Source organism: Schistocerca nitens, chromosome 5, assembly GCF_023898315.1.
Source record: "Schistocerca nitens isolate TAMUIC-IGC-003100 chromosome 5, iqSchNite1.1, whole genome shotgun sequence".
NCBI classification, from domain to species: domain Eukaryota; kingdom Metazoa; phylum Arthropoda; class Insecta; order Orthoptera; family Acrididae; genus Schistocerca; species Schistocerca nitens.
Window position 1 is genome coordinate 535,488,230 of NC_064618.1, and position 576,716 is coordinate 536,064,945.

Genomic DNA, 576,716 nt, shown 5'->3' on the forward strand with positions numbered 1-576,716 from the left:
TCTTTGAACTTAAGCCACATATGGTCTTCACTTACATAGTTTGGAAGGATTTGAGACTGTCTCTTAGAAAGACGTCAACGAAATTTTTAGTGGCTTTTATAAATAGATATAGTTCGCGTTTAGTTTTAGTGAATTTGTTTGTTACGGAATTGAGCCTCGCTACGACTGTGTGTTCACTAAATCCTTGTATCCGTCGTGATGCTCAGGATTCTTTGTGGCTAATAGGTCAAGAGTGTTTTCGTAACCATTTACAATGTGTATAGCCTCGTGAACTAATTATTCAAAATAATTTTTCAAAAAGCGTTTAGAACAATTACGGAATTTGTTTTCTGTCTTCAATAGGATCTGAAAATGTATTTTTGTCAACATACGGAAGGTAGATTGAAGTCACTGCCAACTATAATTGTCTGAGTGGGGTACCTATTTGCGATGAGACTCGAGTTTTCTTTGAAATGTTGAGCAACTGTTTCATCTGAGACCGGGGGTCGGTAAAAGGAGCCAGTTATTAATTTATTCCGGTTGTCGAATATAACCTCCGACCACACTAAGTCACAGGAACTATCTGCTTCAATGTCGCTTGTGAGTTGGGAAACACATTATATTATTTTTCCTTAAGTTGTGCTTCTTGTTTCTGTTGTAGTGCAGATCATTACAATTACGGCTTTTTCCTCCAAAACCTAGGATGCTTACTCTGTGACCCTGTAAATACCAGAGCTAAACGATGTAGAACAACAACGTACGTTACAAGCATAGCATTCCGTATTACTTCATTTCCTTATTTCCAACATTTTAAAATTGTACGTCGACTTTAGATGACATGTCAATCATAGACGTTCTTATCTCTGTTTATTAACGTACTTTCAGTCATGTTTTGAACATTGTCCCGCTACACTCTTAATGTTTCCCCGCAAGAGATATCGGATTTTAGAGAGTAAATTAATATGGAGTATGTCGTTCTTCCTTTCAAACATTCACATATCCATTTCTTCTTTCCATATTGTCTTTTGGGCATGCAGTTGTAGTAATTAAAGTAGGCACAAATGCAGTGATCAAAAAGAAATGATTAGCGTACATTCGCATTCTCCTTACATCGTTCCTTTATTGTTGCTCTCATGGCGATGAACTGTTTCTGTCGCAATCAGTCAGCGTGAAAGGAAGCTACCGTACAGACAGAGGGATCTATATTTATACTTGGCAGAACTAATTACATACTGACATAATCGTCGGAATTGCTTTCGTTTCCCAAAAGTTATAAATATTTAGATTTCGGAAAAGAAGCTCTGTATTTCACCAAGATGTCGAAGAAGAAGGTCTCTTACGTGCTGGTCGTATCGAGTAACACGTGGAGACAGCGGTTTGAAAACGGACAGAAGTAGTACGAGAAAAGGCGTCCCTTACCTGAGGGATCGCTGCTCAGGCTACCTGTTCCGGTTTCTCTCCCACCCAAATTTTGAATATATCGCGCGAAGCGTTGCAGCATCTCCCGTCCATTACATCTCCTACTCGCAAGTTAATGAGTGCCGGAGGCATGGATCGGTATTTGTGCATCCGCACTGAAACATACGTCACAGAGCCGTCGCGCTTAATTATATCACTGTAGTCCGCAGGTCGTGGTCTTGCGGTAGCGTTCTCGCTTCCCGCGCTTGGGGTCCCGGGTCCGATTCCCGGCGGGGTTAGGGATTTTTCTCTGCCTCGTGATGACTGGGTGTTGTGTGTTCTTCATCATTTCATCATCACTGACTCGCAAGTCGCCGAAGTGGCGTCAACTAAAAAGGACTTGCAATACGGCGGCCGAACTTCCCCGCATGGGGCCTCCCGGCCAACAATGCCATACGATCATTTCATTTCATATTACTGTAATTGAGTTTAGTCTGCCCCTTCGGACTTTCCCTACATAACACGTAACACTCTGTTACATTAACAAATTATTTGAATGATTTCATGCCTCCTGCAGCTGTAATTTTAATTTTATTCGTACTTTACTGTTCACTTTTGGTCTTGAACCGTTTTTCAAGCTTTCTGGTAAATGGAAGTAACGGAAATTCAGTGCATTACTAATTGTTTAAAACTAGGGCACAATAACAAATCAGATGACAAAATGTAACCTACCAGGATTAATATAACCTTCTTATTGTTAATGTTGCTATTCTTGTGGCCGGCCGGCCGCCGAGTGGTTCTAGGCGCTTCACTACGGAACCGTTCGACTGCTACGGTCGCAGGTTCGAATCCTGCCTCAGGCATGGATGTGTGTGATGTCCTTAGGTTAGTTAGGTTTAAGTAGTTCTAAGATCTAGGGGACTGATGACCTTAGATGTTAAGTTCCATAGTGCTCAGAGCCATCTGAACCATTTGTTCTTGTGGTCTTCTGTCCTTAGACTTGTTTGACGCAGCTCTCCAACCTATTCTATCCTGTGGAAGCCTCTTCATTTCCGAGTAACTACTCCAACCTACATCCTTCCGAATCTGCTTACTTTATTCATCTCTTGGTCTCTCTCGTCGATTTTTATCCCCCACACTTCCCTATAGTACATAATTTTTGATCTCTTGATATCTCAGAATGAGTCCTATCAACCGATCCCTTCTCTATTCAGGTTGTGCCACAAATTTCTTTTCTCCCCAGTTCTATTTTGTAACTCCTCATTAGTTACGTGATCTACCTACCTAATCTGCAGCATCCTTCTGTAACGCCACATTTCAAAAGTTTCTATTCTCTTCGTGTGTAAACTGTTTCTCATCCGTGTTTCACTCCCATACATGGCTACTCTCCATACAAATACTTTCAGAAAAGACTTCCTGACACTTAAAGCTACATTCAATGTTAACTTCTCTTCTTTAGAAAATCTTTTCTTACCATTGCCGGTCTACATTTTATATCCTCTCTACTTCGGCCATCATCTCTTATTTTGCTCCTCAAATAGCAAAACTTATAAAATACTTTAAGTGTCTCGTTTCCTAATCTCATTTCTGATCTAATTCGACTCCATGCCATTATTCTCCTTTTGCTTTTGTTGATGTTCATCTTTATCCTTCTTTCAATATAGTGTCTATTCCGTTCTTCTGTCCTTCCAAGTCCTTTGCTGTCTCTGACACTATTAGAATGCCATCGGCAAACCTCAAAGTTTTTGTCTCGAACGAGAAATAGCACATAATTGCACTAAATTATGTTTATTTTAAACCCTGACCATCGTTTCTGCTATAATAATATAGCATTCTTCAGAAGTCCTCAAAAATTATCAAAGTAGCATCTAGACCAGTGATACAATCTACACATACACTTCAAAATTAGGTAAGTGATAACATAGAACACTAACAATTTCATATAACAAAGTTTGTCGTATCACTCTTTGATGCATGATTCGGACACGAGACTATCACATGCAAATATAACTTCAGCTTACATTACACGCTCTAACAGCATATAAGGCTAATTCTACCAGCCGACCATAGTCGTTGTACATAGCCACACCACAAGTGTTCACTCCGTCTTCAGGCCGCATGTGGCCCATCGGGACCATCCGACCGCCGTGTCATCCTCAGGTGAGGATGCGGATTTGGAGGGGGCGTGTGGTCAGCACACCGCTCTCCCGCTCGTTATGATAGGTTTCTTTGACCGGAGCCGCTACTATTCGATCGAGTAGCTCCTCAACTGGCATCAGGAGGCTGAGTGCACCCCGAAAAATGACAACAGCGCATGGCGGCTGGATGGTCACCCATCCAAGCGCCGACCGCGCCCGACAGTGCTTAACTTCAGTGATCTCACGGGAACCGGTGTATTCACTGCGGCAAGGCCGTTGCCTACACTACAAGTGATTGACATTATTTCTACGACTAGCACCCTAGTGCATGAGTGCCGTAACATGTTACAAGATGACAAAGGGCACATTAACAAATGATTCAAATGGCTCTGAGCACTATGGGACTTAACACCTGTAGTCATCAGTCCCCTAGAACGTAGAACTACTTAAACCTAACTAACCTAAGGACATCACACACATCCATGCCCGAGGCAGGATTCGAACCTGTGACCGTAGTAGTCGCGCGGTTCCGGACTGAGCGCCTAGAACCGCTAGACCACCGCGGCCGGCGGCACATTAACATATTTGTTTCAACATAAACAACTGTTAACATAAAAGCAGCACATGACTCTTTATGAAAAATTCATGCTGGAGCATTGTCTTAAAACATTAGTTTATCTAAAAAGATAATCATACAGTCATATGGCACAATTGAGTAACTACTAGTGCCTATCTGCTACGACCAATACGGGTTGAAAACCTTCAAGAAAGCTGGAACTTTTCAAATGACACTGATCATTCAGTAAATTCCTACTGTAAAACCTTTTTGTGCTTGTATATCTGCACCTCCCCTAATAAATCTAATCTCGTACCCTTTGCTTCTTTACACAATAGTTTTTATTTTTTCTCCTTGGACTTTGATTCCTATTTCAAATTTTTCTTTTGTTTCCTTTACTGCTTGCTCAGTGTACAGTTTGAATACCACTGAGGATAGACAACATCCTTTTCTCGCTCCCATCTCAACCACTGATTCCCTTTCATGCCCCTCGACTCTTATAACTGCCTTCTGGTTTCTGTAAAAGTTGTGAATAGTCTTTCGCTCCCTGTATTTTACCCCTGCTACCCTCAGAATCTCACAGAGAGTATTCCAGTCAACATTGTCAAAAGCTTTCTCTAAATCCACAAATGCTATAAAAGTAGGTTTGCCTTCCCTTAACCTTTCTTCTACGAGAAGTCATAGAGTTAATATTGCCTCGCGTGTTTCTGCATTTCTCCGGAATCCGAACTGGTGTTCCTCGAGGTCAGCTTCTAAAACGTCGACTGTTCCAAAATTTAGTGGTAGCAGATAAACTTTGGATACTTATACCCTATTATTCGTAGGTTGTTCACTCTACCACTAGACAAGGGAACACATGAAGAGGAACTAAACATCCTTTGGAGCGTGGCTAAGCAAGTATAATTCACCGGTGTGCAAAACGTTTGCGTGATGTGTCACTCCGAAGTAAAGCCGGGTTGCCACTGACATGTATTTCTTACGTATAAATACCCCCACGACCACCCGCACAAGCAAGTTAGTATTTCCAACTTAGATGACGGCAAGCTAAATTATTCGTAAGGGAGTTGCGCAGCTTTTAGCCGAAGAGCTTACAGTGACGTTGACGAAGACAAACGGCCACAAATATTAGTTAGGAAAATGGACATCTCGTAGGAATCGTTTGGCGACATCCAATACAGTAATAACTGGCGAGAACGACGTTTCCTTCGAAAATCATTTTTCATTCAATTCTGAAATTATTTTGAGCCACATCTCTTCAAAAATGGTTCAAATGGCTCTAACCACTATGGGACTGAACATCTGAGGTCATCAGTCCCCTAGACTTAGAACTACTTAAACCTAACGTCATCACACACATCCATTCCCGAGCCAGGATTCGAACCTGCGACTGTAGCAACAGCGCGGTTCCGGACTGAAGCGTCTAGAACCGCTCGGCCACAGCGGCCGGAACCACATCACTAGCACTGTACAAAAGTGTACTACATGTAACTTAAGCGAGACGGGGTGACAGCTCCCAGAATGCTACAAACTATATTCCGAAGAGCACCATTTCTAAATTTTTGTGTTATCCACAATATACTGAAGGTACGTCGGTAAGTAGGGTTTACGCTAAGTGTGATGCACCACAAAGTAAGGTTTTTGTCCCGAAAGTTCAGCTTTGTCTTTATTATTAGAGTTAGTCATGGTTTCGATAGATCACAGGTGCTTTAAAGATACGTTTTCTTTACTAATACAGTACTTAATTTTGTAACCAAACTATGTACTACTGTGCAGAACAGTTATTACTCAGGATAGCACCACTTCAGCACTGTTATATTAACAGTAGAGTGAAGAGTTGTTTTCAGTCTCTCAAGCCACAAATCAACTTCCATTTCTGAAAAATTAGCCAACGAGACGAACAGAACGATACTCAAAGGCAAAAATTAGACTGAAGTCACCGTGATTCATGATGGTCCTGCGGGCATAAGACAAGGCGCGACATGATTCTTAATAGGGTGTGTGATTAGCACGGTTGGCACTCGAACGTTCTGCTACGTATTCCTCTATGGCGACAAGATTGGTGAAGAGTTACTGTAGTAGGGTGTTACATTCCTCTACCAGCGCGTTTCACAGCTGCTGCCTGGGCACTGCTGTATGTGAACGCGTTGCATTACGTCTCTCCCATACGTCCCATACGTGCTCGATGGGATTTAAGTCGAGGAAACGCGCAGACCAATCATTCGCCGAATATCCTCTCGTTCCAAGGGCTCCCCCATCTGCTCTGTTCAATGCGGTCGCACATTGCCATCCATAAAAATGAAGTCGGGGCCCAATGCACCCCTTAAAAAACACACGTAGGGAAGGAGTACATGGTGGTAATAATTTTGATAAATGAGTGTACTGTGTTCAAATTTCTGGAGTTCAGGACCCCCGAGGCATATTACGAGGGGCTTTTGAAAAGTCCGTGCAAAGTCCGAGAGATGGCATCACCGGCGCATATCGAGGTTATGTGTAGTTAGTAACATCTTTGGAAAGAATGCACACCAAGTTTCAGCCATATTGGTCTATTTGCTTGTGTTTGGCATTCGTGTGAGACAAGGAAGTCGAGTGATTGTCAAAAAATGGACGAAATACAATTTCGTGTGGTGATTAAACATTACTTTATGAAAGCCAAAACGCTTCGGGAGACTAAAGAGAAGCTTGATAAACATTACGGTTGCTCTGCACCTTCGATTACAACAGTTTATAAGCGGTTTCAAAATTTTCGGTGCGGCCATATGATAGGGTGACGAAACGTCCCGGAAAACCGGGATTGTCCCGGTTTTCATCCCTGTGTTCCGGTGTCCCGCAAATTTGTTTCGGGACTCTCAAAAGTTTTTAAATACATTTCGTGAAACTTTCTCAAATTTTTGGGATTTCACTATATTAAAGGAAATACAACACAAGAAATTAATATATTTTAGCTTATTTGTCTAAAACCTCCATTGTCCCATACTAGTAATCACAGTATCAGTATTGATACATTCAGGCAATAATTTACTTTGAGCGGTACTTTGGCCAACAAGTAGTAAGTTGTATTATTGTAACAGAGCTATGAAACCGTCTGATTGTCGCGCCACTTACTCACACACTCATTGTCAGAACAGTGTAGTAGTTGATGTTTTGTCAGACAAACTGCAATAGTTTTTTCTCATATTAGCGGTATTATTGCTGCAGTACTGTGAAACGCAATGCCGAAACGTGCCTGCAAGTTCAGTGACTGTTATTCCAAGGAATGGAATTTCATTAAGAAAGGTCGTTTTGATTACGAAGCAGAGTGTTCCGTATATAACTGTTTTATTAGTATAAGTCATGGTGGGCGTTCCGACATAGTTGATCACATCAGGTCAAAGAAACACATTAAGAGATACAGTGCACCGAGCTGCAGTAAAGCTCTACAAATTTATTTTGTGAAACATCAGTCAAGTGAAGAGACGAAAGTTCGAGCAGCCGAGCTTACACTAGCCTACCTCACGGTAAAACATCACCAAACTTATAGATCTAGTGATTGTACGAATAAGCTTAACAGCATTATGTTTGATGATTCTTCCATTGCAAAAAAGTTTAGTTCAGCAAGAACTAAAGTGTCAGCCTCAGTGAAAGGAGTTATTGCTCCCCAGAGTATAAAGGAAAGCCTTGAATACATCAAAAAGTCTTCTTTCTACGGGATATCCACTGATGCCAGCAATCATAAGGCCACTAAAATATTTCCGTTTGTTGTTTAGTTTTTCAATATTAATCAGGGAATTCAGACTAACCTATTGAAGGTGAGTTCCCTACATAATGAAACATCTGACGAAATTTCAAGATTTTGTATGAATACTATCGAAATGTTTGACCTCAAGAAAAATAAATGTGTGTCATTTTGTGCAGACAACACCAACACAAACTTTGGTGGTTTAAAAAGACAAGGCAAATGCAACGTATTTACCAAATTAAAGGCAACATTGCATGAAAACATTGAAGGCATAGGGTGCTCCACACATGCTTTACACTATAGCGTGCAGATATCTTCTGACAGTTTAAGCTGTGACGATGAAACTATCGTCATGAAGGTATACTCACACTTTTACATATATACTGTTAAAACAGAGAGGCTTAAGGAGTTCTGTGATTATGTGGGAACTGAATATATGAAAGTAATGTTTCACTCGAACACTCGCTGGTTATCACTGTTTCCAGCAGTTGAAAGAGTAATCAGCCTGTGTGAACCGTTAAAGGATTTTTTCCTAAATGAAGACAAAGCTCCCAAAATATTGGTTCAGTTTTTCAGTAACCCTTTAAGTAAAGCCTAGTTATGGTTCATTCACAGTCACCTTAGCACTTTGCAGCATGGGATAAAGGAAATTGAGGGAAGCACGAAAAGTGTAATAGAGGTAAATGATGTTTTGAAAAATACTGTGGAAACTGTTACTAAGAGGAGAGAAGAGCAGTTCATTTCTTTTAATGTTAAATCTGTCCTTAAAAGAGCAGAAGTATCAGAACCAGCGGAAAGGAGTATTAGAGAAGAAGTTAACAAGTTTTATGACACTTGTGTAGAATATCTCAGCAAGTGGAGCGCCGCATATTTACCCTCATCGCCGGTGTTTGATTGGATGATACTGAAGAGAGTGCCAAAATGGGAAAGTGTTGAGGAGACAGTTTCTTATTTGAAGAGTAAAGAGATCGAAATCGATGATTCCATTCTCTTTGATCAGTTCGGCATACTGACAAATTTTGTTGAAGAAAGTCTTCACAAGTGGAATGATACAAAAAAGCACCATTGGAATGTCATGAGAAGTGGGTGAGTTTTTTTTAAAAGCTGTGACTGTCTTCAGCATTATTCTGAGTTGGTAATAATTGCAAGGTATTTATTTGCGGTCCCAGCCCATAATGCCAATGTGGAAAGAATATTTTCGTTCATGAATATCCAGTGGACTGATGAAAGAAACAGAATGGAGGTGGACTCTCTTGAAGCAATCCTGCAGATCCTGTACAACTAAAAAATGGATTGTGCCGAGTTTTATCACTGTGTCTCAAAGATCAAAGACATGATCAAGAAGGCTGGAGGCAGTGAAAAATACCCTTTTCTCCAAGGACAGTCAATTCCATCTACAAGTGCTCAGTAATATTAAAGCTCATGTTAATATTAATTGATGAAAAGTTGAATGGCTGTAAAGTTTTGTAAAATCGTAATACGTTTCTTTATTACTGTATACGTTTTTTAAATGTCATTAATTATACAGATAATCTAGATTATATAAATCTTTTTTATCCTCTTATTAGTTATAATAATCGGGTTAACAAAATGTATCAACAAAACATTAATATTTAAAATTAAGAAACCTGGGTACATGTGGAATGAGGTGTCCATTGGCACCCGGGTGAATGTGTCCCGGTTTTCACCGAAAATAATTTGGTCAACCTACCATATGAGCACAAGTGATGCTAACGTTCTGGACGCCCTGTGGAGGTTACGACTCCAGAAATAATAGATAATATCCATGATATGGCGATGGATTACAGAAGAGTTAAGGTGCGTGAGATTGCTAATGCTGTGGGCATCTCGAATGAGGTGGTACATAATATTTTGCATAAACATTTGGACATGAGAAAGTTATCCGCAAGATGGATTTCGCGATTGCTCACGCTTGACCAAAAACGGAATCGTATGAAGAGTTGCAAGGATGGTTTGCAGCTGTTGAGGAAGAATCCACAGGACTTTAAGCGTCGTTTCGTAACTGTGGATGAAACATGGATACAGGACTTTAAGCGTCGTTTCGTAACTGTGGATGAAACATGGATACATCGCTATACTCCTATGCCCAAACAACAATCTGAACAAGTCTTTTTCCATCACGACAATGCAACAGCACACACCTCAGCAGTTGTGGTCGCAAAAGTAATGGAAATAGGATTCTAATTCGTTCCACATCCCCCGTATTCTCCAGACTTGGCTCCCTCGGACTACTGTTTGTTCCCCAATTTGAAGAAATGGCTGGTGGGACAAAGATTTTATTCAAACGAGGAGGTGATTGCAGCAAACAGTAGCTATTTTGCAGACTTGGACAATTCGTATTATTCGGAAGGGATCAACAAATTAGAACAGCGTTGGACGAAGTATGTAAGTCTAAAAGGAGACTATGTCGAAAAATAAAAAAGGTTTCCCCCAAATACATATGAAACGTCCCCTTAGAAAAATTGTACAAGACTGTGCTTAAACTGACACACAATATTTTTGGCGCAACGCAATCTGACTTGCAGTAATCCATACAAAAGAATGGCTCTGACTAACATTAACCTATACGTTTCACAAATTACTTACCTCACAAAATTCTTCGTTACTCGAACTACTGCAATACAGCGAGCGCCACTACTGCCAGCTAAATATAAGATTGAAACTACTGAAGGCACTAACTACTGATAGGCATAGTTAGCAAATGAAAGATTTTGATAGAGAACAAACAATGTATTTACCTCAGTAGTGTTCAAAAATGATAATATATAAACAGCAGTTCATGACATCCATTCTTACAAATGTATTGTTTCAGATGGACACACGTCCAGATCATCCGCTCTCAAAAATGCGCCATCTCACTTCCCCACATCCACCACTGCTGGCGGCTCACCTCCAACTGCGCAACGCTACGCGCTGTTAACAGCCAACTGCCCAACGCTACAATGGCGAGCATTACAACAATGCCAACCAGCCACAGACTGCACACAGCACAGCCAGTGATTTTCATACAGAGCGCTACGTGGCGGCGGCGTTACCAATATAAGAACCTAAACAGCCTACTTACACATAAGTAGTCTTTATTTTTGCACGGACTTTTCAAATGCCCCTCGTACGCCTGCCCACACCATAACGCATGGACCGCAAAAACAGACATGTTCGAAAATGCTATGTCTACCCTCATATGGGGACGGTTGTCAACCGCGCTGGTGGAGGAATGCATCCCCGTGAATCGCGGTGCCTTCCGTGGAATTATTGTGTTTGAGTAGAAGTGTCATTTACGTTTGTTTCATTGTCTTTATTTTCAGTTACCTTCTGTATTATGCTTTAGCAATCCTTTCTGTGTATGATCCCAGTTTCGTCGAGCTGTTTTACTTGACAGTGACATCAAGCGAAATTTACTTTTGTACTTAAGCTTTGGACTCCAGTGTGCTTTTCCTACGGAAGTGGTCGATAAATTACTGACAAAGGAGAGCGATAAAAGACGTCCCAAACCCGGAGAAAAAATAACTTTCACACAGATACATGGAAACATTAGAAAAAATATATATTCTTAAGGCATATTTGGACAGGCTTCTGTTTCCGACAAAACAGCTCGCAGGCTTTAGAATACAAAAGTGAGTGCAAGTTACAGGAACAATAATCGTGTACAACATCTTCTGAAGCTAATGCCACGTAAATCGGAAACTTTTCACAATCAAGCACTTATAACATTAATTGTAGATGTTGCTCCTAGTTTTATATATTGATCAAACGGAAGAAACAGTCAGACCTAGGTCTAAAAATCACAAAGACGATATGTGACGATACACCCGGTCCCCATCTGTGCTGCGCATTTGAAAGAATTCAAGCGCAAAGTTCGTAAATATCTTCAACATTTCGCGGCCCTGTCAGCAACTGTATAAATATTAATTTTAACTTTAATAACCAACAGCCTCAGTTGCACCGTTTACCTAGAATTTATGTAGGTTTGAGTCGGGATAACCCAATCTTCTTCAGAATAACGGTAACTACCGTTTGTCCTTAGTGGATATCGTCAAGCTAAAACTACAAATCCATATCGTCAGACTATAAAAACTTATCTGAAACTGCCTCGGCCCCACTTCGCGACCGCGATGCGGCAGTCACGAGTGCTGTACAGGAACTCTTACAGACTTTACAGTCTGACGAAAATTTATGGACATGTAGTTTTAGCTTGACGATGTCCTCTATGGACAAAAGGTAGTTACTGTTATTCTGAAGAAGGTTGGGTTATCCCGACTGAAATCTACGTAAATTCTAGGTAAACGGTGCAACTGAGGCTGTTGGTTATTGAAATTAAAATTAATACAAAGTACATAGTATTAGTGAATCGTTTGAGGATTTTGTATTGTAATGGACTTGAAGGAGGAGACGTAAACGGTGCAACTGAGGCTGTTGGTTATTGAAATTAAATTTAATACAAAGTACGTAGTATTAGTGAATCGTTTGAGGATTTTATATTGTAATGGACCTGAAGGAGGAGACGTAAACGGTGCAACTGAGGCTGTTGGTTATTGAAATTAAATTTAATACAAAGTACGTAGTATTAGTGAATCGCTTGAGGATTTTGTATTGTAATAGACCTGAAGGAGGAGACGTAAACGGTGCAACTGAGGCTGTTGGTTATTGAAATTAAAATTAATACAAAGTACGTAGTATTAGGGACTCGTTTGAGGATTTTGTATTGTAATGGACCTGAAGGAGGAGACGTAAACGGTGCAACTGAGGCTGCTGGTTATTGAAATTAAATTTAATACAAAGTACGTAGTATTAGTGAATCGTTTGAGGATTTTGTATTGTAATGGACCTGAAGGAGGAGACATAAAAATACATCCACCGGACTGGCCTCGTAGAGTTCTGAATGAAGAAAAAGACTGGTGAAATGGAAATCTTTTCGACAGTTTTGAACCTGTTATACGGCAAGGCGTTGCAGGACCACACGGCGTGCCGACGTCGCTGTGGTGGCTGGCATATGCGCAGAAATACGGGGAGCGGGTACCTTATAGTTGTATAATTGTAACTTGTAGTGGTTCTATTTTATTATGTAGCTGTAAGACTAACCATTTATTACGTTTTATTTTACTCAGCTGGTAAATTATATACTTTGACCATTTTATTTTACATATCCCATCACTGGTATTTCTACATGAAGAAAGTTGATAGTGACCTGTGTGCAAGATCTCTATACGTCAATTACATCTTCTCCGTGAGTCTGTTGTATACCGTAGCATAAGCTCTTTGTGACACCATTTTCCGTAGAACCATGCCAACATGAACCATTGTGTGGTCACAATATTTAAGTCGAGTGAAATGGCATATGAAAATTTATACGCGTGACATGGGACCGTATTAATGATGCTAGTGATACTGGTTTTATAATAAGAACGATGTGTGAACTCACAAGGACAATTAAGTGGACACCACTGACATATAATATGTGCTGAGACTACAATGGCATGATGTGCCATAGCTGAATTTTTGTACAGTAACTTTGCTTTTATTAATCGTAGCACATTTTATCATCTAATCTGGCACTATATTTAACTTTTAACCGATAGTTAAGGCAATAAATTCTTGTTGTCTCCGTTTAGAAGCATACATCAAAAAGATCGAAGACCAATATTGCACCGTAGTACACAAATAAAGAAGAAATGGCAGTTTCAAGGGCTATCAAATCATTACATTATGACCATATACCATAGCAAATTATAACGTGTAATGGAAGTTTGGTCAAGTTTTTCTGTGTTATCTGCACTTGGCAGAAAACTGTTGTGTAGCGTTTGTAGCAGTGCATAGTGACGTACTGACCAGTTACTGCAGTTTAATCTGTTGCTGCTAGCTCTACACGTTGCTGCTCCCTTGTCCACGCACTAACCGCTGGCTGTGTGTAATGTAGTGTTACCTGACGATAGTGTTGTCAAACAGTTAAGTTGCGGGAAAGAGTACAGACCACTGCTGCGACTCATTCACAAGTACTTACTGCCGGACACCAGCTGTAGAGAAGGCAGCAAAATTATTTGAAGTAGCTGGAATATGCCCATACGATCCTAACGTTTATTCGGTGTAGGATTTTGCTTCTTTTCGCGTAACGGGAAGAGTCAAAACGGCAGCACAAGTCACCGATTACGGACTCGCATGCAGGAAGAGGACGGTTCAAATCGTTTTCTTGCCATCCAGATTCAGGATTTCCGTGATTTCCCTAAATAGCTCCTGGTAAATGCCGGGGTGACACTTCTGGAAGGGCAGTGTCGATTACCTTCCTCTTCCTTCGTTAATGTGACCCTATGCTGCGACGGTAACGACTCGATGTCGATGGGACGCTTGTAAGAGGTCCATGATTAAGGAATTTGTTGCTAGCGCACTCGAGCAGATGTAATTTCGATGGATTGCTCACGCGCTGCCTGCGATATGTAAGCTATAAGAGAATCTGAGACCAAAGAGCAGTGTTGACTGCAGTAGGAACTGTGTAGTAGCAGTAAGTAGTAGCTATCAGTCTGTTGTGTCGAGTTGGCTGGGCCGGTCGTGGGGAGCGATGGCGGAGCCTGAGCGTTATAATATAAGGTAAAAGCAGCCTCGCGCATATGTAGTATTGTTATATCAAGTCCCATGTAAATGTTAAAAAAAATCTGTTAATAATAATCTTTCTCATAAAAAGTAACTTTTGACATTCATCTCAATTTAAAGAATTCACTAATTTCTCCAATCCATGGTCATCCCGATTATTGCAAAGAAAAATCAGTTGTTCTTTTATACATGACAAATCTATCGGGCAGCATTGCACAGAGCTGCGCCAAAAAATTTTTTTTATACGAGCAGATTTATATGCGTTTTCCGGCGACTAGACTGAGGTAAGATTTTTCAATTTATTCAGAATGATTTTTCAGGGCCATGACGCAGCACTGCTGATGTCCTAAATTTACCAGTTTAAATTCACTGTCAATTATTGAAAGGTTATAAGTGAGCCATAATTTTATTGAGAGATTAGTCACATTGTATTATTACCAGCTTACTGAATTTATTTTTTGAGAGAATACACTAAATGAGGATATTATTCATAATATTTTTTTATTTTGTGGGGAGGTTACACTTGGCGACAACCGGCCAGGATCGTATTTCTTTGTGAATTTCTGAGTAGTAGTCAGTCATATATCTGCTCTTATTTACTTAATTGTACAAGGTGCATTCAAGTTCTAAGGCCTCTGATTTTTTTTGTCCGAACTGTAAAGAGATAGAAACATGCGCATTGTTTTAAAATGAGGACGCGTTCATTGTCAATATGTCCCAGGGATGGTAGCACCGTACGGCAGATGGAATTTTAAAGCCAGCGGCGAGAATGAGAACTGTTTTAAATACTTAAAATGGCGACGTTGTCCTTACTTGAACAGCGTGCAATCATTCGTTTTCTGAATTTGCGTGGTGTGAAACCAATTGATATTCATCGACAGTTGAAGGAGACATGTGGTGATGGAGTTATGGATGTGTCGAAAGTGCGTTCATGGGTGCAACAGTTTAATGAAGGCATCCAGGTGGGTGCCACGAATGCTGACGGACGACCACATGGCTGCCCATGTGGCATCTTGCCAAGCAATGTTGACGCGCATCGACAGCATGAATGGGACTTTCTTTTCGTTGGTTGTGACTATGGATGAAACGTGGATGCCATTTTTCAATCCAGAAACAAAGCGCCAGTCAGCTCAATGGAAGCACACAGATTCACCGCCACCAAAAAAATTTCGGGTAACCGCCAGTGCTGAAAAAATTATGGTGTCCATATTCTGGGACAGCGAGGGCGTAATCCTACCCCATTGCGTTCCAAAGGGCACTACGGTAACAGGTGCATCCTACGAAAATGTTTTGAAGAACAAATTCCTTCCTGCACTGCAACAAAAACGTCCGGGAAGGGCTGCGCGTGTGCTGTTTCACCAAGACAACGCACCCGCACATTGAGCTAATGTTACGCAACAGTTTCTTCGTGATAACAACTTTGAAGTGATTCCTCATGCTCCCTACTCACCTGACCTGGCTCCTAGTGACTTCTGGCTTTTTCCAACAATGAAAGACACTCTCCGTGGCCGCACATTCACCAGCCGTGCTGCTATTGCCTCAGCGATTTTCCAGTGGTCAAAACAGACTCCTAAAGAAGCCTTCGCCGCTGCCATGGAATCATGGCGTCAGCGTTGTAAAAAATGTGTACGTCTGCAGGGCGATTACGTCAAGAAGTAACGCCAGTTTCATCGATTTCGGGTGAGTAGTTAATTAGAAAAAAAGTCGGAGGCCTTAGAACTTGAATGCACCTCGTAGTTTGCATCTGGCGCAACGCATTTACTAATTTTTCACTCTTTCTTTCACAGATCATCGGCAATATATTGCTCTTTGTTGTAATTGTTTGTGTTCCATTTTTGCTTTGTCTTTGTTTCATTTTGTGCTTAACTCTAATCACAGATAATCAGTGCGTGCCGATCACTAGTAATGATTTTGTTCCAGATTATGAACAAACACCTTCAGTTATGTCCACACTTAATTTAACGGCAAATGATGACGCGGCACGATCCGTTACAATGAACGCTGTCCAGTTTGACACACATGATTGGCAAAATTTACACAGTGAACAGATAAATGTTTCTCACGAAGATGAACAATGTAGTCAAAATATGTCAGATTTATTTAATTCCGATGTAGTGACAAACAGTGCACATCCAATTGGCAAACTTTTTCAAGAATCAGACAACGACCAAATGGTTACACAAAACGTAAGAAATGCAGATACACCATCACACTGCACAGAAAATAGAGTCGATAATTTTGGCTGGGATCAAGTTATGGCAGTATTGCTACAAATTAATGAATCGTGCAAACAACTCAATGAAAAGTATGACAGGTCGATCAAACAATTTAATGAAAGTTTCAAACAGACGAATAAAAGACACGACAACCTTAATGAACAGAAAAAACAACTTAGTGAACAGATTACAGCCGTCACCGTGCAACGCCATGTTACTAAAGAACAATTATGTGAGGAAAGTAAGGCTTGTGCTAGGAACAGTAGTGAAGAAATTAGATCTGTTGCACAAGAATTAAGTAATACACATGTAACCTCAACGAAATTACTTAAGAGATGAAAGTAGTGCAGTCGCTAAACAATGTTCTGAAAACGCAACGCAGTTACGCGACGAGTTTAAATTAATGTCAGCAGAACTATCACGCACCCTGGATGCGAAAGTTGATAAGAAATTTGAACGACAGAACAGCCAAATTGACGAACGTTTTAAAGTGACAGAAATAAAAAATGTTTCAGCCTCTAACACGGCACAGCATACGCTACATTCCGAACATTTCTCACACTCACACAGCCAGTACAATTTAGGTAATTTGCAGAGAGTACGTGACTTAGATTCCGAACAGTCACAGACAAATAGATTATCATTCAATCCTGAACCTGTTCAGACATTCAGAAACGATAATTTTGACTACAATCATTTTCTATCCGTGAAAAAATTTTATGTATTTAAAAATGACAGAACACAAATACACCCTTTGGACTGGATACAACAATTTACTTTTGAAATTTCACCGGCATTGCCTGTAATGCAGAAACTAATATTTATTTGCAGCGCGTTAGAGACCTGAGAGGATTCATTACACTTAGATGAATATGTGCTGTAGCGTGCACAGGGCCCCGAGCCGTAGTAGTGCTATTTCATCTTTAGTTTTCTGCACTGCTGCCTTCTCTTCTACTATCCTTTATATCTATCAAAACAGCTCTTCAACTATCGGTCTATCTAGGATTAGAAATGAGCAAAGAAAACCTAATATGACAAGTTTTACCGAAAGTGACAGTTTTCATTTGACACTTCTAAAATGACAAGAACTACCAGCATCATTTTAATAACAGACAAAATTTTAATTATCAGTATCGTCAAAATTATCAGCAAACACATTTTGGCAACAATAGAGGCTTTTCCCCACACCAACAACAAAACCAGCCAGTTAGCATACCTAACCAACAATGTAGTCTGCAAGGTCAACCAAGCTTTAATGTTTCGCCGCCTAGACGTATAGCGTCGGCTCCACCAAATAGTAACTCACAGCAACAAGGAAATCAGTATGTACAGAAAACACATCGTTTAACTCCTATCGCAACGCCCCGTATAGGGGTGACTATCATGACAGACGTAAAAGTAATGAGCACAGTTTTCAGCGTAACTGTCGGTCTTACCAGCAGCAAAATCAACCACAACAACAGATAATCATGAATGAACCAGACAGTAGGTATCATCCCGAACCTAATACGTCAGGAAGAAATAACAGAACAGTACAAATAGTTGAAATGCCACAGCATCCTCCCGCAAATAACAGCACGTTAGAAAGAATTTGACTAGATACAGTACAGGTTGCATCTTCCAGCAACGTAAGCAATACTTTTGACATACAGACTCTTGTTCACGAAAATGTTATTACTTTTGACTACATCCGAGACACTCTTTTGCATGAAAAACCAGTTATTCAAAAAACCATTTCCCACCCTGTCATTGAAGTAAAGATTGGATCATCCACATTTTCAGCAGTAATCGATTCTGCATCACCTATGTCCGTTATAAATGAAGAAACATTCAACGAATGTAACAAAGAGAATACCTATCCTACGTTACTATTAGGCAAAACTAACGTAAAAGGAGCAGTATCTGGTAAAGGAGTAGATGTGAAATTACACACACTCTTATCATTTTGTATTGCAGGTCATACGTTTCACTCAAATTTTTGGATTGTTCCCTTATTGACAACAGACGTTATTTTAGGTACGAGTTTTTTGGTACAACACGACGCAGTTATTGACTTTCAAAATTCGTATTTAATGTTAAAGGACGAAAAAGTATAACTGGCATTAGAATTTCAGTACGTGTTATCTGCAGATGAACAGGCAATTAATCGGACTGAGGTCATTTCTGCATCACGTAACATAGACCGTCATTCCACATTGTTCACAGATACGTATGTTCACAACTACAATACACCAGACGAAGCCGACTATGACGCTATGCAAATGATTTCTGATAAAGTTAAACAGAGCAGTGCAAATACATACGACGAACGTACTCAACTACGCAATATTCTTATACAGCAAGTTCCAGTTTTTGACAACTTCCCTGGTACTATGTCCGGTTTTATGTATGAATTTCAACTAAACAGCACGACACGTTTAAAGCCAAACATTATCCCATTCCATATATTCACAGAGAACAAGTTAAGAAAGAATTGCAAGCTATGCTTGACCAAGGAATTATTGAACCGGCAGTTAGTCCGTACATAAACCCGCTCCATATTGTTAAGAAAAAGGATGGCTCACTTCGCCTCGTACTTGATTCGCGTCACTTCAATGACATTATTATTAATGAAACAGATCGCCCACAGACACTAGAAGAACTTCTACAGAAATTTCATGGTACTGCTGTTTATTCCACATTAGATTTAAAATCGGGATTTTGGCAAATTCAGCTCCATCCGAACTGCAGCAAGTACACAGCATTTCTCTGTTTTGGTGACTGTTACCAGTTTTGCAAATTACCTTTCGGTTTAACAATTTCTTCAGCAGCATTTATTCGCGGTTTGAATAATATACTTCCGACAGAATTAAAAGACAGAATCACAACGTATGTAGACGACATTCTTATCGCAGAAGCTAACTGGTCTGAACACAATCTGATTCTTGAACAACTGTTGCGAACTTTTCGTGCACAAGGACTCACAGTTAATCTTGTAAGTAGGCTGTCTAGGTTTTCTTATTGGTAACGCCACGTAGCGCTCTATATGAAAATCACTGGCTGTGCTGTGTGCAGTCTGTGGCTAGTATGCATTGTTGTCTGCCATTGTAGTGTTGGGCAGCTAGATGTTAACAGCGCATAGCGTTGCGCAGTTGGAGGTGAGCCGCCAGCTGTGGTGGATGTGGGGAGAGAGATGGCGGAGTTTTGAAATTGGTGAGACTGGATGTCATGAACTGCTATATATATTATGACTATTAAGGTAAATACATTGTTAGTTCTCTATTAAAATCTTTCATTTGCTAACTATGCCTATCAGTAGTTAGTGCCTTCCGTAGTTTGAATCTTTTATTTAGCTGGCAGTAGTGGCGCTCGCTGCATTGCTGTAGTTCGAGTAACGAAGATTTTTGTGAGGTAAGTGATTTGTGAAAGGTATAGGTTAATGTTAGTCAGGGTCATTTTTTGTAGGGATTATTGAAAGTCAGATTGCGTTGCGCTAAAAAATATTGTGTGTCAGTTTAAACACAGTCATGTATAATTTTTCTAAGGGGACGTTTCAATCCTAACAAATCGCACTTTGGCAAAACTTCCATAAAATTTCTTGGACATGTAATATCAGCAGAAGGCATTGCGCCTGACCCGGAAAAACTTCAAGCTTTACGTGACATTACTGTTCCAACGACAAAGAAAGCAATTACGCAGCTTTCTGGGATTACTTAACTTTTTCCGTAAATTTATTCATTACTCTGCTTTAGGCACCCCCAGATTGTGCCAACTGACGGGTAAAAACGCTATTTGGTCCTGGGATAGCCAAGCACAGTCTGAATTTGTCAATCTAAATCATGCCTTGTTGAATGCACCTCTTTTGTCACACCCAGATCTTACTAGAAATTTTTCCATTGCCACCGACAGTTCTAACACCGCTTTAGGCGTACACATTTTTCATGAAATTGAAGAAGACGGTACTACAGTAATTAAAAACATCGCTTTTGAAAGTCACATTCTGTCACCTGCTGAACGCAATTATTCTGTCACAGAACTTGAAACATTATGTGTTGTATGGGCATTTACCAGATTTTGGCATTTTCTTTATGGAAAACATACCACCGTTTACATAGATCATAGAGCTATACAGTTTTTACTTTCCGTAAAATTTACACACGACAGGTTAAGCAAATGGAAACTTTATTTACAGGAACTTAATTTTACAATTGTTCACATTCCCGGTACACAACATGTAGCAGACGCACTATCCCGTTCTCTCAGCAACAATCAGCAAGACATCGCAACCAACTTCTGCCAAGCAAATTTTAGCGTCATGTATATTCAACAAGTTGCATTCGAAAATTTTATTTCGGCATCATTACGAGACATAGCACAAGAGCAGAGCAAAGACAACGTGTGGAAAGAAATTAAACACCTTTGGCAAGATAGGAATAATGTTACCATTAGAAACCATTATACTGTACGCAATAATATTCTGTTTCGCCGCTCTCACCCTGACAGCAACAGTTGGTTATTATGTATTCCTGACGAGCTTGTTAACAAATTAATCTGGTATACTCATTTAAGTTACGCACATTATGGAGCCAGAAAATGTTATCTTATACTGAGACAGAACTGTTATTTTGCGAACTTGGAGAAACGTATTCGACGAGTTTTAGCGTCATGTAAAATCTGCCAGAAAGCTAAGTCAGACACGACTTCACATATTCCTCCGTTACATCCCATTGTACCCGTTAAATTGAGACACATGGCCACTGTAGACATTTTTGGTCCGATCTAATAGAGATTTTTGCTACATCTTTGTCGCTGTTGAACTCACTTCGAAATTTGTAACCTTCACTCAGTTACGCAAAGCTACTGCTAAATCTATTTCGAATGCATTTGTAAAACATTTTTAATTTCATGTAGGGCATGTATTGAAAGTAATTTTCGACAATGGACCACAGTTTCGATCTGCTATATGGACACGTATGTTACGAACAAGAAACATTTCTCCGATCTATATATCCAGGTATCACGCTTGTTCGAACCCTTGTGAACGACTAATGAAAGAAATTGGTAAACTCTGTAGAATATACTGCCATACAAAACATATTGATTGGGACACACACATACTCTCATTCCAGGATGTAATTAACTCTATACCAAATGAATCTACTATGCTATCTCCGACTGTTATACTGACAAATGTTGAACCACCCAACAAAATTAAGGAACTAGTATCTTTTCCTACATCTCGTCGACTACGCCACCGTGAAATAATTGACATTGCACTAAAAAACATCAAATGTGCCGCAGAGCGCCGGAGGAGACAGCAAAAACAGGTTTGTATACGCCGTGACTTTCACATAGGACAGAAGATATTAGTACGCACGCATTATTTATCCAATAGAGGAAAGAGTAGATGCAGTAAATTTGAGCTTCTATACGCAGGTCCATATAGAATTCGCAGCATTCGTCACCCCAATGTAGTACACGTCGAAACTTTGAGAACCAGAAAAAGCAAGGGCGATCACCATATTTCCAATATTAAACCCTTTATTGAATGAACATACTTTATGATTTATCACACTGTAATGCCATTTGCAGATATTTATATGAACACTTACTGATGATTATCATATTTTTTCCTGGCAAGTGCCTGGCAAGGTAAGGTTAGCACGTCACTTTTCTTGTCGTTATATATCAGACTGTGCACATTTTCCATTTTGTGTGTATGTATGATTGTTTTCTTATCGAAAGTAGAATTTTTCTCTGTATGCACTTTGTAATCTTTAAGATATAACAAACACCAGTTGACTTTGACATTTTGCCTTATGATATCTCAACATCGTGACTATTTTACATTTTTTTGCTACTACATTATGATACTCTGTGTACATTTTTTGCACTTGAAAACTGTCTATATTTTTGACATAATACGTTTCATGTCATGCTATGCTGTATGCTTAGTTGTATCACTAGAAACAAGTTTTTATTTAATGAGTGTATGATTTAAATGCAAGATAATAATCCTATTCATCATTTTCAGAAAGCAATAACGTGTAAAAGAAATAAATTAAACAAACCACAGTGGATTACTATGAAATGGAATTTCACCTTCGGAATGAACGAAAGAAAATGCAATACCTTGTCATGAAGAGTAAAGGGATCAGAATTAACAAGCATTAACCAGAATATACTATACACATCGTATGATAGCAGTCTTAACGAATTATTTTTCTTTCAGAATACGAGGCGATTGATGCAGGCTGTCAGACAGAACTACACATCTTAGTTTTAGTGATGAAATATGCTAGAAATAAGAAACTCTATACTATGAATAGTTGTATGAAGTAAATGGCAATATGAATAATGAATAATGAAGTCTCTATTTTTTTGCAGATGATAATAAATGATGATGAATAGTTATATGAAGAATATGCTAATATGAATAATGAAGTTTTTCTTTGCAGATGATGATAATGATGACGTTTATATATTTACTGTTAGTTAAGAGATGCTATGTAGTTATTTAAGTATTTGTTGCAGTTCGTTTTGACAGTATGTCATATGTCGCATAGTATAATGACTAAATGTTTTGGAAAAGACAGCTAGAGTACATACATATTGAGTACACGTTTCATTACCTGTTAATTCGAAGTTCACTACTTTTCAGCATAATATGCATTTCTTCTTCCAGTTCAATAATCCATTTTGTATTTTATCCAGGAGAAGCTACTCATGAAATTAATGTGCTATAAGCAGTTAGTCATTAAACCTGTTCTATACTTCCATTTTTTTTACCCTTTTGTGTGTATCATTCATGAATGTCATCACATATACTATACTTGTTTCATAACCTTGCTACAGCTGACTCATGACGAATGACGTTATTAATCCTTATTTCCAGCAATAAGTCAAAAGCAAATATTTTCATGCCCCAGCAATTAATTATCGATCCCAACGCAATGCATTGCTAGCAATAAAAAAAAATTTATTACCAGTCCCAACTATTACCAGTATACAACCAAATAATGTTACCAGTTTAAGATATATTTCTAGTTCAAAATATAATACAAATATCTCTGTTGTATTGAATCCATTATATCTATGTACTATTGGACTACAGACCTTGAGTAATAGTTACATTGTGTTACATTTTAAATATGTCCTATGTCACTTGAATGATGCGTTCTGAGTAATACTGAATGATGTTTTGTAAAACTATATGAATACTTTGTAACTGGCCAATGAGTGCCAATAATTACTGCAATCAGATGAGTTATGAATAGTGTTTTGCAATATTCAGTACTTGCTACAGGTTTAGTAACTGGCCAATGAATGGCAATGATTACTATAATTAAATGAATTATGTATAAATGCTATGCCAATAATTAACTCATTTTGAATGCTGACTTCTGAATAATGCATAAAACAATGCTTTGTAACTAGCCAATGAGTGCCAATAATTACTATATTGAGATGACTTATGAATAATGTTCTGTAATACTCCATACATACTACTTAAATGCTGTGTAAATAGCCAATGAATGCCAATAACTATTCAAAAAATGACTAGCATAAGACGTAATGTCCTTCACCTTCTGACCTAATTACCAGAAATTACTGCAATATCCGTTTGTCCCGTCCATCCTCATGATCATGGAGCACTATATTTGGTTTTTGCACTAATTCTCTGTTGATGTGCGAGTATGGAGTCTACAAGAATGTGGTGTTGACATATCAAGCTGTTCACCACCTCGAACGATGGAGATGTTATTATGATTATACTGTTTGGTGTACCTAATGTACTACCAAAATGATAACATTGAATATTAATACAACATTTCAGTGTCTTGGCTACACTGATAAATACTACAGGGAAGAGAACTTCAGATTGTCTCACTTGGTGTTGTGCTTCTGTAGAAAGATATGGACTTTCAGTGCAGCTACGTGCAACCTACTGAGCTACAACCATGATGCAATCCTTCCCATTCCTTTCTTAGTTATTGTAAAATGGTAAAGACTTATACAGTGCGTTTAAATTATTGTAAAATACTAAAGACTTTTACAGTGCGTGTGCACTTCATTTCATTTGTTAATAAGGTTAGTTGTCCTAAATATGCTAAAGACTTCTACAGTGCGTGTGCACTTTATTTCACTCCATGATATGTTATGTAAAAATGCTAAAGACTTCTACAGTGCGTGCGCACTTTATTTCACTCAATGATATGTTATGTAAAAACGCTAAAGACTTCTACAGTGCGTGTGCACTTTATTTCACTCCATGATATGTTATGTAAAAATGCTAAATACTGCGCTTTATTTCAATCCTTGATATGTTTATTTGTTGTAAAAAGGCTGAAGAGTTTTACAGTGCGTTTGCACTTTACGTCATTTGTTAATATATTTTGTGTTCATTGCACATACATTTTGTCTTTTTTAATACGTTCTGCACTTATCAATAATGTATATAATCTGTAACTGTAGACTTAGTTAATTAAGTAGATTATAGAAAAATTTGTTGCTCATGGCAAGTCTAATTGACTCACCATTGCTGCAAAATTTTTGCCCCCCCCCCCCCCCCCCCCAGTGGAGGGTTATGTAAGAGGTCCATGATTAAGGAATTTGTTGCTAGCGCACTCGAGCAGATGTAATTTCGATGGATTGCTCACGCGCTGCCTGCGATATGTAAGCTATAAGAGAATCTGAGACCAAAGAGCAGTGTTGACTGCAGTAGGAACTGTGTAGCAGTAGCAGTAAGTAGTAGCTATCAGTCTGGTGTGTCGAGTTGGCTGGGCCGGTCGTGGGGAGCGATGGCGGAGCCTGAGCGTTATAATATAAGGTAAAAGCAGCCTCGCGCATATGTAGTATTGTTATATCAAGTCCCATGTAAAAGTTTAAAAAAATTGTTAATAATAATCTTTCTCATAAAAAGTAACTTTTGACATTCATCTCAATTTAAAGAATTCACTAATTTCTCCAATCCATGGTCATCCCGATTATTACAAAGAAAAATCAGTTGTTCTTTTATACATGACAAATCTATCGGGCAGCATTGCACAGAGCTGCGCCAAAAAAAATTTTTTCTAGGAGCAGATATATATGCGTTTTCCGGCGACTAGACTGAGGTAAGATTTTTCAATTTGTTCAGAATGATTTTTCAGGGCCATGACACAGCACTGCTGACGTCCTAAACTTACCAGTTTAAATTCACAGTCAGTTATTGAAAGGTTATAAGTGAGCCATAATTTTATTGAGAGATTAGTCACATTGTATTATTACCAGGTTACCGAATTTATTTTTTGAGAGAATACACTAAATGAGGATATTATTCATAATATTTTTTTATTTTGTGGGGAGGTTACACGCTAAACAATGATTTTCTTTCCTTCTCATCAAGTATTGTAACGCGACTGGAGACAGTGATCTAGGCAAAGAAACCGAGCCGTCAACTTTATCGGAAGTCCTAGAGTTCAGTGTCCCAAACGTGCATGCCGTACAACCGCACACACCTATTTATGTCTTCTGCACTCCGTCAAGACTGCAGTCAGTTGACATAGGACTCTAACTTCGAAAACCCTCTCCTCGTCACCTACTAACAATACTCATGAGCAGAAACACAAGGCTAAGGAGCAGAAGGACAATCGAAAGTAAGAGAGAAATCCAGATCTCCCAGGACAGAAGAAATCCCGTTCTGTTAAAAATAAATTGCTCATAGCTCTTCAGAAAACTGGTTCAGCAATATATATCTATATCGGCTATGTAGTCTTGCATGACTTCTGTTGGTGCCTTTTCTAACGGGCGCTTGCTCTTCGCGTCAAACGGCAGTGTGAAGAGCGCTGTTTATAATGTTTTATTGATGGCAATCAAATGTATTACATTGAACTGTGCAGTGGTTTCATTTGCGCTCAATGTGCGGTATTGAGTTTAAAATACTCGATTACCATTAAAAGTACTTCATGCCAATTTTTACTGTTCTGTTTATTTCTTTTCTTGTTCATCCATTCGTTATCTTCAACTGAATGAAACATTTCATCAACTGGCTCTATGTTAAAAATAATGTTTAACCTTCGTACCGAAAGTGCAGTAGTACATATTTAAAACGAAGTTATATAGCAAGTTGATGAGATTTGTTTCTTAGGTCAGCTGAAGACGGCTCTGTGGACTGCAAGAAAATGAGTGAAAATATCTTGGAATGCTTTTGGTAACTTATTCGGGCTTTCAGAACTAAGCTTCCAATGTGTACGAATACGAAAATTTACTATCAGTGTGTGTTACAAGTTTTTTCTATGGCAGTGATAGACGGACTTGTAACTCGGAAACTGAGAACTGCTTGGTTATCAATGGGTAAGTGAATGTTATGAATTACTGAAAGAGGCAGAAAAACAAAGAAATGGGTCAAGAGGCACATTGGAGTGAAATATTACATGATAATGGCTGCTGTAGCGTATTTTTTGTTTGTTTTTTGTTAGTGACATTTGAAATCTACCCTGTGGGTAAAGAAGGAACAAAGGATTCACAAGTGTGTTCTGCAAAAAGTTCCTCTTTTTCGTACAGTCACAGAAAGCATTTTCCCACGACGAAGCTTCTGGAATTCTATTAAATGCCTATTTAATATCGCTGGTAACAAATGAAGAGACAGATTTTCATTTATCATATAATTACATTTGTACCTTGCGCCTGTGTGAGCTATCATAGATCGAGCGTCAGTTTTTTCTCTCTGTTTCCTGGCAAATAATCGCTTAATTTATTGTACATAGTCGTGTTCATTACTTAAAAGTGTGATCACCTTCCTTATTTCTTGTCATTAAAGTGATTTTTATTGTGTATCAACAATTGTCGGACGTATAATTCGGGCAGCTGGAGGGGGGTTATTCGGTGCTGAAACGACCTTTACGTGTTTTCTCGTTAAATCTTCACTAAACGAATAGAGAACCCCAATGAGATTAATCTACTGATTACTTCCATTACCTTAAACAGTTTCATGCGCAAGAATTGTCCTCGTTTGATCGATCATGCTCCATCGAACAATGATGTCATCCTAAACACTGACTGACTTGATGCAGCCCCTCATTAAATTATATTGATGATGGCCTATTTAAGGTAACTGAATATTTAGACTTCAAATGGTTCAAATGGCTCTGAGGACTATGGGACTTAACTTCTGAGGTCATCAGTCCCCTAGAACTCAGAACTACTTAAACCTAACTAACCTAAGGACATCACACACATCCATGCCCAAGGCAGGATTCGAACCTGCGACCGTAGCAGTCGCGCGGTTCCAGACTGTAGCGCCTAGAACCGCTCGACCACCCCGGCCGGCTTTAAACTTCAGACTGATCAAATGGTTTGCACCTCTCGGTGGCTCTCTAACGAGAAATTTACACCATCGTCATTGGGATGAGCATTCTCGTTGCCAGTATTGAACTACGCGAAGTTACATATTCTTCTCAATGTTTTGTAATGTCACTGAGAAATTTTTCTTGAAATATCTCAATACACGAGGAAGGTACGTTTCACTGTAATGAAAATGAAATTAAAGTGGGCAGGGTCTCTACCCAAGCGGATGGATGGAAGATGAATAAAGCCATTTTTTCGCCTTAAGAGAGATAAGTACAGTACTTCGACGACGACCAAACGGCTGGTAGATAGACAGCATTACGAAGCATGCTTATAGCTGCAGACCATAACATGGTTACAGGTTGTCCCTAAAGTCCTGCTATCATTTCGAACAATCGTAATTAGGAAACTATTAGAGACACAGAACTGTGATGTGTTGTAAGGCGTTTTAAACATTGTATTGTGACTGTGCTGTCCTCGGCATTGCCGCTTAACATAGCTGAGAATTATTCGTAACTGAAGCGAAATCGGCTGTGCAAGTAGTAGTACAACTTATCTGGCAATTGCATAGCTTATTTCTAGAAATACCCTCCTCAGTACCATGTCCATCCAAATGCCTTACCTACATTCACCCTGACCATTCGAACCTGCAATTATCAGAACATTGCGAGTCAAAAAAGCCTGAATATTGTTAATAGAGCACGAATAACGCAGCAACCAGGCGAAGTACTATATCTCGACACCCACCTACAAACTCATTAGGTCTATATTATTTAGACAGTCCATTTACACAATAGTTAAATCAAATGTTTAAAAATAATTGGTTGCCTGTAGTGGAGACACAACTTAGAAATTGTCTTCCCTTCCCCCGTATAGCTGACGCCCTGTGGGGGAGTCCGCAGAGGCGCGTAGTCCCACCGTTGCCGATTTAGACATCAGCTGACCGACACAGGTCAACTTCTGACATCAATATATTTGTGAAGTTGCAAACAGCAATTGAAGCGGTTTGTGTAATAAATTTACGTTTTTGGCGACTGAAGCGTTTTGTTTGAAGAAATCTGTAATCTACAATTGCAGAAGAATTCCAGCGATTTTTGGAATGGCAACTAGAACACTTTCTTATGACAAACAAATTATAAAGGTGATCTGCGTGACAGTTGTGGAAATGTTTATAGGGGGAATGGCGCAGGAGACAGAAAACGGGTGCAGTTACTGTTAGGCAAGAAAAAGATGGAGCCTTGGTTTGGAATGGGTCCCTCCGTTAATGGTACGGTTGACAGGATTTGCAGAATTCAAAAAGATTTCACATTCAGGAAGTGCAAGGTAGCTGAAATGACAGTGTAGTGTCTGGAGGTGACTAGAAGATAGATTGTGCCGATATAGGCTATATAGTTTGAAGGCTAGGAAATACAATAAGGTGTTCGGATACAGTTTCACTGAAGGTGTAGTACGAGGTACACGTAAATCAAGGATTAATAGAGCATAATAAAACCTAACAGCAGGTTCATTTGCGATAGAGAGGATGGGGCGGGTATTTTTTATGTATGGGTAATGAAATGTGTCTTCATTCTCATGTACGAGATGTATTTAACTCAACTGTATTTTAAGTGGCTTTTTAGGTGTTTATCAGATGTAGGCTGCTTTTTGGGTGTTTACTAGATAGTACAATAATAATTAATAATTTCGTGTGTCTCAAGGGTCTGATGGAAGTCTTTCAATTGGACGCGACTCCGGCGACTTGCATGTTGTTAACGTACCCCAGTATCCCAACCAGAGAAAGGGGACCTACAGTTTAATTTGTAACCTGAACCAAGTGTCGTGTCTGGCGACTCCTCACTTCGTTGAGAGCAGAAGACTAGGTTAAAACGCAAACTGAAAAACCCATGATCGAAGCCATTTTAGTTTTTGAACGAGTTTTATAAGATCTCGATATTTTTTAGTTACGTAGATTGGACAGTCAGACTGACAGAAGGTTAGGTGATGGCTTCTATAATTATTATCTGGCATTCTGCGGGGTTCATGGAGGGACACAATTGGTTACACCATGAGGTGAAATTATTGAGCTGAAATGCGTTCGTTAGATATATTACACGCATCTTTTCCTCCCACTCTCTGTGTCGAGATCTTCTTCCCCCCCCCTCTTCTGTCCATATCACCCTCCCCTCTGTCACTGTCCATCTCCTCCTACCACCTGTCCATCTCCTCAACCCCCCCCCCTCTCTGTCCGCCATCTCATGCCTCCTACCTCTCTTTCCATCTCTTTCTACCACAATCTCTATGTCTTTTCCTGCTTTATCTCTCTAACTCTCAACACTCCCTCTCGCTATCCACCTCCTCGAGATTCCCTCTCTCTGTCCATCTTCTAGGCCCCCCTCTCTTGTTATACATCTTCTGCTGTGTTTCTCTCTGTCCATCCCCTCCTCTACCTTGCCCCCCCCCCCCTCCAGCTGTGCCCACCACATACTGGTACGTGGACCTTGCAAAACAACATCGACAAAGCAGGCTGATAGGACGTCCAGAGCACTCTTGACGTGAAAGGCAGCCTATACATCAAGGGCTTGGAAACTGTTATTTTTCCCATGACTTATACGCTGTTTCACAAAGCACATCGATAAAACAGGCTGATACTCCTCCAAAGCAACATACCTGTTCTGCAAGGCAGCCAACACATAGAGGGATGGAAATCCATTTCTACCCCCTGACATATGGGCTGCCCTTCAAAGTAAACCAATAAGGCAGGCTGACGCTAGTCCAGCATATCTTGCCTATTGAGAGAGGCAGCTTACATAGCAGAGACTGAAAACCGTTTTTCCCCAAGTCTCTGTTCCTATTGGAGCAAATATGTTATAGGTGCCACAGTGCTGATACTCATTAAGTTTGCTGATTCTCTGCCAGATTTGGTTGAAATATATCCAGGGGTATGGGCGAAGACATCTGTAATAAGGGATACTCACAAAACAGATGAAGGCAGCATTATGCATCTACCCTTCCCGTTACGTGTATGTCTGAAGAACAAGCACATAAAATCCTCATGTAAACATTTAGTTCTATTGTCATATGAAATTTTGAAGGCCTCCTGACTTAAGAAGCTTGATGATTACTTCATTAACAGAGGAGAGACAGAGTCCTATTTTACTGATGCTTAAGTATTGTGACTTGATTTTGTGAACCAGAATATTACGGTTGATTAATGTATGCTGACCATAAGGCGATGGGAGGAGACTACCTATTACTATACATATACTACAGCATGTATCTTGTGGCTCATGCAGATCAACAGACAGACGATTGAAGTATACCATTACAAGTTGTATATTATTTATAAAGTGTCATCTAATTGCTTGGCAGCCGCTCATATAAAGAGCAATGTCAGAAAATCTATCATTATAGCATACTGGTCTACTAAAGTGAACCACGAATTTGGACTGTCAGTGTCCTGGTGTCCAGTATTCGAAGCCTACAAGGTCGTCTGGCCATAGATCCATCCATCCAAAAGTCACAGATGTAAACATCTTCCAAAAAGAAAATGGAAGCACAGGCAGGTTCCTGGAGCCACTATGAAAATTATAAACAATGCCATATCGAGATAGGAACTTCCACGTAATCTGCACAAACTAGCAACATAAATAATCAAATATTTTAAAAAGCGGGCAGTTGAATGCGGTTCTCTCCTGCCAATCAACGTAAGGCAGTCTTTAAAACGCTTCTGTGACTTGGTAAACGTCCGTATATACACAGCTGTATTTTATAAAATTAACTGTGCATCACCTATAGTTAGGCTGATGAATGGTCATCGTTTGGTGTTCAAACACTTAATTATACTTGCAACAATAGTCGCATCGTTGGATACTACTGCACAGTATGAAGATGTCCCTCCATTAATCCTGTAAAATTCCAGGTAACAAATGGTTCAAATGTCTCTGAGCAATATGGGACTTAACTTCTGAGGTCATCAGTCCCCTATAACTTAGAACTACTTAAACCTAACTAACCAAAGGACAGCACACACATCCATGCCTGAGGCAGGGTTCAAACCTGCGACTGTAGCGCCTAGAACCGCTCGGTCACTCCGGCCGGCTCCCAGGTAATAATTATAAATAAACTAGCCATAACCTTCGGTGACTGATACCTCTATCAAATAAGCCACAACTGTTCAGCCCCCCCCCCCCCCACCCCCCAATTAAAAACTACCATGGGCTAATAACGTTCGTTCAAAGGCTACATGGCTTCTCCACCTATTAATCGTAAAACACAATCTACAATTAAGATAAACTACAAACTTGTCGTACCGGAGGAAAAAGTCCCACAACAATACTTCCGCTCATCCTAAGTTTGAGAATGCTGTCCACTCCATCAATGACGTGCATGCCCCCATCATTAATCATATACAACTAGTTTCTCCCAACCCATTGTTCTCATAGTTTACAAGAACATTGACCATGTTCATATCGTTCCCAGACGTAGTACGATAATTAACACTACGAACCTCCAATATATCCTCAGTTATGAAATAGTGGTGCAGAAAATTACGTGGATTAAGCGTTCTCTCACAATTCGGGGCTGAATGTTAAAAAGCCCTATACTTCATATGTTACACGCTGCTTGGTGCCATTAATCTAGAGTTAGCGCAATGCCCGAGTGGTTCTAGGCGCTACAGTCTGGAACCGCGCAACCGCTATGGTCGCAGGTTCGAATCCTGCCTCAGGCTTGGATGTGTGTGATGTCATTAGGTTAGTTAGGTTTAATTAGTTTGTAACACCCCACCCGACACTTATCTGGTTTTGGCGTGTGTTTACCCCAGCTAATTGACTAACAGATCAACAGAGAGGGCAAAACTGCCGCAATATCGGATAACGCAAAGAAAGTAATAAGGCCCTGTGACTCCTGATTGAACCATGGTGGCAGTGTTGACATTAATTGATTCAGATTTGATCACTTTTAATTAAAAAGGAGTGCACATGGATGTTATATGCAGCTATTGAACACCAGATGCAAATGTTGAACATAAAATTAATTAACAAAGTGACTTGGGATTTCAACTACTTGATTGAAAACAGATGCAGTCGATTATCACAAATTTATTTTAACTCACGACCTTCAATCATCTCATTACATGACTCTCCTACCAGGCAGTGGTAATAAATTGCGTTTGCGTGGAGTAAAGCGCGATAACTCAAAAGTATCGACTGACCCAGGCGTAATGCGAAGTGCGAGAAGAATTCTACAGTACACGGCCCATGAAACCCTCATGGAAACTTTGCTCATGTGATCCAGCAAATTAATCAGTGGCTGGAGTGGGCACAATATCACCGATTACAGCGTGGCGGAGTGGCATCGTTGTGTGGACGTCGGCCGACCTCGTGGTGCTGCAAGGCTGAGCTCGTCTATTCACTCCTAGCTATCTTGCTCAGTACATAGCTGAATCAAAACTTTCTATCTCCGAGCTCAATCATTCCATTTGCTAAGTCCTAAACTGCAGAGATGCTCACTCTCTCTCAGGCAAGCTGAGTAAAGAACGCCATGTCCGCACTCTAGGCAAGCTGGGAACGAAAAACCTCGACTGAGACTTCTGCCAGTCTGCTCTTCGCCACGGTTTCCCATCCTGCAAAATCACTTACGCCAATTGCAGCGCAAGTCACGACGCTTCCCAGTGCCGACCAGTGCCTGCTCTGCGAAGTGAACAAATTCCCACAAAATTTCCCTTCCTCTCAACTTCTTCTATTTAGCTCCCCCCACACCACCCATCAAGGTTAGCGTCTGCACAAACACCAAGTTTTCCGGAATTCTGACTCCCAGGAGAGTACTTCAAATTCCTTGGCCCTACGTTCCCATCGGAGGCCGGCGTATTTCATGCTGTCACTCTTCACCTGATGTGCCTCAGGCTCTGCGGACCGTGAATTCACCGTGAAGTTGCTATAGTCACGAACACGCATATTTTGACCTCTGTTGACTGCTCCACCGTAGCTTTGCACGGCTTTCTCACATGTTTCACAGATACCGGGACGACAGACATTTATAAACAGGCGTACAAGTTATCCGTCTGTTTCCCGGTACACCAGCATGGAGTCGGGGTCAACCACCCACTCACTGTCACTCATCTTAAGGCGGCTGGAGACCGCGCCGCGTTACCGCTTTCTCAGAGCTTGAGCCGCCCTAAGCTGCCTATTGTCGCTTCCCTTCGCCGTTCCCCAGCCAGCCACGGTCAACTCTAAATGCTTGCCTGGGGTAAACTAGCGTCCAGTAAATCGACTTGTTTCCACAAAGTTTTCATGTCATGTGAATGACTTTAAAACCATCATCCGACATTAATTATTCCAATACGTCCATAAAATACCCTCTACAAGATGCATTGTGCCTTGTCAGTCATTTTTTGTTCAGCCCTACTGTTCGCTCAACGTGAGTTAGGTGATCTTTATTGACTTCATGTAAGGGGCATAGTTCTTGCCAACATACAAGTTCTAGGGGACTGATGACCTTAGAAGTTAAGTCCCATAGTGCTCAGAGCCATTTGAACTATTTGTTAGCGCCACATACCTCCCACTGACATCTACTGTGCTAAAGCATAGTACAGAAAGAGATTTAGTCTTGTAAGACAGGGCCAGATGCAAATTAATGTTACTGTTTTTTCGCTACTACCGTCAGAAATTAGAGGATTGCTTGTTTATGTAGGCCTTTCAAATTCAAATGGGACTTAACTTCTGAGGTCATCAGTCCCCTAGAACTTAGAACTACTTAAACCTAACTAAACTAAGGACATCACACAGATCCATTCCCGAGGCAGGATTCGAACCTGCTACTGTAGTGGTCGCGCGGTTCCAGACTGTAGCGCCTAGAACCGCTCCGCCACTTCGGCCGGCACATGTAGGCCTTTCTTGCCATTCATTACATACAGATTGTTCGTCACGAAACCTGATACGATAGAAAGTCTTGTTTATAAAGTTTTATAAAGCAGGATTTTGGTTTCTCAGGTTGTGAAGTGCAGTTGAAAATGATCCGTTCTACATCGCAGCGAAGTATCGAGCATACGCACCCCAGAACGCGCAAACAACTAAAAGACGGTAGACTAAGCCGCATTCCTTTTTAAATGAAATGACACTTGTTAATAGACGGGGAAATCCACTTGAATGACCGTTTTATGTCTCTGACAGTGAAATCAGTAGAATGGTAACTTCGTATGCTCATTTTCCTGTGAAATTCAATGTGTAACAACTTCAATATCTGTTTGTTTTGGATACATAATTGAGAACTGTCTGGCAAAAACTTTCGCAGGGCATTTTTATCTTACAGGTGCCGAAAAGCCTACCAAGCAGTACGAAACTCAACCTATGGCTATATTTGTAATGACAGTAGGAGTATTAATTATAGATCAGAAATAAATGAAACTTGGTCAGTATTTAGCCGCTTACAAATATATATATAAGGGAATCGGCTATGACTGTACTCAAAACGGAGCTTCAAAACATGCCCCCGGTTTCAATACATTGAGTTCTTGACAAGACTCATTAGTGCCCTTCCAGGAGACTCTTTCCCAGACATGGATGGAGAATACTATGATGTGGAGAAGCTACAGCTCACACAGCTGTCCTTCAGCTGGGTTTAGAGATGTTGCTGTACTGGAATATCACTTCAATAACCACTGAAGGAATGCTAACACCCTAACTAAGGTGACAGAAGTCATGGGATGGCGATATGGACAAATACAAATGGCTTAGTATCCCGTACACAAGGTACAAAAGGGCAATACTTTGGCCGAACTGTCACTGACACTCAGATGATTCACGTGAAAAGGTTTCCACCACGATTATGATCGCTCGATGGGTATTAACAAGCCTTAAATGAGGAATGGCAATTGGAACCATACACATGGGACATTTGACTTCGGAAATTGTTGGGTAATTCTATATGCAGAGATCAACAGTGTCAAGAGCGTGGAAAGAGTACCAAATTTCAGGCATTACCTCTCACCACGGACAATGCATTGGCCGACGGCCTTCACTTAACGGCCTGGAGCAGCGGCTTTTGCGTAGAGTTGTCAGTGTTAAAAGCAAGCAACACCCCGTGGTATAACCACAGAAATCAGTGTGGAAGATTCGACAAACGTATCCGTTACCATAGCGCGTCGAAATTTGGCTTTAATGGGCTGTGGCAGGGGACGACAGACGCAGGTCCTTTGCTATCAGCACGACATCGCCTGCAGCACCTCTGCTCGGCTCATGGCCATATAGGTTGGTCCGGATTCGAAAACGGTGGCCCGTTGAGATGTGTCCCGATTTCATTCGGTAAGAGTTGGTGAGAGGGTTCGAGTGTGGAGGACACCCCTCACCCCCCTCTCCCCAGAAATCGTGGACCACGTTGTCAGCAAGGTACTGTGTAAGCTGGTGGTGGATCCATAATGGTATTGGCTGTGTTTACACGGAATGGATTGAGTCCTCTGGTCCAACTGAACCGATCATTGACTGGAAATGATTATTCTTAGCTACTTCGAGACCGTTTGCCTCCATTCGATGAAATTTTTATGGATGACAATGCACCGCGCCACAGAAGTTCGTGACTGATTTGGAGAACATTCTTGACAATTCGAGCGAATGATTTGACAATCCATCGAACATTAATGGGACGTAATCGAGAGGTAGTCCGTGGACAAAATCCAGAAACGGGAACACTTTCGCAACAATGGACAGATATAGAGGCAGCATGGCTCAATATTCCTGCAGGGGGATTTCCAACGGTTCGTGAAGCTCATAGCCCATGCCATGTCGAGTTGTTGCACTGTGCCGAGAAAACCAAGGTCCAACACGATATTAGGAGGTATCCCATGACGTTTGTCACATCAGTGTAAGTCTACAGTTTGTAATGTTGATGCTTTAAGTTGTTCTTAAAGCGGTGCCGATATTCAAAACAATAAAAGCGGGTCAAAAGCTGTGAGCTATCTGGGGAAGTTAACCTTGCATTACTGAGCAACTGTTTCACCAGGTATCCATTCTAGCTTACCAAATTCCCAACCAGACTAACATTTAATTATAATCTTTTAATAGTCATATTACGACAACCGGTAATATATACATATACATACACACACACACACACACACACACACACACACACACATATATATATATATATATATATATATATATATATATATATATATATATATATATATATATATAAAGAGAATTTAAATAAAAAGAAATAAATCAGTTTATATTTGGACATTTATTTTAACATTGATCATTGTTCCGTTAAAATTTCTGCATATTACAGCTGATTCATAACTAAACTGGTGCCTTATTTACGATTGTGATAATGTGAGTTTGTAATCATACAGAACACATCAAATATGGAGCCAAGATTGGGAGACTGCATACAACACTGCATTCATAAAATAACACACGAAGAACGTTGAAACATATGCAAGAGGAAATTAACCACAACCAACCGATGCAATTTTCACCCAAAGAAGTTACGGTCGTAGCGCAATCCTGTCCGTCATGAAATTACCACTCACTGGTATACTAAATTCATACTGACTCTCTGTGAAATCTTCCCGAAAAGAATAGCTGAGGGCTACTTTGATGTTTACACCACATGCTTCATGTGGTCAACTTGGTTTACACAAAGAGTGTAACTCCACAATAATTTTGATAGTTAAAATAAATTACATCGAAACGCAATTTACAAAAGAAAAACCTCGAACTGGTTACTATCGTCTTACGATTAACCTGATGGGTCAAACATTTGTATAAGGATGTGGTACTGGTCTCACAAAGTACACCTCACGTGGGTTGAACATAAAGAAAAGTTGCTGTATTGAAAAATATTGTCAAGTCGAGACATTATAATCTCACACACATTCGCATTTAAGATTGATAATCTTAGTTAGAGTCACGGGTCATCAACACGTGGTTCCACTTTACTCACAAAGTAGTGACAAAGCAACTACTGGAAGATATTATGAACTTCACACTCGAATTACACTGCATTGCAATTTAAAATAACATAAGATATTTTAGATCTAAACCTGAAATAAAAGTGATTAAATTTTCAGTTAGGCTGAACTTAAGAAATCCATTGTCCGCGCTTAGCCAGAGATCTTACCACTTCAGACGCTCACCGCAGACAGTCTGGCCTGGGCCCCTACCGAGGATGCTGCACAGATACAAACGGAAGTGACCAGAGAGGCAGCTTCCTATACCAACACGACAAGGGATGGACAGGATCATACTAAGAATAGAAACCTCTTTGCTTTTAGAAAACGTAGCTACCTGTTCCGACGTTGGTTCTACTGTTCTCTAGCAGACAGGCTTGTCTGCTACCATCAAGCATGCAACTAGAGATACATTTGCTCATTCATCCTTTCACACAGAAGGGAACGGGGGTGACCGTATCTTATCATATACAGTATATAAAAGAAAGCGGATGTAGGTTCTGTATGAGACTGTGTGACATGAATTACATATAAACTGTGTTTTAAAGTGTAGCAGTGTGACAGATCGTTCTTGTTTGTGTGTAAAAGTAACACGTTCCACTGCTCAATCTCCTCCCAGATAGAGTCAGAAACACCGCAGTAAATTTAGAACAGGAATTTATGCCGTAAATGACAACAGATTTAAGAAATTAACATGAAAGGAATCCAACAGAGACCTTTCAGGTGTTATACAATGCAGCAGTCAGAGAAATCTGAAGCTGCCGAAATAAATGACGATGCTATTTATATCCAGATGCGGCACGTCAGTCGTTCATTGATTATCAAACTGTATACAGAGCTTTTTCCTTGCAGCGACAGGATGTAACGAGTAATTGGCTGCAGCAGTAGCATCTGGAGGAGATTCCTTCCTTCAGAGTTTGCGCCGGAGTGTAAGGATTAATGATGAACGGTGGTTAACCCATTATTTACGATTATTTTATTTTGATTGTGTTATCAGGTATCTTTGCTGACCCCGTAATCGTTAGTTGCTCTAAATAGCTCTCCACGAGGAAAGTGAGGCTTCAACGCTCCGCTCAGTAATGTGGCTTTCCATGTGCTTGGTGAACGCTCGGAAGGGATCCGGTAGATCCACTCGGTACGCTATAGTCTAAATGATCTGAGAACTCTTACTCTCCAGCGTCAGTTGCTGGCTGCATCTGTAGTGCAAAAAAACGCAAAACCTAATCAGGCGTGTCCTTTCAGCCTGCGACAGCCGCTACACTATGGAAGCACAAGAAAGAAGGAAATCGCTCACATCACTTTTAGCTGAACCAACACGGCTTTCACCTGTAGTTGATAAGAAAAGCAATGGAAAAATCTAAATCCAGATGGTCGGGAGTGAACTTGGTCTCCCACCCTCTTCCTCCTCACGCAGAATGGGTGTCACGCAGAATGGAAGTCTGCTGCCTTAATCACTGCGGCACTTTGATTGTTCACAGCTATACAAATGGCATGTTTGTCATCTCACACCGACGTTATAGTCAGCAGTCCGCTGCGATATTTATACCTCGTCCTGTTCATTTCAGCTCCCCGTCATCCCAAATGCGTCTCTCAGTTTTTCAAGGTTCATAGACCGATAATCTACACCCATAAAATGTTTATATGTGTGTGTGTGTGTGTGTGTGAAATCTTATGGGACTTAACTGCTAAGGTCATCAGTCCCTACGCTTACACACTAAGTAACCTAAATTATCCTAAGGACAAACACGCACACCCAAGCCCGAGGGAGGACTCGAACCTCCGCCGGGACCAGCCGCACAGTCCATGACTGCAGCGCCTTAGACCGCTCGGCTGGAAAAAGTTTATAATCTTATCATTTGAAATCTTTTTCGCCTACAAGTATTGGTGACATTTCACGCAAAGTGGTACTGCTTGTAATCCACAAAATATCATTTTAGCGAACTACTGTAACTTGTTAGTTGAAGTTTAAAGAAACAGTTCACTGAAGTCCGTGTGTGGCCTTTGGGAGGAGATGCGCAGTAGACAGCTGCGCCGCTAGCCTATCAGCGCTCAGTCAGTTTCCGCGTTCCGTACTGTGTAAACTCCTGTCATATTGGAGCATTGTATCGCGGTTTTATGTTCGCGAGACTATGACTGACTGATTTCTACGTGTTCTGTGAGCTTTTCATAATGGCTGAAATACCTAGAATGCGGCAAGTGTTTCAGAAGCAGATGAGGGGTCTTATCTTTAAAACGTGCTTGTTATTCGAACGCGAGACAGATTCAGGCGACTCGGTCTCTAAAGTTGCCAAAGTGCAAGACCGCACTGCAGTGGCCTATGGTGATATTGGTGCACTTTCAGCTCAATTGTCGACGCAGCATCCCTTGTAAGTTGCGTGGGCAGAGGCCATTAAAGCTATTGTCGAGTATAGTGTAGTTCGTGTTTACATGCACTTAGAATTCCTTTCTGGCCTGGGTCTTAAGATTTAATAGTGGAAAAATGTCAATCGGACAGCTTTCTTCGGGAATCAGAAGCCTTCAAAGAAAAGTCATCTCGAGTTTCTCCAGCACACTTTCTGAACTTGTTTTACTTCCAATGACCGTGTTTAATTGGGACTATAGAGACATCAAGATGTAACTGAATTGGTCGAAGACATACCCAGCCAGTGAAAGATGAGGGCATTCCCCTTCTGTATAAACGGGAGCTATGATCGGAAAACCGAACTTTCACTGTGCTCCGCGTACAGACAGATGCATCACTTTAGTACCAGCTTCAAGAAAGTAACTACATTTAATAGTTTTTTCCTGGTATTAGTCATAGCCATTTGCCGTGACATCTCAAAACTATTTCGCCATTCATTGCTATTTTCCTTCAACTGAAAATGCTAGATGGCTAAAGTTCTGAAACCTTTCAGTAACATTTAATTTTCAAATAGCGATGTTTTCTCGCATGTTATCAGACAATAAAAGACATTCCTAAACATATAAATATGGAGTGACATTACTGGCACATATTACTAAGCAATGGAGTTTCATTTTTTACCTCTATTTGATGGTTATTTTATTGAGGGCTTTGGAGAAAGTTTGATATTTTCGTGCTGGGAAGGTGCACTCGCAGTGTCCTGTTCTCGGCAGAATACTGTCAGTGTGTCTCATCAGGAAAGGTAAATCTCCCGAGGGAGACGGCAGTTTTCACAGAGGTGAGACTAAACCCTGCTGCCGCCTTTTTTGAGTTGAGCCAACGCCTGGCCTAGCAAAGAATACCCAAGTTTGGAATTTTTGCCTTTTCTGCATGATCATCAAAGCTCGGGACACCATGGTGTCACCCAGCCGGCGTGAGAAAAACAGTTGCCTTACACCAAAATTTTGGTCATCCAATCAAATCGATTAGCCTTGTCATCGTGTTTGATGTGAAGAAACCGACCAATCGGGAAGACACTGCTACGGTCCACTACCAACCTCATGTTTCTTAATGTATGTTCTGTACGCCAAGAGCCACGCGGCTCCTCCCGTCAGAGGTTCGAATCCTCCCTCGGGCATGGGTGTGTGAGTTGACCTTAGCGTAAGTTAGTTCGAGTTAGATTAAGTAGTGCGTAAGCTTAGGGAACGATGACCTCAGCAGTTAAGTCCCATAAGACCTTACCACAAATTTCCAATTTTGTATGCCGAGAGTGGGACTTTTTGCTGTGTTCCTGATTAATCATGAAATAACCGATATTCTCATGCATTACATTGGCACCAGCTACGGGTCGTCCTCTCTATTGGGTATTTTTCAAGTAGTTAGGCAGTTGAGGCCCTAAACTAAGATTCTGCACTGTTCTGCCCCGGGCCATCATTCTGGGCATTTCCTCTGCAGACTGCATCCTTGTGCTGATTGGCGCTCATTAGCTGTTGAGGGGAAATGTAAGTGTGGCAGATGCTGTAGCGCACTCCACATTCTGAGCTGCTCGCTATTTGATCACTTTGCCATTAACCTTACGTTGCTTAGTTTTATTACAATTTGTGGCTTCATTTTGTATCGTTACATCTGATTTCAGATGAGCAGATCTTGTTCCTTTTCCTCTACGTATTTTTCACAATTATGGCGCCTTCCCACACTCACACAAGACAACTTTGTTTCCTGGTAATTTTATTGTGGTTTATGTAAGTCATTAATGCAAACAGATATCTGTTAATCTCAGTCTTGACTTAGAATTCAAGCTCCTCAAATTGTTCTACGACTCTCTAATAGTGAATATAAACTTATGAGCACTTACGCTTGTTTTTCTCACCCGAAGGCGTTACCGTCGTACGTAGTGGCAAAATTCTTAAAACTCTCTCATTATTCAGTGAAGGTAATTAGCATAGCAGTCACTCGTCACATTTGACTACGGGACTGTTTATTGAGTAGGGAGAACTGTGTGTATTTCCACAAGTTTGCTGCGTGTTGTTTCACGACAATTTTGCCGCATTCGGATTCTGTACCACCAGTCAGACGTAAGCTTTTATCTCAACCTTTATTCAGAATCTTATTTCTGGGTTCCTTCGATATCATGCTATTAAGACGACACAGTGAGACACTTTTGGGGGTACAAAAAGTGGTGGCAACCATTTGTTCCATTTTCTAGCTTACACATTTAGCTGCAGCTGCAGCGTATGCCAGCATAGCGCACAAAAACTGTATGTTGTTTATAATTTGTTTCACGTATGTGTACCTGTATTTTTAGGGATTTTATTGAGTAAATTTACATCGCGTGTGGAGATTTTTTGTATTACATATGAAGATATCTTTGTGTTTGGAGTCATTCATTCGTCTTAAGTGGAATCACACAGCTGGAATTTCTGAAGGGGAGGCATTAGCAGCAGTTGTGTTTCCTGAAACCCAGAAAACCAACCAACACCTAAACGGAGTGAAACTATCGTGATTTGCAAAACGGAGTTGACCATGGTGCAGAGACACTTCAGATTTCGGAATCATGGCGGATATTTCAATCTGGGTAGAACAAATGCCAGAGAAAGCGGACGAGAAAGATGGGAGAGCAGAAATTGATGGGAAAGAAACGCAAGAAAGAGATGGGAAAGCAGAAACAGATAGAAAATAAGCAGAGATAGAAAGAAAAGACGTGCAGGAGAAAAAAGTCCAAAGCAGATTGTATGAAAGTAGAAGGAGACAGGAAAGAAGTGCAGCAGGACAGTAGGCGATTTAGGGAGTAGATAGCAGCGCTACGTGGAGAATTCATTGGCTGAGTCTAATCGGTGGACGGAAAGCTAGGCAAAGTTTCAAAAGTGGTGGGAAGCAGACTGAGTCAAACTTAAAGAAAATGGAGGAAAGTAACACTTTACTTTCGCAAAGAATGCAGGCTGCAGCGGAGGCAAATATCTCAGTATTCCAGGGAATGCTTGTTCTGGAGGAGAGAACTGAATTTGAAGCTACCGAACTGGTTCAGCTCTTGGAAACTAAGGAGTTTGTCTCACTTAGACATCATGCACAGGAGCTCACGGGAGACAACGAGTGACCAGTAGCCATGGAGCCATTAATGCCATAGTAGAGAAAATGCTGAGACTCAACGATGAGCGGAATATTTTTGAGAGTTCGGGGCCTAATGGACTGCTATTAGTGGCAGAAGGTAGGGCCACTGCTAGAGAGTCGTGTGTGGCATCGGGTTCTGCATCTGTCAACGGACAAGACTTTGACAACAAATATTTCTCACGTTTCTCACTTATACCGCAGGCAGAGACCTGCGTATTAAATAGTGTTAGGAGATGCTATGAAGAAGGAGGATAAAGCGAAATTATTACTGCCACATACCATCCATAAGCAATCCCATCAGACAGAATCACATGTGAGCTGGGAAAGCTTTATTGGATCTACTACAACATAATGCGTAACACTTGTGATGAATACGTCAAGGATTTCCAATTAGTAGTGAATCAGCTCGCTCGAAACACAACCAGGATGACTCTATCCAAAGTTTTAATGAATAAGGATCCAGAGCACAGAATTAGAAAGGTGACTGGATTTCCGCCACAGCAGCTTGCTAAGAAGACAGGTGATTGCAGACGCAGTTGTCCACATCCGGAAAGTGGAACTGCAATGGCAGAGGAGGATTGCAAAGAACGTGACGCAGTGTTTCTTCTACCCAGAGGTTCTACAGAAGTTACTTGTGAGAAAACCCCTGCATCTTCAGAAAAGCGAAATATAAACCGCACAAGTTATTCTACCTGCACGTGGCTTTTTTTTTTTTTTTAGTTAAGCAGCTGGCTCTTGCAAATGCGGACTTCCTGGAGACTTTACGCACAACCAGAGTAACTGACACACACCATTTCTAAAATCTGCAAGCATTTGTACAGCAGGGTTGCTTTAGTTAAAGTTGTGTGGCTTGTGATAGTTAAGTAATCTGGTTCTGTGTTAAGCAGTACGTTTGTATCGAATTTGTTCTTATGACACTTGTGGTTATATGTTTCTATCTTTTGGGGTAAGTCGGGGATGGAATCGTGCGCAGAGCATTGGAGCTAGAGGCGCCTCGCAAATAATTTTTTTTTAGATGTGCGTGTCTGGATAATTTCAATAACCTGTCTCTAGATTCCTTAGCATAATAATTCTTCATTGCACAAGTGCAATGCTCGTTTTGTAGATCTTTTAGATATTGAAGTGCAGTTACGATTAGTGAGAATAATAAGCAGATCCTTCTGATACATATTATTTGTTCTCTTTCAGAAGCTTCAAGGATGTCTAATGCAACAAAATTTGTCATTCTTCTAAAATTGTAGTTTTTACGGTTCTTCACCTTATTTTCTTCGACTTTCTATACGCTTGTTGTGTGAAATAATTTTCGGTGTGAGACGGTAGAGTTTTATTTGGAAAAACCGTTAGTTTCTGCCACTTACATTAGAGTTTGTAAGGGTGTGGCCTATAGTATTGTCCCATGAGCGGTGACGTCTGTGGAGGATCTATGGGTTTTATGTTCTGTATGATCACAGAACGCACTCCAGATGTTGTTATGAGTCTTTGGTCTACCACCAGAAGCGTATTATGCCCTGGTGTCATTGCTAAGATATTTTTGAGGATTTTTCAGTCGTCTGCACCTGCCAATAGAGGGTTTAGCGATCTTGAGCATAATTTTTGTCAGGAACTGTGTCTTCCTCTGCGTTATTTTCACGTGTTCACTGGCCGGCATTGATAGAAGGTGCTGTCTAATTTGAATTACACCAGCAAAGGAAGGAATGTTTCCATGATACTCTGTAAACCAATCCTATGTGAAAATACTTCATTTTTCTGGGAAACAATTTAGGTAAAAACATAATTAGTTCCTTAGGAACTGCAAATTCTGTTACTAATTTTCCATAACCACACATTTTTCAGTGGAACCAAGTGGCAGATGCCGCTATTTAACAATGCAGCTCAAGTCCATATCTGCTATTGTCTTGGTCACATTTATTAAATAAGAAGTGCAGCGGACCAGTTAAGGTGCAACTAGATTCTGTATCCAAATTATCACATCATGTCTTTTATTTCGTGCCCTTTTGCACTTAAACCAATACAATATGTTATGAGTGGTGCACTTGTCTCTGGGAAATCGATGAAGGTATATGCCATTTGTCGTAGCCGCTATCCTCTTTCTAAGTCTACATCTACATCTACATCTACATTTATACTCCGCAAGCCACCCAACGGTGTGTGGCGGAGGGCACTTTACGTGCCACTGTCATTACCTCCCTTTCCTGTTCCAGTCGCGTATGGTTCGCGGGAAGAACGACTGTCTGAAAGCCTCCGTGCGCGCTCTAATCTCTCTAATTTTACATTCGTGATCTCCTCGGGAGGTATAAGTAGGGGGAAGCAATATATTCGATACCTCATCCAGAAACGCACCCTCTCGAAACCTGGCGAGCAAGCTACACCGCGATGCAGAGCGCCTCTCTTGCAGAGTCTGCCACTTGAGTTTATTAAACATCTCCGTAACGCTATCACGATTACCAAATAACCCTGTGACGAAACGCGCCGCTCTTCTTTGGATCTTCTCTATCTCCTCCGTCAACCCGATCTGGTACGGATCCCACACTGATGAGCAATACTCAAGTATAGGTCGAACGAGTGTTTTGTAAGCCTCCTCCTTTGTTGATGGACTACATTTTCTAAGCACTCTCCCAATGAATCTCAACCTGGTACCCGCCTTACCAACAATTAATTTTATATCATCATTCCACTTCAAATCGTTCCGCACGCATACTCCCAGATATTTTACAGAAGCAACTGCTACCAGTGTTTGTTCCGCTATCATATAATCATACAATAAAGGATCCTTCTTTCTGTGTATTCGCAATACATTACATTTGTCTATGTTAAGGGACAGTTGCCAGTCCCTGCACCAAGTGCCTATCCGCTGCAGATCTTCCTGCATTTCGCTACAATTTTCTAATGCTGCAACTTCTCTGTATACTACAGCATCATCCGCGAAAAGCCGCATGGAACTTCCGACACTATCTACTAGGTCATTTATATATATTGTGAAAAGCAATGGTCCCATAACACTCCCCTGTGATCCAGAATGGAGCTACAATAGAATACAGTGGGAGTGCAGCTAACATATACCGTATTAAACGGAATTAGGTACGTGGTACGCGGGATAGAGATGTCCGCATCCGGCATATAAGGGAGAAAAGGTAGTTTTATTCACTCTCTCTCGGATGTGCAATGGACAACGGAGGATCATGTCCTACTCGATAGTAACTTTTCATCCCTAAAACGTGCTGAAAGGAAAGACGTTTCCCAGCGATGAGTTTATTCAAGTAAGGGAAAATCATCTATTGATTCACCATGGTTAGACGTGCTTACTGTTGGAATTGATCCACTCGATCATAAAGTTGTAAATTTTCTAAACTGAACTGGAAGAGTATTGAACATCACTATAAAATTTATTATTCATATGCTGCAACAAGAAAAAAATGTACTAAGAGAGGCTAACAAATTAATGTTTGAAAAACTGAGTTCTTCTTCACACATGAATGGAGGAAAGACAAGTGCGTACGCCATACCGAATTTGGTAAGATAGCGTTAACTGAATAAGAGGAAACGGCAACACGAAGCCTTGTCCTCTTTACATGCGTTACCGATAAGAAAATAGCTCAGGGGATCGACATGAATGTACCGCGCATCATCTATGGAAGGGAGAGCTAAGGAAGGAGGCGACAAGGATAAAAGGGAAAGGAGCGCCTTCTCACTCAAGTGCAGCTTACTCGTTAGTAAATATCATCACACGTCTTGTCCTTACGGCAAATGGAATAAATTATGAACAAGCAGTAAGAGGGAAAGAGATTAAGCGTCTGATGGATGCTCAAACTGTACGCATGCGGTAAGAGGTTTACACAACGGCGCAAAATTGCTGTAATGATTCATACGGAAAAAGTTGGTCAGAGTTCACATCTGCCCCTGGAAATGTCTTACAATTTAAAACCTGATTCCTAAATCTCTGTCTTACCATTATATAATCTATCTTTAATCTGTCAGTATCTCCAGGCTTCTTCCATGTATACAACATTCTTTTATGATTCTTGAACCAAGTGTTAGCTACGATTAAGTTGTGCTCTGTGCAAAATTCTACCAGGCGGCTTCCTCTTTCATTTCTTAGCCCCAATCCATATTCACCTACTACGATTCCTTCTCTCCCTTTTCCTACTACCGAATTCCAGTCACCCATGACTATTAAATTTTCGTCTCCCTTCACTATCTGAATAATTTCTTTTATTTCATCATACATTTCTTCAATTTCTTCGTCATTTGCAGAGCTAGTTGGCATATAAACTCGTACTACTGTAGTAGGCGTGGGCTTCGTGTCTATCTCGGCCACAATAATGCGTTCACTATGCTGTTTGTAGTAGCTTACCCGCATTCCTATTTTTTTATTCATTATTAAACCTACTCCTGCATTACCCCTATTTGACTTCGTATTTATAACCCTGTATTCGCCAGACCAAAAGTCTTGTTCCTCCTGCCACCGAACTTCACTAATTCCCACTATATCTAACTTTAACCTATCCATTTCCCTTTTTAAATTTTCTAACCTACTTGTCCGATTAAGGGATCTGACATTCCACACTCCGATCCGTAGAACGCCAGTTTTCTTTCTCCCGATAACGACGTCCTCTTGAGTAGTCCCCGCCCGGAGATCCGAATGGGGGACTATTTTACCTCCGGAATATTTTACCCAAGAGGACGCCATCATCATTAACCATACAGTAAAGCTGCATGCCCTCGGAAAAAATTACGGCTGTAGTTTCCCCCTGCTTTCAACCGTTCGCAGTACCAGCGCAGCAAGGCCGTTTTGGTTAGTGTTACAAGGCCGGATCAGTCAGTCATCCAGACTGTTGCCCTTGCAACTACTGAAAAGGCTGCTGCCCCTCTTCAGGAACCACGCGTTTTTGTGGCCTCTCAACAGATCCTCCGTTGAGGTTGCACCTACGGTACGGCTATCTGTATCGCTGAGGCACGCAAGCCTCCCCACCAACGGCAAGGTCCATGGTTCATGGGGGGAGGTACGGGTTATTACGTAACAATGAACATAACATGTTATTTCAGGTCGATCGGTTAATGCTTTTTTTTTCCTTTTCAAATTATTTCCGCCCTGCGTTATTCCATAATCTCCATTGCTCGTTGACATTCTCGTCCATAGTATATTAATCGTATAATTATAGACGTGATACATGACGAAGTGAGGCGTTAGCAGTCTTGTCATGAAAAGTTGCCCAGTGATTAATTAAGACATTGGATGTTTCTTCGGACTGTCAAGGGCACAAATGGAATTCCGTCGACAGTGCTTTAGTAATTTTCATTTCTTTGGGTGAAGTTCAAATTAGAATAAAACCTTTTTAAGACATCATTGTCACCGTCCATTGCTTAAATTATTTGTTTTTAATATCGACTATCGCAGTTTCTACCTTTAGTCGCTATGCAGTGGAACACAACGAATATTTCGTGCTTTACCACCCGACAAAATTTAAAATTGTGTGAGATACACTATGTGATCAGAAGTATCAGGACACCTGGCTGAAAATGACTTAAAGTTCATGGCGCCGTCCATCCGTAGTGCTGGAATTCAGTATGGTGTTGGCCCGCCCTTAGCCTTGATGACACTCTCGCAGGGATACGTTCAATCAGGCGCTGGAAGGTTTATTGGGGAATGGCAGCCCATCCTTCAAGGAGTGCTGCACTGAGGAGAGGTATCGACGTCGATTGGTGAGGCCTGGGGCGAACTCGGCATTCCAAAACATTGCAAAGGTGTCCTGTAGGATTCACGTCAGCATTCTGTGTAGGCCAGTTCTTGATAGAGATGTTATTGTCGTTTAACCACTCCGCCACAGGCCGTGCATTTTGAACAGGTACTCGATCGTGTTGAAAGATGCAATCGCCGTCCCCGAATTGCTCTTCAACAGTGGAAGGCAGGAAGGTGCTTAAAACATCAATGCAGGCCTGTGCTGTGATAGTGCCACGCAAACCAACAAGAGGTGCAAGCCCCCTTCATGAAAAACACGACCACACCATAACACCACCGTCTCCGGATTTTACTGTTGGCACTACACACGCTGGCAGATGACGTTCACCGGGCATTCACCTTACCCACACCCTGCCATCGGATCGCCACATTGTGTACCGTGATTCGTCACTCCACACAACGTTTTTCTACTATTAAATCGTCCACTGTTTATGCTCCTTACACCAAGCGAGGCGTTGTTTGGCAATTACCGGCGTGCTGTGTGGCTTATGAGCAGCCGCTCGACCATAAAATCCAAGTTATCTCACCTCCCGCCTAACTGTCATAGAACTTGTAGAGGATCCTGATGCAGCTCGAAATTCCTGTGTGATGGTTTGGATAGATGTCTGCCTATTACACATTACGACTCTCTTCAACTGTCGGCGGTCTCTGTCAGACAACAGACGAGGTCGATCTGTACGGTTTTGTTCTGTACGTGTCCCTTCAAGTTTTCACTTCACTATCACATCGGAAACAGTGGACCTAGGGATTTTTAGGAGTGTGTAAAACTCGCGTACAGACGTATGTCACAAGTGGCACCCATTCACCTGACCATGTTCGAAGTCCGTGAGTTAGGCGGAGCACCCCATTATGCTCTTTCACGATCTCTAATCAGTTTTGAGGTCGCTGATATGGAGTACCTGACAGTAGGTGTCGCACCTAATATGAAAAACGTTATGTTTTGTGGGAGTGTCCGGATACTTCTGATCACATAGTGTATGTATGTATCTATGATCATCACACAGCTGAGATTTATGAGTATGCTAAGTTTTTGGCATTTTTAAAACATAAATAACATCAAAATACACCACAAGATAATGTCTGGTTGCAACTGATGATAATTTTTAGACAGTGATTTAGCTTTCCTGGGGTTTCTCTATTTCAGCTCAGGCCAACAGCAGATCACTCCTTCAGCAGTACAAATACTGAATTTATGAGCCCTTTATTGTCCGTTTCTGCCACTGTCACGAAAGAGCGGTAAATTCTGACCATTCTTCCGAGCCGGTACTATAATTTTTCTGGGGATGGCAAGTACTGATTGGAGATAGGATGAGAAGGTACAGCACATATTCATACACAGACGAAAACAAATTTCATAAAAATCGAGTCAGTCCCATAGTCTTCACTCAGAATTACGGATAGGCTAGTGTCCTGGCTGTTGACTTCCTCTGACTTCTTGTCAATTGTTAACTGTGCATCCGTATCGTATCAATATACGTAATGACTAAAATTACTGTGCGATGTAGTGTTAATGCCCTTATGGACTGTAATCTAATGAAAGAAAGGAAAAATTAAAAACCCACCAAAGGCACGTAACCTTTCCAGTACACTCAAGGGGCCCGCAGATTTTGAAGTCGGCAGTCAAAGTGTGACGATCATCTACAGAACCCTCACTTCATGCAACATTTTACGGAACTATAATCCAGAACTGGTGATCTGAAACTTTGCGCCATCAGCATCCCTACCATTCAAGGCCAATGAAGGTGACGTTTTTTCTCCATCAGAAACAGTGGAACGGGTTAACTCCTAGTGGAACGTCTGCGAATCAACGAGCATTGACACTCTTGGTATGTAAGACGAATTGTAGCACTGTTTTAATCAATGTTTGCATTTAACTTCAAACAAGTTATTACAGAATTGTTTATTGATGTGTTCTACATTTCTATGCAACCACACGAAATTTCGAAATCATTCTCCAACGTTTCTGTCCTCAACGTGCTTAATTGCAGTGAAATTTGTTTTAGTTGCGTGAATACCCAAGACTACGAGCTGATGATATGAAATTGTTACATCCAGCCGGCCGATGTGGCCGAGCGGTTCTAGGTGCTTCAGTCTGGAACCACGCGACCGCTACGGTCGCAGGTTCGAATCCTGCCTCGGGCATGAATGTGTGTGATGTTCTTAGGTTATTTTAGTTTAAGTAGTTCTAAGTTCTAGGGGACTGATGACCTCAGATGCTAAGTCCCACAGTGCTCAGAGCCATTTTTGTTTCATCCAGCATTGACACATTGTATTCTAACAGCATGTGCATTAAGGCGTTGTTAGATGCATTGTCCCTCAGACGACTCAGCGTCCTGAATAGGGAAAGACTGGCTGATAAAGACCATTGATACAATTTGTTTTGCGAAGTGTCAATGTTATGTCGTAAGTGTAACGATTCTGTTTGGTGATTGCTATGAGTATAGAGTGCGGAATCGCGTTTGAGCTTTTCATGACGATGGGTGATAAAGATTGGAAAAGACAAAACCATCTGACGGTCTACTTATTGCGAACAGCAACAATGGAACAGCCGGATTTAATGTCGTTTCAAAATCCTCTCTCTACGAGACATTGTCCAGACGTTTTCCCAAGCATTTTGCTTGAATTTAGTGAACAGTATTTACCTAGCAATGAAATAATTGAAAAAGATGTCTAGAAAATATAATGGATAGAAATCTCGGTTATGAACTTTGCTTGTTCCATAAGGGCTCTTAGGAGTCTGTCAATCTGTCCATTAATATTACATTGCATTTTCCGATGCATTAGCATTATGCCCTTTCCTGAAGGCCAACTTGTCTCTCGTCTTGCCGTACTATTTAGATAATCGTATAATGCATATTCTTTGCTTATATAGCCTTTTTTGTACATGCAATTATATATATATATATATATATATATATATATATATATATATATATATATATATATATTATGCTACAGGTAAGTAAGAAAAGGCAATAAATGACTGTAGGCTGTTGTAACGTTTGTAAGTAGGTTGTTTAGGTTTTCTTATTGGTAACGCCACGTAGCGCTCTGTATGAAAATCACTGGCTGTGCTGTGTGCAGTCTGTGGCTAGTTTGCATTGTTGTCTGCCACTGTAGTGTTGGGCAGCTGGATGTGAACAGCGCGTAGCGTTGCGCAGTTGGAGGTGAGCCGCCAGCAGTGGTGGATGTGGGGAGTGAGATGGCGAAGTTTTGAGAGCGGATGATCTGGACAGAGACAGTAAATTTGTAAGACTGGATGTCATGAACTGCTATATATATTATGACTTTTGAACACTATTAAGGTAAATACATTGTTTGTTCTCTATGAAAATCTTTCATTTGCTAACTATGCCTATCAGTAGTTAGTGCCTTCAGTAGTTAGAATGTTTTATTTAGCTGGCAGTAGTGGCACTCACTGTTTTGCAGTAGTTCGAGTAACGAAAATTTTTGTGAGGTAAGTGATTCATGAAAGGTATAGGTTATTGTTAGTCAGGGCCATTCTTTTGTAGGGATTATTGAGAGTCATATTGCGTTGCGCTAAAAATATTGTGTGTCAGTTTAGTGATGATCAGAATAAGTAAAGAGAGAAATGTCTGAGTACGTTCAGTTTTGCTCAGCTGTTTGAAAATCAAATAATGTAAGAGGTTTATCAGCACAGTCATTCATTAAGTTTTCTAAGGGGACGTTACACGTTAAATGTACGTGTGGTATATCTGAGTAGCTGGGCTACATGAATTACACTAACAGCCACTGAAGATGAAACACATTAAAGCATTTACTGCATTTTAGTTAGCTTGAAAAAAAATGTACAATCTATAAGCGGTACACACGTATTTAAGAGGAGTTTTGCAGGGAGCGTTTTGGTAATTTCCAAGAATGATTGCCTATCGAACGCGTGGGCTACTAACGGTATATATCGAACGTGCGACTCGATGTCGACCACACGACCCTGGTGGCGTTAGTTATGGATATTCACTAGAGCAACGACAAAAGACGAACGTTTATTAACTTATAGTTAATAACAGATGAAAGCACGAGTAGTAACTTTACTGACTTACTCGTCAGCCACGTCTTATTCGTGCACTATTGCTCGTGTTGTGTAAGCCGCCAGCAGCACTTCTTTTCCCCACAACCTGGGTACACTCTTGCTATGTCAGTGAGAGATAGCAGGAGAGTATCAGTAGGGTCCATTGTTTCAGGCAACATCAAGTTGTAGAAATATAGATATCGGAAGAGGTATAACTTTCCACGCTATATAAACGAGGAATTAGATTTCGTCATGTGAGGCTCTCGGTACTCGAAACTGCAACGCTTTCGCTTATTGCTATTCACACCGAAAACGATGAATTATGTTCCCCTGGCAACGCACTACACGTTTGCCATAATTCGCGCCACCAGAATCGTATGGTCGGCAGCAAGTCGCACGTTCAATATATATCGTTAGGTGCCCACGCGTTCAATAGGCAATCATTCTTCGAAATAACCAAGCGGCACACGCGTATTTAACAAGAGACTTTCAGGGAGCTTTTTTGCCTCAGAACAGTCATAGGGGTGTCATGAACATTGTTCGGCCTGCGTAAGTAAACCGAAGAACATTGAACCTATGTCATAGAAAAACAAATGAAATTCGAAATTCACAAAGCCTCATTTGTCTTCTAGAGTAGAATTTAAAATGGTGTAACCCGAAATATATAACACCGAAAATTTTGAAGATTTTACTGATAGGAAATACCACAAATAGCTAGCAAATACTCTTTGTTGAAGCCAGTAATGACAGTACGGAAAGTAATCTGAGTGATAAAGAAAAACATACTCCACGGTACCACAAACTTCACTGTGAACAGCAGCGGACAACATCTGAAGGCAAACTTGACGTATTATGTTCTCTTACTGACCTTCCCAGATTTCTCTTTTCTTTCGACATGTCAGCAAAACAAAGCGTACACATTCTCTTTTATAACAGAGGAGGCGAGAGAAGGATCTTCGTATTCTTCAACTCTAATTCGCCGTCCTCAGCACTCACCCGCGCAACTGAATTATGCGACTGTCACCTGGCAACGACTAGCATTGTTGCGTGTTGACATACTCCACAGCGATCATTAATCTGGGCCATAATCATTGCTATATATACATAAGCAAATCGGACGCGAGTGATAGCGCGGAACGCCTGGCATCTCGCTGAACACGTCGCCTGTCCCTCCTAGTCTTCTGGAAGCTGACCTGCAGGTACTTGAACCACAAAGCCTATCACTCAAAGTACATTGCTGGGCAACACGAAAGCATTTACGTAGCTTATTTTCGGGGCTGAAGTGTGATAGATAGTGCTACTGTGTCGTGAACCCATTTAGTTCGTAAATTTGCGTCACAATCGATGCGTCTTTTTTTTTCTTTTTTTTTTTTGTTCTCTGTTTAACAGCGCATTTCTACTTGTGTCGCCCTTTTACTCTTTTCGTTATGTCGCATTCTTATTTCCAGTAGCTACATATCTGTGCTTGGCCCACTAACCCAGCGCTAGCTCAGTTCCTGGTGGAAGAGTTTACGAATCACCTTTTTGCGCAATTTCCAGCCTAGCGTATGCACCCACAATGATGAAATGGTTTCAGTGTAGCGCCTGTCAACGTTAATCGAGGGAATACTTAATTTATTTGTAATGTATGTAGTTTTAGGCACTTTATTTGGCTACAAATCACTTTCATAAATAAGCACTTATGAGTACTACCTTAAATATTTTATTTGTTCTACAGTTGTCAGGTTCATGAATTATGCTGTCATAAAACTCTTATTCTGAATTTTGTTTGTTCCCCGCCAGCATAAGTTCCTTCAACGACTAATTGAGCGGTTATGGTCTAAGAAGGGTGTCGTGTTTGTCAGATGGAATACATGGTTTCACTGCACTTCATAATACAGGATGAGCACAGTCTTGCGCTGATTATAACAACTTATTACAGAATAACCGATTGACATAATAATTTACATTTGATGCCGTTACATGGGTTAGTATTACTAGTTTTTTTAAGACCACTTACGTTTGTAAACCTCAAAGTGTGCTCCCTTGGTAGCTCGGAGAATGACGAGGTAGTATTCCATTTCCCGTCAGGTGTTTCGTAACGTGTGTTCTGTCACAGTACCCACCGCAGCTTGTATCCTAGCCTTCAGTTCGTCGACGTCAGCAACTGGTGTAATGAAAACTGTGTCCTTGATATAGCCCCAGAAAAAAAGTGAAGGGGCGTAATGTATGGAGAAGGGATTAATGTCCGGATCGGTGGATTGGAAGGAACGGTCTCGCACCCTGGCCACCCCGATCTCCATACATTACGCCCCTTGACTTTTTTTCTGGGGCTATATCAAGGACAGAATCTTCGTCACACCAGCTGCTGAAGTTGACGAACTGAAGGCTAGGGTACCAACTGCTGTGGGTACTGTGACAGAATACATGTTACGAAACACCGAGCTACCAAGGGAGCACACTTTCAGGTTTACTAACGTAAGTGGTCTTAAAAAAAGTAGTAACACTAACCTATGTAACGGCATCAAATGTGACTTATTATGTCAAACGGTTATCCTGTTATAAATTCTTATAATCATGGCAAGACTTTGTGCTCACCCTGTACATTCCGCTGATTTGGCAAGCCTTTATTGTTGTTTCTAGTATGCTGGCCTTTGCAACAAGAATTGCAACAAATATATTATTTATAATAAGTAACATTGACTTTTGCAAATAACGCTTCTATTAAATTAATACGAAAGACCCAGGATCATTTAGAAAACAAAAAGTGAAAAATTTTGTATGGAGGTGGTCGCCAACCTGCTGCCTTTCTCTCCACAGCTCACGACTTTTAACTTACGGCACTACCAACTACGCTATGTCTCCCACTTGAAACATGGGTTTTCGTATCTGGTATACAACGTCTAAAGACTACATTTACAAATGATATTAACTGATATTTAATATGCAAATTGTACCAGAAAGGCGCGCATTCGACAGATCATCACTGTGCCGTAGCGCTGAAACGGTATACTTGCAAGCACATAGCACTTAAAACCCGTCGAACACGTGTGGGATGCGTTGGGAAGATGCACTGCAGCTCGTCCACACGCACCAACGACCATCCAACAGTTGCCAACAACAGTGGAGAAGGAAAAGCCTTACCACAAGAACACATTACCAGCATTTTTTCCACTATGGGAGCAAGTTGCACGGCATGCACTGCCGTTCCTGGTGATCACACACCCTGTTAATAACCAAATCCCGCCTTCTCAAATGACAAGGGGACCGTAATGATTCGCGATTACTTCAGAGTAATTATGGTCTTTGAATAAATAAAGTGTCATTTATTTTGGTCTCTTAGCGTGTTTCTTTATGTTACCTTCTGCGCCATACTGTTGCAGTTCTTTCTGCGTGTGGTCCATGTGTCATCCAGTCATGTTACTTGGCTGTGACACTGCAAGCAAAAATTACTTTTGTCCTCAATTTTTTCCACACCATTTTATGATGGTAATTTCTAAATTTAGTATTTTTAGCAGGAGGGCTTTGACATCGGCTTACGTCACTCTGTAACATGATATCTTACTTTGGTGTGATTCAATAGTAGCTGAAAACGGACTATTCCTTTTATTAATATGTTGCGTATGTCTGTTCTGTGTTCTCTTTATATGGATTCCCAGCTTTCATGTCCTTGTCTCTGCAGTCAGTCACGCTGCTGTTATTCCCAGAGATTTCATTCACGCAATGCTGTCACACATGTAAGGGACTGTGTCGGATTATTTTCCTCTTTATATGGATTCCCAGCTTTCATGTCCTCGTCTGTGAAGTCAGTCACGCTGCTGTTATCCCCATTGATTTTATTCACGCATTGCTGTCATACATGTAAGGGACTGTGTCATTTTACCGTTGGTTAATATTAAGTGATCTGCTTCTTGTGACTTACTAAATTTTGTAAGAAATCATCCGTCTGAATGAGAACTGCTTTTCAAATGTTCGCCATCGCCATGCATCCTCGCATGCTATAGCTGTAGTGATGGAAGGAAAAAAGATCACGGCTCTTCCGATTCAGAACTGTATCCAATCATACACTGAAGAGCCAAAGAAACTGGTACACCTGCCTAATATCGTGTAGGACCCTCACGAGCATGCAGAAGTGTCGCAGCACGACGTGGCATGAACTCGACTAATGTCTGACGTACTGCTGGAGCGGACTGACACCATGAATCCTGCAGGGCTGTCCATAAATGGTAAGACTAGGGGGGGGGGGGGGATCTCTTCTGAACAGCACGTTGCAGGGCATCCCAGATATGCTCAATAGCCGGCCGCTGTGGCCGTGCGGTTCTGGCGCTGCAGTCCGGAACCGCGAGGCTGCTACGGTCGCAGGTTCGAATCCTGCCTCGGGCTTGGGTGTGTGTGTGATGTCCTTAGGTTAGTTAGGTTTAAGTAGTTCTAAGTTCTAGGGGTTCAAAAATGGTTCAAATGGCTCTGAGCACTATGGGACTCAACTGCTGTGGTTATAAGTCCCCTAGAACTTAGAACTACTTAAACCTAACTAACCTAAGGACAGCACACAACACCCAGCCATCACGAGGCAAAGAAAATCCCTGACCCCGCCGGGAATCGAACCCGGGAACTAAGTTCTAGGGGACTTATGACCTAAGATGTTGAGTCCCATAGTGCTCAGAGCCATTTGAACCAGCCATATGCTCAATAATGTTCGTGGCCGCGGAGTTTGGTGGGCAGCGGAAGTGTTTTAACTCAGAAGAGTGTTCCTGCAGCCACTACGTAGCAATTCTGGCCGTGTTGGGTGTCGCATTGTCCTGCTGGAATTGTCCAAGTCCGTCGGAATGCACAATGGACATAAATGAATGCATATGATCAGACAGGACGCTTACGTAAGTGTCATCTGTCAATATCGTATTCAGACGTACCAGGGGTGCCATATCACTCCAACTGCACACGCCCCACACCATTACAGAGCCTCAACCAGCTTAAACAGTCACCTGCTGACATGCAGGGATCATGGATTCATGAGGTTGTCTCCACACCCGTACACGTCCATCCGCTAGATACAATTTGAAGCGAGGCTCGTCAGACCACATGTTTACAGTCATCATCAGCACAGTATCGGTGTTGATGGGCCTAGGCGAGGCGTAAAGCGTTGCGTCGTGCAGTCATCGAGGCTACACGAGTGGGCTTTCCGCTCCGAAATGCCCATATCGATGATCTTTCTTTGAATGGTTTGCACGCTGACACTTGCTGAAGGCCCAGCATTAAAATCTGCACCAATCTGCGGGATTCCTGGTATTCACAGTACACTCGTGAAATGGTTGTACGGTAAAATGCCTGCTTCATCGCTACCTCGGAGAAGCCGTATCCCATCGCTCGTGCGGCGAATATAACAGTACTCTCAAACTCACTTAAATCTTGATAACCTGCCATTGTAGCAACAGTAACCGAGCTAACAACTGCACAGACGCGTGTCTTATATAGGCGTTGCCGACCGCAGCGCCGTATTCTGCTTGTTTACATTTCTCTGTATTTGAATACTAGTTTCTTTGGCGCTTCAGTGTATATCCAGTCACATTTTACATGTAATGGGTGTTTATACAATATGCACCACGTCTCCGTGTAGTCGAATCATTTTATTAGGACCCAACTGTTCGCGATGAAATATGGGGGTTTTGATAAAGATTTAAATTGCCCCATAACCGCGACACTGCACGCGCAGTGGCTGTGAGTGAGAAGAAATTTACACAAATTACTTTTTTCTTTCCTTTATTATTCTAGGGCAAGTACCGAAGACCGTGGCTATATGCCAGTTGCGGTTACTACTCAAGCACAGTAATAGGCAGTCCTCCTTAAATCGAGTTCGGAGATAAACAGAAATAATAGTGAACTAGTATTTCACCCCGCCTACCATAATATTAAAAACAGAGCACTATACTTACATTTGGAGAGTCCAACAAAAAATGATAAGTAGCTTGCACTTCGTGTCCCGTGGCATGATCCAAGTAGTTAGTTTTTAAGAGTGTTCTATTCCCAATCAAATTTTGTTTTCAACCAGCATTCCTTGGTATTGATGATAACATGTTTAGTGTGATAAATAATTTATTTTGTGGCTACAGGGTTCCATTCTTTTGCGAGAGGGCGTAGTGTATTTCGTTGTTATTGTGTCTGGTTATGTTGACTTCATAATTTCATTTACAGATTAGATGTACCTTTGGCAATGCGTCTGTGTTAAAGTCACCAAGATTGGATTAATTAACCGATGCGAATGAAAACATGCTCTAGGGAAAAAAGTTCGGTAAAGATGAGTCATTTGCAAGGAGATGCTTGGGAACAAGTTATGTTATATAGAGCAGTCACAATGCCAGCCCACAGCGACGAAGAGGAAGCAGTGGCCGAACTTTCACGAGAAAGGAGGAGGAGGAAATTAGTGTTTAACGTCCCGTCGACAACGAGGTCATTAGAGACGGAGCGCAAGCTCGGGTGAGGGAAGGATGGGGAAGGATATCTGCCGTGCCCTTTCAAAGGAACCATCCCGGCATTTGCCTGAAGCGATTTAGGGAAATCACGGAAAACCTAAATCAGGATGGCCGGAGACGGGATTGAACCGTCGTCCTCCCGAATGCGAGTCCAGTGTGCTAACCACTGCGCCACCTCGCTCGGTTTCACGAGAAACGAAGACGGAATCATTACGCAAGGAACGCGCGAGGTCCGCCGACCTCAACGACAGATGTTTCACAGCGCCGAAGTGGCAGTAACACCGAAGTCACTCCCCGAGAGGACTTTGTCTCCGAGGTGCCAAGCGCCTGGACAGTAGCGGCCAAGACGAGACCCACAGTCCCACTCGCTTTTGACACGAATCGATATGAAGCTCTTACTACAATGTCACACGCAGAGCGCCAGCATGTATAAAATTGAGCAGAAAATCAATTACAGTTGTCAAAATGGCGGGTTAGACGCAATCGTTGTGAGAGAGTGGGAATTCCGTAAATCAAACAGAGAAAGAGGTAGCAGATTTAAGGTCAGATTTGATGTCCGTTAATAAGTGTAACGTTCAAAGCCTTTAGTGACAGTAAAGCAGTGTCGGTCGAGCAACTCGAAATTCGATTTAGCACACGAGAATGATCTAGCATTGAGTCCTGACTGTGCGTGAATGAACCAGCATGAAAGCGCTAGGTTTTACGAGAGGTAGATGGAGAACAGGCCAACGGCCTTGTTGCAGTGGTAACACCGGTTCCCGTCGGACCACCGAAGTTAAGAATTGTCGGGCTGGGCTAGCACTTGGATGGGTGACCATGCAGTCTGCAGAGCGCTGTTGGCGAGCGGGGTGCACTAAGCCCTTGTGAGGCAAACTGGGGAGCTACTTGATCGAGAAGTAGCGGCTCCGGTCTCGAAAACAACATACGGCAGGGAGAGCGGTGTGCTGACCATATGTCCCTCCATATCCTCATCCAGTGACGCCTTTAGTCTGAGGATGACACGGCGGCCGGTCGGTACCGTGGGGCCTCCATGACCTCTATGGTTCAAATGGCTCTGAGCACTATGGGACTTAACTGCTGAGGTCATCAGTCCCCTAGGAAAACAGGTGGGAATAAACTGCAGACATCTCAAGGTCCTGTGTCACCTCCAATGGACCACTGTTCGTGATAGTGAAGTGCGAGATGCCTCAAAAGAGGTAAATTGCAAGCCTGAGAAAAGAGAGAAGATGCACTGCACAAAGGTGGAAAAATGTGAGCTCCTATAGAGAGTCTAGGTCATGTACAAAATACGTTGCTGCATCCATGAGTGGACGGATACAAAGCACAATATGATGTAGATGATGACGAAAGCATGAGACTGCTTGTGTCTGTATGAAGTATTCATTGTTTTCCAGCTACTCGACAGCCAAATTCCTAGGAAGTGGATTTATCAGTTCAATGACGCGTTTTTTGTCAAGGTCGCCCGTTCTGAAAATGAGCTTCATGTGTGTGCACGTCAGCGGAATGTACCGTCTGTTTATTTTATGGTGTTGCAATCCCAGGCCGCTGGCTATTACTAGATTCATTATCATTTTCGGTTTTTGTTTACTGCTGTCTATTCTTTTACTGTTCTATATATGTGTGAGTGTGGGACTGTTACTGTCAGTATGCTTGCTGATAGAGCGCTTTAAAGCAGTTTTCATCTAAGAGAGAAAATGAGTGTCCATCTCAAGAGAGTAAAATTGGATAATTCGAGTGCCAGAGCTAGGAGCAATTGTGAATTAGATCTTATGTTAATGCTGCTTCAAGGGTACTAAATTATTGTGAATAATGTGGTCCCAAACAGTGGTGGTATTATAGAGTTATTTGACGTGAAAATTTTTTCGTGACTCGATATAGTACTATTTATGATTTTTGTGGATTGGCTGACTCCCTCCAACTGTAGAGGAAGAAAAGTATGATTTTGATTGGTTTACATTCGTTTATGTTCGCTTGAGGTGTAAGTGGTTTAATTATGATCAGGGTTTTCCCACAAATGGACATTGTTACAGTCTCTTTTTGTAGTACTTGCTTAGAGAATGGTAGTAGTCTAAAGGATTGTTCTGTGCTTAGTCTTGAGGATGTTTGAAGTATTTCGACAGTGCCAACAACGACTCTGCAGACCATTTGAGATGATTTTGTAGGCTGATTCCCCCCTAGGATAGAGGACGTTTGATAGACCGCTAATGAGAACTGAAGTGATCACAGTTACTGTATTAAGGATGAAGCATCCCTCTTTGTCACTCAGACTTCTTTAGGGTTAAGATCTTTTGTGTCAGTTGTAAATATGAATAATATGAGAGGTCACGGTACGTTATTGATAATTTGGATAGGAGCAGTTTAGACACCACGGGGGGAGAACTGATTGGGAGGCAAATTGTGATTGAAGAAAGAAATCGAATAGAAAGGTACTTTTCCCTTGTTTCTGAACTTTGGTAAGGTAACGGTAACTATTTTTAAAAAATAAGGCATGAAATGATAAGGCTAAAGACACTGACGTTTTCATTTTTGTTTTAAAATTGTGATTGTTGAGCATTTATTTTCCTCTTTCGGCGGTAAAGTGAACATATGTGGTAAACCAAGTGACTACATACATTTCGTAAATTTGCAGTCTGCCTTTCACCCCAGAATGGTGTGCGATTGAAGCACGTATGTGTTGTTGAACCAGCGTGTTGGTCTATGTATGTGAACGTCTTTCTCTTCAGTGGTGGGATGAATGCTTCTATGGGCTCGAACTAATAATGTTTTCTTATTTTAGCGGGATTATCTAGTTTGCATATTGTTGTCTGGTCATTTCTATACTTAAGAATTGATGATTTGGCAATAGAGCTGCTTTTGATGACAATTACTTGATTTTCTTGTACTTTTCATGACTGTGGTTCTACCATTCATCTTTCTTGTCTATTTCTGGGAACATCATTTTATGTGCACAACATGTAGGACACTTTTTGACGAATGGTAAAGATATACCTCCAGCTTTGGAAGAGAGTGGAATATACAAAATTACTTGTATTTGAGGCAAATTCTGCATACGTCAGTCTGGCAGGGGAGTACCCGCTTGAAGAAGTACCACAGAAGTTGAAAACTTAGAGAGGGAGTGACTACTTTGGCAGACCAACTGCTTAAAGAAGGCCACAGTTGCAAGATGAAACATAAACATCACATCCATAAAGGAAGGAAGATGAACTATCTTGAAATTTAGGAAATCAATAAATACATGTCCCTCAACCAAAGCTCAGTATTGAATGACCAGACACAGTACCCTTCCTCGCCACTTCTGACTGCAGATACAACTCACAATCCCACCCAGGCCATGTTGCAAATTACCCATCTTACATGTCCCATTTTCCCTTCATTTCAGTTACTATAATTTCTGTCAGTGTGATAAAAAAGTTTACTTTGTATAATCACAGCTGCTTCACTCACACGCTTAATATCACTATTGCAATATTACTTATCTGTTTGTAATTTAGGACCTATTAAAGACAAAATTATTATGTTCAGCCACGTATCAGGAACATGTCACCAAATTTTATTGTTCAGTTATTTTCCTTCCTGTACAACTGTTTTAATTTTTTCACAGTTCATTAGCATCACATTTACACTGAAATAATCCCTCTTGTTTCATTCCTAATTCTAACACTAACATTTTCATCTCTGGAAATGGAGATACTCTGTAGATGCACTAGTTTAAGATCTTTCATCCAACAAAATTTCACTGCACCACATACTTATTTTTGTACGTGATGATGGAGTAACGGCCAAAAACTTCGCGTTACAAACAATAAATATTGCAGATATTATACCAGTGTTTCGTGTGTTTCATTCATAATGTATAAAATATTCTATCAAGAAGCGACGGAAAAGCCAATCAATGCCAGCTTCTCTTGTCATGCTATCTACAGATATTGTACTCGTAATTGGGGCTACTCATCTTGTGTATTTATTAATCAGAGGTACTGAGACTGGGCCTACGACTGTAAGTGTAACGTATGTCATCTTAGTTGTGGATTATATTATCATGAAACCGTTTCTTCATGAGTCAGTTGTAGGATTACGAAGAGATGGTGAACCACTTTCTTGGCTTGTTCATGCGACGGTAACTGTGTGTGCGAAGGGAAATGCAGAAGGGTCCACTGAGCTAAACGGATATGCCAAGGCGTTAGTGAAGTCACAGTTCATTTCAAAAAGGCATAAATACATATGCAGTAAATTTTTCATTGTTTACTGCAGGCCATTGCGGATACGGAGGATACTCGTTGAACTTGAGACGGTTAAAATTAAACGATTGCAGGGCTGCCACCATATTTCTAATCGTAACAAATTTAGAGAATAATAGTGAATACGACATGCAGAGAAAAAAATGTAATATATGCATAATATGTATTTATATACCACATGGTGTTCACGTTAGCGTATAAGAACACGTTGACAGCATGCAACGTTGTGTCAAAATTTCATAGGTATCGTTGGAGTACTTTCAGAGATTAAGATTATGACGAAAAGAGCGTGAAATTTCTGCTAACAATATATCCGCTTCATATATTTGTGTGTGTAGGTGGGTGGATGGGTGGATGGGTGTATGTATGTGTTTATTTATATATCATATGGCGCTCCAGTAGGTATACAAAATCATGCGCGAATGAAACGTGGTAACAGAATTTGAAAACAATTGGTGAAAAACTTTTGGAGATTTAAGATATCGAACAAACGAACATTTACATTTATATAAATAAAAATGGAAATGTCCGTTTGTTCAAAACAGAAAATCTCCGAAAGTTCTTCGCCGACTGCTTTGAAATACTGACACATCGCTGCCTTCAAATACGCGCATGTTTTTATACACCTCTTTTTAATATTTACAATACATTAAAATCGTATAATATACCAGTAATATACAGTGAACTGGAAACGTGAAGGAATACGTAAAGCACAGAAGCGTACACGCCGACCTCGTCTGTTGACCGACAGAGACCGTCGACAGTTGAAGACGGTCGTAATGTGTAATAGGCAGACATCTATCCATACCATCACACAGGAATTCCGAACTGCATCAGGATCCACTGCAAGTACTATGACAGTTAGGCGGGAGGTGAGAAAACTGGGATTTCACGGTCGAGCGGCTGCTCATAAGCCACACATCACGCTGGTGAATGCCAAATGACGCCTCGCTTGGTGTAAGGAGCGTAAGCATTGGGCGATTGAACAGTGGAAAAACGTTGTGTGGAGTGACTAATCACAGTACACAATGTGGCGATCCGATGGCAGCGTGTGGGTATGGCGAATGGCCGGTGAACTTTATCCGCCAGCGTATGTAGTGTCAATAGTAAAATTCGGCGGCGGTGATGTTATAGTATTCATGGAGGGAGCTTGCACACCTTGTTGTTTTGCGTGGCACTATCACAGCACAGGCCTACATTGATGTTTTAAGCACCTTCTTGCTTCCCACTGTTGAAACGCAATTCGGGGATGGCGATTGCATCTATCAATACTATCGAGCATCTGTTCATAATGCAAGGCCTGTGGCGAAGTAGTTACACGACAAGAACATCCCTATAACGTACTGGCCTTCACAGAGTCCTGACCTCAATCCTATGGAACACCGACTTCGTGCCAGGCCTCACGGACCGACATCGATACCTCACCTCAGTGCAGCACTCAGTGAAGAATGGGCTGCCATTCCCAAAGAAACCTTCTAGCATCTGACTGAACGTATGCATGCGAGAGTGGACGCTGTCATCAAAGCTAAGGGTGGGCCTACACCATATTGAATTCCAGCATTACCGATGGAGAGCGCCACGAACTAGTAAGTCATTTTCAGCCAGGTGTCCGGATACTCTTTATTACATAGTGTGTATTGGAAATGTGTGCGTTCCCTTTTTTCTTTTCCATTTAATCAGACACAGCCTCAGCAACGTGTGGCCGGGAACAGCTAATATTTAAATATTTCCTTTAGAGTGATAGCGTGTCTTTGCTTAACACGACCAATTACTGCAACGGCGCGAAGATGCGGTTGTCTCACTTACGTCTATTAGTCTCAAGATATCGAAACAAGATGAGTGCACTAAACAGCTTTCGAGAATGTCATTAGTTTGGTTAAAAAGTTGAAAATTACTTGGATATAAATGAGGCTCGAAGAGAATCGCTGAAATACATTGATTTACTTCAGATGTAGAACAAAATAGAAAAGCGCTTATTTAATTTTTTTGAAATAGAAATACTATACCGTGGAGCTCTCTCTATGTGCGGAGTGATTCAGCTACGCGTAAAGAGAATTCTTTGAAGTAAGAACCTGTTATCCTGTATATCGCATCAAAAACGAGAGCCTTCCGAACCCACTGGTTATTCCGTTGGTTAAGTGACACACGAAACGGATGGAAGCTGTTTGCGCGCAAAATGTAAACAACACTGGACTGAGTTATTCCAGAGGCACTCGCAGTTTCTCTAGAGCAAACATGTGGATTATAAGCAGCAGCTGCGAGGACATCTATTTCATTCGCTTCGACCTTTGAAGACTTGCTCCTTCCCCTCTGCACAGTATTATAATGCCTTTCAAATAATAATTATTTGCACATTGCAGAATTTTCATTTTTGTCGGCCACCGTATGTCGGGTTATCTTTTGGGTTCTCTTCATGTTCCATCTACATTCTCTGTGATAAAACAGAATGTCTAGTTTCTCTACGTTTGTGAAAGACATTTATTTTTTAAAACTAACCAGCATTCGGAGCACACAGAACCAACGCTAAATTTCCTGTGTGTCACTTTTACACTGGCGCTGCAGCACTCTGTTTCCTCTCTATCCGATGTCATAAAACAGCCGTATCAGACATAGCTAATGAGGTTCTGGGGAAGATAGGGAAATACAGAAAAAGTAGAGGAGTATGGATTTCGATGCCAGAGATGGAAACACCTATTAAAAAATAAAAAAAAGGTAGCTTCCAAGCCCTTCTTAAATAATCCCACAAATGAAAAGACTAATAAACTAAAAGAGAAAAGAAATAATGCAAAGTATACAACTCGAAAAGCGCACGCAGAATCATGGGAACGCTTTATTAGCAACATACAGCGTGATTTACATGCCAAACAAACTATCGCATATAAAATGATGAAATCGCTTAACAGGGAAGAGAATGATCGAGATATGAAATCACGAAAGTCCGCATAAGTCAGCAATCTGTTTTATGATCAGAACACGTAGATATTAAGTTTTGAATACTGCAATTTATGGAAACTACTAATCGGATTTTGATCAGTGAAACGCCGTTGAATTTCGCTCTTTTAGAGCTGCCACACTAGAAAGCAGAAATTTTCATAGTTTCATTAAAAAACGTGAAGTTAATACCGACAGCTGTGTAATAAATAAGATATGAAAAGAAACTATACGTCATTTAGTGATGACTTCACCATCAATTTGGGTAAATGAAGGATTACTACGTCTTAGTTGATCAGAAAGTATGGGAGATGAACAACTTAGCGATATCGTCCTATATGTTTCCTGCCTCGTTTTTCAAAAGAGGACTAATCTTTGTACATAAAAGGAAACGTCCTGACTGACTCACTGACTCATCATCGCCCTGCACAAAACACGAAGTATAGAAAATTGCAATTCGGAGAGGGTTTTGATCTTAAACTCTATGCGTCGATTAAGAAGGGAATTTTCGAAAATCCTCCCCTAAGGGGATAAGGCAGAGGAGGAAAGGTTTATTGAAAATATGTCGCTATTAAGGTGCTTTTGAAGCTAGAACTGTGAAAATTAGTATTTGGTTTCCCGGTCGGAAATAAATACTTGTTTCTGAATTTTGGAAATTTAATCCCTATGGGGGTGAAATAGTGGTTGAAATTTTTTTAAAAATAAAACCTTACGAAAGCACTACTACAGTAGTTTTAAAGGTACGCCTGTGAAAATTGGTATTCCACTTTTCGTCTAGAAATAAAAAAATAAGTGTTGCAATGTTTTTGGAAAATTCAAACCCTAAGATAGTGAAATAGGCGATGGAAGTTTCTATGGAAATATTTCACCATAAAAGCATTTTTTAAGCTAAGTCTAAGAAAATTTGTATTTGGCTTCTCGATTTAAAGAAAAATAATACGTGTTTCAGTGTTTTCAGAAATGCAACTCCTAAGGGAGTGAAACAGGGGATGATAATTTTTATGTAAATATTTCGATATTTAAAAACATTTTTAAATCTAAATAGATGGAAATTGGTATTCGTTTTCTTAACAAATATGCGTTAAGGGATGAAATTTTCCGTGGAAATATCGCCGTAAGAATTCAAAAGGCACGATGAACCGCCAACTCCAGCTACCAGAATCGCTTTCTGGTTACATATACAGCTACATCTACTGTAGATAGATACTCTGCAAGCCACCGTAACGTGTTTGGTGGAGTGTAACCTGTACCACTAATTGTCATTTATCCCTCCTGTTCCACTTGCAAATAGAGCGAGGGAAAGGCGACTATGTGTATGCCCCGTTTGAGCCTTAATTTCTCGTAACTTACCTTCGTGGTCCTTACATGCGATGTATGTTGACGACAGCAGAATCGTTCGGCAGTCAGCTTCAAATGCCGATTCTCTAAATTTTCTCAGTAGTGTCTCCGAAAAGAAAGTCGTCTTCCCTCCAAGGTTTCCCATTTGACTTCCCGAAGCATCTCCGTAACGCTTACGTTTTGTTCGAACCTACCGGTAACCAATCTATCAGCCCTCCTCGGAATTGCTTCGATGTCTTCTTTCAGTCCGACCTATACGGATCCCAAACACTCGAGCAATACTCAAGAACAGGTCGCAACAGCGTCCTATATGCGGTCTCTTTTACAAGTGAACCAGTCTTTCCTAAAATTCTCCGAAAATACCGAAGTCGATCATTTGCCTTCCCTACAAAAGTTTTCGCACGCTCGTTGCACCTCATATCGCTTTGCAAAGTTACGCCCAGATATTTAAGCGACTTGGCTGTGTCAAGCTTGACACTAGTAATATCCGAACATTACAGGTTTATTCATCCTATTCATCCGCATTAACTTACACTTTTATACGTTTAGGGCTAGCTGCCGTTCATCACACCATCTGGAAAATTTGTCTAAGTTATCTTGTATCTTTACTTGAGGACAATATTATGGAAATGGAAGAGGATGTAGATGAAGATGAAATGGGAGATAAGATACTGCGTGAAGAGTTTGACAGAGCACTGAAAGACCTGAGTCGAAACAAGGCCCCGGGAGTAGACAACATTCCATTAGAACTACTGATGGCCTTGGGAGAGCCAGTCATGACAAAACTCTACCATCTGGTAAGCAAGATGTATGAGACCGGCGAAATACCCACAGACTTCAAGAAGAATATAATAATTCCAATCCCAAAGAAAGCAGGTGTTGACAGATGTGAAAATTACCGAACTATCAGTTTAATAAGTCACAGCTGCAAAATACTAACGCGAATTCTTTACAGACGAATGGAAAAACTGGTAGAAGCGGACCTCGGGGAAGATCAGTTTGGATTCCGTAGAAATGTTGGAACACGTGAGGCAATACTAACCTTACGACTTATCTTAGAAGAAAGATTAAGAAAAGGCAAACCTACGTTTCTAGCATTTGTAGACTTAGAGAAAGCTTTTGACAACGTTAACTGGAATACTCTCTTTCAAATTCTGAAGGTGGCAGGGGTAAAATACAGGGAGCGAAGGGCTATTTACAATTTGTACAGAAACCAGATGGCAGTTATAAGAGTCGAGGGGCATGAAAGGGAAGCAGTGGTTGGAAAGGAGTGAGACAGGGTTGTAGCCTCTCCCCGAAGTTATTCCATCTGTATATTGAGCAAGCAGTAAAGGAAACAAAAGAAAAATTCGGAGTAGGTATTAAAATTCAAGGAGAAGAAGTAAAAACTTTGAGGTTCGCCGATGACATTGTAATTCTGTCAGAGACAGCAAAGGACTTGGAAGAGCAGTTGAACGGAATGGACAGTGTCTTGAAAGGAGGATATAAGATGAACATCAACAAAAGCAAAACGAGGATAATGGAATGTAGTCAAATTAAATCGGGTGATGCTGAGGGGATTAGATTAGGAAATGAGACACTTAAAGTAGTAAAGGAGTTTTGCTATTTAGGGAGTAAAATAACTGATGATGGTCGAAGTAGAGAAGATATAAAATGTAGACTGGCAATGGCAAGGAAATCGTTTCTGAAAAAGAGAAATTTGTTAACATCGAGTATAGATTTAAGTGTCATGAAGTCGTTTCTGAAAGTATTTGTATGGAGTGTAGCCATGTACGGAAGTGAAACATGGACGATAACCAGTTTGGACAAGAAGAGAATAGAAGCTTTCGAAATGTGGTGCTACAGAAGAATGCTGAAGATAAGGTGGGTAGATCGCGTAACTAATGAGGAGGTATTGAATAGGATTGGGGAGAAGAGAAGTTTGTGGCACAACTTGACCAGAAGAAGGGATCGGTTGGTAGGACATGTTTTGAGGCATCAAGGGATCACAAATTTAGCTTTGGAGGGCAGCGTGGAGGGTAAAAATCGTAGAGGGAGACCACGAGATCAATACACTAAGCAGATTCAGAAGGATGTAGGTTGCAGTAGGTACTGGGAGATGAAGAAGCTTGCACAGGATAGAGTAGCATGGAGAGCTGCATCAAACCAGTCTCAGGACTGAAGACCACAACAACAACATCTTGTATCTTCCCACAGTCACTCAACTTCGTCAACTTGCCGCACACCACGGCATCACCAGAAAACAACCGCAGACTGCTGCCCAGTCTGTCCAACAAATCACTTATGTATATACAGAACAACAGCGGTCCTGTCACACTTCCCTGGGGGATTCCTGACAATACCCTTGTCTCCGATGAACATTCGCCGTCGAGGACAAAATACTGGTTTCTGTTGTTTAAGAAGTATCCAAGCCACTCACATATCTGTGAACTTCTTCCACATGATCGTGCCTTCGTTTAACAGCCAGCAATGTGGCGCCATGCCAAATGCTTTCCGTAAATCTAGAAATATGGAAATGCCTGTTTCCCTTCCCCCACAGTTGTCAGTATATCATGTGAGAAAGGGCAATTTGAGTTTCGCACGAGCGATGCTTTCTAAAACCATGCTGATTCATGGACATAAGCTTCTTAACTTCAAGAATGTTTATTATATTCGAACTGAGCATGTGTTCAAGGTTTCTGCAGGAAACAGAAGTTAGGGATGTTGGTCTGTAATTTTACAGGTCCGTCCTTTTATCTTTCTTATTTACTGGAGTCACCTGCGCTTTTTTCCAGTCACTTGGGGCTTTGTGCTGGGTGAGAGATTCACGATAAATGTAAGCTAGGGAACGGGCTAGTGCCGTAGAGTACTCTTTGTAAGATCCAATTGAGATTCCATCCGGACCTGATGATTATTTGTTTTCGAATCTTTAAGTTGCTTCTCTACACCAGGAGTGCTTATTTCTATGTCGTCCATACGGGAGTCTTTCTGATGGTCAAATCAGGATATGTGTGTACGTTTCTCTTGCGTGAACCATTGCTTGGACGTGAAATTTAAAACTTCGGCTTTCGTTTTGCCATCTTCAACTGCCACACCAGACTGGTCAACAAGGGACTGAATGGAAGCCCTAGACCCACTTAGCGATTTTACGTAGGCCCAGAATTTTCTTGGGTTCTCTGCCAGATCTTTTATTAAGGTATGACGGTGGGAGTTGTTATTTGCTTCGCCCACAGATCTTTTCACAGACACACGAATCTCTACTAACCTTCGCTTGTTGTCGTTTGTGCGTCCCCTTTCGAACCTAGAGTGCAACAATCTTTGCTTCCTTAGCATCTTACAAATTTCGTTATTGAACCATGGTGGTTCCACCTACTAGGCATGTAACTCTTCAGACAACCATTTACAATCTGCTTATACTTTGCCCACTTCTTCTTCATCCATCTTACTGGTACTAAGTGATGCCAAGTCACTGTCCAAATATAATGCTGATAACTCCTTATCTGCTCAGTATAGCAGAAAAACTCTCCTAGCCTTCTTGACTGATTTACTTACTGCCGTAATCATAGTTGCTATAATGAGATCAAAATCGCTAATCCCCGTTTCTGTAACTGACATGGTCGATAATGTCCGGCCTATTTGTAGCTACAAGGTCTAAGATATTTAGAAGTACATTCGGAAAAGACCGTACTTCTATGGCCTTAATTAGTGTGGAAAATTTAGAGATGTTGCAGTTTGCGAATAACATAAAAATTTCGTTAAAAAAATAAAAAAATGAAACAGTGCCGACCATACAGTTCACGCGAACGAAGCAGCGGGCGGTAAGCCGGTCAGATATAAATGGGTCTCCTGGCCCTGCTTTAGGGATGAAGGTTGTCGCTGAAACAAACAGTTTTCCGTTAAATCGTTTTCTGCCGCTCCTGTTTAACCTGACTGTCAAAATCGCCCGTTTCTGAAAGAACCTATCTTTGGTTTTCATTTCTGTCAGTTTCTGTAATAAAAGTAGAAATCGAACAAAGATCGAACAGTTTTGACTCGGTTTCACGATAGATAAGATAAAGATGTTAAATTCAAGAGGCAAACGAAAGAAAACTTAGTCCATCCACTGTTCGCTGCTTTTCTCGAAAAGGGATAAGTGACTGAATGCTACAAAAAACCGTCAGTTTTCTGCTATTGGTTCTAATTTTCTGAAAATCTACTAAAAAAGAATGTTGTAATAGGGGATCACACCACTATTTGGATATTACGAATAGTCTTTGCTAAAGGGAGAAAACTGTAGTTGGAAAGTGTTCATCGTGTTAATTTGTCAGTTTCCAAGGGCTACAAGCCGATAATGGGATATTATTCGTACGTGAACACTGGCAACAGATCACCTGCTTTCTGTTTTATTGTATACTACGAATGAATTGTTGTTAAAGTTTTAATTTATTACCCTTACCATAGTTTCCTTTCTCTTTTGTGATGTCTTAGAAATAGCAGAAAAATCTTTTAAACTTCCAAACCAACTAAGTATGTACTTCATTGCTATGTCATTTCGTAGAAGTATTTCCAGGCTGGGGTGGTGCTGGTCTGCAATACAACGGATGTGTGGCATCAAGATCTGCCATATGGAATAGGTGGGGGGCCAGTCTACAAAAATTGCTCGAACACGCATACCTTCAGGCACTAAGCGCGGCAACAGGAATATTATTGTCTCAGAAATTATTTTAAAAAAAGTGTGTGAAATATTATGGGGCTTAACTGCTAAGGTCAGCAGTCCCTAAGCTTACATACTACTTAACCTAAATTATCCTAAGGACAAACACACACCCATGCCCGAGGGAGGACTCGAACCTCCGCCGGGATCAGTCGTACAGTTCATGACTGCAGCCCCTGAGACCGCTCGGCTAATCCCGCGCGGCAGAAATTATTAAAACAACGCTGATTTCTTTTCCCATTTCCTATAATGACGCAATATTTCAAACCAATGCAAATATTACGAAAATAATTTGCTCCGCTTTTTAAAAAAGTTTGTTTAAAAACGAAAAATTTTAGTACTGTTACTATGGGTAGTTAATGTTTCGGTTTTTTACTCGGTAATTAATAAAAGTTTAAAAAAGGAGCTGTTGTGGTGTCACAGCCAGACACCACACTTGCTAGGTGGTAGCTTAAATCGGCCGCGGTCCATTAGTACATGTCGGACCCGCGTGTCGCCACTGTGTGATCGCAGACCGAGCGCCACCACACGGCAGGTCTCGAGAGACTTACGAGCAGCTCGCCCCAGTTGTACGACGACGTTGCTAGCTACTATACGGACGAAGCCTTTGCTCTCATTTGCCGAGAGACAGAATAGCCTTCAGCTAAGTTAATGGCTACGACTTAGCAAGGCGCCATTAGCCTTACATAGTTTGATAGTTATCGTATGAAATGTCTCATCAAGAATGCTGTATTCACAACAAGGATAAATAAAAGTTAAGTATTCGAGGAGCTGCATACTTTTCTTATTAGAATTCACTACTTATCTTGTTCCAGAATTCACGCCCGTCTGCGTTAGATAGCGTGCATTTCGGCCTCCTCTATCTACAAGGTGTTGGCACATTCACCAACACATCAGCTGTTATATCCGAGACCAAACAAATACGGAAAAATACCGGTTATTCGTAACTAAAATAGCGGTATCGATTAGAACCGGTTGGTTTTTCCCATTCCTGCGCGATATCGACATGTGACGGTCCCCGCTCATGTCGGTTTTTGGGAGTGATGGGATGGGGCGGGGAGGAGAGGGGGGGGGGTGAGAGCATCGAAACAGTCCAGTGGGTCCGTTCGCTTCTGTCACTAATCCTTACCATAATGTCCGAGCAACATGTATTACGTTGGTCCATAAGTACGTAGCGTTTTTGTTTTGTATGTTGGTTCAAATGTCTCTGAGCACTATGGGACTTCAACTTCTGAGGTCATCAGTCCCCAAGGACTTAGAACTACTTAAACGTAACTAACATAAGGATATCACACACATCCATGCCCGAGGCAGGATTCGAACCTGCGACCGTAGCGGTCGCGCGGTTCCAGACTGTAGCTCCTAGAACCGCTAGGCCACTCCGGCCGCCTGCATGTTGGTGTTCCGGTTTCTACGGGTTTACTTATCGATTGTCATTTCTTATTTGTAGTTGACTATAGCTATTCGAGGTAACATATTGCCATTTTGTCAGATGAAGATAGTGACTGGAGCTGTGGTAGCTAGAAAATTTCCGACATATTCTGCCGTTTGGGTTCAACAGAGGGGTGAAAACACTCGAGGTAATCGCTGTGTGTGGGGATAATGCCAACGGTAAGAAAATGGTTTTCTTGTTTTAAGGAGGATCATTTGACATTAGTGACTCACCACGAACAGAAAGATATTCGGGGCTTAATGATGGTCGTTTCAAAGCATTAATTCACAAGACCCACGTCGGTGTACTCGAGAAGTGGCAATGTGATGAACTGTGATCATTCCACCATCGTGTGGTATTTGCATCCAGTGGGGAAGGTTCAAAAAGCAGGTGTATTAGTACCGCTTGCTCTAAGCCAAAATCACAAAAATTTGCTACTGAATATATGTGCATCTCTGCTTGCTCGTCGCCAATGGTCTGGCGAACAACACCGACGATTCTTGTACTGTGTCGTTATCGGTGACGAGAAATGCTGTCAGCCGGCCGCGGTGGTCTAGCGGTTCTGGCGCTGCAGTCCGGAACCGCGGGACTGCTACGGTCGCAGGTTCGAATCCTGCCTCGGGCATGGGTGTGTGTGATGTCCTTAGGTTGGTTAGGTTTAAGTAGTTCTAAGTTCTAGGGGACTTATGACCTAAGATGTTGAGTCCCATAGTGCTCAGAGCCATTTGAACCATTTTTTTAGAAATGCTGTCTTTATGCTGACACAAGTAAAAGAACGGAATAGTCGAGCCTAAACAAAGCAGCAACTTCCCAGAAAGACCTCTGCGCGTCAAGAAAAGATAATGTTATGCATCTGCTGGAGCAGCGACGGTGTCGTGTACTACAGTTAGCTACTCTGAGGTGTAACCATCACTGCTGACAGTTTTGGCCAACAATTGAGACGTATTGCGGACGCTAGCCAAGAACAAAGGCCAATAAGACCGCGTAAAGTGATGCTTCTCCACGATAACGACCTCCCACATTCTGCTGGACCGACAAAAAACAATATACAGGAGCTGACTTAGGAAGTCACTCTGGACCCACCTTTTACCTGATCTTGTACTGTTCGATTTTTACGTTTTCCTCTCTCTGTCCACCAACCTTCAAGGAATTTCCTTTCCAGATGAAAATGCATTCCGAACATGGCTCGACGAGTTCTTCGCCTCAAACACAGAGATTTCTACAGTCGCGGAATGGAAAAGTTACCCCAACGTTGGAAGGCGGTTGTAAATAGTGAAAGAGGATGTATTATTGATGTTGCGTGTAGCTGTTGTGTTTGTTCAGGCTGGCCGGAGTGGCCGTGCGGTTCTAGGCACTACAGTCTGGAACCGAGCGACCGCTACGGTCACAGGTTCGAATCCTGCCTCGGGCATGGATGTGTGTGATGTCCTTAGGTTAGTTAGGTTTAATTAGATCTAAGTTCTAGGCGACTGATGACCTCAGAAATTAAGTCGCATAGTGCTCAGAGCCATTTGAACCCTTTTGTTTGTCCAACTTACGGAAAAACGCTGCGAACTTATGCATCAACTCAATATTTGTCTGCGTTGCGTAGCACATTATAATCAAGTGTCTCTCGGGAAGATAAAAGCCCTGGAGAAAAGCCTCAGGATATCGACCGAACGATTCCAGGTACAGGCAGTGTCAATATCTCGAGCGTTTGCTTGGCAAAAGCATTTCCTGGAGGGTCATGAGCATGTTGAAAATGAGGGCCACCATTAAAGACCGAGCACGAGCATCACAGGCACCAACATTTGCCGTGTTCAACAACTTCTTCAGGGACACAGGGGTTTCACGGTTGGTAAGATTGCATACGAGGTCGGGATAAGTTATGAAAGCATCTAATCCCGTTATGACAGGCGATATATGATTTAGAAAAGTGTGCTCCAGCTGGCTTCCTCACCTTTTCACAGCTGATCGAAAACTGGGAAGGGTTTCCAGGTTTTCTTGTATACATTTCAGGACGGCGGGAGGGGGGAGGGGCGGAGGAGGACTCGTTTCTGTTAGACTTATCGATCGTCAAACGTGAGTGCGTCACTACATTTCTGAATCAAATTAAAGTAGCAGGGACTGAAGAAAGGAGGGGAAGTCCGGATCAGTGAAATCCAAGTCACGTCTGTCATCTGTAACGTCAAGATAAATATTTTATTAGATCGGCCTGTCTTGTTGCATGTAGACTTCTTGCACAGACATTCGACAATAATCGCTGCATAGTAATGCAAGGTTTTGAATGAGGTTAAACAGGCGTATCGCCGAGAAACAAAGTGACTTGTCGTTGAAAGAAGTAATTCTTCCGTAAACAACGCATGTATCCATAGCATCCCTGGCCAAACAAAAATTGGAGCATCTCGACTGAGAAATACTTTTTGCTGTTTTCATATTTAAATGGCACGACGGTTTGGATTTAACTATAACTGTCTGACCCTCCCGTTCTCCGACGCTCACTTCGAACTAAATATCCGTTCTCCTATCCTGGCTGGGATGAACCGTAGCTAAAAAGGTACCCAGCAAAAAATCCCCGATTGTGCGCAACTGACAAATACCTGAAGACTTTTTGGTGCCCTTTGTTTACATCTGACTGCGCTGATTCACGCAGTTCCTATAACAACGGTAGTTACGCTGCTCTGAGTGAACATCGATTTCAAAGGGTAAGCAGCACACTCAAAAAAATAACTATCGCTCCCTATATCAAACATCTTGCTTCGAATGAAACTAAATATAACAGTAACATAATAATTTCAATATAAAATCACCATTCAGTCGCTCAGATACTCTCGTCATACAAAACAAAATCAGTGAGTGCAGAACAAAAAAATCTTAACTATATCCCGAAAAACACTGTGCCTCGTAAGTTCCATCAATCCTTCCTTGAACTGGATCATTTATTCTGGCCTGGTGCAAATTAAGCTACTACGGTACTCAGACTTAGAGCTAAAATAATGACTGGCTCTTTACAATGTACTCGTAATGTCTCTCACCTTTTTTAATCAGCAACAGCTTCTGCTAGCTCTGCGCTGGCTAAATCATTGCCGACACCGCTCACCCATCAGCCGACCAGGTGCTCCATCCCCTGGCTGGCTGAAATTCTGCTTGGCGGCCCGTTCCTCAATATGATACAAATTTTGAAACATTTAATGAAGTTGTTTTCTCTCATTGCACCCCTAATTCCAACACTCACAAAATATCTTTATAGCGTCTACCTAGCGCTATCACCTAAAACGGTCAAATAAAGAAGCGCACGTGCAACTTGAGCTACCTTTACTGCGACTTGCGTGTCTTGGGTCCACTCAAATAAATGTTGGTGGGTCGATGGTTCAACGATGTCGCCAGGATTGAAGCCTACATGTGGAATTGGCTGCAGGTATGACCGACTTCATTCTACGAGAACGGGATATCAAACCTAATTATTCGCTGGGAGAAACGTGTTTCGAAAGCAGAGGATATGTAGAAAATTGACGGATATTTGTAATTTACTATCGAATAAAAAATTTAAAAAAAAGATAAGTCTCATTTGTAGTGATTGATCCTAGTGTTGCCTACTTACGTGAGTTAGGAGTTGTGTGTGGCTGTTAAGGTTCAGAGATGGCAGTCACATCGTCAGTCTTACCTGTGATGGGCAAATACCAGATTCAGGCACTCAATGAACGTGCTCACAGTACTCATTCTAGCCTCAGAAATACGACGGACTGCCGGTGTAGGACATGAGCAAGAAATAGGAACAAACAGAAAATTGGTTGATGGAGCTTGGAACATTGCCACCTGGAACTTTAGTATAATTTCTGTTAAGGAAATCGAGTTAGCTAAACATTTGAAAGAAAAGGAAATAGATTTCGCAGCAATCACGGAAACAAAAAAGAAAACGTCTGCGACTAAAATTATTGATGATTGTATTACGATCTACAGTGGAGTAAAACAGGAACAAAGAGCAAGTAAAGGTGTTGCCGTCTACATTCACAGAAAATGGGAAGATAAATTACTGCATTGTAGTAGCACGAATTAAAGGTTCAAGATGAACCTTAAGAATAATTTCAGCTTATTCCCCAGAAGATGGGAAAACTGACGCGTCCAAGGTCTTTTACAAATAATTATTAAGCAGAGACAACAAAACTCAGATTTTTCTTACGGGAGATACCAATACTACAATTGGAAGTATACCATGTCCAAAAAATAGTAGGCACTTTTGAAGAAAACGTATGTAATGAAAACGGAGAAATACTCAGAGACTTTGCGACCTTTAATTATTTAAAAATTACCAATAGTTTCTTTAGAAAGAAAGATATACACAAATTCACCTCTTCACCAAGAGAATATAGATTTATTATAAATATATAATAAGGATTTTCTGAACCTATTAGAGATACCATAATTTGCCGAGAAGTGGATGTTGGATGAGACCACTTCTTAATGGTGTCAGTACCTGACATCTAAACAAAACGGAGAACACCAAAGAATGTAATTAGAGATCAAAATGAAAAACAAGTTTTTTACAGCTTACCTTTTACAAGATAGCAGCAAAGGAAATCTCTACCAAAGTCAGATGACAGAAACGTTGGTACCGAGCGAGGTGGCGCAGTGGTTAGCACACTGGTCTCGCATTCGGGAGGACGACGGTTCAATCCCGTCTCCGGCCATCCTGATTTAGGTTTTCAGTGATTTCCCTAAATCATTTCAGGCAAATGCCGGGATGGTTCCTTTGAAAGGGCACGGCCGATTTCCTTCCCAATCCTTCCCTAACCCGAGCTTGCGCTCCGTCTCTAATGACCTCGTTGTCGACGGGACGTTAAACACTAACCACCACCACCACCACCACCACCACAGAAACGTTGGTAAATATGAAAACTGTAGAAGACTTGGAAGAAGAATGGAAAAACATAATCTGATGACCTCAGATGTTAACTCCCATAGTGCTCAGAGCCATTTGAACCATTTTTTGAGAAAAACTTATTTTATTCAGGGATTACTTCAACTATAAATCACAACCAATAACAAAGAAATCATTAAAAAGTTTAAAAAATAATTAGTATCGCCAACTGTCGAACAAAAAGAAATGAGAGGTTATTAAACGTTTTTCGCGGAGTAACTTGACTAGAAGAAGGGATCGCTTGGTAGGACATGTTCTGAGGCATCAAGGGATCACCAATTTAGTACTGGAGGGCAGCGTGGAGGGTAAAAATCGTAGAGGGAGACCAAAAGATGAATACACTAAGCAGATTCAGAAGGATGTAGGCTGCAGTAGGTACAGGGAGATGAAGAGGCTTGCACAGGATAGAGTAGCATGGAGAGCTGCATCAAACCAGTCTTAGGACTGAAGACCACAACAACAACAACTTATTAATCTCCCGCAAAACACCAGTGTTCCGTGGAACACAGTTGGAAAACGCTGCACTATACTAAGTGTAATTTTATATGCAGATGACGTAACTCTGATTACAGAGAATGAAGATGACATTCAGATGGGGGTTTGTAAGTTGCAGCAGATAATCTCAGATTACAGCCTGACATTGCGGCAAATAAAACGAAAGTGATGGAATTTCAACCAGTAAGATATAAAATAGTCTTGAATAATAAAATCTTTGAGCAAGAACATTTCACATATCTAGGAAGCGACATCAGTTACGACCAAACAATGACGTGGATCAAAAATTAAATAAATCTACTTCCATAGGTGGAACCATCGTTAAGTTTGTAAAATAAAGCAAGAAAGAAACTCAGCTGAAGTTTTATAAAACAATAGCAGTATCAACCCTTATCTATGGGAGTGAAGCTTGGGCAACAACAGAACACCAAGAGAGTAGAGTACAGACTCAAGAAATGATGTTTCTATGATGAGTGGAAGAATGTACAAAAGAAGATCTAAAAAGAAATGGAGACATAAGGAAAGATAAAGGAATATATAACCTTAACGAAAAAATTAAGGAAACTAGAGAAAATGGAAAGAACATGTAGACCGTATGGGTGGAGAAATATACCCAGTAGAGGCTCGTAATTGTTAAGTCCGCTGTTACAAGAAATGTAGGAAGACAATACAAGAGGTGGAGTACGGTAACAGGCAATTTGGCTAGTACATGAAGTTAAAAAGGAGATGTCTCCCTACTTTAGCAACTATGATGTGCCACTTTCAATACAAGACCAAACCACCACTGACAAATTTAACTACCGATATAAGTCGATTCGCGGAATTTTAAAAGTGGACATGCTTACGTTAAATAGTTTATGTACCTGATACTTAGCTGGTTTTATATGCAGGTTTCGTTGCCTTTGGAGTGTGGTTGCTGACAACGTTCTTTTCCTGTACTAAGAAATATGAAATTTTCCAGTATTGCAGAAGTTCGATGGCTCACAGACAACGAAATAATAAACGTTAACACTTTTGTTAACTTTGGTATTCTTAAACATTTCAAACAACTAGCTGAATAACTTCAAGATGCTCCCACGAGCTCTTAACTGCAACTAAATACAGCATTTACAAACGACTTCTCACTAATCTCTCTTACAGCAGCGATTACATTTATAGGCAAAGAATCTCAGCGTTTACATTGCTGGCCAAGACAGTATTTATTTTGTATGTATTCTTTACGTAAAAATTAACAAAATTTATTGGAAATGTTGTAAATAACTTTATAACATTTGACAGTTACGGTTTTGTTGATTTCAGTACAGCCATTGGACAAAAATATAGAAACACCATGAGAAATGCGTGCCTGAATATAAAATCAGATGATAAACAAGTGTGCAGGAGGTATAGTGCGCGCGGAATGCTGTGACCGGTATATGTGCAGGGCCCACATGGGGAGAGTGGCTGTGATGGGGGTTATGGGCAGGTGCTGGAGGGGAAATGCTGAGCGCTGGAGGGGAAGTGCCATTCTAAACAGAAGCCTGGGTTCACATTTTCTGTAAATATTAAGTGGGGCTCTCCACGCCCACACTTGCATGGTGGCCATTCAAAAAGGTCTACTGTCACCTCTGCTTTGGTTAGTATCTAAAAAGAACTTCATGAAAATGCAGCAATTCATTTTCGCCTCGCTTGTTAACCATTTATAGCTTTCAGAGAATGTAATGAGTGGCGAATTTTGAGTAAAACCTACACATTTCTCTGGTTGCCATGTTAAAATTTGCTTCTTTTGCCAAAACACAGCAGCATTTAGACAGTCTCAGCTCACTAACATATTGTGCAGATGCAGTTGCAAAAGAATTCTAAGAAAGTAGTTTATTAATTTTATTAAGTGAGAAACTGAGAAAAAGTAAGGTCAGTAGCTAATGAAAAAGTACATTCTCAGTACAAAATAAACTCGTAATGTCTTCCTTATGTTACTCCAAAACCCATAGCATTTCTCGTTCCGCCGGGTATCGATGGCCCTTAAAAATTGCATTCATTCATCGAAAAAGACTACAGTTAGTGGAATAACACGGTAGATCATGAAGATTTGCGTAGTAACCATATGGCAAAATACTCCCCTCTTTGCATGCTATCAGTTACCAGAATCTCATTTCGATATATCAAACCGGTTTTTTTTTAAATTTCGCGCTGTCTCTTACTTCTTCGCAAATATCACAATAACTATGACCATTAACGAATTGTTGGGCACGTCGTCATCAACCTGACATATAAAGCTATAAGTAAAGCAGAAATGATGTTTTTTTTTTTCTGTAAGATCGTTTGAGAAGGACTGCAAAGCGTGTGTCTCGGTTTTGACATTGCCTTCCGAACAAATGAACGAACTAGCCCAGCGCTTTTCACGAAAACTGATCACTGCGCATCTGCCACCGCATCCTGCGAAGGTAGTGCCGTTGTATTTGGCTACGAACCGCATCTGCGCAATGTTCCCAATACGTCGCAAGTGTCAGTCGTTCAAAAAAATTTTCAAATGTGTGTGAAATCTTATGGGACTTAACTGCTAAGGTCATCAGTCCCTAAGCTTACACACTACTTAACCTAAATTATCCTAAGGACAAACACACACACCCATGCCCGAGGGAGGACTCGAACCTACGCCGGGACCAGCCGCACAGTCCATGACTGCAGCGCCCTAGGCCGCTCGGCTAATCCCGCGCGGCTAAAATGCCTGTCAGCCGTCGTCAGAACAGTTTTCTGAGCAGTTGTGAGTGCTTTATGTCGGAGCTAAGTGAATTTGAACTATGAGTGCTTCCGCAACCAACGGCATCGAAGTGTTTGGTGTTTCAAAAGGTACAGTATCTAATATTTATACCGTACACAGTGTAAGCGGAAAAACGTCGTCCACTAAGTCTTAACGCGGACGGAAGTGTGTTTGCTGAGAGATCATTACAGATGCTCGTTGGAGAGGATTGCGACGAAAGATAAGCGGACGACAGCTGCAGAATTGAATGTCACACCGGAGACCCCTTCAGCATCCAACCAACACGAATGGTGCTCCAGAGAATTGCGTGTTCAGCTGGAACTCCAAAACTACTCATAGGGGACGCAAATGCCCATGACGGGAAAACGTGGTGCAGAAGGCATAAAACCTGGGCTGTGGACCAATGGAAGAAAGTCGTTTGGTCGGATGAGTCTTGTTTCACACCGTTTCCAACTTCTGGTGGAATTTATATGCCAAGGTGGAAACAAGGTGGGTGTTCGGTGACGGTTTGGGCAGCCATATCGTAGTTTTCCATTGGCCCCATGGTTACTCTGCAAGACAGCGCTACTACCAAGGATTATGCAACCATTCTGGCTTATCACGTCCATGCCAATATACAGTGTTTCTCCCCCAGTGGCGATGCTGCGTTGCTAATTGTCCAGCACTGGTTTTGTTATCACGAGGATAAACTGTCGCATCCCCCCGGCCACCGCAATCACGAGATGTCAGTATTATTGAGCCTTTTCAAGAGGAGGCTGCGTATTCTCTATTCACCTCCCCCACCGTTACCTGAACTTGCCAATATTTTTGCTGAAAGAGTGCTGTAAGAACCTCTTGAAAACGGCCTGGACCTGTACTTGTCCATTCCGAGACGACTGGGATCTGTTTTCAGTGCCAACGGGATTGCTACACCGTATATTGCATGGTAATGTGTTGGGATTTTGGCGTTTCCCGTTTTTGTCTAACCCCTGTTCAAACAGTTTTGTACTGTATGAATATATTGTCATACAAATGAAACTATTGATACCCATTGGCATCAGAGACTTCATGACGTACATTAGGTTTCATGCGTCACAGCCTGCTCCTCTCTCCGTAATATCGCGTATCGAATGCTGGCTGTCTTTGCTTCTCCGCTTTTGACACGGAGCCCGGAGTCTGTTTCACAAGACGGCCATCCCGCGTGTGATTAGGGGAGCGGGCTGGGCAGTGACCCGCGTGCGCTGACCCCGGCCGAGAGTCGGCGCGGGTCAAATCCTCAAGGGGTGCCGCCGCGACCGGATGCGGCGGCGGCAAACACGCGCTTCCGCCGGCCCCTCTGACTTATTGCCTCGCGCCCTGTTTACAAACAGCCGCCGCCGCGTCACGCCGGGAAGAGCCCGGCCGCTGCCGCTGCCGCTGCCGGCGACGCTTTTCTGCGCAGGCGCAGAGCGCGTGCTTCCCTTTGCAGTAACCGGAGATAGTGGCCATGCAATTCCATTAACGACAGCACTGCACAAACAAGTAATACGAGCGTCACTCCAAAAGAATTGCAACAAAATTTTTAAAAATCCGTCTTCTATTCTACACTGGTGGAAATACTTATTGCATCTCCATGAATTACTTCGTCTTTTTGTCCTTTGCAACAGTTTGCTTCAGGTTATACCCGTCCCATTGTTGCTAAACTTTGTTGACATATTCTTGCCTAAATAATCTGACTTATTCACGCATGTTTTCCAACAGTACACAACTCTTTGTTGTTGTCGTTTGGTTTTACAATGGAAAATGGAAATGCCGTGTGGCTAAATGAAACCAGTGTTTATACTGCCATTTTGAGTTGAGACTTTGCAGTGAGAATATGGGCAGGTCAGTTGAATTAACGCCAGGAAAAAATGGTTCAAAAGGCTCTGAGCACTATGGCACTTAACATCTGAGGTCATCAGTCCCCTGCGACCGTAGGAGTCGCACGGTTCCGGACTGAAGCGCCTAGAACGGCAGAAAAGAAAGCTGCTACACGTGCTTATTCGTCTGTTGGTCTCAGCACCAGAGAGATGGCCTCTAAGACAGGATTTAATCAGTCTACGATTTCGAGGTCACAGAAAAAAACACAGAAAAAAAGGTAATGTTGATAGTGAGAAAGGAAGAGGTCGGAAAAGGGCATCTACTACCAAACAGGAAAGGATATTGAAAAGGCACTCGCTCAACGATCGTCGCCTGTCATCAACTGAACTAAAGCGAGACTGGGAAGAAATGTGCGACATCTCAGTAACCAGTAGAACTGTGAGAAATAGACTACTGGAGGCTGGACTCTCAGACTGTCGTCCTAGAAGGAAGCCTTTATTGACCAAGATAATGCGACAACAGCGACTGCAATAGCCAAAGACACTTGCGACATGGGCACCAGAGATGTGGAACAAAGTAAGCTTTTCAGACGAGTCCAAATTTTATTTGCATGGGTCAGATGGAAAAGTGTCCGTGCGTCCAAGAGAAGGTGAAGAGTTTTCACCATCAAGCATAACGCATACAGTCAAACACTCTCAAGGACAGATGGTCTGGGGGTGCATTTCCAGTCACGGAGTAGGTCGTCGGAACTTCATTAATGGCACTGCCAATGCAGATGCCCACGTAAGCATCCTTGAAAGGAAGCTTATGCCAACCGTTAGAGACCAGTTTCGAGATGTTCCCAATTGCATTTTTCAAGATGACTCCGCTCCTTGCCATAGAGCTTTGAAGGTGAGTCCTATGACTAATAGTTGTACCAAACACGAAGCAGATTACCTTCTTGGTTAATTATCACGTACTTCTACATTTCAGGTAAAATCCTTCCTTCAACAAAATGAGGTTCGATATTAGAGTGGCCTGGAAACAGCACTGATCCTATTGAGAACTGTTGGAAGGTTATGGGAAATGCTATCACCAAAAAGGGGCCACAGAATAAACGGGAGCTGTTGGAGAGCCTTGTGCATGTGTGGTGTCATGAACTGAGTGAGGAGTACATTAAAAAGTTAATTCTTTCAATACTTTCACGATGCCAAGCAGTGATTAAGGCGCGTGGTGGAGCCATAGAGTATTAAATGCAACAGTGTATTTATATGAGGCAATACAAACACTAAAATCCATCAGTGTTATGTTACAACATTAATACGCGTTGTTTTTTTCAACATTAGTATTTATATTTCAGAATAGCAAACAGAATAGCTGACATACCCACTTACACTCATCTTTCAAAAATGTGTTAAATTATAAAAAAGAAAATTTTTATAGAAAAAAATTAAGAATAAAAACAAGTTGACAAAAATTATTGTGTATTTTCATTTCTGATAGAAATCAAGAGAAATCAGGCAAATTTAGCTCAGTTATTCAATGATTGTAACAAAAATTGTTAATTGTAAGAGGTGATGCAATAAATATTTCCACCACTGTAGATCATTGGTGTTCACGGAGCTCATACAAAAGTTTTTTCCCCGCGTTTTAATTCGACCAGTTTCCGCAAGTGGTGCTGTCGTAGCACTCACTCCAGATGACAGCTGTATTTGATGTTCGTTTTAAGCAACGTGCTGTTATAGAGTTACTGCGTCGTGAGAACGGGTCAGTGACAGTCACAACAAACTTAATCTGGTATATGGGGATGAGGCTCGCGATCGCTATACAGTTGGTCTGGGGGAAGTAGGCACGCTAATAGCCGTGCCCACCGTCGAGCGGCCGACCGAGCACCGCACAGACTCCTGACAGTGTGCAGAGAATTCACAATCTGATTTTGGCAGACGAACGCATAGGAGAGAAGGAACTACCAATCCGAGTGGGAGTATGAGAAGCGACCATATGCAGAATATTGAGGCAGTTGGAGCTGAGAACAGTTTGATTCAGGTGGTTTCCGGAAATGTTGGCAGATACCCACAAAGAAACACGATGACAGTCAGCAGCGAATCACTGAAGCAGTACGACAGTTCAGGAGATGACTTTCTGACAGGAATTGTGATGGGAAATGAAACGTGGTTTTTCCACTCCAGACGGGAGAGAATGGACTGACGGCGGAGCTTGGGCCCACTGCAACCATAGATTTAGTTAATCTGTTTTGGCATTCTTTATTTATTGTTGAGAGAAGTGGAGGTATAACCTTTTTTCTTGGTTCCTTCCAGTCTTTTCATTTTGTTTCATTTATTTCTTCTATAGTTTGTTATGTTCTGCTTGATTCTTCCTGTACCGAGCGAGGTGGCGCAGTGGTTAGCACACTGGACTCGCATTCGGAAGGATGACGGTTCAATCCCGCGTCCGGCCATCCTGATTTAGGTTTTCCGTGATTTCCCTAAATCGCTCCAGGCAAATGCCGGGATGGTTCCTTTGAAAGGGCACGGCCGACTTCCTTACCCGTCCTTCCCTAATCCGATGAGACCGATGACCTCGCTGTTTGGTCTCTTCCCCCAAACAATCCAATCCAATCAAAATTCTTCCTGTTTCAAATGTCTCTGAGCACTATGGGACTTAACTGCTGAGGTCATCAGTCCCCTAGAACTTAGAACTACTTAAACCTAACTAACCTAAGAAAATTACACACACCCATGCCCGAGGCAGGATTCGAAGCTGCAACCGCAGCGGTCGCGCGGTTCCAGACTGTAGCGTCTAGAACCGCTCAGCCACCCCGGCCGGCCTCTTCCTGTTTCTTTTGCTTTCTTTCTTCATCTAGTTCGATTTGCTACAGCAATTTTTGTCTTTATCTAAAGGGGTGGATATAATCCCGGCATTCGCCTTCCAGGCAAGGAAAACCCTTCTAAAACTTTACCTGGAATTAATCATTTATGTTTGAATTATTATTCTTTTCTATTTGTATTCTTGCTTTTCTTCAGGGTTGTTGTTATTCTTTTCTTGGCGCCTTTTTATTTCTTTCCTAGTGTTTTTGTGGCAAATACTTTCTTTTTTTCATACAGTGTACTTTAGTTTTGGTTCTTATTCTTCCTAGTAAATGATTGATGTTGATATGTCCAGTTTGCAGGTCTAGAGGGTTCTAATTTTCTTTCATGGCTCTGATGCACTGTGCTATCATGTGGAGGGTACAGATATTGGAACTTAGGTATGTTGAGGGTGATAATGCTATTCTTGAGCAGATATGTAGTTAATGTATTTATGTTGATCCTGTTCAGTCCAGTTTTGCTTGTTGGCTCGGTAAGTTTATTAGTTGTGGTATGATATTTCCTATTCCATAAATAGTACTGTTGCTGTTCTTGGGTTGGATATTGTGACTGCTCGTAGGATTTTCCTTTCTGTGCTTATAATTCTGTTGTTTGCTATCGATTTGTCATCCATAAAGATGGTGCATATTCCAGTACAGGTCGGATTATTGTTTTGTCTGTGTGCACTCGGCTATCGTTCGAGGCTCTGTTTATACGTCATTTTATGAGTTTTATTAGTCCAAGTTATCTTCTGTCCTTTACTATGATGTCGTCTATCTTAGGTTTCCCGGATAACGTTGAGTGCGTATTGAAGCGGAGAGGAAAAGGCAGTGGATTGAATGGCATCATGCGAACTCGCCGAAGACGAAGAAATTCAAAACCGCGCCTTCTGCAGCAAAAGTGATCGCTAGTGTAATTTTGATTCTGCAGGTCTGTAGAAATCTTGCCACACGGAACCACACCATCCTAACTGTCCTTAGTCAACACAACAGTGAAATACAGTCAGTATGTAGTCTCTGAGTACAGCAATCAATACACTGGTGAGCCAAAACATTATGACCACGAGCTTAATAGCTTCTTTGTCCGCCTTTGGATCGAAATACTTCATAGACACTGAGTATCAGGAATCCGACAGTTTGTTGGTAGTTTCGTGAAGGTATGTGGCACCGGGTTTCTACGCACAGGTCATGTAATTAAACTGATTTGCGTGATGTTGCCCGACAGCGACTCATATCCACGGGATTTTCATCAGGCGAATATGGATGTCGAAACATCAACGTGACTTCATTACAATGCTCCTCAAACCACCGTAGCACGGTTCTGGCACTGAGACACAGACAGTTATGCATCGATGCAGGGGAGACATCAAGCATGAAGGGATGCAGGTGATTCGCAGCTGTCAGCGTGTCTTCGACTACTACCAAAAGTACAATGTAAGTGCGGGAGAAAGTCTCCAGTAGCGTAATACTGCTCCCGCCAGCCTGCGTCCGTGGCGCGCTGCACGTTCCGAGCCGTTCACCTCGATGACGGCATTTGAGCAGACGACCATCGACCTAGTGTAGTAAAAATGTGATTCCTACGAAGAATCAATACGTTTCTATCGATCGACGGTCGGATCCCAATGGTCCCGTGCCTACAGCAATCGTAACTGACGATGTGGTAGGGTCAACATGTGAACGCGTAAAGGTGGTCTGCTGCAGAGCTCCATGTTCAATAATGTATGATGAATTGTGTGCTCCGAAACACGTGTACGTGCACCAATATTGTGCTCTCTCGGCAGAGATGCCACAGATCACCATCTGTCCTACTTTACAGAAAACATACGCCTCCGCCGGCCGCGGTGGCCGAGCGGTTCTAGGCGCTTCAGCCCGGAACAGCGCGACTGCTACGGTCGCAGGTTCGAATCCTGCCTCGGGCATGGATGTGTGTGATGTCCTTAGGTTAGTTAGGTTTAAGTAGTTCTAAGTTCTAGGGGACTGAAGAACTCAGATGTTAAGTCCCATAGTGCTCAGAGCCATTTGAACCATAGGCCTCCGAACCCGACGTTCTGTGAAGAGGCATGGACGTCCAACTATTTAGCTAGTGCTAGTTTGATTGTCCTCCTACCTCCTTCCGTTGATGTTCACGAGAGTTGCACGTGAACATTCGGCCAGCTCTGCGTAATAATGATCTGCCCTTTGTCAAAGCCGCATATATCAATGGATTTCCCCATGTGCAGCCCATTTCTTCGCTAGGGTAGTGCCCCGTTCGTGTCTGCTCCGCTTACATACTTATGCTACCGCGTCACGTTTCTGCAACGTCACCAGGCGCACCCAATGTCGCATTGAGCAGTGGTTATAATGTTTTGGCATATCAGTGTAGAACTGCAAAATTTTTGTGCACACTGCCTATCATAACTAATAACGTAAACGCATGCAGCTGAAAAATCTATTCTAAGATCTTTGCTTTCCATATTTAAAGAGGTAACAGAATGGACCGAAACAAGAGAAAAAGTCCAGTAAATATGAACTCCAAATTGCATACCATAAGAGCTAAGAGCGCTTGCTTCACAATATATATAAATGACTTAGTAGATACTGTCGGAAGTTCCATGCGGCTTATCGCGGATGATGCTGTAGTATACTGAGAAGTTGCAGCATTCGAAAATTGCAGCGAAATGCAGGACGAACTGCAGCGGATAGGCGCTTGGTGCAGGGAGTGGCAACTGACCCTTAACATAGACAAATGTAATGTATTGCGAATACATAGAAAGAAGGATCCTTTGTTGTATGATTATATGATAGCGGAACAAACACAGGTAGCAGTTACTTCCGTAAAATATCTTGGAGTATGCGTGCGGAACGATTTGAAGTGGAATGATCATATAAAATTAACTGTTGGTAAGGCGGTTGCCAGGTTGAGATTTATTGGCAGAGTCCTTATAAAATGTAGTCCGTCAACAAAGGAGGTGGCTTACAAAACACTGGTTCGACCTATACTTGAGTATTGCTCATCAGCGTGGGATCCGTACCAGGTCGGGTTGACAGTGGAGATAGAGAAGATCCAAAGAAGAGCGGCGCGTTTCGTCACAGGGTTATTTGGTAACCGTGATAGCGTTACGGAGATGTTTAGCGAACTCAAGTGGTAGACTCTGCAACAGAGGCGCTTTGCATCGCGGTGTAGCTTGCTATCCGGGTTTCGAGAGGGTGCGTTTCTGGATGAGGTATCGAATATATTGCTTCCCCCTACTTATATCTCCCGAGGAGATCACGAATGTAAAATTAGACAGATTCGAGCGCGCTCGGAGGCTTTCCGGCAGTCGTTCTTCCCGCGAACCATACGCGACTCGAACAGGAAAGGGAGGTAATGACAGTGGCACGTAAAGTACCCTCCGCCACACACCGTTGGGTGGCTTGCGGAGTATAAATGTAGATGTAGATGTAGATATAGATGCTCATCTTTGCCACTGTGAAACACATCTCCTCTACTGAACAACTGCTATTACCTCTAAAAGTATGCATTTTTAGGTCACATGTTTACTAGACATTCTTTTCTTGTTTTGGTCCATACTACTTTCTTCCACAATTCTGGAAAGCAAAGAGCTTGCACTAGAAGAGATTTACTTCACTATACGAGTACGTGCTCATAGTTCATAAGGTGTGCATTTTACAGCCCATGTTTACCAAACTTTTTTTGCTTCTAGAATCGTATACTTTCATCTGTATGCGTTTACGGTATTAATTACGATACACCCTGTATTTCCAAATCCACTATTAGTTACGATTTGGTAAATATTCATACCAATGGAGCAGGAGAACAAAATCATACACAGCTGTATCAATAACGAGTTTTTAACAAAAACTCTGGGATAGTGTCAGTATCAGCTTCTGTCAAACATATGTCCTGAGGAGGAAGAAATATCCTGAGGTTCACAACCAACTTCAGAACATACATACAAATGTACACTGGCAGCCACTTCAGTATGAGAGTCGGTTTCAGGACATTCATAGAATGCTTCTTCAAGCATACATTCTACGGTACTTGCTGAAATTGTACGAGACCTTTCACCCTCGTCTCCACTTGACACTATGTTACTCAGCGTTCCATCAGTCACTGTAGTGGAGTTTGAAACGGTAGAGGTGGTAGGTACATCACCTGCAACAGAGTCTCGTCCCAATTCTAAATCTTTTTCGGGTGCTCTCCTGTAACCTCTTCAGAGTAGTCCATTACACGATCAGCCAGAACTTCGTCTGCCATGGACCTACTCCTCCTCTATGACGTCATTGTTATAGATCCAACAGAAACATTCACGATTGTCGGTATGATACCTCTAACTATAAAGACCAATGAAAAGTGAGTAAATAATATTATTATGGAAATCACGTATGGACTGTCAGCGAAAATAATTTATATTGCCTCAATATTTAACGTTTTCGAAATAATCTGTGAAACAATGTTATCTGCAATGTTCATGGTAAGAATTCACAGCAAATAATCTGTAGAACTAGCAACTACATTGAAAGGTCTCTGTTGGATTCCTTTCATGTTAATTTCTTAAATATGTTGTCATTTATGGCATAAATTCCTCTTCTAAATTTACTGTGGTGTTTCTGACTGTCTGAGAGGAGACTGAGCAGTGGAACGTGTTACTTTTACACATAAACAAGAACGATCTGTCACACTACTACACTTTAAAACACAATTTATATGTAATTCATGTCACACAGTCTCATACGGAAACTACATCCGCTTTCTTTTATATACTGTATATGATAAGATACTGTCATCCCCCTTCCCTTCTGTGTGAGAGGATGAATGAACAAATGTATTTCTAGTTGCATGCTTGATGGTAGCAGACAAGCCTGTCTGCTAGAGAACAGTAGGACCAACGTCGGAACAGGTAGCTACGCTTTCTAGAAGCAAAGAGGTTTCTATTCTTAGTATGGTTCTGTCCGTCCCTTGTCATGTTGGTATAGGAAGCTGCCTCTCTGGTCACTTCCGTTTTGTATACGGAAGCACCCTTGGTAGGAGCCCAGGGCAGTCTGTCTGCGGCGAGCGTCTGAAGTGGTAACATCTCCGGCTAAGCGCGTGTCTGCTAAGTCCGTAGGACAATGGATTTCTTAAGTTCAGCCTAACTGAAAATTTAATCACCTTAATTTCAGGTTTAGCTCTAAAATATCTAATGTTATCTTAAATTGCAACGCAGTGTATTTCGAGTGTGAACTTCAGAATATCTTCCAGTTGTTGCTTTGTCACTACTTTGTGAGTAAAGTGGAACCACTTGTTGATCAGTAACTCTAACTAAGATCATCAATCTTAAATGCGAATGTGCGTGAGATTATAACGTCTCATCTTAACAATATTTTTCAATATAGCAACTTTTCTTTATGTTCAACCCACATGGGGTGTACTTTGTGAGACCAGTACCACGTGCTTATACAATTGTTTGACCCATCAGGTTAATAGTAAGACGATAGTAACCACTTCGAGGTTTTTCTTTTGTAAATTGCTTTTCGATCTAATTTATTTTAATTATCAAAATTATTGTGGAGTTACACTCTTTGTGTAAACCAAGTTGACCACGTGAAGCATGTGGTGTAATCATCAAAGTAGCCCTCAGCTATTCTTTTCGGGAAGATTTCACAGAGAGTTAGTATGAATTTAGTATACCAGTGTGTGGTAATTTCATGACAGACAGGATTGCGCTACGAACGTAACTTCTTTGGGTGAAAATTGCATCGGTCGGTTGTAGTTAATTTCCTCTTGCATATGTTTCAACGTTCTTCGTGTGTTATTTTATGAATGCAGTGTTGTATGCAGTCTCCCAATCTTGGCTCCATATTTGATGTGTTCTGTAAGATTACAAAACTCACATTTTCACAATCCTAAATAAGGAACCAGTTTAGTTATGAGTCAAGTTTAATATGCTGAAATTTCAATGATCAATGTTAAAATAAATTTCCAAATATAAACTGATTTATTTCTTTTTATTTAAATTCTCTTATATATATATATATATATATATATATATATATATATATATATATATATATATATATATATATATCACCGGTTGTCGTATGACTATTAAAAGATCATAATTGATGTTAGTCTGGTTGGGAATTTGGTAAGCTAGACTGGATACCTGGAGAACCGGTTGCTCTGTAATGTAAGGTTAACTTCCCCAGACAGCTCACAGCTTTTAACCCGCTTTTATTGCCTATCAGCACCGCTTTCAGAATAAATTAAAGCAACAACATTACAACATTCACAAAAATCTATTTGCTTGCATGTACGGAGCTGAAGGAAACTAGTTGTAAATATTCTTAGATACGACACCTGTACTGATTTTGTAATTTATAATGTAGGAAATATTACTGTGAATTCCATGCACCGTCGTTTACATCAAAAGATGCCAGAATAGAAAATTCACAGGGGACAAATGCAAGCCGAACACAGAACCAGCTCTGAATACGAGAGCCTCAAAGATTATCGTCCAATATTCGTACTGTTGCTTGTTCACTTTTATCTCAAGCCTACCCACATAAAACATATAAATTTTATCAGAGAATCTACTGTGAATACATTGCTACCAATAAATTCGATTGTATGTGGGAAATAAAGAAATATACACATTCACGTAAAATTTCTTCTACTCCGTTAGGTCGTATGGTATAGCAACAGTATGTAGAATATTTGAATTAAGAACAATCTTGGTAGCAACTTATTTTTTTACCTTGAAAAGCCATAGAAACTGGAACAGCTACCTAATATCGTGTAGCGCCCCAGTAAGCACGCAGCAGTGCAGCAACAGGACGTGGCATGCACTCGACTGATGTCTGAAGTGGTGTTGGAGGGAAGTCACACCACGACTTTCCGGGCTGTCCACAAATCCGTAAGAGCACGTTGCAAGGCATCCTAGATATGCTTAATAATGTTCATGTCTGGAGAGTCGTATCTAGACGTATCAGGCGTCCCAATGTCACTCCAGCTGCTCATGTCCTCCACTAACTTGAACAGTCCCCTGCTGACATGCAGGGTCCATGGATTCATGAGATTGTCTCCCTACCCGTACACGTCCATCCGCTCGTTACAATTTGAAGCGAGACTCGTCCGACCAGGAAACAAGTTTCCAGTCGTCAACAGCCAAATGTCGGTATTGACGGGCCCAGGCGGGGCGCAAAGCTTTGTGATGTGCAGTCTTCACGGGTACATGAGTCGACCTTCGGCTCCGAAATCCGATATCGATTATGTTTCGTTGAATGGTTTGCACGCTGACACTTATTGATGGCCCAGTATTGAATTCTGCATCAATTTGCGGAAGGCTTGCACTTCTGTCACGCTTAACGATTCTCTTCGGTCGTTTTTGGCCCCGTTCTTGCAGTACCTTTTTCCGGTCGCAGTGATGTCGGAGATTTGATGTTTTACCGGATTCCTGATATTCGCTGTACGCTCGTGAAACGGTCGTACGGGAAAATCTCTACTTCATCGCTACCTCGGAGATGCTGTGTCCCATCGTTAGTGCACCGACAGTAACAACACGTTCAAACTCACTTAAATCTTGATAACCTGCCGTTGTAGCAGCAGTAACCGATCTAGCAACTGCGCCAGACACTCGTTGTCTTATATAGGCGTTGCCGACCGCAGCTCCGTATTCTGCCTATTTACATATCTCTGTATTTGAATACGCATGCCTATACCAGTTACTTTGGCGCTTTACTGTATTAACAACGCGTTTCTCCTTGGAGGGGCATCTTCAGAATATCGATAGGGATAATAAACTAGGTCGGAATTAGAGTATAGTCCTAGTTTGCTTGATTCTATATGTGAATAAGGAATTGTTACTGGCCTTAAAAATTTCCTTTCAAAATATACTAAAACCATACAAAAGCACTGTGCTAGGCTGAAACACTCGTCGATTCAGGTGAATCGGCGGAGACCTTTTCCTTTTCCAATATCTTAAAAACCATAAAGCGACTGTCTGCTACAATGACGCACGCATCTAAGAAGATAAACCCGCAGAGACCTAGCAAAAAACAACTAATATAATACTGTGTAATCGCTGGATACAATGCCAAGTAAATAATCAAACTGAATGAGATATAACTTAATAAAGTTTCACCGGCAGACAAGAATGGTGGTATGGTAGGACAACACTCTCTAAGAAGTATACTCCTTTAAACATAACGTACAGTGTCGTCGCCGTAACTTCACGGCGGGTGCGTGAAGCTGGCGCACAAATAATATACAGCATTTAAGGCAGTGGCACTACTGTGGACAAACCCTGAACCGTAAGTGGCAACCCTTAAAAATGTTTATACTCGAATGTATCGCGTTCGACATCATAGGCAAAAACATAATATTTGCTGTGGCACAACAGCGCGTGTGAGTGAGAAAACCACAAATAACGCCGCCACCACGACAAAGCTTGGGTGGAAAACACTGGAATACCCACCCTATAGCCGGCCGAAGTGGCCGTGCGGTTAAAGGCGCTGCAGTCTGGAACCGCGAGACCGCTACGGTCGCAGGTTCGAATCCTGCCTCGGGCATGGATGTTTGTGATGTCCTTAGGTTAGTTAGGTTTAACTAGTTCTAAGTTCTAGGGGACTAATGACCTCAGCAGTTGAGTCCCATAGTGCTCAGAGCCATTTGAGCCCTTTTGAGCCCACCCTATAGCTTGATCTAGCACGGAGTGATCTTACGTCCTGCAGCGAATGGGGCTTCAAAGCACCGAAAAAGATTAAAATTAGCCTGACAGTATTACAGGTGATATGACGTTGATGGTGGGTGGTAGCCTTTTCTTTAGGGTAAACGTTCATCAGGATGGGTGGACGTCATCTTGTTCGGAGAGGATCGATGGGAAACAAAATTTCTGAAACTGTTCTTAAAAGAAAACCGATTTTTGGGGATGGGGGTGGTATCATGATCTTAGGATGGTATGGCTGAAATACTCTTTTGACCACCTGAATATACGAGTAAACGCAGGTAACTGCGACCGTTCACTTTTTCAAATACTCGTTTATTTCTTAAAACTAGTTTTCGTTTAATTGCAGGTTAATCTTCAGATAATTATTTTCGTAGCGTGATGCTGGATACTGACTCGGCGAGAAGAAGATAGGAAATATCTTAATCTATCGCCTTGAGTGACAGTTATGTAGTCATTTCAGGGTGTTTCCTGCTTTCTTGTCACAGAGCCAGTACCAGGCATCGCGCTATGAAAATTAGTTATCTAACTTCTGCATGCTCATCCGAAGATGAAACTGATAAGGCTCGAAAACTAGTTTACTCAAATGAACAAACATTTCAAAAAAGTGACTTGTCTCAGTTATCTGCATCTATATTTAATTAATGGACTGTTATGTGTGTTCTGAAATATCCATAATGAATAAGCTTAAACTGTTTACCAATGCAGTTGCAAAATAATCCTCGGAAAACATAGACATTTCTTTTCGGAATGGGACGTTCCAGCCAGACGATGTAACTTGCCACACTGCTAAAATTGTTCACGTAGTATGACTGGATGAACGCGATCAGGACTCCAGAATACATCCGGGCACCGAATCTATCCCGATATTGAAAGAAATGTGCATCTGCTCTGATCGTCTTGTTCACTATGTGTGTTCTCCGACAGTGTAAATTGAGAATTACAGCAGACTTTCTGAACATAACTTTCGTTACAGTTAATATTTCATGCAATGACTATCTTATAGTTGTACAGGCGATACACCAAGGCTCCACATAAGTAGCAGAAGTGACTACAGGACGAAGAATTTCTTGGCGTAGCGGTAATAGATGATGTATACAAATATTCCTCGTGAATCGGTCTGTCTGTTAATGGAAACCGCATCAAACTCCCTACCGCAGTTCCTGAAATTTGCGTTCATATACGAACTGAATATGTATAAATTCCAGCATGAGGAAAGGATGTGAACGTGTCTGTACGCTCACACACTTCCATGAATGATTTTTACTACGTATTTTAATGTGTTAATGACAACCTCTATCTTTGTTTCAAATGTCTAACATGTGCCCATGGCCGATTGTCCCAAGAAGATGGCTTACGAGGAAGAACGTTATTCTCACTCAGCATGTAGGACATATGGTTCAAATGGCTCTGATCACTATAGAACTTAACATCTGAGGTCATCAGTCCCCTAGAACGTAGAACTACTTAAACCTAACTAACCTAAGGACATCAAACACATCCATGCGCGAGGCAGGATTCGAACCTGCGACCGTAGCAGTCGCGCGGCTCCGGACTGAAGTGCCTAGAACCGCTTGGCCACCGCGACCGGCTGTAGGACATATAGCCAGACCTCAAAAAGTAAATTACTCATTATTGTGGCAGGCCATGTAACTTTTATTGAATAGTGCACTACACTTCGAAATGACACCATAGTTGCCAAGTCTCTGTAAACAGTTGTCGGGACGTTCTATCAATCATTCACTTCCTCGGCGATACAAATCCACTCCTTGGTCACTGAGCCACTCGAGAATCCCTGTGCGAACTTCGTCTCGATAGGAAATCTACAGTTGCTGTGAATCAGTTTCTCGATTTCCTGAACATTGTCCTATGTGGTCTTTGTCGATGGCCTTCCTTCCCGATCAGTTTCATCCACGCCTCTGCGACCTTGGTCGAACTGTTGGCAGAATTGCAGTACGACGGGTCGAGACACTTCATTTGGTACATATACCGCCGGAAAATCAGAGTGAATCTGTATCAAATTTAGACGTTTTGCCCATAGGACTCGGACTGTTCCGCGTACTTCAGACGTATACAGTGATGGGTCTGTTAATCGTATCGCACCAGAACTGTGTCTGTAGGGAGCCGAGAACGTGTACTCTGTCCTGACAATGTGCCTCTGTTCTTGCGCAACGCTCTTAGAATGGGACGAATTGTACATCTTACTTTTTGGAGTTCCCTCGTACTTCGCAAGGGCGCTTGTAAGTAAGTGGTTCAGCGTCATGAAATCAGTATGATCACCATCATTATGCAGCACCCTTCATGTGTGAACTTAGAAATCATTACCATAGTCAGAGAGTATCCGACTCACTCCTTCAGCCCCAATGCTGACATACTTAACACTGTGGAAATACTCTATCTGAAATTTAGGCGTGACATGAGATCTTAAGGTGGGGAATTGCTATAAGTTCAGTTAATAACTACAGTTTAAAAACAACTAATAATGAAAATTAGAGGAAGGGTACACTACCTACTTGAAATGAAATTCAAATCAAAATCAACTGGTGGTTAATAGTAGAAGTTCCTCTTTGTACACAAGAAAACCGACAGTACAAGTATGATGTCCAGGGAAGAATAATGAATTGCAGCTGCAATTATGTGAATAAACCACAGGAATCTGAATTTTGGCATTTAGTGCTTGATCCTCCGAACTAAAATGAAAAGGACGTATCTTTGTATCTGGAATCTACCGGCGGTGTGGCGCCGGTGTACCCTTACAAAATAGTAAACTCCCATCTAACGAGCCTTTGCTGCATAATACTCTCACCAATCTCCTGTCTTCTATATGGACGTGGAGATGCGGGTCAGCAGGAGATCTGCACCACGCCGTAATGTCCGGATCGCGCTGACTCGTTGGAACGACGTCCCAGCACGGAACACCAGAATGATCGAACCCGCAGCTATCGAGGACATGAAGTCTCCTCCAAGACGACCAATCACGAGTGCTTTCTGTCATGCGTCCACCCGATTCCTCCGTTTCTGTCGGCACAGCAACAAGCACCGATCAGCCAAAATCTTATTTACTGCTGTCAAATGGCGTGAAACTGCATTGTTAAATTATTTCCGACCAAGGAATACATCAACTAGAGCCCCAATCAGGGCACACATGCCTCTCAAATTTCTTTGCGAAAATTCCCGTCTGACGTCAAGAGGCGATAGGCGAATCAGCGTGTTGTTTGTACAACTCAAAATTTCCAACATGCCAAGCGAGCGGGACGGGAACTCCACCAGGTCGCTTTGCCATAGTAACAGGCTTGTCTGTCCTATTCAAGAATAATGAGTTCTCTCCAGACGTTATGAGGTGGCGGGCTACCTATTAAGGTTCAAACCCGCCACCCACCCACCGGGCAGTACCGTATGCCAACGACGACACCAAAAAATTGCGTCCGTTTTTGAGTGACACGAGAGTCTCGCATGCCCCACTCAAGCGGCTCGACCAGCCTCATAAGCCAAAGACGCCAAGCGGACTGCCCCGTTACTCCTAGTGTCATATGCGTCGTCCGTCTCCCAACTGGAGACACGAGCTGTAAGTGTCAAATGATAGAGCACAGCAATCGGTCGTTCTTTTCTTGCAGGTTTAATTCCGCAAATCTATATTTTGGCTAGTGCCTAGACATAATCAATCCACTATTTCATAGTATCAATGCATGATCCAGTACGTTAGTCCCCTGTTGCTCGGGCTTCTGTCAAACTTCTTCGAAGACTACACCACACCACAACACCAAAAATCCCGTCCTTCCTTCACTGACACAAGAGCCTCGCATACCTCACTCGAGTGGCTCTACCACCCTCGTAAGCCAAGGACTTAATCCTTTGTTGTGGCCACATGTGGTAAGCGTTGCTTCACACAGTGGAGAATGGCGAAACAGAGGCACACCAGCGACCGAGACACTGTGAAGTAAGCACACACAGATAGCCTTGCTGCCAGCAGCAGTCTACCAACAGACTGACGCAAGGACGCACACAGACCGAGCGCCGAGCAAAGCCTGGAGAGTGCTGAGTAAGGGGAAGTGAGGCCAACACGCTAAGTTACGCTGCAATATACTGTGGGAGTAATAACAAAAAGCTACCACTGAGGGTAAAAAACGTCCTCCTGCCGGATATAAATAGTGGAGCACAGGCAGCAACAGACAGAAGCCATTAGAAAGCAGTTCGGATCTGAGGATGGACGTGGTCCGTGTCCGAATGTTCAATCTTCATAGGTGACGATTCTGTTCCAGCTCGCAGGAGTCATCCGTTCGCTGCCACATCTCAACTTCAGCTCTGGAGGTCGGACCGAGTTCGGTCGGCACCATGGCTGACTAACTACAGCGAGAACTTCCAGCAGGACCGGCCGCAGCGCGGTCTTGGTCACAGACGCCGCCGGGGACTGACGCCCGGAATTCACGGCAACCCAGCCCCACGGCGCGTGGTCCATCTATGACGGGACCTCGCGGACATCGAGACTGACGGCTTCCCAGCCGCCAGTGCAGCAGGCATCAGCAGCTGACCCCACGGCGACGCGGGTCCGTGGGCGTGCCCGTTCTGGGGCGCCGAGCAGCGACGAGTTCATCTCAACCACAGGGCATCCTGGCTTCACCGGAGTACTGGTGGCCTGAGGCTCCCGAGTTGCGCACATTGTCGGAGAATCTACACAGCAGCAGCCAGGCTGGGCTCGGCAGCGATGACGAGAGAGAAATTGTAAAGAAAGTTCAATAAATAGTTGTAAAACTCCACGCCGTCTCAGTCTTTGGCGCAGCCACTTGTCTGCTGCTAACAAGTGGTGCAGAAATCGTAACACCTTTGAACTGTTACACAAGTCCGCACAACAGGGGACCGACGCACTAGAATACGCATTGATACCATGAAATGGTGCGTTGATAATGGCTAGGCAATAGCCGAACTCTAGTTTTACCGAATAAAACCTGCAAGAAGAGGAGGACTGATTGCTGTGTTCTACCATTTGGAAGTCATAAAACACTCGTAGAGTGCACCCACGTTCCTAATGGCAGGTAACCTTACGAACTGCAGGGTTCACATGAAATCCCGTGGCCGAAGCGACATAAGAGCAGACAGAGAACTCCTGCACTTTTATCAAATACAGTACTCAGGAACAAGTCGGACAGTCAGAGTTAAGAAAAATGATGAGAATCCTGTGTCATTATGACAATGAGCAGTAGTGCTAACTTATTAATGGAAGGGGCCAAACCAGACGGCTTGTAATTTTACAGTCAGTTGTATTATAGCAGCAACCTTGTCTACCGCATTTATTTTGTCTTGATTAGCCCTAGATTAGTTTCACTGTACGGCTGTACCTCTCAAAACCTGACATCCCTTGTTTGGCTCCCTACCGTTTACAACATCTGCCATCCCTACGTCCTGAGGCATTCTTCGGGCTGTGAAAGGCCTCGTAAGCACACCTGACGCCTTTCCTGCCAGACGAGACGACAGCCGGCCGTGACGGCCAGCGGCAGCCTTATTTAATTACGGCCTGCGCAGGCGGTTTCACACCGCCGGGAGCGCGGAAGCGGCTCTAATGTATTCGCGCATTTAAATTACTAAGAGGGCGCCAACTGCAAACAACAAGCGCTCTCGCGCCCGCGAAAGAAATGTTACACTCCTCCGCCGTCCGAGGGCGCTTTCAATTAAGCGACGGCGATGGCCTGGCGCGATAGCCGCTTCCTAGGGAGCTAGGACTGCTGACAAACGTGTGGCCGCAGCACGCGCGCCCCACACACGGCCGGCTCTCCTTTTGTTCCGGCTGCGCGCGGACATCCTCAGGAGCGTGCTCGCCGGCGCGCAGTGCCCGCCGTAATTGCGCGGCCGCTATCGCGTGTCGGCGCCACACGCTGCCCTCGTTGCTCCTCGCGAACGTGTATGGGCGGCTGCAGACGCCTCCAGACAACGCTTCCTGCTCGCACACTGATGCTGACGGAGTTAACGTCGACCATCTTGCCTCCCTATCTGACAGATGATCGAGTTAGAAAGCTGTATCCTTACCGCGCAGTGTAATTGGGAAGGAAAGTGACGTTTGTGTCTGTTGTGCAGAGTAACACTTCTGCATAGGTAGTACGTGTTGACATTTCTGCTGAGCCAAAGACACTGCAGGTAATTTTTTGCTATCACATTCGTTGCCTCAAGTCTCATTAAGTCTTTTATACAGATGGCTGCGGGATGTCGGATGTTCATTATAAAATGTCGAGTCAAAAACCTTCAGCCGTCTAATTTTCCAGTTGTTATTTTATCTGATAAACCAGTTTCAGCGCTCCTATACACATTTTCACACTCCCTGACTGGTGTATAAGAAGAATCCCAACTCTGGTCCAGTCAAAATAGGGCCCAGTATTCAGTGCCAGGTATCAGAAGATTTTTGACGGTGATGTTATGTGGCTTGTCAACCTTAAGGGGCATGAAATATATTCCGGGACATTTTTACTTTGCTCACGCTGGAATTACTCCAACATACCTCTCGCATAAAGTTCACGAGGCTGAAATTAGAGAAATTCCTGCACATACAGGAAGGTACCACTGTGCGGCTGGTCCCGGCGGAGGTTCGAGTCCTCCCTCGGGCTTGGGTGCATGTGTTTGTCCTTAGGATAATTTAGGTTAAGTAGTGTGTAAGCTTAGGGACTGATGAACTTAGCAGTTAAGTCCCATAAGATTTCACGCACATTTGAACATTTTTGAATTTGGACAGGAAGGTACCAAAGGCCTTTCTTCTCGGATACCATCTGCGAACGGAACAGGGATGTGGAAACGAGTGTGGTGTATTACGTATCCCGTACAGACTGCGATAATCGAAGAGATCGCTGTGTCAGAAATCTTCGGATATCAGTCACTGGATGCTGGCCCCTATTTTGACCGGACCAGAGCTGGGACTCTCCCTATACGCCTGCCAGGAAACTTGAAGGTGGCGTAATGCAGCGCTGAAACTGGTTGCTCAAATAAAATGACAAGTGGAAATTTAGACGGCTGAAAGTGTTTTGATTCGACATTTTAAAGAAAACCTCATCCGAAAATAGACAAACCGGCTTGAATCTGGTAAAGGAAAAATTAATTATCATGAAAAAGTGACTGGTCGCAGTTTTTCTAACATTTCAACCTTCAGATTGTTAAAATTAATTCCTAATAACATGTGAAAACAGCGCGCTCTGCTATACTGCTGGACAAGAAACAAATTTTTGCTGTGACTGTATGCTGCCTGGGAAAAGGCGCTTATCCATGGCTCCGCAGAAGTGTTCTTCACTGGGAAACTGGACACGTCGTGTTGCATATGATCAGGTACGGACCCAGTGCTCAAAATGGTTCAAATGGTTCTAAGCACTATGGGACTTAACATCTGGGGTCATCAGTCGCCTAGACTTAGAAATACTTACACCTAACTAACCTAAGGACATCACACACATGCATGCCCGAGGCAGGATTCGAACCTGCGACCGCAGTAGCAGCGCGGTTCCGGACTGAAGCGCCTAGAACCGCTCGGCCACAGAGGCCGGCGTCCCAGGGCTCCATTCGGATGGAGGTGACAGCGTGTTCGCGATGTAGAGCCATTTTCAGAATGTTTCATTTTTGGCGTCTCTGTTGGGGGACGCCTTAATCACCTCCAGATTTTTTCTGCTGTTCAATATGTACACAATTATCGTTGTAGATTATTCACATCTACTATTTCTGTCTGTTTCTACTCTAACCCCGGCCCCTCACTTCCCTACAACTATAACATTGCATTACTGCAAATTCCAACAGTTTCCTAAAATAAGTTCTCTGGTGAAATATCAAAAAGTTTCGAAATAAAAACAGGCGTGAGAGATGGGGATGAAGTGTCTCCATTATTATTCAAGTGCGTTTTAGAGGAAGTAGTACGAGGAAGGAGAAAAATAAGTAGAAGGTGTAAATTAAGTGAAACTAGCAAGAAAGAAAGCGAAGGATTGAAATTGACTGCTTAGCTTTTGCTGATGATTTAGTAACCTTAGTGGAAACCTACAAGATGCAACGAAACAGATAAAAATTCTCAAAAAGGTAAGATAAAAAAATAGATTTACAATTTCGTTTGCAAGAAAAGTATACAAGATCGACAGAGGTGTGCCAAAATATCTGAAAAAAAAACAACTGACTTCAATAGAAGCAGAAAAAAGGAAATGGCATTCTACTTAACAAATAACATGTACAATAAAAAGTCCTTGCCTATTAATACCAAATTGAGATATTACAACGTGCTGATTAAAATCAGAAGTCTTCATACCTCAGAATGCTTCACCATAAACACATCGAACAGTTAAACAACGAGGAGACGAAAGAAAGAACAGTTTGAAAAAATCTTAGTCCAGGTATGAAAACGAGAACTGAAAGTTGAGGAGCGACAAGGATGTGTATAAAAAAATTCGTGAAACAATAAGCTTTCCAGTTGAATGACGGGTTTCTACAACAGTCTCATTCATATTATGGCGAATTAACCCGTAACTGGTACACCTATAAATTGTAACACATAAGGTACATCTGGGTCCTCGGGACCCACCCAAGTTTTGAGTATATTTTGGTAAAAAAAACACATTTAAATGAAATTTAAATATGAAACTTTTATTAATGTTTTGTTACTAATGTTTTAAAACCACATTCCTCATTTATGGTCATACCTTAAAGATGTTACAAAAAAGGACAATAAACTGCATAAAATACGAAATGTGAAAAATATACTTTTGGAAAGTCCTGCACATCAGTTACAAATAGTAAGATAGACAACTGAAACTTCACGTTTAAACACAAAATGTACTATGCTTCACAACAGTAAGCCAGAAGAAAAGTTCAAAATCAATATAAAAATTTCTGCAGGCACAACTTTTGGATAAATTTTAGTACATTTCTCAGCTAAATGACTATGTGATCTTTGAAAATAGCAGAAATTATGACAAAATATTAGGTTTCAATTATACAGCATCTTCACCAGTCCATTTCAGTTATTTCATTCATCCAGACTACCGAAACAGTTTGGACATAAAGCAGTGGAACATTCCAAACATAATGGTGTTCGACATCTGGCACACGCCCGGGATGCTTTCCTGTCTTTTTTAGATGGGCACACTGAGCATCTTTTCCTCTTCGATTTAGTAGCACCAGCTTCACTGTGAACCTGGGATGTTCCTGATGCCTTGGAGGGGGTCATGCCTAGAATATCACAAATGGAATTTCGGATATCTTTTCTCAAAAATGGAGAATCCAATCTTCTTTTCATACAATCACTTATGAGTTGTGTACCTAGTTCAATGAGGAATTCTCTGCGTGTCACATCATCAGTATCTTCTTTCCCATGGTACAAAACAAAAGCATTTACACCTGCTATATCTAGCATAGTGTAGAAGACTGCCATAGGCCACCGCCTTGTTCTTCTAGAAGTCGTGTAATTATGCGTCTTTTCGTCAAGTGCGTCAACTCCACCTTTTGTTTTATTGTAGTCATGGATTATTTCAGGCTTATTTTCCACCATACATTCTCCATGGTGCATTGTCGATATCAGGTTGACAACCTTGTTCTTTTTGGGGACGTGTGAAAGTATTGTTACAGAACCAGAGTATCCGTAGATTGAAGAAGACACATTTCTGCCCTTTGCTGTTGAAAAGCTTGGTGGTAGCTCAGCCTTGTTCTTTCTCATGGTGCCAATATAAGTCAAATTACAGTTCGACAACTCATTGACCAACTCCACACTTGAGAACCAGTTGTCCCCTGTCACATTTCTGTTACTTCCCTTGATTGGTTCAACCAACCGCATGACAACAGCTGTTGGTAAGAGGACACGGCGCGGGATGGCTACAGCTGATTTTCCCGAATATATCTCTGCATTCAAACAGTAGTGCATTTTGGCATCAGCTAGAATAAATATTTTTATACCGTATTTCCGTGGCTTGGATGGAATGTACATCCTAAATGGACATCTACCACGGAATCCTACAAGCATTTCGTCAACAGTGACGTACTCTCCGACTGAATAGTTTTCTTGACAAGCTTCTATCAATGAATTGAAGAGCCAAGAGATGTGGTACAGTTTATCTGTGAGTTTCCTTGCGTCACGGGTTGCTGCATCATCAAAACGAAGGCAACGTAATAAAAACAGCAAACGTTTCAAGGGCATAGTTGCCCTAAAAATTGGTCTACCAGTGCCGTTTGTAGCATATAAACCATTCAGATCTTCGTTGTTTGACTTGAAGGCTCCCCACAAATAACAAAGACCTATGACAGCTTTTATTTCAGTACTGTCTGTTAGATTTGAAAAAGAATTCTTTTTTGACTCAGGTGGCAATGACATAATCTTTTCATTGGTTCTGAGTACTACCTCTGCAATCATTTCTTTGCTGAAAAGTAGTTCCCAAAATGCTAGAGGGGTCTTTTCTGTTACCTGTCTAGCTGCATTACGTATGCCAGGAAAGTGAATTGGAGCAATGATGTTGGTTTGAGAGGTTCTTCCACGTATGCTGGGTGTTGTTGACCACTTGAATCTGTTTCTTCCATAGATATAATTAGTTCCAGATTGTTCGTTGTTACTGTCTCCATCATCACTTTCATCACTTCCAGTTTCATGTTCACTAATTTCATAGTCACTGTCGCTTCCACTTATGTCTTCAATATCACTGTCCAATGGTTCGTTCAGATTATCTGTAGTATCTTCCTCGCTCATTTTTCTGAAGCACTACACCGTAAATCCAAGATACCGGAAATAATGCCACGAAAAGAAAACTTTCACTAACGGTACACCTGGGTCCACGGGACCCGATCACCTTTATAGAAACAAAACTAACAAAGAAACGCCTGCAACAATGTTGTGGGCTGGTAGCCAGTTGATTGTTAGGAGAGTACAGGGAGAGGGAAGTCAGTGCTACCACACACATCACGGAGCTGGAAAAAAGAAATTTCGCTCGGGTCCCTGGGACCCAGGTGTACCAGTTACGGGTTAACATTAATGACAGCCACAAAATCATTTTGGTAGCTTACTACGATAAGAGTGACCAATTTGTTTTGTTCCTAAGAATGAACAAAGTATTTTTGTTCTTAAACGTTAGATTTTCATACTAGCCGAATGCAAAACTATATAGATAACACGGGAGGCGAGCAGTATGTTCTTTCGGTCATGAACTACGAGGTTTTCTTATGTACTTTCCCATCCCAGAAGCTTGCCACCTATTCATTTCGTTCACCACATTACGTCAACAGCGATGCGGTCTTTACGACATATGTGGGCTCGCTCCAACCATTACGTCCTTCCACTTTGTGATTTACTACAATTTTCATCATCATATCGCTTTGTAATTCATGTATACCCATTTTATTTCTTCGATCCGTTACGTTCTTTACTGGCTATTTTTCTCTTTGAATTGTTGTGCGTGGTGTCTTCGTTCCTTGCTCTATGATCCATTTCATTCCAGAATGAAGTTTTCACTCTGCAGTGAAGTGTGCGGTGATATGAAATTTCCTGGCAGATTAAAACTGTGTGCAGCGCCGAGACTCGAACTCGAGACCTTTGCCTTTTGCTGGCAAGTTCTCTACCAACTGAGCTAGCCAAGCACAACTCACGACCTGTCCTCACAGCTTCAGTTCCACCTGTACCTCCTCTTCTACCTTCCAAACTTCACAGAAACTCTCTTGGAGACCTTGCAGAACTAGCACTCCTGGAAGAAAGGATACTGCGGAGACGTGGCTTAGCCACAGCCTGGGGAATTTTTGCTGAATGAAATTTCCGCTCTGCAGCGAAGTATGCGCTGATAAGAAGCTTCCTGTCAGATTAAAACTGTGTGCCGGGCCGAGACTCGAACTCGGAAGCTTTGCCTTTCGCGGGCAAGTGCTGTGGTGCGGTAGAGCACTTGCTCGCGAAAGTCTCGGCCAGGCACACAGTTTTAATCTGTCAGGAAGTTTCAGTGCATTTGATCTTTAACTCTCTTGCAGCAGCATATTTCCTCCTTCCCCACTCTCGAAATTTAGCACTAATACAGAGTTGTTTTTGAGTCACTTGTTTTCGAAGATTTTTTTTGTCTGAAACTTTATATTTTTGAGTGTTAGCAGTTTCTTTTTAAAAATATACTACTTTTTCTATTACAATCCTTGCCACTATGTCTTTCTCATTTTTTTCTTTATATATTCTATACAACAAAGAGAAAAATTCTTTCTTCTTATTACTTTTATGTCTCATTTGCTCTGGCCCAAATTGTCATTGCAGCTGAGACAGGGAAACAAAGAAGTAATAAGACTGAATATAATTGGATCCTACCGCCAACGCAATGTTGGAATTACACAAAAATTTTTCCACTTCGAAGGAAGTATCATGCTACGTATATTTCAGTGTCTGCCCCAAGGTCTCTTTCTCTGGGTAGTGGCTTGAAACTGTACTGTCCCCTGCACGAATCAAGCGAAGCCTTCACGCTATCAGCATTCCTGCTGGCGACTCGGAGATCTACCGCTGCTGTAAGTGGGAGTATGAGCTGCGCGTAGCTGCCGTAATACTAATCCGCACTGCTTTAGCCCCCGTGTATCTATTAAAATTCCAAGAACAAGTCAGGTCCACATTACTAATGCCAGTTGGCACGACCGAGCCTACGAGAACAATGAATTCGATGTTGACGTGTGGTGCGAATGTCCATCAGGTGACAGGACTGCGGACGCTGGGCATTAGTTTGCAGGTGGCGTGAATGCTGGAAGACGCAGTTAGCTGTCACATGCCCCTCTGGCTTTTTATCTCTTTTGGCTACCGCGTCATACGGCATACCCAGAGCGGCCGCAAGACTGAATGCTGATCCAGTGGCGGCAATTTCCCAGACACGATTCCGTAAGCTCTCAAGAAGGCACATCTGATACCACAATAGCTGGCTGAACTCTAAATTAATTACAGCACAGAAAATATTAATGCATCGTATTTCGGATGGGCGACGACCCTAAATGGATTTCACTAACGACATCAATGTTCAAATCTCAGTGAACGGAAGCTTTTGGATTTACTTGGGGTTTTCATTTTTGAAACGTTTGGTGACAGGATAATGGGTGCCTGAAGGTAACCCAGTGCCGGCAGCTGTGGCCGAGCGGTTCTAGGCGCTTCAGTCCGGAACTGCGCTGCTGCTACGGTCGCAGGTTCGAATCCTGCCTCGGGCATGGATGTGTGTGACGTCCTTGGATTAGTTAGGTTTAAGCAGTTCTAAGTCTAGGAGACTGATGATCTCAGATGTTAAGTCCCATCGTGTTAGAGCCATTTGAACCATTTGACAACCTTGTGTATGTTTAGAAAGGCAAGAAAAGCTATATTCTTATAGAAATTTGAGTAATTTCTGATCAGAAAAAGTAGATTGCTCGTTGTTACTTGAGTCATTAAATTGGATGACCAGTTTCTGACAATATTTTGCGTTTTCTCCGATTTTGTTTTTGTTTTCTTGAATAACTCCACCTAATCGCATATGTTTCACGCGAGAATGATTTCACGAATAAGGCTTAAGTTAGCGAAGTGACACTTGATGATGATGATGATGATGATGATTAGGTCCCATACTCCGAGGAGTGTAGGGGACGATGCGGGAGACCCGCACCGCCGACTAGTAGGCAAGGTCCTAGCGGGGATGGTTTGCCGATTAGATGGCGACAACCACGAGATTAAAGGCCTCGAAAAGAGGCAAGTGTTTTCTTTCATTCAAAGCGCACTTATTCTTGACGTAACGCGAGGTTGAAATCGTCTTTTCTTAAATATTACACTGAAGAGGCAAAGAAACTGGGACACCTGCCTAATGTCGTGTAGGAACCCCGCGAGCACGCAGAAGTTCCGCAACACGACGTGGCATGGACTAGGCTAATGTCTGAACTAGCGCTGGAGGGAACTGACGCCATGAATCCTGCAGGGCTGTCCATAAATCCGTAAGAGTACGAGAGGGTGGAGATCTCTTCTGAACAGCACGTTTCAAGGCATCCCAGACATGCTCAGTAATGTTCATGTCTAGGGATTTTGGTAGCCAGCGTAAGTGTCATCATCAAGGGTACACGAGTGGGCCGACGACTCCGAAAGCCCATATCGATGATTTTTCGTTGAATGGTGGGCACTTGTTGATGACCCAGAATTGAAATCCGTAGCAATTTGCGGAAGTGTTGCACTTCCGTCACGTTGAAGGATTCTCTTCAGTCGTTGTTGGTCGCGGTTTTGCATGATCTTTTTCTGGCCGCAGTGATGTCGGAGATTTGATGTTTTACCGGATCCCTGATATTCACGGTACGCTCGTGAAATGGTCGTGCGGTAAAATCCCCACTTCATCGCTACCTCGTAAATACTGTGTCCCGTCACTCGTGGGCCAACTTTGACGCCACGTTCAGACTCACTTAAATCTTGATAACCTGCCATTGCAGCAACACTAACCGATCTAGCAACTGCGCCAGACACTTTTTGTCGCATATGGGCGTTGTCGACTGCAACGTCGTATTCTGCCTGTTTACCTATCTCTGTATGCGAATACACATGCCTATATCAGTTTTTTGGTGCAGTTTTTTGGTGCTTCAGTGTATATACAGTTGCTTTTGATGCTCTAAAGTCAAGTGTTGAGAATTGTAGTTTACGTAGCAAAAACTTCGTAGACCTTGAAACGAAGTTTGCTTAGATTAAACCGTGGACGACGAACGCTGTTCTATTAGCCTTCGTTGTGCTCGTATTAGGATAAACGTTATGTGAGACCGGGAAGGTCTGAAACTACAACACATAAATAAAGCATAAAACTTTTGACAGACCAATTAGAAGATTATCGTCGTGTGACATGCGAAGAGCTTCCTAAGCATGAATATCAACAAATGATGTGAATAAATGATAAACTACCACGTTAAATGACTGTCCAACAAAGCAAGTACGATTTGGCATTACAACCTTGTTGGAGACGAGGTTCGACGTTGAAGCTGAAGCATTCTTGCACCGGCTTATTGTCGTTTGTAAAACTAGGGTAGATATTTTGAATAAGAGTTGATTTCACCGATGAGCTACAACTTCCCCACAAATAGTCATGACTTGGCTGTCTTTCATTCGAAACAAGGGTGACCATTTATTTTCGTTTTATCGGATTACTCTATTGTCATACAGACATGCTTAGAAATTCTCTTGACACACATACTCGTGAAACATGCAGAAGTGATTCAAAATTCCTATTACAGGTTTCTAGGGGTTGTAGAGGGGACTTAGTAGATGAAGTTTTAATAAGGAACTCATGTCTGTAAATGTTTCGTTTGGATGTAAAATAAGTTTGAAGTTCGAATCACTTTCAAATCTCCTGCTTCGCGGTACGCACAGAGAGGAGGCAGTGAACACTGACCTGTGTGCTGTAGCAGACCATGGAATGGGCACTGTTTCGAGTGCCTGTCCTCGTGTTCTCTTCTACGTGGCGAAGGACGTTCTCTTCAAAGTAGAGAGCGCAGCTCATCCGTGGAGCACCACCACCAACACTTCTAGTTTCGAACGTACCATTTTCACGCTGCCGTTGTTGTATTCGCACCAAGTTATCATCTGGTGTCATAATTATAACAGGGTTTGATGACCGCACCCTCTTTTCAGCTTTTGTGCATACCGTGAAGAGGGAGATTTGTAAGTGAAGGGATCTTCAAACTTGTTTTATATCCAAACGGTACGTCTTGGGACATGAGTTCATACAACCCTAGAAACCTGTAATTGGAATTTTGAATCACTCTGTAGCTACAACAATAAAAATTAGGAAGAACTGGTATGAGGACAGATTGCTTTGCTTCTGCAGGCGACTTGAGTCAAATAACTCAAATAGCACAGAAACAAAAAGAAGCTCTTACTGAAGCAGTAATGATGTAGTGGCCTAGATGTCTAGCAACTACCTGACACCCAAAGTAGTAGAAAGCTCAATACGAAAAAACTGAGTTTCTCGATTCAGGCGCCCCCACTGTTGCCAAGGTTTCGGCTACGCTGCAGAAAAATATGGTTCAAATGGCTCTAAGCACTATGGGACTTAACATCCGAGGTCATCAGTCCCCTAGACTTAGAACTATTTAAACTTAACTAACCTAAGGACATCACACACATCCATGCCCGAGGCAGGATTCGAACCTGCGACCATAGCAGGAGCGCAGTTGCGGACTGAAGCGCCTAGAACCGCTTGGCAAAAGAGGCCGCCCACGCTGCAGAAGTTTCGCTGGGACGCCCTTACGCATCCTCACATTCTTAGAAAGTCTCTTGACGGCTTACATTGTACATACTCGTGACACATATACAGGGTGATTGAAAATTCCTATTACATTTCTCCACATGCGATTTCCATATTTTTGGAGCCCTGAAAAAAGACAATCGTGGCTGCTGATTTGCCTCGGACGAAGAGGTGCGCACCAGGGTAAATTCATGGTTCCCTAAGCAACGCAAGCAATTTTCCACGAAGGCATTCACCGTTTTGTCTCACTGTGGGACAAATCTCTTACAAGCTTTGGCGATTGCTTTTGAAATAATAAACAGTATACAGTCTTTTTTCATTGCCTCGACTACATCTGACTGACCCATAAAAAAGATGTTCTTAAACTAAAAGCACGAAGTACTGAACATCCTACAGGAGATATCTACAGAACGTAAATATAGAAAACTGCAACCAGACACTTTTTGAAACAGTGATTTATTCCATGAACTGGTTTTCTAACCTTTTCAGGCTCGTATTCGAATGGTGAACAGGACGTTACATAGCTATTTCAAAGCCTAATGCTGCGTGTTGGCTCTGTGACAAGGAGATGGTATGTGCTTCACTGCATGGCTATGAGTATTATTTATATGTAGATCTGGATCCAAAGTGTAATTTCCTACTTACCGCGACAGTATGGACGGCTTTTTTTTTAATATCCACCTGTCTGCTTACACTGTGATGGACAGTTGGTACCACATCACTCACTTTTACAGAATATGCACGCATATGCATTGTAATAACGAAACTTTGCCAGCATCAACCATGTGCTGTACAACCGTTACCTGTTACGGACATCTTCCCACAAAGATATGACATAGGCCTACTTAGCTCAGAGATGTTATCTGTTTTTGTTTTTATGTCTTGAAGTCAATGTATCGGCAAAAATATGTTGGCAGAGTCAGCCTCGACAGGCAAGTTTCTTATATACAAACATACCTGTCAAGGAAACAATCACTATAATAAGAAATACCATACTCAAACATTCAGCAGCAATTCAGGAAGATGAAATGGCAATGGGTAAATAGTCTTGCAGGCTTGCTAGCAAACATATGTATTAACAACGTTGAAAACAACTTTTTTAGATCCCAAACCCAACTGATAGATAAGCTACTTTATTACAAACGCTACGTTGATGACACTCTCACTCTTTTCAATGGAACAACAAAAGAAACCGAAAATCTAGCTAAAGAACTTATTCAGTTCACTGTAGGACATGAAACACCAGAAGGCATTAGCTATCTTGATCTAAAAATCTCAAATGAAAATCAAAAGCATGACTTTGAAATTTTCAGGAAGCCGACAACCACCAATACCATTCATAACACTTCTAGCCATCCAGATCAACATAAAAAAGCATTCTTCAGGACAATGGTAAATTGCAAGCTTAAAATCCCAATGGACACAAGAGAAAGACAAAAAGATGCTGAAATTATTAAATCAGTTGGTACAATCTTGCTATAATAGATAAATTAATGTATACAACAAAGTTAAATCAACCAACTGCTGAACAATCTCCCACAAACAAGAAGACAACATTTTCAGCCTACCTTTCCTAGGGACGATCTGTCACCAAACAGGCAACTCTCCTAGACATACAAAATAAAAATAAGTTCATTCAGCAACAGTAAAATACAGAATAAAATCATACTCAGTACCAAAACCAGTATACAACAGTATCAAAAGCACGTGTATACAAACTCATTTGCAATTCATGCCCAAGCTTCTACATTGGACAAAGTGATAGAAGCTTCACAACAAGTTTAAAGAGCACATCGATGCACTCCATCTTAACAACAGGAACAAACCCAGCTTTGCCTCACATCTTGTTCAACACAATCATTCTGCTAACAACATAGAACAGCACCTCCAACCACTTCATCTTGGGAACAAAGGCATAATGCTTCACCTTCTCTGAGGAAATCGAAATCTTTATGAACACAAATACAGCACCTGATCCCTACTCACTGACCAGGCTACACTGAGAAATAAATTTGTCCTTCAGAATTTGTAATACTTGGTAGTTCAAAACAGGTAATCAGCCAACCAACCGTGCACCCCACCCAACACCACCCTCTTCCTCAGTGAACCCCCACCTCCTTTATCTCTCTGTATACGTTCTAACTACATTGACTTCAACGTAAATATCCTACCACAGAATAAATCTTACACTATATGCCTAAATGTCCAAGCCCCTACAGTTAAAAAATAGAAATAAAAAATACTTTTATACATATTTTCTTTAGCTCAAATAATCAGAATGTGTCTTTACTAATTTTCCAGGTCAGCAGTTCATTTGAAGTTTAGTCCTTGTTTTTTTTTTTTTTTTTAATAAAGTTCACGGTCATAATGTTTGGAAATTTGTGGGAAGTCCCTATGGGACCAAACTGCTGAGGTCATCGGTCCCTAGGTTTACACACTACTTAATCTAACTTAAACTAACTTACACTAAGGACAACACACACACCCAAGCCCGAGGGAGGACTCGAGCCTCCGACGGGGGGAGCCGCGCGAACCGTGGCAAGGCTCTCAGACCGCGCGGCTGCCATGCGTGGTCATACAAACAGCTGCAGTTCACTGTAAATACTATAGCCATGTATTATCTTATTCCTGGGTATTCATCTTAATACCAGCCCTGATTAAAGTATTCGCCTATAAGTTGAATGTGTTGATATAAGAACAGAAAGAGACACCAGATCATTTGAAATTTTTTTGTAATAATTTATTTACTTCATCATGGCATTCATTTTAACCCCAGTTTTGATTGAAGTATTTGCCCATACATCGACTTTAATACATACAAACAAAAACAAATAATATCTTTGAGCAAACTAGATCCATGTCATATCTTTGTGAGAAAATTTTGCCAACAAGTAATGGTCGTACAACACATTCCGGATGCTGGAACTGTGCCGTTATTAAAGTGCATATGCGTACATATTCCGTAAAAGTGAGTGATGAGGTATCAGCTTTACATCACAATGGAAGCAGACAGATTGATATTAAGAACAACTGCCGCCCATGCTGTCACAGTAAGGAAAAAATTACATATTCGATCCAAATCGGCATGTAAACAATACTCATGGCGATGAATTAAAGCAAGTTCCATCTTCTTGTCGCAGAGCCTACACGCAGCATTACGCTTCGGACTTAGAAAAGAAATCCGCTTTATTTAGTGGCAGTGACTTGTATCTTACAACCATTAACTTTTTGCCCTCTTACATAGTACAACAAATTCAGGAGAAATAAGTGGAACATTTTATGTAGTGCTCAAATGATGCTTACCACTGGTAAATTGTACCTAAAGCCCTGTTAAAACATTTCCGTGAGGACAGCTGAAGTTGCTGAGATCATCTGATTTGATAATTAAGACTAAAAGGCCACTTATATACCACAGGTTGTGGATACTGATTTGAAAGACTCTTTTGCATTTGTTAAGACTGTCGTGATATTTGTTCTACATTTTGGCTTTATTTAACCTGTTCACTGCTTAAGAGAGCTTTGTTGTATATGTTTTAGTGTACTACTTATCCACTCTCGGCTTGTTGTCGCTGGAGCGTAAAGAGGGGGAGGGGTGGGGTTCCCGAGGCCTACGTCTGGGGTCTGTTGTGCCACCTGTGGCTTTGTTCCCTGACCTGACAAGAGGCCGCTCTATTATTCTCTATAATTTTCTCGTTATGGTGTGCCTGAACAAAGTATTAACATTTAATGTTTTGATTGTAATTTTTTAAACAAATTTTTAAAGAATATGTAAAATGTTTCGCTTCTGTTATTTCACGTTTAATGCCGTTTCTTAATGCTAAAAACTCAAGTTTAATCTTTAAATTTTTTAAAGTTGAGCCTTATACCTCGTTGCGGCTGAGGAAAAGAAATAATAGTTGGTTAATAAACTGTTTTAAGCAGTACTTAGTAACAAACGATGTTCAGTAGTTTTCCCCAACACTTCCTCTAGGACCTGTTGGTTGGTGTCAAGCGCTTGTTGCCTGTATCAGTAAGCGTGTGAGAACCAAGCTGCAATTTTCCTTCGTCGTCCTTTCTATTTATTAATTATTGTATTAAAGTTTTGTTAAAGACTCGTATAGCCTGTCTGTAAACTGTATAACAACGGGCCGTTATCAACAATATAGCGCCCGCAACTTTTACTTCACTGCCTTTAACACACTGCCGTTACTTCCACTGTAAAGATCACTGACTCAGGCTACCCTGGCGGAACGCAGTCTTCAGTACAGTGAACATGCCCTCTTACAATCTTTTTCATTTGATGTAGTCATCGTATATCTTTGACACGTTGATTGGAGGCCTGTTTTCTTCAGATCTATTAAATATCAAATTCGTCCAGCCTGTTTGAACTGGTTGTCATAAGATTTCAAGATTTCGCTATCCTTCCCAAATCCGTCACTGAGACGGCCAACTCTATTTCTCCAACAAGACAGGTGTTTTGACTCAATGGCTCACCAGTGTACGCTATCTGATCAAACGTATTCGGACAGACAGCTGTTAGTCAATATTAATATGGCACGTCTCCACCCTTTGTCGTCATGACGGCTGGAACGCTCATGGCGACATTTTAAATGGGTTTCCTGAATCTCTGCGGAGCAATGGCAGCCAGTCCTTCCTCAAGAGCAAAAAGCAGACAAAGTAGTGATTTGGACGCCGGGGTCCAGAGCGAAGTCGACGTTCAAGCTCATCCCTAAGCTGTTCCATTGAGTTCAGGTCGCTACTCTGGGCTGAGCAGTCCAGTTCTGGTATTTTATAGTGCATAAATCATTGCCTCACAAATGCTCCCTTTGACAGAGTGCACTGTCATGCCGAAACAAACGATCACCGTCTCTGAACTGTCCATCTGCTGTGCTCAGTACAAAGTGGTGTAATGTTTGTTCATATCTATCCACAAATATCGTTTTTCAGCGCTATGAGCGGACCATAAAAAATCACGAAAAACACTCTCATACCGTAAGCCACCTTCTCCGTAGTTCACTGGTAGCAGTACACACGATCGTACTTAACGTTTTCCAGGTATTCACCTAATACAAACCTTTCCATCGGATTTACACAAGTTATAAAGTGATTCATCATTTCACACCACTCATTTCTAATCATCCATTATCCTATGTAACACCCCACCCGTCACTTAGCTGGTTTTGGCGTGTGCTCACCCCAACTAATTGACTGACAGATCAACAGAGAGTGCAAACTGCCGCAATATCGCATAACGCTAAAAAGTAATATGGCCTTGTGACTCCTGATTGAACCACAGTGGCAGTGTTGACATTAATTTATTCAGAATTTATCCCTTTTAATTAAAAAGGGGTGCACATTGATGTTTTATTCAGCTATTGAACAGCAGATGCTGAAACACGTATGTTGTGCGGCAGCGATGCTGAGACATTGTAGAATCTCTGACCAGAGCAGTTGCGCTCGACTCGCAGTAGCAGTCAGTCAGTCAGTGTGCAGTAGTCAGTCCTCAGTAGTGCTAGGAGTCTGTCGGTAGTGGTAGCCCAGAGCAGTCGGCGGGCGTCGGCACAACAATGGTCGAGATTCAGGATGAGGTATAATTTTATTAAATGACTATTCATGCAGCTTTGCGCTCATCATATAATCTAATCTATATTCATTGTAATTAATTTTCAAATCGTCCCCAATAATAATTTTGATTTCAAAAGCAATTTTACATAAAATTTTCATTTTTTATTGAAGTAACTATTTCGTTCCACTTCCCCTAAACAAAAGTTTCAGTTTTCATTTAGATTACAAAAAAAAAAAAGAAATATTATTATTCGCAATGCAGTTGCTGCAAGCTGTGCCGCAGAATGAGAGCAGATATTTTACATGCAGTATGCTAAGGTAAGAAATTAATTCTGATTTTTCACAGGGCCAAAGACCGAGATTTCGGTTAAATTGAGTTTTGATTAACAGTGTACTTTCATTGTCATGGGATCATGTTTCATTATTTTATGGGAACTTGCACTTGAGTCAGATAGCGAGCTTTTATTTAATTGTCATTGTCATTAATATTTTGTGGGAAGCTTACACTTAGCTGTGGCCCCATTTCTATTAACTATTGTCTCCAAAATTCATTGTGGGGAGGTTACACTTGGCGACACCCAGTCCAGGATCGTATTTCGTGTGAATCTTTTGAAAAACAGTCAGATATCTGCTCTTATTTGCTTAGAGATAATTAGAATTGGCGCAACGCTTTTACTAATTTTGTGACTTTCTTTCCTCAGATCATCGGCAATTCGTTGCTCTGTTGTATTTGTGTGTTGCTTTTGTATTTGTGCTTATTTCCTTCTTGAATAATTTTGACTATTGTAAAAATGCCGCGAAAGACTGTGAATAGTGTATCGCGAGGTATTTTGAATGAAAATTCCGACTTAAACATGACCGATAGCAATTGTGATACGCAGAGTAGTGATGACAATGCTGCGTTCACTAACAGTCAGTGCATTCCAACCGCTAATGACGACTTTTACCTTAATGATGAACAATCGAACTCAATTGTCTCCTCTGTTAATTTGACGACAATTGATGACGCGGGGAGCTCTACTGTAATGAGTGCTGCCCAGCATAACACACCCGGTCTGGTAAATTCAAGTAACGTACAGACAATTTTTTCGAATGAAAATGGTCAGTGTAGTGAAAGTACGACAGATTTACTTAATTCCGAAATAATGTCTGACAGTGTACATCCGACTGACAAACCTTATTGTGAATCTCAGAATAACCAAATGGTTACGGAAAATGAGACAATTCCAGATCCACCATTAATTAGCACAGGGAACAGAAATGATGATTTTATGTCGAATCCAATTATGGCATTTTTGCTGCAAATGAATAAACAACTTAGTGAAAAGCTTGACAGCACTTCCAAACAGTTGAATAAAAAAATAGACAGCAATTCAATACGGTCGGATGAAAAACAAGACAAACTTAGTGAAAAATTAGACAATAATGATGAAAAATTCAAACAACTTAGTGAACAGAACAAACAGCTTAATGAAAAATTTGACAACAATTCCAGACAGTTATGTGAACAAATTAGAGCCGTTGCCGCGCAGTGTCATGACACTAAGGAACAGTTACGCGTGGAAATTGAGACGTGTTCAAAAAAAAGTAGTGAAGAAATTAAGTCTGTTGCTCAGGAATTAAGGGAATTGCAAACAGCTACAACCGAAACACTTAGAACGGAAATTAGCGGAGTCGCTAAACAATGCTCTGAAAAAGCTACACAATTACGCGACGAGTTTAAAGCAATGACGGTAGAACTTTCGCGCACAATGGATGAAAAAATAGACGCAAAATTCGAACAACAGAACACTCAGATTAACGACCGTCTTAGTCTTCATATAGAAAACAGTGATACGCGTTTCCGCAAATTTATTGAGGATCAAAATCAAGTAAAACGTCAGGTAATGGAAACAATCACTGCTCAGAGACAGGAAGACAAGCGTAAAATGTTTGCGAAGGCAAAAACGTATGTAGACAACAATATTGCTCCAGTGTCCGACAAAATTAATACCATCGAACAGTCAAACACAGAATTACGTGACGAAATTTCTGATCTGAAATCGAAAACAGACACATACATAACAGATTTTCAAACAGTGACTGACAGACTCGAACAATTAGAACTAACACAGGATTCCGATGTTACAAAACTGAACGAAACTACACGTAAATTGCAAAAACAGATTAAGGCCACTGACACTAAAACCGATGATCAGGTTAAAATACTGACTGAAAAATGTGATGAATTGGCCAGTCGTATTGACATCATTGAAAATACTAATGACAGTAAATCAGACGATACTACACCGGTTTCATTTAATCAAACACCGGAATTTCAAAATTTACAGCAGACGATTAATGAGATCGATTCATCTAACAACACTTTACGTAGAAAATTGTCTAGTTTACAACAGGAAGTAACAGAGATGAAAAATATTTCGGTTAATAACGCATCACAGCAGACGCCACTTTGCGAACATTTATCAGATTCGCGCAACGCATGTAATTTGGGTAATCTACAAAGAGGGCACGACTACGATTCCGAACAATCACAGTTCAACAGGTTCTCTTACAACCATGAACCTGTTCCGTCACACAGAGACGATAATTTCGATTACAAACATTTTCTGTCAGTGAGAAAGTTTAAAGTGTTTAAAAACGACAGAACACAGATTCACCCGCTAGATTGGATCCAACAATTTAGCTTTGCTTTTCCACCGACTTGGCCTGTAACGCACAAACTGGAATTTATTTGCAGCTTTTTGGAAGGCGAACCGGCAACTCGTATGAGGCCGATCGCGAGGCAGTGTTACTCAGTAGAAGAATTTCAGAATGCTTTTCTATCAGCATATTGGTCGAAGACGACACAGCGCGGAATTAAAGATCAGTTAATTAGTCTACCGAACTATGAGAACTCAAATTTTCCGAGTGTGACGCAATTCTTTGAGCACATGGTGCAACAAAACCAGTATTTAAGTGAACCCTATAGTGAATCCGCACTCATTCAACTATGTATCTCTAAATTACCACGCTCATTAAGAGTGTCACTTTTAACCGGTCAGCAAAAAGAAAACATTTCGGCATTCAGGGATCTATTGCAGCTTCTAGAAGTGCAGCAATCTGATTATTCTTTTGTAAACAAAAATTTTTCGTATAACAACCAAGGCCAACAGACGTACAGTAATTATGATCAGGGACGTAATTTCAATAGGAAAAATAACAGAGGCTTTAGGAACGACAACTACCAGAACTTTAACAGCAGGCAAAATTCTGATTATCAATATCGCCAAAATTATGGGCAACAGGAATCACATTTTGGTAACAATAGACGTTTTCCGCCACAACAACATGAAAGTCAGCCGGTTAGCGTACCTAACCAACAATGGAATGCACAAGGTCAACCAGGCTTTAATGTTTCGCCGCGTGCACGTATAGTCCCTGATACAACAAATAGTAACGCACGGCAGCAAGGAAATAACTACGTACAGAGAAGACAGTATTTCAATTCCTATCGCAATGCACCGTATAGGAATGAGTATCACGACAGACGTAAAAACGATGAGCACAATTATCAGCGTACATATAATAACAGCCGGTCCTACCAGCAACAAAATGATCAGCAACAACATATTCTAGTAAATGAACCCGATAGTAGGTATCATCCAGAGCGTAATGCGTCTGGAAGAAGTAATAGAACTGTTCAAATTGTAGAAATGCCACAACATCATCCAGAAAATAATAACACGTCAGATAGAATCTGACTAGATACCGTACAGGACGCATCTTCCAATAACACAAGCACTAGTTTTGACACACAAAGTGTTGTTCACGAGAATGTAATTACGTTTGACGACATCAGAGACACTCTTTTGCAGGAAAAACCAGTTGTTCAAAAAATCATTTCACATCCTGTCATCGAAATTAAAATAGGTTCATCAAAATTTTCAGCAGTAATTGATTCCGGATCACCTATGTCAGTAATAAATGAGGAAACTTTTAACGAATGTAACAAAGAGAACACTTATCCCACATTACCATTAGGCAAAACAAAAGTGAAAGGAGCGGTATCGAGTAAAGGAGTGGATGTTAAATTACAGACGCATTTATCATTTTGTATTGGAGGTCATACTTTTCATTCAAATTTTTGGATTGTTCCCTTGTTGACAACAGACGTTATTTTAGGCATGAACTTTCTGGTACAACACGACGCAGTGGTCGATTTTCAAAATTCTTATTTAATGTTGAAGGACGACAATGTACAATTAGCTTTAGAGTTTCAGCATTCTTTATCTGCGGAAGAACAAACAATTAACCGCACAGAGGTCATTTCCGCAACACGTAACATAGACTGTAATTCCGCATTGTTCACAGACACGTACGTACACAACTATCATACTCCAGACGAAGCTGACTACGACGTAATGCAGATGATTTCAGATAAAGTTAAACAAAGCAGTGCAAATACAGATGACGAACGAACGCAATTACATAAAATTCTTTTACAGCAAGCTCCAGTTTTCGACAACATTCCTGGTACTATGTCCGGTTTTATGTATGAATTTCAGGTGAAACAGCACGACACATTTAAAGCAAAGCATTATCCCATTCCATATATTCACAGAGAACAGGTTAAAAAAGAATTGCAGGATATGCTCGATCAAGGAATTATTGAACCAGCAGTTAGTCCGTACATAAACCCGCTGCATATTGTTAAGAAGAAAGATGGCTCACTTCGCCTTGTACTTGATTCACGTCACATTAATGACATTATTATTAATGAAACCGATCGACCACAGACACTGGAAGAACTACTACAGAAATTTCATGGTACAGCTATTTATTCTACATTAGATTTGAAATCGGGATTTTGGCAAATTCAACTTCATCCAAATTGCAGAAAATATACAGCTTTTCTCTGTTTTGGCGACTGTTATCAATTTTGTAAATTACCGTTCGGCTTAACTATTTCTTCTGCTGCTTTTATTCGCGGTTTGAACACAATACTTCCGACAGAACTGAAAGACAGAATTACGACGTACGTAGACGACATTCTTATCGCAGAAGCTAACTGGTCTGAACACAATCTGATTCTTGAACAACTGTTGCAAACTTTTCATGCACAAGGACTTACAGTGAATCTCAGTAAATCACATTTTGGTAAAACTTCTATAAAATTTCTTGGACACGTAATTTCAGCAGAAGGCATTGCGCCTGATCCAGAAAAACTTCAAGCTCTACGTGACATTACTGTTCCCACAACGAAGAAACAATTACGCAGCTTTTTGGGGTTAATTAACTTTTTTCGCAAATTTATTCATCATTCTGCTTTAGACACGCCTAGATTATGCCAATTAACAGGTAAAAACACTATTTGGTCTTGGGATAAGCAAGCACATTCTGAATTCGTGAACCTGAAACATGCTTTGTTGAATGCTCCACTTTTATCGCACCCAGATCTTACTCGAAATTTTTCTATTGCCACCGACAGTTCCAACACAGCTTTAGGCGTACACATTTTTCAGGAAATTGAAGAAGATGGCTCTACAGTAATTAAAAACATCGCATTTGCAAGCCGCATTTTGTCACCTGCTGAACGAAATTATTCCGTTACTGAATTAGAAACGTTATGTGTTGTATGGGCTTTTACGAGATTTCGGCACTTTCTTTATGGCAGACACACGACTGTTTACACAGATCACAGAGCTATTCAATTTTTACTTTCAGCTAAATTCACTCACGACAGACTAAGCAGATGGAAGCTATATTTACAGGAATTTAATTTTACGATAGTTCACATTCCCGGCACACAAAACGTTATAGCAGACGCACTTTCGCGTTCTCTCAGCAACAATCAGCAAGACGTAGCAACCAACTTTTGCAAAGCAAATTTCAGCGTCATGTACATTCAGCAAGTTGCATTTGAAAATTTTATTTCATCGTCATTACAGGACATAGCACGAGAGCAAAGCAAAGACAATGTGTGGAAAGAAATTAAACACCTTTGGGAAGATAAGAATAATGTTACGATTAGGAACCACTACACTGTACGCAATGACATTCTGTTTCGCCGCTCTCATCCAGACAGCAACAATTGGTTACTATGCATTCCTGACGAACTGGTTAACAAATTAATATGGTACACTCATTTAAGTTATGCACATTACGGAGCCAGAAAATGTTTTCTTATACTGAGACAGAACTGTTATTTTGCCAGCATGGAAAAACGTATACGACGAGTTTTAGCGTCATGTAAAATTTGCCAGAAAGCTAAGTCTGACACCACTTCACACATTCCTCCATTATATCCCATTGTACCTGTCAAATTAAGACATATGGCCGCAGTAGACATTTTTGGTCCAATTCCGAGAACTAATAGAGGTTTTTGCTACATCTTTGTCGCTGTTGAACTCACTTCAAAATTTGTTACCTTCACTCCGTTACGCAAAGCTACTGCTAAAACTGTTTCGAAAGCATTTGTAAAGCATTTCTTATTTCATGTAGGGCATGTGATGAAAGTAATTTCTGACAATGGATCACAATTTCGCTCTGTCATATGGACACGCATGTTACGAGCTAGAAACATTTCTCCGATTTATATATCCAAGTACCACGCCTCTTCGAACCCTTGTGAACGACTAATGAAAGAAATTGGTAAACTGTGTAGAATATACTGCCACAAAAGACATGTTAATTGGGACACACACGTACACTCATTTCAAGATGTAATTAATTCCATTCCAAATGAATCCACTATGCTATCTCCGTCTGTAATACTGAAAAACGTTGAACCACCAAACAAAATCAAAGAATTAGTAACATTTCCTACATCTCGTCGACTACGACACCACGAAATAATTGACATTGCGCTGAACAACATCAAACGTGCCGCAGAGCGCCGGAGAAGACAGCAAAAACAGGTTTGTAGACGCCGAGACTTTCACGTTGGACAGAAGATATTAGTACGTACACACTATTTATCCAGCAAATTAAAAGGTAAGTGCAGTAAATTTGAACTTCTATACGCAGGTCCGTATCGGATTCGCAGCATTCCTCACCCCAATGTTGTACACGTCGAAACTTTGAGAACCAGAAAATCGAAAGGCAATCACCATATCTCCAATGTTAAACCGTTTATTACATGAACATACTTTATGATTTATCACACTGTAATACATTTTCAGATATTTATGTGAACAATTATTGATGATTATCGTATTTTTTCTTGGCAAGTGGCCGGCAAGGTAAGGTTAGCAGGTCGCTCTTCTTGTCGTTACACATCAGACCGTGCATATTTTCCAGATGAACTTACACATTTTGTGACCACTTATGCAATTACATTTATGTGACTACCTATTGATGATTATCGTATTTTTTCTTGGCAAGTGCCCGGCAAGGTAAGGTTAGCAGGTCGCTCTTCTTGTCGTTACACACTAGACCGTGCATTTTTTCAGATGAACTTACGCATTTTATGAATAATTATGTAATCCTCTGTAATGACGCATTAATTTTATCAAATTCTCTCTCCATTGAAGTCTTTAATTAACAAGCTGAGCACAAAGAATATAACATTTTGTCTTTCTTATGTATGTACGATTGTTTTCATGTTTTGTTTGTATGCACTGTGAACTAGTTAAGGTATAACACACACCATTTGACTTTGACTTTTTGCCCTATGATATCTCAACATCGTGACTGTTTTACATTTTCTTTTTTTTTTTGCTGCTGCATTGTGATATTCTCTGTACATTTTTTGCCTTTGAACACTGTCTATGCTTTTGACATATTACGTTTTTCTGTCATGTTATGCTGTATGCTTAATTGTGTCACCATTAACCAGTCATTATTTAATGGGTATATGATTTAAATGCAAGACATTAATCTTTGTTCATCAATTTCAGAAATAAATGATGCGTAAAGGAAATGAATTAAACAGAAGTGGGAATTTCACCTACGGAATAAACGAAAGAAGATGCAATAAGCTAATGAGGACGAGTAAATGGATCAGAATTAACAAGCATTAACCAGAATATATTATACACATCGCAGAATAGCAGTCTTAACTAATTTTTTCTTTCAGAATACAAGGCGATTGATGCAAGCTGTCAGACAGAACTACACATCTTAGTTTTAAGTGATGAAATATGCTAGGGATAAGGAATAGTTATGTGATGAATAATGAAGTGATTTTTGCAGATGATAATTAATGCTGACGAAGAATAATGATGAAGAATATGGTACTATGAATAATGAAGTTTTTGTTTACAGGTGATGATAATGATGAAGTTATGATGATATGAATAATGAAGTTTTTTCTTTACAGATGAGGATAATGTTGAAGTTATGTATTTATGCTATGTAGTTATTTAAGTATTTGTTGCAGTTTACTTTGACAGCAGGTGTTATATTGCATAGTAAGATGACTGAAGGTTTTGGAAAGGACAGCTATGGAACACATTTTTTATACACATTTCACTACCTGTTAATTCGAAGTTCACTACTTTTCAGCATAGTCTGCGTTTCTTCTTTCAGCTCAATAATCCATTTTGTATTTTTCTTTCAGGAGAAGCTTTTTATGATACTTACTAAACTTGTTACCTATTATACCTGTTCTAGTACTTGCATTTTTTTTACCCACTTGTGTCTATCATTTATAAATGTGATAACCTTGCTACAGCTGACTCATGACGAATGACGTTACACAATCTTTTCATTTATAGGAACAACCTAGAAGCAATTTTTTCTCTTATTTCTTCTTGCTTTCCCTTATAATTACCCAAAGCAATGCATTGCTAGCAGAAAAAACAAAATGTATTAACAGTCCCAGATAATGTCACTAGTTTATGATAATTCTGAATAACACTGATCAGCTCTGAATAGTATGTCACTTGAATAATGACTTCTTAATGATACCAAAACATAATTGCCACTATCTATTGTAATGAGAGTACTTATTATGCCCATGCTTATTAATGCTACTAATGTTTTGTACTATTCAATACTTGCTGGCCACTGAGTGCCCATAATTAATGTAATTACTTATAATGCCCATGCTTATTCATGCTATGATTGTAATTAACATTTTTCTAATGATGATTTCTTAATGATATGAATAATACTGAATGATGACTAATGTTTTATACTATTCAATACTTGCTGGCCACTGAGTGCCTATAATTAAGACTTTTTATGAACATGTTCTGTAATATTAAAATACATGGTACAGAAATGTTCAATGACTAGAGTATGGATACCGCAAACTACTTATGTAATCACTAATCAAGACTTGTGTGTTAGTTAATGTCCTTCACCTTCTGACCTAACTACCTGAAATTATTGTAACATCCATTTGTCTTGTCCATCCTCATTATCATGGAGCACTATATTTGGTTTTTGCACTAATTCTACGTTGGTGTGCCTCTTAAGAGCGTGGTGTTGACACGACATGCTGTCCACCACTGTAACCGATGAAGACGTTATTATGGTCCCACTGTTTGGTGTACCTGATGTACTGCCAAATGATAGCATGGAATACTACTACGACGTTTCAGTGTCTTGCTACGCTGATAAATACTTCTGGGAACGGAACTGCAGATTCTATCACTTAGTTGTGATTCTGTGGAAAGATATGGACTTTCAGTGCAGCTATGTGCAAACTAAAGTGCTATAACCATGATGCAATCCTTTCCTTTCCTATCCTAATAGTGAAAAACATTTTTAGCTAACATCATTTATGTTCATGGCCTATACATTTTTTTCGATTTATTGAACTCCAGTGCGAGTACACTTGTGTCACTTGTCGACATGATTTTTGCCATTTGTTGTCAAAATACTAAAAACATTTTCGATTTGTTTTGAAGTGCAGTATGTGTGCACTCTTGTCATCTCTATTGTATATACTTTTTGTGATTTGATGATTATTTACCCTTGTGTTTATTTGTTATGAAAATGTTCAAAAGCTTTTCAGTGCATGTGCACTTATGTGAATATGTTTTCAACTGAACTCCAGTGCCTGTGCACTCTTCTCAATTTACGATATGATTTGTGTTCATTCTGTATACCTTTTATGATTTATGTCACTTGTTACTCATTGTATATACATTTCGTTTTTTACTGATATGTTCTCCACTGCAGTGCATGTGCACTCATGACACTTGTCAACATGATTTTTTTTTGCCTGTTATGAAACTGCTAAAGAATTTTTCAGTGTGTGTGCATTTTATTATCTGTCAAATAATTTGTATATACATTTTTCCTGATTTGTTTTGTACTTATATTTTGTCTTGTCTGTAATGTTTTGTAATTGGTGCATGCGCACAACATTTAATTCATGTATTACATCCAAATATTTTGTAAATGTTAATTAATTAAAGGAAAAATTTGTTACGATGGCAAGTCCAAATGACTCACCATCGCTGCCAAATTTTTGCCCCCCCAGTGGAGGGTTATGAAACACGTATGTTGTGCGGCAGCGATGCTGAGACATTGTAGAATCTCTGACCAGAGCAGTTGCGCTCGACTCGCAGTAGCAGTCAGTCAGTCAGTGTGCAGTAGTCAGTCCTCAGTAGTGCTAGGAGTCTGTCGGTAGTGGTAGCCCAGAGCAGTCGGCGGGCGTCGGCACAACAATGGTCGAGATTCAGGATGAGGTATAATTTTATTAAATGACTATTCATGCAGCTTTGCGCTCATCATATAATCTAATCTATATTCATTGTAATTAATTTTCAAATCGTCCCCAATAATAATTTTGATTTCAAAAGCAATTTTACATAAAATTTTCATTTTTTATTGAAGTAACTATTTCGTTCCACTTCCCCTAAACAAAAGTTTCAGTTTTCATTTAGATTACAAAAAAAAAAAAGAAATATTATTATTCGCAATGCAGTTGCTGCAAGCTGTGCCGCAGAATGAGAGCAGATATTTTACATGCAGTATGCTAAGGTAAGAAATTAATTCTGATTTTTCACAGGGCCAAAGACCGAGATTTCGGTTAAATTGAGTTTTGATTAACAGTGTACTTTCATTGTCATGGGATCATGTTTCATTATTTTATGGGAACTTGCACTTGAGTCAGATAGCGAGCTTTTATTTAATTGTCATTGTCATTAATATTTTGTGGGAAGCTTACACTTAGCTGTGGCCCCATTTCTATTAACTATTGTCTCCAAAATTCATTGTGGGGAGGTTACAATGCAAATGTAGAACATAAAATTAATTAAGAAAGTGATTGGGATTTCAACTACTTGATTGAAAACTGATGAAGTCGATTAGCAAATATTTATTTTAACTCAAGACCTTCAATCATGACATTATAAGACTCTCCTATCAGGCAGTGGCAATAAATTGCGTTTGCGTGGAGTAAAGCGCGATACTCAAAAGTAATTCCTATCGACTGACCCAGGCGTAATGTGAAGTGCGAGATGAATTCAACAATACACGGCCCATAAAACCCTCATGGAAACTTTGCCGACGTGATCCAACAAATTAATCAGTGGCCGGAAAGGGCACAATATCACCGAATACAGTGTGGTGGAGCGTTGTCGTTGTGTGGACGTCGGCCGACCTCATGGTGCTGCAAGGCTGCGCTCATCCATTCACTCCTAGCTATCTTGCTCAGTACATAGCTGAACCAAAACTTCCTATCTCCAAGCTCAATCGTTCCCTTTGCTAAGTCCTAAACTGCAGAGATGCTCACTGTTTCTCAGGCAAGCTGAGTCAAGAACACCACGTCCGCACTCTAGGCAAGCTGGGAACGGAATACCTCTACTGAGACTTCTGCCAGTCCACTCTTCGCCTCGGTTTCCCCTCCAGCAAAATCATTTACGCCAATTGCAGCGCAAGTCACGTTAATTATGTGTCGCTTCCCAGCACCAACCAATGCCTGCTCTGGGAACTGAACAAATTCCCACAAAATTTCCCTTCCTGTCAACTTCTTCTATTTAGCTCCCCCCAGGCCACCCATCAAGCTTAGCGTCTGCACAAACACCATGTTTTCCGGAATTCTGACTCCCAGGAGAGTACTTCAAATTCCTTGGTCCTACATTCCCATCGGGGGCTGGCGTATTTCATGCTGTCGCTCTTCACCTGAGTTACTTCAGGCTCTGCGGACTGTGAATTCAGCATGAAGTTGCTATAGCCACGAACATGCATATTTTGACCACTGTATGACCGCTCCACCATAGCTTTGCGCGGCTTTGTCGCATGTTTCACAGAAAATGGGACGACGGACATTTATCAAAAGGTGTACAAGTTGTCCGTCTGTTTCCCGGTACACCAGCATGGAGTCAGGGTCAACCACCCCCCCCTCACTGTCACTCATCTTAAGGCGGCTGGAGGCCGCGCACCGTTACCGTTTTCTCAAGAGTTTGAGCCGCCCTAAGCTGCCTATTGTCGCTTCCCTTCGCCGCTCCCCCGCCGGCCACGGTGGTCAACGCGAATACTTCTTTGGGGTAAACTAGCCTCCAGTAAATCGACGCGTTTCCACAAAGTTTTCATGTCATGTGAACTACTTTAAAACCATCATCTGACATTAATTATTCCAATACGTCCATACTATACCCTCTACAAGATGCATTGTGCCTTGCCAGTCATTTTGTTCAGCCCTAATGTTCGCTCAATGTGAGTTAGGTGATCTTTAATGACTTCCTGCAAGGGGCATAATTCTTGCCATCTTACACCGTAAATCACCTCCTCCGTAGTTCACTGGTAGCAGTACACACGATCGTACGTAACGTTTTCCAGGTATTCACCAAATACAAACCTTTCCATCGGATTTCCACAAGTTATAAAGTGATTCATCATTTCACACCACTCATTTCTAGTCATCCATTATCCAATGGCGTCGCTCTTTACATCACCTCAAGCATCGATTAGAGTTTAGTACGAAAATGTATGACTTATGAGAAGCTGATCGACGATTGTCTCCCATTCTTTAGAGCTCCCTAGGCACTGTGATTGTGTTACATGGACTGCTGTTAGGACTTTCAAACTGACGAGTGATTCCTTCCGCTGATATAGTACCTTTCTTACGAGCACCTCCACAGTGCTCGACAGTGCCTGTCTGTCAGTACATCTACATCGGCACGACAACACCACAATTCACAAATAAATGTACGGTAGAGGATTTCATCGAACCACCTTCAGGCTATTTATCTGCCATTCCGATATCGTACAGGTGGAGGAAAAACGAAGTCTTTAAATTTTTCCGGGCGAGCTTTTTTGTTTCTCTTGTTTTACTACGATGGCCATTCCTCTCTTTTTAGGTGGGTGTCAACGAACTATACGGAGAAGAAAGCTGATGATTGCATTTTCGTGAAAAGACGTCACACAGTCGAAAAACGCCTTAGTTTTAATGATTGCCACCCCAAATCGTGTGTCATATTCATGGCCTGTTTCGCTATAGTACGAAATGAGCTGGTCTTCTTTGAACTTCCTCGATGTATTCTGTCAACCCTATGTGGTAAGGACAGTACACCGCACAGCAAAACAACAGAAGTAGACGGACGAGCCTAGCGCAGGCAGTTTCTGTAACATCTTCGAAGTGTTCTGTCAATAAAACACCTTCCCCACCTCATTTCCTCTGTGATCCTTCCACATTAATTTGTTCGCTGTCGTAATCCCTAGGCAGTTAATTGAAATCACAGTATTTAAATTTGTGTGATTTATCGTGTGAGCTTAATTTAAGGGGTCTCTTTTAATACTAATTTGGATGACTCCGCATTTTTTATTGTTTAGAGTCAATTGCCAATTTCCCCACCTTGTAGGTGTATCTGTCTATATCCGGATCCCGCTCCAGCTACTGCCGGGTCTGGGTGCTGACGAGTCCTCTCCATTTGGCTCGGTCCTCCCACCACTTTTCTTCCTCCACTTGCTGCCAGGTCACGCCTCTCCTTTCCACAGATATTCTCACTCCCGTTTTTCACCGTGTTCTTGGGCACCCTCTAGGTGTTTTTCCATCCCCCTTTAGTTCTTGCATAATTTTGGGGAGTCTCTGCCCACACATCCTCTTAATCTCTTTTTTTCTATTTCTTCTCTCATTCTTTCTTGTTTAAGGTCCTTTCTTATATCTACGTTCCTTACTCTGTCCATTCTTGTCTTTCCCTTAACTGCTCTGAGAAATTTCATTTCCCGTGCTTGCTATCTGCTCCAGTCCCTTCCTGTCATTGTCCATGTTTCTCCTCCATAGGTGACAATGGGAAAGTAATAATAATTCTTATACATAAGGAGTTTTGCTTTTTCTGAAACTTCCGTATTCCTAATTAGGTGTTTTATTGTTTGGTAGAAATTGCCTCGCTTCTGTAACCTCCTATTAATTTCGTTAGTTATTCTTCCGCCACTAGATATTTCACTCCCTAAATAAGTGAAACTGTCTTCCACTTTGAGGGTTCAAATGCCTCTGAGCACTATGGGACTTCACTGCTGAGGTCATCAGTCCCCTAGAACTTAGAACTACTTAAACCTAACTAACCAAAGGACATCACACACATCCATGCCCGAGGCAGGATTCGAACCTGCGACCATAGCGGTCGCGCGATTCCAGACTGTAGCGCCTAGAACCGCTAGGCCATCCCGGCCGGCCCACTTTGAAGGGTTCTCCATTCAAAGTAATATATCTGTTGATCCCTTTGTCTCTTCCAAATACCATTACTTCACTCTTATCTTTATTTGTTTTTAATCCATACCTTTTCATCATTTCCTTTCACGCATCAAGCTGTAACTGCTGGCAGATGAGGCAACCATCCGTTCCGGGGATTAAATGAGAAGGGGGCCACTGCATTGTGGTGGAGGAGAAACTCCAAAGGCTAAGGGAGACAACCCCAACAGAAATTCCTTTCTTGCGTTAGGTCTAGCAAGCCAGTAGGAAAGTCTTCATATATTGCTTTCGAAACACAGACGAGCCTCGGAACGAACCTTGCAGGTACCCCCCCCCCTCCCCCCCCTCCCCCCCCCCCCTAAATCATTTTTTAATTGGTTTTGATCTTCTGATGACTGTACTAGAGATCTGTCTGGTCTTGATTTAGCTTTGGTCGTTCCTTCGCATTTCCATTCCACAGTCACATCACCATCAGCCGACTATGGCAGCTTTGAATGTTGAATTCTCCCTGATAGATATGTTACTCAGGTGGCATCCAGTGACTAGTCCACGTTCGTAGCCAGTGAGCTCTCCCGACCGTCCCATTCTGCTGTTCGGCTTCTTTACTGACAACACAGTAGATCGAGTTTATTCCGGCACGTCCACCGCTTCTGACACTTAGTAGTCAGTACCGCATTACTTAACGGTGTACGGATACTTTTGATTGTATAGTATACTCTGAGAATCGGTCGCTTTCGCGGAGCCCAAACAGAGATAACATAGTCGCGCTGCTAAAATTCTGTTGTCAGTCAGAGCTAAACTTGCCGTCGACGTCGTCCGGAAGAGAAATGAGTCGCAAGCCATGGGTGGCGTTGAGCCGCGAGCGTCAGGTGCTGGGGGACGGCGGCGCTTTGTCCGCGCCGGAAGCGCTCCATCACTGCGCACGTATGGTGTGTGTGCCTGTGCAAGTGTGCGCGCGTGTGTGTTGCCCTGCTCCAGTCTAGCACAGGCTGCCCCGGCCGCCCGGAGACATCGGCGGCGACCGCCAGCTGCCGCCCGCATCTGCACCTCGTTAATCTGGGCCGAGGCGCGGAATCACGGCTGTCCGTCACTGCCAACGTCTCTACCCCACACACACACTGTCTGCTGGAGCTTACTGAAGCCTGCTGTACCTGTCTAGGCTGTCCTCCACACCCATGTCAACACGTTCAATTCCAAAGTCACCGCACTGTATACAAGCATAACGGAAGGTATTCCCCCGTTCCAGGGGGAACTTTGGAAGCTTTTATTTATTTATTTTTATCTATTAACCTGATCTAGTTGGTACGATAAGGTCCTCTCTTACATCGGACCAGGTTTTCAAACATAAAGTACCTTTTCAACATAATAGTTACCTAACAAGGGAACCTCCCCATCGCACCCCCCTCAGATTTAGTTATAAGTTGGCACAGTGGATAGGCCTTGAAAAACTGAACACAGGTCAATCGAGAAAACAGGAAGACGTTGTGTGGAACTATGAAAAAAATAAGTAAAATATACAAACTGAGTAGTCCATTCGCAAGATAGGCAACATCAAGGTGAAAGGTGGCTACACTGAGCCACAGCGCCAGAGATCGCGCTAGAGAGTATTGTTCCGCCGCCTCCACTGGCAGTGATTATTGAGATGTCGTAGTGGGCAGTGCTTGTCGAGGACTCGTAGTAGTCAGTGTGTGTTGAGATGTGCTAGTGGGCAGTGTTTGTCGAGATGTTGTTCCATGTTTTATGCAGTTGTTTGATGGGCTAGACAGCAGATGGTTCGAATGGAAATACTGTAATGATCAGAGTGCTTTTCGTCAATATATATGAAGGTAAAATATCCCGTGTTTTTTTTGTTTTTCATTATTTCAGTGTCTTAAATAATGCGTCATTACAGGTTCAGTCAACAAAGCATCTGGCTTGTGTTCTTGTATTAGAGTGTAATTCTGGTTTTCTTGAGTAATTATGGTATTTCTATTTTCTTTAATTAATTCAGTATAAATGTTATTTAAAATTTCTTGTGTTATTGAAGAAGAACCGTGCCAGATGCGTACGTTGAATCACACTTCCACACACAGAACAGTTATACTTGTGCTTTGGTTTCGTAGGTTTTGTAGTTGCTGGGGACTTAATTAATTAATTCAGTTAATGAAAATTTCCATTTCATTCCTTGTTGTTGTTCTATGCAGTCAGATTGCGTAATAATACTAGTTAGGGCCAACCGTTTACGAGACTTCGTAATCGGACAGACAGCTACTAAAACAAAAAATTAAAATTATTTTCATTGTATTTTAAGTAAGCCCCCATGCACGTGGCGACCGCTGTTTCGGATCGTCCCTTGGAATCTTCTGATTGTAAAAATAGTAGGCAGTAGTATTGTTGTAGCAATTTGTAGTTTAGTAATTGTAGTCTGTATTGCATGTGTAGATTTGGTAATTGGCATTCTTCTAATGGTATTTTTCAAAATTTAATTTTTGTTGTCTTGTCTATGGGTTTGACAATTTAGTGCAATTATTTCAATTGTTCGTTAATCGTGTTTGTGGGAAGCATTTCGTGTGGATGGTATTGTTGGTGATAACGTGTTATATTCTCTGTAATTTTCGTATTGTAACGAGTTTTGTATGTTTTGTAAATCATTATGCGATCGATGTAAAAGGCAAAAATGATGGATAGTCAGAATAACGAAATTGTTGACATGGCGAACTCGCCAACACAGGGGAACAGGATGATGAATAATGAAGTGAAAAACAATTTAATAAGCAGGGAAAATAGTCCGGAAACAGTTCAAAATTTTTCACAATCGAAAAATGTTCACATTACGTGGTTAACGACAGAAGAAATGGAACAGTTAATGAGTGCAATATTAAATTTGGGATCACGGAAGGACGCAATGATAACACGGTTAGGCTCACAAATAGGAACAAGTAAAACCGAGATGGAAACAATGGAAACACAGTTAGGCTCACGAACAGGGACATGTTTCAAAAACATGAAAGATGAATCAAAGAAAGAAATTAGAGAAGAAATACAACCGGTTTTGAATGCTCACAATAATAGTTTAATTTCAACAGAAATTAGACAAGAGGAACAGGACAGGGAACAGGAAGAAAAAGATCGCGTGATAGTACAAAATTTTTCAGAGTTAAATTTACGACGTGCACACGATAAGGAAGAAGTATTTGAAAGAATCGAGGAATCCGTACCAAATGACTTAACGCAACAGTGTGAACAATCAACTACTAAATGTGACAATACCGAAACCCGAGTCGCGACACTTACGGAAGACGTAAATAATCAGAAAGAACAAATAGGTGACTTATCGGAAAGAGTTGAGGAGATTACAGATAAATCGATAAGTCAGCTTAAATGGGGACAGAGATTCGGATGATACAGCTCCATTACCATTTGCAGAAACCGAAGAGTACCAGAACATAAATAAGCATGTTGAAAATCAGGGAAAATTTAATGAACGTGTTAAAAGGGAAGTTGAGGCATTACGAAAGCAAGTCAAACAAATTGAAGGGGAAATTGTAGGAAAAGACAGCAAAGGAAATTTGGAATCACAGATAACAGAGGGGTTTGAAGAAAATAATTTGTTTCATTTACGGGATGCAACAAGAGAGCGCCAGGCGCGCGAACTTGATAATAATCGACATTCGGACTGGAACAGTCGCGGTAGGTCTTTGTCGCCACGAGGCGAAAACTTTGATTATAAACACTTCTTAACTGTTCGGAAATTTAAGATCTTTCGCAATTCCAAGAATGGCATACATCCATGTTCATGGTTAGATCAATTTACGTACGCACTTCCGCCAAATTTGCCACTAATTCACAAACTGAAATTTATGTGCAGCTATTAATGTCCTCAGGGGATTCACTACACTAAGTGAATATGTGCCGTAGCGATCACAGGGCCCCGAGCTGTAGTGGTGCTATTTCCCTTTTAGTTTTCTGCACCGCTGCCTACTCTTTCACTATTCTTTGCATCTATAAAAAACAACTCTTCTACTATCCATCTATCTAGACAGTAGGTAAAGAATAACCGGATTTGACTGTTTTACCCAAAAGTGACTTTGGAAATTACCGTTTGGACTTACTGTATCTTCAGCAGCATTCATTCGTAGCTTAAATGAAATTTTACCTGTTCATCTTCGTGACAATATTACTTCATATGTTGACGATATTCTTATTGCTAAACGTTCTTGGAGCGAGCATATCAAAATTTTGGATTCATTATTACGTATTTTTGCAAGAGTTGGCATTACAGTGAACTTGGAAAAATCTGAATTTGGTCGTTCTCAGGTGAAATTTCTTGGTCATATTATTTCTACAGACGGTATTCTTCCTGATCCAGAGAAACTAGACGCTATTCGTAATTATGCTGTTCCTACCACAAAACGTGATGCTCGTAGTTTCCTTGGTGTCTGTAATTTTCTTAGACGCTTTGTTAGATTGGACGATTTGGCCACACCTCATTTACGCATTTCAGTTATGCACACTTTGGTCCCAGAAAATGCTTTCATAAATTACGAGAAAATTGTTACTTCAGTAATATGGAAAAACGTATTCGATCTGTTCTTGCCAAATGCAAATTATGTCAAAAGGCTAAGCCGCCAACTGTTTCTCACAGAGCACCGTTGTTTCCTATCATTCCAGCGAAATTAAAGGACATGGCTACAGTCGATTTGTTCGGTCCAGTGGTTCGTTCTACTAGTGGTTTTGCGTACATTTTCGTAGCAGTGGAATTGACATCAAAATATGTGTGTTTTACACCTTTACGCAAAGCAACAGCTCGTTCAGTATCTAATGCTTTCATCAAACATTTTCTTAAAGAAGTTGGTCATGTTGATAAGGTTATATCAGATAATGGATCACAGTTTCGCTCTAAAATTTGGCTTCGTACTCTACGGCGTCGTAAAATTAAACCAATCTTCATTTCACTTGTTCACCCTCAATCTAACGCTTCAGAAAGATGGATGAAGGAAATCAATAAATTGTGTCGTCTTTATTGTCATCAGAATCACAGAACGTGGGATCAGTATCTTCATATTTTTCAAAACATTCTGAATGAACTTCCTAATGACAACTTCTTTACCGCCTCTATTGATATTAAAAAAACAAAACACCAACTAATCGCATTTCTGAAATTGTTCCTTTTCCGCCTTCACGGAAACTGCGGCATTCTGAAGTTGTCAACCTGGCTCTACGAAATATTGCGTCTGCGGCTGCTAGAAGAGAGAAATCAGCTAAACGTCCTGGTCGTTTAAAAAAATTTGTCAGTTGGTCAAAAGATGTTAAGTAAGTCTCATCGTTTGTCTCATAAAGGAAAAGGCTTATATCGCAAATTTTTTCTGCTTTATAACGGTCCATATAGGATTCGCAAAATTATCCACGATAACACTGTCGAAGTAGAAACTCTTAAATCTCGGCGCTGTAAGGGAATACATCACATATCTAACGTTAAAATTTTTGTGGAATGACATACTTTAGAGAAACTAACAGCTACATGTAAACATGCAGAGAGTACAAGGATACCGCGCTGTGTTTTGGCGGCGGCACATACTCAAAGCAACAGTCAGTCTGCGCGCCGCACAAAGCTGTCGTAGACCGCAAACAATCACCTTCTACGTCACGCGTCTACAGCTGATCGAGCGCTCAGTGCGAATGCACTGACAGACGTAAACAAATACACAGTCTAATTTCTCCGAATAAATTCAGTATAAAGCTATAGCGACTTGATAAATTATGCTATTAACGTTCAGTATTTTTCAGAATACGGTTGTATAAAATATTTAAGAACTTCAATTAAATTCTGTGTGTGTCCGACGTTAAGAGGACTTGAGTTTATTTTTCGGGTAACATATTTCCACTTAGCTACGTACTTTAGACGTAATTTGCTGCTCCCGATTACGGGACTCATACTTTGTGCTAAATTTCATGTTCTATGAATTTACTTGTGAAGCGACGTGCTTGTGTACATTTACTGATTTTGACGATGATTGATTAATGAACAGGCTTGTTATTTGTATATATTATGCATCGCTTGGCTGCACTGCTTTTTCACTGATGTCATATTTTTCTATTATGTGCCTGCTGTGCTTATTTATTTAAATTATAATTGTCACCTGATTAATTGTGCTGACTGTAGTTAGGTATGTAGGTTACACTTTGTGATTTATCTGCTTGCGCCTTCATATTTACTTATTAAGGTTACGTATGAACATTTATTTGCTTATGCTGATATGATGCTAATGACCTGCTTATTATGTTAGATAACATATTTGCTGCCTTGCGTATGGATTGCATATTTACACATTTCTGTTTTGTTGTCATAACTACTCTTTAATTTAGAATATAGAAATGCTGATATACTGTGTACGAACATAGAGTTTAGGTTACACTGTGGTATTAATTATAGATTGTTTGCTTGGCAGAGCCTCGTTGTAGGGATTGTGCTGCATCCACTTGTTGACATTCTGTTCTCTACTGGTATATTTACTCGCTATTGCATGTTTTGCTTACGCTCAGTGCTTTATATTTTTAAGATAAGAAAATGAACTGCTATAATTCGACGAACGACATTAGTACGAGAAACTTCATAGAAGTCACATGAGCTGGAGGTTTTATGGAAGCTGTATAAATTTATGCTAATAGGAAGGAAGATAACGACATGACATACCAACACTAGGTTTAGACCATTGACAGTTATTACACTGCATTTTTCGTGAGTAATTGAAATAGGAAGTGACACTTGACACAAGAAATACTCCACATGATTGCTTCTGCCATGATTCTTGAAGTGGTGTACACACTGTGAAATATTATGATCATTCACACTCCGTAATCGTAATTAATTACTGAGAGTTATTCGAACTAAGTCTGTTAGAGGTCATGTATGCATTTCTTTTATTTAATGATGGACAAGGTAAACAAAATGTATCTTATAATTTATAATGAGTAGCAGATATGGATCAGATGGATTACACGAGAGGTTGTGTGTTGACATTGTGTCTTCGGATTGTATGAGATGATGAATTGAGGTTTGCATTAGGATTTTGTCTGCACTTGTTCGAGGAGACTGACTAGAGGAAAGAGTTGTTATGGAAGTGAAATGATATTGGCAATGAGGTTATATATATCGACGTATTGAAGAGGTATGATTGAGGTACTGAGATTATGTGAAGTTGTTGATTATTGGAGTTTTCGTGGACAAGAGGTAAGGTAAATGATATTGATGATCGACATATTGAAGAGGTATTATTGAAGTATTGAGATTATGTGATGCTGATGATTATTGGAGTTTTGGTGGATAAGAGGTGAAGTAAGTGAGGAGCATTTTTTTTTGTTGGTCTATATGGAACAAGGAGGATAAAGATGGCAGACTAGAACACTCAAGTAGAAGGAAGATTGTCTACACACACACTTTGTTAAATCACTAAGCAGTATATACTTTTTTTGAAGAGAGGAAGTATTTGCATATCTTGGCTCACTGACAGTTGTTCAGCAACCGTACATTTTGATTACTTTTTTTGAAGAGAGGAAGTATTTGCATATCTTGGCTCACTGACAGTTGTTTAGCAACCGTACATTTTGATCTGGCTTGGCAAACATTGGTCTTGACATGATGACTATGACGTTGACTAACTATTATTGACTGTTATACATTGCTGCCACTACTACTTGATACACATGATGAACATAAAATTTTGACAGAATTGCATTTACACAGTTAACACTATTCAATTACACAGTAGCACTAATGTGGATGAAAGATGAGTGAGTGTGTTTTGTGTGTTTTCCTTTTCCTATCCCAAATTGGTACCAACCTATCTCCTAAATATTATTTTACTTATTTGTTGTGGCTTGCACTGACACCCATAAATATTATAGGTTTACTTGTATTTGTGTATTGTAATCGTTAATAGGACAATTATCTGATATCATTTGTGTGTTTGTTATGATTTGTATGTTTAGTGTAAAAGCATTGTATGTGTATTCAAACTATTGTTCATGCCTGAACTGTCTGATTAGTGATGGTGCTGCACTTTTCAACATGATGTGTGACACTAGGACATGTTTAATTTCTGCTGATGAACTGCGTGATTAGTGATAGGGAATATTATGGACTGTTACTTGCACTTTTTCTACATGATTGGTGCCACTAGGACATGTTTAATTTCTGCTGATGAACAGTGTGATTAGTGATAGTGAATTTTATGGACTGCGGTCAGCACCTGTTCAACATTGCTGGGTGCCACTGATGGACTGCTTCTACTGAAAAGATGTCACCTGTTGATGTCTGCACCTGCTCAACATTGCTGGGTGCCACTGATGGACTGCTTATACTGAAATGGTGTTACTTGTTGGTGTCTGCACCTGTTCAACATTGCTGGTGCCACTAATGGAACTGCTTATACTGAAATGGTGTTACTTGTTGGTGTCTGCACCTATTCAACATTACTGGGTGCTACTGATGGACTGTTTCTACTGAAAAAATGTCACTTGTTGGTATTTGCACCTGTTGACCATTGCTGGGTGCTACTGCTGGAACTGTCAACTACTTGTTTCTTGGGCTATGGAAAGCGTTTATGTGAATGTTTGTATAAACTGATTTTTTGTGTATTACTGTTTGTGAAAAGTTATGAGACTCTTACCTGCACATATTCGTCATTGCTGGCGCTATTAATTGAACTGTTTAACCACATAATACTTGTGTAAACTGTTATGTAAAGTCACATGTATGAAAGAATTTGTATTGCTTACTGTATTCTATATAATAGGTTATTGAAAGGTCAGTGCAAAGCCAAAATTTTATCTAGTTATATGATATTTACGCATTAATATTATCTTTTATTTTTGTCTGTATTTTTTTGACGAATTTGGTGGTATTTTCACCACCAATGCTGGCAAAAATACCATCAAATTCTAGCCCGTGGAGGAAGGGCATATGAAAGGTGGCTACACTGAGCCACAGCGCCAGAGATCGCGCTAGAGAGTATTGTTCCGCCGCCTCCACTGGCAGTGATTATTGAGATGTCGTAGTGGGCAGTGCTTGTCGAGGACTCGTAGTAGTCAGTGTGTGTTGAGATGTGCTAGTGGGCAGTGTTTATCGAGATGTTGTTCCATGTTTTATGCAGTTGTTTGATGGGCTAGACAGCAGATGGTTCGAATGGAAATACTGTAATGATCAGAGTGCTTTTCGTCAATATATGTGAAGGTAAAATATTCCGTGTTTTTTTTGTTTTTCATTATTTCAGTGTCTTAAATAATGCGTCATTACAGGTTCAGTCAACAAAGCATCTGGCTTGTGTTCTTGTATTAGAGTGTAATTCTGGTTTTCTTGAGTAATTATGGTATTTCTATTTTCTTTAATTAATTCAGTATAAATGTTATTTAAAATTTCTTGTGTTATTGAAGAAGAACCGTGCCAGATGCGTACGTTGAATCACACTTCCACACACAGAACAGTTATACTTGTGCTTTGGTTTCGTAGGTTTTATAGTTGCTGGGGACTTAATTAATTAATTGTGCTAATGAAAATTTCCATTTCATTCTTTGTTGTTGTTCTATGCAGTCAGATTGCGTAATAATACTAGTCAGGGCCAACCGTTTACGAGACTTTGTAAACGAACATTCAAATACAAAAAATTAAAAGTATTTGCATTATATTTTAATTAAGCCCCCATGCAAAGGATAATGTGAGCTCAGGAGCGCTGTGGTTCCGTGGTTAAAGTGAGCAGATGGGAAACAATAGATCCTTAGTTCAAGTCTTCCTTCAAGTGAAAAGTTTAATTTCTTATTTTCAGACAGTTATTATCTGTCCGTCCGTCCGTCCGATGCGAGGTAACTGCGCGGCTCCCTCCGTCGGAGGTTCGAGTCCTCCCTCGGGCATGGGTCTGTATGTTGTCCTTAGCGTAAGTTAGCATAAGTTAGAGTAAGTAGTGCACCATCCCATTCCGCCCGGGCGTGGAATGGCAGATCGCCGTGACGGTTGGAATCCGCCACGTCTTGGAGTAGGGGGAAGATGCGATAAATCCCAGATATGACTTATGCACACCGACCACGACTCATAGTATGTAGGTAGTTTTGAAGTAGACTGTAGATTTCTGACACCCATTTAAAGCACCTGCTGCGATTTAAAGGTTAAAGCCAGCCCTGTGCCACAGGTACTGTGCAATTACGAGTAATGTCAGTAGTACGACAGTCGATCGAGTCACGTCGCTATTTTCAATTCTGAGCACACAGTGAGCATGTAAACACGCATAGAAAATAGCCTCTTCCGCCAAATACGAGGGCCTGGTGAGAAATTTCGCCTGAAGCTATGCAGCCCACATAATGTAGTTGTCACGCGTTTCCATCTTCAAGACGAAGCTCAGCCGCATTCTATAGGGGCAGTGAAGATACTCCTGTAGCGTTTTCAATGAGAAGTGTTCGATCACCCACAATACAGCCTGTAAATAACTCCCTCTGAATTTCATCTCTGCTCACGTGAACCACTGGCTGTAAAGACAACATTTTGGAACAGACAACGAGTTATTGGCGGAAAGCACTGGCAGCTGCCTTCTACACTGAAGAGAAAAAGAAACTGTTACACCTGCCTAATATCCTGAGGACCACCGCGAGCACGCAGAAGTGCCGATACACGACGTGGCATGGACCCGAATAATGCCTGAAGTAGTGCTGGAGGGAACTGACACCATTAATCTAGCAGGGCTGTCCATAAATCGGTAAGAGTACGAGTCGGGATCTCTCCTGAACAGCATGTTGTAAGGCAACCCATAATTGCTCAATAATGTTCATGTCTGGGGAGTTTGGTGGTCAGCGGGAGTGTTTAAACTCAGAGGAGTGTTCCTCGAGCCACTCAGTAGCAATTCAGGACGTTTGGGTATCGCATTGTCCTGCTGGAATTGCCCAAATCCGTCGGAATGCACAATGGACATGAATGGATGCAGGTGATCAGACAGGATACTTACGTACTTGTGAACTGTCAGAGTTGTATCTAGACTGTATCAGAAGTCCCATATCACTCCAACAGCACAATCCCCACACCATTACAGAGCCTCCACCAGCTTGAACAGTCCCCTGCTGACATGCAGGGTCCACAGCTTCATGAGGTTGTCTCTGTACCCATACACGTCCATTCGCTCGATACAATTGAAACGAGACTCGTCCGACCAGGCAACGTGTTTCCAGTCATCAACAGTTCAGTGTCGGTGTTGACGGCCCAAGCGAGGCGTAAGGCTTAGTGTCGTGCATTCATCAAGCGTACTCGAGTGAGTCTTCCGCTTCGAAAGCCCATATCAATGATGTTTCGTTGAATAGTTTGCACGCTGACACTTGTTAGTGGCCCAGCACTGAAATCTGCAGCATTTTGCAAAAGGGTTGCACTTCTGTCACGTTGAACGATGCTCTTAAAGCATCGTTGGTCCCGTTCTTGTAGGGTCTTTTCCGGCCGCAGGGATCTCGCAGATTGGATGTTTTACCGGAATCCTGATATTCACGGTACACTACTGAAATGGTCCTACAGGGAAATCCCAACTTCATCGCTACCTCGGAGATGCTGTGTCCTATCGCTCATGCGCCAACTGTAACACCACGTTCAAACTCGCTTAAATCTTGATAACCTGCCATAGTAGCAGCAATAACGTACCTAACAAGTGCGCCAGACACTTTTTGTCTTATACAGCAGCGCCGCATTTTACCTGTTTGCATATCTCTGTATTCGAATATGCATGCCGATACCAGTTTCTTTAGTGCTTCAGTGTATGACGAGGGTATTGGAAAGTTGGTACAACGCTACGACAAATGAGTAAGTCGCATCGGCGACTGTGTAGGTAAGTAGCTGGAATTTGTGGCTAATTGTTTTATTTGAAACATTTTTCATTTTCACAGTGGTTTTCATTTCGCGGCCGATTGAAACTTACTTTCCACATATCCCTTGTATATTGGCCTTTTCAGCTACATTACAGGCCATATTTTCTTGAAATTTATCCAAAGAAATACTCCACATCGTGACACTGTGCAAATCGACAGTCACTGGATGCTCTGACGGACGACTGAAGGTGTGCTTCACCCTGCGGAAGTGAGCTGTGGCTGCGCGTGTGAAGTATTGGACAGGGTACAATTTTGCCAGCTTCAGGTCTGCTCTGTACGGCAGCCGAATTCACTCCGCGCCACCAGCGCTCCGGCGCAGCACACATTTCCGCGCCCTCTAAATTCACACGAGACTCCTAACCCACGACGCCACAATAACGATTACGCGGGAGTGGAGGAGATCGCCTCGGCCAGCGCTATAACCGGGAGCAGCTTGCTCGTCGCCCTTTCCCCGGATTGGATTCCAATGCGACCCCCGCGACGTTCCGGCGAGCAAAGAAAGAAGCGAATGTCCTTTTTCACGCGTGAGGGCTGCGGGCAGGGCGGAAGGGGGAAAGAGGGTGATACAATTTAAAGGGATGAACATGAAATCGTTACAGGCGACTCGCCGGTGCAGCCCTGGGGAGTGTAATCCTGTAACAATGGGCCGGCCAATTTATGTGGCCGGCGGCGGCCGTGATCCCCCTGCGGTGGCCGGATTACTTCTAGTGCTCCTCGGAGGCGCGTTTGCCTTCTCGCGGCCGGCTAGCTGGTCGCCGGACGCTGTGATGGCTTCCGCCCCGAGGCTGCAATCAAAGGGGGATTCGCAGCGCGCCGCCGCCCACCCCGGGCGCCGGCCAGAGGGCAGGCGAGTCGAGAGGCGAGCCACCTGCGGGGAAGCCCCGTGCAGTGCGACACGTATCGGCCAAATGGCTGCGGACTCTTTTTTTCAACACCAGGGCTGCGCTCCTTCTGGTGGCTGGCGTTCACGGCCCGTTACCGGCGGCTTAGGAAGGCCAGAGCCACATTTCCCGAGAGCTTCGGCGCCAGCGTAACTAGTGTTGCCCGACCGAGAGTCGACGAGGAGGATACGGAGTTGGTCGCGTGCTTGCTGCTGAACCACTGTCGATGGGTCGACCGTACGTCGGGTGGGGCAGTCTGCTCTATCTCCTTCTAACAAATTCTCGCTAATTCTATAGGAGATTCCGTAATGAACTTTATCAATTTGATCACGTATCATATTGAGAGTAAAGCTCTTCTGTCCATGTGAACCAATACAAAGATACCGGAAAAATACACAGACATATCTAAGAATTATTGCACACATATTCACAAGACAGAAACTGAAGCAGTTAAAACAAAAGAACCCCAAGGCACCTACACTGAACAGTCTACTAAAACGTCCCGAAGAGGACACTCCAATACCTCCAGCGGTAAATTTCAGAAGTGCACCCTCATATCACACAGCCCGAGAAATATGCACATACTTACAGAAACATTATGTATACACAAACAGCAGAAGCATTTGAAACACCTAGCCGGCCGCTGTGGCCGTGCGGTTCTAGGCGCTTCAGGCCAGAACCGCGCTGCTGCTACAGTCGCAGGGTCGAATCCCGCCTCGGGCATGGATGTGTGTGATGACCTGAGGTTAGTTTGGTTTAAGTAGTTCTAAGTCTAGGGGACTGACGAACTCAGATGTTACGTCCCATAGTGCTTAGAGCCATTTATTTATTTATTTATTTATTTTTGCAACGCCAAAGAGCTGATACAAAAAATCAAAGACATCAACACACCCATAACAGCTACGCTCATATCATTTGGCGTCACAGCCATGTACTCTGGAACCATCAGCATCATCAAACGACAATTAGAACAACAGAATGTCATTCCTAGACCCACATAAAGAAAACCGCAAGCATTCTAAAACTGATGACAAATTATTTCTCATATGAGAACCAGTTCTACTCGCAAGAACTCCTATGGGGTCACCAGTCAGTGGTTCAAATGGCTCTGAGCACTATGGGACTTAACATCTATGGTCATCAGTCCCCTAGAACTTAGAACTACTTAAACCTAACTAACCTAAGGACATCACACAACACCCAGTCATCACGAGGCAGAGAAAATCCCTGACCCCGCCGGTAATCGAACCCGGGAACTCGGGCGCGGGAAGCGAGAACGCTACCGCACGACCACGAGCTGCGGACACCAACGGTTTCCTCAATCACATTGAAAACGAAATATTTGAAACAATAGTAAGGCCCAAACAGGCAGGATATTATACTAGTATCGGTATGTAGATGACGACATATCTCTTATAGATGAAACACCCCGTCGCATCCAACAACTCCACAATGATATAAACACATCATTCCAACATAAAATTCACCATAGAAACCGAAAACGACACAATGTTAAATTTCCTTGACCTCACAATACAAAGAGACAAGAACGAACCCAATTCTCCACATTCAGGAAAGGCACCACCACCAGGACAGCTATACACAAACACTCTAATCATCCAATTGCGAATAAACGAGTCAGTTTCAGGTACATGCTGAACAAAACTCTACTGGGTGAAGAAAACTACAAAAATAAATTACGGACAATTAAACAAATGGCTATGGAGAATGGATACGATACAGATATTATAGAGGAACAGAATCACAAAATTAAAACAAAACTAAATGGACACATAGCACACAGAAGCAAACAACCTGTCGCCAGCTTACAAAAACAGACACACAGAATATAAACACACATAACACAAACACACAGAACACACACACACACACGCACGCTGAGCAAGAAACTTCTTCAACCACAAGGAAATGGTACATCCTTTCTTACAACAACAAAGCAGCCCAGAGAACAGCCAAATTATTAAAAAAAGAACAAAAAACAAAATAACAAGGACTTAAATTAGCCTACACAACAGACAACTCAATACAGAGAAAATTAATAGCAACCAACACAAGCATAGGAAAACACAACACACTGGTATTCACCAACTGACATGCCAAGACTCCAAATCAATATATATATATATATATATATATATATATATATATATATATATATATGCATTAACTTTAATACCAGATACACAGAACACAGAAGATCATTAAAAAGTAAATCTGCCATTCAACATTTGCTGAACACCTTATGAACATGAAACACAGCCCAAAAAACATCAGCACTGACCTGAAAAATTCTCAAATGCAGCAACAGCCCTCCACAAAAATTGATAATTGAAGAAAACTGTCAAATACAAAAGGCCACAATTGAAGGAAAACGAGTAATACATTAATACACAGTGCTCTGCAAATGGAACTCTGTCCTCTGCCCTCAAAGAACCATCAGGCAACATTAACCTATAAACAACCCAGGCCCACCTTCCAAACACACACGGACACACACACACACACACACACACACACACACACACACACACACACACACACATACACAATCTTCCACATAGTACTAGTTAATGGAAGGCATAACCATAACATGTCCATTCGTAAATTTTTGAACTAAATAACTGTTCTACATCAAGTTCTGTGTGGTTGTAGATGACAAACTGCGAAACAAAACAACTGCATTAAGGTACATAAAATCCTGGAAATCCACGGCATGTGATGACAAAGTATATATACAAAAAAAAATCCGTTTTTTCATATACGTAAATACTGTCTCTAAAAACTCAAATTTATATTTACACTAGTAGTGAAAAGCATTTCTTCTGTTTCACGGAAGATAACACAAAACCCACTGATGTTGCTGTAACTGCCGCGAAACATGTTTGGGGAATAAAAATAAAAATAAGACATTGTGTTTTGCTCAAGGTGGACACTCTCCACAAACAAAGTTTATCACATATATTTCTGAAAGGTGAGGTTTCCGGCATAACCAAATGTTTTAGTAGCCGTTAAATTGAGTAGACTGGGCTCCGGATAAACGCCTGTCGCATCCGTTTCACATCTGCATCACTCATGCTCGGACACCCAGAATTCGTCATCTTTATGACTACAGGACCCCTTGAAGTTGTGTACCACTGGTCGGACATTATGGTCGTGTGCGTCTTTAATGTGTCTTTAAGTTCTGCTAGACTCGAATGCCAGATTTGGGGGATGGATCTTTTCGTCAGTGACTGTCCTAAGAAAAAATAAAAAAAAAGTTTTACGTGTGTGCGAACGTTATGCTGCAAACCTTTAGTACAGCGTATGCAGCTACGCTGAGAGGTGATAAAGGTGATCAGGGTTTCCAACCAAACTGATGATTCCTTTCCCTTGCGACATAAAGTCGGCCAGTAAGTCAGCGATCTTTATTTGAATACTGAGAACGTCTTTGTCAACACTTTCGACCGCTAATGATAACAGTCCACTGGTTTTTAAATTGTTTACGAGGGCTATTCAATATTTAAAGAGACATACTGATGTAGAAATGAAGCAGTTTATGGGAACAGTTTTGTACTTTCAGTATTGTAGGTTGACATAAATGGGATGAGTTAATAACAGCTGATGTAAAAAAGTAGTTTTGTTTATAACCTCAATACCGTATTTAATGATGGTGTGGCTGCTTCAAGTTTCCACATTACTTGAACGACGTTCAGTGATCCGTTGTTTGCTTTCTGAAGGTGAAAAACCGGCTAAAATATTTTCTCAAGTGATTGTACAATGTGGTGAAACTTAAATAAATTGCGGAAAACCGAGGGCGGTGCCACAGTAGTTAGCACACGGGGCTCGCATTCGGGAGGACGACGGTTCAAACCTGCGTTCGGCGGTCCTGATTTAGATTTTCTTTGATTTCCCTAACTTGCTTCAGGCAAATGACGGGATGATTCCTTTGAAAGGACACGGCCGATTTTCTTCCCCATACTTCCCTAATCCGATACGACTGATGACGTCGCTGTTTGGACACCAACCCCAAATCTACTGCGGAAATCTATGTAAATAGGTAGAACAATTTAAAACCTTTCGAACCTCTCTGACTGACGAGCAACGTCCTAATCGACCAGTTGAAGAGTCAATCCAATCGCTTGAAACCCGGATTGACGACGTCATTCTTGAAAACCGACGTGTTGGAGTTGAACATACAGAAAAAACGGTTGCAGTAATTGTTGGGATGATTCATTACGTTATCAGTAACAACCTTGAAATAATGAAGCGTTTTGTGATGAAGTCGGTAGGCTTACATGTTTGAAGTAAACACGTTAGTAATTGTACAGTATTGTTTTTGACATATGTAATTCGTTCTGCAGACGTTCGTAAACGATGCCAGGTTGTGCTGAATTTGGTTGTTCCAATAGAGGCGAAGGTGGATTTCGCATGTTAGCATTTGCACGCAATGAAGAGAGACGAAAGCAGTGGGCAGTCGCAGTCAACAGGGCTGACGTAAATCAAACAGGAGCCTTGTGGAAACCAACCAAATACTCTTTATCTATGCGAACTAAGTCGTTTTTGCTTTTTACTACATATAAAACAACTTGCAATATACATAGTTAAATTTGAAAACAGACCTATAAATTGGCTGTGTGAAAATTATTATAACACATTATTCTTGTAAACAAAGGCATTTAACGAATCATTTCGCCATATTGTCTTGTGCTTTTGATTCGGTGAGTGTGTACTACACTACTCCATTACTGGCCATTCAAAAGTCCCGCCCGCAGTTTGGCAGAAAAATGGCCGCCGTATCGTCCGGTTGGCCACTCTCTCCCTATACAGGCTCTCTACATACGACGGGCTGCCAACCTTGCGTTGGCGCGGCGTTGTAGCAGTATTTGTGTCTATGATACTACACGAACGTTGACCTTTGTTACCGAAACCACGAATCCAGTCGCATAATTGTGACGATATTGCGTAAGCATGGAATTTGATTACAAGCCATTTTCGAGAAACCGTGTCAAAAACCTTCTCGAAACTTAGACTGCAGTAAGATACGGTCTGACGTGCTGGAGTGCAGCAGGCGACAGTTCCTCTTCGACACATGTCAGTGTCACAGAGGCCCGCCTCATTAAGGACACCAGCAGAGGCGTCAGAGGGACTCAGGCGTGACCGGGAGTGGCCACTGAAAGATTGCTTCCGGCAGCGCCTTTGAGGAGCAGCCGCCAGCGGCGCGGCTGAAGGTCAGAGGCTGGTGGGCGGTCGGGTCGGGTCGGGTCGCAGGCCCCGCGCCCTGTCTGTACAACACAGCACAGAGCGGCGCCAGCCGCCGGCCATTAGCCGAGCCCCTCTCAGGCCTGTCATCTGCACCGGCCGCCTCCAAATCTTCTCGCGAAAATAGCCGGCGGGCCTCGAAATTGCTAAAGATTGCAGTTTCTCTCTCATTCTCCTAACGTTCCCTTTTAGTTACCCGAAGGTGCCCGTTATTTACCAGAACATTTTAGTGATAATACACCGGTTTTCTGTGAGGACCTACGGTGCCTCAAGAGCGCGGACTCAAATCTGTTCTGGGATCGTCAGAAGGGGCATCACGAGAGTGAAGCTCCATTTTTAGTCGCAGCTGCAGAACTAGTAATTACTGTTCAACTTTTCTCAGAAAATACACTATTTGAATATTTACAGCTCGACAGGTTTCAGCAATGTTGTACAGCCATCACCGTGTGGCACTTAACAAACAGCTCAAAAACGTTAGGCAACTCTTTTTTAAGGCGGGTAGGACGTCAAATGGGACGACTTGGAGCAGGAGAGACACCACAGGAATTTTTAATTTCCACTGTCTATACTTTTAAAAATAAATTCATAAAACTTTGTCAGAATGACCAGAAAGGATTCAGGATTTACACTTATAGTGGTGGAAGTTCAAAAATATAAGAAAATAACTTATTTTTTTACATTTGTATTTCATCCTTTTTTTCACTTACCATTGGCTGCATTTGTTCTATAGGTACACTTTTCTTCATAAGTAAGGGAGATTCTTCGATGAATTTTGCACAGCATACAAACCATACGTACAGGTGTATGAAACTCTAGAATTTTCCAAATCTATTAAAAACTGTGGTAAAAATTGAGATAATTAACTATAAAATTTGACTTTTTTCTAAACATGGAGTTTAAAATGTAACAGCACGTTAATTTTTTCATAAAGTAAATAATTTCTAGAGTTTCATACACCTGTAAGTATGGTTCCTATGCTGTACAAAATTCATCGAAGAATCTCTCTTACTTATGAAGAAACGTGTATCTATAGCAACAAACGCAGCCAATAGAAGTGAAAAAGTTATGAACTTTCACATGTAAAAAAAAAATTATTTTGCTATTTTTTTGAACTTCCACTGCTATGATTGTGAATCCGTAATCCTTCCTGGTCATGCTGACGAAGTTTTATGAATTTATTCGTAAAAGCATAGACAATGGAAATTAAAATGTCCTGTGGTGTCTCTCCTGCTCCAAGACGGCCCGTTTGACGTCCTACCCGCTTTAATCTGCAAAAAGTGAGGCCCCAAAGGCTAATTCTCAGATTCACAGCTCCCGTGGATGTACTTCCTACTTACACCGAAGCGTCAAAGTAGCTGCTATAGACATGCGTATTCAAATACAGAGATACGTGAACAGGCAGAATACGGCGCTGCGGTCGGCAACGCCCATATAAGACAAGTGGCGTGTCTGGCGCAGTTGATGGATCGGTTACTGCTGCTACAATGGCAGGTTATCAAGGTTTAAAAGCGACGGGACACAGCATCTCCCAGGTAGCAATGAAGTGGGTATTTTCCAGTACGATCATTTCACGTGCGTACCGTGAATGTCAAGAATCCGGTAAAACATCAAATCTCCGACATCGCTGCGGCCGGAAAAAGATCCTGCAAGAAAGGGACATCGTGACAGAATTGCCATCCTTAAGCAAATTGCTGCAGATTTTAATGCTGGGCCTTCAACAAGAGTCACCATGCGAACCATTCAACGAAACATCAGCGATATGGGCTTTCGCATTCCTAGGCCCACTCTTGTACCCTTCATGACTGCACGACACAAGCTATACGCCTCGCCTGGGCCCGTCAACACCTACATTGGGCTGTTGATGACTGGAAACATGTAGCCTCATCGGACGAGTCCCGTTTCAAATTGTATCGAGAGGATGGACGTGTATGGATATGGAGACAACCTCATGAATCAATGGACCCTTTTTGGTTCGAGTGATTGTCTCTGTAATATCCTTGAACATCAACCATTTCTCCTAAGACAGCATGCGTATCAATTGGATCGGGTTGAATGGGCGGAAAACATACAAAATGATAACTACAAAAAAAATGCCAAACTAAAAGTCAAAAATATGTTATTGTAATGTACATCAAACGATTCCGTTTGATCAGAGGATTACGATACTAAAATCCGATTTTCTCTACAAGAGCTATCGATGTACGTTTATTGGCTTTTAATTAATTAGAAGTATCGTGTTTTAAGTAAAACTAGTTATCTGAATAACCAAAGACCTTACCACAAAGGTAACACCGGTTCCCTTACATCACCGAAGTTAAGCGCTGTCGGGCTTGTCTAATACTTGGATGTGTCACAGTCCGGGTCTGCCGAGTGTGTTGGCAAGCGAGCTGCGCTCAGCCTTTGTAAGGCCAATTGAGGAGCCACTTGACTGAGAAGTAGCGACACTGGTCACAAAAACGGCAGAACTGGAGAACGGTGTACTTTTCAAGTGCTCTTTCATATCTGCATCTGGTGATGCATACGTCTGAGGATGACACGGCGGCCGGTCGGTACCACGGGGCCTTCAAGGCCTGTATATCAGGATTTGGAGGACTAGTTCACTGAAGTCATCCCTCAAAATCCTTTTTATCTCATTGCAAACAAGAAACTGTTCTGACTTCCATAATATGTTACTAAATATGGGGAATATTTCTAAGAGAGAAACGAAATACCAATTTGAACCACACGAAAGAAGCTGATAAATACAAGTAAAACGATAGAAATTACATTCGACATGTGAGAGGTGTGCCGTATGTGTATTTGCGGAGCATACATGTATGTAATGGTTGCGTGTATAGCGTTGTGTTTGTGTGATATGATGATGATGATGGTGAGAGGGTGAAACTCGGTATCAGCCCGTACCCTACTCCTCTCGAATAGCATGAAAGGCGGGGGGGGGGGGGGGCGAGTTAAACTTTCCCATCCGACGAATAGAAGACCACCAGCATAACTAGATACTCTCAGAACATAGACGAACATAGACCCTGCAGTGGAGGTTTGGAACTGAATCCAGGACAATGGTGCAAAGACAGGTGATCAGGATATTTACACCGCCATCCCTTGCTGGCAAAATACTAGCGCTGGAAATTTCATCCAACTCCAGGATTCGAACTGGCCTAGCTCCGAGTCGAGCGACACAGCATAGTCGTGCGATAGCGACATAAGCGGGTGGATTTTGGGTTATAGTTAGAGGTCTGCGCGGATGCGGATATCCGCTGTATTTGTTACTTGGCGGATAAAATCGCGACCGGCGCGGATATCCGCGGGTCATCTGCGGATAATGAGCAAGGTATCTGCCCAGTACGTATGTTGCAATGTTAGTTGAAAACTTCTAGTCTGTTGACATTCTTGGAATCCCGCAGGGCCCGGGTAGAGCGGATGTCTGTTGTCCTCAGCCCCTGGCTACGACCGACGTAGCTGTACCCAAGAGACCTGCGCCTAATCCGTTTCCGCGACCGTGTCTTTTTTATGGCCTGTGAAGTGCTCTCTGGGTGGCAAACCTGCCCACTGTCTACCAGACAGGTGCCCGTTGCAATTTTCTGCTGCTTTCAGTTAGCGCTTTGTAGTGACCGAGTGACAACGTGCATCGTAGCAAATATCAGTGAGAGTTCTTTCTTCAAATGAACACCATATCGATGGATACAATTTCGTTTAAGGTGAAAACAGGTGATTTTACATTAGTGAAGGAAAACAAATTGAAATCGCCAATTTGGAAAAAATTCGGATACGTATTTGATGGCAACGATAAGATAAAAGATATAGTGGCTTGTTTTGCATGTAAGAAAGTATATTCCTACACTGGACACAAAAGTGTAACTTCAAATTTGCTAAAACATTCGTGTGAGGCTGGACAAAGTAGCATAATTACTTATTTAAATACCAAGAGAGACGTGAAAGTTCCTGAAGTTCCGCCAAATTTGAAGACAGCCCGCGACAGAAAAACTTATCAATTTTGTCAGCAAAGACATTTTACCATTCGAAGTTGCGTGTGGAACTGGGTTTCTCGAGACGGCACAGTTACTTATTGATGTGGGGGCCAAGTACGGTGCAATGAGTGCTAAGGAACTGCTACCTCATCCAACCACCATATCCAGATCTAGTTAGGAAACGGCCGATCGTCTGCGTGAAACTGTCTCCGCAGAAGTGAAGAATATATTCAGAGATGTAGATGGAGCACTAACTGTCGATTTATGGACTCATTCGTAAAATAAACTATATGGGAGTGATTGCACATTATGTTAGTTATGAAGAAGTGAAACTTGAGGATCGAGTGTTGTGCACCAAAAATTTTGAGAGTGAGATCAAAAAGACAGGAGAATACATTAAACTTGAATTAATTAAGATACTACGGTCGTTCGATTTATTCAGTGCTGTGAATAACATCGTGTTCGTTACGGATAGAGGTCCAAATATTGTGGCAGTACTTCGCCAATACAAGAGGCTGTCGTGCTCAGCACACATTCTTAATACTGCGCTGGAGCACACGACTCGAGGAGACGTGAATGATGAGGAGAGTAACGTGCAGCGACTAATAAATTCCTGTCGAGCTATCACAACTTTCTTTAAAAGATCTGGTCTTCAGAATCGCCTTCAGAAGTCATTGAAAGTAGATATAGACATACGATGGAACAGTAAATTGGATATGTTTGAGTCTATTAATTCACAATGGTTTGAAGTTCTGTCAGTTTTGTCAGAGAAAAATCAAGATAATTTGATTGATTCTATAGACAAGAGGATGTTGGAATATATAATAACCTTTCTGACACCATTTAAAATAGCTTCTTGTGATCTCGAAGCCTCCAAAACCTCTACGCTTTATTTATGTGTGTTGTGGAAGTTAAAACTTCTCTCCTTCCTTGAAAAAAATGATGGCGACAGCCCATTTCTGATAGATTTAAAGAGTACAGCCAAATATATTTTAATCAGCAAATGGGACATAACAGTAACCCATAATCTTGCAACGTTTTTGAATCCAAAATATAAAAACATAAAATTTCTTAGCATTGCCGAAAAATATGAAGTTGTAAAGGAAGCGAAAAATTATGTTGCGAGAAATTGTCCACAGTTAAAAGATAAGGAGGAAACAACATCTGGAATTCCTGCAAAAAAACAGAAACCTGACGTACTTTTTAATGAATTTGAAGATTCCCCAGAAGATGAATCGACAAGAGATCTTGACTTTGCGTCAGATGAAATTCTCAGATATACGAATGATAAAGTCCAATTTTCGGAAGGCATCGACCTGATAGCTTGGTGGCATGGACGTGAAAACGTCTATCCGTGTCTTTCCAAACTCGCATACTTCGTGCACTGCATCCCAGCGTCCAGCGCGCCATCTGAGAGAAGCTTCTCTACTGCGGGACAAATAATGCAGGACCGACGCACGTCTTTGAAGCCACAGACGACTGATGACATCATGTTCCTGCATAGTAATCTTCCAAAGTAAAAAGGTACTTGTACAGCTTCTCTTACTTCACTGTATTTTTTGGGCTTATCTGAATTAGTTACAATTTTTTTTCATCTGATTCTTTCATTTACAGAATTTGAATCAGAAATAGCAGAAGATGAAAATATTTAATCTGAAGTCTGTGAGTTTTTATTGTAATATTTATAATAAAGAATTTCCTTGACCTATTGTTAGTATTTTTACTATTCGCAACAAGAACATATAAGTAGCATTAGGTGAAAGAAGGAAATATTTAACAAGCAATTTATTTTGTTGTAATTTTCATATTAAAGAGCTCAATTTTAAGTTTTTACTCTTCGCAACAAGAACATTCAACAGCTAACACGTCAATATTATTAAACTACCTAAATTTTAGCGTGCACTACAGTAACATTTGCAGCCACCGAACATTGTCGCTCTTTGTGAACAGTGAAACAGCCCGGCCGGAGCGGTGGCACGGCGGGCCTTGTAATTAATTACAAGTGGGACTTCAAACTACGGCTCACGACCACCAACAAGCTGTGACTGCGATAGCCCGTGAAAGACTATTCTGATCACATTTAAAACTTACAAAATATTCAAATCATCCAAAATAATAATTTGTCTTTAATTTACCAGCCAATTAGTAAAGATAAGGGCTGAAATTCGTAACAAAATGGAACATTTTAACTGTAACTCGGTATTGCTTAACAGGGAACAGTGCCTAACATTTGAAGTTATGGAACAGTGGTTTTTATATAGACATCTTGAAATCGTTTGCAGTTCCATTAAACTCTGAAAAAAATTATTTTTTAGCATTGAAAGTATTAACAGCGAAATCTACTGCAAATTTTGTCTTAGTAATTTAGGCCAATGTTGAGGATGTTTTAAAGTGTGAAAAACTTTGTTTAGTTGAAAATGAAACAGACATTTCATTTATCGCTAGGTCTTAATTCGATAAATCAGCCACAAGGTGAGGTTCGAGATTTCAATCGTATTTTTAGCTAAAGCTAACTGGACTCCTAATTTCTATAACCACTGATTTTGTTGTCACTCTTCGGAAGACGAGTTATTTCTTCCAGACAGCGTCAATTATTGCTGGTAGTTTAACTTTCCCACAGGTGCGCCAGCGTTTTGCAGTGTAGGCCTAATACTGTAAATATTTTCACCTGGAAATGACGAGGACTGAACGCGTAAGCTATAATATAATCATCAGCTGACATGAATGGCTTCAAAATTTGACACATCCAAGCAGTGAGTACAAAAAAAAAAAAAACTGTCGGTAAATGATGCAATGTGCTAGTAACAGTTTAAAACCATCGTCATTTTCAGCTGCCGTGGCACAAGGGCAGCGAAATATAATTGTTTCTATACACGTATTTTCATCATTTAATACTATTACACTGAATTTTATTTTTTTAAATAGCGTTTCCAATCTCACGAGATCCGAGCCGCTACTGTGTGTGCTCCGGAGCGCCAATGCTTTCCTGTTTGGAATGGTCTGCTTTAGAGTAGGTATAGAGCATTTCCTGTGATTTAAGAAGTCAAAAGTAGTTAAGTTGTCGCAGAAATTGTACCCTAACAATAACTATGTCATTACATACCATAATTCTAAGTACTACTGTCTATTACTATTAATTACTCATTCAAAACTTAAATATATGCGGATACGGATAAGGAACTTGCGGATGCGGATTAATTGCTGCGGATGCGGTTGCGGATTAGGACCTTGCAGATGCGGTGCGGATGCGGATTGCACTTTTCTTATCCGCGCAGACCTCTAGTTATAGTTTACAAATAAGATTTCATCTGAAACTGTCGATCTGATTTACGGCTTGACAGACTACAACTTTCTTTTATCAAACTATTTTACTCGTCTTCCCCTACACTACTGCGAAACGCTGTAAGCAGTTACCGTTTACGCCCTGTATATGGGAAACGAAATTGAACACAACATTACAGAAAGAGTAGAAGGGTACAGGAATCTGACACTGAGAGAGAAATTAGACAGTGCACCGAAAGTTTAAAGTCAAAACTATGCTACTGGAATAGCCGACAATCCCTCAGAATTATTGAGATCCAGGAGTATTAGCCATGACTAAACAACACCGTCTGGTATGGAACGTATATGAGATAGGCGATATTCTCTTGAACTTCAAAAATAATGTAGTAATACCTAATTCAAAGACGGTAGGTGCTTGTTGGTTCTTCACTGTCCTGTCACATTAAAGTGACCACCAGTCAAAATCCTACATAAAGCACCTTTTGCAGCGCGATATGTGCTGGGAGAGAGTCAGTGAGGTTCTGGAAGAGGTGTGGAGCCAGGCAACTCCAGTGTCACAGTAAACTGCGCTAGGTTTCTAGGTTCAGAATCCATGATGCGAGCTGACTGATCAAGGTGGTCCCACAGATCCTGGGTTGGATTGAAATTCTGGGAGTTTGGTGGCCTACGGATTACAGTAAAATACTGGTGCACGTACACTGCGGGCAGTATGTCACGTTGCATTGTCCTGCTGGTGGATACTATTTCGCCGATGAAAAACAAATTGCATGTAACAGAGGAATTGGTCCTCAAGGACAGACACACGCTTGTGTCGATCAATCGTGGCTTCTAAAATGACGAGATCACTCTTGTTTGCTTTCAGACGTTTCACGCCGTACACGGAAGAGCTATCTGCCCTATGGAGCATAAAACTTGATGCATCTGGAAAGGCGACCTATCGCTACTCAGTGGACGTCCAGTTGAGGTATGTATTGTGTACTGAACTGAGGACCTACAATCGACGGAGAGGCTCCGTCCCTGCCGTAGCCCTCAGTGGTTCACAACCCCACAAAAGGCTACAGCAGTCCACTCACCCCACCGCCGTCCCACACCCAACTCAGGGTTCGGCCCCCAGTGGACCACCACCGCCTCGGGAACGTCTTATTCCATACTAGTGTAGCTCTAAATGTTTGCGTGGTGGAGTAATTATGGTGTACGCATACGTGGAGACGGTGTTTGTACAGCGATCGCCGACATAGTGTAACTGAGGCGGAATAAGGGGAACCAGCCAGCATTCGCCGAGGCAGACGGAAAACCGCCTAAAAACCATCCCCAGGCCGGCCGGCACACCGAATCTCGACACTAATCCACCGGGCGGATTAGTGCCGGGGACCGGCACGCCTTCTCGCTCGGGAAGCAGCCTGTTAGACTGCACAGCTATCCGGGCGGGCTTCCAGTTGAGGTAGTGATGTGCAAATTCCGACCGTCGTTGCCATGAACAGCAGTCAGTATGGGTACATGGTCAAGGCGCTTCCAGCAGAGGCCCATACGCGGCAACGTTCGCTGAACGGTCGTTGAGCAGACACTGTTGGTCTGGGCAATTAGTTTCTCAATAGTTGCAACTCTATTCGCACTTAGATATCTCAGCAGCCGCCGCTCATCCCTGTCATCCATAGTCCGCGCTACACCACAGTTGCCCCAGGCGCCGATATTGGTTATCGCCATTTTGCTATGCACGATATAATTTAATCACGGCGGCACGCGAATAGTTTACAGACTCTGCCGTTTCCGAAATACTTCCACTCTTGCCCCGAAAAAGAATGATCATCCATTTTGGACGTCAGATAAATCGCTCCATTTTCACATTGCGACAACGACTGCTCTGTTCTCCGCGTGCCTCCCCCCCCCCCCCCTCCCCACCGCCATTCACGACACTCCTTACATACCTTCCTAGGGCTGCTACGCGTCGCCAGTGAGTGGTTACTGCACGTTGACGTTGAACGTGGGCAGAGGTCACATTACTGTGACTGGACCGTGAAATGCTACCGGCTCATCACGTTGAAAAGAAGTGGTAGCAAAATACTGACACGATTTATTTACAGACAACTAATAGAAGCTGACCTCGGGGAAGTTTGGTGTTGGTTCCGCAGAAACGTAACACTTGAGGAAATACTGAAACTACAATGTAATGCAGAAGATAGCTTGAAGAGAGGCAAACCTGCACCGATATCATTTCAACTTACAAAGTAAGCTTTAGGCAATGGTGGCCGAAATACACCTTATGACACTTTGAAAGTTGTGTTGTTGTTGTGGTCTTCAGTCCTGAGACTGGTTTGATGCAGCTCTCCATGCTACTCTATCCTGTGCAAGCTTCTTCATCTCCCAGTACCTACTGCAACCTACATCCTTCTGTCTTGTCTTGTCTTGTGACAGCCAGAGCGAGAGCACCAGCAGCAGCGAGTACTGTTTGTATAAAGCGTTTATTTTGCATTTTGTTTACGACCTTCCACTAAGGAAGGGATTCTATTAGTGTTTAACTGCTCTGCATAGTAACTAACAGTTCTTGATAAAACTTTACGTAGTTTTCGTGTTAGATTTCTTAGTGTTTTCTTGATCGTTTAGAACAGAAAGCGCCCTAAAACCGTCTTCTGTTTGTTTCGCGGCCGTTAGCCACTAGTCACTTGAATCAGCAGTTGTCTTGTGACAGCCAGAGCGAGAGCACCAGCAGCAGCGAGTACTGTTTGTATAAAGCGTTTATTTTGCATTTTGTTTACGACCTTCCACTAAGGAAGGGATTCTATTTGTGTTTATCTGCTCTGCATAGAAACTAACAGTTCTTGATCGTTAGGAGAGAAATTTATTTTGTACTTATTTGCTGCGCTTAGCTTTTAAATAGTTTTTCTGGGAAAACCTAGCGTAGTTTTCGCGTCTCGTATTTCAGTGAGTGTTTCTTGATTATCAGAGTAGCTCATCAGAAGATTATCTTGGGAATTTGTCACCGTATAGACTAGGGTAAACATAGTCATGTGTAGGGACTGTGGTTGTTGTGAGCGGACGCAAGGAGAATTGGCCACTCTTCGGGGGCAGGTGGAGGCTTTGTCTGTTAGGCTCATCGAGCTCGAGGCGCAGGCGTCGGCTCGTAGTGGCGTTGGGGCAACTGTGGTGAGACCTATGCCTACTTCGGTGGCCTTGGAATCACATGGAACCCCTGATGTCGCTGCGTCTTCCGGCAGTGAGCATCTTACCGGTCAGCCATCACTCCAGGGTGAATGGCGGACAGTGGTGGGCTCGCGTGTGCCTGGCCGAAAGGCGAAGGTGGGATCTGGCCGCGTGGCAGCTGCCTTACCCCTTTCCAACAGGTACGGGGTGCTTCCTAGTGGTGATGACATCGTTTCCGAGCCACCACAGGATGCCTCGCCTGTTGGGCCAGTGGCCGATTCTCCGGCAAGGTCCCGACAGTCACAGAGGGCGGGCCTATTAGTTATAGGGAGCTCCAACGTTAGGCGGGTTATGGAGCCCCTCAGGAAAATAGCGGGTAGGTCGGGGAAGAATGCCAGTGTGCACTCGGTGTGCTTGCCGGGGGGTCTCGTCCGTAATGTGGAGGAGGCCCTTCCGGCAGCTATTGAACGCACTGGGTGTGACCGGCTGCAGATAGTAGCACATGTCGGAACGAATGACGCCTGCCGCTTGGGTTCTGAGGCCATCCTTGGTTCCTTCCGGCGGCTGGCTGATTTGGTGAAGACAACCAGCATCGCACGCGGAGTGCAAGCTGAGCTTAATATCTGCAGCATAGTGCCCAGAGTCGATCGCGGTCCTCTGGTTTGGAGCCGTGTGGAGGGTCTAAACCAGAGGCTCAGACGACTCTGCGACTATAATGGTTGCAAATTCATCGACCTCCGTTATTGGGTGGAGAACTGTAGGGCCCCCCTAGACAGGTCAGGCGTGCACTACACACCGGAAGCAGCTACTAGGGTAGCAGAGTACGTGTGGCGTGCACACGGGGGTTTTTTAGGTTAGAGGGACCCCCCCTTGGGCGAAACGATAAAATACCTGACGGCTTACCAGAGAGAACATCAGCATCGTTGATAAAGAACGTCAGTCCTCAGAGACCAAAAACAGGAAAAGTTAACGTAATCTTGGTAAACTGCAGGAGTATCCAGGGCAAGGTTCCTGAATTAGTATCGCTTATTGAAGGAAATAGTGCGCATATAGTATTAGGAACGGAAAGTTGGTTAAAACCGGAAGTGAACAGTAACGAAATCCTAGACACAGAATGGAATATATACCGCAAGGATAGGATAAACGCCAATGGTGGAGGAGTATTTATAGCAGTAAAGAATTCAATAATATCCAGTGAAGTTATTAGCGAATGCGAATGTGAAATAATCTGGGTTAAGTATCAAAGGTGGGTCAGATATGATAGTCGGATGCTTCTATAGACCACCTGCATCAGCAATCGTAGTAGTTAAGCGCCTCAGAGAGAACCTGCAGAACGTCGTGAAGAAGTTTCGTGATCATACTATTGTAATAGGGGGAGACTTCAATCTACCAGGTATAGAATGGGATAGTCACACAATCAGAACTGGAGCCAGGGACAGAGACTCTTGTGACATTATCCTGACTGCCTTGTCCGAGAATTACTTCGAGCAGATAGTTAGAGAACCAACTCGTGAAGCTAACGTTATAGACCTCATAGCAACAAATAGGCCGGAACTTTTCGACTCCGTGAATGTAGAAGAGGGTATCAGTGATCATAAGTCAGTGGTTGCATCAATGACTACAAGTGTAATAAGAAATGCCAAGAAAGGAAGGAAAATATATTTGCTTAACAAGAGTGATAGGGCACAAATCGCAGAATATCTGAGTGACCACCATCAAACGTTCATTTCTGAGGAAGAGGATGTGGAATAAAAATGGAAAAAATTCAGAAACATCGTCCAGCACGCCTTAGATAAGTTCGTACCGACTAAGGTCCAAAGCGAGGGGAAAGATCCACCGTGGTATAACAATCATGTACGAAAGGTACTACGGAAACAAAGAAAGCTTCATCATAGGTTTAAGAGTAGTCGAATCATAGCTGATAAGGAAAAGCTGAACGAAGCGAAAAAGAGCGTAAAGAGAGCAATGAGAGAAGCATTCAACGAATTCGAACATAAAACATTGGCAAACAATCTAAACAAGAACCCTAAAAAGTTTTGGTCATATGTAAAATCGGTAAGCGGATCTAAATCCCCTATTCAGTCACTCGTTGACCACGATGGCACCGAAACAGAGGACGACCGAAGAAAGGCAGAAATACTGAATTCAGTGTTCCGAAACTGTTTCACTGCGGAAAATCGTAACACGGTCCCTGACTTCAGCCGTCGCACGGACGCCAAAATGGAAAATATTGAAATAAACGATATCGGAATTGAAAAACAACTGCTATCACTTAGTAGCGGAAAAGCATCCGGACCAGACGAGATACCCGTAAGATTCTACAGTGATTATGCTAAAGAACTTGCCCCCTTTCTATCAGCAATTTATCGTAGATCTCTGGAAGAACGTAAAGTACCTAGCGACTGGAAGAAAGCGCAGGTCGTTCCCATTTTCAAGAAGGGTCATAAATCAGATGCGAATAATTATAGGCCTATTTCGCTTACGTCAATCTGTTGTAGAATAATGGAACATGTTTTATGTTCTCGTATTATGACGTTCTTAGATAATACAAATCTCCTTCATCATAACCAACATGGATTCCGCAAACAGAGATCATGTGAAACTCAGCTCGCCCTATTTGTCCAAGAAATTCACAGTGCCGTAGACACTGGCGAGCAGATTGATGCCGTATTCCTGGACTTCAGGAAGGCATTTGATACGGTTCCGCACTTACGTTTAGTGAAAAAAATACGAGCTTACGGAATATCGGACCAGGTTTGTGATTGGATTCAGGATTTCCTAGAAGAAAGAACACAACATGTCATTCTTAACGGTTCAAAATCTGCAGATGTAGAGGTAATTTCGGGAGTACCGCAAGGAAGCGTGATAGGACCTTTATTGTTTACAATATACATAAATGACTTAGTTGACAACATCGGTAGCTCCGTGAGGCTATTTGCAGATGACACGGTTGTCTACAAGAAAGTAGCAACATCAGAAGACTCGTACGTACTCCAGGAAGACCTGCAGAGGATTAATGAATGGTGCGACAGCTGGCAGCTTTCCCTAAACGTAGATAAATGTAATATAATGCGCATACATAGAGGCAGAAATCCATTCCAGTACGATTATGCCATAGGTGGTAAATCATTGGAAGCGGTAACGACCGTAAAATACTTAGGAGTTACTATCCGGAGCGATCTGAAGTGGAATGATCACATAAAACAAATAGTGGGAAAAGCAGGCGCCAGGTTGAGATTCATAGGAAGAATTCTAAGAAAATGTGACTCATCGACGAAAGAAGTAGCTTACAAAACGCTTGTTCGTCCGATTCTTGAGTATTGCTCATCAGTATGGGACCCTTACCAGGTTGGATTAATAGAAGAGATAGACATGATCCAGCGAAAAGCAGCGCGATTCGTCATGGGAACATTTAGTCAGCGCGAGAGCGTTACGGAGATGCTGAACAAGCTCCAGTGGCGGACACTTCAAGAAAGGCGTTACGCAATACGGAGAGGTTTATTATCGAAATTACGAGAGAGCACAGTCCGGGAAGAGATGGGCAACATATTACTACCGCCCACATATATCTCGCGTAATGATCACAACGAAAAGATCCGAGAAATTAGAGCAAATACGGAGACTTACAAGCAGTCGTTCTTCCCACGCACAATTCGTGAATGGAACAGGGAAGGGGGGATCAGATAGTGGTACAATAAGTACCCTCCGCCACACACCGTAAGGTGGCTCGCGGAGTATAGATGTAGATGTAGATGTAGAATCTGCTTAGTGTATTCATCTCTTGGTCTCCCTCTACGATTTTTACCCTCCACACTGCCCTCCAATGCTAAATTTGTGATCCCTTGATGCCTCAAAACATGTCCTACCAACCGATCCCTTCTTCTAGTCAAGTTGAGCCACAAACTTCCCTTCTCCCCAATTTTATTCAATACCTCCTCATTAGTTACGTGATCTACCCATCTTATCTTCAGCATTCTACTGTAGCACCACATTTCGAAAGCTTCTATTCTCTTCTTGTCCAAAATAGTTATCGTCCATGTTTCACTTCCATACATGGCTACAATCCATACAAATACGTACGGAAACGACTTTCTGACACTTAAATCTATACTCGATGTTAACAAATTTCTCTTCTTCAGAAACGATTTCCTTGCCATTGCCAGTCTACATTTTATATCCTCTCTACTTCGACCATCATCAGTTATTTTACTACCTAAATAGCAAAACTCCTTTACTACTTTAAGTGTCTCATTTCCTAATCTAATTCCCTCAGCATCACCCGATTTAATTTGACTACATTCCATTATCCTCGTTTTGCTTTTCTTGATGTTCATCTTATATCCTCCTTTCAAGACACTGTCCATTCCGTTCAACTGCTCTTCCAAGTCCTTTGCTGTCTCAGACAGAATTACAATGTCATCGGCGAACCTCAAAGTCTTCTTCTCCATGAATTTTAATACCTACTCCGAATTTTTCTTTTGTTTCCTTCACTGCTTGCTCAATATACAGATTGAATAACATCGGGGAGAGGTTACAACCCTGTCTCACTCCTTTCCCAACCACTGTTTCCCTTTCATGCCCCTCAACTCTTATAACTGCCATCTGGTTTCTGTACAGCCTGTAAATAGCCTTTCAAAAATGGCTCTGAGCACTATGCGACTTAACTGCTGAGGTCATCAGTCGCCTAGAACTTAGAACTAATTAAACCTAACTAACCTAAGGACATCACACACATCGATGCCCGAGGCAGGATTCGAACCTGGGACCGTTGCGGTCGCTCGGTTCCAGACTGTAGCGCCCAGAACCGCACGGCCACTCCGGCCGGCAAATAGCCTGTCGCTCCCTGTATTTTACCCCTGCCACCTTCAGAATTTGAAAGAGAGTTTTCCAGTTAACATTGTCAAAAGCTTTCTCTAAGTCTACAAATGCTAGAAACGTAGGTTTGCCTTTTCTTAATCTTTCTGCTAAGATAAGTCGTAAGGTTAGTATTGCCTCACGTGTTCCAACATTTCTACGGAATCCAAACTGTTCTTCCCCGAGGTCCGCTTCTACCAGTTTTTCCATTCGTCTGTAAAGAATTCGCATTAGTATTTTGCAGCTATGACTTATTAAACTGATAGTTCGGTAATTTTCACATCCGTCAACACCTGCTTTCTTTGGGATTGGAATTATTATATTCTTCTTGAAGTCTGAGGGTATTTCGCCTGTCTCATACATCTTGCTCACCATATGGTAGAGTTTTGTCATGACTGGCTCTCCCAAGGCCATCAGTAGTTCTAATGGAATGTTGTCTACTCCCGGGGCCTTGTTTCGACTCAGGTCTTTCAGTGATCTGCCAAACTCTTCACGCAGTATCTTATCTCCCATTTCGTCTTCATCTACATCCTCTCCCATTTCCATAATATTGTCCTCAAGTACATCGCCCTTGTATAAACCCTCTATATACTCCTTCCACCTTTCTGCCTTCCCTTCTTTGCTTAGAACTGGGTTGCCATCTGAGCTCTTGATATTCATACAAGTGGTTCTCTTCCCTCCAAAGGTCTCTCTAATTTTCCTGTAGGCAGTATCTATCTTACCCCTAGTGAGACAAGCCTCTACATCCTTACATTTGTCCTCTAGCCATCCCTGCTTAGCCATTTTGCACTTTCTGTCGATCTCATTTTTGAGACGTTTGTATTCCCTTTTGCCTGCTTCATTTACTGCATTTTTGTATTTTCTCCTTTCATCAATTAAATTCAATATTTCTTCTGTTACCCAAGGATTTCTATTAGCCCTCATCTTTTTACCTACTTGATCGTCTGCTGCCTTCACTACTTCATCCCTCAGAGCTACCCATTCTTCGTCTACTGTATTTCTTTCCACCATTCCTGTCAATTGTTCCCTTATGCCCTCCCTGAAACTCTCTACAACCTCTGGTTCTTTCAGTTTATCCAGGTCCCATCTCCTTAAATTCACACCTTTTTGCAGTTTCTTCAGTTTCAATCTGCAGTTCATAACCAATAGATTGTGGTCAGAATCCACATCTGCCCCTGGAAATGTCCTACAATTTAAAACCTGGTTCCTAAATCTCTGTCTTACCATTATATAATCTATCTGATACCTTTTAGTATCTCCAGGATTCTTCCAGGTATACAACCTTCTTTTATGATTCTTGAACCAAGTGTTAGCTATGATTAAGTTATGCTCTGTGCAAAATTCTACAAGACGGCTTCCTCTTTCATTTCTTCCCCCCAATCCATATTCACCCACTATGTTTCCTTCTCTCCCTTTTCCTACTGACGAATTCCAGTTACCCATGACTATTAAATTTTCGCGTCCCTTCACTACCTGAATAATTTCTTTTATCTCGTCATACATTTCATCTATTTCTTCATCATCTGCAGAGCTAGTTGGCATATAAACTTGTACTACTGTAGTAGGCATGGGCTTTGTGTCTATCTTGGCCACAATAATGCGTCCACTATGCTGTTTGTAGTAGCTAACCCGCACTCCTATTTTTTTATTCATTATTAAACCTACTGCTGCATTACTCCTATTTGATTTTTAATGTATAACCCTGTATTCACCTGACCAGAAGTCTTGTTCCTCCTGCCACCGAACTTCACTAATTCCCACTATATCTAAATTTAACCTATCCATTTCCCTTTTTAAATTTTCTAACCTACCTGCCCGATTAAGGGATCTGACATTCCACGCTCCGATCCGTAGAACGCCAGTTTTCTTTCTCCTGATAACGACGTCCTCTTGAGTAGTCCCCGCCCGGAGATCCGAATGGGGGACTATTTTACCTCCGGAATATTTTACCCAAGAGGACGCCATCATCATTTAATCATACAGTAAAGCTGCATGTCCTCGGGAAAAATTACGGCTGCAGTTTCCCCTTGCTTTCAGCCGTTCGCAGTGCCAGCACAGCAGGGCCGTTTTGGTTAATGTTACAAGGCCAGATCAGTCAATCATCCAGACTGTTGCCCCTGCAACTACTCAAAAGGCTGCCGCCCCTCTTCAGGAACCACATGTTTGTCAGGTCTCTCAACAGATACCCCTCCGTTGTGGTTGCACCTACGGTACGGCCATCTGTATCGCTGAGGCACACAAGCCTCCCCACCAACGGCAAGATCCATTGTTCATGGGGGGGACTTTGAAAGTAACAGGGATAAAAAAACAAGGGACATAAGGTTATCTGCAACTTGTGCATTAAGTAGATTCCAGTTTACGACCCTCGAAGGACATGAAACGGAGCCTGTAAAAGAGAAGGGAATAAAACATAGTCGTAGACTATTCTTGATGTTACTCAAACTGTGTATTGAGCAAGGAGTAAAGGGAACCAAGAAGAACTTTGAAAAGTCAGTTAAAGGTCGCGGAGAAGAATAAAAACTTCGAGGTTGGCAGATGACACTATAATTCTGTCACTGACTGCAAAGGACGAGGAAGAAGAGTTGAGTGAAATTGTTAGTGTCCTGAAGCCGGCCGCTGTGGCCGAGCGGTTCTGGGCGCTTCAGTCTGGAACCGCGCAACCGCTACGGTCACAGGTTCGAATCCTGTCTTGGGCACGGATGTGTGTGATGTCCTTAGGTTAGTTAGGTTTAAGTAGTTCTAAAGTTCTATGGGACTGATGACCTCAGATGTTAAGTCCCATAGTGCTCAGAGCCATTTGAACCATTTTTTCAGTGTCCTGAAACTAGGTTATCAGATGAACAACAACAGAAGCAAATGTTCAAATGGCTCTGAGCACTATGGGACTTAACATCTGAGGTCATCAGTCCCCTAGAACTTAGAACTATTTAAACCTACCTAACATAAGAACATCATACACATCCATGCCCAAGGCAGGAATCGAACCTGCGGTCGTAGCAGTCACGCGGTTCCGGACTGAAGCGCCTGGAAATGATCGACCACCGCGGATGGCAACAAAAGTAAAACAAAGGTAATGGAATGTCGTTCAATTAAATCATCGGATACTGAAGAAGTTGTTATAGGAAACGAGAAGTTTAAAGTAGTAGATGCGGTTTGTTATTTGGGCAGCAGATACATGACGGTGGTGGAAGCAGATAGGATATAAAAGACTGGTAACAGCAGGAAAAGTGTTTCTGAAAAAGTGAAATTTGTTAACATTGAATACAAAGTTATTTGTTACGAGGCCTTTTCTGAAAGTATTTGTTTGGAATATTTTGGATTACACCGTGTAACTTATAGTAGAAAAGAAATTTATGGACTAAAAGGAGAGTTCATTGTGTTCTGATGTACATGTTCGATGAAATACGTCACATAACACAGTTCTTATCAATTACATGTGACCTGTGGGTTTCAGTCATCATTCGCACTTTTGTAATAGAAAACTAAACCCAACTGTGTTATAAACATATAAAGTATATCGCCCTATTTAGAGATTCTTCCATGATGAAGTGCCTCATTATTACTCTTTTTTTCCTGCTATATTTAAAAAACGCGGCGTAACGTAAGGAAAGACAAACATTTGGCATTTAAGCTACTATATCCTGATAAAATGTGAAGGGAATCGGAGATAAACCACTGGTCACTTTGCGACCATCTAACATTCCTTCCAGGAGCTGACTAAAAAATGATTTGAAGCGGCTGCAAATCTGATAAGCAGGAATGTAAGGAAGAAATATGGGCAAAATGTGCAGTATACGTCTCGCGTGACGTCATAAAAGATTTGCCAATCGAAGAATACAACAATATAAATACGTTATAGTCATGGTTTTGTGTTGGTTTTATGTACAGTCGTGGACAAAACGAGCGAGACCCCTCGCCTTTTCGTTATGCTGATCCGCACGGCTTTAAAGTCTGCTACACAGCATAACAGGCAAGGCGACGAAGTGCTACCAACATACTATGCGCAGGCGTGAAATTGACAAACTATCTGAACTTTTTTAGACTGTATTCCATAATTTCTAAGACTATATTAATGCTGATTAGTGTGTTAAATACAACACGTAAACATAGGACAGAACTAAAAGAAGAAACGCTAATTTGTATGAAACGGACGAATAAAAATGAATTTCAGCTTATCCAGATAACAGACAAAGAACCCCAGACCGTTACGAATTAGCAAAATATTATCCGCATTCGCCCGCGAAACGGTCTGTGTCAACGTTCAGACCAGTCATACTGGATTACCATTGCTGACCTACCATGAAAGTGTGCAAATTTAGCAATGCGTGAAGATTCATAACGAAATTCACTTAAACATCATTCAGTGCCACACTTAAGTCAATTCCATTATTGACAGAAGCGGAAAAAGGAGGCAGTATCATGTATGAAATTCTACAAGAGTGTCATATTGACATCCACAGAGCGCCAGTACAGAATAAAGGTAGCGATAAATCGTATTGGGTGCGCGATAATTTCTTAAAATTGCTTTACTGATATTCTACCTGCCTCCATAGAGATTAGAACCGAAAACAAACCAGACCTTCCTTTCACTATGCTAGCAGACAACCTAGGCAAACAGCCCTCTATTATTACCCCAGACATGAACAAGCCGGCAATTTCGCAATAAAAATCTGCAGTTTCTGTTGCATAGAGCTTTCTGGACTCAAAAACATGAATTTTCTTCCTTTATGTCACCGCTTATGTGACAATCATTCGGGATGTTTATCGAAATAACAAATTACTGTTATTAGAGAGTAAATTTTGTAGGATAATTCTGCACCACCCCAGGAAATAAACGGCTACATAGCTGCCAAACGTATTCTGCATTGTTTCGAATTCTCCACTAGACTCGCCACAGCCAGAAAACGTTCATTAGCAGAAGTGTTTCTTAAGCTAGCTAGCAATGAGAATGTTCGTACTTCTAAAACGCGGTGGCATTAATACTGGGATGTGAATTACCACGTGTATAGGCAAATACATTCTATTTGCATTCCTGTAAACGTGATTTGGATCGAAAACGTAGCTACGACTAATATGCTTATGTATCGACAGCAACTAGAACATTTCGAATAAAGAGTAGCGGGTGTTATTTATGCGGCCCTCATCTTCAGTGTTTTCGTTGTTAGGATTTCGTCACCTAAACCGGTAAAAACGGAACCCTACTAGTCTCACTTTCTTGACCGTCTATCGGTCTACCCAACCCTTAAAACCCGTTTACCTCCAGAACAGGGTGGACATAATAAGCGGAAATGTATCGCACTTCTTGCTGTAACCGGTCCCTTGCTGGTGTAAAAAAGTGAGCTTCTATGTCAACGCAATCAAAAGATACGACGGTTTATGTAAAGAAAATTTACGCGAAAGGTCAAAAAATGGCTTCAAGAACTATGCGACCTAACTGCTTAGGTCATCAGCCCCTAGACCTAGAACTACTTAAACCTAGCTAGCCTAAGGGCATCACAGACATCTATGCCCGAGGTAGAATTCCAACCTGCGACTGAAGCAGCCGTGCGGTTCGTCACTGAAGCGCCTGGAACCGCTCGGCCACCGCAACGCGGCGAAACCCTACTCACCTCATGTATAATGATAATATATACTGTCTAGTGAGGATAAACTGTATTCTCCAGCAACTCAGATCGTTTGATCACGGAACTTTTACGAAGCTACATTCAAACTTTGTCGAAGTCGTCTGCAATATCCATTACAAACACCCTAGGAACTTCGTATGCGATATCCACTTCTGAATACGCTGGCAGATAATGCAGTACTATAACAAGTAGGTGGGAACTTATTGTTATTGGTCCATGCATGACACTTTATTTCAATATCACTTTAACGCGCCTAGGTGTTCGTATATGGCTGAAATTAATGAACAAAAAGTAAATAAACAGTAAACAACTTCGATGTTCAGATCAAGTGAAAGTCACATGTCGTAATTACAACATAATTTCGTTGTTACATCTACATGACTACATCAACAGGATTTCTTTGCAATCCGGACTTACGTGCCTGGCAGAAGGTTCGGATTATTTCTCTACCGTCCCACTCATTAACAGTGTGCGGGAAAAGGGACTACTTAAATCTTTTCTTGCGAGCCTTGAATTACATTATTACTATGGTTTCTTCTTGTGTAAGTACCCTAGGAAATAATGTTTTGGCATTCAGAACATATGGTGGTGATTGAAATTTCGTGAAAAGATCTCGTGGCAACGAAAAACGCATATGTTTTCATGAATGTTACCCCAACTCGATTATCAAATCTGGGATCCTCTCTCCCCTATTTCGTGACATTACAAAGCGTGCTACCGTTCCTTGGACGTTTTTGCGTGCACAGTCAATCACGTCTGTCAAGGATATTATAGCAGTGGACGGACAAACGTAGTGTAGGCAGTGTTTTCAGTTGGCCTGTTGCGTATTCTTAGTGTGCGGCCAATAAAACGCAGTCATTCGTTTGCCTTCCCCACAAAAGTATGTTTTCGATCTTTCCAGTTTAAGTTTTACTGGGTACTGAGATGAACTGACAGTGCTTCGACTTGTGTTTTGTCATGTAACCGAAAGGTAATTATTGTTATTGGACGCAGCTTTCGTGTTTAATGTATTCCTCAGTCAACAACAGTAGACTCCTCGTACACCACACATAACTGTTTCAAAGTATTAAATTGTTACTGATCTTACCATGTTGCAGTGGTCATCTTAACTTGCCGTTTTGAAAAAAAGGAAAATATTTTAGCGAAATGTAGCAACTAAGAAGCGGAGTATCCAAACAAACAAACGTTTCCGGTTTAAGTAGTTGCAGTAGGTCTACTACACAGTAACGTAAATTAGGAGCAAAGTCCATAAGTAGATCCTCATCAGGAAAACCAGCCCTCATAATGCAAAGTGCAACTACAACAAAGAAAGTTTCCAAACATGTCAATGAGTAGTCGAGGAAAGTGGACGCATTCTGTCTACTGAATCCCAACGCACGCAGTTTACGAGGGGGCACGCCAAGTGTCAGACCCCGATCTTGCTTTTAACTACGCTCATTGAAAGAGGGGACAAAATAAGCTTAAACTCTACCGCTTCTGAGAAAACGACGGTCAAAGTGTTCAATGCGTTGTTGCTATAGTGTAGATACCGCTTAGCGGTTAAGGATTCAACTGAAGCGGTGGCTCTGCGGCTACCATAGCGACTTCGGAACTTTGCGCTGCGAGTTCGAAACCCGGTTTTTCCTTTTTTCCCCCCTCACTCTCTGAATTATCTACGAATGTTTATTCCAATTTATGATGAAACACTGTTGTCGTTATCCGTCAGTTAATTTACTGTGTAAAGAAATAAGTTAAAAAGGGAACACACAGTGCGTAGTGGGGCGATCACTCTGTTGTAGAAATAATTCAGAAGCCAAGATCGCTTAAATACTGTCTACTGGATAACCGGTTTTAACACACTAAAGGTGCCATTATCGGATCTAAATGTAGATTAACATTGATAAACCATTTGGATATAACGATACATGAGGCAGACGAGATGATTTTATATCAGCTTGTCTCATTCGTTTATTATTTTTTTAATTCATTAATTACACATAAAGTTAATTGTCGAGTAATGACAACATTATTTCAACATAAATTAGAAAAAAAACATTCGAAGATAATTCTGATAGAGAGGCAGGAAAATAAAATAATTAAAAAACCCAATATGGTCTCGAACACGGGAATCAATGCTAAGAAGGAACGACGGTAGCCACTGAGCCACCGCTTCAATTGCGTTCTCCGCTGCAGAAGCTATCTACACTAGAGCAACAGCGCGTTGATAACTTTGGCCGTCGTTTTCTCGGAAACGGTCGAGTGTCTGCAGATAAGCCGAAACACAAGTTCGCTTATTTTGTCCTCTCCTTCACTGACAAGGGGAGGCCGCCAATTGTGAAATTCAGATTCGATTCATACTGCGCATAATAAAAGCTCATGGCCAGAGGTGTAATGTGGCAAAGCACCAAGATGCACTTCTCAGCCGTTGTCGAGAAAATCGACAGTTAGAAGAAACCGCTGCGGTGAAATACTCTCTACGATTCATAATTTTCTGCAGCGTCGTGGCGCAGCGGTAAGCGCTCGAGTTCGTAATCCGAAGGTCGGCGGATCGAATCTCGCTCCATGCAACTTTTTTTTTTTAGTATTTGTTTTTTGTAATTCAAATGTGTGTATAAACACACACACACACACACACACATATATATATATATATATATATATATATATATATATATATATATATATATAATTCCCGGCAACAGGTTGCAACAATTATGCATATAATAAGTTGTTGAAAGTCGTTTGTCGTGGAAAAACTGGCGACTTCGAACATCATTATGTTTTCCGCAAACAAATTTGTATTTCACAAATGTTATTAATTGTCTTCATAATGTTAACCACGTATAGTTAGCGGAAGACGTAGAAACGATATTCCGAAACGAATACGTATAGCGTAAGTCAAACGTTCGAATTAGAATAGAAACCCCACGAACACAAATTTGCTGTGGCAGGTATGAAATATAAACTCCGTTAATCGCTCGTTACACTTGAAGGACAGATGTTGAATGGGCCGAAACGAGCCGCCGCATAACAGCGTAGTTGCCTGCTAACTTCGAAAGAAGGTAGATGCGGTCCCTAGCACAACTTATAACACCGTCGAAAATCAGTGCGGACGTGAGAGCTTTGGTACACCCTGTTAAACAAACGGTAAAATGGAGGCGGTACAATTGGAGAGCGATCCGCCTTCACCAACATGCATAAGCAATTCATTAATAGTTTATATATATATATATATATATATATATATATATATATATATATATATATATATATTTGAATTACAAAAAAATAATAATAATAAAAAAATGTTGCATGGCGTGAGATTCGATCCGGCGACCTTCGGATTACGAACTCGAGCGCTTACCGCTGCGCCACGACGCTGTAGAAAATTGTTAATCGTAGAGAGTATTTCACCGCAACGGTTTCTTCTAACTGTCGATTTTCTCGACAACAGCTGAGAAGTGCATCTTGGTGCTTTGCCACATTACACCTCTGGCCATGAGCTTTTATTATGCGCAGTATGAATCGAATCTGAATTTCACATTTGGCGGCCTCCCCTTGTGAGCAAAGTTTCGGGACAATCAGCCTATGACACTTGGCGAGTTCCCCTCGCTCGTCGAGTCGCTTCTTACGCCCGGCGAGAATTATGTATGCCTCCGAGTAAACTGCGCCACCTGGAAACACGGCGAGCGGGGATAAACACGTTTTCCTTCTTATAAGGCAACCCTCTACAGATAAAATTCATGAAGTGTTCTTCAGGTTGCCTCAGATATTTCAGAAATGTTTCTTGCGTCAGGCCTGCCGCATATGCAAAACGTAAACATTTCATTTCATGTAATATTTATCAGGATAAGACATGACAAGAGTGGACCAGTCACTTCTGAGAAAAATTAGAGATTTTAAGTTGCTCCACTATGTAATGACACGGGTATGGGCTTGCGATCTCTCTTTTATGCCATCGATTTCCGTGTTACACATACTTGGCCACTGCGTTGTGGCTGCCATCGTGGAGGAGGCAGTCTGTTTCCTGCCAGCGCTGTTTCCGCAGCCAATATTAACCGCGACGAATCATTCAGTCAACGCTAAATGGCCCATCTGGCTGAGGCAGACAAGGGCGCTATAATAGAACTCCATGCAGAGGGATCTTCAAATGCCGACATAGCAAGAACTATGGGTCTTCACAAGTCGACGGTAGCCAGGTGGATCAGACGAAAGGAAGAGAGTGGTAACTTGAATGGGAGGCCTCATGGCCGTCGCCGCAAAACAACAGCAGCTCAGGATCAGCAGATACGCCGTTTCAGTGAGAACCACCCATTTGTCAACGCACGACAAATTCAGCAAACTTTGGGTCTCAATGTTAGCAGTAAGACCGTCACTCCTCGTGTAAGGGAAGGTGGACTGAGAGCAAGAAGCGCTGCTGTGAAAGAGACATTGACTGTTTCCCAAAGAGAAGCTTGCCTTGCTTTTGCTACTGAAAATGGCGACAAACCTCTCCAGTTTTGGAGGCGAGTGATTTTCACGCACCAAAAAGTTTTCTCTACGGCATCATCCGGAAAAGTACTAGTTTACCGGCCTAAATGTGCTAGGTATAATCGAAAATATATTTACAGTTGCCGAAGGAGTGGCAGGTTGTCGGTGCCGGCCGGTGTGGCCGTGCGGTTCGAGGCGCTTCAGTCTGGAACCGCGTGACCGCTACGGTCGCAGGTTCGAATCCTGCCTCGCGCATGGATGTGTGTGATGTCCTTAGGTTAGTTAGGTTTAAGTAGTTCTACGTTCTAGGGGACTGATGACCACAGATGTTAAGTCCCACAGTGCTCAGAGCCATTTGTAGTCGGTAACGGTATGGGCGTGGATATCGGCCGAAGGGTGTGGGCTCCTGTGGGAAGTGGAAGGAAGATTCGATGCGCGCAATTACATATCAATTCTGGAGAACGTGATGTTGCCTGCTGTGGCAGCAAGATTTGGCGATGATCAGATCATGTTCCAACAAGATCGCTCGTCTATTCATATGGCACGTGTGGTTAAGAGGCGGGTCGACGACCATAGTAATATTACTGTAACGGAATGGCCACCTAAAGGAGCTGACACGAATCCCATTGAGAATATCTGGGCAGAAATGGTCAGAGTAATACGAGAAAAGGGCAGTCACCGTCGACTCGCCGACAGCTTTCTGATGTGATTCATGACGCTTGGAATGAGTTACTTGAATCTCCTAGTTATGTGGCTCGAGTTGTGGGCTCAATGCCCAACAGACTTCGAGCTGTTGTGGAAGTCAAAGGAGGCTTCACCAATCAGCTGTTTCAAGCTTTGTTTCTTTCTTCTTCGTCTTTTTTTTTTTTTTTACTTACAGACGTATATTTTATATAATTTCAAGGAAACGCAGTAAATGGAATGTGGACTGATTTTTGAGGCTTCATTTTGTGACGGCTAAACAGTGCTGCATCATGGGACCCGCTATTTGTCCACATGTGGCTGAACATCAGAGGTGTAAAAAATTTTGAGGTGCCGAAGTTCTCTGGAAGAATAACGTCTTTTAGACAAGGAGATGATTTTTAGTTCATTTCATTTTAACCATTCACACTATGATTTGACATTCTAATCTTTGATTTCATTTTATTATTATGTATCTTTTCTCCAGTGAAAGTCAACGGTAGTAAGTTTCAAGATATGAAGAATAACTGGAAGTTTCTAATTTGTGGAAAGCGTATTTAACAGTTAATATTTTCGACAAATCTGTAGTTATAGGACATATTAAGAAGCGAGTCAAAAATGGCATTGTGGAATGATCTGGTTGGTCTCTAAAGGGTAACGACGATAAAATAGCAAATATGAAACTATGGGTAACAACTATTGTTGATGGTGAGGAGCCATAATCGATATGTCACTTTTCCGTAATTGTATTTCTGAAGTTTATCGTCAATCCTAGGACTGACACCGATACTCTGTTTTACGTAAAGAATACAACCTTCAAAATTTATTTAGCAGCGCAGAATATTAAATCACAGTTTATAGATCAGGAACCTAATCCAACTGCCTTTAATTTTATTTTCACGGATGACATTGAGACAGTAAATAACAAGAGAAATAAGAAAACTCTCAGAATCAATATAGAGAATTCAAGTATCATGTGAATTCAAAAGTTTGCTATAATAGCGATTAATTGCTTTTTACAGACCCCTTCATGCCTACGTTTTCCGTCAGACAGACAATGTTTGAAACTAGGTCTAAAGAGGTAAACAATTTTTCCACAAATTGTCAAATTGGAAGTCGGAGAGCCAGTTACATAAATTACGATGACAACAAACGTTTTTCAAGTAAACTGATCACAGGAGGAATCCAACGCATTTATTGTGAGTTACATGCACAGTATGTAAACTGGCAACGCCACCAACACACAATACCACTAACAAGGGAACATCCCCATCGCACCGCCCTCAGATTTAGTTATAAGTTGATACAGGGGATAGGCCTTGAAAAACTGAACACAGATCAATCGAGAAAACAGGAAGAAGTTGTGTGGAAGTATGAAAAAAATAAGCAAAATATACAAACTGAGTAGTCCATGCGCAAGATAGGCAACATCAAGGATAGGGTGAGCTCAGGAGCGCCGTGATCCCGTGGTTAGCGCACGCAGCTGCGGAACGAGAGGTCCTTCCGTCAAATTTTCCCAGGAGTGAAAAGTTTAATTTTTATTTTCAGACAATTATAATCTGTCCGTCCGTCCGTCCGATGCGAGGTAACCGCGCCGTAGTATGATGACGCTACACCTAAAAAACATCGAAAGACATGACGTCAGTCGACTATAGCGCACGGAAGAGAGAGTATTCCTGCTAATGAGGCTCCCTGGCTGGCAGTTAACTGTTCGCTACTTTGGACGAGAGTGCATTAAATACGTGCGATGCATTGCGTGGGCAATATGAATCCAGCAAATATAGCTCGTGACTCCAATAACAATGTCAATGAATATTTTCCGAACTGTAAGGCATCGGAAAGTTCCTTAAGGGATCGAACGATTGTCGAACATTTGTATGATTATTTCCTACATTTGTTGAATAACAGTACGTGTGGTGATGATTGTCTGAAAATAAAAAAAATCAAACAACTAACCCGAGGGAAGCCTTAAACCAACGACCTCTCGTTCTGCAGCTCCTCACGCTAACCACGCGACCACTGCGCTCCCGTGCTCAAGCTATCCTTGATGTTGCTTATCATGCACACGGACTACTCAGTTTGTTTGGTTTGAATATTTTTTTCATAGGTCCACACAACTTCTTCCTGTTTTTCGAATGATCTGTGTTCAGTTTTCAAGGCCTATCCACTGTGTCAACTTATAACTAAATCTGAGGAGGGTGCGATGAGGAGGTTCCCTTGTTAGCTATGAAACAACTGTAGCAAAACGGAGCATCCTCGTTATCCATGTGATGGATAAGACGACTAATTCGCAACATAAATGTCAATGTAAGCATCAGTTTCTGTTGGAACGTGCTTCCCGGACCAAATAACATACATTTCCTACGTCTTCAATGCGAATCATGTAGCAAATGTAATTTAAAGGACATAAAAATATCGAGTGAATTTACTAAAATAATTATGAACCACTTGAATTTGCATTCAACAGGCAATGTTCAGAAGTCTGGTGTAGGAGTACTGCATGCTCTAATTCGAAACAACAAAAATCAACCGAGTAACTATTATTGAACGTCATCAGGTCACTCATCGAGCATTCCTATGCAGTACTGTTACTGGTGACGTGTTATGATGCCTTTATCGTTAACTTCCTAAGAAGAAATGAAAGGCTGAGCCCCGCCAAAAGACGTAAACTCGAGGAAAGAGTTGCGTGAACATATTATTTTACATCTGATAAATCCAAAAGTGTGTTTTGGGCTACGAATTCTGCCCCCAGGGTGTGTGCAACACAGCTGGAATTTGTTGCCAACAACTGAGACACCTTTCGGTCACAGTGTAAGAAAATCGAGCAACAAAACTACATCACCTGTGCTACTGCATGATAACGCACTATGTTGATTTGAGAAACAAAACTATCCAGGAGATTGATAGGAAAGTCGTCTCTCAGGCACATTTGTATTGATAGGGAAGTCCTCTCTCAAGCACTTGTCCCTCTCGTCATATATTTGTAAAATTTTACCTTTCCCACTCTAGATCGATCAACCGTCAAGGCAATTCATTTCTAGACGAAAATACTTTTAAAACTACTCTGGTTTATTGACATCGTTAGAACAAGTAGGTTTCTACAGGCGTAGAATTTGTAAACAACTTTAGCATTGTCATATCGTTTTAGATATCGTGAAAGAAAATTCTGCTGCTAATTAATTTCTCTTTGATAATTACTGTTGCGTTTAGTAAACTAATGGAAAATGCAATTAAAATATTCACTGTACTAATACAAACTAAAGTCAGCTTAATACAGAAACATCACGACGGCAGTCTATCTTAATAAAGCATTAAGTTTCTGTGAGACAATTGGGCTTATTTTAACACGAATTAGTAGGATATTACAGACTTTACACTTAGAAAAGATCTGTATTTATTTCATTTCCTGTACCATTCGTAAGTGTTATGAAAATGGGGCTTTTCATAGATAAAATTATGTATTCACAACAACAAAAAAATGTCGGCAGAAAACAAAAGTGGCATTATGAATCTGGCAGTACCGTAAGGTTTTCACTCTGACACTAAGAGTTACTGAAAGTAGCAAGAAGAATTTTGCTCGAGCGTTGTCTTACGATTCCCTTATTAAGTTTTTATCTGCCTGCTTGTAGCTGTGCTACAAAAGAATTAAAAATCTGGCTTTCAGCAAGTCTCGAAAGGCGAACAAAAGCAGCTTGCACCTGGTTACTAAGCATGTTACCTGGGGACTGGTTTTTTCTTAAAGCGGGAAGACATCCTTTTGTGGTTCAATTGGCAAATGTCAGTCAGACGTGTGACGTTAGTCTAAGCGTTTCGGTGTGTTGAATTTGTACCAATGATTTTTCTACACGTTTTTTCTGTCCCAAATAGAGTTGAAGTCTCCCATTAGTATTTTCACGTCATCTTGGTGAATTTTGCTCATGGTATTTTCGAGTGTGTTCCAGAATTTTTCAACATTGTCGGTGTTTTTCTTATTTTCGATGTTGGTGGGTTCAAATGGTTCAAATGGCTCTGAGCACTATGGGACTTAACTGCTGTGGTCATCAGTCCCCTAGAACTTAGAACTAGTTAAACCTAACTAACCTAAGGACATCGCACACATCCATGCCCGAGGCAGGATGCGAACCTGCGACCGTAGCGGTCGCGCGGTTCCAGACTGTAGCGCCTAGAACCTCTCGAACACTCCGGCCGTCGATGTTGGTGGGGACACGTGCATTGATGAGTGTATATGTTTTACTGGGGCTCTGAATGACCATAGTCATAAGTCGCTTGTTGACGGGCCAGCCGCGGTGGCCGAGCGGTTCTTGGCTCTTCAGTCTGGAACCGCGCGACTGCTACGGTCGCAGGTTCGAATCCAGCCTTGGGCATGAATTTGTGTGATGTCCTTAGATTAGCTAGGTATAAGTAGTTCTAAGTTCTAGGAGACTGATGACCTCCACTGTTAAGTTCCATAGTGCTCAGAGCCATTGGAACCTTTTGATTGTCGATCGGTGTGATTTCTTTGACAGAGTTGATAGATCGGTGTTCGAGAAATGCAATGCCGAAGATTGGTACGCCTTTCGTTACCTTTTGTTGTATTCTGCTCTTGAAGATGCAATGGTTTCCCTAATGCACGGTTTCATTGTCAGTTAGTCGTGGTTCTTGAAGTGCAAGGATGAGAATTTTTTGTCGGTCCATTTCTTTTGTGAGATTATTTAGTTTTCGTGTTTGGATCAAGGTATCGATGTTTACTTTTAAATGCATGTTTTTTGCTTGTAGGGAAATTTACCAGAGATCTTCGATATTCTCTGTCGTGCTAACCTGGACTCCCCAGAATCCGAAAATCCAACTGCCGCCTGTCGACAGCCGGGTTGTGTACCACCTGGGATAAAGTTGACTTTGCTTGCATAGTTTACGTTTGCTTGTGTTTCATTGGTTGTGCTTGGGTGATACCAGGACCGGACAGGACCAGAGGGTGTTGAAGCCTTTGAAAGCAAATATTTTCAGCCAAGCTCATTGAGCTAACACGGTGACCAGAGTAACGGTGATTTTCACTCAGACGTGTCTGGATTTTGCGTTCAACGGATTGAGTAGCCGTTCAGGATTGTGTTAGTATTTGGTTCACCCCTAGTATTTGATTTCCTCGGTACCACCCATATGGGGGAGGGTTTCCACTGTCCGCCACACGCGATTATTATTATTATTATTATTATTATTATTATTGTCATTATGTCTCAGCAAATCCCATATGGTGTATCTTCCCACCACTGAAATAGATGTGTATTGTTCGATTCAGTATTTCCATCACATAAATGTGGTTTATAATTACGTTACATTGCTACTAGTAGACATATTTCTCACTTTTTCTTAGACAGTTGCTACCTGTTACTCCATCATAGGAATTTATGTGCGAAGCATTGTTGAAATACAGACGTTCAAATTATCCGATTTCTGTAATTTCATTTCGATACCAGATCGTTCTAATCGGATTCAGCCAGGTAGTCTTAATGTGGATATCCGACCACGACTGTCATCATATGATAGACTGTGTAAACCACATTCTTTATCGGACTGTTGAATATAGATCACTTATCTATGACAGGACCTGAATTCTTAAACACTGTGGAAAATAATAATCCGATGTGCTTATTACAAATACGTTATTCCAATATAAATATGTGAACTAACGAGATAACAGTTTATTTACAGGAGCAGAACTAATGTTCAAATGTTCAAATGTGTGTGAAATCGTATGGGACTTAACTGCTAAGGTCATCAGTACCTAAGCTTACACACTACTTAACCTAAATCATCCTAAGGACAAACACACACACCCATGCCCGAGGGAGGACTCGAACCTCCGCCGGGATCAGCCACGCAGCTCATGACTGCAGCGCCCCTGACCGCTCGGCTAATCCCGCGCGGCTACTAAAAGTATACTCGTCCACAAAACCCATGTGGACAATTATCTGATAATCGGTCAAGCTTTGCTTTGTCGCAGCTCTTTAGGACAAAAGAATGGACAGCTCCCTGCTTTTTGCGTTTCCGATAGCGCCTACGATAAGAATCTGGTGTCATATTATGTTTCAGAGCCGTAAACTGTTTATTTTTTCACCTCATACTAAAACAAAAGCTATGATATGAGACGAGGAAATGACTTATATGCTTCTCAGGAACTTAAGTTTTTCGCGTTAATTTTCTCACTTCATTCTAAAACAAGGACGTTAATATGAGAAGAGGAAATGAAATATACGCTTCCAAGACATATTATTTCCTCGTGTGCTACTACTGCATACATGAAAGCCCTGCAGTTAATTTTTGTATGTTGGATAAATTTTGATATCACCTCACATTCCTTTGTGAGAAGGTTCCTATTTTCTTAGGATTCAAATAGAGTGTACATTTCATCAGTGGTTAATATTCTCATGACTAATGACATGATACCCGTTGCAATTGCTCCATGGCACCTGTGAGTAGAGTCTCACGTTGGTTACTATAAGAACACGCAGGCAGTGATATCCGCTCACTGCAGTCAGAGCCAAGGTGATTTCTTTCTGTTTATGGCGAAGCGTCTGCTGCAGTGTCCACGCTCAGCCAACATAAACAAATCGCGGCGGCATTGGGCAGTGCTGATCGCTGCGCTTGTCGCAGGCCTCGACAACAAGAGCGCACTCTCTGCTAACGATACTATGGAGTTAATACATCTTACTTAACGTAATATGCAGGACGTGGGTTAGGTGAAAATTCAGTTTATAACTTCCCATCGCATTAACATACTTTACAGTCATATTTGATGCCCGGTTGTCTGTCTGATGTTAATAGTATTGATTCAGATTGTGCATTAACACGAAAACTCACTCACACACACACACACACACACACACACACACACACACACACACACACGCACACACTCATTGATTCCAGTGAGGGTGACAACTACTGTGTGTTGAACAACACATGCACCAGTCAGTTCCTCAGTTGGCGTCGAGTGGATGCGTTTTTTCAATTACCTTGCATTGCAAGAATTGTATGTAAGAGCCTGAAAGTAAATGGACTTGTATCCTAAAGAGCTGCGACAAAGCAAAGCTTGACCGATTATCAGATAATTGTCCACATGGGTTTTGTGGACGAGTATACTTTTAGTAGCCGCGCGGGATTAGCCGAGCGGTCAGGGGCGCTGCAGTCATGAGCTGCGTGGCTGATCCCGGCGGAGGTTCGAGTCCTCCCTCGGGCATGGGTGTGTGTGTTTGTCCTTAGGATGATTTAGGTTAAGTAGTGTGTAAGCTTAGGTACTGATGACCTTAGCAGTTAAGTCCCATACGATTTCACACACATTTGAACATTTGAACATTAGTTCTGCTCCTGTAAATAAACTGTTATCTCGTTAGTTCACATATTTATATTGGAATAACGTATTTGTAATAAGCACATCGGATTATTATTTTCCACAGTGTTTAAGAATTCAGGTCCTGTCATAGATAAGTGATCTATATTCAACAGTCCGATAAAGAATGTGGTTTACACAGTCTATCATATGATGACAGTCGTGGTCGGATATCCACATTAAGACTACCTGGCTGAATCCGATTAGAACGATCTGGTATCGAAATGAAATTACAGAAATCGGATAATTTGAACGTCTGTATTTCAACAATGCTTCGCACATAAATTCCTATGATGGAGTAACAGGTAGCAACTGTCTAAGAAAAAGTGAGAAATATGTCTACTAGTAGCAATGTAACGTAATTATAAACCACATTTATGTGATGGAAATACTGAATCGAACAATACACATCTATTTCAGTGGTGGGAAGATACACCATATGGGATTTGCTGAGACATAATGACAATAATAATAATAATAATAATAATAATAATAATCGCGTGTGGCGGACAGTGGAAACCCTCCCCCATATGGGTGGTACCGAGGAAATCAAATACTAGGGGTGAACCAAATACTAACACAATCCTGAACGGCTACTCAATCCGTTGAACGCAAAATCCAGACACGTCTGAGTGAAAATCACCGTTACTCTGGTCACCGTGTTAGCTCAATGAGCTTGGCTGAAAATATTTGCTTTCAAAGGCTTCAACACCCTCTGGTCCTGTCCGGTCCTGGTATCACCCAAGCACAACCAATGAAACACAAGCAAACGTAAACTATGCAAGCAAAGTCAACTTTATCCCAGGTGGTACACAACCCGGCTGTCGACAGGCGGCAGTTGGATTTTCGGATTCTGGGGAGTCCAGGTTAGCACGACAGAGAATATCGAAGATCTCTGGTAAATTTCCCTACAAGCAAAAAACATGCATTTAAAAGTAAACATCGATACCTTGATCCAAACACGAAAACTAAATAATCTCACAAAAGAAATGGACCGACAAAAAATTCTCATCCTTGCACTTCAAGAACCACGACTAACTGACAATGAAACCGTGCATTAGGGAAACCATTGCATCTTCAAGAGCAGAATACAACAAAAGGTAATGAAAGGCGTACCAATCTTCGGCATTGCATTTCTCGAACACCGATCTATCAACTCTGCCAAAGAATTCACACCGATCGACAATCAAAAGGTTCCAATGGCTCTGAGCACTATGGAACTTAACAGTGGAGGTCCTCAGTCTCCTAGAACTTAGAACTACTTATACCTAGCTAATCTAAGGACATCACACAAATTCATGCCCAAGGCTGGATTCGAACCTGCGACCGTAGCAGTCGCGCGGTTCCAGACTGAAGAGCCAAGAACCGCTCGGCCACCGCGGCTGGCCCGTCAACAAGCGACTTATGACTATGGTCATTCAAAGCCCCAGTAAAACATATACACTCATCAATGCACGTGTCCCCACCAACATCGACGGCCGGAGTGTTCGAGAGGTTCTAGGCGCTACAGTCTGGAACCGCGCGACCGCTACGGTCGCAGGTTCGCATCCTGCCTCGGGCATGGATGTGTGCGATGTCCTTAGGTTAGTTAGGTTTAACTAGTTCTAAGTTCTAGGGGACTGATGACCACAGCAGTTAAGTCCCATAGTGCTCAGAGCCATTTGAACCATTTGAACCCACCAACATCGAAAATAAGAAAAACACCGACAATGTTGAAAAATTCTGGAACACACTCGAAAATACCATGAGCAAAATTCACCAAGATGACGTGAAAATACTAATGGGAGACTTCAACTCTATTTGGGACAGAAAAAACGTGTAGAAAAATCATTGGTACAAATTCAACACACCGAAACGCTTAGACTAACGTCACACGTCTGACTGACATTTGCCAATTGAACCACAAAAGGATGTCTTCCCGCTTTAAGAAAAAACCAGTCCCCAGGTAACATGCTTAGTAACCAGGTGCAAGCTGCTTTTGTTCGCCTTTCGAGACTTGCTGAAAGCCAGATTTTTAATTCTTTTGTAGCACAGCTACAAGCAGGCAGATAAAAACTTAATAAGGGAATCGTAAGACAACGCTCGAGCAAAATTCTTCTTGCTACTTTCAGTAACTCTTAGTGTCAGAGTGAAAACCTTACGGTACTGCCAGATTCATAATGCCACTTTTGTTTTCTGCCGACATTTTTTTGTTGTTGTGAATACATAATTTTATCTATGAAAAGCCCCATTTTCATAACACTTACGAATGGTACAGGAAATGGAATAAATACAGATCTTTTCTAAGTGTAAAGTCTGTAATATCCTACTAATTCGTGTTAAAATAAGCCCAATTGTCTCACAGAAACTTAATGCTTTATTAAGATAGACTGCCGTCGTGATGTTTCTGTATTAAGCTGACTTTAGTTTGTATTAGTACAGTGAATATTTTAATTGCATTTTCCATTAGTTTACTAAACGCAACAGTAATTATCAAAGAGAAATTAATTAGCAGCAGAATTTTCTTTCACGATATCTAAAACGATATGACAATGCTAAAGTTGTTTACAAATTCTACGCCTGTAGAAACCTACTTGTTCTAACGATGTCAATAAACCAGAGTAGTTTTAAAAGTATTTTCGTCTAGAAATGAATTGCCTTGACGGTTGATCGATCTAGAGTGGGAAAGGTAAAATTTTACAAATATATGACGAGAGGGACAAGTGCTTGAGAGAGGACTTCCCTATCAATACAAATGTGCCTGAGAGACGACTTTCCTATCAATCTCCTGGATAGTTTTGTTTCTCAAATCAACATAGTGCGTTATCATGCAGTAGCACAGGTGATGTAGTTTTGTTGCTCGATTTTCTTACACTGTGACCGAAAGGTGACTCAGTTGTTGGCAACAAATTCCAGCTGTGTTGCACACACCCTGGGGGCAGAATTCGTAGCCCAAAACACACTTTTGGATTTATCAGATGTAAAATAATATGTTCACGCAACTCTTTCCTCGAGTTTACGTCTTTTGGTGGGGCTCAGCCTTTCATTTCTTCTTAGGAAGTTAACGATAAAGGCATCATAACACGTCACCAGTAACAGTACTGCATAGGAATGCTCGATGAGTGACCTGATGACGTTCAATAATAGTTACTCTGTTGATTTTTGTTGTTTCGAATTAGAGCATGCAGTACTCCTACACCAGACTTCTGAACATTGCCTGTTGAATGCAAATTCAAGTGGTTCATAATTATTTTAGTAAATTCACTCGATATTTTTATGTCCTTTAAATTACATTTGCTACATGATTCGCATTGAAGACGTAGGAAATGTATGTTATTTGGTCCGGGAAGCACGTTCCAACAGAAACTGATGCTTACATTGACATTTGTGTTGCGAATTAGTCGTCTTATCCATCACATGGATAACGAGGATGCTCCGTTTTGCTACAGTTGTTTCATAGCTAACAAGGGAACCTTCCCATCGCACCCTCCTCAGATTTAGTTATAAGTTGACACAGTGGATAGGCCTTGAAAACTGAACACAGATCATTCGAAAAACAGGAAGAAGTTGTGTGGACCTATGAAAAAAATATTCAAACCAAACAAACTGAGTAGTCCGTGTGCATGATAAGCAACATCAAGGATAGCTTGAGCACGGGAGCGCAGTGGTCGCGTGGTTAGCGTGAGGAGCTGCAGAACGAGAGGTCGTTGGTTTAAGTCTTCCCTCGGGTTAGTTGTTTGATTTTTTTTATTTTCAGACAATCATCACCACACGTACTGTTATTCAACAAATGTGGGAAATAATCATACAAATGTTCGACAACCGTTCGATCCCTTAAGGAACTTTCCGATGCCTTACAGTTCGGAAAATATTCATTGACATTGTTATTGGAGTCACGAGCTATATTTGCTGGATTCATATTGCCCACGCAATGCATCGCACGTATTTAATGCACTCTCGTCCAAAGTAGCGAACAGTTAACTGCCAGCCAGGGAGCCTCATTAGCAGGAATACTCTCTCTTCCGTGCGCTATAGTCGACTGACGTCATGTCTTTCGATGTTTTTTAGGTGTAGCATCATCATACTACGGCGCGGTTACCTCGCATCGGACGGACGGACGGACAGATTATAATTGTCTGAAAATAAAAATTAAACTTTTCACTCCTGGGAAAATTTGACGGAAGGACCTCTCGTTCCGCAGCTGCGTGCGCTAACCACGGGATCACGGCGCTCCTGAGCTCACCCTATCCTTGATGTTGCCTATCTTGCGCATGGACTACCCAGTTTGTATATTTTGCTTATTTTTTTCATACTTCCACACAACTTCTTCCTGTTTTCTCGATTGATCTGTGTTCAGTTTTTCAAGGCCTATCCCCTGTATCAACTTATAACTAAATCTGAGGGCGGTGCGATGGGGATGTTCCCTTGTTAGTGGTATTGTGTGTTGGTGGCGTTGCCAGTTTACATACTGTGCATGTAACTCACAATAAATGCGTTGGATTCCTCCTGTGATCAGTTTACTTGAAAAACGTTTGTTGTCATCGTAATTTGAGTAACTGTCTCTCCGACTTCCAATTTGACAATTTGTGGAAAAATTGTTTACCTCGTTAGTCCTAGTTTCAAACATTGTCTGTCTGACGGAAAACGTAGGCATGAAGGGGTCTGTAAAAAGCAATTAATCGCTATTATAGCAAACTTTTGAATTCACATGATACTTGAATTCTCTATATTGATTCTGAGAGTTTTGTTATTTCTCTTGTTATTTACTGTCCCAAAGTCATTCGTGAGATTAAAATTAAAGGCAGTTGGATTAGGTTCCTGATCTATAAACTGTGATTTAATATTCTGCGCTGCTAAATAAATTTTGAAGGTTGTATTCTTTACGTAAAACAGAGTATCGATGTCAGTCCTAGGATTGACGATAAACTTCAGAAATACAATTACGGAAAAGTGACATATCGATTACGGCTACTCACCATCAACAATAGTTGTTACCCATTGTTTAGTATTTGCTATTTTACCGTCGTTACCCTTTAGAGGCCAACCTGATCTTTCCACAGTGCCATTTTTACTTGCTTCTTAATATGTCCTATAACTACAGATTTGTTGAAAATATGAACTGTTAAATACGCTATTCCACAAATTAAAAACTTCCAGTTATTCTTCATATCTTGAAACTTACTACCGTTGACTTTCACTGAAGGAAAGATACGTAATAATAAAATGAAATCAAAGATTAGAATGTCGAAGCATAGTGTGAATGGTTAAAATGAAATGAACTAAAAATCATCTTCTTGTCTAAAACACTTTACTCTTCCAGAGAACTTCGGTACCTCTCAAAAATTTTTCAGCTCTGATGTTTAGCCACATGTGGAAAAATAGCGGGTCTCATGATGCAGCACTGTTTAGCCGTCACAAAATAAAGCCTCAAAAATCAGTAAATAAAACTATTCTTGTACAGTTGCTCCGAATCGCATATACCAACCGCCCTTTGCTGCGACAACTACTCAAAGTCTATTGGGTATTTGATTTTGTTCTGCTTTTTCGGGCCTCCTTACCTCTCCTTCTAGCCCAACCTTTGTTCTGCAATTACGTCTTCATCGGGGAGCTTCTCCTCAACATTTTTATTTTGTGCTGAACTGTTTTGTACCCTTCTTGCATACACACGTGTGTCACGTATTTTATAGAGACTGAATGAATATATAAGGTGAGTATTTCTTCTCTTATCAAATTAAATATTACATATCTTGCTGTGAATTAATTTGTTTGTCCCCATTCCACTTATTGCGTTTCCTTGAAATTATATAAAACATAAGTCTGTAAAAAAAATCGCGTATAGCCTCCTTTGGCTTCCACAACAGCTGGAAGTCTGTTGGGCATTGAGCCCACAACTCGAGCCACAGAACTAGGAGATTCAAGTAACTCATTCCAAGCTTCATGAATTTGCTGATTTGTCGTGCGTTGACAAATGGGTGGTTCTCACTGAAACGGCGTATCTGCTGATCCTGAGCTTGCGTTGTTTTGCGGCGACGGCCATGAGGCCTCCCATTCAAGTTACCACTCTCTTCCTTTCGTCTGATCCACCTGGCTACCGTCGACTTGTGAAAACCCATAGTTCTCGCTATGTCGGCATTTGAAGATCCCTCTGCATGGAGTATTATAGCGCCCTTGTCTGCCTCAGCCAGATGGGCCATTTAGCGTTGACTGAATGATTCGTCGCGGTTAATATTGGCTGCGGAAACAGCGCTGGCAGGAAACAGACTGCCTCCTCCAAGATGGCAGCCGCAACGCAGTGGCCAAGTATGTGTAACACGGAAATCGATGGCATAAAAGACAGATCGCAAGCCCGTGCCCGTGTCATTACATAGTGGAGCAACTTAGAATCTCTAATTTTTCTCAGAAGTGACTGGTCCACTCTTGTCATGTCTTATCCTGATAAATATTACATGAAATGAAATGTTTACGTTTTGCATATGCGGCAGGCCTGAGGCAAGAAACATTTCTGAAATATCTGAGGCAACCTGAAGAACACTTCGTGAATATTATCTGTAGAAGGTTGCCTTATAAGAAGGAAAACGTGTTTATCCCCGCTCGCCGTGTTTCCAGGTGGCGCAGTTTACTCGGAGGCATACATAATTCTCGCCGGGCGTAAGAAGCGACTCGACGAGCGAGGGGAACTCGCCAAATGTCATAGGCTGATTGTCCCGAAACTTTGCTCAGTGAAGGAGAGGACAAAATAAGCGAACATGTGTTTCGGCTTATCTGCAGACACTCGACCGTTTCCGAGAAAACGACGGTCAAAGTTATCAACGCGCTGTTGCTCTAGTGTAGATACCTTCTGCAGCCGAGAACGCAATTGAAGCGGTGGCTACCGTCGTTCCTTCTTAACACTGATTCCCGTGTTCGATACCATATTGGGTTTTTTAATTATTTTATTTTCCTGCCTCTCTATCAGAATTATCTACGAATGTTTTTTTCTAAGTTATGTTGAAATAATGTTGTCATTATTCGCCAATTAACTTTATGTGTAATTAATGAATTAAAAAGTAATAAACGAATGAGACAAGCTGATCTAACATCATCTGGGCTGCCTCATGTATCGTTATAACCAAATATTTTATAAATGTTAATCTACATTCAGATCCGATGATGGCACCTTTAGTGTGTTGAAACCGGTTATCCAGTAAACAATATTTAAGCGATCTTGGCTTCTGAATTATTTCTACAACAGAGTGATCGCCCCACTACGCACTGTGTGTTCCCTTATTAACTTATTTCTTTACACAGTAAATTAACTGACGAATAACGACAACAGTGTTTCAACATAAATTGGAATAAACATTCGTAGATAATTCAGAGAGTGAGGGAAAAAAAAAGGAAAAACCGGGTTTCGAACTCGCAGCGCAAAGTTCAGAAATCGCTATGGTAGCCGCAGAGCCACCGCTCCAGTTGAATGCTTACCCGCTAAGAGGTGTCTACACTATAGTAACAGCGCATTGAAAACTTTGACCGTCGTTTTCTCAGAAGCGGTAGAGTGTAAGCAGATAAGCCGAGACACGTGTTCGCTTATTTTGTCCCCGCTTTCACTGAGCGAAGTTTCAGCAAGATCGGGGTATTTCCTCGGGAACACAGGAAGAAACCATAGTAATAATGTAATTCAAGGCTCGCAAGAAAAGATTTAAGTGGTCCTTTTTCCCGCACACTGTTAATGAGTGGGACGGTAGAGAAATAACCCTAACCTTCTGCCAGGCACGTAAGTCCGGATTGCCAAGAAATCCTGTTGATGTAGTCATGTAGATGTAACGACGAAATTATGTTTTAATTACGACATGTGACTTTCATTTGATTTAAACATCGAAGTTGTTTGCTGTTTCAAAATGGTTCAAATGCCTCTGAGCACTATGGGACTCAACTGCTGTGGTCATAAGTCCCCTAGAACTTAGAACTACTTAAACCTAACTAACCTAAGGACATCACACACATCCATGCCCCAGGCAGGATTCGAACCAGCGACCGTAGCAGTCGCACGGTTCCGGACTGCGCGCCTAGAACCGGGAGACCACCGCGGCCGGCTCGTTTGTTGTTTATTTACTTTTTGTTCAATAGTTTCAGGCATATACAAACACCTAGGCGCGTTAAATTGATATTGAAATAAAGTGTCATGCGTGGACCAATAACAATAAATTCCCACCTACTTGTTATAGTACTGCAGTATCTGCCAGCGTCTTCAGAAGTGGATATCGCATACGAAGTTCCTAGGGTGTTTGTAATGGATATTGCAGACGACTTCGACAAAGTTTGAATGTAGCTTCGTAAAAGTTCCGTGAGCAAACGATCTGAGTTGCTGGCGAATACAGTTTATCCTCACTAGACAGTATATATTATCATTATACATGAGGTGAGTAGGGTTTCGCCGCGTTGCGGTGGCCGAGCGGTTCCAGGCGCTTCAGTGACGAACCGCACGGCTGCTTCAGTCGCAGGTTGGAATTCTACCTCGGGCATAGATGTCTGTGATGCCCTTAGGCTAGCTAGGTTTAAGTAGTTCTAGGTCTAGGGGCTGATGACCTAAGCAGTTAGGTCGCATAGTTCTTGAAGCCATTTTTTGACCTTTCGCGTAAATTTTCTTTACATAAACCGTCGTATCTTTTGATTGCGTTGACATAGAAGCTCACTTTTTTACACCAGCATGGGACCGGTTACAGCAAGAAGTGCGATACATTTCCGCTTATTATGTCCACCCGTTCTGGAGGTAAACGGGTTTTAAGGGTTGGGTAGACCGATAGACGGTCAAGAAAGTGAGACTAGTAGGGTTCCGTTTTTACCGGTTTAGGTGACGAAATCCTAACAACGAAAACACTGAAGATGAGGGCCGCATAAATAACACCCGCTACTCTTTATTCGAAATGTTCTAGTTGCTGTCGATACATAAGCATATTAGTCGTAGCTACGTTTTCGATCCAAATCACGTTTACAGGAATGCAAATAGAATGTATTTGCCTATGCACGTGGTAATTCACATCCCAGTATTAATGCTACCGCGTTTTAGAAGTACGAACATTCTCATTGCTAGCTAGCTTAAGAAACACTTCTGCTAATGAACGTTTTCTGGCTGTGGCGAGTCTAGTGGAGAATTCGAAACAATGCAGAATACGTTTGGCAGCTATGTAGCCGTTTATTTCCTGGGGTGGTGCAGAATTATCCTACAAAATTTACTCTCTAATAACAGTAATTTGTTATTTCGATAAACATCCCGAATGATTGTCACATAAGCGGTGACATAAAGGAAGAAAATTCATGTTTTTGAGTCCAGAAAGCTCTATGCAACAGAAACTGCAGATTTTCATTTCGAAATTGCCTGCTTGGTAATGTCTGGGGTAGTAATAGAGGGCTGTTTGCCTAGGTTGTCTGCTAGCATAGTGAAAGGAAGGTCTGGTTTGTTTTCGGTTCTAATCTCTATGGAGGCAGGTAGAATATCAGTAAAGCAATTTTAAGAAATTCTCGCGCACCCAATACGTTTTATCGCTACCTTTATTCTGTACTGGCGCCCTGTGCATGTCAATATGACACTCTTGTAGAATTTCATACATGTTACTGCCTACTTTTTCCGCTTCTGTCAATAATGGAATTGACTTAAGCGTGGCACTGAATGATTTTTAACTGAATTTCGTTATGAATCTTCACGCATTGCTAAATTTGCACACTTTCATGGTAGGTCAGCAACGGTAATCCAGTATGACTGGTCTGAACGTTGACACAGACCGTTTCGCGGCCGAATGCGGATAATATTTTGCTACTTCGTAACGATCTGGGGTTCTTTGTCTTACTGAAACAGTTAAGTCATCTCGATAAGTTGAAATTCATTTTTATTTGTCCAGTTCATACCAATTAGCGTTTGTTCTTTCAGTTCTGTCTTATATTTACGTGTTGTATTTAACACACTAATCAGCATTAATATAGTCTTACAAATTATGGAATACAGTCTAAAAAAGTTCAGATAGTTTGTCAATTTCACGCCTGCGCATAGTATGTTGGTAGCACTTCGTCGCCTTGCCTGTTATGCTGTGTAGCAGACTTTAAAGCCGTGCGGATCAGCATAACGAAAAGGCGAGGGGTCTCGCTCGTTTTGTCCACGACTGTACATCTTCTCACTGTGTGACCTGCAAATCGCACGTACTTGGCGTTAGGAATATCGGCTGTGTTTATGCCTGTGTACATACTGGCGTTCGTGATTCGTAAGTATTGTTCACCCACAGTTTCAAGTATATATTTTACAGAGAACACGCGTTTCTTTACATGAACCTGAAATGAGGCAGGCATATCTGCATACAGTTTTGATCAAAATTAGAGTGTGATTTTATAATTCAGAGACTGAAGACAGGGGAAATTGCTATGAACACGTTTATTGATGAGATGGAATCACGGTGACTAGCAGTGGGGCGCTCTTTGTTGTTTTCATTTCCTTCCTATGTTAAGACGGTGACGAGCGCACTGGTTTGAGAAAGTTCTTGGTGCGCATGCAAATAAAGAGAGCGTTCGAATTGAGACAGCGAGCGGCTAGATTACGTCCAAACGGGACCTGCCGGGAGCAAGGACCTGCCCCACCACCCGGGTGGTGAATTCTGAGAAAGGAGGCCGGAACGGTCTTCCCGAGGGGCCGCAAGCTGCTGTCCACCTATACAACTGCAAAGCCTATGTCCGGCTGGAGAACAGTGCGGTGCCGTCTCCAGGAGGCGGGGTCACCTTTCAGTGTTTTGCTGACATGCGTTGAAAAATTGCTTCCAGAAACTGTGGGCTACAGGAAACAGCCTAGCCTCGTAGCGGCACGTTCCTTTATTTTCAAGTCCGCAGTTGCAAGGCTAGTGGCTAGGGACCGGAAAATATAGCATATATTTTTGGCAAAATTCGCATCTATTTTTTGCAGAATTCGCGTATATTTTTGTCGAAATTCGCGTCGATTTTCGTTGTCTGTAAATGATAGATGCACAAATTTAAAAGGTTGTCGCGCTACATGAGTGAAGACAAATAATTACTTCTTTGAAACTGACTGTTAAAAAGAATGCTGACGGGGAACTTTTGACACAAATGTTTGGTTCTGCAAAAACTTCAACACGTTTTTCTTCCGAAATGGCCTTTATTTTCCTCGTTTGGCTGTATTTAAGCTTGCAAAAATGATTGTTCTGTTGCAAAGCAGCAACATTTTCCCGCCAGTTAACTGAATGCGTCTCAGATATAAGTTGTTTCCAGACCCTATTGGGGTTTCCATCCTATTTAAGGAATAAAAAACCTGCAGACTATTAATTTCGACCTTTCGTGGGCATTCATAGCCCTACGACCCATGCTTGACAATGTTACAAATATAACTAAAAATGGTTCAAATGGCTCTGAGCACTATGGGACTTAACATCTTAGGTCATCAGTCCCCTAGAACTTAGAACTACTTAAACCTAACTAACCAAACGACATCACACACATCCATGCCCGAGGAAGGATTCGAACCTGCGACCGTAGCAGTCTCGTGGTTCCGGACTGCAGTGCCTAGAACCGCATGACCACCGCGGCCGGCTGCAAATATAACTGACGAGACACTCAGCATAAAGTAGAACAGAACGTATGTTTATTTTAACGTTAGGGGAAGAATTACGGCGCCGTCGAAAAACGTTACAGATTTTTTTTCCAGTTGCTATTGTGCGGAGGGCGGGCGCTATAGGCTACAGTCGCAGATGGCAGCGACCGTAAACAGATTAAAAAAAAATGATTCAAATGGTCTCAGCACTTAGGGACTTAACATCGGAGGTCATCAGTCCTCTAGAACTTAGAACTATTTAAACCTAACTAACCTAAGGACATCACATACATCCATGCCCGAGGTAGGATTCGAACCTGTGACCGTAGCTGTCACGCCGTTCCAGACTGAAGCGCCTAGAACCGCTCGGCCACAGCGGCCGGCAAACAGACTAGAATTTTGACGCCAAAGGGGCAACAGTCTATTGTAGAACTGACACATTGTCACAGGCATCGCCGATCTCTTCTGGTGCTGTAAGGGTAGTAATTGAAATCCGTCATGGACCATGATTAGCTGCTCCACAAGCACAACACAAAACATTCGGGAATGGCTACCGCGCAATTGCTTGTTGAAGTTAGGCGAGTGTTGTTAACGGCGTAGTTGCCGCCAGACCTCTAGTGGTATTCTATGCAAGTAAAGTTCTAAACATCCGATACCTAATTTGCCACGTTACAATTGTTCGCATTATACTATCTTTTGAGCTTTAGCAAACAAACAAACGTACGCATTTCTTTTTTATAAAATGCTAGGTCCCATGGCTGAGTACTACATTGCATTAAGCGAGAGTATCTTAAACATACCATTCAACTGTCCACAACTGGCATCGCATCAGATCATTGAGCATATTGTTACAACGTTGCGTTCGTACATTACCATTATCTTTCCAAAGTGGGCTTCGCCAGATGATGCATAATGCCGGCAACTGCTTACATTTTCATTATTCTATACAGAAAATACAACTATTTCCATCTCTGTCATAAATAGCGTATCCAGATACAGTTTACTATGAAACGGCTTCTATTAAGTTCACATTTTGATACAGAATTCGGAACTATTTCGCATTCATCGCGAAGTGCGAATTATTCTGGTCCCTACTAATGGCACAGGCTTAAGAACGTGCGATTGGCGTATTAGCGTGCGACGTCGAGAGCGCAGCGATGAACCTAATGTTTTTGGTAGTGGGGCAGATGTTCATATTGTGATGGCATCTGAAGGAGACAAGCTAATTAGGCTGGAGGCTCTAGTTTAGGCTGGAGGCTTTCGTTGGAGGGAATCCTCACAACTGGGCAACACTGCTTTTTAATTTTGCAGTTGGCAACTAGAATTGTTTGGCGGGAGGGAATTAGGAAGGCTTAAGCGATCACTACGAGTCGCTTCGGGTTTCGTCGCGAAAATTTCCGCATTAACTTACGCTTTGGTCGCAGATGCGTCAGGATCGAATCAATGGACGGTAGCAATAGAGGAAGGATTGACTAGGCATTGCATCGCGGCAAAGTCCGCAACATCCAGTTGTGACAGGTTGCTGATTACATCATCTTCACGAAGGGGCCAGAATTTCTGCAGCGCACACCTCGGCGCAACGTAGTCATATTTACAGTTAGCGTAATTCGCAGCACCAGTTGTGTAGTTCGATTAGATTTCACACTTGTGGAATTCAGGACGATCGCCTGCTCCGAGTGTTTGGCTCATGTACTAAATGGGTGAACCCCCGGGGATAGTCCGAAGTTTCGCCATACGTAACTGATGGACGGCTTTCTCCGATTAGTTGAAACCGAAGATTACTTGGAAGTGCAGTCACAAAAAAATATAACAAACATTGACAGCTCAGTGTGAGTGGCAAAAAAATTTCAACCTGAGTGGAGTACTGGTATGCAATGATCTGGAACTACCTGGTAGATTAGAAATGCGTGCCGGCCCGGGACTCCAACGTGGGTTCTTTCGCGGACAAGTGCTCAACCGTGTGAGCTATCCAAGCACAACACACGACCTGCAAAGGTCCAAAGTTCGTACCTCGATCCAGCACACAGTTTCAATCTGCGAGAAACTTTCAGTATCAGCCATTTTTAATAATTACATGTTGGCTCTCACGTCATTCCATATTAAAATAGTTAAAATAAATTTGACGTAACATTTTCAATCGCCTTCTCCCTTCCACCGTTCCGTTCAGTCAGCCAATATTCATCACTGGCCAACGACAGGTGGAATGACTGCATGTTGCCTTCTCATCACTTCAACCCTCATTGTGTACAAGTAGATTGGAAACAAATTCACAGCACAAGTTCCAATTTTTTTAAATTCCTCTGCAGGTTTTTCCCACCAAGGCTATTTTCCAATGGTTATCTGAATAAAGATAGATACAAGTGTCAAGAAGCAAATACAAATTGAATAAGTTTCGTATTAAGATCAAGCAATACCAAACGTCATTAAGACTACACAGTATAATATTAATTACATAACGTAACGCACCCCTTCCCTATTGAAGCACTTCCGCTTCACATGTCACACCAAGCTGCAATCCCATACCTCCACGACGCTATGCTCTTAAGTTCGTGCGTTGTTTATGTTACCTTTTTAAATTTTGGAAATTTTCCTATACAATATTATTTACTTTACCCAATGTAATTCATATTAAGTTATAGTACTATGAAAAGGAAAGTTTCCACTCAGAATATAGCGAATATCCTGAGTCGCAGATAGGCACAACAAAAAGACTGTCACAAATAACGCTTTCGGCTCGTACGGCCTTCGTCAAAAATAGACGACAGACACACATACACACACACACACACACACACACACATGACTGCAGTCTGAGGCAGCTGTAGCCACACTTCCCTTTTCTTTCCTTTTTATAATATTGTTACATTCCATCCTGTATTTTCCATTGTTGTGTGTGTAAAATATGTAACAGGAGAGAGTAACAATAAACATCATTTAGGGTAGCCAGCATAATATGAATTACATAGCGTAAGATAGATAATGCTGTATAGCAAATTGTCCACATTTTAAGGAGGTATATATTAATTGGCCCTTGTTTTTGAAATCTGTCGTGGCAGTTTGAAAAAATTCAACTGGTTCTGTAATTTGTTTCCAACTAATTACTACAATTGTGGACGCTCTGAACCATCATATTCAGCATGCTGAAAAAAAAAAAAAGAAAACAAAAAAAGACATAGAACATCTTAAACTTTTCCATTCCTACTTTAACTCTCTGTATTTATTAAGTGTCCAGGTTCGAATTCCAGGCAACCACAAATTTTTATCTGTTCAGCAGAGGAAGAAATTAATTATGGGCCGGCGTATGTTGTCCCGACGAAGAGTAGCTAGGAACTCTTTCAGAGCCAGTAGATAGTAAGACAGCAACAGAGATGTGATCGCAGGTGGGAGATACCTATATGCAAATTCACCATGTTTCAGTAACCTTTTTATGTCACTTAACCCCTGAAGTACTTATTCAGCACGTATGCTACATCCAGTGTTTATTTCTAGTTCAGGGAATAATATAAACCGGCTGTGCCTGACTGTAGCGTATACTTTACGCCATGTGCTTCCTGTGCATCACTTGTTTTCTTTTCTGTATGTTCCCAGTAGACGGCAGCATCTGCTAGAACAAAGCTGTTTATCAGAATGTCAGCGTATCTTCCAGAAGAAGATAATCTTGAAGTATTCTTGAAGCAGAATGTGTTTGTAATATGTATTGAATCCTACGCCATCAAATAACTGATAGTTTATTTGAGTGCAACAATATATGTTCTTTCATGCAGCTATGCAGATCTACATTTCAGATTCCAGTGCCATTATTTACATAATGTTCAGGTGTTGGTTCAAATGCCTCTGAGCACTATGGGACTTAACTTCTGAGGTCATTCGTCCCCTAGAACTTAGAACTACATAAAGCTAACTAACCTAAGGACATTACAAACATCCATGCCCGAGGCAGGATTCCAACCAGCGACCGTGGCGGTTGCGCGGTTCCAGAATGTAGCGCCTAGAACCCCTCGGCCACTCCGACCGGCGTTTGGATGTATAATACTGAGTTTTCTGGGTACTGCACAGATTTCACTTATTTGCTAACAGAAATAGTATTCACTTTTAACAAATTTTGCTTCGGTATTTTGGTCTTTTCTGTCCCAAGAGTGCATTGGAAACCAGTATAAACTTTCTATTCATCTGTTCAAAATGGTTCAAATGGCTCTGAGCACTATGGGACTCAACATCTGAGGTCATCAGTCCCCTAGAACTTAGAACTACTTAAACCTAACTAACCTAAGGACATCACACACATGAATGCCCGAGGCAGGATTCGAACCTGTGACCGTAGCTGTCACGCCGTTCCAGACTGAAGTGCCTAGAACCGCACGGCCACCGCGGCTGGCCATTCATCTGTACTATCATGTAAAGGCAAATCGCTGTTTAACATTATTTGCTTCAGTTTTTTAAGCGCTACTCTAATAAACGTTAGGTCGAAGAGGAAACGTTATTAGCGAAAATGTTGATAAGTTCTTGTACGATTTACTTCAAATAATTACATGAGACTCTAATAAACGATACACGAGGTCTATTCAAAAAATTACGGATCATTCGTAATTTCGCGCCAATGGCGTCTTGGAGCGAAATGCAGTTGGCATTCCTGTCCCTGCATACGCCTGTGTTTAATGTGTAACTGCCGGAAGTCTAGTTTTCGTATGTCTGATACTAATTGTGCAGTGCTGTATTGAACAGAATGTTGTATCGCATAGTTTGCGAATTTCCAGATTTCAACGTGTCTGCATTAAATTTTGCGTGAAACTCACGAAAACCTTTGCAGAGACACACCGGATGATGCAGAAAACCTACGGTGATTAGTGCTTAAGCTGTACACGGTGCTACGAATGATTCACACGGTTTCAAAATGGTCGGACGCTAGTTAAAGATGACCCTCGTTCAGGACGTCCTTCGACGTCTACCGTCGACGATCATGTCAGGAACTTCAACGAAATTGTGCGTGCCAATCGAAAACTGACTGTCCGAGAGATTGCAGAAGAATGTAACATTTCAGCTGCATCATGTCATGAAATCCTGACACAGCATCTTGGAATGCATCGTGTTGCCGCCAAGTTCGTCCCACGGTACATGAACCAAGACCAGAAAGACCTTCGCCTCGCAATCTGTGAAGAGTTCTTGGGTCGCGCAAATGAGAACGAGATGTCCCTTAAGAGAATTTCATAACTGGTGATGAGACGTGGGTCTACGGTTATGATGTTGAGACCAAGGTTCATTCTTCACAATGGGTCGTGAAAGTTTGTCCAAGACCAAAAAAAAAAAAAAAAAAAAAAAAAAAACTCATCAGCTCAGGCCAAATGTCAAAGTCATGCTGATAGTATTCGTTGACTTTGAAGGATTAGTTCACCATGAATTCGTGCCACAGGCACAAACGGTTAATCGATAGTTCTGTTGGGACGTTTTGCGACGCGTGCGAGAAAATGTAAGAAGGAAACGCCCTGAAATTTGGCGAGACAATTCATGGTTCTAGCATCACGATAACACACCCGCTCATTCATCCCTGTTTGGTGCGTGACTATTGTACAAAAAACGAAATCACTGTGCTGCCTCATCCTCCGTACACTTCAGACCTGGCCCTTGCAGAATTTTATTTCCAAAGTTGAAACCCCTGCCGCGCGGGGTACCCGCGTGGTCTTGGGCGCCTTGTCACGGTCCACGCGACTCCCCCTGTCGGAGGTTCGAGTCCTCCCTCGGGCGTGGGTGTGTATTGAGCTTAGCGTAAGTTAGTTTAAGTTAGATAAAGTAGTGCGTAGACTTAGGGACCGTTGAGCTCAGCAGTTTGGCCCCATAAGACATTACCACAAATTTCCCACTGTTGAAATCCCTGTCGAGAAGATGAAGATTTGCAACGTTAGTCGAGATGAAAGAAAATTCGCAGACGGCGCTTCACGCGATCCATCAAGAGGCGTACCATGACTGCTTCGGAAGTGGAGACGGCGTTGGGAGCTGTGTATCAATTGCGGAGACCATAAGTAAAAGGTACGTGCAGAAAAATTTCATGACCAGAGTACCGAAATTTTTTGAACTGATCTCGTCTTTTAAAATAAATATAATGTATAATAAATATAATGTATAATAAATATAGTATATAATAATACATGTAATACATAAAGGGGAACGGTTGTTACCATAAATCTTGAAAAGTTCTTGAGCGATTTATTTCAGTTGCTTCACGATACTCTAATGAGTATTCGACGGACTTTTGACAGCTTTACTTCAAACTTTTTACACGATACTCTAATAGCTATTCAAACGGGGATGGGCTACATATGTTTTGAAACAACAATGTACAGGTTTTCTGTTAAAACCCACTGGAGAAACAAATTGCTATGCTGTGGTCCGCTGTGAAAATGTGCGATATGGTTCACTTCTTACAGTCAGTTTTGACTGCAGTAGCAGGGCATCTTAACCGTTAGGTAAATTGTTTCTCCCACATTATATATATTTTTAAATAAAAATTGTAGTCCGCCACCGGTAGCTAAGTGGTCAGCGCGACAGAATGTCAATCCTAAGTGCCCGGGTTCGTTTCCCGGTTGGGTTGGAGATTTGTCCGCTCAGGGACTGGGTATTGTGTTGTCCTAATCATCATCATTTCATTCCCTTCGACACGCAAGTCGGCGACGTGGCGTCAAATCGAAACACTTGCACCAGGCGAACGGTCTACCCGACGGAAGCCCTAGTCACACGACATTTACATTTTATTTACAATAAAAATTGTGTATTCAGTACTGCTCCGTTTTGTTTTCTTCCTCGCAGCCAGTTTTCAGACAACAGAGTAGTTTATTTACGGCTCACTGGCTTATGAATAGAATACTGCTATGGAATCAGAATATGCAATAACAACAAGCAAGGCTCAACGCCAGAGAGAGGGGGAAAGAGAAGATGACCGGAGAGTGGGGGGAAGGAGAGGTGGGGGGAGGGGCGGTCAGCGAGAGGGGGAAGGAGGAGGATGAGACGGATAGTGCGCGGGCGAGGAGGAGACGGACAGTGAGAGGGGTGAGAAGAAGATTAGAATGTATATCCAGTTCCCATACATATTCAGCAATTGCGAAACATTGCTACGTTCGCTAGTGAAGTGTAAGCTGAGGGCTGGGGAGGTTAAGGTGGCGGTCAAAGTAGAAAATCCGTATAGTTTCTTTATGTTTTATTCAGGATAAGGCAGGAGGCCTTATCGTCTGCTGGGCTGTATAGACACGGCACGCAGTCTTCACCGCCGCCAAAGACTGTCGGAGACTGGTAGGCACCGCTCTGCAGAGACACACGTGCGGGGTGTGCGCGGTGCAGTGCGGTGCTTGTGTGTGTGCGTGGCCGCCGCCTGCTATTGGCCGGATGATTTACATGCTGGAGGCGGCGGCAGAGTACAACATAAATAAGGTTAGAAGGGCTCATTTCGGGCGGGCCCGGCGCGCCTGATGGTTGCAGGGGCGCCCGCTCGTAAAACCGCCGTAAATCTGAGCTTGTGTAGCCGAGCTGTGAATGGCCGGCCGAGCCGCACCACACATAAAACACACACACACACGCACACACACACACACGCTCCTAGCCCCGTGCTGACCGGCGCCGTTGCCAGGTCGGACGGTCTCTGCCTCAGCTGCCCCCCCCCCCCCCCCCAAACGCACCATGCCATGCCCGCTCGACGTCCTTCCCCAGGGCTCGCGCCAGCTCCACGGGCGGATTAATTTTTCAAAAGAATGGCCCGCACCCTGACCTGCGCGAGGCGTATCACCCAGCCGACCGTTAAGACACCGCGTTTAGCGTCGAAGCAGACGTCACTTTCCTCGCCCGGGCCGCCAGTGCGGATTTCTTGGTAGGAGCCGTCAGCTGTGTGTGTGTGCGTGTGTGTGTATCGGCGGCTCCCGACTTTTACAGACTTTCTGGTCGCGCTCCGTACCGCACGGTGATGCCTATTGGCGAGCTCTGGTAATTGGTCGTAGGTAGCCGTTGGCGTTCGGGACGTAAATTTTTGCCGACGCGGAGCTATGTACCACATACCAACTTTTTATTACCAGGGCAGCTTATCGCTTATTGACTCCAGCTGAGTTGGAACATGTAGCTTCACGGACTCTTAACGACGGAAACCGTTTACAAGTTATGACTGCTACGTGGCTCCGTCAGGCATAGAGCTTGTTTCAGGTAGGCAGAGCATTAAAATTTAATCCAGTAACAAAGGGTTTTTATTCAGCCTCCAGTAAGATCGGAATTTGAGCCGAATTTAAAAAAAGCAAAGCGCCTGTGTACAGATACTACATGCATATAGTGTATACTAGTGACCCGAAGCAACATGATCACTTGCAAATTTTGATGGAAGAAATTTCCGACTTCTGCTGCATTGCGCTTTGAAATGACTCTGTGCTTGGTCAGGGCTCGAACCAGGATTTTCCGCTGTAGAGGTGCGGTAGCCTTAACCGCTTATACACTCCTGGAAATTGAAATAAGAACACCGTGAATTCATTGTCCCAGGAAGGGGAAACTTTATTGACACATTCCTGGGGTCAGATACATCACATGATCACACTGACAGAACCACAGGCACATAGACACAGGCAACAGAGCATGCACAATGTCGGCACTAGTACAGTGTATATCCACCTTTCGCAGCAATGCAGGCTGCTATTCTCCCATGGAGACGATCGTAGAGATGCTGGATGTAGTCCTGTGGAACGGCTTGCCATGCCATTTCCACCTGGCGCCTCAGTTGGACCAGCGTTCGTGCTGGACGTGCAGACCGCGTGAGACAACGCTTCATCCAGTCCCAAACGTGCTCAATGGGGGACAGATCCGGAGATCTTGCTGGCCAGGGTAGTTGACTTACACCTTCTAGAGCACGTTGGGTGGCACGGGATACATGCGGACGTGCATTGTCCTGTTGGAACAGCAAATTCCCTTGCCGGTCTAGGAATGGTAGATCGATGGGGTCGATGACGGTTTGGATGTACCGCGCACTATTCAGTGTCCCCTCGACGATCACCAGTGGTGTACGGCCAGTGTAGGAGATCGCTCCCCACACCATGATGCCGGGTGTTGGCCCTGTGTGCCTCGGTCGTATGCAGTCCTGATTGTGGCGCTCACCTGCATGGCGCCAAACACGCATACGACCATCATTGGCACCAAGGCAGAAGCGACTCTCATCGCTGAAGACGACACGTCTCCATTCGTCCCTCCATTCACGCCTGTCGCGACACCACTGGAGGCGGGCTGCACGATGTTGGGGCGTGAGCGGAAGACGGCCTAACGGTGTGCGGGACCGTAGCCCAGCTTCATGGAGACGGTTGCGAATGGTCCTCGCCGATACCCCAGGAGCAACAGTGTCCCTAATTTGCTGGGAAGTGGCGCTGCGGTCCCCTACGGCACTGCGTAGGATCCTACGGTCTTGGCGTGCATCCGTGCGTCGCTGCGGTCCGGTCCCAGGTCGACGGGCACGTGCACCTTCCGCCGACCACTGGCGACAACATCGATGTACTGTGGAGACCTCACGCCCCACGTGTTGAGCAATTCGGCGGTACGTCCACCCGGCCTCCCGCATGCCCACTATACGCCCTCGCTCAAAGTCCGTCAACTGCACATACGGTTCACGTCCACGCTGTCGCGGCATGCTACCAGTGTTAAAGACTGCGATGGAGCTCCGTATGCCACGGCAAACTGGCTGACACTGACGGCGGCGGTGCACAAATGCTGCGCAGCTAGCGCCATTCGACGGCCAACACCGCGGTTCCTGGTGTGTCCGCTGTGCCGTGCGTGTGATCATTGCTTGTACAGCCCTCTCGCAGTGTCCGGAACAAGTATGGTGGGTCTGACACACCGGTGTCAATGTGTTCTTTTTTCCATTTCCAGGAGTGTATTATCATCCACGTGTGGTGCCAATAGGACCATGCGGGGTATAATCCATCACTGTCGCTCTTGATGGTTGTTCTTCCTTTGTGTCCAAATTTGTGTCATCCTTTCCTAATGAAGTCTGTTTATTTCAGCAGACCACAGTATTCCAGTGCGTATTCTAACTTCTCTCAGACTAAATTTCCAACCAAATATCTTTTTTCTGAATGTTTTTCTATCCATAACGTTTGCCTGAGTTATACTGGCTATTTTAAGAGCATCCTTGACCACATCGATGCACTTAACTGGCTCAGTTTTGGCCTTACTTCTGTTTGCGTAGAATTTGTTTGTCAAGTGAGTTTAATGTTCCCAAAAAAATTAAGTCTTCGTTTTCTCATGTCACCATGTATATCCGTGTATTTTTTAATTTCATTAATACTTCTCAGACTACCAATTTCTTCACCATTAATTATGGTGCCTAATATTTTCAAATAATGTTTTCTTCTTTCTTTTGAATTTCTTCAGTATTTCTGCTCCATAAAGACATTCAGGTTTGATTACAGTGCTGTAATGCCGGAGTTTACTGAATTTAGTAAGTGATTTTTTATTACAAATATTTTGTGTTAACCTGAACGCAATGGCCACTTTTTGACAGCAATCTTTGTTTGCTGCTTTTTCCAGGGCGTTTCTTGTTGCATGATTTCCCCCAAGTATTTAAACTGAGAAACCCTTTTTATTTTTCCTTACTTCGAGCTCAAAAACTTTGGTGCTTGTTTTTTGCATTACATATATTCCATTTTTTCGAATGACATTTGCAGTCCTACTGTTTCCGCAACTTCTTAAAGAATTTCAGTTTGTTCTTGAGCTGTGATAATATCCCTAGCTAAAATTGCCATATCATTTGCAAAGGCAATCTACTATAATATTACTTCTACATAACTCGACTGATTGATCTTTATTTTGACTCTACTTCTGCTCTCGCCATTCTGTAATTACCTTTTCAAAAATGGTTCAAATGGCTCTGAGCACTAATTACGAATTACGTTTCTTGTTATACCATGTAGATGGGTGTGTCCAGAGACACGTCGTCTCATAGTCGAATGGCTGCTGGGAACAAGTACCCCGCCAAGGATTCAGGCTGGATGGGGCCGTTCAAATGGTCAAAATGGCTCTGAGCACCATGGGACTTAACTTCTGAGGTCATCAGTCCCCTAGAACTTAGAACTACTTAAATCTAACTAACCTAAGGACATGACACACATCCATGCCCGAGGCAGGATTCGAACCAGCGACCGTAGCGGTCGCGCGGTTCCAGACTGTAGCGCCTAGAGCCTCTCGGCCACTCCGGCCGGCTTACCTTTTCCAAAACACAGTTAAACAGTAATGGGGAAGTCCGCCTCCCTGTCTAACACCAGTCTTTATATTAAATGGTTCAGAAATTTCCCCCATTAATTTAACTTTAGAGCTAGTGGCAGTTAACGTCGCCTTAACCGCTTTTGCATAATTCATGTTTCACACATTTTTTTATACAGCTGCGTTTAGTTACAATTCTATTGACAGTAAAACATTTCTTAGTAAGGGTAAAAATGTACAATAGGCTCTTTCAAGCTCTGGTAACATTATCAAAGGAACAAACAATAGAAATTAACATGAGAACGCCCTCCTGACGAGACGGAAAAAAACGGCGACCACTTATCAACTGTTCTGCTATTCGAGCACGTCTCTCGTCCGACCGATATCTTCGTCTGCCCCAGTCTGCATTGTGGTGTCCCCTCTCGATTATTCCTCTCCCGCCAGAGATAGCACATCATTGTGCGTCTGCAATGAAAGAGCGATATGCTGTCAGCCGCATATTTTACATGGACATGGTGTCTGTTCTTAACGATATGCAAGTCCGACCGTTACTATTGCTTGAAATATATTATTGATGGTATGTAACCATCAACCACAGATTGGCTTTAGGTTACTTCATTTAAAAAGTACCATTAACAGTTCCGAATTGACCTGTATACAATTCAACATCAGATGGCTTTCAGCCTTTGGTCAAAACATATATTATACGTTCGTTGACTTGTATATTTCCCTAGGACAAACAGTAACTCACAGTTAAAGACTCCAGTTAGAATGTAACGCACGTGAAATGTCCACCTGGAACATTTGTTTCCACAGTTTTCCTCCAACGTATCATACTCGTAATGTTAGATGTATTTTAAATTACACACGTGTTTTGCGCTATTGCTAGCACTGCAAACAGTCTGTATTCGTTGTCATATGTTGTATGTAAGTCAAAACGTGTGACGCGCATTGGAAATTTCTTTAGTGTCCAAACAAAAACTTTTAATAACGCAAACCAACGTGTGTTATTGTGAAAATACCACAAACATTACGAATATGACTCGTTGGAGGAAAGTCGTGAAAAGGAATGTTTCAGACGGACGTTTCACTTAAGCTGTGGACGCTGATAATCTTGCCGTTCAGCACCGTATATCCCAAAAACAACAATCTAAGTTGCATTCCACACTCACGTCTGTAGCTCAGCCATCTTACAAGTTTGTAACTGTAAATTATTGATAACTCTAGGGCAAATCACCAGTAAATCAAAGCAACGTACGTTTTGACGAAAGCACGAAACCTGGTTGATGATGATAGGTATATATTCGAAACTGGTAACGGCAACCCATACTAATTATAAAAATGGATGTATGTGTGTGTGTATGTTCCACACCTCCTTCTAAACCACTGGGACGATTTCTACCAAACTTGATACACACATCCCTTACTGTCAGGCAACAATTGCTGGGGGGAAAGAATCACAGAACTATTATAGTTCAGGATATATGATGTCATAAATAATGAGATGCATGCAAAACTGCCGCATATTACATGACGTTTAAACCTATTGCTTCTGTGCTGCGAATTGTATTCGCAATAAATGCTGCACTCAGTATCTAAATATAGCACTAAATTCACCTACAACATTATATCGAAGTACCACACATAGTTGAGGAGAAATGTCGTCATAAGCACTGAGATGTGTTGTGCATGACGTTTATATTTATTACTTCTTTGGTAGAAAGTCTATTCAGAACACATTTTGCAGACAGCATCTACGTATCTCACTGAATGTACCTACTCAAATATATCTTCGTACGACACATAATTCAAGAGATATGACGTCGTAAGTACTGAGATGCTTGAAAAATGCCGTCATCACATATGACCTTTAAATTTATGACTTCCTTGCTACTAACTCTATTCACGACATATTTCGCAAATAGTATGCACGTATGACGTTGAAATTACATACACAAATATATCATTATGCGAGACATAATACAAGAAATATGACGCCCAAACATTGAGATGCGTGAATAAATTCGGCATCATGCATGAAGTTTTGATAAATTTACTCTTTACTACTAAGACACTCCTACAGTCGAGTCAAGAAAACCATTGGCACCTGGCACCGCTTTTGTCAGCTTTCAACTGCGAAGAACAGATTGCTGTAGGCAAAAACAATAGCCGTCAGTAGAGCTACGTAGAGGCGTTGCCATAGGGAGGTTTACTACGTCAAATTGTAGACACGTGAAGCAGCCCCGCCCAGCGTATAGAAACAGTCTGAGACCGTGTCTCATCGAGCCTACTGCAGGAGTACGTATAAGGTTTCGTCTCTAGCAGAAACTAGGCAAGATGAATACCCAGACAGGTGTGGGTTTGTCAGCTAGTTTTTAATAAAGTAACCTAACATCAGTCTGGCTGTTTATTGTACAGCAGCTACAGCATCACTCTGTCTTAAAGCCACAAGTGGCCCATCGGGGTCATCCGACCGCCATGTCATCCTCAGTGAGGAAGTGGGTAGGAGGGGCGTTTGGTCAGCACACTGCTCTCCCGGGCATTATGAAGGTTTTCTTTGAGCGGAGACGCTACTGTTCGCTCGAGTAGCTCCTCAGTTGCCATTATGGGGCTGCGTGCACCCCGAAAAATAGCAACAGCACATAGCGGCCCAGATTGTTACCCACACAAGTGTTGGACACGCCCGACAGCACTTAACTTCTGTGTTCTAACGGGAAGCAGCGTATCCACTGCTGCAAGGCCGTTGCCGGTTATTGTACACCATCAACAATTTATTATGACCACTGCCCACCACAAACCGCCTGGTAGCGTTTCGGGCACGTGACACAGTAATGAAAGTACTTAAGTCGAACAGAGACGAATGTGCAATCAATCTAGCGAAGTTGGGGCCCGCAAATTGGGAAATCCTCTGACACAAGCAACTTTACCAAACGGCAGATTGTTATGACCTGGTACCTGGGAGCAAGAATCTCGGAAATGAGGAGACTAGTCCGCTGTTCGAGTGATACTGTCAGGAGCGTCAGCGGAAAGTGGTTGAACGGTGATGATATCAGGAGCAGGGCTCAAGGTGTTGGACGTGCACTTTTCATCACGGAACGTGTGGGTAGGAGGAGTGCCCGATGTTTATAAGACGGCTACCTGTGGCAGATGTGTCGGTAGAGTAGCCTATAATGTCGATGCAGGCACAAGTGTTTCGGAGCTCGACCTTCAGCGCACATTATTGAAAAGGCGCAACAGATTACGTCTACATGTTCCCATACTGGCCAAACGACGACCGCGATTGAAACTGGAGTTGCCTCGGCATAACTGAGAATGGACCACGGATCAATGGAAACGTGTCACATGGTCGGACGAATTACGTTTCTTGTTATACCATGTAGATGGGTGTGTCCAGAGACACGTCGTCTCATAGTCGAATGGCTGCTGGGAACAAGTACCCCGCCAAGGATTCAGGCTGGATGGGGCCGTTCAAATGGTCAAAATGGCTCTGAGCACCATGGGACTTAACTTCTGAGGTCATCAGTCCCCTAGAACTTAGAACTACTTAAACCTAACTAACCTAAGGACATCAACACATCCATGCCCGAGGCAAGATTCGAACTTGCGACCGTAGCGGTCGCGCGGTTCCAGACTGTAGCACCTAGAACAGCTCGGCCACCACGGCCGGTTGGATGGGACCGTATTATGCTGTGGGTGACATTCGCGTGGACCTTTATAAGCCAATGATATTAATCGGAAGTACGATGTTGACAATGTCAGCATTATTCCAGACCACTGCATCTGTTAATATTTGATGTACAAGGAATGTCAGCAAGTAACGCGTTATCTTTTTTTTTTCTTTTTTTAAAAAAAAAAGAAAGTACGTTGCTTTCATTCGGGACACCAATACAATATATCAATCCCATCTATTCTGGCTACAAAACCTTGTTTTTTAACATAATCCTCTACTGGTTGACGTCAGAGCCAATGTCTTGCTGCATCATTAATTCCTCGTTCTCCTGAGTTTTCAACTGCATCTTCCTAGTTGGCCTCTCATTTCAGAGGTTGTTTTCTTTTTCTTTTCCGAGGTACGTCCTCAGGTTAAAATAATTAGTCATCTGGAGCAGCAAAACCAAAAAAAATTTCAGGCATATGCAGATGGTGTAGAACTAAGTGGCTGTTCGGCAAAGTATTTGGGGATTTCTTGGCTACCTTTCAGAGGCCACAGTGGCGTTGAGCTTATAAGTAGGACTCTTACTGATCGTTTGACCTTGTAGTAAGAACTCAAGTGCATTATGCTGTAAAAATCGAAGAACACAGGGAGCATTAACTTCACATTTGACCGCTCTTGTCGAGCTTCTTTCGAAGTAGAAGAATGGTTCCACTAGGACGATTCATCGCCATATACACAGAACCGTGTTTCGTCAGCTTCACTTTCTTACGTCGTTGCTGAGATCAGCCAGGGACTCCCGAGGAATTGGCGTTCCACGCTGTTTTTTTTTTCTCCAAAGTTCAATAATATTGAATAAATCTTGGTATCATACTCAAAGCAGTCGAAAAATTTGGCATAAGCCAGTTGATATGCAAACATCATCAGCGACTTATCTGACTGTGACGCATCGGTCATTCATAATCCATTGTTTCACTTTTTCCACTACTTCTTCGGATGATGACGTCATCAGCTGTTTTTTGAAGCTGGGGATATTATTTACTTATGTGAGATGATGAGGAAGATCATCGAAGAGTCGAGTTCATGTAACTGAAAAGAGCTTAGGGAAATCGGTTGCCTAATGAGGTATGACTGAAAGGACCTTCCTCTGATGTGTAGTTCAGACAAAGACGTTAAGGTCGAGGAGAGGTTTTGGGGGTTATATACCTTCACCTTCGCCCAATCTGTGAACAATTTCACTCGTCTACTTACATAGGGACCTAGAAATAAGTGCTGATTCTATCAGAGATTATTACCAAGTAAAGTTCCATTATGAATCGTTGGACACTGCGGACCTCAAATAATGAACCATCCACTATATAACCTTTAAAGTTATCTTAACAAATAAAAAAGATTAAGAAGGTTATGTGAATGTGCATCTGTTTCCTTTGGTTCTGAATTGTCTCTGTCGGACAGTATAGTTTTTTTTTTTTTTTTTTTTTTTTTTTTTTTAAGGTAAGCTTTGCTTACCAAAAAATTCCATTCATAGAAAGGAAATATGTGCATAAGCTAACCTCACGTTTACAATAAAGAACTAAATTTGTCTGCAAGACCAGGCAGCAAATATGACTGCGAGAATGTGAATGGAATGTGCCCTGTGTGAACTAACACTATAACAAAATAAGACTGAACTTTCATGAGAATAGTTAAAGTCAACACTGTTAACTGACCCTGTGAAACCAAAAACTCGCGTTTCCTGTATTTGGCTTAGCTGTGTCGCAGTGGAAAGAAAATTTATTCTAACACAAAAGATTTCATACTAATGATTAAATACTTTTCGTCTTTTCAAATCTATTAACACTGCTGTGACAAAACTTTATAAAAATAGCAAGAAATTTCTGACTTGGATGTCTGTCTTGAACTTAGAATGAGCAACTAAACGTTGCCGCAGTAAAGTAAGATATGTTCATTCGTTAATTTAAATCCTAATCTCTCAAAAAAAATATCTGTACTAGTAAATCCATCTCAGTCAGCGCGTAATGACAATGTTTCTTTTGTAATAATAGTATTTTCCATAAGACCAATACAATATTTGCCAAGGATACGATGTTCTGTGTCCTTGCTGTACAAGCTCACTGCCACGATATCTCCTACAACTCCCTATCTCCTCTACCCGCGACCAACACTCAACACTCGGCAGTCGCGCATCTTCGCAGAGCAAAGATGATCCACGCGCACGGCAGCGTCGCTGACGAGACTGCGCACATGACTGAATGATACAAATACTTTATGCGCTTCCTAAGACATCCAGAAATAATAAAATTATCTATAAAATTATATACACGCTGTAATAACCACGCCTATATTTTATTCAGAATCATATTCACGGCAGCATTGTGTGTGGAATGTGAATGAACATTAATCGTATTCTCGTAATATTAATAAAGAGGACTTCATCGATAGTAAAATAATACATAATTATTGTCAATGACGTAATTTAATTTTTGTAAAAAATTATATCTCAGACAATACCCATGGAAAAACATAATGAAAATCTCAATCTTTTGTTATCTACGATTCTCCTAGAAAAATCCTTCTTCTCGTTCGAACTGTTGTACTGATAGGATGCGATTGATGTCTCGTAACACAGAGGTCCGTAAAACACTGTTTCATGTTGCTAATTTAATATTTGAAAAATAGAGTTTATGTGTCATTGAAATGAATCTTCTTTGTTTGGAGTTTTATTTCATTGTAACTATCGTCCTACATAAATGTTAAGTTTTCTGCTCAGCTACAATAGAGCGCTGCCATTAGCACTACTGATCAACAGCGCGGTCTATTGGTAAATGTTGAATAATAAGCGATTAACATTGAGAAATATTTTCAAATTTTAATGCATATAATGAAGGTCCAAAAAGATTTAATATATATTATCTGTTAGTAGTAAAAGAGGGTTTGAAGCAGAATCGATAAATCATTGTTTTATTTTAGCCGCCATCTAAGTGAAATATTGCAGCGGCAGTTTTAAATTGATTTTCTATACAGACATAAAACTTGTTGGTCATAACTGCGATAATAATTGTGTATAGGTGGCCCAGAACCCACTCTGAGGTAATAAATTCCAGTTAGACTATGAGTATAGTGAACTTCTGTGAATGTAAACAGCATCTTACGCGATATAATTTCTTATATGCTGATGTTTGAAGCCTTTTTATTTCATAACAACTTTTATGAAATATTTTGAGAGGGAAAAATACATTAGTGTTGTGTGCGTGTGGTATTGTGTGACAAAACTGTTCATTTTGCTTCAAGAAAAGTGTTACCACGTCGAATAACAGTAACGTTAAATTCGATAAACGATCTGCAACTAGTAAAGAGACTATTATACAACAGCACTGAAGATTACTAAAAATCATTAATCTTGTTTAGTTCAGATTACTTATCATACATTTAGCTTGTTTGCTGGTTGTATATGATTACTATTGTGCATGAATTTAGTGCCATTTACACTGCTTGACAGGCAACATTGCTACTCGTTCCCAGGTGGAGATTTCTATAACAAAATAACGATCAGTCGCCGGGAAAAGCAGTGATTAAATAAAACTTCTTGTTACATTAATAATAAGTAACTAGTTTTATTGTAATCTTGCTGAAATTGAACATCACGCACTCAAACCATACACTCCACAAAGCACGTTTCAACCTTAAACTTGCCCGCATCTCGTGGTCGTGCGGTAGCGTTCTCGTTTCCCACGCCCGGGTTCCCGGGTTCGATTCCCGGCGGGGTCAGGGATTTTCTCTGCCTCGTGATGGCTGGGTGTTGTGTGATGTCCTTAGGTTAGTTAGGTTTAAGTAGTTCTAAGTCCCACAGTGCTCAGAGCCATTTGAACCATTTTTGAACCTTAAACTTATTTAGCGAGCCATTAGGCCATTCATATCATAATAAAAATGTCACCACATTATAGATTCTGGGACAAGCAGTGGTTCATAGTGCACTAAAGCAAACTTCTTGGGAGAATTAAATTACATTTTTGATCCTTGAAATGGATTCTTTTCGTATCTGTGACAATTCGCGGAAGTGCTGCCTTTTACAGAGAGATTTTGTCTATGAGAGTGGAGTTTTTAGTGGCCGTCTGGCTGTAATTGTGTTCCCTCTCGCACTACTTCTTTCCATATCTGTCTTCCCCTTCATTCTGTTACTGCTTTCTTCTTGGAAAATGTATGGTCGCTGCTGCTATTGTTTCATTGTTTCCTGCATAAAGTGGCCATGTCACATTCAGTATTTTGTACGGCAACTGTTTTGTAACTGTGGCTAGTACAATAGACTGCGTTCATTGGCGTGGAACAAGTATTTTTTTAAATTTTCAATGAGGTTAGTTTCGGAATAAATACAGAGCACGACCAGAAATGAGACGGAAATTGAAATACTTGTCAGCAAATTTTCAATAACCTCTCTTTAAGTTAATGATACACTTGTTTGAACGTCACAGACCTTTAAAGCTATTACCATATAAAAAGTTGCAGTACTCAGTTTTCATCACATAGAAGTTTGCTCTAGTCGAAAAACTGCTTCTTGTACCTGCTTGTCCAGTATAGGACAGAGTCGTATACAACAATGTACCATCACGTTGCTGTTTACAATACCGCAGAGTTTTTCTTTTGTAAAAGAGAAAAGAATTTTCCGGGACAGATATTAGCTGGCGTCGCTTCTGTTATTGCTGTGATCTGTAGGTCTGCTTCGCAGGAAAGTAGCTGCTTTCATTGCCACACAGCACGAACTACTTAAATAATACGATACGTTTGCTTCATGGAACGAGTGAACTACTGAAGCTCGACTTTATTACCCCATTTTGACAAATTGAAAGTACAGGAAACACAGTTACTGTCATAACTAATAGATGCCAGTGTAGGAGCTGACGATGTCATAAAAAGTCCAAGGTTTGCTAGCAACTTGTCTGTCCCATGCTAATAACACTTTTGTCATTCACAGACCAACTGAAACGTCCCCTTCGAAACATTATGAATGACTGTGCTGATAAACCTCTTACGTTATTTGATTTTCAAACAGCTGAGCAAAACTGAACGTACTCAAACATTTTTCTCTTTACTTATTTTGATCATCACTAAACTGACACACAATATTTTTTTAGCGCACGGCTGACTTTCAATAATCCCTACAAAGGAATTGCCCTGACTAACAATAAACTATACTTTTCATGAATCACTTACCTCATAAAAATATTGGCTACTCGAACTACTGCAATACAGCGAGCGCCAATACTGCCAGCTAAATGAAAGATTCTAACTACTGAAGGCACTAGCTACTGATAGGCATAGTTAGCAAATGAAAGATTTTGATAGCGAACAAACAATGTATTTACCTTAATAATGTTCAAAAGTACGTTCAGATCGTCCGTTCTCAAAACTCTTGCCATCTCTCTCCCCCCACATCCACCACTGCTGGCGGCTCACCTCCAACTGCGCAACGCTACGCGCTGTTCACATCCAACTGCCCAACACTACAATAGTAAATATTCCAACAATGCAAACCAGCCACAGACTGCACAAAGCACAGTAAGTGATTTTCACACACAGCGCTTCGTGGCGTTACCAACATAAAAAAGTAAACAACCTACTTACACAACACATTAATTTCAGTATATGATTATTAGCACTGTTACATATCTATCAGGTCATGAATCTTATATGATGCCAAGAGTCAGTAGCAGGATTTTTCTAGTTTTGTGCTGTTACCCCTGCTGTACTCAACTAAAATGACAGTTATTTGCATACATTAGTTAACAAATCAAATATGTCTCATAGCTGCTATCAACTCTAAAATATAGCCTCAAATATATCTCTTTGTGAACGACAGCTGTTTGTTTTTTGTTTGTTTGAAGAAACTTCTAGGTCACAATGAGTCCAGCAGCCTTGGAGCAGTAGCTGAGTCTTAGACATGAGGATGTATGCATCTTAATGAATGAACACTATTGAATTTCGCCAAAGGTGACTCAATTAGCACTGGAATTTGAAGTCAGTTTCGTTCAGATTACGAGTCAGGAGTTTTAGCAACCATGACATCTTGTTTAGGCTCCTTACTCCAAAGATTTTAAAAGAAAAGACCCGAGAAGACGCATGTTTCTGGATAAACATTTTCTGTATTAGCTCAGTGCGGAAGTAGTTCTAGCATTCCCATCAGTCGTACCTTATCTGATATCAAAAAACATATGGCGTGCGCTCATGCCGAACTGCTGGGAATTTTTTAATGTTGATATATTAATTTACTCGTTCCTGGCCTGCAACCTAGATTCCTGCAAGTCATGTGTTCCATCAGTTATATATTGCTGATACATGAAGAAAGCCTAGTCTTTGCATAAACCTTCGCTGTACACATGTCGGCGCCTCTAGTGTTGTCTGTCAGATCCTTAGTTGTATCAGCGATATAATTTAGTTAAGTATAGCACTTAGGCTTCCGTTAAGTGCAACACAGAAATTAGAATTGTACTCTTCCTTTCTTAAATCTTCTGTGCTCCATTTCATTCTCTTTCTTTATTATTCACTTTCTTTATTATTCAAAATTTCAATTTGTGGTAGATCATTAACAGGTGATAAAATTAGGCATAGTTTCAATTCAGTATTTGGTTTCTTACGTTGACAATAATATGGGCCACCTGATACTCGAGTCTTTCCGTGGTATACCTCTTTTGAGACTTCTGTTTCGTATCCTACTATAATCTTGTGGAGCCACCGTTAGATTTTCAACTAATCTTCTCCAGTTTGATCAGGTCATCCTTAGAAACATTATTATTTGCACCTTTACTATGATTCAACGCCGTAAGCTTGGGAATAAAGCATGTACAGCTAGACAAAGTCTTAGTTTAATTTTCGAAAGTTCGCTAGTTATTTACTTGTTACATAGATCATTTGGACGATTCTTTTATCAAAATTATGGGAATCAAATCTGGTTACAGATAAATTTAACATTGTAAATCGATTGTACGATTCGTGGCGATGCCATCACCTGTCACTACAGTTACTATGATACAGTCCTATATTACGATTGACTATTGACTCTATCACATTTCACTTCAATAACTGCTACCATGTAGTGCAACCTATTGACCTTATTTTCAGTTTCACGGTTTCCTTACAACTTTTCAGTTACTGACATTTCGCGCCCTGCTTCTGCATCAGTGGATCCTGCTTTGTCCTTTAATTTTTTTAGAATTTCCTACTAAACAGTGTTAAGAGACTCACTGAGATGTAATTTCAATGTATATCTTCATTCAAAAGGGAAAAAAAGAGCCGTATAGTTTTGTTGTCTCAGAGAGCCCGAAGAGTTGTAAGTGGCAGTCATTAGACTATTTCGAAAAAGCCTCCATACGCTCTTACTCTCGTGTGTATGTGTGTAATGCATTTGTTTGCCTTCTGTGCTACATTTCCATGCTTTTGTTCATTGCTTTCTTCTGTCTTTGGAGATAGATGACACCTTAGAATTTAAAAATTTTAACTGCCAGAACTTTGTTTCCGGCTAACTGGAATCATTTCCCGATACTAAACCTTAAATGCACTAAAAGTATAGTGGTTTTTACTGCATTGTGGTGAATTTATAGCTTAGCATCTTGGCTATAACATCATCACTCTCGGCCACAAGACTGACTTCATCCTCTAACTGATTTGCTGTTAAAATTTATCCATACGTAACTGCTACTCTTTTGGTTGTTGTAAACTTTTGTGATCTGCATTGGTGTGCTAAGTCCAGTTTACGTGGTATTTCAAACGAATCATTTGCATAACGTTAACACTCCATTACCAAGATTTTTCAGTGTTTACGGATGAGTATGTGAAAGTTATCCAAGTCTAGCTAAAAATGTTTTCGGTTACATATGCATTTGAGGAAAATAAGTCTCATATTCAGATGTACCGTATCCTAATATATCTGCGTGATATATTGCATATGAGATTAGTTAAATGTTGCTCGTAGGAACTGCTATTCGTATTCACTAAACAAGTATATTTTATGTCTTAAAGTATTAGAGAACGAAGTGGATTATCGTTATTGACGAAAGACAATGTATAGATACAATAATGCATACGTTCCTCTTTCAATAAACTGCAGTCACAACATTCAGTAAACATTAAATGATTTCGTCCTTACCGACTGGGTTTACGTCACAGAAAGAAGTGGCTGTGAATCAGAGACTAAAAGACGCTGCCAGAAAAACTGTCGACAGAAAAAAAGCGACAAATATATTCTTTAATGCCCAGTTCCTGTTACTTCAACAAATTAACTATCTTACACGCTTAATGTCTTGTAGGCACGATTATAAGAACATAAAAACAGTAGAAAGGTCAAAATTTATGTAATTGTTAACGTGGAAGCTAGAGACGAAAATTGGTTACTTTTGTTTTTCTCAGCAAGCTGTAACAAATCTGTTAATTGAGCGATATTTAAAGCGTTAAGGTGCACGCAGTAACAGGACAGCGGGGAGATGTTACGTGGCTATAGTTGCCGTGTATTATGGCCGAGTGGTTTATTTACAGCGTCTCTGGACAAGGTACAGGCTGCAACGTCTGCCGGCTGCTGGGGTCACAATTTAGTTGCAACTCGTTGCACGCTGCACCAACAATCACAGCCAGTGAATGAGGCCATTATAGGCGAGGCAAAGATTCAATTGACTGTTAGGAAATGAACGAAAAAATGAACTGCTTGCTTGCTCTTAAGGTATCGCCTTTCCTGCATCTTATAAACGGTTGGATTATCGGATGACAGAATTTCGAAAATAAGCGGAAAGTAAGGGGGAATAAATGCAATAGGTTGCAGTCTACCGTAGGTGTCAGCGTACGAGTATATCATCAGATATCAAGGAGGGTGAAGAATTATTTATTAATTCAGAACATACTGAGTGTATATCCTCGCGATTTCCACGCAGACGCACAGGCAGACGTACACTATGTGATCAAAAGTATCCGGACACCTCCAAAAACATACGTTTCTCATATTAGGTGCATTGTGCTGTCACCTACTGCCAGCTATTCCATATCAGCGACCACAGTAGTCATTAGACATCGTGAAACACCAGAATGGGGTGCTCAGCGGAACTCACGGACTTCGAACGTGCCAGGTGTTTGTATGTCACTTGCGTCATACGCCTGTACGCGAGATTTCCACACTTCTAAACGTGAAGGGACACGTACAGTACAAAAGTTGACTGACAGAAACCGCCGACAGTTGAAGAGGACCGTAATGTGTAATTGGCAGACATCTATCCAGACCATCACACAGGAATTCCAGACTGCATCAGGAACCATTGCAAGTACTATGACAGTTAGGCGTGAGGTGAGAAAACACTCATATCTGCTGGTTGCATCATGTGTGTATTGTTGGGTGGTATTGCATACACGATTATGCCATTGTCGTCACAAAATTCACTAAGTTCCATCGTCAAATGGTAGTCGCACATTAAAAAAAAACATCCATAGGTTCGATTCTTTTATCGCTTGCAGTGAATGCCAACAAGAGAGTAATGGTTTCCTTTGAATTTTCTATCTCAATTTCATAAACATTCTTCCATCCTTTGGGTGCTCTCTTCTTACCAGTCCTGGGCACATTATGAAGCTGGTTTCATGGTTCAAATGGCTCTGAGCACTATGGGACTTAACACCTATGGTCATCAGTCCCCTAGAACTTAGAACTACTTAAACCTAACTAACCTACGGACATTACACAACACCCAGTCATCACGAGGCAGAGAAAATCCCTGACCCGGCCGAGAATCTAACTCGGGACCCCGGGCGTTGGAAGCGAGAACGCTACCGCACGACCACGAGCTGCGGACGCTGGTTTCATCCCCGTTCATTATTCTGTCTGTATCTGTCAGAATATTTTCACAGTTCATGGCTTTCAGATGTTCCTCGAGCTCCAGGAATCATTTTCGTATGATTTCTTGGCTCGCCCTTTGCTCAAGCCCTCAGGAACACGATCTGTAAGTATTTTGTGTCGCCCACAAAAAGAACCGTACCGTTTTCTACCTGGCCGCCCATCTGTGAATTGATTTTTTTCTGTTGGTTGCTTTGGCAATACATTGGACGGTGTTTAAGAGATCGTCCTTTTTCCTAGGAAAGCCACATTTGCTTAGCTGAATTAACCAATCTACCAGTTTCAATTCCTCTTCTGAGCTCAAAACAGTGTCCGGTCCCATGCTTCTTGACTCTTTCCGGTACCCGTCCATGTAGCCAGTCTTGCAACGTTCCCCTTGGGACAGTATAATGCCAGCTCGCTTCTCTAATACTTAAATTATTTTCCCGGATTTCAAACAATGCTTTATTTAACTGGTTCCCTTCGACTGGTGAATCGGGCTTTTACCCCTTTAGCAGAAGCCATTTTAAGTGTGTTGTTGTTGTGGTCTTTAGTCCTGAGACTGGTTTGATGCAGCTCTCCATGCTACTCTATCCTGTGCAAGCTTCTTCATCTCCCAGTACCTACTGCAACCTACATCCTTCTGAATCTGCTTAGTGTATGCATCTCTTGGTCTCCCTCTACGATTTTTACCCTCCACGCTGCCCTCCAATACTAAATTGGTGATCCCTTGATACCTCAGAACATGTCCTACCAACCGATCCCTTCTTCTGGTCAAGTTGTGCCACAAACTTCCCTTCTCCCCAATCCTATTCAATACCTCCTCATTAGTTACGTGATCTACCCACCTTATCTTCAGCATTCTTCTGTAGCACCACATTTCGAAAGCTTCTATTCTCTTCTTGTCCAAACTAGTTATCGTCCATGTTTCACTTCCATACATGGCTACAATCCATACAAATACGTTCAGAAACGACTTCCTGACACTTAAATCTATACTCGATGTTAAAAAATTCCTCTTCTTCAGAAACGATTTCCTTGCCATTGCCAGTCTACATTTTATATCCTCTCTACTTCGACCATCATCAGTTATTTTACTATCTAAATAGCAAAACTCCTTTACTACTTTAAGTGTCTCATTTCCTAATCTAATTCCCTCAGCATCACCCGATTTAATTTGACTACATTCCATTATCCTCGTTTTGCTTTTCTTGATGTTCATCTTATATCCTCCTTACAAGACACTGTCCATTCCGTTCAACTGCTCTTCCAAGTCCTTTGCTGTCTCTGACAGAATTACAATGTCATCGGCGAACCTCAAAGTTTTTATTTCTTCTCCATGGATTTTAATACCTACTCCGAATTTTTCTTTTGTTTCCTTTACTGCTTGCTCAATATACAGATTGAATAACATTGGGGAGAGGCTACAACCCTGTCTTACTCCCTTCCCAACCACTGCTTCCCTTTCATGTCCCTCGACTCTTATAACTGCCATCTGGTTTCTGTGCAAATTGTAAATAGCCTTTCGCTCCCTGTATTTTACCCCTACCACCTTCAGAATTTGAAAGAGAGTATTCCAGTCAACATTGTCAAAAGCTTTCTCTAAGTCTACAAATGCTAGAAACGTAGGTTTGCCTTTCCTTAATCTTTCTTCTAAGATAAGTCGTAAGACAGTATTGCCTCACGTGTTCCAGTATTTCTACATAATCCAAACTGATCTTCCCCGAGGTCGGCTTCTACTTGTTTTTCCATTCGTCTGTAAAGAATTCGTGTTAGTATTTTGCAGCTGTGGCTTATTAAACTGATTGTTCGCTAATTCTCACATCTGTCAACACCTACTTTCTTTGGGATTGGAATTATTATATTCTTCTTGACGTCTGAGGGTATTTCGCCTGTCTCATACATCTTGCTCACTAGATGGTAGAGTTTTGTCATGACTGGCTCTCCCAAGGCTGTCAGTAGTTCTAATGGAAAGTTGTCTACTCCCGGAGCTTTGTTGCGACTCAGGTCTTTCAGTGCTCTGTCAAACTCTTCACGCAGTATCATGTCTCCCATTTCATCTTCATCTACATCTTCTTCCATTTCCATAATATTGTCCTCAAGAACATTGCCCTTGTATAGACCCTCTATATACTCCTTCCACCTTTCTGCTTTCCCTTCTTTGCTTAGAACTGGGTTGCCATCTGAGCTCTTGATGTTCATACAAGTGGTTCTCTTATCTCCAAAAAAAAAAAAAAAAAGCTCCGTCTTTAGGCCCCAAGGGGCCCTTCCGGGACCGTCCGGCCGCCGTGTCATCCTCCGAGGAGGATGCGGATAAGGAGGGGCGTGTGGTCAGCACACCGCACTCCCGACCGTTAGGACGGTATTCTTTGACCGAAGCCGCTACTAATCGGTCGAGTAGCTCCTCAATTGGCATCACGAGGCTGAGTGCACCCCGAAAAATGGCAACAGCACATGGCGGCGGGACGGTGACCCATCCAAGCGCCGGCCACGCCCGACAGCGCTTAACTTCGGTGATCTCACGGGAACCGGTGTAGCCACTGCGGCAAGGCCATTGCCTCTTATCTCCAAAGGTCTCTTTAATTTTCCTGTAGGCAGTATCTATCTTACCCCTAGTGAGATAAGGCTCTACATCCTTACATTTGTCCTGTAGCCATCCCTGCCTAGCCATTTTGCACTTCATATCATTTTTGAGACGTTTGTAGTCCTTTTTGCCTGCTTCATTTACTGCATTTTTATATTTTCTCCTTTCATCAATTAAATTCAATATTTCTTCTGTTACCCAAGGATTTCTACTAGCCCTCGTCTTTTTACCTACTTGATCCTCTGCTGCCTTCACTACTTCATCCCTCAAAGCTACCCATTCTTCTTCTACTGTATTTCTTTCCCCCATTCCTGTCAATTGTTCCCTTATGCTCTCCCTGAAACTCTCTACAACCTCTGGGTCTTTCAGTTTATCCAGGTCCCATCTCCTTAAATTCCCACCTTTTTGCAGTTTCTTCAGTTTTAATCTACAGGTCATAACCAATAGATTGTGGTCAGAGTCCACATCTGCCCCTGGAAATGTCATACAATTTAAAACCTGGTTCCTAAATCTCTGTCTTACCATTATATAATCTATTTGATATCTTTTAGTATCTCCAGGGTTCTTCCATGTATACAACCTTCTATCATGATTCTTAAACCAAGTGTTAGCTATGATTAAGTTGTGCTCTGTGCAAAATTCTACCAGGCGGCTTCCTCTTTCATTTCTTAGCCCCAATCCATATTCACCTACTACGTTTCCTTCTCTCCCTTTTCCTACACTCGAATTCCAGTCACCCATGACTATTAAATTTTCATCTCCCTTCACTATCTGAATAATTTCATTTATTTCATCATACATTTCTTCAATTTCTTCGTCATCTGCAGAGCTAGTTGGCATATAAACTAGAACTACTGTAGTAGGTGTGGGCTTCGTATCTATCTTGGCCACAATAATGCGTTCACTAAGCTGTTTGTAGTAGCTTACCTGCGTTCCTATTTTCCTATTCATTATTAAACCTACTCCTGCATTACCCCTATTTGACTTTGTGTTTATAACCCTGTAGTCACCTGACCAAAAGTCTTGTTCCTCCTGCCACCGAACTTCACTAATTCCCACTATATCTAACTTTAACCTATCCATTTCCCTTTTCAAATTTTCTAACCTACCTGCCCGATTAAGGGACCTGACATTCCACGCTCCGATCCGTAGAACGCCAGTTTTCTTTCTCCTGATAACGACATCCTCTTGAGTAGTCCCCGCCCGGAGATCCGAATGGGGGACTATTTTACCTCCGGAATATTTTACCCAAGAGGACGTCATCATCATTTAATCATACAGTAAAGCTGCATGCCCTCGGGAAAAATTACGGCCGTAGTTTCCACTTGCTTTCAGCCGTTCGCAGTACCAGCACAGCAAGGCCGTTTTGGTTATTGTTACAAGGCCAGATCAGTCAATCATCCAGACTGTTGCCCTTGCAACTACTGAAAAGGCTGCTGCCCCTCTTCAGGAACCACACGTTTGTCTGGCCTCTCAACAGATACCCCTCCGTTGTGGTTGTACCTACGGTACGGCTATCTGTATCGCTGAGGCACGCAAGCCTCCCCACCAACGGCAAGGTCCATGGTTCATGGGGGGGGGGGGGGATTTTAAGTTTACATGTAAGCTGATCCGTAAGCTATAAAAATTATTATTATTTTAAGTGTACATGTAAAATAATATTAATTTTTATAGCTTACGGATCAGTTTTTATGTATTTCGTATTATTTACACGTTGTTGTTATTATTACTGCAAATAATTTTATTTATACTTTAGAACTGAATTTGGTGGCTGACTAGTAGTTTTAAGGATACGAGCAGGCAGCATCTATCTTTCTCGCTACGCTGACTACTGGGTTTTTTGTGTTTAAATGACTAATTCATGATCCGTAAGTAAAGACCAAGACCAAAGCTTACAGATGGCAGAAAATGACCTTTAAAGTGAGTATGAGCCATTGTACCAGTAGTCAGCCACCTTGGCTATCCATTAGATTCTCTGTCAGGGTGTATACGTGGACAAGGAAAAAAAATTCCCGGATTTCCTGGTTAAAAATACACTTTCTCCCGGGTGACAGTATATTTTCCCTTATAAATCCTTTGAATGGTTATGGTTTTATACACGGGCGTACAATTTCCCGGCACTTTAGAAAACGAAACTCAGGGAAAAAGACACGTTTTAGAAATATCTGTGATGCGCAGCAACATGTACGTTGCGTATTTTCGTATGTCGAAAGTATACATTAGATTTCCACCAAACACCGCACGTTACTTTCCGAATCATTGAAATCGAGATTATATGCTCTTATGTTAGCTGTTCGTAGCTCATGTCACGTGATCTCGCCAGCCGATGACAGCTGATATTCAGAGCATAGGACACGTGATGTAGTCAGCCAATAGCAACATCACTGTTAAGTAGCACGAACACACAAACAGGGAAAGTTAATAGTGTAAATAAATATACATAGTGTTGCTACCAGAAAAACAAAGCTTTCACATATAATATTGATCTCTAGCCGCAAGAGAAGCTAAGCTTTCGCATATACTGTTGATCTTTTTTGCGCGTGTTACACTTTAAGATATATCACACAAATGTCCCAGTAAATTTTTTAATAATGACATAAATGTCTCATCTTCAGGGTTCGAAATACTTCTTAATGGCTCGTCATCAAAGAGTTAATTTTTAAATGAGAGTCAAACGCTCTGTGATTTAATAAATTCATGGTACATTGTTGCACATAGTTCAACTTACGTAAAAGGATATTTACTTTGAAAGTAACGCTTTTCAATCCACTACTCGCAATATTTTCCCGCGACCTGTTAGAAATAGGTTCGTTTCAGCAGTTGCCAGAGAGCGCAGATAACAGGCGACACCGCGCGTGGGTAGCTATCATGACGTAGGAAGCCCGTATGTACGTACGTGTCAAACATTGAAAGCCCACACATTACGTCATAAAAGAAACAAGACATCAGAGGATACTGCAAGAACATCGGAATATCGTGAACCATATTAAAATGTGCACATTTAAAGTGCATACTTAAAGGGCACATTCATATGTCCAGATTCCCAATGAAGTAGACCTCGACCTGATGTTAAGCTTTTCAGTGTGGTTTTCGGGATGTAATTTTTCTTGAAGCACCAGTACTGCATTATATCATGTTTGGTTCTTTATTATGGAATAATGCCATATGTGCTAGAAGAAAATGAAAACGTGCACTTGAAATGCAGCAAACAGTTGAAACTAGCCAGTACGGTGGAATTAAACATTTCGTTTCAAATACACTGACTGTCTCTGCCGAAAAGGTTAACAAAAGTCAAATTGCGTTAGCAAACAGACAAAAATAACTTCATTGTTCCCCCAGGCGATTAATGCTTGACTGTAAAAAAGCTTAAAATAAAATAAAATCTGAAACCATTGACATATTTCAGCCTTCCGTAACTATGTGAATGTGTTTTAATTCACTTGCTAGCTTCCGGCCATAGATATCCGTTTTGTTTTCATTTGACGCGAGAGTAAACGAAGGGGAAACAGCAAAATCATTAAATGTAAACACGGGTCACTATAACTCAGACTGCTCTGCGCATCAGCCCCGGATCTACATTTGCGAACAGGGTCAATAGTAAAAAAAATCGAAATTTCAAAATATGTTCATCTTGTAGCGCACATCTTTCAGAAAAGTCTGAAACATAAAACATATGTATTCGAGGATATGTAAGAGATATTATTTCGTCTTAAGTATGCCAAAGTGCAGTGCCAAGCCTCTTCATAAAGCAATTTTCTACCGCACGTCCAAACTATATTCAAGACAGTGGAAATTGAATGTCCTATGGTGCCTCTCCTGCACCCAGTCGGCCGGTTTGACAGCCTGCTCCTCTTAAAAAAAGTCTCGCAATTAATAGCGGATGGGATTATTTTTAATCGAGAGAACAAGAACTCTTCAGATAATCTGAACTCTTTATTGCCTATTAGCTAATAACTTGCTGTTTTGTGTGACATAAAATTAAATATAGGATATATAAAACCAATACTGACAAGAGATAAGCAAGAAATCACACATTTCTTCAAACCTTAGCTCCTAGCATATTTTCTCTCTAATATTGCTACAACTGTCATGGCGTGATTTACTTTCTGCGAAAGAATCTATTACCTCATCAAAGTTCGTCAAACGTTTTGCTACATAAAAAATCGAAATGGCGTTACCTAATACTGAAGAAGCTGTTTATACAAATATTACCCAAGACTGGTGTGGTTTCTCGATCTGATTACGTCTATTTTGCAATTTTGTCATATGATGACATGATGGAGACCGTGGCTGTTGTTTGAAGGCATATGTTGATGTGTTAGGACAGCAAAGAAAAATATCAGAATCAGCTTTTCCACAAATAATAAATTACAACAAAAAGTAACCCATGATGTAAATACCTCCAAGAGTCCCAACCGTAAATCAGGAATATACAAACTCAAATGTGATACATGCCCAAAATTCTACATTGGACAGACAGGTAGAAGTTTTGAAATTAGATACAAAGAAGATATTGATGCTCTAAGACTTGGTAACTTGAACAAATCAGCATTTGCAGCCCATATTGCTGAAGAAAACCATTCAGTGGGAAACATTGAGGACAACTTAAAAATTTTGCATCTAACAGAAAAAGGAGCCACTATGAATATATTAGAGAGAATTAGAAATACACACACACAAAAACAGCACCTCAGACTATATCCTTAACGAACAAACAGAGTTAGCTAACACCCCTTTCCTGAAAAAGTTCCAAAAATTACTTTCCAGCCTCCAAAGCAAATAATATTAATACACCTATCTGCAGATCAAGTAGCAAATTTATATGTTACTATAATTCTCATGATGCCAAATGTAATAAAATAATATACTATTTTACCTATACAGTTCTAAATATATATAAAAAGCTTTATAATTAATTTAGCAATATCAGCTCAAAAATTCAATATCTCTGTACTAATGTAAAAGGCATTACAGTTTTGTAAATGAATATATGATCCTTTCCAAACATAAGACATCATCGTCAAATGTTACGATATATCATAGCATCTGTGATACTCATATGTTTGTAAGCTCTTTGTATGTATCAAAACATGTGGTGCGTGGTTGAAATGATCTCAGCGACAAATCTAAAGTGTACAGTGAGAACTATTTACGTGTGCAACAACGAGGATGCAGTGCGAATGCATTTACATCGTTTGGACGAATGTTATGAAAACAAACACTCGAAACCGACGCTTCACGTAAGTCACATGCAACGAAAATCTGTAACGCAACCATCTGTGTGTGGCGTGTTTATAATTATGTTTTATTTATATTTTAGGACAATTAATCTATAAAAACACACCAAATGTCATAAAGAAAGCGTGTAAACCGTTTGATGATGAATCACAACGATTCGAAACCGGTAACGGTTTCCTTTGAATAAAGGAACTGAAAGTAAATTTGTGGCTGGTTGCTGTCCTAACACCATCAACATACGTCTGTTTGTCACTGTCTGCTAGATAAAACAAAATAGGCCTTTCTAATATGGCAGAATAAACGAGACTGTTTTGGCACAAATGGTCATTTTTATAACACGACAGAATATAATCCACGAAGTACCAATATCAAATGCCTATTAGGCCTACTACAAGCAAAAAGCTTTATGTTAGGAAATAGTTTCACATTTCATTCATACGCACCAGCTTCTCAAGCATGAGATCGAAAAGTAGTATTACGAAATATTTATATAAATTTGGAATCGTCTTATTCTGCCGTAATTTGTGTGTTGTCCCCGTTTCTTCTCCTCCCTAGTTCTAACAAACAATCTTGTCATTACCAATTCTGTAGCTATTGCTGCCACTGTCAAAATGTGTTCGCCGATTAACTTCACTAACCCTTCCAGAATCACAGGTTTAGTTATCCCGCGATTATTTTCCGGTTAGGCGTTATTATGTGTTCGAACAATACGTTTTCCGCGTTACTTCCAGAATAAAACTTCGCGGATGCTAAACGAGGACTGTACACCTGGTCCTTACTAGTGTAGCGATCTGGCCAAAAATTTTCTGTCAAAATTTCATTTTCTCGGATACACCGAGAAGATAATATGTAATCTTTCTCACCTGTTATTCCTGTCAGTCGTTTATTTCCATTCTGGTAGTCTGAAGCTATGTATTTCGCTAGTAATTACAATAATGCTGATCATTCGCAAACCCAATCTACCACATAATCAGACAGCGATTGGCATTCATCCGTTCGGCTTTACTCGTATTGCCCCGTCCCCTTTTGTCTGCGGAAAGTTTATTTCTAGATGCGACGAGGATTCTCCTGACAGAGACATCACGTACACTATGCATGCATTCAAAAGTCAACTTATGATTCATTCAGAAGTCAACTTAAAATGTGTTCAAAAACCACCAGGGAAGCGTTTCAAAATCATATGAATAATCGATAGACAAACGTGCGCTGGATGCTAGGCGCTTTGTGAAACAAGTTTTTTTCTTCTGAATCTGAATTTGGCGCCCCCTTTTCCCGGTAGCATCTAGCTGCTTGCTGTGACTGATTGCACAGCCAACAGCCACATTCCTGTAGCCAGAAGCGGGAGAATCTACTACTCATACGTGACTCAACTGCACATGCACATGAGCCCGCGCGTAACTGCTAAGATAAATCGAACGTAAACAGTTGCGACTTCACGCTCATTGGAAGCAATTTGTTGTTACGAAGTACTGCATAGTCTTCCTAAAGCCTTTGACACATTTTCAGTTGGCAGACGCTTGCATGAGCACTGTGTGTTGTTGTTGTATATGGCGCGTTTCCTTTGCAATTTAAGTTACTTTCGTTTATTTCTCTCGTTTATGTGTTATTCTGTAAGTATTATTCTGCAGTAGCGGGATACAGTAATATCCTTTGTTAGAGTATCGGTTCTTACCACTCAAAATTACCGAAATTTAACAGAAAACTAAAACAATGAAAAATTCACAGAATTCTAAAAATATCGCGGGTTTTCCCCGGTTTTCTCCCGGATGAAAAATTCCCAGGTTTTTCCCGGATCTCCCAGTTGTCTCGGGTCGTATACACCCTGTCTGTATTACTTGGGTCTCTCACAGCCAGCCCCGTTAAAAATACATAACCTAATACGTTTAAAAACAGTTTCAGAGCTCATTCCATAATTTCATGATATCCTTAGTCACTCAGCCACTGTTACAAGTAGCTTTGATATACAATAATATAACAAAATATCGACCTTTTAAAAATGACACTGTACGTTGTAGAATTCACAAAAATATCACACTTTAACGAACACCTGCTCTCCACAAGAAGTTTGAGGCTGACTACTGGTTTTTCATTTCCCTCACCAGAAGTGACAAAGAATGGCTGACTACTGGTGAGCCAAAAGAGTATAGCCATGTTGCCTGGTGTTATTATTTTTTTACAGCTATGCCAAGATGGCTGACGACTGGAGGGTGGCTGAAAATAGGGCAAACTATCCTCTTTCATTTGTACCAGGCGGCAGACGTAAAGACGAATAGCAGCATTTGCCGTAGGAGAAATTGTAACAGCAGCAAATACAATTTCTTTTTTGTTTTTAAGAGAAAAATCGTTCAGTCGGTGCAGGAGTGTTACGACGATGCTCAGCTAACTACATTGACAGACGCAAAAAGAGAGACGTTGTGCACGACGTTGTTGTTGAAATGTCGAGAATATATGTTCCAAAAAGAAGGGGGGCAACGTATTACTTCCTCCTACATACGCTTCGCGAAATGTCAAAGAAGAGAGAAATCGGAGAACTGATACCACCCTCTGTCAACAATCGTTCTACTTTCATGAAAGGAACAAGGAAGTGGGAAAAGATAGTGGTGCAAAAAGTACCCCCTGCCAAACACTGCAATGTGACTTGTGGAGTATAGATGTAGATGTCTATGTATTATATGAAATCAGCATCGCGCAGTGAACACAACCTTTCAATAACAGATCCCTCACTTCTTTTAGATTCTTCTTTTCTTTAGTTACTTCGTATATATCCTGGCAGGAGAAATATTTGGTTGTCTGTTCTAATAGCACGTTACGCCTTCCTGTCGTAGATCGTGCACGTTGGCTAGACTGCGCCGAAACTTTCCTTGATACTTAGTGTTTTGTTGCAGGTGATCACATCCAGAGATATTGTAGGTTTCCGCCCTTCATTACAAGCAACACCGTTTGGGACAATGGCCGTGAACGTTGTTAGCTTGGAAGATACGAATGCTGGTACGACGGTACTCACTAAAACAACATCAAGACCAAAACTTGGTTGTCCAGCAGCTTGATATAGCCGCTTTGGCTCTATGTAACTATCAGCTCTGCCACCCTTTGCAAGGATTCCTCGTAAAATTTTTCCATAGGTCCAACGTTGAATGCAGCACGCATATCATTCAATAATGGTAAGAATTAGATCCTACTGACGAGATAAAAAACCCGACCTTCAACTAATAACGTTAGTGTGTCAACTGTAGCAGGTGAAATTTGTTGGCAGTAGGGAGAACCTGTTTTTTTTGGTGCTCCTATGCTTCTAACAACTATGCGATGAAATTCCCTCCGAAACGTTCATTTAGTAACAAGTCGAGAAGGATCAGTATTAAACACAAACTTAATGCCCCACAGTGAAATTATATTTAGCCAGCGACTAACGCACAAACACATGGTGATAAATCGCCATGATCGTCTTTTGAACACAGTTCTGTCGAGGAATCTGCCAAATTTCCAGCAATCACTCCCTGTTGGTTTTTATAACTGTGAGGTTTGTTGTGAATTGAAATGGATTCCTATTCTTTAGCTTTGCGTGTATTTGTGCTGTAATCCCAAAAAATGCAGGTGCCGTAATTACAAAACCGCTATCTGATAAAATTAGTGGCCAAAACGATCTGAAACTGTACAACTGTATTACAGTTTACTTTTACCACAAAATTAGAAAACCGTAAACTATATACTAAATAAGTTGTCTGTATTGCGCAGTGCAGAGAACAGTGCTACAATGCGTGACTTCACAGTACGTGGGATGCAGTTCCAACAATCACAACTAATAAAAATCCTATATAAAATTGCAAATAGAATTTGGAAAGAATAAATAACCAAAATGTTTCTCTTAAAGTGCCATGTAAATGTATGTACCGTAACTGACTATATAAGATTACAAGCATTAAATAAAGCACACGCAAATGCTACTCTGCATTTTAAACATAATCTGTGTGACAAAGTAAATCAAATCTGCACTAAAATTAACCTGAAAAAATGCAAAGCTTGATTGTGAATGATTTAACTGTGTTCTGACTGTGAATGAAACTTTCGTGAGGAGACGATGGAAGATATTAAACTAACTTAATTTACCGAGTCATTAAAAAAGAAGCTACGAGGGGTGTTCAATAAAGAATGATCATAATTTTATTTGAAAACATACCTTTACTCATCCTCGTAATTTTGATTGTCCCTCTCAAAGTAGTCTCCCATGAATGCGATGCACTTGTCCCAGTGTTTCTGCCAGTCTTCAAATAAATGCTGGAAACCATTTTTCGAGAGGTCCTTCAAAATCGCCTCCACAGCCTACACCACTGCTTCTGATTATTGATAATGCCTCCCACGAAGGCGTTTCTTCATGTAAGGGAATAGAAAAGAGTCACATGGTGCTAAATCCGGACTGTAGGGAGCGTGAGGGATGCACGTAACGTAGATTTTTTGCAAAATATTCAGCAACAACATGGGCAATATGCGTCCGCGCGTTACCGTGGTGCAGCATCCTGCCTGCTTTACGGAAATGTGATCTTTTGCGCCTGATATGGACTTGCAATGTTTTCAGGACATCCCTGTAGTATTGTAGTTACTGATATGTGTGCAGGTACAACATGCTGTTAAGCCATTTCATGAATACCAAAGAATGAGTTGACCATAACTTTCCCAGCAGAAGCAACCACTTTTGCTTGTTTGGGGGTTGGTGATGAAGGAGATTTCCACACTGAGCTTTGCTCTTTGCTCTCAGGATCAAAATGATGTAGCCAAGTTTCATCAACAGTGATTACATTTGAAAGAAACTCCGGATATTCCTCTACCATCAACTTTAACTGCATGCAGACCTGGACGCGAATGTTCTTTTGTTCGGTAATCAATAGTCTTGGAACCCATCGCGCACAACCACGTGCCATGTGTAATTTTTCTATCACCAATGTGTGGTTGGCACCCAATGAAATGTTCAGTATTTCAGAAAGTGATGTTAAAGTAATTCGTCGATCCTCTCTCACAATGACAGCAACAGTGTTGATGTTTTCTTCCATAAGAGCAGTAACTGAAGCACCGGGTCGACCTTCCTTTGAAATTGACTGTCTCCACTCTTTAAACATTTTAAACCAGGCTGTTCCAACAGAGCTCCAGGGAGCCGGAGCGCTCCGGAGCGCTCACTGCGGCAGCTCGGAGCCAGCGTGGAGGGGGAAAGCGAACTCACTGCCCCCTGGCCGCACGCAGCCGCAACTTACGCAATAATCCGTGTGCAATGACGGCTATGACTAGGGGCGGGAGCCCTGTACCTCTATTGGAGGATACCTTTCTATTCATCGAGAGTGATGGTCTTCCGCAGTGTCTTGTATGTCAAAGTATTTAATTCCGCGAAGAGGTACAATATACAACGACATTATACACGTCTTCATGCAGCGCACTACGATCAGGTAGAAGGCGTTGCACGCAGAGAACTGGTAACCAGGCTTAAGAACGACATACCAGGAGATGTAACTTTAAAAACGGTTTCGTAATACGGAGGGCATCAAAACATGCAACAAAGTTCGTGTTCTGTAATGCGTTTATAATTTTCAGGTGAATGAGAGGGAAGAAAACACTACTGAATCTGCAATTCGAGCAAGCTACAGGGTCGCTCACATCATTGCGACGAGTGGCAAGCCATTTTCGGTGGGACCACTCGTAAAATAGTGCATTGTAGCAGTTGCAGAATGTTTGTTTCCAAGGGAGGTGCAGGCAATTGAAGGGGTTTGCCTGTCGAAGCAAACAATGTCTCGTCGAATCCTGGACACGGCAGCGGTTTTAGAGACACAGCTCAGGAAAAAGGCGGAGAGCTTTGTTGCATTTTCGGTAGCGCTTGACGAAACCACCGACATATCGGACTGTGCTTAGCTTACAGTCTGTGCGTGGCGTCGACATGGAGCTGCAAGTAACTGAAGAACTCTTGGATATCGTACCACTCGATTACACTGCAACAGAACGTGACAATTTTGAAGCTGTTTGTGAATCAGTGGACAATATGAATTTGCCGTGGGATAAGCTCCATTCTGTAGCGACAGACGGTGCACCACAAATGATCGGGCGTCACCAAGGTTTTGCTTCTCGTTTGAAAAATAAACTCAGGGACGAAGCGTTCATAGAAAAGTTACGTTTATTTGAGAGGCAGATGAGTAATGGACATTTAACGTTCTTCAATCGTCTTGCTACTTTAAAACTACCTGAAGGTACTACTTTCGGCGATTACCAAGCAAAGTTAAAGCAGCTCATCACGTCGTTTGAAACACGATTCCGAGACCTCACTAGTTTGGAAATGGACCTTAAGGTGTTCAGCACTGCTTTTTCAGTTTGCCCCGATGACTTGTCATCGTCACTTCAATTGGAGATTATTGATTTGCAAAATTCAACTTTGTTGAAAGAGAGATACTACAACACGTTGGATTAATCACGATGGTATCGTTCATTACAGCAAAAAACATGTCCCAAGCTTCACAACAATGCCGCTCAGATCATGTGCACATTTGATCTACGTATTGTTGTGAGCAGCTTTTCTCAGCAATGAAAAGGGTAAAAAGTAAGGAAAGATCGTTTCTTCAGGATGCAACAATGAAGGCCTTCCTCCGCATTAACGCTGCTAACACTTTGACGCCCGATATTTCCGATCTTGTAATGTAAAGAAAACGTCAAGCTACAGAGGCCCAATAAATTTAGTATGCAATTTCTTGTAAAACAGTTGTTTCATATTTATTTCCCGAACATCGTATTTCCTGGTGTAGCATGTCACCACGTCTTAGCAGCTAAGAGTATGAGGTTGTCGATCTTATAAGACGCAGTTGGCACATCAAAACGCTTGCCTTGCCGCCTGCCTCAGCCAGCCGTGCCACGTGCCGGCGTGCCGGCCCACTTGAACGGCCACAGCGAGCGACGCGGCTCCCTGGAGCAGGGAGCGCTCCACGGCTCACAACGGAGCCGACAAGCTGGAACAGCTTGTTTTAAACCGTCTTCGACCTCTGCTGTAGGGAAGAACAGACTCTCCATAGGCCTCCTATAACATTGTATAGGCCTCAAATGAAGATTTGTTGAGACGAAGGCAGGATTGTTCCTCGCGTGTTACCTCCATTGCAGCAGTAGGCGATGCTGAACATGCCTGACCTTGCCTGCCTCTCACAGGCGGAAACCAGGAGTCCCAACAATGAAACTACCACGGCGTGTTTGTTGCACATTAGGCTAACAGAATATCGCAAGATTAAAGTTTAGCGTGAGAAATTATGGCCATAAAAAAATAATGATCATTCTTTACGGAACAGCCGTCGTAGTATTCAAAAACTATATTGTAAAATTCTAATACCTATCGATTACAGCCATTATGGAACGTAGTCGCAAATTGCGAATACCATTGTACAACCGCTATATGATGTACTAGTTAGTAACTTACGAAAATTTACGTCACGCCTGGAAACGAACCCGGATTGCCTGCTTTATGCGAGCGTTCCTCCTATTGGCTTCAGGTACTCGTGCACGACCCGCAGCCAGACCCAAACTTCGGTATGTCGTAGTGTCTACGTCCCATAGTGCAAGCGCACGAAGCACGTGATTCCCGCTTAGGGACATTCTATTTGCTCGTCAGATTGCCGTACTTTCTTCTGTGTAACACTTATATTGTCTTTCCTGGAGTCTGAGTTAAGAATCTCCACTTAGTTTATAGGTAGATAATTAAAACTGTATGCAGACAGAGCATAGCTTATAAGCTTTTCTCGTTTTGAGAGTCCGGCAGACTTACTTACACATCAATCAATTTTCAGGTGTTCTTATTACCGCAGTAGACAAACTGCAAACGTTATTAAAAATTGTAAATACTGTTAGTTGGTGTCTAATACAAGCAAACACTCTTGCACAGATCCATTCTGTAGTTGTACATTGTAGCCTCCAACCTGCTAATGCCACAGTGCTAAACCAAGGAAGACCTAAAATTTTCTCGTAGTCGGACACTTTATAAAATCTACAATGAGGTTACCAATAATTTTGTTCACTCCCGGACTTGTGATCTGACATAAATTTGTTATATCTCTTTACAGTTGGAGCTTAACCTCATTAGACAGTCTATTCCAACTGTCTTATCCTTGTCCACAATCACATGACTTTTTCCCTGGTGATGTCCTTCCATGCAGAAGTTTAGATTGATATTAAGTAGTCGCACGTCTCCATTTTGTCAAAAATGTTGGCGAAGTCTTCTGTTATGTCCAGTTGTGTCAATAGTGAGGGCATTGCTTTTCAAACACAGCATTAGGTTTCTAATAGAGCTGTACTCAACAAAAACCACTGCTCCATATTTTTAAATTTTGGAATTTAGAGGAAAGCGCAACTTAGCACAAATACCACACGTTATCTACTAACGCATGTTTCGAATACTTTCTCCATGGTTTGGCAATCTAGGGACATGCTACAGGATTACGAGAGCGCAGTAGCACTGAAAATTTGTTTTGTGGAAAAATGACACTTACAACCTAATTCCATTTGCTGACATCAGCAGATTTAGTCCCGGATATCTACATCAGAGTGGAATTTATGCCTAAAGCAATTAGTATTGTGGAAGAGCGGTGTCCATAGATGATGATGTTTGACTTGTGAAGGGCTCAACTGCGCGGTTATCAGCGCTCATACAAGTTCCCAACCTTTGCTCAGTCCAGTCTCGCCGCTTTTAAGAATCATGATGAAATGATGATCCAGTCCTCTCAAGGCAAGTGAAAATCCCTGATCCCGTCGGGAATCGAACCCGGTACCCCGTGCTCGGGAAGCGAGGATGTGACCGCAAGACCACGAGCTGCGGACGGTGTCCATACATGCGTCTACTTGTCACAAAGAGAGAGAGAGAGAAAATGATAATTTTTTTGTTCTTCATAGATAGCTGATTTGCAAAAACGAAATTCATGTATTAATTAATGTTCAGTGTTGCTGCAGTTGTAACTTAATGAGGTTCTGACACAATTGTGAATGAAGATATTTGCGTCCGTCCGACAGAACAGACGCCATTCTTCATTATGCGGCTACTACATCAATTTCTGTATATGAAATAAAGAAATGTGGAAAGAAAGGAAAATGATGGCTGTGGAATTCATGACTTCCGGCATCACAAGGTATTGTAGTAATGCAGTAGATAAAGTTGAAAGTTAGTGTTGGAAAGGGAATCGAACCCGGATTTAATGCTACTAATAATCAGTTGGCTTAACAGCTTCGGCAACGGCCTTGCCACAGTGGATACACCGGTTCTAGTGAGATCACCGAAGTTAAGCGCTGTCGGGCGTGGGCGACACGTGGATGGGTGATTAGCCAGGCCGCCATGCGCTGTTGCCATTTTTTGGGGTGCACTCAGCCTCGTGATGCCAATTGAGGAGCTACCCTACCAAATAGTAGCGGCTCTGGTCAAAGAAAACCACCATAACGACCGGGAGAGCGGTGTGCTGACCGAATGCCGGACATTTGCCACACCGGACATTTGCCACACTTGCCCCTTCGCCAGGTAGCTTGCCTTCGCCAGGTAGCTTGAGTAGCGATCCCTCAGGTAAGGGACGCCCTTCCCCGCACTACCTCTGTCCGCTTTCAAACCGCCGTCCCCACATCTTACTCGATACAACCAGTACGTAAGGGAACTTCTTCTTCGACATCTTGGCCAAATACAGAGCTTCTTTTCCGAAATCGAAATATTTATAACTTTTGGGAAACGAAAGCAATACTGACGATTATGTCAGTATGTAATTAGTTCTACCAAGTATAAATATAGATTCCTCTGTCTATACAGTAGCTTCCTTTCACGATGAAACGAGAATCCGAATGTACGCTAATCATTTCTTTCTGATCACTGCATTTCTGCCTACTTTAATTAGTACAACTGCATACCCAAAAGACAATAGGGAAAGAATAAATGGGTTTGTGAATGTTTGAAAAGAAGAACGACGTACTCCATATTAATTTACTCTCTAAAATCATTAGTTAATGAGGTGTAGCGGGACAATGTTCAAAACGTAACTGAAAACACGTTCACTAAATAGAGATAAGAACATCTATGACTGACATGTCATCTAAAGTCGACTTACATTTTTAAAATGTTAGAAATAAGGAAATGAAGTAATACAGAATGCTTCGCTTGTAACATATATTGTTGTTCTACATTGTTTAGCTCTGGTATTCACAGGGGCACAGAGAAAGCATCTTAGGTTCTGGAGGGAAAAGCCGTAATTGTAATTATCTGCACTACAACAGAAACAAGAAGGACAACTTAAGGAAAAGTAATGTAAGCTCACAATCGATTTGGAAGCAGATAGTTCCTGCGACTTAGTATGGCTAGAGGTTATATTCGACAACCGGAATAAATTAATAACTGGCTCCTTTTACCGACCCACGGTCTCACAGGAAACACTTGCTGAACAGTTCAAAGAAAGGAAAACTTGAGTCTCATCACAAATAGGTACCCCACTCATACAATTATAGTTGACAGTTACTTCAATCTACCTTCCGCGTGTTGAAAGAAATACAAAATGGCTCTGAGCACTTAGAACTACTTAAACCTATCTAACCTAAGGATATCACACAACACCCAGTCATCACGAGGCAGAGAAAATCCCTGACCCCGCCGGGAATCGAAACCGGGAACCCGGGCGCGGGAAGCGAGAACGCTACCGCACGACCACGAGCTGCGGACCGACAAAAATACATTTTCATACCCTATTGTAAATAGAAAACAACTTCCGTAATTGTTCTAAATGCTTTTTTTAAATTATTTTTAACAATTAGTTGACGAGGCCATTCAAATTGTAAATGGTTACGCCGGCGGCGGTGGTCTCGCGGTTCTAGGCGCTCAGTCCGGAACCGCGCGACTGCTACGGTCGCAGGTTCGAATCCTGCCTCGGGCATGGATGTGTGTGATGTCCTAAGGTTAGTTAGGTTTAAGCAGTTCTAAGTTCTAGGGGACTGATGACCACAGATGTTAAGTCCCATAGTGCTCAGAGCCATTTGAACCATTTGTAAATGGTTACGAAAACACACTTGAACTCTTAGCCACAAATAATCCTGAGCATCACGACGGATACAGGAATTAGTGAACACGCAGTCGTAGCGAGGCTCACTTCCGTAACAAAAAAATTCACCAAAACTAAACGCGAAATATATCTATTTATAGAAACAGCTAAACATTCGGGTGACGTCTTTCTAAGAGGTAGTCTCCAATCGTTCCAAACTATGTAAATTAAGATCATATGTGGCTTAAATTCAAAGAAATAGTATCAACAGCACTCGAGATATTCATAACAAATAAATTAATAAGAGACGGAACTGATCCGCCATGGTACACGAAACACGACAGAAAGCTGTTGCAGGAGCACCGCAAAAGGCACGTATAATTTAGACGAACGCAAAACCTCCAAGATTGGTGAAGTTTTACTGAGGCTCGAAATTTGGCGCGGATTTCAATGCGAGATGCATTTAATAGCTTCCACAACGAAACTCGCTCTAGAAATGTGGCGGAAAATCCAAAGAGATACTGGTCCCATGTTAGGTAAACCAGCGGAAAGGCTCAGTAAGTACCTTTACTGCGCGACAGCGATGGTAATGTTACTGTAGACAGTGCCACTAAAGTGGAGTTAGTAAATGCAGTTTCCGAAATTCCTTCACCAAAGAAGACGAAGTAAATATTCCAGAATTCGAAATGAGAACAGCTGGAAACATAACTTAGGAGTAGATATCCCTGGTGTTGCAAAGCAACTGAAATTACACTGTCAGCGACAGAGGAAATGATCAAATATCTTTTAAAAAAGTCTCTAATGTATAAGAAAAGTAGGTCTAATACATTTGATTCTGATGTTCTTTAGTAACAATTAATTTTCAGTAGCAGGCTCGTTGCTTTTCTGACCTGTTTAAAGATAATCAACAATTTAGTAAGAAATTTTAATTTTTAAAGGACTATATCTAAATGTACATCTACTATAAATGTTTGCGGCTAAACTTAAATAAAAAATATTTGAGGTGCCAAAATTGTCAACCTTAAGATCAGATCAGTTTTGTGATGTCAATTTTATGTGCAATTTAAAGGTTAAGTTCTCATTTTCTTTCACAAAAGCGTATACTATCAGTTTAACAAACCATGATATTTTAGGTGATCGTTGCGATTCTGAAGCTTCAGAAAATTATTTTAGAACTCGCAATTATTTAATAGTATGGCCATAATATTGGAAGGTAGAAAAAAGTTATCTTAACGTGACAACAATAGGGATACTTTTGTGAGGCTTGAAACACTTTTTAATTTTTACATTAAAGGCTGATTCGCATCACACTTTGCACAGGCATTGGACCATGAAAACGATAAATGACCATCTACCATTCTGGCGTGTGTAAAATCAGCCTAAACACGCTGAACTAATGTACACTCTATTTACAATTACAACTTAATATTAGCTCCGATAATGCTGCTTCAATGTTTTAATAATTTCATCTTAGTAATCTGCGAGGACTCAGTGGTCTTCGTAGCTTTTAATACATTTTTAACGTATTTTAGTCCAGTTTCTGAATATGGGCAATGGCTTTCACTTTACGATTCTCTCTATCCTGTCGTCCAGCTCCAAGTACTTCTTCTTCCTCTTCTTACCTTCAAGAGTCATTTCCAGTTTCATGTACATGCAGTTTGTGAGCTCTGCTTCCTTTTTCAAGCACTCCACCAAATAGTTGATTCTCGGGTGAGGGTTTCCATTAATACTATTTATTTTGTTTTGCCACCCTTCGACAGCATTCGTGGTTCGGTGCCATTTTCCGTAACAGTCCCACATTTCTATTGCGATATCCTCATTCTCTACCCAGTTACCCACAAAGTAGTCAAGAAAATGAAAGAACCTACCGTTATCAGGAGCTTCTGCATGAATCTCAATCCATCCATTGCTTACGTCCTCCGGTTCTACAACTGCAGCGCTGCACACACGCTGACGTGAAGTCTTAAATCCTCGTTCTAGCGGTACTCCTCAGTTAGACCGAAAACTTTAATTCTTCTCCATAAACTCTTCTTCATATGGAAATAGAATCCATATATTTCAGTTGTGGGAAAAACTTGACGAATGGTCGATATCGCAGCTGCCTCAAAGTCCACCTTTACTTGTTTAGGACACCACTCAGACACTGCCTGTTTTATAAGACGAAACAGACGAACATATATGTCTTTCTTCTTATTAGGGAGCAGTGCAAATACAGTAGGAAGAATGTTTGTTTCTTTAATCGGGCCTCCTAAGTCTACGTGTATGGTGAAGGTCTGTACAAACTGCTTGCCCATAAAAAAATGGGCACATGTTTTTAAAATTTCTTTTCCTTTGCTTCACTAAAAATCATTATTCTCGCCTCTAATCGATCGTCTTCCAGAAGAAAACTACTGCCCATTTTTAATAGATCTTCTTGAATATCAATTTCATATGAGTTCTTAGGCTGTTGTTGGTTCCCCCGCTCTTGACTCCGTCGACGACGGAATCTGAATTAGGCATCACTGTAACAAAGTCACAAACTGTATTATGTAGATTTCCCATTTCATCCACGTATATCTCCGATAACTGTGTAGTTTCTTCTCGAGACCTTCTCTCCGCCCTTTCCACTTGCTTTCTCACTTTCAGAGCTGCATCGTCAGGTGGTCCACAGAGATGTTCTAATGCGCTCAACACTTCTGCGTTCCTCGAAAGCAGCTTTCCCTTGCAATGATCCGCATTTCGGGGTAAACACATCAATGTAACAACATCTTCTTTAGATTCCCTCTGTTTAAGATACGCGTAACCTTTGTAATGAGCATACTGATGTCACGTTCGGAACTTCGAAAGCAAACTGGGCGGCCGGGTGAGAAGGAGGAGGAGGAGGAGGGGGGGGGGGGACAAGGGACCCGACCCTTCGGAGCAGGTAAAACCGTGGCAAATGTCCGGTGTGGCAAATGTCCGGACACCGTGCTGACCTCATGCCCCTCCTATCTGCATCCTCAACTGAGGATAACACGGCGGTCGGATGGTCCCGATGGGCCACTTTTGGCCTGAAGACGGAGTGCTTTTTTTAACCGCTTCGGCCATCCGTACACGGTCTGTGACCGATTCACATTGCCAATTTATTGCTCGGTACAATGCAGCATTCCTCATCCATTATTCCCCTACTCGAAAATTATCGATTTTCGTAGGAGTTCGAACGATATTAGTGCATCTGCAATAAAACAAACGTCAAGGGGTCGACTCGCTCTTACAGAAATGTGTATATTTGAGTGGCGTCTGTTCTGTCGGATTTGTCCGAGCAAACAAACACTACTCGTGATGACGTGGATAGTGCGTCACGAATTCCCACCCATTCTTTCCGTTTCTTTCCCCATTCTCTATTTCATACAGATAATTCTGAATGACAAAAGCGAGCTAAAGTGCCACCTCCGTGACGTCACTGATTTGTTTCCTGCCTAAAGGAGCTGTTTCCTTTCTTAGCGAGCAGAGCCCTGCACTCTTGCGGTAGAACCTGGGACTACGGGCCTCCGCCGACATAATGAAGGTAACCATCCTCCTCGCGGTTTTTGCCAACTCTGCAGGGAGGGCCGAGGGCGGCCTCCGGGCTGGAGGAGCCTTTCAGAAAGAAAGCAGAGCTGGCGCGGCTAAAACGTTTTGCTTGTCCCTCGCCCGAGGGGCCCCCAGACCGCGGCCGCTGGCGCCAGTGGCGTGGAGGGTCGCTTTAAAAGCCCGGCGCCACGCCGAGCCACGCCACGCCACGCCAGCGGCGCTGTCGCCGCCGCCTCCGCCGCCCGCCGCCCCCGCCTTTTAGCCGTAATGTCGCCGCGCCCGCGGTCCCCGTATTACGTTACAGGTAGTACAAAGCTCTCCCGGCCGCTCCCTGCCCCCGGCAGCACGCCCCCGCGATTTTCTAATTGGATTTCTCTGCCGCCGACTCTCGACGCCGCCGATGCAATTTCTCTCGTTAGAAGTGGCACTAAAAGAATTAGAGAGCCTTCCGCTGCGCTGGAACGGGTACTGAAAAGAGCTGTGAGGCACGAAACGGAAACCGCCTGTCGCTGAGTCGACTGTAATGTGTTTGCTCTAGCGTATAACGGGATAATTCTGAAAAGCGGTTTCCGCCCTGTGACTACGTGTGTAACCGTTCCGATTGGGGAAACATGAGAATAAAATAATAGGCGGTGCAGGTGTTAAGTTACCGACAGTTGTGTTTTGCAAGAACAGAGTGGGCGGTGTGTGACATTATACAAGTTAGCGAAGAAGTTGTGGCAAATCAGTATTCAGTTTGTTTCACTACTACTGATGGCGAACGTGGGACTGCGACACAAGCTCAAACAATATGTCGTTAGATACCCACAGTTTTTTTTTTTAAATAGTATGGTAAATACAGAAATACTGAACTATAAAATGCGAAAATGTAATACTGGCGTTCGAAGTGATCCCAACACATGCTATGACGACATAACTGTGTCTGTAATAGGAAAAACATGCCAGCAAACAGCCCATTTGACGTAATGTTATTGAAAATGTCCGTGTGTATTGTGCCCGACAGAACCGGCCAACAAGAAGTATGGAAACATGTCGCTAGAGATTGCAAAGATTGACACGGAAAAAATATGATTCCATGCTAACCCAAGCTGGGAGCCGTTACAAGATAAATTAACGAGGGTAAAGACAGTGAGTAATACAACAAAAAAATGGTTCAATTGGCTGTGAGCACTATGGGACGTAGCATCGAAGGTCATCAGTCCCCCATAACTTAGAACTACTTAAACCTAACTAACCTAAGGACATCACACACATCCATGCCCGAGGCAGGATTCGAAACTGCGACCGTAACAGTCGCACGGTTCCGGACTGAAGCGCCTAGAACCGCTCGGCCACCGTGGCCGGCAGTAATACAACAAATACGAAGGAGAGAATTATAGGGCGCGTTGTAAGAGCCACTAAGGTAAAATTAAAAGAAGCATACAAAAACTTCATGTCATACAACATTAGTAAAATACACTGAAGCGCCAAAGAACTGGTATAGGCATACGTATTCAAATACAGAGATATGTAAACAGGCAGAAAGCGGGCTGCGGTCGGCAACGCCTACATGAGACAACAATGATCTGGCGCTGTTGTAAGATAGGTTACTGCTGCTTCAAAGGCACGTTATAAAGTTTTAGATGTATCTGAAGGTGGAGTAACAGTCGGCGCACGGGCGATGGGACACAGCGTCTCCAAGGTGGCGATGTAGTGGGGTTTTTCCCGTGTACCGTGAATAGCAGGAATCCAGTGTAACATCAAATCTCCGACATCGCTGCGAGTGGAAAAAGATCCCGCAAATTGCTGCAGACTTCAATGCTGGGCTATCAACAAGTGTCAACGTGCGAAGCATTCAACGAAACATCAAAGATATGGGCTTTCGGAGCCGAAGGCCCACACGTGTACCTTGATGACTGCACGCCACAAAGCTTTACTCCTCGACCCGGCCCGTCAAAACCGACATAGGACTGCTGAAACATATTGCCTGGTCGGACGAGTCTCGTTTCAAACTGTATCGAGCGGATTGACTTGTACTGGTATGGAGACAACCTCATGAATTCATGGACCCTGCATGTCAGCAGGGGACTGTTCAAGCTGGTGGAGGCTCTGTAATAGTGTGGGGCATGTGCAGTTGGTGCGATATGGAATATCTGATACGTCTAGATACGACTGTGACAATTGAGACACACTTGAGTATCCTTTCTAATCACCTGCATCCATTAATGTGCATTGTGCATTCCGATGGACTTGAGCAATTCCAGCAGTGCAATACGACAGCCTACCCGTCCAGAATTTGCTACAGAGGGACTTCAGAAACACTCTTCTGAGTTTAAAATAATTCCGCTGGCCACTAGGCTCTCCAGACACGAACATTATTGAGCAGATTTGCGATGCCTTGCAACGTGGTGTTCGGAAGAGATCTCCAAGGCCTCGTACTCTTACTGATTTATGGACATACCTGCAGGATTCATGGTGTCAGTTCCCTCCAGCAATACTTCAGACATTATTCGAGTCCATGCCACATCGTGTTACGGCACTTCTGCGTGTTCTTGGAGGCCCTACACGATATTAGTCTGGTGTACCAGTTTCTTTGGCTCTTCAGTGCAAAAAGATTACAGAGTGACCTACAAAAACGGATCAAATGGCAACTAAATCTATTAGGGGAAACATGTTAAAAGAAGACAAGTAACCGTCCCATGGCCATAAAATAATACTAGACATAGACAGTTCAAATACATCGAAGGGCTGAGAGAGGAATAATAAACTTCAAGGACGAGTATGTAAAACGGAAAAGAAAAATTATTCAAATGGCTGTGAGCACTATGGGACTTAACTTCTGAGGTCATCAGTCCCCTAGAACTTAGAACTAGTTAAACCTAACTAACCTAAAGACATCACACACATCCATGTCAGAGGCAGGATTCGAACCTGCGACCGTAGCGGTCCCGCTGTTCCAGACTGTAGCGCCCAGAACCGCTCGGCCACTCCGGCCGGCCAGGAAAATAAAAACGGTACCTAATGGAACAGATTATGGTGGGACATTGATGGTGATTGGGAGGGGGGGGGGGGGGAGGTGGCACAGGCAATAGAAATTTGAGAGGGTACCACGATGTCAGAGTTCCAACCGTCCGTTCAGGATATGGTCAGGAACCTGTTTCCAGAGCCTACAGCAGGGATGCACGCAGTGGCAAGCCGTTGATTTGACTGCTTCGCGCCCCTAATCGTTCGTTCTTGTGAAGTTTTTATTTTATTATTTTAGTCGTTTTTATTCCCGCCCGAGAAGGAGAGTAACAACTTAATTGTTTTCATCCACCCCAATCTAGGTTACATTTGGACAGGGAGATCCCAGTTCAGAATAATAATTTGCCACATGGCACGCAGTTTTTGAACTTGCCCATTTGCGGACCAAAGTAATTACGGGAACAAGAGGTGCACGTCGGCCTCCGGGGGACGTCATTGTTTCAGCTTCTACAGCGCATACCCTGCGTCTGAGAGCTTCATCACTCTATTTATTACTGCACTGATCTTTTTGCGAAGAAAGTAAGTTTTACGTATTAGGCTTCTGCACAAGCTCGTGGTGTTTTTGTTTTACATGTAGGTATTCCCATTGGTGTGGGTTTATTTATCGATTGTTATTTTTAATTATGTAGTTCACTATTGATATTTGAGTTTAAGTTTTGTCATTGTGTCATTTGGGGATAGTGAATGGAGGTGGTGGACGATATAAAACGGAGTGCCAAGTCGAGAAATCGGAAACTTCCGACATATTCTTCTATTTGAGTTTAATATATGGTTGACCTCAGAGGAGACAATCTGCGCCGTTTATGGACATAATAGAGCACGGCAACAAAATGATTGGTTGGCTTGTTGAGGGTTCCAAACAGCGAGGTCATCGGTCCTATCAGATTAGGGAAGGATGGGGAAGGAAATTGGCCGTGGCTTCAAAGGAACCATCCTGGCATTTGGCTGAAGCAATTTAGAAAAATCACGGAAAACCTAAATCATGATGGCCGGACGCGGGTTTGAGCCGTCGTCCTCCCAAATGCGAGTCTAATATGCTGACCACTGCGCCACCTCGCACGGACACGGCAGCAGCATGGTTTTCTCGTTTAAGTACGATTGTTTTGACATTAATGATTCTCCAAGGTCAGGACGACCGTCGGGAGGTAATTAAGATCGTTTAAACGCTCTAATCCACTATGTTCCATGACAGTGTACTCGATAACTGGTAAATGTGATGATCTGTGGTCATTCCACCATCGTGCGACATTTGCACATAATGGGGAAGGTTCAAAAATCAGGTTTTTGGGTACCTCATACTCTAAGCCAAAACTACAAAAATGAGCAGGTGGCCCTAAGTGCGTCCTACTTGCTCCTAGTGACGAGAAATGCTTTCTTTGTGCTAATATGAGGAATAGAAAAGAATGGTTGAGCCCAAACACAGAAGCAACTCCCCGAACAAAGACCTGCACGCACTCACAAAAGATAATGTTATGGATCTGGTGGAACAGTGACGGTGTGGTGCACCGCAAATTGCTTCCCCGTGGTGTAACCAACACTGCTGACATTTATTATCAACAACTCAGATGTCTTGCAGACGCCAGTAAAGAACAACGACCAGGAAGACTGCGCGAAGTGAAGCTAGTCCGCCGGCGTTCTGCTAGACTGACAAAACGCGCTATACAGGAGTTGAGTTGAAAAGACATTCCACACCCACCTTGTTCAAATGTGTGTGAAATATTATGAGACTTAACTGCTAAGGTCATCAGTCCCTAAGCTTACACACTACTTAACCTAAATTATCCTAAGGACAAACACACACACCCATGCCCGAGGGAGGGCTCGAACCTCCGCCGGGACCAGGCGCACAGTCCATGACTGCAGCGCCTCAGACCGCTCGGCTAATCCCGCGCGGCCCACACCCACCTTGTTCACCTGCACTTGCGCCCTCAGATTTTTAGCTTTTCCGCTCTCTGTCGATCAGCCTTCAAGAAACTTCCGTCATGTGAACTTCGCCCTGTGAAATTTGCACCCAGGAAAGGCTGAGGAGTGGTCCGGTAACACCCCTGACCTAATTCCGCAACTGGACCAGTAGGAAGAAGAGCCGAGGTCTCCTAAGCAGTGTTTTACTTTATAATATCTACTGATGAAGAGCAATGGAGACACTCCAATAACGCTTCTAATACTAAAGTTTACACGAACGGTAGTAACCATAATGTTTTTTCTGTTTACTGCAGTCACATAATTTTTACCCAAAGGCCGGATCTTCAGAAACTACAGTGGAAAATATAAATACCAAATAACAAAAATGGAATCGTATATCATCTTCTTTACAGTAAACGTAACATAAAATGTTTCCCATACCCGCGGATGAGCGTAGATAAGATGCGTTGTCGTAGTAACTAAAAGACATGAGCATGCACGTACATAGTTGACTCCTCTGACTCCTAGAACATGCGTACGTTCTATATGTGATTTCAAAACTTTAATACAACTCTCTTTGTATGTATGACTGTCCATATCTGTGGAATGCCATAATGTCGTTGGTAAAAAGGTCCGCAATTACATTCAGTCTTGTTATTTCTTTATTTTTCAGTCTCAGTTGTACTGTCATTTTGGGTTAATGGTCACTAATTTTGAATTTCTCTTATCCAACCATCGAATTTAATCCTGGCACTGATCTGAGCCAGGTAAATCTCCTTCTTCATTTTTAGGTAAACACTGACATGATGTAAGGGCTGACAAACCTATTTGTGGAATTCCAAAATGGTGTTGCTAAAAGCTTTTTGCAAAGTGGATGTCCAGTTCTTCTAAAATGTCAAGTTGCTTTCATTTTCTATTTCAAAAGTGGCTCTGAGCACTACGGGACTTGACTTCTGAGGTCATCAGTCCTCTAGAACTTAGAACTACTTAAACGTGGCTCTGAGCACTACGGGACTTGACTTCTGAGGTCATCAGTCCTCTAGAACTTAGAACTACTTAAACGTAACTAACCTAAGGACATCACACATATCCACGCCCGAGGCAGGATTCGAACGGGCGACCGTAGCGGTCGCGCGGTTCCAGACTGTAGCGTCTAGAACCGCTCGGCCACTCCGGCCGGCCATTTTTCTATTTTCTACATCATTTCCATTTGCTTTTCAATGTCATCTATCCTTAGTTTCACCTTGTCAAAATATCAACCTAATGCAGATGTGTTGCATCATTTCTAGGCCATCATCAGCATACCTGTAACAACTGAGTTCGTCGCCGGCTAGTGTCCGATAGGTCATATACGGGATGGTAGTTGGGCGGTTTGTTTGTGCATTAGTGTGCGAGTTTTCGGCTTACCTGCTCTTGCTTGTTGGTCAGCTTGGATGGCGGCTGGCATGTCCAGGGCTCGATGTTGTAGGTTGTGGGTGTGTGTTAGCTCGCCGTAGTTGGTTAGGCCCTAGCTAACAGGCAGTTACAGTCGTCCTAAGGATCCACTGCGATGAAGTGCAGGTAAACCGCGACATGTAAGGAGACGGTAGACGAAAATTTTCGGGATGCAGGTAGGTTGTGACTTGGTGAGCAGGTAATTCTCAGGAAAAGGAGGCGTAAATTTCACAGATTTTTGTATGGTCGCACATTTCAGGGGCGTGAGTTTCTTGTATCCAGAGAGAAATAGAGGGACAGACTCTATGTATGTCTTACCGAATATATAACGTTTTACCACTGTCTTTGCCTATTAATGGCAGTATGACTCACTACCATTTCAAATAAAATTGAAGGAAAATTAATAATTTTTCGTATTTACTGCTAAGTTGTCAACTACAAGAAGTTTCTACTTGAACTGTTCAGTGCTTTAAAGCAATAACTTTATGTAACTCTTACGAAATTTTTACCAACACTTCCGTTAACATTATCAATATTTTACTAAGGAGAAAGTTAACACTTAAGAGATGATAGTTCCTTTCATATAGCTAGAATTGTTGTTGACTGTTTGTTAGTATTTGCGATAACCCTCGTTCAACCAGTGGACGTTACAAATAACATATCGCAATACCTACAATAACAGCTCAAATACGGGTGTAGAGCTTAAAGTTAGTAATTTTCAAGAGAATATCGTTAGTTATCTCTTTAAATCAATGAGAATAGTTTCGCTAGAGATGTTTCTACAGCTCCTATTTATTAATCCACAAATAACCTCGCTGGCCGGCCGAAGTGGCCGTGCGGTTAAAGGCGCTGCAGTCTGGAACCGCAAGACCGCTACGGTCGCAGGTTCGAATCCTGCCTCGGGCATGGATGTTTGTGATGTCCTTAGGTTAGTTAGGCTTAACTAGTTCTAAGTTCTAGGGGACTAATGACCTCAGCAGTTGAGTCCCATAGTGCTCAGAGCCATTTGAACCATTTTTTTGAACCTTGCTGGCATTGCGCTATGCCTGCAGGAACAGTTTTCTTGAGCAATCGCTCTACTATTTACTCTTCGCCATAGTTCAGCCGAAATATTTAGGGCCAGATCACAACAGTTCTGATGCGTCTAATTTTTAACACTTTCTCATGTTTGCCAATCGCCGTCTTTGCGCACAAACAACCAGACTCAAGGTACTGAGGCGCTGCATTGCGCTTACTGACGTCAGGGTTTCAGCAACGTCACTGAATTTTTCTCCGAAGTGGCGCCCACGAGAATTCATTTGTTTCTTAAAACACCGGATACTTTATTTTTCTTTCTTATTCTCGGTAATGTGCGCTTTAATATATTTCTTTTGTTGGAGGACACCTCTACTACACTAAACTACCGGAAACGTCGACTAATGCTGTACACCGCAAAATTTGCACCTGGTGGCCAAAAGTGGAAGTAATTTTTTTTTCTAGCGTAAACAAGTTCCGCATTAAAGCGTTAGTGTACCTACCAAGTTTCGTTGCCACACGATGATTAGAGCCCACACTGGACTTCTGTCAATAGCTTTACTTGAATTATAGGAACCAGGTACTTGCAAGCATCAAACAATGTCTAGAAAACGGTGAACAGCGGCTTTTCGCTTTATTGTATTTATCTTCTTTCCTTTCTGTGTGCCAAATAACATCGGGAATTACTTTTCTAGTCAAATAATACTGAATTTTTCACTTTTGGAATAATTTTCATTAAAATACGTTTATCTGTTTACGTTCTTATTTATCGACATTGTAGGCTTTTTATGTAAAACTAAAATACCTTTTTGCTTTCAGATATTTCGTATCTCTTGTAGAAAACAGTAATACTTCCAAAGCTGCTCAATAAAGAAAACACAGCAAACAGCACAGTAAAGGTTAAGAATACAAAAAAGAAGGAAATCGATTTCAGTAATAAAAGTAAAGTCGGCTAAAATATGTTAAATTTCGATGTTAGCATGAGCCAACCCAGTTCCCTGTTTCTCCGCATGCGCAATGTGCAGCACACTGGGAAACATAGAGCTCGACACAATCTATAGAGCATTCACGTAATAGACACTCGTGTCATTACAGATTCCTGATTTACACGCAGGCTCGAAAAGCGCACGCACTTAAAATAGTCGATTTGGACCAGAAAGTCCCTTGTGTAGAACGGATTTACAGTCTTCTGACTGGTTTGAGGCGGCCCGCCACTAATTCCTCTCCTGTGGCAACCTATTCATATCAGAGTAGCACCTGCAACCTACGTCCTCAATTATTATCTAGTTGTATCCTAATCTCTGTCTTTCTCTACAGTTTTTACCCTCTACAGCTCCCTCTAGCACCATGGAAGTTATTCCCTGATTTCTTAACAGGAGTTCAATGGCTCTGTCCTTTCTTGTTGTCGGTATTTTCCATATATTCCTTTCCTCGTGGATTCTACAGAGAACCTCCTCATTCCTTACCTTATCAGTCCACCTAATTTTCTACATGCTTCTGTAGCACCACATCTCAAATGCTTCTATTCTCTTTTGTTTCAGTTTTCGCACAGCCGATGTCTCAGTGGAACACAGTGATGCGCTCCAAACGTACATTCTCAGAAATTTCTTCCTCAAATTAAGGCCTATGTTTGATACTAGTAGGTCTGCTTTTGATGTCCTCCTTGCACCGTCCGTCACGGGCTATTTTTCTGCCTGACTAGCATAATTCATTAACTTCATGTCCTTCGTGATCATCATTTATGATGTTAAGTTTCTCACAGTTCTCATTTCTGTTACCTCTTATTACACTTGTCTTTCTTACTCTCAGTTCATATTCTCTATTCATTAGACTGTTCATTCCATTCAGCAGGTCCTGTAATTCTTCTTCACTTTCACTCAGGACAGCAATATCATCAGCGAATCTTAAAACTGATAGCCTTTCACCTTGAGCTCTAATCCCTCGCTTGAACCTTTCTTTTATTTCTGGCAACGCTTCTTCGATGTATGGATTGAACAGAAGGGGAGAAAGACTACATCCCTGTCTTACGCCCTTTCTTATCCGTGCACTTCGTTCTTGGTCATTCACTCTTATTGTTAGCTTCTGGTTTTTGCACATAATATATATTACCCGTCTTTCCACCTAGCTAAACCCTAAGTTTCTAAGGATTTGGAGCACTATTTTACAATGTCGAACACTTTTTCCAGATCGACAAATCCTATGACAGTGTACTGATGTTTCCTTAATCTTGCAATCATCGAAAGCAACGTGAGGACTGCGTCTCTAGTTCCTTTACATTTCCTAAAGCCTGAATGGTCGTCATTTAACAGATCCTCAGTTTTCTTTTCCATTCGTCTCTGTATTATTGTCAGCAACGTCGATGCATGAGCTGTCAACCTGATTGTGTGATAATTCTCGCACTTGTCGGTTCCAGCAATCATGAGAACTGTGTGGATGGTTTTTTTTCCGAAAGTCTGATAATGTATCTCCACTCTCATACATTCTACGCACCAGTGTGAATAATCGTTTTGTTGCCACTTCCCCCAATGATTTTAGGAATACCGGTGGGATTTTATCTACCCTTCTGACTTATTTGGTTTTTTTAATCGTCCACAGCTGATCTAAAATCCGATTCTAATACTGGACTCCTATCTCTTACCTATCGACTCCTGTTTCTTACCCTGTCACCTCATCAGATAAGTCCTCCCCCTTCACCCTCTCCCTCCCCCGTAGAGGCCCCCACTGTAGCATTTCCACCTTAGCTTCCCTGCACTTCCTATTTATTTCATTCCAAAGTGGCTGGTTTTTCTGTGTTTCTGGATTCCCCTGAAAATTTTTGTACTTTCTTCTTCCGTCGATCAGCTGAAGTATTCTTCTGTTATCCACTGTTTCTTCACAGTTTCGTTCCTTGTACCTATGTATTCCTTTCCTATAACTGCCCTTTTTAGAGATGTCCTTTACTCTTCAACAGAACTACCTACTGAGCTATGTGTTATCGCAGTATCTATAGCCTCAGAGAACTTCAAGCGGGTCTATTTACTCCTTAATACTTCGTTATCCCACTTCTTTGCGCATTAATTCTTCCTGACTAATCTCTTAAACTTGAGCCTACTCTTCATTACTACTAAATTGTGAGCTGACTATATATTTCCCTCTGGGCACGCCTTACAATCCTATACTTGTTTTCGGAACCTCTGCTTGAACGTGATGTGGTCTAACTGAAATCTTCCTTTATCTCTCGGCCTTTTCCAAGTATACCTCCTCCTCTTGTGATTCTTGTCCAGAGTATTCGCTATTACCATCCAAAAATTACTGCAGAACACAATTACTCTTTCTTCCCTCTCATTCCTACTACCAAGCCCATATTTCCCATAACCATTTCTTCTATTCCTTCCCTTACAACCGCATTTCAGTCCCCTATGATCATTCGATTTTCATTAGACTATTCATTATGACTATTAAATTTACGTACTGAATTACCTGTTCAGTATCCTCATATATTTTTTCTATCTCTTTACCATCCGCTTGAGACATCGACATGTATACCTTAACTGTTGTTGGTGTTGGCCTGCTGTCGATTCTTAGTACACACGCTGAAGCATGCACACGCTTGAACACTTCCACAAGCATGCTTCATCGAAGTTCGATAAAGCATCAGGATGCTTGTACAGTCCTCATGCTTTCGCGCGTAATCGTACAGTTTCAAGCATGCTTGCGCAAGCACGCTTGTCCCTGCGCGATTGTCAAGCTAGCAGTTACGTGTGTAGTCACCTTAAGAGAACCGCTCTGGTGGGCCACCACTTGGTCTGGTCGTTCGGAGCGACGCTTAAGTGGTCGTACTTCCGGCGGATCTGTGCTAAGTGGCAGCCACTATTGGTGGCTGTTGGTGATCTCCAGAGGACCACCCGAGCAGCAGCCTAAGCGCGGCGCCAGACGCTCCGGAATGCTTTCCTGCAGTGGGTGATAAGCCAGCCGGGCCGGTACCTGCGCGCTGTTCGGCGCTGCGCCTGTTCGGCTGCCGGCGGGTCGGCGACAAAGCTCGCTTCCCGCCTGGCGCCACACGGCTTCGCTAGCGCGAGGCTAACCAGACGCCCTCGCGTGCGAACTGCCGCGCATCTGGTTTCCCCAAAATCTTACACGTTGCGCCAAGACACGGTCTGTTTCAGGTGCTACGTCGTGGGAAATGTTGGAACATTTATTTATCAGACTAAGTTACGTACGAGGGTTTGAACTTTAATAGTCGCAACTATTTATTTACAGCTCGAACAAAATAGATACCAGTTGCAAACTTCTACTGACCTTCACAGTAGTCACCAGCATTGTGTATAAACCGTTGCCAGCGATTTGGAAGTCGTAGGACATTCTTAGCAGTGCCAGTTGTGTTGACAGAGCGGCGCGGTCTATTTCCCGACGAATTTGTGGCAGTTCTGAAGCGAATGCCGTGAAGTGTTTTCTTCAGTTCAGAAATCGAGTTGAACTTACGAGGGCTTAAGTCAGGGGGGTCAGTACGTGGTATAGCACTCTGCAGCCCCATAAGTCAAACAAATTAGCAACAGCTTGCACTGTACGTGCTTGAACATTGCTCTGCAAAATGATGGTCGGGTCCTGCAGAAAGTGTTATCACTTCTGTCTCTATGCTGTTCATTTTTGGAACACAACCTACAACCAGCTTAGAGACGGAAGTGATGACACTTTCTGCGGGACCTGGCCATCATTTTGCAGGACAATGCTCAAGTACGTACAGTGCAAGCTGTTACTGATTTGTTTGACTGCTGGGGCTGCTAAGTGCTATACCACCTACTGCATTCCCCTGACTTAAGCCCTCGTGAGTTCAACTCGATTTCTAAACTGAAGGGAACACTTCACGGCATTCGCTTCAGAACTGCCACAAATTCGTCGGGAAATAGACCGCGCCGCTCTAACTGTCAACACAACTGGCACTGCTAAGAGTATCCTACGACTTTCACATCGCTGGCAACGGATAATACACAATTCTGGTGACTACTTTTAAGGTCAGTAAAACTTCGAAACACGAATCTATTTTGTACCAGCTGTACATAAATAATTGCCACTATTAAAGTCCCAACCTTCATATAAACACAAATAATCCCGATCAGTTGCTTAGGAAATGTTTCTTTACTTCTGTGTAGTAGTTTTTGAGGCTTTTCATGCCGGCCTTCAAATGGGGTCTGCAAAAGTTTTCATACCTATGTTTTTATCGAAATGCTGAACATTGCAGGCCGATTCTCTGTGACGAGAAGACAGGGTACACTTTAATGTATCGCCTTGTGTATTAATCATGTGGAAAGTTAGCTCTAAAAACTAATTTTTTTGTTTACTGTATAGTAACGGCGGTATTGTTGTTCACGTACACCTGATAACTTCCACCTTTACTGCCTATCACTGACAAAAACATACAGGGCAATACATTAAAGTGATTCCTATGTTTTATCATAGTGGAACTACCTCTAGTGTCAAGAATGTAAACTTCTGAATGTCTACTATCACGGGAAGCCTCAAAAGATTCGAAAACTAATTAATTAGAAACAAACATTTTATAAGTGACTGATCGCATTCAACTGTACTTAAATTTAATGTAGTTCATCACTTTTGCTCTAATGGTCCGTTCTGTATTCAACTGTTTGAAATATGGACGATGTGGCTCAAATGGCTCTGAGCACTCTGGGACTTAACGTCTGAGGTCATCAGTCCCCTAGAACTTAGAACTACTTAAACCTAACTAACCTAAGGACATCACACAACACCCAGTCATCACGAGGCAGAGAAAATCCCTGACCCCGCCGGGAATCGAACCCGAGAACCCGGGCGTGGGAAGCGAGAACGCTACCGCACGACCACGAGCTGCGGACTATGGACGATGTGCTCAAATCTTATGCAAAAGCGTTTCAAGCAGCGAAATAATGGGTAATATGGTCAGCACTGCCCTCATTTGTATTTTATATTTCTCCTTGAGTTGTTGTTGTTGTGGTCCTCAGTCTGAAGACAGACTTGATACAGGTCTCCCCGCAAGTCTAGGCTGTCCAACCCTGTTCACCTCTGTATAACTATTGCAGTCAACACCCATTTGAACTTGTTTTTCATATGCACACCTAGATCTCTTTACAATTTTTACAACCGCCTCCCCCTTTCCCATCGCCCTGCTTTACCAAGTTGACTATTGACTGATGCCTCCGAATGTGTCCTATCAATTGAGCCCCTCTTTTAACTAAGCAGTGCTACGAACTTCTTTTTTCTTCCGTCTGATTCGGTATTTCCTCATTAGCATTCGATCTATCAAACTAATCGTCAGCACTCTTCTTTGCCATTACATTTTAAAAGCTTCTGTGAGGGGTATTCAAAAGAAAAGATACGAAACAACACTGTGCGCATAACGTTATTCAAAAGTAATCGCCAGAGATTGTAATGTCTCTTTCTGCTATAAGTTATTCTATTTAGTTCGTGAAGTTAAATTTCGTAAAGTTAAATTTCGTAAAACTATCTTTCATAAAACTTCGTAAGAAACAATTACAAATAAGTAATATTATATTTGCAGGTTGCCAAATTAAACTTCAAATTCTGATTGAAAACGAACGCGAGGCTCGCTGCAAATAATAAAATTTATACAAAGAGGCATCTGACCAATAACAAATTGTATCACTGAAAATAGTCACTTTATGATAAAATAAATCTAGTGATTTGATGCTAATTAATTTTGATAGTATTTTTAAATAAGTTCTTCTGCTCCGGCTTCGTCGTATTTCCTGTGGAAATAAAAAGTTTAAATGCGCCGGATAACGGCGGCTAACTTTCTCAGTCAAAGATGATCGCAGCTAGCTCCGCAGCAGCTGCAAAAAATGGTACACAAACTCTTGCGTTATAACAAATGTGGCGTGGGTTCCTTAAATGATTACTCTGCACTCCAAATCAGCTTATTATATTTTCGTAACTCTGATACACATCAATTATGTTCCAGTAATTAAACGAGAGCAAGACAAAAACCATCGCAATACAGTCGTACCTTCTGCACTCAAACAATAGAAGACGACTAAGTTCATTGACTTCCAGTCCTTTTATAATATAACAAAGATTGTAGTGTCCAGTTCTTCAGTTTACACGTATGATCTTATATCACGGAGAATAATGTATTTTCTGTTATCAGAATAGATAAATTGTGTTTAAAGTTATTTCGTCACTTTGTCCGTATCACAATTAGGGATTAAAGTTCACAAAACATTACGCATGTATAGTTCTGTTGTCGTTATTTGTATTGTTCATGTCAAACATATGGAAAGGGACACTATAAGGTCTGAGCACAGCTCTTCCACTGCTTCACGAGTCGAAGTCTTCCCTGTTCTCAGAATACGTGTGGCTGTAACAGAAGCAAGTCCTCCACGGTGTGCTTCAGTTCGTCATCGGAGTTGTAGCGCTCCCCTTTGAGATGTTTTTCTAATGGACTAAACATACTGAAGTCGCAGGACGATATATCGCGGCTGTAGGTCGGACGCTTCATCTTGGCCTTTATACTTACAAGGGAACCTCCCCATCGCACCCCCCCCTCAGATTTAGTTATAAGTTGGCACAGTGGATAGGCCTTGAAGAACTGAATACAGATCAGTCGAGAAAACAGGTAGAAGTTGTGTGGATCTATGAAAAATATAAGCAAAATATACAAACTGAGCAGCCCATTAACAACATGTGCAACATCACAGGGACTCGAGACCTCAGAAGCGCCGTGGTCCCGTGGATAGCATGAGCACCTGCGGGAATAGAGGTCCTTCGTTCAAGTCTTACCTTGCCTAAAAAAATTTTCTTTGTTTATTTTCGCAAAGTTATGATCTGTCCGTTCGTTCATTGACGTCTCTGTTCACTGTAATAAGTTTAATGTCTGTGTTTTGCGACCGCACCGCAAAACCGTGCGATTAGTAGACGAAAGGACGTGCCTTTCCAGTGGGAACCGAAAACATTTGATTGCAAGGTTATAGGTCAACCGATTCCTCCACAGGACAACACGTCTGATATATTCTATACGACACTGGTGACGGCATGACAGTAATATGTTGTCGACCCACCTAACTTGTACACTTGGCGAATGGGTAAAAAGATTCTTCTACCTCGCCCGATTTAGGTTTTCTTGTGGATGTGATAATCACTCCCAAAAAAGTGATGAAAACATAAGAGTTTGTCACATAAACTGCAACAAATGAATGCAACAGTTTCACAGTAGCACAGTTTTCCCTGTGTTCTGTCAAAACATATGCTTTTAACGTTTTCAAATTTTTCCGTGCGTAGACCGTCAAATCCGGCATATGTCCGAGCAAATCTGAACATGTCCTGGAATTTTGGAGAGCGAAGTTGATTATGTATGAGTGCCTAAACTTTGATAATTGTCTGAAAATAAAAAATTAAAATTTTCACGCGAGGGAATACTTGAAGCACGGACCTCTCGCTCCGCAGTTGCTCACGCTAACCACGGGACCACGGCGTTCCTTGATTTACTATCTCCTGAGATGTCGCATATCTTTCACATGGACTACTCAGTTTGTATATTTTGCTTATTTTTTTCATAGTTACACGCAACTTCTTCCTGTTTTCTCGATTGATCTGTGTTCAGTTTTTCAAGGCCTATCCACTGTGCCAACTTACAACTAAATCTGAGGGGGGTGCGATGGGGAGGTTCCCTTGTTAGTATGACCTTGGAGACGTATGGAAGCACGTTATCACAGTCGAGAACAGCTCTGTCCGTGAGCAGGCTAGGCCGTTTGCTCTTGATGGGACTAACGTTGGCTACGGAGTGTCTCACTGTACACGTCACTGTTAATAGTTTATCCGTGCTCGAGGAAATCGATTAGTATCGGACCTCGGAGTCGAAAAAGTCGGAGAGTATCGCCTTGCCTTGATTCGCAGGTATGGACAACATTTTATTTTACGTGTACTGTAAAGTAGAGGAGATACGATTCCGTTTTTGTTGTTTGATCTTTATATTTTCCACTGTACCTTCTGAAGGTGCAGCCATTAGTAAAAATTGTGTGATTGCAGAAAACAGAAAAAACACTATCGTTACTTCCGTTCGTATAAACTTTGGTGTAAGAGGCGTTGCTGGAGAACGTCCATTCCTCTTCATCAGTAGATATTAGGAAGCCAAAGACTGCTTGAGAGGCCTCGGCTCTTCTTCCTGCCGCTCCAGTTGCGGAATTCGGTCACGGGTATTAACGGACCTTTCCTCGAACCCTTATGGGTGCAAATTTCAGAGAGTGTAGTTCACATGACACGTCTCTCTCTCTCTCTCTCTCTCTCTCTCTCTCTCTCTCACTCACTCACTCACTCACTCTGTCTCCACAGTAACGCGCACACAGAAATACACACACACACTCACACACACACACACACACACACACACACACACACACACACACCAGCTGGAAAACAGCTCTCCTGCAGGACGAGGCATGAGGCAAGCCGTTGTCACACTCCCAGGCCACGGATTTCTTGTGCCGAGCGTAGCTGGAAACAGTGCGCGACGCCGCAATTGGGTCGCGAACCGCTATAAATAACCGTTAATTTGAGCACAGATATCGGCAGTCCAGCAGCTCCTACAGGGGCAACAGAGCCACCCCGGACGACCGATTGACATGGTGCAGCATGCAGCGTCCGCAAGTGCAGGCTTCCACCGCCGCACCTTTTGGTAAATCCGTGTTTACGCAGGCATAAATTTCCTACACTTACATCCCCCCACCACTAGCCTTACATACACGCCGGCGTTTCCACACACTGGAGATGGAACCGCAACGTACGCGATTTTCAATGTGGCGACAAGTGAAATTATTCGTAGTACGGAAGTTGCGCAGCTTTTAGCCGAAGAGCTTATATAGACGTTAACGAAAAAAAAAATGGACCCACAACTATTGGATAAAGAAAGGTCATCTCGTAGGAATCGTTTCGGAACATCGATCATGATAATAAGTTGTTATCTTACGAGGGCGACGTTTCGTTCGAAAATCGTTTTCGAAAGAGTAAAATCAATTTTGAAATCATTTTGAGGCATTCTTCTGCCCTTGTACAAAAGTATAATGCAAGCGATTATACATATGATTTGTTTCAAATAAGAGACGGTTCTTCAGATTTTATGTTATTTATGAGTTGTTATTCTTCGCCGTGCAGTGCTTACAATACATAGGCCGAGAGTCGGCAATGCTATCAATAATATAGAATAATATGTGCAGTTACGAACAAAGGAAAAATTACGTACTGCTAGCCAGCACGTCCAAACAAAAGTGTGTTCGCTAGCAAAGAATAGGGATAAAAGAAGCGATGGGAAACAAATTCGCACCGGCGATTGAACGTCTTCCTAGAAATGGATTATATTCATTATAACAGAGATGAAGGAGTCAAGCAAAACTTACATTAATTTACGCCGACACTGTTGAGGATACTACAGCATCTGATAAATCGTTCATGTGCATCCAGAACGTTAAAGATCTTATTGTGTAGTTTTTATTGTTCGTTAACCAGAATGTAATCTAAAAACTCTGGGCGTTCCATAAGTAATGCCACAAATTTTTCATATAAAAGCATGTCGGTTTTATTCCGGATTCCAGTACACAATATTATTCTTAATTCTCTTAGCTGCAAAAAACTATCTTTCAATATAGTCTCCGTTCAGTGTGACGACCATACGCCACGTTACTGGAAGGCCCTGTACGCCCGCATGGTACCACTGTACTGGTCGACGTCGGAGCCAACGTCTTGTTACATCATTAACCTCCCCATAATCCACGAACTGCTTGCAGCAGAGTGCGTTCTTCATTGGGCCAATTAGGACTTAATTGGGAAGTCGAAAGGTGTGAAATCCGCGCTGTACGACGAATGACGAAGAACAGTGCATTGAAGTTCTTTGAGCTCCTATCGGATGCACAGACTTGGGCGAGGCCTTACTTCGTCATGGAGAAAGAGAAGGTCGTTTGCGTTTTTGTGGCGACGAACTCATTGCAGGAGTCATAGCTGTGTCTACGGCCGCCCAGCAGGCGGGAGACGGACAGGTTTGCGCGACCTTGTTACCATGATGACAGACGCCTCGCCCAACGATTCACCGTGCTTTTTTCCATCACCAGGCCTCTGCAGATATTCTGCAAGTGCCTATGGATATCTGTGACGCTCTGGCTTTCCTCCAAAACAAACTCAGTGACAACTGTCTGCTTGGAGCACACCTCCATTACAGACGCCATTTTCAAGGCTACATATAACTCCACCACCTATCGGAACGTCATGAAACTATAGGGGAGGAAGCGCAAATATTCTACGATGTCTCACAAGAAATTCCACCTTTTCTTTCAACCGAAATTGACCGGGAAAAAATAATATTGCCTTTCTTTTTGAATGACCCTTGTGTAAAACGCTGGTTTACTCTGAGAAAGGGCTAAAACGAACAGGTTGTATACCGAACAGAACATTTAAACATATTTATTTTCTGATTTAGCTTTTAGCCCTATAAAACTCCTACACTGCCTTGGACTTTTGGTTGTAACTAAACAAAGATGTTACCATTTCCGAAAGCGTGTCCGTCAGTATTCGGAAAGATAGAACACCAGCTGTTCAATAAAATACAGAAGTGGCTACTTTCCACCCTAGACCACTGACAAGTGCGCAGTAGACGTGGACATATCCGATTGAAAACCGAAAACTTATCCCGCGGATATCCATCCAGAGTGAGATATCCCCTGACGTTGCAGAGGGACCCGGCGGCAGGTGACCGCTGCCAGAGACGCGCCGGAGGCGCTGTCGGCCGGCCTACATAATGGCGGTGGCTGGGGGCGGGGGCGGCGCCGCCCAGTGCGTGTTTCCGCCTTCCTGGCGGCACGCCGGCCAACCCCCGCAGATTTACCGGCCCCCGCGCAATTTGTGGCCCATTCGCCCCGGCGACGTGTTTAGTGACGAGATTTGTCTTCATAAAGTTGGCCTGCCTGGCCGCGCCAGTCGCTCGCTCTGCCGCTAACATATCGCCGTCTGGATCCGATGGGGTGGTCTCTACTGCCTGCGGCAGGGGGCAGGTCCGCAGGTCCGCGCTGACAGCCCCCGCGAGCTGTGGTCGCAGCTTCCACCCCCATCGCTCTTGTGCAGCTCAGTGATCGGTTTTCGTGTAAGAATACTTCACTTTTCAAATGTACTAACTGGTTATAATTAAAGTGTAGCTGCTCACAGAGGTCTAGTGTCGCTTGTACTTACCGTAGATACTATGCCACTCAGGCTGCAGCACATTAGGACATTGTTTTTATAAAACAGATCTGAAGATGGTCATTATAGACCGAAACCGCTAATCTGTTGACAAAAAGTTTGTGACCATAGACGTCAAGTAGCGGAAACTTAGCAGACATTCTAATGCGTTAATATGGAACCGATTTCCAGCCAAAAAAAATCTGTTGAAGTTTTGGCCACCAGGTGCAGATCTGGCGCTGTACAGCATCTCGTCAACGTCTCTAATGCTCATATTGAACAATTGTGTAAGCGGCGGTTAAGAATAACATCGACATTGTACCTTTCTCACTTGTTTGACCATTTCTGCGCACCTCTCGTTCCTAATCCGTTCCATATGGAATCATTTCTAAACGTCTTTCTTCGATTCATAGCGCCACATTTGCACCTGGAGGCAGAAATTAGAATTAATTTCTTCCAGCGCAAAACGGTTTCGCGTTAAGGCATCAGAATATCCACCATGTTTCGCCACCATATTACAAATACAACTCACACTGGAGCTCTGTGAGTAGCTGTAATTTAATTAGAGCCAACCGATATTTTTTCCTTGACTATTTATTAGAAACTGATTACAGTCAGTCACTAAATATTAGTAAATGATTTCCAGCCTATTTTCTATCACTAATCTGTTAAAAGAACACTGGATATCGTTCCCGACATGTGCTAGCTTTCCTTCCATTGTTTATCTAAAATATGAAGACAACCAGACAGAAAAGGTTGTTAGTATTAAACTGTCGGAATTGATTTCAACTTAATTATGGTCTCAGTTGGGAGAAGCATAGCACAAAACTCCTAAACTCTTAAGCAAATATTGGTTTGGTGCGAGTTCATAGAGTTTTTCCTTAATTTTCACAACAGGTATAAAAGAGAACCTCAGTCATCCTTCTCTGTTTATAAAAATTCGCCAACACGGGGGTAACGTCTGGATTTCGTGACTATAGAAATAACATGGCTTTCAGGCGAAGAGCACGTCGAGCCATTTTGGAGCGCATTTTCATCCACAAAGGGAGTTCCTTGAAGGTTGTTCGACAGTGATCGCAAAAGGTGAAAATATGAGATTGCAAAATCTGTTGAATAAGGTGAGTGCAGAATGACTTCCCAAATCAATTCCTGTATTATTAGTTTTGTTTTGTTTTGGTCAGTCTGCCAGAATGCGGGTGAGCGTTATCGTGGAGTAGCATCACTTCACGCAGTCGGCCTGTTCTTTGTTCTTGAACTGCACCTGCAAGACGTCTCAGTTGTCGGCAGTAGATATCAACAGAGGTGGTTAAACCCCGGTAAGCAATTCGCAGGACACCACTCAGTCGCTGTTCCACCAGATGCACAATATTATCTTTTGCGGATGCGCGCAGATCTTTGTACGAGCCGTTGCAACTTTGTTGGGGCTCAAACATTCCTTTCTTTTTCTTGTGGTAGCATGAGGACATCATTTCTCGTCGCCAGTAACCATACATAGTAGGAATGGTGGGTGGTGTTCACGAGCCAATTGTAGACGAGCAAGCAGAGAAGCTCATATGGCCACCGGCTGATTTTTGTGATTTTGGCTTAGAGCGTGTGGTACCCATACACCCGATTCTGGAACCTTCCACACTGCATGCAAACGTCGCACCATGGTGAAATGATTACAGTTCATCACATTTACCAGCCGTGGGTCATTGTGGACTAATGCGTTTAAACGATCTTCTTCAAACCCGGAAGGTCTTCCTGAACATGGAGAGTCACAATGTCAAAACGATTCTCCTTAAAACAAGAAAATAATTTTCTTGTCGTGCTCTGTCCATTGGCATTAGCGCAATTGTTTCTGGCTGCCTCCGACACTGTCATCCATCTACTGAATTCAGACAGAAGAATGTGTCGGTAATGTTCCAATTTCTCCACTTGGTACTCTATTTTCTAGCGTCCACAACTCTAGTCTATCTCCCAATGGAAATGGAAATGCCATGTGCGTCAGGCCTCCCGTCGGGTAGACCATTCGCCTGGTGCAAGTCTTTCGAGTTGACGCCACTTCTGCGACTTGGGGGTCGATGGGGATGAAATGATGATGATAAGGACAACACAACACCCAGTCCGTGAGCGGAGAAAATCTCCGAACCAGTCGGGAATCGAGCCCGGGCCGTTAGGCATGACATTCCGTCGCGCTGACATCTCAGCTACCAGGGGCGGACATCTCCAAATGACAAAACGACAATACGTAAACACAAATAGCAACAGTGATCTACAAATAAAAACTGGAAATCGATAAATAAACCCACAGCAACCGAAACACCAAAACGCAAAATAAAAACCCTACGAACCTATGCACCAACCTAATACTAATAAATGATTCCTAGCCTATTTTCTGCTTCCAGTCTTTCATAGGACACACCAGATGTTTTTCAGAACACATACAAAGTTTTCTTCCAGTACGTGCCGAAAATATGACGACAGTCAGATGGAAGAGATTGACACTATTAAACTTATAGAATTGCAGATGAGATTTAAAGTCACTCCCAAAACGTCGAAGCAAATCTATGTGGGTCATATAATGTGGTCAGACATTGGTGAAATACTAATAAAACACTTAGTTTTACTCCATAATGTCATACAGAATCATCTTTTGGGATAACTCAAGCCAAGATAACATGTGCGAGGTCAAAAGTGTGTAATACGAGTAGTTCATGGTGTGCACTAAAGAACGTCTTGCAAAGGCTTATTCAAGGACCTGGGAGTTGTCTCCGAGTATATGAGTTCATTAATGAAATTTGGCATAAATAACAAATTTATTTTTCAAAGTAACTGGAAAGTTCATAGAGGCAGTACTGGGAATATAAACAATTTTTATGAAGATTTAAGGTCACTCACCTTCGTTCAGAAAGATTTCCATTACTCGAGAATGCAGGTGTTCAGTAACTAGATTGGACCCAAAAAAGTCCGATACTAACAAAGCTCAGTTTAAGACAAGCCTAAAGCACTTATTGATGGGCAATTCCTACTGCACTGAGGAGTTCTTTAGTGAATCTATTGGATTTATATAGTATTAACAATATCAAATAAAATTTGACTTCTGCACATTATCAGTCAAATAATTTGATTACAGTAAATAAACGTTGTAAGCCGATTTTCTATCCAATGATACGTGCCTGCGACATCCAGAGGGTTATCATATGCGCCTCATTATATTCCGCTCTTGCATGTTCTGTGAAAATTTTATTATTGGCTTTCAAATAAAAATAAGGTTTTTTCTAACTTAGCTCCATTTTTTCGTAAATATTTATTATAAATTTTTGATCTATGACATGATACATCCTCTGTAAGGATCTACGGATTATAAAGTATATCTAATCTAATCTAATCAGGCACTCAAGACAAAGCAGCTCACTGTAAATTTAGTCTAGTCATACGAGAGTCACGTCCGGCCGTCTAGAACAGATATGGTGTAGAAATGTACGAAACTTCGTTTCCACTACGTGTTGTGCAATAAGTAAGTTATGTGTTCACATTATTGCAGGCATTTAAAGTAATTGCATTGTTTTCTTTCATTAAAATGAATCACGAGAAATTCGTTTTTTCCGGCAGTTTGTCGTCAACAATAATGTATCCAGGGCTGATGAATAACTATTGGGTGTCATTCATCGTTTTCAACAAATATTAAATACAGTGAATTCAGTGTTCCCGGCCAATTGTTGGTCATGACCGAGAAGAGGGACGACTCAATACCGCAACCTCTGACGAAGAAACTCAGGCAGTCGCGCAATATTTCACTGTCGATTATTAAAGGTGCAAGAACAGCTGATACAGTACATGTATCAGAGTAAAGAATACAATATACTTTACACAAACAAGTAGTCTGACAAAGCTTTGTGCAAGATGGATACATTAGCTGTTTAGTACTGCCTGGGATCATCGAAATATTGAGATTTAGGTTGTCACATAATTAGTTTTCTTTGACAACAAGATTAAACGGTAAGAGCGAGTTGACCGTTTCGAGTAACAGTTATAGTTTTTAGAAGACATTTTCACAAAACATTTAAAAACCAATTTTTTGCAACATTCTTCGGGTAAAAATATGTCTAAAGACATATATGAATGGAACATTGTTCCTCTTTGCTGACCGAATGAAATAAGGATATCAGTTAATCTGTCATTACTTGATGATACAGAGTTCGCACTTCAAAATGAAAACAAAACCTTCATAATTTCCTCAATTCTTTAAATAATAACAAGTAACAAAAGTACGTTGGTAAAGCACTTGCTCGCGAAAAGAAAAGATCCAGAGATCGAGTCTCGGTCCGGCACTCAGTTTTAATCTGCCAGGAAGTTCCATTTTAACAAAAGTACATACTCCAGCATAAAACAAATATACGTTAATATCACTGTAATGAGATCTGTTGTGAACCAAGTACGTATAAACATACTGACTTTATTTAGTTTTGTTCCACAGATAATACCCATAGTAAACAAAACTATATGCTTGACATCTGCAACAAAATGGCGTTTTGTGAAGATGGTTGACAATTTATGGAAATAGCCTTACCTATAATGAAAATTTTGTAGTGCTGGATTATTTATAGTTGCAGTTTCTCTCGAAGTTCTTCTCTTAATCTGCAGCTCTTGTATGGCAGAAGTAGGCATAGGAACGCATTTTTTTATAGTCAAAGACCACAAATTAAAATGTTGAACTTCCGTAACACAGTGTTTGTATTGCTGTTTTGTGTTTTGTGCGCTGTTGATGAGCAGCTCTTGTCCTGCTCATTCTGGCGCCTCTTATGAACTTTGCTTGCTTGCTTATATTTTTTCCAGTACTGGCCCTCTGTTTCTATCTCGTGTGTGTTCAACTTTTTATCTGCTTGTGGGTTTTCCTTTTTTTTGTATAGTTCTTCTAACGAGTGAAACATTTTGTCACTCGATAGTTTAGTGCTCTCTCTACGTGGATGCTTTTCTTCTGTGCGAAACTTTTGGTGTATGTCGCTGTTATATTTGAATGTTTTTAAATCTTTATCAGTTTCATTTAAATATTGGTTGACCGATATTAACTTGTCACCAAAGGTATTCTTTAAGCAATAGCTTTTCATGACTCTTATGTGTTTATATAAAAAAAACACCTTATTCTAAAATATTAGCATTTGTATCCTGTGTATACAAACTGACAAGAGTTACATTTAATAATGAGATTTTCACTCTGCAGCGGAGTGTGCGCTGATATGAAACTTTCTGGCAGATTAAAACTGTGTACCCGAGTTCGAGTCTCGGTCGAGTACACAGTTTTAATCTGCCAGAAAGTTTCAGTTACATTTAAGTTGATATATGCTTCATGCGTTGAATTTGTCAATCAGCGTGCTCTGCGTTCAAAGCTTTTATTCTGTAGTGCCGTCAAACTGCTTTGTGAAGTTCTCTTCCAGTGTCGAGTGCAGTGTTTGTGTTCAGTGTTACACCAGTAGTGCCCTCGCTGGGGAATTGTTAAAGTGAAAGCGAAAGTAACATTTACCCTCCTTACATCAAGTCAATAATAAGAACATAATCAACTCTCAAAAGATTTTCTCCGCTCATGGACTGGGTGTTGTGTAGTCCTCATCATCATTTCATCGTCGAGACGCAAGTACCCCAATGTGACGTCGACTGAAATATGACTTTCACTTGGCGGCCGAATCCGAATGGCGCCTCCAGGCCAACAATGCCATACGATCATTTCATTTGTTTACACTGATGAGCCCTCCGTTTCTAAGCTCGGAGAGGCAGAACAGAACATACACTTGAGCCCAAAGCCAATCTGTACTCAGTTCATCGTAAGAATAAACCTGATCTAAACGTCACGCCATGTAGTCTTCCGCGTTTGCTCGAATCTCATTGGATTTCGTTTCACGTGGAGCGGAAGCCAAGCTATGACCAGTACAGTCAAGTACGGTCATGAGGATACGTTTTATGCTATGTTACATGCACATAGATTGAGCGATAACGCGGGACAACAGCTTGATCGGCGCATTAAACTCTGACAGCAATGGCCAGCAGCGGTCGAACTAACCTGCAATTGTGTGAGCAGTTGCGGTTCAGACATAAAAAGAGACGAGAGAAGAAAAAGTATAGATTCGAATGTCATTTAATTTTTTTAAAAAATGAAATATTATTCAGCAAAGCTCAAGACTACCGCGCGCTTCTTAGGTGAGCAGACGGAGAACGTGAAATGCTCTCGTTTTTACCATAGATAATGTTCTAATTACAAACAAGAGTGATGAAAATTCCTAACTTAAACACAGGAGCGAGCTATGTGTGATGCAAAAGCGTACTGCAGGGGATTTCACCGTACTGTTGAATACTGAAGCCAATGGAGGTATTCCTTACAGTCTGTCGGCAGGTAATCTGTTAGCGCCTTCCCTATCCGAATGCGAGAAATACCTTTCGATTCTGAAACTGTCATCTGCTACGTTGATAAAGAGTCGATCGACGACAGAATCCACGAAGCCACCCAGGCGCCGCATTTTGTCCTCTTCTTTTATGATGTGCCGTTCTGTATCCCTCCAGCGTTCGGCATTCACATGTGGAAAAGCTACGTGCGTTAGGTCCAGTACGTGTGGCAGCTTAACAGTCTTGTTATTTCTCGGGATAAGTCCTTTAACTTGGCTCCAGATCACGTCTGCTGGGTTCATATTACAATGGTACAGTGGCAAATGTAAAAATGAATCATTTGTATGGGGTGCTTGTTGCTGTGGGTGGCCAAGCGGTTCCAGGCGCTACAATCTGGAGCCCGCGCAACCGCTACGGTCGCAGGTTCGAATCCAGCCTTGGAAATGGATGTGTGTAATGTCCTTAGATTAGTTAGGTTTAAGTAGTTCTAAGTTCTATGGGACTGATGACCTCAGAAGTTAGGTCCAATAGTGCTCAGAGCCATTTGAACCAATTTGATGCTGTGGAAACGATTGTTTTCCATGTTTCTACATCTGTGGAATAAAACAATGGACATAGTCGAAATAAAGAGTATTTGGTTTTTCATTTTTACCTTAGGAAATGAAATTGTTACGTTTTCTTAATTTAAGCAACCTTTATTAACAGTCTTTCAGAAAGCATCGATAATTAAGAGTTTATATTTGAAATTAAAACGGGAATTTCGCATGCAGTATGAAATCAGAAAAAAGAAAAACGTGTATTATTCATAAAAAATGATGATGAATTTTACAATTACGAGATGTAGGTATTTCAAATTGAACGAAGAAGAAAAAAATGAATTCGACGAGACTTGAACCCGTGAGCGATGACTTGCAGTGAATAATCAATCTGTTACGCTACCGCTATCTAATACAGCCCCTTGGAAAACTTCTAAGACGATTATCTCTGAAAATTTATGAAAAACATTAAGATCAGCCAATTTCTTGGCAGTTATTAATCTTGTTCTACACGTGTGTTTCACTGCGGAATAGTAGGCAGCTTCAGCCCTTTTCATACTGCGTATTAACAGCACGACAATTAGAGCACAACAGTGCAGAGGCGGAGACTGTACACGATTTTTGAAATAAAAACGGCGGCCGCTGTAGCTAAGCTGTTCTAGTCGCTTCAGTCCGGAACCTGCGGTCGCAGGTTCGAATCCTGCCTCGGGCATGGATGTATGTGATGTCCTTAGATTAGTTAGATTTAAGTAGTTTCTAAGTCTAGGGGACTGATGACCTCACATGTTTAGTCCCATAGTGCTTAGAGCCATTGTTTGAAATAAAAATTGTACAGCTATAGGGTGATTAAGGAATACGTTGATGACTGTTAATACATTTAAATATCTTAAAGTTTCATTTAATGTAACTTAGTAATTATATATAGCATTCATACGTAGGACCTACTTCCAAGAGCGTAGTAATACCAGTGTACGTGTGCTAAGGATACTGACCAATAATGACGGATAATGTTCATGAAATAGAGGCTTTTGATTATAAAGGGAAAGTTGGGATAAAATGAAACCCATATGCGACAGAGCAGATCCGAGTGGAATATGAGAAAGATGGTGTGCAGAAATGATAAAGTACCGTACCTAGTTGATAGAATATATTCTAATGAAAGACGTAGACTAAAAGACGTATGTCTTTCACAACGTTTCTGTGCACATTTTTGTTGAGCTGTACTGCGCCCCTGCAGAAGAGCTGCATTCAATCGACGCCACGTAGGCGATTAACAGCGCCTCCGCCGGTGGACGGACACTGTGGTTGAAGAGCTGACTCGGTGGACAGGCGCGGGGCGTTGGCTCGGCCGTGAAATCGTGTCCCCGCAGTCACGTCCGAGGCAGCGCTGATAGAAAACGGGCGTGTTTTGTGCGGGGATTCCAATTAATGGGGAGGCGGGAGCCGCCAAGTCGGCGGCCGGCTTTTCAATATGCGGCCGGCGGCAAGAACGCCGGAACGGACGGCCGCGCCTTTGTCGGCCACGGCGGCCGGCGTGTGATTACACAGTCACGGTGGCCGCGCGGCGACACGACGCGACGCGACGCAAGGCGGGCGCGACGCAGAGCCCGTTAATTGAGTCTGCTCACCCCGGCGTTGCCCCGGCCACATTCACCTCCACGGGACACAGTCCTTCTTCTCTGGAACGCAGCGTACGGGGGCGTCATGAGATGGCCGGCCGCGGTGGGCGAGCGGTTCTAGGCGCTTCAGTCCGGAACCGCGCGATTGCTACAGTCGCAGGTTCGAATCCTGCCTCGGGCATGGATGTGTCTGATGTCCTTAGGTTAGTTAGGTTTAAGTAGTTATAAGTTCTAGGGGACTGATGACCTCAGATGTTTAGTCCCATAGGGCTCAGAGCCATTTGAACCACTTGAACTTCTTGAGATGGCGCAGTGGTCATAGAAATAACTTCTTCGTATAATGGTATGCAAATATTAAGGACGAATGCAATTTTCCCATGATGTATCATTGCCAGGTAACATTGCTATATGGAACGTGCACCATACATAGAAAGAAATGCTGCAGTTTACCGTAGAAAAAAAATAATAAAAAAATAAAATGGTTCAAATGGCTCTAAGCACTTAACATAACAGGTCATCAGTCCCCTAGACTTACTACTACTTAGACCTAACTAACCTAAGGACATCACACAGATCCCTGCCCGAGGCAGGATTCGAACGTGCGACCGTAGCAGCCGCGCGGTGCCGGACTGGAGCGCCTAGATGGTTCAAATGGCTCTGGGCACTATGGGACTTAACACCTGTAGTCATCAGTCCCCTAGTTTTGTATGTTGGTTCAAATGTCTCTGAGCACTATGGCACTTCAACTTCTGAGGTCATCAGTCCAGTAGACTTAGAACTACTTAAACCTAACTAACCTAAGGACATGACACACATCCATGTCCGCGGCAGGATTCGAACCTGCGACCGTAGCGGCCGCGCGGTCCCGGACTGTAGCGCCTAGAACAGCCTTGCCACTCCGGCGGCCCGTGTGCTGACATCGATGTCTGTCTGTCTGTGTGTGTGTGTGTGTGTGTATTTTTTAAATTATCTCACAGCGGCCGGCAGCGAACAAAAAGAAATTCACTATAAGACTGACAGGAATGACACTTAAGACAATACAGAGGTGGCCAGATTATTGTGGTAAAACCACTTGTGCTTTAAATCCAATATTTTATTGAAAATAAAGACAAATGCCTAACAGCTTACCGTTGTTGTAATAGTTTGTATGCAGTTCTTTAGCTTGTATTAACACCTCTACTCTTAGGCATACTTTCTATTAGATTTCATAATTGTTTTGAATATCTAGGTCGTGTTACTACGTTTGTCTCGGGAATTCAGTACTTTGTTCTTAACTGAAAAATAGGGCTACCAACGAAATGCAGTCCAATTTTATGTTCCTTGTAAAATTTAATCCAAAATAGAATGAGTATGTTTACCACTGTCACAGTCTATATACCTACTTTAAGTAATTATTCAGAAGTTTTCCTGTAGATTTTATTTTTGTTGAGAATAATAACACTCCAGATTCAAAACGTAAACTGTCACCTGTAGTCATTGGTACGATTTCAGGTAAAATCCCTCTTCCAGTGTCATTAACAAACCTTTTATTTTCATGTTGGCTGTGCGTGCTCACACAGCCAGCCCCTTCGTTTATATCTTTAATATTCATTTGTCTGCAAGCGCTGCCAACGGTAGGCTACCCGTAGACGCGAAGTATAACTGCACAAATAGTCACAAGTAAAATCAGCACTGCACGTAGCAGCTGACGCTGCCTTCCCCTCGCCCCTCGCCCCACACCACCCCAACCCCTCGTAAACCTATCGTTCCCCACAAACCCCGCGCGATTCGTCGACAGGCAGCAGAAGGAGGACTGAAGTGAATGGAGGATGAGTGACGTAGCGCCGATGTAGTGGGAGAGGGAGAGGGGAATAGAGTGAGTGAACTAGAAAAAAGTGTGGAGTGTGCTATCTGTGAAGAGTTTGAAGTCCCAGTTCATTGAAATTGAGTGGTTAGTTCACACTTCACGGAAGTGAAGCGTTCATTTGAACGACTCATTCACGAGCTCCCCATCACTACAGTGGTGGATGTGTGGAGACAGATGCCAGAGTTCTGAGAAGTTAATATCAGCGGACTATTTGGACGTGTGTCCGTCAAAAAAGGAAAATTGTTAAACTGGATGTCACGAATTTACATATATATGACTTCTGAACACTATTAAGGTAAATACATTGTTTGTTCTCTAACAAAATCTTTCATTTGCTAAATGTATGCCTATCAGTAGTTAGTGCCTTCAGTAGTTAGAATCGTTTATTTAGCTGGCAGTATTGGCGCTTGGTGTATTGCACTAGTTCGATTAACAAAGATTTTTGTGAGGTAAGTGATTGAAGAAGCGCATAGGCTTTTGTTAGTCAGGACTCTTCTTTTCTAGGGATTATTAAAAGTCACATTGCGTTGCGCTAAAATATTGTGTGTCAGTTTAGAAATAATCAGAATAAGTAAAGAGAAAACAGTCTCTGTACGTTCAGTTTCACTCTCCAGTTTGAAAATCAAGTAACGAGAGTAACGTAGAAGTTTTACCAGCACAGTCATTCTTTACATTCAAAGGAGAAGTTTCACAATGTACGGGTTCCCTGTATCCTTCCATGGAAACTCTTGCCGACCGTAACTGAAATGAAATGATTTACAGTTTGGTGTAGACAGTCATAATGGAACTCCTACGATTCCCTACTCCTCACATACTGACTGTTCACAGGCGGCACGTTTTGCTTGTCATGTGGACCGTACCTACAAAAGTTGGGGATCACCGTTTGAAAATGAGTTTATTTAATGAAATGGGCACTAATGCATAGATTTTTAGTATCTTCTTCCAGTCACCAACATTCCAGTTCTGTAGGGATTTGTTCCAGTTTAATGGCTTCATCATCTTTCCTGGAGTGATCTTGGGCTTAGGTCGACGTCCACGAGCTGGCAAGCCTGCTTTCCACAACACGCTCCTTATTGTTTCAACTGACACAGTCGCACCATAATCATTCAACTTCACAGACAGTTGTGTACTTGTAGCTTTACGATTCAAAATGACCATATTTTTCAATCTTCGCTGAACTCTAGGGCTCAGTTTTGGTTTTCTTCAACATCTGCCTGCACGTTGATGCTGATCTACAAAGATGTTGGATTTATGTTTCTTAATGTTACCGTCTGTTGTGAAATCCTGAATCTGCAAGCAGTTTTATGCCAAAAGTATTCTAACAGTAGCATCTGTCGTGGTTGAAATTTCTTTTCTCCTACCCATACATTCAAACTGCGTTTCTCCAAATGAAGTGAATTAAACCACTCACTTGGTCGTTAATCTATTACACGGAATTAATCATTCATTAAGGAACTGAGGAACACTAAAATTCCCAACACTAAAAAAAACATTTAAAATACTCTCATTAGAGAATGTATGTAGGAATGCAAAAATATACCCGATTTTCAAATGTCAGTATCTTCCAGTCCTTGCAGCCAACCAATACAAAAAAACATTCTCTAAAAATCCTCAAGCTTAATTCCCGACACTCCAAATTCACTTCAGCACTATTATGTCTCCCCTGAATATGTGGAATGCACTATCACTGAATTATTAAACATGTGTTGATCTTACAGATTTACCATAATAATCTGGCGACCTGTGTTATTACAATGAAGTCGTCACAATTTATGATGGTTCCCTGGACATTAAAAAAGGCAGAACACGATTCTTAGGGTGTGTGATCACCACAGAAGCCAATGCATTCTCTTCAACGTGCACCCACGCTATCCACATGGTTGATCAGGAGTCCTTATGGTCGGGCATTCTATTTCTGCACCAGTGCGGTTGACAACCGCGGGATGGTGCACATAGATATGGTGCAGTACGTCTCCCCAACGAGTCCTACATCTGTTCTATGGGATTTTGTAAGGTGGTCAGGTAACTCTGATTTTTGTATGTCACTGATCTGCACGTCAGAGAGAGAGCATGTTACGTTACTGTTAAAAATCTGTGGTCCTGTCGTAGCACAGTTATTGCCTTTGCGCAATCCCATACATCTTTAATTGAAGTGTGTTAGGTGATGGACTTATTTAGTAGTGCTTTGTAGATTTGTGGTTGTGTCTGTTAGATGAAGAAAGGACAACAAAGATGAATATCATGTACGCATAGAAATCTGAAAGGAATATATATTTTTAGTTCTTGTGGTTGTTGCTGTTGTGGTCTTCAGTCGTGAGACTGGTTTGATGCAGCTCTCCATGCTACTCTATCCTGTGCAAGCTTCTTCATCTCCCGGTACCTACTGGAACCTACAACATTCTGAATCTGCTTAGTGTATTTATCTCTTGGTCTCTCTCTACGATTTTTACCCTCCACGCTGCGCTCCAGTACTAAATTGGTGATCCCTCGATGCCTCAGAACACGTCCTACCAACCGATCCCTTCTTCTAGTCAAGTTGTGCCACAACCTAACCTAACCTAACCTAACCTAACCTAACCTAACCTCCACTTCTCCCCAATTCTGTTCAATACCTCCTCATTAGTTATGTGATCTACCCATCCAATCTCCAGCATTCTTCTGTAGCACCACATATCGAAAGCTGCGATTCTCTTCTTGTCCAAACTATTTATTGTCCACGTTTCACATCCATGCATGGTAACACTCCATACAAATACTTTCAGAAACGACTTCCTGACACTTAAATCTATACTCGATGTTAAAAAATTCCTCTTCTTCAGAAACGCTTTCCTTGCCATTGCCAGTCTACATTTTATATCCTCCCTACTTCGACCATCATCATTTATTTTGCTCCCCAAATAGCAAAACTCCTTTACTACTTGAAACATCTCATTTCTTAATCAAATTCCCTCAGCATCACCCTACTTAATTCGACTACATTCCAATATCCTCGTTTTGCTTCTGATGATGTTCATCTTAAATCCTCCTTTCAAGACACTGTCTATTCCGTTCAACTGCTCTTCCAAGTCCTTAGCTGTCTCTGACAGAATTACAATGTCCGGCGAACCTCAAAGTTTTTATTTCTTCTCCGTGGAGTTAAATACCTACTCCGAATTTTTATTTTGTTTCCTTTACTGCTTGCTCAATATACAGATAGAATAACATCGGGGAGAGGCTAGAACCCTGTCTCACTCCCATCCCAACCGCTGCTTCCCTTTCATGCCTCTTGACTCTTATAACTGCCATCTGGTTTCTGTACATGTTGTAAATAGCCTTTCGCTCCCTGTATTTTACCCCTGCCACCTTCAGAATTTGAAAGAGAGAGTTCCAGTCAACATTGTCAAAAGCTTTCTCTAAGTCTACAAATGATAGAAACGTAGGTTTGCCTCTCCTTAATCTATTTTCTAAGATAAGTCGTAGGGTCAGTATTGCCTCACGTGTTCCAACATTTCTACGGAATCCAAACTGATCTTCCCCGAGGTCGGCTTCTACAAGTATAATTTTAGTAATGTCATTATTTTTGAAGAGAAGAAGTTTGAGGTAAGATAGCAGCAATGTGCAGCTACGAATGATTATTGTCAGCTTGCTAACTTGCTCAGAGCTGAGAGAAAGACCATCCCGCTTCCCTGAGTCACGGATATGCATATTAATTTATTAAGCTGTTTGATTTTTTAAATAGAAATTCTCTATTAACTTTGTAGTTTTTTTAAATCATTGTTCAATTTGCTATGCGTGGTATTGTTCTGATCAATGTTGTGTACGGATCATGCGAAATATTACTCACGATTTTTAAACATATATATTTCATTCTAAAAGCGTTGTCTTGGCATATTATTTCATAGGAATTGCTACTTTCGCCAACCCACTGTTTATCGTTACTCATTACCACATGCAACAGTTTGAATGTGTATTTAGAAACAGAAATCTAGCATAGCCGCTGCCTGCTTTTAGTTGTGCTTTCGAGAAATCTGGAACAATATTGTCAAGACGCGAGGTAAGTGGAAATTTTAATTAGGGCCAGAGAATTGTTTTACTTCCGTTGCGCTTTTAATATAAAGTCAAGCTGCATTCAGATCAGTTATATGCAGTCCATTCGCTGATTCGCCGAATGTGTCCTCTCGTTACGAGAGGTTCTCAACCAGCGCTGTTCGATGCAGTTGCCCATTGTCGTCCACAAAATTTAAGTCAGGGCCGAATGTGCCCCTGGAAAGACGCACATGGGGAAGGGGTCACACTTACGTTCACCGGTGAGTGTAACCCCTTCAAAAATCTGGACGTCAGTACGCCCATGCAACATTAAGCCTCCCCATACCATACCGCCTGGACAACGAAAACGATCATATTAGACAGTGTTCCATGGGTTCATTACATGTTCCCGTCTCCCGTCATATGAGGCTACTAACGACAGAACATTAGCTACAATAGTGGCAGCTCTGTTGTCTGAAAATCTGTTTGTAGTGTGTTGCCTCAGCAAGATCCAAGAAATTGTGCTTTGACACGATTTTCACTACATGAAAATATTCTTTCGTGCACCGGAATCGGTCATTTTTCCTAGTCTGAAAATAATTACTACTACAATTTGTAGTTACTATTAGAATTTATTTCTAAAAAAAATGGTTCAAATGGCTCTGAGCACTATGTGACTTAACATCTGTGGTCATCAGTCCCCTAGAACTTAGAACTACTTAAACCTAACTAACCTCAGGACATCACACACAGCCATGCCCGAGGCTGGATTCGAACCTGCGACCGTAGCAGTCGCGCGGTTACGGACTGAGGGCCTAGAACCGCTAGACCACCGCGGCCGTCAGAATTTATTTCTGATGGCAAGTGTTTACTATCACAGGATGGACAGCAAAATCGATAAATAGATGAGTAAAGCTGACCTTCAGTCCCGTTAGTCAAATAATTAAATTTTCAAAACAATGCATTTAAGGTGTATGAAAGTGAACGTTAAAAACATTTAGATTCAAATGGTTCAAATGGCTCTGAGCACTATGGGACTTAACTGCTGTGGTCATCAGTCCCCTAGAACTTAGAACTACCTAAACCTAACTAACCTAAGGACATCACACACATCCATGCCCGAGGCCGGATTCGGACCTGCGACCGTTCGGTCACGCGGTTCCAGACAGTAGCGCCTAGAACCGCACGGCCACTCGGGCCGGCAAAAACATTTAGAATTAATAGTTTTGCCTCATGACAGTGAGACGTGGTCTGTTATCGCGAAGACCCCACTAATTTTGTTGGTGACTCATCCACTAACAGAGAGATGCCTGTTGAAAATTTATAGAAGAGATTGGAAAACGAATAAGCGGATTGAGGATCTGATTAGAACGGCAGATGCAACTCTGATAGTGATGAAAAAATGAATCAGTGATGGGTTGGACAGTACCCAGGAAGGTGAATGATGGATGGTCAAAGGAATTCGTTTTCTGGATTCCAAGAAATAAGAAAATACTGAAAACACAGTCCTACAGTAGGTTGGTAGATGAAACTAGAAGATATGCAGGAGGAACATTTATTCGTAGCACTGAAGATATCAGCGCATGGAAATCACTAGAGGGGGCTTTTAACGAGCAGTGGTACCAAATGACTCATGTTGCTGCTGCTGCTGGTCATGGTGGTGATAATTAGTCCTTATAAATTTTTCTTTTATCCCTCAGAGGATAACTTCCCCCCCCCCCAACCCCCCACCCCACACACACACCCTCTCCCTATATTGGGAACTAGTGCTGTAGACAGTGTAGGACTGGCGCCAAGCGCTTGTGTGATGTAAATCATGGCGGTGAAGAGGTGGGAATGTGCCAGTCTGCTGTATGGAATCAGTGTGCAAGTCGTTCGTTAGATCGTCAACTTTCAAGTTATTCATTCTGAGTCACAGGTCTGTTGCAAAGATACTCTGTACGAGAGTTATCGATTCCTTGATATATTAAAGTCTTTGACTGGTCGAGTGAGCGTATGTCTGCAAGCCAGTACCTCGGAGACGGTGTGTGAGGATCACTTGGTTTCCTGAGTATACTGTGTCGTGTGTTTGTTAGCCTCGTTTACACCGGACAATGCATTCTTGTCCTGTTCTGTTCGATTCTACTCTCATCTGGTCTTTCCTTCCGCATGTTTAGCATATCTCTGGTTCCATGTGATGTATTCTGAACAACTGGTGTCAGAGCTTTCTCATGGGTGTTTAGTATTTGAACTGCGCTTAATTTCTGTTGGCCGTTCTTTCGTTATGAACTACAAGAATTATGGTAAGGTAGTTACTTCCATTTTGCAACTTGGTGTGATATTCTATATGCAGGGTTTCCTGTCGTAAAACGTGCCTCCATTTGTGTGCCAACTTAGATCGGCTGTATAAGATAAATCGTAATCCATGCTCGTGGTACAGTATCGGTATTTCACTTCTTCATCCATACAGGAAGCATGCTAGCTACGTCATATTCCCGCTAATTTAAATTTGTTGAGGATTTGCTGATATGTATGGAATTGTTCTGTGTTCAGGTTTTACTTATATCGTGCCCCTGTATCCACATCGTCCATCAAAGAACAAGCTTAATCTTTCACTTGATTTTAGTCTTAGCAATCAGGACTTTAACTGAAACCTCTACGAGTTGTTTTCCTTCCCAGTCACTCATGAAATTCATGATAAATTTCGTTTGCACACCTGCTTTCGTACTCATTCTTAAATCAGTATTTAATTTGAGCACGGACTTCATTGTGAAGTTTGCCTGTAGCAGAAACATTAATGAATGCCAACTGCAGTCAGCAGAAGCCTTTTTCACTTCTCTGCATTCGTTTCACAGCTCGGAAGTTAAGTATTGCTGCTGAAACTCTGAGACTGCTTGGTGTTTCCCTGATTACGTTCAACGTGAGGGAAGATGTTAGTTTATCAGTCTGACGCTCACAGTCTCATTGTGACGATCAACTATACAGTCACTGAATCAGGTTTCGAAATTCTGAGAAGTAATCGTAATCCTAAATTCATTCACGCCCCTTTTTTCCCATAGCACAGCCTAAGTATCTCTTGCTCTTGAACATGTTTTTAAAGCTATGCTCATACAGCGTTATCCGTTATTTGAGGGTCAAAATTCTGTATAGAAGGGACACGTTTTCAGGGCATTTTTCTGATGTCACATATTTTCATGTACGTAGTTCACTAAGAAAAATAAGTAGCAGGGTTCAAGTTCAGTGACGTCTAGACGTACCAGAATGGCAGAAAGTAACAATCGTGGTTGCAAGTACACTTGACCATACCTAAATCAAGTTGCCGATTCAGCTGGTGTATCGACGTGGAACGTCCGACGGGTCTACAAGAAATGGTGGACTACTAACAGTCATGGAACGGAGACAAATGTCACGACTTGTCGGTAACAATCGCTTTTAAAACCTACAGGAACTGCCGCTCTCAACGAATGAAGGTCCATCTCGACCAGTCGCTGAGCGAACATTGCGAAGGTAACTGAATGCAATAAACATTTTATATTGGGTGTGTCATAAAAGACTATTGCTCACAACGACAGATAAGACTGCCCATCTTGAGTGAGCTAAATAAATACAGAAACTAAACAGTAGCTGACTGGAGGTGTGTAGTGTGGCCAGAAGAGGTGCGATTGTGCCTCTTTCCGAATGGTGCAGGCGTCGAATACACTGACGTAAAGTAAGTCATTTAACACGCAGAGTGTGTTAGCTGTAGATCAGGCCGGTGGTGCTTCTGTGGCATTTTGAGGGCGGTTTTAGTCCTATGAACTGAGCCCACACATTGAGATTACCACAGACATGGACCACGATACTTATTTCCCCATTCGCTAACAAAACGTTGCTCTTTCTTTTACACTTTCTTGATGAGTAGATTGTGGACACTCCCTTCTTCCCAGATGACAACAGCCGTGGTTTGACGAACTTAGCGACTACTTGCCCGCTTAACCATACGATCTTAGTACCACAGAAACTGTCTGGAATTATTTATAACTGCGGGTGAGACGGAACAATTAGCGTCCGCGCAATTTGATAGTCTGATCATCAATGACTGGCTGCAGCTGGATATGGAATACCTGAAGCAACGTGTTGATTTGGTTCCTCGCCGAACTGAGGCCGTTATAAAGAGCAGACATGGTGTTGCATGGTATTAGTGTGATCTATTCTGGACATGACTAATTTCTTGAGCTGTGCACTTTTTATACACTGTTTAATTCTTCCAACTGTACCACGTCAGTTAAGACTGACAACGGACGCGGAAGTTAATACTGTGTGCAGAGAAGAGGCCTGTTGTCAACTTTGATACGCCGTCAGAAATCAGTCTACCCATGATCCAGTCTATACGTATTATAAAAATGAATGTGTTAAGTATGTGTATGTATACATGTTCCAAATCTCCTCCTAAACTCCTGGAACGCTTTCAACCAACTTGGTACACGTATTCCTTGCTATAATGTAAGTATAGATGTCTGGGTAAGAGACAACTACCTGTCGTAGTTCAGGAAGATATATCATAACCAATGAGATGAGTGCAAAGCTGCCGCTTCATGCATGACGTTTAAATTTATTATTTCTTTTCTACTAACGCTACTCACAACATATTTCGTAGACAATATCCACATATGCCGCTGAATGTTGGCCTATTTACACAAATACATCAGTGAACGACACATAGTTCAAGAGATATGACGTCATAAACACCCAAATGCGCGAAAACCTGCCGCGTCATGTATGAATTTTTAATAATTTATTCTTAACTTAGACACATCTGTAGTCGAGGCAGCTTAACAAAATCCCTCGCAACCGGCATCGCTTTCGACAGCTTTCAACTGCAGAGTGGAAAAGACTGTAGGCGGAAAGGATAGCCTTCTATAGAGCTATGAATTCGCGTTGCTATAAAGACTCTTAGAGAATCGCGTTGTAGCACCGCGAAGCAGCTGTACTTCCACATTTGTACATCGTGCATATTTACGTGTAGGTCAGTTCTATAACATCAAAGTTGTTTTTACGAATACATGAAAATACTGTTTTTTTTTTCGATATTACAGCACAAGCATACAAGGATGAGTCAAATATAAAACAGGATTTTTTTCATACGTTTATTTAAGCATCAGTAAATCTCATACACACGAACCTATTTTTCCGCATAATCTCCTGAACGGCAAACACATTTTGCTAGCGGATAGGTAGTTTCTTGGTCTCTTTTTCATAAAATAAACGTGGCTGTGATAGCAGCCAGTTGCAAACTAAAACTTCGTCAGCGCCACCGTGGTCAAATTGGTGTCCTCCGGCTGCTTCCTTTAGTGATCCAAACAAATAAATAACGCAAGACGATAAGTCCCGATTATAGGGAGGATATTCTACTGTGGTCCAGAACAATTCCCGAATTCTTTTTCGAATTTGGACAGCTGTGTGGGGTGGAGCGTTGTCATGAAACAAAATCATATCCCGAATTGGAAATGAGCGCATTTTCTGAGGTATGCAATTTTTGTTTGGCAAAAAAAAAAAAAAATGGCAATACGCTGCAGGATTCACAGTACGAGGATCGTGGTGAAAACATAAGAGAAGAGCTCATTTAAAATTAAAGAAGAGTGTTGCAAGAACTTTCCCCGCGCGCACGCGGTTTAGGCGACGTCGGTGAGTTGCTTTCTCAACAGCTTTTCGTCCTCGTAAACGCTCTTTGTGCCGTGTGTTCACTTGAATCTTTCTCAGGGTGTTGTATACGAACTGTACCGCATTTTTTTAAAAATTTCGGACAGTTTTGTGAGAAACTTAAACTTACATTGCGCTGGGCAACACATGGAGCTACCTTTGGTTCTGGAATTCTAATTTTGACTAAAGAAACGGCATGACAACCTTCTAGCTGTGGAGAATAATCACTGGTAACGAAAGCAACAATGAGGAGACATCACGCCACTCTCGGTTTACAAGAAGTTGCGTAAAGCAAATATTCCAGTTTATATTTGATTCACCGCCCTAGTTCATTTTTTGTTTCCGTTTATAACGTGCAATTTGGAATATGAATATCCGGGCAATGCCATGTTTGTCACCTATAATTCAATAAAACTATGAAACAAGATAGTTTTTGTCACAAAATATTATACCTAGAATTCTGTGATTTATTAAAAAAACGGTATGTATTTCATAATTTGTAACTATTAACTTCAAATTATTGGAAAGCTATCTCGAGGAAAACTATGAACGAATTTTAAATAATAGATTCTGCGAAATTACTGAAAGTTGTATTATCATTGCCTGATGTTCATAGTTGTAGCATTACAGATGATTAAAAATGCAAATAATTCATGTGAAATTGACTTCCGTTGTCTAGGTTGCATTGTCTACGAACCTGCAAAAACAGCGAGAAAATTATTTAAACGAAAAGAAACAAACAATATAACTGTGATTTAGTTTACATCATTGGTACGAAAAAGAAATTTACATAGATACTTGGAGTTCCTCACAGACTAACAAAGATCGAAATTGTGCCAATATCTTCATATGAAGATTATGCTTAGGAGAGGAAGAATTGCTAAGGAACACCATCACTCGATCTTATTTCTTAAATATTATTACACTGGAGTGTCAAAAGGAGTGGTACAGGCATGCGTATTCAGATACAGAGACATGTAAACATGCACAATAAGGCGCTGCGGTCGGCAATTCCAATATAAAACAAAAAGTGTCGGGGGTAGTAGTTAGATCTCTTAATGGTGCTACAATGGCAGGTTATCAAGATTTAAATGAGTCTGAACATGGTGTTACAGTCGGCGCACGAGCCACGGGACACAGCATCTCCGAGGCAGCGATGAAATGGGAATTCTCTCTTACGACCATTTGACGAGTGTACCGTGAATATCAGGAATCTGGTAAACATCAAATCTATAACATCGCTGCGACCTGAAAAAGACCCTGTTAGAATGGGACCAACGACGACTTCGCCATCAAGTGACAGCGTGCGAACCATTCAACGAAACATCATCGATATGGGCTTTCGGAGCCGAAGACCCACATGTTTACCCTTGATAAAAGCACGACACAAAGCTTTACGTCTCGCCTGGGCTCGTCAACAATGACATTGGACTGTTCATGTCAGGAAACATATTGCCCGGTCGGACGAGTCTCGTTTCAAATTGAATCGAGAGGATGGAGTGTACGGCTATGGAGGCAACCTCATGAATTCATGGACCCTGCATGTCAGCAGCGCACTGTTCAAGCTTGTGAAGGCTCTGTAATGGTGTGGGTCGTGTGCAGTTCGATTGATATGGAACCCTGATACGTCTAGACACGACCCTAACTGGTGACAGGTAGGTAGGCATCCTGTCTGATCACTTGCATCCATTCACGTCCATTGTGCATTCCGATGAACTTGGATAATTCCAGAATGACAATGGGGCACCCCACACGTCCGAAATCGCTACAGAGAGGATTCAGGAACACTCTTCTGAGTTTAAACAGTTCCGCTGGCGACTAGACTCCCCAGACGTGAACATTATTGAGCATATTTGGGATTCCCTGTAACGTGCCGTTCAGAAGAGGTGTCCACCCCCTCTCGCCCAACCTCCCCCCCTTTCTCTTACGGATTTATGCACACCGCTGCATTATTCATGGTGTCATTTCCCTCCAGCACTACTTCTAACATTAGTGGAGTCCATGCCACGTCGTCTTGCGGCACTTTAGCCCTGAGGAGATCTACATCTAAAGCAGCGCCAAACTTCTGTGAGCGTAGGTAGACCTATAAGTAAGGCCTGCACCATGTTGCATGCGATACAAAGTATGCGATTTTAGTCACGTGTAGCGTTTTGCAGCTCAAGGTCTTACACATCACGTGCACCGCTTTGTACTCAGTACTGCGGGTAAGCTGCGCGGCTTGTCTGAGTCAAGCTTCTCAGCAAAGCACAGAAAAAGCTGCGTCGGGCGGCAACTCACAAAGGGATTAAATGAGCGTTTAATAGTACGGTCCCGAGTCAGGCGCAAGTCCGCAACCTCTGGAACCGGTCGCAGAAGCGGACTGCGATTGACGGTGACGAACGTCCTGTACGAACTTGTTGGACATTGATGGATCATCTACAAGGTGTGTGTCCAGGTTAGGCCGTCACTGTCAAGCTATGGCGCTGTGTTCAAAGGCGGTGCAGATAGTATCTCAGATCAATTGAATGATGCGCATACTATTTTCAGTCTTTACCGCTCTTTGTACTTTTCTGCGGAAAGTTGGTTGTAGCCATTATTTATCTATGGAACTGCCGTTTTAACCAAGCTGACATTATAAGGCACACTGAGGTTGCTGCCACTTATTAGGGTTCAAATCCGATATACTCCTATTGTAAAAGCGGCACCGATGTCAGACTGCTGACCAATACTTGTGAGGTGACTTCCAAGAACCACTACATTAGCGGTGGAATATCTGCTACTGGTGACATACAAAACATGATTCGCACAAAACTGATGCTGTGTTACGTGGAAGGATAAATCGTTTACAGAATTCTAAGTACAGGTTACAGAAGATGCTCAGTGTATCCCGTATAAGTGGAAATGCAGGCGTTGTTAAATCTCAACGTTCATCGTCGAAAGAGCTCGATGGTACCAGGGCTACACAGCCGAAAAGAGTGAACTGTTTGAAGTCGTTCATATAGTTATTTCTAGCAGAGCACACTACATAAATTCCAGTGGCCCATTTCAGAAGGCAAGGTAGAGAAATTCATGTCACCTCGATGCTCGAACAGGCCGGCCGGAGTGGCCGAGCGGTTCTAGGCGCTTCAGTCTGGAACCGAGCGACCGCTAGGGTCCCAGGTTCGAATCCTGCCTCGGTCGTGGATGTGTGTGATGTCCGTAGGTTAGTTTGGTTTAAGTGCTTCTAAGTTCTAGAGGACTGATGACCTCAGAAGTTAAGTCCCATAGTACACAGAGCCATTTGAGCCATTTGATGCTGGAAGGTGTTTCCAAGATAATGTCGTATATCCAAACTGGACGGTACTCACAAGGGAACCTTCCCATCGCACCCCCCTCAGATTTAGTTATAAGTTGGCACAGTGGATAGGCCTTGAAAAACTGAACACATATCAATTGAGAAAACAGGAAGAAGTTGTGTGGAACTGTGAAAAAATAAGCAAAATATACAAACTGGGTAGTTCAAGGGAAGATAAGCAACATGAAGGACAATGGGAACGCAGGAGTGCCGTGGTCTCGTGGTAACGTGAGCGGCTGCCAAACGAAAGGTCCTTGGTTCAAATCTTCCATCGAGTGAAAAGTTTAATTTTTTATTTTCAGTTTATGTGACAAACTCTTATGTTTTCATCACTTTTTTGGGAGTGATTATCACATCCACAAGAAAACCTAAATCGGGCAAGGTAGAAGAGTCTTTTTACCCATTCGCCAAGTGTACAAGTTAGGTGGTTCGACAACATATTCCTGTCATGTGACGCACATGCCGTTACCAGTGTCGTATAGAATATATCAGATGTGTTTTCCTGTGGAGGAATCGGTTGACCTATGACCTTGCGATCAAATGTTTTCGGTTCCCATTGGAGAGGCACGTCCTTTCGTCTACTAATCGCACGGTTTTGCGATGCGGTCGCAAAACACAAACACTAAACTTATTACAGTGAACAGAGACGTCAATGAACGAACGGACAGATAACAACTATGCAAAAATAAAGGAAGTAAAATACTCACAAGAGGGAAGACTTGAACCAAGGACCTCTCGTTCCGCATCTGCTCACGCTACCACGGGACCACGGCGCTCATGAGCTCACGTTGTCCATGATGATACCTATTGGCCCATGGACTACTCAGTTTGTATATTTTGCTTATTTTTTCATAGTTCCACACAACTTCTTCCTGTTTTCTCAATTGATCTGTGTTCAGTTTATCAAGGACTATCCACTGTGCCAACTTATAACTAAATCTGAGGGGGGTGCGATGGGTAGGTTCCCTTGTCAGTGACGACAGTTTCCACATGTCTGTTACATAAAGAGAAAGTTGTATTTCGTATTACAATACGTTTTGTGCGTGCTTCAATATATGTGGAAAATACTCTGATGGAAAAAATATAAACACCAATTTGGCAGGCTTGTTTTTGCATCTGAAAGATGATGTCTATTCATATTTCGCGCCAGTAGCCACAATGAGGATGCAGATCAGGTTTGCTATAAATACAGTCTGTAACCGTCGTGATTGTTAGTCACCTTTGAGATTGGACGTGTTTAGCTGATGTTAGTCAGGAATGTCTTTAAGGTGACGAAGAAACCATTATAACTGTAAGTAGGCTGTTTAGGTTTTTATGTTGGTAACGCCACGTAGCGCTCTATATGAAAATCACTGACTGTGCTATGTGCAGTCTGTGGCTGGTTTGCATTGTTGCAATTTGCTATTGTAGTGTTGGGCAGTTGGCTGTTAACAGCGCGTAGCGTTGCGCAGTTGGAGGTGAGCTGCCAGCAGTGGTGGATGTGGGGAGAGAGATGGCAGAATTTTAAGAGCGGACGATCTGGACGTGTGTCCGCCAGAAAGAGTAAATTTGTAATACCGGATATCATGAACTTTGAACACTATTACGGTAAATACATTGTTTGTTCTCTATAAAAATCTTTCATTTGCTTAGTATGCCTATCAGTAGTTAGTGCCTTCAGTAGTTTGAATCTTTTATTTAGCTGGCAGTAGTGGCGCTCGCTGTATTGCAGTAGTTCGAGTAATGAAGATTTTTGTGAGGTAAGTGATTCATGAAAGGTATAGGTTATTGTCAGTCAGGGTCATTCTTTTGTAGGGATTATTGAAAGTCAGATTGCGTTGCGCTAAAAATGTTGTGTGTCAGTTTAGTGTTGATCAGAATAGGTAAAGAGCGCAATGTCTGAGTACGTTCAGTTCTGCTCAGCTGTTTGAAAATCAAATAATGTAAGAGGTTTATCAGCACAGTAATTCATAAATTTTTCTAAGGGGACGTTTCATAACATCCCAGTGAGTTCGAACGAGGTCGCGTAACACAGTTACGAGCAGCTGACTGTTCCTCCTACAATACTGCAGAAACACTTGCCAGGAATGTAGCCATTGTAGATTACTGCTAGCATTGGTGTTCATGAGAATGTACGGTAGTAAGAAACAGGGTTCTGCACGGCCAAGTGGAACTACCGAGAGAGAAGAAGACCCCTGCGTTCGGCGTATGGCACCGGGGCATTGTACTGAATCTGCAGCAGCGATTTGAGCAATAGTTGGCACCACAATGACACAGTGAACGGTTACACATCGGTTACTTCAAGGACAGCTGAGAACCAGATGCTCTGTAGCGTGCATTCTACTAACTCCAGACCACTGCCATTTGTGACTTCTGTGGTGTTCAGCGAGAGCTCGTTGGAGAGCAGGGTCGAGGTTTGTTGTGTAACCCGGATCTGTCTCGATGCCAGTGAAGTCCGTGTGTTGGTTAGAAGGAGTCCAGTTGAGTGGCTGCAACCAGCCTGCCTGCGTGTTAGACACAGTAGACGTACACCTGGATCTAAGTCTGAGGTGCGATTTCGTATGACAGCAGGAGCACTCTCGTGGTTATCACAAGCACCCAGACTGCAGATTTATACATTTGGGTGATTCGATCTGTTGTGCTGTCATTCATGAACAGCATTCCAGCGGATCTTCTCCAGTCGGAGAGAGCTGGTCCAGATACCGCTACTGTAAACCAACATGCTCTACAGAGTGTTGACATGTTGCCTAGGCCTTCTCGATCACCATATGCGACGTCATCGGACGACAACTGCAGCGTCATCTACAAACAGCATTAATTGTACCTGTATTGACTAACCAAGCTCTACGGGCATGGAACTCCATCCGACAAACTGACATCCGGCTCCTGTACAACACATGCACATTTCCAAGCTTGCATGCAACATTATGGCGGTAACACCGGTTGTTAATGTACTAGTATTTCACATTTGCATTGCCTTATCTCGCGCCTGCATTAAACTGTGATTTTGCAGTGTTAATCACAAAAATATGTTACCTAGCGAAATATATTCGCGAAATTTCATTACTTGCCATTAATTGTTTTTCAGTGCTGCGATTTTCTCCCGTCTTATTCGCCCCGGCAGTCGTCGACAGCGGTTTTTGCCCATGACTCGAAACATTCGGTATACATCTTCTCTTCGACAAGTGCTAGTGGATGTGATCGAAACATTGGTGAAACAGCGAAAATGGGGCACGGAACGAAAATATTTGTGATCTCGACTTGCGATAATTAAGCTGTTACTTAGATAACTGCACATTAATCAACTGGTTTGCCTAATAGTTCGTGTAATAGTTGCTTATATTCATTTTTTGCGTAATTTACGAAGCGTTTGAGCACGAAACAAACACCCCTTATTTTGATGTGATTCATTTCATAACTGGTCATGATCCTTAACCCGCTTAAGTCTGAGCAAAGAGAGAGGTGGACGTTTAAGGAAGTAGTCTTGGCTTCAATTTAGGTAGCCAGGTGTAACATATATAGTAGATTCATGACGACATATTTACCCAACTACAATCAGGTGATCTGAATAGCGCCGCAAACTCTATTTGCTATGTGTCACTACTACAGTTGATGCAAATGCGTACAACAGATTTCACGTAGTAATTTTTCCCTCGTACAGTAGGCGAGTGTGATAGCACAGAAAATCACTAATAGTAATACTAATAACACTAGTCTTAACGACAGACAGAGTTCAAAATATGGAGTATCAGAGCAGCAGTTCCAGCGATAGTGGAGCAAGTGACAGGGTGCACAGAGAAACACAAATGCAGAGCGTCGTTGAAAATTGAATAACCTTACTACATAGGGTGAACTGCCTTGGTCGCGTTATCGTGTTAGGAGTTTTTGATTTCAACTGAGCACAGTTTGTACAGAGTGCTACAGCAAAAAGTAATATTGTAAACCTCGCACTAAAATCTTAGAACATGATTCGCGTTACTGTTCGTGTATGTCTACATAGCAGAATATGGCTAAGAATTCCTTCCTATTCATGCTGGTGATTCAACAGTCTCAGCGGTACATAACATAGTAACAAAAAACCACGTTGTAGTCAGGATCCAAGTTTTCAGAAACGCTCAATACAGTGCTAAGTAGAGAGTATAGCCTTTATAGAGCTTCCATAGGTGAAAGACTCGGTTTGTATGAAGAAGCAGCAACTTCCCACAGCAACGATCGTGCCTCCTGTCGTTCCCTTCCCATTTTCTTACGACCATTTGTAGACAGGTATACAGTGGAATCTGTTTTTAGTACCAGAAGTAAATTCATTCCATTATTTAAATTTAAATGTTAGCTTTCTCTGAACTAGAAATTTTTCTGCTGCCAGAATCTTGTCTAGTTGTATATAGCTGTATTAGACGGAAGTTCAACCGTTGCGGTACGTGCCACCTGCTTTAAAATCACAAGATAACGGGTGACATAAAAATGCGAAAAATACAAATAAATGCTCTTCAGTATATCGGTTTTATATTAAAATTTGAACATCTTCGTGTGCTACGTCCTGTAGGCAACGATAGGAAAAAAATTTATTAGCAGACCACTTTACTGTAATTTTGGTTATGTTCTTTACTTTCGCTTTAGCGAGGGTCTAGAAAGGAAAAGTACGAAGCGACAGTATGTGGCGACGACTTCATGGGCGTTAAGGTTGATAGCACAACCAACTGTAGGTAAGTAATAATGTAGACAAATGTAAAAGTGTTGCATTTTTATCCGTATATTTGTTGTTCCCCATGAACCATGGACCTTGCCGTTGGTGGGGAGGCTTGCGTGCCTCAGCGATACAGATAGCCGTACCGTAGGTACAACCACAACGGAGGGGTATCTGTTGAGAGGCCAGACAAACGTGTGGTTCCTGAAGAGGGGCAGCAGCCTTTTCAGTAGTTGCAAGGGCAACAGTCTGGATGATTGACTGATCTGGCCTTGTAACAATAACCAAAACGGCCTTGCTGTGCTGGTACTGCGAACGGCTGAAAGCAAGGGGAAACTACGGCCGTAATTTTCCCCGAGGACATGCATGCTCAAGAGGATGTCGTTATCAGGAGAAAGAAAACTGGCGTTCTACGGATCGGAGCGTGGAATGTCAGATCCCTTAATCGGGCAGGTAGGTTAGAAAATTTGAAAAGGGAAATGGATAGGTTAAAGTTAGATATAGTGGGAATTAGTGAAGTTCGGTGGCAGGAGGAACAAGACTTCTGGTCAGGTGACTACAGGGTTATAAACACAAAGTCAAATAGGGATAATGCTGGAGTAGGTTTAATAATGAATAGGAAAATAGGAATGCGGGTAAGCTACTACAAACAGCATAGTGAACGCATTATTGTGACCAAGATAGATACGAAGCCCACAGCTACTACAGTAGTACAAGTTTATATGCCAACTAGCTCTGCAGATGACGAAGAAATTGAAGAAATGTATGATGAAATAAAAGAAATTGTTCAGATAGTGAAGGGAGACGAAAATTTAATAGTCATGGGTGACTGGAATTCGAGTGTAGTAAAAGGGAGAGAAGGAAACGTAGTAGGTGAATATGGATTGGGGCTAAGAAATGAAAGAGGAAGCCGCCTGGTAGAGTTCTGCACAGAGCACAACTTAATCATAGGTAACACTTGGTTTAAGAATCATGATAGAAGGTTGTATACATGGAAGAACCCTGGAGATACTAAAAGGTATCAGATAGATTATATAATGATAAGACAGAGATTTAGGAACCAGGTTTTAAATTGTAAGACATTTCCAGGGGCAGATGTGGACTCTGACCACAATCTGTTGGTTATGACCTGTAGATTAAAACTGAAGAAACTGCAAAAAGGTGGGAATTTAAGGAGATGGGACCTGGATAAACTGAAAGAACCAGAGGTTGTACAGAGTTTCAGGGAGAGCATAAGGGAACAAGTGACAGGAATGGGGCAAAAAATACAGTAGAAGAAGAATGGGTAGCTTTGAGGGATGAAGTAGTGAAGGCAGCAGACGATCAAGTAGGTAAAACGATGAGGGCTAGTAGAAATCCTTGAATAACAGAAGATATATTGAATTTAATTGATGAAAGGAGAAAATATAAAAAAGCAGTAAATGAATCAGGCAAAAAGGAATACAAACGTCTCAAAAATGAGATCGACAGGAAGTGCAAAATGGCTAAGCAGGGATGGCTAGAGGACAAATGTAAGGATGTAGAGGCTTGTCTCACTAGGGGTAAGATAGATACTGCCTACAGGAAAATTAAAGAGACCTTTGGAGATAAGAGAACCACTTGTATGAACATCAAGAGCTCAGATGGAAACCCAGTTCTAAGCAAAGAAGGGAAAGCAGAAAGGTGGAAGGGGTATATAGAGGGTCTATACAAGGGCGATGTACTTGAGGACAATATTATGGAAATGGAAGAGGATGTAGATGAAGATGAAATGGGAGATACGATACTGCGTGAAGAGTTTGACAGAGCACTGAAAGACCTGAGTCGAAACAAGGCCCCCGGAGTAGACAACATTCCATCGGAACTACTGACGGCCTTGGGAGAGCCAGTCCTGACAAAACTCTACCATCTGGTGAGCAAGATGTATGAGACAGGCGAAATACCCTCAGACTTCAAGAAGAATATAATAATTCCAATCCCAAAGAAAGTAGGTGTTGACAGATGCGAGAATTACCGAACAATCAGTTTAATAAGTCACAGCTGCAAAATACTAATACGAATTCTTTACAGACGAATGGAAATACTAGTAGAAGCCGACCTCGGGGAAGATCAGTTTGGATTCCGTAGAAATACTGGAATACGTGAGGCAATACTAACCTTACGACTTATCTTAGAAGAAAGGTTAAGGAAAGGCAAACCTACGTTTCTAGCATTTGTAGACTTAGAGAAAGCTTTTGACAATGTTGACTGGAATACTCTCTTTCAAATTCTGAAGGTAGCAGGGGTAAAATACAGGGAGCGAAAGGCTATTTACAATTTGTACAGAAACCAGATGGCAGTTATAAGAGTCGAGGGGCATGAAAGGGAATCAGTGGTAGGGAAGGGAGTAAGACAGGGTTGTAGCCCCTCCCCGATGTTATTCAATCTGTATATTGAGCAAGCAGTAAAGGAAATAAAAGAAAAATTCGGAGTAGGTATTAAAATCCATGGAGAAGAAATAAAAACTTTGAGGTTCGCCGATGACATTGTAATTCTGTCAGAGACAGCAAAGGACTTGGAAGAGCAGTTGAATGGAATGGATGGTGTCTTAAAGGAGGATATAAGATGAACATCAACAAAAGCAAAACGAGGATAATGGAATGTAGTCGATTAAGTCGGGTGATGTTGAGGGTATTAGATTAGGAAATGAGACACTTAAAGTAGTAAAGGAGTTTTGCTATTTGGGGAGCAAAATAACTGATGATGGTCGAAGTAGAGAGGATATAAAATGTAGACTGGCAATGGCAAGGAAAGCGTTTCTGAAGAAGAGAAATTTGTTAACATCGAGTATAGATTTAAGTGTCAGGAAGTCATTTCTGAAAGTATTTGTATGGAGTGTAGCCATGTATGGAAGTGAAACATGGACGGTAAATAGTTTGGACGAGAAGAGAATAGAAGCTTTCGAAATGTGGTGCTACAGAACAATGCTGAAGATTAGATGGGTAGATCACATAACTAATGAGGAGGTACTGAATAGGATTGGGGAGAAGAGGAGTTTGTGGCACAACTTGACCAGAATAAGGGACCGGTTGGTAGGACATGTTCTGAGGCATCAAGGGATCACCAATTTAGTATTGGAGGGCAGCGTGGAGAGTAAAAATCGTAAGGGGAGACCAAGAGATGAATACACTAAACAGATTCAGAAGGATGTAGGTTGCAGTAGGTACTGGGAGATGAAGAAGCTTGCACAGGATAGAGTAGCATGGAGAGCTGCATCAAACCAGTCTCAGGACTGAAGATCACAACAACAACAACAACAATTACGCTCACTAAAACCCAGACTAAAGTTTTCTTTTGTGTGTGTGTGTGTGTGTGTGTGTGTGTGTGTGTGTGTGTGTGTGTGTGTGTGTGTGTGAAAGAGACATTAAATATTGAAAATTCTCAGGTTTTGCCATTTTAACATACTGGGCTACTTTTAAGCATCCATGTGAACTGATGTACCATGTAAATGTCCAGCTTAATGTTCAGTGCTCTCTTTTCTTTAATTAAATAGTGTATTTTAAGTTATCATTCAAAGTTTTAGTCCTGCATAGTGACTAGCTTTTATTTGTTGAAAAAATTTGGGATTATCGTTAATACCCTCATCAAGTACAGATGAAAGCAGCCATGGAAGGAAATCAGAGACGCACTGATAACAAAGTAACAGGTCAATATGGCACTTACGAATAGGTAACAGGCCATGTTTCTCGTGCGAAACCCTCTTTGTCGAATTTAGAGAACTAATATTCAGGGACGATTGTGAGGCACTTCTGCTATCACAACTACATCTCGCTCGTGCGGCTAGTGAGAATAGGGTAAGAGCGATAAGAGTACGTACAACAGATTTTACGTAGTAATTTTTCCCTCGCACAGTACGCGAGTGTGATAGCACATAAAATCACTAATACAAATGTTTACGTATTAACATTTCATATATTTACGTATTAATATTTTACGTTGATTTGCGGGCTCTGGAGATGTAGGTGTAGGGTATGTACAGCAAATATAATTGCAGATGTCATCCACGTTTTGCTATTCTTATCATCCAACATTACACGGAAAATATACCTGTAATCAGTATAGCTGTGAATTTATTAACATCCATTTCATGACAGAGGAGTGCAGCATTGAAATGTAGTTGAATTGAATTGTCAAGCCAATTATACTTCATTATTTTTTGAAGGAATGTGCTTTACTTCAAATTATTTAGAAACTACAGCTGCACTTAAACTACAAAACTCACTGTACAGCGTTTGTCACGCCGTTTAGTTTAATATACCATGCTTTTAGGTTAATACCCCGTAAATTTATGTAAGGCCTTAGAGAGTGATAGAGAAGTCTCATATTATCTTGCAACTAACATGTTGACAATCGATGATGTCTTTCAGATTTACCAAGTTACCACTAGGTATTTAACTCCTTCTGTCTCAGTGAAGCGCATGTATAAATAATCACATGAAGAGAAGAAGAAAGGCATCTGAAAAATGTTTTCTTAGAAGTAACAATACGTTAAAAGTAGGATATCCCTCATGATTGAAGTATTACTTCTTGAGTACGCTTTGCTTAATGGTAAAAGCTGTACTCTTTGGTGATAATTGTTCTGTAACTCATAAATGGAAAGTATTTTAGTCACCCATTTGTTAAATTATGCAGATCTGAAGACTGTAAGTTAAATTTTTCATTGAAGTCTGAACTGCAATAAGGAACTCCAATTTTCAGCCCATTACAGATAACGAAAAGGCACAAAGACAGCAAATTTAGGTTTATGCATTGTACGAGCAGCCTAGTCTGAAGAAAGCACTCAGATTAGAAATGACTTAGATTTTTGGCAAAATGCCAAGACTTGAACTAATTACTGTGAAATCCGAATTATAGAGACATGTCTGGACTGAGACTCTGCTAGGGCTACCAATGAACGGAAAATCCAAGACCCAATCGATTAACAGTTTAAAAGTGTAAAATATTTATTTTTTGCGACATTTGTTTCGAAAATCAGTTTTGTTCCGTTGTTAGTAATGTTCATATTAATAAGTAGCTAACAATTCTGAAAATGGCAGGCATACCAGGGAAAATTCTTACACTAGGACATCATTTGTCTATGCACTGAGTTTTTATCTCTGAAGACATATCAACCTGCTTAGATATCCCTCCAGTGTTTGATTTTCTTTCTGTCAATGTTATTTACTTTTTAAGACAAAAAAGTCTTTAAAACATGTAACTTTTCACAAAAATTATGTAGTGAGAAAACATGTGGTACGCTATAACCAAAGAATTTGCTACAGCTAGAAGATATTTTGACTCAGTGTGCTGAACTGGGAGACAATGTGAAATTATAAACAATGTTACATTTCATGTACTCGAGGTGTGTCTTCATCGTAGCTGAAAGGTAAGAGAACTAAGTAAACGATATCTCTTCTCCTTTGTTTCTTCTAAAAGTTAAACGTTTCACGATACATTCTCCATACAACCGCGTCTGATCATAGAATACAGTTTTTCGCTGGAGACCTCATCAGAGGCCATAAACACGCAGTTGGTATTTACGAACCTAAAATCTGTCATATCAAACTCACAACATTTACTTCTTGTTGCATCAGGTTTTGGAAAGTACGTAGGAGATTTTGCACAGTATTGCCAAACTTAAATCATTTACATTTTGCTGCTCTGTATTCTGACCTTGGTCTCCCTCAACAGTTCCTTGCCCCGCACAAACCCTCTTCGTTGCAAAAAAACACCCTTCTTCCTACGACGATTGACTATTCCTCAAGATATATTCTATCAACCATCTCCTTCATTTAGTCAAGATGTGCGACAAACTTCTTTTCTCCCCAATTAAGCTTAGTACTTTGTCATTGGTCATCCGATTTACCCTTTACAGTATCCGTCGCAGATAAACGTGTGTATCTGATAAGATGAAGCTCAGACTTCAACAACGTTGTCAGCACGTTAATTTACAGCTCCCCAGTTATTTCTGTTTTGTATAAATTCTGTGTTGATCATACAACATTACATGAACAGTCGATTATTCTGGAAACGCACCTGCTTTTAATGAAATTTCAAGCCAGATTTTACTTCTGCTTTCTGTGATATTCCTAGTCAGACTCTTTAATTCTAAATTGGTTCCTTTTTATTTCTTTGTTTCTTTCAACGATATATATATATATATATATATATATATATATATATATATATATATATAATACAAAAGAAGAGAGTCGAAGTAAGCAATGCATTTGTCTTATCACTCACAGTCCAAGCAAAAATAGTTGCATGGACAAACTGTATACTTTAGTATTTATTATGGTAGCTAAAGGACTCCTACTCCTGCAGGGAAAGGGGTGATTGTAATCTATTCACTAGCAATCTTCTGTTGCTCCACATTTCAAAAGTTTCTGTTCTTTCTTGTCTGAAATGTTTACCGTCGACGTTTCACTTCCGCATAACGCTACACTCCAGACAAATACCTTCACGAAACACTTCCCAGTATTTACGTTTATATTTGATGTTGACCAATTTTTCTTTTACACATACACATTTCTAACTGGTGGATGTTGCGTTACCTCTACTTTGTTCATCGTCACTTATTTTGCTCCCCAAATAGCAAAACCCATTTACTACTTTAAATATCTCATTTTCTAATTCAATTCCATTGGCACCAACTGATCGATTCAAATGCAATCCATCAACCTCGTTTTAATATTTCTAATTGTGACCTTATATCCTCATTTCAAGGCACTATAAATTCCGTTCAACTGACGTCCCTAATCTGTTGCCATCTCTGATAAAGTTACACTCGACAAAACTTAGAGTTTATATTTCTTCTCCTTTAATTTTAATTCGCTTTCGAAATTTCTCCATCTGACATACAGAAACAGCACTAATTCAGACAAATTGTAAGCTCATAATGTCAACAGTTTTCATAACTGTATTTATATTTAATTATTGTATATAAAAGCACGGAGTATGCACACAGAAACACTGTATATCCTGAAATAAATACACATTGTGGCTGCAGTTATCAAGTAAGACATTTTGATTTGCTAGAGGCGATCAGTAAGTTATGAATCACTTTTTTTTCTGAAAGCAGGTTGGTTTTACTCAGAGTTCCAATAAACAATATTGTTCCCCGTTCTTTTCGTTACAAAACCCTATTTTTCAATATAGTCCCCGCTTAATGCGACGGCCTTTCGGCATCTTACTGGTAGGACCTGGTGCCCCGCATGGTGACACACTACTGGTGGACGTCGGAGCCGAAGTCTTGTTGCATCAGTAACCTCCCTATCATCGACGTACTGCTAGTGGAGTGCATTCTTCATGGGGCCAAACAGGTGGAAATCGGAAGGTGCGAGATCCGCGCTACAGGTTGCGGCAGAAGTAGTTCTCCATCAGATTTTTTGGAAGACTTCACCTTTTTCAGCAAGTCTCTTTTTCTCTTTTACATACTGATAAACCTCCATCTAAGTCACCTTGTAGTTAAAGTGACACTTCAGTCCCTGGCAGCAGTCGATGTCTTTCATCAATCCTCTGGACTGCCATCCACAGTGACATTGTGTGCGGGAATAGAAAACAAATACTCGCGTGATTTTAGCGATCGCCATTTGCGTTCAGGATTTTCGGTTTACTTAAGATAGTAAATCAATCTTTCTTTCACGGAGTGTTTAAATTTCCATTCTTCCGAGTCACGCTTAATTTCTATAAAGCTATTTAGGTACATATAATCCTGAAAGCAATTGTCGGGTATACGATAGTGTTTTCAATCATCACCCAATCTGGGTTTCAGATAGCGTCATTCAGTTAAATACTTGATATTTATTATTTCTCTGATCAAACGCTATAGTATAGACAGCTATTGTCTCTTCCTTAAATTTCGAAATCAAACTAATTTTGTCGTAGTTACGTTCTCATTCTTTATTAATTAAATTATTTGTTAAAGTTTATCTTGGTTTGCTTGCCAATAAAGTTGGCAGTCTTCCTTTGATACAGACATATCTGATTGTCGATTAATATATTTATTATCTCAGTTATCGAGATTCTATTCTTCTCTACTCCATATATATATATTTCAAACAGAGCCAAGTTTGACTGCAGGAACGTGAAGTAGATTTCAGTGATCGGACTACTGAAAAAATCTGAAATTATTTTAGGTCGCCTGTCTTCGTCACAAAAAATTGTTTTAATGGAATCCAAAGCTTGATTATTCTCTCAGCTACGGGTAGTAACGACAGTCATCGTGTTTTTGAGTGAGATAGAAGAGTCTGATGATTGACAGCTACACATAAGCAAAACTCTTTCAGGTTCTCTGTCCTTACTGCGTACATTGACAAATAATTAATTATTTTCATCACGATCAGTTCAACTCTACTTGGAACACACGTCCGTTACAGACGCCATTTCGTAGGCTACGTATAGAGCCACCACCTATCGCAACTTCACCAAACTATTGGGGCAGAGCCGGTCGGGGTGGCCGAGCGGTTCTGGGCGCTACAGTCTGGAACCGCGCGACCGCTACGGTCGCAGGTTCGAATCCTGCCTCGGGCATGGATGTGTGTGATGTCCTTAGGTTAGTTAAGTTTAAGTAGTTCTAAGTTCTAGGGGACTGATGACCACAGCAGTTAAGTCCCATAGTGCTCAGAGCCATTTGAACCATTTTTTAATTGGGGCAGAAGCAGGAATATCCCATGATGTCCCACAACAAATTCAGCATTTTTTCAGCCGAAATTGGCCGAGAAAATAAAAGTGTTGGCTTACTTATTGGACGCCCCTCTTATTGTTAGATTTGTTTGTATTATTCGTGACAAGTTTTAATTCACTAGGAAGATGGCTGGGTATCTTTCTAGTTGTAGAATTTATAGTTTACCGGATCAAGGTAACATTAAGTTACGAAGAGCAGATACCCTTCATTATTACTGTTATACGAATGTTTATGAAGACTAACTATATTTTCGACAGTTAATGATGATCACAGTCAGTTGTCGTCACCATTACTTCCAGAGTATCAGATATTGTACAGTTACTGTAAAAAGCAAAGAAAGAGCCAGTCCAGGTGAACTGGAGTGGAACCAGAGATCATCTGTATTAATAATCCGCGTGAAGAGTGACGAGCCAATTATCATCTGGATTAGTAACCTGTATGATCTCTGGTTTATCGAGACTGTCCCCTTTTCCTACAGTAATTGTTCAGTTTATAATACTGTGGAAGTAATAATGGGAACAATTAATAGCGAAAATAATTAAGATTTTAAATTTTAATTCTGCCACACACAGATCCTACTTATGTATCAGTCTGTGAGCTAAAATTTGACGGGACAGTATATTTATACTGTCTCCGTTTATTGCGAACGTGGAATGATATCACAGAGAAAGAATTAAATGTGCTACGGCTAGCCATTTATGAGTCAACTGACGTAGTTTGGACACTGCATAAAGAAACTGGTGTCAATGTCGATCTGTCAGCAGTTGACGTGAGGGCTCAATGGTTGTATTGTAAGACGTATTATAAAAACAGCTACAACCCACAAATTTGAAAACGTTTTTGTTTGACACATTGTATGCCGTTACCGATTTCGCACTTTTGTTCATAATCAGATGGCTGCATTGTTGGTGGAACATCGGAGGGACTTTTTGCTTACCATGGTGCCGTATCGCGAAAATATATTAACTTATAAATATGGATAAAGGAACTGGAGATAAATGATATTTGGAAAACTCATAATGGCTGTTTAGCCTCAGTACTTAGTGAATGCATCTTATAAACTCCGAAGCCTTGCGTTTCTATTATCTTCCGTGTAGCAGTCCCAAGGTAAACGTGTCCCAGAGTTATGGGTGCAACCAAGAAAACACAGAGTAAAACTTGGATCACCATTACCACTTTCTCAACGAGCAGTCGAATTTCACATAAAATTTATTGATCCATATGTCCTGTAGCTTACAAAGAAGCTAAAAAGAAAAATTATACGTGTTTATATTAGTTGTCAGAGATAAGTGAAAGATATCAAATTAACATCCGTATGTTCTGAGGAAATACGTAAACAATGGTACGATTACCGACGACGGAGTTATCGCCGTTTGTTCGTCTGTCGATAATGGCGATATTGCTGTTGGATTAACTAACGAATTTGGGAACAACTGAGCTGGACAAAGTAACGGATTATTCGGAACGTCAGGCGGAAACCAGTTCGGTTGAACTAATATTGTTGAAACGCTTGCGTAGACGTGCTACACATAAACGAAATACGGATCTATCTCCAAAGATATGTATTTCAGTGCGTAAAACTCACTGCAATAATCTTCTTTTAATATCTGGTCACGACATTTAACCAATGTTACTCCAATTCATTTCTGAATTCCACAAAATTCGGATTTTCGGTAATCCGAATGACCTACGATCCCACCTACTCTCAATTATGACGTTCTTGTTGAATACATGATCGATATATGGAAGTTTTGCAGCAATATGTTCATTCCTGTGTTCAGAACAGTTCAATGCTGTTTATTCCAAACTGACATTTTGAGTTATATGAAAGCGTGGCGTTCGTTCTTTCGGACACACCACACTCCACATAAGTTGATAGGTCTAGCTGGGCAATGGATCCACCTTGTTCAGTGCGGATGCACAAATACGTCCGACCTCCGGAGGGAATCTCTGGGAGCGAACGTGGAGGAAATGGAGAGCATGCTGCGGATAGGTGGCCCTCGGTCGTGAGGTGTCAAGGTAGTCCATAAAGTTGTTATAACGCTGTGTCCCGGATGGCAGAGTGATTAACGCAGCAGGAGATCCTGGTTTCGAATCCTGGTCCGGTACACATTTTCACTCGCCGCTACTGCTCCCGCGTAACATCACGATGCAGCTGACAGCAGTCCCCCCTTTCCCTTTTCCCTTTCTCCCCCTCTCCCCCTTTCAATTTACATATGATATTTGGAGACCGTGGTTGTGTAAATACAAGTTGATTCTCACAAACGAGAAAGCGGCAACCAGCAACTAGTAAAAACGCTATTTACTTACCCAAACAGAGCCGTTACCGTTTTCAAACCGATAGGTTCATCTTCAGAAGACTGTTCAAGTTTATATTACATTTAACGTTGTATGCACTAGTTATCGGCTGTTTTACTCCTTGTAGCTAAGGTGTCTCGAAATGCCTGCATCATTATGATGCACTGTTGACTTTTTTTTCACGAAATAGTATAAGGAACGCAAAGCACTTTTTTTTTATATAGAAATACGCACGCATTGTATAGTACGACACTCACGCCGAATTCCACACACAAGACTGTGTACAAAGATGGCGATATCATGGATAAAACAATGCCAAAGATCTTTTCTACGATATTTGCACTGATGTAACAGCAGAAAATTTAAAATGTATAAACGTTTCATTACGTGCCCTTTACAACGAATGATTATAGATTACACCTAAAATGCTCTCCTGCTTTGCTGAATGGTAACGTGCTTGCCTCCCATGCACTGGGCACGGGTTCGAATCCCGGGCGGGTGAACAAATAAAGAAGCCAGTTTGCTGTAAAATGCTACTGATATATATAATAAGTAGATGTCATGGTACCAAAAAAAAATGCAAATCCAAAGGAACTTTGCACCGAATTCGGAATAACAAACGCACTGCAATATCGTATTTATCCGCCGACACCGGGCAAGCGACTTTCAAGTAAAATGTCTCCCCTGTACAGGTATACACATAATGGATGTACGAGTACAGGCTGTGGAGATATCGTTGACGACATATGGAAGTTTGGGTCTGGCAGTGGGTCTCGCTCGGACAACCAAATCATAGGGCGACCGCACGCGATAAGCGGAAAATCAGGGTTCGAGTCTTGGTGCGGCATGAATTTTCATCATCGTCATTCCATTATACAAGTGATAGTTGTCCACATTCGCAACTGCGAATACATATCATGTAGTAATATGGGTTGGAGCGCCGTCCTACATAAAACTACCACCTTCCAACAGGTGTTTATCAGTCAGACTAGGTTCAAAATGGCTCTGAGCACTATGGGACTTAACTTCTGAGGTCATCAGTCCCCTAGAACTTAGAACTACATAAACCTAACTAACCTAAGGACATCACACACACCCTGCGGTCGCGCCGTTTCATACTGTAGCGCCTAGAACCGCTCGGCCACCTCGGCCGGCCACTCAGACTAGGGATGATGCGATTCAAAAATATATCGGCGTACCTCGCACCCGTCACGCTGACGATCTGAAAAGCAGCACCCCACATTTCCTCGAAGGAAAAGGGCCCGATCACATCACAACGCGACTCTCTCGTCATGTAATGGTGTTTCTTAGACAGTTCTAGGATTTTCGGTAGCCCGAATGCTGCAGTTGTGGATGTTCTCATGTGGCGTCACTGGCGATTTGCTATCTATCACCACCTGTTGGCCGATTTTTTGCACTCGTTTTTCATTTCAATAGAACCCGAATGTCGTTTGAGGCGTGTGGGTAAAAATTTATATCCCTGCCCACATTATTCCATGAATTAGTCCGTTCTGGAAGGTCAACGGACTTCGGGGTCACCCTATAACTGCTTTGGTTAATTTCTCACATCTCGCGCAAATAACTTTTCAGACGCGAGACATTACTCGAGAATATAATTGTCGTAATACTTACTTACTTACTGCGTTGGCCACACAAACCGCAGTCCAGCCTCCTCGGTCCATGTATTCTTCTTCACACAGTCCCAGCGCACTCATATCCTCTCTGACCTGATCAATCCATCAGAGTCATGGTCTTCCCCGTGGTCATTTGCGTCTAATATCTGCCTCCACAACCTGTCTGATGATCTGGCCTTCTCGAAGCATTAAGTATCGATACGACTTCAGTCTTCTTTCTTTGATCACTGCCACGATGTCCATTAACATAATGAAAATAGTAAATTCTGTAAGTTGGACGTTTTGCAAGAAAGCCTGTAGCAGATCACATTTCCGAAACTTAACAGTTCAGGTACCGTTACAACAATTCAATGTCAAAAGCGGAAATCATGGTTTCGAAACTGACTTGGGAATTACGAGGAGCGTTCAATGACTAATACAACCCGTTGTTTCCTCCACCAGTTTCGGTTGAAAAAATGCAAATTTTTTTGTGGAACGCCGTGGAATATTTCCGCTACGGCCCCTATAGTTTCGTGAAGTTCCAATAGGTGGCTGCGCTATACGTACCCTTCAAAATTGCGTCTGTAATGGAGATAAGTTGCAAGCAAAGAGCTGCCGTCGAGTTTCCTTTAGCGGTAAACCAGAGAATCGCAGACATATTTTAGAATGTCTGTCATGATCGCAACACTGTAGCGCAAACCTGTCAGACATCCTACGTGCCTGACGACCGCAGACAGCCATGACTCCTGCAATCTTGGAACGTACGAACACGCTCGTTCGAGGCGATCGATGGATCATAATCAAAAACCTCGCTGCACGACTGGGAGTCTCCGTTGTTAGTGCTGACACATTAGTCCACACCAACTGGAGTGCTCAAAGACGTGTACCTCGCTGTCTAACAGATGACCATAAAAAGCAACGAAGGACCATCTGTGCGGAACTAATTACACGTTGCGAGGCTGAACACGACAGTATTTTGTCCAACATCGTCACAGGCGATGAAATACGGGTTCATCACTTCGAATCGGAAACAAAATGGCAATCTATGGAGTGGCGCCGCACCAACTCTCCTTCAGCGTCGGACCCCCAGCCGGTAACGTCGTGTCGACGATCTGCGTTGGTTCAAATGATTCAAATGGCTCTGAGCACTATGGGACTTAGCATCTGAGGTCCCCTAGACTTAGAACTACTTAAACCTAACTAACCTATGGACATCACACACATCCATACCCGAGGCAGGATTCGAACCTGCGACCGCAGCAGCAGCGCTGTTCCGGACTGAAGCGCCTAGAAGCGCTCGGCCACAGCGGCCGGCGATGATCTGGGCCTCTGAAGGGGTCGACTACGGCGAATCTGAGAGCAGCTCATAAAACGTTATTGGACCATTCTTCCCCATTCACTGAACAGCCCAGATAGCGCATCTTCCGACCTCCATCTGTTTGGCCCAATGAAGGATGTTGGGGATGTTATTGATGCAGCAAGACGTTGGCTCCAATGTCGACCAGTAGAGTGGTAGTATGTGGGCATACATGCCATCACAGTAAGGTGACGTAAGGCCGTCGCGCTGAACGGCGATTATGTTGAAAAACCGTGTTTTGAAGGCAAAAGAGTGGGCAATAATATGATGTCTTGCAGTCCTACATGAAACCAACCTTATAAGAAAAAAAAAGGTGTCGCCACAGTGCTAAGACCAGTTTCCGTCAGATCAATCACAGGATCTGTCTCTAGTCGGGCTCATATGGGACATCATCGGACGATAATTCCAGCATTATCGACAAGCAGCATTAACCGTCCCTGTAATGACCGACCAAGTGTAACAGATATGGAAATCCTTCCCACAAACTGACGTACGGCACTTGTGCAACACAATCCATACACGTTTGCTTGCTTGCTTCAACATTCTGGAGGTAACGCCAGTTGTTAATGTACCAGCATTTCACATTTGCAAATGGCTTTTCTCGTGCTTACATTTCTCTTGCAACGTTAGCCACTTCAATATGTTACCTAGACATAGCTGTTGCCGAAATTTCATTACTCTGCATTAATTATTCTTTGATGTTGGTATTTTCTTCCATCAGTGTATATTGTGCCAACGGCCTTGGCCGCAGTGGTAACACGGTTCCCGTCAGATCAACGAAGTTAGGCGCTGTCGGGCTGGGCTAGCACTTGGATGGGTAACCACCCGGTCTGCCGACTGTTGTTGGCAAACGGGGTGTGCACTCACCCCTTGTGATGCAAACTGAGGAGCTACTTGATTGCGAAGTAGCGGCTTCGGGCTCGTAATCTGACATACGGCCGGGAGAGCGGTGTGCTGACCACATAAAAGCACTCCGTCTTCAGGCCACGACTGGCCTACCGGGACAATCCGACCGCCGTGTCATCCTCGAGGGGGGGGGGATGCGGATAGGAGGGGATTGGGGTCAGCACACCGCTCTCCCTGTCGTAATATGGTATTCTTGGCCAAGCCGCTACTATTCGGGCCGGCCGAAGTGGCCGTGCGGTTAAAGGCGCTGCAGTCTGGAACCGCAAGACCGCTACGGTCGCAGGTTCGAATCCTGCCTCGGGCATGGATGTTTGTGATGTCCTTAGGTTAGTTAGGTTTAACTAGTTCTAAGTTCTAGGGGACTAATGACCTCAGCAGTTGAGTCCCATAGTGCTCAGAGCCATTTTGCTACTATTCGGTCCAGTAGCTCCTCAATTGGCATCACGAGGCTGAGCGCACCCCGAAAAATGGTTACAGCACATGGCGGCCCGGATGGTCATTTATCCAAGTGCTGACCACGCCCGACAGCGCTTAACTGCGGTGATCTCATGGGAACTGGTGTATCCAGTGCCTGTGCTGACCACATGCCCCCCCCCCCCCCCCGCATATTCGCATCTTATGATGCCTGTGGGATGAGGACTATACGACGGCCGGTCGGTACCGTTGTGCCCTCATGGCCTGTACGGGTTAGTTAAGTTTGGCAGGATCGCCGTAATTTGCTGGCTTTAAATGTGCTTTTGCTGTACGTCAGTGTTTCTTTGCAACTTATATACTGACAGTCTAGTCTAAGAAAATCCTAACATCTGTCAAAAGGTAATCCCATCTTAAAATGTTGATAGAACTACTGACGGCAGAAGCTCTGCAGCCTGAAGGCAGACACACGTGTACGTGACGGGACGAGTCTCAGAGTCAGAGAACGATATGAGAGATTGACATCCGCGGACAACCGCCAACAGAGACTAGCGCGCACACGCTGCTGCGCGTGGTCCGTACGTCAAAGGGACGGCCTACTCAGATACAAAGCGGACATGTCAAAGGACGGCGGGAGACAGCCGCGGCCGAAATAACCGCGATTGCGCCGGCAGGTGTATTAGCATGTGTTTGCCGGCTGTCGGCGTATTAAAATGAGCCCATTGTGCGGTCGCGGCAGAGGGATGCGGCGGGATTGACAGGTGCCCAGTGCAGGCACCGGAGCCTCGCCGAGGTTCGTTCTCTGGCCAGGCCGAGGGACAGCCAGCTTTCGCCGCGGCTACTGTGCTGTTTGCGGGCCTGCTCGGCGCTTTGACGGCGCCGGGGCGAGCGGACAGACAGCTGCCCGGCGCACTTGCGCTCTCGTTCGCCGCCTCTCACAAGCAGCCCGCGCGCGCGCCAGCGCGGGCGACCGGGACAGCTCTCGTCAAGCCATCGGCGGACCTGCCGGCCGGAATCGCTTTGACGATACGGACGGCGGGCGGCCGCAGTCGGCGAAACGGCGCGCGCTTTGTTCGCCGGAAATACGTGCAGCGCGCCGCCGGCGCTTTGTACTGTGCTGCTGCCGCTGCCGTGCTGTTAGCGTTGCTGCTGCTGCTGCTGCTGCCGATTTCTAACGTCCTGCAGCTAACGCGGCCTCCCTTACGCCGACCTGCCATTTGCTCGTCGAGGGCGGAGTTTCAACTCGCGGCCGCCGCCGCTCTCCTTTGATCCCCTCCGCAAATGTGCGGCTCGATCCAGAGTATCCGCCGTCTACGGGAGAAAGGTAACTGCTGCGGAGAACCAGCTGAAATGTCAGAGAAACATGACGCTGGCCTCTGTTTGAAAAGAGAAGGAATCGTTTTAAGTCGTACGTGTGGACGTATTGTTTTGGCGAAATCGCTTATCACGCCACGTACTCGGCTATTTCTTTTCTTTTTTCCTGTTATGTCAAAACATTCACTGAGAATCAATTTCTACCGTATTGACAGTTTCCACGTCAAATACAGAAAAGAAAACACGAACTACACCAGTTAAAAACGGCTGTTTGAAAGAAAGGTTACGTTTTGTTAGAACAGCCAACAAGAGGGGCGGCACGTGAAGAATTACAGCTTGCTCAACTTGACCATCTGATACCATGTGTTGTAAGGTGGCTGCTAAGCGACCCTGTCAATACTTAATTTTAATTCCTCTATGTTTCCATTTCTTTGCGGACTAGTTATCGCAGCATTACTCCACAAATGGTCCTTGCCTAGTATCAACTACATACATTAGTTATCTTTGGAGTGTTTTTAGGCCGGCCGGAGTGGCCGTGCGGTTCTAGGCGCTACATCTGAAACCGAGCGACCGCTACGGTCGCAGGTTCGAATCCTGCCTCGGACATGGATGTGTGTGATGTCCTTAGGTTAGTTAGGTTTAATTAGTTCTAAGTTCTAGGCTACTGATGACCTCAGAAGTTAAGTCGCATAGTGCTCAGAGCCATTTGAACCTTTTTTTTTTTTTTTTTTTTTGGAGTGTTTTTCTGTGAGGTTTAGGGAAGGGTGCCCAGCATATATGAGTAGTAGTGTAACAAAGTATATTGTGGCCCACATTGTGTGTTACCTGTATCAGGGACGACTATATATTCTGGGGCGAACCTATTGATCTCCTTTCATTGCCAGGTCCGTAACCCTTTTATTCTGCTAAGATTATTAAGACTCCTGGGGATAATCCATCCTTTTCATTGACAGGTTATGGCTCAATGAGGATAATCCTTCCTTTTGATTAACAGATCCTTAATCTATTGTTCCCCCACCTCTCCCCCTCGTCATCCGCCTCCTCCACCTCCTTCTCCCCCATTCCTCAGGAAATTTCCATCGTCAAGACAAGCACAATTTTGATATCAATACTTACTTACTTACTTCATGCAATCAGGCCCAATGGACCATGCGCTGCTTTGACAGATTGCCTCCACTTCAGCCTGTCTTCTGCTCCTTTCTGACATCCTTCCAGAAGTCCCACTCTCTGAAGGTCTTTAGATCCGCAATCACTCCATTGAGTTCTAGGTCTTCCTACGGGCATTCTGCTGCTTGGCTTGGTGTTGAATACAGTTTTTGGTCATCGGTTGTCCTGCACTTGAGCAACATGCCCTGCCCACTAGAGCTGTCATGTCTTCATTATAGCCACGATGTTCGGCTCTTTATAATATTGTGATGAGTCCTCCATTTTTCACTCTCACTATCGTAAACTGGTACAAAAATCTTCCGAAGGACTTTCCTTTCAAATATCATCAGTCTGTTCAGATCTTGCTGCTTGTACACCAGGAGGCATATCCATATAGTACTACTGGCTGTAGGAACGTTTTGTAGATATTTATTTTGAAATGTCTTCATAAATTTCTGTTTTTGAGGGCCGGCCGCGGTGGTCTCGCGGTTCTAGGCGCGCAGTCCGGAACCGTGGGACTGTTACGGTCGCAGGTTCGAATCCTGCCTCGGGCATGGATGTGTGTGATGTCCTTAGGTTAGTTAGGTTTAAGTAGTTCTAAGTTCTAGGGGACTGATAACCACAGCAGTTGAGTCCCATAGTGCTCAGAGCCATTTGAACCATTTGTTTTTGAGGAGAGCATTAAGGCCATGGTAACAGCGATTACCTGCTTGCAGTCTTGCCTGTATTTCCATTTTAAAGGATGGTTCAACTCTGAATACTGCACCCACATATTTGAACTCCCTGACTTGTCGAGAAGAACCTTCAGTAGTCTGTAAGGGTGGAAGGTGGAAGTGGTTCTTGAGTTTCATTATGTCTACCGTTAGAACCATTGAAAGGTCTCTGTTGGACTCCTTTCATGTTAATTTCTTAAATCTGTTGTCATTTACGGCATACATTCCACTTCTAAATATACTGTGGTGTTTGTGACTCTATCTGGGAGGAGACGGAGCAATGGAACGTGTTACTTTTACACATAATCAAGAACGAGCTGTCACACCAATACACTTTAAAACACAGTTTATATGTAATTCATGTCACACAGTCTCATACGGAACCTAAATCCGCTTTCTTTTATATACTGTATATGATAAGATATTGTCATCCCCCTTCCCTTCTGTGTGAAAGGACGAATGAACAAATGTATTTCTAGTTGCTTGCTTGATGCTAGCAGACAAGCCTGTCTGCTAGAGAACACTAGGACCAACGTCGGAACAGGTAGCTACGCTTTCTAAAAGCAAAGAGGACAATGGATTTCTTAAGTTCAGCCTAACTGAAAATTTAATCACCTTTATTTCGGGTTTAGATCTAAAATATCTAATGTTATCTTAAATTGCAACGCAGTGTAATTCGAGTGTGAAGTTCAGAATATGTTCCAGTAGTTGCTTTGTCACTACTTTGTGAGTAAAGTGGAACCACGTGTTGATGATCCGTAACTCTAACTAAGATCATCAATCTTAAATGCGAATGTGCATGAGATTATAACGTCTCGTCTTGATAATATTTTTCAATATAGCAACTTTTCTTTATGTTCAACCCACGTGGGGTGTACTTTGTGAGACCAGTACGACGTGCTTATACAATTGTTTGACCCATCATGTTAATAGTAAGACGATAGTAACCAGTTCGAGGTTTTTCTTTTGTAAATTGCTTTTCGATTTAATTTATTTTAATTATCAAAATTATTGTGGAGTTACACTCTTTGTGTAAACCAAGTTGACCACGTGAAGCATGTGGTGTAATCATCAAAGTAGCCCTCAGCTATTCTTTTCGGGAAGATTTAACAGAGAGTTAGTATGAATTTAGTATACCAGTGTGTGGTAATTACATGACGGACAGGATTGCGCTACGAACGTAACTTCTTTGGGTGAAAATTGAATTGGTTGGTTGTGGTTAATTTCCTCTTGCATATGTTTCAACGTTCTTCATGTGTTATTTTATGAATGCAGTGTTGTATGCAGTCTCCCAATCTTGGCTACATATTTGATGTGTTCCGTAAGATTACAAACTCACATTTTCACAGTCCTAAATAAGGCACCAGCTTAGTTATGACTCACGTTTAATATGCTGAAATTTCAATGATCAATGTTAAAATAAATTTCCAAATATAAACAGATTTATTTCTTTTTATTTAAATTCTCTTATATATATATATATATATATATATATATATATATATATATATATATATATATATATATATATATATATATATCACCGGTTGTCGTATGACTATTAAAAGATTATAATTAATGTTAGTCTGGTTGGGAATTTGGTAAGCTACACTGGATACCTGGTGAAACAGTTGCGCAGTAATGCAATGTTAACTTCCCCAGACAGCTCACAGCTTTTAAACCGCTTTTATTGTTTATCAGTACCGCTTTCAGAACAAATAAAAGCAAGAACGTTACACTATGTCTTCAGCATCAGCCAATAGGAACACTGTATCCTGAGGAGAGATGCAAACTTCCGTCTGCATGTTTCAAGATGCTGTTTAACACGGACAATTGGAGTGGCCTCTTGAGAAAGACAGAGACAGGAAGCGAGTCTGGAATATCCCAATTAACAGAATCACTCGATACTTTGTTTGGGGGCCGTGAGATCAAAGGATGGTTCACGGCCGGTGGTATTCAGTAACGTAATCTGTAATTAGGACATTGGGCGATTTTGTTCTTCGTTGTGGAGGCCTGACGATACAGACACGCATGGGGGACCCCAAACGATGGCTCCTATATCACATTTCATTCCATTCATGATCTGTAGACCACTTTCATGGGACTTAACTGTAAGTGCAATATGAATGCTGTACGTTTCGCGTTCTGTACCCAATAGTTTGCTGCTGAGAGTCTAGTAATTTGTCCATCTGCAAAAAGTCATGGTGGGTTCCGAAATATATCATGAAATTTCAAATGTGTAATTGTTCTGATTTTCCCCTCTTGTGATTAGACGTCGGTGTGCTCCGACAAGTGAGGAAAATAAATAGTAAGAGCCTTAACGTCCCTGACTCTGGCAGCAAATATACACTAAGTCTACTCAGCATTTCCAAGTGTGATTAGAATAAAAAAGCGCCACAACTGTTTAAATATTACATACTTTCCTGAGAAATTCTTTAAATAAACTATATTCCACCACCTTATATCCTGTAAATTGTTCAAATAAACAGTATTGTAGGCACTGCAGTCATTTTCCCGGCGAATTCTTTAACTAAATAAATAAGTTATATTTCAAACACTGCCTTGTACAGCATAAATTGTTTAAATAAACAATATTCTACACATATTCTAAATTTTTTGAACAATATTCCATACACTGAAATCGATTTCCTGACAAATTTTTAACTAAATAAATGATGTATATTCCATACACAGCCTTGAATCCCATAATTGCCTAAATAAATAATATTCCACACATTGTCTAAATTGTTTAAACAGTATTCCATACACAGCAATCGATTTCCCTTCAAACGAGCGATCAACTGAGGATTTTCCCGCCAATTTCCGGGATGGGGAGGGCTGGGGGTTTCCATTAGGTGCGTTTAATTAATTGATGGATTTATTTAATTAGTCATTCCAATTGATATCAAAAGTTTGCTCATGTCGGTCGGGGGAGTTCTCTGTGGGATGGTGGAGGAGGAGGGATAGGGGGAGGAGGAACAGGGGGAGGGTGGGGGGAACAACAGGTTAAGGACCTGTATATCAAAAGGAAGGATTATGCGCGGGAGATCATAACCTGTCAATGAAAAAAAAAGGGTTATCCCCGGGGGTCTTAATCCTCTTAGCAGAGCACTAGGTTAAGGACCTGGCAGTCAAAGGAGATCAATAGGTTTGTCCCTGAATCTATACTTTCCCCTGATGTAGGCAATCCACAATGTAGTGCAGAACATTCTTTGTCCCACTAGTGCAGATGTACAGGCCAATGAACGTGGAGCTCGCCCACTGAAGCACCTATGGAGTTGATAACTATCGAATATTCTGCTCTTACTTGTGCTGTAGGGCGGACAAGACGTGCTTCGTTTGGAATGCAGCTAGTCGCTGCAAACACAGTTGTGGCGAACAACAACAAAGCACACAAAGCCACAACAGTGCCCACACAACACAAGACTGGTTTCCCCCCAGTTGTTATACAAAACTACGGGAACCTTAGTGCCCTTAACACTGCATTCGCGGAGAGGCACATAAACAGCACATTACACGCAAAGTACTCGGGGGATAGGGCCTCACTGTACGTTGCCACAGACAACGAATACAAAGATCTTCTGACCTTCCTCAAAGATCGGAAGATCGAACATTACACGTACAGAACGCTGGACGAGAGAACCCAGCAGTACGTGATCAAGGGAGTGGATCCCAGCACCCCCAACGAGACAGTACATGCGGCCCTTTGTTATCTGGGATTCGACTGTAAAAGTGCCTCCCGGATGACAGGGTTCCGTACACACGCACCGCTACCACACTACATGGTTGAGTTAGCCGACACGGCTGATTCCCGCGCCATCCTGCAGATAAAGAGCTTTCTGCGGATGGACGTACGTGTAGAACTATACGAACCACCCAACGTCCCCCAACAATGCAACAACTGCCAGCGGTTCGGCCACTCGGCCCTCCGCTGCGGCCTGGCAACTCGCTGCCGCGGATGCGCTGGCAACCACAGATCCAACACTTGCACACAAATACAACCAAACCAGCGACGCTGCGCCAACTGCGGTGGGCCCCATGCGGCAAACTTCAGACAGTGCAATGCATACAAACAGGCGCTGAAGAGAAAACAAGAAAAAAGCAGGGTACTGTACGACATACCACGCCCAAGGCCAGCGCCGAACCCAGTAAGGAACGGCGTAACGTTTGCCACGGTTGCACGCCCTGGCGGAACGGCACAGGCTGCGGAACCTCAGCGCCCTACACACACACGTGAAACAACCGCTGCAACAGCCACACAACAGCTACAGACAACACCTGAAACCCAACTAGCATCGGTACCAACACCTATGCCCCCAAACAACACGACCCCACTCCCGGAAATCATGAGCTGCGAAGAAACGCACCACATACAGGAAAACACATCCACACAAGAACCCCCCGAACCCCAAGCCCAGAGGAGGAATAGACGTACACGCAAACACAGGGCGGGGAACACGAAATCACCACAACAGGCCACGCAGCAACAACAGAACAGCAACACACAGGAAAACAGTCAACAAGACACCGAGACTGTAACTCACACTACCATCCCCCTCACCACAGAAGTAACGCAGGCGCCACAACCTCTGTCACAAAACACAAATGCCGCCCCAAACAACACACCAATACCCGCACAAGCGGCCGCTAACCCCACAGCAGCACCTCAGGCTGCCACACCCAACACCAACACATCACCTGGGGGAATACTGGAAACACTATTCCCCCGTCACACGACCATTGAAATCCTTACCAAGGTGCTGATGGCCGTCACTACACTCATCACCCAGCTCATGAGCGCCGAACCCGGGCAATACTGGGCTGTCATACACACTGCCATCACAACACTCTTTCACACTCTTACATGAATAATACACCACACCTGGCCCATAACGCAGACCCGCACACACTATCACGGATCCTGTTCTGGAATGCAGACTCGATCCACAACAAAAGGGCAGAATTTGCCGCGTTCATGGAGCGCAAGGGAATCCTTGTCGCGCTACTGAGCGAGACTAAACTTAAACCGCACAAACAATTAAACTTTCCTGGCTACTGTGTCTATCGTACCGACCGACCGGGCGACGCCGTGGCAGGTGGAACTGCAATCGTCATACACAAAGGGGCAGTGTTCCTGGACATCGAAAAGGCTTTCGACCGTCTATGGCACAACGGCCTCATTCGCAAACTCAGCGACGCGGGATTCCCCGACGGGCTACTGCGTCTAATACACTCATACCTCACAGACAGGAGTTTCAACACTGATGTGCAGGGAAAACAATCAACACGACACGGTATACACGCGGGAGTACCCCAGGGAAGCATCCTAGGGCCCCTACTGTTTAACCTCTACATAAACGATCTCCCAACCACACACAACACAATGATGGCAATCTACGCGGATGACACAGCCATCCTTGCGCAAGATTGGAAACCATCAAACATTACGTCACGCCTACAGACTGCACTCAGAGTGGCCGAGCCTTGGTTGGAGAAATGGCGTGTTAGAGTAAACGTCGACAAGTGCGAAGCCGTTCTGTTCACTAGAAGACCGAAGCAACTGCGCAAACACCGTTACTGCAGACAAATAACCCTACATGCACGTCCAATACGTTTCCGCGAGAAAGTCAAATACCTCGGTGTCTGGCTGGACCGGAAATTACTCTGGGGGGACCACATACAACACATGACCAACCGAGCTAGCGCGAGGCTCAAACAGCTCTATCCTATGCTCAACAGGCGTAGCACACTGAACAGAAGGGTGTCGAGGTCCATGTACATGACACTTATCCGACCCCTGATGACGTACGCAGCTCCTGTCTGGGGATACGCTGCGCCTACACGCCTGCGCCGTCTGCAGCTCATACAAAACAAAGTACTCAAAATCATAAGCAATGCTCCACGATACACACGCATCGCGGACCTTCACAGGGAATACCGACTTGAGACTCTCACGGAGGTAATCCACAAACTCACCACAAGACTATACAGAAACTCCAGACATTCGCAGAACCCGTTTATTCTGAATCTGGGGAACTACGACCACAACCATAGATGGAAACATAAAAGACCAAAAGATATACTTGTAAGGGCATAACATCTATGGCCAAGCATACGCAAACATAACGGCACAGGCGAGCCCCTGTTAATCAGACGCTATTACTGGATATCCAGCTGAAATACACTGCCGAACAACTGGCACTACACAGGGAAGCCGTACCGTACACTGCATGCAAACAAGCTCCACACATCCCCCACACAGTGAGACGATCTATGGCCGATCTCCCACTACTGTATAACGATCTTGATTGTTCCAGGAATGTAGCAGCTGCAGCCACTGGGATACATCGCCATCGCTTGTCACGGTAATGATGCATGATACCCATACTAACAAATCCAACCTTGCATGAGCTATCGCAGCTAGTAAGCCACTACTGCTCTTACTACCCATCCCACTGTCGCAGAGGTTTTTTTCCCACGGCACGAGCCATGGCACTTTTTTTCCCTCTGCTCTTCAAATCGCTACCCTCACTCGCGTTTCGTCCACTATCTATCACCTGATGGACCGTGTTAATGCGTAGTCTTACCCAGACGCACGGACAACATCACAGCCCAGCATCCTGTGATCCACTTACTAGATAACTAACATGTTTTACGGAGGTGACAGTAGAACTTTTGGTTTGGTCACCACGTTGGTGCGGGCGTGGAGGGGCCCCATCTTCTTTTTAATAGCTAGTCGCTGTGTTGCTGTTTCGTGAGATGGTTTGTGTACTATGTCCTGCAATATTATTTCAATGATCACACAGGAGCTATTTCCATTTCTTTATAAAACTTTCAGTAATTCACTTTGTGAAATTGCTATGAACACAGTGAGTGGACTTGCGTTTTGTGTGCCACTTTTGACTTCATGCTTCTTATTGAAGATAGTAGCTGTGAGGCTTAGTCCAGAATCTGACTTTGGTCGATGAACAGGAAGAGTATTACAGTCTTTCAGTCACTCTTGCCATCCGTTTAGGTTGTTAAATAGCTACTAACTTGTATGTAAATTTCATTGAAATGTTGCTCACGTACTGGAATTTTTCCTACCACGTCTCACTTGTGCACTATTAGGACATATATTATTCTGTTTACTAGATTTCTCAAGTCAGTTCGGTGAAGTGGTAACTAAGAATTCTGTTACTTCGATTTCCGTGGTCGTTTATTTGTTACTTAAAATCGTTAGTGTGACTGATACTTTGCAGGCATTGTACGACTGTACGGTGAGATATTTGAATCTGGGCTGTAGTAATTGATATGGTCCATGATTTGCATTTGATATTTCACATCAAAGATAGCAATCACTGTTACGAATACTAAGTATCCTGTTCTTTGCACTCTTTTTTCAGCAAATGAGTAATTCACGTCGTTGGTGCAGCTTCCAGAGACGTTTCCTTGGTTCTGCGAAGTGTATATTTTCAAAGCATCATATTTGACCCTAGTAATTACAGTTCGGGTTCACAGCACAGTAACTAACTATAAGTCGAGTTTCACTCTTCCTCAAATACTAGAGACGATTTTTCACGTAAATTCAGTTTCCAGCAGCGATACCTGCTGTTTACCTTTGCGCTTTGACAGTATACGTGAACTGGTCAGGTAACTTTCTTTTATCATGCTGCAGTCAGATTCCGTTTCTAAATTAATTGCACGGGCCAAAAATTTGTGAATCATAGGTCTTAGATTTCCAAGTCAGTGCATGTAACGATTTACTTTTGCTAGTAATCCAATTTTTAGCCGAGCAATCTGGTTTCAGGGTTATCATGAAGCTATGACATCCGAAATGACAAAGTTACGTGCTTAATTTTTTGTTAGTTTGCAGGTACATGTCTGCAGTCATGACACATATTGAAATCCACACGCTGCAATATCGTAACAAGCCGCTACAGAAGCCAAAGTAAAACTAAAGCAGCCAGTTGATAAACTGGACCGTCGTGCGGCAATTCGTTTTGTGCGTTCGGAGGGGAACAACGCCTCACGAGTCCACGCTAAGTCGGTGGAAATGAACGGCACAGTCTACCATCGTATCACACAGTACTTAGGTGACGCGTCGCTTTCATTGTGGACACATAAATCTGAATGGCGAAGAACGAACTGGCTAACCATCCCTGTGTGAAGAACTGATAAGAAGTGCAGACCTTATTGATCGAAGACTGGCGTATGACACTCAAGGAGAGCCGATGGTGGAGAAAAAGAAACTCACTGACAGATCAGATTTCAACATCTCTTACGTCATTCTGAACATTCCGTAGGTCATCTTCACCACCTTCTGGGTTCCGCGATAGCTCTCGTCGATTCAAAAAATTCTTTGAACCGCGGCAGGAGCGGAAATGATGCAGCCGTGTGAAGCGATCCAGATGACATCCTTAGCCGACTAATTCCCTAGGCAAAGGAACTTAGTTAGCAGAGAAAACATGTGGATTCATCATCGCTGAAAAATGCGAAGATGCAATAATCGGTCAACATGACGCAGTGTGTCTTCTGCGGCTGCCATGGCGTGTTGGTAACAAATTATATTTGTAAGGGGCAAAGCGTCACTGTAGCAGACTACCAAAATGTCCTAATAAGGTTAAGGGAAACTGGTAGACGTCCAAAGTGGGTGTCCTTGCTCCACGACATCGCTTCACCTCATTCTGCGAAAGGCAGAGTCACACAACAGCTTCTCTAGGACATAAAATTTTGCCTAAAGCCCGTACTCTCCTGGCATATCATACAGGAACGTCTTTCTTTAAAGGTTCCTTGAAATTACGGCAACCACTCGCCTTTTGACGTTCTTCAATTTTTTTATTATTCCAATACCGGTTTCCAACCGACTAGCGATTCATCATCAGATGGTACATGTTTATTAATTGTCTGCAGGAGTGTAGGGGTCGTAAAGCTACTTTACGTTTTCCAGAATATTGTGTACAGTAACATCCAACCAAAGGATACCAATCACTGTAAGTAAAGCAAAAAGCTCTATGTCAAAATGTGAATAATTCTTGCCCCACTCAGTGCTTACGTGTTGCGTTTATACAACTTGCCACAGCTACACGACTCTGACAATGCTGCAGACAATTAATAAATATGTACCATCTAATGATGAATCGCTAGGCGGTTCGTAAACAGTAATAAAATAATAAAAATTGAAGAGCAAACAAAAGGCGACTGGTTGCAGTAATTTTTGGAAAGTTTTATTCATCACAGTCGCAGTGTTCCTCATCCACAATGGATAAAAGTCTTACTTTTCTTTCCTAGGCCGAAGAGCTTCTATGTCAGGCGTTTCCAGAATGTCTATGAGATGATTTTCGAGCTGGAACTTCTCCATCCTAGCAAAAAAGCAGGCCTCTACACCCAAGGTCTCCACGAAGTCATCAATCGTTGGGGATAATGTGTCGCATTGAAGGGTGAATCTATAGAGAAAGGCTAAGTTTCGTAGAGGCTGAGCTAGACACAGAATTTCCAGCCACTGCTGCAGAAATCCTCCATACCCGCACCATTCAAGAGAGCTAAGCAAGGGCTGTTGAAGCAGCCACTGAGGCGAGGGGATGCGAAATTAATTAATTTGAGTCAGGGTTTCATTGTGCAGATTTAATATTCACATCCACGTGGCTGCACCTGCCAGGCGGCTTGCGGAAGTAGTAGTGTCCGTTCTTGCTTTTGCAGGGTTTTTCTTCAAATCACCAACCTTTCTCGCAGGCACTGACCTTATCCAAGATACAGTTTCATATTTTGCTTTCAAATGGCCTAGTCTATAGCTTGTGTCCCGATCTCTTGTTCCCTAATTAGATGTTGGTACGCTTGATTCCCTGGCTAAATCATGTTATTCGATGCCCTATGGCAATAAACCAAATTGTTATAGTGACCGCTAGTTTTCCTTGTAGTTCGACGGATCTTTTCATTTATATATCTGTATGAGATGTGGTAGCAATAGTTTCATACTTAATTGGGTCACACTCAGTAATTTTAATTTAATAAGACGTAATTCGTGGCACGACATCGTTTCCCTTCAATTTGCATGGTGTTACTGGGAGCTTTCCTTCGCTGTATGTCGCGAGATATCTGTCTGTAGCAACTTACGGGTATTCAAAAGAGCTCAGCTGACACTTCACACTTTGTGTAAATTCACATGATAAATCTTCGATTTCACTCACCACATTGTGGCTATTGGTCACCAAATACTTTGTCTTACCAGGTAGTGACTAACGAGGCCAGTATCCTTGTGGCTATTACGAAATAAGAACGCTGCCTCGTTTTGCGCTGAAATTTATTTGAGTCATTTTCCGGGTGTTGTTGTTCAGTCTACTATGAGAAAACGGAGCCATCGTGGCGAGTGTGTATATTGAAGAGGACACAACGTCTGAAAACTCGATTTGTAGGATTACAGATATACTGTATCTCGTTTAACCTGTTATTTCTGGTATTTCTGAATACATATAAACAAGTAGATTTCGTGAGTTTATTTTCATAATAAGATATTTTTTATTTCCGAATGTGGTATCATTGGGGCGCAATATGTGCAAGATAATTATCTATGTGCATTCCATTATAAGTAATTCAAGTGTGCTGTACGTGAATACGGCAGTCATATTTTTTTCTAATGTCTTATTAATCGGGATTTAGTATTTCTTTCCCGTTTATTCATCACATGTTGTCTACGTTTGCAGTAAAGACTCCATTTTGTTAAAAGAGACCTTCCATCTAAAGATTAAAAATCTATTTTGGCAGGAGAATCAGCAAAACATTCAGATTAAATAAGCGAAAACTTTAGTAACCACTTGCCCAGTACCAGGCTACTCAATTGCACGATAACTGGCTGCCAGGCATAGCGCAGCATCGCTTTCTTTTATCTCTATGCTTCTGAGTGAAGCAGGCTGCAGCAAATTATGGGGGAACTGTTCGTGCACTCCACATTATTACTAGCATGCTTAAAGTATATTTAGATACAGAACTATAGAACAGATGGTATGGTTGCGTTGTGCTGCCAGCAACGTTATCCGTGAATGCTTTTTGTTTACATAACACATTAACTCCGATGTGTATAAATATCAGTTATAGTGAGATGCATAAGCATTATTTGTCAGTTGTGCTTCTGTGTTCAATATCAGTCGCATGAGCGAGGCAAATGTGGATCTGCATTCGACATTAGTCAAATACACTGAAGCGCCAAAGAAACTGGTTTACGCATGCGTATTCAAATACAGAGCTATGTAAACAGGTAGAATACGGGGTTGTGATAGGCAACGCCTACATAAGACACGTGTCTGGCGCAGTTGTTAGATCGGTTGCTGGTGCTACAATGGCAAGTAATAAAGATTTAAGTGAGTTTGAACGTGGTTTACAGTCGGCGCACGAAAGATGGGACACAACATCGAGGTAGCGATGAAGTGCGAATTTTCCCGTACGATCATTTCACGAGTGTGCCGTAAATATCAGGGATCCGTTAAACCATCAACTCGCTGACATCGCTGCGGCCGGAAAAAGACGCTTCAAGAACAGGACAAACGACGACTGAAGAGAATCGTTCAACGTGACAGAGGTGCAACCCTTCCGGAAACTGCTGCAGATTTCAATGCTGGTCCATCAACAAGTGTCACTGTGCTAACCATTCAATGAAACATCATCGATATGAGCTTTCGCAGCCAAAGGCCCACTCGTGTACTCATTAATTGATTTTGATTGGTGCTCTGTTAATAATAAAAAATACCGATCCGTGTTTATGTATATTACATTTCCCGCTTTCTGAACAAAATTGAAAAATTAAAAAGTATTTTGAGAAGCAAATAGTCGAATGGTTTAAAAATGATCTGTTTAGATCTAAAAAGGTAAAGTATGTTAGAGGAACATTTAACACGCCTTTGAATGATACTCAAAATCATGTACAGCAAATAAGGTTCCGATTGAGAATTAACCTACAATCTTAGAATTTTGAAGAGCAGTAGAGGATATTTGTCTGATGAAATTTCACTCAATGCTCTCCTTAGGCTACTAACGTATGAGCGTCACAGCTGCTGTAAATGGTTTCGAGCGTCATTCAAAGAGGTATCAAATCTTTTTATTTTATTTCTTACTTTTTGACAAATCATTTCACAAAACATTTGACTGTTTTGTAATCATTCTTTTCTTTTATTCCCCGAGCATCTTTGTTACCCTGACCTGTTAAGATCTAGCATCGCTTCTCTGAATTCGTTCGGTTTCTGTTGTTTTGTCGTCTTTATAATGACCCCAACGGTGGAATAATGCTCTAAAATTTGTCGCAGTAACTTACTGTATGCTATTTTCACTACATAGACACTGTAGTTTACAATCACCTTTCCAAAAAAATTTAAACCTTCCACTCGGCTTCCCTAATACATATTTACTTGTTCGTCCCATCTGATATCGCTGCTTAGCATTACTCATGAGTATTTAAATGACATGACATGTTCAAAACTTTCACTACTAATTTTGTAATCAGACACTATTGTGATCTTCCTAAAAATAGCTCTGACCACTATGGGACTTAACTTCTGAGGTCATCAGTCCCCTAGAACAAGGAACTACTTAAACCTAACTAACCTAAGGACATCACACACATCCATGCCCCAGGCAGGATTCGAACCTGCGACCGTAGCGGTCGCGCGGTTACAGACTGTAGCGCCTAAAAACGCTCGGCCAACCCGGCCGGCTGTGATCTTCCTATTTTGTATGGGCGTTATCACACGTATACTTACATTTAGAGAGAGCTTCTGTAGTATTGTGGTCCAAATGGAAAATCGGTCTTTCTGCGTTTCCTTACGATCGTCCAAAGACGGCATTTTCCAGCAGACAACAGTATTTCCAGCGAACAGTCTGACAGTGTTGTTAATCTACATTTACATCTACATCTACATGATTACTTTTAAACACACACTAAGTGTTTGCCAAAAGATACACAGAACTTTCAAAGCCGCGCGGGGTGGCCGCGTGGTCTTGGGCGCCTTGCCACGGTGCGCGCAGCTCCCCCCGTCGGAGGTCTGAGTCCTCCCTCGGGCATGGGTGTGTGTGTTGTCCTTAGCGCAAGTTAGTTTAAGTTAGATTAAGCAGTGTATAAGCCTAGCGACCGATGACCTCAGTAGTTTGGTTCCGAAGGAACTTACTACAAATCCCCAAAAGAACTTTCAGAATGTTTCCCTACCGTTCAACCCTGGAGTAAGATGTGGCAAAGGGAACATACGAATCTATTCTTGTGGGCTCTGACTTCTCTTGTTGTATCACTTTGGTTATTTCTCTCTATGTAGGTGAAAGTCAACAAAGTATTTTGCCATTTGGAGGAGATGGTTAGTAACAGCAAATTCGTGAAAATATCTCAACGCAACTTAAAATTCTTTGGTTTTTATGATCGCCACCCAAACTCTGTTTTTATATCGCCTATTTCGAGATAATATAAAACGAACCGCCCTTCTTTCAACTTATTCGTTGTCGTCCGTCAGTCCTACCTGGAGAGCTCTACTATAATGTGCACTGATGATCGAAAACAAGATGGACAAGCATAATGTAAGCACTCTCAGATATAGAATAAGGAAACACCAAAAATGCAACACATTATCATGCTTAATACGGTGCAGTAAAACAGTCGTCTCAGAATGGATAAATAAAGGTCCTGCATGGTTCTCAAGGGAATCTTGTACCGTCGTTCCAGCAAAATAGTGGCAAGTTCAGGTACCGATGGTGGAGGTCGATAACGATCTCACATCTTTAGTCCAAAGTAGACCATAAAGGATCACTTATATACAGATATGATGAGTATGATGGCCAGAGAAAATGCGTCAGTTCATCATCGCGCTATTAAACCTGTCCTGGAAGATGCCGGCTGCGTGGACAGGGTCTCATCATCGTGCTACTACACCTGTCCTGGAAGATGCGAGCTGTGTGGGCAGGGTCCCTGTTGTCTTGGAACAAAGCGTAACCACCGAGCAACAACCATTGTATCTATGGCTGGACCTGATCAGCCAAAATTATCATATGATCACTGGGAGTAATGCGCCCTTGCAGAGTAACCATGCGGACCATGGAATAACACGATACGGCTACCCAAATCACCACCGAACCCTCGACATGTTTCACGCTTGGGACGACTGGGAGCTGGAAATACTGTGAAAAAAGGCTTACCCGATCAAATGACTTTCTTAAATTGCTCCACATTCCAGGTTTAATGGCTTCTCCCAAGTTTTCCTGTTACAGGCATTCGTATCACTGATATATGCTTTTGGAATTGCAGCTTGCCCTTCCATGGAGCTCCCTTCATGGTGTTATTGTGCTGACGGGGTTCGCGAGCGCTGTATTCAGTTCCTGAGTTGGCATGCTTTTACTTTTCATCGCAATCCTCTTCAATGAACGTCTGTTACGACCGTTCAGCACAAACTTTCGTCGGTATTGTGACTTAGAGGACGATGTTTTTCCGCTTTCCCTGTGTGCGGTATAAATCTTTGATCGGTGCCTCTTGAAACAGCAAACACTGTGGCTATCTTGGTTACGGAAGCATCCACCATATGAGCCCTAATAATTTGCCCACATTCGAATTAAGAACTACGCAGACACTGTTCTGACCATGACGGACACTTATAGCGTATTGAGGACAAGCCACTCGTGGTCAGTTACAACAGCACAACCTGCAGGCTTGGCTAGCGTCTTCATTTACTTTCAAACATATATTTCTTACGGTTTTCCATATTTTGCCCATCCTACGTATACTGAGAACATAGGAGGCAGTCGTATACGTACGTCATGACGAGCCTATAGCAGGTCCAGGAACGAATTTACAACATACGCCTCCCTCCATCCACTCAGCTTCTGGAAACAGGGCATAATTAGAGCCAATGAGATGGTGACGGTCTTTCAACATTATAACAAATGAGGGATTTGTGGGGGGGGGGGGGGCGGGGGACGAAGGGGAAATTGATTAAAACCCAGATACAGAAGCTCCAACGAGTGAGTGGCAGCAGTTTGAGCAGACAGGAGTAGATGATAGATCAGGCAGGTGAGTCCTGGTGAAAGTGGAGAGACAGTAGTATTGGCAAAAACAGCCAAATTTATTAGCCGAGCAGGGCTGAGCTGAGTTATATGCAATAGTTCGGAACAGCAGATGGAATTCCAACAGGGTAGCTAACTCCTGCAAGTCGTGTTATAGGCACAGACGGAGTGTACTGACAGATTCTTTTAACAGAGGGAATGGTGCTAGTTAGTCCTCGTCTCTGTGTGAAGACTTGGTCTTTCTTGGATGCAACTCGTACCACACCGAAGACCCAAAGAAACTGGGACAACTGCCTAATATCGTGCAGGGCCTCCGCGAGCACTCGTGCCTCAACGCGCCGGAACTTGTTCTCGACTAATGGCTGAAGTAGTGCTGGAGGCAACTGACACCATGAATCCCGCAGGGCAGTCTATAAATCCGTGAGAGTACGACGGGGTAGAGATCTCTTCTGAACAACACGTTGCAAGGCATCCCAGATATGTTCAATAATGTTCGTGTCTGGGGAGTTCGTTGGCCAGCGGAAACGTTTAAACTTAGAAGAGTGTTCCTGGAGCCACTCTGTAGCAACTCTGGACGTGTGGGGTGTCGCACTGTCCTGCTGGTACTGCCCAGGTCCGTCGGAATGCAAAATGAACATGAATGGATGCAGGTGATCAGACAGATTGCATACGTACGTGTCACCCGTCAGAGTCGTATCGAGACGTATCAGGGTTCCCGTATCACTCCAACTGCACATGCTCCACACCGTTACAGAGCCTCTGACAGATTGTACAGTCTCCTGCTGACATGCAGGATCCATGGATTCATGAGGTTGTCTCCATACCCGTGTAAGCCCATCCGATCGATACTATTTGAAGCGAGACTCGTCTGACCGGGCAACATGTTTCCAGTCATCAACAGTCCAGGTACTGACGGGTCAAGGCGAGGCGTAAAGCTTTGTGTCGTGCATTCATCAAGGTACTGGCTTCAAAAGCCCATACCGATGATGTTTCGTTGAATGGTTCGTTCGCTGACACTTGCTGATGGCCCGGCATCGAAGTCTCCAGGAATTTGCGGGAGGGTTGCACTTCTGTCACGTTGAACTATTCTTTTCAGTCGTCGTTGGTCCCATTGTTGCAGGATCTGTTTCCAGCCGCAGCGACGTCGGAGATTTGATGTTTCACTGAATTCCTGATATTCACGGTACAGTTGCGAAATTGTCGTATTGGAAAACCCCCTTTTCATCGCTACCTTTGCTTTGTCCCATCGCTCGTGCGCCTATTATAACACCACGTTGAAACTTACTTAAATCTCGAAAACCAGCCATTGTAGCAGCAATTGCGCCAGACACTTGTCTTATATAGGCGTTGCCGACCGCAGCGCCGCATTCTGCATGTTTACATTGTATTTGAATACGCCTACCCAGACAAGTTTCTTTAGCGCTTCAGTGTATGTTGAGGGTGTCCTCGTTGTTCAGTACTAATTCCAATCCTTGCTTTTGGTAATAAGGGAACTTTTACACTGATGGTCAAGACTCCCTGTCACTTAGGCCAACCTACTACTTGCGTTTTTTCCCGAACCCTGTCGCCCAATACCAAGCAACACTGACGTCTGGGACCCAACAATCTTTAACATTCGTCGTCCAAATTAGTCTTTTGGGCTCTGTCAGTAAAATATCCATCAAGATTCCCACTTCGAAAAACTGAACTCCGGTCAGAACCCTATCAAGAAGTAAGTAAAAATTTCAAAAAAACGTGTGTGGAATCCTATGGGACTTAACTGCTGAGGTTATCAGTCCCTAAGCTTACACACTACTTAACCTAAATTATCCTAAGGACAAACACACACACCCATGCCCGAGGGAGGACTCGAACCTCCGCCAGGACCAGCCGCACAGTCCATCACTGCAGCGCCCTAGGCCGCTCGGCTAAAATCTGCACCCTCACCCTTAAATGGTTGAGGGCCGTCTGCAGGCTTGCGCACTCAGCTATGCACGTGGGACGCTGGGAAGCTGATGAAGAGTGGCGTACGGCGGGGGTGATTATCCATCGACGGCCATCAGAGCCGCGGACACAAAGGCCGCGGGGAGCCTCCTTAGACATGCAAACCGGCGACGCGGCGGCGGCTACATATTGTTTCAGGTTCAGGTTTCCACGCGTCGTCGGCCGACAGAAGTCCGCCGCCTGTTAAATATTGACTGCGCGGCGGCGGTGTGTGGCCGCGGGTAGGTGTCCCCGCCCCCCCATTCCCTGCCGTTGAGCGGAGCTCGCGACTGCAGATGGAGCGCGGCGATAGCTTTGTCCGGCCGGTCCGCTCCTTTATATGGTCGCCACAATTGGACGGGCTGTCGCTTTTTCCGACGTGCGCGCCGCCAGATTGACACTTGATGAGTGGCCGGCTACAAGCTTTATTCGCCGGCGGCGATGTTTGATGCCGCGGCTGCAGCCGGGGCCCGATCTGCGGCCCGCGCTCCCACTCGGATGCGCCGGCGATTGATTCCATCTCGCGGCACAGTCACAGTCTCCTCCGGCAGAGGGCCGCCTCGCCATTGGTCGACGGGGCGTCCCCTCGCGCCGGCGGACGTGACGCCGCTGCAGATCGCGTGGCCACGCAGTCCGGGCGACGGCCCGCCGCTCATGCGGTCGGATTCCTCGAAGAGGTTTATGAGCGTAGGGGGGAAAAAAAGGCAGAATACGCCGCGCATGTCGGCTCTTAAGAAGATTTAGACCTACCGGGCCTCGTCCTACGTGGTGGCTTTTTAATGTTATCTTTTGTACGCCCGTCACGTCTAACAGTGGGTTTTAAAAGCCGACGTGGGAAGTCCTCTGGTCGCAGGTGTGCTATCTCGACCCTTGAGGACGTTTTCATACCCACATCATGTGAAACGGTGCACTCATTACGGCACTGGACTTATATATTGGAGGGAGATGGTGTAAGTCTGGAAATGGAGATGAATCGAGATGGCACACCAGTTACAACACGTCATTCGTGGGCACACCTGCGGTCTCACCCTCGACTGATTACAGGTATACACTGAGGTGACAAAAGTCATGGGAAGGTGATATACACATGTACAGGGTGAAAAGTATTTAAACCGACAAACTCTGGGAGGTTGTAGGGGACATCAAAACAAACATTTTTCCCTTATGTCATTTTTTCTTATGAGGATTATTTAAACCGGTGGAGGCCGTATTACGCTCTTCAGTTGTAGGCAACTGCTGTCCTCCAGTATAGTAGTGCATTGTCTCTGTTTAGTAATGGAGCGATACGCCTGGAGTGAGTACACCGATATGGTTGGTGCGAACTACGTAGCGCACCACAACGGACGAGCTGCACAGCGGGTTTATCAACAACAATACCCTAATCGCCGTATCCTGTATCATACGACCTTTGCCGCTGTGTACCAACGTCAGCGTGAGACGGGGTCATGTAGCAGATTACCTGGACAGGGACGAATTCGCACATTAAGAACGCTGCAGTTTGAGGAAGCTGTCTTGCAGTATGTGGAGCGGGATCCTTCAATCAGCACTCGTGCAATTGCACGTAACATGGGGACGAATCAGACGAATGTAAGAACAGCCCTTCGAGAGCAATTGTTACGTCCATTTCACTTACAGTGTGTCCACAACCTGAAACCAGTTGATTATCCACCCAGAGCACAGATTTCGCAGTGGTACCTGAAAATGCATCCTACATCTCCATCCTCTGTGTTGTTTATCGATGAAGCAACGTTCGGGCGTGATGGAGTCTTCAATATGCACAATTCGCACGTTTGGAGTGAGGATAGCCCACATGCCACAGTTACTAGCGCTCATCAAGTGCGGTTCTTCGTTAATGTGTGGGTCGGTGTTGGGGACTGTTTAATTTGGCCGTATCTGCTACCTAAGCCATTAAATGGCAGGCACTATTACAATTTTCTCGCCAGAGTATTGCCAGAATTGCTGGAAGACGTCCCGCTTCCTACAAGACAACGCATGCGTTTCCAACATGACGGGGCGCCGGCACATTTCAATCGTCGTGTGCGACGATTCATGGACCGACGGTTCCCGGAAACGTGGAATGGCAGAGGTGGTCCTGTACCACGGCCTGCATATCCCCAGATATGTCCCCTCAGGACTTTTTTGTGTGGGGACAGACGCACAACCTTGTTTACGCAACTCCTGTTGCATCAGAAGAGGATCTGGTTGCCCGGATAGTAGCAGCAGCAGGAACAATTCAGGATACTCCTGGGGTTGTTGCCCGTGTCAGACAGAACATGATCCGACGGTGTAACCCTTGTTTACGTGTCAATGGGGGCATTTTTGAAAATCTACTGTAATTGAAATTGGGTTGTGTTAATGTGTTGTGTCTTGGTCATAAAAAACGGAAAAGTGTTTATTGGTTTAATTAATTTGCAGCCAGATAAATCTTCCTCTACCGGTTTAAATACTCCTCATAGGAAAAAATGACATTAGGGAAAATATTTGTTTTGATGTCCCCTACAACCTCCCAGAGTTTGTCGGTTTAAATATTGTTCACCCTGTACAAATGTCGGTAGCATCGCATGCGCAAGGTATAAAAGGGCAGTGCACTGGTGGAGCTGTCATTTGTACTCAGGTGATTCACGTGAAAAGGTTTCCGACGTGCTTACTGCCGCATCACGGGAATCAACAGACTTTGAACGCGGAATCGTTGATGGAGGTAGACGCGTGCGACGTTCCTTTTCGGTAATCGTTAGGAAATTCATTATTCCCTGATCCATGGCTTTCAGTTCACCACCGAGCGGCGTTTGCGTAGCGTTGTCAGTGCTAACAGACAAGCACCATTTCGTGGAATAACCACAGAAAACCAAATGGGATGTACGACGAACGTATCCGTTACGACAGTGCGGCGCAATTTGGCGTTAATGGGCTGTAGCAGCAGAAGACCGCCGCGAGTGCCTTTGCTAATGGCGCGACATCGACCGCAGTGTCTCTCCTGGGCTCGGGACCATATCGGTTGGAACCTAGACCACTGTAAACCGTGGCCTGGACAGATGACTCCCGATATCAGTTGATAAGACCTGATGGTACGTTTCGAGTGTGGCGCAAATCCCACGAATCCCTGCATCCGAATTGTCAACAAGGCACAGTGAGAGTTGGTGGTGGTTCCATAATGGGTCAAAAATGGCGCTTAGCACTATGGGACTCAACATCTTAGGTCATAAGTCCCCTAGAACTTAGAACTAATTAAACCTAACTAACCTAAGGACATCACACACACCCATGCCCGAGGCAGGATTCGAACCTGCGACCGTAGCAGTCCCGCGGTTCCGGACTGCAGCGCCAGAACCGCTAGACCACCGCGGCCGGCTCCATAATGGTGTGGTCTGTGTTTACGAGGAATGGACTGGGTCCTGTCGTCTGAATGAACTATCTGAGACAGTTTGCAGCGATTCATGGACTTCATGTTGCCAAACAACGATAGAATTTTTTTATGGATGACAACGCGCCGTGTCTCCAAGCGACAACTGTTCGCGAATGGTCTGAAGAACATTTTGGACAGTTCTACCGAATAATTTGTCCGCCCAGATCACCTGATATGAATACCATCGGGGGACACAATCGAGAGGTCAGTTCGCGCACAAAATCCTGCAAAGGCAACAGTTTCGCATGGGTCGATATTTCTGCAAGGGGCTTCCAGCGCCTTTTTGAGTTCATGCCACATCGTGTTGCTGCACTACGCCCGCAAAAGGAGATTCAACACGATACTGGGAGATTTCCTATAAGTGTTGTCACATCACTGTACATCGGAAGGGAGCTTTGTCCATATTGGAAACGTTGTGTCCGTCTTTCCGTTACCCTTTAAATGGGACGTATAAGGTTCGATCCCACTACGCTGACGTCAAGTGGGAGTGATTTTCTTGTGATAGTGAGTGTTTTCCAGGCTGACAACTTACGACTGGTCAAACGTCCCACTGCAGCAGGAAAAATACAGTGAGAAATTCTGCGACGGAAGTTGCGGAGCTTTCAAGATCTACAGACCTAACCATTTTAATGGACAGTAGGTTTGTTTATAAATAATTCTTCTGCTATTAGTCACAATTTTCTTTGTTTACTTTTCACATTACGCGTTTCGGGAAATGTTTCCTATTTTCAAGTGTTTTTTTGTGTGTATTGCGACATTTCTATGTGATGTGGATGTGTAAGTACACATTCTTCTAAATTTCGACACTAACTTCACAAAAAGATCGACAGCCAACAAAAAATCGCTTGTTTCTTATATGTTGCAGTAAAGTCAACGAAATGAAGCAGACTCTCACACATCGACAACATCACATAGAAATGGCATAATACACAAAAAAACGCACTTGAAAATGGGAATTATTTCCCGAAACGCGTGACTGTCAACAGAAGAATTATGTATAAACAAACCTATTGTTTTCACAGTCGCCGGTTTTCAGAACCATTTATAATGGATCAAATCAGATTTTAATAGGCGTATGTCCGCTGCACCTGCAAATGACCAGAAACAAATTCGTTAGTAATAAAGAATTTAATATTTACTGAATGACAGCAAAGATGGGATTCCTCACACGAAGGAGAACGTTTCAGTTTATTTCTGGTGTACGCGAAGAGCTTCAGATAACTTGTTTTGAGCCAAGTAGGGAACTGGTTGAGCTACCTTCTGGACGTTGGCTATATCCTAAATATCTGAACAGAACTGGGGAACTGGGCAACGACCAGTTGCGACTGTGGTGATAACAGTAGTTGAAAATACAGTAAAGGCAGCTCGGCATACTTTAAGATGTACAACTGTTTACAAAATAATTAATGAAAAGAGGACTGTGATACCTTAAATCTTATAGCTGATGCTGTCGCAGAAAAAGCAAGGCGTAACTGTAGCCAACAGACGTCACAGCAGAGACACTGGGGAATGAGAATCGAGCCCGATAATTCTACGATCGTTTGTTCGGTAACAGAAGAGTGAAGCGAGGTAGCCACAAGCGTACCTACGAAGGACGAAAAGAAATATATGTGATGCACTCTGATCCATAACTAAGCTGTCAGCAAGCGGCAGCATAATATTACTGGACTCAACAGGCGGTCCAGCTGGTACGAAGAGTAGAGACAAACTAGGTACATTCCGATAGTTGGAAGGTATATATATACATATGTGTGTGTGTATGTGTGTGTGTGTGGGGGGGGGGGGGGTCTATGTCAGAATACAGCAAAGAAAAATAGTGAATCTACCGCAGAAAAAAATAACTATTTAACTGTTTTCCCAGGAATTTATTTTAATTTATATTATTTATATTTATATTTTATATTATGTTATACGAATATATTTTATATTATATTCATGTTATTATTATTATTATAAAAATATGATAAGTAATCATTGAAGAAGTATTAATATTAGTGTGAGTATTAGAAACATATTTTTCAGTAGTAGTAGTAGAAAAGTGAAGGTGGTGGTAGCAGTAATAGGGCTTTTTATATTTGTATATTGGCATTAAGAAACACCCAACGAAGAGCGAAAAAAGATCCCTTAAGAGAACTTCACATAGAGTAGCGTATAGCCAGTAATCTAAGCTTTGATATGATAATAGCGGGAAAAAAGAAATTTAAAGGAAATTACCGTGGTAGACACCATAAACATATTTCAATGTTCAGAATACAATAAAAATAAAAGAAAAAACAACCAAATTGTCATGAAGATTCACATAAAATTAATTCTCTACGGAACGGGCCATTTTTTCCTCTAGAATGCGGGCTATGGTAAATAACAAGTTAAATTGGCTGGACGGTGCTTCATGGTCGCAGTCTGATTCGAAATTTCAAACTGCCGGCATCTGCGAGGTTTGAGCGTTTCGTGGCACGGAGCGTAATACTGTATGTCGACTTTCTGTGATAAATCGCACGGGGAAAGATTATGACGATTTTGATTTATCTGTGCTAGGGAAAGGTTTAAATTTTACACTGACGCCCAAGTGTGTGTCTGTGATTGATTTTATTAATTTTGTTCAACAGTCTGTTTTAGACTACCTCCTGATGTTGCAGAGAAGCTTAGGAGGCATGTCGTGTGTTGAGCAGGACACATCCGCCAAAGAGTAGTGAGTTACAACAGTAGTTGAGTGGGCTGCTATATGTTCACTTAGAGCTGACCGGGTTATTGCTGTTTTACTACGTGACAGCTGTTTTGGACAAGCAGGATTACGTTCAGAAGATGCAGTGCATACTGTCTGATACAGCTTATCGCAGGATGGGGGCTGACCCCACAAAATTATTTAGAGAAAGACTAGCGGCCTCCTGAAGGAAAGTTCCTTGTCGCAGGAGACTATCAGGAGTCTTAATTCTTACCGTTCTGTTCACAATATGTTATATGGCCTTCCGAAGGTCCACAAGGAAGGGGTTTCTCGTAGGTCGATTGTGAGTAACACTGGTGCTTCGACATATCGCGTAGCAAAACACCTTTCTAGTTTGTTGAGCCCACTACTGGGTTGGCGTGAGCATCACATTAAGAACTCGGCGGATTCCTTACGTCGATTAAAGGGAATGCGTCTGAATGACGGACATTCCAGTAAGTTCTGATGAGGTATCTCTGTTCACTCTTATTCCTCTTTCTGATTCGTTACGGTTAATTGAGGTTAGGTTTGGTGTTGAATTAACGATCATATTTCGACACGTATGAACTTGTCTTTTTCTTCAATGACTAGTACTATGAGCAGACAGGTGGAGTTACGATGGGAAGCCCTTTGTCATCTCTTATTACCAGTTTGTTTATGGGAGACATTGAAGCAGGTGCCTTGAAGTCAGCGGCTTTGAAAACTGCATGTTATTTTATACATGTAGATGATACTTTTGCTGCTTGGTCTCATGGCAATGATAATCTGGACTACTTTCTAGAACACTTGAATTCAGTATCTGTTCACGATGGTGGTGGAAAGGGTGGCTGCCTGTCCTTCCTAGATGATGTAAGAAGTTAAGTTGCTGATACGTTGGGACATGCCATTTAGAGGAAGCGTTCCCACAATGACTTGTATCTGCAGTCCGATAGTTGTCACCATCCGGCTTAGATGGTGGAGACCACTTCATTTCAGATGCTGTGACTTCCGCTGAGTTAGCCCATCTTGAGGTCATGTTTCGTCAGAATGGTTATACTGAAAGACGGATCAGACTTTCAATGTGCTATCGATCAACTGTGCAACGGGTCAGTGATGATAATACTGATACGACAACATAGTCTACTGCCTTTTTATCTAACGCAGGGAATATTTCCAACAGGACTGGTCTTATTTTGCGGAAATACGATGGGGAATTCGACTACATTCCATTATCCTCATTCGAAATAAATCAGGTGATGTTGAGGGTATTAGATTAGGAAATGAGACAAGATGTGTTTTGCTATTCGGGAAGCAAAATAACTGATGAAGCTCGAAAAAGTGAGGATATAAAATGTAGACTGAAATGGCAAGAACAGCGTTTCTGAAGAAGAGAAATTTGTTAATATCGAGTACAGATATAAGTGTCAGGCAATCCTTTCTGAAAGTATTTGTTTGTAGTGTAGCTATGTATGGAAGTGAAACATGGACGATAAACAGTTTAGGCTAGAAAGGAATAGAAGTTTTTGAACTGTGGTGCTACAGGAGAATGCTGAAGATTAGATGGGTAGATCACGTAACTAATGAGGAGTTACTGAAAAGAACTGGGATGAAGATAAATTTGTGGTACAACCTGACTACAAGAAGGGATCGGTCGATAGGATACATTCTGGGCCATCAAGGGAGCACCAGTTTAATAAATGTAAAGGTCGTGTGACTAGGGCCTTCCATCGGGTAGACCTTTCGCCAGATGCCAGTCTTTCGATTTGACGCCACTTCGGCGGCTTGCACGTCGATGGGGATGAAATGATGATGATTAGGACAACACAACACCTATTCCCTGAGCGGATAAAATCCGACCCAGCCGGGAATCGAACCTGGTCCCTTTGGAATGACATTCTGTCGCGTTGACCACTCAACTAATCGGGGGCGGACACCAATTTATTACTGGAGGGAAGCGTTGGGGTTAAAATCGTAGAGGGAGACAAAGAGATGAATACACTAAGCAGATTCAGAAGGATGCAGGTTGCGGTAATTACTCGGAGATGAAAGAGGCTTGCACAGGATGGAGTAGCATGGAGAGCTGCACACAAACCAGTCTCGGGACTGAAAACCACAACAACCGTATGTTGTGGAACGTTTTTCCTGTCCTCAATCTAAGGTTAAGGACATATAAGGTTCTACAGAATTTCGGCTGCCTGTTTATTGTTAGTTTGGTAAATTGTTAACACGCTGGAGAACTTTCCCAAATTTCAATGTCAGCCGTGGATGGGAGTTGCGTGTAGTTGGAAATGGGACATTCTGTGCTTGATTTGGAGTGTTTAGTGCGATATATATATGTGTGTGTGTGTTTCTGAAATTACTCTGGAAACTGAGGTTTTAAATTCCTTTGCGCACCGCTTACTTGCTGCAGTTTTGCCATGAAAATGACAGGGTACAGAGCTGTCGAAACGTCGTCGGTTGTGGATGGCGTAGCCCTGCTGCAGTCCCGTAAGATATCCTGCATAGCTTGCGGAACTAGTTCTCATGGGAGAAAGGATGTTACGGGGACATGCAGGAGAACTTCTGTGAAGTATGAAAGGTAGGAGATCAGACTCTGGCGGAAGTAAGGCCTTGAGGATAGGTCATGAGTCGTGCTTGGATAATTCATCTGTAAAAGTAGCTATCTGCGAGGAAGTTCCAGATCGACTCACACTCCGCTCCAGAGAGGAAATCCTTACCAGTCAAATCTTGTCTTCACAGTCCCTACAGAAGTGGTAAGTACCAGGTTGAGGTTATTCCTAGATCCCTCACTTACAACTTATTTTTGAAACTTTGTAGGTAGGCTCTCTAGGGATAGTTTGCGTCTCTCTTCAAGTGTGTCTAGTTCTGAGCACTTCCGTGACACTGTACCGTACGTCAAATAATTGTTTTTGTAAATTGAAGGGGGAGGGGGTGAACGGAAAGGAAAGTGAAGGAACTAATGACATCAGCTGCGTCAGGAGTTTTATGAGGAATCAGCGTCAACGGGTGAAAATGTGTACCGGACCAAGACTCCTTACTAGGCCGTTGTGCCAGCCATTGCGCCATCCGGATTCATTGTTTATCGCAAATCGCGGACTATGTTGGACGCTCTCTGGCCCACTCACACTCCCAGATAGCACCACCACACACTCACCTAGAACCACCTCTCCACATATAAGTAATTGTTTGTTCCAGCTGTTCATCTTTGTATACGTTCAATATCCTTAGGTAGGCCTATTTATTACAGGTCCTACACGCTTATGAAATATTCTGGGATCGGTCGGATAAGTGCTATGTACGGAATCTTCTTTGTAGACGAACTGCATTTTCCCATTATCCTGCCAAACAACTGAAATCTGCCAACTTCTTTACCTATGAGAGGAATTCAGAATGTAAGCTACACATAATTTTTGCAGGCCAAATAACTTTTACAACACTTCAAAGTGACACAGATGCATGATACTATACCTCGAAAGTAACTGTCGGGAAGTTCTACTAACCATTCAATTTTTTGAGAGCAAAATCTGCTCTTGGTCATGGAGCGATTTGAGAACTACCGTGAGAACATCCTTATCGTTTGAAAGTCTCTCTCTGTGTCTCTCTCCTCACCCTTACCCCCCCTCCCCCCCCTCCGCTGTTACACTCCTGGAAATTGAAATAAGAGCACCGTGAATTCATTGTCCCAGGAAGGGGAAACTTTATTGACACATTCCTGGGGTCAGATACATCACATGATCACACTGACAGAACCACAGGCACATAGACACAGGCAACAGAGCATGCACAATGTCGGCACTAGTACAGTGTATATCCACCTTTCGCAGCAATGCAGGCTGTTATTCTCCCATGGAGACGATCGTAGAGATGCTGTATGTAGTCCTGTGGAACGGCTTGCCATGCCATTTCCACCTGGCGCCTCAGTTGGACCAGCGTTCGTGCTGGACGTGCAGACCGCGTGAGACGACGCTTCATCCAGTCCCAAACATGCTCAATGGGGGACAGATCCGGAGATCTTGCTGGCCAGGGTAGTTGACTTACACCTTCTAGAGCACGTTGGGTGGCACGGGATACATGCGGACGTGCATTGTCCTGTTGGAACAGCAAGTTCCCTTGCCGGTCTAGGAATGGTAGGACGATGGGTTCGATGACGGTTTGGATGTACCGTGCACTATTCAGTGTCCCCTCGACGATCACCAGTGGTGTACGGCCAGTGTAGGAGATCGCTCCCCACACCATGATGCCGGGTGTTGGCCCTGTGTGCCTCGGTCGTATGCAGTCCTGATTGTGGCGCTCACCTGCACGGCGCCAAACACGCATACGACCATCATTGGCACCAAGGCAGAAGCGACTCTCATCGCTGAAGACGACACGTCTCCATTCGTCCCTCCATTCACGCCTGTCGCGACACCACTGGAGGCGGGCTGCACGATGTTGGGGCGTGAGCGGAAGACGGCCTAACGGTGTGCGGGACCGTAGCCCAGCTTCATGGAGACGGTTGCGAATGGTCCTCGCCGATACCCCAGGAGCAACAGTGTCCCTAATTTGCTGGGAAGTGGCGGTGCGGTCCCCTACGGCACTGCGTAGGATCCTACGGTCTTGGCGTGCATCCGTGCGTCGCTGCGGTCCGGTCCCAGGTCGACCGGCACGTGCACCTTCCGCCGACCACTGGCGACAACATCGATGTACTGTGGAGACCTCACGCCCCACGTGTTGAGCAATTCGGTGGTACGTCCACCCGGCCTCCCGCATGCCCACTATACGCCCTCGCTCAAAGTCCGTCAACTGCACATACGGTTCACGTCCACGCTGTCGCGGCATGCTACCAGTGTTAAAGACTGCGATGGAGCTCCGTATGCCACGGCAAACTGGCTGACACTGACGGCGGCGGTGCACAAATGCTGCGCAGCTAGCGCCATTCGACGGCCAACACCGCGGTTCCTGGTGTGTCCGCTGTGCCGTGCGTGTGATCATTGCTTGTACAGCCCTCTCGCAGTGTCCGGAGCAAGTATGGTGGGTCTGACACACCGGTGTCAATGTGTTCTTTTTTCCATTTCCAGGAGTGTATATCAGCTTGCCGAAAAGCTCGAAATCTCATTGTGCAAGGTCTGGACTTTCCAGGCAGCATCACCCTCTGCGCAGCTTTGGTCAAATTGTTGGCACCATTCCACAGCGTCTAGATGTGACACTGCATTTGGTCGATTGAGAGGCACCCACATGCCTTGCTCATACTGTGGCATCAAGCAGTCAGGCCTGCAAGATGAGTGGTCTGCCAAGCGAGTGGTTTCATTCTTATTTATCGAGTAACATGAACTCTAGTACTCACAATTAAGTTACAAGTTATCCTCCCATATGAATAATACGCAACGGAAACACGCATCTGACTATCAGTAAATTACAGAACTCTGACTGTTCACTACGCACTGGCAATACCAAATTTTCTTTCTTTTTTATTTAACGACTTTTGTCAACACGTGGCCATCGCACTGAATATGAGTGGCGCACACATTATAAATTCTGGATATCATGACAACATACAATTCGAAGGAAAAGGCCACCAATCTTTTTCTTTTCACTATCTTATTTATTCCGATAAATTCTATAACCTAAACACACCAATTCTATAACCTACAACAATAACACGTGAGAAATTCCGCCCAGTGGGCATGGCTTTACATTGGTGATTCTCTATCCTATGGTCTCGTAATTATTTAACGCTGCAGTGCACTTTCTGCATAGGATGGTGGATCTTTTATTATATCTCACACTTCGACTCTCACAATCATCATCACGAAACTTTCCTCCAGACCGAGCAGTACAAAAGGAACACGCATAACCCACTACCTCTGCAACTACCTAGCTACTCTTCCATGCAAACCACACATACCCAAATTACATGATATACACCACACTACAACAAGGAATACAACACAATAAATAGTCACAACACTATCACTTTCAGCTTTCCCACTTCAATTAGTATTTATCCCAGTTTCACACGACACAGCCCCACTTCGTAATTCTACTTTCCTACTATGAACTCTGGAGATATATGCACGTCTTCCTGTGCAATGCAAGCCAAGTGGCGTTGCTGGATAGACGGCTGACTCACCTTGTTTCTCTCTCAGAGTGTTATAGTTTGAATCAAGCGTCACATGGCAACATATCTCGCAAAGTAATATTAGGAACATATTCATCACACACACGAGTCCTCAACTGATACCATGGACGAGTTCTTCTCTTTATCCTTTGTCTCATACACAGATTGAGACTCACACAGTACTCACCACGTGGAAGTACTCGCCTCTAATTTTAAGTCCTGCACACGCTATTTCTTAAATATTTCAACTTATAATACACACGCTAGTAATTCAGCTTAACTTTAGCACACGGAAGTATTTCAACTTATTGCTACACGTGGTTTCATTGTGACCGTTGGTCACTTCCGAAGATTACTACGATCTCATTAATATTACCTGCCTGACATTTAATTCTCCCCACAAAAGTTCCTGAAATAGAGAAATTATTATTTCAAACTACTCTTAAATATTCCACATGCATACCATGTCTCCACTCTTTTGTCTTTACGGAGCACAACTAAGACAGGTCTTAACAGCACAAGATCCAGCGGCAGAGTGCTGAAACATGGCCGTTCTTCAGGTCCTCTCGCACCTCTGCTGAAGTGGGGGAGCACCTTGCTACCGTATTGGTCAGCCACATTTCAGGCGCTCAAAGCTCAGGTAAATTTCATCTCTTGGGTCCCACCAAAGGTGGCCAAAGGATCGTCTCAAAGATGATCATATATTCACATTCACTATCTGCGGTTAGCAGACGACCATACATTCATTCATTTCACAGATCTCACCAAATTGGATGTAGGGATTTACTTTGTGGGAGTGCACATGTGATCAATTAAATAAATAAATTGTCATTCTTTCCCACAATGGTATCCGGCTTCACTGTATTAATTGAAATTGAGTTATTTTACAAAAAAAATGTGTTGTTCTGACAAAAATAATGAAGTATGTTGTACGTATTTTCAATGTCGGGCGGTACTGTACCCTTTCACGATATACCGCCATAATTTCAAGATGAAACTGCTTGCGATGTAGGCGTTTCGCCCCCCAACAATTGCTCTGTCCCTTATACTTAACTTCATCTTTGGAGTAGGTTTCCAGAAGCTACGTCATTTCCCTCTCGCACTGTACTCATCACAACTATCTCTATATGAAACCCTCGTAGGCATAGCTGAGCCTATGTGATCATTCCATTCCATACTCCTACAGATTATTACAACCAAATATTTGCATCAGTTGATCGGTTTCAACTGTGACTTGTTGATACTATACTCCGAGAACACTACTTTTGCTTGGTTTTGCTTTGTGCTCAGTTTTTGTTTTCTGGGCATTTAAAGCTAGTTGCCAGTACTTGTACCAGTTTGAAATTTTAACATGATCTAATTAAATGGCATAGGGCATTAACCCTGAATGAAGAAAGAGAGTTTATAATATTCTATATAGTTTAAGGTCTGACAGAAGTTCGGCTGCCTGTTTATTCTTAGTTTGGTACATGGTTAACACGTTGGAGAACTTTCACAAATTTCAATGTCAGCACGTGGATGGGGGTTGCTTGTATTTGGAAATGGGACATTCTGTGCTTGATGTTGAGTGTTTAATCTGATAATTCGGTCTTTATATTTCTTTTCACTTCACAGTAAGTCTATTTACGCTAACAATTTTTAGAAGCACAAAATATTGAAGATTTTTACAAAATGTGCATGTAAAACATTCTGTACTTGCAAGTCCTGTCAGGCGTATAGCTTTATGTTTTTGTATGGCAAGAAAGTTGAAAGATGTGGAAATACTGGACTTACTCCAAAGGGATTTTCCGTCTGATGACGATACGTAAATTAGCAAAGCACTGATTCAGAAACTAAATACAATTTGAGGGCCAAACAAAGGAAAAATAACACCACACCATACGTCAGATTGCAACAGCATATTCCACTTATTCTCTAGAAGCTGAAGAAATTCAATTTCAAGAGAGCAGTGATACCAAGAAACATCTCCCAATTCTTCTCAGAACACAAGAAGAAAGAATTAATCCTCACTTTAAGTGAAACTTCCCCTTTGCATGTAAAAAATGACAGTGCTGGAAAAACTCTTACGTTATTTGATTTTCAAGCAGCTGAGCAAAACTGAACGTACTCACACAGTTCTCTCTTTACTTATTCTGATCATCACTAAATTGACACACAATATTTTTAGCGCAACTCAGTCTGACTTTCAATAATCCCTACAAAAGAATGGCCCTGACTAACAATAACCTATACCTTTCATGAATCACTTACCTCACAAAAAACTTCGTTACTCGAACTACTGTAATACAGCGAGTGCCAACATTGCCAGCTAAATAAAAGATTCTAAGTACTGAAGGCGCTAACTACTGATAGGCATAGTTAGCAAATGAAAGATTTTGATAGGGAACAAACAATGTATTTACCTTAATAGTGTTCAAAAGTCATTATATATATATATATATATATATATATATATATATATATATATATATATATATATATATCAGTTCATTACATCCAGTCTTAAAAATTTCCTTTTTCTGTCGGGCACACGTCCAGATCGTCCGCTCAGAGTAACCTCTCAAAACTCTGGCATCTCTCTCGCCACATGCACCACTGCTGGCAGCTCACCTCCAACTGTCCAACGCTACACCATCGAATATTCCAACAATGAGTCCAACCATCCACAGACTGCACACAGCGCTGTCAGCGATTTTCATACGCAGCACTACGTGGCGTTCCCAACACAAAAAGTTGTCTACTTACATAAGATGGCATTCGAACCCAAAGTCTTATAGCACTTGGACACATTTTATTGTTAGTTGTGGGAGATGTGAAAGCTGTGCTGTTTACAATATAAAATCAAGATCTCATTTAAACAATCCCCATTGTTAGATGTATATATGTGTCAATGAGGGAAAAAATTGTTTTTGTCAGTACCACTTTTCATGAAGTAATGTTAGCATATGACTGTACCAACTGTACCAGTATGACCTAACAGGACTGTCAACCCCTTTTTTGAAAAGAAAAAAGAAATAAAGTTCGAAAACTATTTTTGGTGGTTTTCTTTCTGCTAAAGTAGTTACTAACCTAGTATAATGATATACAAAATTGGAAATTGTCCAAGTCAAAGAATATTCAGTATTCAGGCTGTAAAGGGACTGCAAAGGGGCACAGTTGAACCTTGTCAAAACTCCAAAAAGATTTTTGCATCAAACTGTAATAAATAGAGGAAAAGGGAGGCTCGAAAGACTACTGCTATAGACACGGCCAATAATCAGTGGCTAAGGAGGCAGTAAACGTGGAATATCACAACTGCAGCGAGGTGTATCCACGCGTGCTATAGACCCAGCAGCGTCAGGTCTCAGCATTATTTTGTTCTTTGTGTTGTTGTTGTTTTCTTTCTTTTCGTCCTCAGGTCGGTCACGCACAGCGGCGCCGCGCCATGTGAGCTGCCGTGTGGCGGGCTATGCCGCCGCCGCCGCCGTCGTGTTTCGTATGCAGCGCCGCAGCCGCAGAGACGGCCGCCACAGTAGTTGACATTCCGACTGGCCGGCCAGCGACGCCGGCGCCCGCCGTTATTTATTTCGGCGCCCGCTGGGGGAGAAACGCGGTGTAAACGTGGCCGCCTAGTCTGAATGCGCACTTAAATTAAGCTGGCGCCTCGGCGTCAAAGCGCCTGTTTTGAGAATCCGGCCGTGCGCCCAGGACGCAGTCAACATATTCACGTCATTTCGGTACGAGCCCGAGGTGAAAATTTCTCCGCCTGGCAGGAAAAAGAACAAAAAAGAAAGCTCTTGGCCAGCCGCTGTGGTCGAGCGGTTCTAAGGGCTTCAGTCCGCAACCGCACTGTGGCAACGGTCGCAGGTTCGAATCCTGCCTCGGGCATGGCTGTGTGTGATGTCCTTAGGTTAGTTAGGTTTACGTAGTTCTAAGTCTAGGGGACTGATGACCTCAGATGTTAAGTCCCATAGTGCTCAGAGCCATTTGAACCAAACCACTTGTTTTACTCCTCTATGTCTACCACTTGGTATATAGAGGTCCTAACTGGTGGATACCATTTTTATAATTCGACAGTGAGTGGTTTGCAAAATACTCATCCATGACAGTCATACGAAAGGGAGTGACAACGCACCGAAAAAATAAAGTTAATAATTTTTTTTTTCGTAAACATATGTGCAACTCTGGTACACTTTGAAGCCCCGCGCCACAGTACCATAGTTCGCCGCTAGGAGAGACAAACAAGATGTTGCCCTCCACCTATACTTCATGAAAGGTCTGCGCCTCTTTGTTTTGGCGCATCTAGCGGCGAGGTACGGTACTGTGGCGCTGGGATTTCAGTGTGTACCATGGTTGCACACATGTTCCCAAAAAAAAAAAAAGAAAAAAAAATTCGTGCATTTCTCTTCTCGCAGTGATAGTAACAGGCGTCTTTGCGCATAATGAACAGTCGAAATGAAAGTCTATTTATTTATTCGACATTTACAAAGAAATCATCACTTTAAATGCTTAGCACAATGTACACTCCTTCCGAACAGGCCATGAAGGCCAAACGATACCAAACGGCCGCAGTGTCATCCTCAGCCACAGGCGTCACTGGATGCGGACATGGAGGGGCATGTGGCCAGCACATCGCTTTCCCGGCCGTATGTCAGTTTCCGAGACCGGAGCCGCTACGTCTCAATCAAGTAGCTCCCTTCGGTGACCCGACGGAAACCGGTGTTACCACTGCGGCAAGGCCGTTGGCACAATGTACACTGATGGAAGAAAATCCCAACACCAAGAAATAATTAATGTAGAGTAATGAAATTTCGGCAATACCGTTGTCTAGGTAACACATTGAAGTGACTAACGTTGCAAGAGAAATGTAAGCGCGAGAAGAGCCATTGCAAATGTGAAATGCTGCTACATTAATAACTGGCCAGAATGTTGAAGCAAACACGAAAACGTGTGTGGATTGTGTTGCATAAGTGCCGGACGTCAGTTTGTGGGAAGGAGTTCCGTACATGTTGCACTCGGCCGGTCAGTACAGGGGCGGTTAATGCTGCTTCTGGATAACGCTGGAACTGTCGACCGATGATGTCCCATATGTGCTCGACTGGAGGCAGATTTGGTGATTGAGCAGGCCAAGGCAACATGTCGACACTCTATAGAGCATGTTGTTTCCAACAGCGGAATTTGGACGAACTGCTAGAATAGACCCGCTGGAGTACTTGTCATGAATGGCAGCACAAGAGATCGAATCACCAGATAGACGTACAATTTTGCAGTCATGGTGCGTGGGATACACACGAAAATGATTCTGCTGTCTTACGAAATCCCACCCCCGACTCCAACTCCAGGTGAATGTCAAGCGTGGTTAGCACGGAGACTGCAGGCCCTCAACCGTCCACCGTCTAACCAACACACGACCGTCACTGGAACCGAGGCGGAAACAATTTGCTTCAGAAAACACAACAGACCTCCATGCTGCCCTCCAATAAGCTCTCGCTTGACACCACTGAAGTCGCCAATGGTGATGGTTTGGGGTCAGTGAAATGCACACCACAGGGCGACTGGCACGGAGCTGTTCTTGAAAAAACTGGTTTTTAACTGTCCGTTATGTCACTGTGGTGCCAACGCTGCTAAAATTGCTGCTGCAGCTGCAGTACGATGCGCCACAGCCATACACCGAACACGACGGTCTTGCTTCTCAGTAATGCCACGTAGCCGTCCGGAGCCCGGTCTTCTTGCGACTGAATCTTCCCATGACCACCACTGCCAGCAATCACGTACAGTGGCTACATTCCCTTCAGGTCTCACTGCAATACCGTGGAAGGAACGTCCAGTTTCTCATAGGCCTATTACACGACCTTACTTGAACTCAGTGAGCTGCTGATAATGGCGTCTTCATCGTCTAAAGGCTTTCTTATCTCAAAGGTACCTAACGCAACAGAAAGTATTTAAAGCAAATCTTATTTACCTCATATTAGTGGCGCTATTGGTGTCCTCTTATTTGACAGGCGCGAAATTTGATGTCATCTCACAGATGTAGAACCACTCCAGCCAATTTTCGTTTATCTGACACAATTCCTTCTTGGTGTGGGGGTTTCTTTTCCGGCACTGTATCAACAAATATGTTTTAAGAAACTTCCTGGCAGATTAAAACTGTGTGCCCGACCGAGGCTCGAACTCGGGACCTTTGCCTTAGTTCTGCAAGGTTCGCAGGAGAGCTTCTGTAAAGTTTGGAAGGTAGGAGACGAGATACTGGCAGAAGTAAGGCTGTGAGTACCCGGCGTGAGTTCTCTTCGGTAGCTCAGATGGTAGAGCACTTGCCCGCGTAAAGCAAAGGTCCAGAGTTCGAGTCTCGGTCGGGCACACAGTTTTAATCTGCCAGGAAGTTTCATATCAGCGCACACTCCGCTGCAGAGTGAAAATCTCATCCTGGAAATATGTTTTAGCTCTGTACTGAATTACAATTTTCTTAAAAAATCCTTATAAGTCTATTCTGTTTAAAAAATATTATTAGCGACTCTGTAGCTGAATCAGAGTCTGCGTGTCGTCTCCTGTTCACCCTCATAGCTACGCACTTCGCACACCAGCTAATGGTTCCGTTGCTTGGTTTTGCCCTCGTTCACACTGAGGACTGCCCAATAGGGCCGTTTTGTTCCTCAACTGAATTCTTCAGTTCCTTGTTCCGACACGATTCAGAGTTGTCCACAGTTTCCTCGGTAGATTGTATCCTTCCGTATCATTGCCAGGGTCGTTCACAAAATTTCGATTCTTATTTCCGCTTAAAGCTTATAGACCTTTCCTAGGTGCCTTTGAGTCGAAAACTGGCAGATATTCCCCGAATTTTCGTGAAGGTACCCTAAATTCATTTCTGTTTCTTCTTAATTCATCTTCTTGTCTGTTCTACTTTTTCATTTGTCTTATGGGCTCATGCTCATCTTGTAACGCAATTTGATGTTTTCTAGTTTTACTGATTTTACATTATATTCTTACTTATGTATACTATATTCTTATCTTCTGCACAGACAGAAATAATGATAAAAAAGAAATTCTTGAAAGAAAATAGTTTGCTGCAAATCTTACGTGAAATTTAAATATATATAAAACTGAAGTAGGTATTTACCAAGCAAAACTATGTAATTGCCATTTCTTGTAAATATAATCAGGAACTGCTAACCAAATCATAACTTTACGAACTCCTCACTTTTTGAAAAATGAAGCCAAAGTATCTGACACATCCTATTGCAGTAGTCGATGTTATTTATAATAAATACTGTATTTTATGCAATTTTTCGTAGCATAGACCAACGACTGAGACATGTTCGTGAACAACGTCCTGTTGGAAATGGTTCCCACTAGGTAGCAGCAGTGTGCGCCCACTTCAGTTCTAGTAAACATGGTGACGGGACAACAGAAAACGTTTTGTGTTCTACGTATTGCGCAGTGCGGGTCAGTAATGACTGTTCACCGTGACTTCTGTACTAGGTATGCTGTGGACCCTCATACAGCACAGAGCATTACACAATGGTTTGAAGAATTTCGAGAAACAGGTTCTTTGTGTAAAGGCAAATCGCCGGGGCGTCCCCAGTGTCTGACATAGAATCGAACGCATCCGCGCCGGCCGAAGTGACCGAGCGGTTCCAGGCGCTTCAGTCTGGAACCGCGCGACCGCTACGGTCGCAGGTTCGAATCCTGCCCCGGGCATGGATGTGTGTGATGTCCTTAGGTTGGTTAGGTTTAAGTAGTTCTAAGTTCTAAGGGACTGATGACCTCTGAAGTTAAGTCCCATAGTGCTCAGAGCCATTTGAACCAATTTTGAACGCATCCGCCGTAGTTTCACAGGGAGTGCGCAGAAATCCATTCGCAATTCAGCTCGACAGGTCAACATGCCCCCATTGTCCGTCTGACGTGTGTTGCGTCGACTTTTACACATGAAACCATACAAAATTCAGCTCCTGCAAGCTCTTCGTGTAGATGACAAACAACAACGTGTAAAGAGAGTCAGATCATTCAAATATTTAGGTAAACTTGAGCAACAATGAGGTGGACACTCTAGGGATAAGATGAACGTCGCATTCCAGGACACCTGAAAATTATACCAGAAGGAGGTATTACAGTGCAACACCAAAACTAAATATTATAATACTATAGGAAGACGTGAGCCTGTGTATTGCGTAGAAATTCTAAAACTGGTTCAGAAAGAAGACTGATTAGAAGCATACTTGGCTCAAGAACAGCGGAAAGAGAATACAACATTCCTTGATTTAAGAAAGAAATCTATTAACACGAAGAGAACATAACACACACAATGCGCAACAGAAAAGTGTCATTCTTAGGACATTTGGCTAAAATGGATGATGACAGACTGACGAAGCAAATCTTTAATAAAATTATGAAACTGAAAGGACAACCAGCATTCTTTACATAGCCACGAAATGACATCAAAGAAGCAAACATCAACACAATGGACCCACATAACAGGAATTTATTTAGGAACAAAATTCTGAAAGTGGTTTTCAGGAACGAACAAAAAAGGAAAATAAAACAGGCGCATCGAGCGACTCCGGAAGCAGAGATCTGAAAGTATGAAACGAATGTGGGTGAAGAGGAAGAAGGATGCATACAACAAGAACTGAATTATTAATTTAACGTGCACTGTAAAAGGGCTATTAGAATAAATAATATAGGTTATACACCGTCTTTTGCGACTGTAATAAAAGCTTTGTTTTGACCATACGCATTTCGCTTTATTTAGCAGCATCTTCAGTGGTTTTTCTTTACAGATCTGTTTGCCAAGATCTTAAACAGTTCTCACGTTTTAAATTATGAATGTTAAACAGAGTAAATTGCAGTTATTATTCACGATTTTTATATTTCTTGCTTCATTGTTCCGTGTTCGGTTTTAGTAAACTGCACTTTACTGACGCTGATTATTATTATTTTTTCATGTTGTGTTGATACATTTGCACTCATGTAAAAAAGATGATTGCATCCTGCAGCATCAAAGTAAAGTTCACGAGGAGTAAGTGGATTTTCGCAAAATGAAAACAAAAATATATTTATTGTCGGTTAAGTGCAGTGTACTCAAGTCGAACACCAGTGTGTAGAAGAACATTATGAATGATGTAGGAAACAAGAATCATTGGAAATAATTGTCATTTAATAGCATTTAATTGCAATAATTTAAAGCAAAATAACTGTCTACGATTTTAGCAAAGAGTTCTCTGAGGAAACCGCAATGTTACAGTGACCACAGAAGAAGCTTTTTTTTTTTTTTTACATAGAGCGAAACGCATATGGTCGAGACAACACTTTTATTACATTTGCAAACGCTGTATTACTTGCATAACTGCGACTGCGGAAACGAGGCTTAGCAACAAAAAAGACAACATGTTTTCCTTTTATTCGTTTTGTAAAGATTTAAAACCTGGTCTCTATACGAAATTTTAGATTCAATCAAAACTTTCAGTCAAATGTAGCTGCCGCATGTGGAAAGACGATGTAGGATCAACGTCCTAGCAACGTCGTGGTCGTTAGAGGACAAGCTATGAGTTAACAGCAGAACGGTGAGAAACTGAACTGCTCAAAGCGAATCAGAGTAAAGTAAGTGGAAATTATAAAAGGAATGTTTTCTAAACACAGGTAGCACCTCTGGAGTATACTACGAATATGGGCATCCTCTAGGCTATCCGAAAACCAGAAAGAAGAGAACCGCAGCGATAAGGTGTGGTATTGCGAAAGGATCCTGATAATTACATGTATTCACAGTATAAGAAACGAGGAGGTTCTCCGAAAAAGCATCAAGGAAGGTAATATACGAGGGTTGTCCAGAAGGTGGGTTCCGATCGTCGCTAAATGGAAACCACAGTGCAAATCAGAAACATTTTATTTACAAGAGTTATCTAAATTTTCCAGGTACTTCTTCTACGTAGTCGCCTCTCCGACTTAGATATTTGTCGGAGCGTTATACCAAATTTCGAACACCATCGTCATAGAAGGCAGCCGCCTGCGCTTTCCAATAATTCTCTACGCTGGTCTATAGCGCGTAGCTTGCACCCAAGGTTGTTTTTGTATCCAGCGTTTCATGTGAACAGAGACGATACTCAGGACAAGCCAATTAGGACTGTCTGGTGGGTTATGAATACTTCCCATCGAAAAGGCTTAAGGAGTGTCTTCACTGCCCCTGCAGAGTGCGGCTGAGAACTGCGATGAAGAAGGAAGTGCATGGCAGTTGTGTTAGGTGGGCTGCATTCATTAAGGCGAAGCCTCTCAGCGGGCCCTGCTACTTGGCGGGAGACATCGTTGTTCTAGGCACTTTTACTCGCGCACAGTGCGCTCACGACTGAAAAGATCATCTTGGTGCCACCTGCAGTCTTACTGGAGATAGTATCCAAAACGTCTGTGCAAAGCTTCATCTGGTTTTCACTGTGGTGTCCATTTCGTGACCGATCGTAATTTAATTTCTGGACAACGCTCGTATATGGGAACTCTTACTAGAAGAAGGGACAAGAAGACAGAGCATGTATTAAGGCATCAGGGAATAACTTCCATTGTAATAATGGATACGCAGTGGCAGAATTTGTTGAAGACAGAGGCTTGAATGCTGTTGTGGTGGTCTTCAGTCTGAAGGCTGGTTTGAGCACCCTACTCTATCCAGTATTAGCCTCCTCATCTCTGCATAGCTGTTGCAACGTATATCTATTTGAACCTACATACTGTATTCAAGCCTTGGTGACCATGTACAGTTTTACCCTCCACATTTCCCTCCAATAGCAAATGGACTAGTCCTTGATTGGTCAGGGTATATCCTATCCTTGATCCCATCTTTTAGTCTGTTGATGCCATAAATTTCCTTCTTCATTAGTTCATTTCAGTGCCACCACGTTCTTATGTAGCTCCACATTCCGAAAGCTTGTATTCTCTAATTGTCTGAGTCCATGTTTCTCTTGTCGTCCATGTTTCACGTCCATACAAGGCTACACTCCAATACCCTCAGAAAAGACTTCGTAGCACTCACATTTATTTTATATGTTAAGAAATTTCTGTGTTTAAGAAACGCTTATGTCGCTATTGCCAGTCTGCATTTTTACAGTCTCTCTACTTCTATCGTCACAATTTATTTTTCAGCATAAATAGCAAATCTCATCAACTACTTTTACTGTCTCATTTTATAAACCTAGTTCCTTCATCGTCATCTTATCTAATTCGACTACATTCAATGTCTTTGTGTTACACTTGTTGGTGTTCATTTCAAATACGCTTTTCAACAACTGATATTCCACATCTTTTGCTACCTCCGGTAGAATTAATTTCTTTGCAATTCTCGAAGTTTCAGCTTATTCTCTGAACTTCAATCCCTTTTCAAATCTCTCCTTGGTTTTCATTGATGTTTGCTCTATCTACAGATTGCAGATGACTGGGGATAAGCTAAAACTCTGTCTCACTCCCTTCTCAAAGTGAGGTTACTAAGAGCCATCGACACAGTCCTGCGGATTTCAGGAAGTTTTTTACTGGGTGAACTTACCGAGGCCATCTCCATGTACACGCCCTAGACGTTATTCATACTAACCAACGGTAGCTGCTCTTACTGCTTCTTAACAGTCAATAACAAGGAAATAAACATGGTACCAGTCTGACACCTGGATATCTTATGCTCTTAAATACAAATCGACCAGATGGCTTCGTCTCTCACTTCACTTCAGATATTATTATCTTTGTATTGCTTTAGGTCTCGTGTTTCCGAGAAAACTAGCTTTCTGCAGAGGGCTGGGCACCGTCTCACTGTGCTTCCTCATTGTGTGCTCGCGGCGCGTCCCTTCGGAGCCAGCGGCTGCCCATGTTATACAGGCGATTCAGTGGCTTACTGTCATTAAGGTCATAAAACAAACGGTGTCTCTTTCGCGGAATTCAGCCTGCATACAATATACTCTTCTGAACTTTCTACTTGCTCTTCTACATTTCCTGGTGTTTGTTTGAAAACGTCTACAGTTCCTTTTAACGCCGGATATCTGTTCTGCTCGGCTCGTCTGTGCTCAATAAGACTCCCACTTACATTCAAACAGACCTCCAGAACAAGAATGTCACATGGAAATCACAGAGACTAATTTTAATGATGCTTGCATTCTCATTTCTAGTCTGTGGTTAATTCAGATTGTCTAAACAAAATTATAGTTATTAATTTATTATGACAGTTTTAGCAAAAATGACCGCATAGCATCAACCATTGCTTCCTTTTAATTGCTTCGACTCTTATAACTTCAGTCTTGCTTCTGAAAAAGTAATAGACCACTTTATCCTCCTCGCACCTTGAGAATTTCAGAGTGTGTATTTCAGGAAACTTTGTCAAAAACTTCTTCTAAATCTATATATGCCATAAAAGAAGTGTGGCCTCTCTTCAACCCACCTTCTATGATAAGCCATAGATTCAATATAGCCTCGTGTGTTCCTTGTATTTCTCACCAATATGTCCCTCCCGCCTTTCATGTCACCCTTTTTCCTTATTATTGACTTGCTATCTTGTAAGAGGTCCGAGCAGATGTAATTTCGATGTATTGCTCATGCGCTGCCTGCGATATGCAAGGTCTCTGACCAGAGAGCAGTGTTGACTGCTGTAGGAACTGTGTAGCTGTAGCAGTAAGTTGTTGCTAGTCTGCAGTCGGCTCTGGTCTGGTCTGGTGTATCGTATTGGCTGGCCCGGTCGCGGTGCAGCGATGTCGGAGCCTGAGTATTATTGTATAAGGTAAAAAGCAGCCTCGCGAATATGTAGTAATGTTATCTCAAGTCCCATGTAAATGTTTTAAAAATGTCCTAATAATAATCCTTTTCATACAAAGTAATTTTTAACAACCATTCGTTTCAATTTAAAGAATTTCTAATTTCTTCAATCCATGATCATCCCGATTATTGCAAAAGAAAAATCAGTTGTTTCCCTTTCATAAATGACAAATCTATCAGCCAGCATTGCACAGGGCTGTGCCAGAAAAATTTATTGTAAGAGCAGATATATATGCGTTATCCGGCGACTTAATTGAGGTAAGAATTTTTCTTTTTTTATTCAGAATGATCTTTCAGGGCCATGACGCAGCACTGCTGTCGTCCAAAATTTACCAGGTTAAATTCACAGTGAATTATTGAAAAGTCATAAGTGAGCGACAATTTAATTGAGATGCTAGTTACATTGTATTATTACCAGGTTACTGAATTTATTTTTTATATTGGGACGTTACATTGAATGTGAACGACATAACTATAGTTTTTTACTGTTGAGAAGTTCAGGAATTTTTCTGTTTTGAGGTTACATTAATTGAGAAAAAAATTTTGTGGGGAGGTTAAATTAGAATCATATTCATATTATTTATTTTATTTTGTGGGGAGGATACAATCTGACCTCTTGATATTCACACAGTTACTTCTTTTCCCTCCAAAGGTCTCTTCACTTTTCTTACTGCTGACATCTTTTTTATGTTAGTCACGCTTGCATGTAGAGCTAGGCATTTCTCCTCTAGCCATTCCTGCTTTCCCATTTTGCATTCTCTGTCAATCTCATTTTTAGGCCTGCATTTCCTTTCACTTTTTATTTTCTCCTATCATCAGTTAAAATGAATATCCCCTGTTTTACCCACAGATTTCTATAAAGCCCTGTCTCTTAAATAATTTAGTGTTTGCTGCGTTCACTATTCCGTGTCTCAAAGTTACTCACTTGGCTTTAAATGTATTCCTTTCCCCTATTTCAGCCAGTCATGGCTTAATGCTCCCTTTGTAACTATTTACAACTTCTGGAACTTTCTGCTTCCACATATCCTATCTCCAAAGTACTCTGATTTTCTCTAATTTCGTCACTTTCAATATTCCATTTGAAAGGTACTGTTGGTAGGACAGCTATGGGCACACTGGGACAAACCCCACATTGTTCTCCTTACGTAAACAATGATGTCACTTGACCTTGACCCTTACGTAAATAAATCCCTCACATGTGCCCTTAAGCTTTGTTTATGCAAGTTGTAAAACATCCCCTAGGAAAATTATGAATGATACTCCTGGTAAACCTCTTACGTTATTTGATTTTCAAACAGATGAGCAAAACTTATTCTGATCAACAGTAAACTGACACATAATTTTTTTTTTTAGCGCAATGCAATCTGACTTTCAATAATCGCTACAAAAGAATGGCCCTGACTAACAATAACCTATACCTTTCATGACTCACTTACCTCACAAAAATCTTCGTTAGCTACTCAGACTACTGCAATACAGCGTGCACCAATACTGCCAGCTAAATAAAAGATTCTAACTACTGAAGGCACTAACTACTGATAGGCATAGTTAGCAAATGAAAGATTTTGATGGAGAACAAACAATGTATTTACTTTAATAGTGTTCAAAAGTCAGTTCATGACATCCAGTCTTACAAATTTCCTTTTTCTGACGGACACACATACAGATCGTCCGCTCTCAAAACTCTGCCATCTCTTTCCCCACATCAACCACTGCTGGAGGCTCACCTCCAACTGCACAACGTAACGCGCCGTTCACATCCAACTGCCCAACGCTACAATAGCGAATATTCCAACAGTGCCAAAGATTGCACACACCACAGTCAGTGATTTTCATACAGAGCGCTACGTGGCGTTACCAACATAAAAACCTAAACAGCCTACTTACAAAGTGTAATTTATGACCATAGTGTAAACACACTGTCCACTTGTGCTTTTTCAAGTTCCCCCTCCATCGCTGCTATTGAAATTAAAAGTGGCTGCTGGATGTTAATCTGGCTGTAATTTACGACCACTTTCAACCTCCCACCTTCCCCCTATCTTACCCCCAATCCCTTTACTCTTCTTTTCCTACTGGCTGAAAATATTGAGGAAAATTCAAATGGGTGTTATTCTGTTGCCTGAGTTACTATAATTTAATGATGTCATGGCTGCCCAGTAGTATTTTCAGCAAGCACTCCAACATATTACGACCTTCCACTTCTATTTACCGTTTCGAGACAATTTGCTACAATTTTGAATCTATTTGTTGTATATTTTGGTCAATTTCTTCCAGAAACTCAGTTGCATTTCTTCACCATATTCAGTGCCTTGAACATTGTCAATGGTGTTAGGTTCTAGCTATATTTCACCCAAAAAAATGAATTCGATTGACAAATACGACAAATCATGAAAACATTCGTCAAATAATTGCAAATGGTGGCACTCACGTAGATTATCGAAGGAGTGGGAAGAAACTTATGACATTGACGCTGATGGGGAAGTGTGTGTGTAGGGAGGAGTTGGAAGGGAAGGGGGCTGTAGAGGCTTGTGCTTCCATAGGAAGCTAATGAGTTCTCGCCTTGTTTACTCATGTTATTGTAGTGACTGATTGATGTTGCGGTCTGGTGGTAAAGCGCATGCCGGGAAAGCGAGAGGTCGGGGGATCGAATGTCGTTGAACCACGGAAATTTTTAGTCTGCCAGTAATCTACCCTTCACCTGTCACTGATGTAAGAAGTCGCCAGAAACAACATGTGGCTCAGATTCCACGTTGGTCTGTAGGTGAGCTTCCACAGATTGGAAAACTGGGATAAGCTAAGGATACGTAACTTGCGAAAGTAGCGTCTAGCTGAAAGACTTGCACTCACTCATTCAGCCACATGCAGTTACTGTATTAAAACAAAATAGGTTTTTTCAGTCTATCGATAGCTACTTCAATTTAAAACCACCGACCTTGGGCAGTGTCGCCCATTTTCAGATCAGATCTGGTAGTTACGAGTAACGTGTACAAACGGAATATCACTGAGTGTATAACAGTGAGCCAGTAGTCCCGTAGCGACAGATTACTCTGTAACAACCAGATATGGTCTAAAAATGAGCTCCACTGCCAAAACAGGTAATTTGGTAATCAAAATAGCGATCGACAGACAGAAAATATGACTACTTTGTATAAACAAGGATCGTGGTTAACTCTTTGTCTAGTCCAGTTCTAGTGAATCATTGATTAATGTATTGAATTACGAGGTTTTCTTTCTATGTAGTCTTTATTTCCCTTTTTTTTCGTAACACAATGCAAATGCTCTCTGAGGCATTCTGATATTTTTGCTTTGAGTGTTTTCCACAAAAGAGGCCAGACATTTGAAAGCGAAAAATGATTTAGATTTTACAACACCTGGGGAAAAAAATGGCTTACGCTAAGAATAAAAACTGATGTAAAAATTTTTATCAGATAGTCTCATTAAAATAGTAAAAATTTTTCTATGCTACAGGAGAAAAATCCATTGTTTTTGACGTTATTTGATGCATACATAAATGATCTGATGGACATGATGAGCAGCAATCTGCGACTGTTTGCTGATGATGCTGTGGTGTACGGGATGGAGTCGTTGTTGAGTTACTGTAGAAGTGATACAAGATGATTTAGACAAAATTACTAGTAGATGTGATGAAGGGCAGCTTGCTCTAGATGTAGAAAAATGTACGTTGACGTTGATGAGTAGCATAAATTATCCCATAACCGTTGAATATAGCAGTTGTATAGCACTGCTGGATACAGTCTCATTGATTAAATATCTAGGTTTAACGCGGCAAAAGCGATATGAAATGGACTAAGCAAGTAGGGACGTTAGAAGGGAGTACGAATGCTGCAGTTTGATTTATTGGGAGAATTGTAGGAAAGTGTAGCTTATCTATAAAGTGGACCACATATAGAACACTATTGCAACCCATTCTTGAGTACTGTTCGAGTTGTGGGATCCCCACCAGGTCGGATTAAAAGAAGAAATCGACACTACTCAGAAACAGGTTGCTGTATTTCTTGCCGGTAGGTCTATTACCACGCAAGTATTACGGAGATGCTTCATGATCTCAAATGGAAATCTCGGAGGGAAGAAGACGTTCCTTTCACGAAACACTGACGAGAAAATTTAGAGAGCCGGCATCTGAAGTTGAATACAGAACGATTCTACTGCCGCCAACGTACATTTCGTGTAAAGACCAGAAAGATGTTCTTACTCTTACTTTTCTGGCCCCACAAACCACAGACGGTTTTTGACATTGTCAAGCAGCCTCCTCCACAGTGTTCTGTCATTGGCACCTTCATCATTTACTGCAAGTGCTGCACCTGAAGATTCTTGGCTCTCTGGTCTCTCCGTCTTATTTTCTGTCTGTCTAAGGGCCTTCGCCCTTTGCGGTTCTTCTCTGACACTTCTCTCAGTCTCAATCCCTCCTCTCTTCAAGGCCTTCTTGTTTTGGCTTCCGCAACAATATTTGTTTCATTATATACATTCTCGAGCACTCTTGTTCTTTCGCATTCGCCAGTATCCTCCCTTACAAATTGGTCAAAAGATCTTCAGTGGCGTTTTAATTGCAAAAACCTTAATCTTTCTGTTTGCATACTAATCTGTTCTCCAAATTTCTATCCTATATGGTAATACTCGTCAGTTTTATATATCCTTATTTTGATTCCCCTTGATAAAATTCTCGGTGACAGGGGTGAATCTGGGTGAATCTGATGCTTTGGATACTACTTTCAACCTCGCGTCTGTTTCTTGTTTCTCATCATTTTCGTTATTTTACGACAGTCCCCAGATATTTAAACTCTTCCGCTTCAAATACGTGGTCATCAATCTGTACGATTTCCCGCCTCTTTGTCTTATAATTCCTATCAACCATCATAAAATTTGTGTTCTAATCATTCGTGTTTAATCCAAATTCCTTTGCATTTTGAAATATCTTTTTTTGCCCAGATTTTCAGGTCATCTTGATATTCAGCGATTAATGCAACATCATCTGCGAAGACCAGTACAGCATTTTTATTCCTATGCTAATTCCCTGATGTGCTTCACTTATTACATCAATTGCTTCCTGCGTTAATACATTGAAAGGGAGTGGTGGTATTCCATCTTCTTGCCAGTGTCCCGTCATATGTCAAAAGCCATTCAATGCTGTCCATCCATTTTCACTGTCCCTTTTGCGACTTCCAGTGTAGCTTTTACAAGATTTGTAACCTTCTTCGGTATTTAAAACTTCTGCATTTCTCCCAAAAATACAGTCTATTTAAGCTATCGTAATCTGTATTAAAATCAACAATCACTACTGCCGTTGCCTTGTTATATTCCAGATATTTTCAGTAAAAATATCTGATCAGTGGTGGATCGGTACTTCAAAAATTGTTTCTCATCTGTTATCTTTCTTAAACGTGGTTTCTATCTTTCCTGGAGAATCTTGGATAACACTTTCTAGGCTGTGCTAATTAACGAGATGCCTCTATAATTTCCCCATTTTTTCTTACCTCCCTTTTTATGGTTTTCTACTGTGACGCTTCTTTCCACATGGATATAATTTTTTCTTTGTTCCGAATGTTGGTCATAAGTTTGTGTAATTGTCTCGAACTTGTATCCCCTCTTTTCTTAAATAGTTCATCCTATTCCATCTTTTCCTGGAGTTTTGTTGTTTTTTAGTCTTCTACTGGCGACTACTGTCTCTTTCAGTATCGTTGGTGCAACTAAAGGCTCTATGTTCTGTTATTTACAGTGAGGTGACAAAAGTCATGGGGTAGCGATGCACATGTATACTGATTGCTATTACGTACACAAGGTAGAAAAGGGCAGCGCATTGGCGGAGCTGACATTTGTTCTAAGATGATTCATGTGAAAAGATTTCCGACGTGGTTATGGCTGCACAACAAGAATTAACGGACTTTGAACGCGTGATGGTAGTTGGAGCTAGACGCATGGGACATACAATTTCGGATAGCATCGGTGAATTCAAAATTCCGAGATCCACAGTGTCAAGGGTGTGCCGAGAATATCAAATTTCAGGCATTATCTCTTATCATGTATAACGCAGTGGCCGATTACCTTTTCTTAACGGCCGTGAGCAGCGGCGTTTGCATTGAGTTGTCAGTGCTAACAGAGAAGCAACACTGCGTGAAATAACCGCGGAAACAATGTAGGACGTACGACTAACGTATGCGTTAGGTTTGTGCAGTGTGGCGAAATTCGGTGGTCTACAGCAGCAAACGAGGGAAGCAAGTGCCTTCCCCAACAGCACGACAAAACCTGCAGCGCCTCTTCTGAGCTCCTGGCCCTATCGGTAAGACCCAAGACGATTGGAAAGCCGTTCAGTCGGTAACAGGTAATGATAGGTTTCGAGTGTTGCTCAAACCCCGGGAAGCCGTGGACCCAGGTCCTCCATAATGGCGTGGGCTGTGTTTACATGGAATGGACTGGTTTCTCTGGTCCAATTGAACCTATCGCTGACAGAAAGTCGTTATGTTCGGCTGCTTGGAGACCGTTTGCAACCATTCGGGGACTTGATGTTCCCAAACAACGACAGAATTTTTATGGATGGCAATGCGGCGTGTCACCGGGCCCCAATTGTTTGCGATTGGCTTAAAGAGCAGTCCGGCCAGTTCTAGCGAATGATTTGGCCGTCCAGATCGCCCGACATGAACCCCATCGATCATTAATGGGACGTAATCGAGACGTCAGATCGTGCACAACATCCTGCACTGACAACATTGTTGCAATCATGGACGGTCATAAAGGTAGCATGGATCAATATTTCAGCATGGGACTTCCAACGGCTTGTTGAGTCCAAACAACGTCGCTTCGCTGCAGAGCTAAGCCGGGCAAAAGGAAGTCCGATACTATATTAGGAGATATGCCATGACTTTTGTCACCTCAGTGTCTGTTGTTCCTTCGTTTCTGTACTTTCATTTTCAACATTGTAATGTTGTTGCTTTAATTTGCTATGAAAGCGGTACTGATAGACTGCTGTGAGCTGTCTGGGGAAGTTAACCTTGCATTACTGCGCAACTGTTTCACCAGGTATCCAGTCTAGCTTACCAAACACATGAAGAACGTTGAATCATATGCAAGAGGATATTAACCACAACCAACCAATTCAATTTTCACCCAAAGAAGTTACGTTCGTAGCGCAATCCTGTCCGTCATGTAATTACCACACACTGGTATACTAAATTCATGCAAACTCTTTGTGAAATCTTCCCGAAAAGAATAGCTGAGGGCTACTTTGATGATTACACCACATACTTCACGTGGTCAACTTGGTTTACACAAAGAGTGTAACTCCACCATAATTTTGATAATTAAAATAAATTAGATCGAAAAGCAATTTACAAAAGAAAAACCTCGAACTGGTTACTATCGTCTTACTATTAATCTGATGGGTCAAACAATTGTATAAGCACGTGGTACTGGTCTCACAAAGGACACCCCACGTGGGTTGAACATAAAGAAAAGTTGCTACATTGAAAAATATTCTCAAGACGTGACGTTATAATCTCACGCACATTCGCATTTAAGATTGATTATCTTAGTTAGAGTTACTGATCAGCACGTGGTTCCACTTTACTCACAAAGTAGTGACAAAGCAACTACTGGAAGATATTCTGAACTTCACACTCAAAATACACTGTGTTGCAATTTAAGATAACATTAGATGTTTTAGAGCTAAACCTGAAATAAAGGTGATTAAATTTTCAGTTAGGCTGAACTTAAGAAATCCATTGTCCTACGGACTTAGCAGACACGCGCTTAGCCTGAGATCTTACCACTTCAGACGCTCGCCGTGGACTGACTGACCTGCGCTCCTACCGAGCGTGCTTCCTAAAAACAAACGGAAGTGACCAGAGAGGCAGCTTCCTATGCCAACGGAAGGGACGGACAGGACCATACTAAGCATAGAAACCTCTCTGCTTTTAGAAAGCGTGGCTACCTGTTCCGACGTTGGTCCTACTGTTCTCTAGCAGACAGGCTTGTCTGCTACCATCCAGCATGCAACTACAAATACATTTGCTCATTCATCCTCTCACACAGAAGGGAAGGGGGATGACAGTATCTTATCATATACAGTACATAAAAGAAAGCGGATGTAGGTTCCGTATGAGACTGTGTGACATGAATTGCATATAAACTGTGTTTTAAAGTGTAGTAGTGTGACAGATCGTTCTTGTTTATGTGTAAAAGTAACACGTTCCACTACTCAGTCTCCTCCCAGATAGTCAGAAACGGCACAGTAAATTTAGAAAAGGAATTTATGCCGTAAATGACAACAGATTTAAGAAATTAGCATGAAAGGAATCCAACAGAGACCTTTCAACATTTCAAAGCTCCTCAAAATATTCCAATCAAATTTCCATACCTTTCGTTTTTTCCGAAAAACTGTTGCCTGTATGCCTCTGTACCAGCCCAAACTTTTCTTGGATACAACCACGAAGATAGAGAAATTACAGCTCGTGTGGGGGCGTAGGTTTTTCCTTGCTCTATTTGCGAGTGGAACAGAAAAGTATATGACTAGCAGTGTCACAAAGTACCCGATGCCATGCACCAATGCTGGCTTTCGGGTATAGGCAAAATAATGTGGAAACGTATACTTAATTGGAAATGGTTTATTAATAAGGGGTTGGACCCCCATTTGCCCGTAATACAGCTGCGATTCTTCTTCGAATACTGGTATATAATGATTATATAGTATCCAGTGGAATGTTTTGCCACTCTTCGATCAGAACCTGCCGGCCGGGGTGGCCGAGCGGTTCTAGGCGCTGCAGTCTGGAACGTCGACACCGCTACGGTCGCAGGCTCGAATCCTGCCTCGGACATGGATTTGTGTGATGTCCTTAGGTTAGTTAGGTTTACGTAGTTCTAAGTTCTAGGGGACTGATGACCTCAGAAGTTAAGTCCCATAGTGTTCAGAGCCATTTGAACCATTTTTGATCAAAACCTATTCTAACTCCTTTAGTGACGAGGGAGACGGAAATATGCTCCGGAATCTGCTCTCCAATTCCGGCCAGGGAAGACGCTGCAGTTCAGTTGCATTCTCGTCGTACTGTCCTGGCTGCGTGAATGGGTGCACTATCGTCCTGAAATACGTCTGGGGACCAACATTTGAAACTTCGGGTGCATATGATCACCTAAAATGTTCACATAACGGTTGGCTGTAACACGGCCTTTGAGAGTAAAGACAGGACCAGCAGAATACCATGTTCCATCTCCATGCTTAACTGCCGGAATCAAGCAATCAGGATGGTAGGCTTCTTTTGGCGTTCTCCAGACGTAAAACCGTCCCGATGTTGGAAATAACGAAAACGTTGACTCGTGTGACCATATGACGTGTTTCCAGAGATCAGCCATCCAGGATTTATGCTCTTGACACCATGTTTTACGCTTCTTTGCGTAAGTTGTCGTCAGTAATGGTTTCGGCATAGCAGCTCGTCGATGAATATTTTGCTTTATGGAGTTCTCGGCGGGAATTGTTGATAGATACGGGGTCTCGATGATGGCTATTGAGCTCTGCACTCACTTTAGCCGCCGTAGTTTTGTGTTGTTTTGACACAATTCGTGTTAGAATACCATGATCTCTGTTATTTATTTTTGATATGCGCCCATTATTACGTTTACACGGTGACGTTTCCCATGTTTTGTATAGGCAGTCATGACTGTTGAAACAGTTGCTCTTGAAACACTGGATAAGTTGGCTGTCTTGGTTACTGGTACTCCAGCTAATCGGGCCCCCGCGTTATGCCCTCTTTGGAACTTTGTTTGGTCTTTCATTGCACGTCGACCTCAGCCTCTTTATGCAGATACATAGGTACACTATTTGTAAACAACCTGCAGTGATGCGAAGTCCGTACTCAACACGTTAAGTCCAGCGCGACATGTGCCTTACCTGGTTGTTGACCGTCAAACACAACCATCCCGTTACTACCACTGTTCACACTATTTTGCCTATCCCCTGTATGTAGATTCACCATAATGGTTAAAATAAAATGCCCAATGTATCGCTTCCTTTTCACTGTTTGACGTGTTTGTATCTACATCTACATCTACATTCATACTCCGCAAGCCACCCAACGGTGTGTGGCGGAGGGCACTTTACGTGCCACTGTCATTACCTCCCTTTCCTGTTCCAGTCGCGTATGGTTCGCGGGAAGAACGACTGTCTGAAAGCCTCTGTGCGCGCTCTAATCTCTCTAATTTTACATTCGTGATCTCCTCGGGAGGTATAAGTAGGGGGAAGCAATATACCCGATACCTCATCCAGAAACGCACCCTCTCGAAACCTGGCGAGCAAGCTACACCGCGATGCAGAGCGCCTCTCTTGCAGAGTCTGCCACTTGAGTTTATTAAACATCTCCGTAACGCTATCACGGTTACCAAATAACCCTGTGACGAAACGCGCCGCTCTTCTTTGGATCTTCTCTATCTCCTCCGTCAACCCGATCTGGTACGGATCCCACACTGATGAGCAATACTCAAGTATAGGTCGAACGAGTGTTTTGTAAGCCACCTCCTTTGTTGCTGGACTACATTTTCTAAGCACTCTCCCAATGAATCTCAACCTGGTACCCGCCTTACCAACAATTAATTTTATATGATCATTCCACTTCAAATCGTTCCGCACGCATACTCCCAGATATTTTACAGAAGTAACTGCTACTAGTGTTTGTTCCGCTATCATATAATCATACAATAAAGGATCCTTCTTTCTATGTATCCGCAATACATTACATTTGTCTATGTTAAGGGACAGTTGCCACTCCCTGCACCAAGTGCCTATCCGCTGCAGATCTTCCTGCATTTCGCTACAATTTTCTAATGCTGCAACTTCTCTGTATACTACAGCATCATCCGCGAAAAGCCGCATGGAACTTCCGACACTATCTACTAGGTCATTTATATATATTGTGAAAAGCAATGGTCCCATAACACTCCCCTGTGGCACGCCAGAGGTTACCTTAACGTCTGTAGACGTCTCTCCATTGATAACAACATGCTGTGTTCTGTTTGCTAAAAAATCTTCAATCCAGCCACACAGCTGGTCTGATATTCCGTAGGCTCTTACTTTGTTTATCAGGCGACAGTGCGGAACTGTATCGAACGCCTTCCGGAAGTCAAGAAAAATAGCATCTACCTGGGAGCCTGTATCTAATATTTTCTGGGTCTCATGAACAAATAACGCGAGTTGGGTCTCACACGATCGCTGTTTCCGGAATCCATGTTGATTCCTACATAGTAGATTCTGGGTTTCCAAAAACGACATGATACTCGAGCAAAAAACATGTTCTAAAATTCTACAACAGATCGACGTCAGAGACATAGGTCTATAGTTTTGCGCATCTGCTCGACGACCCTTCTTGAAGACTGGAACTACCTGTGCTCTTTTCCAATCATTTGGAACCCTCCGTTCCTCTAGAGACTTGCGGTACACGGCTGTTAGAAGGGGGGCAAGTTCTTTCGCGTACTCTGTGTAGAATCGAATTGGTATCCCGTCAGGTCCAGTGGACTTTCCTCTGTTGAGTGATTCCAGTTGCTTTTCTATTCCTTGGACACTTATTTCGATGTCAGCCATTTTTTCGTTTGTGCGAGGATTTAGAAAAGGAACTGCAGTGCGGTCTTCCTCTGTGAAACAGCTTTGGAAAAAGGTGTTTAGTATTTCAGCTTTACGCGTGTCATCCTCTGTTTCAATGCCATCATCCCGGAGTGTCTGGATATGCTGTTTCGAGCCACTTACTGATTTAACGTAAGACCAGAACTTCCTAGGATTTTCTGTCAAGTCTGTACATAGAATTTTACTTTCGAATTCACTGAACGCTTCTCGCATAGCCCTCCTTACGCTAACTTTGACATCGCTTAGCTTCTGTTTGTCTGAGAGGTTTTGGCTGCGTTTAAACTTGGAGTGAAGCTCTCTTTGCTTTCGCAGTAGTTTCCTAACTTTGTTGTTGTACCACGGTGGGTTTTTCCCGTCCCTCACAGTTTTACTCGGCACGTACCTGTCTAAAACGCATTTTACGATTGCCTTGAACTTTTTCCATAAACACTCAACATTGTCAGTGCCGGAACAGAAATTTTCGTTTTGATCTGTTAGGTGGTCTGAAATCTGCCTTCTATTACTCTTGCTAAACAGATAAACCTTCCTCCCTTTTTTTATATTCCTATTAACTTCCATATTCAGGGATGCTACAACGGCCTTATGATCACTGATTCCCTGTTCTGCACTTACAGAGTCGAAAAGTTCGGGTCTGTTTGTTATCAGTAGGTCCAAGATGTTATCTCCACGAGTCGGTTCTCTGTTTAATTGCTCGAGGTAATTTTCGGATAGTGCACTCAGTATAATATCACTCGATGCTCTGTCCCTACCACCCGTTCTAAACATCTGAGTGTCCCAGTCTATATCTGGTAAATTGAAATCTCCACCTAAGACTATAACATGCTGAGGAAATTTATGCGAAATGTATTCCAAATTTTCTCTCAGTTGTTCTGCCACTAACGCTGCTGAGTCGGGAGGTCGGTAAAAGGAGCCAATTATTAACCCAGCTCGGTTGTTGAGTGTAACCTCCACCCATAATAATTCACAGGAACTATCCACTTATACTTCACTACAGGATAAACTACTACTAACAGCGACAAACACTCCACCACCGGTTGCATGCAATCTATCCTTCCTAAACACCGTCTGTACCTCTGTAAAAATTTCGGCAGAATTTATCTCTGGCTTAAGCCAGCTCTCTGTACCTATAACGATTTCAGCTTCGGTGCTTTCTATCAGCGCTTGAAGTTCCGGTACTTTACCAACGCAGCTTCGACAGTTTACAATTGCAATACCGATTGCTGCTTGGTCCCCGCATGTCCTGACTTTGCTCCGCACCCTTTGAGGCTGTTGCCCTTTCTGTACTTGCCCGAGGCCATCTAACCTAAAAAACCGCCCAGTCCACGCCACACAACCCCTGCTACCCGTGTAGCCGCTTGCTGCGTGTAGTGGACTCCTGACCTATCCAGCGGAACCCGAAACCCCACCACCCTATGGCGCAAGTCGAGGAATCTGCAGCCCACATGTTCGCAGAACCGTCTCAGCCTCTGATTCAGACCCTCCACTCGGCACTGTACCAAAGGTCCGCAGTCAGTCCTGTCGACGATGCTGCAGATGGTGAGCTCTGCTTTCATCCCGCTAGCGAGACTGGCAGTCTTCACCAAATCAGATAGCCGCCGGAAGCCAGAGAGGATTTCCTCCGATCCATAGCGACACACATCATTGGTGCCGACATGAGCGACCACCTGCAGATGGGTGCACCCTGTACCCTTCATGGCATCCGGAAGGACCCTTTCCACATCTGGAATGACTCCCCCCGGTACGGACACGGAGTGCACATTGGTTTTCTTCCCCTCTCTTGTTGCCATATCCCTAAGGGCCTGACATTGGAGCTCCCAACTACCAGTAAGCCCACCCTCTGCGACCGCCCGGATCTTGCAGACTGAGGGGCAACCTCTGAAACAGGACAAGCAGCCATGTCCGGCCGAAGATCAGTATCAGCCTGAGACAGAGCCTGAAACCAGTTCGTCAGACAAACTGGAGAGGCCTTTTGTTCAGCCCTCCGGAATGTCTTCCGCCCCCTGCCACACCTCGAGACGACCTCCCACTCTACCACAGGTGAGGGATCAGCCTCAATGTGGGCAGTATCCCGGGCAACCACAGTCGTAGTCCGATCGGGGGATGCGTAGGACGAGCTGGCCGTCCTCGACAAACCCCCATCCGGACCCCCACAGTGATGCCCATTGGCAACAGCCTCAAGCTGTGTGACCGAAGCCAACACTGCCTGAAGCTGGGAGCGAAGGGATGCCAACTCAGCCTGCATCCGAACACAGCAGTTGCAGTCCCTATCCATGCTAAAAACTGTTTTGCAAAGAACGTCTGAACTAATCTACAGAGAGCGCAAACAAATCGACAAAATTTAAACGGTTATCAAAATACAAGATTGCCTAGTAAATGCAGTAATGCTGCTACTAACGCACTGCTGACACACTGCTCGGCAGCGGAAGGAGACTACGCGATTTTACACTATTCAGGTACTAAAACGCGATGCTACAACTCTCAAATACTATAATACGCCCGAAATTTATGTATCAAACAATGCAAGTACCAAAAACACGCAAAGAAATTAAGAATTAAACTATGTAAGAAATGAGTGAGCTAGAGTATACGACTTGCTGCTGCAGCTGCTTATCCAACGGCGGCAGGGAGCACACTGACTGTGACCAACCGACACTGGCCGTTCAAAACAAAAACAGAAGACAAACGACTACGCGAATTTACACTATTCAGGTACTAAAACGCGATGCTACAACTCTCAAATACTATAATACGCCCGAAATTTATGTATCAAACAATGCAAGTACCAAAAACACGCAAAGAAATTAAGAATTAAACTATGTAAGAAATGAGTGAGCTAGAGTATACGACTTGCTGCTGCAGCTGCTTATCCAACGGCGGCAGGGAGCACACTGACTGTGACCAACCGACACTCAAGCAAATAAATGTCTAGGCACTAAAATGTTTAGACGTCAATTCTCAGCAGTTTTACATACAAAGTTTGTCGCGACCATCCGTTATGAATTTTTTAGTGTCGTTAGAAAACTATATAGCGGTTAGTTCTTGATGATGATACTAATTACGGTCTTCCATGTCACAGAAGGTACATACACTACTGGCCATTAAAATTGCTACACCACGAGGATGACGTGCTACAGACGCGAAATTTACCCGACAGGAATAAGATGCAGTGATATGTAAATCATTAGCTTTTCAGAGCATTCACACAAGGTTGGCGCCGATGGCGACACCTACAACGTGCTGATATGAGGAAAGTTTCCAACTGATTTCTCCTACACAAACGCCGGCCGAAGTGGCCGTGCGGTTAAAGGCGCTGCAGTCTGGAACCGCAAGATCGCTACGGTCGCAGGTTCGAATCCTGCCTCGGGCATGGATGTTTGTGATGTCCTTAGGTTAGTTAGTTTTAACTAGTTCTAAGTTCTAGGGGACTAATGATCTCAGAAGTTGAGTCCCATAGTGCTCAGAGCCATTTTTTTGTCTCCTACACAAACAGCAGCTAACCGGCGTTGCCTGGTGAAACGTTGTTGTGATGCCTCGTGTAAGGAGGAGAAATGCGTAACATCACGTTTCCGACTTTGATAAAGGTCGAATTGTAGCCTATCGCGATTGCGGTTTATCGTATCGCGACATTGCTGCTCGCGTTGGTCGAGATCCAATGACTGTTAGCAGAATATGGAATCGGTGGGTTCAGGAGCGTAATACGAAACGCCGTGCTGGATCCCAACTGCCTCGTATCACTAGCAGTGGAGATGACAGGCATCTTATCCGCATGGCTGTAACGGATCGTGCAGCCACGTCTCGATTCCAGGGTCAACAGATGGGGACGTTTGCAAGACAACAACCATCTGTACCATCAGTTTGACGCCGTTTGGAGCAGCATAGACTATCAGCTCGGAGACCCTGGCTGCGGTTACCCTTGACGCTGCATCACAGACAGGAGCGCCTGCGATGGTGTACTCAGCGACGAACCTGGGTGCACGAATGGCAAAACGTCATTTTTCGGATGAATCCTGGTTCTGTTTACAGCAACATGATGGTCGCATCCGTGTTTGGCGACATCTCACTGAACGCACATTGGAAGCGTGTATTCGTCATCGCCATACTGGAGTATCACCCGGCGTGATGGTACGGGGTGCCATTGGTTACACGTCTCGGTCACCTCTTGTTCGTATTGACGGCACTTTGAACAGTGGACGTTACATTTCAGATGTGTTACGACCCATGGCTCTACCCTTCATTCGATCCCTGCGAAACCCTACATTTCAGCAGGATAATGCACGACCGCATGTTGCAGGTGCTGTACGGGCCTTTCTGGATGCAGAAAATGTCCGACCGCTACCTGACCAGCACTTTCTCCAGATCTCTCACCAATTGAAAACGTCTGGTCAATGGTGGACGAGCAACTGGCTCGTCACAATACGCCAGTCACTACTCTTGATGAACTGTGGTATCGTGTTGAAGCTGCATGGGCAGCTGTACCTGTAAACGCCATCCTAGCTCTGTTTGAGTCAATGCCCGGGCGTATCAAGGCCGTTATTACGGCCAGAGTTGGTTGTTCTGGGTACTGATTTCTCAGGATCTACGCACCCAAATTGTGTGAAAATGTAATCACATGTCAGTTCTAGTATAATATATTTGTCCAATGAATACCCGTTTATCACCTTCATTTCTTCTCGATGTTGCAATTTTAATGTCCAGTAGTGCATGTATCCCATTGCCATTCTTTACCATGCGACTCAGGGGTAACAAGATGTCGAAGTCGCATCTGATGTGAGCACATCATTGTTTGACTGTGACGTCGCGTTCCGTTCGGTGCTATTCCGTTGACGTTCAGTACGTCAGATACGAATACACTATTTCGCTGATGAGACAAGCACACCGCACTGTCAAGCGACCGGATATCCTTCACACATGTAGCGAAGAAAAACCGTGTCCCACGGACACCGAGACGTTACGGGGGGAATTACTCTCCCGTTCCCAGAACATCGGCCGCACTTTATTGCTGCTGCCAAAGCAACAAACGCAGCTCCTCGTACGCCGCCACTCGTACGCCGCTGACGAACGGTAGCTTCAAAGCCGCTGCCGGGACGACGGAATAATAAAAATTGGACGTCAGCGCCGCTGTCGAGAGTCAACACAGGCGGTAGGCGCCGCCAGATGAGACGTGGCGGCGGCCGACAGAGTGCAGGCCCCGCCAGCGTAAACGGCGGCGCCTTTGATCGCCGCGCTTGTTTGACAGCCGCTCCAAACACCGGCCGGTTTACGTCGGCCCGTCTTCGCGGCCCCGCCGGCGCCCGTCGGTCGACGCGTTAGCGCCGCTCAAAGGCGCTCCGGGCCCGGATGAAAAGTCTGATGTAGCGGAACGAGGCGGCAGCGGCGGCCGATGATAACTCGCCGGCCCACCGCCGCCAGCCGCGCACGACAAGTACGTCCCTTGTGTCACCCCTACTCCCCGTCTACTGTACTGCCCTGCGACGCATCTGGCTGTTACGACGTCTTTACAGCGTATTTTTTCCTCCATGTCTTCCGAGCCCATTCGTCTTACTACAGTTTGTTTCGAGGGTTACCCATAAGGTAAATTTCCGACATCTGCGGAAGGAAGGAAGATGGGTTTAACGTCCTGTCGACATCGAGATCGTTATGGACGGAGCAATAGTTAGAATTGTGTCAAGGATGGGAAAGGAAATCGGTCGTGCCCTTTCATAGAAACCACCCTGGCATTTCCCTGAAACGAGTTAGGGAAATCACGGAAATCCTAAATCTGGACGGCCAGACGCGGCGTTGAGACGTAGTCCTCCCCAAAGCGGGGGCCGAGCGATTCTAGGCGCTTCAGTCCGGAACCGCGCTGCTGCTGTGGTCGCAGGTTCGAATCCTGCCTCGGGCATGTATGCGTGTGATGTCCTTAGGTTCCTTTAGTGCCTAGAGCCATTTGAACCATTTCGAACCGAAAGCGGGTCCACCGTATCTGCAAAATTCGGCAGACCGCGATGTAAGAACCTTCAACATCGCAGCGCGTCATCAGTCGTTGGTTAATATATTAAAAAACTAAAACCCGCCTCGATTGCGAAAAAAGCACCTAGTGTTAAGTGTTAACCCAGGTTTCGGCGTAGATAACTACACCTTCTTCAGAACAACAATAGAACCCACAAGTGCCTAAGAAGACCTTTGTCAATAATTAAAAGAACACCATAGCTATACATTTATAAACGAAAAATAAAGGAAAAAACAGTACATATGTACAAAGTCAAAACCACTACTTTAATTAATGGTGTACGCTCCACCTCACACCGGCCTATGCTCGATGGGCCATGACCCGCCATAAACTGCCGCTACAAACGTCGCTCACTTACAAGCCTGACCCGCTATCTATCCACAAGCGCAAGACAAGGGAACTTACTTGAATGCGCATGCGCATACGAATATGAGAAAGTTTATACGTGGGTCGGGGCTAAATAGCCCATATATTCCCAACAGTGGGTCAACGTATACCAAAAAATGAAATGGATAGAACAAGAGACGAGCTAAATAAGAGATAAAACCTAAAAATAACCGCACACGGTTGCCCATGCTAGTAAAGAAACTTATATATGAAGTCACCTATGACAACAGGAGGAACTCTAAAAACTATACCTAAAGCCAGTAGTTAGCCGGGGGTGGGGGGAAGGGGGGGAGGCTGAGGGGACGTAATCTAAAGACGTCGTGATAATAATGATATAGGGATAAAACGTGAGGTGTTCAACGTGCTAGAATCACCTTCATTGTAAAAGGAAAATGAGGATAAAAAGAAAGAAGATGAACAGCTTGACCAACCGCGCTCGCCAATCAGCGCGCGCATGTGATAATCGCCAGATCATCAGATTTACAAGTATGAAGAACACAGTAAAGGCCCGAAACCTTCAAAAAATTTTCTATTTCTTAGTAGGAGTTGGTCATTGAGGATATTGTCTTTAGCATATTGCAGATGCTTAATGATCTGCATTTCTTCCAAAACATCCAGTTTTAAGCCCTTAACCTCGGCATGAAGTAACTCGATACTAACTAGAGGGCTCGGCGCTTGAGCCGTTTGCACAAGGTGTTCCGCGTAAGTAGAGCCCTTAGTACCGTCACCGCTTCTAGTAGGAGCAGGCTCTTTATACCTGAGACTCAGACCCGTTTGCCCAATGTAAAATTTTGGACAATCCCCACATGTAATTTTATACACTTCTGATTGGGAAAGTTTATCGCTCTTACTCTGCAAGGAGTGAATAGACCGCGATGTGTGGATGGTAAGTGCATAATGAAATGCTCCCTTCTTCCGCGTGGTTGACTACAGGCGTCGACAGCGTTAATGGCCTCCGCGAAGCTCATAAGGAATCCTGCACTGTCAATTCGGCTGAACGCGCTTACACAGCAGTTACGTTACGGGCAGCTGCAGCAACGGTAGTTGAACCTACCTCGCTACGGCCTGGTTCGTTGTGCACGACAAACCGGTACGTGACACATTTACTAAGTGTACATAATAAGTATGTGATACACATTATGGAATGGAATTTGTAGTCAATCTCTCTCAGACATACTGATAGGCACACACAGGATCTTTTTCGGTGGAGAGGAGTGGGGGAGGGGGTGAAATCGGGACGCTAATTTTACCTAATGTGCCTTTTTATATTATGATATAAATACAGCTTCGATTTAACCTTTTAATATATCAGGGAGGTGCACAAGAATAATTTGCTGCTTTCATTCATCTGAGATGACTCATGAACGTGTTGACAGCTCAAATTTCCACAATACTACTACATAAATATTCATTTAATTTTCAGCAGTGTTACTAAAGTATCAGCGCCACACAGTACGCAGTAGAAAAACAAATGCCTCGAAAAATTCAATGAAACTAAAAGGAGGTAACAAAGATATTTTTTCTTGTATGATTAACTATGGCACTGAGATTGAAGACAAATGAAGCTATTTAGCTCAAACCTGTCCTTGGGTGATCTACTTTCAGCTATACAGAAATATTTATGCAAATGTATATTTAGTAATGCTATGAAACTGTTCACCATCTACTCCGCTTTACAAGAACTGAAGCCTCATATAGTTTCATGAATCTTCCTCTGCTGTTTGTCATAATCTTCTTTGCACTTGGAACTTCTTCCCCCCCCCCCCCTCCATGCGTGTGGGCCTGCATACTGAAAAGAAGAAAAACCAGTGATAAATAACAGAATGTATCTTAAGGACGAATTACAACTTCTGTTGCCTCTTACTTTAAAACAAAACGACGGAAGAATCAAATCTAAAATACCCACAGCAGGATGAACACCGTTTTTTAGGCTACGTTATACTGTAACTAAAACACCGAGATAAGCTTGACAAGAAAGTAAATGTTCCGTGAAAATTACAAAATAAATTTACATTGCATCCACACATCTTTTGATTCAGATGTGTTAGTGTCACAGGCTTCAGAACTGGAATCACAAGATGTGGCTGGCAGACTGATGATTGACGAATCCATTATTTCATCTTTAATAACTTCTTTCCATTAATCTTCTTCCTACAATTTGTCAGTGTGACATAAGCAAGCTCTCCATTCAGCAACCGTGATTTTGTCCATTGCTTCAAGGATCAGCCTTTCAGTGTCAGCTACTTTAAGCGTAGCATTTTTATCTGCCGCTTATCTCCTCATGAGCGTCCACTCTAGTTCTAAGGGATTATAACGGAACCGATAAGGAGACACTCGCACCACCCTGTTACCATGTTGCAGAGCCTTAGAATCAATTTTATATTTTTTACTGCTGCCGTTTGAAACCTTAACGAGTTTCAATAGCTATAATCTTGTTTGTGTTTCAATATACCCTATCGTATATTATTACTTTGCAGCTATGAAACAATATCACTTTTTATTGTATTTGAAGTGGGAGGCCTGTCAAGAATTGTACAATGAACAGTGTGCGTTGTCCTTAACAATGACAGAGCCTGGATGCAAATAAGGCAACAGCTGATTCTGAAACCATTTTCTAAATGTTTTTCTAGTCATTTCGGAATGGTAGACGAAGTTGCTTTTCGATTTTGATCAGAATACAAATTTACTTTGAGGCATAAAACCAATAGCAGCGGAACTGGCGTGACATATTTTCCCACTTGTAGCCATCACTGCCAAATGTAGATGCAGGGGTGTGGTGGAGGAATGTTGGATGTGGAAACTGTCAGGATGCACCATATTAAGGCTTGGCCATAATCTTCAAGTGTTTTATTATGCCCAGCTACAGTTCCTCTCTGTCTACGTCACAGGGTCCCCCAATGCTGAGGACACCACTTTGCTGTCTGCAAAACAGTTTGATGCGGAAGGGCTACCTCAGCGACCTGTGCAATGTTCTGTGGCGTGCCAGCTGTGTACAGCTGTGGAGTTTTGACGACGTCAGGATGCGCTGGCAGCCATCTCAGGGCTTCCATCCCCGTTGCCTCAGCACCACTCGCAGGGAGCCGCTCGGCTGCCCTCTGCGTGCTTCTTCACTCTCGTGTTTAAGATCACGGCAACAACAAGTGCCTGCGATCCTACAGCCAAATCTGCAGCCCTCGCCTCGGGTTCCCTCTGGCATGTGTTGGGAGCCAACAGTACTGCCCACGGTAGCGAGTCATCGAGTGGCCCGCCGCTGGCTGGCTACGGATCCCATGCTGGCCTCAGAGGGTCGAACCAGTGATCCACTATGGACTGGAAGGATGACATCCCATCTGCTGCTGCATGTAGCCGGTGGTGTGACACGCTGCGCCGTCCAGTGTAACTTACTGTCAACAGGCCTGCACCTGGCTGTAACTTGTGCACTCAGAAATATCTAACTTTTTCCTGTCTTAAACGACGGTGCTGCTACACACTGGAATTTTCTATCCACCTTGCCCCTCTCTTCTTTGCCAAATAAAATTTCTAGTTGGGTTTTGATTTACGCAAGTCTCGTCCATGTAATACACAGGAAAAGCCCGTCCGATTAGCCGTGCTGTCTAATGCACTGCTTTCCAGGTCGGAAAGTCATGCTGGTCGCCGGTACAAATACGCCCCTCGGATTAGTGTCGAGGTCCCGTGTGCCGGCCAGACTGTGTATGGTTTTTAAAGCGGTTTTCCATCTTTCTCGGCGAATGCGGGCTGGTTCCCCTTATTCCACCTCAGTTACAGTATGTCGCCAGTTGCTGCACAAACAATGTCTCCACATATGCGTACACCATAATTCCACTATCATGCAAACATTTGGGGTGCGTGGCTGTGGTGGGGTGAGTGGAATGCTGTAGCTTGTTATGGGGTTGTGAACCACTGAGGGCTAAGGTGGGGACGAAGCCTCTCTGTCGTTTCTAGGTTCCCAGTTCAATACAATACAATACAATGTGCGGAAACGTTCCTTTTGATCTGACTTCATGCATTGTTGTTGGAAACGTCATATTAGCAGCAGCAGTATCACTATGCTCCATTAAAATTTCTGTCTCGTATTAGATTTCACACATTTAAATCCGACTTCCTTCAGTATTGTTTGCGACTGACCTTGCACTTCGTTCAAACCCAGTAGCTTCACAAGTAACAGTCAGCAGTAACGTTGCTGCGAGGAACTCGCCTCTTTCATAAAAATTCGAAAATCTTTCGATGTAAGACATCTTGATCGAAGTCGTCGATTCCTGCTACCCTCTTTGACACGCTGTGTTTCTTGCCTGGATACCGAAATTCCACAATTTCCAGTTGGCCGCTGAGACAGCTTGGCTTCCTGCACAGTTTCGTCTGATAGTTCGTATACCAGTATCGCCACAGGACGCTGCAGTGCTTTCCCGGATCTTGCAGCGTCGCAGACCGGCCCGTATGAGTTTGCCTCACGTTGAAGCATGAGTACACTTCCAAAATGTGAAACATTTGGCGGCTTCTAGGTGTTTCAGCCATTATGAGAAAACTCACAGAAGACACAGAATACCTCAGAAATCAGTCTATCATAGTTATGCGCACATAAGCGCGAAAGAAGGTTCAAATACGAAGGAAGTTAACGCAGTACAGAATGACTAAGCCGACTGAACGCTGATTGGCTAGCTGCGCAATTATCTACTGCCCATCCCCGGCCCAGAGGCCATCAACGTTGTCACGAATTACAAGAACGCTGTTGCTCCCAATGGTACGACATACATAATTCAGCTACGCGAACGAACTTTCTTGTGCCAGAAAATACCGTCAGATTTTAATCGCTAATGACTACGAGAGAAATTGTGCGTAAAGAATGGTTGAGTCCACAACGGACAGATCATATCTGCACGCTGTTATCGCGCAGTATTTTTTTTTTTGCCTGTGACGTCATCGTAACTGTGTAGGTACTTGCGCGTCATGGTTACGAACTACCTTTGTGCAAAGTTATCAATTGGTGTAGTGTGGAAACGCGTTTAACTAGGATATTGATTCGGGTGTCATTGTGAAGAGCTTGTGGAGCACTACTAGGACCCAAAGTGGGACTATAAAAATATTCGTCGCAATGTAAGTGAAAATCGGCACTAAATTCGTACAAAATAATGAAATCTGTCATCTCACATGACTCGTAAATATTCTCAGAATTATAGAAAACGCAAGGCAGAAGAAACACTGCTTTGAAATGAATCGAAAAGTCCAGCGCCTTGCGAATATGAGGACTGCGGCAGCTGCATGAACGAAATAAAGGCGCAAAGCGTTTACGTAAGGTATACGGCGGCCAACGACACTGTGACTTAGCTTGTGTAACCATTATTAAAATACAATAGACGCGAAAAGCTTCTTATGGTTTTATTCCGACGTTTTTACGAAAACAGAACAGTGTTTTTTTTCCTTTTTTTCTCTTTTTAAAATTTTTATCTTTCGATTATCATCCATTCAGTCAGCTTTTACTTGAAAATCGACAACAGCCTATTACGCAAATTAAATGCTAAATTAAGCCCCAGATTGAAACGTCCCCTTAGAAAAATTATAAATGACTGTGCTGATAAACCTCTTACGTTATTTGACTTTCAAACAGATCAGCATACTCAGACATTTCTCTCTTTACTTTTTTTTTTTTTTTTTTTCATCAGTCTAGTGACTGGTTTGATGCGGCCCGCCACGAATTCCTTTCCTGTGCTAACCTCTTCATCCTTCATCTCAGAGTAGCACTTGCAACCTACGTCCTCAATTATTTGCTTGACGTATTCCAATCTCTGTCTTCCTCTACAGTTTTTGCCATCTACAGCTCCCTCTAGTACCATGGAAGTCATTCCCTCATGTCTTAGCAGATGTCCTATCATCCTGTCCCTTCTCCTTATCAGTGTTTTCCACATATTCCTTTCCTCTCCGATTCTGCGTAGAACCTCCTCATTCCTTACCTTATCAGTCCACCTAATTTTCAACATTCGTCAATAGCACCACATCTCAAATGCTTCGATTCTCTTCTGTTCCAGTTTTCCCACAGTCCATGTTTCACTACCATACAATGCTGTGCTCCAGACGTACATCCTCAGAAATTTCTTCCTCAAATTAAGGCCGGTATTTGATATTAGTAGACTTCTCTTGGCCAGAAATGCCTTTTTTGCCATAGCGAGTCTGCTTTTGATGTCCTCCGTGCTCCGTCCGTCATTGGTTATTTTAGTGCCTAGGTTGCAGAATTCCTTAACTTCATTGACTTCGTGACCATCAATCCTGATGTTAAGTTTCTCGCTGTTCTCATTTCTACTACTTCTCATTACCTTCGTCTTTCTCCGATTTACTCTCAAACCATACTGTGTGCTCATTAGACTGTTCATTCCATTCAGCAGATCATTTAATTTTCTTCACTTTCACTCAGGATAGCAATGTCATCAGCGAATCGTAACATTGATATCCTTTCACCTTGTATTTTAATTCCACTCCTGAACCTTTCTTTTATTTCCGTCATTGCTTCCTCGATGTACAGATTGAAGAGTAGGGGCGAAAGGCTACAGCCTTGTCTTACAGCCTTCTTAATACGAGAACTTCGTTCTTGATGGTCCACTCTTATTATTCCCTCTTGGTTGTTGTAAATATTGTATATGACCCGTCTCTCCCTATAGCTTACCCCTACTTTTTTCAAAATCTCGAACAGCTTGCACCATTTTATATTGTCGAACGCTTTTTCCAGGTCGACAAATCCTACGAAAGTGCCTTGATTTTTCTTTAGCCTTGCTTCCATTATGAGCCGTAACGTCAGAATTGCCTCTCTCGTCCGTTTACTTTTCCTAAAGCCAAACTGATCGTCACCTAGCACATTCTCAATTTTCTTTTCCATTCTTCTGTATATTATTCTTGTAAGCAGCTTCGATGCATGAGCTGTTAAGCTGATTGTGCGATAATTCTCGCACTTGTCAGCTCTTTCCGTCTTCGGAATTGTGTGGATGATGCTTTTCCAAAAGTCAGGTGGTATGTCGCCAGACTCATATATTCTACACACCAACGTGAATAGTCGTTTTGTTGCCACTTCCCCCAATGATTTTAGAAATTCTGATGGAATGTTATCTATCCCTTCTGCCTTATTTGACCGTAAGTCCTCCAAAGCTCTTTTAAATTCCGATTCTAATACTGGATCCCCTATCTCTTCTAAATCGACTCCTGTTTCTTCTTCTGTCACATCAGACAAATCTTCACCCTCATAGAGGCTTTCGGTGTATTATTTCCACCTATCTGCTCTCTCCTCTGCATTCAATAGAGGAATTCCCGTTGCACTCTTAATGTTACCACCGTTGCTTTTAATGTCACCAAAGGTTGTTTTGACTTTCCTGTATGCTGAGTCTGTCCTTCCGACAATCATATCTTTTTCGATGTCTTCACATTTTTCCTGCAGCCATTTCGTCTTAGCTTCCCTGCACTTCCTATTTATTTCATTCCTCAGCGACTTGTATTTCTGTATTCCTGATTTTCCCGGAACATGTTTGTACTTCCTCCTTTCATCAATCAACTGAAGTATTTCTTCTGTTACCCATGGTTTCTTCGCAGCTACCTTCTTTGTACTTATGTTTTCCTTCCCAACTTCTGTGATGGCCCTTTTTAGAGATGTCCATTCCTCTTCAACTGTACTGCCTACTGCGCTATTCCTTATTGCTGTATCTATAGCTTTAGAGAACTTCAAACGTATCTCGTCATTCCTTAGTACTTCCGTATCCCACTTCTTTGCGTATTGATTCTTCCTGACTAATGTCTTGAACTTCAGCCTACTCTTCATCACTACTATATTGTGATCTGAGTCTATATCAGCTCCTGGGTACGCCTTACAATCCTGTATCTGATTTCGGAATCTCTGTCTGACCATGATGTAATCTAATTGAAATCTTCCCGTATCTCCCGGCCTTTTCCAAGTATACCTCCTCCTCTTGTGATTCTTGAACAGGGTATTCGCTAATACTAGCTGAAACTTGTTACAAAACTCAATTAGTCATTCTCCTCTTTCATTCCTTGTCCCAAGCCCATATTCCCCTGTAACCTTTTCTTCTACTCCTTCCCCTACAACTGCATTCCAGTCGCCCATGACTATTAGATTTTCGTCCCCCTTTAAATACTGCATTACCCTTTCAATATCCTCATACACTTTCTCTATCATCTTCAGCTTGCGACGTCGGCATGTATACCTGAACTATCGTTGTCGGTGTTGGTCTGCTGTCGATTCTGATTGGAACAACCCGGTCACTGAACTGTTCACAGTAACACACCCTCTACCCTACCTTCCTATTCATAACGAATCCTACACCTGTTGTACCATTTTCTGCTGCTGTTGATATTACCCGATACTCATCTGACCAGAAATCCTTGTCTTCCTTCCACTTCACTTCACTGACCCCTACTATATCTAGATTGAGCCTTTGCATTTCCCTTTTCAGATTTTCTAGTTTCCCTACCACGTTCAAGCTTCTGACATTCCACTCGTAGAACGTTATCCGAAGACGTTTTTGATTATGAATCAAAGACGCTAACCCTAGACCAACATTTAATTATTCTAATCAACACTAAACTGACACACAATATTTTTAGCGCAACACAATCTGACTTTCAATAATCCCTACAAAAGAATGGCCCTGACTAACAATAGCCGCCCGTGGTGGCCGTGCGGTTCTAGGCGCTGCAGTCCGGGACCGCGGGACTGCTCCGGTCGCAGGTTCGAATCCTGCCTCGAGCAGGGATGGATGTGATGTCCTTAGGTCAGTTAGGTTTAAGCAGTTCTAAGTTCTAGGGGACTAACATGGTAAGTCCCATTGCGCTCAGAGCCATTTGAACCATTTGAACTAACAATAATCTATACCTTTCATGAATCACTTACCTCACAAAAATCTTCGTTACTCGAACTACTGCAATAAAGCGAGCGCCAATATTGCCAGCTAAACAAATTATTCTAACTACTGAAGGCACTAACTTCTGATAGGCCTACTTAGCAAATGAAATATTTTGATAGAGAACAAACAATGTATCCACCTTAATAGAGTTCAAAAGTCATTTTATATATATATATATATATATATATATATATATATATATATCAGTTTATGACATCCAGTCTTACAAATTTACTCTTTCTGATGGACACACGTCCAGATCATCCGCTCTCAAAATTCCGCCATCTCTCTCCCCTCATCCACCACTGCTGGAGGCTCACCTCCAACTGCTCAGCACTACAGGCTGTTCACATCCAACTGCCTAACACTACAATAGCAAATATTCCAACAATGCAAATCAGCCACACACTGCACACAGCACAGTCAGTGATTTTCATACAAAGAGCTACGTGGCGTTACCAACATAAAAACCTAAACAGCCTACTTACAAGATCTCCTCACACGTGAAACACTCGCACAGTCCCTCTCTGTCTCTCTCTCTCTCTCTCTCTCTCTCTCTCTCCCCCCCCACACACACACACACAAAATATCTACATCTACATGCATAATCCGCAAGCCACCGTGCAGTGCACTATGGAGGGTACCTTATACGACTACCACTACTCGCACATCTCTCTCTCTCTCTCTCTCTCTCGCTCTTTTCCACATACACACACAAGCACAGAATATCCAACATTTACATGCATTCCCCGCAAGTCACCGTACGGTGCACTGTGGAGGGTACCTTTTACCACTACTAGAGAAGTTCATTGTTCCATTCGGAAATGGAGCGTGGGGAAAAACGACGCCTTCCTAAGAGCCCAATTGCCTTCGCGATTGTCTCGCAAGATGTACATTGGTGGAAATAAAATCGTTGTGCAGTCTGCACCAAGTGCTGGTTCTCTAAATGTTCCCAATACTGTTTCGTGGAAACAATGTTTTCTTCCCTCCAGAGATTGCCATGGAGTTCAAGGAGAATTTCCACAATACTCTGTTGTTGATCGATTCTATACATTAAGAAATCTAGTAATATACCCCGAATTGCTACAAAGGCTTCTATTAATCCTACCTGAGGGGATCCCAAACACTCGAGCAGTACTAAAGAATGGGTCGCACAAATGTTCTATATGCGTTGTCCTCTGTAGATAAGTTACACTTTCCTATAATTCTCCTAATAAACCAAAGTTGACCATTCACCTTTCCTACAACCGACGTTATGTACTTCTCCCATTTCATATCGCTTTGCGACTTTCGTCTAGATATTTCATCCACATCACTATGTCAAAGGGTTCAAATGGCTCTGAGCACTATGGGACTTAACATCTGTGGTCATCAGTCCCCTAGAACTTAGAACTACTTAAACCCAACCAACCTAAGGACATCACACACATCCATGCCCGAGGCAGGATTCGAACCTGCGACCGTAGCAGTCGCGCGGTCCCGGACTGAGCGCCTAGAACCGCGAGACCATCACATTTTGCCACATTCAGAGCAGGCTGACATTCACCATACTGTATAAAAATTTTGTAGAAATCATCCTTTATTTTCCTACAGTCACTCAACGACGACACTTTCTAAGTTCCACCCTTGATTTTCGTTGTCGCACGTAATTTACGATCCATTCAATCTAAGAAAGGAAGTTAAAGTGGGGCAGTGCTTATAAAAATAATTTAGACTATGGAGTTGACCCAAGTCTGGATCATACCTGTAAATGGAATCAGTGTCATTTACAAAATAATAAAATGTTTTATATATCTTTTTTAATTATTCTTATCCCAAGAATCGCATCTTAATTCTTATGCATGCAATGTCTAATCTTTTAAAACTTCAGAAGTTAATCAGTTGTAATTAATATATATTGTTTAAGCTTAATGCTACAGTTCGCTACGGTGGTGGCTATAAACCATTTTCTGTGACTATATGTTATCTTAAGTCTAAGTTACTCACTGTATTACTACGTAATCTTCTATTAAAAATTTGCGACATTATTTCTATCTACAGAGGCAGACGGAAAGGTTACGCCGCGCGGGATGAGCCGAACGCTCTAAGGCGCTGTAGTCATGGACTGTGCGGCTGGTCCCGGTGGAGGTTCGAGTCCTCCTTCGGGCATGGGTGTGTGTGTTTGTGCTTAGGATAATTTAGTTTCAGTAGCGTGTAGGATTAGGGACTGATGAGCTTAGCAGTTAAGTACCACAAGATTTAAAACACATTTGAACATTTGAAAGGTTACGAGAAATAATGAGGCCCGCAGCATGGGGAGGAATTATTCGATTTTGAATCTTTCTGCCTACGCTCTCATTTCCTTTATTTAATTAAATATTCTTTATTATTTAAGAAAAAAAATAAAGAAAAAGAAATTAAATTGTGAGTGAAGTAAACTAAATTCGTGTTATCTGTGGAAACGTTTGAACTCAGAATGCTCCTTGATTTAACTACAGCTGTTCCTTAGAATAGTTTTTCAAAATCTTTGAGTTACACTTCCTGACAAAATAAGTGAATCACACAGAAGACATAGTCGGATGTCAACGTTATTTCATAGATGTACACACCATCGGCGGAAGAGTAAATCAGCAGAGCTGTAATTGTCTGCAACAGGTAGAACAGTCATCGGAATGCATCGGTGTTACTCGTGTTCAGTGTTGTTAGCAGGCCTGACAGCTTATATAAGAGGCGTGAAGAGTATTAGGTGTTAAGTGATTACTGTGAAGGAGATGCAAGTTCCGCGTACTCGTGTGAGACAGTGTTATGAGACAGTGACAGAGTTTGAAAGCGGCCTATTGTGGGTCTCCATTTGGCCAGGTCGATTGCCACATCGTGCACGAAACTCATCGTACACCCGTCAGATTTGCGCCTGCGACCCGGGAACAAGTAATAGACTCCATACCTACGTTGTGTGTCTTCCCGCGCCACTGCTCGGAGAGTTAGTCGCCGATTCTGACGTCATGGTATGGGGAGCCGTCACGTATGGGTTCAAGTTGCAGCTGGTAGCGATTGAAGAAACTCCCGATGCCACGGTGCTACGTCGCGGACATTCTGCTTCCTCTCTTGCTACTTCTGATGCGACAATGTCGCGGTGCCAGGTTTCAACAGGGAAATGTTCGTCCACACATAGTACGTGTTTCTGCGGTCTGTGCGCGTGGTGTTAAGGTATCCCCGTGGCAGAAAAATCCCCACGTCTGTCTCCGATGGAATATATGGGGGACCAGATCGGACGTCAGCTCCGTCCCAGTGTCAGCATCCAGAATATGAAGGACCAGCTTGTCTCAGGAGAGGATTCAATACCTTTATGACACCCATCACAACCGAATTACGACTGTTCATAATTGTACAAATATCAGGAATTCGATATAAAGATATTTTAAAAAACTTCGTCACCGGCACTCGATATATCGAGAAAAATTATCGATATATCGATACGTCAACGGGAATACTCGACGTAAAGCAATATAGGCTGTACATTGCAAATGTACTGCAAGCTTTAAGAGCTGTATAGTTAAGTACTGATTTATTATTAGGTATTCTGGACATCAACAAGTTGGCAGCCTGCTTATCCCCTCAGAGCAAGAATTGAAAGGAAGATGATGGATGTTCGCGCTTGGCGACAACTACTTTGCCAACTATGGTAACCGCAAGTAAGTGGCACACTAAAACGTGTCCTTTGGGTCCGTCGTTCAGTTTCGTCACATATCAGATTTATCTGAAACACTTCATGTCTACTTCTTTTTTTCGTTTTTTTCCATTTCTGCAAACGCCAGCGACCTACCAGTTAGTTGTAGTGTCATAGTTGCATACTGAAGTTAAACGTTGCAGGTTCTGATGGTAGCGCCTAACGCCGATTAGGTCAGCATTTCCTCTCACACGTACCCGCCCACAAAGACCAATCTTGTCGTTCAGATTTTTGTTCATCAGTTTCAGCAACTGAAGAGAGCAGAAATTAAATTCAGTTCTGTTTGTTGCCATACATAGGCCTCAACGAATTCTAGCGACACATGCAGTTGCTCTGGTGAGGCAACAATTTAACAGCTGTTAGTTGGCAGCGAGCTGAACAACAGAGGAACGTGGGGGCGGACGGCTCACAACACGCAATCGGAAACCATTCTGCAACGGTTTGGTTTACAGCGGAACTCCGCTGTTGAGACGTTCGCCGTCTTCGAGACGCCTACACGAAGAGCGAACGCGACGAAAGCACAAACGCGATACGTTCAGCATGTTCTACCTGTGAGTAACAGCAAACAGTTCGGTGGAACATACGGCTCCATCACGGCCACAAAACGTTTCAGAATACGCGGGTAGGCAGATCTGTGTTGCTCATAGATGTTCTTATTTCTCAACGTAGCCACTTTTTGACCATTGCCCGTCATGCAAACCTTTTGTTGTGAGAATACTCCATTTTTGAAACTCCATTGTGGGGTCCCAGGAGGATTGCTCAGTATTCAGGGACATGACACGAGCAATCATTTGAACCAAAAAGCTGCATATCGATATATGTCCTATTTGTAATTGTTTCCGAAGTAGGGCACGTTTATGAGGAATAGGAGTGGGTTCAAACTTGAACGGTGTGCCACTCTCTTTGCAGTTTCTCTCCAGTGCATTTATCTGGCCACCAAGATCACCAGACCCTACGCCACTACATTTTTGTTTATGGCCTTGGATGAAGCCTGAGGTGTACAAGCAAAAGAGATACACGCAAGATGAACTACTTCGTCGTATCAAGGACACTGCTTCCCTTATTAACAAAGGTGCTGGGGCACTCCAACAAGTGACACAGTATGCTCTCCCAAGAGTGCACAAATGCGCTCAAGGTGACGTTGGGATATTCAAACTTTTATTGTGAACTGTACAACAGCTGTAATACCACGTGCACAATAATGCTTAGAGGTGAATCTTTCAAAAATACGTATTCTTGAATTGACACTTCCTAATACGCATTTCGTAATGTTTACTAAATGTTGTACATGTCTAAATGTGTAAACCTGAGAATGTATTGAACGACACAGAAAAAATAACAATGCAATTAAATGTGTTCTGTCTCGGAAACCATTCGGACTTGGTTATATGCTCATATGAAGTTCTTTGCTTCACATGATCGTTGCTGTCATATCGCTGAATATTGAATGTTCCTCCTGCGACACCCTGTACACAAATTGCACAAAAACGAGACTGCAGTTGTAAGGGTCGAAAGACATGACAGGAATGCAGTATATGAGTAGGGAGTGAGACAGGATTGTGGCCTCTGTGCGTGGCGTAAAGAAAACTAAACATTAATCTCGAGACGGTAATAAAGGCAATACCAAGAACAGTGTTTCTGAAATAGAAATTTGTTGATGTCGAATATAAATTTTGGTATTAGGAAGTCTCTTCTGAAAGCATTTGTCTGGAGCGTAACCTTGTACACAAGTGTAGCGTGTACGATAAACAGTTCATGCATGATGAGGACTGAAACTTTTCAAATGTGGTGCTGTAGAATAATGCTGATGATTAGATGGGTATATCGAACAGATAGTGAAGAGATACTGAACCGAATCGGGGAGAAAAGAAATTTATGGCACAACCTGATTAAAAGAAGGCAGCGGTTGTAGGAGACATCCTGTGGCACTAAGGAATCGTCAATATGGTAATGGTAGGAAGCGTAGGGAGTAAAAGTTCCAGAGGCTTCACTACAGTAAGTAGGTTCAAGTGGATGTTTGCTGTAGTAGCTATATGGAGATGAAGAGGTTAGCGCAGAAGAGACTAGCATGGAGAGCTGCGTCAAACCAGTCTGCGGACTGAGGGTCTCAAAAACAACAACATTAGCGTTCAGAAAACAGAAATAAAAACTTCGAGGTTTGCCCATAGGGTTGTAACTCTGTAAGAGGTAGAGAAGGACTTGGAAGATCAGTTCACCGGAATGGGTACCGTCTTGAAAAGAGGTTATAAGATGAGTATCAACCAAATAAAACAAGGGTAACAGATTTGTCAAACTTCTGTTCTACTCGTGGTTTATAAATGGTCTCTGATAATAATGACTTAAACAGGTTAACATTTGTTTAATTTAAGCAAGTGAGAACAGAATTTGTGGCCTTTCTTGGTAGAATCTTCCTTCTGATTTACAGATCGTTAATGTCAGTTTGTCCTTTCTTTTGCTTGATATTTGGCATCCTAAAGAAAAAGGTAATTGTATTAATAGTTGTTGTTGATGTCATAGCTCACCCAGTTTCCAGTGAATTTTACTCTCTCTTCGCGCCGTCAGAATTTTCTCACCCTGAGTAAATAGTACGAAACTACTCGACATCTTTGATACTAAAAAGTAAATCCTTTTTAATAAATAACAGTCCACCCATTTTGTTTCATAGCACCACAACGAAAAACATAAAAGTTTGTATATTGTTATCTTGCAGAATGTGAGCACAGTATGGTTCAAATGGCTGTGAGCACTATGGGACTTAACATCTGTGGTCATCAGTCCCCTAGAACTTAGAACTATTTAAACCTAACTAACCCAAGGACATCACACACATCCATGCCCGAGGCAAGATCGAACCTGCGACCGTAGCGATCATGCGGTTCCAGATTGAAGCGCCTAGAGCGGAGTATGACCGATACACAAGAAAGAAGAGGAAAACGAACGAAATGTTACGAAAATTCTCCTGGTAAACTTGTCAAGCTGCTGACAGTGTGGAATCAGATCATGTAGTCTTCATCATTCAGCATTAAAGACTATGAGGTATGAGATTGTTCCTAAATAAGAGAACTATGGATCAGAAGCAATGCATTAGGAATTACGATGTTATTTCCGGCTTTGATGTCATGGGTAGATGCTCTCAAAAGAAAGAACGAAACTCGAATAGGGCTGAATAAGAAATCCATAGAACTGACTGAGCAGATGACGTGATGTAAGTGTAATTTGTTTAAGGTGCTCACAGTGTTGCGTTCATAAGCAAAGGGTTACGTTCAGGTTATCAAGAGTGAATGTTCGTTGGGCCTTCGTGTATTTACTCCATCACCTATACAAAAGGGAAATCGAGAGAGCACTAAACACAAGATTCCCTCATCCTACTGCGAACTTTACCAAGAACTGAGAAACAGGGCAGAATTTCTGGTCTGTCTATGAACGTAATCTCACCACAATTACCCATGTCACAGATAAGAACACCTCATGTCTCTCTCACACAAAAGAGTTGGTAAACACTGTCGGAAGAAACCAGTTTTCACCTAACTTGTTACACGAACAAATGGGAAATGCTCTTACTTTACAGAGAGAAGAATTACTTCAGCTCGTGGAAGACAAACACAAGGAAAAGCCATTGAGCGTTGTTTTATCACACGGAAGAACAAAAATTTACCGTTTCGAAAATGACGAGCGGATCACAATGACAACCTGTTTGGATGAGATACTTTTGAGCAGCTGTTATCTTTTGTTGTATCTAATTACAGCATTTCATATTAACAACTCATGTTTTCAGAAGGAATGCGCTACTCGGACACTGAAAACCGTGCATGGTAGATCTGAGAAGAGTGTTTGGTAAAGATGGCACGACAAGGCTTTGTGACATTCCCTAGTGTCCAAAAACAATGGAGTTCCTTAAGAATTGCTTTAGTATTCAAAAGAATTGCTTTAGTATTCAATGCTGCACGACTCAGCCTAGGTTACTGGCTGATTTAAGATAACGAATCTAGGACCAAAATTCACGGTACTCGACTTTCTACGAGTATATAGAGGTCGCGGGCAAAGGGGAAAATTATTGGCAGACGGAATGAATGTGTACTTTGCGGACCTGAAGGTGGCCTGAGAAGCTGAAAGCCGGTTCGCGACCAGATAAATATAATTTTGCAGAACATTAGGAAGTGTTTTTCTTTTTAATATTATTTACTTTTCTCTCATCTCTCGCTTTGCAACTCTGCCATCACAAAAGAACTTCCTTTCACCGACGAAGAAGAGAGCATGCTAGTGAACAAATCTGTCACAGATGCCACCAGCCGTAATTTGTATAGCAGAAAGACGCTGTGTGTAAGCAACAGTTGAAAAGAATGAGACCACTTGAGGAGGAGGAGGAGACAGTACTGTATGGGTGGGGTGACAGCTGTTATCTGTTATCTGGATTCTAATTTTATCCCAATTTACTGGAAATTTATAATTGTTGTTGCTTGCAAGTAAAATATATAACTGTGTGTGTGTGTAAAAAATAATATAAACATAGAAGGAACATACACAGTGTGTCATATTTAAAAGCGAAAACTGGCATGGGTGAAAGTATACAATAATAAGAAGAAAAATGTTCCAGAAAAGTAGTGCCACAAAAGAGCCGTTTGCGAAATTATTGAGAATGTGTGGTTATAAGCTGCCAGCAGCTGCATTGTGAAAATAAGTGAAATAGAAATAAAAATAATCTATAAATAAATGTTAATGGCAATAAAATAATAAATAAAAATAAATAAAATAAAAGAAATTAGCAACCGTGACTGCTGTATTTTCAGTTATTCACTATGAAATATTTCTCTAGTAAATACAACTCTATTTCAAACGTACACTTTTCATTCAGTCCCCATCTGATTGGATTCAAATTTCACCATTACCAACTTTTATAGGTTATACTACTGCAACTAGTTACATGTTACAACTTACAGTACGCTCGTAGCTCTTACAGGAGGTGTTCCACTTGTCGTCCTTGAATTTGGATGCAATTTTGCACCGGTGTCTGCAGGGAGTTACGAAATGTTTCAGACGCTTCCGCATCGTCTCTTAAATCTTGACAAAACGATAAAATGCGCTGTTCCAGTTCTTCAACCGTATCAACGGGAGTATGGTATGCTTCACCATCTGGGTGATCCCAGACGGAAAAATTTTGGAGGGTTTAAGTAGTAGGGAGACCGTGGAGGCCAAGGTACAGGTCCCGCTCGACCTATCCACCTTGGACCGTATTGTTGCTGTAGATATCGTCGTACATCAGCAGAAATCTGTCTCTGTGTTCCATCATGTACGGACCGCACTCCATAACAAACGGTCATGTGTGAAACCTGTGGCCAGGTAGTTCAGAATTTAATCAACAAATCTACAATTCAAATACTTTTGCGGTAACCGGGGCTGTGTTTCGTACAGCAGTCATTGGCGGCAAGTAACCACACATTCGCAGTTTTCTTGGGAATGGTTCATTTGCTGACCCATGTTTACTGGGACGTTTTTACTTCTATCATCTTACAGGCTGTAACGTCTTTTAACTCTTAGCCGACGTTGGCGAGCCTCTGTGACTCCAGGGACGTATGACATAGTGGTAACTGTCGTATTTGTTGATCAGTGAGCATGCGCTGTTCAGTGCCTTTCCCATGGTGGAGCGACACGTCGCATGCTCAGGCGACTGCATGTGGGGCGGCGGGTTGAATTTATGTTGTTTATATAAATGTTTTGTTTGTAGAAAAGATGCATTCCTTGCCGTTTTAACCATATGTGGGGCTGCGGGTGGAATTATGTTGTTTAAATGTTCCTATTATTTATGCTGTCTTTTGCCGTTCTCAACACTGGCTCTCTAACTACAATATTGGCAACCAGAAAGTGATTAGCAAAACGTGAAGCCTGTAATTAGAATTCCTAGTGCCCACTTCATCTGAGAAATACACTTAGAGATACAGCTTAAAGCTCTGAGGAATTAGGAAATTGTCTGGGATTCATAATCAAAAACGATCGTGAAAAAAAAAACGTTCTCTATTTTCTGAAAGTCACAGATGAAAAAAAAAAAATAAAATAAAGAGAATCCACACAATCTGACTAACAGAGCAGTTGAATGTCTAATGCGCTGATGCAACTATAACTGTCCAAATTAAATGTTTAAGTGAATGCTCGCCATAATTTGATGATAATGCTCATCAAACGCCACGCTAAATAATGGTAGAGTGTCTGTCCCGCGGCGGCACGTGAAAATACGACATACGCAAACTGAAGACAGATTATTAAAGTCATCCCAGAACTAACACTTCACTCGAAAATGATTTCATGGTTACGCGTATCCCGAGTAACTTAATACGGCATCCAAGGCTGTTTATAGCGATGATACCGACGCGACGCGACTCCCGACACAGATGGTGTGCTATTCAGCGTCTGGAGAGAACTGGAGCCTTGCTTCCTCTCGCAGCGTTCTTATATACACTCCTGGAAATTGAAATAAGAACACCGTGAATTCATTGTCCCAGGAAGGGGAAACTTTATTGACACATTCCTGGGGTCAGATACATCACATGATCACACTGACAGAACCACAGGCACATAGACACAGGCAACAGAGCATGCACAATGTCGGCACTAGTACAGTGTATATCCACCTTTCGCAGCAATGCAGGCTGCTATTCTCCCATGGAGACGATCGTAGAGATGCTGGATGTAGTCCTGTGGAACGGCTTGCCATGCCATTTCCACCTGGCGCCTCAGTTGGACCAGCGTTCGTGCTGGACGTGCAGACCGCGTGAGACGACGCTTCATCCAGTCCCAAACATGCTCAATGGGGGACAGATCCGGAGATCTTGCTGGCCAGGGTAGTTGACTTACACCTTCTAGAGCACGTTGGGTGGCACGGGATACATGCGGACGTGCATTGTCCTGTTGGAACAGCAAGTTCCCTTGCCGGTCTAGGAATGGTAGAACGATGGGTTCGATGACGGTTTGGATGTACCATGCACTATTCAGTGTCCCCTCGACGATCACCAGTGGTGTACGGCTAGTGTAGGAGATCGCTCCTCACACCATGATGCCGGGTGTTGGCCCTGTGTGCCTCGGTCGTATGCAGTCCTGATTGTGGCGCTCACCTGCACGGCGCCAAACACGCATACGACCATCATTGGCACCAAGGCAGAAGCGACTCTCATCGCTGAAGACGACACGTCTCCATTCGTCCCTCCATTCACGCCTGTCGCGACACCACTGGAGGCGGGCTGCACGATGTTGGGGCGTGAGCGGAAGACGGCCTAACGGTGTGCGGGACCGTAGCCCAGCTTCATGGAGACGGTTGCGAATGGTCCTCGCCGATACCCCAGGAGCAACAGTGTCCCTAATTTGCTGGGAAGTGGCGGTGCGGTCCCCTACGGCACTGCGTAGGATCCTACGGTCTTGGCGTGCATCCGTGCGTCGCTGCGGTCCGGTCCCAGGTCGACGGGCACGTGCACCTTCCGCCGACCACTGGCGACAACATCGATGTACTGTGGAGACCTCACGCCCCACGTGTTGAGCAATTCGGCGGTACGTCCACCCGGCCTCCCGCATGCCCACTATACGCCCTCGCTCAAAGTCCGTCAACTGCACATACGGTTCACGTCCACGCTGTCGCGGCATGCTACCAGTGTTAAAGACTGCGATGGAGCTCCGTATGCCACGGCAAACTGGCTGACACTGACGGCGGCGGTGCACAAATGCTGCGCAGCTAGCGCCATTCGACGGCCAACACCGCGGTTCCTGGTGTGTCCGCTGTGCCGTGCGTGTGATCATTGCTTGTACAGCCCTCTCGCAGTGTCCGGAGCAAGTATGGTGGGTCTGACACACCGGTGTCAATGTGTTCTTTTTTCCATTTCCAGGAGTGTATAAAGCCGCCGTGCGGACGGCTAAGGGAACGCCTGATCAAATCGGCTCTCCCGACTAGCCACTGGGCTGGTAATGCACCACATTAAGTTATTGAATAAATCATAGCTTCTTTTGCTGATGGCCGATGAAGCTCTCAATTTAAATGTGCATTTAGCACACAGGTAAGTAATCATAATAAAAGTTTGACGTGGCTAAGTTAAATATTTTGGACGAGAGAATTAATTTAATTACACTGCACGCAGTAGACGAGCTCTGAACTTGCCCTTTGTAGATACGCTATCGCTATAGTTTTATTGTTATTCAAATGAAACTTCTCACATCTTTATGGTTATAGCGGATCTCCATTCTACTTAAATATAAACATCCTAGACTTATTTATTAGCCTACTTAATCTATCTTGCTTCCTTAATTTTTAAGACAAAAACCAGAAAATTATGAATTTCAACTAAAATCTTAATTTGTGAGATCCAAAGTACTGTTTCTATTAAATTATTATGGAAAAGGAATCTAAATATAAATTTTTAAGTCTCTAGCTCTTTTCTGTTGCGCCAATGATTTTTACAGAAAAACGTCCAAATTTCGAAAATGGTTAAAGTTATCGAACTGATATTCAACACATATTAATTTAGTATTACTCCTGGCATGCTAGAACGGTTTCAAGTTATTCACTTGATTTTCAAAGTATTGCGCTACATTTATGACGTCAGAGCTAGTTACAGCAGACTAGGCTGGCACACAATGGAAAGACTGATGTGAATTTACTACGGCGTGAGTAGGCTGCTTCCCGACATGCAGTCTGTTATCAAGACAAGCGTTGTAAACAAGAAACGTAAGAGTCCCCGGGGCTCTGCGACGCAGTGTAATATCTTCGGTCTAGTGAGTACGTCCGCGAATCCTAAAAAAGTTAATGCTACATATCCTAACTTTGATGAGTGTGTACTATGGTGGATTAAGGTCTGTATGCTGCCTGTTCAGATCGAGACAGCGATCCAGAGAGCAATATTACCATCGAAAACCCGATTTCACGCTGGCATCTTCAGACGTCTACAAATAGGTGAAAGAGATTATTTTGCAACTATAAATACTTTCTGTAAGATAATCAGTGTTTAGGTTATTTTAACATTTTTAATTAAAGGATTTGACCTAAATACGCTAGGATGTAACAGTATGTAACTCTCAAAAAATATGTATTATTTTAAATTTGTTCTTTATTTCCTTGTAGGTCACAGGAACATTACATGACACGTATTTGGTTAAGAACAATAATAACAAATTGGGTAGACGCAAATAGGTATCGCACATTGAGGGTTCTGTACAAACTTCACTGTGTATGTAGACAGTTCATTCGTTCTGAGAATCGAGGATCTCTATGATTTGTTATCGACATGATACTGGCAGGATATCGGACCGAGAGATTACAATAGTTTCGAGAATGTTTTAATATCGAGTTTGAAGTCGGATGACAATTGACGAAGAGAATTTTTTGTGTTATATAATTACAAATTAACGATTTCTGATTTTTCTCTTTACTTGTGAAACCTTTCTTGTTGAAAAATTTCATGACTGTGTGCCAACGGCAAGTATCCTATGGGTTTTGATGAATGAGTCTGCGAATATCAAAATGTGTGACATAAATGGCGGTATCTTTTGAAGGGTGTAGCGTTGACTTAGAAACTTACGCTTGTTACAGCGCCAACTGACTTCAGACCGTAGTATGTGACATAAATTTCAACTTGATACGTATACCGATTCCTTAGGAGAGACTGTCTAATAAAAAATGATGAGAAAATTATTTCCTGTGGTGTATTTACAGATGCAAAATTTTCGGAATTTTTTTCCTTATGTTGAAGTGTGAAATCTCGTGTTTTGCGAGGTTTCATGATTCTAGATGACCGCAAAGTAATCTATTGGTTTCGCCAACTGATTTTGCGAGTATCAAAATATGTGAACAAATGGCCGTATCTGTTGATGGCATTGACTTAGAAGCTAACGTATGTTACACCGCTAAGGGACTGTAGACCTTAACATGTGACATGAATTCCAACTTGAAAGTCAACCTTTCCTGAGAAAATGGATGTTTAACAGTCTGACAGACAGTCAGATAGGCAAGAACCCTAAAAAGATAAATATCTTTGAGAGAAGAAGTTTACATTTAGAAGAATATAAACATTAAGGTGTACTTAATTATTTCGCACCTACAAAATATTCTTATTACATATGTTGTGTAGAAGTGCCGTCTTCTTATTTCACACCGTGAAGCTGCCTGTAAAAGATTTATTTTTCTTTTTTCCTACAAGGACATGAGAAATACGATGCAGTGGATGGCGATATAAACGGAGGAACGTGTCCTTCAGCCTCCCCTCTGGTTACTGGGTGACGGCTGTTTCGACATAAAGTTCTCTCCGCTGGCAGAGCAAGCTCATAAATAACTTTTAGTGAACTCGACGTAACGCACTTCGGCTGGGTGCCGCTTTGATGTTGCCGGCGCTGTTTTGCAGTGGGTAATCGCTGGCGGTTTCTGGGCCAGAGGCCCTGGGAGGCCGCTCGTGGATCGCGGCGCGGTGTGAGCGCCTGTGAGCGAGCTGCAGCGGCCGCAGAGGTGCGACCTGTGAGCGGGGAGCCGCCGAAGCCCGCGGCCGGGCCTCCTCCACCCACACGCCGCGCCGGCACGGAGCGGCTTTTCAATCAGGCGGGCGTCCCTGACAGCGCCAGATGGATGGGCCGCCATCAATCAATCAGCGGGTCGCCCATTTATAGCGGAATGCGAGCCCGGCCGGCCTCGCAGCGGCGACGAAGAGAAAGAGGGCTACAAGTGGAACCCAGCGTCCAGACCGCAAGGAATCCTGAGTCTGGAGGAAAGCCCAAGATTTAAAATAGGGTAACTGAATGTACCACACTCAACCCAACGGAGGAAGATTTTTTAAATTTATTTATTGAGCTACATCCGACGGCATCGTCTTATGAGGGCAATGTCCTGACCACTGACTCATCATCATTCAACCCAGACTGCTAAGGATGGAAACTTGGAATTTCGAGCGAATGTTGATCTTATACTGTAGGCATCGTTTAGGAAGAGATTCTTCGACGTTTCAGTCCTAATGAGGTTTCGGATATACCGGGTGATCAGAAAGTCAGTATAAATTTGAAAACTTAATAAACCACGGAATAATGTAGATAGAGAGGTAAAAATTGACACACATGCTTGGAATGACATGGAGTTTTATTAGAACCACCCCATGTTGCTAGACGCGTGAAAGATCTCTTGCGCACGTCGTTTTGTGATCACCGTGTGCTCAGCCGCCATTTTCGTCATGCTTGGCCTCCCAGGTCCCCAGACCTGTCCGTGCGATTATTGGCTTTGGGGTTACCTAAAGTCGCAAGTGTATCGTGATCGACCGACATCTCTAGGGATGCTGAAAAATAACATCCGACGCCAATGCCTCACCATAACTCCGGACATGCTTTACAGTGCTGTTCACAACATTATTCATCGACTACAGCTGTTATGAGGAATGATGGTGGACATATTGAGCATTTCCTGTAAAGAACATCACCTTTGCTTTGTCTTATTTTGTTATGCTAATTATTGCTATTTTGATGAGATGAAGAGCCATCTGTCGGACATTTTTTGAACTTTTGTATTTTTTTGGTCTGACTTTTTGATCACCCGGTATGTCACTATCATAGCAATTTTGAAGCTGCAAATATGAGAATTGCTATCTGATTACTTGCCAGATATTAAAAAAATACTCTTATCAGCTTTTTGAAATTCAACGATTAAGGGGCTAAAATAGGATTGAAAATTGTTAAGAAAATGCTTCGTTGTATTAAAAAAATTTAAAGCTAAATCTATGCTAGTTGGTATTTCACTTCTCAGTTAGATATAAAGAAATATTTGTTACGGAATGGAATTCTCTTTCGAAATATCACCACAAGAAGGCAAAAGGCACGGGCTCTAACTACCAGAATCGCTCTTTTTGGTCAGAAGTGCATCCGGAAAAGACCGTGCTTCTGTGGTGTTAATGAGGTGAAAAGGTGATGTGTTGCAGTTTGCGAAGAATATAAAATTTCGATTAAAGAAATAAAAATTGTGCAGCTCGTCAAGTCCGCCCAGCCCAAACAGCTAAGGAAAGAGACTTGAATTTTTGGAGAGAATGTTGATCTTACACTTTAGACACCGTTTAAGAAAGATTTTTACTTAAGACGATCCCTATGGGGGTAAAATAGGGGATGGAAGGTTTTTCAAAAATATGTCGCTATTAAGGCAATATTGATGTTAGAACTACAATAATTGGTATCCTGTTACCTGCTCGTAAATAAGGAAACACGTATTTTTGCATTTTTTGAAATTTAACTCCTATGGGGTGGAATAATCGGTAAAATTTTTTGGAAATAAATCATTATTAAAGTAATAGGAAAGCATTTTTGAAGCTACATCTATGAAAATTAGTATATGACTTCTAGTTTGGTTATAAAAATACATGTTTCAGTGGTTTTGGAGATTAAACTCCTACGGAGGTCAAGTACAGGATGAAAATATGTCCTTACGAAAGCATTTTTTAGCTAAATCCATAAAAAATTTTATTTAAATTCTCGGTTGGAAATAAAAAAATACAGTGTATTTGGAAATACACTCTATGGGGGTGAAAGTAAGGGATGAAAATTTTAATGGAAATTTTTTCATTATGATAGCATATTTGAAGGTAAATCTCGAAAAATTTGTATTTGGCTTCTCAGTTAAATAAAAAGTGTTTCACTTTTTTGGGAAATTCTACCACTAAGGAAGTGAAATAGAGCATGACCAGTTCACTGACTCATGCTTGACGACTCCAAATGGTTAAAAGTAAAACTTGAAATTTAGAGAAGGTGTTGCACCCCTAAGGGGGTGAAACAGGAGATGAAAAGCTATATGCAAATATTCAAAAGTAAGACAATTCTGAACGCAGAACAACGAAAGCTGGTATTTCGTTTCTCAAATATAAATAAAAAAAAGTATGTGTTCAAATACTTTTTTGGAAATTCATCGAGAAACGTGGAATAACAGTGAGCGAAAGCTTTCTTTCAAAATAAATAATTATCATTTTTAAAGATATAGCTGTGAATATTGGTATTTGACTTTTTCAGGAAATAAAGAAATAAGTGTTTCAATGGTTTTGGAAATTCAGCCAGTATAGGGTCGAAATAGGGGATGGAAATTTTTAAGGAAATATTTCACTATGAAAGCAGTTTTGCAGTTAAATCTATAAAAAAAATCTGTTTGTCTTCTCGGTCAGATATAAAGAGGTGTGTCATGCGATGAAAGTTTCTAAGGAAGTATCACCACAATAACTACATTACCAGAATCGCTTTGGGACAGAAGTGCATTGGTAAAGGACCATGCCTCTATGCCCTTATTTAGTGTGAATAGTATAGAAAGCATTGCAGTTTCTGAGCAACATAAATTTCCCATTAAATAAAAACAAAACAGTCTTTGCAGAACATACAGTCCACGCGAGTAAAACAGCTTGCACTAAGCTAGTGTTCTATGTATTTCAGTTACACATTGAATAAATTGTATTATATTCTACATCTATATTAATAGAAAAAGTAGAAAAGAAGGAAAGCAAAAAGGGAGAAGAGAGAATAAAAGAAAAATGTAGCACCGCATAACCTCCTTTGTCCCTGAAACCGTTACATGGTAATCAGCAGCCTTGGAATTGCAGAACGCAGGTCGCTACATGTAAGTTCATCCATGTATTAAACTACTGAAAAATGAACCTGCAAGGCTCGATAGCACTCTATCCTAAGTATCACCAGATAATACAGGACAAGAGAGTGCTATTCTCATTATTTTCACAAGGTAACACGTAGAGCCACCTCGAAATGATGAAAGACGAGCAAGTTCAATACTTTTACAAAATAGTAAATACATTATCCTTGTAGTTGTGTAATGTGCACAAAGATAGCCTGGAGATAGTGAAGTGAACCAATTGGGTATTCAACAAGTTATATATATATTTTTTAATGGGCTGCCTAACCAGGACTAGATGTAGTACAACTTAAAGGTTCTTGAAATCTAAATCAAGACTGAGATTAACAGAAATTTATTTTCTCTAATGTTACACATAAATCACAATGTAATCAACGGAGAGAGAAATTCTACGCAGCTCAAATTAAATTACAAAATAACGCTAACACATAGGGGATGTACCGAAAACCGTGGCAGAATGTATGGAGCAAGTGCAACAGGATCTTCTTATCTGGGCAGTTCGCCAAATCAAAGTTAATGTTACAACAAGAAGCCACAAATTATAGCCAAAATAAGCAACACAAGCTGTCTGGCAGAGTAAGAAAGTAACGAGCTATGCAATTGCGACACATTTTCCCAGCAACACTTCGCGTGTGCCGACCAGCACCAGATAGCAGCAATGGTGGTTACACCTCGGGAAATCAATTCGTAGTACACCACACCGTCGTTGTTCACCAGTAACGATACATGATAGGAACGGTTGGTGTTCTTCAAGAGCCAATTGATGACGAACAACCAGAGATGAACTTGTGGCCACCTTCCGAATTTTGCAATTTTGGCTTAGAGCATTTGGTATCCATACTTACGGTTTTTGAACCTTCTCCACTGATGCAAATGCCGCACGGTGGTGGGATGATCACAGTTTATCGCATTTGACACTTCTCGATCACACTGACGTGGATCATTCTTTATTAATGCGCTTAAACGATATTCATCAAACACGAAGGTCTTTCCTGAACGTGGAGAGTCACTAATACCAAAACGAATCACCTTAAAAAGAGAAAACCATTTTCTTAGCGTGTTCTGCCCAATCGCATTATCTCCATAAACGGCGCAAATGCGTCTGGGTGCCTCCGTTGCTGTCATCCCTGTATCGAACTCAAGCAGACGAATAAGTCGGAAATGTTCCGATTTCTCCATTTATCACTCCATTTTGTAGCGTCGACACCTCCACCCACTATCTCGCTATAACATAATGGCAATATGTAAACTCAGATAGCCAAAGTGAACTACAAATAAAAAATTACAATCAATAACTAAATCCGAAGCAACCGAAATACCAACATGAAGAAAAAAAACGGTACGAAACTATCCACCAGCCCAATGTTTTCATCATAAAGCTCTTCAGTGTCTGCAACCTATATAGAACACTGGTCGTATTAGAAAAAACAGTAATTAACCACAAAAGTTGACTTGTTGCAGTTTATAATTTTAGTAGCCGCCAGCCACAAGTATGGTATAAAAAAGTTTATAAAACCATACCAGTTTCGGATTTATCACAAATATAGCTTTTGATGTCGCTTATAGCTTTCCTTTTCTTACCTGCTGAGGCCTCGTTTTGAATTCTTTGCAGATGTGGTGCACTGAGACAGATAGAAGGTTTCTCGTTCACAGTTCGGTAAAGTTACGACTGATATTTCACCAACTGACCTCCACAGAAACATTCATGGAAAAAGTTAACAAAATATGAGATGTGGCCAAATCTCACATAGAGAATGGTTGTGTGGCCTTATAACTGCATGGTCCTCAACTTGTCAACTTTCGACAAGATAACGTGGTCTCTGTTATTTCTGAAAACTTTTATTCATCACAGTAGCAGTATTCCCCACACACAGTGCAGAAAGGTTTTATTAGTAAATAGTTCCATGTATCGGCCACAGCCTCTCAGCTCGGAAGTTGTAGCTGAAGTGAATAACAAACAAGTGACAACGAGGGGTAGCTCAGTACAGTAACAAGTTAAAGGACAAAAATCTGTTCATTAGTGATCGGAGAAGTGCTGCATGCTGATCAGATCGCTTCTAGAAGCAACGCGTGTACCAGGATCACGACCTGTCACATGACGTTACGGAAGCGGTACTGCGTTTAATGAGCTTGTCACGGAAAACGTGCTTCTCTGGCAGGTGACTAAGGCCGTGTCAGCAGCCGCAGCGACCGCTCCCGTCTTCAAGGTCCACAGCGTACTTTCTGGCCGGTTCTCATTCCGCCCGCAATGTCCCTCTAGAGAGACGACGATGGGAAAAACATGAAAATCGCTTTAGGACATTCGTGCCGGTGATCTACGAAATTTTTTACGGTTTCTTGCCCGAAAATAGCGAACAGCACGATGAATTCGTGGTATTACAGTTTTTCCTTCTAATTTTTTGTGACGAACAAAGATTTTTGTTTAATAGAAACAGGAAAATCATTTGTCTTTTATAATCATGTAAAAAAGACTTAAGGATCACTTATAAAACGATGAGGAGCTAAACGTGAATCGAAAAATCTTAGCAGCATACTGGAAAACCCACTCCTCACCCTTTAGGAATACTTACATCCCCTTAACTGTGTTACAGTAATTAAAATCACTGAAAAGAATGTTAAGCAGTATTATTATTCATCTATGAGTACTTTTCATTTGGATAATTCGATTATTACCAAATTTCTCTTAAACTTTTCCAGCCATTACAGTCTTCAGTGATACACATATCTAGTCACGTATTTATTACTTGAGTTGATCAAGAAAAATAGCGTAATTGTCGTAGTTTTTGTTTTAACTGTTCGCCAGTTAATCAATAAGAACAGCTCCATTTAGATCCTATTAATCAATGACATTAGACTTTGCTGGAGGTGGATCGACTTACCTTCTATTTTTCATATGTTTTACAAGCTTTGACCCTTTGCTCTGACTGCTGTCTCACTTCTGATGTGGAATCTGGACCATATCTCACATGTAACAGGAAATCTGTACAAAAAAAGAACCTACTAAATATTCTTAAAATGACTAACATTGCTCAAAACCATGCTTAATCCTTGTTGTTCATTGGTATTAAACAAATACAGCAGTCGTATTCCATTCAACTTTACCACTTCTAATTGCGCAAATGAAATGCTTTGTATTTATTCTGATATATATCTATAATGCTGGCTACTTCAGCAGAAATAATTTGTAGGGTCAGGCTTATTTTATTCTAAAAAAAAAGATATACATCACAGAATTTTGTGATTTTTGCTGTCATTTTTTCTATAGAAAAAATAACCCTGAACCTATCGTTTATTTCTATAATCCTACTTTTTTTCAACTCATTCACCTCAGTTTAAGAATAGTAAAATCGTAAATAAAAATAATGCAAAAGTAAATAAGCAGGGAAATGACCAATTTTCATAGGATATATACAAACTTTTATTCATTTTATACCATTTTTATTTATCTCAAGTAAGTAGGTACAGTGCATGCACTTGGGAGAAAGAAATATCGCCAGCACAGTGGCGAGTGAGAGTAATAAGGATAAAAAACTTCAGTTAAATGAAAAATTCCCAGCCATATAACTAAGAAAATCACATTGCTATCCTTTCAACTACCCAGTTTCAACTACTTTCTGAAAACATAAAATTTAAGAATTTTTATATTTTTAACAATGATTCAGGATTAATGCTAACTACTGTTTGAGAAATCTAATAAAATTTTTTAACCTAAATGGAAGTCTCAAATAAAATGTGCACTACAAAGAAAAAATGTTCTCTAAAAGAACTTGGAAAAAAAACAAAGCCAATGAATGAAAAAGTTGGGGTCTAGCTAATTACAGAAAATTAAATAATAACAGTATTGTTTAAAATATTGGACATTTGTCTACACAAGAGGAGAAAAAGAATTAGAAAAACTCAAACCTATGACACAAACCTTTTGTGATAATATTAACCTTTTAAAAATAGTAGATTATATAGAATGTGAAGGAAAGATGAAAAATAAACCATTTCTTGTGATAAGAGTAGTTTGTGGAAGTTTTAAGAGTTTTTTAACGTCTAACGTTTGTAAATTTAATGTAGCAAGACAGGAAGTTAAAATAAAAATTCCTTATTTAGAAGACTCTGAGGCATAAACGAAGAATGGTATTGAACTATTAACTAAGATATGAATATTATAACACTAAATATAAGAAAATTATTGCTATGCCTTACACACCAGAATTAGCTGAAGTTAAATTAGACACATTTTTAAGGAAGTTAAAAGAAATTGTAGAAGAACTTAAGAAATAATATTAGTATTTATTAGATTTGCGTATAACACAAGATTTTGAATGTATTTTTAACAAAGAAGAAAGATATGAATATTTAACTAATAATTATAGTTTTCAAATGTAATGACAATATTAAAACAATGTAATGTAGCAGTTAGTAACAATAATTCTATACAGAGAGATTTGTTAACTTTGATAAATTCTAATATAGAGTAAAATTGTACAGCACATTTGTTTGCCAAATAACAAGTCCAGGAGTTAACAAAAAACTTGATAACCATATTACTGAATTTTTTAATTGTCCAGCCAAAGAGTAAAGGAAATATTTTCTTCCAAGTTGAATGAAGAAAATGGAATTACAAGACAAGAAGCATCATTTATAATTATATTAATTCAGATACCGAAACAAAACAAGAATCTGATTCATTAACAATTTGTTTAGAATTAATAAAAGTAATAGCAAATATTTTGAGACAGCCCCTTTGCATTCTGTTTCACTGGCTAAAATGTGGCTTATCAGGTTCGTTACAAAACAGTTGTTATGTAATATGTATTATATTCAGTTCCTTTATTGGGGCACCAAACCCATAAATTAACAGGAATACAAATAAAAATTGGAACAGGTAATAAATAAGGAAGAGAAAGGTGGATTAAATATCTTTTATCTCTATTCACTTTAACTACTTCCTGTTAATTGTATAGAAATTTTTGAAGAAAGAAGAACATAATTTCTGTACAACAAATATTTTATAACATCTAGAGAAATAATTTTTTCTAATTACAATAGTTTTTGTTCTGTACTAAAACACAAAAATATTGAAGAATTATGGTTAATAAAAACAAATAATATTGTTCCATTTGTGCCTAAAAACAATAAATATTACTAACAAACTTTCTCTATATGCAGTTAAATTAAACCAATTAATATGATATATCTACTAAATAACAAAAGCAAGAAGGACATAATTTTAGCGTACAACAATGAAAATTCGAATATTGGATAATACACAACCTATGGAGGAGGAACACAAAAATATTTTGTACTAGGAACAAATAATAAGAGAAAAGTGATAAGAACTAAAATAATATTTTAAATGATAGTGGATGGATTTCGCACATGTGGAATTTATAAAATTTATGCTTTTGTGGTAAAAAGAATAAAAATAAATATACATATATTGGAGTTTTGGGTGAAAATAATAGTAAAAAATCTGACTGTATCTTTTGAACTTCCCAATAAAAATAATTTAAGGATATTATGAAATATAAAAATATTCTTAAAAATTAAGGATTTATTTGTTTTCCTTACACCAGTTTTTGACCATAGTCACAAACTTTGTACTGTCCTATTGTCAGGAATAAAAGCGGATAATTTTTCTACTTGTAATGGACTTTCATTTCCCAGAATAACTTATTTTAAAACACTTCTTACTTTCGAAAACCAGTTGGTATAATGCATAAAGAAGGTGATAAATAAGTGATCAGTAACATAAAGCTAGAAGAAATAATGGGAAATAAGAGAATGTAAACAATTAGAAACTTGACAAGAAGGATTAGATCTAATTATTCTCCATATTGCTATTGAAAATTATAGAGGATAGGATAGATATATTTTTAAATTCGAATATACAGAGCACTGTTTCTGTTCCAGTTATTGACTTGAAGAAGAGATTCAAATAAAAAAAATTGATTTAACTTAAAAGATTAAGATAAAACTCGATAAAATTAAAACAAGACCATTTAAGAACAAAGAAAGGCTTGTGTTTGTTGTCCAAATACCCATATGTACTTTCATTGTCCGTTTTTCTGGAATAACTATATTATTCCTCTTTACAATATTTTAACACTACCTTAGGATATTCGTCATTAACCCCAAATAATGGTTCTGTCTGTAACTGGGTACAATAATCTCCAGACATATTGTATAATAATCTCCAGACTTAATACCAAGGCTGAACTAAATTTTCATACTCTGCACAATAAGTATAGTAAACATTATATCCAAAATACCTAATTAATAACACAAACCCTTTACTAGAATTTCTTTCACTATATAAATGCCTACATCCTTATCCCAAGACGCGAAATCTTTATAAATAATTGGTTTTTCCATATATTGTAGTCAAAGTTATTTATCAAGAGTAAAATTTGTAGCTATAAATGAAGGAAGACTTTAATAGTATGACTACACATCTATTTACAAGAATAAAAAGCATTATAAAGTTATGAGAGAAAAATTAAGTAGTATACTAGAAGAAGAATACCAAGTAGAATAGTTAGATATAATATTACTTACAAATGATTGTGCTAAAATTATTTTTGTTGATAAAGAAAGAGATGTATTTGGAGAATTAAAAGATTTAAATAAATGTAGTAAAGGGGAATATGTAAGAAATTCTTATGTTCTTAAGGCAATTAACAAATGTTACAGGTAAGAAAACGTTTAAAATCCTTGCAAGGAATGTGAAATAGATAAAGACTAATATTCTAAATCTGATTTCTTAAGAGTAGAAGCTGTAAAAGAATACTATGGTGGTCGATCTACTAAAGACGAATTTAATTCTTATATTTTAAATTTTTCTTTTTTCATTTTTACCTTTTTTCATTTTCTTCTTTTTTTCTTAGTTGATAACTGCTAACAGTCATATACTGTCAGTGGTTGACTCATGCTTAATTCAATTTATATTTTTGTGTCCCTTCTTTTAAAGACATCAGAAGAAGGGTTAGAACTTTAATACAGTTTTATAACATTTATGGCACCCCAGGAGGACATCGATTTTTAGTTTTGCTCATCTTAAACGATTGGGGACTCCTCTGAAATAAAACATAAAATTAAAAAATATATGTATAAAATCATAAAACTAATAACATATTTTTATTATGTAACTTTATGTTTAACTTTTATGTTAAATCTATCAAGCCAGTTAGAAGATGATTTTTCTACATAGCCTTTTCATGTAGGTTATTTCAACTTTTTGAATTTTTAAAATCAGTTAATATTTGGCTGATAAATAAACCAAAATTCCTGTATTTGGATGCTAGGAGGCAGTAGCTGGGCCTCAAAGCTGACTAATAGCACAGCGCACTGCTTCTGGATATGAGTCTTGCAAGCAACTTTCTGTAAGCTCAGCTTGTGCCACTTGAGATATAATATTAAAGAGGCTTATAATACCTTGCCCAGTTAGCTCAACACGTAAGTTGAGTGTGATTTCCACCATAAAATGTTTCCAAGGGACGTTTTGTAGTTGAAATCCTACTCAAATAATGGGATTTTTTTAAAATGTTTCTTCATATGACACAGGAGTTTTGCAGAGAAAAATTACGTTTTAAGTTGTAAATTTTCACCTAAAGTTTTAATTTTGCTAATAAAAGTGTTTCTCTGTAAAAGAGGCCATTACTCAAGAAGCTCACTAATGCAAGAAATTGGAATTTGTTTAAATAAATTAGCGAGCTAAAAAAAATATTTGGTGTAATATCGATGGATGTATGTTAATACTAGATATGGATAAAATATTTGCATGGAGGTTATTAACAAGTTTAAGATTCTCTTTCCTGACAGATATTTGAAGTTAATAACTAAATGGGATTTTCAATTTTTTGAAGATATACAGGTTAAACTGAGATACAATGGGAAAAAAATAATAATGGATTTCATGATATAGAATTTTTAGTTTAACTGAAGTTTGTTATTATTATTAACCTTACTTGCTGCTGCACTGGAACCATTTTTCTCTCTCTTATGTTCTCTTAACATACTCACTTTACATTGATGAATTATATACATATGTTTGAGAGGTTCCATGCCCTCTTTTGCATGTCACCTCTCATTTTTATCAATTTTGTTAACGTTCTATGTCATTGCAAGGTAGGAACCGACCGAATAAGGTTACTATAATGAGAGTATTTGTACTAAGAGCTCAAAAAATACTTGTCACTTGATTCCTAAACATGTTGTTTTACTTCCTTGGGTGGCCTGTGCGAGGCGAGCATCGGAGAACGCGGCACACTGTGTTTCCGGGTTGCGGACTGCGCTTCCTCTGAATTCTGTGAGGTTCGTACAATAGGCTTAAGCGCCTGGTGGAACGACTGACGTCGGTCGAGTTTCGCCTGTTGTATGCAAGGCGAAACGACCTGCGAGACGCGTGAGTGTCGCCGCAGTTTATGTGTTTACCATTCCGGCGCGTCTGGAACGAAGATTCCTGGCACCGACTGACTTCATTGTTCTCTTGATTCGGAGAAAACTTGTGGACTGTGCCCGGCTGATAGCGACTGTCTGGCGCCAGGTGGCTGAAATTGAAGGGAACGGTCGCTGTTGGCGCGAATGATGTTCTGAAACAGTGTGGGGGAATTTTGGAATGAGAACGGAATGCTGATTCGCAGTGTTCGAGGAGAGTAGGGAGTAGAGCATTATTGGCTTCACTCTTGCGTTGCGCGGCCAAAGATTTCGGGATCCGATCTTCCTCGGAGTCGGACGGTCTTGCGACTTGGTCGCTCGTTTTCGGAAGAACTTAGAATTGTCGGACAGCCTTTGCGGCCAAGGGTTGACACAGAGTTGCTGCACGGCAGAAGTCGGCGCCTACATCATCAGGACGCTGCCTACGAACAACGTACTGCAGATTTCAGTACTGGTACAGTATTTTGCGGCTCTGGCATTGTAGGACCTTATCAATTTTATACTGAATCCCTCAGCAGAATACGCATTCTGTTTGCTACAAGTCCACCTTGCTTATTTCTCCATGTGATCCCATTTGAGCTCTCACTACTAATTGTGATACTGCTATGTAGTGGGGAGATTAATATTTGATTCATTAGGGCCTCCAGTCATTATCGTCAATCGTTTGCATCACAGAGAGTAGGAGCCTCTTGTTCTCGAGCCAACTCTTATTCTCATAATATTTCAGTATACCCTCCCCTTTAACCCACTGTTTGTGTCAATAATCATGTACATTTATGTCGTGATGTATAATAAATCTTATTGTAATATTTAATCCGCATATCATTTCGTAGATGTGTGCAGGTTCCCATTTAATGTTGTTTATTATGATAAGGTTCTCTTTTTTTCTGAGTAGGTAACGATTTTTATTAAATTATTGTGAGTGCGCACTCCTTATTTTATCAACTAGCAGGGTCCACCACCATTTTCTTCCGTTACCGTTGCGCACATAACAAATTAGGTGGTATGTACAGAAGGGGTCGAGTGCATGTTCCGTTCTCATGAAAAATTCGTCTGAATTATACAGGTACAAACTCTTCTCCCCCCCAGCACCTCGCAAGCTTTTTTATTTGTTTAATGTTTTCAGTGCTGGTACTAACAGAAATACTGCATTTTTTCCTAAAGGGAACCATGTTCTTTTACAACTGCATTCAATAGCCCATGAAAAGTAACCTACAGTGATATAGCTTTTGTTAATGTTGAGGCTGAATTTGTCAAAAAAAGGCGAGAAATGTTCTACAATTTGAGATCATGATGACTAGAATCTGCTAACACCGCCAGACAGAGCTCTCGTGCTACGCTGTGTCAGAACATCAACACATTTGCTTGTTTATTTATCTACTGGTGCGGCTCCACATTGCATTCTTGCCGAATTTATTCAAGCTGGTGGATCCAAGATGGCGGCAATAGATGTGGCAAAGTCACAATGTCGTCATGGCGGGAAGCTCAAAATTTGGCAGAGTGAAGATTTCATTCTGGAAACTTCATCAGGCTGTGGCAAAGCCATAGCTCTGCAATATCCTTCCTTCCAAGAGTGCTAGTTCTATACGTTTCGCAGGAGAGTTTCTGTGAAGTTTGGAAGATAGAAGACTAGGTAGTGACGGAATTAGAGCTGTTTAAAATACAATCCCAATTTGGAATGCTATTTGCAGACTGCTTGTGAATGCGTAAGTATAAACTTTTCTCAGAAATTTGTTTGCAATCCCAAATTTTCATTTGCCTATCTTTTTCATGCCTTCTAGGAAAAAAATCAGTAAATACGGTACAACGCTCATGGTCATTTACTCATTCTGCTCTGCCAAACACTGCCTGGAAACTATGCTAACATGGAAGGCTCATGGCTCACCTGATTCCCACCAAAAATGCTATTTTTTCTAAACCTTTTGCCTTCAGGTGCTCTCAGTTCTGTCGCTTTCAGTTCTGGCCAAGCCCTGCACATAATATCATAAATCTGAGCAAAATAGATGATGACGAGTAGGCGCGAATTGCTTACGAGGAGGACGGAGCAAAGGCGAGACCTACCGAGTAATGCCGAAACAAGTCGAACCTCGTACAGCACATAGGCAGCACATTGTGGTTGCATGAAATTCTCCACACCATGGCCGACCCTGCGCTAAGGCTACTCTATAATGGTCCATCTTCTTCGTGCTGGTCGAGGTGTACGCCGAAGTGCTGGCACAAAATGAGTGTTAGGCGAGGTGTGCTCTCAGTTACGTTAGATTGGTCTCCAGAAAAAGGTGATTGCTGAATTCTGTGCTTTACCAACTCAAAGGCGTGAGTTCTGCCAACCGATGTCATGGTCTTTGGGACCTAAGACGTCAACACGTTGTTTCCGACCATAAATATTTTATCCAAGGGTTTTTTGACTGTCAAAGGAAACCACAACAATGAGAGGTTCTGCCGGCATTTTGGTGTAGTTTTCATTAATATACATAATTACGATTGAATAATTTTCTAAACTTCCTTTTTATTCAAGTACTAATCCACAATGAACAAGCTTTATACTAATGAAAAGAGGAAGTTTGTAACCTTCCCGCAATATATTTGATAGTCAAAGATTATAAAAATGTGCCAGATGTTGTCTTCGCACAAAACTGAATAATGAAAAATGAGCCAAGCGTAACTTCCTTGCAAAAATTAAAGAATAATAATGGCCCAAATGTAAACTTCCCACAAAATTAACGTTAAGATGATTGCTCATTAAACCCACAATAATATTAATTAAATAATAAAGCATGAACTGAATATAATGTCTCACCACAAATAATTAAACCTGATAAATTTTATAAGGGCAGCTGCGCTGACCTTCGGCCCTGTGAAATAATTAAACCTGATAAATTCTTACCTCAGTAAAACTGCATCTATTTCTGCTCTTATTTTTCTGCACAGCTCCGTGCAATGCTTGCCTGTATTTAATTTTGATTCTCGGAGGAAATGCATGGGAAATATTCTTTAAATTGAAATCAATCTTTTTCTTTAAATGAGTTACTTTATAAAAGGTTATTATTGGGGCATCTTTTTTTTGGACAAATTAATTACAATTAACATACGTTATTAGCTGAGCGCAATGCTGCTTCATTACCTTCTGCAATAATACACATCGTCCACCACAATCCTGACCAGATTCGGAAGAACAGCACGCCGACGACGCATGCCGACGCCCGCTCAATACAACCGTCCACTCGCTACACGCAACTACACCAGACTGCGTACAACTATCCAACTGTCTACTCCCTCTGCCGACTCGCCACACACTAGCACTGTTCCTGCCAACTCGCTACACGCAACTGAACTCTCACGCGGTCAAACGCAGACTAGCAACGATAAATAACTCTCTGGTCAGATATTCTGTCATGCCTCGCCATCGCTGGTAATGAATACATATGAAACGTAACCGTTTCAAGTTTCAAGATTTTTTTCATAATGTTTGTTAGCAATTTAATAATTTGTAATTAATTAGTTTGTCACTGGGGTTAGGAGCCTGCACAAGATGTAATCGGTAGGGCTTGCACAGCAAACACCGTTTCAGAACGTATTCCAAGTTCTCCACTGGCTCTGTTGGTAGAATTACATCATCCTGTGACACACGCGATCGGCCTGTCCTTTTTCCTTTGCACACACTCCTAGTCTGTTTAAAATCCTTAAACCAACAGCTAATGCTTTTGCGAGTTGGTGGTCGAATACCGAATTTTGTACGAAATGCCAACTGCACTGAAATTTGGTACTCACTTTTCGCGAACTCCAGAACACAGAAAACCTTGTGGCTAAATGGTTCAAATGACTCTGAGCACTATGGGACTCAACATCTGAGGTCATCAGTCCCCTAGAACTTAGAACTACTTAAATCTAACTAACCTAAGGACATCACACACATCCATGCCCCAGGCAGGATTGGAACCTGCGACCGTAGCGCTCGCGCGGTCCCAGACTGAAGCGGCTAGAACCGCTAGGCCACAGTGGCCTACAAAACCTTGTGCTCCACAGTTGCCATCTCACTCATAACTGACAGTGAAACGCAATGACAGTCCTAAAGCTCTCTGTAAGGAGAGTAAGGTCATCCATTTTCCCTGCGTTTGCCACCGTTTGCAGTCCAGGATTGGTTGAAACCTCGTCACGTGACATCAGCAGCCATTATGGGCCCAAGGGCTACGTGTGAAGCATAGGAAGTATCGTGTATCTTCGAAGTTTTAAGTAGAATAATGCCTCAATGCTCTGCATTTGGCCGTTCGTTTCGAGGAGAAAAGGGGGGAAAACTACAGAATTCCTTCCGAAGGGAGAGATGCAACAAGGAGAATATGGCTGACGAAAATCAGCAGAGCCAACTGGCAGCCCACAAGAGACTCTCGCTTGTGTGCGGTAACTACAGTTTTTATTTAATAGTGCAAATGATCTTAAGGTTTTAGATTCACTGTGCAACACACTTGCTGTATTTTGACTCACATCGTGATCAGCTTTGGTGCATGACGATATGTGATTAGCCTAAAGCAAGTCAAGTTTGTTTTTAAAATGTACGTCGCCTTCAAGCCTCTGTTTTTGGGCAAACTCTAGTAAAAACGACGCGTTTCTAGTAAATCTGTAATGTACCGACTGCTTTAAAGACGTATTTTCTGCAGCACGAAAGATGAAATTGTTAAACGTTATTTTCTGGTTCGTAGTTAGCGCGTAGGCCTAACTGTTGAAGACTGTTGCGTCCTACGAAAAATACGCTATTATGGTTATGTGTACTTCAAAGATGAACTAAGAACATGTCGTTTTCAGTAAGTATCATGAAAATAATTGGTATGATAAGTGCCTGTTATTTGCATTTAATAGTGTAGGCCTACCATTTCGACAAACATTGAAAGAAATGAAAAGAAAATCGCCGGCTGCTGTGGCCGAGCGGTTCTAGGCACTTCAGTCTGGAACTGCGCGACCGCTACGGTCGCAGGTTCGAATCCTGCCTCGGGCATGGATATGTGCGATGGCCTTAGGTTGTCTCAGATTGAAATACCAGGCAGGCCTACAACATGTGCATCATACAATACTTGTTGTTACACAGGAAACCTAAACCTAATGAAAATTAAACTTGAATGAATATACATTACCTGAAAGAAGTTAGTTTTCTCATATAAAATGATTTTTTTTCAATTAGTTTGCAAGTAGGATCTGAGAGATTGATAAGTATTACAGTGTTTTTGTATAGCTGTACTTAATTCGTAGGCCTCTGAGCGCCTTCCACTGTATGTAGTTATGAGTAACGTGTGTTCAGTTATATTGATAATGCAGATTCATATATTTCGTATTTTAAACTATAGTTATAATACATAGTTTTGTATTGTTTTGAAATTTTTATATCGCTTAAATAATCAAGTTTTTAATTAAACTGGCTGATAGTACTGTTTCTGTTTACCAGAATAACTTCACTCCAGACCAATTTGAAACCAACAGAGCTGATGGAGGGGTAAAACGTAAACCGAATGCTATGCCAACCATTTTTTGTCATCATAAGCCACCAGTGGTATGTAAAGCTCCTGCTGAGAGGAAACCTGTCAGCCTACTAGAGAAACATAGTGGGCATACAGTTAATTGGAAAATAACGTTCACTGCTTCAATAGCTTTTTATGTACGTCATGCTGTCTCTTGCTGTTCAATTATGACACTCTGAATATCTTGTATGACTGCTAACAGTTCATATTTGTTTTGATTAGTAGGAAACACAAAATTTCTCTTCACAGCATTATGCTTGCAGACAATAGCCTTACTTGTATCGTAGAAGTTCTCATAGGAAATACTTTGTCAGTTGAGTACAATTAGCATATACTTTTTAAAAGATGTATTAATATGTAGCTAAGAGTTTATTCCTTAGAAATAATTTTGGATACTGTCATTTTAACCATCAGTTGTGTACAGAAGCCAACGCAAACATTTCATTTACAGCAGGTGTATATTTTGCAGACTGAAATGTCTAGGGTCTCTTGATGGTGGAAACAAAATACTTTGTCACAAGGTAATTTAGTATACAGGACCACATCTCTTACATACACAGTCCAATTGTATGCCAAAATCTTTGTTTCAGTCATATACCGTAGCCTACAGAGAAAAATTACTGCCTACTTAAAAACATATTATAGTATTAAATGCTTTTTATATTTGAAGACTTTAATATTGCGAATTTGTGTTCCAGAGGTTGGATAAGCTACAAATGTGACCAATGACATCAGTTCTGCAGAGAACTTCACACAACAGAAGATGAAATCACCACCCTTAAGAACCTAATACAAAAGCTTCAGGCTGAAATTTAAACTCTAAAGAGAAAACTCAACCTCTCTCAGACAAGGGAGAGAAGACTGTCTTTAGAACAAGACAACGTCCTTGCCAGTCTGCATGGTTTATTCAGTGCAGATCAGCTTGCAGCATTAGCAAAGGGGACATGTAAAGATAGCCAATTGTAGCTTAGAAACATTGCAGAAAGGGCTAAAAATTTAACTAGCTTGTGGTAGTATGGGGTATAAAGTTTTGCTGGAAAATAAATTTCCATTTCCTTCAGACAGAACCCTGAGACGTTCACTGCAGAATGTAAAATTTAGACCTGGTGTGCTGACGAGGTTCATGAGTTCCCTGAAAGTCAAGCTTGACCTTATACACTCCTGGAAATTGAAATAAGAACACCGTGAATTCATTGTCCCAGGAAGGGGAAACTTTATTGACACATTCCTGGGGTCAGATACATCACATGATCACACTGACAGAACCACAGGCACATAGACACAGGCAACAGAGCATGCACAATGTCGGCACTAGTACAGTGTATATCCACCTTTCGCAGCAATGCAGGCTGCTATTCTCCCATGGAGACGATCGTAGAGATGCTGGATGTAGTCCTGTGGAACGGTTTGCCATGCCATTTCCACCTGGCGCCTCAGTTGGACCAGCGTTCGTGCTGGACGTGCAGACCGCGTGAGACGACGCTTCATCCAGTCTCAAACATGCTCAATGGGGGACAGATCCGGAGATCTTGCTGGCCAGGGTAGTTGACTTACACCTTCTAGAGCACGTTGGGTGGCACGGGATACATGCGGACGTGCATTGTCCTGTTGGAACAGCAAGTTCCCTTGCCGGTCTAGGAATGGTAGAACGATGGGTTCGATGACGGTTTGGATGTACCGTGCACTATTCAGTGTCCCCTCGATGATCACCAGTGGTGTACGGCCAGTGTAGGAGATCGCTCCCCACACCATGATGCCGGGTGTTGGCCCTGTGTGCCTCGGTCGTATGCAGTCCTGATTGTGGCGCTCACCTGCACGGCGCCAAACACGCATACGACCATCATTGGCACCAAGGCAGAAGCGACTCTCATCGCTGAAGACGACGCGTCTCCATTCGTCCCTCCATTCACGCCTGTCGCGACACCACTGGAGGCGGGCTGCACGATGTTGGGGCGTGAGCGGAAGACGGCCTAACGGTGTGCGGGACCGTAGCCCAGCTTCATGGAGACGGTTGCGAATGGTCCTCGCCGATACCCCAGGAGCAACAGTGTCCCTAATTTGCTGGGAAGTGGCGGTGCGGTCCCCTACGGCACTGCGTAGGATCCTACGGTCTTGGCGTGCATCCGTGCGTCGCTGCGTTCCGGTCCCAGGTCGACGGGCACGTGCACCTTCCGCCGACCACTGGCGACAACATCGATGTACTGTGGAGACCTCACGCCCCACGTGTTGAGCAATTCGGCGGTACGTCCACCCGGCCTCCCGCATGCCCACTATACGCCCTCGCTCAAAGTCCGTCAACTGCACATACGGTTCACGTCCACGCTGTCGCGGCATGCTACCAGTGTTAAAGACTGCGATGGAGCTCCGTATGCCACGGCAAACTGGCTGACACTGACGGCGGCGGTGCACAAATGCTGCGCAGCTAGCGCCATTCGACGGCCAACACCGCGGTTCCTGGTGTGTCCGCTGTGCCGTGCGTGTGATCATTGCTTGTACAGCCCTCTCGCAGTGTCCGGAGCAAGTATGGTGGGTCTGACACACCGGTGTCAATGTGTTCTTTTTTCCATTTCCAGGAGTGTATTACCAGAGGAGAAACATGTTGTTCTCATTGGATGACATTAGTATCTCTCCATCATTGGAATATGATTCATTAGCTGCGTCATTGGTAATGCTACCACACCTCCATCAAATCTTGCCCTTGCAACAACTGTAGCTTCTCATGCATTAGTTTTTATACTGTGTGGTATTACTTCAAGATGGAAACATACAATAGGTTACCGTTACACAGGACCATCTGTTTCCATTTATCATCTCAAAGACATAATTATAAGTGTTACTAGAGAATCTGACGCATTCAGCATCAATGTGCACTGCGTTGTGGGAGATATGGGAGGGCAAAATCAAGCTGTAGGGCGAGAATTTGGAATTGTTGTTGGCAGGTTTTCAATTAGTCAATATCTGCCAGCATCTTTGTGACGATAAGAGGAAGCAAATTTTCCTCGCAGATACAACACCTTTTGAAAAATATGAGGAACCACTTAGTCAGTGGGCAATCAGTCTTAGTTCCCCAAAATTTTGTTGAGGAACATGATCTACCTTGTGATGAGGTACCCAGAAAACGTGTAAAATAGTTGCTTGAGATAGACAATGGTTTAAGTCTGAAACTGGCACCACAAATGCATGAGAGGTGTCTGCTGACAAACGATTATGATAAAATGAATGTTGGCTTGGCTAATGCCCTAATTAACAGCCAGACTGCGGCAGCCATTGAATACACAGTCAAGACTGAGAAACTGCAAAAAATAATTTTAAGCACAGTGTGTTTTCTAAAGCACATTCATAAGTGGTTTTGCCTCATGACGTCAAGAGCTCCAGTTATTGCTCTGAGTCATTCTGATGAACAGACAAACAGTGAGGCTGTCTGTCATCATCTTAAGGACACCGTGAGTTTATTAGAAAACTTGAAAATTAGCCTGGTGTAGTTTTTACAACTGCAGGTATTCAGGAATCGCAGGACATATACCTGAATGAAACGAAAAATTTCTGCTAACAGGTAGATTCACATAAGATGCCATAGAAAATCTGTTTTCAATGGTTCACTTCAAAAATCCAGTACCAACACCATGAGAATTGAAATCATCACTCTTTCTCAGTTCTCTACTACTGCCACCAGTAATAATGAAAATGAAGTAGGTAGTTTCCTGGCAAAATTAGTGGGGGAATCTGTAAGTTGAGGATAAATGTGCTGAGAAAGTTGATGAGCCACTTTGTAACATGGTGTCTGATAATAAGCAGCAGTCTCTATACTATTCATGCGGCCACATTGTTGGTTAAGTTATGAAGCATCATGCACTTTGCAACTTTTGCAAGAAGAGCCTAATAGCATCTAAAGAAAATCTCGGTACATCTGTGAACATGCTTTTACATCCAAAATCCTTTACAGAGATCTCACTTATTCAGCAGTCAAATGAGGTTTCAGTGTGCTGCAATTGGCAGAGGTGTATCTGATAAGCAACAAGAAGAAATTACAACAGGTGAATTGTTGCTCTCTGATATATCCGCTTCTGTGGTTGCATCAGAGCAAGATAAAGTAGTTTTCCCAGCCTGCGACAGTGTGCAGAAAAAATAATTCACAGTTTTTTTGGCAATGAGAGTTCATCTGCTTCTAAGGGAGGAAAATAAAAGATATCAGGGTATAGTGACACAAGGCATTAGAAGCATGGCCATGAGAAAATCAGTGCAGAAACTTGGCTTCCAAACTCACATTTTAGTAAATGATTTGAATAATTGACATTCAAACTTCTTTTGGTATTCAACTGATAAATTTACACTGCCTTGTGGCTAAGTTTATTTTACTTACTTAGAAGTTCTGGGTAACTTTAACCCAGTCTAAAAGTAAATCAGTGTTTAATAAGAAGCCTAAACAAATTGTTCTAGTTCAGTAAAGCAGGTTTAATTTGAAATTTAAAGATTTTTAAATGTACCTGTTATTAACAGTTTTTAAGTTAATGGGATATAAATGTAAAAGTAACACATTTTTTCAGGACATTATCGATAATCCATATTACAAATAATACTGCACACATAGTCTTCACAGTAGAAAAACACTTTCAGTAATACTGTATAGTAAATACATTCCCTCAAACATTTTCACACATTGAGTGCAGATGATCATTGCTATTAGGGGCCATGCCCCTTTGTGTTAACAGGTATTGGCTAGATTCATCTTTACTATTAATACACTGCCTTTACAGTTCAAAAAACAATATTAGCTTTGAAGCTAAAACCTATTTCTTCTTTTCTTTCTTGGACTGGCAATCGCAACTTATTTTAAATGAGATGTACTTCACTTACTTCTCTGCTGCAGTTACTATTCCCGCATATGATTCACCTTCTTACAGTGTAATGACACATTTATTTGAAACCCATATTCAAAAATTAATTTAAATTTGGTGAACAAATCCATTAGCAAAAATAGGATCATGTCCCCTTATTGGTAGTGACAGTAATCATGTTTGTAAGTTGCCTGTGATCATGAGCACAAGACTGCTGTTTACACGTAATTCAGCTAATTTCATGCTACTATCAGGAGCTTCTTCAGGTCCATTATTTTAATTTCAATGTCTGACCACTGCAACGTAAGTCCTTATACATTTTCTTGTTTTTGGGTTTTGGGTTGATCTTGGTCACAATGGGAAAGGTTGCAGGACTGCAACTTATCCATTCAGTTCATATTATTCATTTCTGGCATTTTGCCTTTGTCTCCTTTTCACATTTCTGTTACTTCATTTCCAATCCATTCGAATAGCAAAAAAAAGTCAGAAGATCTAATATGATGGTTTAATGGTAATTTAATTACAAAATGGAAATCTTAAGAGATACAACCGACACTGTTATTACAGAAAACGGAAAATAGTGTGTGGTACTATAAAAAATTAACATGACTGGTTAAAAATTTGACCTGATTGACTGTACAGTATGGTTTAAACTTATATTTAGGATTCTCACAATAATAAATTGCACTTTGTTCCATACAATGTAATATACAAAAAGAAAAAAAATTGCTTTATGTAAGTATCAAACTGACACCCTTTCATTCAGTAATCATCAACACTACCAGGAGACTACTACTACTACTGTTACAATTGCATTGAAAATTTATGCTATATTTGGATCAATACAGTTGTTACTGTTTCCTACAGCTTACTTCTTTTGTTTGTAGGTCTAGTTTTATTTGAACACTATTTGAAAATATCGTATTCTCTTGTACTTTCGTAAACATTCTCCTAATATCATAGAAACAATTTGCAGACAAAATTTTATGGGATAGATTTGATACCAATATAAAACATGCATAGTCATATAGCCACGTTTATCAGTTCTATTTACTAAGGTACCATGCATATATATTTGAATCCATTGCTTTATTTCGTATAACAAAAGAGACAGGGGCGAATTTTCGTAGTACCGAGTAGCAGGAACAAGAAGTAAGTCGATATAGAGCTTTATACTAGCGACTGATTTTTCCTTGCACTTGTGAACTAATATTGGTTCCCTTTTGCCCTGCTGACTATTGGATAGGACCAATTTAACGCTAATTACGAAAACACATGTTGAAATCGATACCACAACAACTGCGAAATCTGTCTTCGCTATTAATAAAAGATAGCAGGGAAAAACTGTGTTCCATGCTCGCCACAACAAATGCTTTTCGTCTCATTTAGCTTAGATTCGTTGAGATTTTTTGTTGCTAAATATCTGACATATTTCGTTTGAGACCACTTATAAGTTTTAGCATTCAATTAGACGGTTGAGCGCACTTCTTTAATGTACACAGCTAAATATGCTACAGAAGTCAATGTATCACCAGCAGCGCAGTGGGCCCAAAATGGCGGCCACTGGCAAGTTGGCTGTACTTTCCCTATACATAGTTTTAGCTGGCCCTATTCTGTTAAGAAATGTAGGAAGACAGCAGTACGGGAGAGAGTCCGACTTTGAGGACAATGTATTTAGAAACACCTTATATTTGTTCGCCATAGTTCAAACCACTGACCGATTTCAGAACGTGAAGGAATATGCAATCAAGACCAACATAGGCAGTTGTTGCTATTTTCTCCTGTTTTTGTTTTTGTCACACATGAGGTTACGTGTCCTGCAGCATTTGTAAATGATTCAAGTCCCAAACATTTAAGTGTTGTTTCATCTAGTAAATGTTCTTGGAAGATATTGTCAATTCTCAGTTACAGAGTTTTATGCTAAGTAAAATGTTGAAAGTTTTTGAAACTATTTACACAACGTGTAGATGGTTAAGCCTTACTTTGTCGGTTGTGATCTTTCTTTTAGTCTGAAACGAAAGGGAATGAAGAGTTTCTATCATGGGTCATGTGCTTTTGCACGTAAACTAAGATTCTTTATCTCTTAACAGTTTTATCAGTCCTGGATATTAAAAGGTGTATAAGCTTCCAGTCACTTCTGTTTCAAACTTTATTTCACTTCTAACTAGTTTTTGGTAATACATTTACTTAATCTGATTTCACTTACTGAGTATTGGTGTGCAGTATAGTAATAATGTAACAGATAAACTACTAAACACAGTACTGACCACATATATTCGATTCCAATACTTTTAAATTTCAGTAGAATATTTCTTTCTATGCGTATGACCATGCTCTACCACGAAACATTTTTTCACATTTGTAATAACTTCTCCAAAAGTTTTTCATTTATTTTGGGAAAAGACTGCAGTATACAAAAGTGAGTGGTATTATTTAGAAATGGAGCGAGAAAAGGCTCATTATACAAAAGTGAGTGCTATCATTTCGAAATGGAGTGAGAAAATAAATACATTAAGATTCTGTTATTTGGCTGACTATAGATGAAAGAGTGAAAAGTGTTCCATAGTGCAGCGCTTTTCTCTACTACTTGAAATAGTTGAAATCAATTAATTTATGACACAGACTGCCAACATAGTACTAAGTGACTAATCGCAGTTTCGTGTTTCACCTCCGCTAGTTAGGCAAACGTTAGATTTAAATAGGATATTCCAGCTTATTTTTTTATAGTTTGTTAAAGGAAACGGGATTTTGCTTAACATAAAAAAAGATATTTTGTAATTTATTATTTAATATAGCGATTTCTGATAATATAACAGTTTTTAGAGTGTAACCATTTTCTATTCCATCATTTTACATATCATCTGTATCAGCAGATCTATGCAAAAAATGTCAATGGTATATGAATTATCAGCATATATTTGATGAATTTCGTATTTAAATGATATAGGTGGACAAGATAAACGAAAAAAAAAACAGGAAATAGCAATGGAAACGAGACATAAACCAGCGATCCAGCCATAACCATACCCAAGCCCTAAAGATTTTTCTCCATTTACTTGTATTGGGTTGTTATAAATAAAGTGTGGCTGCTTCCAGAGGTCCAGTGTGGTTTGTAATTGTATGGCAGAAAAACTTGGTGGATAGTCATCAGTTCTAATTTTGTCCATGAGATGCAAATCTGGCGCTGTACAGCATCTTGTCGACGTCTCTGATGCACATATTGAACAAATTATGTAAACAGCAGTTAACAATAGGATCAACATTATGCCTTTCTCACTTGTTTGATCTTTTGTGCCCACATATCATTCCTAATCCATTAAGTATCGAAACCTTTCCACATGTCTTTCTTGCATTCACGGCTCCAGATTTGTACCTGGCGGCCAAACCTGGAACTACTTTTCTTCCAGCGTAAATATCTCCCTCACTAATGCATCAGAATATCCACCAAGTTTATCTCCTGTACAATAATTACAGCCCACACTGGACCTCTGTGATTAGCTGCACTTTAATAATAACCATCCAATATTTTACACTTCAAGGAAATGCTCGTAGATCGTGCGCCATTGTTTAAAAATTCTACATAGGCAGCAATCGAACCCCGATAATCCATGGGGCTGGAGAGCATTCTACCATGGAGCCAAGCTACCTGTTGAAGATGGGACCTTACTTTAGGGTGTAAAAATGCTTGGAAAACTTCGGAGTCGATTTTCCCAAGAATCTGAGAATAGCTTCAAACTGTTTTGGCAAACTGCTATTGAGTTGTGAACTTCACGTGCCATGAATGTTAATCATTACAAAAGTTCTATTGCCATGTGGTCTCCTTGTAAAAACCCAAAAATCAGTTTGTGAGAGAATGAATAATATTTTCTCAGAATATCAGGAAAGAGTCTCCTATTTAATATTAATGATACTACTCTGTTCTTATTTTTAATTGCAGTAAAGCAAAAATATTAATTGTTTGCCAACAGTGTTTCATAAAGCATCACTGATATTCTTTAGTGGGAATTCAAACACAACAATATTTGTAAATCAATGATTATAACTGTATAGAACAGGATGCTACAGAAAAACTAGCAGTAGTTGTTTATGGGAAGGGAAATACCCTCACCTAATAAAATTATGAAACTGATTGGTAGGTCACTAGTTGGCCTAAACATTTGCGGTACTTAAGCGAATTTGAACCAGAGGAAAACAAGGTAATGTGAGGGGACACAGCGATGGAACGACGGTTGTGCAGATAGTGGTACCAGAAATACCTTTCGCCAAACACCGTACAGTGGCTTGTGGTGTATGTGTACATGCGTAAATGTGTCTGTACTACAGATATCGATGCGATGCACTGTGCGTTTTGTCTGCAGTCAAAATTGTTCCCTTAAGTCACGGTAATACCCACTTCACTCTTTACTCTCAAGCTTGCAGTCAATGTTACTCAGTTATATCTCAGGTTAGTTTACCCAGCAGTGTTAGTAGTATGTGAGAAGCGATCCACAGCAGTATGGACAGGTTCACTATTGAAGGACTGGCTGAATACACCTCGTGTATGGGCTCACTGAATGCAAAGGAAAAGCACCACAGCGACGCTATGCTAAGCTGTTACCACAGCGATGGCGACACGTCACAGCATTTTTGCATCTGTCTGCAAGTTGTTGTTTTACTCTGGGTTTTATGTTGTAAGTTCTAATGAACACATATTGTAGACATTTTTAGTGTTGGAAAGATATTTTCACAGAAAAAAAATATCTGCAGTAACAAAGCGACCAAATCATAGCTGCATTTCATCTATAACGACTCATCAGACACTGCGGGCTCGCTATACCAAAATATTTCTGAACAACGCTCGAAATTTTGTAGTTGAAGTTGGGGTTCATCTTGCATATGACGAAATTTGACACATAATCAGATGATTTTACATACAAGTTGTGCGAGCCTTATATTTTCAATAGGTTACCTTTTAATCCAACCTGATATTAATACAATCTACTCAAAAATTTTCCAATATGCGCTGCACAAGAACAGATTTATCTCCATATTCCAACAAATTATTACTCCATAATATAATATCGATAACTTATAACATTAATAAATAAAGTTTGTTAATGTGGAGATTTTCGTAGCAGATACGATAACAGTATCACACATGCTCTGACTGATCAGTTAGTATCATGTCCCTAAAACAGAAACAGAATCACTCAGTCTTGCTACACTTAAAGGTATTATCTTTTTTGAGAGGTATCAAATCTGCACATAATCCAAAACATTTTAAGCAACAGGTAGAATTACTTTGTACAAATTCAGCTCCAAGACAAACATATACTGTGGCATATTGATCCAAACTGGAGTGAAGCAAGGTCAACTGGCCACGCTTTTGCAGTTCCGAGAATGTGCACATCTTTTGATAATGAACATATTTTCACTCTTCGTTGCGACTTCAGTTACCGTTAGATTGTTAGACTGAAGATAAACATATAATTATAACAGATTATTGAGACAGATGCCTGAAACTGTTAACGAACGTAATTACATTCATGATATTTCGTCAACGTTTTCTTCTTCTGACGGAATTGCACTGATTTTCATATTCATCTTTCATTATGATTTAATAATATGTTCATTTGCCAACTGTTGTAACATTGATCCACGTAGATTACATCTTTCTCAATCGTATTAAATTTGCAGTAGATATAATAATTTCTCACAAAATCATCAAGATTTATATGAAGAGAACAGCACACTGTCCCATTAAAAAAACGCAAAAACTAAGGATTTCAGGGGTCATAAGACAATTCCCAACATAATAATAACAATCAAAAAATAGAAAGGGTACACTTGTTCGTCTTCTTTGATGAAAACTGTCTCATTTATAACAGAAATGGATATACAAAGAAAGTAGAAAGATTTAATTACATTAAAGCATTAATGGAACGCTCTATAGAGGTTCCAGAACTAGGACAGGAAAGGAGATTTATGTTCTGCAAAACGACGGCTATAGCAACAATGAACTCTGGGAGTGAGTCGTGAACTGTATGACAGAAAAATGAACAAAGAATACAAGCACTGACGATAAGATTCCCTGCAAGAGTAGCTGGTGTACACACTATCCGACTGGAGAAAGAATGACAACATTAAAGAAGAACTGGGAGTGAAAACACTGAATAAGCAGATTAAGGTCTATGCCACAAAAATTGATGCCATCTGAATACCAAAATTAATTATGACACCGTCCCGCACTGCCGAAGTGAAATAAATACCAAGTTATCGAATACTGGAGCAGATTTGCTACTTGACTAAAGACTTGCTTGCAGAAACAACTCAGCACATCGCTCATAACGAAACCAAATCAACAAATGCAAAGGTAATATCCAGAATACCCTAAGAAAGTGTGATACGACAGCTACTGGTTACGATGTATATAAATGAACTAGCAGAAAGCTCGGAAACTCTTTCAGACTGTTCGCAGATGATGTGATTGTGTCTACAAGAAAGCAGCACCACCAGAAAACAATATCGATTTTCAGAATGACCTACAGAGAATTAATGAATTGTGCCGGTTCTCGCAGTTGACCCTGAACGTAAGTAATTATAGCATATTTCGCTTATAGAAGAAAGGAAGTCCACTACTGTACAGCTCACCATTGACGCTACCAGTAACCAATGGAAAATATCTGGGAGAAACTATCCACAGCGACCTTTAAATGGAGTGACCCCACACAACAAATAGTAGGAAAAGGATATGCCAAACTGAGATTCATAGGAATATCCTCAAGGAAATGTAAGTCCACCACGAAAGATGTGGTTTACTAGTTTCTCGTTTGACCCATTCTACAGTATTGGTCAAGAATCTGGGACCATTACCAAGTAGGACTCATAGAAGGGAGAGAGAAGAGCTGCGAGTTCCGTCACGGGATCGCCTGGTTGGCACGAGATCGTTGCAGAAATGCTCAACGAACTGCAGTGGAAGACAGTACAAGACAGGCGTTGTGCCTTACGGAGAGAGAGCACTTCACCGGAAGAGTCGGACAACTTAATACTGTAAGTAGGCTGTTTAGGTTTTTTTATTGGTAACGTCACCTCTGTATGAAAATCACTGGCTGCGCTGTGTGCAGTCTGTGGCTGCTTTGCATTGTTGTAATACTCGCCATTGTAGTGTTAGGCAGCTGGCTGTGAACAGCGCGTAGCGTTGCAGTTGGAGGTGAGCCGCCAGCAGTGGTGGATGTGGGGAGAGAGATGGCGGAGTTTTGTAATTTGTCATGAACTGCTATATATATGATGATATCAAGGTAAATACATTGTTTGTTCTCTATTAATATCTTTCATTTGCTAACTATCCCTATCAGTAGTTAGTGCCTTCCATAGTTTGAATCTTTTATTTAGCTGGCAGTAGTGGCGCTCGCTGTATTGCAGTAGCTTGAGCAGCGAAGATTTTTGTGAGGTAAGTGATTTGTGAAAGGTATAGTTTAATGTTAGTCAGGGCCATTCTTTTGTAGGGAATTTTGAAAGTCATATTGCGTTGCACTAAAAATATTGTGTGTCAGGTTAAGCACAGTCGAGTATAAATGGTTTAAAGGGGAAGTTTCATATGTCGACCCATAGCCTAGGATACCTCACTGGACTCTTCTGATTTTTTCTTGTAGTTTGTGTAATTAGTGTAGATTTTGTTTATTGCTAGAGTGCCAGGATACCTCACTGGAATCTTCTGATTTTTTCTTGTAGTTTGTGTAATTAGTGTAGATTTTGTTTATTGCTAGCGCGTAATTGTAGAGAAAATCTCCTTTGTAGTTGCAGTCTTTCATTATTGTACAGTAAAACAGGTGTGGAACGCATGTAGATTTGCACCAAGTATTTCGCAGCTGCAATTAACTAGATATTATTTTCAGTGTTATGTTAATGTGTTCTCTTATTTTTGCTCTTCAAATTGTGCTTTTCTGTGTTGTCGTGTGAAATACTGTGACAATAATGGCGTGTGAAAAACGTAATACTAGGCTCCAAACTAAATTGAGAAATGACAGTGAAGACGAAAGCAGTGTGTTAGCGCCGCAGAGTAATGAATTAACTAATGTTCAAAGTAGTAATTTGGTAATTGTGCATAGGGAAATGGAGCGGGCGGCAAACAATGGTGTAGACAGTGAAACAATTAGAGAACAGGGAAGCATTATCGATCGATCGGTCGGCAACAGCTCGCCTCAGGAATCCGAAATGACAGGAAACAATCTCGCAAATATTGTAGACACAGGTTTTGGGTCCTCACCGCTTTCTCAAATGAGTCACGACACATTTTCTGCTTGTCAAAATGTGAATGTTGCCGGTGCAAATTCACTGCCGAATAGCACTGAGGAACATGTTTCAGACACCAGTGCACTGTTATTACAATTAATGCAACAAATGGGACAAAAGCTTCAAATGTTAGACATAATGGAACAAAATCTTCAAAAGTTAGACATAATGGAACAAAATCTTCAAAAGTTAGACACAGTGGAACAAAATCTTAAAAAGTTAGACACAATGGAACAACACCAGAGACAAACACAGCAACAGTTAGACGCAATGGAACAAAATCTTCAAAAGTTAGACACCACACTTGAACAAACACGTGAGGATTTAACTACTGAGTTAGATCACATTGAATCGAAATGTCAAAAAGTCTGTAACGACGTAAAAACACAAATTTGTGAGCATTTCCAACCTATTTTTTCGCGTCATGAAAATGCTCTACAGAATCACGAAGCAGCCATAAAAGAACTGCAAACTACTGTTCATGAAAATCATGAGACCTTACAAGCTAAATTTGACTCAGTTGCATCTACCGATTCGGTTACGCAACTTGCAAAAACTCAGGAAAACTTGAAGGACACAGTAGATTCGATTTCAACACAAATGGACAATCTGAAACTTGGTTCAGAAAAACACACTGAGGAAATGTGTTCACTATCGGAGAAAGTAGCCGAACTTTCGGATCAGTTCACTAACTTATCTACGAAGGTAGATGATAATCTGAACGACACAAAACCGGTAGTCTTTAATGACACAGAAGAGAGCGAACAAATTAGGAAACTGAAACAAAATCTGAATCAAATTAATACGCAACACCAAAGAGCAATCCGCGAAGTACAAGATCAGCTGACACAGGTAATACAAGAATTACGTATTTCAGAGGACACTCGCGCCCCAGTACGGGAAGAGGGACATAGAAATACGGATCAACCACAAAATAATAACACAGGACACTTCGGAAATTATGAAAGAAATTGGCAAGGCACACCGAATTTTGAGATGGAACCGCCGACACGACGTAACAATGACCGATATGCTACTCGCCGACACGATGATTTTGACTATAGGCTGTTCATTACTACACGTAAATTCAAAACGTTTAAGAATTCTGCCAACGACATTCATCCACAAGCGTGGCTCCATCAATTCTCTCATTGTTTTCCTCCCAACTGGTCATTGGAGCACAGGTTAGAATTTATGTGTGGCTATTTAGAGAATGAACTAGCTGTAAGAATGCGATCGGTCATTCACGATTGCCACAGTGAAGGAGAATTTTACCATGCCTTCCTCTCAGCATATTGGTCTGAAGCTACACAAGACCGAGTAAAACATAGCATCATAATGATGAAACATTTCGAACAATCTGAATTCTCCAGTCTTGTGAAATATTTTGAAGACATGCTGCACAAGAATCAGTACCTGTCAAACCCATACAGCCCCTCAGAACTCATCCGCATTTGCTTAATCAAATTACCTGAACATTTACGACATATTATTTTAGCAGGACGTTGCAAAGACGACATTGAAGCTTTTCAGGGACTCTTACAAGAATTAGAAATTGACACAGACAGTCGCGGGATGCGAAAACAGGAACACAACAATTACAGGTCACATCCGTCGCAATTCCGCGATGAAAGAAATAATAACTGGACACGACGAGGCTATTCTCACAACGTAAATCGTGACCAAAACAGACACCACCCGTATGACAACCACTGGCAGAGTAATAGTTACAGAGAAAGATCGCGCTTCCATAATTATGAATATGACAGAGATAACCGTAGAAACAGACAATATGGAAACCAAAACAATTATTATCAAGGGAGTCAAAATAACTTCAGACGCAACAGTTCAGAGCACAGTTACGATTCCGGGAGAAATTCTCCACCACATGACCAACAAACAAGAAACTATGTAAACTACCAACAAAACGACAGACCTGAATTCCATCAGAACTGGCGAGCTTCAAACAGGGCAGGTCCTTCTCCTAATCCTAATAACGACGCGCGCCAACAAAGGAACAGACAATGACTCGCACCGCAGGTAGCCGCGTACGCCCGCTGGCTCAGGGAAAAATAACATAGACGCTAACCTTGAGAAAATTTTTAGCATTCTTTACCGATGTGCCATATACCACATGATAATTCCACTGAAGCTGAAACTCTGCGTACTAGCAAGAGTAAAGGTTTACGCTACATTTCACATGTAAAACCACTTATTGAGAGATAATCTGCTTTTTAACTTAGTCTTTGCCATAAAATTTTTCACTTTACATTACTGGTATGCTTTGTCAGACTTAAGAAACTGTTAACATGCAACAATGTTTGAAGATAAACATCCAGTCTAGAACCTAGGGAACATTTTTAAACAGAAATTACGAATGTATTGTTATAGTGAACAGACGACACAGTGTTGTATTTGTACATTCTTGCTTGTTAGCTGCACGATTACGTAACGACTATCAGGCTTAAATACTTAGGACACATACTGGTACTGCTAATGAGATTTTAATGCAACATTTTGGTTTTGTTGAAAATACATTCTGGGTTTAAAGTACTTTCTGTGAGATACCAGATGACACAGAGGTTAGTTTATGTGACAGCTACACGATTTTATCACGACGCTACTAATGAGTGACAATTTACAATGTTGCTTTTGCGGTGTATCTGTTTTATATTTGCACAGTTTTCTGAATTCTTTTGGAAAGAAAAACATGTTTTATTAGTAACTTTTGTGGTATAGCTACAATTAGACAGCCTTTTCTGTAGCACAACAATACATTACAGTACAGTACTTCCTTCATCACAACAATAAGCGTAATAACTACGATATCTATAAGCAAAGCATTTCACTTTTGTTTATCATCAGGTAAGTACATTGACTTCTGCAGAACTGAGCTTTCGGAGGACGATAATTACGACACTTCCACAGAATTATCTTACAGCAAGACGCACATTTAGCGCTATAGGACACGTATTTGAGTGATTAATTTTATACTTAAAACATTTATTTTTAAAGATTTTTGAATTACAAAGAAAGTTTTCTGTGATACATTTCATTCCATTGCTGTAATTTGTAACACCTGAAGGTATAATTACATTTATCCTCAGGGGGTACACGCTTACTTTGTGTACCATGTGTTTGGCACGCACAAGGAGCCCTAGCTAATATGGTATTTGCTTACACAACTTTACACATCGGTACCATATTTCTCTAACACATAATTACACAGCTATCTGATTATTTGACAGAGATAAACATTTTTTTTACTACATCAGTGACACATGTTTACGCAATTACACAGTTGGGTAACTTCACACTTATGAAATTGTATTTTGTCTGTACTTTGTGAACTGTTCATATTTTTGCGGACCCATTGTGATATTATGAGAGCTTTGAATGATATATTTGGTATGGGATCATAATATTTAAAGTACGTTTGAGGTAGATGACACTATTGAAATGAGCAGAGAATTTTTTTTAGGTTTTGAAATTATTGGAGGAAGCTACGACGATTTTGAGAATTGACTGAGATGGTATGATGTTATTTTTACGACAACGATGTGTATTATGCTGTTGAGGTATGTTTGTGATCAATAAGCTGATGCTATATAAGGAATGTGATTACGTGTTTATATGTATATGAATAATGGATAGAAGTTAGGGACTCTTGACTTGTGAAAAAGGATGTTGGAAACCGAGAATCATACTTTAAGAGTTATGAAATGTGTGTAAATGTGTGAATGTATCACAATGCCGGGGAAAATTTTTTGGACACTGTTATATTCATACGATTTTGTTTCTACAGATTTGTAACGCAAATTCTTGACCTATGAAATTTTTATATGAGACTGTCGCTGTAGCGAAAACTGCTGTCATAAATATTTCGTTAAGAAAGGTAAGTGACCGTGAAGTAATTCGTTGTGAGCGGACAGGTGTGTCAGACGCCTGGAGAAAAATCCATTATTGCGAGCCCTTTTCAGCGGCACAGGTAGAAAAAAGAAAGGGAGGCCATTATCCTCGCTATTGACGTTTCTTTGTAGAGAGCATCGCAAAAACGACACGGTCGAACTTGAGAACATATGTTGACACTGTGGAGCGCTTAATTTATGATATTTACTGAAATGCCTAATGAAATGACGAGAAATATTTTTACATCTGCACACCTGATTACGACAAGCGTCTTTCTACGAGAGTTGTGAGAATTTCTACTAACTTATGAAATGTCACATGACTATTGAATGATATTTTTATGCTTTGCCTTTCATAGTTGCTTATTTCATTTGATATCTAGTTTCCAGCTGTGTTGCAGCATGGGTTTTATAAAAAAAATTTCATTTGCTAATGTGAACACTTTCTGTCAACAGATCTATTAAATAATTATTTTATGACCCACATTCTTCGAAAAAGGAGCTCTTGGAATGGAAAGAACAATAAGAAGGGACTAATAACAGGAACTGCATTCATAATTTTCTTTTCAACTACTTGGTAATTTTTTTTCGTATAGTAAGTTTTTTGTGATGCATCACTCTAGTGTTAAGATGTGACGTAAGTTTTAAACATGGCCATTTTTACTGTAATATTTTTTCTGCTTGAGCTATGTCATGTTTAGGTATAAGTTGCTGCTGTTTGCCAGGCATAGTGTTATTGAATTTGACTTTGTATTATTCTGTTAAGCCAGTTTTACTAATGATTTATTTTTATTGTTTGCTGCACATTGCCTTAGATTAGTTGTAATATTATAATTGCTTTGCTAATTTCTTAATGCTGCTTGCTTCGCAAATCTGCGTTTTTTTTCATTGCTGTTTATATTAATTGTTTTATGTGATGCTGCATTGCCTCGTCCCTTGGTATATATATCTGAGCTCAGTAGATTTAAGTTAGCTTAAGAGGGGGTAGACTATATAAGAAACTAACTATGATGAATTGGAAGCAATGCATTAACAAGGTATATGAAAAAGATTTGGGCCAAATGACTATTGTACAATGAGAAATAATTATTTTGAGAGAAATATGAATAGAATACAGGAAGGAGGTTTAGATAGGACCTTTTGGAAATAATGAAGAACGCAGGGAGATCTCCGAGAAGTAAAGAAAGTTTTGTTTGCAAAATACTGCAGTAAAACGAACCCTGTCCTTTCCTTTTGTGTTATCCCTCTATGTGTTTGTGTACCCTTGTGTATTTGTTTTCTTCCTGTCTCTGTGTAGTTTCATAGAATTTTTTTCTAATACTATTCACTATGATGAGGAATACTGTTATCCTCAAATATAATTGGTATTAATAATATGTTATTTAACTTGTAAATATGTTTAGATATTATTTATTCTGTTTTGTATTATGCTCATGTGTGAAGTTGATGTTTCAATAATTAAAAAAAAAAAATGGTTCAAATGGCTCTGAGCACTATGGGACTTAACATCTGTGGTCATCAGTCCCCTAGAACTTAGAACTACTTAAACCTAACTAACCTAAGGACATCACACACATCCATGCCCGAGGCAGGATTCGAACCTGCGAACGTAGCAGTCACGCGGTTCCGGACTGAGCGCCTAGAACCGCGAGACCAGATGTTTCAATAATTATTCTGATCTTTTATGTATTTACTTATGTCATAATTCCTGTAACATTGATGTATATGTTTATTTCTATTGTGTTGTAAAGCCTGTACTACAAATGTTATCTGTATTGTTATGTTCTTTAATGATGTATTTTGTACCTTTGTAATTGTACTCTCATGTTATAAAATTGTAATTGACAGCAGTTCATCAAATTAAGTAACTTGTAAGTTCCATTTCACTGCACACGTTTTTGTTGGTCATAGTATATGGACAATATGTGACAAGTAGGGACTGTTAGTGTTTCCACATGTGTTAATAATTCAGCAAGGGACTGGATAACAGCATTGCTGGTTCTAAGGACAATTCCAAAAACTTTGTGAGTGCACAAGTGGTGGTTTATGGACTTGCTATATTAGCCGCAAGACTCTTCAATGGTGATTGTGCACCTGCACAGTCAGAACAGATGGCTGCTGGCCATCTCTACAAGGACTACAGTGGGTCTGCATCCTTGATGACCCACCAGTACCATTATCTCTACAAGGACTACAGTGGATCTACCTCTTTGATGATCCATCAATACCATTATTTCCACAAGGACTGCAGTGGGTCTGCGCCTCTGGTGGCCCACCAATACCGTAATCTCTACCAGGACTACAGTGGGTCTGCTCTGTGATGACCTACCAAACGATATTCTTCAAAACTTCGATTGACTCCGCTGTGGGTTTGCTCTGTTGTGACCCATTACCTGTCAGCATGTCAAGAGTCAGCACTGTCTTTCCGTTGGAAGGACAACACTACTTCTTCAAGACTGCATGGAAATCCACTACTTCCGTGTGCATTTTCTTTTACTGCTCAGACTTTGAGAAAAATACTGCAATGTGATGAATGATCAGGACTGTCTTTATGGACTGTGAGAAAGTTTCGCTTTTGACCATCATTGTATCAATAAGTGTGTGCATTTGATTTCTTTGTTATTGTAATTACGATTATGAAAAATTTTAACAAATATGTATTGCCCAGTGCACAAAACAATTTGTAAAATTTTTTGTGGGGAGCATGGGGGCTGTGTAAGTAGGCTGTTTAGGTTTTTTTATTGGTAACGTCACCTCTGTATGAAAATCACTGGCTGCGCTGTGTGCAGTCTGTGGCTGCTTTGCATTGTTGTAATACTCGCCATTGTAGTGTTAGGCAGCTGGCTGTGAACAGCGCGTAGCGTTGCAGTTGGAGGTGAGCCGCCAGCAGTGGTGGATGTGGGGAGAGAGATGGCGGAGTTTTGTAATTTGTCATGAACTGCTATATATATGATGATATCAAGGTAAATACATTGTTTGTTCTCTATTAATATCTTTCATTTGCTAACTATCCCTATCAGTAGTGAGTGCCTTCCATAGTTTGAATCTTTTATTTAGCTAGCAGTAGTGGCGCTCGCTGTATTGCAGTAGCTTGGGCAGCGAAGATTTTTGTGAGGTAAGTGATTTGTGAAAGGTATAGTTTAATGTTAGTCAGGGCCATTCTTTTGTAGGGAATTTTGAAAGTCAGATTGCGTTGCGCTAAAAATATTGTGTGTCAGGTTAAGCACAGTCGAGTATAAATGGTTTAAAGGGGAAGTTTCAATACTTCCTCCCACACACATTTCACGAAATGACCACGGCAAGAAAATTCCAGAAATTTGAGCTAATACAGAGGCTTACCGACAAGCGCTCTTCCCACGCGCCATTCCCGAGTGTTAGAGTGGAGGGGGTATAAGGCGCATTCTCCGCCACACACCATCCAGTGGCTTGAGGAGTGTTGACGTAGATGTACAATTACTACTCAGTGGGAATAAGATGTTGAGGAAGACCGATGAAAATGTGGAATGATCAATAGCTTCAAACGAGAGGGTGCAAGAAGTACCGTGTATTTTGGCGTATAAGACGACCTTCAGGTAAGACGAGGTGAAAATTTTGATCAAAGATTTATAGTTTTACCGTACGCCCGTCCTATAAGACGATCTCCAAACTATCAAGGGCCACTGAATTTAGTTTGGAACATTGATCATCGGGATAATAATACACGCACTCTCTCGGGTTATGACTTTGAGTATTAGCTATTCAATTTGGCGGAGGTAACAGCTCTGTACTACTAACCAAATGGTAAGGTTTCACACGTCATGAAGCGAAAGCCTCCTTCAGCATTGTTACGGTTCGCCTGAAGATGCACTTGCCTAATCGTGAACGCATTATGTACACCTAACATGTATTGCTGGAGACTGTGTTGTGTGTTCAAACAGTTTGTACTGTACGTGTAATCGTCGTACAATTTGTAAAATGTGTGTCTAATAACGGAACCCACAAAAAGAAATACGAAACAAGAATGAAGTTAAAGGTCATAAAACACGTTAAAGAATCGAACAACTGTGCTGCATCAACGGCTTTCGCATAACAAAGAAGATGGTAAGAGACTGGAGAAAAAATGAAGATGCTGTTAAAAAAAATGCCAGTGAAAAAGTGTTGAGTGAGGAGAGAAATAGCTTGTTGCCCCGATTTAGAAACTAGCGTAGCAGAATGGGTAGAAGAACAGAGGTAGAATTCGTACGTTTTTACAAAAAATATGATTAGGGTGGCCACGAGCCAACCCAGAGCACGGCAAACGGTAGGTTGGTGCAATCGTTTCATGAACAGAACAAATCTGGTGATACTATAGAAAACTAAAACTGCGCAAAAATTACCGAAAGATCTTGACAATAAAATTACGAGTTTTCATAAGTTTGATATTCGTATGAGACAAAAATACAACTTTCCACTACCTCATATTGGAAATATGGGTGAAAACCGATGAACTTCGATATGATAAACAATAAAAATGTGGAAACAAAAGGCGTAAAAACTGTTCAATTCAGAAGTACAGGCGATTAAAAGACCAGCTGTACAGTAGTACTGCAGATGGAACAAAGCTAAAACCATGGTCATTTTCAGGCGGAAGACGATTCCTGAAATAAAATTAACAGCAGGTATTTTTATACATTTCTGCGAAAATAGTTGGATGGATGGGAATGGTGTAAAACTGTGGATGGAAGATGTGTGGTAGAGGCGACCATCTGCTCTACGAAATTAATTAACGTCATTAGTTTGAGATATTTCTCGCAGTCGCATTGAGAAGCACCCACATGCCTTGCTCATACTGTGGCATCAAGCAGTCAGGCCTGCAAGATGAGTGGTCTGCCAAGAGAGTGGATTTCTTCATATTTCTCAATGACTGATTATGAGCTCTAGTACTCACAATTAAGCTACAAATTATTCTAATGTTTGAACATTACGCAACGGAAACGGATAACGCACATCTGACTATTAAAAATTTACACAACTCTGACTGTTCACTACGCACTGGCAATACCAAATTTTCTTTCTTATTCAACGTGGACATCGCACTGAATATGAATGGCGCACACATTATAAATTCTAGATATCATGGCTACAACTATTCGAAGAACAAGGCCACCAATCTTTTTCTTTTCGCTATCTTTTTTATTCCGATAAAATCTATAACCTAAACACACCATTACATTTTCTACAACAATAACACATGAGAAACTCCGCCCAGTGGGCATGGCTTTATATTGGCGATTCTCTATCTTATGGTCTCGTAATTATCTAACACTACAGTGCACTTTCTGGATAGGATGGTGGATCTTTTGCTGTATCTCACACTTCGACTCTCACACCCATCATCACGAAAATTTCCTCCAGACCGAGCGGTACAAAAAGGAACATGCATAACCCAGTGCCTCTGAACCTATCTTGCTACACTCCCATGCAAACCACACATACTTCAGTTACATGAAATACACCACACTGGCAACATGAAATACAACACAAGGAATAATCACAACGGTATAATCACATCACTTTCAGCTTTCCCACTTCAATTAGTATTCATCCCAGTTTGACACGACACTGCCCCACTTCGTAACTTTTCTTTCCTACTATGAACTCTGGAGGATATATGCACGTCTTCCTGTGCAATGCAAGCCAAGTGGCGTTGTTGGATAGACGGCTGGCTCACCTTGCTTCACTCTCAGAGTATTATAGTTTGACTCAAGCGTCACACGGAAACACAACACGCAAAGTAACATTAAGAACATATTCGTCACACACGCGAGTCCGCAACTGATACCATGGACGAGTACTTCTCTTTATCCTTTGTCTCATACACAGATTGAGACTCACACAGTAATGACCACGTGGAAGTACTCGTCTCTAATTTTAAGTCCTGCACACGCGATTTCTTAAATATTTCCAACTTATAGTACACACGCCAGTAATTCAGCTTAACTTTAGCACACGGAAGTATTTTAAGTTATTGCTACACGTGGTTTCATTGTGAGCGGTGGTCACTTCCGAAGATTACTACGATCCCCTTAATATTACCTGCCTGACATTTAATTTTCCCCACAGAAGTTCCTGAAACAGAGAAATTATCATTCCAAACTACTCTTAAGTATTCCACATGCATACCATTCTCTCCACTCTTTTGTCTTTACGGAGCACACCTAAGACAGGTCTTACCAACACAAGATCCAGCGCCCGAGTGCTGAAACATGGCTGTTCTTCAGGTCAGCTCGCACCTCCATCAAGGTGGGGGAAGGCAATGCTACCCATTGGTCAGCCACATTTCAGACGCTCAAAGCTCAGGTAAATTTCATCTCTTCGGTTCCACCAAAGGTGACCAAAGGACCGTCTCAAAGATGATCATATATTGCACATTCACTATCTGCGGTTAGCAGACGACCATACATTCATTCATTTCGCAGATCTCACCAAATTGGATATAGGGATTTATTTTGTGGGAGTGCACATGTGATCAATTAAATAAATAAATTGTCCTTCTTTCCTACAATGGTATCTGGCTTCGGTGTATTAAGTGAAATTGAGTTATTATTACAAGAAATATGTTGTTCTGAGAAGAATAAAGAAGAATGTTGTACCTATTTGCAATGTCGGGTGGTACTTTACTCTTTCAGCATAACTGAGAAAACCAAAAATCCCGTAGCATGAAGGAATACTAAGACTGCTGTTGCACCGGTTTCTTTATTTCGATGCTAGACGTCTCTCTGAATAAATCACTCAAAGTTCACAAGCGTGAGCAGTGGAACAATTGGATGATGAGTGGAGAAAAGTCTTACACGGAAGGTGAACTGTGCTGGCTGCATCACCTGATGTTTTATGTGATTTCGTGATCAGATCACGAAAAAGTGAAAGTGATAAAATCCTTCAAGGAGTTTGGGATTTGCAGTGCTGCGGATGGCACAGAGGATGATTTGTAATGGGATACTGATGAGGAAGAGGAAATCGATTCACAAGGTGCAGAATGGGACCCATATGAGGAGCCTCTCAACAACGAAAGTGAGGATGTACTGGAGGACCTTAGATGATGACTGTGAGGATTTTGCAGCGTTTGAATGCATTGGCGAGTGATTTATTTTATTTTATAATGGTTTTAATTTATATAAATTTCAATCTATGTTTTATATCTGTCGTATAAGACGACCTGAGCTTTGGGTGGCCTTTTTTCCCTTGATTCAACTATCGTCTTATCTGCCTGAAATATACGGTTAATGCCTAATACACGCATGTAGAAAATAAGGATGTAAATGAAAGAATAATCTCTGAGAGGCAATCAGAGCTGGAAGTTATGCATATAGACAAAAAAGACAGTGCACAGACGGAAGAGATACGCGACGAATATAAAATGTATGTATGTTTTGGATTGTGCATTGATTTCGTGTATGATATTCTTCAATATTATTAGACACTGACAGTTATATTTCGGTATCCATCTGATTACCTTCCTATTTCTTGCCACTTACGAAGTTTATTCTGACTAGCAGATAAGTAAACACTGTGCATCTTTCCACTTCCAGAAAACACTTAGCGAGCCAGGAAGGGATCGGCAGGTGATCCGTGAACGCCTCCCAGCGTGACAAACGGTGAGACGTCTTGGAGGAATGCTCTCGGACCACCGCCGCTGTGTTTGGAAATTCCTCCGGAAGACCGGACAACCGAAGCGTTTCTTGCCGTGGCCCGTTTTTCTCCGGCCGTAAACGAGCCCGAAATGACAGCACTGTTGAATTTGTTGTTGGCTGTGTTCAAAAGGCAAGAGGACAGGCGATAAGTCTGACTTTGTTTGGCTCGTTCTTCGCCCCAGCTGTACAGCAGAACGTGGCGCGGCCGTCCGATGAGCGGAGCCGCCGTAATTGAAACACATTCCTCACGGCGACTGCCTCCTCAGGGGGACGGAGACGCATTCACGGCCTCATCTGCCTCCTCCTTCTCTCTATACTCTGAACAGCTGTCCTACCCCTTCCGACCACTCAGCAGAAAATCTATCAACTCAGCGATTTATTGAAGTGCTTTTTGGAGAGCCCACAAGTACTGTCGTTTTGAGCTGCTTTCGGTAGAAAAACTGAATAGAAATGAGATAAAAAAGAGTTAGAGAAAAAGACCCACTGGTATCTCTGATTTGTTATTTAACGACAGAGCGACACAATGGCTGGCCTTGTGGAGCCGCTACGATCGTTCCCTGTGTCAGTAGAGACTGAAATAAATTGATTATTTTGTAACCACTCCCAGGACAGCTGCAATTTATTTAAGCTATTGTTGTGGCTCGTGAGTGACGACTGAGGCTCAACAGGTTCTCCTCCGATTCTGAGGAATGTGGAGGGTTGATTCCTATACAGTTTTCCGTATCAATATATGTCTGCAACGCTACAAATGTTTTCTTTGAAGGCGAACGTGGATGACAATAAGTTGAGACTCTTGCACTGTGTTGTTGTTATTGTTGCTGCTACTGTTGTGGTCTTTAGTCCAACGACTCATTTCATGCAGCTCTCCACGCTACTCTATCCTGCCTAAGCCTCTTCATCTCCGAATAACTACTGCAACCTACAACCCCCGCCCCCCCTCCACTATAGTTCGATTCTTTTATCTTGGCGGCTCGCGCATGCCCGCCTAGACGCGGGAGATTGCTGCGTTGCCAGTTGCACACGACGCATGCGCCAAGAGAAGCAGCGCCATAGTATAGCATAGTTCGCAAACTTACGTTTAGGGGGGAGCGCGCAGTTCATGAAGTAAAGCCACCACGGCCGCATTAACCCTTTCGCTGCTACAAAGACGTGCTCCCTGCATTCCGCGCTGTGGGCGATTTTGTCACATTGTGTTCCGACTGCTTTGACACTCTTTATCATTCGATTCCACAAAAACTATTTGGCTCAAAAATTAGATTTTTACCTATCTTCTTGACTGATATCTTCCCCCCATAAATGACTTAAATTTGGTTTGGTTTCCAACGCAGTTATTATGCAGCATTAAATATAGTAAACCATTGCACGAAATTTTGAAGAGTTTGCAGAGGTAAAGTCCATTGAATATACTTTCCGGATGGTCGATTTTAGTTGCCACAATGTTGAGAATGAAATGTGGACAAGATACCTATATATTTCATTTAATTTAAGTACCACATAAGTGTCGTATGTAATATTGAGAAATATTCCACCTTTCGCGACTGTAACAAAAGTTTTACTTACACTGGGCACGTTTCGCTTTATTTTAAAGCACTTCAATCAATCAAAAGGAAGTAGACAAAATACATTAAACAAAACTGTGGACTTACAAAAACATTAGGACTTGAATGTACCGTCTGTCAGTGAAGTGCTCAGAGCTATGTCAAATATAATTTTGTGTGTGGCACACACAAACAGCATTTATTTGCTAAAACACTGGTGAGCCAACACAAACGTTGAATATTGTGCTACCGCAGCACAAAACTACGAAAGGCGACTTGGCAATGGAGGACACAAAATACAGTCCTCTTATGATGCTTCAAAAGAGAGAAACGCGTCTGGTCTAAATAAGTCGCTTATTACAGTTGCAGAAGAGGGATATATTTCAATACCATTGGTAAAACTGCGACTGTGGAACAAAAACAAGAAATAGAACATGAATACCATTGTGTATGTGCCATATCTTTCACCGATGGAAGTGCTTTAAAATAAAGCCAAACGCGCCCTGTGTAAATAAAACTTTTATTACAGTCGCGAAAGACGAAATATTTCTCAATATTACATACGACACCTATGTGGTACTTAAATTAAATGAGATATTGTTATACAGTAAATATTATATGAAATTTAGGTATGTTGTCCACATTTCATTCTCAACATTGTGGCAACTAAAATCGACCATACGGAAAGTGTACGCTATGGACTTTTACCTCTGCAAACTCTTCAAAATTTCGTGCAATGGTTTACTACATTTAATGCTGTGCATCAAAACAAAATTAAGTCATTTATGGGGGGAAGGTATCAGTCAAGAAGACGTGTAAAAATCAAATTTTTTGGCCAAATAGTTTTTGTGAAATCGAATGATAAGTGTGTCAAAGCAGTGGGAACACCATGTGTCTGCACAGGCGAGAAGTGCAGTGATGACAAAATCGCGCACAGCGCAGAATGCGGGGAGCACGTGTCTGCAGCAGCGAAAAAGTTAATGAAGAGGCAAAGCACTAGAAATTTCATTCAAACGAATAAAATTCGTGAAGTAAGGCACTCCAATATTGTTTTTAAATAAAGAAAATATGAAGCGCCACACAAGGTTTGAACTCATAACCTTTCACGTGGCAGTCCAACATCTTATCCACTACTCTACCTCAGCTCACCGAACAACGTAACTCCATAAGAACTTTAACACCTCACGCAACTACTTATAAACACTGTTGGTATGACTATGAATTACTCACGCTTCGTCGAAGTACAATAGGAAATAAACAATTACCACTGTTCTTTATTGCGAAAAAGCAGTTCGTGAGATTGAAACAAACACCTTTCCTTGCTATCGCCTGAATTAGGAGTCTTATTGCTTGTTTGGTTTAATTAATTAATAGAATATGAAGCAATTGGTATAAAGAATGCTTTTTCCAAACTTTCTATAAAAGAAAGTCAGCTATCAAGACATTGCTTTTGTTCTATTACTTTATTTATGACTGAACGTTTCTAAAACTGAAGACACTCGTCCGTGCTCTGCACTGCAGTCGAGATCTGGCAACGTCGTTCTCTGTTCATTGGCTGACTGTGTTTTGTGACGTCAGATGCGCAGAACGAACCTAAACTCGGCCGCCAAGATATATGATGCGCACTTTAGCTTCCCTCCAGTACTAAACTAATGATCTCTTGATGTCTCAGGACGTATCTTATCAACCAACCCCTTCTTTTAGTCAAGTTGTGCCACAAATTTATTGTCTCCCTAATTCTCTTGAGTACCTCCTCATTAGTTGGGTGATCTACCCATCTAATCTTCAACATTCTTCTGTAGCACCACATTTCAAAAGCTTCTGCTCTGTTCTTGTCTAAATTGTTTGTCGTCCACTTCCATACATAGCTACACTCCAGACCAATACCTTCAGAAAAGACTTCCTAACACCGAAGTCTATACGCGATATTAACAAAATCCCCTTCTTTAAGAATGCTTCTCTTGCCATTGCCAGTCTGAATTTTATGTCCTGTACTTCGGCCATCATCAGTTATTTTGTTGCCCAAATAGCAAAACCTAACTAGTGCTTCAAATGTTTCGTTTCCTAATATAATTCCTTCAGCATCGCCTGATGAACCTTGTATTGCTTTCGGTCATGGTCGCCTGATGTCCATTTCATTCAGTTGCTCTTCCAAGTCTTATGCTGTCTGTCAGAATTACGATGATGAGGTGAGGAAGTCGAAAATCAGAATGTTTGGTTTTATGAGTCCGTGTTATACTTTCAGAGCTAGTAGTACAGTTCTGAGGTTTGTGTAGATGTGTATGGGGGGCGGTGATGCTTTGAACGGGTCTGTACTAAGTAAGGAAAAAATCTTCTATCTTGAAAAAATTTTGGCCACATATCCTGCACCACCGGTAGCATCAAAAACCAATGTTGTGCAGCGCGTCCATGAATTAAGCATACACTTTCATATTACTTGCACGACGAGATCATGACGCAAACGAAAGGAAATGCACTCACGTTTCACATTTACCCAGCGACGGCAGTATGGTAAGGGTACTGGCATATCGATGCTCAAAGGATGACCACCTTATGCTAGACAAAAAGCTGGAAACTAATTTTCGTGACCACTGATGAGTGCTAGTTCAGCTTTATTGGTAAAACTCTTGATAAACTTCAAAAGAAAATTTTACGTAGGTTTATGTCAGAAAAACAAGTTGTCTGTCATAATGGACCTCCTTGCCCCTCCCAACAAGGGAAGATGTGCAAGTAAACATTTGTTGGGACTTTACGGCCAATAGAGGGCTGCATCACGTAGCTGAAAATTTACGTTGAGTATATCATGGATACTTGGAATCAAACATCGTCTAAAATGTCTTTTTATGGAGCGTTTGTTACAGTTAATAATATCTAACGAGTAGACCTTGACGCAATACTACGCAGGAAAATTGTAATGGAAATTCTTGAGACAAGAAAAGTATGAGGATGAAAGTCTCGTTCATTTCTGGTACTGTTGTGTTAATTCTGAGATAAAGTATTTCGTATCAACGCCATGTGGGCGGACACTGTTTAATTTTATAAGAACACTAATTGACTTTAAGATCACTTATTCGATGTGAAACAGTCGAAGTCCTTGCTAATAAAAAGAAATATAGAGTGGAGATTCTTTTAACGTGGAATCCGTTCGAATACTGCGAGACATTTGGATGGTGCTGCAGTCACTGTTTGTTAACCACTACACTCAGAAATAGACTGCATTTCAGTTTTATCTGCAATACAGCATTCAACCATATCCAGGGAAGTTCCTCAGTAACTGTGCTAGCTTGCTGAGTATAATCACTAGGGTCGCCTATTTGAGGGCTTCGGGCTGCAAAAAATGCTAAGGGAAAAAGCTGGTTGTTTTTGGAAACTGCACAGTAAAATTTCAATAAAGTCTTATCAACAAGATATTTCAGGTACACTCAATGTGATTTTTTATTCAATTAAGGGATTTTTTGAACACATCTACAGTAACGCCATGTCTTTAAAATGGTAAATCCTGTCCAAAACTTTATTCTTAAGAATTCATAAACGGCTACTTAGCACTTTTCACTTTCAACATGAGTGCAGTTTCCATGGGCTAGTACAGAATTACCATCGTTTACTTTCTGGGCGAATTAACGAAGCCTTACTGGGAAATGTCTTAAAACTACATTTTGAGAGTTCCTAATTGTTTCAGAGTCTCATACGAAGGTATGTGGCCACAATTTTTGTAATAATAAAGTGTCACAACCACAAAGATTGATATATGATTCAGCACGAAATGAAATTAAATTTAGCAAGCATCTTAGTACAGTGCACAAACAATGTTAATGATGGCCTCTGCCATTTATACCATCACCCTGTTACGTAAGTTCACGTAACATTTGATTAGGGCACAACTTAACCATGTTTACGTGCTCAATTTCACATTTACCTCACTGGCAACAACTTTTGATTCGCATTTGCGCCCAGAAACATATTCACGAACTTTATCCGACTCGTAGTTACCCACATCATCCTCAGATTCGTACAAATCGTCCCCGAAAAGCAATTCCCTGGCACCAACACTAAATGCGTTCCTACCACTGACAACAACATTCTTGGTGCTAACCATTGTTTGCATACAGACACACCGACAAAGCTGCCGTTATTGAGAATCTTAAACTTGAGATACAGTATATCTGCTATTTATCAGTTTATAGTTCAACTATTAACTAATATGAAAAAAAAGCGTTTCCCATGTTTTACTTGCAATAACTCAGGTACAGGCGAGGTCTTCATTTGTTTGTGAAATCATACCACACTACTGCAGAAATGACAGTGACAACGATGGAAAGATTACAATTGCAATCATTAGCTTGATGGAGCTCTAACATGTATTACACTCCTGGAAATGGAAAAAAGAACACATTGACACCGGTGTGTCAGACCCACCATACTTGCTCCGGACACTGCGAGAGGGCTGTACAAGCAATGATCACACGCACGGCACAGCGGACACACCAGGAACCGCGGTGTTGGCCGTCGAATGGCGCTAGCTGCGCAGCATTTGTGCACCGCCGCCGTCAGTGTCAGCCAGTTTGCCGTGGCATACGGAGCTCCATCGCAGTCTTTAACACTGGTAGCATGCCGCGACAGCGTGGACGTGAACCGTATGTGCAGTTGACGGACTTTGAGCGAGGGCGTATAGTGGGCATGCGGGAGGCCGGGTGGACGTACCGCCGAATTGCTCAACACGTGGGGCGTGAGGTCTCCACAGTACATCGATGTTGTCGCCAGTGGTCGGCGGAAGGTGCACGTGCCCGTCGACCTGGGACCGGACCGCAGCGACGCACGGATGCACGCCAAGACCGTAGGATCCTACGCAGTGCCGTAGGGGACCGCACCGCCACTTCCCAGCAAATTAGGGACACTGTTGCTCCTGGGGTATCGGCGAGGACCATTCGCAACCGTCTCCATGAAGCTGGGCTACGGTCCCGCACACCGTTAGGCCGTCTTCCGCTCACGCCCCAACATCGTGCAGCCCGCCTCCAGTGGTGTCGCGACAGGCGTGAATGGAGGGACGAATGGAGACGTGTCGTCTTCAGCGATGAGAGTCGCTTCTGCCTTGGTGCCAATGATGGTCGTATGCGTGTTTGGCGCCGTGCAGGTTGTAAGTAGGCTGTTTAGGTTTTTTTATTGGTAACGCCACCTCTGTATGAAAATCACTGGCTGTGCCGTGTGCAGTCTGTGGCTGCTTCTCATTGTTGTAATACTCGCCATTGTAGTGTTAGGCAGCTGGCTGTGAACAGCGCATAGCGTTGCGCAGTTGGAGGTGAGCCGCCAGCAGTGGTGGATGTGGGGAGAGAGATGGCGGAGTTTTGTAATTTGTCATGAACTGCTATATATATGATGATATCAAGGTAAATACATTGTTTGTTCTCTATTAATATCTTCCATTTGCTAACTATCCCCATCAGTAGTTAGTGCCTTCCATAGTTTGTATCTTTTATTTAGCTGGCAGTAGTGGCGCTCGCTGTATTGCAGTAGCTTGAGCAGCGAAGATTTTTGTGAGGTAAGTGATTTGTGAAAGGTATAGTTTAATGTTAGTCAGGGCCATTCTTTTGTAGGGAATCTTGAAAGTCAGATTGCGTTGCGCTAAAAATATTGTGCGTCAGGTTAAGCACAGTCTAGTAAAACTGTTAAAAAGGGGACGTTTCAAGGTGAGCGCCACAATCAGGACTGCATACGACCGAGGCACACAGGGCCAACACCCGGCATCATGGTGTGGGGAGCGATCTCCTACACTGGCCGTACACCACTGGTGATCGTCGAGGGGACACTGAATAGTGCACGGTACATCCAAACCGTCATCGAACCCATCGTTCTACCATTCCTAGACCGGCAAGGGAACTTGCTGTTCCAACAGGACAATGCACGTCCGCATGTATCCCGTGCCACCCAACGTGCTCTAGAAGGTGTAAGTCAACTACCCTGGCCAGCAAGATCTCCGGATCTGTCCCCCATTGAGCATGTTTGGGACTGGATGAAGCGTCGTCTCACGCGGTCTGCACGTCCAGCACGAACGCTGGTCCAACTGAGGCGCCAGGTGGAAATGGCATGGCAAGCCGTTCCACAGGACTACATCCAGCATCTCTACGATTGTCTCCATGGGAGAATAGCAGCCTGCATTGCTGCGAAAGGTGGATATACACTGTACTAGTGCCGACATTGTGCATGCTCTGTTGCCTGTGTCTATGTGCCTGTGGTTCTGTCAGTGTGATCATGTGATGTATCTGACCCCAGGAATGTGTCAATAAAGTTTCCCCTTCCTGGGACAATGAATTCACGGTGTTCTTATTTCTATTTCCAGGAGTGTAATTTGGTAGTAGTGTATTCACTTAACTATAGTGAGTGAGAGCTGTGGTCGTTACTATAAGCATCCGCAGAATCTGATAAAAAATATTTACTAGCTGAACACGTAAACGGCATAATGTATTGAAAGGGTCCTTTAGACACCTTTCATTAGTCCGGTAGCAGATTTTCACTAGCATTTCTCTTTCTTTTCCTTGTTTCTCTTTTCTCATAACTATCATAGTGGTGTGATTGAATGAATGTGGGTGTGTCACGTTGCTAGACGGTGGCGTACTCTGCTGCAGGAAGTCTGCGATAGTCATACAGATTCAGCAGCAGTCCTACAGAATAGCCAACTCTCGTAATGGTCAAGTAGGCAAAGAGGTTTGCGCTTCTTGTGAGAAATCCACCTGCGTTATGTTGGTGGCGGAAATAACATCTTTGAGTTTTCCAAGCCACGCGGAGCGTGGAAGAGGCTGAAGAAGAAAAAGGGAGGCAGTCTACCGCCGGTACGGGAAGCGTCCACAACTGTGCTCCAGTCGAAGAAGGGTGAGTTAGACTGCACGCGTGGCGCGTTGTTACTTGGCGGGAGGAGAGCTGTGTAATGACACGTTCCTATGCAGAGACATACAATATCTTAAAAGCTGCGCCAAAGATAAATTGAGAGGCATGTATATTGTCATCTTTGTAAAGTTCACATTGGACTCTCTTTTGTTTGATACTCCAAGGAGCTAAGGGACATTTTTTTTTCTTCGATGGTTGCCTTGTGGATGATGGACGTGATTTTTGGAGTGTGCGGAAAGGCAGCAATAGGGTTAGTAATTATGGTTTGTGCGACGAGCAGAGCAAGTCTTATTGGGAATAAAAAATAGTGAGAAGTATCGAAGTGTTACGAAAATCATTTAAAGCAACGTAGCATAGTATTGCTTGGTTTCCACCGTCTTCGTGAAGTGAACCGATGCCGACTCATGATGGTACACACGGTCAACAAAGAGAAGGATATCGATGGCGACTAATGCATTAATATTGTGGCAGAAGGACTAATTCTACGTCTAAGGTGCGAACTCTGATTAAATTAAGAAGGACGTGGAACTTAAAATATAAACTGTTTTTTATTAATTTCGCCACACTGGCGACTGTGACAGGACAGTGCTGGTGGAACAAAGAGTAAGTGCTTCATTGTGGTACTACAAATGTACTTATACTAATTACTGTTTCTCTGTTACATGACGCACATGGAAAATGACGAATATGGTGAAACAATATTAACTGTATAAACGGATGGCACAATAACCAGAAGGAACAAGGACAAGGATTTACAAACCTAACGTAATCGTGAGTGACGCAGCTCAGCCGTAATTAAGGTAGGAAAGCGCAAACGCATGCAGTGGCTGCACCTGGCTTAGCTCCACTTAAAGCAGAACCTTTTCCTTTAGACATTAAAGTTCTGGTAGTGTTTGTGGCAACACACAATTACACTTTGATAATTACTTTTTTATGTTCAACAATCGCAGAATTAGAAGACGTAGTGCGCCATCTTGTAAATTTCCGACGCGATACAAATAACAATCGCGAGATATTTTTATTAATTCAACTGCGAGAGAGTTTAAAGATTTAGATTCAGTAAAGTACAGATAAAAACAATATCTTCATAATGGAATCGGAGAATTTTAATTTGACAAATGTTCATGGACACGTCACCGATTCTGACAATAGTGACGTAAATGATGACGCAATTAGTTTTTCAGCACAACATAATGTAGAAGTAAATACAATTCAATTGCACTCCACAGGGATTAACAATAACGAACCACTTGCAAATGAAACCTTGTGCACAGTCGATGAAGCATCGATTACCAGATCAGATGAAAATATTTCGCGTGAAATCAGTGAACCTAGCCCGGTTTCGATTCAATCAGACCGTGGCAGAGAAACAATGGCAACAAATAATGACATAAATACAAACATACAAGCTTCGTCAGTTACGCTTGAGGCATTATATAGTCTGATGTCAAACGTGAGCGAGCAATTATCTGATTTAAAGATCAGTCACAACACAGCGAACACAAAACTGGCGAATCTGGAAATCAGCCACAACACAACGAACACAAAACTGGCGAACATGCACAGACATTTCGATCAACGCTTAAATAAACTCACCAATGAAATCGATCAAAAGATCGAAGACAAAGTCATCAAAACCGTCAATAGTGTATACAATGTATTGGCGAATGACCTAGAAAAGAAATTCTCAGATCTTACAAACAAACAGGAACAGGAACTGTCAGAAATAGTAGAAACACACAATCAAACACAAACCGTACAAAAAGAAATACATGAAAACGTACAGGCTATTCAATTAAATTTAACAAGAGTACAGTCCGCATGTGAAGAAATACCTGACCAGGTTAATAAAGTTCACGAAGAAGTCGGTTTTCTGAAACAGGAGACTCGACGTATCAACGCGGACATTATCAAAATAAATGAAACTTTAGAAAACGGTAATGTAAATGAATCAATAACTGACCGGGAAACAAAACTTTTTGAAAAATTAGGTAATGAAATCAAAGTAGCCGAGGACAGAATACGCAAGGAAATTGCTGGTAGACTGAATGTTTCAAATGACTTGCCTACGTCAAGCAGCAGGCAGCGCGACACTTATTCGCCCGTGCCGGATTACGATGTCAATAACGCAGAACATCAGGCGCACAGTCCGGCGTATGTGCACGCACCGGCACAGGCAAACAATGGCTATTCGCCAAACGCGGTGCTGCAACAGGCAGTAGGCGTGTCGCCTTGCATCTCGACGATTCTAGTCGATGAGAGCCTGTTGAAACATAGACAGTTTCCAGTTTTCTCCACAGAATCCAGAAAAACTCATCCAGTCGTATTCGTAAGAGCATTTAAAAATGTCTTACCAAGAAACTGGACTGAGGCACAGAAGATTAGATATGTAGTAGGCTTCACACAAGGCGACGCACTTTTGTGGGCCACAGACATGGCTGAACAGTGCGTCACCTACGAACAATTTGAACGGGCTTTCTTGGAGAAATATTGGTCTGCTGGGGTCCAAGAAAGACTGCGACGTGAGGTATTCAACCCACAACCGTTCAACCTAAAAAACGGCGGGTTGAGAAAGTATTTCGAAAAGTACTTGAATAAGACGCGCTATTGGAACAATCCAATACCGCACGTAGATGTTCTCAAAATTCTGAAAAACAGACTACCCGCGAACTTACGCGAAAAATTGGTAACCATACCGGAGAACGACCTTGAATACTTTCTTTCCGTGCTTGACTCAATTGATCTAATATACGAAGAAGAGACGAGCACAAGTAATCGGAATGAACAATCCGGAACCAATCAAAACAACGGTAACGGATATCATTTTAATGGCAGTGGACAAAACCCACACAGTTGGCATCCGTATGCGACAAGGCCAAATAATGGAACCTGGAATTACGGAAATCGGAGGAATTCGGCGCCACAGAGACGGGAAGACCGAAGGTATAGTACAGATTACGGTCCACGCCGGTATGGAAATGATAGAAATCACGTGAATGATTGGTCAGGCCCGCGTGATGAAAGGCGGCACACACATGAAAATTACAATAGTTACAGTAATAGGAATGACAGAACAAGGAGGAATAGCGACGGCCGGTCGCAAGAAAATGTTGCACGCAGCGGTCCGGAAACTAATTGGCGACAGAATAACCACTCAGTACACTTCGTAGAGGTAACGGACAGTAATGAAGCAACGCCGTTGTCTCCCCCGGTAAACAACAATCGGTCGTAATGAGCTCCCACCGGCCGACCGATTTGACAACAGGGGGCACAAACAAGCACACATTACATCTTGAACAATTATTTTTAAGATATGATCAGGATGCTACCGTAGAAGATGATCTATGTGAAGAAGAGGTGAAAGCACCGGACAAGGTAAGTGACCTCGTGCAGGCTGTAATACCAGCAAAGATAGGAACTATAATTACCAACGTAATTTTAGATACAGGCGCATCTACGAATATTATTTCTAACAGTTTATTTAAAGAAGTTTCGAAAGCATTAAAAGTACCAGTGTTGCCAACGGAAAAATGTAAAATCTTGACAGCTGTAGGTAACAAGTCAAAAAGTATTAAGTGGCAGACGCAAATACCTTTTACCATTAGCGATGTCACGATAAACTGTACCTTCTTAATCGTTGACAAATTAATCGTCAATTGTATTTTAGGTATGGAAGTTTTCCGGCAGCATAAAGTAAACATCGACATAGGCAGTGGACTTTGCTATTTCCGAGTGGGCAGTCGTAGTGTGAAGGTCAATCTTGTAAAGTCAACAATAGATCGTAATGGCCAAGTACAGGAACAAGCTGAAGTAAAATTAGTTCACCCACAAGTGTTATTGATAGATATTCCTTTCCCCGAACAATTAGACACGGAAATAATTAACGAACAAGCCGCCCACGAGAAGATAGGAAAATCCACTTGTCTTTCAGAGACTCAACAAAATGAACTAGCAGATCTTATTTATGAATACCGAGACATTTTTAGAAAACAGCCGACAATAATCAAAAATTACGAATACAAAATGGAAGTCTACCCACATAAAACGTACTGCCATAAATCATATACGATACCATGGGCAAAGAAGGAAGCTGTTCGCAAAGAAATAGATAGAATGGTTCTGTGGAAGGTGATAGAATCTTCACATTCACCGTACTGCAGTCCCATCCTAGCTGTTAGCAAACCTGACGGATCAGTCAGATTAGTACTTGATGCGAGGGAAATTAATAAGATCATCGTACCAATACGCACTAGGCCGGAGAACTTAGATGAGCAATTGCTTAAATTTCATGGAGTGAAGTATTTAACATCCGTTGACATGAAGGCTTCGTATTGGCAAATAGCCCTACACACTGATAGCAGAAAATATACTGCGTTCATTCATGCTGGCAGAAGCTATCAATTCCAAGTACTGCCATTTGGACTCAACGTGAGTGCTGGGGTGTTTATAGAGGCTTTAGACAGAGTATTGGGTCCAGAACTGATTAGCAAAGTGACGTTGTATGTAGACGATCTCTTGATAGCCACGGAGACCTGGCAAGAGCATGTAGAACTGGTACACAAAGTGTTCCAAAAGTTCCGAGAATATGACGTCACAGCAAATTTTAAGAAGTCCGAATTCGGAAGGGATCAAATAAAATTTTTAGGCCACATTATTTCACCAGGTGGAATTTTACCAGATCAGAAAAAGCTTGATGCCATAGAATATTTCCCCTCACCACAAACACGTAAACAATTGAAAGCTTTTCTGGGGCTCACGTCATTTTTTCGAAAATTCGTGCCCAAACAGTTACTGAATAGTGATTCCCTACTCAACCTTTTAAGGAAAAACCACACATGGTTGTGGACAGAAAAATGTGAGGAAGATTTCGTAAAAATCAAGCAAGCACTCATAAACGCACCCATTCTGAAGCATCCTAACATGAACTACCACTTTTGTTTGAGCACGGACGCCTCATGTCAGGGATTAGGCTCTTGTCTGTTCCAATTAGTAAATGACAATGGAGAACAGAAAGTAAACATAATTAGTTTTGCCAGTAGAACGTTAACGGAATGTGAAAGAGCCTATTCGGCAACTGAACTTGAAGCGTTAGCTGTAGTGTGGGCTTTCCGCAAGTTCCAGTACTATCTCTGGGGAAGGCATACACGAGTGTTTTGTGACCATCAAGCATTATCGTTTTTACTCACATGCAAATTGTTGCACAAACGGATTGCACGTTGGTGTTTATTCCTCCAGGAATTTGATTTCGAGATAGTTTATATCAAGGGTGAACAGAATGTAATTGCCGACGCATTATCGCGCTTGCCACAAGGTTTGAGCGAGTTCAATGAATTGATCGAACAGACTTCCGATTTTAGAGTTTTTCTGATGCATGACGGCACATTTCAACCATATTACAGAAAGATGTGTAAAGACATGAGCAAACTACAAAAGGAAGACAATAGATGGAGACAAGTTATGCAAAAACTGCAGGCAGATGACAATAGTACATTGAAACAATATTACACAGTGTCAAACGATGTTCTTTTCTACAGGCGCAATACACAATCCAACACCTGGTGTGTCTGCATCCCGGAAGAATACATAGACAATTTGATAAGACACACACATAGAGTATGGGGGCACTATGGGGTATCAAAATGTACAGCGAAAATATCAACGTATTGTTACTTCCCGAACCTCAGACGCAGAATTGAACAAATAATAAAAAAGTGTACGATATGTCAGAAGGTTAAACATCTTAATAGATCTTGTTTGGACGTATTACACCCTATCATTCCAACTAGACCAAGAGAACTAGTTTCCGTGGACGCAGCAGGACCATATCCACGAGCTAGGGGAGGAGTCAGATATGTGATCGCATTTTATGATGTCTTCACAAAGTACTTAAAAATGTATGCTATAAAAGCAGTACTGTCGGGATCAATAATCAAACGCATGATAGAAGACTACATACCACTAGTGGGAAAACCGAAAATTGTATTAACTGATAATGCAACAAACTTCACTAGTAATAAATGGAAAACATTTCTCGAATCTCAAAACATAAAACATATATTGGTATCCAAATTTCACCCAGAATCGAGCCCAGTTGAGAGAAATTTTAAAGAATTTAATCGCTTTATAAGAACTTATACACCAAATAAACAGACAAAGTGGGTGGAATACATAGCCCCCTTTCAGCATATTGTAAATAATTTAATTCATACTTCAACAGGCTTTACACCTACAGAGTTAATGTTTCAAGGCACAGAACTTGACGAATGGGCTAAACCTTTACCTAAATTAGCCACAAAGCAAATAAACCTAGATGAAAAGGTACGTCAAGCATTACTACAGATGGAAGAACAAGCAGAAATAAGGAGAAAGCAGTTCAACAAAAAGATAAGAAAGGTTACAGAATTTAACATTGGACAGGAAGTACTATTACGTACCCACCCAAAATCCTCTAAAATTAAGGCATTAAACAAAAAGTGGCAGTTGTTGTATGATGGCCCTTTCATTATAATAGACAAACCTCACCCAGGATGTTATCTGTTAGGTAACACACGAACGGGCAAGGTGAAAGGGTTATACCCCCACAAGGACATCAAGGAATTTTTCCATTAAAGGTTATATGTTATTTTAGCAAAATTGAAATTGTACAACCTTGGATCACATAGTAAAATTGCTGGAAACGTGTGAACAACTGGGGGCATATGCCAGCTTAAAAACGCATATTTAACCAAACCCAATGAAACATATGTTACTGTGAGTCTTAACACTATAAAATAAACCATACGGTACTTTTGTAGTCTAACTCAGTTATTTAAGAGAGGGGAACAAAGACAAATTAGCGCGAAGGTCAGAGTTTGTTCGCGTGAGACGAGCAACAAACCACACGTCGAAGTTGCAATCCAACGCTCAGCGAATGAGCACGTGATAGCTGCATGTCAAGCCGAGGTCATTGGCCGCGCTGTAGGCAGCGAGCCGGGGAGAAATCTTCCCCCTTCCCGGTCCGATCAGCTGAGTGTATACAAAGCGCGAAGGCGCATGCGCGGTCAAGTCCAGGCGTCACGTGACTCTATTACACGATGGTGGCTATCACGAATAATGTTCATCAACAATGCAGAGTTTTCCCCGCACCTACAGTCCAGTCGTGGTACGTAAGCGCGCATGTGCGGAACGTTTAAAAGTTTTGAGACCACTCTTACTATGAGACACGGTGATGAAAGCCATTCAAAAAACAAGAAAGGAAAGGGTACACAAGTCTTGTAAATAGTAACTTAGAAAATTTAATTATAAGCTGGTACTACTTAATAAAAGTGAACATACAAGGACATACTGGTCATGGACGGTATTGTAATATTATATTATACTGAGTAAACAGTCTTAGCTTGTACAAATAAATAAAACAGATAGATAACCGGAAGAAAGGCTATGTACACGCGAGAACAACACACAACCACATATAGGGAAAAAGCAGCAAAGAGGAGAGAAAAGAGATAACGCATGCATTTACATTACACAGTAGCGAGCGATTTTCAGAATGAATAACAAGGCAAACGCGTTAAATTTTGTGACTAAGGAAAAGAATAACAAGCTTTAAAATAGGAAAATAATAAACAGATCTATGCAGCGTGAGTAATGAACGGAATCGCTCTCGAAACAAATACCTAGGGTTTATAGAGAGAGAGACACACATTAACGTTAGGAAACACCTGAAGCACTCAGCAAACAACTTTGTAGAATATATAAGCTATACACGAGGTTACATGTACGAAAGCTAAAGTGTAAAGGAGGAAAATATGGAATGATTGCGCATTAATGGACCGTAAGGCTGTTATGTATGTAAGAAGAAATATTTAGTTGTAAGTATTATTAGTATGAAGGGACGATGCTCAGCACACCCTGAATTATTTTGGAATATTGAAGGAATGGTGCAGGGTACCGAAAAAGGGCCCCACCAGCAAAGTGTATATTGTAGTGGTAGATATTTTTTTGTGTATAAACGTATGTATGAATGTGTGGAAGACGAAAGAAGCTCTGTACATGTACGGAACCTAAACAACATAGAAGTTTTTAAGGAAAATTAAACTCTAAGACAACCTCGTATAAGCATGTATACCTAACGTCAAGAAACAACTTAATTAAAACCGTAAGACTCTACGAGTTTCCGAGAAAATACGAAATACCTGATACCCAGTGCAACAGTAGCGATTCTTTACTCATGTATGCAGAAGGAAGACATGAATTACTTTACACACTTGAAACATGAAATGATAAATCATGTCAAAATTATATCTTTCATACATATCACGATTTACAGTCACAAAGAATGAAAATGATATCGCCGCTGTACGAGAAACAGGTAAGAAGTGTGATCGACGACCTGTAAGCAAAACAGAATTTCATGCTGCACTGAAGCTATGAAAGTCGGGTTATTCGTGTACATAGATTTTCATGACAACCGATGCATTAAAATACCTGTACTTTTTCTCCCATGATAACACAAGACGCCTATAAGCGCACTTTAACTGAAAATGATACACGCACACAAGGGCGTGCCGCTATTATGAAACACTGTACATATTAATAATAGCTACACCCTGAACTTCAAGATTGTATGTTTATATGTCCATGTTAATGTAGGAAGTTTTATTAGGGTTAATGATTTACAAGCACACCAGAATACACCAAAAACACTGTACATATTAGGGTGATGCTGCATATAAAAGATTATTTCGTGCATTTTCAGATTTTATACGCAAAAAACCGTAGCATACACGTAGTCGTTGCCACTACCCTAAGTAGAAGGTAGAAAATTCCCTTCCCAAGCTTCAGTGGAGCGGCTACAGGTGTATTCTCTGCATGCTGATGCATGTCGTTGCGTATGAAGAAGACGTAACGGAGGTAAACCTTAACTTACACTCGAGTTCAAGAAGGAAAACAAAGGACTTGTTCCTTCTAACAGATTAATGGAAAAGGGTGTGTGTGTCAGTAAAATCCAAGACGAAGAAGCCACTTCGAGTGGTCAAAAATTTTTTCGATGTTCGTCGATAGTTTTTTCCTGTAATTAATGTAACCAATGTATTATATGTGTATTTGTTATTCAATTGTATGTGATGTATTTTGTATTTCATGCCAAGTCCCGTGACTTACAATTTTGTGAATACTTATGTACATTGACCTGAAGTATTGAGGGAATGAATCTCGGTACAATAGGTAAAAGGGGTTAATGCGAAAAAAAAAAAAGTGAAGTGAAAGGAAAGTTTCGATCGCAATACTCGCGGTTAAAGTGGTGTGTATAGAAATTAAAACTGTGCAAAGTAGTGCTACGTTGCAAGTGTCAGCGAGCCTAAACAAGTGACATCGAAAATTGAAGCTTGTATTGTCAAACGACCCATGGCGTCACAATAAGAAAAGACAATGCCAAATAAGTTTGACATGGTACGCTTCTTACCAGGAGCTGCATCGACGGGGTCGTCCTCCGCCTCGCACATAGTGTGGTGTGTTCTTCGGGGCACATATTCCAATGTACCTCGTCGTATCCAGTCTAAGTACTGGAAGGAACTACAAAAAGCACATGCATACTGAGGTTCGGAAGTCTCGACGGTACATGCATGTCGGTGCATATTCAGTGCACAGGCGCGCGCATTCAACCAACGTCGCCCGATAACGGACGACCAAACAATCAGGCGCGCGTATCGCCCGCCCATATTCAACACGGGCTAGCGAACAAAGCTCGTCGCCCCAGAATAAATACAGAAAGCAATACAAGGACTTAATTTTCACCTCTCATGAGGGAGGAAACATTTGTATGTAACGTTGTATTCATTGTATATTTTATTGTACGAACTTTACTACATGATGTCATTTTCTCAGTATTAACCAGAACTTTGTATATTAGGATTAAGGTTTGAAAACATTAGCATAAGTATACAAAAAAAAAAAAAAAAAAAAAACTGACACACACTCAGAATTACCAAAGAATTCACAGTGCCATGAAAATGAGATAATAAAAGTGAAGTTTGTAAATAAAAGAACCCCAAACCTATCAGTTGCAAGGTCGACTACTGTATCCTGTCAATAAAATAAAATTTTCTAGTGACAGTATACAGTAGGGGGGCAGTTGTAATGACACGTTCCTATGCAGAGACATACAATATCTTAAAAGCTGCGCCAAAGATAAATTGAGAGGCATGTATATTGTAATCTTTGTAAAGTTCACATTGGACTCTCTTTTGTTTGATACTCCAAGGAGCTAAGGGACATTTTTTTTTCTTCGATGGTTGCCTTGTGGATGATGGACGTGATTTTTGGAGTGTGCGGAAAGGCAGCAATAGGGTTAGTAATTATGGTTTGTGCGACGAGCAGAGCAAGTCTTATTGGGAATAAAAAATAGTGAGAAGTATCGAAGTGTTACGAAAATCATTTAAAGCAACGTAGCATAGTATTGCTTGGTTTCCACCGTCTTCGTGAAGTGAACCGATGCCGACTCATGATGGTACACACGGTCAACAAAGAGAAGGATATCGATGGCGACTAATGCATTAATATTGTGGCAGAAGGACTAATTCTACGTCTAAGGTGCGAACTCTGATTAAATTAAGAAGGACGTGGAACTTAAAATATAAACTGTTTTTTATTAATTTCGCCACAGCTGTTAGCTTTTGGTCTCGCTTTTCAACTCTGAAAGATTGCTTTGCCTTGTCGCAGCGAAGAATGCAAAACTTTTGCAGATTTTTCGTTTAGTAAACTTCTATAGCAGACTTGGATCCGCCGGCAGAGCGCCACACAAAGGTGTCGATAAGAAGTGAGCACTCGCTTCTGTATGAATATCTGTTTGCCTTCAGCTGTGCCTGTATAAGCTTTCATTTTTCTAAATATTAATAGCTTTGCCTTCTCGTAAATTTTCCTTGCTTTATGTATCTTTCGTCCGAGGGGAGCCAACCACGTGGTTGAACATTAGAGTTTGTTGGGCTACCGGCATCAATAACTGTCCAATCTCATGTTTGTTTTAAAGAATGTTAACTGTTCATGATTGTGTGATGTGGTATTGTTGCAACGTGGCCACGATACCTAGAAATTGCGTCTCCACAAACCATGTGGGCACGCGTGTGTACTGCGAAACGTGTACCGTTTCACAAGTTATTGCGATCAGTTATCAGGCAACAGCAGTTGTATGAATGATTCACACAAATGATTTTTGGTGTAGATTATGACGGTGAATGTATCGATCCTTTTCTTTAATGTTTTAGGAACTAATTTTATCAGGAATTGTGTGCATGTCTCACATCCATGTCTTAGGAATAAATGATTCTATCCACAATTTTCTCATGTATTCCGTGGTTACGTTTTAGCACCTAAGCCACTCACCTCGTAGATTTCCCGTTACCACATCCAACGCGTTTCCTTACGCACAGGATCAGTGATTAGTTTCCCCTTTTATTTTGAAACAAATGCTTTAGATTACATCTTATTTTCAGGTGTGTTGCTGGGAGCTGATCTTATGCACAGTGTTCATGCATTTTCTATTTTGTTTTAAATGTTTGATTCTCGGGAACAGTGCGCGGGCAATACTATTAATTACATCACATCCCCTATGATCGACATCACTATGTATGCACTGTCATGAGTTTTTGGTCTGTGATCAAATTAATTTATTTTCCGACTTGGCCAATCGTTTGATTAGTTGTACGGTTAGAATCGGTGGCGACCCTAATCTTCTCACGTTAACTTTCACAAGCAATAAGCATTTCCACTCCCAATAATAACGTAATAACCCGTAGAAACAGGTTAGTTACAGTGTTCCAACAAAATTAACACAAGAATTAGTTGAGGCCTGCCTATAAGAAGAGGAAGAGTAAGTGTTCAAAAAATTGTTCAAACGCGTGTGAAATCTTGTGGGACTTAACTGCTAAGGTCATCAGTCCCTAAGCTTACTCACTACTTAACCTAAATTATCCTAAGGACAAACACACACACCCATGCCCGAGGGAGGAATCAAACCTCCCTCGGGACCAGCCGCACAGTCCATGACTGCAGCGCCTTAGATGATTGTTGCAGTGTCTGTGTGTTTATGGGTTGCATTTTTTCATATGACTTGTCAAGCGAATGGCAGCACGGCCTCTCGCCTTAGACGGCTCGGCTAATCCCGCACGGTAGAGTAAGTGTTGGATGGTGGTGTTAGCAGCAGATAGTTTTATCGCTTGATTGAAAAGTTTTGCCTTTTGTCTTTTCCGTAGACTGACACCTATCTGTCGCCATTGTCAATGTCAATGAAATTCACCAACAGCCTTATTTTTAAGGCTATCAGTTTCAGCACTTCATTATGCCATCTTGCTGAAACTGGCACCCTTCTAAATAAAATAAAATAATATCTTAAGTTACACGGCTGTTGCTGAGCTTAATTGACATTGCCAATTACTTAACCAGCCGATGTTCCCTATCCAAGATGGATCAAAAGAGATTTCTGTGGCCAGGTTTGGAGATGTGTCTGTTTAACGTAGGGAGCTGTGAAGAGGGCGGTTATAAGTAAGTACAGAAAACTGCGTTGTTTCCACTTTCAAGGTGAGAATAGAACCTATAGTGAAACTGGTACTGCGTGGTACATCCTCTCGACTCCTCATGATTAACATCCTTGGCTACTGGACGTCTCGATAACAGTGGCACTTACAACAAAATAATAGAAAAAGTGCGATTTGCATCATACGGACTTCGAAGGAGGCAATCGTAATTAAAGTCCTTGTCAACCGGGTGCCTCGATAACTGTGTCACGAACAGAAAAAAGCGATATGGATCATATAGACGTCGATCGTAATGACAACCATGACGTCAGACGTGGTATACAACTTGGAGGCACTGAAATACGCAGAATAAGCGTCACAAGATACTACCATCTTACTGTCGGGGTCTACATGACCTGAGTCTGTTAAAAAAGGAGTAATCACATAACTCACACGTGTTAAGTATTACGAGAGTGTCAATGAGGCTGTAGGTTATTCTAAAGTAAATGAGACATATGTGGGAGACTTCACACAAAAACATTTAAAATAATGAGGAAATATAAAACTAGTAAAACTGACAGTGTATAAGGGACAAGATAATGATAATAAACTCCCAACACTAAACTGTAAGTAATATATAAAACAAAGTCAAAGAAAATTAGGAAACGTATAACGAAGATAATCACTGTAGTTTACAGGTGCTCATAACCAGGTGTCTAGTGGAACTCGAAAGATAAAAAAAAGTCTACAATTACAGAGAAAGTAATTAAATAATGGTTCCTACGAGGAATATCAGTTCCCAGTAGGTGTGTTAGATACGCCCAACTGCTAATTCAGGTAAGTAAAAAATGTGAATAGCTTCACGGGTGGAAAAAAAGTCAAGGAAAATTAGTAAATTTGTACAAGTGCTCGTGCACTTGATTTACGAAGGAGCAGCTTGCATGAAGGCTCTATTCATTTCCAGAGACTTATTCCTTAACAGAGCAATATAACACGCTTTAAGTAACACTGAAATTAACAAATTGTAAACAACAATATGTATTACATTCATACAGATTATAGAACCATTGGACCGATTTCAGCCAAACGTGATATACATCCTACCTACATACGAAAGGAGCGTGGGTGGAGCTGAAAAAGTAGTGGAGCTCACGATTCGCCAATTTGCAGACTTTATTCATCCAGTATCCGAGAATGAGAGCACTTTGTGACTTGTAACAAACTTTACACATAATTTCAAACCTTCATGAAACTTTTTCTCGCTGACAGTCCCCAAACATGGTGAAAGTTATTGCATTTTCGCCGTTCATGAACCAGGGATACAGATAGCCGTACCGTTGGTGCAAACACAAAGGAGGGGTATCTGTTGGAAAGCCAGACAAACTGAAGAGCAGCTTTTTCAGTAGTTTCAGGGACAGTCTGGATGATTGACTGAACTGGCCTTGTAACGTCAACCAAAACAGCACTGTTGTGCTGGTATACTGCTAACTGCTGAAACCAGGGGGAAATTACAGCCGTAAATTTTCCGAGGGCATACAGTTTTACTGTAAGGTTAAATGATGATGGCGTCCTCTTGGATAAAATATGCCGGAGGTACAATAGTCACCCATTCGAATCTCTGGGCAGAGGCTACTCCGGGGACGTCTTTATCAGGAGAAACAAAACTGGCGTTCAACGGACCAGAGCGTGGAATGTGAGATCCCTTAATCTTGCAGGTCGGTTAGAAAACTTGAAAAGGGAAATGGAGAGGTTAAAGTTAGATATAGTAAGAATTAGTGAATTTCGGTGGCAGGAGGTCTGGTCTGGTAAATACGTAGTTATAAATACAAAATCAAATAGGGATAATGCAGAGGTAGATTAAATAATGAATAAAAATATAGGAACGCTGATGAACTACTGCGAACAGCATAGTGAACACATTATTGTAGCCGAGATAGACACGAAGCCCACGCCTAACATGGTAGTACAAGTTTATGTGCCAACTAGCTCTGCAGATGACGAAGAGATTGAACAAATGTGTGATGAGATAAAAGAAATTTTTCAGACGATACCGACGGCCGCCGTATCATCCTCAGCCCACAGGCATCACTGGATGCGGAGATGGAGGGACATGTGGTCAGCACACCGCTCTCCCAGCCGTATGTCAGTGTACAAGACCGGGGCCTCTACCTCTCAATCAAGTAGTTCCCCAGTTTGCTTCACAAGGGCTGAGTGCGTCCCGATTGCCAACAGCACTCGGCAGACTGGAACAGTAGGGCTGAACAAAAATGACTGACAAGGCACAATGCATCTTGTAGAGGGTATAGTATGGACGTATTGGAATAATTAATGTCAGGTGTTGGTTTTAAAGTAATTCATACGACATGAAAACTTTGTGGAAATGCGTCGATTTACTGGAGGCTAGTTTATCCCAAGGAAGTATACAGAACTGACCGCGGCGCACGGCTGGGGAGCGGCGAAGGGAAGTGACAATAGGCAGCATAGGGCAGCTCAAACTCTTGAGAAAGCGGTAACGGGGTGCAGCCTCCAGCTGCCTTAAGACAAGTGACAGTGAGGGGGGGTGGTTGATCCCATCTGGTGTACCGGGAAGCAGATGGAGAACTTGTATGCCTGTTGATAAGTGTCCGTCATCTGGTTTTCAGTGAAACATGCGAGAAAGCCACGCAAAGCTATGGTGGAGCGGTCAGCAGAGGTCAAAATATGCGTGTTCGTGACTATAGCAACTTCACGCTGAATTCACGGTCTGCAGAGTCTGAAGTACATCAGGTGAAGATCGACAGAATTAAATACGCCGGCCTCCAATGGAAACGTAAGACCAAGGAATTTGAAGTACTCTCCTGGGAGTCAGAATTCTGGAAAACTTGGTGTTTGTGCAGACGCTAACCTTGATGGGTGGCCTGGGAAGAGCTAAATAGCAGAAGTTGAGAGGAAGGGAAATTTTGTGGGAATTTGTTCATTTCCCAGAGCAGGCATTGGTCAGCGGGGAAATCGAGGCAAAGAGCGGACTGTGGGAAGTCTCCGTAAGGTCTTCCATTCCGAGCTTGCCTAGAGTGCGGACGTGGCGTTCTTGACTCAGCTTGCCTGAGAAAGAGTGAGCATCTCTGCAGTTTAGGGCTTAGCAAATGGAACGATTGAGCTTGGAGATAGGAAGTTTTGGTTCAGCTATGTACTGAGCAAGATAGCGTGGAGTGAATAGACGAGCGCAGCCTTGCAGCACCACGAGGTCGGCCGACGTCCACACAACGACACCGCTCCGCCATGCTGTATTCGGTGATATTGCGCCCGCTCCGGCCACTGATTAATTTGTTGGATCATGTCGGCAAAGTTTCCACGAGGGTTTCATGGGCCGTGTATTGTAGAATTCTTCCCGCACTTTGCATTACGCCTGGGTCAGTCGATAGGAATTACTTCTGAGTTATCGCACTTTACTCCACGCAAACGCAATTTATTACCACTGCCTGGTAGGAGAGTCATGTAATGTGATGATTGAAGGTCGTGAGTTAAAATAAATTTGTGATAATCGACTGCATCTGTTTTCAATCAAGTAGTTGAAATCCCAAGTCACTTTCTTAATTAATTTTATGTTCAACATTTGCATCTGGTGTTCAATAGCTGAAAATAACATCAATGTGCACCCCTTTTTAATTAAAAGGGATCAATTCTGAATCAATTAATGTCAACACTGCCACCGCAATTCAATCAGGAGTCACAATGCCTTATTCCTTTCTTTGCGTTGTCCGACATTGCAGCAGTTTTGCAATATCTGTTGATCTGTTAGTCAACTACCTAGGGTGAACACACACCAAAACCAGATAAGTGACGGGTTGGGTGTTACAGTGGGAAGCGTGAAGGGTAAAAATCGTGGAGGAAGACAAAGAGATGAATACTCTAAGCAGATTCAGAAGGATGTGGACTGCAGTAGTTACTCGGCGATGAAGAGGCTTTCACGGGATGGAGAAGCGCGGAGAGCTGCATCAAACCAGTCTTTGGACTGAAGACCTCAGCAACAACAACAACAACAGCAACATGCAGTAAAACTGCCGCATCAAGCATGACGTTTTCATTTATCACTTCCTTACTACCAACAGTATCCAGGACAAATTTGCATTTTTTCACATATACCACTGAATGTACCTGCAATATAGTATCATTACACGTCGCATTGTTCAGGAGTTACAAGATATGTCTAAAGTTGTCTCATTATGCATGTCGTTAAGGTTATTACTCCTCTACTACTCTTTTCGCGACAAGTTTCGCTTAGAGAATCCACATATGCTGCAGAATGTATTTGCAAAATTATATCATTATAAGTCTTATAGTTCTTGAGACATGACGTCATAAACACTGAGATGTGTGAAAAATGCCATGTCATGCATGATGTTTAAATTTATTACTTCTCTGCTACTACCTCTATTTGCAACACGTTTCGCATACAGAATCCACATATGCTGCAGAGTGTACTTGCAAAATTATATCACTGTACATCCAATAGTTCAGGAACTATGCCCTCGTATACACCGATTTACGTGAGAAACTATCGTATCGTGAACTACGTTTTAACTTATTACGTCTGTACTACTTATTCTATTCACAACTCATGTCACAGGCAGTATAAAAGTAAACCACTGAATGGACCTGCATATTTACGAGGCGTCTTTTTTAAGTAAGTACCGTTTCGAAATTAAAAAAAAAGACGTGCTAAGATATCTCAATAATTTTATTTTTACGTGAAAGCCTGTACCTTAATCTATTTTTCTACATAATTTCCGTCAATATTAAGGTACTTGTCATATCATTGTACCAGCTTTTTAATATCCTCCTCATAGAAGTCTGCCGCCTGACTTGTTAACCACTGCATCACCACTGTTTTTACTTCGTCATCGTCTTGAAGACGCTGGCAGCCCAGGTGTTTCTTCAAGTGCAGGAACAGATGGTAGTCACTGGGCGCAAGATCGGGGCTGTACGGAGGATAATGTAGAGTTTCATATCGGAAAGATGTGATGAGATCTTTGGTCTGATTCGCCACTTGCGGACGGGCATTGTCTTGCAGAAAAACGATGCCGTTGCTCAACTGCCATGGACTGTTGCTTTGATTCTGGTGTGACGTGAGCCACCCATGTTTCATCGCCCGTAACAATTTGGCTTAAGAAATCATCACCGTCGTTGTGGTACCGCTCAAGAAAAGTCAATGCACCGTCTAAACGTTTGCTTTTGTGCACATCCGTCAACATTTTCGGTACCCAACGTCCGCACAATTTTCGGTAATTCAAGTACTCGGTCACAATGCCATACAAAACACTACGAGAAACATTACGAAAGTCACCCCGCTAGGAGGAAATCGCAAAACGTCTGTTTTCTCTCACCTTGTTGTCCACTTCCTACACCAAACTTTCATTAACGACTGAAGGACGCCCACTCCGTTGTTCATCATGCACATTTGTGCGGACATCTTTAAATGCTCTCACTTTCTCACTTTCTTACCATTCCATCACTCATAATGTTTCCTCCGTAAACTGCTCAGATCTCACGATGAATATCGATCGCTTTTAGGCGTTTAGCACTAAGAAATCTTATAACAGCCCGTACTTCACAGTCGGCGGAACTCACGATTATCGAAGGCATCTTAAACACTCAGTACACAACGTAAACAAGGAAGAATCAGACTGTAATGGCGTCAGTGCGCAGATTAAGGTACAGGCTTTCATGTAAAAATGAAATTATTAAGATATCCTAGCACGTCTTTTTTTAATTTCAAAACGGTAGTTACTTAAAAAAACACACACTGTTTAGGAGACATGTCTACACAGAGATTGAGCTTTGTCAAATATGTTAAAATATTTGTGAAATGTATGTTGTTGTTGTTGTTGTTGTTGTTGTGGTCTTCAGTCCTGGGACTGGTTTGATGCAGCTCTCCATGCTACTCTATCCTGTGCAAGCTTCTTCATCTCCCAGTACTTACTGCAACCTACATCCTTCTGAATCTGCTTAGTGTATTCATCTCTTGGTCTCCCCCTACGATTTTTACCCTCCACACTGCCCTCCAATGCTAAATTCGTGATCCGCTGATCCCTGAGAACAAGTCCTACTAACCGGTCCCTTCTTCTTGTGAAGTTGTGCCACAAACTTCTCTTCTCCCCGATTCTATTCAATACCTCCTCATTAGTTATGTGATCCACCCATCTAATTTTCAGCATTCTTCTGTAGCGCCACATTTCGAAAGCTTCTATTCTCTTCTTGTCCAAACTATTTATCGTCCATGTTTCACTTCCATACATGGCTACACTCCTTACAAATACTTTCAGAAACGACTTCCTGACACTTAAATCGATACTCGATGTTAACAAATTTCTCTTCTTCAGAAAAGCTTTCCTTGCCATTGCCAGTCTACATTTTATAAGCTCTCTACTTTGACCATCATCAGTTATTTTGTTCCCCAAATAACAAAACTCCTTCACTACTTTAAGTGTCTCATTTCCTAATCTAATTCCCTCAGCATCACTCGACTTAATTCGACTACATTCCATTATCCTCGTTCTGCTTTCGTTGATGTTCATCTTATATCCTCCTTTCAAGACACTGTCCATTCCGTTCAACTGCTCTTCCAAGTCCTTTGCTGTCTCGACAGAATTACAATGTCATCGGCGAACCTCAAAGTTTTTATTTCTTCTCCATGGATTTTAATACCGACACCAAACTTTTCTTTTGTTTCCTTTACTGCTTGCTCAATATACAGATTGAATAATATCGGGGAGAGGCTACAACCCTGTCTCCCTCCCTTCCCAACCACTGCTTCCCTCTCATGTCCCTCGACTCTTATAACTGCCATCTGCTTTCTGTACAAATTGTAAATAGCCTTTCGCTCCCTGTATTTTAGCCCTGCCACCTTCAGAATTTCAAAGAGAGTATTCCAGTCAACATTGTCAAAATCTTTCTCTAAGTCTAAAAATGCTAGAAACGTAGGTTTGCCTTTCCTTAATCTTTCTTCTAAGATACGTCGTAAGACCAGTATTGCCTCACGTGTTCCAACATTTTTACGGAATCCAAACCGATCTTCCCCGTGGTCGGCTTCTACCGTGTATATAACATGTGTATACTAAGGCAAAGTTGCGGCTAAAAAGCTCCTCCTAAGCCCCAAATCGATTTCTACTAAACGTGTTACAATATTACTATCTGGAGAGAAATGGTGTTGGGATGAGACTCAGCAAACTCTTGTTGGGATGGGGGTGATTGCGTGGAGAGAGAAGGGGACAGGAAGAGATGGGCAGATGGCGAGGGGGAGGAGGAAATGGACACAAGTATGAGAGAGAGGAGATGGACAGAGGAGGTGGGAAGGAGACTGCGTAGAGAGGGGGAAGAGCAGGAGATGGACAGAGAGTAGGAGGAAAGAGGAAGAGATAGAAAGAGGGAAGACTAGGAAATGGACAGAGAGAGAGAGAGAGGAGGAAGAAGATGACAGTCAGAGAGGAGGGTGAAGGTCGAGATGAGCTAACAGAATTGGATTAAATACATACCTGGTCAACCCCGAGCACTGAGATAGTTTATTATAATGTAATGAGACCTGTTTTGACCAAACAACTGACAAAATTATCTATAATCGGTCACAATATATTTGAACACCAGAAAGTTTGCGTGTATGTGTGCATGTGTGTGAAGCATTATTGTTGTGGTGGTCTTCAGTCCGGAGACTGGTTTGATACAGCTGTCAAAGCTACTCTATCCTGATGCCTTTAGAATAGTAACAATAATTCCTCCAAAAAATTTGACGGTTATGTCGACTTGGCTTCCAATACCAAATTCTCAGCATTCGTAATTTTAAGCAAGACATTCGCATGCATCTGTTGATCAGGAAGTGAGCCGTTTTCCTCCGTTCCTGCCAGATACTGACAGTGAAAATTTCATTCGACACTCGATTTCCTAACAGCTTCTTCCGAGATTATGGCAGCGGCACCAGTAGCATGCGTAAACGTTTTCGCCTATGGTGGCGAGTTTTGTGACAGTGATGTGTTGTTTCACTGTTTCCAGGTCAACTATATTATCTCTTGAGTCTAATATTCTTCACTATTATGTCATAAAACTATAATCGCTTACAGAAATATTGCTCAAATAAAAGACCCATAAAGGTTGACATTTAATTTAGAAAGCGCTCACGGTATGCTGTTATGAGCAACATCTTCATAATTAGTCTGCAGTAATATTTTCCTGAGTTAAGACTAAGAGGTCGGGGTAGAAATATTGCTGTGAAGTATCGCCTCTTGTACTCATGAAGCCATTAGGATAAAACATCGTAACGTTGAATATTCATACAGGGAATACTGTTCCGAGGCTCATAAATAACATCTGCTGCTTTCATGATGGGCGAGCGAGTATTCTTATCTTCAACTACATCATTTGCATAAAATAAGAAAGCTATTTAGAAAGGCGTTGAAAACGTGAGCGCTCAGCGCACGCGATATTTATCATCTTTGCTTCAAGGCACTTTGCTAGCAGCGCCTGGCACGAGGCTTAGCGCAAACCTGTTGGGAACGATGTGGGAGAAAAGAAAACTAATACTAATGCAAATTGTCTACAGTGAAACTGGACGAAGTAAAATGTATAACGGAATTGTCAATGAATGAGCAATGCAATGAAACAGAGGCTCAAAGTAAATTTCAGCAGTTTCGTGTCCATGTCATAAAAAGATGAAAACCATATTACATATGACTGTAAACAGAGATGGGTAAACACTCATCAGAAATAATGTTGTCAATATTTGGAGACGTTTCTCCTCAGTTGCTACTTCAGTTATAATTTATCATATAGATAAAAAAATCAGTCTTTTCCAACTGAATTTATTTTTGTGTAGCAAGCATGTTTGGCCAACCATACCAGTTATCTTCAGTGCTCTACAATACAAAGAAAATTATTTAATTATGCATATTTTGATAAGACACCTGTAGTGATTCTCGGCAATTCATTTATCTCCAACTATTTCTATTTACATCTATATGGCTGACAGATATGAAACATAGATTGAAATTTACATAAATTAGAACTGTTATAAAATAAAATAAATTACTCACGAATGTAAAACGCTGCAAAATTCCCACAATCATCGTGTAAGGAAAGCAGCTCCTTCAAGTACATCATCACTTTAGTTGTTGAGTGACTTGTCACATGTGTCCCATTCTGCACCTTGTGGATCGCTTTCCTCTTCGTCATCGGCATCCCATAACAAATCGTCCTCAGTGCTATTTATAGCTTTGGAAATCCCACACTTCTTGAAGGGTTTGATCACTGTTTCCACTTTCACTTTTTCCCGTGATCTGATCAAGAAATCATACAAAACATCAAGTGACGCAGCCTGCATAGCTCCACATTTCGCATACGACTTTTCACCACTTATCATCCAATTGTTCCGTCGTTATCGCACGTGATCTTTGAGTGATTTATTCAGAGAGACGTCTAAAGTTTTAGAATTAAAGTGAAACCACCCGATATAAGAGCAATCTTCGTATTACTTCGTGCTATGTGATTTTTGGTATTCTTTGTTACGTGACTGCGAACATATCTCACACCAACAAACTTGGTTGATTTCGTAGGGCACCTTATCGTCTCTGCTCCACGGCCGGTGGGGCACTGTGTGTGTGTGTGTGTGTGTGTGTGTGTGTGTCTGTGTGTTTGTGTGTGTGAGTGTGTGTGCATGCCTAAATTTTTTTATACAGACCACTAGAGGTGTCTAGCATGAAAAGGATAAACATGTTTGGCACACACGAATAAATTCTGTTGCAAAAGACGGAACTTTTTTATCTGTATGATACAGCATAATTACAGTCAGCAGAAACGTAGATCGAATATATGAAAAACATGCCAAGTAGTTTCTGTATAGGACAAGACCAGTTTTTAACAAGATCATGACAACTAAACACCCCAATAAATGATTCTAACACTAGTAGCATGTAATTTGGCACAGCTGTTTAAACGCCGCCAATATCTACGAAATAAACAAAAAAAAAACTTACAACGCTCCGTTAGTTTAATCGAGAGATAAAAATGGACGATTCTTGGCAAAAGAGAACTTGTAGAGTATTGTAATTAACGTGATGCTTATCAGAGGAGGAGGACGATACTGGTGTTTAACGTCCCGTCGACAACGAGGTCATTAGAGACGGAATGCTTATCAGATCAGCTGTTATTATCTGACACCATTATTACAAAGATAGGGGCGTTTCGTATACAGCAGACCATAAAGTCTAAAAAACAGCAAGAAGGAGTCTATTAGAAACCATATGACGCGGGAGTCCAACACTACTGCTTATGCACGTGTACTGTTCCTAAGGTTCAGTCTGAAACCGCGTGACCGCTACGGTCGCAGGTTCGAATCCTGCCTCGGGCATAGATGTGTGTGATGTTCTCAGGTTAGTTAGGTTTAAGTAGTTCTAAGTTCTAGGGGACTAATGACCACAGATGTTAAGTCCCATAGTGCTCAGAGCCATATGAAATTTTTTTTTTGTTCCTAAGGCATTTCTGAAAGACAAAATTGTTAAGGCTTTCGTGGCCACTTGTTGACAAACCCGAGACAGAAGCCAATAGGCACTTCTGAAAGAGTTGGTTAAGTATATAGACTTAACAAAAATCTTTCAAACATTTTCATTGAAAGAAAACAAATCAGAGTAACTGAACATGTATAGTCGAAATGGTAGAAATAAATTGCACTGGAAGTAATAATAATATTTTAGTAATTTAACCATAACAAATGTACAGCAAAGCATTACATCCATTTACAAATGTTGGTAACGACTTTCGTAGGGGAAGGTACTGATCATGGTCAATTAATATTAATTTTTCCGATATTCGAGCCGGCCGCTGTGACCGAGCGGTTCTAGGTACTTTAGCCCGGAACCGCACTGCTACTACTGTCGCAGGTTCGAATCCTGCCTCGTGCATGGATGTGTGTGACGTCCTTAGATTAGGTTTAAGTAGTTCTAAGTCTAGGGAACTGATGACATCAGATGTTAAGTCCCATAGTGCTTAGAGCCATTTGAAGCCATATTCTGCTGGAGTTAGCTGGGGAAACCCAAATCGGGATTGCTCAGTCGAGTAAACTAGTATGAGTTCCTTTTATACGAATGGGTATCACAATTCTCTTAGTATGGGCGATCAAAATGTTTCCGTTCGAAGGACACCCTAATCCCTTGCCTACATGTCGGTGATTATATACCAGCATCGGAGTCGGGCTGGGTTGCAGCAGCGCCATCAAACGGTAACTTTTTGACCGCACCTGATAATTTACAGTTGCAGTACGACAACCAGTCAGATGTGAAGTACTCATACAGGTATCATACTATCTACCTCTTCGATTCATTTCAGCGAGTACATACCTGTAACACAGTTGAGTTAAGCGACTCCTAAGAAAACTGCCTTATTAAACAGAAGTAGACATTAGTCTAAGGATTACACTCACATGTGTCTCGGTTTTGCACTAAAATTCATCTATTATTCTAGACAAAGAATACCTAAAATATTCTTCCGTAGGATATGAAGGAACGGAAGTTCGATAACTCACAGGTTATGGCTATGGAGTGTGTTACGTGAAGTAAGGGACTTCAGGAGGTGAAACTTGACAAGTAAAGGAACACTGAAGATCTTACCGAAATACAACTACATCAGGGAATGTACGGCGAGTCTGCAACAAAGGAGGTAGTGTCGATACCTTACAGCAACAAACTGTATGACTTTCACGTATTTCGTGATTCAAGTGGCCGGCAAAAATAACAAGGGTTTAGGCTGCATCACGGAATCGTCAGGCACAACGTTCCGAGTGTCTCAATTTTTCTTACCTCTAATAAGGGAACCATGCTCACAAAAACGCTGGAAAATTATTGCAAAGGTTTCTGAATTGGGTGACGCTGTCTCTCCGGACAAGTTGCTCGGTAAACGCGTGCGGACACACTAACGTTTCCACTTGCTTAACAGCAGACGAAAATCTTGTCGTCGTGCTCCTGGACTGAATAACTAACCACTGTGCGTCGACTTAGGCGAAGTCACATAACCTGCAACATTGAGAATAATATTGTTCGTCAGAGTCACGTGCCTTTGGTAAGCGGGGGCCGCTGTACTGAAGCACTGGAAGTCTTACTTAGCTTTTGCAGCCCAGTGCCCTCCTCTGTAGCCGCGGTCGTCAATCACCCAATCGTGGGCCACCTGTTTGTGAAATGCTCATACTTTGTTCTGTGTGCGATTGTATTTTAACTGTTTGTGTACTGTCTTTTTCTGATGCGAAAATTGGGAACCAGAACAGCATTTGCCTAAACGAGCTTGAGAAACCGCCTAAAGACCACACGCGGTTTGAACGGGTGCATCAGCCACGGCCGTAAATACGGCTCGTGGACTATAGTCAGATATCGCTCAATTTCTTGTTCAAAATGTTCAAATGTGTGTGAAATCTTATGGGACTTGACTGCTAAGGTCATCAGTCCCTACGCTTACACGTTACTTAATCCAAATTATCCTAAGGACAAACACACACACCCATGCCCGAGGGAGGACTCAAACCTCCGCGGGGACCAGCCGCACAGTCCATGACTGCAGCACCTGAGACCGCTCGGCTAATCCAGCGCGGCTCAATCTCTTGTCTCGCAAGCTAGCGCGCTGCGCGTTACGCAATAGAAGCAGGTCGTTCGGAAAGGTGCATCTACAGTATACAGATAAAATGTAAATGTTCGTTTTTTCAAAACACATTATCTCCAGAAGTTTTCACCAGTTTCTTTGAAATTTTAACACAATGTTGTATAACGCGCATGTTTTTACACACCAGTTTTGTTCAATATATGCAGTATATAAATTCATATGCAATACATGAAAGGGAAACGTTGTTATCAAGAAACTCTGAAACTTCTTTACCAATTTGCTTCAAATTTACTCCAGTGAACATTTGGACAGACATAGGCTATACATTTTTAATATACAGGGTGTAACGGGTACAAAGCCAGAATTTTTATTGGTGACTGCGGACGGTGCACGGAACAACATTACAGTAGTCTTTACGTCATCTACAGACTAGTAATTATAGCTGTTAAGTGCAGTATGTTTTTAGGTTGGTTAGTTTCTCCAAGAACATTGACAAAATCAATCGATCGTAATATTAGTATCTGTTTCGATAGCTTAAATAAACTTACATTCTATAATCTAATCATGCAGGATCATAAAAGCCATACAACTTGTGTAAAAATTTCTTAGATCGTCGCTGAGCAGCTACCACCTGATACTTCAAAGAATATCTTACTCACCACGGCGCAGAATACAAATTCTTCATAAATTGTATGGATAGCGATATTTTGTGTTGCTTATTTTTTGACAGCTGAAGAATTGTAATCCTCTTCAGTTATCACAGTCCTGTCATATTTTTAAAGACGGCGGACGTGTTTGTCGCGCGGTCCGCAATCACTAAATAGTTATTATAAAATATTACTACTGTTCAGTGCTACGTATGAATTTATGTGTATCTAAGAGGAAATATCGAAGATGTTAAAGGACCTTATTTAAAGAAACAGCCAGCAAGATAGAATATTGAAATTGACTAAGGTAATTGACTATGGTAATTAAATTGGTTATTGTGCTCTCAAATGTTGTAGTGGCTGCTTATTACTTAAAGTATTTCTGTGCTATCCATCTCCTATTAATGGCAACAGAAATAACGGTGTTTTTATAGTTTTCATACAGCTACCAGGGACCGACTACATGTGGGCAAACGTCGTAGTTAGGCAGAAGGCGCATTGCCATTTCCCTTGTTTGTGATTTAAATCCAATTTCTTTTAACGTGTAGTGTAGTATAGCAAAGAAAATTTCCAGCTCTGTATGGTTCCTTAGGTTTCTCTGTTCGTAGTTGCTATGTCTCATATCCGGTAGTGATCGAACATGATCACGACACAAATACATTAAGTGGCAATTCGAACTCTGTTCTCAATCTTGAGAACGCTACGCCTTCTGGAAACGATTTCAGGTAACCACATACAGTACTTAAGTTTCTGAAAAGTCTTTGCTCTTCCGGCCAAGAAGTGGTGCAAAACTCACAACAGATTTCTGAATCTTCACAAGAGAATAATAATTTAATCCAAACACAAGTATTTTTTTTTTTTAGACACCACACTATTAACGCTTTATTTCCCCTGGGCAGTAGGTCAGGTTTTGAAGTGTGACACGTGGATGCAAGATGGCAAGACTATACCAACAAATGCAGCTCACTTAGTGGTGCAGTTACAACTGTGCGGAAAACATGAGGTACTAAATCACGTGACGTGTTTGTGCGAAGATTGTTTGAAGCACAGAGGAAACAATCAACACACTGACGTATGTACATATTAAGGAACCACATATGAAAGCATCTGTACTTACACACATTACACGCTTTACAAAATATATGAAGAGAATGTGAACTGTGAAACATAATTGACAAACAGGAAACTTGTATTTATGGTCTATTGGCCTATGATTTGAATACTATTACAGACTCTAATTTGCTATAACAATAAACAAGGATCAAGATCAACGAGGGGGCGGAAGAAGAGACGGACATAGAGGTGGGAGGAAATGGACGTAGAAAGCGGAAAGGAGTAGATGGACAGAGAAAGGGGGAAGGAGGTAATGGAAAAGAGAGGGGAAAGACGTGATGGTGTGAGAGAGAGAGGGAGAAAAAGATTGGCAGAGAGAGGTGGGGGGAAGTGACTCACAGAGCGAGAGGGTGAGGTGGTGATAGACAGACACAGGGGAGGGAAGGAGATTAGGATGTACATCCAATTCCCATACATATTACAAACTTGTGCTGCCTCTCTTCTTTATTCCCCATTTAACCAGCCTGAGCCACAGCAACGTGTGGCTGGGAGCAGCCACAGTGTGTAAACTTTTAGATGCAGACCTCTCCCTAGTCCTGAATCGGTAGAAGTCGGTAAAAGTCGGGAGGCTTCGGTAGGCACGCAGTTTCGACTGCTGCCAACATTACGTAGCTGACTGTGTTGTACAAGGTAACCATTGTCGTCTGGTTCGTTATTGTTTTGCGCTGTACTCAAAAAATGGCTCTGAGCACTATGGGACTCAACTGCTGTGGTTATCAGTCCCCTAGAACTTAGAACTACTTAAACCTAACTAACCTAAGGACATCACACACATCCATGCCCGAGGCAGGATTCGAACCTGCGACCGTTGCAGTCCCACGGTTCCGGACTGCGCGCCTAGAACCGCGAGACCACCGCGGCCGGCTGCGCTGTACTGTTCTGCGTGTTTTTATTGTGCAGTTGTGCTAAACATTATCAAAATGAGTGAAGAGGCAGTTGCTGGCCCATCTCGGGAGTCGCCAACAACCCCTACCGGTAGGCCTCAACAACCCCTACCGGTAGGCCTACGGTTAGTTTCACCACAGTTTCATTGCGCATTGCGATCGGATGAATGGTTTGTGAGCGGATAGTAGACATATATATATATATATATATATATATATATATATATATATATATATATATATATTTTAATGTACATGACGATTTCAGTTTCGTTTACGAGCAACATTTAAAGGGAGTTTTACTTCCAAGCCTTTCGTCTGCTTTCGTGTAAGCATGACGCGCAATTTGTAGTGCCAGCACTGCAACTGGTAGGCGTGCCTTGTCGTCTCCCCCCCTCCCGCCCCCCACCCCTACGGCTCCTCTCACCTCGCCAGCCAATGCTTCCTTCCTCCTCTCCCCGTACTCCCCTCACGACTCTGCCGTCTTACAGTTAACACACTGCAGTTAACTAAATAATAATTGATGCAGCTGAGCCGTGCGCGGCTCGCGTTAGTGCCGTTGGTAGGTTCGAGTCGTGCAATAGGGATTGTGGCGTCTCGTTTTTTTCTTGTATTTACTGGAGCCACTACGCTTGCTAGCGTTGTCTGTCAACGCGTGGTAGCAGCAGCGTTTATGATATCTAGTATAGTGGTACTGTCTTTGGAAGGACGTCAAGTGTTTTCTGGGTCGTTTGTGTCGGCAGTTCGGTTGCGACGGAGTGGCTGAGAGGGCCGGCAGCGACCACTGGCGGCACGCAGGTATTGCCGTATCGAGGGGCTGTAGTTGCGAGGGCCACAACCTCGTTGTCCAACGGACGGCTGAGTGAACACTAACCCAGTGGTGAAACCTCCACTATTTGGAGACAACGCCGTTTGTTCGCGCGTTGCTGCTCGCAGGGTCGCTGTGGCCAAGAGCAACGAGGGGAGTGTTTGGAGTTAGCGAAATTAATTAGCTGTCCTCCACTTCTTATTATTAATCTTTGAATTACTTGTGTTTATTCATGAAGTTCAACCAGCGGTATTTTTCTACCTAGTGGCCGCTAACGCCCCAGTTACCTGCCCTGGAGGTTAGCGTATTTTTCGCAGGGTTTGTACTTTTCCTCGCCTTGCCACTGCTGTCCGTTAAGGCGTGTAGTTCGACAGCCTCCTTGACTGTGGTTCGGATATTTTGTCTTTGTGCTTCTGGATGTTCTAAACACCGGATTCTGCAGACGCAGTGCTGTCCGCCAGTTCCGCCTTGCCTGAGTTATTTCATCGTTGTGTTACTCTGCGTTTAAACTGTCGCCAGTTAGAGTTGCCATCCGGTTAAGTGTATACAACGCTTGGTTGCCTGTCTCGTCTGTTACGAAGTTGAGCCACTTTTCCCAGGCCGATCTGTCGAGCATTGTCTGAGGCCCACTTCTCTCTCAGTTTGATCAGATTGTTATGATTGTGATTGTCTTTTATAAAAAATATTTTAGTACCTCTTTGAAAAGTTAACTGTTCTTAAAAATCAGTTATCCAGGCCTTCAGCCGTTAAATTGTTTTTTCTGAATTATTACTATTGCGGCCTTCAGCCAGCAAATAATTTGAATATCTTGTCAGCAAGGCCATCAGCCGAGAAGGCAATTTGTCTAAAGAATTTTTAATTAGATATTGTCTCTTAATAGTGAAACTTTCATGATCGCTTTTTTCCTTTAAAAAATATTTTAGTATCTCTTGGAGAAGTAAACTGCTCTTTAAAAACTGTTATTCCGGCCTTCAGCCGTTAAATTGTTTTTGAATTATTACTATTAGGGCCTTCAGTCGACAAATAATTTGAATTTCTGGTCAATAAGCCCTTCAGCTGTGAGTGCAACTTGTTTAAGAATTTTTTATTAGACATTGTGTCTTAACAGTCAAATTTGATTATCGTCCCTTATTGTTAACCTTATTTGCAATTGGTTCCAAATAAAGTGTAATTAAGAAAACTGAGCAACCAATGGTAACTGAGTAAGGCCCCGACCACATTTAAATCCTGCCTTGCACAAGTCCCATGTTTCAGCCATGCAAAGCATAATGTAATTTAGCTGTGCTAATTTCTTGATCACAAATTCACTGTCCATTTCAAGGCAGAAGTTAATATGTACTATTTTGTTACATTTACGGTCAGCAATCACCGCCTGAGGTTAGCCCCCTTACGTAATATTAGCCCTGTATAAAACCGACTTAACCCAATAAAATGTTACAGACTGCCAGTACATAACAAACGTAAGCATTAACAAACAGATACGGAGCAACAATCGCATATCGACCTAATAAGAAGGGATTCCACTGTGCACCTGGGTGAAGGCGGTTCCACAAGCTGCTGGCCAGCCGTAGGGCAGGAAGCTCGCCAGCCACCGCTGGTGGCTGCGCTGTGAACGGCCGTGGCTGGCAGGTGGGGACCCCGGCCGCTGGACCGTTTGACCCCGGGTCGCGGGCCAGACCATTTGTCAGCCGGTGACAATACCCTGCCCCCTGCCCCACACGCTCTTCGGCGGCCGTATCGGCGCTGCGGGGGAGGCGGCGGGGGCGTGTTGGCAGGCAGCTGCCACCGCAGGAACGGCCCGGCCCTGCACCCTATATTGACCGCAGGGTCCGGTTGTCTCATCGCGCCCCTACAAGACTGCCAGCCCTCTTACACCGTGCTACGGTCGTGCTCCGTGGCTCATTCCAGCGAAAACTGCTACAGCGAAGGCGCGATACAGCGGCTTTGTAAGTGCAACTAATAGAGTCTAATGAGAAATATAGCATGTAGGTAAAGTAGTTTTAAAACACACGTGAGAAAAACGACTCATAAAACTTAGTGATGAAAACCGTCTGATGTCTTTATACGAGTTATAAGTAACGCAACACTTGTTTCTGATTCAGGATTCCAATACACCATGTTATTCAACATTTTTGCAGGAGTCACGCCTGCGTGCGGCCGGCTGGCACGTGGGAGATCGGACAAGTTTGCACTATCTCGTTGCTATGGTGACAGACGCCTCGCCCAACGACTCACCGTGCTTCTGTTCACGATCAGGTCTCCGTAGAGATTCTGAAATTACCCATGAATATCTGCTACGCTTCGTTTTTCCGCCAAAAGAAACTTAGTGACAACTCTCTGCATGGGAGGCACATCCGTTAAAGAAACCACTTTGAAGGCTACGTATAGCGTCCACACCTCTGAGGACTTCATGAAACCTAAAAATGGTGTGGCGTTACTTACTGAACGCCTCTCGTAGAATTTTACCTACGTCAATGTAAATTACGAAGCCAAAGGTTCGTAATCACAGCTTTTGTTGTTATGTGAATGTTGTGATAATCAAACACATGAGTATTGTGATAACCAAATACTCTTGGCTTCAAACATACATACCATCGAAAGAAAACACCAGACCAGTGGAAGACAGAAGTGCTTCAGAGCTGGGATGCTAGTTTTTTTGTGTTAGGTTCGATCACAGAATTCGAGCAACTAGTGGTCATCATCAGACTGTCTACGGATAAAAAGTTGGAAAAACAATTATAACTTTATAATCTATAAAATACGTCAAGTAACATTCCATCTAATGATACGACAAGAATGACATTTTACCCAATGCATATGTTCTTTACATATAGCTCATCGCCGCGGGGGATTAGCCGAGCGGTCTCAGGCGCTGCAGTCATGGACTGTGCGGCTGCTCCCGACGGAGGTTCGAGTCCTCCCTCGGGCATAGGTGTGTGTGTTTGTCCTTAGGATAATTAGCACATGCACATTAGCGTGCGCAGGACTCCGGCCAAGTAGGTAAAAATTTTAATATTTGCTCTACAGTCGTTGATATCACTTTATTTTATATGTTTACTAAAACGTTGAATAATGAAAGTAAAACAAGGGAAGTTATGGTTTAACGTCCTGTTGTTGAGCACGTCTGTAAAGACGGAGCACAAACTTACGTAACACGGTATGCTCAGTAAAGAAACCATTCAAGTATTCGATGTAATCCATCAAGGAAACTATGAGAGCCCTGAATTAGGATTGGTAGCGTAGAATTTCTACATCATTGCTTACGAATGTGACACTCGTGCCTCAGCCATTGCAACCAACTTTCCGTTGGATTTGAATATGTCTGTACACACAACAAAGATAGCCAACAATATACATTATGAGGTTTACCTGCAACAATATCCATTATGCTTTTAATAGTAGTGATGAGCCTTAATTGCGAGAAATGAAAAGTGTTCACAGTTGATACGTGTCTCTAGAGGTGGGCTTAGTTGTCTAACGATGAAGCGCATAACATGAGGACGAGAGGTCGTAGAACCGAATACGCGTATCATCATGAAAATTTTTGTCTGCCTTTAATCTGACTTTCACTTCTGAACAATGTGAGGAGTCGCCATGAACGACACGTGGTTCGTATTCTACCACAAACTGTAGCTCCCATTTCCTCGATTTAATAACGACGAAGTGGCATCCAACTGAAAGACTGGCACCCAGCGATTTCAAAAAATGGCTCTGAGCACTATGGGACTCAACTGCTGAGGTCATTAGTCCCCTAGAACTTAGAACTAGTTAAACCTAACTAACCTAAGGACATCACAAACATCCATGCCCGAGGCAGGATTCGAACCTGCGACCGTAGCGGTCTTGCGGTTCCAGACTGCAGCGCCTTTAACCGCACGGCCACTTCGGCCGGCCCCAGTGATTTAGCCACACACAATTACAATTATCTAGAGAGAGAGAGAGCTAACATGTATAGTGTTATTGGAAACCGAGCACAGAATTTGTTTCGGTAGGAGATGGTACTGCCTGTGTATTCATAGCGACTGAGAAAATGCTTTAAAGAGTGGACTTATCAAATTAACTACCACAATCAACATGATGGGATACGAAATTTGGAAAGATCAATGAATACACAGATACCTAAGTGGCGAAATAAAGAAAAGATAAGATGGAATTTATTGAGCCTAGCGAAACATAGCCTGTATGCCTAAAATATTATAAGATCAGCTGAATTGAATGCATATGCAAGCAACAATATTTAGGACACAGAATAATATATAGAAATTTTTTTGCAGTCAAAATAAAATGTTGTTTTGGTCTTCAGTCCGAGGATTGGTATGATGCAGCACACGATACCAGTGTGTCTTACACAAGTCTCTCCAGCTTTCAATATGTACTACTGCCAAAAAATCACTGAATCTGATTCGCTTCCCTCAGTTACAAGCTAAATATTCCCTGATGCCTGGAAATGTGGCCTAGCAAACGTATACCTTCTTTTAGTCAAGTTGAGCCATAAATTTTCTTTCGATAAGAGTAATTAGTTATCCGATCATCACACATAATCTTCAGCATTCGTCTGTACCACTACATTTCAAAAGCATATTTTCTCTTGTGGTCCACAATGTTTACCACCCATTTTTCACTTCCGTATGAGGCTAGTTTCAAGACAAATGGGTAACCTTGGCGGAATGTTGACAGCGCAGAAGTAATCAGGCTGTTCTAACATCCTGATTTACGAGCTTCTTCAATAGGCCTACGGCCCTGTCACAGTGTTAAAACCGGTTCCCGTCAGATAACGGAAGTTAAGCGCTGTTGGGATGGGCTACCACTTGGACGGGTGACCGTCCAAGTCTGGCGTGTGCTGTGGGTAAGCGGGTTGCTCTCAGTCATTGAGAGACCAACTGAGGATCTACTTCACTGAGAAGTAGCGGCTCCGGTCACGAAAACTGACAACGGGGAAAGCGATGTGCTGACTACATGCTCCTCCATATCTGCATCCAGTGACGCCTATCGGCCGAGGCAGACACAGCAGTCGGCCAGCACCTTTGGGCCTTCCGAGGCGTGTTCGGACGGACTTTAGTTCAGTGTCGACGCGTAGAACAGAAAATGTATCCTTATACACTACGTATTATTCTGCTCTCATCATCAGAGACAAAGTAATATAAGGCAAAGAAATAATGAGATTACTGGACCTCAGTGTTAATAATCGATTTTTACTGTAGTACTGAGCCGAGCGGTTCTAGGCGCTTCAGTCTGGAACCGCACTACCGCTACGGTCGCAGGTTTGAATGCTGCCTCGGGCATGGATGTGTGTGATGTCCTTAGGTTAGTTGGGTTTAAGTAGTTCTAAGTTCTAGGGGACTGATGACCTCAGCTGTTAAGTCCCATAGTGCTCAGAGCCATTTGAACCATTTTGCACTACTGAAGAACGGTGGTAAACGAACATAGTTACTATCGCGACGGAAGAGCATTCGTCCGTGCAGTGTATTCAGAACACTGATTTCGAGACAATAAAAATTAGATTCCCTTGATGAGCAGGTGTACTCTGAATTCTGATGTAAAATCACTGAACGGTGAGACGCTGTTCTTAAGATACAGGACCAATATTCGAAAGAATACTATTCTCTTACGGCTCCAAAAACCCAGATTAAGGCTTTTTGTCCTAAATCGATGCCGTAATGGTTGCTCCGGTAATGATTTTTAGAAGATTACCTTTCCCATTCCTGGCGAAGTGATGGTTCATGTCTGTGGTTCTGATTTTAACAGACTGGACGTTTACGGAACTTATGGAACGACGATTTCGCGCCAGATCACGAAGATCCACATTGATACCTGCCGTAATTGCAGCTCTGGATGATGGATGGGGCCGCTATTTTCCGTAAAGACTTTGCCCGCCTCGTCGGGAGTGTACCTGTGAAATTTGAGACTGGCACGAATATAATGGTTAGTGCCACCCAGCAGTAGATTCCAGTATGCAGTTTGATCTTTTCCATGAGCGGTATCCTTCTGCCGTTGCAGGTAGCAGCCTGGATACTGCTCGTCTGGTGGTACAGAGAAATAACCACAAATAGAAGAAGAAAAATGATTATTTAACACTCATTACTTTGACGTGAGAATCGATAAACCTCGCAAACCTTTACTTGTGGTAAACCTTGAAGATCACAGTCGAATAACGCATTACTTCCAAACTTATGTTAAATCTGTGTTAGGTGTGTGTAGAATAGCGTAGACTACTCCAAAAATAGTGATAATTAGCCCTGACACATTCAAGGTGAGCAGGATGAATAATTTTAATGACACAGATACAAAATGGAATGCGATGTGAGTCACGAATTTGATAGAAAATACTCATACAGCTTTCGTATGTGCAGTGCGAGTAAAATAAATGGGCCTGCCTATCTAATATATGAATACTTCACATTGAATGTAGTTGTCGGCAAAGGCAATGAATTGCATTGAACATGTATTAGCATTCTACTTAGAGTAACCAACTGTGCATATTGCTGTCTCCAGAGTGTGTAAGCGTAAGTTTGATATACGAAATAAGCAGTCATCAAGTGAAACTTTGAAACCTGATTCTCCTTTATAAATAACATCATAATGATAACTGAGTTTACGTAAACCAGTACTTCATGAACAGCAGCCAGCAATGCAGCACACATCGACCTACCTTTAGCAGCATCCGTAACCTATCAGCATGCGGAGGATTTCTTATTACTGATACGGTCCAGTGGCAGCTCGATAGAAGAGTGCTGTTCATCAGAGTGCTTGAGAAGCACGAAGTTAGCCCACTTAACATAAGAAGATGGCAGCCAGGCAGCGTGGTATAAGCAAGTGGCCAAAACACAAAAGAAATGACGTGGTTCGTTTACAAATGAACCCGAAAGAAATAAGTTAATCAGTACATTTTCAATAAGCACAACCAGAGAACTTCACAGCCGCATAAAGATATTTCAATCTGTAATTCCAAAATTTGACTCTACAAGCTGAAGAAGATCGTCTTCGTACCTTAGAAATAGAAATGATTGACAAACTAATCCTTATACTTCAAAATCAAAACGACCTCCTCGAAAAACTGTCTGTCCTTTCAACACATCAATCAAAACGGATAACTGACTGATTTTACTTTTTCTGTTACTGGCAATCCTGTCGGTCAGTGTTGGTTGACTGTTGCGATTATTCGTATTGATACTACTACTAAGTCTACTGCAACGTCTTTGGAGCAGATTCCTCGTCGTGATGTTCTCGATTATCGGACGTTCATGGTAACCATGTCTCAAGTTCTTGGTGTTGGTGAAACATCGACTAATTTTTTTATTGATAAACCATTGTGTGTTACAACCCGTAGGTCTTGTAAACTGTCTCATGATGATAATATCTGTGTCTCTGTCCGTGGTAGAGGTGTTGATATGAAATGTAAAACAGTTGGCGATATGACTGTATATAATAGTATGTAATAATAGTATGTATAAAACACATTGTTATACTACACAACCATGAGCACTTACTCCACAGTGCGAAGGACGCGGCCCGATTCCTGCAAGTGGAGTGATCCTGACGAAATCGCGCCTTACTAACCTCGCCAAGAAAATTAAGTTTCATAACAGCGAACACTTGATCTTACCGAATTCTTCATTTGTAGTTGCATCTCTTTAACAGTACGGACCTCCGTCAACAAAGGCATCTGCCTCTTCACATCAGGACACAGCATAAACAATCTTCGACTTCTCCGTCAAGTGTCAGAAAAAGTAAAGTAACGTAATTGCGTCTCTCGTTCAAATGAACAGAACCACATGGCGCAACATACGCGGACGAATGCCATTGGCCGAAAGCAAAATTGACTCTCGAAGACTTGAAACTGCCACAGTGTCTAGGCGAAGGGGTTGCTTCAGACGCCGTGTCGATCGATCGAAACTAGTTGGAGCAGCCCGATCTGAACGATTCTTTTATCGAAATGATGTGGAACGAGTTAGGTTGAAACAAGTGTTAACTTTAATGAAACCCTACTTTTAGTCCTACTCATGCAACAACACGAAAACAAAAGCTGGCAGCCAATTTTTAACGAGAAATTTGTTTGTGGGATAGGAGGACAGATAATTTTAAAAATGTATCGGCTTCCGGACCAAATATTTTCCTGAATAACATTTACGAGGGGCATCGTCTGTTACTTGACATCTGCCCACAGGAACATGATCTGATCGGTGAAGTAATGACAGCTCGTGATCTTAACACAAACTGAACATTCATTACTGATGATGGCTTGTTATCAATTGTAGAAGGCTGAGAGCTTTGCCTAACCACGCCACCTATCACTCTGCGGCATTCTGCAATAAGTTCCTTTACTCCATGTCATAGCCTTGTGTACACCAAAGGTTGCGAAACCGATTGTGTCAGTCTCTTATCGAGTTAAATAAATACGCTACAGTGGACTACAGGACTTTCTTTTGGTTTCGTATTTTGATAGTTTAAACACATTTATGTAAACACCTGTTATACTGTATAAATTGGTCAATCAGTTATGTAGGTATAGAAGGAGTTGTCAGGGAGAAATGATTGTAAGTTATACTTAAAACTTGCTTTGATACCTATCAGATATTTTACGTTATCTGACAAATGACCAAAAATTATTGTTGCTGCATATTGGACTTCTTTCTGAGTGACTCATAGCTTTGATAATAATCAATAAAGATAATTTTTCCCTCTTGTGTTGTGCGTATGGACATCACTTTTCTTCTCAAATAGTGATGGATTATTTATGTCGAAATTAGTTAGGAAATATATGTATTGTGATGGCGCAGTCAAAATGCCTAGCTCCTTGAAGAGGTACCTATATGACGTCCATGGGCGAACACCACATATAAATTTTATTACTCGCTTTTGCACAATCAGTACTCTCTGATTTTTTTTATTATTATTTACACGTCAAGTTCCGTAGGACCAAATAGACGAGCAAATCTCCAAGGTCATGGAACGTGTCAGTACATGAAATTACAACATAAAAGTTATAACAGATAAAAATAAATGTTCATTAACCTGAAAAAAGTCAGTCCATAAGTTTAAGTATACACTATCAGCAATACAATAAGAATCAGCTTAATTTTTCAAGGAACTCCTCAACAGAATAGAAGGAGCGACCCATGAGGAAACTCTTCATTTTCGATTTGAAAGCGCGTGGATTACTGCTACGATTTTTGAATTCGAGTGGCAGCTTATTGAAAATGGATGTAGCAGTATACTGCACGCCTTTTGCACTAGAGTTAAGGAAGTCCGATCCAAATGCAGGTTTGATTTCTGCCGAGTATTAACCAAGTGAAAGCTGCTTATTCTTGGGAATAAACTAATATTGGTAACAAGAAACGACAATAAGGAATATACATAGTGAGAGGCCAATGACAAAATACCCAGACTCGTGAACAGAGGTCGACAAGAGATTAGTGAACTCACACTACTTATTGCCCAAACCGCCCGTTTCTGAGCCAAAAATATCATTGTGGAATGGGAAGAGTTACCCCAAAATATAATACCATACGACATAAGCGAATGAAAATAAGCAGAGTAGACCAATTTTCGTGTCGAAGTATCAATCACTTCTGATACCGTTCGAATAGTAAAAATAGCAGCACTACGTCTTTGAACAAGATCCTGAACGTGGGCTTTCCACGACAGCTTACTATCTATCTGAACGCCTAGAAATTTGAACTGTTCAGTTTCACTTATCATATGCCCGTTCTGTGAAATAAAAACGTCAGGTTTTGTTGAATTGTGTGTTAGACAGTGTAAAAACTGAGTCTTACTGTGATTTAACGTTAGTTAGCCATGAAATGAGATCATGTACACCACTATTTGAAAACGAGGTAATGTTGCACACAACATCCTTTACTACCAAGATAGTGTCATCAGCAAACAGAAATATTATAGAGTTACCCTAATACTAGAGGGCATATCATTTATATAAATAAGGAACAGTAATGGCCCCAACACTGATCCCTGGGGCACCCCCCACTTGATAGTACCCCATTCAGATCCCACATTACAGCCGTTACCAACATTGTGAATAACGACTTTTTGCTGCCTGTTGCTAAAGTAAGAGGTGGACCAATTGTGAGCTACTCCCCGTATTCCGTAATGCTTCTACTTCTGGAGCAATATTTTGTGATCAACACAATCAAATGCCTTAGTTAAATTAAAAAATACGCCAAACGTTCGAAACTTTTTGTTTAGCCCATCCAGTACCTCACAGAGAAAAGAGAATATAGCGTTCTCAGTTGTTAAACGACTGCTAAAGCCGAACTGTACATTTGATAGCAAATCGTAAGATTTAATATGGTCAATTATCCTTACATACACAGCCTTTTCAATAACTTTTGCAAACACTTATGGCATAGAAATAGGTCTAAAATTATCTACATTATCCCTTTCTCCCTTTCTATAAAGCGGCTTTACTACTGAGTACTTTAATCGCGGAAGAAACTGACCAATCATAAAGGAAAAATTACAAATATTGCTAAATACAGGGCTAACATGTGCAGCACAGTACCTTAATATTCTGCTAGTGATGTGTTGCCCCAAAAACGTGTTCCATAAGACATTATCACATGGAAACATGCAATATATGTCAGGAGGCTGATTCGTTTGTTTCGTATCGCGACCCACTGAGAACAAGATATTACGGGAAAGAATAAAAATGCTGAATAAGCAGGTACCTTTCTGTGCACAGAAAAAAAGCCGAGAGTTTTCAAATAAACAATTGTCTAAATACAAACTATCTCTTTTTCTTCTGCATTTTTATTCTTTTAGCGCTAAGGTGTGATGTTTCGGAATACGGGTAAAAATTGACTTACAAGTAAATAACAATGATATTTCCAGCATTGTATTTGCAGATCACGTGAACACGAAATTTACTTTTATATCTTGCAATAGATATTTTAAAAGCGTTTTTCCTGTGGTAATCTTGGAGAACTTTACGCCCTTCCTTAAGAAGTGACGTGGGATAACAAAAGTATAATAACAGCGAATCACGTTACGGTTTCTGCAGGGGGTGCCTGAAGTTTCTGTTTATTTTAACAATTCGTATTTCAGATTGACCGACAAATGTTGCCACGTTTGTCATGTAAGTTTACCGTCCAGCATACGCAATAAAATTCACTTATTCGGGTCATCAGTCTTCTAACTGATTTTATGTGGCCACTTAACGATTTTGTCACCCTGTTCATTTCAGAGTAACTCTTAACACCCGACGCTCTCAGTTACTTTTTAATCCAACCTCTGACTTCGCCTACAGCTTTTTGTCCTCAGTGATTCGAGCTAACACCACGTGCTCCGGGTTGTTTTGGTGGTCCTCAGCCCAAAGAGTGGTTTGATGCAGCTCTTCACCTTAATCTATCTTGTACAAACCTCTTCGTTTCTGGATATGTACCGTAACCTCCACCCATTTCAAACCGCTTACCATAGTTATATCACCCTCTTCAATTGTTACCCACAATTTTCCCCTCCGTTACGAAATGACTATTCGTTGATGCTTCAGGATGCTTTCTGTCAACAGCTCCCTTCTTTTAGTAGAGTTGCGTCACACACCTTGACTCCACGACTCCATTCTGTACCTCTTCACTGACCATCCGATTTACCCGGTACGAAATGTTGTACCTTTGGTTTGAAGACTGGTTTGATGCTACTCTCCCCCAGTCTATTCTGCGCAAGCCTTCTTCGACTCTGCACAACTGCTGAAACCTACATTGATTTGAATCAAGCGTCTATTCTGTTCTTGCTTATACTGTTTATCAGCCTAGTTTCACATTCGTACATGCCTACACTCCAGCAATATACCCAAGAAAAGCCTTTCTAACACATTAATTTTAGTTCGATGTTAAAAAATATCTGTTGTTTTAAAACGTGTAGCTTGCTTTAGTCAGTGTGCAATTTGTGTCCTCTATATTTCAGCAATCATCAGTTATTTTACTGCCCAAATAGCAAACCCCATAAATTTTACTTTTCGTGTCTCATTCCCTTGAGAGGAGGAATGAGCCCCCTCTCATATTTCTATCTTACGATTCTCCTCTCTAATTGCATGCGGTGGAAAGTTGCTATTCCTTCACACGCGGACTTCCCACGCAGCGTCTCTCGTCACCCGGGTGGTCCGGTGACAGGCGGGCTCTGCTGATTTTGAAAGGGTGTGAGGGAGTCGAGTGAATGCTTTCCAGACGCCGACATTGTCAAAAGACACGCCCGGAGGGGCCTGAAGTAGCGGCTGGGCTAGAGGTTCCGTTACTTCGCAGAAACTTAGCGAAAACACTTTCTGGCGGGCTACCAGCGAGGCGTGGGAATGACTTGTGTACCCAGGCAGTTGTGGCGGGAAAATTCCCGCGCTTTCTGCAAAATAGTAACTGTGATTGGCTTGCTCAAGGCATAGCTCCGTGACGTAGCAAAATCAGCGCAGAAATTGGCGCCAAGAATCTCCATTGGTGGAATGGTAGTGCTCCGGCAATGGAGTGGAATTTTCCGCCGGTTTTCGAGTTGCTGATTGGAACGTTTAACCACGGCCACTGTCGTGGGGGCGGGAATGTTCGGTGTTCGGCATGTATGGGTGCTCTAGGGTAGTCGGCTCTCGCTTTTCGGTCGAGGACGTCAAAGCAACCAGCCATCGCCTCCGATACGCCAGATCGTGTTCTGGCAGCTAAGAAGACAGTTTGGTAATGTATGTCCGCAGCACCGGCAGATAGGGATTTTCCTAGGTGATAATCAGAGCTCAGCAGAGCGCGCCTGTTCGTCTTTTTCTAATTTTGTTCTGTCTTGGGTAGCAGCAGTTAATGTGGGGTTAGCTATGTGTTTTCTCTTAAGATTTGAGTTGCAAGGAATTGGCTCCACATACCACTTCGTCATAATCCTCACAATCTGTTTAGGCACAACTTCACCTTCACAGCGTTTGTTTGAGTATCCAATTTGAGCCAATTTGATGTATTACAAATGTTTCATGTGTTTTTGTTTATTATTTTGTGTTTAGTCTTAATAAATCATATTGTTATTTTGGACAGAACTTCCATTCTGTTAATCGGTAGAGCAACCCATCATTTCTCACTACGTTAATGAAACCTTCCTTTATTTAACTTATTTATCAAATTAAATTATTGCAGGTGCCAAACTCTTTTCTACTCCACTTGCAGGGTTGATTACAGTCAGTTCGCGTATATTTTTTAATCCATGTGCAACAGCAAAAGTCGGAGTTAGAATAGGGGGGGCTTAGAGCATCATTTACATATGTAGATTCTAGAAGAATTTAGTGTTAAATACACTGCTTGCCCCAGCACCTCGCACCCTGATATAATTCCCTCTTCATCGCCTGATTTAATTCGATTGTTTTCCATTACCGTTTTTTTACCGTTGTCGATTTCCTGTTGTAATCTATTGTCAGGGTACCATCCCTTCTGTTCAAGTTATGTCCCATATACTTTTCAGTCTCTGAGAAAAATACAATGTAATGTGTGAGTAGAAAAACTGATTTAGAAGCTTAACGTTTGTACACAGCCAAGGGACTATCGACCTTAGTGTATGTTATAAATATCAAAGCCAACTTGTTCCAGAGAATTGAGTCTTAACAGACGGCCAGATAAACAGACAGCCCGTTAAAATGTGACTAGAAATATTTCTCATATTATGTAATTACAAATTAAGTACTTTCGGATCTTTTCCTTTACATGAACTGTGAAACCTTACTTCTTGCCAAATTTCACTATTATCCGTGAACGGGGAGTATCCTATAGGTTTTGATGAGTGAGTTTCCGGGTATCAAAATATGAGAATCAAATCGTAACATATTTCGAGTGCATTGACTTAGAAGATTAAAATTTTTACAACCGACCTTACTATATGACATAAATTTGAACTTGCTACACCAAACTCTTCCAGAGAAAAAGGATCTTAACAGATTGAAAGACAAACAGACACACGGATAAAAAATTACAAATAAATATTTTTTCGTTCAAAGAGTCAAATGGCTCTAAGCACGATGGGACTTAACAACTGTGGTCATCAGTCCCGTAGACGTGGAACTACTTAAACCTAACTAACCTAAAGACATCACACACATCCATGCCCGAGGCAGGATTCGAACCTGCGACTGTAGCAGCAGCCCGGTTCCAGACTGAAATGCCTAGAACCGCTCGGTCACAGAGGCCGGCCAATTTTTTCGTGTTGTTGTTGTCTTCAGTCCTGAGACTGGCTTGATGCAGCTCTCCATGCTACTCTATCATGTGCAAACTTCTTCAACTCCCAGTACTTACTACAACCTACATCCTTCTGAATCTGCTTAGTGTATTCATCTCTTCGTCTCCCTCTCCGATTTTTACCCTCCACGCTGCCCTCCAATGCTAAATTTGTGATCCCTTGATGTCTCAGAACATGTCCTACCAACCGGTCCCTTCTTCTTGTAAAGTTGTGCCACAAACTCCTCTTCTCCCCAATTCTGTTCAGTACCTCCTCATTAGTTATGTGATCTACCCATCTAATCTTCAGCATTATTCTGTAGCACCACATTTCGAAAGCTTCTATTCTCTTCTTGTCCAAACTATTTATAGTCCATGTTTCACTTCCATACATGGCTACACTCCATACAAATACTTTCAGAAACGACTTCCTGACATTTAAATCTATACTCGAAGTTAACAAATCTCTCTTCTTCAGAAACGCTTTCCTTGCCACTGCCAGTCTACATTTTATATCCACTCTACTTCGACCATCATCAGTTATTTTGCTCCCCAAATAGCAAAACTCCTTTACTACTTTAAGTGTCTCATTTCCTAATCTAATTCCCTCAGCATCACTCGACTTAATTCGACTACATTCCATTATCCTCGTTTTGCTTTTGTTGATGTTCATCTTATATCCTCCTTTCAAGACACTGTCCATTCCGGTCAACTGCTCTTCCAAGTCCTTTGCTGTCTCTGACAGAATTACAATCTCATCGGCGAACCTCTAAGTTTTTATTTCTTCTCCATGGACTTTAATACCTACTCCGAATTTTTATTTTGTTTCCTTTACTGCTTGCTCAATATACAGATTGAATAACATCGGGGAGAGGCTACAACCCTGTCTCACTCCCTTCCCAACCACTGCGTCCCTTTCATGCCCCTCGACTCTTATAACTGCCATCTGGTTTCTGTGCAAATTGTAAATAGCCTTTCGCTCCCTGTATTTTACCCCTGCCACCTTTGGAATTTGAAAGAGAATATTCCAGTCAACATTGTCAAAAGCTTTCTCTAAGTCTACAAATGCTAGAAATGTAGGTTTGCCTTTCCTTAATCTATTTTCTAAGATAAGTCGTAGGGTCAGTATTGCCTCACGTGTTCCAAAATTTCTGCGGAATCAAAACTGATCTTCGCCGAGGTCGGCTTCTACCAGTTTTTCCATTCGCCTGTAAAGAATTCGCGTTAGTATTTTGCAACTGTGACTTATTGAACTGATAGTTCAGTTATTTCCACATCTGTCAACACCTGCTTTCTTTGGGATTGGAATTATTATATTCTTCTTGAAGTCTGAGGGTATTTCGCCTCTCTCATACATCTTGCTCTTCCAAGGCCGTCAGTAGTTCCAATTGAATGTTGTCTACTCCCGGGGCCTTGTTTCGACTCAGGTCTTTCTGTGCTCTGTCAAACTCTCCACGCAGTATCATTTCTCCCATTTTATATCCATCTACCTCCTCTTCCATTTCCATAATATTGTCCTCAACAACATCGCCGCTGTATAGACCCTCTATATACTCCTTCGACCTTTCTGCTTTCCCTTCTTTGCTTAGACCTGGGGTTCTATCTGAGCTCTTGATAATTCATGCAAGTAGTTCTCTTTTCTCCAAAGGCAGTATCTATCTTACCCCTCAAGAGATAAGCCTCTACATCCTTACATTTGTCCTCTAGCCATCCCTGCATACCCATTTTGCACTTCCTGTTGATCTCATTTTTGAGACGTGTGTATTCCTTTTTGCGTGCTTCACTTACTGCATTTTTGTATTTTCTCCTTTCATCAATTAAATTCAGTATCGATTCTGTTACCCAAGGATTTCTACTAGCCCTCGTCTTTTCACCTACTTGATGCTCTGCTGCCTTCACTATTTCATCCCTCAAAGCTACCCATTCTTCTAATACTGTATTTCTTTCCCCCATTCCTGTCAATTGTTTCCTTATGCTCTCCCTGAAACTCTGTACAACCTCTGGTTCTTTCAGTTTATCCAGGTCCCATCTCCTTAAATTCCCACTTTTTTGCAGTTTCTTCAGTTTTAATCTACCGTTCATAACCAATAGATTGTGGTCAGAGTCCACATCTGCCCCTGGAAATGTCTTACAATTTAAAACCTGGTTCCTAAATCTCTGTCTTACCATTATATAATCTATCTGATACCTTCTGGCATCTCCGGGATTCTTCCATGTATACAACCTTCTTTTATGATTCTTGAGCCAAGTGTTAGCTATGATTAAGTTATGCTCTGTGCAAAATTCTACCAGACGGTTTCCTCTTTCTTTTCCCTCCCCCAATCCATATTCACCCACTATGTTTCCTTCTCTCCCTTTTCCTACTCTCGAATTCCAGTCACCCATGACTATTAAATTTTCGTCTCCCTTCACTACCTGAATAATTTCTTTTATCTCATCATACATTTCATTAATTTCTTCATCATCTGCAGAGCTAGTTGGCGCATAAACTTGTACTACTGTAGTAGGCATGGGCTTCGTGTCTATCTTGGCCACAATAATGTGTTCACTATGCTGTTGGAAGTAGCTTACCCGCACTCCTATTTTTTCTTCATTATTAAACCTACTCCTGGATTACCCCTATTTGTTTTTGTATTTAAAACCTTGTATTCACCTGACCGAAAGTCTTATATAATTACAAATTAAGAATTTTCATATCTTTTCCTTTACTTGTAGTGGGAAACCTTGCTTCTTGCCGAATTTCGTGATTCTAGATCAACAAGAAGTACCTAAGTTCTGGCGGGTGAGTTTTCGAGTATCAAAGTATGTGACATAAATGGCTGTATTCTTTGATTGAAATGACTAAAAGTTCAACATTGTTACACCGGCAAGGGACCATAAACGTCGGCCGGTGTGGCCGAGCGGTTCTAGGCGCTTCAGTCTGGAACTGCGCGACCGCTACGGTCACAGGTTCGAATCCTGCCTTGGGCATGGATGTGTGTGATGTCCGTAGGCTAGTTAGGTATAAGTTGTTCTAAGTCTAGGGGACTGATGAACTCAGATATTAAGTCCCATAGTGCTCAGAATCATCTAATCCATTTGAATTTGGACCACAAATCTTAATATGTGAGATAAGTTTGAACTTGATAGTCTACTCGTTCCTGAGAAAAAAGGTTCTTAACAGTCGGACAGATGGACACCAAAGCGATCCTATTACGGTCCTTTTTTTAAAGAGTGGTGCACGGAACCCTAAGAAAATATTTTCTCCTGAAACAGTTTATCGTTGAATGCTGTCATCGTAACTTACTTTTATGACAGCACCGAGTTAAATTTGGACAGGGGCCAAGTACAGTCATGTGGGCCCCAGGGCAAGTATTTAAAATGCTTTCCCCGCTGCCTCGTACACGCCTACCCTCACTTAACCCCATTTCAAATTTAGCAAAACGTCGTTCACACATCATCTTTCACAGTCTCCCCCTCCCTCCTCACATCCATACACACTGCATTGCATCATTCTCCACTCACTCTCCACCCACTTGAGGCCAAACGTGAAATAGAGAAGATACGTTTACGAAACAGTGTATTTAATTTTAAATTCTCCACTACAAGCTCAGTAACACTCGTCGCTGCGACTTTGAGAACTTTAGCACGTCCGCTTGTTGAGCTCGTTTAAGTCTGAAACTGTCGTCTGAGGCCTCGTAGCATCTGATGATGGCCTCATTATTTTCTGCTTGAATGTATACATTTATATGTTTATCTTTACCCTGTGTATCACTGTAAACTGCGTAGCAGAGGACGCTCTTTGTTGAACCGTGCACCATTATGTTCCTGTTCCATTCGCGAATGGAGCGTGGGGAGAGCTTGATTTCATCTGCACGGTCTCTACGCGACAATTACGTAGGGAGTTAAGAACGTACGTGTTTTCTGCACTGGAAGATGGAGCTTGTAGTTTTTTAAGTACCAATGTACGGCGTTACGCTTCTAATTCCGTCAGTTAAGATCTTTCAACATTTCTGTTACACCGGCGCACCAGCAATACAGGGCTGCGACGACTCGTGCCACCCGCCGCCTGTTGACATTACTGCCAAATTGGATAACCGAGCGTGACTCACTGTTGTACTTAAGTATTTTTTAAAAATATTTTGAACTTGGAAAAAGAAGGCCCAGTTTTTGTAATAGCTGCAGCATCAAGACGGCTGCTCATGCGGCAGGGTATCTCGGCGTCTGCTATGTTAAAAAGAGAACGGTCCAACCCGACATTTCGAGACCTGCCCCGAAATGTTTTATAAGGAAAAATACAGCTAAAGAAATATATTGTCAAAATTTTAGCTGCTAAGACTTGTTCTAAGTGCCAAATTCGTACCCTACCAGACGGCTGGAGAAGTGTACACCTTTGCCGGAGCTGCGCCGTACTGCGCATGCACAACACGGCATGCGCAAATTGGCCCACTTCATTGTCGGTACATCGGTAAACAGATAACACGACATAACACAATAGCATCAATTGAGGTCAAACTGAATTAACAAATGGTTCAAATGGCTCTGAGCACTATGGGGCTCAACTGCTGTGGTCATAAGTCCCCTAGAACTTAGAACTACTTAAACCTAACTAACCTAAGGACATCACACACATCCATGCCCGAGGCAGGATTCGAACCTGCGACCGTAGTGGTCGTGCAAACTGAGTTAACATTCGTTGTGTTTTCTTCATATATTGTATGCCTGATAATATCATCTGTCAATACAGGCTCCATAGTTTGACAGTAATGTGTAACATTCTCAGTGTTGCAAAAACGAAACATGAAGAACGTGGTATGCGGTTGATACCACCTACTTTTTCCTGAAGGCCTACATAATTATACTTTACTTGTTAGTTAATGTCTCGGCCGTTGATTGAAATGACGTCGATCTTTCGTTAGAAACTGTGGAAACATAAGAATACATGGGTAATACCTCCGACGGTTGTGTGAATTGTGATTCGAAAGATGATTGTTGTTCCAATAAGAATCCAGAACAAGAATACTTTCCTTGCCCAAAGAAAACATGAACAATGGTAGCTTTTAGTGACAAAGAAATGGCTGCGAATTTTTAAGCGAAGGAGGGAGAAAACGTACACTTACATCTACATCTACATGGATACTCTGTAAATCACATTTAAGTGCCTCGCAGAGGGTTCATCGAACCACCTTCACAGTTCTCTATTATTCCAATCTCGTATAACGCGCGGAAGGAACGAACACCTATCTCTTTCCGTATGAGCTCTGATTTCGCTTATTTTATCGTGGTGATCGTTTCTCCCTATGTAAGTCGGCGTCAACAAAGTATTTTCGCATTCGGAGGAAAAAGTTGGTGATTGGAATTTCGTGAGAAGATCCCGTCGCAACGAAAAACGCCTTTCTTTTAATGATGTCCAGCCCAAATCCAGTATCATTTCAGTGACACTCTCTCCCATATTTCGTGATAATACAAAACGTGCTGCCCTTCTTAGAACTTTTTTCGTCGTACTCCGTGTCTTATCTGTTAAGAATCCCATACCGCGCTACAGTATTCTAAAAGAGGACGGACAAGCATAGTATAGGCAGTCTCCTTAGTAGATCTCTTACATTTTCTAAGTGTCCTGCCAATAAAACGCAGTCTTTGGTCAGCCTTCCCCACAACATTTTCTATGTGCTCCTTCCAATTTATGTTGTTCGTAACTGTAATACTTAGGTATTGGGTTGAATTTACGGCTTTTAGATTAGACTGATTTATCGTATAACCGAAGTTTAACGAGTTCCTTTTAGCACATGTGGATGACATCACACTTTTCGTTATTTAAGGTCAACTGCCACTTTTCGTACCATTCAGATATCTTTTCTAAATCGGTTTGCAGTATGTTTTGATCTACTGATGACTTTATTAATCGATAAACGACAGCGTCATCTGCAAACAACCTAAGACGCTGCTCAGACTGTCTCCCAAATCGTTTATATACATAAGGAACAGAAAAGGCCCTAAAACACTACCTTAGGGAACGCCAGAAATCACTTCTGTTTTACTCGACGACTTTCCATCAGTTACTACGGTTCAAGTAGCTCTAAGCACTGTGGGACTTAACATCTGAGGGCATCAGTCCCCTAGACTTAGAACTACTTAAACCTCACCAACCTAAGGACATCACACACAGTCATGCCCGAGGGAGGATTGAAACCTGCGACCGTAGAAGCAGCGCGGTTCCGGACTGAACTGCCTACAACCGCTCGTCCACAACGGCCGGCGTCAGTTACTACGAATTGTGACCTCTCTAACGGGATATCACAAATCCAGTCGCGTAACTGAGACAATATTACATAACCACGCAATTTCACTACAAGCCACTTGTGTGGTACAATGCCAAAATTCTTCCGGGAATCCAGAAATACGGAATCGATCTGAAATTCCTTGTCAGTAGCACTCAACCTCTCATGCGAATAAAGAGCTAGTTGTGTTTCACAAGAACGATGTTTTCTAAACCCATGTTGATTTGTGTGTCAAGAGACCGTTTTCTTCGAGATAATTCATAATATTCGAACATAATGTATGTTCCAAAATTCTGTTGCATATCGACTTTAATGATATGCGTCTACATCTACATCTACGTGATTACTCTGATGTTCACAATAGTGCCTGGCAGAGGGTTCAAGGAACCACCTTCAAGCTGTCTCTCTACCGCTCCACTCTCGAACGGCTCGCCGGAAAAACGAGCACTTAAATTTTTCTGTGCGAGCCCTGATTTATTTTATCGTGATGCTCGTTTCTCCCTATGTAGGTGGGTGGCATCAGAATGGTGATTGAAATTTCATTTTAATGATTGCCACTCCAATTCACGTATCATGTCTGTGACACTATCTCCCCTATTTCGCCATAATACAAAACGAGCTGCCCTTCTTTGTACTTTTTCGATGTCATCCGTCAGTCCCACCTGATGCGGATCCCACACCGCACAGCAATACTCCAGAATAGGGCGGACACGCGTGGTGTAAGCAGTCTCTTTAGTAGACCTGTTGCACCATCTAAGTGTTATGCCAATGAATCGCAGCCTTTGGTTTGCTCTACCCACAATGTAATTAAGTGGATTACTCTTACTACCTTTCTTGAATATTGGTGTGACCTTTGCATCTTTCCAGTCTTTGGGTACGGACTTTTCGTCGAGCGAACGGTTGTATATGATTATTAAGTATGGAGCTAATGCATCAGCATACTCTGGAAGAAACCCAATTGGTATACAGTCGGGACCAGAAGACTTACTTGTACTACGTGATATAAGTTTCTTCACAACTCCGAGGGTATTTACTTTTACTTTACTCATGTTGTCAGCTGTTCTTGATTCGAATTATGGAATATTTACATCTTCTTTTTTGCGTCTGTTTAAATTTGGCATGTTTGTTTCGTTGTTTCTGCAACAGTGTTGTAACCCGTTTTGTGTACCAAGGAGGATCAGCTGCGTCGTTTGTTAATTTATTTGTTATAAATCTCTCAGTTGCTGCCGATACTATTTTTTGGAATTTAAGCCACATCTAGTCTACACTTATATTATTAATTTGGAATGAGTGGAGATTGTCTCTTAGGAAGGCGTCAAGTGAATTTTTATCTGCATGTTTGAATAGGTATATTTTTCGCTTATTTTTCGAGATTTTGGGGATTACAATATTCAATGTCGCTACGATAACCCTGTGTTCACTAATCTCTGTATCCGTTTTGATGCTCGTTATTAACTCAGGATTATTTGTTACTAAGAGGTCAATTGTGTTTTCAGAACCGTTTACTATTCGCGTGGGCTCATGAACTAACTGCTCGAAATAATTTTCAGAGAATGATTTTAGCACGATTTCGGTTGATATGTTATGCGTACCTCCGGTATTCAACATGTATTTTCATCAACATTTCGAGGGTAAATTAAAGTCATCACCAACTATTGTCGTAGGAGTCGGGTACGTGTTTGAAATCAAACTCAAGTTCTCTTTGAACCTTTCAGAAACTGTATAATCTGAATTGGGAGGTCGATAAAAGGATCCAATTATTATTTTATTGCCAACAATGACCTCTGCCCATACTAACTCACAGGAAGTATGTACTTCAATTTCGCGACAAGATAAACTTCTTCTGACAGCAACAAACACGCCACCGCCAACCGTGTTTAGCTTATCCTTTCGGAACACCGTTAGGTTCTTCGCAAAAATTTCGGCTGAGCTTATATCCGGCCTTAGTCAGCTTTCAGTGCCTATAACGTTTTGTGCATCAGTGCTTTCTATTAGCGCTGAGAGCTCTGGTACTTTTCCAACACAGCTACGACAATTTACAACTGTTATACCTATGGTTCCTGTATCTACGTTCTTCCTGCGTTCAGCCTGCACCCTTTGTGACTGAAGCCCTTCTTGTGTTTTCCCGAGACCCTCTAACCTAAAAAACAGACCAGTCCACGCCACACAGTCCCTGCTACCCGTGTAGCCGCCTCCTGCGTATAGTGGTTACCTGACGTAATCAGCGGACTGGCAGCCTTTACCGCTTATGTTAGCCGCTCGAATCCAGAGAAAATCTGTTCTGATCCAAAGTGACACACATCATTGGTACCGACGTGAGCCACGACCTGCAGTTGGGTGCACCCTGTGCTCTTCATGGCATCCGGGAGGACCCTTCCCACATCTGGAATGACTCCACCCAGTATGGACACGGAGTGCACATTGGTTTTCTTACCCTTCTTGTCAGCCAAGTCCTTAAGAGGCCCCATAACGCGCCTAATGTTGGAGATCCCAACTACCAATAATCCCACCCTCTGCGATTGCCCGGATCTTGCAGCCTTTTTTTATGGAGAATCCGAATCTGCAATAAAAAATGGGTGTTTCCGTTTAAGATTTAAGTTGCCCCCTGCCCCACCCAAGGGGGCGGGGGTTGGAGGTCACGTGTAGTACCATTTAATGTCCTCCTTTGAGCGTACGAACTTGTCTTCCTAATTATTTTTATTCGTTGTATAGTTTTCGAGATAATCTCATCCGAAACTTCAGAGTATCTCCATCCTTGCTCTCCTTTGCAATAAATCTTTCTTCATCTAACAGGGACAATCACAAGTCAACACAGCACTACTGAATACGATCATTACCTACCATATTCAAACTAAGAATGTATCAGGCTACGCAGTGGCAAAGACTGTGTCGCCGCAAGACCAAAGATTGTTCAAGAGTAACATAACTTGCTCTCTCTCGGACCTCGATAAGTTACATAAATCGAAATGACTTACTCACCTTACAAAGTATGCACTTATAGAAGTCGTTTATAATGTAACAGCCGGCCGAGGTGTCAGAGCGGTTCTAAGCGCTACAGTCTGGAACCGCGCGACTGCTACGGTCGCAGGTTCGAATCCTGCCTCGGGCATGGATGTTTGTGATGTCCTTAGGCCAGTTAGGTTTAAGTAGTTCTAAGTCCTAGGGACTGATGACCTCAGATGTTAAGTCCCATAGTACTCAGAGTCATAATCACTGACCCACCGGCAGGTAATCAATTTCGGGCAGAGACCGATAGAGGAGCACTACCGCACAGTCCGTAGAGGCGTAATGTTTTCTCAGTAGCAAACTGTGTTTCGTGGAGGACGTTTTGATTTTGCATGAACAGGTGTTCGAGTTGGTCCTGCGACAGTATGGCTTTCTGTTGCCATCGTTCGTGTCGACTCTGCGTTACTTTCACTGGCTGTCAGATTTGATTGTTTTCCACCTTGTAACTTCATTGCTTATCGAACTTTCATTATTCAGTCTGAAGTGGCTACAGGAAATGATCTTCAGGGATTTTTTAATCGATGAATCGTTGTGTGTACGGAATCATCGTGTGCGTAAATTACATAAAGTCGACATTGTACCTGTTTTTGCTAGCGATCGTGGAATTTCTATGAAGTTTGAACTCGGTTGTGGTATGACTTTGTGTAATAGTAGTGAGTATAGTATATCCAGAACATGTAGAAATTAGAGATGTAAAAATTTATTTAATAAACTAGACACTGATCTTGTCAAAAGCGTATAAGCGATTTCTTCTTTTCCTTTGTAGCCTAGTCAGTCTTTTCAGCGCCGCTCCGTCATACTTTGTTTGGAATCTCTTTGAGAAGAATTAAATCCTCTTTCGTGCAGGATCACACGGTAGGAGCAGCACTCTAAGAGCCTCCACCGTGTCATCTGACGATGTGTTAATACAACGATTTGCTAACATCATTGACTGGAAATGCATTGTGCAATAATAATTCTTCCCGCTGCTCACAGAAAATATAATCATATGACATCACTAGTCTAATCCTCCTGCGACATATATGTCACTCGTTCTGCGTGCTCAGTTTTCGGCAAAAAAATGCATGAAATATGCGACACACAGTTCGAAAAAACAATGTAGAAAGGCAGGTACTTTTTTCGTCAGGTTACACAGTCCTGCACGTGAGGACACGTTATGTAGTGAAATTCTAGAAAGCCCCTTGCAGTCGAAAAAGCAGCTCATACATCGTCGTAATTAACAATTAGGCTTCGTTATGTTCCACAGGTATGCTAAATGACTCTGGACTGATATCGACAACGTCCCATAGAGAAGAACACTAAAGGTCTCTCCCTCTCAAAATGCTTGTAAGAAATGTAAGATCTCATCAACACGAAATTTTGCCTGAATTTCGAAGTACTTTAGTAGACATTGTCCTGTTTGAGATCGATGCTCTATTTGAGGTTGTATGACCTTCTCTTCCTCCGACCATTAACTGACTTACCCAGGCATTTGTAGGAGGCCTACAGTTTAACATATGAAGGGCGTTCTGTAAGTAATACAATACGTTTTTTCTCGGCCAGTTTCAGTTGACAAAATGCGAAATCCATTGTGGAACGTCGTTGAATACTCCCGATTCAGCCCTTAAAATTTCTTGAAGTTCCGTACAGGTGGCAGCGCTAAACGTAGTCTTCAAAATGGCGTCTGTAACGGACGTGCGTTCCAAATAGAGAACTGTCTTTGAGTTTCTTTTGACGGAAAACAAGAGCATCGCAGATATTCACAGGCGAGTGCAGAATGTATATGGAGGCCTGTTAGTGAACAAAAGCACGGTGAGTCGTTGGACGAAGCGTCTGTCATCCTCGCAACAAGGTCGTGCAGTAATGTCCAACTGCCGCGTGCCTGCCTGCCGCACACTTCTGTGACACCCGCAACGCTGGAACGTGCGGACACTCTCATTCGAGGTGATCGACGGATCGCGATCAAATATCTCGCTGCTCAGCCTGACATGACTGTTGGTACTGCTGCGCACCCGAGAGGAGCTCTCAAAGCTTTATTATTCTTCCTTCTTCTCCCTACAGCCAGGATTTCGCACCTTCCTGCTTCGATCGTGTTTGCCTAACATTGGATGCACTCTTTCGGAAGCACTACGTGGATGATGTGGAGGTTATTGATGCAGCAAGACATCGGCTCTGACGTCGAAGAATAGAGTGGTCAAGCAGTGAAGAAAACAAAAGAAAAATTCGGAGTAGGTATTAAAGTCCATGGAGAAGAAATAAAAACTTTGAGGTTCACCGATGACATTGTAATTCTGTCAGAGACAGCAAAGGACTTGGAAGAGCAGTTGAACGGAATTGATAGTGTCTTGAAATGAGGATATAAGATGAACATCAACAAAAGCAAAACGAGGATAATGGAATATAGTCGAATTAAGTTGTGTGAAGCTGAGGGAATTAGATTAGGAAATGAGACACTTAAAGTGGTAAAGGAGTTTTGCTATTTGGGGAGCAAAATAACTGATGATGGTCGAAGTAGAGAGGATATAAAATGTAGACTGGCAATGGCAAGGAAACCATATCTGAAGAAGAGAAATTTGTTAACATCGAGTATAGATTTAAGTGTCAGGAAGTCGTTTCTGAAAGTATTTGTATGGAGGGTAGCCATGTATGGAAGTGAAACATGGACGATAAATAGTTTGGACAAGAAGAGAATAGAAGCTTTCGAAATGTGGTGCTACAGAAGAATGCTGAAGATTAGATGGGTAGATCACATAACTAATGAGGAAGTATTGAATAGGATTGGGGAGAAGAGAAGTTTGTGGCACAACTTGACTAGAAGACGGGCTCGGTTGGTAGGGCATGTTCTGAGGCATCAAGGGGTCACCAATTTAGTATTGGAGGGCGGCGTGGAGGGTAAAAATCGTAGAGGGAGACCAAGAGATGAATACACAACCAGATTCAGAAAGATGCAGATTGCAGTAGGTACTGGGAGATGAAGAAGCTTGCACAGGATAGAGTAGCATGGAGAGCTGCATCAAACCAGTCTCAGGACTCAAGACCACAACAACAACCACCATGCATGCATAACGGTCCTCCCAGCAAGTCCGTCGCCTTGAACAGAGGTTATGTAGAAAAATAGGGTTCATAGTCAAAACAGTGGGGAGTAACGTGGTGTATTGCAAGTTTGAATGAAACAAACCTACTTTCAGGAAAAAAAGTGTTGCATTACTCCATGAAAGCCACTCGTAGATTCTGAACCACAGTGCAACTTGGGATTTTACGCATTAACTACTAGAAGTGGAAGACGAACCGAGCTACAGAAAGAAATAACGGATCTATTAGTTATCTAACAAACGACTTTGAATTAGTAGTCTGATAACAATAAGTTGTAAGTATTTGCTTCCTTCCGACCCTCCTGTCAAGTGGCACCTTTCCCTCCTTGCAAAAGAAGCAAACTAGAAGGCATAATTTGGTTTCCAGCTCGTGTGCACTGACATTCCTAGAAAATTGTCGCTTTGGTACTATGTCAAAAATGACGCCAGCAACGTCCTGAATTACACGTTCTTATAAGTTTCACCATCCCGCCCTCCCCCTCTCGCATTACCTCACCACCCGTCATCCCACCGCCCGTTTATTGTTTCATAAAAAAAGGACTAAATAACGCGTCCAGTTGTTTATATGCGTATTCGCTGCCTCCGAGGAAAACAAACGTCCCTCCGAAATGAGACGATAATCAGAGCAGTCGGCCGAATGTACGTTTTAATTTGGCGAACCCGGCCGGTTGTTAGCGGGGCTTTTTATCACGTTTCACTCTGGCCCCGTAATTACGGGCAATCATTTCTCGTCGCGGCAGTTTATCGGCGCTGCGTGTCAAGGAGGACGCGGCGACGACTGGCGCTCACACACACACACACACACACACACACACACACACAGGGGGTGCATCCACCTACACTGCCAGGAGCGGAGTGGAAACGGAACGTCGGCCGGCATGCTTTAAAATTAACCGCTCCAAGCGTTATTTATCGCCCAGCCGCACGTAATTACGGCGCGAACTTTGTGTATTGGTTTCTGCCGTATAGGGCGCAGTGATTAGCTGGCGAGATGATTTCGGAATTGCGCGCAGCTGTCCGTCAGCTGACAAACAGTTATTGCGGCCCAGAGTTATTGCGGCGCCGCTTGCCGCTCCGGCTCAGCCCGCTTTCCTTTCGCGGGACTCCCCCGTCCAGGCCTGCCAACCTGAGCGGCCGTAAATTCGTCGGTAACGGCGCCCGCGACCCTCCGTGCCACAGGGCGGGGTGGAGAGCTGTCGTAACCGTTAAGTGAAATTAAATGTTAATGCCCCGGCGTGTAGATCTCTCGGGCTTTCGACGGGTCCGTAACTCTGGTATCGGGGCCAGGCCAACCGCCGAGCGCTGGACACTGGGGCACCCAAGCGCAAGTGATCCTGCAATGCGTAAATCTGCTGGACAGCGGACAAAGCTTCATCGGAGCAAAGTGCTTCTTCTGTAACTGACGGCACTTCCCGGTTATTGTAGTGGCAGATGAAAGCTGGTTCAAGTAACTCCCTCGGCTACGTATTGCTCCAGACATTACGCTCGAACGTCAGTTACAAGTGGCTCTTTAGTGCAACCAGATTCCTCATATTCTCAGTCACTGAAGCAGAAATTAGGTACATCTGATCCTCAACATGTAGGCTGCACAAAAGATGAGTGGTCTTTCTCTTTTCTTTTTTCTCTTTATTCGTGTGTAAATAATAGGTCCGTCACCCCGTTTCAGTGGCTGGATAGAGTAGGGTTTTACAATAAAAAACGACCTAATTATCGAAGTTAAGTTATCGAGCAACTGATTGAATTTTAAGTTAATTTTGAAAAACGTTAACAGACTCTTTTAACTTCCGCTAACTTTCTTTGAGTCCGCTAATCGATAATTCGGTACCTACTATTTCTGACAAAAATTACCCCGCGGTGCTCGCGGAAATCATGTTCTGACAAGTTCAGGATTCGCGCGATTGATTTAAACAATCGTCTGCGAGCGAGAATAACTGTAGGTGTTGGCTGTTAGTTGTTTGTTTACCGAGTTCGCGTTAAGCACTATTATTTGTCAGTGGACTGTCTATGGAAACTAAGTAGTGGAATCGGATTCTAGCTCTACAAGTGATGAAAATTCGTGGTCGCATTTAAATGAATACGTTAATTTTGTAATCAGATAGGGAGATCAAATACTTCTCGACTGCAAAACTGTGCTTGCCTAAAATGTCACCCTTCGCGAGTACGCAATTTAATACAAAACATAAGGAGAGCGCACGAATAGCGATATGTACTGATGGAAGACATAGTGAAGGCAGGGCCCTATTGAGGAAAGTAGAAAAGAAAATCAATAGTGAGCATTCAGATATCGACAGCGGAGCCAGTAGTGGTAATCCGGTTAAAATGATACGACATAGAAGCATTGGAGAGACATGTGGCATTGCAGGAACTGATAGCGATGTGTCTCAAGGTAGTGTCGACCAATGCATAGTAAACATTGCTGTTACGAAGAAGATTCCTTTACATGTTGTCGAATTGAAGTCATTTGAGAAGCCCATAAAAAATTGAAACTCCAACAAAATTTCAATTTCGAAGAGAATATTGGACAGGCACATTCGTGATGAGCATTTTAAATTAAAGCAGAATCTTATTAATGGAAACATGCACGGAGAATCAGACACTACCTTATTTTCCCGAATCGTGATTCTACCGTAATCTAATATTGATAACTAAAGTTTCATAGAAGTAAATGATTAAACGATTAACCTATTTTTATCTCTCTTCTATGTCCTATCTAAACTTCCTCAACGAAAAAATTTTATACATCGAAACAATCAGAAGCCAACTGCATAACTGTATTGCTTATTGCTCTTTAGTTTTTAGGACCAAGGCGTTTTGTTGTTTTCATCTTATTGCTGACACTCGCAAATTATGCGATACGTACTATTTTGTACCATTTTTTATCTTTAAATTTTAAAAACCTTAGAAACTTGTCCTTAATTTTAATATTCTTGTCTGACTTGTACTTACTTGTGTGTTTTCCTGTACAACCTTCTGAAGACGGGCAGTAAGTGCTCGAAATCGGTTAAGAAATTTAAAAGAAATTAAATTAAAGAAATTCAATGAAAAGGAAATTTGAATTTCTTTTATCCAGCTAATATTTTTGATATGTAAAACTACAGTTGATTAGGATGGATAAAATATTTAAAAAATTTTAAGCAACAGTAATTCGTTTGCTTCACTTGCTCATTTCATTACCCCAATAACATAAGATTTACTATTACGAGCTGACGATTAACTTTAACTTACGATGAATGTCCTGTAAAGAATTGCTTGAACGTTGCACACAGTGAACTTTTCAGCGACGGATTTACGTTTTGTGAAGTAAAAATTTTTGGTAACGTTGCCCAACTATGATCATCAGATACCACAAAAGTAACGTTCAAGACAATTTGTGAGTATAGCTCTATATAAAAATCTTGTCATGGATGGGTAAAAACTAAACGAAATGGTATGGAGACGAAAACCGAATGACAAAAAGGACGGTCAATGACAATTTTTACCAAACTTCTTTTGATTACATCACATGATTTTCATCGAAGTCATTCTATAAATCCCGCTTTATTTTATGCCTTCACGGGTTAACCAAGAGACAATTATTGTGTTACAAAAGCTATTGACAACTTACAGCCATGTAACAATGCGTATGATTTTAATTCCTACAAAGGCGTTACTCAAAATGGTTCAAATGGCTCTAAGCACTATGGGACTTAACATGTGAGATCATCAGTCCCCTAGACTTAGAACCAACCTAAGGATATTACACACATCCATGCCCTAGGCAGGATTCGAACATGCGACCGTAGCAGCAGCGCGGTTTCGGACTGAAGCGCCTAGAACCTCTCGGCCACAGAAGACGTTACTGAAGCGAATTTAAATGCCAGTGTGAAAGACAGCACAGCTGAGTCCCACTGGCAATTAGAACTCATTGTCGAAAATACGGAAAACTAGGGCGAAACATTGGATGGAATGTGCCGTATGAGTTGAAGACAAATACATAACAAATGATGATGGTTAATGCCAAAGATATCTCAGCAAGGAACTGGCTGATCAGAGATTATACACACTGAAAGGAACACTCAAACACATTAAAAATTACTGAGGTGTTCAAATGTTAGTAAAACTGAGAGTCCAGTCTAGCTGTTTTATTGTGGTTGCTCAGAGACTGCTACAACCGGTTTCATACAATGCAACTACATCGTCAAATGTATTTTAGGTCTAATGCTCCATGTTATCTATATGGCTTAATGCTTGTTCCAAGGTGCAATGAGGAGCACTACTGACGCAACCACCAACAGAAGTCAAAATTAATCAAGGAAGCTGTCACCAACAAGTTACGTTCGGAGAGCGCCAAACGTCCATGTGGCATCGTCGGGTCTTCCCAACTACTGAACTTCTGAATATTGAGAGAATACACCAGCGTCTACCATCCCCATTTTGACAACACCTAAATATAATCAGAAATGGCAGTTATATTCCAGAATACTGCTACTATGTATGTGTGTGTACGGAATGAACATTCATTCCGCATAGTAGTGAGGCCGTCAGAATCAGCATTTCAACGCCTCAGTATATATTAATTTGTTTGAGTGTTTCTTTCAGTATGTATAACGACTTTAGCTATGGTTGCTCTACTTATAAGATTGTTTGATCAGAAATTACAAGGGAAACACACAGCGTAAACAGGTATGTTCCTAATGATAGTGTAAATATATGTGGCGTTGGTAATAGGCTTTATGGAATTATGTTCAGGACCTCAAGTGAATCAATCATTAAGCTGCTGGTGGGTGATACACTTCATGTTCTAGTAACTTCCATAAAGACTTTCTTAAATGACTATGTGTCACGTCCTTAACAAGTACTTGCAAATATAACGGAATTTTATGTAACGGGTTTCATTAAATCTATAAAAACTATTGTTCGTTCGCGCATAAATACTTGGACCGAGCGGGAATTGACCGGTAAGCAACCAGGGTTAAGGTGACGTATTTGAATTTCTGACTAGGAGCTCTTATTTATTTATTTATTGCTCGTTTAGCCTGACCAGATTATCACCTTAAGGCCTCGCCTGACAATTGACCAGAAACAACATACAAAAGAATATTTTGTAACACTCACTACATTGATAATTTACATTATTAATAAAGTTAACACTTGGCATGATATTAATAACAATAATAGTAACATTAATGATGATGATGAAGTAACTGAGAAATTAAGAATGATATTAATTAGTTTTTACACAACAAGGTCAATAATAATTGTTTGCATTATTAACAGAAGTAATAATTTGCAGTAATAATCATAATCTACATCTACATATACATGGATACGTTGCAAATCACACTTAAGTGCCTGGCAGAGGGTTCATCGAACCACCTTCTCAATAGTTCTCCATTATTCCAATCTAGAACAGCGCGCGGAATAGACGAGACCTATATCTTTCAGTGCGATCTCTGATTTTCCTTATTTTATTATGATGATCATTTCTCTCTCTAAAGATCGCTGTCAGCAAAATATTTTTGCCTTAGGAGAAGAAAGTTGATGGTCAAAATTTAGTGAGAAGATTCCGCCACAACGAAAAACGCCTTTGTTTTGGTGTGTATTAATAGCCTCTTCCTATTTCGCGATAATAAAAAACGTGTCGCTATTTTTTGAACTTCCTCAATGTACTCTGTTAATCCCATACGGTGAGGATAGCAGACCGAGCATTAGTACTCCAAAGGGGGACGGACAAGCGTAGCATAGGCAATCTCTTTAGTGGACCTGTTAAATTTTCTAAGTGTCCTGCCAATAAAAATCAGTCTTTGGTTAGCCTTCCCCACAACAATTTCTATGTGTTCCTTAAAATTTAAGTTATTCGTAATTGTAATTCGCAGGTATTTAGTTGAATTTTCGGCCTTTAGATTTGACTGGATCATCGTGTATACTCATGTGGATGACCTCACACTTTTCGTTATTTATGGTCAATTGCCAATTTCCAAACAACTAGAAATCTTTTCTAAATCATTTTACAAATTGTTCTGATCTTATGATGAGTTTGCTTGAGAATAAACGACAGCATCATCTGCAAACAACCTAAGACGGCTGCTCAGATTGACTTCCAAATCTTTATGTAGATAAAGAACAGCAAAGGGACTATAAGACTACCTTGTGGAACGCTAGAAATAACATCTGTTTTATTCGATAACTTTCCATCAGTTACTACGAACTGTGACCTCTCTGACAGGAAATCGCGAATCCATTCATACAAGTGAGACGATGTTCCATAAGCATGCAACTTCACTACAGGCCGCTTGTATGGTACAGTGTCAAAAGCCTTTTGGAAATCTAGAAATGCGGAATCAATTTGAGATCGCTTGTCAATAGCACTCAATGCTTTGTGTGTGTAAAGAACTAGTTGTGTCTCACAAGAACGATTTTTTTAAATCCATGTGGACTTTGTGTCAATAGAACGTTCTCTTCGAGATATCTCATAATGTTTGAACACAATATATGTCCCAGAATCCTGCTACATAGAGACGTTAATTGTGTGCCCTGTAATTTAGTGGATTACTCTCACTACCTTCCTTGAATATTGGTGTGACCTGTGCAGCTTTCCAGTCTTTGGGTACTGATCTTTCGTAGAGAGAGAGGGTGTATATTATTGGTAAGTATGGAGCTATTGCATCAGCTTATTCTGAAAGGAATGTAATTAGTATACAGTCTGGACCAGAAGACTTGCTTTTGTTAAGTGATTGAAGTTGCTTTACTACTCCGAGAATTTTCTATGTTGCTCAAGTTGGCAGCTGTTCTTCATTCGAATTCTGGAATATTTACTTCGTCTTCTTTGGTGAAAGAATTTTGAAAGGTTCTGTTTAGTAACTTTGCTTTCGCAGCATTGTCGTCGATAATATTTCCATTGCTATCGCGTAGAGAAGCCACTGACTGTGTCTTGCTGTTAGCATATTTCACATACGACCAGAATTTCTTTGGATTTTCTGCCAGGTTTCGAGACAAAATTTCGTTGTAGAAACTATTATAAGCATCTCTCATGATGTCAACGCTAAATTTCGAGCTTCTGTAAAAGACCACCAAGCTTGGAAATTTTGCGTTCGTTTAAATTTTGCATGCTTGTTTCGTTGTTTCTGCAACAGTGTTCTGACCTGCTTTGTGAACCAAATCGGATCAGCTCCGTCGTTTGTTAATTTATTTCGAGTAAACCTCTCCATTTCTGTCGATACTATTTCTTTGATTTCAAGCAAGATATGGTCTACACTTGCATTGTCAATTTGGAAGGGGTGGGGAGTGTCTCTCAGAAAGGCGTCAAATGAATTTTTATCTGTTCTTCTTTTTCTTTTTAATAGGTATATTTTTCGTTTCTCGCTATGACAGCCCTGTGTCCACTAATCCCTGTATCCGTTTTGATAATCGTTATTAGCTGAGGATTATTTGTTTGCTAAGATGTCACGTGTGTTTTCGCAACCGTTTACTTCTCCCGTGGGCTTATGAACTAATTGCTCGAAATGAATGTGTTTATCACAATTTCGGATGATGTTTTACTCGTACCTCCGCATTTAAACATGTATTTTCGCCAACATATCGAGGGTAAATTAAAGTTACCACCAACTATAATTGTATGAGCCGGTTACGTGTTGGAAATTAAACTCAAGTTTTCTTTGCATCTTCCAGTGTTTACATCATCTGAGTTGGGAGATCGGTAAGAGGATCCTATTATTATTTAACTCTGGTTGCCAATAATGACCTCTGTCCATACTATCTCAAAGGAACTATCTGCTTCAATTTCGCTACAAGATAAACTACTTCTAACAGCAACCAACACGCCAAAACCAATTTTGTTTAGCCTCTCCTTTCGGAACACCGATAGGTTCTCCATAAAAATTTCAGATGAACTTATTATCGGTTTTTGCCAGCTTTCAGTGCTACAACGATTTGATCATCAGTGTTTTCTATTAGCGCTTGGAGTTCTGATACTTTCCCAACATACCTTCGACAATTTACAACTGTTATACTGATGGTTCCTGTCTCTACGTTCTTCCTATGCTCGACCTGCACCCTTTGAGAGTGAAGCCCTTTTTGTACTTCCCTGGGATCCTCTAACCTATAAAACCGCCCATTCCCTGCCACACAGCCCCTGCTACACGTGTAGCCGTTTATTGCGTGTAGTGGACTCCTGACCTATTCAGTGGAACTCGAAACCCAACCACCCTATAGCGCAAGTGCAGGAATTTGCAGGCTACACGGTCGCAGAACCATCTGAGCCTCTGATTCGGACCCTGCTTTCGGCTCTGTACCAAGGGTCCGCAATCGGTCCTGTCGCCTATGCTGCAAATAGTGAGATCTGCTTTCATCTCACAAGCAAGACTGGCAGCCTTTTCGCTTGTGTTAGCCGCTCTAAACCAGAAAGAATCTCTTGCGATCCGAAGTGACACACATCATTGGTACTGACGTGAGCCACCATCTGCAGTTGGCTACATCCTTTGCTCTTCCTATCATTCAGAAGGTCCCTTTCCACCTCTGGTATGACTCCAACCGGTATGCACACGGAGTGAACATTGGCTTTCTTCCTATTCGTGGCAGCCATACCCTAAGGGGCCCCATAATGCGCCTTGAATTGGAGCTCCCAATTACTAATAATCGCACCCTCTGTGATTTCCCGGATTTTGCAGGCTGAGAGGTTCCCTCTGAAAGAGGACAAGCGACAGCATCTGGCTGAGGCACAGTGTCAGCAACAGACAGAGCCTGGAACCTGTTTGTCAGACTAACGAGGGAGGCCTTACGTGCAGCCCCCTGGGAAGTCTTTCGCCAACTGCCAAGCACCAAAACGACGTCCCACTCGACCCCAGGTGAGTGGTCAGCCTCAGTGCGAGCAGTAACTGGATTTGTCACCGGTGTGGACCGAGCGTCCAGACATGCTGGATGTCCATTGGATTCGCATAGCCGGCCCACAGCAGTGATGCTCATTCACTGCAGCTTCAAGCTGTGTAACCGAAGCTATCACAGCCTGGAGCTGATAGCGAAGTGTCACCAACTCAGCTCACATCTGCATGCAGCAATCACAGTCCCTATCCATACTAAAAACTGTGGAAAACTACACTGCACAAACAAACAAGGACAATCGACACATACTGCAGAACTGTACTGCAGACATAAAGGAAAATGCATGAACTGTGTCCAATAAATTAGAGTAATATGCAGAGATTCAAAAACCGAACTACCAAAGCACTCAGGTGAGACTTAATAATTTGCTCCTGATTAGGGACTTTTGATATGTCACAAAATCGGTTTACTTTCCGACATAAACGAAAACGCAAGAACTGTATCCATTAAATATTAAATTAACAAGCAGAAACTCAGGAAACTAAACTACCAAAACACACAGATGAAACTATACAATTAGCTTCTGGTTAGGAACTCGTATAATGTGAAAATATTAGTTACTTCTCTGTTGCTGCTTGTGCGGCTGCTGCCACCTGACTAGCTAACACCAACAAGCGGTCACTAGCTTTCTAAACAAACGAACTAACGACTATGGACAGGCATTATGGAACTCTACTGTAGGCACAAAGAAAACCGCAAGAACCATGTCCAATATATTAGATTAACATCCAGTGATTCGTAAACCAAATTACAAAAGCACTCAGGTGAAACTTAATAATTCCCTATGTGCTGGTGTAAGCTGTCGCCAGCACACCAGTCGGCAAATATGCAGCAAGAAGATCGATAGTAGGCGCTGGATCGAGCGCGCCTATCGGGAGAGAGCCCAAAGACAGACAAACAAGCAACAGGCCACCAACGCCCTCTTGACTGCAAGTATTTAGAGTGCAGCCGCAGACCGGAGGGCTCAGTCAGTCAGTCTCGGTCTCTCAGACGCAGTCTGAGTCTGTCTCAGTCTCAATCAGTATGTTGTGACCAGGGTAGTGTTTATAGCAGAACTTGAACTTCACCAGCAGTGAGGCTTAAGTGGGCTATTACGGAAGAGCTTGTACCACAACATATGGGCCCTCTTAAGACAAGTAGCTTCCTGTTAATGTAAATAAAGAACCCCGTTAATACATGTGTGCAGTTGTGTTGTAGAAAGAGGATAATGGTAACCAAACAACGTCCTCTCGCTTGATTCCTATGGTGCAAGGCTCAACAGTGGCAATGAGGACACAAAACTTCCTGCTTAGGAACTTGTAATATGTCACAAAATCGGTTACTCCCCTGACTTTGTTTGTGTCACGGCCGGTTGATGCTGCCTGACTTTGTAATGGTAACAACAATAGTAATAATAATAATAATAATAATAATAAAATAAAGCAGGCACTGTGAATCATATTGATTACTTGAGCACTTTTGAAGCCTTGTTTGGTATTAGGAGGAGTGGAAAGGATAATGAAAGAGGAGAGGACTGAAATGAAAGTGACAGTGCTTGCTAGAAAAGAAAAGAATTTCAGTAGAGAAATCTGTAGACAAGGGGAGGGAAAAGTGATGGGGGAGGGACGATTGACAAGCGGTAGCTGTAGGAAGAGACAGCTAACTATTGTGATAGAAAGTGAAACATTGAAATGTCCCCTTAGAAAAATTAATGAATTACTGTGCTGATAAACATCTTATGTTATTTGATTTTCAAACAGTTGAGCAAAACTGAACGTACTCAGACATTTCTATCTTTACTTACTCTGATCATCACTAAACTGACACAGAACATTTTTAGCGCAACGCAATCTGACTTTCAATAATCCCTACACAAGAATGGCCCTGACTAACAATAACCTATACCTTTCATGAATCACTTACCTCACAAAAATCTTCGTTACTCGAACTATTGCAATACAGCGAGCGCCAGTACTGCCAGCTAAATAAAAGATTCAAACTACTGAAGGCACTAACTACTGATAGGCATAGTTAGCAAATTAAAGATTTTGATAGAGAACAAACAATGTATTTACCTTAATAGTGTTCAAAAGTCATAATATATATATATAGCAGTTCATGACATCTAGTCTTACAAATTTACTGTCTCTGTGGACACACGTCCAGATCATCCGCTCTCAAAACTCCGCCATTTCTCTCCCCACATCCACCACTGCTGGCGGCTCACCTCCAATTGTGCAACGCTACACACTGTTAACATCCAACTGCCCAACACTACAATAGCGAACCACAATGCAAACCAGTCACAGACTGCACACACCACAGCCAGTGATTTTCATACAGAGCGCTACGTGGCGTTACCAATATAAAAACCTAAATAGCCTACTTACAACATTAGCTATCTTTTGACCTTTGAAATCATTTTAATTTCTCTAGTATTTTGAGAAAGATTGTTTCAAAGTCAGTATTCAAAAAGAGAAAATCGTTTAGACAACAAGGGGGATGTTGTTTAGCGGTAGGGAGGGGATTTTACGTTGTTGGGAACGAGTATATCGGCTGTGTTGTTCAGACAGTACTGCAAGGGTTGATCTAGTGATTGAGAAGGCAAAACAGCAAACATGGGGTATGATAATCTCTACACGTAGTCATGATAATTGTTCATAGACCGTAATGATAAGGTCGAAATAGTGTACACCACAAATGTATCGACAGAAACATTTAATAGCCAGTTCCAGTCGTCGCGAGCTCTCATACGAAAGTCGTTGGAGAATAGGATCACCATAATCAAGGATGGGGAATATTAGTGACTCTGCGAATTTCTTTTTAATCTCGAGAGAAAATAGATTTTTTTTATTTCTGTAATGAGTGAACTGATACTGACACCTTTCTACAGTCTGTTGTTGTGTATTCAGTCTAAGTGATGGTGCTTTAGCTACATATTTGACTGAGTTATTGAGATTCATATCCAGACATTAAGGTCACAAGACATACAGTCCCGGCATGCACTGCTTTATTGTTCGCCGTCCATTAACGCCAGCCGCGAACTCGCACGAAGCAAAAATAATAGGCGCTAAACGATGCAATATTTCCCCTCGCAGCTGCCTCAATTGGTCTGTTTCGAAATCGCTCCGATAATCCGGCATGACAGAGGGGCCCAGTCGGTAATGACGCAAAACGATAGCAATAACAGCGGAAAGAAATAATTTCTTCCTGATTTCTTCCCTTTATTACAACAATCTTTCGTTTGCCGTCCTGGCATTCCCTTTCTTCCTCCTACCCCTCCTGCTTCCGCTGCCCCACCCTCCAACCTCCTCCTCTTCCTTTGGCAACCACCAATCATTCTCTTAACAACGCGGGGCCTAAAACCGGTCTCGGCGTGATTTGCTCTGGAAGAAACTTGCAAGGCTATCGCCTCGAGGCTTTCCATTAGGCCACGGAGAGAGAGAGAGAAAGAGAGTGAGAGAGATGGGCAGCACGTGATGGAGAAGAAGTGAAGCGAAGCGGGGGTTAGGGGGGGCAGATAGAAAGTGAGGAAGGAAACAGCACACCCTGAAGCGGCAGTAATCATAACCTCCTCGGCGCGGCAGTTTTCCATTAATTCACTCCTCGGATTCCAAATTGATGGGGGATAATCAGGAGGGTGGGGACAGGCGAGAGGGGTGGGTGGAAAGGAAAACGATAGACGAGAGGATCCGGCGGGCGGGCGGGCAGCACTTCTCGCTGATTGAAATCGTTAATGCAGCGAGCCGTGGCGCCGGCATGCGCCGCCGAGTGGGCTGCACTCATTATGCTCGGCGAGGGCCGCTTCCGCTTCCGCTGCCACCGAGGTGCGGCCTGTGTAATGAAAAGTAAAATTCCGCTTCGCGATTAATTGCGCGTCATTATGCCGAGGGGCTGGCTGTCATCAGCTTCCGCCAGGCCGGTCGGCAGTCAGCGGAGACGAGTGCACCTCGTTTCAATTTTCCCTCTCCTTCACCCCCTCCGCCCTTCTCTAGTCCATCTGCCTCCATCCTTCACTCTCCTACCGTCTCTCTCATTTTTCCTCATCCTTAATCCGTCCTACTCCACCCCTGTTCTTTTCTTTCCATTTTACTCCCAAATCCTTCACTTCGCGCGCCTCCGTCGGCCCTCAAAAGACCGGCCGGTGATGGTTTCGGGTTGCGCGTAAAACGAACCGAGAGCCAGCCGGTCGAACGTAAACTTGACGGCGGCAACTCCAGTGCGTCTCGATGCATTTCTACACTACTGGTCATTAATATTGCTACACTAAGAAGAAATGCAGGTGATAAGCGGGTATTCATTGGACAAATGTATTATACTAGAACTGACATGTGATTACATTTTCACGCAGTTTGGGTGCATAGACCCTGAGAAATCAGTACCCAGAACAACTGGCCGTAATAACGACCTTGATACACCTGGGCATTGAGTCAAACAGAGCTTGGATGGCGTGTAAAGGTACAGCTGCCCATGCAGCTTCAACACGATACCACAGTTCATCAAGAGTAGTGACTGGCGTATTCTGACGAGCCAGTTGCTCGTCCACCATTGACCAGACGTTTTCAATTGGTGAGAGATCTGGAGAAAGTGCTGGCCAGGTAGCGGTCGAACATTTTCTGCATCCAGAAAGGCCCGTACAGCACCTGCAACACACGGTCGTGCATTATCCTGCTGAAATGTAGGATTTCGCAGGGATCGAATGAAGGGTACAGCCACGGGTCGTAACACATCTGAAATGTAACGTCCACTGTTCAAAGTGACGTCAGTGCGAACAAGAGGTGACCGAGACGTGTAACCAATGGCACCCCATACCATCACACCGGGTGATACGCCAGTATGGAGATGACGAATGTACGCTTCCAATGTAAGTTTACCGCGATGTCGCCAAACACGGATGCGACCATCACGATGCTGTAAACAGAACCTGGATTCATCCGAAAAAATGACGTTTTGCCATTCGTGCACCCAGGTTCGTCGCTGAGTACACCATCGCAGGCGCTCCTGTTTGTGATACAGCGTCAAGGGTAACCGCAGCCATGGTCTCCGAGCTGATAGTCCATGCTGCTGCAAACGTCATCGGACTGTTGGTGCAGATGGTTGTTGTCTTGCAAATGTCCCCATCTGTTGACTCAGGGATCGAGACGGGGCTGCACGATACGTTACAGCCATGCGGATAAAATGCCTGTCATCTCGACTCCTAGTGATACGAGGCCGTTGGGATCATGCACGGCGTTCCGTATTACCCTCCGGAACCCAGCGAATTCATATTCTGCTAACAGTCATTGGATGTCGACCAACGCGAGCAGCAATGTCGCGATACGATAAACCGCAGTTGCTATAAGCTACCATCCGACCTTTATCAAAGTCGGAAACGTGATGGTACGCATTTCTCCTCCTTACACGAGGCATCACAACAACGTTTCACCAGGCAACGCCGGTCAACTGCTGTTTGTGGGTGAGAAATCAGTTGGAAACTTTCCTAATGTCAGCACGTTGTAGGTGTCGCCACTGGCGCCAACCTTGTGTGAATGGTCTGATAAGCTAATCATTTGCGTATCACAGCATCTTCTTCCTGTCGGTTAAATTTCGCGTCTGTAGCACGTCGTCTTCGTCGTGTAGCAATTTTACTGGCCAGTAGTGTATAGGCAGGAGACGTCTGGTTTTTGGACATTTCCTGTGTTGCGATACTGCTGCGCTGATTGGGCCAACGTGACACCAGTCCTGTAGTCGACCCTTAACGTATCCAGTACGGCGGCCACATCTACATCTACAGGGTGTTCGGAAATTCCCGTTACAAACTTCTACGACTTGAACAGCCCACGTCCGAAAACGTACGTTTCCGTGCTACAGCCGTTTGAAAACGTGTTTGCTAGATAGGTTTGCAACAGGGTACTCACGTGCGGATACTTACGTCTGACTGACTGATGTCATTTGACGATTGTCCTGCTTCTTTCACCTGGTTGTAGCTTCATTCACGTGCCTGTGAGGGTTGGAGGTGGTATGGAGTGTTGGAGCCGGTATAGATGTATTTTCTGGTCATCCACAACAAACCACACGATGCTGCAAGCAACTCCATTGCACGTGAAATTGCTCGTGCATTCGTTGACACGTTCTCTTCACAGTGGTGCAGTATGGCCTCTTCCTATTCGGGTGTGCTGCACCTCCTTCGAGCACCACAGTCACGCCTGCTGACGATGCAGGTACCCCTTTCTCGAAGCTTTTGTGTATTTGTGGCGAAAATGATAAGCGATGGCGTCGGAATTTGTAAAAAAAAGATCTTGATAAAGCCAACGAGTAGCTCTTCCACAACCTTGAACTTCGCTATACAGAAGGATCATGTCGGTGTATTCTACAAACGCGTACTCAGTCATGTTGCTTTAACACTCACAGGCTCGCACAGGGTTAGAGAGGTAGGACAGACGGCAAATGGCATCAGCCAATTCTACTTTAGGATCCCCACCATGACTAAACTGCTGCAAACCTACCTAGCAAACGTGATTTCAAACTGCTGTAAGACGGAAACGGTACGTTTCCGGGCATGGGTTCCTGTTCAATATTATGTACTCACTCCCCTCTACAAGCCCTAGATGTTTGTGATGGGACTTTCAGAACACCGTGTGTACCTACATTTACATCTACACCCCGCGAATCACTGTGAAGTGGATGGCAAAGGGAGGTTTACTATTCCGTGGATCATAGTCGTGACAACACATACAATAGGGATAACACATACAGCAAATAACTCAAAACTTTTAGTAAAGCACTTGCCACAACCAAAAACCATTATATAGGAGCTCTTCAGGACAGAATATTAGGACCAGTTCTGTTCCTGATACACTTTAATGACCTCCCCAGCAGTGTTAGTCAAGGAGCAAACATTCTCTCTGCACGCAATAGAAATATTGTGCTCACTGAGAAAACAAGGGAATTCCCTGCAGAGAAGGCGGGTGACATGAAGAAAAGCAATGCCATGAATTTCAGGTTGAAGAGGAAAGATGACTGTTAAATTAAACGTAAAATGAGACTTCTATAGACTGTGTAAGAAATGCAAATTTTCGAATAATGCATACAGATTCTCAGTTGAATTGCTGTAAACACACGAAGATACTTGGAATTTCATCAGAAAGTTATTACATTAGAGTCCTGTTGTCAGAGTGTGTCTTTTAGTTACATTCTATTCATATGTACACTCATTTCTTAGCTATGGCGTTCTTTAGTGGGAAGCAAATGCACAAAATATGAACACAGTTCTCAGAGTGTAGAAAAGGCCCATAAGAACACTAAACGAAAACAATATTGGAGCTCATTGCTGTTCAAAACACTGTGGATTTTTACTGCACCGTTTGAGCATATTTACCCTTCAGCTGCACACACCCAAAATGACATTGATAATTACTGCGCAAACAGCAATGCTAGTGGCCATGAAAAGGATTTAAACCGACCTTGTATTTACCAAGAAAGAGTAAACATCGAGCTCAAAATAGCATTTTCTGTCAAGGAATAAAACTGTACAAGAAACTGCCACAGGAGCTTAAAGGAATTGCTAAAACAAACTTATTTAAAAAGTCATTTAAAATGAACCTGTTAAGCAATACATTCTACACATTGAAGGATTGTTTGGATGACACAGAGCAGGGATTTGGTAAAAAAAGCTCACGATAATAACCTTCCACTATTATTTCTTCTTTTCTTTCTTTTCTGGAAAAATTACTGCCTAACCTATGCAGTGTACGATACTAACAACTTATCCATTTTCGAAGCATAACATCTCATTCGTTATACGGAGATGATGACTCAGTTTTTCAGGCTAGCAAATGAGGAGTTGCGTTGCACAGAATGATCCTGACGTCAACTGATACTGTGCGTAATGTTACGAAATAATGTGAGTACAGTGTGTGTAGTGTACGTAGCGATTGGGAGTGAGAAATGAATCAATATTGTAGCATTAGCCTTTCATGTTATTTAATGAATTACTTGTAAAACAGTACTGTACGTTAGGAGTAAACGGAATGTGGTAGCACTATTTTATACAGAGCGAACTTGATTCGATAGAGTAGAGGGTCCATTCTTCACATGGTGTTTTCCCTAATTACTTCAGACAAACGCCCCGATGATTTCTAGAACAAGGCCATCGCTGAATGTCTGTTCATCGTCATACTATACCTGTACATATGTAAAGGTCTGTACATGTGGATTACTTTATGTCTGTTGTTCTTAGATAGTAATTCCAAGAAATGTCCAACATCCTTGTACAAGAACATCTATAGATGAATAAAACTGTGGGCAAGCATGGCTACATACTAGCTGTGTACATAACTAACTTTTTTTCCCTTCAACCGTAATGTACAGCAAAATTTGGTAAATGCAACCACCCCAGGTGTGGATCCAAACTTCCGTTCTGGTTGGGATCAGAATTCATTCGTGATTTAGAGAAATTTTAAAAATATTTTCTATTTTTGGTTTCCGTGTAGGTGTGAGACACATCATATGTTTTAACAAGTCACACACGTCTTTTATTTCAATAATGATGACAATAACAATAAGTATATCGGGAAATTTCAGAGCCCATTGTGATTAAGACGGGAGTTAGTCAAGGAAAAGACTGTGGCTCATTTTCTTTAACATCGATTGAAAAAGATAAAGCATGGAACAAAGCCCCGAAAGAAGAAGGGAGTAGAAGGAAAGTATTTAGGTGCAAAGAAGCGCGGTTTAATGGCGATGGTTTGTCATTGTTAGCCAGCGATAAAGAAGACGTTGTAATCAGGCTCCAAAACTATAAGAGATAACAGAAAAAGCAGGCAAACGAATGACCTTGATAAAGAAGCAAGCAAAGGACGAGACAGAAAGATAAACTAGGGTACAAGTTAGTGCAGACTAGGTATAATAAAAGAACAATATCCTAGAATAAAACTTTAGACACTACGCCACAGTTGGTAAACCAAATGAACTTTCGATCTGAGAATGCCTGAAGCTGAGTGATAAAAGATGGAAAAAATATTTTAAGGAAGGTTCTGAGACTGCGAGAAAGAGAAGATGGTTTATGGAAGAATAATAAAATAAAGACCTGTATACATAGATGGAAAAGATCTCAGAGAAGATAAAGATACGCAAGAGATGGTTGAAGTTCTGTGTTCTGTGGCCACATATTCAGAAAAGGCGAATGCAGATTGGGAAGGAAAACATTTAACTACTTCACGAAACTAAAGGCGACGTCAGAATGGATTGAAGAACTAAGAAAGGACATGAAGGAAATTGGGATCAATCAGGAAAAGATTTGGCATAGAGAGATATTTCGAATGACGGCTGACAAACTCAAGGTGTTCCAGGAAAAGCAAAGAACAAGGACGAAGATCATCTGGACAAAGGAAAGGAGGAAGTACCTCAGCAAAAGACTAGAGATTCTGGGAGGAGAAAAAAAGACAAACGGGAAGCCAACTAATTCCCGTGGTACACAATAGGCCGAAGTCGGAAAAAAATACAGTATACAGAATATTTTAATATAATGATTTATTTCCCAAAATGCTTAGAGCGTTATGGCATAACTCCGAAGAAACGGAAATTCAGAGACTATATATAGCTGAAACGTCTCGAAGTATCCTGTCCACTAATTCCGAATAACCTTCCCATAATATTTTTTTCATGTAAGTAATGTTCTATTATTTGTTGACATTAATCTCTTTAATAAGTTATTTACACGTTCCCAAGTGGAAAGGTGGGTGAGTCTTGTTGCAAGAAATCCAACTAAAGGGCTTGGACATATTTGTTTATCCTCCATTGCGGCCATCTCAGTGAGGTAACTACGAGTTGCAATTGCTTAGAATCTGCATTTCATTTGATTAACAAGGACAGATTGCCCAGTGCGAATCGACTTGCTGCACTTGAGATATTGCAAATCTCACGATCACAAAAGTAAGAAGCCAAGCCAATTTTTCCGAGGGAATAATATTTTGTGTCTTACAAATTTTAATCCGTAGATCTTTGTCAGATTAATTCGCCCGGAGGTAATTAGGGTCAGTTAAAAGATGCACATATTTTGACAAGTGTGCGTCACAAAATATGAGATATTCATGTGTCGTGCAATTGACTATGAAGTATAATAGCAACAAAGTTTCACAACTTCGCCAACGTCGTAATTTACTCGGTATGAGTGCATTCATCTTCATCAGTATTTCAGAAAGTACAATGACCATAAATACAGGTTTGCAGACTGTAGCTATTCAAGCTCGTTACATGGGGAGAATGCTGATTGCTTCTGTGGTTTCTCCCTATCATTCGTAAATGTAAATCATTACATTGTTTTCTTAGTGCAAAACCTTTCTCTCTGTGTCTCGCCTTACTGAGGTTACTCGGACTCATGAACATGCCGGATTTATTGTTAGCAGCAGGTACGCATAATCTGCGAGTGGGCGCCTCTTTCAGGCTTGTATGTCTTCTGCAGGCAGTCCAGACAGTGTGTTCTTTCACGTGGGCCGGCCCTCAGGCAGCTAGCTGTAAAGTGGAATTCTTAATCATTGCCGACACCTGTTGTTTACATGCTACGTTGTTCTACCTGAGTTTACGAGAAAATTTCGAAACTGATATGTGTAAAAAATGATATGGTTTTAGTAAATTGTTCTTGGGAAATGGATGGTGGGAGCGGGTGGGGGCTCACAAGTCCCATGACTCCCTCCTTGGAGCGGCACCCAACCTACTCCGTACCTCATTTTAAGTATGGCAAACAATCATGCATGCTGTTTTCATAACTTAGAGTGTGATTTTGTATACTACTGGCCATTAAAATTACTGCACCACAAGATGACGTGCTACAGACGCGAAATTTAACCGACACGAAGAAGATGCTGTGATATGCAAATGATTAGCTTTTCAGAGCATTCGCACGAGGTTGGCGCCGGTGGCGACCCCTACAACGTGCTGACATGAGGAAAGTTTCCAACAGATTTCTCATATACAAGCAGCAGTTGACGGGCGTTGCCTGGTGAAATGTTGTTGTGATGCCTCGTGTAAGGAGGAGAAATGCGTACCATCACGTTTCCGACTTTGATAAAGGTCGGATTGTAGCTTATCGCAATTGCGGGTTATCGTATCGCGACATTGCTGCTCGCCTTGGTCGAGATCCAATGACTGTTAGCAGAATATGGAATCGGTGGGTTCAGGAGGGTAATACGGAACGCAGTGCTGGATCCCAACGGCCTCGTATCACCAGCAGTCGAGATGACAGGCATCTTATGCGTATGGCTGTAACGTATCGTGCAGCCCCGTCTCGATCCCTGAGTCAACAGATGGGGACGTTTGCAAGACAAAAACTCTCTGCACGAACAGTTCGACGACGTTTGCAGCAGCATGGACTATCAGCTCGGAGACCATGGCTGCTGTTACCCTTGACGCTGCATGACAGACAGGAGCGCCTGCGATGGTGTACTCAACGACGAACCTGGGTGCACGAATGGCAAAACGTCATTTTTTCGGATGAATCCAGGTTATGTTTACAGCATCATGATAGTCGCATCCGTGTTTGGCGACATCCTAGTGAACGCACATTGGAAGCGTGTATTCGTAATCGCCGTAGTGGCGTATCATCAGGCGTGATGGTGTGGGGTGCCATTGGTTACACGTCTCGGTCAGCTCTTGTTCGCACTGACGGCACTTTGAACAGTGGACGTTACATATCAGATGTGTTACGACCTGTGGCTGTACCCTTCATTCGATCCCTGCGAAACCCTACATTTCAGCACGACAATGCACGACGACAGAAAATGTTCGACTGCTGCCCTGTCCAGCACATTCTCCAGATCTCTCACCAATTGGAAACGTCTGGTCAATGGCGGCCGAGCAACTGGCTCGTCACAAAATGCCAGTCATTACTCTTGATGAACTGTGGTATCGTGTTGAAGCTGCATGGGCAGCTATACCTGTACACGCCATCCAAGCTCTGTTTGACTCAATGTCCAGGTGTATCAAGGCCGTTATTATGGCCAGAGGTGGTTGTTCTGGGTACTGATTTCTCAGGATCTACGCACCCAACTTGCGTGAAAATGTAATCACATGTCAGTTCTAGTATAATATATTTGTCCAATGAATACCCAGTTATCATCTGCATTTCTTCAGAGACTGACAACAGGGCAAATTAGAATGAGAACGTTTACTGATGATATTTCCTTTGCTAACACAGTGACAAGCTCACTGACCTGTGAATGTTTTTAGTGCGCATGTGAATATCGTGCATATTTGATTTGATCCACGCAAGCAGGGAACGCAAAGGCCAAATGGGGCCGGCTGGAAGCGAAGACCGATGACGCTCATGACGGATTCTTAGAATTATGGCCATCCCCCGCGGGAGGGGGATTAGCTTTTGTCCACCTGTACGACCGCATAACCTCGGCTGGAGGATAGTGTGGCAGTGGGTGCAGGAGTCGGGGCGCTTCTCCGTGTTTTGCAGATCACCATCTAAGGTACTCATCTACCGACTGTAGAAAATGTAGGCTACAGTAAACAAACTCTAGCCTCGTAGCGGCTCGTTCTTTATATCGCAAGCCATCAGTTGTGAGGCTAACGGCATATGTTGGAAAACGCGCGATTGGCACAGTGGTGTGTGACGTCACGACTACAGCGCTTCAAAAAAAAAAAAAAAAAAAAAAAAAAAAAAGTTCAAATGGCTCTGAGCACTATGGGACTCAACATCTGTGGTCATCAGTTCCCTAGAACTTAGAACTACTTAAACCTAACTAACCTAAGGACATCACACACATCCATGCCCGAGGCAGGATTCGAACCTGCGACCGTAGCAGTCGCGCGGTTCCGGGACTACAGCGCTGAAGTCAATGTTTTTTTGGTAGGTCATTGTTTTCTGGTATGAGGAAAAGTTTCCTGTACTGATTGGACAATTTAACAGGTTTCTCTAGTTGGAGGGAAACCTCGGCATTTGGCTTCAGTGCTTGTTAATTTTGCAATTAGCAACTGGCACTGTTTAGCAGGAAGAAATTAGCAGGGCGTAAGTGAGCGTCACAATAGACGCTTGTGGCCTTTAGGATGCGGAGGCGTCCGCATCAGCATTTGCTTTGCGCATGGAGGTGTCCGCATCGAATCAGGGTATGGTTGCGACATAGGATGGAACGACTTAGTATTGCGTCATGGCTCAGCCCGCACAATGTTCTAGTTGTGAGACAGTGCTGTCGACAACTTTCTAACCAGGAATTCATCTACTGAGCAGACAGGTTTCTCAAGTAGAAATGGGTTCAATTTGTTTTTAAAAAGTTTCATAATCTACCACTAAATTTCGTTCACAAGGGCGGTGGTCAAGTATTGTTACGGCTGCAGACTTTGCTCCTTTCTGTGCAAGAGTGAGGTTACGTTAATGGACAGTGGATGCTGTTTTTGTTCCTATTGTTAAATTTATAAGCGCTGTTATTATTTTCAGACTGTCCCTTATCCGTCGATTATTCAAAGGAAACTTCACAATAGAGTAAATCTTTGGTCAGACTATTTTTAGCACGCCAGATTCTTTAAACGATTACCTATATGAAATTCGAGGATGAAATACCACATATAGCACAATGAATAGTTTGCGTATAAGAGTAATATTGCTACAGAAACATACATCAAAGAATGGAAATATGCAAAGTAAGCTAGTTTTCTAATGCTTCCATCGCCTAAATGTGCAACTGCGCATAGGTCGTACGTTACCGATCAATAATGTACAATTCATTGCATCATATACTTAGGCTTCTTTCTCTTCCACTTGGCAGGAACCTATTCTATTTAATCTTACCTCTTTTCATCATCGATGAGATCTTGTCACCATGCTATAACTAATGCACGGTGAGTTTCTCCCACTCTAAACATGTGCCTACTTTACCGAGACCGGTGAGACATTGCACTCGATGTATGGCGTTTTAGGTTTGCAGCACAACAGTTTAACAAGGGAAGAACGGGAAGCACGAGGCGCCAGGCGTGCGGCACTAACCAATCCCAGCGCAGCAATCGCTTCCGGTCGTGTCATCCAAGTTCCCGCGTTGCTGGCCTTGTTTCGTGTGAAAAAAAACAACGTGCGTTATGGTTGATTTCTGCCTAGTGCTTGCGTTGTTCTGTGCTTTAGAAAAGTCTGATATCTGAAAAATGCCACGGGAAAGAGTTCGTTCGCCTAGTGAGAACCCGTTGCGTTGGGGTATACCGTTAAACAGCCACGCACTGGAGTAATTACGGAGAACTCATGTTAGTGTTAGGAGCAGGAGACAGAATACGTACGTATTCATGGAGAGCCTTCGGTTCCTGCCGATAAAATAGTGGAACGCACGTAAAAAAATATTAGACTTTGCGCAAGAACAGTAGTAAGTAAGGGAATGTTACTGCGAAAGTTGAGAGATATGGATGTGGCCCATAATGATTCCGAGGCGTCTGGATCTGATAACGTATTTTTAGCGACTCCTGGAAACAAGAAAAAGCAGCCTCATCTCGTCACCGACTTAGATTCTTTCCAGACTAATGTTATTCTGAGGCATATTTATGCTTACTACAGCAGTAAAGAGTATCCTACCGTAGCAAAGTTGCTAGTGTCGTTAAAAGAAAGTGAACTTCTCATAGGTGGGAAAACTTCACTGAAAATTGTGCTGAAAGATATGGCTTTCCATAACAAAACGCTAGATGGACGGAAAGTCCTGTTAGAGAGGGAGCATATTCTAACGGCTCGAAGTATATTCTTGCACAAAATTATGGGCGAGGACATTCATTTCATCATATGGCTTGACGAAACGTGGATTAATGCCGGGGAAGCTGTCAGTAAATGCTGTACGGATGAAACTCTAATCGGTAGTGGTTTATCAGCCGACGGAAAGAGGAGTAAGATTAATTGTGGTCCATGCAGGTTCTTCCAGTGGTTTTGTCCCTCATGTACTTCTACTCCGTACAACGATTGTAATGGACAATGCTCCATACATATCTTTCATTGATACTGAACAAAGCCCCAACAACAAACTACCGCACGGAAGTTATGGTGTTTTGGTTGCAGGCACGAAAATGTCTTCGGGTATGAGTACGACGAAGCTTTTCTTATATTCGCTTGTTGAAGAAAATGAGCCTATGATGCCTACTTATGTAGTAGACGAAATAGCCAAGCAGCTGCAGCATACTGTAATAAGGCTGCCACTATATCACTGCCATTTCAACCCCATTGAGTTAGTACGGTGTGATGTGAAGACATATAAAAGGAACAATAATAAGTCCGTTACAATAGCAGAGATAGAAAGGCTGTTGTGTGAAGCTCTTGCGACTGTAGATGCAGCCTTGTGTAGGAAAAAGGTCAAACATGTTGAAAAAGTCATTCTAGCAGCACAGACAATGGAGAGGTATCATTACTGACCTCGAACAGTTAATGATTTGTCTTAGCGATGACGACGATGACGATGGTTCGGCGCTGATTCCGACTACAGTGACGATGGGGAGCTGGCTGGATTTTGCGCCATTGTCGCCGTGGTGAGTGAAAAGCTCCGAACATCGGTTACTTATGGCATCACTGTCGTAATAAAACCTAGAGCGAGAAGTTACTACCTCCGTTACTACTTAATCTGTAACCTATGTACGCCGGCCGAAGTGGCCGTGCGGTTAAAGGCGCTGCAGTCTGGAACCGCAAGACCGCTACGGTCGCAGGTTCGAATCCTGCCTCGGGCATGGATGTTTGTGATGTCCTTAGGTTAGTTAGGTTTAACTAGTTCTAAGTTCTAGGGGACTAATAACCTCAGCAGTTGAGTCCCATAGTGCTCAGAGCCATTTTTTGTAACCTATGTACGATAGTGTTCTCAAGATATCGGTTATCATCGAATGGTTATATCCTGTATTTCTTTGCTCCGATAGCGAAAGCGTGTCCTTGTTGCATCTATAGTGTTACGCGGTTGTTTATTTGCTGTCATTGTGGAGCAACCCAAAATGGAATTGATATTGCTCAGTAGCTTACAGTTACGAGATGGAACGGAGATCCGTAACGTCTGCATTTGTGTATAGAGGCTGCTGTTGAAACATCGCTATTGCAATATAGTCAACCTAACATGACATAATGAGAACAAAAGTGAAATTTTTCACAGGCACTGGTATAGACGGCTACGCGGCAAATACGTAGAGAGCTGAAGAATATTACTGTGTTCTACTCTGAAATATTGTTCTTGAAGTTTTCTTATCAAATTGTCGCATCACGTACTGCATCGATGAATGTCAGGTTGCATCCAATGACCTAAAGATACTTGACTGACGAATAATTTTCGAATAACGATATGGCATTTTTGGGACTATCTTGAGTAAAACTACTGTTTGTTGTATTAAATGTACCATCATCACCAACGAGGTTTCATTCTGAAAAATAAACTGAAAACACACGGGGGTATATAGAATCTTTTTTGATGCTGTAAATGACGTAACGATTATTGTCAAGTTCGCGCGCCTGGCGCTCTCTTGTTGCATCCCGTAAATGAAACAAATTATTTTCTTCAAACCCCTCTGGTATCTGTGATTCTAAATCTCTTTTGCCGTCTTTTCCTACGATTTCGCCTTCAATTTGTTTGACTTGCTTTTTTAATGCCTCAAATTCCCTTTTCACGCGTTCATTAAATTTTCCCTGATTTTCAACATGCTTATTTATGTCCTGATACTCTTCGGTTTCTGCAAATGGCAATGGTGCTGTATCATCTGAATCTCTGTCCCCATGTAAACTAAGATTTGTCAATTTATCTGAAATCTCCTCAACTCTTTCCGATAAGTCACCTATTTTTTCTTTCTGTTTACCTACGTCTTCCGTAAGTGTCGCGACTCGGGTTTCAGTGTTGACACATTTGGTAGTTAACTGTTCATATTGTTGTGTTAGGTTATTTAATCTGTCATTTGGTACGGATTCCTCGATTCTCTCAAATATTTCTTCCTTATCGTGTGCACGTTGTAAATTTAACTCTGAAAATTTCTGCACTATCACGCGATCTCTTTCCTCCTGTTCTCTATCCTGTTCCCTTTGTCTAATCTCTACTGCAATTAATCTATTATTGTGAGCATTCAAAATCGGTTGTACTTCTTCTCTAATTTCTTTCTTTAATTCATCTTTCATGGTTTTGAAACATGTCCCTAGTCGTGAATCTAACCGTGTTTCCATTGTTCCCATCTCAGTTGTAATTGTTCCTATCTCTGTTTTAATTGTTCCTATCTCTGTTTTAATTGTTCCCATATCAGTTGTAATTGTTCCTATTTGTGATCCCAAATTTAATATTGCACCCATCAACTGCTCCATATTAAATGGTTCAAAATTCTTTTCGCTCCTAACATTTCCCGCAAAACCAGTTTCCTTCGTCATGGCTGTAAAGCTATTTGTGTTCGATACTATTTCCGAATCTTCTATCGTTAATCTCGTATTCTGTGAATTTCCTGATTGAGAAAAATTTTGAAATGGTTCCGGACTATTTTCCCGACTTATTACATTGTTTTCCACTTCATTATTCATCATACTGTTCCCCTGTGTTGGCGAGTTCGCCATGTCAACAATTTCGTCATTCTGACTATCCATCATTTTTGCCTTTTTCATCGATCGCGTAATCATTTACAAAACATACAAAACTCGTCACTGTACGAAAATTACAGAGAATATAACACGTTATCACCAACAATACCATTCACACAGAATGCTTCCCTCAAACGCGATTAACGAACAATTGAAATAATTGCACTAAATCGTCAAACGCGTATACAAGGCAACAAAAAAAATAAATTTTGAAAAATACCATTAGAAGAATGCCAATTACCAAATCTACACATGCAATATAGACTACAATTACTAGACTACAAATTACTACAACAATACTACTGTCTACTATTTTTACAATCAGAAGAATTCCAAGGGACGATCCGAAGCAGCGGTCGCCACGTGCATGGGGGCTTAATTAAATGTAATGGAAATAATTTTAATTTTCAGTCGCTGTACTGTCCGATTACGCAAGTCTCGTAAACGGTTGGCCCTGACTGTTATTATTACGCTATCTGACTGCATAGAACAACAACAAAGAATGAAATGGAAATTTTCATTAACACAATTAATTAATTAAGTCCCCAGCAACTATAAAACCAACGCAACAACAAGCACAAGAGTAACTGTTCTGTGTGTGGGAGTGTGACTCAACGTACGCATCTGGCACGGTTCTTCTTCAACAACACAAGAATTTTTAAATAACATTTATACTGAATTAATTAAAGAAAATACAAATACCATAATTACTCAAGAGATCCACAATTACACTCTAATCCAAGAACACAAGCCAGATGCTTTGTTGACTGAACCTGTAATGACACATTATTTAAAACATGGAAATAATGAAAAATAAATAAAGTTTCGTTACCTTCATATATTGACCAAAATCACTCTCATAATTACAATATAGCTCCACACCGCCTCGCTATTACCACATCTCAACAAGAACTTTTCAGTATCACATCTCAGCAAGCACTCCCTACTAGCACATCTGAACACGAACTGACTACTACGAGTCCTCGACAAGCACTGACTTCTAGCACATCTCAATAATGACTGTGCCAGTGGAGGCGGCGGAACAATGCTCTCTAGCGATCTCTGGCGCTGTGGCTCAGTGTAGCCACCTTTCAACGTGATGTCCTTAGGTTAGTTAGATTTAAGTAGTTCTAAGTCTAGGGGACTGATGACCTCAGTTGTTAAATCCCATACTGCTCAAGAGCCATTTGAACCATATACATTCTGAATGACACATATACACTCCTGGAAATTGAAATAAGAACACCGTGAATTCATTGTCCCAGGAAGGGGAAACTTTATTGACACATTCCTGGGGTCAGATACATCACATGATCACACTGACAGAACCACAGGCACATAGACACAGGCAACAGAGCATGCACAATGTCGGCACTAGTACAGTGTAAATCCACCTTTCACAGCAATGCAGGCTGCTATTCTCCCATGGAGACGATCGTAGAGATGCTGGATGTAGTCCTGTGGAACGGCTTGCCATGCCATTTCCACCTGGCGCCTCAGTTGGACCAGCGTTCGTGCTGGACGTGCTGACCGCGTGAGACGACGCTTCATCCAGTCCCAAACATGCTCAATGGGGGACAGATCCGGAGATCTTGCTGGCCAGGGTAGTTGACTTACACCTTCTAGAGCACGTTGGGTGGCACGGGATACATGCGGACGTGCATTGTCCTGTTGGAACAGCAAGTTCCCTTGCCGGTCTAGGAATGGTAGAACGATGGGTTCGATGACGGTTTGGATGTACCGTGCACTATTCAGTGTCCCCTCGACGATCACCAGTGGTGTACGGCCAGTGTAGGAGATCGCTCTCCACACCATGATGCCGGGTGTTGGCCCTGTGTGCCTCGGTCGTATGCAGTCCTGATTGTGGCGCTCACCTGCACGGCGCCAAACACGCATACGACCATCATTGGCACCAAGGCAGAAGCGACTCTCATCGCTGAAGACGACACGTCTCCATTCGTCCCTCCATTCACGCCTGTCGCGACACGAGGCGGGCTGCACGATGTTGGGGCGTGAGCGGAAGACGGCCTAACGGTGTGCGGGACCGTAGCCCAGCTTCATGGAGACGGTTGCGAATGGTCCTCGCCGATACCCCAGGAGCAACAGTGTCCCTAATTTGCTGGGAAGTGGCGGTGCGGTCCCCTACGGCACTGCGTAGGATCCTACGGTCTTGGCGTGCATCCGTGCGTCGCTGCGGTCCGGTCCCAGGTCGACGGGCACGTGCACCTTCCGCCGACCACTGGCGACAACATCGATGTACTGTGGAGACCTCACGCCCCACGTGTTGAGCAATTCGGCGGTACGTCCACCCGGCCTCCCGCATGCCCACTATGCGCCCTCGCTCAAAGTCCGTCAACTGCACATACAGTTCACGTCCACGCTGTCGCGGCATGCTACCAGTGTTAAAGACTGCGATGGAGCTCCGTATGCCACGGCAAACTGGCTGACACTGACGGCGGCGGTGCACAAATGCTGCGCAGCTAGCGCCATTCGACGGCCAACACCGCGGTTCCTGATGTGTCCGCTGTGCCGTGCGTGTGATCATTGCTTGTACAGCCCTCTCGCAGTGTCCGGAGCAAGTATGGTGGGTCTGACACACCGGTGTCAATGTGTTCTTTTTTCCATTTCCAGGAGTGTAAATGTGGGAATAATAAACTCTACACATGCGTAAATAATAAAAATAGTGAATTACGATGGGGACATGGAATCGTTATAATTGGTTAGCTCAACCTTTCGTGGGTGCGGGATCACACTATTTTCAGTTCCCTAGCAATGCATACTACTACTTCTCTCTTCATCTCAAGAAGCAAGTCTGAACCAAAACGGTCATGAGAGTTTCTTTAAGTGAAATGTAGGCGAACTTGTTTATCCTTAACTGCGGATGCCCATACGCATAAATGTTCGCTGAATGATTGTTTAGGAGGCCAGGATTCGTATGTTTCTTGAAAGTGCTTAAAAATACTTAATACCGTGCAATAAATGTCCTTATAAGTGCTCATTTGGTCCGTTTCTTTTAATTACGTTTCTTATAAGTCCTAATTTTTGTCTCGGCAGTTATATTCAAACTTAAATATCGTTAACTTGTCGAAGTTTAAAAGGTGACAAAAAAGACTGAGTGTGTAGGTCGAAGGCCAAATCAGTTATGAGGGTCGCTGAGCTCCGTGACGCTAGAGCAGGGATCCCCCAACTATTTTGGACAAGTGACCCCTTTTCCAAAACGAACTATTACCTCAGACCCCCATGGCCAAATTACCTACTTTTAAGATCAACCCCTTTATTCATAATGGTCCGGTAACTTAAAACAGCTGCTACAGAGTGTTATTTTTCATTCTGTCTTAGGTCAATAGAAGGAGACAGAGTGAGAATTAGCAATGCTTTAAGTTAGCAGACTATTATGAATAAGGGGGCCTATCTTTAGTTTTTTCCTATTGATACAAAATACCTAGGCACTAAGGTACCAATTGGAAAACTTCGCACTTGATTAAGTGAGTAAAGTTGATTTCATTTTCTCATCAAAATTTAACAAAATAAAAAGACATACAATTCAGTAAATATCAAGTTTAATTTATAATGATTATTACAATTTAGTTACTTAAAGAATCTTAAGTAGGTAGGAAATTATATTTAAAAAAGTATTAATTCGCAAAGAGAAAATAAAACATTCAGTGTGATGGATGAACCTGGTGACTATCTACCAATCTAGCTACATCCGGTTCAATATTGGTGAGTTTCAGCCTTAAATATCCATGTTCGTTGATTTTCAAACGGTTTCTTTGTTTCGTCAAAATGTTTGTTACCACACTGAAGCTTTTTTCAACTAGGTATGATGATGGAAAAGCGATAAGGTATTTTTCAGCAATGTTTCACAATGTAGGATACTGTGTTTCAATGTTGCGTTGCAACCAGAACTTCTGATAGATTTGGTTGAACTTCTGCTTAAGCTCTTCGTCTGTGCTGATGGTAATCAACTCTTCTTGCATTATCACATTGGCTTCTTCTATGGCTGTGTTATTGTACGGATTTGTTATCCATTGAGGAATTTGTAAATTTAAAAGATCCTCAAACGTCTCTGTAACATCCTTGCGTAATGCGTCCAAGTGAGTGACATATAATAAAATGTCATCATCTTGAAGCGTTTCTGGCAATTTTGACAAATGCGGAAACTGTGAATATTGTTTTCTGCCTAAATTTTGTTTATAAAGGATTAGTTTACCCAGGAAGGCCGATATTATTGATTTTGTTTTAATCAAGTTAAGATCGTCACCCTGCAGGTGCAAATTAACTTTGTTGAACATTCCAAAGATATTAGTCAAGTAATAAATATCTGTTTTACAATTGTTCAGATTTTCTTTCAAATTCGGATCTTTTTCTTGTAAAAACTCCAACACAGATTCGAAAATGGCTGAAAATCTTTCTAAGCAAGAGCCTCTTGATAGCCAGCGAACTTCAGTGTGCAAAAGTAATCGAGTAAAGACTTCGTCGTTTTCCTCACATAGCTGAGCAAAGAATTGCTTCGAATCTTGTTGATAGCATTTATTACATATTGTAAAGACTTATACAATCTAGGACTCAGCTTTTTTGCTACTAAATGCTGCCTGTGAATCACGCAGTGAATTTCCAGTACATCAGGCAGTTGTCGCTTTAAGTGAGCTATAAAACCACGATGACGACCAACCATAGACGGTGCATCATCAGTCGCAACAGAAACAATGGTCTTCCATGGAATAGCATTGTCAGTAAAAAAATGTTACACGGCCTGAAAAATCGATTCTCCTCTGGTATCAGTCTCTAAATATGTAGCAAAAAGCAGTTCTTGGCACATATTTTCATCTTTGATAAATCGAACATATCCTAACAACAGAGATTCATTGCTGGGTAATGTAGACTCGTCCAACTGGAGAGACAATCTGTTGGTCTGTAAGAACTTGCATAAAATGTTTTCCACATCGCGTCCCATCTCGTCTATGCGTCTCTGAACGGTGTTATTGCTCAAAGGTATTCTCTTTCAAATATCATGTGCGGGTTTTGTGCAATACATTGTTAAGGACCTCCGTAATGGCTGGTAAGATAAGTTGCTCTCCAGTTGTGTGGGGTTTCCCCGACTTCGCTATTAGTAAAGATATATGATAGGACGCTCGTAAACCATCTTCGCCTTAATAGATGATGACGCAAACATCGATGTTATGGATGGCCTTTTGTCTAGTTTTTCTTTAAGTACTTGAAAAAATTACAAGGCCTTGCTTTTTTTGTCAGCATGTACTCTTGATAAGTGGTCATCCATTTTTGAAGGCTTCATGGCATCGTTACTGAATACTTTTTCACATATGAGACACATTGGCAAGTGTTGATTTGATGGAGATGCAATAAATCCGAACTTCAAGTAGTCCAAACTGTATTGTCCGCATTTTTTTTTTCGTGTCCGCCATCATAAAAATCTCAGTAATCCTGCAAATAAAAAACTACCTAAATAAAAAACAATAATGAACTGTTAAATTTCCACACTATCTTATTTTTATCACACCCAGGTAATGGATTCTTGTTAGGTATTACTGACTTACTCATTGATAAACTGGGATACTTATATTAGGTAAGTAATTATAGTAGGTAATTAGTTATAGAAAATTCGTATTGGGTAAGTAGGTACCTATCAGCATAAGAACGAAAACCAAAGCAAACTGAACACTTCAAAGTTTAGGTATCTACCTACTTAACAACTTAAGTGTAAGTAATTTTTAAAAATACTTTTATACCTACCTATTTAAAATATGTTGTATGTTGTGTTTACCACTTTTTCAGTCACTTTACTTCACTTAATTTAGCTATGTAATAACTTTGTAATCTCTTGAAATAAATGAGTACTTATATGAGTTATTATCGTTCAAGCTCCAACGAATTTCAAAACGCAAATGAACTTTCAACCTAAGTGCAAGCTCGTTAAATAGTAAAATATCAGGAATATCTTTGGACTTGATCATGAATTCGTTCGTGTTAAATCGTGTAAGCGTCAAATAGAGAGCAAGTCAAAACGCGCCTGAAAGACGTACGCTTGAACTCATTATCTTGCACAAACTTGTCCACACAGACTTGCCGAGTTTTTCATCTTGTACGAACTTGAGACTTTACATTACTACAAGATTGCTATTTCCTGCAAAAATATTAATTATTCTTAGTACACGTATCACAACATAAACAATACAGTGCCTACCTATCTTGAAAGTTTTAAATAAGAACTTGTGTTAATTTAATAGGGGTCGATTTTTAGACCTCGTCGGCCCCCAAAATCAGTTTTCGTTTATGTCGACCCGTAGGAAACCGATATCGACCCCAAGGGGTCGATATCGACTACTTTGGGAATCCCTGCGCTAGAGGGGTAAGGCTGTCCCCACCTCATGCATGTAGAATAGAGTGGGGGTACGATCACCCTGGACTGGCAACCGACACCGTTTTCTGTACGTAAACTCAGTACTGCAGTGCCGGTAGTAAGAGATAATGTAGGTTGGCACCAATGGCAAAGGGCGCAGGAACCTTAACTAAATAGTACACCTGCGACAAGAAAATATCCGTGGAAAAGTAACAATCTGCGATTTATCGGCCATCCCTTCTTGTAACGCACTTTTGGTGGAAACACTGCAGATCAGTTGTATTTTTAAAATTGTGAATAAAATGCTTGGAAAGTGATGCGTTTAGCCAACTGTGGTCGCGACAAGATGAATGTAAACAATGGCTACTGCCATCGAAAGACAATCACAAAGGACAGTCTAAGATTTGTGCGGACGCTGACATAGCAACGCTGGGAGAAGCGGCATTAAAAGTCCATATGAAAGGTGTGTTTTATTTCATGTCATATGTAACGTGATTACGACGACTTGAATTGATGAGCTTAAATTACGCGTCTTAACACATTAAATCGTGAATAAGTTGTTAATACAGTCCAGTTGTGCGTGCTCAGATAATAATAATTGTTTAGTATTGAGGAATCGAGTGTTAAAATTTTTCGAAAAGGCGAAGCATACTGGAAACAAACGATTAAAGGTAAAACAAACGGTAAAAGATTGGTGTGCAATCACGATCGCTCGAAACAGTGAAAATTTACCGGGAAAGCGAGGTATTTTACAATCAAAAGAATAACAGTAAAAGTAACAAAGGTTAAGGTAAATTAGTTGGGCGCTGCACTTAACGACGTGCTAGACCCACAAATTATATCGCAAGAGTCGTAACTTCGCGAGCAATTTCATTGTGTAGGTGACACACAGACGTAGAATTCTCATAGCAAGAAGATTTCAGCTTAAAAGTGTGAATTAAGGACAATATGCTGAACTGTTTCTCGGCAGCTATCCAGACCCAATGAGGATGGAGGTGGGACACGTGACGGAAGAGGTGCGCTGCCAGCGGACCAAACGTGAAACTGGAACGCTACAGGACGCACAGACTGAAGAACACTACGGCCCATCTAGCGGACTGCACAGAAGACATGATAATAATTACCTTTACATAATAAATGTTTATTTTATTCATGATCCCACTACAGCATTAAGTCCAACTCTTGTCATTAAAGAGAAGATACCTAAAAGCCCTTAATTTTTATTTTGTAAATTCAGTACGAACCCTGGAGGAACTGTTGGAGCACCTTGCCTCATCTCGGTGGTCAGGTGCTCAACAGTGGCACGTCTATTCGCCCATACGAGTGTCCAAAGTCGTCTATGGCCCTTGGTGGGCCAGTTTTGGATAGCACCATTTGGCATGCACGGTATAATTAAATCACGGCGGCACGCGAAAAGTTTACAAACTTACCCGTTTCGGAAACGCATCCATCCGTGCCCTGAAAGCCCTTTTGGATGTCAGAAAAATCGTTCAGTTTCCGCTTTACGACAACGACTGCACTGTTTTCCGCCTCCCCCTGACACGCTTCATATACTTCCCATTGCTAGTGCTGCCACTTTCCATGTGTGAGTGGTTGTTGAACAATGACGTCGAACATGGGCGGTGGCCACATTAATGTGATTTAACCGTGTACATTTGTAAGGATGTTCGCCGGCGGTGTGGCAGTGCGGTTCTAGGCGCTTCAGTCTGGAACCGCGTGACCGCTACGGTCGCAGGTTCGAATCCTGCCTCGGGCATGGATGTGTGTGATGTCCTTAGGTTAGTTAGGTTTAATTAGTTCTAAGTTCTAGGGGACTGATGACCTCAGATGTGAAGTCCTATAGTGCTCAGAGCGACTTGAACCATTTGTAAGGATGTTCGTTTGTTAAAGGATAGAGGGATTAAGCCAGAAATTGTTACACTTTGTTGCAAATTATTCAGATCGCCGCTGATGACTGCTCAATTCATGTTTTTATTCATCGTACACCAAACGGAAGTTACTAATAATGGCCAACAGCTGGCTGCCTGGCGATGTTACAGCTTCAAGTATTTCCATGTCATCTTTGTGTGAGAGTCTCTGTGTTGTTCCAGTTTTCGTACATGTACCGATGAAACGTGTACAGTCCATGTGACCCACCATTACATTAAACGACCTGTATGCTAGAGTTATCGAGATGGCAACCACCAAATAAAGGGCACTGAACACATGCGGCACTAGAATATTTCAAGCTCTGTAACAAAGGCAGTACATCTCTTGGAGCTGTACCGATAAATCTGCAGGTCAGTGTTTCGTCATTAGCGGAAAAGGGAGTCGGTCAGTTTCTCACGAATGAGGTCGGCCCGCGTCGAGAGAAAGACGCCCCGAAGGCGTTTGTTGATTCGTGGGACCTCCCGGAGCATATCTCGCCCGCTGCCGCCATTAATTAGCACGGGGAGTAATTAATCAAAATGACAACAGCGGCCGATTAGCCATTTATCAGCGCGGCGGTATCTGAGCTCTCCGTCACAGCTCTATCTGCCGACTACACAGGCGCCGCCACAACAGGGCCGCCTTTATACCGCGCCTCTGATTCACGCACCGCCTCGGGCCGCACGCCGTAACGCTATAAGGGTAACCAGTCACGTCCTCGTGTACAACAATCGCTCTTTTCAGCCATCATCTCGCCGCCGGCGCCGCCTTATATTGCTGGCGGGTCAAGCTCTCCCCGTCCCTCCTTCCCGAGAACAGCCGCTGTCACGGATCCCCACCCGGTTGCGTCTTTCTGAAACCACCGGGTTTGTTATTCCTCCTTCTCCGGCTTTTGTTCACTACCCCTCCTCCTGCCCCCCTCTCTTTTTCCCCTCTTCCTTCTCTCTCTCTCTCTCTCTCTCTCTCTCTCTCTTGACACACACACACACACACACACACACACACTCACATACACACACATTCTCTCTCTCTCTCTCTCTGTTCCTTCGGTGAAGCCATTCAGCCCCGCTATTCTTTCTGCTTTGATAGATGTGTCAAATCTAGGACAGGTATTGTTGGTCGGAGATAAATGACGTGGGGCCCCGAGGAAGCAAAACAATCTCCTTTGTTGGAGCTGACACGTCTCATCCGTGTTAATTTACTCTGAGCGATGCCGTGCCGGATTGTGTTGTGGTCTGGTCTCGGGGGCCAAGGGACGCCGGTTTCGTGGTCGGAGTTGGGGGAAGCGGGGTGGAGGTCGGCGGGGTTTTGAAAAGGACCCCCGGACGCGTTGTCGGGAAAGGGGCAGACGTGCCCAGGCAAAAGGGGATGAGGGCGCAGCGCAGGGGTGGTACGGCTGGTCCCCGTCCTGAAAGGTCAGCCGGCAGCATCCGTGCCACTCAAGCAGCAGGCCTTTCCTAGGCGGGATCGCGCGCTGCCGCGGTGCCCCTCGTGATGGCGGGGAGCCGATCCGCTCTCCGTTGGCAACAGACCGCCATTGACTGCGGCCGGCGTATTGAGGCCCTTTGTCTGCCGACACTCGGCGGGCCTTTTGACGGCGCGCCGCCACTATAAATAACGAGATCTGTGACCCCTCAGGCGGCGGGCGGCGCCTCTCCACGGCGCCTCGAGCACAGGCCGTGTTATTTTTCCATCGGTGGTAACCGTGTTACCGGCCTGCAGCCCCCGCCGCTGTCAAAATAATGACGTTCGCAGCGGTGCGCGGGGGTCGCCCTGCAACTCTTTGCAATTTCGTGCGACCTCTGACTCAGCACCGACTCACAGACTCAAGAGGCGGGCAAAATAACGGATGAACTGCTACACTGCAAGGCATCTACATTTGCTTTACACCCAAACGTGATTGGTAGCCTATTTCCGTCACCGTTTCCATATTAGCAGCAGAGTCAACGAAGACTAAAACGGGGTGGTCGAGCGGTTCTAGCCGCTACAGCCGGCCGGTGTGGCCGAGCGGTTCTAGGCGCTTCAGTCGGGAACCGCGCGACCACTACGGTCGCAGGTTCCAATCCTGCCTCGGGTATGGACGTGTGTGATGTCCTTAGCTTAGTTAGATTTAAGTAGTTCTAAGTTTTAGGGGACTAATGACCTCAGATGTTAAGTCCCATAGTGCTCAGAGCCATTTGAACCATTTTTAGCCGCTACAGTCTAGAACCGCGCGACCGCTACGGTCGCAGATTCGAATCCTGCCTCGGGCATGGATGTGTGTGATGTCCTTAGATTAGCTATGTTTAAGTAGTTCTAACTTCTAGGGGACTGATGACCTCAGAAGTTAAGTCCCGTAGTGCTCAGAGCCATTTGAAGACGAAAAATGTATGTGGGAAAAAATATGTTCAGTTCCAAATTTTTGTACAGTGGTAGAAGGCGTTGTTGTGAACAGCGTACCAAAAATCCTGACAGGTGGGACTTGAGCGTTAGGATGCTGAATAATGAGGATGTAAAGATCACTTACTATGGTTTTAGAGAACCGTGGCTTCTAGCGAAAATTTTTCTGATCATACAGTTTTGAACATGGCTGTTTCTCAGGAACCATATACAATTTTCAAACAAACAAATTTTACGGTCAGTCGTTTGCAAATAACTTTGGTACAATTGACGTAGGTTTCGACACCTGTTAGGGCTGTCTTCATCAGAATGAAATTATTGAAGAATCGTAAAAATACATTGCTATAAAGCAATGGTCGGAATTTAGACTTGAGCATAGCCGCTCCAAATTCTGACCATTACTTTTTCGCAATGTAATTTTATGGTTCTTCAATAATTTCATCCTGATGAAGACACCCCTAGTAGGTGTCGAAAAATGGTTCAAATGGCTCTGAGCACTATGGAACTTAACTTCTGAGGTCATCAGTCCCCTAGAACTTAGAACTACTTAAACCTAACTAACCTAAGGACATCACACACATCCATGCCCGAGGCAGGATTCGAACCTGCAACCGTAGCGGTTGCGCGGTTCCAGACTGTAGCGCCTAGAACCGCTCGGCCACCCCGGCCGGCAGGCGTCGAAACCTAGGTCAGTGGTACCAAAGTTATTTGGAACCAGGTGGCTGTAAAATTACTTTGGTTAATCAAAATAGCTTAAATTTCCTAAAAATGTTTGTACTCGCTTTTTCTCTAGGACTAAGTTTCCTTTTTGCAGAGGATGGAAATACGCCGATTATTAAAAAAAAGTGTTTTAATAGTGTAAAATTTTGTTTATTTTGTTGCATAAGCAGAGTCTGGCGTCCTACCTTCTTCACGATTCTAACTTCCACTCCTTCCCCCCCCCCCTCCTCTACCTTTCTGTTAACTGCTAACCCCCTTTCCACCCTGTTACACCTTCAGAACGCAATATATCCGTTAATACGATTCTACTGCACTTAGATGTGGTGCAGACATCTAATATCTATTCATAAAACCACTTTATTTAACAATATACATTAACTTTATTCAATTACAATAATATTTTTAATAATCTACAATCTTTCCATCTCCTGCAACCCGAAAACTATTGGTTTGGCACAATTTTCGATCGAATTACTGAAAAAAAGGTGACCACTATACATCCCCTACCCACGCTCGCATTGCACCAATCAGGATTTTTAAAGTGTATTCACATTCCTCTCCTCCCTACCAATGTAAAAAAAATTGTAAATACGCAAAGTTGCCACTCACGTGCCAAATTTTCAGTTCCTTTCAAATGTCTTCATTTTGTATTTTGTCTGTTCTCTTACATTCCTTCACTGCTCTAAAATACCTCATTTCTGTTCCTTATATTTGTTTCCCTTATCTTTTGTTTAATAACCACTATTCGCAGGATAGACAATGGGACTGTTTTATAAAATTTCAGTAGTGTTTTTTTCCCGTGTTTTATGGTTTAAAGTTATATTAATTGGTCCGAAGATACGTCCAAATCTTTCATCTTAATGTGGTCTATTTTCTTCGTATTCACACGACAATTTATATCCATAATCGAAAAAATATTCTACCTGTTCAACTATTCCTTCAGTTAGTAAGTTTCATGTCCCATAGACCATTTGAACGATTCTTCTACTGAGATGATGTGTAACGAGCCAGTATGCAGGATATGTAAGCATGATTAGTGTTAACGTTATTGAACAAATTATTGTTTCTATTCCTACTCATGCAATTACACTTAATTATAATTTTTTCTTTTTTTTTACTGGTTACTAGTTTTTAGGAAGAAATTCGGCGATGGAATAAATGGAGTTGTTGAGGAGATATGAATTTAGATTATATTTAACACTTGCTTCGTTACCTGTCAGACAGTTTATGTTATTGGAGAAATGATCAAAAATTCTTGTTGCTGCATACTGAACTCCATTCTGAGCCAATGACAACTTTAACAATGCGTAATAAAGACCATTTTTTTCCCTCTAGTGCTGTAGGTGTGGATATCACTGTTCTTTTCAAATTGTGGCGGATTATTTATGACGAATTTCATTATCGAATATATGTACCGTGGCGGCGCAGTTAAAATGCGTAGCTCCTCGAAGAGGTACCTACATGTCATCCGTGGGTGAACATTACATATTATTTTTACTGTTCGCTTTTGTGCAATCAGTACTTTCTTTCTGTGTTTTGATTTACCCCAAAAAATTTATCCTTGAGATATTTGTGAGTGGATATATGCAAAATATGTTCTAGGGCTCTTTTGCAAGTAGAATCCTGTCTGAGGCGTAAAATTAGTTTTGTGTTATTTCAGTTTCACGTAAACAAACTATCTAAATTTTACTGACAGATACATTTCTTCTCAGGTGATTTACATGTCCTGCTGCAGCAGGGAAAAGACGGAACCTGGCGGAAATTGCTCCTATCGTAGCGCAAAAAAACCTGAATATGTTCTTGTTTATTTCAAAGACTCTGACCGAATAGTGGGGTACTAGCTGCGTCGTGCTACCTTACGCAGCAGCTTTAAAAAATTTCCCTAAATTCTGGTATGCGAACATTTTCATGCTTTTTTATGATGCTGTGAGAGAAGAAGGCTCTGGCAGAGGCAAAGAGAGGGAAAAGTAATAGATACTGGGAGATAGTAGACAGTGGCTGTGTTTTAGAAAGAGCGAAGGAGAGAATGGCAGTTTGAGGGAAAGAGTGGGACAGAGTGGCAGTGGAACATATATGACAATGACAGAACAGTGCTAGGGAAACAGTGAAAGCACCTGTGGCAGGGGAGAAGGAAAAAATGAGACACAGAGTGTATGGCAGTGACAACGAGGAAGAGAGAGATGGTGTCGATGAGAGAAGACAGCAGCTGTAGGAAGGGAGGAAGGAGATGTTAGCAGCAAGAGAGAGCAACACGTAGACAGTGACAGTGTGATGAGACTGCTGCGGTCGGACAGAACGAAGGGGACTGTGGTTGTAACACAGGAGACAATCCCAGAGAGACACAAAGAGATAATGACAATGCATCGGGCTGAATAGTGAGTGAGAAATGGCAACTTGAAGTGTATGGGTACGAGCGACTTACAGCTGTGGACTAGTGGGTGTGAATCAGCTACAGTTAGGGGAGTTTGTGGGAGTCTGAGGTGAACTGCTTGTTAAAAAAGCAGCGAATATATTCGCATGCCAAAACTTTTGGGACAATTTTTAAGGATGCTGTGGAAGATAGAATGAGGCTACCCGTACCACACTTTTCATTCACAGTCTTTTACATCAACAGGAAAATATCAGCATTTTTGTGCTCCCATAGTAGCATATTTCCGTTGGTGTATAATAATACTCGTAACGTTGGGCGGTGGTGCAGTTAAAGAGGCCATGGGATCATAGGATGGCCCGTTGCGGACAGTGGTCTTAAGTAAGCACGTTGTTGAGGGAAAAACAAAGGAAATTTTGAAAACAACTTAAAAATCCGTACATTGAAGGTCATTTATCACTGCCGAAATGCAGAGTAACAAAGTACAAAAAATAGATCAGTTTACGGAATGCATAAATAACGAAGTCGAAAAGTCTGACTGACTTGTTACCGAATGAGATGGACGTTTAGTGTCTAGTATGAGCATGGATGTTGGCAGACTGCATGGATATCACTGCATGGATATCCCATTTCACGTCGACATACGACTCATACCCAAACTCTTCTACTCTTAGAAGATAGATTAAGGAAAGAGAAACCTACGTTTATAGCATTTGTTGACTTATAGAAAGCTTTTGACAATGTTGACTGGAATACTCTCTTTCAAATTCTAAAGGTGGCTCTGAGCACTATGGGACTCAACTGCTGTGGTCATAAGTCCCCTAGAACTTAGAACTACTTAAACCTAACTTACCTAAGGGCATCACACACATCCATGCCCGAGGCAGGATTCGAAGCTGCAACCGTAGCAGTCGCACGGTTCCGGACTGCGCGCCTAGAACCGCGAGACCACCGCGGCCGGCAAATTCTAAAGGTGACAGGCGTAAAATACAGAGAGCGAAAGGCTATTTATAATATGTACAGAAAGCAGATAGCAGTTATAAGAGTCGAGGGGCACGAAAGAGAATCAGTGACTGAGAAGGGAGTGAGACAGGATTCCGCCATTCAAGCAGTAAAGGAAACAAAAGAAAAATTTTGAGTAAGATTCAAAATCCATGGAGAAAAGATAAATAAATTTGAGGTTTGCAGACTACATTGTAATTGTGTCAGAGGCAGCAAAAGGACGTGGAAGAGCAGTTCAACGGAATCGATAGTGTCTTGAAAGAAGGACATAAGATGAACATCAACAAAAGCAAAACGAGAATAATGGAACGTAGTCGAATTAAATCAAGTGACGCTAAGGGAATCAGATTCGGAAATGAGACACTTAAAGCAGTAAATGAGATTTGCTATATGGGAAGCAAAATAACTAATGATGGTCGAAGTAGAGAGGATGTAAAATACGGATTGACTATGACAAGTAGAGCGTTTCTGAAGAAGAGACATTTTTTAACACCGAGTATAAATTTAAGTGTCAGGAAGTCCTTTCTGAAAGTATTTGTATGGAGTGTAGCCAAGTATGGAAGTGAAACATGGAAGACATATAGTTTAGACCAGAAGAGAATAGAAGCTTTCGAAGGGTAGTTGTACGCAAGAAAGCTGAAGGTTAGATGGGAAGATCACGTAACTAATGAGGAGGTACTGAATAGAATTGGGTAGAAGGGGAATTTGTGGCACAACCTGACTAGAAGAAGGGATCGGTTAGTTGGGCACTTTCTGAGGCATCAAGGGGTCACCAATTATGTATTGGAGGGAAGCGTGGAGAGTAAAAGTCGTAGAGGGAGACCAAGAGATGAATACACTAAGGAAATTCAGAAGGATGTAGGTTGCAGTAGTTACTCGGGGATGAAGAAGCCTGCACAGTATAGAGTAGCATGGAGAGCTGCATCAAACTAGTCTCTAGACGACAACAACAACAACAGTTTAAATTCAAGTCCCCCACTGAGTTTCTTTGTCTGTATGTTACGGCTAATCTCAGGAAGTACTGTAGGGATTTTTATACGGTTTTTGCTAATGGACGGAGTGATTCGCGAGGAAAGAGCGTAACTACATGGTATAGTAACTTAATGCTACTAGTACGATATTTTGAGGAGACCTACGTGGATGTTAATTTAGCAGAGTGTTGAAAGACCTAAATCGAAACAAGGCCTCTGGAGTAGACGACAAACCTTCGTAATTACTGCGACCGAGCCAGCCCTGACAAGCTATACCACGTGATAAGCAAGATACTTGAGACAGGTGAAATACCCTCGGACTTCAAGAAGGCAGATTCTGCAGGTGTCAATACTAGCGAACGATCAGCTTAGCAGTTGATACTTCCTAAATAATGACACGAATTATTTGCAGAGAAATGGGAAAACCGGTATAAGCTGCCCACGAAAAAGATCAGTTAACATCCTGGAGAAACACAGGGAAATGCAAGAATCGTCTTGGAAGATATGTTGAGAAAAACGCAAACCCAAATTTATATCAGTTGTACAATTAGGGATAGCTTTTGACAATATTGAGAGCAATACACTCTTTGATATTCTGGAGGTGGCAAGGATAAAATACAGGAAGCGGAAAGTTACTTACAACTTTCACAGAAACCAGACTATACCAAGTTACAACAGTTACAAGAGTCGAAGGACACGAATGGGGAATAGTAGTTGGGAAGGCAGTGAGATAGGGCTGTAGTCTGCTTCTCTGACGTTATTCAGACTGTGGACTGAGCAAGCACTTAGGGAGACCAAGAAGAAATTTGGAAAGAGGATTAAATTTCAGGGAAAAGAACTAAAATTTTTGAATTTCGATGATTCATTGTAGTCCTGCCAGAGACGCCAAAGGACTTGCAAGGTCAGTTGCATGGCATGGGTAAAGTGTTGGAAAGTTGTAATCAGATGAACTTCAATAAAAGTGAAACAATTGCTGTGGATTGTCGTCGCATTAAATCTACCGATGCTGGGGAAATTAAATTGGGAAATGAGGCACTAAAAGTACTAGATGAGTTTTGCGATTCTATCCCTGAAAGAGGAAAATTTGTTAACACCGAATTTAAATTTCAGTGGCAGGATCTCGCTTCTGAAAGTGACTGGAGTGTAGCGTTGTACGAAAGTGAATCGTGGACGTTTAAAAGTTCAGAGAAGAAAAGAATTGAAGTCTGAAATGTTGTCCTGCAGAATAATACTTAAGATTAGATGGGAAAATCGAATAGATAATAAGTAAGTACTAAATAGATTTGGGGAGGAATGAAATTTACGGCACAACTAGACTAAAATTATGCGGGAGTAACAATCCCGTTTGCTTGATATTGTTTATAGCGTTTACTGCCGAAATTTTGGTATTCGTGGTTTCAAGATCGCTGAATTATATATAAGGTTTAACATATTTTAATATAAAAATTTCAACAAATGGTATAAATTTACCTTCTCTCTCGAGTTGAGCTATACGAGTCACAATTATCAGTCCTGTTTTGTTATCATCTGTTAACCAATAATGGGCTATCGAAAGAAAGTGAATTGAAGAGCTCTCAACTGCCGCTGAGATTCCTCTAATCTGCAAAGTCCTAAATGCATCCAAGAGCGCGTTACTCTAGAAAGCGACTGATGTCCAGAGTCAAACTGTACCCTAAAATAGCTTTGTTCTTGAGACGAATAAAACGTCTATAAGTTTTAACATCGAACTGTACGGAGAATATAGTGCGTGGTAGCAACATCAGTTCACTCTTAAGAGGCAGTATTGAGTTCATATTAGATGTTGTGAGAAGAGATGCTTGTGAGATCCCAGTTCCCATTTGTTTCAGTTCACCGACTTTTATAAAAACGCCATCGTTTTGATAATTTTAGTAATTGGTGAGATACAGACATTTAAAACTTGAATGTTTTCATATCGAGCAGCAACATACAATCTTTGTTTTATTTGAGTGTGTATTGCTGTGAACGAGGAGTGTACATGACGACTGAATGTTGAATCTGTACGTGATTTTGCGTGCATGAAGATCCGTCTAATGCCGGTGCAGTTGTGGAGTGGAACACGTTGAGTATACAGGCATAAAGTAAAATCAGCGGTAGTAACATCCAGATAGCAATATCTTTAGTCTAAGCCTTCATGTACTTAAGGATAATGTTAACATTTGTCTGGCAGTTTTAGTGAATATAATTTGAGAAAAGCGTGTTCTGGAACCGGGAAACTGCCTGCGTGAACTAAAATATCGGTGTGTAGTGATCTGGTTTCCAGGAAGCAAGGATTTATTAACGGTGTGTCTGAAAATTTTGGTAATATTATTCAGCAATAAAATTTGGTAAGGAACATTGTGATAGGTGACAGTATAAAGTGGCCATGGTAACTGATACCTACTTAATGGTTAGTTGGATAGTTCATTTAGCTAAAATGGAAGTCCCATGTCGCAAGACCACTTGTAATATTATGCAGATTTTGCTTGGACACTAATTTGATTACATTTAAGGAACTGTGCAACACGCTGCTAAAAAGAATTATGGGAATACAACTCTGCGAGTCTGATGATCTCCATTGGGGCGTAATTGAGGACAGTCTAAATTGAAATCTCTAACAGCGTAGAAAGCCATTTTGCGATATACTGAAAAGTCTATTTTCGATTAACGCTTTTGTCTGGATTTTGTCGGTAAAGAAAATAACATTTGTTTAAATACGGCTCGATTTTGTTAGAACTTATTATTTTTAATTATGCTACGTACGCTGACAGAAAATATATTGAAAACCACTTCTACAAATTAATTCTGGTAAGGTCCAATAGGAGGGCTTCGTGAATCCCGCAGATGACCAGTTTTCCGGATTCCAGGGGACCTCCCACCTGGTAAAGCGGCTACAGGGAGCGTCCGATGTAGACACAAAAATGATTTCATTAAGTCAAAAGTGTAAGGCAAAAAAAGCATAGATCATCAGATTTAGCGTTATTTAAAATTTTACTTGGAAAAAATCACGAAAATCGCTTATTTTTGATACACTGAAAGAAAGCTATCCCCTTAATTCACGGTGGTTCATTCTGCTGGAACATCTACATCCACAGCTACATCGACATCGATATTTACTGTCTGGAAGCCACCTTACAGTGTGTCTAGAGTACTGTATTTCGTTTACCACTATCGTCCCTTCCCCCTCCCCCATTTTCTGCTGATCGATTGCCGATAAACATACTTATCATCATGTTTCTCTACCTTTACTGTCATGTTCATTTCGTTGTATGTGGGAAGAAGAGTAAGAGGCAGACAAATAAAAGTGAGACAGATGGAAGAAAAGTATGAAAAATGATTATTAATACAGAAATATTCGTCATAACTGTTAATACATTTAGTCTCTGTATGTCCATCTTTTCAGAAATGAATACGGGACTCGGCTGTTCAGTACAGGATGTCAAATCAAACTACTTTCAGCCGTCTAATTTCCTAACTGTTATTTTATTTGGCTACCAGTTTGGGCGATTTACTACGCCATCTTCAGGCTCCTTGACAGACGTGTAGGAAGATTCCAACCTCGATTCCGGTCAAGGTAGAGGCTAGCACTCAAATACTGGTATCTGTCGACTTCTGGTTGATACAGCAAGAGCCGGTCGGAGTGGCTGAGCGGTTCTAGGCGCTACAGTCTGGAACAGCGCGACCGCTACGGTCGCAGGTTCGAATCCTGCCTCGGGCATGGGTGTGTGTGATGTCCTTAGGTTGGTTAGGTTTAAGTAGTTCTGAGTTCTAGGGGACTGATGGCCTCAGAAGTTAAGTCCCATAGTGCTTGGAGCCATTTGAACCATTTGATACAGCGATCGCTTCAACCACCATCTGCCGACTCAGGTGCCGAGGTTGGAATCTTCCTACACGTAGGTCAGGGAGCCTGAAAATGGCGTAGTAAATCGCCGAAAATAATACGCAACAAATTAACTGAAACGTCCCCTTAGAAAAATTATAAATGACTGTGCTTAAACTGACATACAATATTTTTAGCGCAACGCAATCTGACTTTGAAAAATCCATACATAACAATGGCCCTTACCAACAATAATCTATACCTTTCATTACTCGAACTACTGCAATACAGCGAGCGCCACTACTGCCAGCTAAATAAAAGATTCTAACTACTGAAGTCACTAACTACTGATAGGCATGGTTACCAAATGAAAGATTTTGATAAAGAACAAACAATATATTTACTTTAACAGTGTTCAAAAGTCATAATATATATCAGTTCATGACATCCAGTCTTACAAATTTACTGTCTCTGATGGACACACGTGCAGATCATCCGCTCTCAAAACTCCGCCATCTCTCTCCCCACATCAACCACTGCTGGCGGCCCATCTCCAACTGCGCAACGCTACGCGCTGTTAGCAGCCGACTGCCCAACACTACAATAGTCAACAACAATACAAATCAGCCACAGACTGCACATAGCACAGCCAGTGATTTTCATACAGATCGCTACGTGGCGTTACCAATAAAAAAAACTATACAGCCTACTTACATAGCCCCTCTGCTCCCCACAAAAAATTTTACAAAGAGTTTTGGGCAGTGGCCAATACAGATTTGAAAAATTTTTTCATAAATGCAATAACAAAGATATCAAATGGACACACCTATTGATACAATGTTGGTCAAAAGCTGAAGTTTTCTCACAGTCCATAAAGACAGTCCTGATCATTCATCACAGTAAAATTGCAGTGTTTTTTTTTTTCAAAGTCTGAGCAGTAAAAGAAAATGCACACAGAAGTACTGGATTAAAGTATTGTTGTCCTTCCAACAAAAAGACAGTGCTGCTCTTGATATGCAGACCCACCGCAGAGTCAGTCGAAGTTTTGAAGAATATAGGTAGGTAGGTCCTCACAGAGCAAACCCACTGTAGTCCTGGTAGAGATTACGGTAGTGGTGGGCCACCAGAGGTGCAGACCCACTGCAGTCCTTGTAGAGAAGGCCAGCAGCCATCTGTTGCGACTGTGCAGGTGCACAATCACCAATGAAGAGTCTTGCGGACAATATAGCAAGTCCATGTGCACTCACAAAAAAAAAAAAAAAAAAAAAAAAAAAAAAAAAAAAAAAAAAAAATTAAACGTCCTTAGAACCAGCAATGCTGTTAACTAGCCCCTTGCTGAATTATTAACACACATGCAAGCACTAACAGTCCCAACTTCTCACATACTGTGCATATATTATGAACCACAGAAACGTGTGCAGTGAAATGATACTTAATTTGAAGAACTGGTGTCTATACAATTATAAATGTACAACATAAGAATACAATTACAAAGGTACAAACTACATCATTGAAGAACATAACAGTACAGATAACATTTGTAGTAACACAGGCTTTACGAAAGGATAGAAATAAACATATACATCAGTGTGACAGGAATTATGCCATAAGTAAATATATAAAATAATGAGAATAGTTTTTGAAACATTAATTTCACACATGAGCATTGAAACAGAGCAGAATTAATAATGTCTAAACATCTTTACAAAGTAAATAATATATTATTAATGCAAATTATATTTGAGGATAACAGTATTCCTCATCATAGTGAATGTAACTGAGTATTAGAAAAATTCTACAACAAGTCTTATCAAATAAACATATACAGACAGGAAAAACACAAATACACAAGGGTACAAAAAAAAGAACATAGCGGAATAATACAAAAGGAAAGGACAGGGTTTGTTTTACTGCAGTATTTTGCAAACAAAACTTTCCTTACTTCTTGGAGATCTCCCTTCCTTCATCATTATTCCCAAAAAGTCCTATCTGTACCTGCTTTCTGTATTCTGTTCATATTTCTTTCAAAATAATCATTCCTCAGTGTACAATACTCATTTCGGCCCAAATCTTTTTCATATAACTTCTCAATGCATTCTTTCCCTATTCTCCATAGTTAGTTTCTTATATAGTCTACCGCCTCTTAAGCTAACTTAAATCTACTGAGCTGAGATATATGTAGTAAGGGACGAGGCAATGCAGCAGTACAAAACAATTAACACAAACAGCAATGACAAAAAAATGCAAATTGGCAAAGCAAGCAGCAGTATATCTAAATTAACAAAGCAACTGCAGTATTACAACTAATTTAAGGCAATGTGCAGCAAAAAGAAAAATATATCGGTAGTAAAACTGGCTTAACAGTGTAATACAAAGTGAAATTCAGTAGCACTATGCTTGGCAAACAGCAGCAGAAAAAATAGTACACTTAAGACAACAATGCGGATAAGGGAAATGTATATTCACATCTTAATGTCTATGTAATTAAAGTGGTGCACCACAAAAACTTATTCTACAAAAAATTTTACCAAGTATATGGGAAAAAATTATGTAGGCAGTTACTGTTATTAGTCCTTTCTTATTGTTCTTTCCTTTCCGAGTGCTTCTTTTTCGAAGAATGTGGATCATAAAATTATTATTTTATAGATCTGTTGACAGAAAGTGTTCACATTAGCAAATGCATTTAATTTTATTTTATAAAACCAATGCTGCAACACAGCTGGAAACCAGATATCAAATGAAATAAGCAACTAAGTACAAAGTAAAGCATAAAAATATCATTCAATAGTCATGTGGCATTTCATAAGTTAGTAGAAATTCTCTCAACTCTCGTAGAAAGACACTTGTCATAATATGGTGTTCAGATGTAAGTATCTTTCCAAGTAATGAGTGTGTCGTATTTGCGATGCTTTCTCGAAAGGAAAGTCAATAGCGAGGTTAATGGCCTCTCCTTTTTTTTGTTGTACCTCTGAAGGGCACGGCTTTTTTTTTTCAGGTGACTGTTGCACAGCTCGGCTACTACAGTTCATTACGTCGAGGTCACTTAGCTTTCTTACCGAAATACACTCCTGGAAATGGAAAAAAGAACACATTGACACCGGTGTGTCAGACCCACCATACTTGCTCCGGACACTGTGAGAGGGCTGTACAAGCAATGATCACACGCACGGCACAGCGGACACACCAGGAACCGCGGTGTTGGCCGTCGAATGGCGCTAGCTGCGCAGCATTTGTGCACCGCCGCCGTCAGTGTCAGCCAGTTTGCCGTGGCATACGGAGCTCCATCGCAGTCTTTAACACTGGTAGCATGCCGCGATTGTGTGGACGTGAACCGTATGTGCAGTTGACGGACTTTGAGCGAGGGCGTATAGTGGGCATGCAGAGGCCGGGTGGACGTACCGCCGAATTGCTCAACACGTGGGGCGTGAGGTCTCCACAGTACATCGATGTTGTCGCCAGTGGTCGGCGGAAGGTGCACGTGCCCGTCGACCTGGGACCGGACCGCAGCGACGCACGGATGCACGCCAAGACCGTAGGATCCTACGCAGTGCCGTAGGGGACCGCACCGCCACTTCCCAGCAAATTAGGGACACTGTTGCTCCTGGGGTATCGGCGAGGACCATTCGCAACCGTCTCCATGAAGCTGGGCTACGGTCCCGCACACCGTTAGGCCGTCTTCCGCTCACGCCCCAACATCGTGCAGCCCGCCTCCAGTGGTGTCGCGACAGGCGTGAATGGAGGGACGAATGGAGACGTGTCGTCTTCAGCGATGAGAGTCGCTTCTGCCTTGGTGCCAATGATGGTCGTATGCGTGTTTGGCGCCGTGCGGGTGAGCGCCACAATCAGGACTGCATACGACCGAGGCACACAGGGCCAACACCCGGCATCATGGTGTGGGGAGCGATCTCCTACACTGGCCGTACACCACTGGTGATCGTCGAGGGGACACTGAATAGTGCACGGTACATCCAAACCGTCATCGAACCCATCGTTCTACCATTCCTAGACCGGCAAGGGAACTTGCTGTTCCAACAGGACAATGCACGTCCGCATGTATCCCGTGCCACCCAACGTGCTCTAGAAGGTGTAAGTCAACTACCCTGGCCAGCAAGATCTCCGGATCTGTCCCCCATTGAGCATGTTTGGGACTGGATGAAGCGTCATCTCACGTGGTCTGCACGTCCAGCACGAACGCTGGTCCAGCTGAGGCGCCAGGTGGAAATGGCATGGCAAGCCGTTCCACAGGACTACATCCAGCATCTCTACGATTGTCTCCATGGGAGAATAGCAGCCTGCATTGCTGCGAAAGGTGGATATACACTGTACTAGTGCCGACATTGTGCATGCTCTGTTGCCTGTGTCTATGTGCCTGTGGTTCTGTCAGTGTGATCATGTGATGTATCTGACCCCAGGAATGTGTCAATGAAGTTTCCCCTTCCTGGGACAATGAATTCACAGTGTTCTTATTTCAATTTCCAGGAGTGTAATTACGACACCAGTTTGCACTACAGTGACAGTCTCATATAAAAATTTCACAGGTCGAGAATTTGCGTTGCAAATGTGTAGAAACAAAATCCTATAAATATAACAGTGTCCAAAAGATATTCAGCGGCATTGTGATAGATTCACACATTTACACACATTTCATTACTCTTAAAGTACGATTCTTGGTTTCCAACATCCTTTTTCACAAATCAGAGTCCCTAACCACTACTCATTACTCCTTACCTTACTACACATATACATATTTGTCGACACTTCTTCAATATTTCATCATAATAAATACGTAGCATAATCAAATTCTTCATATAAAATCAGCTTATTGATCATAAACATACCTTAACAGCATAATAAACATCGTCATCGTAATAATATCATAACACCTCAGTCAAATCTCAAAAACGTCGTGGCTTTGTGCAATAATTTCAAAACCTAAATCGAATTCCTTGCTCATTGCAATAGTGTCATCTATCTCAAACGTACTTTAAAAATCATGATACCAAATACATCATTCAAAGCTCTCATAGTATCACAATGGTTCCACAAAAATATGAACAGTTCACAAAGTTCAGACAAAATACAATTTCATAAGTGTGAAGTTATCCAACAGTGTAATTATGTAAACATCTGTCACTGATGTAGTAAAAAAAAGTTTGTCCTTCTCAGTTAAATGATCAGATAGCTGTGTAATTCTGTGTTAGAGAAATATGGTACCAATGTATAAAGTTGTATAAGCAAATACCATATTAGCTAGGGCTCCTTGTGTTTGCCAAACCCATGTTACACAAAGTAAGCGTGTACCCCTCTTGAGGATTAATGTAATTAGACCCTCAGGTGTTACAGATTACAGCAATCGAATGAAATGTATCACGGAAAACCTTTGTATCATTGTAATTCAAAAATCTTTAAACATAAATGTTTTAAGTACAAAATCAATCACTCAAATTCGTGTACTGTAGCGCTAAACTGTGCGTCTTGTTGTAAGACAATCTCTGTCATTACTTAAGGGTAAAAATGTGCCAAGTGTCGTAATTATCGTCGTCCGTGGGCAAAGTTATGTAGAAGTCAATGTACTTACCTCGTAATAAACAAAAGTGATATGCCTTGCGTATAGATATCGTAGTTATTACGCTTATTGCCGTGATGAAGTAAGTACTGTACTGTAACATATTGTTGTGCTACGGAAAAGGTGGTCTCACTGTAGCTATACCACAAAAGTTACTACTAAAACATGTTTTTCTTTCCAGAAGAATTCAGACTAACTGTGCTGTTATAAAACAGATACACCGCAAAAGCAACAAAGAAAATTGTGTCACATATTAGTAGCATCATGATATAGTCGTGTAGCTGTCAAATAAACTAACCACTGTGTCATCTGGTATCTCTGAGAAAGCACTTTAAATCCATAATGTATTTTCAAGTAAACCAAAATGTTGCAGTAATATCTCATTAGCAGTACTGGTATATGTTCTAAGTATATAAGCCTTATAGTCGTTACATAATCGTACAACTAACAAGCAAGAATGTACACACACAATAACAGTGTGTCGTCTGTTCACTATAAGAATGCATTCGTAATTACTGTCTAAATATGTTCCCTAGGTTCTAGACTGGATAGTTAATTTTAAAACATAGTTGCAAGTTAACAGTTTCTAAGTGTGACAAAGGGTACTAGTAATGTGAAGTGAAAAATTTTATAGCAAAGACTAAGTTAAAAAAAAAAAAAAAACAGATTATCTCTAAATAAACGGTTTTACATGTAAAATGTGGTGCAATCCTTTACCCTTTCTAGTGCGCAGAGTTTCAGCTTCAAAGTAATTATCATGTTGTATACGTCGGTAAGGAATGCTAAAATTTTTCTCAAGGTTAGCGTCTATGTTATTTTTCACTGAGCCAGCCGGCGCACGTGGCTGCCTGCAGTGCGAGTCATTGTCTGTCTCTGTTGGCGCGCGTCGCTATTGGGATTAGGAGACCTAACTTCTACAAATTCACCTTGACGAAAAGGCCCTGCCCTGTTTGAATCTCGCCAGTTCTGACGAAATTCATGTCTGTCTTTTTGTCGGTAGTTTACATAGTTTCTTTTTTGTCGGTCATGTGGTGGAGAATTTCTCCCGGAATCGTAACTGCACGGTGGAACGTTGCGTCTGAAGTTATTCTGTCTCCCTTGATAATAATTATTTTGTTTCCCATATTGTCTATTTCTCTGATTGTCTCTGTGATAGTCATTACCGCGGAGAAGTGATCTTTCCCTGTAATTATTACTACTCTGTCAACGGTTGTCATACGGGTGGTGTCTGTTTTGGTTACGATTTACGTTGTAAGAATAGCCTTGTAGTGCTGGCGGCTCACTTCCAACTGCGCAACGCTACGCGCTGTTAGCAGCCAACTGCCCAACACTACAATGGCCAACAACAATGCAAACCACCCACAGACTGCACACAGCACAGCCAGTGATTTTCATACAGATCGCTACGTGGCGTTAACAGTAAAAAAATCCTATACAGCCTACTTACATAACAATTCGGAAATTAGACGGCTGAAAGGTGTCTGATATGACATCCTGTTAACACATTTATCTCACTACGAGACAAAACAGAGAATGCCTTCATGGAAAAATGTTTGCGTAACTACACACATCATTAAAAAAAAAAATAAATTGCATCACATCGCAGCCTGAGAGTTCCGGAACCTGTACAGAAAATTGGAATAGAAGTCTACATGAACATCATTTCCGCCCTTTTTATTGCTCATGAAAACCACACACTGCATGTTGTACCACCATACAGTGAGACCTTCAGAGGTGGTGGTCCAGATTGCTGTACACATCGGTACTTCTAATACCCAGTATCACGTCCTCTTGCATTGATTCATGCCTGTGTTCGTCGTGGCATACTATTCACAAGTTTATCAAGGCACAGTTGGTCCAGATTGTCCCACCTCTCAACGTCGATTCGGCGTAGAACCCTCAGAGCGGTTGGTGTGTCACGTCAACCATAAACTGCCCTTTTCAATCTATCTCAGGCATGTCCGATAGGGTTCATGTCTGGAGAACATGCTGTCCACTCCAGTCGAGCGATGTCGTTATCATGAACGTTCACTAGATGTGCACGATGGGGGCGCGAATTGTCTCCCTTGAGGACGAATGCATCGCAAGTTTGATGCCGATATTGTTGTACTATTGGTCGGAGGATGGCATTCACGTATCGTACAGCCGTAACGGTGCCTTCCATAACCATTAACGGCGTACATCGGCCCCACATAATGCCACCCCAAAACAGCAGGAACCTCCACGTTGTTGCACTAGCTGGACAGTGTGTATAATGCGTTCATCCTGACCAGGTTGCCTCGAAACATGTGTCCGACGATTGTCTGGTTGAAGGCATATGCGACACTCATCGGTGAAGAGAACGTGATGCCAATCCTGAGCGGTCCATTCGGCATGTTGTTGGGCCCATCTGTACCGCGCTGCATGGTGTCGTGGTTGCAAATATGGACCTCGCCATCGACGTCGGGAGTGAAGTTGCTCATCTGCAGCCTATTGCGCACAGTTTGAGTCGTAACACGACGTCCTGTATTCAACATGGTGGTGCCTCCGTCATGGTTCCTACGAGCCATAATCCGTAGGTAGCGGTCATCCACTGCAGTAGTAGCCCTTGGGCGGCCTGAGTGAGGCATGTCATCGACAGTTCCTGTCTCTCTGTATACCCTCCGTGTCCTAACAACATCGCTTTGGTTCACTCGAGACACCTGGCCATTTCCCTTGTTGAGAGCCCTTCCTCGCACAAAGTAACAATGCGAGCGCGAGCGAACCGCGGTATTGACCGTTTATGCATGTTCGAACTACAGACAACACTAGACGTGTACCTCCTTACTGATGTAATGACTGGAACTGCTCGGCTGTCGGACTCCCTCCGTCCAATAGGCGCTGCTCATGAATGCTTATTTGCATCTTGGGGCGGGTTTAGTGACAACTCTGAACAGACAAAGGGACTGTGTCTGTGATACAATACCCACAGTCAACGACTATCTTCAGGAGTTGTGGGAACTGGGGTGATGCAAAACTTCTTTTGGTGTGTTTTGTACCCAAACATGCACCTCGAACTAAATCAACGGCCACGAATATCGTCTTCAGCGCTCCGAAAATATGGAAAATACATGTGGAGAGGTCGAGTCTGTGAGGAGGATGTGTAAGGGGTTCCCAACGATATTTCTGCAACTTAGTCGAAACAGCTTTGACCACATGTAGGCCCGCCATGGATATCGCGAGGGAGAGATCGGGACTGTATGAAGGATGATTACGGGCTTCCCAGCAAAAATTCTGCAGCATAGCCGAAACATGTGGGCAGGTCCACGTTTGTTTCGACTACGCGGCAGACGTTTCGCTGGGGAACCCTTACACACTCTCCATACTGTTCCCACCTCTGGCCGCGTGATTCTCATATTTTTGGAGTACTGAAGAAAGGCATTCGTAGCTGTCGATTTGTTTCAGATGAGGAGGCGCATGCATGGTTACAACCACGGTTCCGTAGACAACAGCGAACCTTATTCCATGAAGGCATTGACTGTCTTGTCGCTCACTGGGATGAATGTATTAACAGTTTACATTTGAAATAATAATCAGTTTACTTTCTTTGATCTGTCTTTTTCATTTGATTGTCCCTTATAGTATTTTGTACGATTCTCTTAGGAATTTTTCCTGCAACATTTGCCACGGGAGATGGGCGGATTTCTGCTTACCACTCTCCAGCTTATTTAATGAACCCGTGGCGAAACATGCTGCTTTCCTCCAGTACTACATCTGCTCCATTAATCTTAGAATAAGTGTCCTCCGGAATCGTTTCGAACTACAACTTCCATGGGTGAATTTAGTTTCTTTCGGGCTCTGCAGGTGATCCTGTTTGTTATCTGGTTTTTGTAGAACTAGTTTAATGTGGTCAACCCATTGTCAACCGTTCTGGATGCCGAGATATTCTCCAGTTGTTGGTGTTCCCGTTTATTTATTGCTATTCGTATCATCTGACAATAATATATTTTTTGGTTTACTTATGGGCTATACGTTACCCTTTGTACGTCTGCCTGCGTTGAATATTGAATTCAAGCATGCAGACATGCATTAAATGTGCTGTACAGGTGCCAGATGTCATTTTTTAGGATGGAGTTCCATGCCTGTTTCAATTGGACGGTCAATAGAGGGACGGTTAACGCTGCTTATGGAGAGGCTGGTGTTGTCCGATGATGTACCATATGTGCTACAGTGGACACAGATCTGGTAACCGAGCAAGCCAAGACAGCATGTCGACACTCTATAGAGCATGTCAGTTAACAACAGGAGCAAGTGGGCTAGAGTTATTCTGTTGGAAAACACCCACTGGAATGCTGCTCGTGATTGGCAGCATAGGTCGAATCGCCAGACTGACGCAAAAATTTGCATTCGGGGTGCGTAGGTTAACCGCGAGAGTGTTCCAGGTGTCATATGAAATCGCAGCCCCGACCATGACTCCAGGTGTAGGTCCAGTGTCTCCAGGACGCAGACAGGTTGTTCGCAGGACCTCAACCGGCCTCCTTCCAGTCAACACACGGTCATCACTGGCACAGAGACAGAACCTGCTTTCATCAGAAAACACCACAGATCTCCACCCTGCATTCCAAAGAGCTCTCGCTTCGTACCACTGAAGTCGCAAATGATGGTGGTTTGGGATCGGTGGAATGCACGCTATGGAGTCTCTGGGCCAGAGCTGTCCTTGAGGTAACCGGTTTGTAAAAATTGGTTGCGCCACTGTGTTGCCAATTGCCGTTTAACTTACTGCTACAGGTGAAGTACGATGCAGCAGCGATAAAAACCGAACACGATGGATGGATTTCCCTCTTGATAGTGCCACGTGACCGTTCGGAGCCCAGTCATCTTGCCACTGTACATTCTAGTGACCACCGCTCCAGCAACCATTTGTGTTAGCTACATTCCCGCAAAGTCCTTCTGTAGTATCGTAAAACGAACGTCCAGTTTCTCGTTCCCCCTTACACGACGTCGTTCAAAATCAGTGAGGTGTTGATATTGGCGTCTTTGTCGCCTTAAAGGCATTCTTGAGTAACATCAATTTAGCACGTCCGATCATAAAGGTAAATAACGATCACGACTTCTACAGCGTGTATTTAAAGCAAACCTGATTTGCATCTTCTACGAGTGACGATTGAAAGGTCCGTGCAAAGTCCAAGAGATAGCACCACCGGCCCGTATTGAGGTCATGTTTAGTTAGTATTATCTTTGGAAAGAGCGCACACTAAGTTTTAGCCATATTGGTCTATTTATTTGTGTTTGGCACTCGTGTGAATCAAGGAAGTTGAGTGATTGTCAGAAAATTTCGTGTGGTGATTAACCATTACTTAACGAAAGGCAAAACGCCTCATGAGACTAAAGAGAAGCTTGATGAACATTACGGTGACTTTGCACCTTCGATCAGAACAGTTTATAAGTGGTTCCAAAGTTTCCGGAGTGGCCATATGGGCAAAAGTGATGCTGAACGTTCTGGACGCCCTGTGGAGGTTACGACTCTAGAAATCTTTGATAAAATCCATGATATGGTGATGGATGACGGAAGAGTTAAGGTGCGTGAGATTGCTAGTGCTGTGGGCATCTCGAATGAAAGGGTATATAATATTTTTTATAAACATCTGGAGATGAGAAAGCTATCCGCTAGATGGGTTCCGCGATTGCTCACGCTTGACCAAAACCGGAATCGTGTGAAGTGTTGCAAGGATGGTTTGCAGCTGTTCAGGAAGAATCCGCACCACTTTAAGCGTCTCTTCATCACTGTGGATGAAACATGGATACATTACTATACTCCTGAGACCAAACATCAATGTAAACAATGAGTTACCAAAAAACATGAAGACCAATCCTTCGGCCGGAAAGGTTATGGCGACTGCCTTTTGAGATTTGCAAGGGATAATCCTCATCGACTATCTGCAAAACGGTAAAACTATTACAGGTGCATATTATTCATCGTTATTGGACAGTCTGAAAACCGAGCTGCAAGAAAAACGCCAGCGCTCGGACCGCAAAAAAGTCCTTTTCCATCTCGACAATGCACCAGCAAGCAGATTGCAAGAACTATGCCCCTTACATGAAGTCATTAAAGATCACCAAACTCACGTTGAGCGAACATTAGGGCTGAACAAAAATGACTGAAAATGCGTCTTGTAGAGGGTATAGTATGGACATATTGGAATAATTAATGTTGGGTGATGGTTTTAAAGTAATTCACGTGACATGAAAACTTTGTGGAAACGCGTCGATTTACTGGAGGCTATTTTATCCCAGGGAAGTATTCAGAGTTGACTGCGGCCGGGTGGTGGCGTGTGGCTGGGGAGCGGCGAAGGGAAGCGACAATAGGCAGCTTATGGCGGCTCAAACTCTGAGAAAGCGGTAATGGGGCGTGGCCTCCAGCTGCCTTAAGATGAGTGACAGTGAGGGGGTGGTTGACCCCATGCTGGTGTACCAGGAAGCAAACGGAGAACTTGTACGCCTGTTGATAAATTTCCGTCGTCCCGTTTTCAGTGAAATATGGGAGAAAGCCGTGCAAAGCTACGGTGGAGCAGTCAACAGAGGCCAAAATATGCGTGTTCGTGAATATAGCAGCTTCACGCAGAATTCACGGTCCGCAGAGTCTGAAGTAAATCAGGTGAAGAGCGACAGAATGAACTACGACGGCCTCCGATGGGAACGTAGGACCAAGGAATTTGAAGTACTCTCCTTTCGGAAAAATTGGTGTTTTATGCAGATGCTGACCTTGATGGGTGGCCTGGGAGGAGCTAAACAGCGGAAGTTGAGAGGAAGGGAAATTTTGTGGGAATTTGTTCACTTCCGAGAGCAGGCATTGGTCGGCGATGAGAAGCGACGCATAATTAATGCGACTTGTACTACAGTTGGCGTAAGTGATTTTGCTGGAGGGGAAACTGAGGCGAAGAGCGGACTGGCAGAAGTCTCCGTAGAGGTCATCTGTTCCCAGCTTGCCTAGAGTGCGGACGTGGCGTTCTTTACGCAGCTTGCCTGAGAAAGAGTGAGCATCTCTGCAGTTTAGAATTTAGCAAACGGAACGATTGAGCTTGGAGGTAGAAAGTTTTCGTTCAGCTGTGTATTGAGCAAGATAGCTAGGAGTGAATAGACGAGCGCAGCTTTGCAGCACAACGAGGCCGGCCGACGTCTGCACAACGACGACGCCCCGCCACGCTGAATTCGGTGATATTGCGCCTGCCCCGGCTTGAATTAGGCCACTGATTAATTTGTTGGATCACGTCGGCAAAGTTTCCACGAAGGTTTCATGGTCCGTGTATTGTAGAATTCTTCTCGCACTTAGCATTACGCCTGGTGTAAGTGGGCTGTTTAGGTTTTCTTATTGGTAACGCCACGTAGCGCTCTGTATGAAAATCACTGGCTGTGCTGTGTGCAGTCTGTGGCTAGTTTGCATTGTTGTCTGCCATTGTAGTGTTGGGCTGTTGGCTGTTAACAGCGCGTAGCGTTGCGCAGTTGGAGGTGAGCCGCCAGCAGTGGTGGATGTGGGGAGAGAAATGGAGGAGTTTTGAAATTTGTAAGACTGGATGTCGTGAACTGCTATATATATTATGACTTTTGATGTCTATTAAGGTAAATACATTGTTTGTTCTCTATTAAAATCTTTCATTTGCTAACTATGCCTATCAGTAGTTAGTGCCTTCCGTAGTTTGAATCTTTTATTTAGCTGGCAGCAGTGGTGCTCGCTGTATTGCAGTAGTTCGAGTAACGAAGATTTTTGGTGAGGTAAGTGATTCGTGAAAGGTATAGGTTAATGTTTGTCAGGGCCATTCTCTTGTAGGGATTTTTGAAAGTCACATTGCGTTGCGCTAAAAATATTGTGTGTCAGTTTAAGCACAGTCTTGTATAATTTTTCTAAGGGGACGTTTAATATGTCGACCCTTAGCCGAGGATACCTCACTGGAATCTTCTGATCTTGTTCTTGTAGTTTGTGTAATTAGTGTAGCTATTGTTTATTGCTAGCGCGTAATCATAGAGAGAATTTCCTTTGTAGTTGTAGTTTTCATTCTTGTACAGTAAAACAGTTGTGGCATGCATATAGATTTGCACCACGTATTTCGCAGCTGCGCTTGCAATTAACTAGATATTATTTTCAATGCTATGTTAATGTGTTTTCTTATTTTGCTCTTCAAATTGTGCTTTTCTGTGTTGTCTTGGGAAATATTGTGACAATAATGGCGTGTGAAAAACGTAATACTAGGCTCCAAAGTAAACTGAGAAATGACAGTGAAGACGAAAGCAGTGTGTTAGCGCCACCGTGTAATGAATTAACTAATGTTCAAAGTAGTAATTTGGTAATTGTACATAGGGAAATGGAGCGGGCTGCAAATAATGGTGTAGGCAGTGAAACAATTAGTGAACAGGGAAGCATTATCGATCGATCGGTCGGCAACAGCTTGCCTCAGGAATCTGAAATGACAGGACACAATCTTGCAAATACTGTAGATTCAGGTTTTGCGTCCTCGCCGTTTTCTCAAATAAGTCAAGACACATTTTCTGCTTTTCAATATGCGAATATTGGCGGTTCAAATGCATTGCCGAATAGCACTGAGGAACAAGTTTCAGACACCAGTGCATTGTTATTACAATTAATGCAACAAATGGGACAAAAGCTTCAAAAGATAGACACAATGGAACAAAACTTCAGAAGTTAGACACAATGGAACAACACCACAGACTGCACACAGCACAGCCAGTGATTTTCATACAGAGCGCTACGTGGCGTTACCAATAAGAAAACCTAAACAGCCCACTTACACTGCGTCAGTCGATAGGAATTAATTTTGATTTAACGCGCTTTACTCCATGTAAACGCAATTTATTCCCACTGCCTGTTAGGAGAATTATGTAATGTGATGATTGAAGGTCGTGAGTTAAAATAAATTTGTGCTAATAGACTGCATCTGTTTTCAGTCAAGTAGTTGAAATCCCAAATAACTTTCTTAATTAATTCTATGTTCAACATTTGCATCTGGTGTTCAATAGCTGAATATAACATCAATATGCACTCCTTTTTAATTAAAAGGGATCAATTGTGAATCAATTAATGTCAACACTGTCACCGCAGATCAATCAGGAGTCACAGGGCCTTATTACTTTCTTTGCGTTATCCGATATTGCGGCAGTTTTGCACTCTCTGTTGATCTGTTAGTCAATTAGCTGGGGTGAACACGCGCCAAATCTAGATAAGTGATGGGTGTGGTGTTACAACCTCGTCAGTTGTGGTCGCAAAATTAATTGAAATAGGATTCCAACTCGTTTCACATCCCCCCTCTTCTCCAGACTTGGCTTCCTCGGACTACTATTTGTTCCCCAATTTGAAGAAATGGTTGGCGGGGCAAAGATTTTATTCAAACGAGGAGGTGATTGCAGCAACTAATAGCTATTTTGCAGACTTGGACAATTCCTATTATTCGGAAGGGATCAACAAATTAGAACTGCGTTATACACAAGTCTAAAAGGAGACTATGTCGAAAAATAAAAAAAAAATTATCCCAAACACATAAATAGTTTTATTTTTGCACGGACTTTTCAAACGCCCCTCGTACTAGCACCACTCTTACAGGAATGGCGCGAACTGTGAATAGACATCATCTTTAAGATGTAGAAACACACCTATCAAATTTCATTTATGTCGCACAACTACTAGTTGCTGCTGCGCTTTTTTCTCCGTGAGTGTAGATCGTTAACAGTGGCGAACCCACAGCATTCCCTTAGGCTACCGCCGAAATTACTATACATTTGGCGATTTCAGTCCATTAAGAAAGCATTCAGTTCTCTCGGCTAAGAAGTCTGAATCCAGTCAGAAATCACGGCAGATTATTCCGTACTGTCACTAGGTGAGAGCTCGGAACAATACCGAATGTCGTACTGAATTTACCGGGTGATCAAAAAGTCAGTATAAATTTGAAAACTTAATAAACCACGGAATAATGTAGATAGAGAGGTAAAAATTGAAACACATGCTTGGAATGCCATGGGGTTTTTATTAGAAAAAAAACGAAGTTCACAAAATGTCCGACAGATGGCACTGGACAGCAAAACGTCAGTGACTGCGCATGACAATCGTGTATAAAAGGACCTGTAATGAGAGAGAGAATCAGATGCGCCAGTAGTCGCAGCATGTTGACGCTACCTGAAAAGGCGCTTTTAGTGAAGCTGTATTATCAGAATGGGGAATGTACTAGTTCAGCGTTACGATCCTATCGCCACAGGAAGGGGATTCGAACGGGTAAAGGTCCGTTGACAAATGCAGCTGTGGCGAGAATGATTTCGAAGTTCGAAGCCACAGATTGTTTAGACGATAGATCCCGTAGTGGCCGACCGAGCACAAGGCGCAATGCTGCTGAGACAGTTCAAGAAGAAATGGAGACTAAAGCGGGTTCGTCTATGCACGGGGAAGTCAGCGCTCGTGCAGTCGCACGTCGCACCGGCATTCCATACACTACTGTTTGGTTGGCACTGAGGCGTACCCTCCGATGCTATCCGTACAAAATCCATCCGCATCATGAACAGTTACCTGGAGATTTAGTGAAGCGGAGGGCATTTGTGGTGTGGGCGTTTCAAAAGATGGAGGAAGATGACGATTGGTTGAGTAACGTGTTGTGGACCGACGAAGCTCATTTCACGCTCCGAGGGTCTGTCAACGCCCACAACTGCAGAATTTGGGCTACCGAAAATTCTAGAACTGTCGTGGGAACTCCATTGCACAACGAGAAAGTCACGGCATTTGTTGGATCTACCACAGCTACCGTTATCGGGCCTTTTTTCTTCGAGGAAATGCGTAATTGTGATTTTGTAACTGCTACCGTGATGGGTAAGAGGTACGCCGATATGTTACAGAATCGCATCATTCCCAGCCTGGCTCATAAAGACCTGCTGCAACGTACGATGTTTATGCAGGATGGCGCTCCACCCCATATTGCTAGACGCGTGAAAGATCTCTTGCGCGCGTCGTTTGGTGATGATCGTGTGCTCAGCCTCCACTTTCGTCATGCTTGGCCTACCAGGTCCCCAGACCTCAGTCCGTGCGATTATTGGCTTTGGGGTTACCTGAAGACGCAAGTGTATCGTGATCGACCGACATCTCTAGGGATGCCGAAAGATAACATCCGACGCCAATGCCTCACCATAACTCCGGACATGCTTTACAGTGCTGTTCACAACATTATTCCTCGACAACAGCTATTGTTGAGGAATGATGGTGGATATATTGAGCATTTCCTGTAAAGAACACCATATTTGCTTTATCTTACTTTGTTATGCTAATTATTGCTGTTCTGATCAGATGAAGCGCCATCTGTCGGACATTTTTTGAACTTTTTTACTTTTTGGTTCTAATAAAACCCCATGTCATTCCAAGCATGTGTGTCAATTTGTACCTCTCTATCTACGTTATTCCGTGATTTATTCAGTTTCAAATTTAAACTGGCTTTTTGATCACCCGGTATATCTGTGGGAGACTTTGGCGTTTTCTGTGACGGATTCTAAAAGTTACACGTGTTGCGAAAACGGCTACAGTGGCACGCCTGCAAGATACGGAATCTAGTTCCACACGAGGATGCGAAGTTCATCCGTGGCTTGGAGAAGAACCAGGCACATCGCCTCGGCTATACCTGGCTAGGTATTCTGAGACAGTGCAGAAACTGCCAGTGGGGCTGGCGGGTGCTCAGCTTATCAGGGAGCTGTTCTGGGACTGCGAAGGCCGCCACTGGAGGCAGGGCCACCGTCTGCAGAGGGCAGTAAATCTGTCGTCGTGGCGGACGTGCGACGCCGGCGCCAGCCGCCGGGGCCCGGCCTGCGCGCCGGCTCAGGGGGCGGCGCCTTTGAGGTGCGTCACGTGGCGCCTCTAACAGCAGGGCAGGCTGTCTGGCGGAGCCAAAGAAGAGACTAAATACGGCCGGGAGTAACCGACTCCCTGGTCTGGGAGAGAAGCGGTTCTGTACAGAAATAGCAGCGATATTATTGTTTCTTGCCGAAAAGATCTACTCTAGACGAAGTCAAAGGAAGTGTTCAGTGAATTCGAAAGCATGATCTTGGAATGAGTCTAGTTTTTCACTCCATCTTGCACGTCTATACAATGCTGAGGTAATATTAGAATCAGATTCGCTGACTGCGTATTGATTGAGATCAGCTGTATTAGATATAGATCTACTACCCAAAAGTGAGATATGAAAAATTTTGGACGGACGACGACTCGAACCCGGATTTCGCACTTTTCGTGGGTGGTCGCCTCAACTACTTCGGCTATCCGTGCACTCTCCCCACACCGAACCAGGCTTCCATATATCACCCTTTTAACATGCCTTTCACCGTAAACTGTTAACACTTACAGCACGGTGCCCCTACGCCATGGGGGCGCGGCCGCCCTGACGTTGGCGACGGCGCCCGTATGCCTTACGGGCGAGCCTTTATTTGGCTCCGTCGTCAACTGATGTGGAGGTATTTCATTCTTCTTCCGCAAGAGGCAAGCACTTTCCGGCTATCTCATCCTGGCAGCGGCTGTGAGCACTGCAAAGACGAAGTTACCTGCAGTTCATTCACATCGTGGAAATATCGCGCAGCGAGTTGACGGAGGCAGATACCTTAGATATTCTTCATGGAGATGCAGGATCTGAAATTGACGATTCTGACAAAAAGGACTCGTACTCTCCAGACGAAAGTGCAAGTGACGATTCAGCTTTGTATATGTCTCAATTGTTCATAAACTGAAGAGTTCATTGCCGCATTTTGTATTGTGAGTAGTGATCATTACTTCACTTGCATTTAGTACCTTTTAATACCAATCTTAGGATTTTTTTCTATGCAGATAATGGTACAGACCATCTGTGGTACCTGGTCGTGTGTGGCTCACTGAGCACAAAGAGTAATATTGGTCGGAACCAGACGATCAGCCAGCACTGCCGGATTTCCAGAAAGTAGTCGGCGTAGCATCGCATTTTTCAGATGCCACTGAGGAGCTTCGATATTTTAGTTATTTCTTTGATGACGACCTTATTCGGCTCATCAAGAGTGAAACGAATCTGTACGCTGGTAACGTTATTACGACAATGAAACGCAAAGGTAGCCTGAAAATAAACTCTGTTTGGCATAAGTGGTCTGCAGTAAAATTGGAAGAGATTTACTGGTCTCCCAGTATTATTTTGCATATGTGCGTCGTCAAATTGCCGAAAATCAGTGGTTATTGGTCAACAGACCCGTTTCCGCATACAGGATTTGCGAGTAAATTGTTGAGTCGTGATCGATTTTGCGCTACATTGTCGATGTTACACTTGAATGACAATGCTACGTTCACTAGCAGAGGCGAAGAAAAGCACGACCCACTTCACTAAGTGAGGCCTTTGTTTGATTTCTTTGTGAATAAAAGCAAAATTAGTTTTCGTCCAAGCATGAATCTGACAATAGATGAGGCAATGTGTCCCTTTCGTGGTAGAACAAGCTTCAGAGTTTACATGAAAAACAAACCCAATAAATATGGAATAAAATTGTGTGCTCTCTGGGATTCATCAACTGGTTATATGCTTAACTGCGATGTATATACAGGTTTTGCAGACATTGTTGACAATAGTATCCATGGCCTTGTAAAAAGGTTGTGTTCACAGTACTTTGGCAAAGGACACTGCATTTATATGGATAGGTACTACACCAGTCCATCTCTTTTGGACATGTTGTGAGAAAATAAAGCTCTTGGAGTGGGAACTGTAATGAAAAACAGGAAAGGTTTGCGACGAATATTCAGAACACTAAAACTAAAAAAAAAGTTTTTCAAAGGAAACACCATCTCTTGGCAGTAAAGTGGAAGTCAAAACGAGGTGTTTTTTGTCTTTCCACAAAGCATAAGTCTACCAGCACTAGTATTCAAATGAGGGCCAAAGGTGGAATAGCAGAAATTGTAAAGCCAGACGTTATTATTGATTACCATAAGAATAAAGCTGGAGTTGACAGAGCAGATCAGTTCTCTAGCTCTTATCCGTTTGCCCGAAAAACTTTGAAGTGATGGTAAAATCTGTTTTTCCCCTTGTTTATGGTGTCAACTGTCAACAGTTTTATTTTACATAAAGAGAACACTAGGAACAATGTATCCCTAGTAGACTTTATTCACAGAGTGGGGAAGAAATTGGCTGAGAAGGGAGGAAATATTTTTCAGCAACAAACCGCTTCATCCTCACAAATTGAGAGGACATTTGCAAGGCACTTTCCAGAGAGGGTCCTACCCACTGTAAACAAGGTGAATATTACTAGGTATTGCAAAGTATGTTTAGACAGGGGGAAGAAAGAGACGGGTAAGCGCATCAGGAAGGAAAGTGGCTGGTGGTGCAAGGACTGTGGCGTTGGCCTTTGCGTCCGACAGTGTTTCCAGGATTTTCACACAAAGGCTAACTACATCTGGACTATTAAAATACTCTAGTTTACAGGTACATGCAGTTAGACAGTCCAGCGATATTTTGTTTTAAATTTAGATACAGTAATAATGGCACTACTCAAGAGAGAGAACATGTAAAAAATTTTATCGACGATTGTTTTGTGTTTTCTTTTTTTAATTATAGCACCCATTTGTATTTTATATTTTAAAATAAAGTCACATTCAGGTAAAGCTCTTACTTTTTCCTTTTAAATGATGCAAGAACCATATTCCTATCATTTTTCTGTTCTTTGCAATTTAATTTCACACATCCATTAAATATGCCAGTTCTCAGCCAAGTGCCGGGTGTAAAGAGGGCAGTGCTGAAAGTGTTAAGCCGGCCAAAGTGGCCGTGCGGTTCTAGGCGCTGCCGTCTGGAACCGCGAGACCGCTACGGTTGCAGGTTCGAATCCTGCCTCGGGCTTGGATGTGTGTGATGTCCTTAGGTTAGTTAGGTTTAACTAGTTCTAAGTTCTAGGGGACTAATGACATCAGAAGTCGAGTCCCATAGTGCTCAGAGCCATTTGAACCATTTTTGAAAGTGTTAAATTCATTACCTAATGCTGGCAGCATTACTTCCATTACCTCACCAGGGAGAATGAGATAACGAGGAACGGAGACCAACGCTGTTATAATCCTGTGCCCACCTGGGCTTGTATTACAACAGTGTCTGTTCTTTCAGACATGCATGTAATTATTCTGACAGGTCAAGTAGATTTTATTGAATCCGGAATTACACTTCAAAGCGTCTCACGTACTTGACACAATTTTTAACATAGTCATCAAATCTCTCTAAAAAACGGTCGGAAAGATCTAGCATTCATTCATTTCCTCGAAGATAGAAATGCACTCCTTTGCCATGGAGCCATCCGGGAACTGATGTGTGAATGTCGTCATACTCGGAAAATCTCTTTCACCAGATTTTGTTTCAGATTCCCTACTGTCTGGACATTGTCAATGTCCTTCCTTCCCGACCAGCATCACCCACGTTTGTGCGGCCTTTGTCAAATTGTTGACAACATTTCACTCCGGCTGCACGCGACCTTCCATTTTGTCCACATACCGCTAGAATTTCATGCTGCATCTGTGTGCAGTTTAGACGTTTGCCCATAAGAATCACACAGGCCCGCATTCTTCAACTTCTGAGTGCATTTCCGGTTGCCACACGCTCTCACTTGCACACTGTGATGCACTCTTGATCCATACCGCAATAGAACTGTCTCAACAGGACCTCGCAACATGTATTCTCTTCTGACAACGCGCCACTCCTGTTGCACAACGGTCTTACCGTGGGACGATATGTGTAACGTACTTCCTGAGAAAGGTCTTCTCTTCGCTAATCTATGTGGCAAACGTATCGCTGACTGGTCGGATGTACTAACGTTTTTGAGGATTTGCACTAATATAATATACTAGCGCCAATGCTCATATACGTTAGTACTTCCGCCCAGTCAACGATATTTTTGCTAAATATTTGAACGAGGAAAAACCATTCGAGCATCATTACTCCTGTTCTTCAGTCAAGATGTAATGACGTAGATAGTGTACTTGGTCATTCGTGCGTTATTCTTCTGGGAGGTTGGTCGAGTTCATACCACAGAACATGCAGAGAGGCCGAGTGGAATGGATTTGCGACTATCGCAAGCAAGACCTTGTAACGTTCTTTTAAGAAATGTAATAATAAACTTTGCGATTACGTTAAATGAAGTCTACCACTGTGAAACGGATAGAAAACTCGAATTATCGTGTAGATTGTTGTAACTGCAAGTGGTGTACTTACACTTTGTTATTGTTAGCAAAACTTAATATGAATCGAGTGGGCAATGCAACTCCTAATACCAATAAACAGATACAGTCACTGCAGAATACATTCAGCCCCTTAAGCACTGCATCCTAATGCTCTGTTGAAAACTAATAACTTTGGTCTCTGTGCATATAACAAGTAAATTAAATTGTCTTACCTCTAGAGCAGCAACGGTGGAATGCGATATATTCTGGTCTCTCACAAAAAATATAAATATGCTAGCTACAGGCTCAGCGATGTGCGAAGCTGGCTGCAATACTTTGAGATGCACATGAAATTGTTTTGGCTGATAAATGAAAACGTTTATGAAATCCAACTTATATAAGAATATACAGCCTACAGTTGCAGGTTAACTTTATCGTTTACCTAGGTTTCAGCGGGCTTAAAGTGAATTTCTACAGTTGGTTTAATAGAAGTGACAAAACCTTATGGTTCTGCATCAAGTTTTATGAAGTTGACTTAGGACATGGCCTGTTTTGGGCAAACATTTAAATAATAATTTATGTTCTGAAGAAGACGTTATTAATAACGTTGAAACCTAGGTAAACGATAAAGTTAACCTGCAACTGTAGGCTGTATATTCTTACATAAACAATTTCAGTTTCTGTCGCTGCAAAGAAATGTTAGAAATCCAACTTCTTTGAAAAATATATGAACTGGGCAGGGAGGTGGTACTGATTGTTGTAAATTACTAACACAGATTTTTTTTGGCAAAAAAATATTGAAAGTTAAGTTTGTCTTTTCAAAAACATCTCACAGTTAAAGTTCCATTTCTCACAACTGATTCACAAACAATGAGATTTAAACAGCAAGTATTATCTAACTTCATTAATCCAACATAAATTCAAATCATCAGATTAAATATAGCTCTGTTAACATATCTTAGAAGCGTTACGGCGAAATAGCTACCTAGACTTTTTATCAAAACGGTTTCCGTACAGTCCGGGGTTACTCAACAATTACAAATTATCAGCCAACTCATCTATACTAACGCGCTGGCAAAAAACATAAATCATAATTATTTAACATTTTAACCTTGTTTGCATGAAGACTTCTGCTTCCAAATTCAACAATATGACATACCTAAATTAATTTAACTCTTGGTGGCTTCACACAGCACACCACAAAATCTGCCTACTCCATCGTCTTTCCCTGACAGACAGCTACCTACAACTGTACGCCAAGCGCTCTCTTACTCCAACAAAGCAGATTCTTGGGCTCTGCGGTCGCGCAAGTCAGCGATCCGCATCATCGAGCCTATCAGAGATATTCATCGTTTATAGTATATCAGTTTCATTTTAATTTATTAATATTCTAATCTTATTCTGGTGCCACATACAAGTGCGTCCCAGTATTCTTCTTTCAACCTGATTAACTTTGTTTATTATTTTCTGTTGATCGTGCCACGTTGGATATAACAGTTCCCACACGACCACCGAAGTTAATAGACGTCCAACCTGGTTAGAATTAATATGGATGGGTGACAGCTTTAATACACTGGATGTTGTTGTCCCAGAGACACGAAAGTCGCCGAAATTGTGTCCAATTGGAAGACTTTGCTTCAAGCCATTGTGTTATGCAACATGATTACTATTATCAGTATTACTGTTGTTAGTTCGAGTCTCGGTCCGGCACACAGTTTTAATCTGCCAGGAAGTTTCATATCAGCGCACACTCCGCTGCAGAGTGAAAATCTCATTCTATTACTGTTGTTGTTGTTGATTATACAGATTGACAACAATTAATGAACTATGTGAATAAAATCGTCATAACTTCTGAACGGTTTGCGCTAGCACGTTCAAACTACACGTTTGGCCGCTGGGTATGATGGGAATTGTATAGTCTGTTTTAGCTATGCAATCCACTTTCATTTGGATGGGTTCGTCAATAAGCAAAATTGGCGCTTTTGGGGGACTGAGAATCCGCATTTCGCGATCGAGAAGTCTCTTCACGCTCAATGGCCGACTGTGTGGTGCACAATATCCAGTCACGGAGTAATCGGTGCGATGTTTTTTGAAGGCGCGTGAAGGTTTTGGAAGATGCTTTCATCTCCATTATCCAAAGTGATCCTGATGTCGACAGGATTTGGTTCATGCAAGACGGAGCTCGGCCCGATCGAAGCAGGAGAGTGTTTGATGTCGGGGAGGAGCACTTTGGGGATCGCGTTCTGGCTCTGTGGTACCCCGAGTCCACAGACATGGGTCTCGATTGGCCTCCGTATTCTCCGGATCTGAACACATGCGACTCCTTTTTGTAGTGCATAACCCCAAAACCATTGCCATTCAGGAGGTCATTAACAGCATCGATGTTCTGACACTTCAGCGGGTCATGCAGAATTTCACTATTCGTCTGCGCCACATCATCGCCAATGATGGCACACATATCGAACATGTCATAACCTAAACCCGAATATCTGTAGCGACGTTTACATGTTGAATAAAGTGTGTGCACGCTGTAGTTTGTAACTAATTTACGTTTTTTTTTTTCAAATAGTTCAGAAGTTCAATAATTGTCACCCTGTAAGATGCAATAATGTCTACTCAGTTGCATTTATTTCCAAACTCTCTAACGTGGAGCTACATGTAGGTTTGTGTGGAAGGAAGGTAATTTACGTCGATACAATAAACAAACTTTACAGCACTTCTGTGGAATTTTTCCTTTTTTTTTTTTTTTTTTTTTTTTTGTCGCCACATATTTTTCACTCTTCGGTCTGACTGTACTGAACTTAGACTGAGATATGTACACGATTTAATGACCATCCTCTTTTGTGTTTCGAGAATAATCCATTGCTGATTTCTGTTATATGCCATTTCCACAATTATGTCGCCTTTGTTTTTCGTGTTATACGATAGCGTACGTCGTAGGGTTAATTTACAGACTACAAATGTATTCATCTGTTAGCATGCCATGCCTGAGTCTACCCACCGTTTTCGTACTCACACCCTCACCCAACTTCCCTTAGTCGTCCACATAGGGCTAGACTAAGACAGTACGGATAAGTGTAATTAGTTCACTAATCCAACGAACCCCCATCAACATGACTGACAATGTTTGAAGTAATTGTCGATAGAAACCAACTACTAGCTGTCGGTTTTACCTCCTGAATTGCAAAAAGCTGTACAGTTTTTTCTCCTATGTAAAATCAACCAATGGAAGAAAGTCGTCTAAAATTTATGAGGTTTTCGTGGACGCTTGCTGATGCACTGTCTATTGGCTTCTGTCTCGGGATCTTCGGGCGGAATTTCTCCAAGTGCTTGTTGACCGCGAGGCCCCCGACACAAAGGCTGCAAAATGATGAGAAGTCTACAGTTTCTTTTCTTCCAAAACATTTCGTTTAAGAAACTCCAGCGTATTTTCTACGTTCGACTGATTCGAAAATTACGTACGGAAGTAAGTGAGCGCGGTACTGAAAAAAACAAAAACAAAAACGCGTCCTTCGATAGGATGTATTACATAATATGGGTATCTGTTGAAGTCCCCGAGTCAATTACCACTAACAACAGCAGTGATTGTAGATATTCCTTAATAGTTATGCAGAAACAAAATATAGGCTGCAAAGTCTTGGTGCGGTAACATTGAATAAAAAGAACCACAATGCTATTATCATTGCATAGTGTGTGTAGCCCATTGCTTTCAGTCTTGCTCATGTTTGTTACTAGTTGCTTTGCTTTTGTGAGCTCCAAATGTTACAAACCTCCTTATGAAGAAGTACGAGGGTATTGTCTTAGACACGGCCCCGCTACAACATAGTTGTTCCTTTCGATACATTGACCACAAGTGCGTCATTTGACCCCACTTGATGAGTTCCTGGAACATCTCAGAAGCATTAACAGTAACGTACAGTCCACAATGAAAGTAGAAAAAGATGATGCATTGTCGTTCCTCGCTGCCCAGAAGCGCTGTGCTGTGCTACAAATGTTGGCATACCGTGCAAGAATGGTATAAGATGCCGATAACCTGCCCCATGAGCTCAGCCATCTACGCGACATCTTCAGGAACAACAGCTACAACTAAATAAATGGTGTAACTTCAAGGAACAATACCAGCTACACCACCAACAAAGAGCAGGAAAAGAAATTTGCCTTTTGCCGTTCTGTGGTTCTGGCAAACTGCCAGCTGAAAATACACGAAATCAAATCGATCTTCAGGCTTTCGTCACAAAGCCGGCAATTACTGAGGGAAGCAAAAGATTCGTGTCAGAACTTACGTCGTCTACAAAATACTTTTCGAATGCCGCCAATCTTACGTCGGACAAACATTGCGCAATGCAGAACTACACAGAAGTGAGCATGAAGATAGTGTCACTTACGCTACCCCGAAGAATCTGCCTTAATTCTGCATGCTCTAGAAAATGGTCAGCAAATTGAATCTGTTGAAACCTCTATCATAGTTCTCGGTAGTGGTTTCTGGTATAGGGTAATTAAAGAAACCAAAGAAATAAAAACCGCTGACAACGCCCTAACAGAGACGGCAACCTACAACTCCGCGCAGCCTGGGATCCAGCGACAGCGAAGTTGAAGTGCATGGAACGCGGAGTCAATGGCGATACTGAAAGCACCAGTGAGGTCACAGTTAGCAGCTGTAGTATATAAATGGGCACCAGCAGTCGGGCGGCAGTCAATCGACTTGGCAATGGCCAAGGAGTCCTAGATCGAAAGCTGTCGGCATTCTAACGACTTGACGCTACTGGAAGCCAAAAACGTTTCAATTAAAATGTAGGCTATTTGCCATACAGAGTGCTGTCATCTGTTTCTCCGAATAGTCACCTCAAATAACGTCACGTCTGTCGTAAGAAGACACTACAGTGTCTGACAAGGAGGTCCCTATGTTCGTCACTAAGTCGCTGCTACGTACTCGCATGAAATTACTGTTAAATGGTACTGATTGTCACGGTAACAGTGGTTCTCGTAACAGTCCTATCAGAGTTGACATGTCAGCGAAGGCTGACACACATCATTCTCGCGCCTGTAGTGGCAAGTATTCGGTAAAGCTATAACCAGGCTTGGAGTTTAAATGGGACCCTGAATTAAGGTTGATTTGACTTTGAACGGATAGATGGCTCCGTCTTGAAATGTCATCTTGGTTGTCGACTGAGAGTGAACCTGCGTTTGCAGAATTTCTAGGCCTCGTCGGCGAAGAATTCTCGCTCTTCGAAAACTGTTTGGTTATTTTCTTTAAGCCGCATAACGTGTAAAACGTCCCCTTAGAAAAATTACTGACACACAATATTTTTTGGCGCAACGCAATCTGACTTTCAAAAATCCCTACAAAAGAATGGCCCTGACTAACATTAACCTATACGTTTCACAAATCACTTACCTCACAAAAATCTTGGTTGCTCGAACTACTGCAATACAGCGAGCGCCACTACTGCCAGCTAAATAAAAGATTCAAACTACGGAAGGCACTAACTACTGATAGGCATAGTTAGCAAATGAAAGATTTTAATAGAGAACAAACAATGTATTTACCTTAATAGTCATAATATATATGGCAGTTCATGACATCCAGTCTTACAAATTTCAAAACTCTGCCATTTCTCTCCCCACATCCACCACTACTGGCGGCTCTCCTCCAACTGCACAACGCTACGCGCTGTTAACAGCCAACTGCCCAACGCTACAATGGCCGACAACAATGCAAACTAGCCACAGACTGCACACAGCACAGCCAGTGATTTTCATACAGAGCACTACGTGGCGTTACCAATATAAAAACCTAAACAGCCTACTTACGGCGTTACCAATATAAAAACCTAAACAGCCTACTTACACGTGGAACGTAACGAAGGTGTTGTCGACTTCCGACCGTGGGCTTTGCGGCCCGTGACGATAACGCAGTTTTTCCGATAGAAAATCTTTAGTCATGGCTTTTCCGAACGTCGAAGCTGTACAGTGGGGGACATTTTGGTCGAAAATACCGCGGTGTAAAGCTGGTTGGTGTTAGCCGTGGCTTTTCCAACCGTTTTATAATAAGATAAACCCTTCTACATTTTTTTCAGGCTTAGGACTGGTTATGCATACGGTATATGGGCGTGTTTAAATTTTATTTTTTACTTTTAGTTTGATTAAAAACGGAAGATTCAATTACTATTCGTTTTACTTGCGGCAATTACATTTATATTGTTTCCTCTCACAAATATTCGGCAGTTTATCCCGAATATTTCGCGTTTTTACAGGGTATGCTTAGGTAGGAACCTAAGAGCACAGCTTAACTTACTGTCAGTCTCACGAGCACCGTGACGATATACCTCCCTGTTGCCGCTTCGAAGGAAGTCGCAGCAGTGGGAGAGGCTTTGGGCGAAACCGAGGTGGTGCAAAACAGGTTGGTCAAATGGTTCAAATAGCTCTGAGCACTATGGGACTTAACTTCTAAGGACATCAGTCCCCTAGAACTCAGAACTACTTAAACCTAACTAACCTAAGGACATCACACACATCCATGCCCGAGGCAGGATTTGAACCTGCGACCTTAGCGGTCGTGCGGTTCCAGACTGTAGCGCCTAGAACCGCTCGGCCACCGCGGCCGGTTCTAGTTGATCACGATTGCCACGGTTATCAGCGGCACCTACAAAAGAGACGGAAACATCACGGTTTGAAAGTCCACGGAGCCTTAGCGAAGATTAAAAATGTATGTTGGACGTCCTTACTGAGGCCTATTAGGCTCGTTTTAAGTGTTAGACACGTACTGTGAGGGTTACGTCCAGTATTCTCCCACTAGACCCCTAACACAACTCGGGAAACAATCAAACGAGGAATCATATACCAGGGAAGGTCAACTTGTCATTTGCAGTGTAGCGGTATTCGGTGATGTATTGATGCACCCTTCTGATGAATCGATATCCTTGCGGAAGTGTGAGGTATCGACTATTACTTTATAGTGAGTGACGATGAAGTCTTTTGAACTTCAGTGTCGTTTGTAATTAGCAAATACAGTTTTTTGATAATAGAAAAAATCATAAAAGTACACATTTAAGGGCTGACACCCTCTTCCAGTTTTTTGGAACCGCAATGTGTTTGAAAGTGCACTGCACAGCGAAATTAAAGGGTCACTTTTTAGAAAGCGCTGTTTCGTCCGTGGGATGTTAGTAGTGCCTAAGTTGTCAAGAACGTCGTTCTGTTGCAAATCGCACTCCATACTGTTGTTTTCGGTCGCGAAATATGTCTAAAAGAACGCCCCAAGCGAATCTGTGCTGTCACTGAGGTCCCTATGTCCGCGCCAGAGGTCCTTCCTTGTTGATTCTGAGCGGCGGTGTGTCTGAAATGTTTTGCTCACTCATCATTAAGATAACCACGTGATATCGACGCTGACTTACATGGCAGGGGCGTCAAAAGAAAGGGTGACGATTTTCGTATCGTGTGACTCGTATACTTTGGCGTTGGGCAGACTGCTGGCGAAATTTGGTGCCAATGTGACATCGTTAACCCACCTTACACCGTGCGTAAACTGAGTTCAGGTCTTTCTCCCTCATGTGTCGACACCTTGCTGTTTGAAGCGTCGCAACATTACAGAGAAAAATTGTAGGCACCTTCAGACCAAATTTCGAACTTCTACCCTGAAATAGAAGAAAATGATTGTGTTTCCTTAAAAGTGACCCTTTAATTGTGTTTCGTAAGATATTTCCATGTGAAGTCGAAAGTCAGGAATACACAGTGAGCGATCAATTTGCTCTTCAAGAGTTGATACGTGAACCTGATTTGTCGGTGTAAGACTCGCAATATACACTCCTGGAAATTGAAATAAGAACACCGTGAATTCATTGTCCCAGGAAGGGGAAACTTTATTGACACATTGCTGGGGTCAGATACATCACATGATCACACTGACAGAACCACCGGCACATAGACACAGGCAACAGAGCATGCACAATGTCGGCACTAGTACAGTGTATATCCACCTTTCGCAGCAATGCAGGCTGCTATTCTCCCATGGAGACGATCGTAGAGATGCTGGATGTAGTCCTGTGGAACGGCTTGCCATGCCATTTCCACCTGGCGCCTCAGTTGGACCAGCGTTCGTGCTGGACGTGCAGACCGCGTGAGACGACGCTTCATCCAGTCCCAAACATGCTCAATGGGGGACAGATCCGGAGATCTTGCTGGCCAGGGTAGTTGACTTACACCTTCTAGAGCACGTTGGGTGGCACGGGATACATGCGGACGTGCATTGTCCTGTTGGAACAGCAAGTTCCCTTGCCGGTCTAGGAATGGTAGAACGATGGGTTCGATGACGGTTTGGATGTACCGTGCACTATTCAGTGTCCCCTCGACGATCACCAGTGGTGTACGGCCAGTGTAGGAGATCGCTCCCCACACCATGATGCCGGGTGTTGGCCCTGTGTGCCTCGGTCGTATGCAGTCCTGATTGTGGCGCTCACCTGCACGGCGCCAAACACGCATACGACCATCATTGGCACCAAGGCAGAAGCGACTCTCATCGCTGAAGACGACACGTCTCCATTCGTCCCTCCATTCACGCCTGTCGCGACACCACTGGAGGCGGGCTGCACGATGTTGGGGCGTGAGCGGAAGACGGCCTAACGGTGTGCGGGACCGTAGCCCAGCTTCATGGAGACGGTTGCGAATGGTCCTCGCCGATACCCCAGGAGCAACAGTGTCCCTAATTTGCTGGGAAGTGGCGGTGCGGTCCCCTACGGCAACTGCGTAGGATCCTACGGTCTTGGCGTGCATCCGTGCGTCGCTGCGGTCCGGTCCCAGGTCGACGGGCACGTGCACCTTCCGCCGACCACTGGCGACAACATCGATGTACTGTGGAGACCTCACGCCCCACGTGTTGAGCAATTCGGCGGTACGTCCACCCGGCCTCCCGCATGCCCACTATACGCCCTCGCTCAAAGTCCGTCAACTGCACATACGGTTCACGTCCACGCTGTCGCGGCATGCTACCAGTGTTAAAGACTGCGATGGAGCTCCGTATGCCACGGCAAACTGGCTGACACTGCCGGCGGCGGTGCACAAATGCTGCGCAGCTAGCGCCATTCGACGGCCAACACCGCGGGTCCTGGTGTGTCCGCTGTGCCGTGCGTGTGATCATTGCTTGTACAGCCCTCTCGCAGTGTCCGGAGCAAGTATGGTGGGTCTGACACACCGGTGTCAATGTGTTCTTTTTTCCATTTCCAGGAGTGTACATTGCTAGATGGAGTTGGCCAGTTAACAATTGCGAATAAACTGTGTTTCCGTGCAGCCTTAGAAGATTTTGTCTTTGACGTTAACTCCTGACAAACATAGTTTCGAACTGTTAGTCTTTTCTGCCACCACTATGATTTCTGCGGAAGTCATTTTGCAGGTGGTGCGTGTTCAGCTCTGGAACCCAGAAGTTCTCGAGAATCGAGACGAGGTTAGTCACCCTTTTTACGACTACTGTTCAACAGTAACACTGCCGATAGCAGTTAGCATCCGTCCAATAAAAGTTACCTTAACCAACAAATATTTTATTATCTCGCACGCTACGGTCGCAGGTTCGAATCCTGCCTCGGGCATGGATGTGTGTGATGTCCTTAGGTTAGTTAGGTTTAAGTAGTTCTAAGTTCTAGGGGACTTATGACCACCGCAGTTGAGTCCCATAGTGCTCAGAGCCATTTGAACCATTTAGCCATTACCTCGCATAATACGGCTCACGGAGAGCATGAATTTCTGCGGCGGATGAATGTGAGACTTTGTAACAAAGCACAGAACGTCTCAGTTAAGTGTCACAATGATTTTCCAACCTCAATGGATTTTTGTGAACAGTTTAGACACTGTACGTTTTTCGTTTTGTTTTATTATTTACATTAATTTTTATTTTATTTTATTTTTTATTTTGCAATGAGTGTATTCGACACTGCTCAATATGCGAGCAACGATCCTGTAAGTTTGATGGTATTGTTAAGAAGTGTCGTGCACTCAATGAAAAATGCTAATGTTCCGTGAGGAAAATCTGTGAAGGACATATAAATAGTAGAGTCGATATAAGAGTCATTCCTTAAGCTATCTGGTTAAAAGAAGTGAGTGTGAGACGGCTGCAGAAGCTTCAGGTGCTAACGTCTTCCCTAGAAATAGTTCGTAACAGCAAGGTGTGGAACGTATGTCCAGAATCTTGCTATACGCATTCCACTGATTACAACCGGTTGTCGTGCTATACTGTAGTGGTGTACCAAATACCATGATTGGAACCAAAGTCTACAGACCAACAGAGGCTCTAACATGAATCACAGTGGAGCGCAACGAGAAGTTCGTCACTGAGGATAATCATCTCTCACACTTTGTGGACAGTGGAGACTGCTGTAACTGCATTGGCTGTCACAGTTAATTCCTCTCATACTTTGAATCTGTCCGTTTGAAAATTTTTTACATCCTGCATAATTCAGTGTACAAGGGCAATGTTTCTTCCAAGATCCGATCGGTCGCGAAATTGAAACTACAGTGAAACTCTGGTGAAGCTTTGCACCGATGCGTCTTGCAGTGTCTCTAGTATTTCCGTCGACTGCATCACATGGCATATTTCATTTCTCATGGCACAGCGAGGAAATAAAGACGCCTACAACAGAGTCCCCACTAAGTGTGGAGGGTGTCATTTGCTGAGGGTGAAAGGTGGCTACACTGAGTCACAGCGCCAGAGATTGCGCCAAAGAGTATTATTCAGCCGCCTCCACTGGCAGTGCTTGTTGAGATGTGGTAGTGGAGAGTGCTTGTCGAGAAGTCATCGTGGAGAGTGCTTATTGAGAAGTGGGCAGTAGGAGTTCCGATGTAGCCGTGACTAGTTGTGAGCATGTTGTATGCAGTTGTTCTGATGGGCTAGACAGCCGATGCTGTTCGATTGCGGATGTTGTAGTGATCAGAGTGTATGTTTCGTCAATATATATGAAGGTACTAAATTTTTTTTTTTATTTCAAATGTCTTAAACAATAATGCCTCTTGGTCACAGGTTCAGTCAACAAAGCATCTGGCTTGTGTTCATGTATTAGAGCGTAATTCTGGTTTCTATGTGCAAGTACAGTATTTCAGTTTCATTTAATTAATTCAGTGTAAATGGTATTTAAATATCTTGTCTTTTTGAGGAAGAACCGTGCCAGATGTGTACGTTGAATCACACTTCCACACACAGAACAGCTACCCTTGTGCCTTGTTGTTTCGTAGCTTTTATAGTTGCTGGGGACTTAATTAATTAATTGTGTTAACGGAAGTTTTCCTTCATTTCTTGTTGTTATTCTATGCAGTCAGCTTGCGTACTAATACCAGTCAGGGCCAACCGGTTACGAGACTGCGTAACCGGACAGACAGCGACTAAAATTAAAAATATTTGCATTCTATATAATTAAGCCCCCATGCACGTGGCAACTATAAAAGCTACGAAACAAAAACTACGAACAACGAAGCACAAGTGTAACTGTACTGTCTGTGGAAGTGTGATTCAACGTACACATCTGGCACGGTTCTTCCTCAAAAATACAAGATATTTAAATACCATTTACACTGAATTAATTAAATAAAACTGAAATACTATACTTGCACATAGAAACCAGAATTACGCTCTAATACATGAACACAAGCCAGATGCTTTGTTGACTGAACCTGTGACCAAGAGGCATTATTGTTTAAGACATTTGAAATAAAAACAAAAAAAAAAATATTACCTTCATATATATTGACGAAACATACACTCTGATCATTACAACATCCGCAATCGAACAGCATCGGCTGTCTAGTCCATCAGAACAACTACATACAACATGCTCACAACTAGTCACGGCTACATCGGAACTCCTACTGCCCACTTCTCAATAAGCACTCTCCACTACCACATCTCAACAAGCACTGCCAGTGGAGGCGGCTGAATAATACTCTTTAGCGCAATCTCTGGCGCTGTGACTCAGTGTAGCCACCTTTCAAGGGTTTCCGCCTGATGTCAAGCAACCTACATAACGTATGTGTGATGCGTGACAGAAAAGTGCGATCATGTTGCAGGAACTCACTGCAGCTGCAACAAAAGGGGTTAATGCAGTGTTTTGGGTGGGAAATATTTGTTCACATACCATACACCCCTGACATGGCTCCCTCTTATTTTCATCTCTTCGCTCGCACGAACTGCTGGTTAAGACAGCAGCATTTTCACACAGACAACGAACTACAGACCAGTGTAGAGAATTGGCGGAAAGCGCAGGCGGCTGACTTCTATGATGAGGTATTGGAAAATTGGTACCATGTTACGCAAGCTGGAGCGGCGACTACATACAGTAATAGCTGGAAGGTGTAGCTAAATGATGCAAATAAAACATTTTTGATTTTTCACTGTGGTTTCCACTTTTTTAAGAAAAAAAAGAGGGAGAGAGGCAAGGCCTCGTGAGGTTGAATGGCTTTGACGTAACATCAGTGCAGGGTCTTTGCTTTCCAAGAGTTCCTCGCGGTTGATATCATATCAGATAAATCGACCTCAGTGTGAAGACATCGGGCAACATGGGCACCCCTGCCTTGACACGCGTGGCTTCCCGCAGGAATGGGGTCGCACCGGCGGGACGACATATGCGGGGGCGGCGGGTCGTGCTTCTGTTGTCTGTCGCCTGCCGAGCGGTCCGGTCACGCGACTAGACAAAGTGATGCTCCGCCCCCACCTTGGCAGCCCATGAAATTACAAGTCTGACTCCCTCAGCCGAATCGAAACGTGCAACCCGCAAAAGCACAACAACGGAGGGAAAGCTAGAATCTAACGCGGTAGAAATCGTCAGTAACAAGGCGAGTCAATGGGAGGCCGCGGCGGAAAATAGCGAACCTGCACGGTCTTCGTCTGCACAAGCGACTGATGCCGCGACGTTCTGCTAGCGACAGGAACAAATTCTGCACCACCTCAGCCTACTCGTGGTCCGAATATCCAAACTTGTATTATTTGTAAGCGTGGTGCAATGTATATTCTGGAATAGTTGTAACACACTTTAACGAACTGACAACGACTTCACGTGGCCCGTAGACAGTGAAAGATCCAATTCGTTTCATGAATTCAAACGGCTTTTTCTTGCTGCATTTGATGTTCATTTATGTCCTTTACGTAAACGTATCTTCAG